Consider the following 552,460-nt stretch of genomic DNA (forward strand, 5'->3'; position numbering starts at 1 on the left):
CTGAAAAATCTGACATGTTTGATTTCAGCATGACTCCTAATGAATTTGCATTTTGGTTTGGTTTTGTATCATGTATCTGGATGATATTCCTAATGATGGTAATGACAGACATTGCCAGGACAACACGTTTTGAACACACCTCTTAAATATTTTCTATTTACATGTGGGTTTCTCCAGCAAATTAGAAATTAAAGGTGGAAGTCCATCAGATTCTTTGTTAAACTACTGTACCATACATACCAAGATGTACTGGTGTTATAGAGCAACTCCAGGAGAGAGAGAGGGAGAGGGAAAGAAGAGAAGAGAAGAGAAGAGAAAAGAGAAGAGAAGAGAAGAGAAGAGAAGAGAAGAGAAGAGAAGAGAAGAGAAGAGAAGAGAAGAGAAGAGAAGAGAAGAGAAGAGAAGAGAAGAGAAGAGAAGAGAAGAGAAGAGAAGAGAAGAGAAGAGAAGAAAACTGCATGTAAACCCAAAAAAGTGATCTGACCAATATCAAAGACATTACTGAAATTTAAAACAAGAAAAGAAAAATACTACAGGAAATCCACAGTATTGTGAAAAAACACCCATAAAGCACTCAAAGCTAGAAAAAGAAAAAAAGTTAAAAGCCGAAGGAACCGTGGAATGACTCACTCCAAAAATAAACAAAGGAAAATACAGCATCAACACTGAGAAAAAGTTCATTTAGCCTGATAAAAAATGTTGCAATTGATAAAAAGAGCAGATTTGAAGAAAATGTTTAACATCAGGTAAGAAAATAAAGCTGAACATTAAAGAAATTTGAAAATAAAAGAAAGGCCTTTCAAAAGGAGAAAAGTTTTAAACAGTACTAAACAGGGAACAGTTTCTCATCAATATTTGCTAATGTTTTATAAAAGTACAAGTAGAAATATTATGTACTTAAAAAAAAACCTTGTGAAAATCCACAACATATCTACTATACAGTAAAGTGAGGAAAATAAGACATCTTTTCATTGCTAAGTCATCAATAAGAACAGTAAGTCTTAAAGAAACAGAAATCGGTAATGTTAGCTATGAGTCAATTTCATATCTGCTTGCTCCTGTGACATGTTCTGAGTTATTTATACTTCACACAGAAGAGAGAAGAAGTAGTAATAGAAATTATGCTTCGAGCTAGTTAATTATTTTCTTTGCACATTTGTTTATTTCCAAATTAATTTCTGTGAATTTGGCTTGTCACAGTACAAGCTAAAACATCATGAACTGACAGCTGAATACAAATATGAAGTGTCACCCTATCACAGCCAAGTGCTTCCTGCACCACAGAGAGCTTTCTCCCCAGCTGTTCCTCAGTTCAAGAACCAGAAGGGAATTGCAGTACTTAGCCTCTGTCCTGTTTATTTTCTAAACCACTGACACCTACTCAAAGCAGCTATAAAGTATTATCACAACAGGGTATTATAATTTAATGCCTTTTCTGACCAGCTATGCACACACACTGAAAGGCCAGAGATGAACCTTCTAATCCATCCTAATTATCTCTGTATTATAGGCTATAAAACTACAGATGAATTGCTTAGAGTAAGCACCTGTGGTCATGTTTTAAGGAGACTATATTTTGATGTGAAGGTGTGAAATTATGGAGAGTCTAACACGTTCACTGGTGATCTGTCTTAAATATTTATCATTCACCTTGTAAAATACTACAGTGTATTTACCTACTGAAAGGGAAAATAACAGCATAACAACTATGTCAGTCCAGATTCTCCCTGTGTAGCAATTTACTGTGGAAAACTAGGAAATAGTAGTGCCCTCTGTGAATGCTATACTTAACCTTTATTGTGCATGTGTTCATGATGGGTAACTTACTCAGGGAACAAATAAAAAATAAACCCTGTAAGAAAGGAAAACATTAACCTATCTAAACGTACCTGGGCAGCTAATCATGTTAGCAGCTGTTAAGAGGAGGTCCTTTAGTCTTGTTAGACAATCACAAACCAGAGAGCAGCTGGCCACAGCTGAGTACCTGGAGATTAGAAAGTCACCAAACTGCTCAAAAGTTGGGTCCAACAAGGATAGAGGAGGAATGTGGAAGTTGCTGCAAGCTCATGAATGCCTAGAAGCAATAGAACTGAGCTACATCTACCTATGATCTTGAGAGAAAAGCCAAGCAGAGGTATAGCCTGAGAGTCAGGCATTACTGCAGGCTATGGCTTTATACTGTACATTACAGTAATACCTATACATACTCCTGTGCAATGTTGTATTATTCTTACTCTTACTGAGAAACTAAGCCAATTGCAAAATGGTGTTGGAGCTGGAGTTTACCTCAAATATATTAATTATTTGTATTAGTATTTTGTCTTCCATATGTGTATCTGTGTGTTTGTGCATGCTAGTCTGTGTATGAGTTTGGAAATCACTAGAGCTTTTTCCTGGCATTTAGGTTCACTAAATAACATAAAAATCAGCTGATTAAAATCTTTAACATTTTCCCTTAGGACAATCCAAAAATAGATTTTATTGGTGGAGCTCAGCACATGAAGCTTGTTTCTTCCCATTATACCAAAATCCATTTAACAAGAGCTGTCACTCAAGTTAAGTTTTCTCCTAATGAACCAACCTCTATTGTATTTACACTGTAGTACTCTGAAAGATGCTGACCTTGCATGAGAAGACACATCTGCAGTCTGCTTTCCAAATACAGTTGACTGCTTGAGCATCTTGGCACTTTCTCCTCTTAACTTTCGTTCACCCTAAAACTTCTACTTTGTTTAATGTCAAGATACCTCATAACATCCCAAAAAGCCAGGTAGAGCAGGTGGAAATTGAAATGAGAAACACACAGGATAGTTTTTTTGTTTACTTTGAAGGAGAAGCTGGCAGATGCAGCTCCTGTGCCTGAGGACTGAGAGGCTCAGTAGAGTAGGGTACCTATAAAGCACCAAGTGTTTTTACACTTAAGTTGCCCACCATTAAAAGTCACATCACATCCGTGCAGAATAGAGCGTTTCCCTCGGATGCAAGCAGTATCACAAACACAGGGACCATTCACAGGGCTCCTGGGCTGCACTTCGGCGAGCCTGGGATGAAGCCGAGGACCGTGTGTACCATCTAACGCTCCCAAAATCTCTTGTGTTTGTCAGGGGTGCTTCCAGCCCCCTTATGTTTTCCCGTGAGGGCTAGCTCGGCGCTGGAAGGCCGTGGGAAGGCAGGCTCAGCCCAGAGGGCAGGGTGGTGCAGCCAAGGGGGGCTCAGCCGGGACCCCACGCGTGCTGCTCCGCATCCCCCCAGCCCCGTGTCCGGCCCGCGCTTCCCCGATACGCGGGACCTGGTGCTTGTTTGCCCTCATTTTTTACTTCTGCTTTGGGTGGGGTTTGATTTCTTTTTCCTCTGGTCTTGTTTTGACTTCCCGCAAAAACGGTGCCAGTGCCTGCGCCCTGACCCACTTCTCCGTCGGATAATGATATTCCGCTGCCCCAGCCCCTTCCCCCGCTGCCACTCCAGTTCCCAGGGAACACGCAACCCCTCCGGTTCCCGGGGCAGGAGCAGGCGGCAAACGGCAGCGCCTCAGAGGCGGCTCCGCTGCCCCGCGCCCGTTCCCACGCGGTGCCCGCGGCGGTGCCGCCCGCGGCCGGCCCGGGGCGATCGCTGCCAAATTCGGTCCTGCCCTGCCTGGGCTCCGAGGGCTCCAGGCTGCACTGACCGCCCGCGCACCTCGCTGACCTCGGAGACCTCGCGAACCCCAGAGCCACCTCCCCTCCGCCTCGAAATAAACTTTTCTTCCCACGGCAAGGGGAGGCTGGCGGTGGCTGGGGGGCTGCGACCCCGCGGCCGCTCTGCCCCCGCCAGTGCCGCAGATGCGTCCCAGTCTTCGACCCCCAGGGTCACGGTCTGCTCGCGGCGGCGTGAACTCCTCACGGTCCCCAGGTTCCCCAGGCCCTCGTTCCCCCCCTCCTGCTTTTTAGGAGGAGCGGGGGGATTCTGTTCCTCCCGCCCGCGGGTGCGCGCCACCGCACTCACCACCCCGCACACGCATCCCCCACCCCCGCACACACGCAGCCACTCTCGCATGCACACACACACGCACACGCACACACACACACACACGCACACACACACGCACACACACACACACACACACGCACACACACACACGCTCTCACGCACACATACACACCCTCACACACGCACTCTCACACGCGCGCACACGTGCGCGCCCGCCCAGCGGAGCGCGGTCTCCGCCCCCCCGCGCACACATACACGGCACACACAGACATACACCGCACATACACGCACTCGCGACAGACACATCAAGCGGACACCCCGCTCGTCCAGCGCTCCCCCGCCGCCGCTCGCAGCCCCCGCCATGCGCTGAGCGGAGCCGGGCCCCGCCAGCTCCCAGCGCCGCCGATCCGCCCGCCCGCGGCGTGGGGGCGGCCGCCGGGCGCGGTCGCGGCGCGGAGCCGGGTCCCCGCGGGGGAGAGGTGCAGCTGCCCGCGGAGGCCGGCGGGCGGGCAGGAGGCTGAGACAGCCGGACAGGCAGGCACGCAGTCGGAAGGAGGCGAGGGACGATTTGGACATGCTCATTCTCGGGCGCTTGGTTGCCTGCATCCAGCTCATCTGTATCCTCAGAGTGGGTGAGTGATCTCTGCATGAATTCATCTTCGGGCTTCGGAACAACTTTTGTCCCTGGGCTCCGGTGGGTTTTGGTCTCTCTGATCCCTTTTCCTTATTTATGCAGGCGCAGTCCGTGCCTGTTCCACACAGCGAAAACACGCTGTCAACAGCACGGGTGGGAGCGTTTCTCTGCCCCTTTTCCCTCAGCCGCCGGGCTCCGAGGATGCGCGGTGCCCCCGCCACCGCCGGCGCCGCCGGGCTGCTCCGAGCGGGGCTCGCCAGCCCACCCTGCTCTGCTCCCTCCCGGGGTCCGGCCCCGCTGGGCTCCCGGCACCCGCCGCCGAGGGACCGGCTGTGCGCCGGTGCCACGGGGAGAGAGAAAATGCATGCCCAGCAATGCTGATTCCCCGAGCTTCTCTGGGGATATGGAATGTAAGATGTTACTTTAAGGTATCGCATTAACTGTTCCGAAGACAAGGGGATGGTGCGAAATTTCGTTTCAAAAAAGGACTCGTTCTCCCTGAACGAGTAACGTCAGTGGTTGCCCTAAACCGTGCAAAATACGAGTCGTTCATTCACGTGGGGCCCCGCATAAAGAATATGGATTCATATATAGATGTTAGTAGGACTGCTTACATAACCAAACACATTTTCAGCTCATGTAGACCGGTGCAACTGGAGTGCATCCTAAAAATCATGCCGTTCCCTGTTACATGATAGGATGGTTATTATAACCGGCGTGAGTCACTTAATGCTGTTAAAAGTGCTCTCTTCAGTACTTCATCAAATAAACACTAGCAGCTTATGTGGTCGGGTTTGTGTCCTGGTGGATGATCGTTTTGAAATTATAAACTGTTATCAAATAGATCACTAGAAAATACCGGTTGGCTGCTTATATTTCAGTATGAGGAACTTGGGAGCTTCACCTCCCTGTGTACAAAACCAGTTTTACAATAGGTCTGCGGTGACAAAGTAGTCACTAACCTACATTTGTCACCCAATAGGTGGTGCTGCTTCTGAAACCATGCATCTCTATAAACAAAGATCGGGGTTAAGTTTCACTCTCAGTGGAAGCAATTTTGTACCAAGTTCTGTTAGAGAAAACTGCTTTTTTATTTTATAGGGAAAATACTTTTGCCTCTCTTTAGAAAATACTGTGGAATGCTTCGACTATAAACATGATGAATGTAACCGATCTTCAGTTAAAATGTATCATCTTTGTAAGGGCATTAATAACATTCATATGTCACTTTTAAACTAACCTGTTCCTAAAAACAGGGTGCTTACTCCACGTCTCTTACTTCCAATAATTCTCTTATATTATGGCAAAGTTAAAAAACTTTTGTTAAGTTTGTTAAAATTTGATAATGTCTTGCTTACATTGCCAACCTGTTTCCTAAAACCAGATGTACTACCAAGTCTATATAGAGGAAAAAAATTAGCCGGTGCTTTTATATGTGTGTGGAGGTGCACGAAAATATTTGAGAACAGATCAAATATATGATGATATGATCATAATGTAATACAAATCAAATTTTGGAAAGAACTTCCCTATTCAGATGATCCTATCACACTGGAAGGAATGCAAGACATAAACATAACTTTTGTAATCTTTTTTGTTTGTTTGTTTTAAATAATTTCATCTAGCATCTTATTGGAAATAAGCTGGTTTCATGTAAGGTTATGTTTAGGTACTTGCTGTGAATATGTATGTTACATTCATGAATTTACAAGATCTGACAGGGTGGAAAAGGTTTTCTATTCATACCTAAGATGTAAATGTGGCTACTTTTCATTTCCCTAAACTGATACACTGTTGTTTTCAAACCGGACCTGGAGAAGACCCTCTTTCTAGATGTGATTTGGTCTCAGTGGTGCACCATTCTGAGGACTCATGAGCTGGACTTCTCAGTGTTTAAGAGTATGATTGTTTCCAAGAAAGAATACCCTGTACAGGCTATTAGATTGATTTAATCAGATTTCATTTGAATATGTTCCTATTTGATTACCTCTCCATAACAAATATGCTATAATCTGACAACATTAGTTCATAGAAACAAATACTTAGAATCCTGATATTATTTTCTTTTATGTTTTTGTTAGGATTTTTTGTTGTTGTTGTTTGGGTATCTTATAAAATATAAAACAAATTATTGCTTATCACCAATGTATGGTTCCAAGGGTTTGCTAGGAGAGAAGAAATGGATGGGTCTGTCTCTCTTACCATTGAATATTTCTGGTGCAGAAGAAACCAGATTGAATGGATAGTTGCTGGAGAGCATGGCAATCTGCCCTCACATTGTGGAGCCTATGCTTATTAGTGTGAGGTTAGGCAGTGAGTAGATCCCAGCTTCATCTGCTTGTAGCTTCAAAAAGTGATGGGTCCTTAGCTGGTGTGGTACAGAGATTTATACGTGGTCCTTCCCAGGGAATCTGATTGGGAATTTTGCTGTTGACATTGGGAGATTCATCAGGGAAATCTGTCTCATACGCGTTCGAAAAAGACAAGGCAGCCAAGGCAGCCAAATCAGCCTCACTGAGTAATAAACTGTTAGAGCAGATGGAGGCAAAAAGTTCTTCTGGGAATGACAAGACAGTGACAGCTCATTCTTTGCTTTACTGAAGAAATGCTTAGGAGCTTAATTCTAGTATCCCTGCTGAGTTATGAATAGAACCTTCCTTCACAGTCTTACTGAAGCCAAGGAACTTGATTACATCAAGTACTGATGTAATTATTTATGGAGCAGGGTATTATCTGAGTGCTCTCAGTGAGTGCCACTTAGTGAAGTTCAGTGAAACCTGTGGAGTGAGATGCTATTCAGTCACAAGTAGGAACTCTAGAAATCCTGTGGAATTGCTCATGAACACTACTGTGTGGTTAGAGATTTCCTCTTAAATTCTTTTACTGAGATTAAAGGGAAAAAAACCCATACCCTACAAGGACAATTCACTTGTGTTTTTACATTTTTATTTTAAAGGAGAAACTTATAAATATGTAATCCTCAGACTTCATATATCTCAGACTGAACCTACTCTTTGAAAATCTGCCCTGGCTTACTGATGTGTTCCATATAACCTGAAAGTCAATGAGGTGTGCCTTATTTGTGCCTTTTGTCATATTGCTCCTAAGGAAATAATATCTAGAACCTTTCCAATAAGTAGACTATTTATGAATCTGTATAGGCAACAAAATATTCATAGAAAAAGGAACATATTTTTACAAGTTACACTGTAATTGGGATTAAATTTGAGTCAAAGAAGTGTAAATATTTAGGCAAGAGTTAAAAATACTCTATGCTCTCACTAGCAAAATGTATGGGTAGTTTCCCCAAATAAAGTAAAAAGTGTCTCTAGGATTTGCTAATCTGCATCCTACTGCTGTCACTGTCTGGCCTCAACTGGGGTTTTTGCCTTTCAAAATGCAACTCATTAATCTATGAATTGCCTAATTAGTTGTGTCTCAGTTTAATTTCTCACTATCTAGAAAAGATTTCTCATTTTTAGTTTGTTTCTGGCATCCCTGTGCCATGGCTTTATTAGCACAAAGATGGTAAGAGTTCCCTAAATATTATTATTTTTCTTATTCAACTGACATCAGGACAGTATTTCCAAGCTGTCAAGCAGCATCCACCTCACTATGTACATGAAAACAATTTCTCTACACTCTTTACTGGATGGTCACAACTAAAAATTATGAGAATATAAGGCAGAGCATCCCTTTGGCTTCCTAAATCCAACTGCACTTTGTGTTCATTCTCATGGCCACATGTTCAGACTCAGAAAGCCTTTAGACTGTTAAAGGATTGTGGGATCAGATCCTTCTTTTTTGCACTGACCTCTTATTTTGACAGTATTTTTGTAGGTCACACAGTAATATTAATGTATACTACTTCTAGGGCTTTAGCACATTTTATGCTTAAGATTATATGTTCCTATGGATGATGATACATAGCTCCTATGGAGAAATTTAATCCTGCCATATCTTAAACATAAGAGCTAAAACAAAAAAATAAGTATTTCAGAGCTGATTTTGACCACCTGTATTATGGTTAAATATTTGGTTATTTGGTTATAGTCTACTTTAACAATCTATATTATGGCCATATATATGTTTTACATTTTTGTACCATAGAGATTTATATATCAAAATCTAAATATACAGTATGGATTTATTTTAGGTTCAAATACTGGCAGATATGAATGGCATTTAAAAATTAATGTCAGTGTAGCCAAATATTTACTCAGCACACTAGTTGTCTGTAGGACATATCTAAAACACCTAGAATAATAGTTTCCAACATTGAATCAATACAAATTATAAGGAGAGTTTTCTCAATTGCATTTGGCCTTACTTCATCTCTGAATTTAACCTTCTACTTGGATTCCTGGAGAGAAACTAAAATATATGTATAAAAATAAGATGGTAATTTGAAAATATTATCATTATAATCCGTAGTGTAAATTAGGATGTTAATTTATGAAAATAGTCCCTTGCCCATTTCTTAAGGAAGGCTACTTCGTAGATTTTCAGTGCTCATCATTTAAGTGGCCACTTCCCACTATGAGATCTCTAATTAGGAATTTAAGAGTGAACAGATTCTGTTCTGTCTCTGACAATTTCAATTCCTCTTCAAATGTGCAGTGCTTCTCAGTATTCCCCGAAGGGCCTGGGAGTCTGTGGCAGTTCCGGAGCCCCCAGCTCCCATTTAACAGCTCAGTTCTCACAGCTTCTTGCACCATTTATGTGGCTTTCCTGTACAAGACATCCTTTGGCTATTCAATAAGCTTCTTTTCCCATAAAGACAAAAGTTACCTTTTTGAATACATGTCAAGCCTTCTGTATTAGAAAGATGAATCTACAGGAAGAAAAGGACTTACAGTATTAAAAAACAAGATCCACTAAATGAAAGATAGCAAATATTTCAAAGAGGCTAGGATTATAAATGAAACTTGGCTCCTGCAGGTTGTTGAGGAACTGTTGGTGACAGAATACTTTTGTAGGAAGGTATGGTGCAGGTTGCTTGTTGAATACAAATTACTGATGTTCTTCCATTCAGTCTTGAGGCTAAACTGGAAATAACTGTAAAGTTTAGAAACAAGGTGAGGGTTTATTTGCATCACTGGCTGGTAATTATGGCACATCTGATAGAGGTGAAATGATAGACTTTTTAAGTAAAAAAGACACTGTGAAAAAGTGTCAGATTATTCTAGATGAGGAATGCCTCTCAAAAACTCCTATTGCTTTCTACATCTTGTCCATACTTGACTTTGGTTTTCTTTCATCCACTGGAAGTAGCTATATTTCACCCTACAAACCAGCATTTTTCATTAATATTTGAGGACCCCACTTGACTAACTAATTTCAAAAATCATTATTGTGGTGAAAGTCATGAGGATGATAAAAGTACTATCCTACATCTGAGGAGGAACACTGGGCAGTGGAAGTAGGATGCCTGTGGAACTTAGGTGTCTGAAGCCAGTATTTTAATAAAAAGGTTCCCTGACTCAGCTCATACCTTGATGGCTTTCAGGGAAGTTTTCAGGCAGCTATAGTTCCTCTCCTGCATGAGCCTTACCTGAATCTCAGTGCCTCTTTAACTCCAAAGGTTCATTGGATCCAAATGCAAATGTCCTTTCAGATGACTTTCCTGAACCTTAAGTCAGTAAGGCTTCCCTAAATATATTTGCTGACAGAATCAGGTATCTTAATCTGGCTGCTGCTACTTCAAGACACAGGACAAGGTGATGGCTGTGCCACCTTCTCATGTTGCAGCCCAGTCACTGAATCCTTTTACCCACACAGTCTAGAGAGAAGCCCTGATCTGAGATAAAGGGATTTCAACCTACATCTTCTGTCTTCAAACATTAGGCTTAGTCAAATGAGAAGACTTTTCATACTTCTTGTGTAATAGGAAGCAATTTAGCTTATTCTTTTAAATTAAAAAAAAAAAATTGAGAGTATTCTGGGCAAAGTCATGAAAGAAGCTGCTAAACAGTTGGAAACCACATCTATTTACAGAATTTTTGGAGCTGGAAATGGAACCTGGGAAAGTTTATGAGAAAATTTTCCAACCTATAAGTTTGACTTTTTCTCACTCTTCCTTAAGCATCCACTTCAGGCTTCTGAAGCAAGGATTCTAAATTAGTGTGATGCTACAGCAAGATAGGAAATATGAATTCTTATGCCTGCTCCTACTCAGTATTTCATTATCTACTTGCTGGATACAATGCATAAATCACTACTCCTGCCTTTTCTCTGGTTGTTCTCTAAAAAAGATTAGATTTTTCTTGTTTCTTTAATAGTTTGGCATACTTATTTAAAGAAGGGAACTCTAGGCTGCACTTCTGAAAGACTAACCTCTCAAAGGTGGGCAAAGCTCAAACATTTTCCCACCAACTCAGCATTTCACATCAGCTGTCCTGGTCAGCTGAGCACCATTTGGGCAAGCCAGTTGCTTTTACTGCACTCAGCTGCTGAGATCACCTAAAGACAGTGGAGCTGCCCTGGAAACTACTGCTATTGCCTGGCAGGTGGGTAATTCTCCTAAAGCCAACTTGCACTTGAATTTTTTTCTAAGTCAAGGCTTAGAAAAAGATATTGAATACATCTTTTGCACCACAGTTTCAGATTCAGCAGCGTAAAATAGGCTAGATGTGGTTTGGCTACTTGCATTATAAAAAGCACTGTTTTCTTGTCTAGATTTTTACAGCATCCAATTAGATGTACAAGGTGATGTGTTTGGGGTTTTTTGCCATCCTTTATGTTTCACTAAACTTATAAACTTAAATTTCTATATGGAGCTAGTAGGACTTCTCACCTGACCAGTGAGAGATTTCTTTAGGAGCTTTTGGGAGCACTGTTAGTAATTTGGCTGGGAATTGTCATCCTCATTGCCAAAAAACTTCTGCTGAATATTGGATTACCTGAAGGCTGAAATACAAAGTAGATAACATTTGAAAAGTTATCCATCTTCACTGCCTCATTTATGTGTTTGTTGAGATAGGATAAGAGTAAAGAAGGGAAGAGGTGGTTAAACAGTGACATCAAAAGGGCAAAATAAGAGATGTCCAGAGTACTTCTAGTGTGTTGAAATCATGTTAACAAAAAATTGGTATTCAAAATCCTATAAATAAAGGATATTGCATAAAAATAAATCACATCAAATGTATCTTAGTGAAAGACATGGTTTTGTAAATTCTGTAACAGAATGTGACAAAGAATTCCTGACTAATTTAAAATTGTCTTGGAAGTCATGGTAAGTTATTTAATTAGAACAGATTTTTTTTTTTTTTTAAATAAGCTGTCCAAACCAAATGAAATATTTTCCTGAAGAAAATGGAAGAATTTATTGAATTCGTTGAGATTTAGACTGGTTTGTGTCATAATTCTTCAGAATACATTTTTCAAAAAGGAATGACATTTTCAAAGCTGTCAAATCCTTAAAAAAGCTAAATTTGTAATGTTCTGAAGGGGCTGCATATACCAAAGAAACTGAAAGCTTTTTGAAAGCTAAAGCAAATATTTTGAGGAAAAATTAAGCCTTTAAAATCAGCATTTAAAAAAAGACTTGATTCTTCAATTGCTTTATATGCTGAACGCCATGATTTCAGCAGAATTTCCCAGAAAGAAAATCATCTGCTTGCTGTGACTAAATAGCTAATGATCAGAGTAACAGATGGCTTTATAAAAGGGACCTAATATTACTCCAGGAAATTTTTCTTCTGGCTCCATCCCCAAACTGACCAACTGTGTTTGATCTCTTTCCAGCTGTTTAAAAAAGTAATTTAGTTTCACGTCTATGCCAGATATTTCTGTCAGTATCTTTTGTAAGTCTTATTCTGATAGGTATATCCAAGTCTGACAACTAACAAATTTGTCAGGCTGGGACTTCCTGGGAGGCCCAGGAGCCTTCTTCCAGCTTCTTGGAGCACTCCAGTTATCTCTGTGATATGTCATTGCCACTGGTGCTCTCACCACACAGCCCATCTACCTGTCATTTGCACAGAATTTGGGGAGAATCTTGTGTGATCTGTGCCTACCTCTTTCTTTATATCTTTGAGCTTTGGTCACTGCCTTTGCATTTCATGCATCTTACAATGCTGCAGAAAAACTGACTTCTTGTTGTTTTTTTGGGCTTTTTGTAACACACTTTCAGTTTGTGTTAAAGAAAACCCCAAGGAGAAAAGTTCCTGAAAATGTGTTTAAGTTTTAGGACAGTGCTGACACAAATCCAAATGGCTATAAACTGGCAATGTGCAAATTTATAATGAAAATTTGGAGGAGGTTCCTAATCATGGGAGTGGGCACACAGGGGCATGGCACATGTCTGAGGGTGTGGCACTGCAGTTTGTGTGGCAGTTCATGCATGCAGGGCAGGCAGGTTTCCTTCTGCTAGTGGGGTTTTTAGTTTGTTGTGTTTTAGTTGGTTGGTTGGTTTTGGGGTTTTTTTTGTTAGTAATGGCTTTTACACGATCAAAAACTGCAGTTAGTGCAGGTGCCACTTCAGAATAGGTGTGAGGCCCTGGATCTAGAAGGTCAGCCAGATGGTGTAGGAGAAAATGATCTGCCCAGTGGGCCAAATAATGCTTCACCTGTCAGATGGATCACCACCTCTAACATCAAAAAGAAAAGAAGGGTTGTTGTGATGATTCCCTTCGGAGGGTAACAGAGGGCCCCGTGTGTCAACAGGACCCATTCCCCAGGGAAGTCTGCTGCCTCCCTGGGGCCTGGGTGTGGGATATCATTGAGATATCAGCCCCTGGGCTGATCCAGCCCTCTGATCCTTACCCACTGCTGATACTCCAGGCTGGCAGTGATGAGATTGAAAAGAGGAGTGTCAGGGCAATTAAAAGGGACTTTAGGGCACTGGGTCAAGTGGTTGATAGGGCAGGAGCTCATGCAGTGTTCTGCTCAGTCTCTTTAGTGACATAGAAAAACGATGAAAGGAAAGGGAGAGCTCTCATTACCAACAAGTGGCTCAAGGGTTGGTGTCATCAGCAGACTTTTGGGTTCTTTGATCATGGGGCAACTTTTATGGCAACTGGCCTGCTGGGACTGGATGGGTTCCATCTCTCTGTTAAGGGCAGAAGGATTTTAACTCATGAACTGGCAGGACTCATTGAGAGGACTATAAAATAGGTTTGAAGGGGGAAGGGGGTGCAGCTGGGCTGTTTGGGATCAGTCCCAAGGGTGGTAAGCCTGAGCTAGGGGTGAAATCAGTAGCCCAGCTGAGGTGCCTGTATCCCAGTGCCTGCAGCATGGGTAGTAAACAAGAAGAGCTGGAGGCCATGGTGCAACAGCAGAGCTGTGATGTAGCCACTGTCACAGAAATGTGGTGGGACGACTCACAGAACTGGAGTGCTGCACTGGATGGCTACAAGCTCTTCAGAAGAGAAGAAAGGGAGAAGAGCTGGAGGAGTGGCCTTTTATATTAGGGAGGCTTTTGATGCCATGGATGTTGAAACTAATGATGATGAAGTTGAATGCCTGTGGGTAAGAATTAAGGAGAAGGTCAATAAGGCTGACATCCTACTGGGAGTCTGCTATTGTCCACCTAACCAAGAAGAGGAGGTGGACAACTTATTCTAGAAGGAACTGGAGAATGTTTCAGGATCACCAGCCCTTGTTCTTGTTGGTGACTTTAGCCTACCAGACACCTCCTGGGTACTTAATAAAGCAGAAAAGAGGCAGTCTAGGAAGTTCTTAGAGTGTGTGAAGGACAACCTTTTGTTGCAGCTGGTGAGTGAGCCAGAGTTAGATTTGTTTGCAAAGAGGGATGGGCTGGTGGGAGATGTGGAGGTTGGAGGCTGCTTGGGCACACTGGTGTTTGTGGTCAGGTAGGGATTGGTCTCTTTCTTCAGGCAGCAACTGACAGAATGAGAGGTCACAGTCATAAGCTGCACCAAGGGAAATATAGGCTGGATATCAGAAAAAGACTTTTTATGGAAAGAGTGATAAAGTACTGGAATTGTCTGCCCAGGGAGGTGATGGCATCACTGTCCCTGGATGTGTTTAAAACAAGACTGGATGTGGCACTTGGTACCATGGTTTAGATGAGGTGTTAGGGTGTGGGTTGGACTCAGTGATCTTGAAGGTCCCTTCCAACCTCGTGATTCTGTGATTAAAACAGTGGAATCCTGAAAAGTGTTTCTAATGTGGGAGCAAAAAGTCAGCCTGTTTTTCTGCTGGTGTTTTTTGTTTGTTTGCTTTACTTTTTGTGGGGTTTTTTTGTTGTTGTTGTTGTTCTTAATTGTAGAGTACTATGTTTTTTATAAGAGCCTATGGCACCTGAAGCAGGAGAGAACCCTGTCAATGATCTAGCAGTTCCTGTCAGTGAGTAGCATGGCACAGTTTCAAACTGTGCTAAATAACAAAAGTGAGCAGAGTGCACCTGGCTATGCCAGCCAGCTGCCCACCAAATCAATATAAACCAGTCATTCTGTCTGATGGACTGGCACATTTGTGAGCTGAGGTACTAAGGAATGAGTACTCATTTAGCATCTCAAGTATCTCTCAGCATTTCAAAGTGCATATAGTAAAAGAAAGAAAAATATAAATAGGAGGCTATATATCATAAGTACAACCTAAAGTAATGAGACTTACAAATTTAAATTTTGGGTTTGATTATTGTGTTTTGAGGCTGCTGACCATTTGCTGTTTTAAATAAGATTATTTGTAGAAGTATAAGGTAGGAAACCTTTAAAAGAAAGTATTTGAAATTGCTCATGTGGTTGTATGACTTCAGGGGCTAGCAGGAGAATTAAAATACTGACAATTGAAAATCTTTGAGAACTGGTGATGTCCTCACTCTCACACCTGATACAACCATAGGAGATTTCAATTCATTTTATTTCAGTGTCAAATTTTGCACTGACTGAATTCTGAGTGTTCTCAGGCTTATCTATCCATTCCTCATTAGTCCTCTCCATGTTCACCTCTCATATTCTCTGATAAATTGTTTGGCCTCTCTGTCAGCCCCATTTCTCACTATATGCACATTTCTCCAAAGACACAGGCAGTTTTACGGGGTACTTTACTCATGTAAATTACTCCAGCAACTTTTTAAGGCTCTCCTGGACTGGTTTCTGCACTCCTTTTAAAGTGTAATACTTACATACCTGATGCAATCCTTTTTCACTGTTTGTTCCTCCTCCTTTATTTGGGATGAAGAAAAAGGGATTTGCATTTTGCTTACTGCTATCTCTGTATGGTAAAAAATCAAACAAACATGAATTAATATGTATTAGAACTAACCAAACACTGGGTAAAAAATGTAAATTCTTTATTTTGTTTCTCTGTGAGTTTTATTTTCTGCCCTGTTGCCTAATCAGTTTCAAAGGTTTATTTTTTGGTATGTCTTGGTGAGAGACAGAAAAGATTTCTGTGTTTGGAAGTTATATAAGTATTTGACCAGGGGTCAAGACAATGTTACATTGAACAGAATTAATTCAGGAATACTTAGACTAGAAATTATTCTTTTAATCTATTAGCAAAAAATACATCCATGAAAAATTCCTGAGGATTATGCAAAGATATCCTTTATTCTAAGCCTTATTTTCTGTTCAGTATTTTCTGGTTTTTGCTATTCACTGTGGGATTTGTAATGCATGAATCAGCAGACAAAGTATGTTTCCATGCGGTAGTCATCTCTGTCTGATGGGAAGTTCCAAACTTTTTGTGTGAGTGATAAGACTGGGACACAAAATCTTCTAAAGATTTGTCTGAGCAGTGGCTGTACTCATGAAAATTGGGGATTAGATATTAGGAAAAATATTCTCACTGAAGGTTAGTCAGACATTGAAACAGGCTGCCCTGTAGATAGTGGAAGAGTCACTGTTTTTGGAAGTGCTGAAAATAAACTTGTGAAGGTGGCACTAGGGGATATGATAAAGTGTTGGACCTCATGGTTGGACTTGATCAGCTTAGAGGTCTTTTCCAACCTTAAAGATTCTATGATTCTGTGAAAAATGACAACAGGAACAAAAATGCCCTATTAATAGTAATATGTGTGAATCTTATATGATCTGATTAGCTTTTGCAACTATATAAGTGTTTACTGTAGGAAAAGAGATTCATCACAGTAAAACATATTGCAAGTGCAATTTAGTGCAGATTAAAAATGTCCTTATTGCCCTGCTGAATAGAAGAAGACAGGTTCAGCTAAATCTGGTGAAGCTAATAAGGCAGTGATGCAAAACAAATAGTTTCAGGTTACATGCAGTCAAGTGAAATACAGTAAAAAGTATATGGAGCAACCGGAAAATCAAGTCCTGTTTTTGGTGAATAAGGTAATATGAGATAATCAGCTTTTTCTTATATGATCTACATATTCTATCACAATTGTAAAGAGTGCATTTGAGCAAAACTGTAATACAGGTTTTCTTGGTTTGCTTCATTGGTTAAATAATTCCTTGGATGTGCAAGAGCTTTTCGAAACACATGTAACCCTGAAATCTGCTGTTCAAAGCAGTAGGACATTTAACCTACTCTGAGTATGATTAAATCGAAGAGGTTTCATCATCTTGCAGTGGAACTCAAAATTCTGGGTGTGCATAGACTGGGACTCACAGCAGCCACATGCCCTGTATAGGGACATGCAAACTTGACTGGTAAAATAAAGGTCACTGTTGGTAATAACATGTGAAAAAATGCCTGGGACATATTGGAAATAACTATGCTGACACATCTTGTTTAGATGGCTAGACTTGTGGAATTCACAGTTGATCTTACTATCCCTAAACCAGCTATGCAATGCTGATACTGGATACTTTCCATTATCATCTAATAATACAACATTTGCCAAAGAAAGAGGAGGTGGCAATCCTAAACATTTACCATGTAGGATTTGAACCACAGCTGTGGAAAGCAATATGATCCACAGTGTGACAGGGTATAGTTGGGAATGGGCAACACTGCTGGTCTGTACTAGGCTGAAGATGGGAATTGTAGAAAACTTTGAAAGAGAAAACCTAACTATGCAGTCCAATGTGTGGGATAAAATGGTTCAGTGTAGAATTTCCAGAGATTTTTGCCCTCTCTTCTCTGCACCTCTGCCACTGTGTGTGAGCAGCAAATTGTGAGCAGCAAATCCCTGATCTCCTCCTTCTGCAGTGGCTCCCTACCCTCTCCCCCTGCTACACCCCCACAATGCTGTCACTCTGTGGCTGCAGCAGGCATCTCTCTACTGGGATAGACACAAATGTGCATTTGGCAGCCTGTACTGCTGGAAGGGCTGCTCTGTCTGCGATGGGCAGTGGGCCAGAAATACATTCTGTAGGTTGTTTAAAGCCTTGGGTCAGCAGTTGGCCCATGCTGGGTTATGTCTGTCATAAAAGCAGTGATACATGGGATTCCTGTACCTGTCATATTTCTGTCTTTTATCTACTTGTTATCCAGTGTAAGCTCCAGCAGGATTTCTATGTCTTCTGTAGTTTTGAAACCTGATGTTGAATGCTGCTTTATCTCCTGGCCAGGTGCTCAGTCTGGTGCTTATCTAGGTCTTCTGGGCATCTCTGAGTAGCCACCTGCTTACCCTGTGCCCATGAAATCTCTGGATCTTTTAGTCTTGGACTAGTTGCTGATTTTGTTGTGTTGCACAAGGTGAACCAGTTAGATAGAAAAGTGCATTGTAGCTCTCCCAGAAAAGTGTGTAGCTGTATCATTAGTCTGTGTAAGAAATGTGTGTATGCATGTGCACCACCTCCATTGGAATAGCAGGAGGTTGTCTGCCACAGGCAGGTATAGCAATTGAATGAGCAACTGCTGCAGTGCCCTGGAAGAAAATACAGCATGTGCTCCTTTTTGTAGAAAATCAGATGTTTTAGATGGCATAGAGACAACAGATGCATTTCCCTGTGAGTCACTGAGCTTCCCTAAAGCTGCACATCTCCAAGGCTTTCAGCTGAGGTGAAGCATATTACACTGCTCCCAGTACAGTCAAAACCTTAAAGGCTTAGTCAAACCTCTAATTAATTAATGCTTGTGTTAGACTTATAAGATATCTCACTAGATGAGCACTAAGTCTGTTGCTAATGATTTTAAATCTATGAAGCAACTTCATAAAATCCTTTGAAATTGGCAATTATAATGTTCTGTCTTACATGGGAAAGCTTTGATCACTCCAGAGCAAGAAATAAATGCATGACTTAAACTGGAGAGATACAGTGGCAGAACAGCAGCAAACTGTGAAATACAGAGGCATGGCAGAGAGCCAGAGGAAGATTTGCTGTTGCTCCTTCCAAAACTCAATTTGAAATCCTTTCAGTATTTCTGTGTTGCATAAATGACTGTGAATATCCTAGGAGGTATGCAGTTGCATGTGCTTAGAGTCTGAAGATAAAACTTAATTGAAGAATTTTTGCTTTCATGTCATGTTCATTTTTTTTTAAATACCTATGCAATTACAAGGCTACATTCTGACACAGCTCTAGAAGTGAACCCGATGAAAATCTGACTTGTTCTGTCACAGGCACTTAAATGTGTTTTTTGAAAAAAAAGGTGTTAAATATATCTGAAAGTCTATTGTTTTCCGTTCAACAGTAGGAATTCTTTGCAGAGAAACTAACCGGCTCCAATCTATAAGTTTAATTTTTGCTATGGTGTTTTCTGAGACAAAACATGTGAAGCTATATTCTGGGCTTGACTAATGCTTGTTGTGGGTTTAGCAATGCCATCCACCAAACTGTTTTCCTAACCTACTCAATTTTTAATGAGATCATTAAAATTAAGAAGGTTCTTAGATATAAAGCAGTCTGGTATTTGCTTGTAAACTTTTTACTCTTTCTCAAACAACTTTCAGTTATTAATGAAGAGAGAAAACAAGAACATTTTAAGAAAATAAAAATGCATTCTAAAAAGACTCTACTTTTAAGGATGTATGGGATCTTTTTAAGCCACTATAATGCTGTCATGTGCATATAATATGCATATATTGGAAGCATCTTCAGAAACATTTTACTTACTTTGATTAATTGCATAATAAATTCTCTGTAGTGGCTGTTTGATTAAGTGAAAAATGCTGAAGTTGCTTTGTGAAGGAACAAATATTATTGTAAAGGCTTTATATCATACTGAAATAAAGTTATATCCAACTAAAATGAGGGGGAAAAGGTCTCTCTCTCTAATTGTCCATAAACTTTCCACTGAGGGATTAAATGTTAGCACTATGCCTATTGATGCAGTACTAGTATACTTCAGAAATTTTACAAACATTAGTGATATTTATAACTGATTATTGGAAATACAGCCATTTGAAATGCACAATGTATTTATTTCATTTTATGCAATATATTTATTTCATGAATCCTTCAACTGGGCTTTTACATGTGTTGGGTATTTATACAAAAATGAGATCTCAGGTTAAACTGACATGTGGAGATGCTGTATAATTAGGGAATTGCTACCATTTATTATTTATGTACTGACAACGTTTACGTGCATCTGTCAGTGACCAGGGTTTCATTGCATAAGGTACCATAGGAACACAGAGCAGGAATATGACACCTGCTCTAGGGAATTTAGAAATAAATAATATACGGAAAGAGAAGCTGACAGGACAGAGAAAATGGGTGTTACTGCTAAGAAAAAGCGATATATTAGCATAGAAAGCAGTTGAGTTGGTGAAGCAGCAATTCATCTTTTCTCACTGTTCCTATGAGTACCAGTTTTCAAAGAGGTTTGAAAGGGTCTGTCTCAGTTCTACATCTGTAAGGTAGAGGTAGTAATACTTTACTCAAAGGTATTTTGTGTGAACAGGAGTATGTTTGCATTTCTGAAGCTCTTTCAAGAATAAAAGGTTGGCTCAAAGTCACAGGTTGTAGGGCAGTGTCCCACTGTGAGGAGGCTGTGCAGGAGCCCTTGCAGCCTCTGGGGACCGTGTGAAGGCAGCTCCATTTGCAGCTCCCTGGAGTCCCTGGTGCTGCCCCTTGAGTGCTCTGTCAGCCCCAGGCAGCCCTTGGGAGTGAGGAGAGGCATTCACCTGCAGGAAACCTACTGTATCCTGATGGTTCCATAGGAAGCTGAAATCATGTGACCTTGGAACTGAACCTGGCAGTATCAACTCAAGCAGGTCATTTTACTTTCTTTACTTTCTGCAAAGCTGAGATGATATACCCATACTTTGGGTATCATGACATTGATTCAGGAACCAAAGTGCTGCATACATACAAGGGGCAGGCATAGCTCAATGTGCACATGGGCATGTGAGCAGCTGAGGTGTGCTGCTCTGGGTGAAAAGGGAGCCCTTTCAGCCTCTGCATAGCCTCCCTAATGGTGTATGACTTCTTTGGGGGACACTGCATGAACGTTTACACCTGAAAACATGAGTCAAAACAGCTGATCTGAACAGTTATCTTGGACTGGATTGCCTCTGATCATAATCCTGAATGGTGGTTCTCACCCTGTGTGACCCACTGCTACCCAGAAATGATGGGGCTGTAACAAGATCTTGTACCTCATGGTGCCTGAACATCAGCATGGAGAAATGTAGAAATATCAGGTGGGCATTTGCTGTGTAAAACGAAACTCTAGCATCTCACAAAAGGAACAATTATACTGAATGGAGATAGCACTGGTCTTATTTTATCTAATTGCTGTAATTTAGTGTTCATATGAAGTGTGGTAGTACAGTCATAACATACTGAAAAGTTGGGTTTCCCTCATGAGTACCAGTCAGTAAAGTTTGGGTCCATGTGTCATGTTTGATGATAATAAAAATAATGGCATATTTATCCATATTTAGCCATTTTCCTTCATGTATCCTTCTTCATGCTACAAAGGTAGCAGGTGAGCACAGGTGTAGGGACAGGGGCTGTTGGCAGGTACCTTCCATTAGCTGCCATTTCAGTTCCTCAAGGTGTTGCAAACACGTTTTCCAGGTGGTCCCTGGTGCTGAATGAATGGGTACAGCTTTTCACTCTTATGCTCTCCATACTGCCTCTTCATGGGCCACCTGAATGCTTCCATGTTTGCTGCCATGCTCGGGTGTCCTGACACATTCTTGTCTGCAATTCTGACTTCAGGGAGGTGATGCTCTGTATCAATTTGTTACTTGTACTTCAGAGACAGATGTTGGCTTCTAATTTGTGACCATAAGGCCGAGTACTGACATGGACAAAGGTTTTAAATTACAGATACAGTGGATAAAAACCTACATTTCTTTGTATTCTCTCTTTAAAAAAATAATATATTTAAAAAATGAATTGATTCCATTCCAGATTTCTGGTATCTTCTGACAAATGATAACTTATGAGGGGAAAAACAGTAAGAAAAGTGGTGGACCCTACTAACAAGCTTCTAGAAGCATGAATAATTCTTGTCTGAGGGTAGGAGGAAATACTGCAAAGCAGATCCTGGGTAATGTCACTCACTGCCTGTAGCAAGCATCCATATCTGAGATTATCATATAAATTCTATTTGTACAATGTACAGTCTCGATGCAGCTCAAGTTCTGTGGATTTATTTGCAATATTACAAGTAAATTATTATAATAGTTGTTAGAAAGTGAGTGTTGACAGTGTTATTCAAGCTGTAATGACCACTGTAATCTAAAAACCTCCAAGGAGCTTTATTGTTTTCAAAAGAGAAATGTGTGTTCTTAGGCTGAAAGGTAATTTGGTTGGAATAATACATTTAATTTATAATGAATACATCCCAAACTAATGCTGCCTCCTTGAACATTATGCAAACCCAAGATCTGAGTGTAAAATTCACTGCTTGGCACTCTGCTGCCTCTGTGGATAGGACATGGGTGTGTGTTACAGGTTAAACAGGGGCTGCTGATTTTTACCAAAATGTACAGACCCTTGGTAGTAACTCTTTGTGAAGAAATATTTGAAGGGAAGGTAAAAGCCTTGGACTTGTAAGGACCATGTTGGGGAGAGTTTTAGCATGCAACAGGGAACAGACAGGCTGGCATGGCAGTAAGTTCTGGAAGTTTAAGTTTTTTTCAGGGAAACAATATTTAGAAATAAGTGTCATCTAAGTTTCACAATTATTTTAATTGAGAAAACAGCTCTAAATTCTTTTTGATGCAATAACTATAATGAGTACTATTTTAAGAATCCACCCAAGGCTCTAGTCATGAAAGAACATGTGCTTGACTGGGTTGCATTCACTCTATAAAATAAAACTGATGTTCTACTTGCAGCTTTAAAGAGAAAATCTCCATTCTTTTTCCTCTATGCCAGAATTCCATGATGGCTGTGATGACTATATCAGTTTTCCATGGAAAAAAAAGTTGATGTAAAAACAAGTTTTGTAATTACCTATGGAAAAACAAAATTAAGTAAAGAAAGAAATTGACAGGAGAAAATGCATACTAGTGCAAATCTTGATTAAAAAAAAAAAAATTCTCCTCAGCTCTAAGGTCTGTCCATTACATTTTTGATGTACATCTACTAGGTGTTACTATTTTCTGATGTACATTTTACAATAAATAAGTTTCTAGGAGCAGAGCAGTATTTATTGGGGTGTTGTGGTTTAACCCCAGCCAACACTAAACCCCATGCAGCCACTTGCTCACTTCCCCATCAGCAGGATCATGGAGAAAATCAGAAGGATAAAAGTGAGAAAGCTCATGGGTTGAGATAAAGAGATTAATAAGGCAACTCACAAGCAAGGCTAAACAAGGAATTTTCCCCACCTTTACCATGGGCAGGCAAATGTTCAGCCATCCCCAGGGAAGCAGGGCTCCATCACACATAATGGTAACTTGGGAAAACAAATGCCATCACTCCAAACATTCCTCCCTTCTTTATTCTTCCCTCCAGTTTGTATACTGAGCATGATGTCCTAGGTTCTGGAACATGCCTTTGGTCTGCTGGCATCACCTGCTCTGACTCTGTCTCCTCCCAACTTCCCTTGCATCCCCAACTTCTCTACAAGTCTGGCAGTACAAAGAGCAGGAGAGGGCTTGGCTCTGTGCAAGCCCTGTCCAGCAACAACAAAAACACCTCTGTATTGTAACCCTGTGTTCAGCACAAATCCAAAACACACCCCATACCAGTGCCTGTGAAGAACATTAACTCTACCCCAGCCAAAACCAGAACATAGAGTAAGAACTAGTATTCAAAAGCTGCTCCTGCATTTAAGTGACTTGCATGCTCAGAAAGAAATTAGAAAAAAATTAACTGCTGCAAATGACCATCTAGCAAGCTAAATTTCAAGAAGAGGATTGATTCCAATCACATATGATCATCTGCTTTCCTCAAGTAGAAAAATAGCCAAAACACAGCCAAAAATGTGCAGTAGTCAGTGTTTGCATGAGAATGATCATTATTCAGCATACTCTGGTGGAGCCCCTCAAGAACCATAAACGTAGAAGTAGATATTAAGATACCAATAAAAGTAAAAAGAAAACCTTTTTCCTATAGTTATATTCTATCATTTCCTTTCCTTTGAGTGCAAATATGGAATTCATAAGAAGCAAGACACATTATAGTGAACTAATAAAATTTGATCCTAATATAAATGTACTAGTATATTGCCTGTATAAGAGCAGTGGGCCGATTATTTTGGCAATATGCCAGGCACTGCTGGATAAATTAAAATGCAACCCTTTCATCACTGCTTGATTTAGCAATTAGTTGACTTCAAACTAGGAAACATGCACTAGGCAGAGTACAGAATGTGATTTATTCATATTAATATTCTAAACTCTTTTTTTTGCGTATCTGTATAGTAGGCAGAATTAATTCTTATAGGATTTCCTGTATTTACTGAAAAACATCCCTAGTCATGTTGTTATTTTTTATGTGTTCTTTTGCAGTTGCATTCAACATAGGTAAGATATTCCTTCACCCTTAATCTAATTATGACAAAATTAATAATGACAAGCCTTGAGAAAATAAGTGTGTGACAATTAGGGTTAGATAGGAGGGAGTTTGCTTTGTTGATGATGACAGGGCTCAGCCTGTAAATCAGCAGTATAAGAGGAGCATGTTGAGAAAAGACAACCATAAAGGTAAATTACAAAATCTAAATGAGACCTTGGGGACTAGGAAGATAATGATGTAAATCAAATCTGAGATGTGGGCACAAATGTATAGGTGAAAAGTGAAGCTTCGATTTGATACATGAAAAAGGAAATGTTTGAGAAATGATCTGTAAGTTATATGTGGCCTCAGAGAACAATTCATCCATCATTCAGTTAACTGCTGACAGCTTGCTTTCCCTGGGGAGTTAATTTGATGGCAACTGCCTGCCCTTAGCTGTCATTTTTATAGGAGCTGAGGAGCTTATTCCTACCACAATCAGGCTTTTTGTGCTCACCTGACACCAGCATGCAGACAGATAGGTGCCTGCCACTCTGGGACAGTTAGAGCCACCAGAAGTGGACCAGAGGAATCAAAGAAATAAGGAAGCTCTTGGTCAGCTCCCAGCATGGCCCCAGGAAGGGGATCTGAGCGCTTTGACAGCTGAGCCATCCCTCAGCCACTGCCAGTGCCATCAGTGCCACAGGAGCCTGTCCCAGCAGCACATGAAGGAATGGGCCCCTGCACCAGGCTGGCCTTGGTGTGGTAAGTGTATGGAACAGCTTATAAAGAGCAATTAAAACATTAGAAATCTGGAAATAGATACATATGAAGTAAACGTTGGCAGGAAGGTTAAATGGAGAGCTTAAACTTTCAAGCTGCAAAATAAAACAAAATTAACAGGAAAAAATTAGGAATTGAGGAAAGAAGAAAGAAAATAAACTAGAAGACAGCAGAGTGAACTTTGGGTCCTATTCTGAATTAACAAAGAACTTCTTTGAGAAGGCTTCTGAGATTTTTTCCCAAAAGCTCTGGGAGTTTTTTTGGACTTTGAGCTTCACGTACATGCTGTAGTTTCAATTCCATGTTTTCTGTTATGAGAGATGGAAGACTTTTGTCCTGTCTGTTTTGGAAAGATATGATGATTTTGTTTTGATCTTCAGCCCAGAAGTAAGTTTTACCAGAAATAAGAAATAAAAATGGGCAGATACACACTCTGGTCTTCTGCATGTTGGCCTCAAAAGTGAATTGGTTCAAGTATTTATAAAAAGCCACAATCCTTTCATAATGCTGCAATCTCCTATGAAAGCCAAGATGCATTTACATAAAATTTGGAATTTACAGTAGAAGGCTAGACCATTCTTAGGGTTTTTTTCTTTCTATTCTCAGCTATAAGATGTGTTTGATTGATGCTGCAATGGGCCCTTTCCCCTGTTGTGCCTCAGAGTACAAGAAGGGGGAGAGTTAATGCTGATCCATATATTCTAACCATTCGTGGACCAAAGATGCTCCTTTGGGATGAAAATTTGAACTTTTTTCATAATGCAGACTTTGATACAGTTATCTGTTTCTTGTTGAATTCAGTTACCTATAATGCATGCCTTTAAAAAAGCTGTTTGCACAAGTTGTGTGTAGCCAGCACCCCCCCAAGAGATGTGCCTTACTTTTCTAAAGAGAGCATTTACTTCCTGCTTCTTTCATATAGCAGTCTCTTCGAGTGGGTGGTGGGTGGGAGAAGTTTAATTTCTCATTTTCTTTTCTTACTTTGCTTTGGTATACTTATGCAGGAATCTGTGCTTTGGAAAGGGACAGTACTCTTCATCACAAATTATGCATAACTTCAACTAATCAACATTTCAAGCTTGGAAAACTTGCATTTCCTATAAAGGAAACCATATATAATTTATATAATGCTTTTTGACAGAAAAGCTATTTTCTTTTCATGGAAAGACTTACAGTGATGTAAGTCCCTTGAAGCTGATGGTAAAACTGAATTTACAAGTTAATGATGCATAGTACCAGAGAATATTGTGTGAAGTGTTGAATGCTGAATTGTAGAAAGCTATGTGGATATAAGAAATGTATTTATTATTAGTGATATGGTGTTTATGAACTGAAGAAAGGTCATCTTTTTCAGATGAGTGTCAAGATACTTTCAGAGTAGAACCTAAGGTACAACTTCAAGTTTACCCTTGAAGCCCCAGACAGACATCAATACATACATATGCATGATTATTGATGTAATTTTAAGAATTCTGGAATTCTCTCACACACAAAATAAATGGTTGAACAACTCACTCCGAATAACCAATGCCTCTTACTAATTTCCCTCTTTTCCTTTACAAAGAAATGTGTTTTATTGTTTGTAAATCATTCTTATACCCTTTATTGGGATAAGCAGATAATTCAGAGCATAAGAGCTGCTTTGCTTTAAAGCAGAATAGGGTCATAGAAAAATTTTTCAGCTCCTTTGTGGAAATTGTGTTCAAGGTATTTGAATTGAATAAATTTTAGATAATGATTTTTTTGTATTCTCAGATCCTTCCTGAACTTGAAATATGAACTTGAAATGAAAATGTGGCAGCACTTCCTGTTTCTTCAATGGAACTGCAGCTTCTTGTGGAGAGGCTTGGGTGTATATGGGAGACAAGAAGGAGCTTTACAACTAAAACTGTTACATGGCAGTCTGACTTAAAAGTATCCAGAACTTGTCAAATAAACCAGCAATTAACTGTGAACTCTGTAAAATTTTTATCCTTAAATATAAAAGAGAGATCTCTTTAGTTTGTAATTATCTTTATGGGCTTTTAAAAGATAGGCTCCAGATAAAGAAAAGCATTTCCTTTCATTAAACCCCATGAGCACTGTTAGGTGGGAAAGTCTTTACTATAAAAATATTGTTCAACTTAAAACCTCAGTGTGATTCATTTAGAAAAAACCCTACAAATATGTATTTCACTATTGAAAATTCCTCCTTGTGCATAGCAGAGTCATAGGAAAGGTTTCTTAGGAGCAGAAGCTGATGAAGGAGGTTTGGAAAGCAGCAGAGAGAGGGTTTTGTGGAGAGAAGACATGATGTCAGTTAGCCCTAGATGAACTCAGAGGGGTGGAAGACTCAAGATCAGGCAACAATAAACCCAGAAATAAAAAAATGAATAATTTTGGACACATTGTGCATTCTTCAGTGCCTTTGGAGTGAGAGATTGTTCAGGTAGGACACCTTCATGCTATAATATACCCTTAACCACAAGGTTAGCCCAACAGGACCAATCCAGATTCCTCATAGAGATCTGGTTTTCTCCTCAAGAGGTGTGTGGAACCAGCAGGTGTATTGCTGATTTTCAGGAAACATTTTGAAAAGGATTCATGCCATTTAAGTGCATAATATCCTGCAGTAGGAGCATTTTAATTTGGAAGTCTTGAATCTCCCAATGTCTTTTTTAAAAAAAAAAATTAACTCCTAATAATGATACATTAACATAGTTACAGTAAATCCAGTATCTGGGAGACCTTTTCTTGATCTCTCCTCTTTTAGAGTCCTGGAATGCAAAATTGCAATGATGTCTTATAGACCAAAACTGATTTCAGTGGTATGCTTTAAACAAAAACAACAACAAAAAAAAGTGTCTCAGGAGAGCAGAATGTTTGTATGTCTAGTTATGGCAAGGTCAGCCAAGTCAGACTGTGTTGAGGACACCTTCTTGGTCAAATGAAGGTATTATATCTTCATTTTGGTTTATGTTTGACAGATGTGCTGCTGTGACTTGCAGAGTAATTTTTTTATGTAAAAAGCTCACTATTATGGCATAACAGAGTAGCATTTTTATTGTACATAGGATATTTCCAAACTGTTTAAATTTTGCAGCTACTTAGTCTAAGGTAGATGGATAGTGATTGTTTATTTTAAAAGATAATTTAAAACAGTTACCCAAAATATTTTTTTTCTAGCTGTTTAACTAATTTGCAGGGTTTTTTTACTGCAAAGCATATTTCAGGAGAAAAAAGTATGTATTGTTTGAAACTCTCATCACAATATTCATGTCACTGGAAGCTTGGCTGCCTGTTTTCTCTGCAGATTTATGTAAATTTTCAGGGACCTTGTGTGAATGGAAGGAGTCTGAATTTGTGTCCATGGTAATCTGTTCAATGTGTAGAGGAAGTTACAATGGCCTTAGCCCATGAAAAGGATCAGTTGTTTTCATGGAAAGCAGTCAAGACATGCTTTGAATTCAGATAGTCAACTTAATCAGAGCTGGACTTTGTTTTGTAAGGGTTTCTCTTTGAAAGAGCTGAATGCTGGTCACCTGCTACAATCAAAATACATCATTCATCTGTAAAGGGGCATAAAAATTTAACAGTTAGCTGAAGAATGGATACATCCCTGAAACAAAGGGAAAAAAGTCCTGCAGTAATTTAGAATCTCTACTAGAAGCATGAAAATGCCACAGCTATCCAGGCTCATTACCTGCCTTCAGCCATGGGCAGCTGAGGGAATTCATACTGTGCTTCTTTGGGAATGGAAATTCAGCAGAGCTTGTCCTTTCCCACTTCCTGGCTGTGGTGGGAGCCCTGCCTGGGCAGGGCTGGCCAACACACCTGATAGTCAAGACAGAAGGGTTTGAGCAAATGTGGGAATTCAGAGTCATGTATCAGCCATCAGAGGGGATAACAAGTCTAGTCTCCACCTCAGACAAAATGGTTTTGCTTAGTACAAATAAATACTGGTGTAAGAATAAAGTCATTGAAACTGTATTTCTCTTTTATCTTTACTAGAAGAAATCATGTTACATTTGGAGTATTTTTCCCTGCATTTAAATGAAATTACAGTACAAACATTAGGAGGAGTATCATTAGGCAACCTATGCTTATTTGGCTATTGAGCCGAGATTTAATTTGAAAGATTGAATAATACTTGTCTCAGCTTCATCCGTTTCAGTTAGCGAAAGTAAAAGATCATTCTGCTCCATATGTTAATTAGTCTGCTGCAGAATATTTCCAGAGATTAATGGTAGATTTGTAATAGGGATGGCTTGCTTTTGATAATGAGAGGATTGACAAGGTTAAAAATAGTCAAAAATAGTGTAAAAATGCAATAATGTAAGAAAATAAGCAGTTCAGTGTCTATTATTCATGCAAGGTTTTGGGGTTTTTTTGTAGTATCTATTAAGTGCTACTTGAACATTTCCCACATTACCAATATTAGCTAAATAAATTTGCCTTATTGTTGCATGAAGCTGCATTTAGAGAGCATTGTAACTACATTTCTTGGCCTTCCTTGAAAATGGCATTGCCCAGCAGCTTAACAGTGGGAAGAGACAGGGCTTTAAATGCAGAACTCTGAATTAAGACAGCAAGGGCACCTGATGCTTGCCCTTAGTCTGATTTAAGAGCTGTAAATTCACAGAATTATTTTCATAAAAACTACTGTGTCCTGTGTATGTCCACCTGTGGATATGTTTGGACATTAAAACTGTTACAGGAAACGTGGTAGCTGCTCAAGGTATAAGAGAGAAGACCATTGATGGACAATCACAATGTAAACAGCAACATAGTCTCATCCAGGCAGAGGAAAAACAAGTACTGTAATGGCTGTCATTTTTACTGGAAATTTAAGTTTTCTTCATGGGAGCAGACAATAACAGCAAGGATTTCCTTAAAAGTTGCAACAAAAGAGCAATAGGCAGAGCTATGCTGTTAGGGAGTATCTCAGATGTTTTTAAAGAGGAAATAGGGACCAATGGCCAGATTCTCATGTTTTTTCATGTCAAACACAATTGGATAAAGCAGAATATCTACAAAGTGTTCAGAGGAAAAAGCAGTGTTACAATAATAGTCACTTAAATAAAATTTGGTAGCATAATTGTATTGAACTGTACAGTGAGGAATCACAGAATTGGAGCATTTGGAAATACTACTGCCCACAACATAAAGGCTGTATTCTGCAGTGTTGGTTAGGCCAAAATCCACTCTACCCTATTCTCTTACACGTGTAGTGAAAGACAGTATTGTCTAAAACCAGCATTTGCTCTTTGAACAAAGATTGCAACACAAAAGTAAGCATCATGTGATCCCAGTTCTATAAGGTAGCTGCAACTGATGGATCTGAGATTTTTCCTTTTATTAGGTATCACTTCAAATGTTTTGCTTCCCTGATGGAATTTCAGAGACCTAAGGGGCACATTTCTAAAGAGCATCCAGGGACACACTCCTGTGAATTGAAGCAAGGGAAGAGTCAGTTATATCACTTTCTCCAGCCATCTTCTCAACTTCGTTGTTTACCTGGATATAAAAGTAAATTGTCTATTACAGAACAACAAGTGATACTAATTTTAAGTTTAAATAGTCGTTGCATTTCATGTAGGCAAAATATTCATCTAGGCCACTGTTTCGAACACCATGGATCATTCATGTGCAGTATGCAAATAGTAGAAATAGCCATGTTGGGTTATCCCTAAATTCAGTATTGTGTGACAGAGGCTAGTGCAGGTGTTTCAGAAGAATGGGCATGAAATCATACAGTAGTTAGAAGTTAAATACTCCCTAGTCTCTTCTTGTATTTCTCATCTATGCTCATTACCTTTGGAAATGTATTGTGATAAGACCAAGTATTCCTGATATCCTTATAGTTATTTTAGTCTTCATTTAGCTGCTATCCTGAGCAGTTTCTTGCAGTGATAATTGCCTAGACAGATGTGAATAAACAGAATCCTTTTACTGCTTTTCTTACTTTCAGCATCCTCATTAATGCCCCTGGGTGTTCTTGTTCTTCCAAAGAGATGGGAACAGAAGTTCCCAGTCTTCATCTTAGCAACATTCATTATTCTTTATGTTTGTGTTCTTTCCAAAACAAGAATTCTTAACTTTTTCCATCTCCTTATCTAGAACTTTTCCATGGCCACTTGCATCAATGTTCCCTCTCACCCATGTTAATTGTCCTTAACCGTTTTCAAGAAGGCAAATTCAGTACAGAATGCAGTTTTTCAGATGAAGCCACTCTGATGTTTTGTTTTAAGGGGCAATAATATTTTTTCTTTTCAATTTCTCAAATATTTCCAAATTTATTCTTGGACTCCATTAAATGAAGAACTTGATTTAGCTGTACAGGAATGCCCTGGTCTATGCTATCAGCTGATAAAGTTAATTAGAAACCTGACAAAGTTAAAGCAGGGTTTTTTCAGTGTTTTTTTTAAATTGCTTTTTGCTGCTGCTTTTGTCAAAGCTGATCATCACATGAAATTGTTACACATTCTCCTTGCCTATTACCACTCTTTGAATTTCTTGAAACACAGTCTTACCCAATCTGACTAAATGAAATCTCAGCGCATCACAACGTTTTGCCATATCCTCTGGGATCTTATAACTGGTTCCCTTTCTGGAAAATTAGTAGATATTTTGAAGAAATGTTGCATTGCTATTTAAACTGGAAATATTTTTACTTTGGGGAACTCTTTAAAAAAACTTGTGCATTTAATTACTAAAGGTAGGTGTCAGTGTACTATTTTGCCACCCATGCTGTCCTCTGAATGCCAATTTGAATTATGGTGCCATCATCGCTCTTTAATGACTCATCTGCTGTTCACTGGGTAACCTGTCTGCTGTGGGTATTAGAAGAAAGGCTTTGGCTTGCTTGTGTTCAAGAGGCACTTTTCAGATTTGCACCAGCAGTGTTACTCTAAGCTTTGTCCTGCTGGGCCATTTTCCCATTTTACATGTGGCCATTGAAGTCATACTGCTTTGTTACATTGTGCTGATTATTTCATCCTGCTTCCCCTTTGGAATTCAATTTGCTTTTCTTTGCTAGCCTTTGTGAAATAGCCACAAATATACATATTTTTATATAAAATATATATTTACATTTATGTATATTATATGTATGTATATAGTGTATCTGTTATTAGGGCTCAGATTTGTTCTCTTAGTCAGCTGTGTGTTCCTCTCCTCTCAGCAGTTTTATTTTCCCCAAGGCAATCTCCAGTGCCTAGAAGTTTAAACCTTCCTTGATCACTTAAAGAAGTGAGTTTTAGCACTCTGTTCATTTTTTTTTCTGTTTGGGCCTGCACCCTTAAATTGAAGCATTTATAAGAAAACAGTCAGAGAGAGAGCTTCTTCTAAGGCTATAGGTAAACTTGCAGGCCGTTCCCTATTCATAACTCTGCATTACTAGGCGTGATATGTAAGCCAGGCTTCCTCCCTAGCACAATGCAGAAGTGTCTAAATGGCCCCAGGACAAAGTGCCCTAATTATGTGCCCAACGAGAACTCACAGCAGACACTCTGAATCCAGCCTATTGAAGTTCTTCCCTGTACCATAAAACCTTTATATAAATATTCATAAGTGAGAAGGAGACAGGCAGACATGCTTCACCAGCTGCTAATTAATGCCTTTACTCATGGTTTTATTGCTCTGCACCTAAACCAAGGACACGCTGTGTTTATCAAGGGCTTTGAGGATTTGAGGAGCCTGCAGTGGGAGTTCAGTGTTAAAATCCTCTTCTGGTACTAATTCTTCATCACTGAAGAGCCTAAACCTCTTAGTTCTGTTGGAAGCTGTGATCTGAACCAGCAAAGAGTTTGGGCAGGTGAATCCCCAGTGAGGGAATGATGTTATCAGTCCTGGTGTAAATTCACGAGCCTCTTTAGTGCATTGAAACCTAAGTACAAGATTCAAGCATGCTCATGTACTCACCATACATTTTTAGATAATGTTTTCCTGATTCTGGTTTCTTTTAATCAATGGAGCAGTTAATTAATTAATTAATTAATTGGCTAGAAAAATAATTCAATCCATAAGTAATTGCATGTTTTTGTAGTTAGGAAAATTGTATTTAACTTCTTCACATTTCAGTGTTTAGTTTGTAAGACAGATTTGCCTGTGAATCACAGTGACATTCCCAGTCTTCCAGAATTTTGTTTCAAAGATTCAATTTCTCGGTATTAGAAAGTCACAGTCGATTTGCAGTCAGTTATTGAGTGTTGACAGCCAACTGCCAAAGTATGAACTTCCAGTTGTGCTGAGATAATGGGAGTCTAGGAGGAGTTCTGCAATAGGATTCTCAGTTCAAACTGTGTTATGCACTCAGTGTAGGATTGCAAGTTAACAAGAGGTCAGAACCTCCATTTTGTGGTTCAGTGCACAAATTAAGGCTTTTCATGGAGTGCCACCACCACCTGAGACCTGTGAAAATGCTTTTTACTGCCTTAGCAAAAGACTGGATTATATGGGAAATGGTTGTTGCAGGAAGGTGAAATTTCATGTTTACAGTGACTTTTTAAACCATGTTTCTATCATCTTATAGGGCTATTATTTCCACATTTTGGGTCAAATCTTGCTTAACTAGTTTGTCTTCTGACAGAATTCAACTGGCATTAGAACTGAAAGAATATGAATGTTGTGGGTTTGGTTTTTTTTCTGAAATCACAAATCTGCATTGCCTGCTATTACTGTTATGTAAAATGTGCATAAATTAGACATTAGGAGGATGTTGTATGCCACTGTACAGTGTTTTGTGCTCTGTCTGCCTTCATGTGGGCCTTACGTTGCTTCCCAGAAAGATTTACCATCCCACTCCAAGGTGAAGATGAAATGAGCAAGATACATGACAGTGCAAAATATCTGATCTAAACATCTCACTCTACTTCCAAATATGATTAGCATCTGAATTCCAAAAAATTGTCTTTGAAGTTCCAGTTTTGTAGGTGCTTGGTACAGGACTAGGATGAGATTCATGTTTCCTTCATGGTAGTGCCTTGGGCATATATAAACCATGAGACAGACTTTGACCCTAAAACTATATGAAATGGTCACTACAGAGTAGATAACAAGTAACTGAAGAGAATTAAAAATGAAGTCAAGAAATCAAGTGTGAAGAAAATAGATTTTAAATTTGCCTGCCTGACCTTATTTTATATGATATCCTGCCTCACCTTAAAAAAAAAAAAAATCTTTTTCAGAAAAGAAAAAATCAAATCTCAATATTGCTGTAGTTAGATACAATAAAAAAATCATGTCACATCAGTGCATCATGTTTTCAGCAATCTGTGAAAGTAAAAATATTATTCTGTAGAACAATACACCATATTGGTGTGTATTTGATGAAGTAGGGGACCAGACACTGAGTATTTGCTTTTTAAAACACTAGTAAAACATGCTGGTCAGCAGAAGTCTAGTGTGAGCTCTGGGTGTCTGGATTGTATGAAATTTCAGCAGTGATGTGGCACTCTGCCTGCATGGTGCAGGAGCTGGCAAAACACAGAGGAAAGTCCAGACCATGATCTGGAACTCCAAGCCATCCCCCTTTTTTGAGTACTCTTATTTTTATGTAACTTCCCAAAGTAATAACAAGAAGCTAAAACAATGCCATTTAATCTGTCCATATTGACTTTTAAATTATTAAAATTAATTTCTGAATAGCTGACATGAAATGATAAAATTATATCCCACCAAAAGCAGAGGCAATACTAATTAAAGCTGGGACTGTATATCCTTGGTAGCTGTAAGATTATGGGAGGATTATGGGAACTTCAGCTCCACCCAACCAGACCATCATCAAAAGTCAGCCCCTTCCAACTGCCACCATCTCTGAGCAAAGCTCAAAGATCCAGGAAAAAAATCTGGCTGAGTGCACTAATTTTTTTTCTCATCTGTGTGACATGTACTTCTTTATTCTAATAATTTTCTGCTTTAGGTTGTGCCATAGAGGATAAATTCAATATATATTTCAAATACATTGTGATGAAATCTCACTTAGAGATAGTACTTGGACTAAGGTTCAGCAGGTGTGGTTCAGCTTGTTCAACAATGAGCTTCCAAAGGCTTTTGTAACTTTATACAGCAGGAGTCAGACTGAAAAGTGATACTTAGGCAAAAGACAGACATCCAAGTCCAAAGTGACCCAAGTCTTGAAAATGCTGAGAAATAAATGTCTGACTTTACAGATACTTCACTTCTTTCCCTGAAAGTCTCCTGAATGCATAAAATTCTGCTTTAGAGTTTGCTGAGAATTTCTTAGTCTGGATAGCAGGGAGCAGCCTGGAGTCTTTTTAATATCTAAGTCACATTTCTATTTTAAAAAATCAATGATCTTTCAGACATCTTTTAAAAATTAAGCATTATAAGAATAGGTTAAAAAACACATTTGTATTGTTTAGCTCCATGTAAGCTATTGCTGACCCTAATTCTTTTCACTGCATCCTACTGCTTGGAAAATTAATGAATATCTAGAGACAGGTTTTTCTACTTAATGGGGAGAGGTGAATCTATGGGACAGTTGCTCCTTAAGAGCACCCAAAAGGCAATTACAAGGCATTTCCAGGGCCAGAGGGAAGGTACAGACCTGTGATCAGGGTGAGGGAAACTGAGGATCTGTAGGGTAAAAGGCAGCATAGATTTCATATTAACTCAGTGTATTGTTAAATAGAGTATCATGAATGAATTTTAAAGTAATTATTCTGATATTTTCTGTGTGATCTCCCTTATGCTGCTATATTAATAAGTCTGCTGAATTCTAGTAAAAAAAAGGAAATTATTAAAAAGTCATAATACAAACCCATAATTACATCTTTGTTTTTGACTTTGATTTGTGTTTCTACTGTGCTAGTGTTTGTCACATTTTTCTCTGTTGTTCCTATCAGTGTCATGAGACACTGTTTTGTTTTACAGATTATGTGTTTCTGTGATGAGTTGCAATAAGGAAAATGGCCAAAAGAAAAGAGTAAACATGAGATTTAAAACATGATGTTATAAGGAAGAGCAATGTGTGTGTATGTATTCACATACTCCTTTTTGACAATCCTAATAGATGAAAATTTATGCGAACATACTGATGCACATATTTTATATAATTGTTAGGATTTGTCAAAAAATGGAAGGTTATATATTGGTTTATATCTTTTTATTTGTTTTCATTATGTTTGTATATTTGCTATTAAATAGAGACAGGTATTTTTAGAGGCATGCAGTTGCTATTGTGTTCTCATGATGAGCTTTGGAATTTTTCAGTCTTGATGTTGTGGTGTGTAGTTTCCTCAATGGAGTAGAATGATTCTGATATTATTTTATAAAAGGTATGTGGTATAATCCCTAGACTTGTTTGTATAATTATAAGAAAATCATCCAGAGCAATGTCTCTCTTCCCCACAGTTATGGGAAAGGAAAATATGTGATAATTAAAAACTTCCTCCTGCAAGGAATATCTTTCCACCAACGTCTTCAAAGGACTCAGTCTAAGGCTGTTCATTCAGGTCCCCAAGATGATTTTAGTCATTGAAATATTTTGCAAAAGATGAAGTTTCTAACAGCTTGACTTTATAATCCCTACTGTGGTAAAAAAGCATTTACTTCAGTAAATGCTCATTTGAGGTGGTTTGCATAAGCTTTACTCTCAAGAATTTTAGATAATATTGCCAGTGATTTAGAGCTTTAATGGTTGGTAGCTGCTAATATTAACAACAGAGAGGCATTGAAGAAACATAGTAATTTTTGAAAATCACAACTTTTCAAAAGCCAGTTAAATATGAACTCTGGGATTTTGGATATAGGATTGAAATTTGTTTTATTTTTCTTTGCACTTTTATCGCAATGTTTCTTGTTTTCTGGAAAGGGAATTGTGAATATTTTTGCACTTAGGTGTGAAATATAAGAAACAAAGCACATATTCTTCATTCCTAATTATATTTGTTACACTGTGATTTTGCTAGAAATTGGGATCATTTAAGTTATTGGAATACCTAGAATGCTGAAGAGGATTATGGAAATGAAATTATGTTACCTTTAATATTTATCTTTAGATGAACTTCAGTTGGTTTTATCTCTTTCTTATTTCTCTGGTACTGCTATAAGAGAAATAAATTAGTTTTGAAATCAAATATCTATTGTTTGGTTCCCTGACTTAGTTAATTTCTTGTTTGCATATGTCAGGTTTGGATTTACTTTTTATTTGTATGATTCCATGATTTTGCATGTATTGCATTAGAAGACTCTCTGCGTAAGGGAAAAATAATCTGGGTAGCAACAGAGTTATAAAAGAGTTTGTGTTAGGAATCACTCCTTGGTATCTGCTTTTTTTCAATATCACTTCCAATTTCTGTCATAACCACCATCTTGCCTCAGTTCATACATGGGACAGTGGTGTAACACTTTTGGGGAATCACAGTCTTCCCAAATCCCTCCTGGTTTTGGCTTTGGACACGTTTTTAGGTTCTTGAGCACCAGTCTAGTCCTGTAGTTTTGCAAGTCTATCTCATTCTGCAGGTCCTTAAATTATTGATAAAGCTTTGTGTTTAGCCCAAGGGCTCCACAGACACTTAATTTCACTCACCTGTTCTCGTTCAAAGATAAACACTGCTAAGTACCACTCTCTCATCTAAGAGCTGTCCTGTTACCTTGGTTTCAGTGAGCAGACACCTGAAGCTATGTCAGTGACCAGAGAAGCCTTAAAGTCTCATATAGACAATGCTTCAGCTATTGGAAAGTGGCTGTGTGGGAGGCTGAATTCTATCAGAGCATTTGGGTGTACAGGATCCCCAGTGGAGGCAGACATCTAACATTTCCTACTTCTTTGCCTGTAGCAGAGTGGAGGTGGCAGCTCGTAATTTAACCATGTTGAACCATACCCTAGAATATCCCTCCCAGTTTCCACTGGCTTGGGAATTTCAGGGCCACTCTAAGCCTCAGCATGTAAAATTCCAGAGGAGTTGAACCTAAATCAGTCAAACTGTAGCCCATGTTACCTTTGCATGCATAAATGTGTTGGGAAATTGTGATTAAGTGTGGTTTGTAAACCTTAGCTGATGCCATAGGTATTATATTCTTAATTTGTGGCACTATTCAGTGTAGAGTTGTGACAGGTGAAGTAAGCAGTGCGTCTGTTAATACTCTGGTACTTAATAATAGCTACTTTTAAATTAAAACAGTCAATATTTTTCATCTACTTTTTCTTCTATTTTTTTTTTAAACCTAAACACAATTTGTGTTAGTAAATAAACACAACAGTAGCCAAATTGTAAGAAAAGTTATATTTTGGCTTTATATTTAGTGCAGGAGAAGTCTTACTTGTCAATGTGTGTTGGAAGGAACAGCCTACGCTCAAGTGTGATGGAGGGGACTGACTCTTTATATATATTAAATCATGTACCAAAGCCTGAAATAAGCCTACACAGAAGAAACTGTAGGAAAAAAAAATTTTAAATTTCACTAAGGATGTGAGAGTTCTTACTCAGGTTTTGACAGAAGACTTAGACACTTTCACATTCAGGGAAAAAAAGAATATATGAAATTTTAGAGGCTGGTTATTAAAGTATTTTTGTGTTAAGAATTCTACAGATTTCATTACAGAATGAAATACATTCATAAGAAGAGAGAGACCTTACTCAGATAAATTAAATAATTTAAAGGGATTTATAGTTAGCTACTGTCTTTTAAAACTTCAAGACTGTTACCAGGTTGTGCTCTGAATTTTTTCATTTCCTCTGTCAGTATAAATTAGAGTTATTTCAGTTGAGGCAGTGAAGCAACACCATCTTAAGATTATGAAAGATATAGAAGTGAATTCTGTGACCTTCTTGTCAATGAAAGAGGTTAAAATAAGTAAATTAAAATTGTGGAAGAAGCAATCAATTTATCATCAGATGTGGTTTTGCACAGTTTTACCTCTGTTTAACATTCTCAGAATCAGAACTTGTATAATGAAACTCTATCCAATCTATTTAATTGTGTTCTTTTCATATTTGACAAACACTGAGCATCTCTTTTGTTAATTACATGTATCTTCTCTCTTTGACTTCTTTACAGCAATTTTGTCTGGTGTCCCACTTCTTAGCCACTAGCCATGCACAGATTCAGCTACCCTGTATAAGCATTGCTATTACCATACCATTTCAGTTTGTTCTACAATTCCTAATTCTTCTCCACTGAAGATATGTGTATCTTAATCCACAAATAAGCCACTTGCCTGATAACCTGTCTCTAATAATAACCAATGCCAACTGACAAGACAAGTAGATTAAAAGAGGGCAAATATGCAATGAGAATTTCCCAGTATAATCCTCCCAATTTCATCAACAGATTCAAAAGTGATGTCACTGTGTTTAAGAAGTGTTTGTGGATTTCACCTTCACAGAATTTTAAATAATTTCCAAACCTGTGTAATCCTCTGATGTTCATAGCTTCCCACTTTTGCTGTCAGTAATACCAGTGTACATAGCTGAGCTCTCATGAGACACAATTTGCTTGAAACAAGAGCTTCTGTGTTTCTCAAAGAGGAGATTATCCGTTTTCAGGGATTGCTCATCCTTGCTGGTATTCCTAGAGTTCCTGTGCACTTCCTTGGCCTAAGAACTATGCATTGAATCTTCCCCATGTAAATTGGAATTTTAATACCAGCAAAGCCTTTATCTCCATTACTATACTGCGTTGCCATTATCTACTTATACCAGATAAATGCCTATGACTATAGAATCTTTGCTCTCAAATTAGATTTTAGGAGGAAAGTACTGAATGGGTCATGTATTCCATTTTTGTAATCTAAATGCATAGTTCACAATGTCTACCCTTACTGTACATGCAGAACACTAGTGTCCCATTTGTAGATCCACTAATGCTGACATTATTTAATGTGTCCCAGTTCCCATAAATGAATCATTCTGGTGCCAGAATCTTGTAAATGCCAGCTCCACTGCAGGTGCAGCTCATGAGTTCAGGCTGACTAGAGGTAAAACCACAAGGAGGTAAGGACATAAAGGGTAAAATCACAGTATCCTGGTGTCAGTGCCAGCCCCAGATTATGCCTGAGCTTTTATCCTTTGTAGCAAAGCAGCCCATTGAGTGCAGCATCCCCCAGTCTCTCGAGCACTGTCCTTAGAGAGCCCTTTTATACCAAGGCTTAGGAGAGGGATCTCTGGTGGATACTTGGAGCTCATTGCCTCAGCATCTCTGAGAGGAATTCCCCCACTAGAATTCCCCAACAGAGGTTTAGGGCCCCATTTCCTCTTTTATGTCTATTTTTTCTGGCACAGAATGTCAAATCAACAGCATCACCCTCACATACAATTCTTTCTCCTAATCATTACAGCTAATCATTTTTCACCTTTAGATGTGCATAAACTTATTGAGGATTAGCATGTTTCATTCACAGCACAAAATCAAAAGAAATTCAACTGAGGCCAGCAAGTACAAAAGAAGAAATGTGAGAAAGAATAAGATCTGGTTATTTATGCTTTTTAAACAGGAAAAGGTATCTATAAGATCTTATTACTCCTAGCACTATGCTTTAAGCAGAGATCATGTTCTCCCTTTGGCCTTGTGGCTGAACATGAGACAGGGTCAGTCACAAATCAGTCAGTCCTGCTACCCATGATTAGCAGGGGAGCATTTGCCACCATTATTTCAGATTTCATGGGCCTTGGGCACTGGGGCACACACTGTTTCAACAGAATATAAAATGAACAAGTCTTACAGCCTCAGACAGAAAAATTTTACGTTGAAGAAGGGTAGTAAAATAGGGGGGGAAAGCATTTAATATCTTGCATGTCTCCTTAATAAGCATAGAAAGATAAAACTGTTTAAAAGATGATGCCAAAACCAAGCTGCCCTTTTATGTGAATAAATCAACAATTTGTGGAAACATGTTCAATAGCTTCCTGGAAACAAAAAAAAATATTTAGTATTTCTTGCTTCATATAGCAGCATCTCATCCAAGAAATTCAAACTTTTTTAGGCACTAGCTGGAGATGTCAGTCTGTGTCACAGGAGTCATGCAGACTGTCAAGCTGATCAAGTTCAATCAGTATCATAGATTTACAGATAAAACCACAAACTTGACATCAGTTTTGCCTTTTTTTTTTTTTTTTTTTTTTTTTTTTTTTTTTTTTTTTTTTTTTTTTTTGTGAGGATGTTTTTTCCATCTTCATTCAAATTAAATGCACGGTGTTTAAACAGAAGTACCTGCTATCATATATCATCAGCAAAAGGGATGTTGATTCATTAGCTTTAAATAAAATAAACTAAAAAATAAAATAATTTCCTTTCAGCTGGTCTCTACACATTAGCTGTTTAACACTGACAGTTTACACAGCAATGGAATCCATGGTTGAGTTTCCAAGGGCAATTTACACCAGCAGCTCAAAGGAACAATTGCTGCATGGCTTGACCTCACACTCACACAGCACTTTCCTTCTCCACTCATGCTAGCTATAAATCTTCAGTCATTTCCCAGGTGAATTTTGCTTTTCTTCCCCAGTTTCTGCCACATATTTAAATTGTAAAGAGGCAAGAACAAAACCACTGAGAGTTCCTGCATATGCAAGAAGGTTCGTGGCTGTGAGTGTGCTGTGTAGGGACTGTGGACACACAGCTGGCAAATAACAGAGAAAAGAAGGTGTATCAACTCCTGACACCTCCTGGAATCTTTAAAGATTGACTGTAACATTTGCTAGGTCTGTAAGTGTCTAACGCACCAAACAAAGTGAACCTTGGCCTTTTATTTTCTTATTCATTGAAACTACCACTCTTTGTTCATCAGAACTCCCTGTGAAATTTTAAAAGGAGTGGGAAGCTCTCATGCCCAGGCTTAGTTTGCATGTCACTGCTCAATGGATTGCAGGAAGGACAATGGATAAAGGAGGAAACTGGAGATACCAACTAACAGTTGTGAATCACAACTTACACAGCTTTCTTTTCCATAATTAATTGAAGGAGCAGGCACAATGCACATTGACTTGGAAATGTGGTCCAAAGGCAACATTGGTGCATGTTAATCCTTTTCCACTGCCCTTCCTTCCCTGTGAAGTTTGATCTCAGTAAGGAGTGAATGTTGTGAATTGTTACAAGGGATAGTTCAGTATTTTTTGGCAGGGATGGAGAAGAAGAGAAAAATATTAAAGGACAATCACATTACATGGAGAAGATAGAAGTCTGGTGAAGTTTATAGAACATGGATTTTAGATAAGTAGCAGAAAGTCACTGTAAGATACACAAATGTGTAAACTTGTGAATAGCAATCATGATTTAACATTCTGTAATCAGTACTAGATTTTTGCATGAAAGAAAAAGAAATTAATGTTATGAAGCTGTTTCATTAAATTATTTATTGTAGAATACGAGCAGAATTCTGTGTCATTTTCTCTTATATGTGTTCAACGTGCTCAAGGGCAAATATTTCTTAAGTTGTATTATTCTTCTCTAGAGCAGTAATGATGTTGGTTAACATTATAACTCTTGAAATTATGATCTCAAAAAAGCATTTTACATGCTTTAGTGATTATTAGGGGGCATAGTCATCTGTTTGCCCATATCACTGTGTTGCTAGAATTGCCCTAGGACTGGCATAAGGAGAATAACGGTGAAGGTTATTCAGTCAGAATATGTCAATGAGAATTTATACAGTTAGATATTTCTCTCTAGAAAAATGAAATATCATTCTAAAGTAACTAGTATCTAACCTCCCTCCATCAAATTTATGGACATAAAAGTTATACTTTATCTATAACTATATCAATGATAGAACACAATGAAATTATATTTTAGAATATTTCATTCATTATATTTATCATTTATCTTGTATCATCAGTAGGGAGTTACAGAAAACATGTGAAGTCATGACCACACTGAAGCAAAAGTTTAACTGTTACTGACATCCTGGTTATCTAGAATGGTTCTTTCAAAGGACATTGCAAAATAGGATTTCTTTGTGGGAAAGTTGTATTAATTTTAAAAGAGGAAGGAATGAAGGAAGGAAGGAAGGAAGGAAGGAAGGAAGGAAGGAAGGAAGGAAGGAAGGAAGGAAGGAAGGAAGGAAGGAAGGAAGGAAGGAAGGAAGGAAGGAAGGAAGGAAGGAAGGAAGGAAGGAAGGAAGGAAGGAAGGAAGGAAGGAAGGAGGAAGGGAGGAAGGGAGGAAGGGAGGAAGGGAGGAAGGGAGGAAGGGAGGAAGGGAGGAAGGGAGGAAGGGAGGAAGGGAGGAAGGGAGGAAGGGAGGAAGGAAGGATTGGAAAGCTGTTTGCTTTGCTTTCCTTAATATGCTACAATGTTAATTATATCTGAGTTCTGTTTAACCAGTACTTATCATTTGAGGTCCAAGACTAAGACAAAATAAATTATTCATCATTAATTAAAACAGTGACTATCTTGTTGGAGGGGAACATGTCATCAACACTTCAAGGTCCTGTTAGGATTCTGGTTTTAATATTGTAAATTATTATTATTTGCAGATTTGCTGTACGGATACTACAGACAACAGAGGAAATTGATTGAAGAGATTGATTGGTCATACACAGGTAAGCAAAACTGTTTGTAGAATAACTTATTTTACTTTGATATTTTTGTGTTCATTGTTACCATTTTAAGAACCTCATGTGTCTGTATGCTACTTACTATATGCCTAAACAATTGCTAAAGTGTAGGATATGAAATCTAAAAAATACAGGAACTTTACAATAGGAGAGTATTTTCATCTATTCAGATTAGTATTTTAATCTACTTAGTAATAGATTGCATCTATTACTTTTGGAAAGAGAAAGTCCTCATCCTTAAAACCTCAACCTGAGACCTGACTTATTTGATGAAGGCTGAGCCAGTTAGGCTCATTAAATTGTTAGGTGCTCATTAATCATTTTAATATTATTGTTCTAGCAAATCTGAAAAGCATTCAGAAAGGCTGAAACCATGCACAACACATTATGTAGGAAAGAACCTCTCAGTATACTGCATATGAACTTCCATCCTGTGCTTGTGAGCACTTGAGCATCTTTTCCATGTCCTACCCTGACTCTCCTAAAAACTCAGTCACTTTGTCTCTCTCATTTGCATGAGTAAGAAAGATATACTCTGAAATTCTTCATGACCATTGCCTCATTAAAGAAGAACAATGGAAAATTCACAATTAACCTCTTATGTTCTTGTGTATAAGTCAAGTGCTTTCAGTAATACTGAAAAGGTAATTTTATCCTAGCCCAACGTGTAGGAAGTGAGTTCTTATGGATGTGTGTAGGTTCCTACATTTTAAATTGCTTAAGTTACTGTTTCAAAAATACCAAACTATGAAAAATAAGGACTGTCAAATTTCAGTCTTTCATAAATTTTATTCAAAATATGTCCCTGTAGTTAAGAAAAATTACACCATTCTTTTTATTTCTCTGTCTCATTTTCAAGACAGTTTTTATCTTCTACTGTAAAACATATCTAACAAGTTTTAAGCCTAGAGAGAATTGAAACAGGCTAGTCATAAACCCTTCCAAATGAGATTTATAATGAAAACTCCCACTTACACAGATTGTAGTGCAAAATTCAAGCATAAGATCAATCAAAAGAGTATTTCATGCTCAAAGTCGATCCATTTTTTAACATTGTAGTTATAGGACTATAGGATAAACCTCCTGGATTCCTGGTGACCAGAGGGCAATCTTTAAAGGATAGCAAGTGGGGTTTGTTCGGGATATCAGAGGATACAGCTCTTCCCTAGGCTGCACTGTGCAGCTGCTGCAGCATCCACAGGTCACCATAATGAATATTTTGTATGGAAAAGTAGCACAGACTTGGCACGTCAGATGATCCATACCTGTTGTTTCTTTCCCTTAATGTGTGACACACCTGTGTGCAGTCATTTAAATTTGTATGCTTTGCTCTAGTGACTGCCCAACTGGCACAGTTTTTCTCCCCATAAATGGATATTCAAAATTTTGGGGAAGGTTTTGTGTAAATCAGGCACTCAGGGCTAGCAACTGTTTGCAAGCTGAGTATTATGGGATACTTTGCTGAAATACCAGGAATTGGTTCATGGTGTAAGGTGGAATACACAAACCCAGCTTTCACTAATAAAAAGACAACCTTCCTGAATGTGAAAAAAAAGATTACAGATTTTAACACTGTGCATTGGAAGCACAGAAGTCTAGAGACTGAGGTGTATTGGTTTTGATCACTTTGATTTAATAATTTAAATTCATTTATTCCTGAGGTAATGGATATCAGGTACTATATATATATAAGCACTGTACCTAGCACAGACTTATGATTGTGAGGCACAGACCAATATGCACACTTCAGAATGGCTTTGCCAGTACATTTTTTCCTTGGACACCATTTATGTTCTACTGTCTTATAACCTGCTCACTGAAAGACTGAAAGTGAAAAATTTCATTGAAAGTGAAAAATTTTATTGAAAGTGAAAAATTAGATTCAATGTGCCAATGAAGTGTTTTGAATGGGTCTGGGGATCCTGAGTCCAAAGAGTCTAATCCACCATGGGTAAGAGAAATTTAACTGGCTTGTAAATTAACCTGAGCTTGAGCAATGTAATTCTCTATATCAAATTAGAAATTTTAGATTCATTAGCCACAGTGGGTTGATATACTCCTTTACTGGGATGGTGTTGTGAGGTGAAAGTAAAATGGAACTAGAGAGTTTTACTGCCAGAATCCTCCAATTTCTGGAGGTGAAGTTTCATAATAAAGCAATTTCATGTGCTGGAAATTAATGTGAGTCATCATCAGGTTTTGACTCCCGTATAGATGTATAATGATGTCATAAATGCTACTGAAAACATTTTGTAATACTTCTGAGAGCTCTGTTTTAAGCCATGAACAAAATCTGCATTTGCAAGCATTAATTTAATCTTTTGTGTCCTGACTTTGCATGTATTTCCATAAACAAATACAATGTTGAAGAACTGGAAGGTGCAACTCCTTGTTACAGATGCATGCATTTTTTTCTGGAATAAGGGGATCCTGAAGCTTGCCTATTTGTACAATTTACTTTATTTTAACAGCCTTTGATTGTATTTTTTATTAGAACAGTCATAGAAATTTTAGAAAGTATTAATATTTTTAAATGGTGTCATACGGCAAAAAGTGAATCTAATAATTTTTTGTTGTAGAAAAAACTCAGTGTACTGTGAAAATTTGATTTCCTTAAATCAGTTATATACTAATTGATAAACAAAGGTCATTTAGACAATATTTAACTGTACCACTAAGTTTAGTCATTCACATACTATTTCAAAGCATAAACCAAGTAATATGAGTTTCAGTGACTTTCTGTCATAGAGGTGAAAGATTTTTTCTGTTTTTTCATGCTTTGCTTATCTGCATTGTTTTTCACAGAAAGAATTATATAATGCTGCTTTCTGGTTCTGATATTTGGGGTTTTTTTGGCATGGCTGGTTGATTGTAATCCATCAAAGGTCCAAGTCTAAAAGTTCAAATGTAAAACTGGCAAGTGATACCACAAAAAAAAGATTTTATTTTTTTCCCCAGTGAAATGTCTTTCTGTTGAGTTTCACTCTTGGGATTTTCGTTCTTGTTCACAACAAACAAGTTATGTGCTTTAGGGGAAAAAAAAATCACAGCTGAAATTTGTTAAAAGCAAGAGATTCTAAACAGTCTTCCAGGAATTAGCAAAGCCAAGGCTTTTAAACATTTTTTTAAACTTAATTTCTATGTAAATGAATACCATAATCAGATCAGTGTTCATTGTCTCACCATGTAGGAGTGTTATGTTCAGCCTGTGCTGCTATTTATTATGTGATATGCTGTTACACAATTGCCTTACAAATATTGGCAACTCTGATCTTGAGGAAAGGTAATTTTGGTGCAAACTGATTGGACTCCTGGTATTCAAAGAACATTTTTATTATTTGCAAGCAGAATCTGAATAACATTTCATTTTTCTCTGAGGAGAAGCATCATGAATCATAGAATCAGTGTGTAATTTAGGTTTGAAAAGGCCCTTGGAGATCATGTGATTCCAGCCTCTGTTCAAAGCAGAACAAACTTCCAAGCTGAAACAGGAAAAGTATTGAAAATCTCTAAAGAAGGAGATGCTGCAGTTTGGTCGATGTGTTCCTTTGTTATTTTGAAAATATTTCTTTCTTTTGCTTAGCTTCAATATATCTTATTGCAACTTGTGGCCATGGCTTCTCACTCACCCTTCCCTTGTGCACTGCTCTGTAGATTGCCTTTACAGAGCAGTGGGCTCCAGCTAAGCTCCCTCTCAGTTTAAGCTTCAGCAAACTCAGGTCCCTCAGCCTCTCCTCATACACGATGTACACAGACTCAATTGTTATTTGAAAGGCTGGGTTTGCCACCCCAAGTCTTATAAATGTGCTGTGATTGCTTCAAATTTTCATGCCTGTAGTTTGGCTCAGAAATTAAAGTGGCCTTTGTTTTCAGTGGTACTGGCAAAATGCAGTTTTCTTTCTTGCCCAAACAAGAGCTAGTATTTTAATTTCAAATGTTCTATCATATTTCAATACTGAGGAGACTCCATTTCAAAGTCACTTTTCATTAAGTTTATGGAAAAATATGTTGTTGCTTATATTCATAACAATGCATGGGTGTATTTTGCTTTTCTCTCAGCCTAAAAAGTAAGCAAAGATCTACACTATCTCAGCTGTGGCTCAACAGGATGATTTTAACACTGGTAGCTAACTCTGCTTATTCTGTAAAATCTCTGCTGCTTCTGCTACCCAGCAGTTCAGTCCAGGTAAAGTGGAAAATGTGAGTCTTTCCCCTCCTGCTCACCCTGTCTCTGCTCAGCAGCCATCTGCTGGGAGCATGGACAAGGTTGGGCATGCAGGTGCTGCTCCCTGCCCTGCAGCTGTGCTGATGGAGAGGCTGTGCTGATGGTTTGTGTGAGCGTGGGCAAGGTGCAGCTCCTGTGAGCAGCTCCAGGGGCAGGGCAGAGGGAGTCAGCAGGGAAGGGCAGGGGTCTGGGTCTGGGCCATCACCTCCCAGGCTGCAGCATGATAGATGAGCCACTTTGTGAGCCAAATGCTGACAGCCAGCCTGTGTGGGAGAGTGGGATGCACCAGCAGGAGCCTGCTGGAGGTGGGAGCCAGGAGCTGCCTGCTGAACCGACTGCTTTGATGGGCACATCTGCCTGACCAGACTGACACATCTCCAAAAGAGCCCTGGCCAAGAGCTGATGAAACCTTCTGCTTTCAGTGGCTTGATAAAACTGTGTTCTGGATAGATGATGCATACCAAATTAAGTTCAGGGGTTTTTTTCCTTGCAAAGTAACTACCATGGCAGTATCGGCATAACTTCATGAGAAAATCTAGTCTTTTTGTGACCTCCTGCCAAATACATAATTTTGTGCTTTCTATTCACCAGGTTATAGTCATAACTGATGTGCTGTACTTGTTGTGGGTAATAAAGAAAAGCCTGTGCTCTTGGGCTGTCTGGGTTCTTTCAATAAAGGGCACAGCATAAGAAATGAAAATAACATACTTTATTTTATTAACTCATAAAAATAGTTCTGTAAAAGGTCTTTTCTCTTTTATTAGACCTTGTACTTCAGTGGCTGTCATTCCTTTTCTTGCATGACAGCTCTTTACATATATTGATAACTCACAGATCACACAGCCACTTGTGCTTCCAGTCTTTTGTCAGTAAATTCACAGGATCACTAATTAAAAAGCCTCTTACACTGTTACTGTTTTTGGAAAGCTTATTATTCCACAGCACAAATTACATAGTTATGCATCTATTTGCATCAAAGGGACAAGGTGCCCTCAAGTGAAAAGCCACATGCTGGCATTTCTGGCCATCAAAAAATTCCCTTTTAGGTATCTGAGCATGCTGAATTAACAGTACAAAGCATCTTATTCAACACAAAGAAGATGTCTATTCAGTATATTTTGAGTTCATAGAAAATGATATGGTTCAGAAGTCTGTTTACAAGAAGCTTTCTTTTCAGTGAAGAAAGCTGATCTTTGAGTAGTAGAAAGTTATTAGCAGCAAAGTGGAACTTATTTTGCTTTTAATCAGTAATATTTCCAGGATAAACTGAGTGGATAAACAAGGGATTTTGGGGGAGGAAGTAAGAGAATTGGACCCCAAATTCATGGAATTTTCAAAGTTGGATGCTAGTAGGACAATTGTGAAGAACTGCATGTTGGTATTCATATTTTTCTAAATTATAGCAATTTTATTTCAATTAATATTGAAGTGGTCAAATTTCCAAAATTTCCTGGTAAGAGACTCAGATAAGACTGTTCCTTCCTCCATTTCAGTCCTCTGGTGCTATAAACAAAGAAAACAATTTTCACAAAGTGCACAGCAACTTTTTCTGAGCATCACCCAGATTTTTCAAATGCAAGGTTGGTTTCTGAAGTACAGAAGTCTAAGTGTGATGTGTTTGCAGGGGGTGACACTGCTGTTATGCCAAAGTCTGTTCAGGGGTCAGAAACATGTAGAAACTTCTAATTAAGTAAATGCATTTGGAAATTAAAAGCTTTTATAGGAGTGCTGTCTTTGGAAATATACCAAAGTCAAATGGAAAAATCAAATTTTGACTATTGCACAGCAGACTGCAGCTTTTAGTTAAGCCTCTTTGCCCTTCAAAATGATCATAAAAGTATCCTTATGCACATACTACTGAATGATTTCTCATTTACAAGTGCATTCAATCTGTGTTGCAGTAGGAAAGTGGACACCACTTGCTTACCAAATGCACAGATGATTACTTTGAGTTCATCACCTCCATATCAAAATGATCTGTGGATTTGTGAGGTTTAGAGCCCAGCAAATAATTCTCACATTGCTTAAATTTACAGAATGCTGTATTAAATTATCTGCTCCATCCAATTCATTTAGGACTTCCTTATTGACATTTGCACTCAAAGGCTATTCTGCTGTATTTATAACAGGTTTTGATTTTTTCCTAGTGAATTCAAACCCCACTCATTTCAGTATGCACAGTTTGATAATACCTGATAAATAATTCTGTGCAATTTACTCAAAAATTTGAAGTCATTCCTGATCTTGCTGTATCTCATTAATTCAATAGATATCAAACCTTTCTAGGTAGATTTTCCATGTAATGTTCTTTAACCTATAAGCTTTAAAGCAATCCCCCAAAGGGCAGGGTCACACAAGTCTGTGAGAGAAGGAAGATAAAGATATTTCAGTTTGAAAATTTTGAATGCTAAATAACTGCAAATTAATGTAAACAAACTTAAATTTTTATGCTGGACTGTGGAATTTCATCTTCAAATGTTATAACCTCTTTTCCAAAAAAAAAAAAAAAAAAAAAAAAAAAAATTCCAAAACATCTCAATTAATTTGAGAAACTAGGGAGACCCATCAGCATTTCTGTCTTGGAATAATCAGCATTTGCCACTAGATTTATCAGTTGAACTGTTCCCTTAATCATTCAAATGCCAGAACCATAGAATTTCAGTTCTGAGCACCTCTTCCAGCTGTGAAAAGTGCACAAGTTATTTTTTTGTGAGAAGCCAGGTCTCTTTGCATACATATTTAGCTGGTTCCTGCTATGCTTCAATAGCTGTGCTTGCAGCAAACTCTGTCTCAAGTTGTGGTGGCCTCTTTCTGGTCTGTTCCAAAAGCTTTCTTTATAACAGAGTAAACTGTGGCTTGATCTGATATTGCCTGGCATTGATCCTGTTTTAGGAGCCACAGGAACAATTGACTTGTCTTCTTTCATCCTTTATCATAGATGCTGCATTTGAAACCTAAGCTGTTTTCCCTCTGTCAGTGGCTCCTCTGTCAGTGCACTTTATCTGATGAAAACTGTGTTAACAAGAGACATTTTCAGAGGGTAGTTAAGAAAATTAAGATATTAAAAATGTAAAAACATAGAGAGGGATAATGTGTGAATGCTAGAAAAAAAGAAAGAATCATTTATATGTAAGGACTTGGAAATTTGTTTGCCAACTTCTGGTATTTCCCTGGCTGTGTAAAGAGCCAATTCAGGGCTTGAGTGCATGGCTGTAGACTGACTGCAATTATTTTTACTGCATTAGTGGCATTAACAAGCCCACAACAACAAATACCCATTTTTTTATTACCCTGCATGAGTAACTGAAAGGGAAAAATTGAAAAAAATATTTTCACTGAAATATTTACAAATAGTGGGTCAATGATTAATAAATTCTTTTCTTCTGTTTCAGAACAGAGTGGATTTTCTGCCTGCTTGTACATGTTTTGACCACTTTGCATATGCACAGCACAGTATGATCAATCTCTGTTATATTTTTCCTGTTGTTTTTCAGGAAAGCAAATCCTGTATGGCTGGCATTCTAGTCCGTGAAAAATTACAAGCTAAATGATTTATTACTATTATTATTATTATTATTATTATTATTATTATTATTATGTAATTTCTTGAAAGCTAGCTTTACAGTAGGGCTGTAATGTATGTGAATAGAAGAACACTAGCTCATTAGCTGTTTAATCTCTATCTCACTTGCTTTCCAAGTAGCCAAAACAGATGCAAAGTGCTCAGCACAAACAGGCAGTAGACAATATGTAATGTACATTCTTAAGGAGCGAGAACATACTTTGAAAAAGGCAAGCATTCATTTTTTCATCTGTAAGTACCCATTTCACATGGATTCAGTACATTATCATGGCTAATTTTTACCTACACATTTAGCCATGAGATCTGTGCACCTGCCAGTCCTAATGTGACGTGTGTCTGATCAGAATGAGAGCAGTACTTGTTCTCCTCTGTGTGAATGCAACTGATGATAATCTGTTGCAGTGGCTTGATCACACATCTGAAGTTCCCTTTGAAATAATTTGGTTTATTCTTAGAGAAGCTGTGGAGCATGTGCTAAAAAGAGCTTTTCTGGATGACTTCCCATGTCTCCTCACTTCATCCCATTCTCAAAAGAAATCTTCCTATCCTTTCCATTTTACAATTTTTGTCATTGCTTTTTCTCTTAGATTGCAGCCACGACTTGTTTCCCTTTTGCATTACAAAATTCTCCTTTTTCCCACTATCAAATAATCATGAAGGGTTTTGTTGCCTACTTCTCCATGACATTCTTAACAGCTCCGTGAAGTAACTGTCAGTTCACCACTTTATCTCCTGTGTTTCCAGGAAAAACTTTTCTCCTGAGTAACTAATGGAGAAAGAGCTGGCTGAGTGTTTCCATGACTCTCCTGCAGTCTCTCTGAGCTGCCTTTTCCTAAATGTCAGAGGCACTCTGCAGTTGGTTACTGTGGTGCTTCAGCTCCGTGCCTGCGGGTGCGCAGGGGCAGCACACCCTCTGCACCTTTCATAGGAACAGGCCAGCAGGGAAGGCTCCCACCTGCTGTCACAGCTAAATAGAACACATCAAAAGGTACTTCTTGGTGTGCATTCTGTGTAAGGCTGCCTCCAGTTTGGCAGCATCAAACCCATTCAATCCGTTAAGGATATTCTGTTTGTCACTCCGTTTGTGAGGGTAGTGGTACATCTGTAGGTGTGTTACATACATAAACCTGCTGGTGAGTTGCCAGCTCAACAGGTCATAAATGTAAGTGCTGCTAGAGAACAGTGAGACTTACACTGTACTATATTCATTAACTATCTTCTATAAAAATATTTTAAGGTGGTTTTTTTTTCTTTTAATTTATTATTCAATCTGAAATACCGTTATTAGCAAAATAAACTTTTCATTAATATTAAAGTACATCCTGCATCCAGCCATTGGAAAACATGAATTTTTTAAACCTCAGTTTTATGACTAGGAATCTGTAGATAGATTAGTAGCTGAAATAACAAATTCCTTTTAAAAATGACAACAGATTTTAAAGTTTCCTCTGAAATTCCATGCAACTGAGTCATAGTGGCATTTCTAAAATATATCACTTACAAACATAAATATGAATAAATGCCTTTATTCCAAACAATAAGCTCCTAGTAAGTTTTGTTCCTGTAAGTCACTTGTTTCAGGTTAAGTTGGTCATATTCTCTCAAAGAAATGGTTAGGTAGACTGGAAGCACATTTCAGGAGATTCAGTAATCGTACAAAGAAGAACTCTGAACTACAGTGTACTTTGATCTGTCTCCTTGATAAAGGTTTTATAGAAACAAAATATTCTTCTCCCTGTTTCTCAGCTTTAGTTATTTTGAATGAGGTGGTGTTTTCCAGTGTGATGAGCTCCTTTAATTGAATGTTCGAGGGTTTATTATTGCCACCATATATGATCTCCCCAACTCCAACACTGCTGTTACAGGCAATCATGCCATCTAACTCTTACATAAAATAAATTGAAATATGTTTTAAAAATATGTGTAATATTTTGCTTCATAGTTCAACTGGAAGACTATCTCAGAAGCCCATTCTTGACTTTTCATGGAATCACAGAATCAATTTCCACTGGAAAAGACCTTAAGATCATTGAGACCAGCTGCTAACCTAACACTGCCAAGTCCCCCACTAAACCACGTTCCTTAAGCAACACATCTTTTAAATACAACCAGGGATGGTAACACAGCCACTTCCCTGAACAGCCTTTTCCAGTACTGGATAACCCTTATGATGAAGAATCTTTTAGTAATAGCCAATCTGAATCTCCCCTGATGCAACTTGAGGCCATTTTCTCTTGTCCTGTCAGTTGCTACCTTGGAGAACAGACTGACCCCACCTGGCTACAGAATCCTTTCAGGGACTTGAAGAGTGATAAGTTCTACCTTCAGCCCTCTTCTGCAGAATAACATACCCAGCTCCATCAGCTACTTCTTACCAGACTTGTACTCCAGCAGCTTCATTGCCCTTCTCTGAACATGCTCCAGCATCTCAATGTTTTTCTTGTAGTGAGGGGCCAAAACTGGACACAGGATTCAAGCTGTGGCCTCTCCAGTGCCCACTGCAGGAGGCCACTCCCTCTCCTAGTCCTGGCTGTGCTATTTCTAATAGAGGCCAGGATGCCATTGCCCTTCCTGGCCACCTGGGCACTTGCTGGGTCATGTTCAGATGGCTGAACCAGCACCTCCAGGACTTTTCCACTGGGCCACTGCCTGGAACATGGCATGGGGTTGTTGTGACCCAAGGCCAGGACTTGGCATTTTGCCTTGTTGAACCTCATACACTCAGCCCATTGATCCAGCATGTCCAAACCCCTCTACAGAGCCTTCCTGCCCCTCAGCAGGTCACTAGTCTTACCCAGTTCAGTGTCATCTGCAAACTGACTGAGGGTGCACTTGAGCCCTTCATTCAGATGACTGGTTAAGGTCTTAAAATGGAACTGGCCCCAGTACTGAGCCCTAGGGAACCCCACTTGTGACTGGCTGCCAACTGGGTTTTACTCCTTTCACCACCACTCGTTGTACTTGGCCATCCAGCCAAACTGATTTGGAAATCCAAGCTGGGTATATCTGTGGACCATAGAGATAATCTGGTTCTGGTAGAATTGATTGTTTTATTTGCTTGTTCTTTGGGGAGTTTCTTTCTATTGGCAAAATTTACCTGCATTGATATCCCTTTCCTGCTAGTTTTTAAGTTAAATCACAATAACCTGTTCTCTTGTCCTCCTTTGTTTGGTGCACTAGCTTTTTGTGCTCACTTATGTTTCAGCTAAAAAATCAGCATTTCATGCATTTATCCTACATGAACTGTCACCAGGACTTTTTGCAGAGACATCAATACTTCATTATCTTTACTAGGAGTTGCATTGCTAGAGCTTCAGTACACACTTGCCTTTCCATCATACTGTTTACAACCCTCTGAGACTGTCAGACATGGTCTGATTCTCCTCCTCCCCCATATTTTTCCTGTTGAGATTCATATTAGTAGCAAAAACTCCCACTCCTGTATAAATGTGTCACTTTACAAGTTGCATTGTTGAATTTCATGCCATCTTTAATACTGTTTCTCTCAAGGTCAGCTGTTTCTCCCATATGCTATACTGGACCTCCTTGTGATGGTGTGTTTTCACGTGTCATGTCATCAGTAGGGGAAACTAGCAGAATCTAGAATCTCCAGATTGTGCACACACAACCTAGTATTTCCTTTTTACTGCTGCTTACTATTTTTCTTCTTTTCTCACAGCGAAAGTTGAGAAACTGAGTTGTTTGTACTGGGTGATAGCAGTAACAAGATACTGTGGGGACATTTTGGGGTATTTACTGATCTATTCAGCACAATTGAAGAATTGCAGATTGCAGACACTTTTAGTTTTCCTTCCTTCCTTCCTTCCTTCCTTCCTTCCTTCCTTCCTTCCTTCCTTCCTTCCTTCCTTCCTTCCTTCCTTCCTTCCTTCCTTCCTTCCTTCCTTCCTTCCTTCCTTCCTTCCTTCCTTCCTTCACTTCCTTCCATTCCTTCCTTACCTTCCTTCCTTCCCCTTCCTTCCTTCCTTCCTTCCTTCCTTTCCTCTCCTTTCCTTCCTTCCTTCCTTCCTTCCTTCTCTTCCTGTCCTTCCTTCCTTCCTTCCTTCCTTCCCCTTCTTCCTTCTTCCTATCCGTCCTTCCTTCCTTCGCCTTCCTTCCTTCCTTCCTTGCTTGCCTTTCCTTCCTTCCTTCCTTCCTTCCTTCCTTCTTCCTTCCTTCCTTCCTTCCTCCTTCCTTCCTTCCGCTTCCTTCCTTCTTCCTTCCTTCTTCCTTCCTTCCTTCCTTTCCTTCCTTCCTTCCTTCCCTTCCTTCCTTCCTTCCTTCCTTCCTTCCTTCTTCCTTCCCTTTTGCCTTCCTTCCTTCCTCCTTCCTTCCTTCTTCCTTCCTTCCTTCCTTCCTTCCCCTTCCTTCCTTCCTTTCCTACTTCCTTCCGTCCTGTCCTTCCTTCCTTCCTTCCTTCCTTCCTTCCTTCCTTCCCTCCTTCCTTCCCTCCTTCCCTCCTTCCTTCCCTCCTTCCCTCCTTCCCTCCTTTCCTCCCTCCCTCCCTCCTTTCCTCCCTTCTTCCCTCCCCACAATCAAGAATGATGGAGATTTTTACAAAATTTATGGCAATGTGAGAATGGAAAATAGTTTCATAAATCCTTTCAAGATGTATGCAAGAAATCTCCCTAGATGTGATCTTCTTCACATTTTCACTAATATCTCAGATAACTGAAGGAAGGGTGTTCACAAATTCGTGGAATACACCATGATGGAAGTTGCAAGAATTATGAGTGACACGGTAAGAATTAAAAATGTTCTTGAGAAGTGTTATGAAATTAATCAATAGAATTTGTCAATAAAGTGATAACAGCAAGCACAAATTACTCCCACCAGGAAAAAAAATCAAACATGTATATGCAAAATGGGTATTGGCCGGTTCAGTGGCTGATGGCAGTTAGCCATAATTGCATCTGAATTAACAATATGTTGTCATTGCAGAAAAGGCAGTCCCATTTTGTGGTGAATTAACAGAAATGATGTGTAAGGGATGGGAGGCAATTATTCTGCTCTACTTGTCACTAGGAATATCTCAGCTGTACTTCTGTATTTATCCTTGGGCTGCATACTTGTAGAAAAGACAGTGACAAATTGAGAGAAGGTGCAGAGAAGAACCAAAAAAGAATGACTGGTGTCTAAGAAAGCCCAAAATCCTTGGAAGATAACTGAAGTAAATAAGTTAGTGTAGAAGAGGAGGTTAGGATCATATTTTTGAAATATATAAAAGTTGTCAGTTGTTCTCCTTTCCACTGAAGTGACAAGGTTGAATCAGTTTAATCTGAAGATGAAAAGGCCGGGGTGCAATAACAGGAAAATATAACTGTGAGAATAGTTCCATTCAGGTTGCTTAGGAAGGCTGTGGAATCCCTAATATTGAGGTTCTTTCAAAAAAATGGGGAAGACAAGCATTAGTGAGAGATTATTAAATCTGATTATACTTGATCCTGTAATGAAGGAAAGGACTCAGATGACCTTTCAGTCTTGCACATCTGTGATGCTTTGGGGCAATGTAAGACCCAATTTAATCATCTTTCAAACAGCACCTCTGTCTACGTCATTGCTTAGACAAAGAGAATACTACCAACTATTCCTGAAATTTTCAAACCTTCACTACTTTGTTAATCATTAAACATTTGTCTAAGAAAATTGTTTTCTGTGCTGGGTGATTTCCTCTATTTTTGACATTTTGAGGCTGTGGGAGGAAAGGCTGCAGGGAATATTCCAGACAAAATTATGGGTTTTTTTTCATAAAGACATAAAAGAATATGCAAGTTCCCTTTTCTAGGAAAAAAAAAAAGGCACAAATTTTCTCTGAAAGCTTGGTATGTCCTTATTTTGGATCTGGATTCTGGAAGGATGAGGTAGCTTTTATTTTGTCAACTCAGTTTTGGTATAAGGCAAATCCTTGACACTGTGCCCTGACATAAAATACTTGTTGAAATAATTCAGTGTTATGTGGGTGATTTAGACTACTGCAATTATTTTTAATGGAATTGCCATAGAATCCAGTAGGATGAAAAGCTCTGTCTGAAAAAAGTAAATTCTTAAGTCACTTAGACTTGTTTCTGGCCTGATTTGCAACTACAATTCAAATTTAACATTGAAAGATTTTTTGAACTCTAAGTTCATAACTTTTTGTGGGTTTTATCAATTGCTTACTCTTCCAAAATTTGCCTTTTTGAAATCCAAAATTGTTTGCTTTTCTTCGGACATTTTGTTGCAGACAATTTGAGATTAAATGGAGTTAATTCAATTTGATTTCATTTTCTGTCTCTTGGGCCACTGCAAACCTGCAGTCAGAGCACTGAGGGCAGGCAGTGTTTTCTTTCTTGTGCCACTGAGCAGCTCAGATCATCTGGACTGTCAGCAGCTGGAATGTGCTGATTTCCCTGTCAGAGGAGCCCAAGGGTTGAGTTTGTGTGCCCTGTGGACTAGCAGGGCCCTTTCCACAGAGCCCACAAATAATTGAGTCACCTGTTCACTCAACTAGCACTTTCTCGTGGCTGCTTTGTATTTGTTCAGACATTCACATTTTATCTTAGTGAGATAATGTGAGAAATCATCTTTTCCAGCCTGCTGTCTCAGAACACCTCCAACAGCTTCCTCCAGCAGTATCATTGTGCATCACTGGTGCTCACACATTTGTTGGTGGTGAATCACTTTCTTTTGTGTCACATTCTTTTTCTTTCTGCCTTGCTAAAACATTCCTTGTAATATTCCCAGAGGTAATTGCACTGTGGCATATGATGAATCCATGAGGATAATGTTGGCTTCTTTTTTGTGTCATAGTGATGCTGCATAATAGAGCCAGAACCTATGCCTAGAGGTGGAATAGTTACAAACAAAGCAAACCCAACAACAGCAGATCTAGAAAAACAATTGTAATCACTTTCTTAAATGTCAGGCCTGCATCCACATATCCTCACAAACTTTTTGTATATGTTCTTTAAAAACACAAACTACTTCCTGTTTTCTGAGCCGCCCAGAGCAGTGACATGACTATAAATTTTTGCATGTTTTTATTGTAAACTGTTTTTATTGTAAACTGGTATATTATAGGAGTACCTTTAAGGAGATGCTCTTTTAGCCTAAGATACATTTATGCACACATTTAGGACTTGATTCTAGCTATGCAGTCTCTTGAGGCTGCTGGAAACTTAAGACACTGTAATTTACAGGCCTATGTGCTTTGCTGATTGGAAGGTAGAGGTGCAGTCATGAAAAAATGTGTCTGTCATTTCCAAAACATCTTTATTCTTCCCTCTGATGTAATTCTGTAACCCTTGGAGTGACTATTCTAGTTGTCAGAAATCACTGGGGTATTTTCTGGCAGCAGAGCACAGAAGTGCTGGTGTATATGAGGAGCAGGGCTGTCTATCTCTTCATAAGGACATCATGTTCATCAGGCTCAAGTATCACTTGTCCTCTTCTTTATTTTAAAATTAAGCATCCACTGCTATTAATTAGTTAAAGTGACATTAAATACACAATCAAGCAATACTTTTCCAATAGAAATGCCCCTTGAGGATATATTCAATTTTCTTTTTATGTATTTGTGTTCTCTATGTTGCCCATTCCACATAAATTTGCAGCTTGTAGTCTTATTTAATTTTGTACAGCTCCTTTCTTCTTGCCACAGTATGGTACAATTTTCCTGCAAATTAGCACAGCTCACTGGAATTGAGATTCCAGGTGAAGCTTCTCCACCTCTCAGATTATATTATCTCTGAGTGAAAGGCAAAACCAAGTCCTAAAAGGAGAGACAAAACTTCAGACTGTTCCCTTGTCCCCCTTCCTCTACCCTAAATGCTGAAAACACAAGGTGAGGTCAGGCTTCTTTTCAGCTTGAGAGCAGAGGTCTCTTGCTGCCCAGAGGCCAGCCTTCTTGGAAAGGGTGGACACCTCTCTCTTTTACTGGTTAGGCCTTTTCTCAATATTTTGGCATAACAGTGTCAGGAAGAATACAACCAAAAATTCCAATCACTGCTTCCTCATCCAGTGCTCTTATCACTAGTGCAGAAGCAGTGGAATATGATCTGTGGCCATCATTCCCATTGCCATTAAGAGAAAATTGATTGGACGTTTTGGACTGGCCTTTGAAAGGTGGCTGCCTTCAATATAGCCAGTGAAGAGAAAAAAGCAATTAATTTATGAGCACTGGCTCTCCCCTTCAAGTCCTTTTGCCTTCGGCTGCGCAGCATGTTTCACCAGACACATTAGATATATTGCATTGAGCCTGTGCACTGCGGCAGAGAGATGGCCAGAAACTTCTGTCCATGTTCCCCTCAGTGTCTGTTTTTTGTTTGAGTAAAACAATGGCATATAGATGCTCATGAGAAAGAATCGTCTAAAAATAGACAATGTGATGTCAAACGACAAATGTGCTCCTCCAAAACAAGTAATTTGGTTTTCTTGAAAATGACTGGCCAGGTTTTGATTTGGCAATGAGCATCCTTTAAATTTTATGCAGAGCAGCAAACCTGCAGTTTAAAAGCCAATAATATCTTAAGCAGAAATGCAGCTTAGGCAATCTTGAAATTACTAAATATTTCTCAGAAGTTATTTGTATACCCACTTTTTCTTTTTCCTCCTCTACTTCAATGAAGATTGTTTTTACATTCCACAGCTCATGTAGGAAGACTATGCAATAAGTTATTAATAAAATATTAATGTTGTTGTCCCACAGGACGTTGTTTGTACCATCACAGATGTAGTTTTATGTCTCAGATCAATAGAGCAATTTTTAAAAACCTCTTTTGAAAGCAGCAGTTGGAGTATGATTATAGTTGTCCATAGTAGTTATATCATACAGCAAATTAGGAAATATATGTCAGGACCCATTATTCTAATGGGAGTCTTGTAAGATTTTTAAACAATGTAAGTAGATGCCAGATATGCAAACTGATGACCCTTTTTGAAACAATACTCTCAGTAGGGAGGAGAGAACAAAAATATCATTGACTTGAACATGGCTGTCAAGTTAATGCTTCACAGGAACCCACAACACTAATCACCTTTCTTGAATGCAAGTTCTCCTTTTTCTTTAGCTCTCTCATGAGTTATCCCTGTTATCCCTTAAGCAATCATTAGACTACTGCAGCTGAAAATTGGAAAATTTGTTTTCAATGTTAGCTACCACCATTTCAGTCCTGGCCAGATACTGAAGAAGCAACAGTATACGGCCAATGACACTTCGTTTTCTGCAGTATTTCTAAAGAAACATTTTGTTTTCAAAGCCAATTAAAATGGAGTAAGTTCTTACATATTTGTGCTCTGTAAAATGCCCAGTGTGTACAGGGGTGAGAACTGTAAAAATTATAAAGCAGGGGATTGGAAATTCTCTATCCTAAATGGCTATTTAAGAAGCACATCTGGAGAAGGACATCTGCCAAAATTTTAGCATTCATCAGCAGCATCATTAACAAGGGAACCATTATGGTATGTGTAATGGCAATATTTATTTTATGCAACTAGGAGTTCATCCTAATATCAAATTAAATTATGTACCAAATTAAAGGTAAGATCAAGCTTTACAGACTTTCAATGGTCTCTACTTACTGTCAAAGTGGGAGTTGTCAGACCTAATCTGAAGGGATGAGTTTATGCAGATATACAGCTGCAGCCAAGCCAAGGACATGGGAATGCAGAGTGGGCAAGGGCAGGCAGTAAAGCTCCCTCAGTGCTCTGTGTCTGCAAGCTGAGGATTATTTGAACACTGATCAAGTGTTCTCAGGAGACGTGTTTTAATTAAATTCTGCTCAGCTAAGAAGTTGGACAAGGACACAATTGTCAACAAAATCCCTCCTTGATGAGAGTCTGAATGCCAGCATCATGAGACCCTCAGAGTGCCCCTCAGTATTTCAGTTTGGTAGAATAGCAGTAATATTACAGGTTGACAGTGCAGAAGCAAGAACACTGCTCTTCAGGCTGTGCCTACTGATTTTGCCAGTGTGCCCATGGAATATGATTTTCCAAGGTGTGGAGCAGTGTGCTCAACTCATCTCACAAATGAGAGGGGCCCAGGATGGCCATGCAGAGTACCTGTAATACCTCAGGAGCTCTTAGCTCTGATAGAGTTTATGTAGTTGTAGTGAAGACATTTTCTTTCTGACTTAACAAGTTCATATTACCTTTTTCTTTACAAGGTTCAGCCTAATGGGAAAAGAGTAATACTGGAAAAAAGTAATACTGGAAAAAAGTAATACTGTCTGTCTTGGTCAGTGGTTTGGATGATGGGGCAGAGTGGATCCTCAGCAAGATTGCTGATGAGATACAACTCTGAGGAGTGCTGAGGGACCTCATTAAACTGGAGAAATGGACTGGCAGGAACCTCATGAAGTTGAATATAGGAAAGTGCAAGGTCCTGCACCTGGGAAGGAAGATCCTCAGGCACCAGCACATGCTGGGAGACAACCAGCTGGAAAGCAGATTTGTAGAAAAGGACCTGGGAGTCCTGGTTGTCATAAATCAACAATGTGTCCTTGCAGAAAAAAAAAAAAAAAAAAAAAAAAAAAAAAAAAAAAAAAAAAAAAAAAGTTAATGGTGACCTGAACTGCATCAGGTAGGGTAATGCCAGCAGGAAGGGGGAGGTGATCCTTCCCCTGTATTCATCCCTGGTGAGGCACACCTGGAGTACAGGTTCTGGACTCTTCAGTACAGAAGTTATGGATGTATAGATGGTGCTCTGAGCAATGTGGGCTAGTGAAAGGTGCCCCAGCCCATGGCAGAGGGGGTGAAACTAGAAGATTCTGAGGTCCCTTCTAACCCAACCCAATCCAACCCAACCCATTCTGTGATTCTGTGATTCTGTGATTCTGTGATTCTGTGATTCTGTGATTAGAGTGAGTCCAGTGAACACAAAAGGCAGAATCTGAAACACAGGAGGATCCCTTTAAATTTTGGAAAACACCTTTTTTCCTGTGACAGGAACTGAGCACTGACTCAGGTTGTCCAGAATTGTGGAATCTGCATGCCTGGAGATACTCAAAAGCCATCTGCACATAATCCTAGGTAACTGGCTTTAGATGACCTAAACTGAGCAGAGGGTTGTATAAAGAGCCCCAGAGATCCCTGCCATCCTTAGCTGTTCTGTGGTTCTGTGATTCCAAGTAAGAATCTCACACAAAAAGATAATTATGAAACCAGAGAAGAAAGGAAATAACAGAACATGGCAAGCTCAGAGATAATAAGGGTGAGTGAGTCTCAATAAAAGTTTGCAATGGTAAATCTCCACAGAATGAGAGTTTCAAATACAACAATGAGTCAAGGAACTATTTATCAGAACTGCAGTGTGACAGGATATTAGCAAAAGTACAGGCAATATAGAAAAAAAATTATTTTCACCAGATCTCCTGTGACTCACAGTCACAAACTGGCAGTATATTCTGTGAAGCCAAAAACATCTTTTCTTTGCAGAAACAATTCCATGGAAACTACACTCACTGAATCTCTAGATTTGATGTTACCCCACAGGGAGGTAGGCTGTTCTGGAGACAAAAGATTCTGGGTATTATTCCAAGATAGAGCTTGTTCTCATGAAGGGAAAAGTTGTTGTTGCCTACAGCAGAGAAAAATTATTTTCAAAGACTTCACAATTACATATGCAGGAATCTGTCTCTGCATTTTCTCAGCAGCTTTCATTTCCATCGTTCTTTTGCCTTTCTTTCCCACTCCCAAGCTCCCACCTTCTTCTAATGTAATACATTATTCACTATTTTAGAATTGATGCAGAAGAACCATATAATTTACCTATAGGGTTTTTTGATCAGTCCCTCAGATTGAGATATCTGTGTAAATGTTGTGCAAGTTCCTCAAGAATGAGATTAGCATTTTTGTATCTTCAAAACTATAGCAAGAGATGAAGATTCAGTGCTCAGGCTTTACTATGTCTTGCCTGTGTGATATGCCTTAGCTAGAAACTCAGGTCTTTATCTTCTCTTTAATGATCATAAGCTTTTGCCACTTTTTCCACCCCAATTGCCCAATTCCATCCAATTTCCAAGGTAATCAATGCCTACATTAGCCATCCACAGCTACCCTGATTAGAGAGAAGTCATACACAGGTTCTCAAAAAATTAGAGAGAGAGGAGAGACTGATACATTGTGCTGTAGAGTACACATGGTAAGCAAAAGATAAATTCTTAAAAGAAAAAAAAAAAGAAAAAAAGAAAAAATAGTATTTCAGACTACTAAGTGTTTGGTTTATACTTTTCATAAACTAGGTGAGCTTTCTTCTCTAATTTCCCTGATTATTTCTCATGTGTGTTGGTTTTGGCTTGGATACAGTTAATTTTCTACTTCTTAGCTGCTACAGTGCTGTTTTTTGAATTTAGTATGAGAATAATGTTAATAACACACTGATGTTTTAATTGTTGCAAAGTAGTGCTTACCTTCAGTAAAGGGCTTTTCAGTTTCCCATGCTCTGCCAGTGGGGAGGTGGCCCTGTGAGGGAGAACAGCTAGAACAGGTGACCCAGGCTGGCCAAAAATATTCCCTAAATTCTATCTGACTCAGCCTGTAAACTCAGGGGAGTTGGCTGGGTGGAAGCCAATTGCTGCTGGGGAACAGGGTCAGTGGGTGATGACAAGTTTATTGTGCATTACTTGTTTCTCTTTGGTTTTATTCCTCTCTCCCTCCTTTTTCATTATTGTTGTCAATAGTATTATCAACATTACTATTGTAATTTACTGTAATTTCCAATTAAACTGTCTGTATGTCAACCCATGAGTTTTTACTCTTTTTCTGATTATCTTTCCATCCCACTTGGTGTGGAGAGTGGGCAAACATCTGCACAGTATATAGTTGTTGGTTAGAGGCTAAATGATGACAGTATGCAATCTGAGTTTCTTGTTTGAGATTATAGTAATTAGGCATCATAATTTGATTCAAATTTAGGTCAATGGAGGTTTTGTGACTTTGGTCACAAGAGGAAAATTTTTCAAAATAAGAATAGTCAGGCATTGAAATAATCTCCCCAGGGAAGTGGTGGATTTCTCATCCTGGACACTTGTAAGATTCAGCTGGACAGGGTGCTGGGCCATCTTTTCTACACTCTGCTTTTGCTAGGTAAGGTTGAACCAGATAATGATTGAGATCCCTTCAAACCTGGGCTTCTATCATTCTATGATTAAATAGGTATGGAACTGTGTCAGAAAACTCTAAATGCATGCTGTGCTATTTGTTGCAATATTGCATACACTGGCCATTGAGCTGGAATAGCATTGATAAATCAACAAGAAGTTGATTATATTTAATAATTTTTAACAATTACTTGCTGTAATTGGAGTATGTTTTGCTACAGAGATATGATCTATTTATATGAACAGACACAAGGTGTTTCATGGCCATCAGTAGGTTCTGTGACCAGAATAGCACAGTCTGCACATCTGTCTGGTTGTGAGGCTGAGACCTAATTCAAATGAGAACCAACACACCAGAGTAATACTACAGAAGAAATAGACTCTGATTTAGGGTTTATGTGTGCCAGTGAGGGAATTCCATGAGGAATTTTGCAGTAAGTTCTGTGTAGACTTCTCAAGAGCACAAAGGTTTAGAGTGTCCCATTGTAAGAGTGCTGATGGTGAAGAAGATATATCTTCTTTAACTTCACAATTCAAAGTTAGGCACCTGCATTAAGCACATAAATAGCACAAGGGGGAGTTATTTTCTTCAGAATACACCAGTTTGCAGAAAGGTGCCTGCCTCAGCCCATTTGTGTCATCCCTGCTGAACACTCCAGCTGCTGGGCTACAAAATCAGCCATCCCTCTCCTTATCTTTTTAAGGCCCAATGATGCTTGAATTTCTAGCCTCACCATGCTGCAGCACTGGCAGAATGAGTGGAGATGACTTGTTCTCCTTCCCTTATAATTATTCTCAGGCGTTATCATGGAAATGCAAAATACGGATGGTGAATCATTTTCTTTTGGCTGAGGAGCATAATCACATTGTGCCAAAATACACTGCCTGGCTGTAAATGCTGGGATATTGTATTAAAATGGGCATTGCCTAGAATGTCCCTGAAGAGCAGGAGGCTCTGCTGCAGCTTCTTGGTGCTGTGTACTCTGAGGGTGACGAGGCCCATAGCAGGTGGATCTGTGCCTTGAGAGATTGTGGCAAGGGATGATGAGTCTGTGTACCCAAAATGGGCTTTGATTTTGATTCCTCAGCTTAGTCAAATCAACAGTATCTTAGGGCACAAATAGTGATAGAATATTTAGGGGAGCTTTTGGTGAAAACTTGGGTATCTATGAACTCTAATGTGGCTTGCTATCTTTACCTTGATTAACTGCAATTCAGTTGGATGCACAATAAACATCTACTGGGGAGACTTTGTCCTAACAGCTTACAGACCTGTTTCAGTTATGGCTGTCCAACTCTTTGCAGACTGAATGGACAAGATTCGTGTCTGAAAATTTTTAGTCTGGAGTAATTCAGTATGCGTAAGTGTATTTTCAAAATATTTAAATTCAAGGTGTTTCAGGTAGTATAATTTTTTTTCCTGAGTATAAAATTGATATTTTCCAACAAGAGCAAGAATGAAAGGAGAAAATAGATAAAATTCCATTAAAATTTAATTTGCCCTTACAAACCAAGAAGTGTTTGGATTCTTCAGTACTGGAGATGACTTGGTATTGAAGTTATTTGTGTGCATTCAGTCCCCTCTGAGGACTCACTAATATCCTTTATGTGAGTGACAGCATAATTCTGTGCAGAAGAAAATTACTGCTCTGCACTGGGGAGACACTTGATAGTTAGGTGATGTTAGTGGGTCAGGAATACCATGTGTTACTCTTGATCCTTCCAGAATAACTTCTTGATTAAAATAGATAAACAGACCAAGAGTCATTCCTTTAATCCACTGTGATATTCTAGATCTCCTCCTGCTTAAATGGTTTATTTAGTAAAAAATAAAAATGCATTATTTGCAGGTGTACAGAGTGTACCTTATGTATTTGATCCCTACGTAATAATGTGAAATATGAAAAATAAGAAACATGATCTTCAGATCCACTTCTACTTTCTCATGTGTGTGTATGAAAAAATATTTTCTTTCTCCATAGAAAAATGGCAAAGAAAAGTGATTATACCAATCTTTATGGAAGAAGATTGTATATTAGATTGTATAGTTCTGTGTATTAGCCATGGATTTATAAACAAAACCAAACAACAACCAAACTGTTTAGTGAATTTAAATTTAGTAATGATATGAAAAGTTCCCCAATCTGAACTTTTGTCTTTGGTGGATTAAGTAAGTGACAGTTTTTATTTGTTTCTAAACACAAACAGTGCAATGAAGTCTTCATTTCAGAAAATATTAAGTAAAAAGCTTTGTATCTAAAAGCAGCAAGACATTTTAGGCAAATTTTATCACAGTGATGCCAAAGAAAGTACAAGAGTCTGGCTGATTGAGATAGGTGTGAGACCACAGCTGTCCAAAGATTAATGAGTTGTGTACCTATCCAGTTGATGCTGCTTCCACCCTCATTTCAAATATTATCCATTGTAGGAGAGAATGAAAAAGTTGTGAAGAAAATCCTGTCAATGGCAGCAAGGTGGATTGCACCTACTGCTGAATAGCTTTTAGCTCTGCACTCCTGAGAATAACTGCTCAGCAATGAAAGTGACTTTGAGAGTTCTTAGTACTGAAAGGTTTTAAAGCCTGGTTAAGATTTTTTTTATACATTTGCAAAGGAAAAACAGAGATCTGCATGACTTGTTTATGTAAAAATTACTTCAAATAAATATCCACTGTGTAATTTACATAATACTGTTATCACATCAAGACTGGATAAAATATCTCAGTGGAAGAGTTTATAAAGAGTGTTTTTGAGGATATGATAATCTCAAAAAAGTTTAATCAGGTAATAGTATTATTTAAACCTAACATGGATTATCAGAGAAACAGTTACATACATCCACTGACATTGCTATGGCAGTTCTGAAAATATCTGTACAAAGTGTTGGAACAAAATACAAACATAATGGTAATGCTGAAATTATATTTAGTCCAAATAAAAGAATGCCATCAGTGAAGGAAGATTTGTATAATGTTAGGAGGGGTTGATTTTTTTAAGTTTTTGAAGAATTTTCTTTTATTTTGGAGATGTAAGAGAAAGAGAATTAATGTTTTTAGTCATTGTAGTCAAAAATTCTTGCCAAAAAGGCCATTTTATGAACTAGAATTGTCTTTCTAAAGTAGAAAATCAAATATGATAAGCAATTGTGTAGATAAGCACACATAAGCTATGGCTCTGTGTAAGAAATCCCTATAGCTCAATATAATACTGCATAACACATTTCTGCCCACCACCTCGTTTTATCCTTATTATGCAAACAGAGTGTGTATTGAAACTCCCATAGAAGTGTGATACAAAATCCTGCTAAATATGCTAAAAGTAATCCAAATGTCCTATGGTGTAATGTTCTTCTGGAAGTACTTAGGAACTTCATTTATAAGAATTGAAACTCTGTGAAAATTAGAATCTGGGGAGCAAAGAACCAGAATTACTGGTATGTCCTTTTGGACATTAGGGTAATTTACCTGCAGGCAGCCTCTGGGACTCCCTGGCCAGTGATGTAATCCATGATAGTCTTTTGTACTTATATTTGTCCTTATTTGATTTATGCCTATCTATTCCTTTCTTTTTGTGATCTTTATGTTATTCTTTACAGCTGAAATAAATGCCTTTTTGCTATTCAGAGTTAAATGCTGACTTTTTGGATGGATATTTTTGGGAGTTTTGCATTCACTACTGTTGTTCAATGGTGATGTTTTATATGCTCACAGTCGATCTGATTCAAGGCCTGGATAACCTATTTGTGGATTATTTTTATAATTCAGCAGGCTTTGGATCAGAACTCATGACTTTGACCTTTGTGAAATGTATTATTCTTCTAATGCTGACCCGAGTTATTTTCCTAGGTGTTAGCAACACAGTAATACATGTGTTTGATAACAGGAAAAAGTGCCCCTATGCTGTACCACAACAGGACTTCTCATGGAGCTAAACAGACTGCCTGTTAACATTTAATGGTCCAAGAGGGAGGGAGAATAGAGGGAAGAGAGCAGGGGAAAGAAAAGAGGACAGGAGGGAGGTCATAGCACAATAGAAGACAAAAGGAGACTCTATTGATTTTCTCAGTGAAAGCCAATATTGTTAGATCTGCTGAACTGAGAAGAAGATTATATACTTTATTCTAAAATTCATCATTGCATTATGTTTCTTTACAGAGTGCCTGGTTCTGTCATGCAAGATAATTTCTAAAATACAGTAGAGTCTACTTTGTAGTAATGAGGAGAGAAAGGTGAAGACTAACGTAGTGCCATAATGCAAGTCATTAGACTTAGAAGGTGATCTGTACTCCAGCAAAAATGAGATTTCTTGCTGCTGAAGATGAGATTCATTGTGCTCATCTCCTGGGACTGCATGAACTACCACTTATCAGACAGGTGCTAAATGCTGTGCTTGAATGGATTATAGCTTCCTCTTTCTTTGCTCCAGCTGAGAGTCCTTTACAGGGCATTTTTAAGCCTGTTTAGAATTGGTGCAGCCTTTGTGTCTATGCGATTTCTTTCACATGCAGCTATTCCATTTCTCATAAAATGGTACTTGCATGATATGAAGAGGAAGATACCACCATAAGCTTCATTTATGCTCATGTTCAGCCACAGAAAGACAATAAACCTCCACTTTTTCTATGTACAGTAGTCATATCTTTGGGAGTAAGCTCTACTTCTAGGAAGTACAGATTAACTACTCATGTTTGAAAAATTTTGCTTTTATGTTGCAAAACTGGGGTGGCTTGAGGGAAAAAAGCTTGTGACTGCCCTGTTCTATTCTTCCTTCCCTGCTAGCAGCATGTGAAACAGCTGAAAAACAGATGGGGGTCCTCTTCTTGTGGAAGACCAAACACTCTCATGTGGGACACCAAATGTTGCCATGACACATTGACAGCTAATTAAAATGTGTGTATGTTATATGAAAATAAACCATAGGCCATGTTTCTTGGTGCTTATTTCTTAGTCTAAAAGTGAGTCAGTTCCATGTATTTCAGTTTTGTTTTCTGCTTCTGGTTATTTGTGATCTTGAAATTATCCTTGTAACTCAAGAGTTCTGTATTGAATTTCATGCTTTAATGTATTACTGAAGGTAAAGGAAATAACTGCTACAATCTGAATTCTTTGAAACAAGGTTAGAAGTTATGAAGCCCAATTAGGGCTTCATATATTGTCAGGAATTAAATAAAGCAGGAAGAAGAATGTGTTAGTTTTTACTGGACTTTTTCTCATTTGGCACTGTACCAAATTCTTTCCTTAATACTTAGTTGAAAAATATTGCTTAGATCATAACACTACAGTAATTATAAAAAAAATATGAGGTAAGTTTTCATTATATATAACTACATGATTATCTAGCTGCAGTTATATGCAGATTCAGCAGCAATGAGATGAGAATAGTAAAAAACAGGTAGCTTGAAAGGTTGACTGAATTTCTCCCATAATCCTTCTCCTAGTCTGGACAGCTGTCCCATTGAGTGCCCTGCAAATGGAGCATCTGTGGTAATCTATATTTCTCTAGGACAGAAGTATTTGATTGTGTGTTTTCTAACTAACCTGCAATGGCCAGATCTTTTAGGCAATGAAAGAAGAGGAACAGCAAACAGTTGCTATTATGAAGGAAAACTGTCCACTGGCATTCATCATCCTATGTATTTTGCTCAGTAATTCACTTAGTCTGACTATGAATCATCAGACTGAGTCCCAGGAAGAAAAAATATCAGACAGCCACTGTGTTAATAGAACTGATTCATTTTCCAGTGTATCTCAACAACTGTAGTTTATTCTATCTGGAGATAAAGTGAAAAAAACAAAACATTTTTTATTACTTGGTTGGTTTTTGACTACTTTATTGAGCAATGTCTCCATGACTGTAGATATGAAGAAAGCATATCATTTATGTTCAAAAAATAAGCAAACAAAAATTGAAGAAAGAGCCATAGTCTGCAGATAGCAAAATGTTTCATCAGTATTTTCCTGACACATCTTCTATGACAGATTTTAATAAGAAGTAAGTGGTAGAGGACATTTTAGATGAGGAGCAGAAGAGATTAACCCTATCATGATAGGGTTCAGCTGAATACAGGTTAGTGATGTGCCATCTTTCAGGGTATTCTCACAGATGATCCATGTTTATGTGCACATAGACACAATGCACAAGATATAGTCTAGGTAAGCTGATATTTAGATACAAAAATTATGAATAAGGAGCTAAATGGAGTAAGTGATTAGATGATTTGGCTTGCATGAATGCATCTGGTTGCAAAGCAGCTAGAATTTTCTGTCGATTCTGTTTGTTTGAGATATTACATCCTCACAGTAAGAAAACGTGCTGAATTAATTTCTTTGTCACTGTATGAGTGACAGAAAAAGTCCATGGGATAAATATTATTTGACTTCTGCTCATTTAAAAGCAAGTTACTCTATTAGTATTGAACTTTGAGTGTTTAAATGCTATTAAATTTTTCTGTGTTTACTCTGTGGGCTGACTTTCTTTAACCAAACCAGTACAATTTTATTTTTGAAAACTTGACCAAGATATTGGCCAGAAATCCAGTGTTGGAAAAGCTCCAAGCAACTGCATCACTGAGACAGGCATAATAAATGGCAAAGCCCAAACCTGGAATCCAAAACTCCTTCTTTGTAGTTACAACTCTGTCTGGACAAGTAATTTCATCCATTAAATTCAGGGATTTTCCAATCTTAAGAATTTTTATAAACTTACGAGACTGATCATGATCAGGCTGTGGGAGTAGTTGGGCCTTTTGGAGGGAAAAAACCCAAATCCCTAAAACCCTTACAGTGAAGATCAAGATAACACAGAAGCATTGCCTTCTACTCAGTAATATGTGAAACATATGTCATCCATTTTTTGATAACCATAATGTTTCCCTAGAATGCAAAGTTTATGTTATAGCCTTTGGAATATGAGCTGTGGTAAGATTCCCAAGAGACTCATACTGGCAGAATTTCTCTCTTTGGGCCAGTTGTGCACTCATCCAGATTGAGAACAAAATCATTCTTCTGCCTTGGAGGATTAGAGAGTGTATTGTGCAACTTTGGGTATAACAACCCTGTATTTTTGAAGTTCAGAGCAACATTGATTTGGCCTCTGAATTTGAATTTTGTAAGTATGCATATCTTTTTGTGGCCTTATTTCTGTTTTTTTCATATCTTAGATAAAGCATGTTTGCTAAAAGAACATAAGTGAATTCACTTAACACTTCAAAGTGATAAGTCAATAACATTTTTTGATAAGGCAAATCCATTATTAACAGTCCACACAGAGGGGTTATCTTTAATCTCTTAGTGCATGCAATCTATATTTATAGAAGCAATTTTAACATCATGAAAGAAAATGCTGATGAAGAATAGAGAGGAAGAAATTAAGTAGAGGTGAAGAATCCATCTCTCTTTTCTGCTGTCTTTATCTATAAAATAAACCCAGGATTCACATTCATTTCATTAAAGGTCTTCCCTGAGCCTTTTTTTCTCCATGTTAAACAGCCCCAGCTTCCTCAGCTGCTCCTCATAAGATTTGGACTCCAGAACCTTACCCTGCTCTGTTGCCCTTCTCTGGACACTCCAGCACCTCTTTCTCTTTCTTTCTTTCTTTCTTTCTTTCTTTCTTTCTTTCTTTCTTTCTTTCTTTCTTTCTTTCTTTCTTTCTTTCTTTCTTTCTTTCTTTCTTTCTTTCTTTCTTTCTTTCTTTCTTTCTTTCTTTCTTTCTTTCTTTCTTTCTTTCTTTCTTTCTTTCTTTCTTTCTTTCTTTCTTTCTTTCTATCTTTCTTTCTTTCTTTCTTTCTGTGAGAGCTGAAGTGGAAATCAGAAGGAGAACTGGATGCTCATTGTAGGAGTGGAATCATAGGGGCTAAGGTTGAGGATCAGAGTTAGATATGAACATTTCCTAGAAAGAAAGGCTAGGAAAATTTTCTTCAGACATTCTGCCCTGGACAAAAGGGCGGGTAAGGGTTATGGTATAGGCAGACCTCCATTCAATCTACTTTGTTCAGTTTTATTCCAATGCTTTGTGAGTTGCCAGTTACTTTTTCAGATCTGGCACCTTTGACAAACATTCTTCCTCTGTGCACTCTTGAAGATATATTGTGCTGATATATATTTTTGTTCTGCTCAGATTTCCAGAGCACATTGTGGGAGAATTCATTTTCAAAGCTCAGTTCCAACAATATTTTTCAAAATGGCTGGCACAGTTACGATTTATGATTTCCATTGTAACACCTATAGTAAAACAATCTGCTCCTGTTTAAAAACATTCAATTCTTTCACTTTTACTTCAGCTTTCAGCAACTTATGTAAACTGCAGCAGTTTCAACCACCTGCTGCCTACACCAGATGCATTTATATTAACATTTTAATTCAGATCAGGAGTGGACTTTTGAGACAAATATTCTGTGTGCACCCCACTTACTTAGCTTTGGTATGCAAGATAGAGTTGTCTCACAGTGTGTGGCATGGGTTCATCTTAACTGGTACCAAACAGGAATTGTGTTGCAGGTGAGTACTTTACACCCTTCAGCAGCCAATGGGACCAGACAGAGCTAGACTGAGGTAAAAACCTTCTGAGAAACATCTGGTATGGACATCTGGTCCTCAACCTCAACTATTTCCCTCTATATTGCTACTCTTATTGTTCAGTAATATTTGCTAATATACATACCCAATATCTGCTCCACCATTTGCAAAATTCATGCACAAACATGTATTTTGCTGCTGAAATGTAATTTGGGTCATCATGACCGGACTCCAGCTCTCCATTCCTTCTCAGACTCCATTCCTTAGGGGCTTCCCCTTGTTCCTGCTCCTGATCAGACCCTGCCATTGATTTCCTGTACATTTTATTCCATAGTTATTTATCAATGCTACAGCTACACACTCTCTTTTGGGATGAGCAAAGATTGCAAATTTTATCACAAGATGCATGTTAGGATTTTATTACATACTGAGCTACAGTAATGACTGCCAAGTTGAAGAACTTAAGTTCAACATGCAAAACCACACAATACAAAACTGTGGAAGTTGGAAGGAGATTATGGTTTCTCTAGTTTTAATTTGCTTGTTTTTACTGAACGTAATTGTAGACAGTAGAGAATTTAAAGACAAGATGAAAAATGCAATAATATCTTTCATCAAAAGAAGCATGGAAGAAATTTCCCAAAAGCACCATAGTGGGAAAAAGAGAAAGAGCATGTTTTCCCTGTCAGTGATGGGAAGAACAGAATAACAGAAATGCATGTTGGAAAAAAAATATGGTGTTCTGAAGGACAGGCTGCAGGTGAGCTATGGGATTGTCAGTGGAAAGAGAATGGAGATTTCTACTGCCTTGAGGTAACTGCAGGAGTCTGAGAAAGTGTTTGGCTTTGGCAAAAGGAGCAAAAGAAATAGAGCATGGAGTAGGGAGTGCAGCTTAACTCCAAGGGATGGCTGTGGACAGCTGGCTCAACCCAAAGTGGCAGAAAAGCTGGAGAGAGCTTTGAAGAGTTTCCTACAGCTTGGAAAATCACTGAGCTGTCTGAAATCAGACCTGGAAACAGGAGCCTGTTTGCAATGATGCACAAGGCAAGCTGAGAGTTGTTATTTCTGTTCTTTCTGACCCTGTTTGGAGGATTTTCTTTTAAACTTTGTTTAAAAATTAGGTAATCTATTTTTTTTTAATTCTTTCTTGATGTTAAAAGCTTTCATTATTTATTGGAAAATTCATATAGAAGATCTGAGCAGATTAATATCCAATTATTGGTTGACTTGAGCTCAGAATTCCTTAAGGGATACTTCTGAAAGAGATGAAATATCAGCCACTCTTTTCTTATGCATTACAAATCAGGATATTGCATTATTTTACCAGGTGATAAATTATAAGTGATAACTAAAGTCCAGGACAAGTCTGACTTGAGGAGGAGCTCAAATGGCCCAGTGTGCCATTTCCACTGGAACCAGTGCTTGCTTGGTACAGAGCTCAAGTCCCCACCTGTAGGATGCTGACATTCATAAGCCTGTGGCTTGAACTCCCTTTAGGTTGTTTGAGTGTTGTGCCTGCCAGTTTCTTCTGTTGCTATTTGCAGGCAGTAAATGTGTTTGTAAACCATTTGCAGTGATTCTGATGCAGCAAGGTGATACTGGTAACTCACTTGACTTGAACTTGTTCAATAATTTAGTTCAGGTTTGTTTCTAGCTGGCTGTCCAGGTGAGCATCTTGTATTACTGCCTATTGTCATGGTTACATGACTGACTGCCTATCTTCTTCCCTCTATGAGTTTTCTGAGTGCAATATGAGAGCTGTCCTTGCCTGGAGTCCAAGATAGCAAATCTTCAGACAGACTTGGATGTGGCACACTGGCCTGTAAATTAGCATTGGTTTATTTCAACTTATCTAGTAGAATTCAAATATATGCACTTCCTACACTAATACGAGGTCTTAACTACTAGTAAGTGGGAAGTTAACTGAAGTAATTCAATTTTCTTACATCTGTGTTGTTAACTCTTGGTTTTAATTAGCATTTTGAAATGTTGCCAGAATTCTGTGTCAGTAAAAAAATACGTGTTTTCAAAAACATTAAAATACACAAAATATTGTTCTATTTATATTAGTATGTTATATAAACAAAAGATTGTCAGAGCTGCTGCTGCTGCATCCTACTGATCTGTGGAGTACTCGCACACTTCTCGAAAATGATCAAGGCTTTGGTGAAGGCCATGCTGTCTGTGTGCCTGTTTTGTGTCTGTCCCCCAGTGTGATGGCATACAGCCCCTGTGCCCTGCAGAAAGCCCTTGTGCAGCCCAGGAGCTGCTCCCTGCCCAGCTGCACAGATGGCTGGAGTGGGAGTGCACAGCCCTCCACAGGCACAGCTGGGCTGTGCAGCCAGGCTCTCACACAGAGCATCACTCACCTTTTTTCCTCTTCTAGGGTAAAATCAGTTTGCCTTTTCCTCTCTGGGTGAGAAATTCTTAAAACAACTTACTGCTTCTTTAGATCTTTAAACCTTACTGGGTAGATGACTTCACTGGGCAAAAGGAGCATTAACATTAGTATGATTAAAAGTAATTTGGATAGTTTTCCAGCGATTCCCACGGTTTTTTTGCATGCTGATTCCATTCATCTGAAAGCTTTTTTTCTTTTCTTTTCTTTTGTTTTATATACATTGTTCATGAGGGTTTTGTTGTTGTTTTATGCTTTCCTTAGAGATTTATAAGAATGTATGTGTTGATGTCTAGAATGCTCAGAGTGTGACTGAAATGCTGAAGGTAGGAATCAGTGGTAGGTGTGCTAAATACTGCTACAGACAAAGTCTAAAAGAAGAGCAGGTACTCTGATCTCAAACTGAAAACTGTGTTTTAACTTTACCACAATAAAAAATGAATGAATGGCAGTTTGGATTTAAATTTATTTATCCCACATATTTTGATTTCTAGGAACTTTGAACCAAAAGAACTGGGGCAAGAAATATTCTGCCTGTAATGGTGCCAAACAATCACCTATTAATATAGATGAAGACCTTACCCAAGTTAATGTGAATCTGAAGAAACTTAAATTCCATGGATGGGAAAAGGAGACTTTGGAAGATACTTTCATCCGCAACACTGGCAAAACAGGTAAGAAAGTCAGATTTCATTTTGGAGGTAAGAGGTCTAAAAAGTGATATAGGATGAACAACCAACCAAGAATTGTTAATGGATCATTTTCATTTCACTTAGCTGGTGCACTCTGAATTTATCTATTAAATAAATAAACAAAACAACAGTGATGACAGGAGCTAAATGAAACAGAAATCACACAAACAAAAATTATGAGCATGGACAGATACAGCCAAAGCAATCACACATTGTGACTATCCTGTCATTAAATCTAAACAGTAGGTTGGCATTTGCTGTGAAATTATGGTAATTATTACTGTATATCTAGAGTCTGTAGTGGGTAGGAAAAACTGTTTTTTTTTAAAGTACAAATAAATTACATACTCATCTGAAAGCACTTCATGGATGAGTTGAAGTTACAAAAAACTCAGGTTGGGATTCATCTCACCCACACATAGACACATATTATTTAGAAGCTTTCATCTGAATTACTCACATGGACGCCTCCTAACAGTCAAAGAAGAGAAATAGGTGCTTTTGTGTTCTGATTTGTCTTACCAATCTTAGAATTACATTTTAGAAAGAAGTAATTTATACCTACAGGTGCCCATTATTCCCAGCCATGAAAAAAAGCTTATGGTGTCATCTAAATTGTCAGACACATCTTTTTACAACCACTTTTAAATCCAGAAAAGCAGTAAATAAAGGCTGCTTGTTAGAAGTACTGTTCTTTGTTTTGGGCATGGGTGTGAAGGAAGGTATCTCTTAACACCTCTCTTTGACCTTCTACCAGTCCCAGTGGGACCCCCAGATCATCCTTTTTGCTTTAGTTCAGTTCAGCATCATTGCTCCTAATTTCTGTTCTTTGTGTCATGTACTTCCTACATACCACTACACAAATCCCTTACTCCCCTCCTGCCCTAGTAGCTGAGATAAATGCTGCTTTGTCTTTTCAAGATGCCCCTGAGAAAATGTTCTTTTAAAGTCCTTAAAAGTGAACTGAGCTCTTTCTCATCTAGAGCAATTTGGATATTATACTAGGAACTGCTAAGTTTGTTTAAATGGTCTTTAAGGTCCTGAGGAAAGGAATGTAGTGAAAATGAACTGCATTGGTGCAGTTTTATTAAGAGGTCAAGCAGTTCACAGTCACTGCAGATGGAAAAGCCAAAATGTGAGGCTTCAGTCAATCCCATCCTGCTCATTCTCTCCAGAAGACAAATGCTCTGTCCCATCTACAGTTTATGTCCAGCTGAAGACCTGTCATTGCTTCTTCCCATGGGAGACAGCTCCACAGCTAAGGAGTCTTATGTCAAGACAATCCTCCCAGGAACTGGCTAAAATATTCTTTTGTCATGTTGCCTTGTGATTTGTATATAGAATTGTGGTAAAAATGAGGGGCAAGTGTGTATTTTCCTTTTTGTTAGAAACAGTTTAGAAAGACAGACTCTTTCAGGAAGGTATGTACTTCAGGAATTTATTTTCCTAGACAGACAGTTGGTGGCTAGAACATCTTTCTGAGCTTTTTAGTGGAGTTTTTTTAGTTTCAGATAACAGGAAACCAAGTGCACTTCATTAAATTACTATTTTATGAATTACAGCATGAAATTGAACATATTATCCATGCTAATAATTAATTGCTACACTTGTTACTTAGTTTAAGTAACCAATTTCCTGTCAAATTGCTTATGAAATACAGAGAAATAAGCATATCATATTGAACTTCTAGCACTTAATACTTGAAATATGAGAGTTATAGATGCCTTGGCTGGCTTTTATATTGACACTTTTTTTTCCCCTCTTTCTCAAATTTTTCAGTGGAAATTAACCTGACAAGTGATTATTATGTGAGTGGAGGTGGGTCAGACACCATATTCAAAGCAAGCAAGATCATTTTTCACTGGGGAAAATGCAACGCGTCGTCAGATGGATCAGAGCACAGCCTGGAAGGACAAAAATTTCCTCTTGAGGTAAAGTATAGAACTGATTTTGATGATTTCAACAATTTGACATTCTTTGCCACTTCTACTCTACAAAATTCCTTTGTTTATCTCTTAAGTCTATTTGCAAATATAGGCTTAAATCCAAGTTGAGAATAAATGATGCATTTTAGAAGGGCAGTATAAAGGGTTAGTGGTATGTTGAACGTGTCTAAACTCCATTTTTTTCCCATCTTCTGAGATAATATTAGATGTCAGTTCTGCTAATCTGACAAAGTTTCCACTAAATGTTCAGCTCCTATGAATTTGGCCCCTCATACTCCACATCAGTTCATTGTTTAAAGTGTGAATGGACTTTTCAAAGAAGTCAGGGTTTAGCTGAGAGCCCATGGGAGCTGCTGGGCCTTACAGATACAAAGTGTGGCCCATGTTGCTGGCATGGATAGAGCTGGCAGTGATGTGCCAGGAGCATGTGAGCAGGTCCTGAGTGCAGCCACATTGACAGGCAGTCAGGGCACTGTCCCCTGGTTTGGCAGAATGGGCTGCAGCAGCATGGGAGTGGGGTGGAGGAGAGGAGCAACTCTTCCTGGGATGCTCAAAGGCCAAACTCTCTTTCCTCAACGTGACCTTGTGTCATTTTCCAGTTAAAAAGAGGCAGTTGTGGCAGGCAACTGTGCTGTTCCTCATTCCAAGCATTTTGAACCTCTATGTGAAAGCAAAGCTGTAGTGCCAGGGCTGGCCTAGACATGGGGGAAAAGTGGTAAGCCAGAAGCAATACCTGGACAGTGTAATTTCTTTTACCTCACTAACCACTTAAAAATTCCCAATCACACTCCATCTGACCTGGCAAGGCATCACAGAGAAGACTCTCCATCATCATCTCATAGAAGGCTGGTAGGAGCAGGTCACTCCCTGTAATTGTTGGTCACCCAGCACTGCAGGAGATTTCCCAGCTGCATCTGGAGAAAGAGAAAAAGGGGTGCAACAAAACCAATGCTCATGACAGCCATCAGATGTGGGTTCAAAGTGCCTGGTAATTTTATATTACCACTACATTTCTACACTTACTGCAAGGCAGAAGCAGTAGAGGCATCTTGACATATCATTCATGTTTTATCACTGATGTAAAGATTCATTTCACCAAGTACTCTAGATTGGGTGTCCAGTTAGCTTACTGCATTATGCATGGAAACCTTTGTGCTCCTTGAAAGGGTAATTCCTGCATCCTTAATAGCTTTCCAAGAGAGGTTGTTTTTACACAGCTAATTGTTGATGAATTCCATTCTACATTCTCAGATAACACAAGATAGGTAAAAAAATCCCTACACTTGTTTAATTCTTTTTTTCATTTTGTTTTTCCTCAAAATGGGAATATAAATAATTGTATTGTTTAATTTTTGCTATTTTTTTACATATAACATATGAATATATTTTTAATTGCAGATGCAAATCTACTGCTACGATGCAGATCAGTTTACAGATTTTGAAGAGGCAGTTAAAGGAAGTGGAAAGTTAAGAGCTTTATCAATTTTGTTTGAGGTAAACAAAATATATCTTTGTGTCATTTAATAAGCCTTGAAACACAGCAGATGTTCAAACTGAATTTAACTGGTTCCAATGTGCAATCATTGAGTTAAAAAATTGCATGTATCTTTCCAATTTATTCTTGCAGAAAAGCAAATGGGCAAAATAAGTTTGTTTGGCTTTAAATCATCTATAATTTTGGTGGTAAATTGTAACTTACAGTTTCTTTGCATGAAGCCTGTACTGTTAAATATGCAATTTCTTTTTAACAGATTGGCCTAGAAGATAATCCAGATTATAATTCAATCATTAATGGAGTAGATAGTGTTAGTCGTTTTGGTAAGTTTGCCTTCATGTTTTATTGATTACTTATGAACTAAATTCCATTTCAGTGTGATTATGAAACCTTTAAGACATTGAGGAGCATGGTTCTCTATTGCTCAGTTATGTCTATTTTGTTAGAAATTACAGAAGTCATCTGGATAGAGGGGAACTGGGCAATCACCAACCACATGAAATCTAACATAAGCAAGTGCCAGATTCTGCTCCTGGGGAAGGATATCCTGGTTATATATACAAACCAGGAGTGAGAGTCTGAAGAGCAAAAAAGGTTCTAACTCAGCTTCATGGTGTCTTGCAGAAGAATAAATCTGAATGAGCACTGTCTTGAACAGGGATATATTCTTCCATCCTGTCTGTAGCTTTAAGGAATCCTTGTCTCAGATTTCCTTTATTTAATGGTGCTTGGATGTAGAAAGCTGTTTTAAAAGCCTTCAAATGTGTTACACTAAGATCAAGATTACTTTTTCCTCTGGAAAACAAACACCATTCAACAAATTTAAAAGGGAACACCTTTCATAAATGAGAAAGACATAGGAGATGGAAATAGAAAGTGGTTAAGATTCATTACTTTTGTGTGTCATCTTCTGTGAAACAAAAAGGAGAACTAGTAATACATCAAGACAGATGCTGTCCTGCAGCCTTGGAAGGAGCTGTAAAAGTATCAGCAGCAAGATTCAAGGTAGAGCCACTACCTGGCACTTCAATAATGCTTAGAATAAAATTTTATTGAATAAAATGCAGAAGAGCTCAGGAAAATCAGGTCATGACTAAATCAAGTTGTTTCTTGTGAGGACAAGCCCACAGTCTCTCCCTGTCTGTGATATACATGAATTTTCCTTGTCAGTCATTTCTGTATTGTGCTTATTTGAATCACAGTTGCTGAGTTCTCAAGCTCTGCAGAGAAGCACTCCTGTTCCTTCTAGACAAACTGTTTTTCATCATTGTTTGTAGGTGTTTGATTTTGAGAATCTAAGCTGTCAGTTTCATTAAAGGTTATTCTGAAATCCAAAGCTGCAAAACGTATGGCAGAATTCTTGTTATGAATGAGAAGTTTCATGTGCCCAACCGTCTACATAAAATGGACTTTATTTTTGCTGAGGGAAGAATATGTTAATTAGACAAATACCAGATAGCAGTGATAGCTTTTGTCTGAAAGCTGATTAGCATTTTGACAGGAGAAACAGAAGGATGTGCTTTTCTCAATACTGCTAAATGTTCCCCCTTCACAATATATGAATAAGGAGAGTAGAGAAGTCACTGCAGAGAAGAAAAGCATCAGTCCCTTGTAGTCAACTGTTAATGCAATTTGCTGCTCCCACCAAATTTGTAAGGAACTATGAAGACAAAGACAGGTCAGAAATATGCACAAAGCTGAAGAGGTAACATACCTGTAAAAGCATGAGTTAATTCACAGTCTGAAAATTCATTAGATATTCAGAAGTAAATACTTACTTAGGGAGGAACTTGAAATGAGTAGATTGAAATAAGTTATATAAGTATCTACACTATTGCAAGGTGTGAAAAGCAGCATTATTTTGGATGCACCAGACAGTAAAGAAAAAAGTCTGAAAAGTCTGCCTTGCTGAAGTTGTTACCATTTATGCCAATTTCTGTTGCTGGACCCTACTGCCATAGCAGCAGGCACTTGGCTTTCTGTGGATGAATTTCCAGTGATCCCTCATGCTTGCTCCCAGCTGGCAAGGTATCCAGTAAAGTGCTGGCCTGAAAGATGAGATACTATTTTCACAGAACATATTCTCCTGGAGGAGGTCTTTGCATTGTTTTCTGATTTATGTAAAGTTGTCACAGTTTTTCACTATATTATCACCACTTTAAAAAGAATCCTGATCCACGGAAATTCTTCTTCTGCAATAATGAGTAATATTAACCCTCAGCTCCCCAGGCAGTGATTTTCTGCAGCAGTATGGCAGCTGCAAAAAACTCAACAACTTGAATGAATCTGGGGACAGTTTGAAGCCATGTCATGAGACCTAGAACAAAGATTTAACAAAACTTTTTTCTTTGAAACAAATATAATAAAATTATTCTATTTGTTACTGAAGTAACTTACTACACCTTTCCAAGTAAGTGAAGTTGGGTTTGAGCTGTACTCTTTCAAACTAAATAGAATACTTCATTATTTATTTGTCTGCTCATCTCTCTGGAGATGTAATTTTGCAAAACCTCTAAATAAGCATGTTCCTATAATAGTAGTTCTTCTGGAGAGTGTGATTTGTATTTATTAATTGCTTCTGTGGTATTTTAACTATCTTTATTAGTTAATTTTTTTTTAGTTTTCAAACTCTATTTTTCTTTTTTTTTTTCAGGAAAACAGGCTGCCTTAGAACCATTTATTTTGCTGAATCTCTTGCCAAATGCAACAGACAAATATTACACTTATAATGGGTCTCTATCAGCTCCTCCATGCTCTGAAACAGTTGAATGGATTGTGTTTAAAGATACCATAAGTATTTCTGAAAACCAGGTAATTTGTTTAATATAGTAAAGCCAAAAAAACTGTACATAACACCAAAGAAAAAGCAATGTGCATGTATATGGTAGAAGCTCATGGCATTCATTGCCAGCCCAACAGCAAAGCTTTTCTTTTATCTAGCTAGAAGTTCTTCATGCAGCTATTAAATTAGAAAGCCTCTATATTAATTGTGTTATCTTTAACCTTTTTCATAATTTGGTACTAGAATCTGAGCAGTTTTTTGTCTTAAAATGGGGTAAGAACATATTCCAGGCTGTCTGCACTTGGAGCTCAGATAAAGAGGAGTACAAAACATTTTTTGGATGTTCCCCCAGCCACATGGTGATGCTAAGCAAAGCATAGCTCCAGCAGCAGAGTGGTAGAAAAATACATGTGGAGTAAGCCATTAGATATATTGATAGTGCAGAAGAACAAAATTTCAATGCCATGCAGGTTAACTCAACTGTGAGACTTTATCCAAAATTTTTTCCCAGAGTTTCTGCCTATTAGCAGAATCTGGTCAATTTTTATGACTTCTAACTTATTTTTTTCCTCTCGTCTTCTAGTTAGCTGTATTCTGTGAAGTGCTTACAATGCAGCAGTCTGGCTATGTTATGCTGATGGACTACCTGCAAAACAACTTCAGGGAACAGCAATATAAATTCTTTGGGCAAGTCTTTTCCTCCTACACTGGACAAGAAGAAATTCATGAAGCAGGTACTTACTGAATGATCATTCCTCTCTTCACAAGTTAAAAGACAATTTTCAGTAAAAGATTCATCCAAGTATAAAGTTACTCATTTTAAATTGTGTAGAAAGTAGCACACTGTGTTATTAGTCATAAATCTATCACTTCAGTGAAAAAAAAAGAGCAATCATAAAACATGTCAGATTAAATGGAGTGGAAAATTAAATGCTTGTCTTGACCAAGCGTTCAGTGAAGATCACGTCAGTTCAAGCTTTCTTACACTGTCCTTTTAATGTGTTGCACACTTCAACAAAGCTGCTTTTTCAGAGACTGCAAGAGTATTTTGGTTTACAAGCCTTTTTGGTTTTTTATCATATAGTGTGGATGCTTTTTCAACAGAGACTGAAGTCACAAAATTCATTTCATGTAGTTTGTTTAGAAAGTGATGGAGAGAATTCCAGAAGCTAGATTCTATTGTCAGTTTAAACCTAAAACTTCAGGGAAGTTTATGAAGGTTATGTGGCCAAAATAGTACATTATGGAATGAGCAACAAGATTTGGCACTAAATATAGAATCAATGATTCCTATACTAACAAGCAAAAAAGAATAGGAAACATCTAAACTCGAAGGACTATGTTGTTACTTGGATGGAAATACCTGTAGATTCATTGACTCAATTTCACTGAACTGTGTTTAATTAGACATAAACAGATGACATAAGCACAGGCTATAGATGTTCTCCAGATTAGAAGTGTGGTGTCATAATGTACTTTTAATATTTATGTAATCACACATATTTATAGATGCACACAAATGCAGCTATAGGATTTGTTTAACACAGAGCATTAGAGAATTCTTTATATTTTTGCCTTCATTTTAAGATAAATAAATTTTGAAACCCCTAGGAATCATTAAACTTAAATGTTCAGATGTGAGAGCTGTGACATGAATGCCAAAGTCTCTCAGAGTCAATAGGCCTATTCGTGTTTAATATTGCATAGTAGGCAACAGAAAAAAATAATATTTTTAATCCCTTTAGAGGATGTGTGAGAAATACCAAGACTGATTATTGCTCAGGTTGATAACTGAAAAATTATTTTGTATTGTGAAACCTAGATTCCAGACTTTCTACTGTTGAGTTCAGTGTAGATTCTCATTAGGCAGTAGGATTAAATGCTTGATTTATTGCTGTAATTAATACATGACATTTCTAAAGTAGAACTAAGTTTTCTTAGAAAAGCTAAAAGAATCTTTCTATTCCATTATAAAGTAATCTCAGGAATTTTAAAGTAATTTCAGGAATTTTCAAAATATTTTTAGGAATTTTCTCACAGTGGCATCCCCAACATTTTTGGTACAAACACGGTCCTACTAAGAGCATGGGAGATGCTTCATTCCCCAAGCCTGCCTAGTGATATCTGTAATTTCCCTATGCAATATGTATGTAGCAATTTAAGAAGATTAAAATAGCTAATCCTTACAGCCATTCTTGAGGATTCACCTAAGAAAAGTGTTTTGAAATTGTAATGCCTAATCTCCAACCTCAGCTGGCATGCAAATCCATTTATAATAAAAATCATTGTTTATTCCTGTAAACCTGAGAACCATTGTGGTGGCTGCTGGGCACATTGGGTGATTTTCCATCCACTCCAGCCTTCTGGTAAGGCCCTGGGAATAAGGGCTGAAACTCTTATTTCTCTTCCTGGATTTAGTAAGGTATAAAAAACAATGGGTTCTTAAAATTCAAGGCTGACAGGATACATTGATAAAAAGTATTAGTCAGCCTGCTTTCCCATGAGAAATCCAACCATGTAAAGTTCAGTGGCTGTTTTAAATTCTCTTCTGAGACATGGGGTCAAGACTCGTGCATTTACCCTTTCATGTTCCTCAGTCCACATGGCATCATTGTGAATTCTCAGTTTCTCAGGTTCCCAGAAGTGTGGGACACTTCCACTGACAGTGGTGGGTACAGGGGTGGGCTCTCTGAGGCTGCCCTGAGTCAGACACAGACATTCCAGCTGTTCCAGCCCATCCATCCCAGGGCACTGAGAGCCACGGTGGGGCACCTCTGTTCCCAAAAGACAGTAGAGAGGCTGGAAAAATTCATGAAAGGCTGTATCCTGTGGATGGGACCCCACACTGGAGCAGAGGAACAGCATGAGGAAGGAGAGGCAAAGTGTTACAAGCTGACCACAATCCCCATTCCATATTCCTGTCTGCCACTGGGAGTGGGACAGTGGAAGAATCAGGAGTGAAGTTGAACCTGGGAAGAAGGAAAGCATGGGTAGTTTTGGTTTTGTTTCTCACTATCCTAATCTATTTTTATTGATAGATTTCCCCAAGTCAAATCTGTTTTGCCCATGATGGTGGTTGGCAAGTAATCTGTCTGCCTTGACCCATCAGATTTTCATCTTGCTTTCTTCCTCTGCCCTGCTGAGCAGGGGAGTGGGGAAGTGTTTGGGTGGGCAGCTGGTGCCAGCCGAGGCCAACCCAGCACACACCTGCTGTGCCCCTCCACCTCCATTACAGACAGTGTACATGTGGAATGCAAAAATTGCTTTTTGCCACACACTGTCAGGGATCTACACACCCCCTAATATCTGAATATAAATGAAGCAGTTTCATGGCTTCAACAATTGAAAAGCTGAATTAAAAAGATAAACATAGATTTTACTAAAAGTAGAAGAAAGCAACAAATGTCGGGGAGAAAAAGCAAAATTTGGGTATCTTGTAAAGGTCTTCTGGTCAAAAACTGCCCTGGCAGTTTCTGACAATGTACCCCATGTACATGTGGCTGATGTACCGCAGTGGTTCCCCATGATGAAACTAAGTTTAGAATAAAATTTCCTAAGTTACATGAGTAACTTAAAATAAAATGGGTAGCATTTTATTCTACAGAAGGATAAGCAAAGATAGATGCATTACCACAACACAATGAGATACACAAAACCAGAATCTGTGTTCATCTGGAGAAAGCAGAGACTTGGATTCAAGTCTAGCATGGGTTTGAGGAGGCCTCTGACTTCCTGTGCATTTTTTGCTATTTCATAATTTTCTGCTTGTGACTTGAAATCCAGTTTAATATTTGTGGCTTCAGACCAGTAACAGACTCAAGAACTCCCTTTCTTGCAGTCTGTTTGCTCAGATTTTCTAAAAGTTGGTTTTACAGCAGAAGTTCTTAATTAGGTAACTTATCATGTGGTCTCCTTTCTTTTTCTAATCTCTGGAGAAGAAAAATGAGAAAAGGCAGATTAAAGAACATATGTGTTACTGACTGGTAGGAAAGAAAAGTGATCAGCAGGGTGATTTATGAAGTGTCATCAGAAAAAGGGCAAGAGAAAACATTTTGGGAAGAAATGGAGGTGAAATAATATGTAGATGATTGTCATGTAATAATATTGCCAATCATTGCTGAGATGAACATCAAAAGGAGGAGAACAAAAAGGAAGACTTTTTCTTGGAGTGAAATAGAGGAACCATTTGGAAAAGGAAAAAGAAAACAAAGAAATAGCACTGGAAGGACCAACCTTGTACCTTTAAAAGTTTTATAATACTGCTCTGAGTCTGAATACAGACAGATTTCAGAACCAAATTCACTCATAAGCAAAAAAGATGAAGGGAGGAAAAAGGACTGTAGAGAAGAGTTTGGAATGTAGAGAAGCTTGGTGTTTATATTATAAAAAAGCATTTTTACAAGAATTTTAAACACCTTGGAAAAGAAATAGCTGAGGAGTCTTTAGATTCATTGAAAAAGAATGAAATCTGTTTAAATTATCTGTCTTCATGCTCAGAATTGAAAAGGGGATCAGCTTTGATTTCTCCCTGCTATCTGGTGAAAATGGAAAGGAATGACAAATTTTAGGAATGGAATGGAATGGAATGGAATGGAATGGAATGGAATGGAATGGAATGGAATGGACAAAACTTAAGATTTTTTGTTTTTATTTGCTCTTCTTTTGCATCAATTAAAGTTATTAAGTGTAATTAATAAAATGGTGAACCAGTTATATAGCACAGTAGCACTTGGCAACAGAATTCACCTAAATAATACAGATTAGCACTGCCCCTACTATTAGCTGACACACACAAACACAAAAATTAAAGAAGCCTCGTCGCTTATTTTATGTATTGACTAGCTCAGGCTGGAGCTGCTCAGAGCTGCTCACCTTCCCTGGGGAACGGGAGAGTCTTTTGACAAATATTTTGACGGGGCTTGAGTGTCCCCTTGTGTTCAAGTGGCAAAATGCAAAGCTGGAGGACTTTGCTCTCAAAATGCACCACTGGCCCCCAGAGTGTTGGGACATCTTGGTGTTTGCTTCTTTTTAGAGAGTTCCAAAGGATCTGTATTTGTTTTTTTGGATAAATAGGGTTTTTTGGGGTTTTTTTTGGTTTTTTTTTTTTTTTTTAGATACTCATATATTTCTCTAAGCACATACATGAGATGTAAAAAATGTTTCCTCGTGTATTCCAAATAGGGAATGACTGTATAATACCTTGTGCAAAAGTCAAGCTAAACATACAATAACAAGCCCTAAAATGTAATAATATTAAATGAATACTGCTAATGTAATCCTAAGCTTTTTTCTATTTGCCTTTTCTCTCTTCTTTAAGTACTATAAAAAGATTCAAACAACCTTGAGGGGAAATTCAGGTGATAGGTTTACCTTTAACCATTAAAAATAATCTTTTGTAGATTAGTCTGTTATAGCTAGTGCAAGAGTATGCAGCTCTTTTAATGCTACTTTGATAGAGTCATAAAGACAGAATTGTTGAGATTTTTTTGATTCTCAGGACAGATAAAAGAATCTTTGTTTTACCATTTATATTTTATTTCTTAGGAACTGGATACTTCTATTTCACAAAATTTGGTATAAGAGGCAGGGAGAGGAGGTTCAGTTCTCAGCTTTACTTGCATTTGGAAATCTAGTGTTAAAATACTGTTCTGTATAATGGCATGGCATTTCAAATATTTCTGTAGAAAGCTAAAATTGAGGCACACAAAAAGACTTTCATTAGTTTTCTCAGGAGGTATCTCAAGATTTTAGCAGAGTAACTTGCACCATTTCATGAACACCATATTCTTTCCTCTTTTCTTTCTTCCAGTTTGCAGTTCAGAACCTGAAAATGTTCAATCTGATCCAAAGAATTATACTAGTCTTCTTGTTACATGGGAAAGACCTCGTGTTGTGTATGACACCACAATTGAGAGATTTGCTGTCTTTTATCAACAGCTGGAGGGAGAAGATCAGACCAAACACGAGTTTCTGACAGATGGGTATCAGGACTTGGTAACTGTAAACTCTTCAAGTTTCATAAAAAGGGATGATGGTGTAGCAATTCACTGTTAGTTATTGTGACAGATTAAACTGTAGCTGGGAACTGATTGAAGAGAAATTTTCTCATTTTTTGGCCATAAGGACACAAAACAATTTTAAAAAAAATAAAAAGCTTCTCTTGTCTAGAACAGGGAAAAACTCTACAGATTGCTGCTTTGATTTGATTTGATTTGATTTGATTTGATAGACTTGCCATGACCATGTCAATCACAGCGCTCCTTAGCCATAAAACCCATTGGAATTAATAATAGTCTGTACTTCATTGCTCACAGATGTGAAAGAATGACCCACACAAGCAACTAATGAGATTCAATTCAATTATACTGCTATAAATACTAAGTTACAGCTTCATGGTATTTTACTAATGAGATCTGTTTCTCTAACCCTCTTCAAAGACTCATCAGACATAAGGTTACCTAAATTTGTGTTCAATGCTAAATGGTTAATTGGTTTGGTATCCTCCATGTAAAAAGTCACATATTTGTTTGTTTTTAATTTGACTGAAAAATATTTGTGACAATAAAACATAAAAAGCACACATTATAATACTAGAAGAAAGAAGCTTTAGATTTCATAAGAAAAATGTGTTATAGAAAAATTAACGTTTTCAAATACTTGATGCTTATTTGCAAGTAAATGATTAAATGTTTTTTTTTCTTTTAGGGGGCTATTCTAAATAACCTGCTGCCCAATACAAGTTATGTTCTTCAGATAGTTGCTGTTTGCTCTAATGGTCTGTATGGAAAACACAGTGACCAGGTCATTGTCGATATGCCTTTAGAGGACCCAGGTAAGTGGTCTTTTGAGTTTAGTGATCCCTTCCAGCTGAAATAAAAACCTGTTTTTGAAGTAGTAGTTTGTTTGCAAACCAGTCAAAATGCATGACTTCCAAATCATGCCAAAATGAAATTTCAAAATCGCTGCAGTTAACCTTCAGCATGTCCCTTGCTAATGATATTTTACATTACTTAATTCCTTGTAAGCATTACTTATAAGAAACTGCATGTTAATTTTAAGAATATTCTGAAAAGCACCTACCTGATTTCAAATCTCACAAGTGTATCTTCTAGATATGTAGGGAAATAAAACCATGTTTGGTATTATTTCTCTATGGTTCAAGCATCCTCTCAAAATTGATCCACACAGCCAGAGCATTAAGGGATCAAGCAATACAACCCCAATATATGATTTGTAAATCTATATTTATGATTTTGAAATTTGATTTCTTATGAATACTTGGAGTTTGATTTCAAAAGACTTGTGATGATGGAATTCCCTTGCTTCTTAATGCTGCCTTGCAAAAAAATCAAAAGGCTAACAAACAAATCTTAGTGATTTCAGCCAGATTTGCTTCTTTTGCCTGCTGGTAAATATGAAATAACTTGAAACTATAGCATGAAGCTTGATCTTGTACTTAACAATTCTTTCAATTCGGTGTGTTAGCATCCATTTCAGTTCTTATGAAAGTGAGAGCTGTGTTTTTAATTAAGAACACTGTAATTAATCATAGAAAAAAGGTTAATGCTTTTTGATCATGTTAGGAGCTGGTTTTTTGGGTTTTTGTTTTTTATCTAAGGGCCTGGATATTGTTGTTTGTTTACATATTCTTTAAATTTAGTTTTATGCTTCTGTATGTATGTTTAGCTGCAGCAAGGTCATTAGTGATGCTGTGGTGCACTCGAGAAAACAGGCCAGTTTTTCATTTCATGAGAGCCACATTATTTTACAGTAAGAGAGATTGTGAGTCTCAACAGTCTCTACCATATGAATTCTGGACTACTAAGGTTAATAGGCTTGTAATAATGGGAGTTTGTCTGTAGGAGGAGGACACAGCATCAGGTATAGTATATTCACATTTTTAATAGTTAACTTGTCTTTAACTAGTCTTTCAAACACAATGTATTAATAATAATAGTAATTGGAGTCTTAGGTTAATATCTCCCAGAATTTTCCTATTTCTCTTCAGTTTTCTAAAAAGTCTGCAACAAGGTTCTGACATTCTGCCTTACATCTCACTTTTCTGTCTGCCTTTTATCTATCTCTTAGTATATTCTTCCACTTACTTTCCAGAATTTGCTGGGTATGTGTTTGGAGAGTTTTCTCAGATGAGAGTTCATCTAAATACCCCACATCCATTTCTACATGGATGACAAATAGGCAGCATAGTGTTATCATCATTTAACACCAGCCCAACATACCAAGTCAGTCCAGTGCTGCCATCACAGCTGTAAAACCTCTGGATGTATATGTTGCCAAACAGAGTCCAGTGTAGCTGATATGCAGAGGATAAGCCTTGCTGCTCCTGCTGTGTCCCTGCTGCAGGGATGAGGTGCACAGCAGCCATGTGTTCCCTGAGTCCCTGGGGAAGGAGATGTGGGTGCAGAGGCAGGGAGAGGAGCCCTGGGGCTGGGAGCAGGCTCAGCCAGGGGAGGGGAGGCATTGGAGCAGCAGTGCAGGTCCAGCCACCCAGCACAGGATCCTGCACTGCTGCTGAAATGGTGCAAAACAGGGGCTTTGCATTCATTCCAGTAAAAGGGAGAGTGAGGGAAATACATGCTGGAAAATTAACTCCACCTTCCAGTATCACCAGAAATTTCTCTGAGGTTTGTATGCTCAGACAACAGAATTTGGTATAATAAATGTTATATTTCCAACTGTGTTATATTTGTTTATTATAAATGTTTTGTATCAGACTGAAGGTTTGATACTCTCAAGACTTTTTACACAAGCAAATCATCAATCTCTACTTTGATATTTTAAATTTTAAACAATATGGATAAAAAGAGAGTAAAACTTTTAAATAAAAATTAAATACTGAAATGAATATTTTCCTGTTTAAAAAAAAAAACCAAGCCCCAAAAGTTTCATTGGCATGCTTCCTATCCGAAATGGACACAAAGTCATTAAATGTAATTTGGTTCTTTTATTCTGGCACTTCCAGAGTGGTACCTCTGAAAGTGTTGAATAAAGAAAATTCAGGAAAAAAATCCTCTCATGTAATTAATATGATTTCTAAGAGTGCACATTGCTCTATAAATAAGTTGCTTACATGCTGTGTCAACTCTGGATACAATTTTAAAATATGAAAAAACTCCCATTAATTTCTAACAGCAATGTTTGTTTGCATAATTACTTTTACTAATTATTTACACCTGAATTAACTGTAGTAAATATTCCAAATACTTTCATATTTACTTATACCTAATATTAGACAACAGACATATGAGAATGTATGTATCTAATAAGAAAGATTTCTTCAGAGCAGCTTGCTGATTACAATTATAACATCAAATTGGTTTTGTGATCTGCTTTATAGATCTTGAGGCAAAAGGGGATTTCTTGGAGCTCCTGCTTGGGAATTTATGAAAGAAAAGTTATCTTCACCGTGAAGACATGAAATAAAGTTGACACACATAAAGCATAAATTAAATCTTTCAGTTTCAAGAATTACTTTGAGAAATCCAGTTTAATTAAGATGAAATTCGCTACAGTCACCTACAGATCAATTAGTCTCCCTGTTATGAGCTAAAGCAAGGTGTAAGTCATGTGGAACCATTAGTTGGGCCCTTTTCCAGGAAGAATTCTATCTTGGAGTGGCCACTTCTAATGAGATCTGGTATTCAAAAAGCACAATACTCTTGTTTTAGACTTTGCTATTTGAGATACTTGCAAGGAAATGTTTCTCATGCCTTCTCCCCATCCAGTCTGGTGCTTCCCATATGGCTGGTGAGGGCTCTGCAGCCTCTGGTGATCCACAGATCCAAGGCTCTTGTTCCCAGCAATGCTTTGTAAACATGAAGGATCTCTTTGGGGCCACAGTCTCTGCTTCAGTCTGTGGAAGCCTCAGGAGCTGTTATGTAATGGTTTTGGGCAAGCCACCATAGTGGAGACCTCTGCTCTTTGGGTTTTTCCTGAGCTCCTCAGAATTGCAGCCCTTCACCTTGTAATACAGTGTGTGAGCAGGTCAAGATTTTTTCCAGTTAGTCTTACTTTAGTAAAAGCCACCAAATGCACTACTTGATGTAGCTACAAAATTTCCATTGAAAATTTAGGGAATCGTGTACAGAGTATTTTAATCAGCTTTGATAAAATCCAGCCTTTACTTGCAACTTTTTCATTTGTTATTAGAATTGGATTTTGAATAAGTATGGAAATGTGTGCTTTGACTCTCTAGATAACATCTGTACACAACTGAAGGTTGTGCAGTTGTTTGTTTAGCTTATACTGGTGGTACATGCTTTTGCTGACACAGGAAAAGAAAATTAAGAATATAACTCCCCACTCCTATTCCTTTGTGTAGACTTCAGTTGGTGTTTGTCAAAAAAACCCCAACATGCTGGGATATAGCTCTCAAATGCTGTCTCCTGCCTGGCAGCTCGTGCTGTCAGCAATTCTTTGTGAGGGCCTAACTATGCAAATTCTTTGTAACTTCTCTTTGTGAGTTTTGTCCTAAAAAGCACTAAGCATATATTAAATGTCTGATTCAGGGGATGTTTTTTCTAATTTTGTACTGATAAAAGCAGAAATCTGAAAACTAATTTAGTCAAAAGAATCAGGCTTTGCTTTTGTTCATGCCATGCCATTTATTACATAAGTCAGTACAGAAATAAAAGGAGTTTATGTTCTCTGCATTATTCTATGATTATAAATCACTTTGTTTAAGACATATTTTTAATATTTCCATTTTAAAAACTGTAGGGAAGTAGTTGCCTTTTCTGTATTTGTTCTATCATTTCTTTCTCTGTCATTAAAATGCACTATGAAAATTTTTCTACAGAACTCTAACTAATAATTTAGTTATTTTATTTTAAAATGTGTGCTATAGAATAATCAATATGTGATTCCAGAAAAAAATAAACAAGCTTGTTCATCAACCTACATCAATGGGTTGTTTTTTGGAGGGTGTGGCTCTTCACCTTGGATGGGGGATGTTCTATTTCTGTAGTCTCCTGTCAAATCAAAAGCTCAGCAGCAGGACTTACAGAACTTCTGTAAGTGTGTGTCTCTAATACTTTTGACAAGTAAGTTTTCTATAGCCATCTAATATACATATTCTTTACAAAGTTCCTAGAGATTTACTGTTTTTGTTAATAAACAGGTTTATATATATATATATAAAAATAATATATATAAAAATATATATATTATTTATATATAAACACTAGCACAATCAGTACAGTTCGTTTTTCTGACTGAGCCTGATTAAAGTTCGGCTGAAGAATAGTAACAACAAAAAGAATGGATAGAATTCCTCTGTACTAAGAACATGTTTAAGAGAAGTCTGTTGAATACCTAGTACATGCTGTGGGTCTATTATGGGAAGGCATTCAGACTAATGGCAATATTTGATTTGTGTGATTGAGAAGCCAGGGAATATCATTATCTCATCCACCCCTTCCTCCATCCCCTCCCCACCCTGTCCCAGAGCCTCCTAGGCCTCAGGAGTCAGAGGTAAGATAATTTTTTATCTATCTAGCTAAAGAAAGGTCAATTCCATACTTGGTAATTTATGAGTGTTTGTTACTAAAGGACAATTTGGGAAGATTTTGTGCAGCATTACTTAGTCAAAATTTATTTGCATGCTATAGTCTACAAATAATACTGTATGAGTTTGTTAGTTTGATAAACTTCATCTAGTGTATGTTGCATATAGCACATCTCAGTTTGTTTTGAAAGGTAGGTATGGATAGTCCAGATAGAATACAAATTAAGTCATAGATCCCCATCTGACTTTGCAGAAATGAGAAATGCAGAGACAGCATCTTTTTCCTAGTGTATTGAACAAACTACATTTGGGAATTGTGGAGGAAATGCAGACGTGTAGCTGTGTGTGATGGTATTGTTAGATATTATTGTTAGATGGTATTGTGTGATGATATTGCTCTCCAGGCTGAGATTGGCATTTTCACCTAGAGCAAATCAGCCCTCAGAATATGTGTTGGCACATTAGTTAGTGCTAGAACATGGCTTAAGAGAATGCCTTAGAAGGACTCAGATTGAATATGGGCCTTTCTGTGGACCAAAGGAGCCATAAGGTGCATTAGTGCTCTGGAAGGGGTGTAGATTTCCTCACTGAAGACCTGTGCTAGGTCCTACCAGAGAGGAAGATGCTTCATTCAACCTGCTTTGAAACCTCTCTTGCTGACCACTAGAAGTATAACGTTGGATTTGGCCAAAAAGGGAGAAAGAAAGCAAGAGATTACTTCTAAATTTGGAGAGATGGATTTTCAGCTGGGTTGCAAGAAATCAATTTCTTCAACCCGTTTCAGCTGATTTTTATTTTTGAAAATTGGGAATGCCTCAAAAGCCTCTAGAGTAGTTCTTCGAAGAGCATGCAGTACCTGTTTATTGGAGACTTTTTCTGGTATGGGATTCAGCTGGCTGCATGTCTTTAAATCAAGGTGGGAGTTTGAAAAGGGCTGTAAGAACTGGGAAGGGTGAGTCTCTATGGTCTGCCTTGCTGGAAGCATGCAGCCTGCTGCATACTGACTGTCATGATACTGCTATTGCTCTGGTACCTAAGTCCAAGCCTGGGTACACAAATAAGGAATTTTCTACATGAAAATTACAGAACAGATCATTTTACAAGAGTATCTTCAGAGCTTCCAGATTTAATGTAGAGAAGTAGTTGATCCCCAACTTGCTGTTTTTCTCTCTTCTGTATTTCTGCATTAAAATGTATTCCTCATTGAAAATGTTCTTCTAAACTTGGCTTTCCCCAGCCAACATGCAATTCTTCCAAAAGTGCAAATCCAATGGTATCAAAATAGAGCCAGACAAAGCTGTTGTGGCTGAATGAATGTGTCCTGTCTAGATGAGTGAGCATTGCTACCCTTAGTCTTAGCTCCAGGGGGTTGGCCACTTCTCCAAACACAATCCTACAAAAAATCTTAGACATGGTCTCAATAACCATATTAATTAATCAGTTGAGTCCTTGCAGAATTTAGAATTTTGTCTATTTAAAATTGTGGATGATACAGTGTGTATTTTTGTTTTATAGAGGCTGACCTCATTCCTGAACTGAGTGAAGCTGAAGAGTATGAGGTATAGCATTCATTTGTTTTTTTAAGAGACTATTTAAAATAAATACATTTCAACCAGATTGAAATGATATTCTGCGCAAATTTACAAAACTATGTCACCAATGGAGTGTATTACCTGCATTTATGTCTACTTATATATATATAGGTATGTGCATATATAGCCTTTGAGCTATATTTCTCCCTAGATAACTGGAAATTCCTCAGTATTTTTCTGGGGCAGGAGATACATGATGAAGTAAAGGATATCACAGAATACTCCTAAATATTTTTGAAATGGGGCATCAGTTTACAATCATTCCTCTGTGAATTCTGATAGAGTTATTCATTTAGCAGAATCAAAGCTGTCATCCAGTGTTAGGCTTTTTAGTTAAAGAGAAGTTTGATTTGTCCTTGCTTGTGGTGGTCTTATCATGTAGTAAATTAAAGTAAGGGAGGACAATAGTTGTGCTGAAGAGTGAGATTCAAGTGTGTCTGCTGTCAGTGTGGTTTAACCATTACTCAGAAATTTCTGGAGGGTCATTTGCTTCTTGAACTCAAGTTACACTTTAAAGTATAGCTCTATTTTACAAAATTTTTGATGATCTTATGTTAAGCTTTGGAGGCTTCATATTCAGTAACTAAGTTTCTGGTGTTGCAGCAAGGGAAGATGTAAAAATACCATTATTAAGTTTTTAATAGTGCCTAGTACCAATTTTGCAACATAGACAGTTACTTCAGTATGATGTTTATCAAGTAATATCAAGTAATCCCTTGGAATTTTTAATTTATAGTTTCAGTCTCTGACCACAATATTCTCACTGCATGACAAGTCCTTTTAGTTAAATAGCCTATATACCCTCCCTTCCTTTGTTGGACACTTAGTAACCAGTAATACAGTCATTTTTCAGTTATTGTAAACTATGTATGTAGATTATTACATTGCATCTGTTAGATGCCAGTGAACATCAACTGATTTTTACTCGAAACAATAAAGTTTAAAAGTGCATACATTGCCTTACATAAAGCAGATCTTTAGAAACAAGGGCTTGTCCAGTCCAGGCCAGGCCAGGTTTGATGACAATCATTCCTGGTGCTGCTGTCCCTACATTTTAGGTATTTAGTCCTTAGAATGAAATCCAGAGCTGAGTTACCTTCTGTTGTGCGAGGGCATGAGGGGTTCCTGGTTCAAAGAGGGGCTGCAGTGTGAAGCTCAGCACACTCCTGCTGGGTAAAGCTCTTGCTCTTGTGAGACTGGGTAAAAGTTCACAACTCCTGTTTACTGAGTGCCTCAGTCAAAAATGTACTCAGCAGCTCTTTATCTTGGGCACATTCTTTTAAAAGCTGTTGATTTTTTTACATTATTCTCCCTGCTGTGCCCTGCTCAGTGCAGGAATGGGAGATCTACTCAAGTTAAACTATGTGGAAACTGAGGAGTTGTTAGGTTGCTAGATTGATAACTGTGCCTGTCTACTGGGTGTTTTCTCTAAGCATTATACTTTTGAATAAAAACCAGTGGCATTTCCACCACATCACCAAGCCACATCTTTAAATAAAACAAAAACCAAACAAACAAAAAAGCAAACAAAAAAAAAAAACAAAGAGAACAAAAAAAAAATCCAAAAAAACCACCAAAGAAAACCCCTACTATTTTGCAAGAGGCTCTGTGCTGCTCTGTCTCTTAGGGCCATGTGTGCCTGTCAAATCAAGTCCCTTCAGAAACTGTAAGTGTACCTCAATCTAGATTGCAGAGTTGGGCTGGAACAGGTTCAGTTCTGCTGCAGCTCTAGATGGGGGCACAGCACAGAACTGCAGGGACTGCTGTGTCTAAATCAAAACAAAAATGCTTGCTGAGTGAGTTAGGTACTTCAATGTCATGTTTTTTGATTTGGTGCAGGGAAAGCTGGAGAAGGAACAAAAAGATTTGACCTTAGATCCTTTGCATTCAGGCACATAAAGTTCGGGGTTTTTTTCTTTTTGATATGTCCTTAAAAGGCAAAACTAACCCAGATTTTGCACAAAGTATTTTTATTCATCATCATATTCAGAAAACAAAGGGTCATAACAGGACTAGGGGATATGACTCAGAACACTTGTGAAACTCTGACAGTCATGCTGAGGATTTTGAACCTTCTTTTCCAGAAAACTCTGAGGATTCAGCAGAATTGAGATCATAAATATATTTTACAAATTCTGTTGTTGTTATTATTAAATTTAATTACCATCGGGATATTAGTGCAAACCTCCAAGGCATTTCTGATAGCAACCATTTTTCCATTGCTGTGTATACAATATATGCTGTGTGTTGCATATACAATTGCATTTTATTAGGAAAGAGTTAGGTTTTTTTAATAAAGTAAATAAATACTGGGAGTGATTTTTGCCTCTCAAGCACAACTTAAGTAATGCAATATTGAAGAAGTGTTTGGGACAGAGGATTTTCCTGTTTTTATTGCAAATCAGTAATATTTTTTAAGATAAAAGAGGATACTTGTTCTTGCAGTTAATCCTTCAGTTTAAGACCATCAGTCTTCTCAAGTGATGTTTTGCTTTACCCCTCTTGATCTATTGATCCAGGAATGTATTATTACAGTTTTAGTTTTCATTCATGTTCAGAGTCTCTAAACATTTTTAATTGTCTTCGGCTATGATATTTTTTCCAAAGGATGAAGTTGATGCAAAGGAAACAGAGGTGGATGAAGAAACTGCAGTGGTTCCTAGCACTGACAGTACAATGAACCAATTGAGGAGAGATTTTCAGGTGATTACATCCAGCTACAGTCAAGGAAAAAAGAGAACAAAACCCAGTGAAGCCAAAACAAATAGATTCTTAACAAGAGAAGAATTGCATGGTAAGGATAATGTTTTCAAAGCAGTTTATTATGCTACTTCTCCACCTATTGGTGAAATTTCTGAAGACGAAGATCCATTTTTGGAATCCCAAACAATTACTGGAGTTCCTGCTCAACTGATTGACTCCACCAAAGGCGGAGAGGAAGAGTTTATATATCTTTCTTCAGGCACCGAGCCAACAAGAATAACCACCACTGGCCACAGTGACGAAGATTTCTTATTGTCTCCTTTTAAACCTCATCAGGAATCTGATGACTTTTGGAGTTCAGTTCCTACTACTTCTTCATCACAGCTGATTACAGAGGAGACCTCCCAAGAAGATGCCCTTCCTTCAGGAAGTCCAGATATAAGTGTGCATGATGTTCTTTCCCAAGGCTCCATTAAATACGTTTCGGAAGTCGCAGCACCCTCAAGCTCCGTTGAGCCTCCAAAGCTTACTTCCACTGATGGAAATGTATGGTTTCACAATGCTACAGATCCAGCAGCTCAGTCTGTTGATGCATCGCCTAGCAGGCAATTGTCTCAGACCAGTTACACTGATGCTTATGTAGAGGGATTAAAGCCAACCACAGTGCCCTATTCAAGCAGCCCAGTGGTTCCACGAGACACTTCAGATGCGGATTTAAAATTGCCACATTACTCTACCTTTGCTTTCTCCTCTGCTGAATTATCACCTCACTCTATCTCTTCAAGCTCTGGAGAATATGGTTCTGCTTCTGCTGCCAGTGAGGTACTCTCTCAGACAACTCAGCCAGTCTTTAATGGTGAGATACCTCTTCAACCTTCCTACAGTAGTGAAGTGTTTCCTCTAGTCACCCCTTTATTGTTTGACTCTCAGATGCTCGACACTACCCCTGCTACATCCGATAGTGATGTGACCTTGCATGCTACACCTGTATTTCCCAGTGTTGATGTGTCATTTGAACCCACCCTGTCTTCCTATGATGATGTACCTTTGCTTACATTTTCCTCTGCTTCCTCCAGTAGTAAAATGTTTCACCGTTTGTATACAGTTTCTCAAATGTTTCCACAAAGTGCTACTCCAGCTGTTGCAAGCGATAAGGTGTCCCTGCATGCTTCTTTGACGTTGGCAGAGGGTGATCCATTAATACAGCCAAGCCTTGCTCAAATTGCTGATGTGGTGTCACATCAGACCACTCATGCTGCTTCAGAGACACTGATATTTGGTCATAATAGAACTCACATATATTCTCAAGTTGAACCATCCAGCAGTGATTTAAATATGCATGTACTATCTACAGTGTCTGAACTTCCTTATGCTTTGTCTGGTAATGCGGGCTCCCTCCAAAGCTTTACTGTTTCCTATGACTCTGCAGAATTTGTGCATGGTTCTGTTGACATATTTCATCAAGATCCTTTATTTAGCAGCTATAACAATGTACTGGTGCATAAACCTTCTTCTGTAATATCCCAAGCTGATACCTTGCTGCAGCCTACGCACTCTCTGTCTAGTGACACGGATTGGTCTGAAGCATACTCTGGTAGTGAGTCCCTTTTGCCTGATACAGATACCCTGACAGTACTTAACGTTTCTTCCTCTGATTTCATTGATGAGATTCCATATGAATCATCTGGGTTTAGTGATGATAATAAGATGCTTCAAAAAGGTGATGTTGTATATGGAGATGAGAAAGAAGTGAAAATTTCCTCCTCTTTAAGTGAAATGGCTTCCAGTGCTGAAAGTAAAGTGATACATGAACTTTCTACATCTGTTTCTAGTAATGTGGTAATTGAGCAGAATATGTCTCTGCAAGAAAGCCCACTTCCTGTTTCTAGCACAAAGGGAATCCTTCCAGTCTCTCTTGCTTTTTCCACTACTAAGATATTTGATCACGATATTAGTAAACTTACAGAAAAGCTCCTTTCTGTTCAGCCTTTGCATGTTACGACTCCAGCCTTTGATGACACTTTGCTTAAACCTATGCTTAGTGCAAGCTCAGATCAAGCTGTCTCTGTCCCTGCTTATAGCAAAATGTTATCTTCGACTCAGCTGTACTTCTATGAGACCTCAGCTACATTAAATAACGAAGCATTACTGCAATCCTCCTTCCAGTCTTCTGGCGATGGCACTCTGCTTAACACAGCTGCAGTTGTGCCTAGTGATCCAATATTGGCTGAAAGCTCAAGGGTTCAAAAAGATAGTTCTACATTTGACCAAATATTGCATCAAATGGCACCAGGTTCTGCTACAACTGAAAGCAAGCTGCATTCTACATCTGCACCTTCTGTTGCTGATATGATGTCAAACACTTTTAGTAAGCCCACAGCGTCACTTCAAGGTTTATCTTTTTCTTACACAAGTGAGAAATACGATTCACCCAGTTTATTTGACAGTGAAGATGTTCCGAAAGTTATGCCTTCATTGTACAGTAGTGATGTTTCATTCCAGCTGACCAGTTTAGAAAATACAAATGCCTTTCCGTCCCAGGCAGCGAATGCTGTAACAACTCCCTTCCTGGCAGGTGACACATCATCACATGTAGCTACTCCTACAGACAGCCATATCTCCTCAAGTGTTTTTGAAACAAGTGAGGCTGACAGTGTCTCTTCAAGTTCCACATTTGGTTTTGATCGTGTTCATATGCCTGCAGTTGTTTCTGGTTCTGATGTGTCCATTCATCACACTCTTCCTTTACCAAATATACTTATTTCAGTTACGACTGTTCCTTCCAAAAGTGAGATCCCTGTAACTTTGAATAGGTTGCTGGTTCCTTCTAGAGAATCCTCTGGGTTGTCTCCCAGTATCATATCCAGTTCTGATTTGTGGTCTTCTGTAGTTGAGGATGACTATGATGAATATGATGATGGCTTCCCTGTAAGTAACTGCATCTCATGCACTTCCCATAGAGAAGATCAGGATATGATAGTAGAGGATGAAAATACAGAGGTAAATAATAATAAGGATCAGGATCAGAGTAACCTAATTATAAGTTCACACCCTGAGAAACCTGAAGAAGAGAAGTTTTCTACTGCTGCATCTAACAGTCAGATAAACCGTGCCACGGACAGACGTAATTATACATCCATATCAACTTTGACAGCGAATGTGATTCCTGAGAAGCACAACAACCTGAAAATTTTGGAGAACCACATTCAGACTTCTAGTGTCCAGTTGCAAAACACATCAGAATCTAAGTCTTGGGCTGTTTTGACAAGTGATGAAGAAAGTGGTTCTGGCCAAGGTACCTCAGATAGCCTTAATGATAACGAAACTTCAACAGATTTCAGTTTTCCTGACCATAATGAGAGAGACACTGAAGGGGCAGTTGAAGCAGGTAACTCAGAATTAACTCCTGGATCATCACAGTCATCAGCCTCATCTGTTACTAGTGATCACTCATCAGTGTTCAACATCTCTGAGGCAGGTTAGTTGTGGATAAGTCTAATGAATACCATGGGAAGCTGTGAGGGGATACTTTTGTGCCATGGAGAATGAGAAGGTTTATCTACAGATAATGAAGGGAGAACATAACAGTGCCAGTGGGTGTGATTAGGAAGCATTGGGGAACAGGGTTTCATACTGAGCTATCTTGTGAATGTTACTTCTGGCTACTTAAAACTGCACCTGAAATATTCTTCAGTGAGATGATTGATGCTCTGCTTTTGGATAGATGCATACTGTCAGCAGAAGTTGAGTCATGCAAAATTTGAAACCAGAATTGTTTCAGTGCTAATTGTTGCCTTTAATTGAAAGGTTTGAGAGGGACTTAGATTATCTTTTAAGTTCTCTGTACAAAGACAAGTGCTGCCCTTATGGAAATACCACCAGAGGAAACCTTGCCTCTCCAGAGGAAACATACCTCTGATATTCTCTTTTAAACTTACAGCAGCACATTTTTTGTGTTTTTTGAGAGGTTGAACCTCTAAGGGAAGAAGATGCTGGTTTAATTCTGATTCATCTGAACTCAAAAAAGCATTCAGTTTTATTCTGTGTATGCCACTTCAGATTCCAGTGAGATGCAGAATTTTTGTGACAGATTTGCATATTCCCAAAGTAGACCAAGATTCTCCTCTAGCTGTTTGTATTTAATGCTATTTTCTTATTTATTCCTCTTAAATTCAGCAAGAGTACTTGCAACCCATGATTCCAAGGATAAAGTCAGAAGTCAAAACTCGCAACGCATTTCCTTTGTATTTAAAAATTCACTGTGGAAAATCTGAAGTATTCAGATACATAATTTTAATTCCTTCTTGTGTTAGAGAATTGAAAATCAAAAAGAATCAAGCCAAAAATAGTCTATGATCTTGAAAAAAAAATACAAACAAGGTTGAATTGTTATTTTAGAAAATAAAGTGAACTTCTGTTATGTACTTACAGTATCTGTAGAGGGCAGTATCATTCAACTAAACCCATTAAGGGATGGAATTCACAAAGCATGGGAAGGTTTCAGCCCAGTTCTACAAATAAATACGGTTAAAATTCATAAGGTTGTATTCCTCATGAGCAACAGAATAATAATATGAAAAGGTGATAAATTGACACTCGATATGGTGGGGGCTAGTAGAATGTGAAAAATAGAAAATGAAAATTAACAGAATAAAAAACTTTGAAATTACTGAGTCCTAAAAAGGTAGGTGTTACAATACTAAATCAATAAGTGAATTAGTTCACTGGTAAGTAGTCACCACTTTGTGTAAAATGCCTAACATTCCTTCAAAAATAAGCAAAAATAGCATTAATATTTCAATACCTATATTATTGTATGAATGAGTGTTGCCATAAGATACTAGAGTTACTAGAGTTTCGTAATTTTTACTAATAGTAAAAGGATTACACACTGTTGGAGGAAGAGGAGTACAACAGGCCTAGTTTGTCTTCTAGATATTATTGAAAGACACTCTACAGTATTGCTTCACGTGCATTACTTCTTTCCCAACACATGATGCCAAATACTGGCTTTTAATAAACTGAAAATTCAATTTCAGCATGTCTAACATGGTTTCCTGTCATTAAAAGGCATATTTACTTAATTAAATTCTGAAGAAATGAAACAAACACAAAAATTAATCTCTCACCTGAGAACTTACTTATATGTTGCAGTGGATTTTGCAGAAATTGGTGAAATGTCTTGTTGTTGTGACCATTTCAGAAAAAAATTGTCCTTTAAACTTTTCCCAGTCTTATAGTTGATACATAATTATACTTGTTCTGAACTATGACTTTCTCCCTAAGACCTCGATGACTACCTAAACCTTTCAACTTCTATTGAAAAAAACTAAGACAAATTAATAAAAAGAAATATGTGAAGGATCCAAACACATCAGTTATTAGAAATCAAAGAAATCTGCTGTAGCTGAGACTGCCTTTTCAGCTGCCATCATGGGAGTGAATAGAACATGGTCATGAGATTTGAAGGAACCCTGCCATCACACAGATAGGATTGGATTTTACACTGTGAATTAGTCCAGAGTTGGATAAGCAAGTCTGACTGTTGCAAAGGGATCTGTGTTTTCTCATGCATATACATAGTTTTTTCTCTGAAATCAATAGGAAGTACCAATTTTAACTTACTCAACAGACACTTGGAGATTTTTCAGAAGCAACTTTGTGCCTTCAATTACTTTGCCCATTGAGCTGCAGAATTTAAAGAGAAGTGATTGATATGGGTGTTAAAGAGTACTTTGAATTAAAACCAAGAAAACATCTGCAAAATTAGAGCCTAGACCTTTTTGCACATAAAGTCCTGAAAGCCTCTAAACTCAAGAAAATGGAAGCAAATAGAGCTGTCTGGAAATCTGTACTGTGTGAAGCCATTTGTTTTTTGACATCCTATTTAGAGCATGTAATTTGCTGTCTTTTTTTTTTTTTTTTTTTTTTCCCCAGATTAAACTCCATTCCTTTTTCCCTTTGTATGAAAGCTTTTTATTCATGTAGAATTGGTCTCTTGAAATCCCAGTGGAGTGCAGGTGTTTTCTGTACAGCAGAATTCTGCTCTTACAGAGAATTTTCTTTGAATTGGGACTGTTTGCAAAAGCAGAAAACATTCTAGAAGTTTAATTCTAAAATGTGCAGAACTTCTTATTTCTACATTTTAACTCAAATAATGCTCACAGTAAACTGCACAGATTTAAATAAGTCAGTTCTTTAGCATCAAAGTCACAACATTAAAATACTTCTTGAGGTATGACCAAAGCTAAAAAGAAAGTATTGGTGTTATCCACCATTGTGTTTCCTTCTTTAATAAAATTATAAAATATATTGCTTTAATCTTTGTACAGATTTGTATGTCCACATATTTCTGTCATCCAGCATTGTATGGCTCACAGAAATATGAAACCAAAGCAATAGCTAAATAATAATTTGATCACCTGTAAAGGTGGAGGCGGGAAATTTAATTATGGCTCCAGAGTAGTTGAGAGAGGAAATTGGATTCAGAGGAAGAAGGGTGTGTCTATAAGGCAGTTTACAGAATAGGCAATAGATAAAAATACAGAAAGCTGAACTGTGATACAGCAAAAGCATAAAGACTATTGCAAGATAATTTTCATGTTGACTTGTTAGCCAGAGAAGTGATTTGTGTGTTATAAGACTGACAGATTAATATAAATTCCAATGTGCATTCCAGTATTATGTATTCAGATTTCTTAACTCGTTTGGCTTTCAGCTAATAAAACAGATTAAAAAAAAAAAAACAAACAAAAAACAACTTTCTTCTGAATTTTAACAACAGTCTGCTATTCTTACAAAGAAGTCTCCTCTGCTGGAAGGCTGAGTCACATAAGCTTGAACACTTTGCTTTGCCCTCTATCTGCTTATCTTCTGTAAGCTGGTTTGCAAATGTATAAACTTTCTGCAGTACATAGTAAAAAATAGAGGTAAGTGATACTAAGTAGGCTCATTATAAGACACATTCACCTGTGTTGTGCATTTCTCATAATTTAAACATGGACTGTTTCAATTTTCTCTGACTGCAGAGGCAAGTAATATTAGCCATGAGTCTCGTATTGGTCTAGCTGAGAGTCTGGAATCAGAGAAGAAGACAGTTGTACCACTTGTGGTCGTGTCAGCCCTGACTTTTATCTGTCTAGTGATTCTTGTGGGTATTCTCATTTACTGGAGGTAAGTTGTTTTTTGGTTGATCTTTTTTTTCAGTTCTAAAGAGCTGTGATTTGAAAAATGTGATTGGCATTATTAAGGTGGTTTACAGGAGTGAGACTGGATCTTGTCTCCTACCTTGTCTTCATATTACTCAGTGTCATAAAGACGACAAAATAAGGTGGTTTTTGTCCAAAATACTCTACCGCAATTTTTTTTTTTCAGAGAGTTTAACCACTGCAAATAGTTTATTCTGATATTGATAGACCTTAGTAATCAATAACTCATGATTGATGTCTAGAAAGCAAGTGACTTAACAGAACACTGGGAAAAGTAAGAGGGAGAAGAAAAGTAAATATAGCATGGGGATGTTTACTATCTTTCCAGTCCTTTACCCTTAAAAAAAGGTAGTTACCAATTCAGAATGAGACCCTATGGTCCTCAACAGGATTATGTAAATAATCAATTCATAGGGCACTGTAGGGGTGTGCTGTAGCTGACACTGTGGGGAAGACAGAAAGGGGATTTTCAATGATACTATAATAGTATAACTGTTTGAGGATCACTTACTGAGTAGCTCTTAGAATGTTGTGATTAAAAAATCATTCTGTTTTATGATTCTGACAAACTAAAATTAGCCCCCCGGTTTTTCAAGGCTTTAGTGAATTACTGCAGATGTGTTCCATGTGCACATGTGCTCAGGTTTCCTCATGGATGTGTTTCTCTGTGATTTCATAAATTGATAAGCCAGTAAAAAAAGAGGTATGATCAAGAGTATTGATGGTTATTAGTAGTCATTATAACAAAATCAGTAAGAGCAAAAAAACTGTATCCACACTGTAAAATAAAACAGTCCAGCTAGCATGGCAGAGATCTCTTCTATACAGCTGTAATGATTTCCCTCAGAGGATAAAAAGAGTGGCTGCATTCACACCCCTTACTGGGGCTGGCCTCTGCCCTCTGCTAACCCCAAACTGTGTCTAGCATTGTGTGAAATACTGCAGGTTGGCCTGAACTAAAAATGTACCAGGAACCTTGTCAGCCACATGGCAGTATGTGGCAATGCTCAAGACTTTGGCACTCTTCCCTTGGTTCTAGTTAAAGTCAGTCTTCTTAGGGACATGTCTGCTTAAACTCTCAAAACCCTTGCACAGCCCTGAGACTTCCTCAAGTGTACAAGTTGTCAAGGAGGAAATGCTGTGGTGGGTCAGAAGGGGGAAATAAGTTGCAAAAACTTCTACTTCAGTGATTGCCAGTAACCTGATGCAGCTTCTGCTGTGCTAACACACAAATAGCAGCCAGAAACAGGACCTTGCTCTTACAGGGACTGTACAAGGAAGTGAGAAGATAGGGCAAGCATCTTCTTTCAGATGCCCCCAGAGCTTGTTTCTTCTTCCTTCATCCCAAATAATCCTGTTTATTCTAAAATGAAAGAAAAATTGTGGACAAACAATAACTTGGCCCTTTCCAAACTACTGACTACTGTAATCTCTAGGCTGTGTATCAGGATTGGGTTTATTGACTTTTCTTCTAGTCTCCTGACACTGGCTTTCTGTCAGCTTATGAGGGTGTTTCCCACATGGGGACAGAACTCATTCCATCCCTGAACAGACTAGGCTGGAGAAATAGAGTTCAAGCATCCTTTGTTCCAGGCAAGTGTGCTAGTGAACCATGATTAAAGTCAGTGAACCTTGAGAAAAATTTCTTTTGATTTTCAAAGTAGTAGTTAATTGCCATAATAATTGCAAAATTTCTTAGCTTATGCTTAGTTGGATAACTCTGTTCTCCATCCCAGGATTTCCAGCTAACCACTTGCATACTGAGAATCTTTTTTCCTGTTATTCATATTATGCAACATGATTGTTCATATTCAACTTCCAAAGGGTTTCATCCCTGATGCTGGACAGTATTTGAAATCTCTTCTATTTGCCAAAGAAGGCCATGCATTTAAAAACCCAGATTGTACAATGCAGTTCTAGTAATCCTACACGTTACAAGCTTGTTTTTGTCGAATAACATTGTGTTCATTTTGTATTCTTTCTCTGGGAATGAACAATTCTGTAAAACAGGTCTTTGAAAATAAAACAAAAATCCTGTTAGCAATAATATCTTCTTGCTTTGAATCTAATCTTTTCTGTATTTCTTGTGTACTACAAAATCAAATATGGAGCTCTTTTATTGTTAATCCTCAAAATTCTTTTGACATTATGATAACACCAGTAAATATTTCTTATTTCAGGGGGAATGCAACATAAAGGCTATGCATCATAGATAGGAGTTTACAGCCCTCTTTCAAAGTTGTCAAAACACTCACCTCTTTTTAAAGACTGGGAAAAAAATCAGAATATTAACTTCATTGCTACACAGATTTCATTAAGCTGAAAAATATTAGTAGAAACTCTGTAAGATTTTTCTAATAGTTAGGTTTTGTTTGTTTTGAAATAATTGCTCTTGGATGCTAATTTTCTTTTTATATTATACCTTTTTTTCCCTAATTTGAATCAATTATTTTCTCTTATTAAAGTTCATAAAACCATTTAGGTTTATGAAAAATTATTCTATATTTCTTTTACAATTGTAGTCCAGAATTACTATTGGTCTCTCTCAGCTTTAGGTTATTTACACTATTAGCTCCTTATTTGAATATGCAAGAGGTGTGTTATTTGGTTTAAAACCAAATATCTACCAAGAGCAACAAGTTCCAGTCTCTCAAGGTTAAAGAAAGGCAAAAAATATTTATTTCTTCACTTTAATGACTTGTATCAGAAAAATAATTCTGTACCATCTGTTGTTTGGGTTTTGGGTTTGGGTTGGTTTTTTTTTTAAATGAAATTGTTAATCAGCACTTGAGGAAATTCCTCAATCTCTTCACTATCTCATTAGGCACAATTTCAATCTTTTTTTGATAGATATTTATTTCTCTGACAGGGATTTAAACTTCTAATGGCAATACTGTCTAAAGATTGAATAATTACCAGTAGGAAAATGCACAATTTTTAAATTCTCTGGGTTTATGTATCATTTGTAATTCAAGCAATTTTCAAGCAATGTCATCTTCCTTTCATTTCTTCAGCATGATTAAGATTACAGTGGAATAAACAAGGAGATTCTTTGTCCTGTTTAGTGGCCTTGCTGTCCAGATAGACTTTTCTAATAGCTTTAAAGAGAATTTCCTGTCCAAATCTAGAGTCTATCCATTTTTTTCAGTATCTGTCTACTTTGAATTCTTGCAGCAGAGATGCAGCAGGAATACCTGAATGTACTTGCTCTCTTCTTTTCTTGATGGTTTCATTATTACCATTTTGCTTAATTAGTCATGTTGAGATCAGCTTTTGTAATATTTATTTCAAGAAGAGCTTGGAGAATAGTAACATGGTACCAGCTATCAGTGGGAGTTGTACCATTCAAAATTATTTTTCAACAAACATATGTGAATTGTAGTAAAAGACCAGCTCTGGTGGCATGAACCCCAAACTGCTAATGCACTTCCATGTCCATTTGCATCTGTAAACATACTGAGAATCAGCTGCCTGTCATGCAGCCTGTTAGATGTTTTGTGATAGCAACACTTCAGAAATTACCAACCTGATCACACACAACACCCAAATAGATATTTGAGTTTCAATTTTCCTCTAGCACCCTATATATAATTTGAAGCACACCTGTCAGAGAACATTTATTTCCTTAGCCATGATTTGCATATGCATTTGTTAAACTTGTACATGCAGAAACACTTAAATCAGATTTAAATGTATAGAGGCCACACTCATCCATCCATAAAGGAGAAACTTCTCCACAGTGTGCAATGTCATAAATAAAAGTCTTAATAAAATCTGACAAATAGAATTCCAGATGAAAAACACACAAAAAATTAATTGCAGCTATTTAAAAACTAAATAATTGACATCCATTGAAGATCCACTTGTAGCTCCTTTGCTTCACCAGATCTTTAAATTATCATAACATATAAAAAAAAAATCTAGTAAGTGTTTGAGAATACCTACTGGTAGATAGTCCTGTGAGCTCAAAAGACACTGAGGTTCCCATGTAAAGAAGTAATCATGCCTTGAGGACTGTTCTGCATGAGCAGCAGGAGCACAAACACATGCTGTGCCCTGCAGGGTTGAGTCCCTGCCTGCCTGCCTGGGGCAGGAGCACAGTGCACACACACACAGCCCCATGCACACACAGTGCTGTGCTCCTTGCCAGCCTCACAACACCCCAGCCACGCTCTGAGCATCCCTGCCCCAGCACAGGAGTCAGCACACCTTCCCAGCCAAGGTCCAGGGGCTCAAATGCTACCAAATCTATGTCCCCCACAGAGGCTGTGCCTTGTAGTGTCAAGTAGTTCCCATTGAAGTATTCATTCAATGTCCCTCCTGTCAGACCAAAGTGCTGCTGCTGCATGGATTCAGACACTCTGTTTCATTCAGTGCTTTAGCACTGCCCCCATATATAAAGTGTGTGTTTGAAAAAGTGCAGTGTCTAAATCACAAATTACAGTTTTAGGTTGGAGATCTAAGTGCTGTGATGAAAGGTGTAAATTAAATAATCAGGTTATTGAGCGATGGGACCTTTGTCTGGAAGTTTTAAATAGTCATCACTTTTTCATTAACAACAAGTGATAATTAACGAGATGTGAGGATTACCATTAGGTTTAGTCATGAAGGCTTTCAATGCTGATGCAGAAGCAGATGGAGTGCCTATTTATGAGTCTTATTACAGGTTAGGTCAACTGCTATGAATTTGTCTCCCAAATATGCTAAGGGTGTAATTTATTTTCAGCCACAATTAACTTTTTAAAGATTAAAAATACATTGGCTCAGTGAGGGATAATGAGTGTATGGCATAATATGAGGACATTTTAAGTGCAGCTTTAGATGTGAAATTCATTATGCTAATTAAATTCTTTATAGCTCAATCTTTTCACAAGCAAATAGGTGACAACATTACATAAACCTTACATATGATGGTTATTCACAAACAGTTTGCGGGAAGGACACTTTTTTGGGTTTGGAGCTTTAGCATCAGACTGCTTGGCAAGTTTGGTTGGTGCAGTTTTTAATAAAGACACTACAGCATTCACTCTGCCCAGCTGACAGGGCCAGACTTTCCAAAGTGTTTAATGAATTAAAGATTTGGAGACTTGCCTGTGTCTCGCAGATATTTCACACACAGTTTGGATACTAACTCTTGAGTTTTATGCTAGCATTGAGACAGCCTCTCACCTCAGCAGCCACTAACTCTGATGCTAGAGACTCTAAGATTTAGAAGGGTATTCCCAGATAACTCCTGCATCCAAAATTCCTACTTAGAAGGAAAACCACGTACATAACAGTATTCCTCCAAATATCTAATGCAAAGCCAAGGTTTCCCTGTGAACATCACAAATATGCTTTTTAGAGAATTCTAGCTGGGCTTCAGATTTAATTGTCATGTGACTTACAGAACTATTTGCCATGCCTCAGTTTTCCCTATTAGGTAGCTGTCTGCTTTTGCTTGTGGTTTAAGAGAATCTGTATCATACACTGGTAGAAAATTCACACATTCTGAGAATATGGGCATGTTTCCCAGAGGCTTAATTCAAATAAACTTACCAAAGTCTTCATTATCTATATTAATGTTTCTGGAAAGAACAACAACAAACACATATTCTCTATCTATTTCTCAAAGAATCTTCAAAATTTATTTCTGTTTATAGCAATTACGTGAGGGTTTTTTATGACTGCTGTGATACAGGAACACTATAGAATTTAAAATAACAGTTTAGATTACACAAAGTAGCAAACAATCATACAGTAGTGGCAGCCAACAGCTTTGAAGAAGCAGAATCTTGTAAATATGAAATTAGATTAGTATTTTCATGATGCATATATTTCTTTTTAAATTTAATGATTAGTAAATAATATTTCAGAGAGATTAAGTGACCTGAAGTTAAGATTGTTATTAGCATGTTTAATCATATGGATATTTTTTAATTAAAAAGGCTTTGCAATGCTTACAGCAGTAGTTGGTTATTCATTCCTTTGAATAGCTTGGGTTCTTAGCAGATGCTATTCCTATTATCTTCACATCTGGATTACAGCACAGATGCAAACAACATTGTGGGTCATAGTTCCATTTGTATTCTTGAATGTTTGTGCAACGAAGCTTGGCATCTCCTGGAGTTAGAAATTCCCCTGTTTCTGTCTGTCAACTTTGGGAAGTCCTCCTTGGTTAAGGTGTCCCTTAGTGCTGTGATTTCATTATGAGAAGTTGTTTAGCCCAGTCACAGTAGTTCCAGAGACACTGTTCTAGCTGTTACAGGGCATGTTGTCCTTTATTGCATTTCCATGTCTGCAGTAGAATCTATCAAAGAATTACCAGAACTGATCTCGTTCACTGCTCCATCTTCAGGCTAGCATCATCACATGAAAGGGAACAGTAATTATTTAAGTAAATTTGGATGAGAAAGGAAGGCAGTGGCGTTTTATGTACGTAGAGTTGTGCAGCATCTACAGTAGCTCCTGATGCAGTTTCTCTTTCAGCTATCACTATGTCTGATGTGTGCTCTATCTTCTGCCTCTGGTATAGGTAAAGATGCATGAACTATGTATTATGCTGAGGTAATGTAGTATCTTCATGTTGTATGCATAATTTGGTGATGTACTGGGGGAATATTTATATTGTAGCAGTACTATTTGACACTCCATGAAAATTGGTTTTCATAACAATGATTTTTTTTGATGACTCAATAATGCCAGAATTACAAATCATCTTGGATAATGTTTTGGTGGGGTTTTGTTGGTTTCTTTTTTCTTCCTTTATTTTTTTTTTTTCAATATTTTTGTATCTTTATTTCTCTCTAGGAAATGTTTCCAGACTGCTCATTTTTATTTAGAAGATAATACATCACCTCGAGTGATTTCTGCTCCCCCAGCTCCAATCTTCCCAGTCTCAGGTATTTCTGGCAACTGTTGTGTGGATTGGTGTTAACTGTTGAAAGATGCTACTTTATATGTGTCAGTATGAATTCTTCACATATTATAACATCTGTAAACCAGAGGTTTGTAGCCTCTTGTACAAATCTGTGTAAACAGGTACTCTTGATATTGGCAGATTTGTGTTATTGGTAGTCTCTTCTTTAGGTAGCACAGAAGAGAAATATCTTCAGCTTACAGAGTTGCCTCAAGGATACTCTGCTTTGTAAGCCATTTTAAATGTAGCCTTATTAGAGTGGCTGCTCATGTAGCCATCTGAGCTACACTAAATAGCTCTGGAGGATTACACCAGCAACATATTCTGTTGTATTTCTGCCTTTAATTGGATTTGTCACCTGTGTATAAAACACATCCTATTCTTTTTAGCAGCAGGATGAGGATGTGCATCATCTGTCTGCATTTCACTTGTAATTGCAGCATGTTCTTACACATATTTTACTAGCATAATTAATATGGTAAAGTTATGTGAACCTCTCATGAAAATAATACAGACGTTCAGAATATTATTAGCATCTTCTGATTCTATATCCACCACATTTATTTGGAGAAACTGTTTCCTTTCTTTCCTCAAAGAGTATCAGAGGAGTGTGTGCAGTCTTACTGCTTTTTCAGTGTAGAATGAAATTTCATTATTGATTCTATTATTCATAAATAGATTAATTTCATTCATCTGTTTAAACTGAAAACAGATTAATTCTAAAGCAGATCCTAAGCCACATTCTCACCTATGGGACAAGGTTATCTTATTCCACAAATAATGTTTTTGCAAACTGTGCTATTATACAAGGAGATGGATTTGCATGGAATGACTAAAGGAAGAAAATCAGCCCTTTTGTGAATAACTAGTAAACACATTTAATTAAATGAATGCCAAACATTGGGCTTCCATTGTAACTGAATTGTAGGCATCTTCAAATGCATCTTGTATGGATTGCCACTGTTAGGAGATGTATAAGCTTTTACTAAATGGTTAAAAAGCAGATCCATGGCTTGATTTCAGAAAACATGATTATATAAGAATGACAAGCAGCAATTATTATAGGAAATCTCTACTGTGACTCTCCATCATTAACTATATTGCACCACAACTGTATAATTTTCTTACAATTTTTCCTGACCAGCTCACCTCAGGGGGAAAATGGTTTCCTGTGTCATAATTGCACTTACAGTTATTCTGAGTGCCTAAAATGCTTGTTTTGAAGCTAGAGGTTTTCCTCTGAAATGGTGATAAATATTAAAGAGAATTTTTTTTCTAAGTGACTGAAGATATACAAAATATTTTAGGCAAAAAGCTGAAAGCACTGAGGAAATAGTTTTATTTTGCATGCAACAGATGTCAAGGGAAGAGTTATTGTATTTTCTATTGCACAAGTGTTTCAGCAATGTAATTTTAGAATTGCATCTAATTACAATGTAATACCAGAAAAGAGTGTATGGCAGGAAGAGTGTTTTGCAACAGCTAAGTTTAATTCTTATTCTTTAATTCTGACCAAAAGCACACTCCACAGATCTCATTATATATTAAGTTTTCCTTCCATAAAATTATATATTAAGTTTTCCTTCCTTTCATTGACAGAGATAGGAGATCAGCAGTTATTCACACAAAATGCAATGACTCTTCACAGCACAATTCAAAGATGCATTCAAGTAGTGATGAATTACAGGGTAGGATTCAGATCCACTATCAAACTCTAAGTAGTTTGAAATGATCCTGCCACCCAGATATAAAATACATTCCTGGCTTCATAAGTTATTTAATTGGGAGATTTGCACAGGCAGGGAAACAAAACCCAAGATCTGTTTCTCCACTATTGTAGTCACTCTTTGGGTCATTCACCTTCCCCTTCTGGTTTTGTGTTTTCATATCATTGGGATAAACACTTCATGCCAGGTTTCATCTCCAGAGTGTGAAGATTGTGTTACACATTTGTTCAGCTTCTCTTAGGCTGTACTGGATTAATTCACTTTTTGTATTCAGATCCAGTCATATAAGTAGAAGACCAGATGGATCTTAGTAGGAATCAACAAATTCTTGGTAACTGAAAGCTAAAATTATTAGGTGGGCTAAATACTGAACATCTGTTAATGTGAATAACAGGTCCTTGTTCAATGTTTCTGATGTTTATTCACATATGAAATGGTGATGAAATTACAGATTGTGAAATAAACATATTTTTAAACCATGAAAGGCTTTAAAAAAAACCCCAACAAAATTATTCTTCAGAACCAAAACTAAGTGAAATAATGTCACCCTTTAGCAGATAATTAGCAAACAAATTATTTTATTAACACAGCATATTGGCAGTAAAGAGAAGATTAAAAGTCCCAAAGGTTTTTGATGTGATTCCTGGTGCATATTTTACACAAGTGGGTTTTTTTTTTTGTATTTGTCTAAAGTAAAACAGAGATGTTACATTAATCACATTTATTCTTTGAGAGTGTAGATTTTTTTTTTTGTAGGCAGCCAAAAAGTCTTAACATAAATCTTTAAATTAAACCTTGTAGTATGAAGCCTGATGTAAAAATCTGTGGTCAGTATGATGAGTCTCAATGATGAGACATAAGATTATTATCAATAAGTTATCACAGAATCAAGGAGAGCTGGGAGAAAATTCTGTATAGAAGATAGTCATTAATGTAGTAAAAGATGAAAATTTATTCCTGTTTCTTTTGCAATGCAAACATGCAACTGTCAGTTAATATGAAAATACTGCTTAAAGCATAAATTAAGCATAATGCTGCTTTAATTTAGTAAACTTGGGACTATGCAGTGCATCCATATACTGGATCCAAGTTCCAGTGCAGCACTAGTCAGCGTGGAGAACCCAGACAACTCTGCCTAATCATCCCTACTGTATCAGTGTTATTCAGAGCTCTGCTCTCTCCCTTTGAACATCTTGTAGCAAAGAGATAATCCTCCCATATCTCCTTGACTTCACTGGGAATTTTGTGCTTTCTTCTATTTACAGACAAGCTCAGCATCTTGCAGAATCAGCGCCTTCATTTGGGGGCTTACAGACAGAGCAAGACCTAGGAAGGCATTTTCATTATCTTCTTTCCAAATAATAATTTAGAAATGTACAAGTGTTAGGTAATTATTTTAGAAATGTTAACGGCATCAAAGAAAGTTGTATTTTTTGGGGAGTTGTATATCCAAAGTTCATGCCAAGAATTTAATTTCAGGATGTTTTGTGGATTGCCTACATATGAACTTCATTATATGTCACTGGCTTTTTATTCTACATAAATATATTTTTTGTCTTTTCCCACCCCTAAGATGATGTTGGAGCAATTCCAATAAAGCATTTTCCCAAACATGTTGCAGATTTACATGCAAGTAATGGTTTTTCTGAAGAATTTGAGGTATGGATCTATGATGTCATCTTTCTATTAGCACATACAGATGTTAAGTTTAAATGCCTGCAAACAAAAATTGGGGCATTAGATTTTGACTTGAGCACCAGTTTCATGAATGCATGTAAATGTGGGCGCTTTGAGCCCAGAATGGAGTTTATGTGTAAAGCCTAGTGAGATTCCTAGAAGCTAACAGGACTGGAATACAAATGGGAATGTTTATTATTGTGATAAAATACTGAATAACTGTGTAAATAAACTATGCAAAGATAGTGCAATATATATGATTTATCAGATACAGTGGTAGATATAAAACTTTTCAAATACTAATGACAATTGAATTTTGCAGAAGCTACCCACATTTGCTTGTTCCATTTGCAGAGAAAATAAAATGGAAGTAATAATGAGTACACTTGGCAAGACTTCTGATTAACAGGGGAGCTAATATAGTCTTCATATGTGGCAGTGAAAGTTTTACAGTTCCTTTCCTAAAGTATATGGTTTATAAGAGGTATTTCAAAATGTTGAAATGTATGCTCTAATCAGATAATTACCATAGTTACTATCACCATATAACTAAAGTTACTATCACCATATGCAACTAATGATCTTTGCTGTTTCTCACACTCATGTATTGCAATGAATTTAAATAAGAATATTTATTGTTCTGATTTAATTCACATAAATATTAAAGCTCCAAATACTGTAATTAAAGCTGTGCCATTAGCAATTTTTACAAGAAATTTCTAATAAAATCAGTCTGTTGGGATGGAAACAAGTATTTTAACAGATCTATATTAATTTAAAATATGATTGTAGTATTCCTGTTGCAAGAACAATAATGAAAGTTTTGCATCTTTAGGTTTTGCTTTTGTTTCTCCAGCCAGTATTGTGATCTACTGGACCAAAAATTCCATGCCCTTCATGTAGCCTAATTTGTCAGCATTTCTTCTTCAGTTCATTTATCATTCAGAATATCCATTTGACTGTGGGACAAATTTGTAAATACTTATGAATGTCCAGTACATATTTATATATATTACACATCTGTATACACTGATGGAACTGGACTCCAGCTTGACTAGCTGTTAATAAGAGCAGATGTTTAAGGGCTGCATGTAAATGCAATGGATACAAAGTTATTTTACCATTAGTGAGTACAGCAATACAGAAATCATATTTTTCATTCTAAATTGATCTTTACCTGAATTTTACTTTTCCTAAGTTAGAGCAGTGATCTAAAGACCAAACATAGTGCATGTCACTGAACTACAGCCTCACTATGTGAAATATTTCATGCTGGTTTTTACTATTACTGGAAAAAAAAAATCAATGTCCTCATAATTTCTTGGAGATCTTTTTGGCTTTATGGACAACCCCAGAAGTAGTGCTAAGTTCTTTTCTCTACTGATAGAGAACCTAGAAGACTGGGAGAAACTGAAATATAGTAATTATCTTTGCAGAGTTAGTGTATATTTGTGGAGTACAAGGGTGGTTTGGATTTTTTTGGGGGGAGGAGTAGCTAGGTTTTTTTATATGAGTAAAAAAAAACTAATTTGAAATCTAATTTTTAAACTGAAATGCACTTTTCATATATATATGTAAGTAGGGTAAGGTGACTGACATTAAAATTCCTTATGAAGTGTGTTGGGAAACTTTTTTTAGTGATGCCAATGTATTTGCTGTTTAAAAATGTGGACCTTATAAATGTATGAGTTTCCTGTCAGCTAAAGTAATCAATAAAATGAATTAATTTTGAGAGTCTTACAGACTTTGTGTCTGTCTTGTCAAGTCTGTTTCTCTCTGTGTGGAATTATTGGCTTCACTGTGAAACTGCTGGCAGCCTGGGTGAGGGCTGGAACTCTGTCTTTAGAGTGCTGTGCCTGAACTGCACACAGTCCTGCTTCAGTGCAGGTTTTGCAGCTGAAGGCAAAGAGAGCAAAAGCATTCCCCAGAGAAACTAATGCATTTATAAGGACACAAAAAAATTCCAGTGAACTGTTAAATATATAGATAATCTGGCTAAAGTCTGTGATGTTGCTCATATGTACAAGCTTTCATTGGCCTAAGGTCTAACATTAAAAATTAAGATAGGAAAATAAATGCTAGCATTTTAACTGGGAAAATTACCTCTTGTTTGCTTTAGAAGTTATGTCAAAATATTCAGTTTTGTTGTTATTATGGGTATATTGCATGACCATAACTGTTTTTCCATATAGTAATCGTAATTTATATAAACACTTTTCCATTTGTTCTGTGCTGTGGAATTTGATTTTTTTTACTTTTTTTGCATTCATTCCCTCATTAGACACTGAAAGAGTTTTATCAGGTAAGGAATTATTTCACTGCATTTTTTTTAGCAATGAAGTAGTTGTAAAATATCATAGATAATTGGGTATAAGGTTGTGGTTCTTTTCATGCTTGCTTACTTTATTTAAATACATTTTATGTATCTTAATAATTACTAAAGTGTGACATACTTTTTTTTTTTCAGGAAATCCAGAGCTGTACTGTAGATCTAGGTATTACATCAGACAGCTCTAATCACCCTGACAACAAGAATAAGAATCGATACATAAACATTGTTGCTTGTAAGTAAAGGCATCACTTGTTGTTTTGTGTGAGAAAGAATTATAAACAAGTATAGATTTATATGTTATTAGCAGGAGCAAAGTTATTTCTGCACTGAAACCTCCAGTTACTGTTCAGCATAGTGCTCCTTGGAGAGGAGTTAGCATCAGATTTCACATTTCTTCAGGTTAGTCCTCTGACATTCTGCTGCTTTGGTGAGCATGTGTTAGCAGGATATATTTGTGTCTTCTGCAATGACCCAAAGGGAGTTGGGAGATTTTGTTATAATGCCATTAGAAAGCCAAAGAAGCTTTGATTGTCAAAATTAATCCATCTTTGATTTAGAATAATGGTGGTTCATTGTCTCTATGAGCTTCAAAATCCCTGGATATATTTACTGTCATATATAAACATAAATGTTCTGGTTTTATGTTGTATTATGCCTGGCAACAAAGTAATACAGCAGCTTCATTAGCCAGTGCACTTGTTTTCCCATTGCATCACTCTCCCAGATTTTTCCTCTCTGAAACACATCTATTCAGTTTTGTTAATCTCTTTTTCAAGCTATTGCTTCTGAGTTTTCGATCATTTGGTGGCTCAATACTTTTTTTTTTTTAACTCTCTGTAGTGTGTCAACTTTGTTCTGATTATAAGAAAGCTCTAAATTAAACATCTTAAGCATTCAGCATCACTAAAGCTTAATATAAAAAGGTGGCAGAGTCAGCTGTCTGGCAGAAGAAAATGTAAACCAGCAACAAATGCCAATTCCCCTCACTAAAGATGTCTCTAAAGGGACAAAACCTCAGGGATTTTCCTCTGTCACTGTGTTTGTACATGATCATACAAAAGGTGCTAGCCCAGGGGTTGTTTTATTAAAGAGCAGTGCAGAGGCAGCTTAGAGCAGCTGGAGTAGCACAAATTGTCCTCTGTAAGTGACTTGTGTGGTTTTACAATCAGTGCAGGCTACAGAGCACTTCAGCTCACCCTGGTGCAGGCACTGCTGATCTTCAGATGACCAGCATTTCCAAACTCCCATTGCCCTCCAGAGTCCCCTCTTCTAACTTGGAGTTAAAGTCCCTCAGTACTGGTGCCTGCAGTCATTTTGTCATCCCACTGAGCAGGGTTGGCAGTCATGAGACAGGACTTACTGAAGATCTTTACAAGCAGCAGAACCCATAGGGGATGTCACAGTGGCTAAAATGACCCCATGTGCTGCTGTTCAGGTCACTAGATTCTGTTCAGGCCACTGAATCCCTTCCAACTTTGGATTAATTTCTCTATTTTTCTGCAAATTAGAGTTTTTAATCTGATTCATACCTAAGGAGAGAATATTTGCATATGTGATTGTTACTGTATTTGCCTTACGTATTGTAAAAATACATTTCATTAACTTTATGAGAAAGAATAGAATTCTTACCAAAAATTGCTTGTTTTCTCCCTTGTTTTACTGCAGATGATCATACTAGGGTTAAATTAGCACAGCTTGCTGAAAAGGATGGAAAACTGACTGATTACATTAATGCCAACTATGTTGATGTAAGTGCCTTTTTCTATCCATTGGCCTATTGATCTGTCAGCCTTTTATGTAAAAAAAAATAAAAATGTATGGAAGTGAATAGATTCAGTTCAAGAAAACTATCACAATATTACAGATTCTGTTAAAAAAGTTTTTGGTCTAAGTTAGGCCTGCAAAGTTAAAGCAAAAGTAAAATGCCAATTCTTCCTAGAATCTATATTGATATTGTAGCAGCTGCAGTTTAATGAGGGGCATTTTTAAAGAAAAAATGTCCTGTCACATCTGAGTCATTTTAGAAGTATAGCTCATCTGAATGGTTAATTCTCTCATATGACATAATCTCATGAGAGTTAGATGCCATTTGGCTCAGAGCCTCACCAAGATACCATTACCAGTTTTCATAACATAATTACTTACATGTGAATGATCATGATTAATTTTTAAAGTACATTTGCAACACATGTATGTGTCTCATAATTGCTGTCATGTCAATGTTCTGCCTAAATATGGGCATTTGAATTTGTTGGAATGATAGCTGTTGTATTCATATGACATCTGATACCACAGGGTTTCTGCAATTTTGTTAGTTAAAAATTTTAAAGTGCTTAAAGCTTTTCAGAGTCTTTAAAAATAAATACATAAAACATCATGTCTCAAACTCCTTTTGCTCATCGACAGTGATTTGACAATATCATTTCTTATATTTCAATTTAGGGGTACAACAAGCCAAAAGCCTACATTGCAGCTCAAGGGCCACTAAAATCAACAGCAGAAGATTTCTGGAGAATGATATGGGAACATAACGTGGAAGTTATTGTGATGATAACTAATCTCATTGAGAAAGGAAGGGTATGAGTGGTCCATTTTTTATTTATTTGATGTTGGTAAATCTACCTGTAGCAAACTCCTTTCTTTCTTTTTGAAATCTGGTTTAGTCAATTATTGAGCAAAAAGCAATAGTTTTTAGTAGTTGCTTGTACCTGGATTGGCTATAGAAGTATACAGTTGAGGATTTGTAGCATGAAACTAAATCAAAAATTCAATAAATCTTGAAAACATCATGTTCTAATCACCAATGAAAAAAAATCTTATACTGAAAAAAAGACTTATTGTATATAATATAAGTGAACAGACTGTGGGCCTTGTGCCACATTCTGCTACCAATCTGCTTATGGCTTTGCTTGCCATCATCACTTTGTCAGGGTTGCCTTGGACCCTGGAAAGGAGAACACAGTTCAAGTGAACTTTTCTGGATGTTCACTGTCTGCTCCCTGTTAGCATCTTACAGCACTCACAGTTCCTTTCCTAGTGCATGACTAGACACACATCCATGCAGTGAACAAAATGATGTCAAATCCCATCACAGGGAGTGTGTTTCTCTGATTATGTGATGGGATTATACCTGTATCCTGGCATCACATGAGGAGACATTGCCTCACACTTGCCACACTCTGGCAGCAAGGCCTAAAATGAATGTAAATCTTATCATGCAACCTATAAAGCATCTCTCAGGTGATACAGACACAATTGCAGATGACGGCTACACTGGGAGTACCACTTCATTTGCAACACCATGCTATAAACAAGGACTCTTTAATGCCCTTGGAGGCTATATGACTACCCAGCCAAAAGGCTGGACATATCACAGGTCTCTCCTGTGTATTCTAGCCATTCACAGGCTCACTCTTACCCTCACTACCAGATATAAATGTACTCTGCCCATACTACAAACTAATCAGAAGCCACATACAACTCTACAGACTTGTATGTATTCCTATTTTTCCTGTAGATCCTGTTATTTTCTTTAGTTTATAGAGTGTATATGGAATAGAAAATTCCACAGTATTACACCTTTTAACTCTGATTTAAACCCCTTTTTTGTGTTTTCCAATTAAAGAGCATTTTTGCACTGCTGTCCCTCTACAGCACAAAATAATTGTTATTTGTTCTCCTGCACAGAAGATCATGTTTATTATAAACAGTGTATATTGACAGTCCTGATTCAGTTTTGTGCATTAATCTGCTCTTAAATTTGAACATTTCACCTTACTAGTTTGACATTTTAAGGGTTATTTTGTCTATTATTTATGGAGAAATTTTCTAACAAAGAAAATTTCTTTCTAACAGAGGAAATGTGACCAGTACTGGCCTGATGAAGGTAGTGAAGAATATGGGAACTTCTTGGTTACTCAGAAGAGTGTTCATGTACTTGCCTATTACACTGTGAGGAATTTTACTCTTAGAAACACCAAGATCAAAAAGGTTTGTGGCATCCTAAAAACACAAGTAGGCAAAAGCAAGTGTTAAAAGTTGCTCAGAATATTTTTAAGGCATTGACAACTCTTTTCTGCTGTGTATGTAAAGCTCAGTCCCATAGATCTCAGCTAGCCAAGATGCTTATCATCTTCACTTAATTTGACCATATGAAAAAACTCAGAAAACTGTAGGATCATCAGGGAAAAAGCAGTGATCCCATTGGAGAGCTGATATGAACTTTGCCTGACATTTTCAGAAAGAGAGCAACTTAAATTATCCACCTCAGCTCTCCTTTTTAAATTTTCCCTTTTAAAGACAGGTGAATACACACTTTGTTTTATTGTAACCAGAACCAGCATGATCTCAGCTCAGCAGGGTGATGTTAGTTACTTTGAGGAGAATTTTGAAAATTTAATTTATTCAGCCATAGAAATGTCTCAGACATCTAGCCTCTCACTCTCCCTGCATAATTAATACATAAGGTTCAGCATTTACAATAAATTAATTTATTCTGCCTATTTTGGGAACCAATCTTTGAAGGAGATGACCTGCTTTCTGAAGATGTCCCTGCCTCTGAGTTGCCATGGAGGAAGGGAACATAGAAATGCAGCCTGCACAAGACTCCTTAGCTTGTGGATCACTAAATCTGGGCAAGATGAATCCTGCTCTTCCTGTTCACTCAGCAGAGGAGCAGAGTGGCAGGAAGAGCTGGTGACTCTTGAGAGCAGCTGTAATCCAGTGCTCTTAATCTTTCTCTATGGCTTTCTGAGACAGTGTCAGGCCATGTTTCCACTCAATGGGCAAGCTGGTGAGACAGAAGCACTGGTCCTTCCCCTTCCCTTTGAAGGCTGGAATACTCAGAACCAGATGGCAGGCTTTGAACTCAACAGAGACAGTTCACAGCTATCAGCTATGGAAATAAAGCAAAGCTGCGGGCTGCTTAGACATGGAATTGTGTTTTGCTGCAGGGCTCCCAGAAGGGGAGGAGCAGTGGGCGGATGGTGACTCAGTTCCACTACACGCAGTGGCCTGACATGGGCGTTCCCGAGTACTCGCTGCCCGTCCTCGCCTTCGTGCGGAAGGCGTCGCTCGCCAAGCGCCACGCCGCCGGGCCTGTCGTGGTGCATTGCAGGTGTGCTTTTCACTGTCTGACCCTCACTCCACTCTTGTTTTCCAGAAAAAGAGAATCTTTCAGTGGTGGGTGAAGCAAAATTTCGCTCTTGCCTTTAATCTTACTCTACTCCATCAGGAATCGTTAACTTCTTAGCTGATATTCTTATCTGGTATTCCTCTTCTTCATAAGGCCAACTAATCAATTGTGCCACTTCTGTAAATCTCTGTAAACATGACGCTGCTCTGCACTATGTTCTTTTTGTTGTTTTGATGCTTTGTTTTTTGGGTTTTTTTGCTAAACTGCTTCTACTTCTATTTTTTTTTTCACATTTCTGTACCACTATCTTGAATGCTATGAGCTTACCAGATACACATGTGGGGATAATTGTTTCATTTCTGAAAGGATGCTTCTGGCTCGTGCTTTCCTTGGTGCAGGGACACCCTGTAATCCTAAGAGGAGCTCTGTGCACAAGAGAAGATTCACTCTCTTCCTGGCTGAACTACAACTCTGCTGTTTTTAACATTCTCTGGGCTCTAGCAGTCATTTTCAGTGGAGGAGCGTTCTGGGGAGTGGTTGAGGATGGTTGAGGTCTGCATGTGCTGCAGTGTGCAGGCAGGTGTTCTGTCAGTGCTCACTGAAACTGACAGCTCAGGGAAAATTGGTTAAAAAGGGCTTCTAGGGCCTGGAATTACGTCACATTGCCCATGAAGGACCAGGTCATTGTAAAATATATAAGCAGGTTCTGGTTTTCCACTGTAGTACCTCACCTTTGATGGAACATTTGGAAAGAGAACCTCCTCATGAATTCTGTCCTTCTGGAGCTGACTCTGAGAAAGCCAACAGGTAAAGTCACCTCACAAATGCTGCAAATGAAGATATTTTATTTGTGGGATGATCTAATCTGACTGACATCTGTTTTTAGTTTGGAAAATGAAAATCCCATACCTGGTTGTTCTGCTGCTATTTATATCTTGCCTGTTCTTGGGAAATTCAAAATGTCAAGTCTGAAATTACTGAGATTATCAGCAATACATTAGGAGTCAATTAAATTGAGTTTTTGGAAAGTGAACAGTGGTAAGTTGTGTGGCTTCAGTCAAACCTCTCCCTTGGGTCAGAGGTATAACTCACCTCTGCCTGTAGGCAGTTTTGTATGGTTTTTAGCTAGCCTGACCACATGCACTATGGAATTTCAAAGGAATCATCTCATGTCTGAAATATAAATTTTATTTATATTTACAGGCTATATGGAAGACACAAATGAAGAGATTCATGAAACTTATTTTAGCTATTTTTATTTGGTACTTTTCAGGTTTTGTCTTTCATAACAAGTACAGATGGTGTCTGGTAATCTTTGTATTTCTTTGTGTCTAACAGGGTATTAACAACCTGGACCTTTGAGTTTCATGTCATACGTATTTAGACAGTTTATTACAGCAATCTGAGCTCACTCTGCCTGTGCTCTGTGCCCTCTCTGTGGCAGAATTGAGATGACTGAATTAGCATGTATGGACTGAGCTGGATCTGCCCATAGGGGACCATGGAGACCCAGCAGAGTGCAGCTCTCATTACATGTACAAAATACATGATGTTCCTTCATATATTAGAGGGGAAATACAACTGACCATTTCCCATGTATGATTAGATAACAAAAACTGACCTCTTGACCTTGTACTTCCTACCGAGATGTTTTATAAAAGGAAAAGTTTTTCTCTAATTTTAAGATACAGCTGGTTTTATACTGCACTAATCAGAGTTCATAACAGGACTAAGTTGATTAACGCTATCTTCTCCATTTTCTATTTTTAAAAAGGTTTTTAAAAATTGCTTGCCATCTTAATTTTGCCTAAAGAGCACTAAGATTTTTTTTTTCTTTTAGATATACTCTCAACAGTTCTGCCATTTCCTGGAGTTTGTCTTTGAAATCTCCTGTACTGTAGTGGGTTGCATAATGCAACTTTTGCCTTAAAGTGGGGTTTCATCATAGAAGAATTTGAACACATTAACTGTGCCCAAGTGCTGACATATACCACCTTTTCTAGATATATTTGGCTAAGCATCCTAAGGAATATCAGAAGGCTGAAAATTGCAGACCTGGAAATCCCTTAGTTCTATTTCAGCCAATAGCTTAAAAATGATTTGAAAAAATAACCTTTAGGTCTCTTCTTGCACAAAGAAAAAGATTAATATCAGCCTGGAACCTTTAGCAAAGTATATCATATAATAAATACCTTTGTAGAGGGAAATCTTCCATATGCAACAGTTTGTTGAAAAAGCTATGTGTATGGAGCAGTTTTTTCCATCAGTGTTTTATTTCAGGCTCAAGACTATTTTTTTTGTTTTATAGTGCTGGTGTTGGAAGGACAGGAACATACATAGTGTTAGACAGCATGCTGCAGCAAATTCAGCATGAAGGGACAGTCAACATATTTGGATTCTTAAAACACATACGTACCCAAAGGAACTACTTGGTGCAGACTGAGGTAAGAATAAAATATAAATGGCATGAGACTATTATAAACTTTCTCTTTGCAGGAGAGATAATGCAATCCTCTTTCTGGCATCACCAGTCAGACAGCAACCAGTAACCAGAATGGACTTTCCCTTTTACTCCCCTTAGTGTTATAGACATATCCTTCTAGGCATGCTTAGAGCAGTGCATTAGAAATTACCTTTCCTTGGGCTGTTGTCTGTTTATTAAGAAGGACTCAGAAGGAAGCATGTATAAATCATGCTTTCCACAGTAATGCTTTCTCGGCAGGACCTGTGTTTTTGTCATGGAGCTTTTTGAGGAAGCACCATTGTCAGGTGTTCAGATCTTCTGAACTAAACCTCATCACTTTATATTTGGCAACAAAATATGTGAAAAAAAGCTGTTTCAGGCATAAAGTTTTATATAGATGCTTTAAACTGAAGATTATATATAGAATATTTAAAGACCGAGGGAAAAAAATAAGGGCAACAACAGGGTATTTGAAAGTCTATTTCAGGTTTCAAGAGCAGGTGGTTAGATTCTCCAGTGCCTTTCAGTAGGAAAAAAAAAAGTTAATCAACAACTAGGGTGCTTGTTCCAAAGGATATGAGAGAGAAAATAGAGTATAGCAGTAGGAACTGGTAGGACTGGCTTGAAAATTTGACTCAAGACTGTGCTCACATTTTTACCTCTGTTCTGTCAACATGAGATATCACAGGTAGTGAGGATTTGGTATTTGGTCATACATATATGTGTATGTATGTACTGCAAGTGTAATTGCCAGTTGTGTTTGTAATGTGTGTACTGGTCACTGCAGAGGGACAGCCTTTGCTATAGAGGATCACATTTGAGAAAACCCCTGTGAAAAAACACTGACCACATCAGAAGTGGCATCTTAACCCAGAGGTGTCCAGGGGAACCTGAAAATCATGAGAGCTCAGATGTTGGGTTGTGTTTTCCTAGGAGCAATACATCTTCATTCATGATGCACTGGTGGAAGCGATTCTCAGCAAAGAAACAGAAGTCCTTGAGACTCACATTCATGCCTATGTTAATGCTCTCTTGATACCTGGACCAACAGGAAAGACCAGACTGGAGAAACAGTTCAAGGTGAGCTCTCTGAGTTAGGAGTGTGAAAATTTTTAGGTTTGTAAACCTGAGTGACTTAAAAGTAGGTATATAACACAATTTTCATCAGCTTTCTCTACCTAAAATTTAACTGCTGAGCCTAAATTAAGATTAAATTTGTCAAATGAATGCAGTCAGTTGGGACAGAATAATTTGCACATTCTTAAACAAGGATTCCACCCAAAAGATCCAGAAAAAGGAGATCATGAGAAATAGGACAGTAGATGGATTTTGGAAAATTTAACTACATGCCTTTGCAGGAAGATCTCAAAGGTAAAACTGCAGTCTGGGAAGATACCACTGTGGCAGATATGTTGTGAACTATATTGATCAGTCAGTGTCCTTCCCTCAGGGTACAGTACTGGCTAGATGACAGATTTCACCTTCAAAGATATGGTTATTGATCTAGGGTTCAAGAATAATCTGAGCTGCTAAGAACAGTGAGAAAAAATATTCATGTGACTTGCTAAGTAGTTTAGACAGATAATTAGATAACTAAAGAGAGACAGCAAACCTGTAATATCTGCAGCCTTCTGTTTAATGCAGCATATGAAGGAATGGCTTTTCTACAGTTACCTGACTTTCTTTTTAACTTCATTGTTTCAGTTACTGAGCCAGTGTAACACACAGCAGTGTGATTATTCAACTGCACTCAAACAGTGTAACAGAGAAAAGAACCGAACCTCATCTATCATTCCTGGTAAGCTCGTTCAAATCCCTAACAAGAACTGGAGACATCTGCATTAGTTTGGAGCAATGTTCTGTAAAGTACATATAGCAAAGAAGTGAATTAGGAATTACACATAGAAAAGCAAAATAGATGGCTGGATAGCACTTTATCCTGATTGATGGAGCCCAGTGTTATCATTACTGTGAGATATGAGATAATTGCTATAATATTATAAGAGTCATTGCAACATACTTGTGAATTCATAACTTTTTTTACAGTGGAAAGATCTAGAGTGGGTATCTCATCACTATCTGGTGAAGGCACAGACTACATCAATGCTTCCTATATTATGGTAAGTCAGTTAATATATTGGTGAAAAACAACGAACAGCTGTTTCCAGAGCTTCCATTTGGCTGATTTAGGGTGGCACAATCCTGATTTTGAAAGCTCTTTTCCTGTTTGAGTTTCCTCTGATCACTTTAGTCTTTTTTTTTTTTTTTAATCAAATTTTTTAAGTCATAAGAACTGTCTTCCTATGGAGAATATTTCAGTGGAAGTTTTATATTTTTCTAATATTTGCAGGAAGCAAAAAAAGGAACAAGTGTGCAGTGTATTTTCTAGGTTCTCAGTCTGTCCACTAGAAGTTTCTTATAAGCATTAATACTTGGGCAGCAATTCTGAATCTGTCAATTTTTTTTTTGCAGGGTTATTATCAAAGTAATGAATTCATTATTACTCAGCATCCCTTACTGCACACTATCAAGGATTTCTGGAGAATGATATGGGACCATAATGCCCAGTTAATAGTCATGCTTCCTGACAGCCAGAATATGGTGAGTTCCATGACTGATTGTTATGAGTTTATGTATGAATTTTATTAGTATGACCATTTTGAAATATGTAGGATGTGAGAAAATATATTAGATTCTGCAAAAAACCAGTTAAAATTAATAATGCCAAGCTGAATATAAAATCCCCAAGTAATCTAGCAGAAATCTAGAAATCCTTGTCTAGGCAGATTGTGATTGGAATGAAAACATACTGAGTCAGTCCTGTACAATTTATAGAAGAAAGCAAACAGCAGAAGTAACCATTATTGCTCCATTACTTCTTAGTTGTAATATAGTCATTATTAGATAAGGGCAGAAGTGTGAGGCTGTTTCTTGCACAGCAGCTGGTGGGAGCTGGGCAGGGCCAGGAGCAGCAGTGGCCAAGCATTCCTCCCATATGGATGAAGCCAGTGGGGAGCAGCACGGGTGGCCAGGAGCAGTGCCACACGGTGGCACACAGGGCAGGGCAGCAGCTCCTGCAGCAGGGTGTGCAGGAGGACACTGAGGCCCTGCCAGCTCGACCAGGCACTAGTGGTACCCACCCAGCACACAGCCATGGCCTCTGAGCTCTGCATCCACCACAGCTGCAATCCACCCACCATCCCTGAAACACACACAGCGGCAGACAGGACACATGACAAGGAGGATTCCCTGTCCATCTGACCATTTTGGTTATTCTATTATAGGATTTTCTTTTAAAAAAATCTCTAATTTCTTCTGTCAGACAGAAAGAACACTCCCATGAACTTTTTTCTGCACTTTCAGAAAATCCCAAGGCCACGTATACATTAAAACACACCAGCTAAATTTATGGTATGACCATGGGACATGCACTGCACAGCACAGCCTGAAGGCCAGGCTGGATGTGTGGCACAAGGCAGCACTGCAGGCTCATAGCTCTGTAGGTCCAGAGGGTGTCTTCTAGTCAGGATCACTACAGAGGTGTTTGAAAACCATCACTTTGCCATTTTTATCCCACTCAAAATTACATTTGTCAATTTAAATCTAGATGGCTGGATTTATTATATATGGGACACATTATTTATTAAGTTAGATTTAATATTTTTAAGAGCGTAACATTACTTACTTTTATGACTCCATTTTTGGTTCCTTTTTTCCTGGAGGCTGAAGATGAATTTGTGTACTGGCCAAACAAAGATGAGCCTATAAATTGTGAGAGTTTCAAAGTCACTATGATTGCTGAAGAACACAAGTGTCTGTCTAACGAGGAGAAGCTCATAATACAAGACTTCATTTTAGAAGCTACACAGGTAACATTATCATAAACATATAACTCAGGACTTAATTTTTTAAAATTAAAGCCCACATTTTGTTACCTTTTTGATGGTCAATGACTGATAAAAAATCCATACCCTAGAAACATCCTTGGAGGGAGTAATGTCTATAGGGTAATATGATGACATGGGGAATAGGGTAGTCCAGCCTCCACAGCAGTGGGGTTCTGCATCTGGAGGCTGGAACAAGGTGAAGGAAAAGAATAAAGTCAATCTTTACAAAATCTTTTAAAAAATTAAATTGTGGGTTTGTTTGTTGATTTATTTGTTTGTTTTTTTAATCATTTAGGATGACTATGTACTTGAAGTGAGGCATTTTCAGTGTCCAAAATGGCCAAATCCTGATAGTCCCATTAGTAAAACTTTTGAACTGATCAGCATCATCAAAGAGGAAGCTTCCAACCGTGATGGGCCAATGATTGTACATGACGAGTAAGAACTGCACTTTTCTGTTTGCTTTCGTGTTTTTCTGTAGAACCATCCTTTCACTGAGTGAAAGCTGCCGAAATAAGGCACAATGTCTGCACTTAACAGTAGTGGTGATGCTTCTGTTCCAGCTGCATCAACAGGAGAAACATTTTATTTATCATACTACATTTCAGTTTTATCATTGTGATACTCTAGATGGTTATCAGGTAGGTCACTAGAGGGAAGTCAGTTAAGACTTCATTGCCTTTTACTGAAAGAATTAACTGTCTAGATGAGGCACCATACCCTTCTCCAGCTGTTCAATGATAAAAAAAATAACAAAATGTTGAAACACTGAAGGACCCAAAGCCTTCAGCATTTGGTTATTTGGGTTGTAGAGAAATAACTCTAAGAAATTGTAGCCAGGTGCTGTGGAAGATTTTTTTTAAGTCAGTGCTTAAAACTCTTCCAGATATAGTAAATATCACCACATGACAGAAATTCATATTACCAGTTTTCCCCAGAATTTGTATTTTCTCCAGCTATAAACCTGACCCAGTTTCTAGAGGTTTTTGTTGTTTTGTTTTACTTTACAAAGGCATGGAGGGGTGACAGCAGGCACTTTCTGTGCATTAACAACTCTGATGCATCAACTGGAAAATGAGAATTCAGTGGATGTTTACCACGTAGCAAAGATGATAAATCTGATGAGGCCTGGAATCTTTACAGATATTGTAAGTAATAAGCAAAATGTGCACTTTTTTTCTCCTATGTGTGACATTATTAGTGTGCTTAGATCCTAGGGCAATATCACTGAACTCTTTGCAACTTAGTTTCTGCATGAATTAATCAAAACTCTTCCAGTCTTCCAGAGGCGCCGTAGAAAAAGAAATCTTCCTGAAAAGAATTCAGATGACAAAAAAATAAGAAAAAAGCCAGCAGACAAACAGTAACTCTAATCCTGTCCCCAAATTTGCAATTGACTTTAACAAGAATCAGAAATCAGCGTATAGTATTTATTTAAAAATACAGTTTTCTCCCTTGCCTTTACAGTGTTCCTTAATGCTGTGCTTTACAATGTGTACAGGGGAAGCCATTAGTGAGAAAAAAATTAAGCTGCTAAGTAACAGAATAAATTCTGGAGCACAGTACATTAACAGACTGGCACATCAGCTGTTAATTAATTTTGAGCCACAAGATAACTATTTCTGCCAACATCCTGAGTGTATCATTTTTTCCTCTCCAGGAACAGTACCAGTTTCTGTACAAAGCTATTCTCAGCCTTGTCAGCACAAGACAAGAAGAAAACCCTTCAGCATCTATGGACAGTAATGGCTCAGCTTTACCTGATGGAAATGCAGCTGAAAGTTTAGAATCCTTAGTTTAATTAGCACATCAAATCAAACACACACATCACTGCATCACACCAATCACAACAGGAGTTTACCATTATTATTTTCAGTTTTATATTTTGGGTGGGGAAAATTTGTCCCATCAGTATATATATATATACTCAGACCCCAGCCATTGCTCAAACCAAGTCATTTCTGTTATGTATGACTTTACTGTGGAACTTTTATCATTAACAATGTGTGCCTTTTCTTGAAAGATTTCTTGTAATACATTGTTACATCTGGACTAACTTGATTGACTTTTACAGTGTTTCTAATAATTAAATTGTGGTATGTTTTTTCAGTATTAGTTTTTTTGATTTATCTGGCTTTACTTTTAACTTAAAATTACCATATTTATAGATTTTAGGGAATCCTCAATTACAAACATGTCATGGGTTTAGTATTTGGTTTATCTGCTGTATTTATAACAATTTAAATTTGCTAGAAATGCAACTTTTAATATAGTAGAATGTAAATAAAATACTGTTCTACATAACATTCAACATTTTAAGACTTCAGTTAGACATTTAGAATAGTAATCTGATACTTACTGTAAATACTGCTACTTCTGTAGTGATCCATGGACCAAATTTATATTTATAATTGTAGATTTTTATATTTTACTACAGAGTCAGTTTTCTAGTTCTGTGTAATTGCCTTGTTAAAATGATGTAGTCAGTATGTTTTTACTTTAACAAAGTCTTCTGATACATAATTGTGCATCTTAAGCAATCTACCTTCATATAGCTGCATGTGATTTTAACTTTTTTGTGGGAACTAGAAATCTTTTGTTTTGAAATGAAAACTTTTTATGAGACTAACACTGTACTTGGCATTGTTAAATTGTTTTTACCCTGGTATTGCAAAAATAAATATAAATATTCCAATCTGTGTTTAGTAGTCTTCCACATAAACAGTCTGCAGTGTCATGCAGGAGAGCTTTTACCTACAGGAACGAGGACTTGTGGCTGATCTGCAGACAGCTGCTCATCCTATGGAATCAACAAGTTCAGGAGACATTCATAGAAAACTGTTTTTTAATCTGTGCTCCTACCCATACCTCTAGTGTCCACACGAGCTCCATTTTAGCATCTCCTCCCACATCTCCCAGTCTGGTTGCCTTGTGTCAGTGGGCTGTCCCAGGTGTCCCCTCCCAGGACACCTCTGCACTGGCTTGGCTGCAGGTCATTCATTCAGTGCTGAGCTCTTTGCTTCCTCCTTGGGCAGGGCAGCAGCCAAACTTTGGGAAGCAATACAAGCAAGCAGGCTCTGCAAGAGCAAAAGCAAAACGTTTCAAATTGGCCTCAATTATTTTCTGTAACCTTCAGAACTGGTGAGAAAAGATACTGATTGTTCTGGAGGAGCCTGGGGAAGAGTAAAATCTTTGTTTAAAACTAGCATGAGCAGCAAGACCAACTATTTTCTCACTTTATACAGGATATACTGTTGCTATGTAGAAATATTGAGGGGAAAAAAACACTATTCTGGACTAGAATGCACAGAAAATAATGGACCCTATCTGAGAAGAAAACTAAGCAGGGGAAAAGACAGGCCTGATGTAAGCATGAAGATTTCAGTTGACTGATTCCTAGAGTAAGCATGTGTAAGGGAGCTCATTGTGTCAGCAGGTAGATCTAGACCCCCTGAGCAGTGTGGGATTGAGGATAGGTGGAGCTGCAACAAAGCCAAAATAAATTTAGATTTAGAGGAATCTAAACAACAGAAACTTTAAAGAATCCTCATACTAATGATACATTAAATGAGTGTTTAGGTCCCAGACAAGGAGACAGACCAGCACAGAATGTCAAAACAGCTAGAAGTGAGAGAGATATTTTCATGCTCTTACCCTCTTTTATTACAAGAAAAACAGTCATATAAACAAAACCACAACCCCAAACCCTAACCCTAACCCTTAACCCTAGCTCTTAACCCAAGCCCTAACCCCTAGCCCTTCCTCCCCTCTCACCCTAGCCTCACCTCTCCTGTTAACCCTAGCCTGTCCAGTGGTTGGGTCTAGGCTTGGGGGAGGGCTCTAGGGGTGGGAGTTAGGGTTAGGGGATGGGGTCTGGGGTTAGGCGAGGGGTGTGGGGGGTAGGGTTAGGGGAGGGGTCTGGGGGTGGTAGCGTTGCAGGAGGGTGTGTAGGGTTTGTGACAGATGTCAGGGGTGGGGTCCAATGGCTGGGGGGGGATGTTGAGGTGAGGTGCAGGGTGTGGCATGCTGGTCTGGGGTGGGGTCCAGGGCAGTTGGGGGTGGTCCTGGGCTGGGGGTGGAGTTGTGGCTGGGGTGGTCTGAGCTGCTAGGCAGGGTGTGGATCTGTGTAGGGCAGTGGGCTGGACCTCCTCAAGGAAGGAGGTCCTTCACACTTGTGACTCCTGTCAGCTGCTCATTCTTGCTCTCTGCAGCAAGTTTCTCAGCATCTGTACAGGTAACTCAGCCTTAGGCCAGGGGTGCCAGCCATGTGCAAGCATTCATCTCTTCAGTTCAAAGCCATAATTAGCTCATTAAATAATTCAGAGGGAACCTACTTTTCTGGGCTAAAACATTTTTATTCAGATTTTACACCTTTTTTTTTTTTTTTTTTTTTTTTTTAATCCTGTGATCTTTGCATGGTCGCGTATTTGGTAATTCTGGAGTTCAGGAAGAGCAGTACTGAGACAGGACTCCTAAGTGCAAGGAGACATGCAATGTATCCCTAGAGAAGTTGAATGCTTTTGAGGAATAAGATCTAAAACTATTTTAAATGGACCAGTTTGGGGGCTGACAGGACTTAAAAATGTACAGGTGCATTGCACCAAATGATGCATGTTTTTGTAAGAATCACACACATTTTTCACAGTATTCAGGCAAAAAAATTGGTGCATACAATGCTTTGCACAGGGGATTATTTTCTTTTTCAGGTGGCCTGAGGTTCCTTACTACTTCCTTACTACTTCCTCTAAAGCACTCAGATTTGCTGACAAACTCCATTTGCACATCTAGGCTAACAAAGACAGCAGTATTATATACTTCCCTCTTCTTATTCAAAAACTATAGAAAAAAAATTATATCCTAATCTCTAAGGCTGTACATACCAGAAAGGTTAATTGTGACTTTTTGGCCAATTGCAAACTATATTCCATAACCTTATTGGCAGATATTATACTTTTGCACTTCACCACATTAGCATCTTAGGCTACTTCTTCTGGAAAACTGGCTTGTTGCCTCACACATCAAATAACAAGCATGAAGTTATCTTCTGCTAATGTATTTACAGTTTCATACAGTTGTATATACAAAGTAATTTTTAGGCCAATTAATTCTATTATGTTTTTTCAAGCATCTATGGACAAAAAGCAAAAAAGGAATCCTCCTTTTTAAAATCCCATCTTGATATAACTGTTCCTTTCAACCTAAATGTTTTGCAGACATTTTAAAATTGTAATCCAAGGAATCAGCTGTCATTCAAAGTTTCTTCCAGAGATGTTAGTAATCACATTCATCATCTTAGCATGCTGACAAGTTATTTAAAACATAAGTGCTTAAGATAATCTCTTTACTCACACATATTGGTTCTGATCTGGGAAAAAAATAAGAATCATAAAAAAAATCTTCTATAATCTTCAACTGTGATGGATTATAGATTTTAATAAATGCGTGTCAGTTCCTCCTCAGACAAAGGCCATATTCTAATTAATTTTTTTCTTATAATCCAAGCTACAGACTCAAAATACATATAGCCTGCCTTTTCAAACTGGGTCAAGTGTGGAGAAGATGTTATGTATCTCTGGCAAAAAGTAAGATATTAATAAACAACATCAGGTTAAGCTTTTTTCTTTACAAAGCTGTAAGTCATGTGACAGGGAAAATGTGATTAGAGATCCTCCTAAAAAATCATAAAAGAGCTGAAGTTTAAAAAGAAAAAAGAAGAAAACGGGTAATTTACAATCACCAACTTTTTAGTGATTGTGATATGGAGATTTAATATCTATGGAAAAGCTTTACGAGAAACAGCAATAAGTAGTGAACAGAAATCATAAAAACGCATCACTATAAGTACAACAAATCAGCTAAAAACTTCAAAAAATCATTGGACTTCAAAAATCAGTTGACAAACCTTGTTAGCAATGTTTTATCACAGTGCTTTACCTGCCTTTACAGTTCTTTGCGATGTCCTAGGATAATGTGAGTAACTTCAGACAGGTTGAAATCCCATGTAGTAAATGCTTACTTCAAGATGAGTTTAGCAAAGTTAAACGCCTTTCTCTCTCATTCTGAAGTATAAACAAAGCACAGCTGGGGAGGAGAGGAGCAATATTGTCTTGTTGGAGTTAGAAAAAAAGGGCCCCACTGCTACCCAAGGTCTGAGACAGCATAGGTTACAGTCTCAGTTTTCACTGCTTACCTACAGCAAGGCCCATGTCTGACCATCCACTTCTCACAGGTTTGGGCTTCGGTGGATTAGGGATTCAAAGGGACAAGAAGGAAGAGAATTGCCTCCCACGATATTTGGCCATATCATGTCTGACTCCCCTCCATTTCAAATTGCATTCTTTCCCTTCAAAGCCAAAACAAGTGAGGGGGAAAAGAAAACCTCTTATAGAATGGACTGCTTATGGAATTAAATTTGTTGTTTCCAGAAAGTCACAATCTGTACACAATAGTTTAGTAGGAATGAAGTGGTCTGATTTGCCTTGATAAATTCTGCTAGACACCCATAGCTAAACTCCTTTTTTCTCCCTGTATTCTTCATAGTTTTCCAGCCTAATCACAACCACTAGAACCCATTTTTTCCCTCCCATAAACAGCTATTTTGCTATGAGCTCACACACTTTTCTGGCAGTGTCACTTTGTACTCCAGTCCCTCCAAGGGATGTAATTCCCTCCTGCAGGAGCATCCAGGGCTGTGAGAGTACGAAACATAGAGGCAAAGAAGCCAGTCTGAGTGTAATGGGGCTCAAGCACCTCCATCTCAGAAAGAAACTGTGATCTTACATGTCATGAAGATCTGGCAACACAGTGAAACAATCTTTTCCCTGAAGCCTGATGTGAGCAAAGAGTTTAAGAGCCTTTCAGCGCAGGCAGTGAGAGCAGAAGCCATGTGTTCAGATGAGCAAGGTCCTCAAGCTGAGACAGGCTGTGAGACACCAAGGTTCCATGCCTTCCTGGGGCACAGGGAGATATCACACATCTACTGCTCTGTAGCTTACTACTTCAGTAATTGTCCTTGTGCCCAAGAACAAAACGTGCTGGAAAAAAAAATCTGAGATTATAGCTGAAAAATATCTAGATACAGATATACATATATCTATATGTATGTATATAAATATATAGGTGGGCATGTTTAAACAATCCTTGAAGAGTCTTCTCCTGTGAGTCTAGCAAGAAGTATGCAGAGGTATTCAATGCACATAGAAAAGTCCATGTGTAGGCATCCTTTCAATACAACTATTGATGTGAAAAGCAAAATCTCATTCAGGTACATCTTTTTATTAGACTGTAAAGATGACATGACAACAAAACAGAGGATTTCAGATTTATTTTTCAGCAATCTCATATATAAGATACAATTATCTTTCCAGTAATATGCAAAAGGAACTGAGAAGTATAATCTCCATACAAAAAGATAAGCACAAAATTCATTTAAATCTAAACATAGAAAACAAAATGCAGCATTGCACTGGGAATTAGAAATATATTCCAATATAAAATGTTTCAAAAATAGTATCATTATTTCTTGATGAAAACACTGCAGTGCTCATTCTTTACTGCTCCAAAAATATTAAGATACTTATAAAAATGCTGATTTTCATCCCAAACTGCATTTCCAAGGCAGAAAAGCAAGTACAGTGCATGCATATATACAGAGGAATAACTCTATGGTTGTGTATTTGTTGGCTAAGGGAGGGAACAGAGAATTCTCAAGTAAAATCCTGGTCCTATCAAGCACTGCACTGGAAAGTACCAGCAGATACAAGTATAACTGTAACCCTTAGTTGTAGACCATTAATATACCTGGAGAAGGAGGAGACAGCAGAGAGCAGAACATTCATTGCAGGCTCCATCCTTACCCCAGCTGCATCCTTACCCCAGACAAGACCAACAGTGAGGTAAATGGGAAGCAAAACAACTTTTTGGAGACAGGGTATTATGTGATATATGCATAGAATTGTAACAGAATCCAAACTTGAGATTATATTACAAAAGCATTGATTTACTATAAAAAGTAATTCTCTTTCACAGTAACACTTTGCCCTTCATTCTCCCTTTTCCCTTTGGCTCCTTTCACCTAACTCTTTAGCAATTTCTACTTCATTGCATCTGCACAAAGAAAATCCAAATCCTGAGTAGCAAAACCTGCAGATCAAAACTTGAATTGTTGTTATGGCTGCTTTTCCTACCATGCAAAACAATACCTGGAATTCCAGCCTCTTGGAACTGTGATTACAGCACTGGTTCTCAGGAAGGAAAAGGCTGTGCGTTTATCAGCAAAGTGCATTTGTGAGCAAAGCTGAAAGCAGACAGCTTCCTGCATAAGTTCAGCTTTAGAAAAGGAAAGCTCTAGGCAGATGCACAGGTACCAGTGCAAATACAATCTGCCCACAGAATTACACCTCACAGATCTTACTGGTGAAGTCTAAGCCATGCTTGGACTTGCAAGGTGGTATAGAAATCCCTAAGCAAAAGCCAGAGAAGCAGCTCTGAAATGGAAGGAGGTAATTGGTGCTATGTTACAGAGAAACAACACTTGGGCTAAAATTCAGTTCTGGACTGATGTGGCTAAACTGCAGCTGGAGCAGGGCTGACACATCAGCACAGCACTCAGCAGCAAATGAGGGTACACTGCCAAACTCCATCAGTCTAAAGTGGCACTGTAGTGAGTAGCAGGCACCCAAATGAAGGCTTCAAAACCATGACAGCAAAAGGACAGAAGATAACTCAAAAAGTGGCAATTTAAACCTCTAAAACTAGTGCATCTCAAAGCTGCATGTACTACACAAGGTATTCCCTTTGTAACAGTACTTAACATGGATGAGGCATGCAGTGTCAGTGGCAAAAGTAAACACATCCTCTAGAGCATCTTCTAAGCACTGTGAATTTCAGATTGCCCTTCCTAGCTGCAGAGCTAAATGTTAATGTGCTCTCTCCACAGCACAAGGCAACACGTAACAGTAGGTATTTCAATATATTGCAACCAGCTTCCACTCTGTAACAAGAAAGGATATGGGGGAAGCTTGCCTTAAATTTCATCCCTTCTCCAATTAATTTAAATTTACATTCATTATAAAGTGATTAAAAATATTAAGATCTAGGTTTCAAATATTTAAGAACTGAACATTTTCAAGATTCAACAGGATCTTATTTGCTAGTAGTGCAGAATTTCTAAACTTTTTTTTGCATATTTCTATTGTGAAAACATTAATGAATACTGCTAAAGTGAAAGCAATAACCAGACTTAAAATTTAAGTATCATGTTCATCTTCATTTTCCTGAAAAATTATTTTTACCACACGAACAGTCAAACTTCATCAATGGAGTTCATTACCCAGATTTTTCCAGCACAAAATAACCCATTGATAGATCTTTCATTCAACTTAAATTTGTCGCAATAATAACCTATATACTTAAACTCTAATAACAAAAAAACACCCTTCTGATATATATTTGAAAATATATAAGGAAAGATCTGATTGATGCTGAAACATGATGAAAGCTTAACAATTTTAAGAGGAAAATATCACAATCTGTGAATATCTACAGTTTCTACATCAAGGCTGGTGGCAGGTTTTATGGAGGCAATATTTGTGTATGAAATGGCAGGTGCTGCCTTTAGCTGGTCCAAACTGGGAGGGGGGGAACCAAAACAAAAGGCCAAGCCTGATTAAAGCCAGTGCTTTCAGTTACTGTTTGATAACGCTGCGAGTGCTGTACATAATGCCTTCTGCCCGAACACGTTCAAGTACTGGCCCGTAAACACTCTTTGTCAAAGGTATGACCATGCCTTTGGCAGTTATTTCACCTGAAATAAAGGCATTAATAAACAGTGTTAGTGCTCTGCTGGGTATATTTGAAAAGGCTTTGGTAGCTGCACAGTGGTTTTGTAGGCAAGGTGGGGGTTGCTGTGCTGAACAGAACCAGACTGAGGTGCAGGGAAATGCTGAGTCATTCAGACCCCTGGCATAATCAATTATGATTTATCATGCTCAAAGATCTCTATGCTAGTGTAACACTTAATATTAAATGATTTTAAAATCTTTGTGGATTAAACAGTAAATTAGGAGTTGTTCACTGAACATCCAAACATGCAGATTAAAAATTCCTGTAAAGAAGACCTGAAGAATCTGACAAATTTTTAAAAATACACATAAATATACTTAAGAAACACTATATATTTACTTTCCACAGGCAAGAAGATACAGATTGTTGAAATATTGTTACTGAAGTTGGAATAGCCACTTACCATCTAGAACCATTTTAGCAGCAATAGCTGCGGGGTATCCTACTGTTTTAGCCATTGCAGAATATCCTTTGTTATCCCCATAGACAACCAGATCAATAAACTTGTCTTCCAAATGGCCAGAAGGATGCCTGAGACCTATTTCACTTCTCATAACAATCATATCTCTCTCTCCAGTGCCTAAGAGAAAATCACACAAACTATTCATTACTTGTATTACAGCCACATCAAGATGAGGTTCCTGAAGAGCCAGGCACTAAACATATCAGGCACTTGACTGAAGGCAAGGACTGTTAAGGAGGACAGAATACTAAGATCAAACATGGAAAGAAAAGGATAATTTGGGGACATAGAGAACATCACAGTACATTTAAAAACCTACCATAAAGGTTTATTAATGAAGGTGAGCAAACTAATTAAATTAAGGCTTAAAAAAGATACTGCCTTGTTCCATTTAAATCCATGAAAAAGAATTTCTCACATACCAAAGGGTAGCTTCATCTCCATGTGCTTTGCAAGAGCCCCTACAATGGAATCTGCTGCCGGAACCAGTTCATCTCCCAATAAACCTAACCTGGCAGGAAAAATGAGCAAGTCTTACATCATTGCCTATCAGCAGCTCCATCTCAGTTTTTAAATTTCCAGTTGTTCAGCATGCCAGTTTAACAGTTTCAGCATGAACCAAAATGGCTAGAATTGCAAACATTTCTTTTTTTTTATTTTTAAACTTCCAAAAATCATTGGAACATTTTACCATTCCACTGCTTCCAGCTGATTTTTGTCCTTCTCCAGTTTGCTAAATACAGCTTCTTTAAGCACATGGTGCTCAGCAGGTGACTTAATTCCAACCAGTTTGCACATGAGCTCTTTCTGTTTGAAAACAAAAAAGGTTCATGAAGGCCTGACCTCATCTGTTCCCACTCCATCTGAATCAAGGTTTTGAGAACCAAACTGCTCCACTAAGATCAGTAAAACTCCAAGACTTCTGAGAAGACAGCTTATGTCTGGGAAAGTGAGAAAGTTTAAGAATTTTAATCACAGCAGGTGAAAATAGGGATTATCTTTCCCTAAAAAGACTTTGTACTCCACCCCTCAGCTTCCTTCCCCTACAATTTAGTTTTATCCCTTCCTCTGGCAGCAAAGAAAGAACATAGAAACCTGCATAAACAAGGAATACTAGGAGAATATTAGGATGAAAGAGTAGCCAGCTGGAGACTGACAGAGTGAAAACTTAGAGATGGGATATCTTTCAGTTGGTCTAGAAATGCCCCTTTCAAAAGGAAGGAAACAGACCAATAAGATGAACAAGGCTCTGGCAATCCTGTGAGTATTACCAAATTTCTCATTATACTTGTGCATATCTGAAGGCCATTTTGTGCCACCTAAATGCTAATTATTACTTGCTTCATTCACAGCAAAGTGGACAATAGAAAGAACTATGAGCACAGTATGAAATAAGCAAGAACTTCAGAGTCTACAAAGCTCATGTTAGTCTGCTTCCCTGGCAAAGGGAAAGTACCAAGATGTAAAAACGTCAATAAAAAAATGTTTGCAGTGAAAATAATGAGTTTATAGCTATTTTAACAGATTGCATAAACACTGAATACTTATTCATTGGCTAGAAGAACTGGAAATTCCAGTCATCTTTACAAAGAAAATTTAAAAATATCAACTCTAAAATTGAAAGTAGACAAAAAAACCCCTCAATAATAAAAAAAGGTAATTCCCATTTGGCCACCCAAAGACTCCTGGAGTTTGCTCATCTTCCCAATACTATATGTTCATCAGAGACAAGCAAGACTGTGGCCTCTTCATCTTCTGCTTTCTTGGTTCTGAGAACACTCAAGACATTCTTCAGCTCTCTTCACCCCATACTGAAACACGAAATTCCCTGTTTGTCCACAGAGACAACAAAAATGTTGACTGTCAAATGTAGAAGCAGCACATCAGTTATGTCTTGGCTTGGAGATGAAGACGAGGCACCCAAAATCAAGACAGAAAAGCAGCATAATAGACAACCAATAAAAATGCTTGTACAGAATTTCAATAGAAAAAAAGCCATAATACACTCCTTTATGCACAGTCTCTTACTTCTTGATGCCCTAAAAAATACTTTTACACTGAAGATCATGAACCAGTAACAATATGGACACTGCAAACTCAGAGCACTGAGGACTAGACTGTAACTAACAAAAATGTAAGACAATTCATAAAAATACAGCCATGGCTTTGTCTAGCTGAGGCCTGAAAGCCTCCAATGTCAGACACTCCAGGAGCTATCAGGGAACCTATTCCAGCATCTTATTACATTCCTGCTGAAGAAAGTCTTCCTAATTTCCAGGAAAAAAAAAAATCAAAGATCGGGATGAAATACAGGATTCTTATTGCTAAGTACACCCAAGTCTAGCAATAAGAAAACCATCAATAAAAGAGAGGAAAGAAGGCAGAGTAACTCACCCAGGTTAGAGGTGGTGAACTCGAGTTTAGCAAAGGATAAGGATCTGGGTTAATTAATCCCAGTTTTACAAAGCCCCCCATAGTTCTGGAGAATCCCTGAAATAAAAGAATAACACCATTAAACATATTAATTGCTTGAAAGTGAGGTATTTCTCCTTGGTTTAAATGTAGTGATAGACATAACCATGGCAGTTAAGTATTATTCCCTTGGGAAGTCAGCCACAATAACGTGATGCCAGTGAGGTTACTGCCACAGAGCAGGGTCTTCTCCAGCCCCTCTCCACCCCTTCCCCACTTTTTAATATCTTTTTTAATGGCTTATTCTATCATCAATACTTTCATGGTTGCTGAGATCAAAGGGCTCAGCTGGCCAGCACTAGTTGAAATCCCAGACCATCACTACAGCTGGCCCATATAAAAACTACTGAATACACAGAGCACAAAGCAGAACTCTGCTCACCCAGTTTCACACCACTGGGATTGTGTGGACATCACATAGGCTGCTTTTAAAGGTAAGAATCCTGTATGCTTATTTCTCATCTTCCATTCTACTACTAGAATAGAATGGTTAGAATGGTTTGGAAGGAACTGCAAAGGTTGCATTAGGATGCACAATAAAAGAAGTCTCAACTGATTTCTGCTTACTGTTGTTTGTATCCCATTAACATTCCCACGCAGCTGCTGGATACCTGAGGGCACTTACATGCAAGTGACTAGAAACATTAAAAAAGCAGAATGAAGGAAATAAAGCACCTGAAAGAAAACTAATTAAATTAGAAGTCACTTCCACCAAGCATTAAGGTTATCAGCTCAGATGGCCTTGCAGTGAGATCCTTCTGTGTGACACCTCTTTTTAAACTGACTCCATTAGCTATCTAAACTTTTCTAAAAGGCACTTTTAGGAGATGACTGTCTCCTCAGTAAGCAGATTGGTTTCTGCTCTGCAGCACAGCAGCACATGCAAAGGGCCAACAGTAGCTTCAGTCCTGCTCAGCACTCTGTGCTGGCATGTCAGTACCATGCAGGCAGAGGTATGGCAAACCCTTCCTCACAACCCCACCTACATCACCCCAGCACAAAGCTGGCCCTGCTGTGGGGGTTAAAGGGCACTAGCCACAGAAACAGCATCCTTGCAGCACACTGACAATCACTTGGCATGTCACCCTGACATTTTTGCAGTTCCTTGTGCTCGCACATACAAAAGAAGAAAGTTTTTCCAGGCACCAAATGGTAGAATAGATATTGTCATATTAGGATTCTATTGTGAGACAGATGCCTCCCACTTTTTTACATTCTGAAAAAGAGATTGTATCTAGATTGACAAAAAGAGAGCTATTGCAATTTATAACCCTTTTCCCCCATACTGGCCTTCCATCTTCTTCCATGCCTTTATCCAAGCAAGAATCCCTCCCAGAAATACAGAAAAAAATCCTGTTGTATTGCAACAGAAGAATTAAGACAAAAAGGACATACACCTTCCTCAGGCTATGGACAAATAACAATAAGTTAAACCCTGGCATAAACTTTAATAGACATAAAAGGACATCCATAAAAGCTTTTTCAAATCTTCAATATGGTTTTAGGTTTATCTGTTCTTAATGTATATTGACAGAAAAAAGTAATTAAAAGTCTGAAATAAAAAAAAATATTGTGTTTTGATTCTGCTTTGAATATCTAACAAATGAAAGGAAAAGACTCATTAGTTAGAAGCAAAACACATTTATCTCTTAACATTTTGTTTAGCTGACCAAAATTATAAAGCTTCTCAAATTTAATATTTTAGCTACTTAAAGAAAAAAACTTTCTCAGACTGATAAAAAAATCATAGTTTTCTGTAAGATTTTTACATTACGTTTTTCATGGAAATATAAGAAAACAGAATTATTTAATTTTTTTAAATCTTCTATTAATCTGACAGAAGATACAGATCCAGAATAAAAAGAGGAAACAGACTATGCAGGACAACTGACCAACTGTCTAAAACAAATTTAACTATTTTTCCATTTTGCAATAAATACCAGTTAAATACAGCATGTAAAACTACATTAAAAAATTAGATAACTGCTTTCAGTTGTCTCTCAGCTGGGATAATGGGGAGCTCATAAGTAGCAAGTGCAGGCCGATAAAAGGTTTTCATATATACAACATTCATCTCTTGAGGAAAACAATAATTGTTAATAACACCAACAACTTACTTTGTATCTTAAGGTGCCTCTCAGTAAAGTGCGAGCTGTCTGAATACCGTATGGTTCAGCATATTTTGTACTGTCTCTGTTAGGAAAACCTTCAAGGTTTAATCCTGGGAAAAAATCCATTGGAGTTACAGAATCCAGTAATGCTCCTCCAGGTGGAATATTGACAATCTAAAGTTTGTGAAAGAACAGCAAATATTATTTTGGTGCAGTCGTATTCAACTTACTTTAGAACAGAAAAGATAAAGTATGCTCAAAAACAGGAAAAACTTGTTCCAAGTGCAAACAAAGGCCCAATCTAAGTAAAGCAGTTGGTCAAGCCATTTAATCATATCTGGTGCAGGAAGAGCATGCAATGTGTCAGCCATTACTAATTAAAAAGGCTAAAACAAGCCATGTTCTCACACACACAATTAATTCCTGCTCCACTTGTATTAAAAGAGCAGGTTCCCATTTCATTTTACATTAATGTCATTTTGGAGCATGTCCCCAACTGCACCAGTGTGATGGGAGGTTCTACCCATGAGTTCCCTGCTTTTTGGTCAAAGAATTTATAGTTTTGTTTAAATTTTGTTTAGCGTTTTTTAAATGGGTGAGAAGGCAAACATAAACAGAATTATGGATGTTTGTTCCTTTTTTTCTTTTAAGGATTAAAATAAATCAAGTGATACCACATGGATATAAAATTACTGTCCATGTCTACCTTGACTTGAAGCTACAAAGCACCATGGAAGGAAAAAAAAAAATGGGTGACTAGTTCTCTTACCACTCCCAACCACAGCCTTGAACCCTGTTTCCTTCAAGCAGGTAAAGCCCAGATCTGCTATGCAGCATCAATACAAACTCATTTTCTGACTTCTGAGCAAAGGAGCAAGGTTTACTTTTAGAAGAAATACTAAAGTAGTGAAGCCTGCAGCAATGCCAAAAGATCTTGTGTTTGCCAGGCAAGACAGGTGTGTGAAAGAATCCTACACAATGGTCAAAGACAAGTATTTAGTGGCAAAGAGGAAAAATTGTAGAATTTATTGACAAGCTTATCTAGTGCTCTCATAATGACACATTCATATGCATGATCTAATGTTTCCTAGCAATGGTTGAACCAGATCAGAATTAAATTAGAAATATTTTAACATTTTTCAAGAACCCTTTTCATCTGAAACTTATACTTCATTGCTTTTTAAACAATGATCCAATGTACAACCCCTGAATTTCTCCTTTCTTACTTCCATAAGAACAGTAGAGCACCAAAATGTCATAAAACATAAAAGATTACATTTCAAAAGATTTCTAAGTTTTGCAGATCAAAGAGTTTCAGGCAATTAGCTAAACTTTACAGTGGTTATACAAGGCTGTCACCTTGACAATTGCAGGAACTACTCTGAGTAAGTGACAGTGGAAATAGAGCTGGAAAACAGAAATGTGATAATGGCTTGCAATATCTTTGCACAAATCAATTACAATGTTTACATAAAACAGAAGCAGTGACATTTGTGAGGTTAAGTCTAATGATTCCTGCACAAACAGCAAAACAGAGCTTCTATAAAATAGACCAAAAAGCATTTCACAAAACCCACTCAGCGGGTTATTGGTATTACACATTACACCAAAAGAAAAAGGAATCAAGAGTTCTACCATGCATTGTGAAAGTACAAAATGAAGATATGAACAGAACCAGATAGAAAAGCACTCTCACCTTTGTTTCACAGGGCCAAAGACAGGGCAATTAAGTAGCAGAAGCAATACCCAACAGGAATGGAAGTTGAACCCAGAAAAATCAACTCCAATCCAGTGCTTTAGTCCTTAGAACAACTTCCTTCCTGGCAATCAGTTTCCACATAGTAAGTAAGAATAAAGCTGGCAGCAGCTAGGTATCATCATGCTCCAAACACAGGACTAAGTGATGTATACAACTGGCTTAGGCAACTGACTACCACCAGCTTGAAAGTAAACACAGCATCTTACAAGTCCCAACTCCTTCCTTAGCCAAATACCACAGTTTTTGTCTGGTTTTAAATGAAAATTTTCCCGTTACTTCACCTCTCCATCTTTTAAATATGTAGCAGACTGCACTGTATTCAGCAACACTCCTTGTGGACTCCAGCTGAACTTGTACCTCAGAGGGTTGTCAGAGTGCTCTGGAGCTGGTAGGCCACCGCAGAAAGAAGTGTACGATATAACCTGTCAGATTTACCCACAGGAAAGAAACAGAGAAGACACATAAGGATGCATAGAGATCTACCCTGCAGAATCCCCATCAGTTCTTAACATTTCTGTTTGTGCCATCCCCCAAATCAGAAGGATCTACAGTGGGGAGGGGAAAACTGCAGGCACTGCCTGTAAAGGAGGGGAATACAATGGGGCAAGGCCATCTTAGCTGATGGTCTTTCCAAGTCAATTAGTAGCTATGAAATCCAAAGCATTAGAAAAACTTAAAACTTCCAGAGTCTGTTACACATCAGTGACATGCTCAAAACCTGCATGGTGTTAAGAGAGCAATTTTCTTTACTAATATAATCTTGGCAGAGCTAAGCACTACCCGCTAACCTTACCGTGGCTCCAACTTCTTTCGCCTTGTCAATACATTCCATCGCCAACATGTGATCAAGACCAGGATCCAAGCCCATTTCACTGACAACTGTAATACCAGCAGCTTCTACACTAAAAATAACAGAAATACAGAGCCATCAGGATATTCACTATTACTGGCCTTTTATTCTGTAAATTTGTCCAATCTGCACAATGAACCCTCCTCAACATAGTAAATTCTGGGCTCTGTGTGCACTTTGTGAGAACAAACAAAAGCAGTTATTAAACCCTGAAAAGTGACAACCATCTAAGAGCCTTCTAACCTTTGTTTCTCTTACTTCTCTGTACCTAGTCCTGGTGGAAAAAGCAATTTCTACCAGCTACTCCATATCCCACAATCTCCTGCTATAATGCAGGAAGGTAGTAATGCAGAGGGCAGCACAGAACTAGCCATAATTGTCCTTAAGATATAATACAAGAGAGAGTAAAAGGCTTGCTTTCCAAAATGACAAGTATTTGTTTTGGTTTTTTTTCCTAAAGCTGCCTACAGTCCCAGAGGAGTTCACTAATCACCACAAACTAAGGATTTATTTTCAAAATCAGTTTGTCTTTTGACAAATGAGAAGTACCCTTTCTAATTTTTTTTCCTGAGAGCATGCTATATTCTCAATAACAATAGTAGGAGAGGCCGCTAAATATCCCTCACTTTCTGCAACACTGATTCTCTACTAGTCTAGTTTTTTCTGTTTTATCTTTTGTAAAGACACAGCATGTACAATTCTTCACTTGAATGCACTTCAGATTTCCCAGTACTGTGACTCAGAGGAGCACCTAGATGAAGCTCCACACACAACACAACTTCCAAGCAGATAGTAAATAGGACAACAGAAACACTATAATAGTTAGAGTAGTCATCAGTTTGAAAATTATACAGTGGCCATATCCAAAAGAAGAGCATGAAGGAGAAGATTACAGTAGGTACAGTAAGCCAAGAATGACTTTTTATTGAGGGAAGGCAAAAGATGACAAACAAACTTGTTGGTAGAATATGACAGCACAGCTACTCAGCTTGAGTATCAGCCTAGCTCAAACATCTTAATAGGTGTGAGAGAAGAGGAAAAGGCAAATGAAATCGGATGATGCAGGCAGAAAAACACATTCAATTATTTAGAGCATTAGTCTAACTAGGTCTCACTAGTATGAGTATGCACTCGTTGTTCCACTCTGCAACATGCACCTTTGGGAAAGTTACTTGGTCCTCCATCACAGAAAGAGAAGCAGAAAAGAATTCAGAAAGCAGGAATTCACAATAAGTGTTGCAGGTGTAACAGACTGCAAAATATTCAGATAACATACTAAAGAAGGAAGCAACACCAGGGAGATGCTACTTCACTCCTACCTCTCCTGAAGTTCTTTCATGGCTGGTGTTAAATAGCTGGCTGTTACCATGTTCACTTTGTTGTCAATACATTTCTTAGCAACAAAAGGATGTGCTGAATAAGGCAGCAAACTACAAAAGAAGGAGAATCATGCAACACCAAAATTCCACCAGTTACTTATCCTGTCACTGGAAAGACACTCAAATGTTTTTTTAAAGCCTACAAAAGAGCTCAAGTAATTGTTCAAAAAACCAGTCATACCTGCCTTGCCCTGAGCAAGTGAAATGAAAGTGAAACACTATCTGGACAACATTGCTGTATGCACTCAACAGGGCACTGAACAATGGGGGAGTCATTCTTGAGACAGCATCTTCTGTCACACTTCTCTGTAAACCACAAACCACTGACCTCTTTCCAAAGATATCTTCTAAACAAGCATGCTGCAGGTTTAGAAGATGCAAAATTGTCCTTGAATAAGCTTGCATTACAAAGATTTTGGTGAACTACTTTGTGAAAAGCACATTCTACATGGAACATAAGTAACATTCATGACATCCGTGGCAAAAGAAACAAAACAGACTATGAAGTTCCTTCCATGTATCAATATCTAAAATTACTTCTTTCTTAATGGGATATTCAGAAGAAATTACCAAGATGTCAGAATTTTGCCTCCTCTTATGAATGTGAAAATTTGATCCCAGGTACACAAAAGCTTGTAGATACCACTGGCCCTTCACATTAACAAGGGAGCCCACCTAACTGGTGAACACTTCTGAAGAAGTCAAAATCCCTTTTAAAGTTCTGATGCTCCCCTACATGAGAAGGCAGCAGCTAGTTACAACTAATTATATACACAAATATGACCTCACATCTTGGCCATTAAAATAAAGTTTGTGTTGATTCAGGTCAATCAGCAAGGAGAAAGAAACAGCATGACTTAGGGTTGAGCCTATTACGTTTTACACAGAAATCTGACCTGATCACAAGGTCGTGTTTTTTCACCAAAGAGGACAGCTGTTCCTCATGCATAAGGACATCCATATGAACTGGAGTAACATTTCTGTACTTCTTTGTCAATTGTTCAAGTTGCTCCTTCATGACAGATACTGTTTTAAAAGTAAAACAATAAACTGTTACCTAGAGATGAAGCTAAGTCCAAAGCACACCCATGTATAATTGTTCCATATTTCTCAGAGAAACAGTGTTCCTTCACTAATAGTTGAAGAAAAATCAAGCATTTAATAAACAAACGTGTTCAGAAAAACTTACTTGATCCCCCATCCCACATGTTTAAAAATAAATATTTCTAAACTCTTTCAATAGACTTTAGCAGAATTCCTATTTGCAGTCAAGAACATCTTAATAGCTTAAAGCAAAAACCACTTAATATCAATCACCATTTTTAACATGACAAAGATAGAAACATTAAGCTTTAGCTTATGTCTAGTGTGAGTAAAAGGTTCAAACTGACTACTTTTAATATCTATGCATGACTTAGTCCTCCCAATCCTAAATACTGTACCATAACTAAATGGGATAATCCCCAGTCTCTGCCTGCCTTCACTTAATCACCATTATCAAGAAAGCAGAACTGAAACAGATCCACAATAATACCACCAGTATTTGCCACCTCTGACTGGTTCCCCATCCCAGCTCACCATGCTGCCAGCACAAACCAGAGAGAGCAAAAAAGGAGTGGCCAAAGAAGACAGCACTTGGGGCACAGGCTTCTGGGAAATTAAAAGGCATCAGTACTCACCATTGTAAGGAAAGCAGAACTGAAAAAGAGAACCACAGTAACACAACCAGCATTTGCTACATCTGACTAACTTCCTTTCCCAGCTCACCATGCTGCCAGCACAAACCAGAGAGCACAGGCAGGAAAAGAAACAATCAAAGAAGACAGGCAGGCAGAACACAATCTTATGGAGAATTAAAAACATCTGTGCCACAAAGTTAGGGCCTTATTTCTTTATGGCCTTTTCACAGTAAGTGGGAAATAAACATTACCAGAAGGTGATTCTCTATACCTTACAAATCAAATTGTGCTGAGGGAAAAGAGCTAGGCAAAATCATCTACAAACTCAAAGTAAAAAAAGTTGATTACATGAAGATTTCCCAATTAAAGTTTTCATCATCTGGATTTAAAGTGATGTAGCCTAAAAGTAGGAAACCAAACATGGCACTTTCATGTGCATTTTGTGTTTTCTGCAACTACTTGCCTGCTGTCAAATATTAAGCAAGTAATACCTTTGTGTCTCTTTCCTTCCATGCTATTTGTGTCTGTGTGCTGTAGAAACTGCATGCTTTTAAGCTACCCAGATAAGAGGCTCTGTTTGTTCAGTGCCTGGCAAAACAGATCTTCCAGTTCACCTGGTTTCCCTTCCTGCTACTGCACTGAAGGGAGTAGATGCAACCTCTGCAGCAACAAGGGGATGGGCACTGCACATTGCTATAATCCTTCCCTCTTCACCACCTCAGGCAGTGCTCATAACAAGGGTGCAGCTTTTCTAGATTTCCCCTCTTTTTCCTAGCAAATCTTTTCCCAGGGCTTAAAAGTACTATGGTTATGAACATGAAGTGTAGCAAAAGCAGCCAAGTATGAAAGTAACATGAAGGAAAAAAAATATTCAAAGCAGTAACAACATCAACAACAATAAAACTGTAAGTTTTAAGGGAAAGCACTTCCCAGCAAAAGTAGCTTTCAAGCAATAAGGCAAGAGAGCCTGAGTTTTAAATCTGGAGCCCCAGAATCAGGGTAAAGTCATCATTAAGGGTACAGAAAATTATTACAGAGATGCCCAGCCTGAAATAAGCTACAGATAAAACCAAAACAGAGGAATAAACAAGTAGGCATTTGGTGCTCTGGGAAAGTCTGAAGTTCTACCACCATGACACTCGTTATAAGAAAAGCAGATACTTCACTTATACAGATGTTTATAAAAACCTTTTCATATTCTTGTTGTGTGAGGCTGAAAACACAGCCAAACACCAACAAAGTGACTGACTATCTACAAAACTAATCCCAAGCCCAAAGAAGGTTAGAAGAAAAAATACTTTCCCTACAGGAAAACATGCAAACAGTTAATTTTTAACATGGATATGTTATTTTCAAATCAATTATATAAATTCAAAATGCTCACAAAGCTACAAAATCCTTTTCTGCTGTGCATAATAACAAAGATTTTCCTTATTTCTTCTCAGAACCACATCAATTTACTGTTTACAAGAAGAGTTCTGCCACAGGCTTCAGTAAGAAATAGTACTGAAATGAAAACAAATTCTTACATACCAACTGTGATGTCAATGTTGGAATCTCTAGTGAGATATTCAAGCACAGGGCCAGAAACATATCCAGATCCAAGCAATAAAACCCTCTTCTCAAAATTCATCTTCAGTGACTGAGCCTGTTCCCTAGAAAGTATTGCAGGCAAAATTAAAAATTACACAGAAGAAAACTGTAATCTGCCAAGGTTAACAAAAGAAGTATCTTTTAGTAAGTCTGCAAACCAAGAGCTCTGTTCAGATCAAGAGTTAAGTTCCTAGCTATCTGATCCAGGACTATCTAGTACTGCTTCCATTCTTTTGCTGCATAACTTCTAGCTTTTTTCCTCTAGCATAAACATGATCAAATCCATCAACATTCCCACTGCTCCTCCAATTTCTTCATCAAAACTGTCCTCAGTTGTATTTTTCCCCATGGACAAATTACTGTAACCTGAGAACCTGAGAGCCACCAATGTCATGTCAGGCTGTCAGAAAGGGACTCCAGGCTCTGCCTTGCTCCCTTTACATCACAGGTAACTATTAAAGGACACAAAATTATGCTGGTGAAAGTGTATTTTGTGTAAATTGTACTAGATTCATATTAGTCAATCACAGGAACGTGACAATTAATAAAAGTCAAATAAAGTTAATGCCCAACTAAGAAATCATCATTGCAGACAAGGACTCAGATTTGAAAACCATCACAGTGTTTCAACATAACTGCTACGACTCTCATAAATAAATTTAAATAGATCTGTTGACTTTCAGTATAAAATGTATTCACATCAGATTTTGCATTTCTGTCAATCAGAATAATGCTCTCAGCAGTTGTTTAAATATGCTCTCAAAAATGCATAAATCAACACATTTTGGTTCTTTATAATTAAATTCATCCTTTTAGCTTAAATTTGTATTAAGTTGTAAAATCAGGACTGTGAAACTGTCTATGATTACATAGATGAAAATTATTTAGCAAAAGAAAAAATTCTTAAAGCACTCCTTATTTGTGAAGAAAGCTGTTCACTACCCTACTGTTTAATCTAATTAACAGATGTTGAGGTTTGGCTTTTCTTATCTCATACCTTGAAAATAAATTTCAATAAATAGGTAGGACTTTCAAAGATACAGTCTCACAGGAATCTTGATAAGCATATAAGCAAGATCCTCAGTTTCCCCTTTGTCCACTTAAGTTTGCATCAGCATTGCAGATTATGCCTCAGAAAGAATCCTGACCTTCAGCTGATGTCCACTCTGCTGAAATCTGTTGACCTTAGAAGACTAACCACATGTCTACTAAATAATATTTGGCTCAGATGTTTGTGAGGCTTCTCTTTCAAGTCAGTATGTTGGTTGTGTTTTTTCAAAAACAGCTGTAACAATGGCAGATGTAGAAGCTTGCCAGAGCAACACCTAATAGCAAGACAAACAGAGCACTATTGCCCAACCTAAAGCATGGCAGGGAGTATCTGAGTACATTTAGGGGCACAAGGCTTCAAACAATACCACTGAAAGACTACTCTCAGTGAAGAGAGTTAATACCAAATACATCTATATCCTATGTCTGAAGCACATTCCAGCCTACTATATCAGTACTGTAAAGCTTTAATTACTCTCCAAAATTTCAGATGTTCCATCCTCCTTTCCTCCTATTTCAGAGCCTGTTTAAAAAGCCATTTTTTCAAATAATTACATCTGAATGGTATATATATCAATGTATCAACTCTCTAAATTATTACTGTAGATTACTGTAAATTTTGACTTTTATGAAAGTTTTACAGATTTGATTTTTAAAAAAAAGTTAAAACATTATTTAATACATTCACAGAAAGTCTCCTAAGCCCATCCTAAGCCCATTTCCTCCTCCTATCAGAACATCTTCCACAGCTGTACCCTTATGGGTAGAGGAAGAATAGAAATCCTCTCCATATTTCAGGGAACAAAGGTAGTAAGTAGCTTGGAGTGTTGATGAAGGAGAAATTCCTATATGAAAGCAAGCTGGATTTTGCAAACCAACTTGTGATATTTACAGAAACTTTTCCAGTGTCTAGAATGAAGTCACACTTGAATCAAACATAGCATGTTTATTCCAGTACAGGCAAAAACACAAGCTGCCAAATGACTCATCAAGTATGGGAACAGAATCAACACAGCTCCAGATTATGCCTATTCTCTATAAATGAGTTTAAATAATTCAGCTACAAATAACATCTACATTGTTAATGTAATGTGCCTTTGCAACTGTGTGTGAGAAACCAGTAGGAATTAAGAAGCAAGTAAGGGTGCAAAGATGTAGGTGAGTTTGGTAAATCTAATGGCACTCAAGACAGTTCAGCTCATGCAGTCTGACTGTCCTATGTCTGAAATGGTCACAGACTTGAAGGAGTATTAGCAATTAGTGAACTGGACATAGCATAATACTTTCCCAGAGTGGAAATAAGCCACATCATTCCTACAAGGTCTGACAAGAGCATATCTCTATTTAAACCATCACACCCTAAGCAGTAAACCCCTTACTTCATTTGCATCACCTCTGAAGTTTGCAAAATGAAAGAGCTTCTTTTCTGACAGCTAAGTGAAAAACACCAATGAACAAATTAACATCATATGCAGGACATGGATCAGCAGAAATATTAAAAATCTTCCCATAAAAACACTCTTGGAAATGAATCTCCAGATTCTCATGGTAGTTCACACAAGACCATGCAAGTGATTATGGAGAAAGCTAACGAAATATCTGATCATGGCACTGTGTGAGGAATAAAAAAATTCTTATTGAGATAGCCTCTTGAGGGACTGTATCAAAGAGCACAGAACAAAAATCCCTATAAGCTGAAGCCTCTAAGAAGCAAATAGCACATTACTTAGTGTGGAAAATTCACATATAGTTAACTATGCACAAGTTCATAACCAGAAGCCCCAAAGTTCCCAAAGGAAATTGAGAAGCAAAGGTTTGAGATGCAGAAGTCAACACACACTGCTTTTAGTGCATAATGCATGCAGTACTTATGACTAGACCAATTGAAAGTTGTACAAGAATTACAGTGTAGCTGTCACTGACCATGAACATAAACCACTTACTGTGAAATTAACATTTTTCATATGTAAATTATAGACGTTTGTTAATAGTAAGGGGGCAAGGGGAATGGAAGGGATGTGCAGGTTATTTATACTTTTGATATCTTAATTCACTCTAGGCTGTCACTGGCACATAACTGCTGTGACAGGGTGTAGATGAAGTGGTGGGTGAAGCTGTAGGTACATGAATATAACAAAGAGTCTGAGAGTCTCAGAGTCCCCTCAATACATCCAGTCACAGAACACAGCACAGCACTTGAGCCATACAAGAAGTAACCAGACTCAAGGAATATTTGAGAGCCTTTTGCTTTCAGCAATTCCTTTCAAATTACTTTATGTTACATCCATTTCAAAAGGGCAAGGAGTAACAGAGTGATACTAGCATGTGGCTGTTTCTGCCTCTGGTGAAACAGTTTTCATAGTGCAAGAAAGAGAAAAAATGACCATTTTCTCAACTTCAATACAAGTTACTAACATGTGTTAATGATTTAGGCAATGTGCATGAAGAAAGAGAGAGATGATCAACCTAGAAGACATTTATATAGTGCAATATAGATGTATTCCACCAAGACACGAGAATAAATGAATGTAAAAGGGGAGACGGAATGCAGACAGGGTGGATTTTGAAATCCTGAATCAAATAAACTTTAAGAGCCTACATTACCTGCTCTCTCTCAGTTTCTGGATGTATTGATACTTAGGTGTCAGTGAGCCATTGGATGCAATCACTGCCTGGAAACACATGAAATAGATTTTGAGGGCTTTATGTGTCTGTATGTTTCAAAGCAGAGGAAGACAAGAGGAGTGCCAAATTGCAAAACTTACATCTCGAACAACAGGTGAGTAATTCTGCTTTTCAAGAGGTTCTGATCCTTCTGATAATAGCTGCGGAGATATGTTATTTCAAATCAGGTCTCAACTATTTCTTCAAGTAAAACATTAAGATTTTAATTTAAATATATGCAATAATACCAATACCTTGTACATTTAAAATACTTCTGGCTGCAATCAGATTTTTAGGAAAATACAGGAATTCAAACAGCAGTCTGACTGTGAGGGATTATGGAGTGCCCAAGAAAATCAGATGCTTACATCTGTGCAGGGTCCAGAAGCAATGAACTACCTGCCAGAGCCTGTTTTCTGCCCACATAAAGGATTCTTGACAAATCCCTAAGACATCCAGGTCACTCATGTCTCATTCATATGTTTCTTTTTCAAAGGATTGCCTCAAGACTTCAAAAGCTTTTTCTCTTTTTTTTTTTTTTTTGAAGTATAAAGTCAGTTATGTTCTACAGCAGATTCCTTTTGAATGTATAGAGGAGACCAGAAAAGCAAGAAAGGAGCAGACCAAATTCTGAGCCTTTTACCTTCTTGTCAGGTACATAAGATCTTACCATCTCTTCAATATAAGGGAAAAGCATATCCCCAAAGTACTCTGTTGCCTCTATAGGAAGCTGAGCTGGCAGATTGTCAATGGAACACATCAGAATCCCTGAGCCTTCAACACTGAAAGAGAAAACAGCTTTTCTAAATAACTTCTTAGTATCTGAAAGGTATCACCTTTCATAAGTGTTATAAACCCATTATTTTTTCAATATAATGTTTCACTCTACAAGCTACAATAGAAAACAATGAAAGGTAAGGGCTCTCCCACCTGTCATGAGTAATATGCTGGTCAGCATCATACATGCAAAATGGGTTGTCAATTGTTGTACACTCAGTCATAAATTCTATGGATCCTCCAGTATCTGCTGAAATGTCACAAATGGCCAGAAGTCTAAAGCAATTAAAAAAAGACACATTACAAAGAAATATATATATATGTATGTATGTATGCATTAATATATATATAAATAGTCACAAGTGAACAGGAAATAAAAGAAATGTGAGAAGATCTATGGGCCTTGTAGCGTTTTTCATCTCAACCAATTTAGATATCAACAAAACACAAACAGTATCCAGAGATATAATGGAAATTTGGCCCCATTGTAGTCCTCAGGTTTGCATTCATATCAATAGTATCCATTTTCATGGAAAGACTGGCAGAATCCCCCATTCACCCATGATCTTTTCTCTCTATGCCATGTGCTGTTAACTACTCCCATTCATTTTCTATCTACCAATTTTCTATCTACCCTCAAGCTGTGCCTGCACAGTCCTGCATAAAACTACCCATCCTAAAGGGAAGCCTAAAGAAGTGGCTGCCTCCTACCAGTTCACAGATAGCAGGTGCAGCATTCATTACCCTAATGCACAACCTCTGGCTCCACTGAATGTTAACTCTTCAGCTCTTTGTCATGTGAGAGAAAGGAAGGCGTCAAGAGCGGGTAGAGAAGAGACAAAGATCCTCACCAGGACATATTTTTGTGTCCTCCCCAAATCTATGATAGGGCTATTAGAGTAAGGGTAGCTCCCACCTCCACTGAAAGGAGACCGACCCTTGATTTGCACCTCACATTCCATTCTTAAAACTATTCAGGCTTATGAAGCATTTCTACCACCTGCTGCAGAAATAAGAGGTGCTAAAGAACAGTTACTGAACTTGTACAAGCCAAATGACAGTGTAGAAAGAACTTTCCCTAAAACTCTACTCAGGCATAAAAACTTCTACCAATAGTGGTGCAGCAGGTACATTCCCAAATATCACTCTTTTGTTTGTATTGGATTCTGTAGAATTCTGAAGATCATTGGCAGAACAACCTCTGCAGAAAGACAGCTGATACCTGCTAACCATTCTACTGTGATGTTTCAAAAACTCCAAACCATGAAAACAAGACTGCAAAGCACAAAAGAACGAGCCAAATCAATAGCAAAGTGTAAAACATGCAAAAGGAGCAATGTAAAATAAACAGAATCATTTGCTAGATACTGTGGTGAAACTGCCTAACATTACAAGTTAATTATCATGCTGCAAAATTGTTACATGTGAAATGAGTGTCTTACCTGTGTGGCAATTCAGGACAGCCATCCATTGCACCAGCAGCAGATTTAACTGGCACCAGCAGCTTCTGAGTGTCCTGCCGACTCAGCAAGCGAGGAGTATTTTGTTCCCAGTATATGCCATTAATTAAACAAGTTGTGTAGGGTGCAATCTGCAAAGAAAGTTACAGATGCCTGATGCTTTCACCTAGTACTTTAAGAAGCTGAAAGCACCTGGTCTAGCATTTTAAGTTAATGCTCTCTCAAAAGTGTAGCAAGTACAAACATTCTGTGGAAAACCTTTCAGGAAAGAACAGAAGAGATGCTCACATCAATGTGAAAGCGAGAAATGTAATTTTCTGGATGTTTATCATAGTCTGCTGGATCATATTGTCCATCACGCTTCCTTACAAGATGATGGTGACGACTTAATACTGTTCCATAGACTTTCCTGAGATCTGAAGTTACAAAAAAGGATTTTTTAATTAGCTCTTATAATCAGACAAAAAGGGCTTCAGTGTTTTTAACCACAGTCACTGCTTACCTCCAGATCTGGAAACTTCCTTTAACTCATGAGGTTCCACAAACTCACATGGGAGAGCACTGAACATTTCTTGAGCACCCTGAAATCATGAAGTCGGATTTAGAATAAGTAGACCATAAATGTAATGTAACACTGCTCATTTGGTGTTTGGAAAAAAATATAAAATGCCACATACAATTTGACAGCCCTGCCAGAGAACATCTCCAGAGATGTATACACTGTTTCACACATACCCCTGCTTACCCAAAACTAAGCTGCCTGGCCATTGTGTGCAAGGAATTTACATCATTTCCCCCTACTGCAGAATGCCTAAACTACAATCCAATGCCTGTTTTTTATTTCTAATGGCTGAGCTGGGAGGCCTCAACTCAGCCACAAGAGGGTTTTTCTGCCACTCTGAGGAGCAGTTTTTCTTTAGGAAAGATTCCTGAAACCACTCCTCCCCAACCAGGCTGTTTTAAAGGCCAGGAACTACAAAAATACTTCCTCAATGAGCTGTGGTCACAACCAAAAGATTTTCAGACATACCATCTTTTTGGCTAGAAAGAACATATTTATGCAGGCAGTGATTTCACTTTATAGCCGGAGCCTTATTAACTGATCTTTGTGCCAAAATCAGAGCTAAGTCTTTTCCCTATGTCACAGAAAATAGCCCTGAAATCAAGCACTTGTAAGCTAAGTCAATGATATCAAGACATAAAAATTCAGCCGGTGTTGGAAAAAAAAAATTATTTTCCCCAAACTTTAATGGAGTGACTCATTTACCTTGTGAGCAGAGACAACAATGGGGAGAGAGGGGGATAGAAATAATGCAGGTTGGAAAAGAAACAGCAATGTTAATCCATGTTGATTGATAAGAACTTAGCATGTCAGCCTGGTTAGGCATGATCTCATATTAAACATTTTAGTTTATGGTACTTAAAAATTGTTACTGTCAAAGGAAAATGTGAAGTCAAAGCAAACAAAATGAACCCATCAACTCATTTAACCTGACAGAAATCAAATACGAAGAATTCCTATTAACAATTATATAGCATTTAATCTTGAGGACAATTCTTACCTTAGAAACATTACCAGTGCCCGTGAACACAAATGTTAAGGGCCCCACTGACTTTGGCATCAGTCCCAGTGAAATTTCATACCCAGCATCCCGTACTGCCTGTACAGCCTGACTGCTATTCCTGTAGTTATGTGCCATCCCAATGTGCTGAAACCAAAGGCACAGAACCATCAAGATATTTTCCATATTCAAGTACAAATAATTAGCAGATGCCAATAATGTTATTGAGCTAAAGAAAAATACATACACACATACTCTTACCATGAAGGGAGTATGATGACCCAGAGCTAAAAATCGTAAACCCAATCCATGTAGAATGTTGATCATTCCTGTTGTTTAAAAAAGAAAATTGGACCATCAGTCTTAATTACAAATATGCACAGTTAGAAACTGCAGACTGACTGAAGCCTCATATCATCCCAGATATTTTTCCTATGTTTTTATATTAATACTTTACTTCTAAAGAAAGTCTACACAAAACCAGAGAAGGAGAAATTTAAAGCAATCTGAGACCTTAAACTTGTTCCTGACCCATTATGCATTAGGCACCATTTAATATCCTTTTATGAGGTGTATCCACATCACCGGATTCCAAACAAGGAAATAAAAGAGTCTCCTGAAGAAACAGTGTTGAAGTTCAGTAGAAAGAAATGAGAACCATGCCACACAAAAATCAGATTAAATGCATAACAGTGACAAACAGATGTTGTTCAAGCTCTTCGGATTGATAGCAGCCTTTTTTTTTTATCAAAAGCCTAATCAGTTGATCTCTTGATATTTAGTCTGCTCCAGAGAGTTCAATGGACAAAGAGGACTTCAAGACAATGGCATAAAATATTAGATTAGTCAGAAATCCACATGACTATCTGACATGTCATCTTATGAAAGTAGGAGGCACAAACCAGAATGGAAAAAGGCTGTTAAAAAAGCAAGATTTTAAAATGCAGCTAAAAACACATGGCAAGCATCAACTTTCAGGAAGCACAGACAACCAGAAGTATTACAGGAAGTCACTTGATGCAAGCCTGCCTTTACTTTATACACTATACCTGCTACACCAGCCCACTTTCCAAAGGCCACAACTCGCATTCCTTTATGATCAACCATTTTTTCATAGTCAAACAGTCGAATTTCCTGAAAATACACAGCAAACTGAGTATTAAAATTTTCAGTGAATGCAGTCTGTGGCACATTGCTCTTGCAGGAACTACCTTTTCACATGCCTTTGTCATTCTTTGTGATAGAGTCTGATGGCTAATATAGGAAAGGTAAATATATCATAACAAGACTTAAGTATAAAAATAAAAACATAACAGTTGCACTGAACTCTTGTTTGAAAGAGTCTCTGCATTGCCCATGCCCTCTTTGCACAGAGCTCCCCAATGTGCCACTCCAGCTGCTGCCCATTCACATCTTCTGCCAAGAGGCTCCTCATTTCTGCATGAATTGGCTGCCTTCCTCTGAAATGGCCAATATGCACTCCAGCTTAGTAACTTTCCAACAGCTCTTCGTGCTCAGCGAGAAAGAGCCTCTCTTGAGCACATCATGCTCACAACTTATCTGCATTATGCACATGAAGAGAGTAACACTGCAAACACAAGGTCCTTTGAGCAAGAAATACCCAGTTTCAGGAAAGGATACTGAAAACTCCTTGTTAGCCATCTACAAGTACATGAGATGGAAGTAAACATACCAGGCAGCAAGCTTTTGATCACACTTAAGCATTAAGTCCAGTGTCCACCCCATGTTAACTGACAATGATCTTCAATATGACATAATTTACCTGTCTTAAAATCTCATCCAAAAGGGGCATGTTTGCCTCTTGGGCTTTAATAGTGTGTGAGAAGAAGGCATAGTTCTTTTTAGGGATTAATTTGTCCTCTGGAGGTCTCTTCACACCTATTATCAGAGAAGCCTCAGAAATATCTTCTTGAATAATGGCACCTGCTTTGACGTACTCCTATGAAAGAGAAAAATCAAAGAAAACTTTTCTGTGTTTTTTCTTATTCAGACCTGAGGACATTAGCAACTAGAACAGAGAAAAAATAAATGATTCTACCAAGCAGAAACAAGTTATTGCATGTGATACATTCACAAAAATTTTTGATAAAGAGGTGTCAAGTATCAAATAGAATTCCCATGCTATTATCCTATTATATGAGGCCAAATTATAATTACATGTTCGTAAAGTACTTGATCTTAAATTTACAGACTACAGAAAAGATATTTTACTAAATTTAAAGTAACCTTTACCTAAAGTAACCTGTAGTATTGCAATAATGAGCACTCCTTTGTATAGTGTTCACATACTTGAAAATAAGTTTAGAGAAATATGAAAAATTCAAAAATATGAAGACTGAGGATATGTGATTTTATAAAATTGTATAAGCTCAAGTCCAAGCTGAAGAGCAATTTCTAAGGAAATGTGTTTACATAGTATGATCTGTGCTTTGATGAAAAAAGCACCATGGCTTAATTAAAAGGTGGCACTTCTGTTTCAAGTTTCATCTGTTTTCTCAGTTATCTTACAACAGAGTATTACTGCTGCTACAAAAACTGTAAAAGCTCTCAACATTAAAGAAAAAAACCTCCTCATTTCACATGAGTAATAGGATTGAAGCAAGAGTGGAAGTCCCAGATTCCTCTTTCTTGTTCTTTTAAAAAATCCAGGGTTTTTTTAGAGTTCTTGCCTTCTCACAAACAGAAGACGTAAACACCAATGTTAAAGGAATTCCCAAGCTTCTACTTCAAGAGAACCTAGGACTTTTATGGAGAGTGATGAGACAAAATCAATAAAAACAACTCCAAAAACCCACCACGGTGCCAATATTACATTAAAGGCTAAACAAGCCAATCCTTTTCCTTTCTGTTAGCACGACTCCTCATTTAGCAACAAAATTTACATTTCTGGAGGCTTGATATGTTTTCTCATGAATAGTGTTTGTATATTACTTTTCCTTTACAGTGGTTAATGTTGCTTGTATCTCTTGAAATGGGACCTTACCTTTTCATGGATGGCTCTCCGGTTTGATGGCTGCACCAGGACCTTGTATCCCATCTTTGTCAACTCCTTAACATGCTTTGGTGCTAAAGGAGCTCTTCTTTCCCAGGCATTGACATCTTCCCTCCTGATTGCCAGCACAGATTTATGGTGATGCCAGCACTTAGTGTGGTGGAACACACACCTACCATTTGTGTGACTAAAGGCTCGGAGCATGGTAAAGCCTGATGGCAGCAAAGACAAAGTAATAAAACAATATAGGTACATTTACAATTCAGACATTGTCTGTGCAAAAAGTTCTGGTCTCCTTTAGCATCTGCTGTAAAACACAAATCAGATACTTCATACTCTAGTTACACCCTGCTTTTGTGAGACATGAATTCAATTCCAGTGAATTTTGTTGCATCTCGGTCTGATGAGGTGTCCTTAGAGACAAATTTCCAATTTTAATAGTTTTGATTACTAAAGGAAGGCTTTTAATGTGTTATATGCAGCTAATTTTTAACTACAAGGCTTAAAAAGAAATCTGGAAACTTGTATTTTCCAATTATATTCATTTGCCACCATAAACCATGCAAAGACCATCAAAACTTGCATCAATTACAGTCAGAAGTAACAAACACACAGAAAGAAAGCAGAACACAGGCTGTATGGCAGGCAGTTGACCGAAAAAGCAGAATTTTTACATAACTAATGCTTAAACATGCCAAAAATGATAGACAAGGTCAAGACCTTAACTACTAAGTAGCTGTCAGCATATGAGTGACCAGGTTTTCATCCTAATATGAATTTTCTGCAAAAACAGAAAAGCTTCACTAGAACAGATTCCCACTGCAGAGGAAAACCCCTTTATTTTCTATCTCATCCTCTTCACCCCCAGTGAAGCCTACATGCTACTGCTTATTTCTGCAGGGACACTGCCAGGTCCAGCATCAAGTATCCAGGAGCCTCAGGCCTTCAGATACTTGTGCAATTAAAAGATGTGAATCTCAGAGATAGGATTCAAAAATGTGAACTTCATTTTCCACACAATTTTAACTGATAACACGTAAATCTCTCCACCTGAATCACTTGGAAAATCCTGTTTGTCCTCATGCCTCAAACTTGTAAAATCTCTATACACCTAAAGACTTCAGGGGTCCTGTTTAAACAGAGGGACCAGCACACAAAGGATGGACTGAAGGAAGGATCACAGTCATCTAACAAGAGCTGCAAGTGTGGTATTCCTACCATGCTACCATGTTTGTCCACCAGCAGAGGTTACTGTACTGAAGTTAGAGGCATTTTGTGACACTTCAGCACGCTTAAGAGGGTTCTCAAAGAGCACAGTGATCCCTCTCAAAAAAAACAAGAAGCCATGTCACTATCTCTGCACACTAAAACATAAAGATGAGAGCAGTTTGTACTAAAACACTGCACCTCATACCCCAACCTGCAGTGAAGTAAATTTCCCTCCCACAGAGGATTTGCAGAGGGAGAGAAGCGACGCCTGCCAGCGGTAGTGCCCTGCCCCGCACCGGGAGCGAACAGCCGGGTGACCTCTGGCAGGCCGGCAGTTCGTCTGCATGCCTCCCTGTGTGTGCTCAGGCTCAGCCACAGCGATATCCATATCCCCTTGTAAAAGTGAAACTAACGTCAGCATTCCAAGCCTGCAGCTGGGAACCCTCCCCGGCCTCCCCCTCACGTCGAGTGACCGCGGGGCCGCACGGCGCCGGGAGCGGGCTGCACACCTCGAACATCGCCGGGGCTGAGGCAGCGCCCAGCAGCACAGCGAGGGGCCTCCCGCCAGCAGGGGCGACGCGCGGGAGGGGAAAATCCCTGGAGAGCGCAGGGAAAGGCACAGGGGCGGCGGCGGGCAGGGGAGAAGCGGTGTGAGCAGGCGGCGGGAGGGCGCAGGGCAGCGGGCAGCGCCCGCTAGCACCCGGAGCGCCGGGCAGCTCCGTACCTACCTCGGGCAGCGGGGCAGCGCAGGCACGGCCGTGCGGCCCCGGCCCCTCCTCCGGCCGATGTCCGGCGGCGCCGCCGCCCCGCGCCGCAGCCAACCGCGAGCCGGCCGCGGGAGACACCCCCCGGCCTGGGAGACACCCCCCCGGCCGGCAGAGACACCTCCCCGGCTACGGGAGACATCCCCTCCGACCGGCAGAGACACCCCTCCGGCCTGGGAGACACCCCTCGGCCTGGGAGACACCGCTCCGACCGGCAGAGACACCCCCCCAGCCTGGGAGACACCCCCCGGCCTGGGAGACACCGCTCCGGCCGGCAGAGACACCCCTCCGGCCACGGGAGACATCCCCTCCGACCGGCAGAGACACCCCCCGGCCTGGGAGACACCCTCCGGCCTGGTTGACACCCCCCGGCCGGCAATAGCGCGGCGCCCGCTCGCGTCCCCCGCCACCACGGCCGGGCTGCGAGGAACTGCTCCCGGGACTGTTTATGGGAACTGGGCAGGAAACAAACATCCCGGCCGCTCAGCGGAGCATGAGGCACTTGCCTGAACTTAATGCTCAGCAGAGAAGAGGACTTCCTTTGCCATGAGTTCATTCTGTGAATATTCCTTGGGAGTTTGGAATCTTTGCCAGGCCACAAGCCTAGCGATTCCTGTCATTATGAAAATACACCATGAGATCAATATAAACAAGAATACTGAATTTAAAGCAAAACTTGGACATGAGACAAAAGAAAATATAATTGTTTCATTATATTAGTTTAAATCACTTTGCTGTGAATTGGTGGCTTTTGCTGTTAATGTGTTTTTTCTTTTTTGTCACTATAATTATGACTTGTATCCACCTTTTATATATAAGGAAAAGATAGACTTGTGTGAAGCAGGCTCGTCCCGGCTGTTCCCTGCTTGCTAGGAGTGTAACCTGAGAACATGTTTGAGCCTCGTCCAGACCTGTGGGGGCTTGTGGCCACTGCTGCTTGAGCCCTAGCCAACATGTTCGGGCTTGCTCAGACTTGTACCCCAGCACAGGGGCATGTCACAGCCAAGAAACTGCCCAAAGAAGGGGCAGTGACCAGGGGAAGGACAGACGTGTTGGCAGAGCACAGTCTCCCCGTGTCCCCAGCGCTACTTGCCCGTTCCTTATCAAGGAATTAATAAATTGCCTTATTGATTGACCTACCCGATTGTGGTAATTTATAACAAGCCTTTCCAGTGGACATGTTACAAAGATAACATATGTGTCCCTACATCTCGTCCCGTATTGCACGTTCTGCTTTGGCCACATGCCGAATGCTTAGAGCAAGCAACTCAAAAGTTGAGGGCTGTTTTCAAAGTTGCAGTGTAATTTGGAACATTGACTAAAAACGTGTCAAAAAGCATAAGCGTGAGAAAACTGGGGTTTCCAGTCTCCTTCAGTTTTTTACCTTGGAAGATACTGTCTGTAAATGACTCCTTATAACAGAAGGGTCTCATGTCTGAGCCACCCCTGAATGCCCTAACTGTGATGGTGGTTAAAAATCTATTTTAAAGTTCCCACTGTCTTTTGTGAGGCCCATGACATGATCTAGACACCTGTAGGATCAAGTCCTGTACATTGAGAAAGGTAGGTTGATTCCTAATCATATATACGCTTGGATATATGCAGGGTTAAACCTCTGGTCAGCTCTGCAAGAACAGAATTGGATTTTACAGAACTGTAGCTTAAACCTTTTTTTACCACCAAACCATTTCACTTGTCTGTTCTCAAGAACTTTTAAAGATTCCTTCATGTGTCTATAAAAGAGACTTCACTTATAGCTAAAACTCTATATACACCACTTTGCTTGGGGTCAAAGTATATTTTGTGTCATATGAAATTACTGAGGTTTGTACATTTTACCTTACTGGTGCTTTTAGAATGTTCTTCTAGGGAAAAGAAGTTCCAGGCTGGGCCAAAATAGTCAGCAAACCAAAGATTATCCTTAGTTCCAGAGATATACTTGGTGACCCTGGATTTACACAGCAGAAAAACTCTTAAGTGCAAGCAGGAAGAGCAGAACAAATAAGGATGTGACTGAGATACTGCCAAAATGCCATTTGGAGAGTTGATTTCTGCCACAGATTTGCCATCTCTCCAAATGGAGAGTGAGAACTTTATCAGCACCATTTGAATCTCTTCCTGTATCCAAAACAGACCAGGAGAACTGTCTTATGTTTGAAGCATAATGGGCAGTCCAAAAGTGCCCATTATGCTCCAAAGAGAAAAAGGCAGCCTAAGCAACCAGCTGGACTCGTGCTGTGACAATGTAAAGCCAGGTAAGGTGAATCCCACCTGCACTGAACCGTGTTCCAGATAGGGAAGACCGAATGGCTTAAAAGGAAAAAAACAAATCTGAAATTCTGACTTTACAAAACATGCTAATACAGAATTAGAGTTGTTTTCTGTAATAAATACTTTCTGATCTGTGTGGATTGTGATTCCATCTGTCTGAAAAACCCCTAATTATAAGTTCTAATTCTTACTCAGCTGGAATGCTTTTTACTCAGCACTGTGGGGGAAGTGCTGACTTCCATTATAGTAACAATAAATTCCCGGAACACATAGAGAGATGTGGACTTCATAGATTTTGTTCTTAGACTATCAAGTATAAATCTTAAATCTATTGAAGTAAATGAAAAATTCACACCAACGTCTGCTGGGGTAGGGTTTCTCCCTAGATACCAAGTGAACTGAGGATTTAGTGGTGTCCTGGAGACAATATTGCAGACTGTGTATCTACCTCTCAAACTGTTGTTTCTCCTTAAATTCTGGTTTTATACTGCAGAGATCAAGAAGTTCCAAGAAGCTTTCAGGCTTTCAGTCAGAATGAGGCTATTGAAAAACATGACCTTTTATTCAAAAGCCACTACCTGCAGTGGCTGTTGACTGCCACTGTGAATACTGACCTCACAGCAGAGTACTAGACATCACTGAACAGCACAGTGTTGTGTTCTCTACAATCATGTAGAGAGTATATTTACATTCCTATTGCCCAGTGGGGAAAATTGCCTTCTCAGCATCCCCAGAGAAAGACCTTGTAATTTTAGAAACACCTAAGATATAGGGTGTATCTCTTCACATTTGTAAACACCAGAATACACAGTAGCATCATTTATGTTCCTGTTCACTGTGAAACTTTGTATTTTGCAGTCACAGTGCATACTTAGACTGTGGCATCAAATTGAGATGCTTAAGTCATTCTCATAATCCTTAAGACACCATGCAATTATTTTTAAATTACTCTGTAAACAAACCTAAACACAGAAAATTACAGCCTGTGATATCTGGTTAGTCAGCAAATTAGTGAATTGGCTGATTAGAAGACAAGTACCAGGTTCACCGCAAGAAACCACAGCAACTCAGTTAAAATAACCTTTATTGGTTAAAATAGTATTTATAAATAATAAAATAATAATATTTATTAATATTTATAATAATAAAAATCTTTATTGAATCTGTTCTTACTGATGCTCACACCAGTTGGGCATTCAAGTCAATGACAATTTACCTCTAATTATGGATCCATGGAATGAATAAAATCAAAACTGGGGCCCTGTTTTGAGAGATTCAGGAATTACTGCTTAAAGAGTGCATTAAAGCCATTATGCCATAGCTGCATTAAAAGTGCAGCCCTGCTCCGTAGGCTCCTTCAGCAAATAATGTCTGTCAGTGCCCTAGCTTCTGCAAGTGGTGCTTGTCAGAAAGAGCTGAACTTCTTCTGAAAAAAATCACAACAAAACTTAACTTTTTTTTCCATTTTTGTGCCATTAGTGTCTTTATCAATCCAGCTGTAGGATAATGTATATTGTTCACATTTTAAAACTGATAAAAATGGCACAAAACTGTGGTCCAGCCCACAATTCACATTCAGACCAATGCCAGACCAGATGTTCAGGACTTCTTCACTAATGTTTTTTGCAAAAGTTCTTGATTCTTCATGGACTTTTAAAATCAGAGATACAAAAATTACTTGAACAAAACCACGAAAATAGAAATATGTAACATGTATAGTGACAGGTTCTAGACTAGCAAAACTATCTGTAAACCATGAAATAAAACAGAACTGAGCTGGCTAAAAGAAAAAAAAAAAAAAAGCTATTTATTTAATAAGAATACTTCTTGTTCTTTAGTGCAAATCAAACAACAGAAGCTGTGTGCAGGCAAAAGAAAGAATTGATACAGGGATGGGGAGAGTAAAAGATGGCTGCTTAAGCCACAATTGCTGATTCAGAAAAAAAAATAAGAAAAGAGAGGAAAAAAAGCATGTTAGACTATTGTCTCCGTATGGTCGATTTTGACATCCATTGAGAAGTACATGTTGGAGCAGGTCCTGAAAAATAGCATGTAAGAAAAATTTTTCCCAAGAACATCAACGAGATGTCCCAAAATAGATCCTCAATGTACTCCTGCATGTGATCAGAGTGACAGTATATCTAAAGGCCATCTGGTTTCAAATCACTTCCAGGTAACTTTCTGGGTGTTACAGTAAGTGTTCTGACACTTTTGTTAACTAATATACATTAGGGTGAGATCCTGAATAGTCATGTAAGTGTGACAAAGCTTGCCTTGCCTTCCCATTAATGTATCTGTACAGATTCCTTTCACTCCACCATTTGGAAGAGTGCAGTGGAGATGAAAAACAACTTTCCACAAAGGAAATATGAGGGCCATAAACAGGAACTAGACTTAAAAATGCCTTAATGTCTTCTTAATGAAGATTTTCCTATCTTGTTAATCCACCTGTTTTACTATGTGAATTTTATGACCTGGTTCATTTTTCCTTGAAGTCAATTCCATCTGCCCAGGAATTTGCCCAGGACCCTGAGACAAAAACTGCTTTGTTTGTGCTACCCTTTAAAAATTACTTTTGTATGACAAAAATGCAACATAAACCACACTATTACCTAAGGTACATTATCTTTCTGTATAATTTTCAATATTTAGATCTTAAATCTGTTTTGGTTAAAAACACGATAGAAAAAATTATAGACTGACCATGTGACTATATGTGAACACATACAGTTCACCTATAACCACATACATGTATACATACTTATACTCAGTGTCTTCATCTTCTTTGGGAAAGCATTTAAACTACTTAAAGTGCACACATTTGGAGAATAAAAAGTGTACTGAAAGCTACTGCACCACTTAAGTTGTTTAATAAGAATGAAAGGATTTAAAGCTTTATATTGTGTTTATGAAATCAAATCTTTGTGTCTTGGCTTTGTACATCCCATATCATAAGATAACAAAAAGGCTCATAGCAATAAAAGTCTACCATTAAATCATTAACTTGATTTCAACTCCTGAATAGAAAGAGCAAAACAAAACAGAAAACAAAAACAACTATTTATTTTTTTAAAAAAAGCATTAAAAAAACACCAAACCAAAACAAATACCAGCCCACCTTGAGGTCGCAGTATGACTTAAATAGGTTGGTTCTGAGTAGCTCTTTAATGAGAAAATGTAAATGCTTATCATTTTATAATTTAAAAGAAGGACATGAGAGTGAATCGAGGCTACCATTGAGTTCACAAATTAAATATTGTTTATTTAAGTTTATTAAGCTTTGAGTGACCTCAGCAATTTTTAGTGATTGGGATACTGTTTTAACATAGATATAGAATTCAAATTACTTGTGTCTCTGACTTTATTTGGTAAAATAGAAGAAAACATTCACTTATTAGGGAGATCAAGATGAAGAACAGCAGTATGAATTAACTGACTTATAAGGAAATAATCTTCCACTAAAGAAGATTCTACTAAACAATCAAAATCAAGGTGCAGAATGCAACTCCACTTGTTAACGGGCAATAACAAAGTAAAAAAATTCTCAGGAACCAATTTTTCTATCTCTTTCAAATATTAGAAACCAAACCACATTTCCAAAGAATTAAACAACAAACTTAATGATCCTTTTTAACAAGATTGCATTGTTCTTCTGATGTGAGGACTTCCAGTTTACATATTTGTTACTGTATGCATAGAAAAACTCTACCTTTATGCACACATCTACGTTGCTTTCCTTACAGCAATATCCCTGGAGACTTCAATCTGTAAGACACTTAAGGCAAGGATATATAACAAATACACAGTTAAATATGCTTCATATGAGCTCTTTGAAGCATTTAATAATATCCTAGCTGCTCTTTTTTCCTGAAATACATACAGATATATTATAGTTAATCTCTCCTCCAGATACAACACTCAAAAATGCTTCAGTAAATTAGTGTTTCAAGTACAGTCATACTGTTCCCTTGAGATCCAGTGGAGCCAATTCTCAGTTATATCTGCATCCTTTTAACCACTTTGAAATGTAGTGGGCTTCTAAAATCCTTCAAATCTATAGAAACAGCCCCTTTGAAAATAACCTTTGTTTGGGGAGTTTCTTTTTCTGATAAACTACTGCAATAGTGCTCCAGAGCATCCCTCTCCCCAGAGCCCTGTGCAAGGAGACAGAGCAGCAGGTGGGAAGTGGCACAGGAGCATGACAAGATCTTGCTTGGCAAATGGTGATCTAGAACTCTGCTCTGGTTTCCAGACCTCATGCAGAATGCTTTATACATTTACATAATGATCATGGAGAATTTGTTCATTTCTCCATAATGATCATGGAGAAAAAAAAATAAATAAAGCAGGAGCCAAACCTTACAGTGACAAAGCATGCATCAGTGACACCTGGTGACAAGCATCAGTGGGAACTTTTCACTGTGTGCCTGAGGGGATGGAAACATAGCATGGCACACTGGAGTTTGTTTTCCAAAACAGAGTATAATATATTTGGTCTACATCTGAGGATTATAATTCTTTAGGAGAGTACTTTGCCAGACTTGAGAAACTGTGGAGAGTATTTTTTTTCTAAATACATGCATATGTGTGTATGTGTGCAGTGTGTGCATACAGAGAGTCCATCTTCTGATTTTGATTAAAGTAACACAATCCACCAATTTTGCTTTCCTGAAGGAAATCATGGGAGTTAATAACAGAATCAAATAATTATTTAGGTTGGAAAAGGTTCATCATAATACATAATACTTTATATGTGATAAATGACAAGAGTGGTCTTCCTGCATATAACAGAAAAGACAGATTTTGGTATAACAGCTGTTCAGAAATAGAAGGGGGAAAAAGAAATTACCAAAGTGATGGGTTTTACATTATTTTTTCCAATGTTTCTCAACAAAATAGTTCAAAGATTTTGATAATTTAATTTGGAATAATCTTGCTTCACCAAAAATTGTTGTTTATTTTGAATCATTCCAAAATAAAATTACTTCATTTTACAAACAAAGTTTTTTAGAGTAATAAATATCTTAATATTTGGGTTTTTAAAAATTTGGGATAACGATGGGAAAACTCAGTAAAAATAACACCAAATCTGAGTTATTCAGGTTAATCCAGATGTCTTAATCTTGCAAAAGAAATCTCCAGAAGGCAGGAAATGTGCTATTTGAGTGACAGGTCTCAGAAACCTCTAGCTATGTCGAACTGAAGTTTATTCCATGCAATTCCTCCCCACCATAAAGCCAAGGAATTTGATTGCCTTTCACTGAACAAGCAGCTGAGGCAGTGTCAAGCATTACCCATCTCCAAGGGGTGTTATGCTCTGCCCATTCCAGCATGAAAACAGGGTACTCTGAGAAAAGTGACAAAACACAAAGGACCACTGCAAAAGGACTTGTCAGAGTGAGTTTCAACTCTGTCAGGTTATCCTGCCTTAAAAAAATAATAATAATTACTTGAGAAATTTAGAAATACAAAGGAATGTGCCTTTTAATCCCTACACATTGGAACAAATTCAACACATAGCATTGGCTGCTGGCTGGCTCCGGTGAAGAGCTCCTTCAAAGGGACCACTGTGCTCTGGAATGAGGATTTGGCAATAGGCAAAATTCTTGCCAGAGGCACACAGCTACATCTCTAGCAAGATAATTACGAATAGTCTTTAGTGACAGCCATAAATGGGATTTGTCAAAGACCAAGAAATTTTTTCATGTGTAAGAGAGAAAGATGCTAGTTCTTAAAACATGTTGACATATGGGATTTCTTGCCAGTTTTAAACCAGGATATAATACATATGGTGAAGGAAACATTTCCATTTCAATAGTTGAAAGGGCTGGTATGTATATCTAGCGAAATCCATGTGCTGCCACTTTGCCAGCTTTTCTCAGCAGTACAGAATATTTCCACTTGATGGCACCAAATTTTTTTTTAACCTTAGCTCATAATAATTCTCTAATGAGACTTTAAATTCTGAGGAAATAATCTGGAAAAAAGTATTTATTTTATGCCTTGTTCTGGGTGTATTTCTTTTCTCAAAAACCTGGATTTGTTTTTAAGTTGTAGTGAATTTCTTAAAGTGACTTTGACTCTTCTATTTGATTATGACAGTCACTCTAACTACCTTTTTTTTTTTTTTTCTCAATGCTTAGAGAGTATCTTATTTTAGATAAGAAAAGGTTATGTTAGCATATTGCTAAGACCCAGCTCCTGAACGTGGATGAATAATGCATTTTAAGATAAATTTTGTTTCTGACCCAATCCTGGAAGCTCCATATGCATTTGCTTGTTTTAAAAAAGAAAGGCAGTCATACAGATCATAGCAAAATAATAGGCAACTTTTTAAGGGCTAACCCTAGATTACCAGTTGCTTACTATTAGTAGTTACTGACTAGTGATTCTCCAGTAGCCTTAAATACTTTAAAAGCAAACTTTTAAACTCTGCTTTATTGGTCTATTTAGGCACTAGGAGTGTAAACAAACAAAACTGTAGTTTCAATAGCTGTCCAGTTCTTGGGGATTTTGCAAGATTCAGACAATGGTCAGAGTCATCTACAATGTACCAGATATTAATAGATGGTGTGTTGGATAACATTTGGTTTCTTGTTTCTTGTTTCACATCTCCTCTTGTGACAGTAAGGTGGGTAAGGCAGGGCTGAGTCCTGCAAGGGGAAGGGAGGATGACGTGGTTCATGACTAAACCTCCCAGGTTTAGTGGCATGAATAATGTACAGAACCATCCATTCAGGTTCCACAAGTGTAAACAAGCATTTTAGCCACATATAATTATATCTGTGATATTTCTGTCTTTAAAACAGGGAATGTGGAGCAGCATCGGGGTTTGGAAGGATGAGGGGCACAGTTCTCTCTAGGGAGAGAATTGGGAAGCAGGGACAGAACAGCTTTGTGCATGTCCTCATCCAAAATTAGGGTACTAGGTAAAGCACCTAGGTTCTCTTAGGTATGTAATTCCAGAGGCTGCATTTTCAGGTCTCATAGGAGTAGACTCTGCAATGAGTGCTCTGCACAGACATTGTGTATATGTGCAGTAGAATAGCCCTTAGCCCTTAGGATTTGCTATATTCATTCTGCAGGTGCAAATCAACTGCTTAGTGTGTAAAGCAGGGCTGACACTTCCCAGATACATCCCATTTACCAAGAGCCTGTGACAGTTTCTCTATGCATGCACATGTATGTACTGTCACTTAGATGTTCAGATACACAGCATGATTGAAGCTACTGTCACTGCCACAAACAGGCTGCTAGATATCCAAAGGTCTCAATTGATAAGAAAGATTACTTATATGTAAAAGCCTGGGTAGAGGTAGCTTTCATCTACAAATCTCCCTTCCTTTCTGCCACCTGTCTCTTTTCCTGCTTTCAAGGTCCAAACTTCTCTGAGTCCTGAGCTGACCTCTGAATTGCTTTTCTGATCTATAAGATTTAATACAACTTGATCATTTACTGTCAATTCACAAATCTGTAATGAGACCAATTTCCTGTCTTCTTCAGAAGTAACTTTCAACTTTATTTTCCACATTTTAAATTCCATTTCTACTGTGAGAAAGTGAGCTGCTTGCCCAGTCCTTGGTGTTAAGATTTCCACACAATCTCAGCTCCATTTGAAACCTGCTTTTGAGGTCAAACTTTGAGGAGATGAATATTTCATGTAACTGGGGTTCTGGGACCAGGAACTGAACCCAATCACTAAAACTAGTATCTGTCATGGTCTGGTTTTCCTCCTTTCCATTCCAGAGCAGCATGGAAGAAAGCTCAGTCCTACAAATAGGTAAGGACAGCACTATTCATTAGCATTCAGCTATTATTTTACACAAGCCATCTTTTATAAGTTCTGTCTAATAGCATCAGGTATTGCAACTAACTATAAAAATCCTCAAGCCTTTCACTTTTTCATTTTATTTTGTGCTCTTCTGTCATTTGTTCCCTGTACATTATTGTTATTCAATTACTACATGACATTTCTGCTGTTATATTTTCTGTTAGAACCTGAAAGAAATTGGTGAGGAAATCTAAGAGCCTGTGAAAAGAGCATGAGCCTCCTTTCTGACTCTGGGAAATACAAATAGCGATCATTACTAGCTAGATCTATTTTAGAGATGAAAAATAACACCTAGGAGCAATATCTCTCTTTTTCTCACACAGAGAAAGAAAACTTCTGCCACCATAGCATCTTTCCAAGCCACTTCAGCTATCTAGCATCCAGCCCAAAGCAGCTTCTCTGGGAGCAGAGATCCTGGCAGGGTACATCAGACCCAGCACACAGTCCAGTTCTGCCATTCTGATGAACTATGTGGGGTTTAATTAACAGATGTACTACCCCTAGGACAGAAATCTGACAGCCAAACTCATTTTCCATGGGCTAATTAATCTCACTCAAACCCTTCATTTTCCCTGTTTATTAGGGACCAACCTTTGTTGGTCATATTATTCTTAATTCACAATTAAACCAGCAGCTATTAACGTCACACAAAAAGAAACCAAACTCAAAATTACTCTTTTGCCTCCCATATTCAAACAACTACATTTGCCTGAGTAGTGTCCTGAAAACATATCCATGATTTAGCTCTCATGTCTTACCAATCATTTACTTCTGTTCCACACAAATTCTGTGTTGTGTCGTATTATTTTTATTAAAAATTATTTTAAATTAGAGATGGAATCAAGGAGCAAAGAGAAAAGTTGCATGCCAATGCCAAATTATTCTGCAAGTATCCTATGTATAAACCTCCATAGCCTCTTTTTTTATCACACATACTTTGTGTTTAATTGTGGTTATGAAGTTACTAGGAAATTACTGTCTCTGCTTAAATTCTGTATTGTTCTGCCTGTAAGACACTGCTTTGCTCACTTTTTGTTAAAGGATATTTCTGATATTGTTTTAGTAACCACCCTAAAATCTAGGTGCCAAATTCCAGTCTAAATTTAGAGAAATAGTCTGGGCCATTTTTGCATCCATAGTAATTATAGTGGAAAAGCTCAATAATGACCATATTTTGCCTTTCCCAGATGGGAAGCTAGCTGACTCTCTCCAAGGCAAGTGTAGAAGATGCCTGATATTTTGGCTGTGAGGATAAGCTGAGGCTTTGGGCTCCAGCATGAGTTTAACCCCTGAAGTATGAAACAAGGCATAAACCAAGGTCCAAGAAAACATATTTTCTACTGTTGGACTCAGTGATCTTTCCAACCTTAATGAATATACAGTTCTACGATATTCAAATTGCTGATTATTCACAATCCTTTAAGAGTATCCATCTACAACTTTCCATTGCTCTAAGTGATCTCATCAAGGTGTTATTGCATCACTAGAAAAAAATGAAATGACCATGGCTCTTGTGCAGATTAGTGCCAGCAATGCGTTCTTCAAGGACATCAGAAAACAGAAGCTGAAGAGACATGAAGTAGAAAGAGTTAATGATGTTAATCTTGGCAGGATCTGCTCCAACTAAGTGGTCTGCAATCCAGGAAGCTGCTCATTTCTGAAGAGTGTTGGGCAAAAAGACAGAGATATCTGCAGAGCAAGGGGCTCAAGTGGCAAGCTCACTGAAGCAGAGAGGGAAAAACCAGATAGGTTGTTTATGCCATTTGAGTCCTATTGTTTTGTCAAGAAAAGGGCCCTTCATACAGAGAAGTGTGTTGTGTGAGAGAAGCAGGAACCCACAGAGGCAGCTAGTGAGTGGGTAACCCAGTTATACTTACTAAAATGAGAATAGCTGTTTCACTGATAAATGTGACATGGTGATGGTAAAGATCACAGGAGGGTGACACTCAAAAAAAAATACAAAAGAAATCAATATCATAGGACAACTTCCTATTAGAAAAAATAATCATTGGAAAGCTACAACAAGCTGTTCAGAGGAGCAGAGAGAAATACTCACTAGCACCAGTTGAATACATAGTATAAACAGAGAGGTAGTACCTGCAAATAATTATCAACACACAAAATGCAGCAGTATGGCACCAGACATTTTAATGTAAAAACAGAACCAAGTAGCAAAGACATTGCAGATTTTTTATCAGATGTAGGCTACATCATGCAGGAAAGAAAAGTATAATTAGAGAAGCTATGTATAAAGTGATACAAAGCAAAACATTTTGCATTACCCCACACAGAAAAACAGAAAAACAGATTTAAAATACTAGAAACTTCTTTGTGGTAAAGCCTATGCAAATATCTAAACAGATACAGGGGAAAAAAAAAAAGGACCTTTAAAATAAATGTTGATATGAAAATTTGCATTTGTTGAGAAATAAGGTAGATAAAGTTTAGCTAATTCCATGAGATTATTATATTTTGGTAAGTTTGATTACGAGGGTATACAACCCAGAAGGCACCTAAAAAAAAATTCTACCAATGTCTGGTTTTCCATACAGGAGGACATACTTGCAAACAGAGCACATAAAGGTTGATGTGTTTGCTAAAACTGGTAAAGGACAGCTCATAGTTGGAAGAAAAAAAGTTTAAAACAGAGGGTATTGCTGTTATTAGCAAGACTAATTAGTCATAACATTTCTGAATGTCTCTATTTTCTGAAGAATGCATAGTATGAGGGTGGAATTGGTAACTGGTGCATGTGACCATGTGCCTACCACATTTCTTGCCAATTCTAATTGCCAAGACAAACAAAAAAAACCCCAACCTTTATTTATATTATTAAATATTCTTATTCTCCAAAAATAGAGTAGCTGCATACAACCTGCCCAGTGGGAATAAATACTAATAAATACTAATCCTTAACTATGTTTGGGAATTGCTTGTCTGGCCCTCACTAAACCATGTTAGTGACTGGACTAACAATCTGAGAGATCAAGAAGATTCCCCCAGATCTATTCAACTATTTTGGAGCTAGCCAGTATTCACTGTTCTGTACACAACCTGTACAGAGTTTTCCTTTTGCTAAAGGAAGCTGTGGTATTTATGTTTCCATTCTGATAGTGCATTGAGAAGGAGGAATTCATGCAAGCCAAGGGCTCATGTGCAAGAGAACCTGACAGAACCAGGCACTCAGGCTGGGTAGTAAGACACAGGTCTCTACAGGAATGCACAAAGCTCCAGACCTAGCATCCAGAAATTACTGTATGGCTGCAGACTTGAACGAGTATACACAAAGTACTTTTTTTCTCTACGTGAGTGTGAGGGAGAAAGGAGGTGGGGAGTAAAGAATTACTTACTTATGGAAAGGGAAATAATGAAAAAAACAATTTTGTAATCTTGGGTTTTCCCAAAAACCTCCTGCTGAATTTCCACTGTTTGCTTTCAATTACCAGCCACAGAAAACAATTGCTTAAATCTCTGCCCTTCATATCTAAATCATCAAGCAAAGGTTTAGTTAAATTGGATTTCACAAAAATGACAGGATCTGTCAGTAACTTTAACAATGAAGATTTTCTCCTGTGTCTAGTTTTACATGCCAAGTTTCTTTCTGCTTAGCTACAGTCTTAGACATTATCTGTGTAATTCCAGTGCAAAAGCCTAACATAGGCTGTTCCTTCAAAGCTGGGAGGGGTCTGTTTTGTATTACAGTTTTATAGCTAGAACAGGTGTTCTAGTCCCCCAGCTCATCATCATGAGGAGTATGCTCCTCTTAATTAAGAGAGTCTATCGTTCAAGGATATCTTGTTATGACCCACTTTTGTCTTTAATATGGACAAATAGAAAATGATAGCATTAGGGGTCAGAATGGGATTTAAAAATCAGCCCATGGTTTTGAATTCCATCTGTCTTCCTTGACAACAGGTTCCTTTACTGGTGTGATGAAGGTTCAGGTCAGAAGGAACCAATACCAAAGTAGCTTCTCAACTCATAGATACTGAATTCTCACATATTTCTGTGTGTCAAAGACCAGGACGATCTCCTGGCTTGGGAAAGCAAAGAAACAAAATGAAAGGAAATTATACTTCATTCCCAAGGATCACATGGGGGCTGAGTCTTGACAGTGCACACAAAAAAACCCTTGAATACTGAGGAATCTTTCAACAGAAAGCTCAAAGATGACCTGAATTAGATTCCTAAGGATCAACTCACGTTTCAAACACTCCCTTTTACTGGATAACAGCATGTACAATATGCCCCAAGAAAATTAGCAACTCCTTTATGGTGTTATTAGTGTTAATAGCTAATGATCTATGAAAGCAACAGACAGTTGTAGAATCAGGATTTTTTTACAATTGATTAATTTAATCTTAATTTGTTTCTGTTTCACTAAGAAGCTGCCACCTTATTCTGAGCTACAACTGTGGCAATTAGCAGCAGTATCCCACTGTGAGTATGAGGTTGATTGCATGGTACATCTGCAAAGGAATGACACTGCCCAGATATCTACTGAAGAGATCAGACTACTAACCCCAAAAATCCAGGATTAACCATAAATATTTATTTGGCAGCACATTCTGAAATAGACGATATTATGGTAACATTTTATGGGTGGGAAACATTCTGTCCTTCTACTAATTATACCCACAATTGTTGATGATTATTTTAGCTCAGTTGGTCACAGCACAATACTAATAATGCCATGATTGTGTATTCAACCACAGTATGGGCCATTCATTTAAGAGCTGGGCTTGGTGATCCTTGTCTAACTCAAATTATTCTGTGATTATTAGCAATATAAAAGGAATATTTAGATTTTTTGAGACACACTTTCACCTTCCTCTCTTTCTATTTTCAAAGTGCTTATGATTTGGATTTTAACATAACATCTTCCCAAAACAATTACATACCAAAGTTGATAATATTTCAGCATATCCACATTATCATCTTTCAAATATTCATGTCTCATATTGATTCAACTGAAGCTGGTGGCAAAATATAAGTTCCATGAAGCTTGTCTGAACTTTTAATAAAAGTAAGTTATTTTATTAAAAACTGCACAACAGTTTTCAGTATTATATACAATTTGAGAAGGGGATTTTAAAAATCTGTACCTAAATTGTGAAGATTTTCTGCTGCTCATTCTGAATAATTCATTTTGCAATGACACAGAATACTTCAGTGTGTCATCAGATTTTTAGAAAGAGTAACAGAGTAAAACTATAAGATGCTCCAGAACATCCAGATCAGTTTGGATAAGGTGTTCCTGACAACATGGAAAGCCCTTTGGAAATGGAAAATTATTAGTTACAAACTGAGCACACTGAAGGACCCTAAACCATTTTTAAACTTTTTTAGATTCCTGATAACACAAGAAAATTGTCTTCCAAAAATTTTTTGTCCTACTACTTGGGTTCAAAGGAGAGAAGGGTTGGGGGTATTTTTCATTCCATTTAATAGGATTTAAATTCCAATCTCAGGGGGGGAAAAATCAACAATCTTCGCACAAAAAAAAAAAAAATACTCCTCTCAAAAGCCTCAGAAACTCTCAGTGGGGTCAGCACAATATAATTTTACATTGCCTTTTCAATACCAGGCCTTTTTTTACCAGACCTTTTCAGCCTGGCAGAAGCCTCGGTGCCTGAGATCAAGGGTCTCCAAATACAGTTCTTCATTGTGAGGGCAGCACGCAGCTACAAGTGCAGCTGCCACGTTGAGGAGGTGTCAGATGACTTACAGTGACTTTGCCCTGGCACATGGGCTGCCAGTTAATTCGGGTTGCTCAGTGCAGGGAAGAGAGCAGGAGTGTGTCTGCAGTCATCACCACCAGCTCATCACGTTCTCAGCTTCTCATCTGACCCAGCCCCAGCAGTCTTGAGATCACTGTGAGACTCCTCTTGGCTTCCCAGGGTGGATATAAGGTATGGTGGCTCTCAAAGATTTGAAGAAATTTGTGGGTATCCCAGTGTGAAGAAGGTTCTTTGCACTTGTTGCAAATATCTCATGCATAAAGCAAGAAGCATTCCTTTTGTACAAATTCATAAAATTCAAAGTATCATACATTGAGTGGGAAATATGGGGAAGTTTATATAATTATATTTTCTTATGCTAGCCTTCCCTGGGTAAATACAATTACATCCCTGTACTGTTATTTTCAAATATAAATTTTTGGTGAAAAAATACAGGTATCCAAAAGAAATTCCTCTTCAAGGAAGATACTCTTTGAAAGCCAACCAAGAACAGGTTTCCTGATTATCCCAAATAGTTGTAAATTTTTAACAATTCAATAAAATCTAATTAATTTGGGAATATTTTTAAAGAGATGGGAAAAGTCTCCTATGCACTTTATTTTTCTGCACAAGAATCCAGAACTTTTCTGTTCCCTCGGCTGTTCTAGCTATTAGAAATAACAACTGTTTTGACATTACCTGCAGCAGGTACAGCCTATCTGCCCAGACACTTTGCTAACAGGCTGGAAGTCTTCACAGTAGAATACAGACACAACCATGTGCTCCAAAAAAAATTCATTCCAGCCTTCACTGATGGGAGCTCTAGGTTTCTTAAAATCTACCAGGTGCAAGCAAAAATAGCGTTTGGCAATGAAATCTAACAATTGTAAGAATTCAGCTCATCCAGCAGGAGGAAGTCCTTAATTTGCACAACACAAGAAAGACTATACTCAGATCCAAGGGGAAAGCTGAAAACAAGAAAGCCACACAGTATTTTTACATGACAGTATTTTTCCTCTCTCTAAAATGAGACACTGTGCAGCCAGGAATGAAAGACACAAGCTGCCAGTGATTACACCACATACTCACTAGGCAGCAGGACTGGGATTCCATCCCTGCTTCCAAAGCTGAATGTGTGCTCCACTGCCCCCAGCTAGAACAGCAGCTCTGTTCCCTCTGATTGCCTGACCCAGGAGGGCAGGGAAAGGACTCCTTTATGCTCACTGTTCTGCCAGCCACATGAGTGTTTTCATATCAGCTGCAAAGCAAACTAGGAGGCATGGAGAGTGCTTTCACTCAACAAACTCCATGGCCAAAGGACTAGGATGGCTCCTACAATGCAGGTTTGGTGCTGTGAGCCACACAAAGCAGGATACAGCTTCTGGCTGTGTGGATTGTAACCTTACCACCAAATTACTGTGCAAAAAGTGGTCACTATCACCATAGGCTGGGATTTCACCTTGTTCCCCCAGAAGACATCATAGACAATGATGCTTCAGCAGCTGGATTGTTTCAGAAGGCTGCTAGAACTGCAGACTGTCTGCACTAAAGGTAGTATCTAACACAGTAGGGACTGAGTCTCTTTTTTTGTGCTGCTAGAGGCACCTATGCCTCTCCATTGATGTATAGAAAATACAGATATTTTTGTTCATTTACTTCCTATTAAGATGTCCAAAGGCATAAGCATTGCTCAAGGTAGACAGGCTGGTTTGACTTACACCTTGAGCAAGATTTTTCTGAACTTTGCTAACAAGAAAAAAAAATCTGGAAAACAAAATTATTTATAACCGAGTTACTCCATGTTGCAAGAGGCAACCACTTGATTATAAAAATGGGTGAGGGGGTAACTATATCTAAACCTTGGATAAGACAGTGGGACACCTTGCAAGTTGTGCTGCATGCTGCTTAGGAAATAAAAACAAAAGCCCAAAGAGATTTGTAAAAGAAGAAGATGGCTTGTACAAAGAACATGACCAAAAAACTGTCTGGGAAAGTAGTAATGCTGCTTAGCAAATAATTTCACAATTCCGGAATTCATCTTAATTTTTGCACTAGGGTGAAACCAAGATCTTTCAAAAGTACTGCAGCCCCACTCTGAGTAACCAACAGTCCTTTTGTGACACTTAAATCCCAGAATCAGGAATATTAAAAATCTGGAGACTGGGGAAGGCTCCTGAAATGTTTGACACCGACATTAAATTAAAATAAATTAAAATATTTCTACCTGCCTATGAGTTGCTTAAGTACAGTAAGATATTTTTTAATTAAACCACTTCTAAAAAGGCATTTCTCTTGCAAACTAAATACTGAGAACCTGTCACAAAACCAATCACTTGCTGCAGATTTGGGACCCCCATCCAATGTCCATTTCCCTCCCTGATCTAACAACTTTTTGACATTCATGCAGAGAAGCAGTCCAAGGAGAGCAAGGATAGATACTCTTGTTTAATAATACAGGACAGGTGGTCCTGAAGTGCTTGAAAGCATGTGAAACAGAAGGGGTTTTTTGGATGTGAGCACAACCCTCGCGGGTAAGAACCCAACCCAGCAGTCTCTTCCTTGCCCTTAAGCTGGTTATCTCTGGTTAGAAGAAAATTCCTCCAAATGGAGCAAGTTTTTATATCAATGTTTTGTCAACATCTACTTGCAAACTTCTACAGCCATACATAAATGCTGATTTGTAAAAGGAATTTCTACAAAAAATTATTCAGAAAAAGAATCCTATAAAATAACACCTTCTGTAATTAGTCTAGAGAGAGATGAAAGTTAAATTAATAAATGCAAATTGGCTGTGTTGTACTCCTTTGCCTGCATAAATTAAAATAGCTCTTTGCACACTGTAACATTCACAAGTTGGTTTGCAGTGCAATAACATTCAGCATCAGGCAGGATATACAAAAATTGCTGATTGCTTTTTCAAGAAACATGAGTTTTGCATTGATGAGGACTCAGCTGCCTGTCTTGTGGCAGTTTTGTTTTGGGGTAATTCAGTCTCTACTGTAGCTATAATCCTTATATATTTCACTATTTTCACAAAGAAAATGTAGCTGTACACTGCTTTTCTAAAGGTGTGTGATAAGCAGCACACTCCACAAGAAGAGAAGAAACACTGTTTGTAGGGAAGGGTGTTTGCTTCTTAGAACTTGCAGATCAAAACAGTCTATGACTTAATTATATAGAATCATAATAATTACATGTTGCCCACAAAAGTAATTATGAATTTGTTTTGGTCTTTACCTAAAAGTTCTAGCTAGTGCTACTGCATCTTTTCAAACTGGATAAATTTGAAATGTATGTCATGAATTTGAAAAAGTCATCTAAATTAAATTCACTGTCTCTCTTGAACAGCTTATGCAATGCAGTAGCATTACTGGGCATAAGCAACCACTGGCCCTCAGCTTTTAGTATGCAGTTAAAGCAGCCAAAAGTGGTTTTAAAAAGCATATTCTTGTTTATGTTATGCAGATTAATATATTTGCTGGCAAATAAAAAGAACAAATGGTTATGTGATTCCTGTATTTTTCTCATTTCCTCCTTTTAAGAGGAAATATATTGTTCCTTTTAAAATATACTAGGTTAAAAAAATAAGGTTTCCATTTCTTTCTTCTTTTCTAGTGAAAACAGGAAAAATGCACAAGTTATTATTTAAGAGATGTTTCTTATATAAAGTTAAATATTTTTCTAAATATATTGTTGTTCAGATTTTGTTTAACTCCTTCAGCAGACATTGCATTACAAATTCTTGCTTGCTCAGAAAAAAAAATCACCTGAACTCATTTATTGTCCAAGAGTTCTTCACTATTTTTGTTTATAAAGTTTGTTCTTGTTCAAGGTTATTTTTATAAAATCTGAGTTATGCAAGGTTTATTAAGTGGAGGTATACTTTCTTTAGATGTTTCATGGTAATATCAAGAGATCTTCTGGGAGTTTAGCAATATTTTGAAAATGTTTCTTTCTGTGACTTCTGTTGTATTTAATGCCTATAAGCTAAAATATTGTGAATCAAAGTTCCTCTTCCATGTTCTGTCAGTCCACAACTAAATCTTATATTCCCATCCCTAAAAATAAAAACTTACCTGTACTGTTGCAGATAAGTTGCTCGGGTGTACATTTGCAAAGTATTGCTCTTCCATTTTCCACACAAAATAAAACTTGCTTATTAATTTTTCGTATAATTATTCAAAAAAATCAGAAAAGCAATGCATTTCCTATGTATTTTAATTCATTGGTAACTGAAGATGATTTTTTAGAATTCACATAATAATGGTGGTGAAATATTAACCATCTCAAACACAAAAAAGGAAGGAGTTTTTTGTATTTCCACGGGCATGGTTATAGGATTTAATACCATGCCTAATCAAATAGGCAAGGATTTGACTACAACTGAGTGACTGTACAGTGGAGATATTAAATAACTTCCATGGAAGCTTCAAAGGAGGACAAAAGATAGACACATCTTGTACTTCATAGTACAGCTACAAGTTTTTAAAAGAGAAGGTTTATATTGTATCAAGAGTTGCAGAGTACAGAAGCAAAAGAACTTTCTGCAAACTGACAGGACTAGGGGTGAGTCCAGCCATCTGTTGCAGAGGGTCACAGTGTGCTGTGCAGCCCCAGTGTTATCCAAAAGTCATCCAGCCTGTAGCCTTGAGCCAGGAAGAGAAGGGGGACCCATCCCAGAGTGGAGCTGGAGCTGCCACTGCTTTTGTGGAAGATATGGGAATTACTACTAAATAGTTACTACTACAGCTGCCAGCGGGGTACAACAGAATTCTCCCTCTGTACAGATGGTACCTGAGCAAACTAGTAGCTAAGCAGAGAGTGGGTGGAAAGATTTACATAATTGTAGAGTTATAACTATTTGTTATTAGCATGCCAAAACCCTGGGAGCAAGTTAAGTCCCTTCTTCCTTTACCAAACTCCAGAGAAAAAAATGGTGACTGTCCCATTCTAAGTATGGCAGAGGAGGTACAGGGTTAGGAGCATTTTCTAATTGCTAGTTGTCCAAATAAACTGTTCTGGTACTAAGCTGTGAGCAACATTTTAGATGGCTCTGGACGAATTTGTTGAATTTTGTTTAATCTCTCAATTTTCACCACTGTATTTGTAAAGACTGGGAATAAAAAATGATTTAAAATCATAAAAATTATTTTTAAAATACTTCCTTGAAAAAATACTGTCCAGTATTCATTTTGGGCACATTTAGATGTGCTGGATTTCTGTATAACTTCCCATGAAGCACTGAATTATTTTGAAAGCTATTAAAAAGTTGTGGATTTAGTTTATATTTTGACATCCATGTTTTTTTTTAAAAAAAAAAAAAAAAAAAACAGGAACAGAATCACATCACTCTAATCCCGACCCCCACCAACAAAAAACCCCACAGACATTATTATTAATACCTTTGGTTTTTGGTTTTGGTTTTTTTTTTTGAGAGGGGGAGTGTTTTTTCCTGTTGTTCAGAAGTGTCTAATCATGAATAAAGCCCTAGCAAAACAAGTCAATACCATTGCAGCTTGAGAAGGAGCTTTGATGCTGTGAGAAGATCCTGCTGTGCTGTATTTTATTTCTACAGCAACATACAACAGCTTTGGTAATTCTCTCTCAGAGACATGACACTTTTAGTATTGGCACATGCTAACAAAACTGCAGCATCTGACAAGCACAGAAGAAATTCAGTCCCATCTGAGAAATCCTGGGTGGGGATGAAGATAGAGGGCAACAGCTCCTCTTTTACGAGGGTGTCTGCTCCAGGATCCCATAGGCACCAGATCTGGCTGCCTTTCATTCAGCACTGAAGTGATGCTGTTGTGGTTGGTGGGAGATGGGCTTCACTGCTGTCAGGATGCTAATCTCAGCTCTGCAGCTCTGGATTTTAGCAGAGCCAGACACACCAAGGCTCTTCACCTCTGAGCATCCATGAGGGACTAGTAGAATAAGGCTGACCAGTTGTCACACAGAATACAAATCATATGGCAATGATGCTGATTGGCACACAGAAATGAGAACATAAAACCTTTCCTTTAGGTACAGATGAATCAATTTCTCCTATCAAAAAGTATTCACACACACACAAAAAAAAAAAAACCAACTAAAAATTAAAATTTTGTCTGTAGCAAGGAAGCTGTTAATAGTTCTACTTTGGATATGCATAATATTTTAGCTTTTGTCTCTCATGATTTCACCAGCTTTGAATTGCCTCTGACCATTAACTAGAAATTCACTTGACCTGAGATTAATCTTGAAAGAGAGGAAATGAAAGGTAATTCTGTGCAGGCCTTCCAAGACATGAATTAATACCAGTCTTTGACACAAACATGGTTTTATATAGTGAAATGACAAATGAGCTATCCTCATCTCCCTGTGAAGTCCCACATAGGTAGTGTTTACTCTGAGATATCTAGGAGGAAAAATGCTTATGTATATGCTCATCATTGGCTTTCTCTGCTTCACCTTGGAATAAAGCTAGAGTGCCTCATTTCCACTCCATATCAAAACATGGTCACCCCTGCAAGTGTGTTCCTTAGCAAAATATTGTTCTTCATCAGGAAAACATAGAAGAATCCAGATTATGCAGTAACTGCAGGAGAAAGGAGAAAAGGCAAAAAACCCAATTATTGTTTGCAAATATGTAAATGGTCTGTGGTCAAGCAACACTGAAAATTCTCTTTCCTCTATCCATAGAAAAGGGAAAAAATTATAGCTTCTGCATGGGAAGGGCTGAGACTTCATTTCTCTATCTGAAGGAAACTATCTGAAAGGAAAAACTATCTGAAGGAAAAAAACTGAGCGCAGACATCTGGGTAACCAGTGCACATAATCTCTAGTAGTATCTTCGGGCTTCATGTATGTGTTTGATTTAAAGCTGATGTTATGTGGTCATCACAAGTTGGCCAGATTATATCCTCCTTTTGTTTCACCATATATTTACATTCATATCCCTTTGTCACGATATAAAATACTTTTGGGACTTATCCAGTATTTCTACAGTGTTTGAATGGTTTCAAACTGGTTAAAATAGTCGCAAAATTAAGATATTTAGCAAGGCCAAGTATAGCTTCAGTACCTTGTACTATCACACTTGCTCAGCAATACGAAAAGCAAGTTGAACTTTGCTTAAATAAGAAAAGAAACTGGGCTTCTGCTTTGAAATATTTCCTTCAAGCAGAGCCTCAGAGGAATGGCACACCCGCATCAAACCTGTGGCATCTTTTGGACTCTTTACCTGTCATTACATGTTGCACAAGTTTTCCTTTTAACTAGCAATACGCTGCAGCCGCCTGAATTGGGGAAAAAAAAAGATTTATGGAAGCTAAGATTACACTCTTCTAGTCCCAGGATCCGAGCAGAGCTGAAGAGAGGTGTCCATAGGGACGGACCCTCAAAGGACACCTGCTCTGCCACTGCAGCTCTACAGGAGCCTCTTCTCCCTGCCCTCTTCGTCCCGACTTCTGGTTTACTGGAAGTTGCTTCAAGGGTGTCTCACCTCCCCTTCTTCCAGCCCCTGCTGCCGCAGTGCCCCGGGAAACGTGGGGAGCGGCTCGCTGTTTCCCCGAGGTTTGCGACCCCACGCCGCTGCGCAGCCAGCGCATGTCAGCGGGTGCGCGGAGCACCCTCCATCCAAATCATCGCCTCTTTTCCTCTGGAGCAGGGCAATAGCGGCGCCCCGAGGGGCTGAGCCCTGCGGGATGGCGCGGGGTCTGCCCGAGCTGTGGATCTGACCTGTTGCTTTGCTTTTTGCAAGCAGAGCCGGCGGCTCGGGAGATTACCGCGGTAATCGGACACGCGTGAAGGGAAAGAGAGATGCGCTGCCCCTCTCAGCCTCTTGGAAAGGCGCACAGTGCTGACCAGAGCCGCCGGCCCCAGCTTGAGGACCACGGCTGCTGGCTGCGGACACCCCCGGGGAACGTGCCAGGAGGGAGCGCCGCCTGCAAGGCGACATCCTCCTCTTGAGTGGAACGCGTTGGCTACGGCTGAACCACGACCCCTCGCCAAAGGCCAAAACCCTGGGAGGCCTCCAGGAGTACAAGGTCTGAGCGGCATCTGGGATGTCACATCACCCGTTCTTGCAGGCTCACTCCGGGGAAGACCCGCAGACGCTCCTGACAGATCTGCAGAGTGGGGCGAATCCCCAGCGCCCGCGGGACACCCTCCCTTCTCCCGGACCGCCCCGCAGGGAAGCACGGCCCGGCCCCTGTCCGAGAAGAACTCCCGAAGGGGGGCTGTGGGCACAGCCGTGAGAGAGCAGAGGGAGGTGAGCGGGCCTGCCTGCCCTTCCAGGGGGGTACCACCCATCTTCCGTGCCTGGTTCGGTTATCCCGGGAGCGGCATAATCCCAGGAAACCCCCTCCCACCGCTCCTCAGCCGCCCACCGACGGGCGGGCTGTGCTTTCAAGGCTCGTCTTGGCAGAGTCTGTTGAGCAGCTAATAACATAACAACCCTGCTTTGATCAATTCGAACTAATTACCCCTCTTAATTAAAGTCTTTAGCGGTTGTTTCAGTGTTTTGGCAAGGGCGAGGAGAGCTTTGCCGTGCGGCAGCGCCAACGCCGCGCTCCCCGCCCGCCCGTCCGCGCCGCAGCCCACGCCGCCGCAGACACTCCTTGGCAAAGATTTATTTCCATCGGGTTAACGAATTCTTTTTTTTTTTTTTTTTTTTTTTTCCTCTCAACGTGCAAGAATCAATGCGAAATTTAAATCCGTACATAGAGAACAGTTGTGTCCATATAGATACGATATTCAGGGGGAGAGGGAGAGGAGGAAACCAAGAAGGGTGGGATAACCAGCAGACAGCGAAGGCAGGGCAGGATCGACACAAGGGGAATATATATACATCGAAATAATTAAAGTGGTGCAGCATTCCCGGCTCGGGTAATACAGATTCCCAAATAAATACAGCAGAAATTGGCTTGGCGCTTTTTTTTTTGTTTGTTTGTTTTAGCCATCTCTCCACCTGAGATGCAACGACAACAAAAAAAAAATGTCTGTAAAGAACAAAGAAAAAATTAAAAAAAAAATAGGAAACACCAGTCCCATTAACGTTTTTCGCTATATGGAGCATAATACACAAAACCGCATAACAGGTGCATGCAAAGAGGCGGTGGGGCTCGCCCCGGCGGGGCCGGCGGCCGCCCCTCACGGCTGCAGCGGCGGCGGGCCCTGCAGCAGCGCCCCGGGCGGGGGCGGCGGGTCGGGCCCCCCCAGCTCGGCGGGCGGCTGGGGCAGTCCCAGGGCGCTGTCATGCAGCTTACGGACGTGCTTCTTGAGGTCAAAGTTCCTGCAGAAGCCTTTGCCGCAGGTGGGGCAGGTGAAGGGCTTCTTGTCGTTGTGGGTGTGCATGTGGAAGGTCAGATTGTACACCTGGTGAAAAGCCTTGTTGCAGATATTGCACTTGAACTGCTTCTCCCCGCTGTGAGTCAGCTTGTGGTTTTTGTAATTGCCTGGGAATGAGACAAGAAAGGTAAATGGATCTGGATTTGAAAGACGGACATGAAACAGACGAGAAAAGATAAAAAACCCCAAACTCTCTCCCATCACCAGAGCTCTGCTTTAGGATAAAACGACCGCAAACTTCCCGCCTTCTCTCCATCCTCCCCACGGCTGTTGCACTTAACAGACAACGAGGAAAACATCGAATAATCCAAAATCACGACAGTTACAGAAATAAAACCCCTGGGTTTAGGCTTTACGGCAACGCGGGGAGAAAAAGTAACTAAATTGTTGTGTTTGGAGCTGGAAATAAGAGGCGAATTCGTTTGCCGAACCGCGCTAGAAGCTGCATGTTGTGGTGAGGGAGAACAGCCGCTTCCAGCGGAACGACTGCCCCGCCTTTCCCCCAGACAGGGACCCCTGCCCCGCTCCGTGGGGCAGGACATGTGTCGGGGCTAGCCAAACTTAAAATTAACCCAAATATCTAATAATAAAACTTGAACATAAAATAACTCTCCACCACCCTCCCTGTTGCAAATTGTCCCTACACTTGACTTGGCTTGGCTTGGGGAGGAGGAAGCCGGGGAAGAGAGAGGGTGCTGGGGACTGGTACCTTTCTGATGAAATCCTTTGCCACAAAATTCACAGACAAATGGTTTATAGCCGGCGTGTATTCGGGTGTGTGTGTTCAGAGTCGAGCTCCTGTTAAAGGCTTTGCCGCACTGGTTGCACTTGTGTGGCTTTTCCTGGAGGAAAACAAACACCAAGTCACGGCTTGTTGGCTGTCCTGCGGGGTCTGTGTTCTGTTTAGCGGGGTATATGAGTTGATTCGTGGAGTTTTGTGTGTTTAACTCACGGCTCTCAGATGCCGGAGCGGGGCACCCGCCGTACCTACCGCGCTTGAGGCAAACGAAATTTCCCCGCGGCTGCGGATTGGCCGCCCCCCGAGCAGATGTTTCGGAGCGGCCGGACAAACGCCGAGCTCCCCGAAAAAAGTAAGCGGAGTGTCTTGGGCAGGGAGGAAGGGACAGAGGATGGGCTCACCTGCGTGTGGATGATCTTGTGCCGGCAGAGCGTGCTCGCCTGTCTGAAGCCCTTCCCGCAAACTTTGCAAACAAAGGGTCTGGCTCCCGTGTGCACCGGCATATGGCGCGTTAAGTTATAATGTGCATTGAACACCTTGAAAGAGAAAGCAGACAATAAAATAAAATAAAATTGCGGTTAGAAGGCGGGAGTGCCGAGCGGGAGCCGTCGTTTAAAAATCAAGCAAGCAAGCGACAGACAGCCGGCGGGCAGACGGATGGGGACAGGAGGCTGGGGAAGGGAGGCGGGCTACGGCGCTACTTGCCTTTCCACAAACTTCACACGTGAAAACTTTGGGCTTGCTGCTCGGGGAGCCGCGGCTGAACTCCGACGTCTTATAGGCGATTTTTTCCGAGAGGATCTGAGCGCTTTCTTTCATGTAGTGCTGCAGCTGAGCCTGCGATAAGTCCTTGAAGGCCACCCCCGCCGAGTACTTGTCCACGGTCGGTAGCACCAGCTTGTTCCGCTCCGCCAGGTAAGCTTTGGGCTGCGGGTGCAAGGGAGAGCTGAGGAAATAAGAAGCCACCGGGTGGATGTTGACACTGGAGGACGGGTGACAGGGGCTGTCGCCTCGGTTGAAATAGCACAGGGCTCCCATGGCGTGGAAGGAGGAGTGATTGACCACTCGGGGTCTTACCAGTTTGTACTGCTGCAAGGGCAGGGCATCGCGGGGGAAATCTCCTTTCAAGCTCAGGGCACAGTTCAAGAGATCGCCGCAGCTAAAGGAGGGCGAGGAAGAGGAATCTAAGTGAGCCTTCCTGGGTTCCGCTCCAGCCACCGCCGCTTTGGGCAGGGTGTCGTACGCCACCGGGACAAAGGGGATCATGCAGGGGATGGAGGAGTTGAGGTGCAGAGGATGCTTGGGGTCGCCTTTGGCCACGGAGCCATGGAGGAGCTGCGGGACGGGGATGGAGCGGGGCTCTGGAGTCCGCGCCATGATACGCTCAATGGAGAAGGCGAGTGGCTTGGGCGTGCTGATCATGTTGCTCCTGGCAGTCAGGCTTTCTCTGGACGGAGGAGTCGCTAGGATTTTGGTCGCCGTGTGGTTGCCACTATTGTCCATGGCTGAATTGCATTTGTTCTCCCGGTTTGAGCCGCTCTGGTAGACGCCTCTTTTTTTTCTTTCTTTCTTTCTTTTTTTTTCTTTTTTTTTTTTTTTTTTTTTTTCCCTCTCTCCCCTCTCTCTCTCTCTCTTTCACTTTCTCTGCCCCTTTTCTAGTTACTGATCTGCGAGGATTGAGACCAGCATCACCGCCGCGACCGTCACCACAGCCTCCGCCGGCGGAACCAGCCTTCTCAGTCCAGTGGACTCATGCCAGCCCATCACAGTTTACTTTGGCGCACCAATGACTCGGGACAATCGCTACTTATTTCTATCAATAGAAAGTGTTGTGTCAATAACGCAGCCAAGATCTCGCCAATCGTTAACTTCCAAGAGGAGAAGGTAAACTAGATAATTGCTCAATTCGCTTCCAACAGTCAACAGGAAAAGTTTTTCCCCCCCAGCAAGCGCCTACTTTTCATTGGCGCCCGCGTCTCCCCCGCCCAGGGAAGGAGGTGGCCCTCCCTCCTTCTCGCCTCTCTCCCCTCTGCCTCCCTCCCTCTCTCTTTTTATTATTATTATTTGCAATCTGCTTAACCAGGCTTTAGAGGCCAAGCAAATCCGAGATCAATTTTCTTGTTTGGCTTTAAATGACATCATCTAAAATCATTGTCCAAGTGCTAAATAGGGATGTGAAACCCAATTCAAGGGCAAGCGCCGGGGTGTTTGTCAAACAAGGTGCTGCAGAAGAAGCGGCTGGAGGGGAAGCTGTTTGTTTCCTTGCCACTTTCCAGCCCGAGCTCTCTTTGTGCGTGCGTACGTGTGTGTGTCTGAGGGAGGGAGGGAAATGGCTGCTCTGCTCCTGGGACTGCTCCTGGGACTGCTCACTGCTTTAAAGAACAAGGTCAGGTGGCGGTGAGCTTTTGGAAAACACAGTAGACAAATAAGCGGGGACTTCCAACAAGCAGACGGCGAGACCAGCACGTGGGGATGCAGGAGCCTACCGGGCCAAATGGATCAAGTTATTGGGAGCAAAAGGATGTCTCAAAACCTGGGGCAGGGGAAGAGAAGAAAAAGGAGGTAGGAAGAAGGGGTCCCTTTTAAATCTGAAGCACTATTTATATATTTATATATTTTTGTATATATATATATGTATGTAGCCTGCATATACACTAAATATAGCTTCTGTGTCCTTATGGAATACACGTACAATACAAATACCGAAAACTCAGCGTTGGCATAGATACACGAAGAAATATATAGCTCACACGCTGTTTATAGGTGTATATGCACCTAAACAGATGCAATCACCATATATTTAAGAGAAGCTTGATGGCCCTGTTCGGGGCGGGCAGCGCCAGCGGGTGATGGTCCTTTCCGCAGAGCGGGGGTGGTCGGGGAGATGAGAGGGGCAGCAGCGGGTACAGGACTTTCTGTGTTCTAGCTCACCCCACCATCCGACAGCTCAGGACAAGGTCCCGTTCCTCCCGCCGGCCCGGGGTTCACTCGGCTGGTGACTGAGAGGCCGCTACAGAAATCACACTCAGGAGAAGCCAAGGGTCCCTCCGCCCCTGCCACCCCCGGCAGCGAGCGGCCAGGCCGCGTCCCTCTGCGGTGGGACCCACGCAGCAGCTTCCAATTCAGAGGTCCGGCACTGCCCTTCTCCGAGGCAGGGGGAGAGGGGCAGGAGGTCTCGGGTTTGTTAATGGAGGGAAGCCCCCAGCGAGGCAGGGAGGCCCGACCCCCGCTGCTCGGGTACCAGCCCAGGAACAGGCAAGTGGCAGTGCCTCCCCCCCGCAACCATCGGCCCAGGACAACCATCCTGCGAGCAAGTGAGAGCAGGAAGGGACGGCTGGGGGCCCAGGGAGAAAGGGAGGGAGAGATGGAGAGACGGAAAGAGGGATGGGGGGAGGCATCCTTGCCCCGGAGCTGTGACCCTGCCGGTGCGGCCTCAAGCCACCGCGGCTCCATTTGAGGAGAGCAAGGCAGCGGCTGTTCCACGACGGCTCCTCCGCGGCCGGGAGCTCCATGCGAGCCACGGGCAGATGCGGGACACGGAGAATGTCCTGCGGTCCCCGCGACGGACGTCGAACGACGGGCAGTGGCCCGGGCACCGCTCTCTGCACACCCAGCGACCTCCGTGTCCGCCCCGTCCCCTCGGTGTCCCGGAGCCCAGGCGGGCAACAGGAGACGGGGCTGGCCTCTGCAAGTGTCGGGATGGACACAGCCGTGCTGGCGGAGGAAGGACGGGATCCGTGCTGGGCTGTGCGGGGACTCCGGCCCGATGCCTCGCTCCGGCCCTGCTCCCTGTTTTCCCCTGCTCTGGGTGGGGGGCCGCTGAGCGGGGCTGCACCGCTCCTGTGCTTCTGCCCCGCAATTCCCCACGGCAGACGGGTCGGGGCGTTAAGCCCGTAATTGCTGTCCCGGATCGGGTTGCTGCAGCCGCCCGCCTCTTACCTGGAGGAAGGAGGGATCGTGGACTCGCGGGGGGCGCAGCCGGGCCCCCCAGAGCCGTGAGCGGCAGCTGCCTCGGGCTGCCCGCTTCTCCCGAGTGTCGGTGTCTCTCTCTCGCACTTTGTGTCCGCCAGAGGAGAATTTCCTCCTTCAGAGCAATTTACATCTAATTCAATCTAGGAAAATTTCCTCTTGATTGGTGCTGAAGAAGGGAATTATTGTTGAGTGGGTTTTAGAGGCTTCAAATCTCATATACTTAATATGTTAACAGCTTGTTCTTAACTGGTCTTTTTGGGATTGACTTTTTGACATGTGTTTGAAAGTAAAATATGTAGTGTCATTTGAGCAGGGTAAATAACCCAAAGCAGCAATTACAGCCCTGCCATTGCAATTATACTGGTCTCCTCAATATCGAGATACACTTTTGAAGAAGCGGTAGCTTTATCATTCTTTGCTTCCTTACAAATATACCTCCCTTTCTTTCGGTGCGTCTCACAATAACTTATGTAAATTCCTAATTTTCAGTTGCCATCTCAAAGCAAAATTTTTCGGGGGGGGGGGGGTGGGAAGGGGGGGACGATACGTCATCTCTTCTGTCTCAGAGATGGAGCCTTGTAAGGTGCTGGTGCTTCCCGCAATATAGATCGAGTTATTAAAATAACCTCGACATATCCTTTTAGTTCTGTCCTGAGCTTTGCCTTGCCCTCGGACCGCATCTTTTTTTAAGCTTTACATATCTACCGAGCCGCAAATATCCTGCAGTCGTGGTGCAAGGTTGTTTTTCCCAAGGCAGAGAGATTTGCCGCCTTTGAAAGTGGCAATAAGGAGCCTCCCGGCCGGTTTCTATTGAGGGGTCACGGCGGTCCCTCCAGGCTGGCAGCACGTACCGAGTCCCAGTAGAAGGGACTGGCAGGGGAAGGAGCAGGCCCGCCGGCCTCCCACAGTTAGAAACCTTCGCAGAAATTAAGGGCAAAAGTTTTGCCTCGAGTTGATTTCGTGCTCTGCCCGGGAAAGCTGCTGTTCTCTTTTTCCCCGTAATCGGCTTTGTGTTTAATTCGTTCCTAAGGTATGTTCTTGATATTGCTCACTTGCATTATTATCATAACGTATCTCTACATGCACTCAAAATCCGAGTCACCGGCGAATTCATCTCGTCGTCAGGATTACTCCAATCCGATCCCAGAGGCGATTAGAGGGAGGTAAAATACCGCCTTAGAGCCTAATCTTTAATTTCTTCCTCCTTAATAAAATGAATAATTCCATTGCGTTTTTAAGTAAAAAATGAATTGAAAAGGATAATAACTCCGTTAACCTTCTGTTGCTTGTATTAATATTTTCCTGGGAGTTCTTTACCGCAACCCTCCTGCCAGATGGGGCTGCTTCCTCCGTGCGCCCGGAGCTCGACCGTGCTCGCTCCCCACGACCGGGGGAGAGTCGGGACGGCAACATCCCTCCTGGCTCCGGGACGCCTCTGGGGAACCCGAGCGAGGAGGGAACCAGGGAGGTTACAAAACATCCTTCTGGCCACGACATCGGCAGGCTCGACGGCGGCTGGACAGACCCTGATCACTATTATTACTGTTGTAATAGTCATCATTAATAGTGACCCTGCCGGGATTCTCTGCTAAAGCTTGGGTTTGCTCTCGCTAGCATCAGTCCAAGACGCTCCATCCCGAGCGGCTGGATTTGGGAAGAGGTGATTTACCCCGACACGCATCGAGAGCGCCGTGCTCCCCTCAGCCGCAACGCCCGCAGATCCCGCCGCGGAGGAACGCGTTAGCCTTGGCTAATGCGGAATTAGCCCCTGGCTGCTGCGGTGCTGGGGGGCTCGCTGTTCGTTCCTACTCAGAACTTATTGTTTACTGTCTTTTGAAAGGAAGTAAAAATATAAACGGGGGAGTTACAGCGGGGGGAAGTGGACCAGCCGCGGTCACGGTTTATCAGCCGGCGCTGGGGGAGACACTGACCGCGGTCCTTTTCGGTGGCAATCTGCTGCTACCGCCACCGGCCCGGCTGCTGGGTGGCGGACGCGGCTCCCTGGCCCCGGGCCCGGCCCCCGGCCCCCGTTCCTCTCTGCAGACCCCGAGTACACCTCGCAGCAGCCTCGGGCCCTGCGCTTTCTGGAGCGTAGGCAAAGGCGCTCGGCCTTTCCCAGCTTTTGAGTTGTAACACTTCGGCGTTTCCTCCACTGATCATTTATCCGGTAGAAGAAAATAATATAAATATGCGCGTGTATACATCTTCGGAGACCATGTGTAGTCTTCCCATATAGTGAGGCTGGGTTGGTGTCCTTCTTACCCCAAGCAAAATAATAAAGTATTGCTATTTGTAACCGAATTCATCACAAAACAAAACAAAACAACAACAAAAAAAACCCCCATTTAACACTGATCCGCAAAATACAAGTGCATCCAGAGGTAAACAAAGTTTGGCAGTACAGTACATTTCGTACAGACCCCCCTAAATCGAAAACGAAACTGGTGCAAATTAAGCCTTTTCATGTATAAAGCCTTTAATCACATATAAACGAAATTACAAGTGACCCTCTAAAGTAGCGCTTCCGGCCCTCCCGTAATTCATGCGAGCAATTTGGCTAAGTGTGCCAGCTCCGAACGTGGACTGCAGCTATCACGTCTAATCTAATCAGTCCGCCTGTGAGGGGACCCAGCGGTGTCATCAACTCCAAAGGGCCCTTGGTGGAAGTGGCTGGGATAGGCCAGCGGCAGCTGGAGCCATGAATGACACTTTCTCATTTGTTCCTTTCCCAGTTCAACAAATGTTTAGCCCCGTTACTGCTAAATGAACGCATTGCGCTCTTTGGCTGAGGGAGGCTATTTATTTTTAAGATTCCTGAATAGGATCAGGAGCAATTAACTTATTTTTTGTTTCCATTTTCTGTCGGTGTACTGGGAGGCAACCTGGAGCAAAGCGAGGCGCCGGTCGCTGTGTGGGCGCCTGTGTGCTGTATTCCCGGCACCGGGGTCCGCCGGGCTCGCCATGGAGGCAGGAAGGTGTCCGCCGGACACGGAGCGGGACAAAACCCCACTCGTTTATGGCGGGGCCCGTTTGGACGTGCCGCTGCTGAGAGAGGGGGAGAGGCCAAATGAAAAACGTGAAAATAAGAACGCAAGTATGAGTCGTGCCCTGTCGCAGCTGCTGCGGGACGGAGCCTGGGGAGGATTGCCCACCTCGGCTGCTCGCTCGGCGACCCTGTCCGGGAACTGACACAGGCAACAAGTGAGCCACCTCGGAACTGAGGGGGCAGGAGGAGAAGGGGGTCGGGACACGACAATACACCTGCTAAGGCCGAAACCAAACTTTTTGTATTTCTAGGATTGATTTTTTGTTTGTTTAGCTGCACTTTTTTCCCCTCAGTCGCTGTTAAAACAAAGCCCGCCGTGCCGGAGGGAGGCCGGCCGTGGGGTCTCTGCGGGTCCCAGGGGCTCCCGGGTCCCGTCGCTCGGGCACAGAGGAAGCGCCGCTCCCCCATCTCCCCGAGCGCCCCGCCGCTGCCGTGGGGCTGCCGCCGCCTGCTCCGCGCTCCTCTGCTGACAGTCCAGTGCCTGCTTCAAACCCTTTCGGTAGCTGCCGAAGGGGCATTCTCTGTGCAGGAACCCGCCTCACAGCCTTACACTCCGTCCCCGACCCCCTGCGCTCATCGCCGTGTCCCTCGTGGAGCCGCACTTGCTGCTCACTCCCAAGTTGACACTGGTGCCCCGCCTGCCCTCTGCGCCGGGAGACTGGTGGGTCTCAGGAGGAGTTTCTCAAAACCTGGAAACATCCGGCACCTGACCCGAGATTCCCCCGGCAAGCCTTGCTGTGGGTGCCGTGTCCACAGGGCCAAAGGAGAGAGGGAGGCTGCTCCTCCGAGCGCCTTCGACGAGCACCGATGCCCCGGGAGCCACTCGTCCTCTGACTCCGACTGCTGCTCCAAAGCTGCGTCGGGGGCTGCCCTCCGCTCCGGGTCGGGTTTAAAGGAGGGGACGCTCCACAAGCGTCAGTCTCTGCGGCCGGACCCGCCGGTGCGGGCTCCGAGGGCGCGCCCTGAGCCGGCGGCTTTGCCTGTCTGGAGGTGGGAGGCTCAGGGTGCCAACGCCGTCCTGCCGCCGCGGGGGCTCCCCCAGCCCTGCCTTGCCCTGCCTCTCGCCTCGTTGCCTAGGGTTAGCGACAGCCAAGGGCAGCGAGCTCGTGGCTCCAGGCGGTGGAGAGACCGACGAGCATCGCTTTCCTATCGCTGCCCCGAGCGTCGCTCGCAGCGGCGGCGCGCACCTGATTGTGACTTTTGATTCGACTTTAAAGCCGCGTTTGTACCACTAAGGCTCAAGGGAAATGAATTAAACGGGACCGCTCCTGCCCTTTTCCTGCTGGCTCCCTGCACTCCGCACCCGCTCAGGAAGAGTGGAGGTGCCCGCGGAGCCCCCGCGGCTCCGGAGAGCGCGGCGGGCGCGCCGCCGGTGCCTCGCTCGAAGGAGGGCAGCGAGCTGCGATGCCATCGCTCGGGACGGGCACACGGCTTCACTCAAACAAAGCTAAGACGCAGAGGCAGCCCTTGCGCCCTCCCCCACAGGGCACTGCCCTTGCTGCTCGAGGAGACGGTGCCTAACGCCGGAGTTGTCACGCAGGTACTCACTGGCCCTTCAAGCTTCATGCTGGTTCACGGTTTCACAAATCTAGATACTGAAAAATCACTTGCATTTGGAAGAAATTAAAGGACATTTGAAGAACTGTATTTTCAGTACCTGTCTTTCATTGATGTGTGCTGTGCTGTGTCTGACAATAACTTATCCTATGTTTATGTCTGAGTTAATTTCTCTTTCCCAAACATCTTGAAACTTCTCCATAGTTACATAATTTTTTTTTTTTTATTCTCATAATCTTTGTTTTGGGTTTTTGTTTAATTTGTTTAGCATTTCCTTACTCATCCCTATCTTACTGACAAGTATATCTTGCAAGTACTGCATGCAGAAGGAATTGCATAGCAAAGTGCTTGACATATGGGGTGTATGAGTATAATGCTTCATGGAACTGGAATAACTCAAGCCACAAAAAGTCATAATCTTGTTCAGGTGGATTTCTTCTTATTTTTCTTTTTTAAATATGTCAGAATGTAGACAGGATTAACTGCTCCCTAAGGCACAGGCAGCCTGGACAAGGTCCCAGCAGTCAAGGTCAGTTCCACCACACCCAGCCAGGGAGCAGGGCAGGGGAGGAGGTGGTGGCAACTCAGAGACCAGATCATTGACATGTTTGTGGCAGTCAGAAAGCTCTGAAGTCAATCTCTGGATCAGGATCTAGACAAACAAGGCCCATAAATGAGCACCTGTGGGGCTGTAGCGCAGGTGAGAATCCAGCAATCCTCTTCCATCACTGGAGCAGAGGTTAGCAGCCCTGGACAGAGCTGAGATTGAGTCTCTGGACAGAAGCTGTGAGTGGGAGTCCCAGGAGAGGCCCATTAGAACCATGATGGTCTACAGTCTCTTGAGGATCTAACAGGTGAAATTACTATAACTTACTCTATAATCGTCGAATTTGATAGGGAAAGCTGTTTGCCTCATCAGGAAATCCTTGGCATGGGGGCAGCTTGGGACAGAGGAAAAGCCCAAATGGGAGGTGAGTGCAAATCACTGTTTCCTACAGGGCTTTTGGATAGGGCTGGGCAGAGAGGCTAATGCAAGGTCACTCTGCTGAAGGAGACAGACCCATCACTTACCTTCTGGGTTATGCTGGTGACAGGCACTTCTGTCCTGGTGTTTCTAGGCACCACTCCACCTCCCTACTCTGTTAGTGGCTTGCTAGGGCTAGTGTCCAATTTGGATATTGCTTCCTACTCTTGTATTACCTTGTAACTTTAAAGCCTTCTGGTGAAAGCCCTGCATAGATGTGGCACAAGTCTGCACTAGGAGACCTTTGCAAGAACTGCAGGCTGCTGAAGTGATACCTGCCTTCACCTCTTTATACCTGGCTTCTCCACAGGCACCTCTGCAGGGTCTAAGGAATGTCAGGATGGGGAGAGAGGAAGCAGGCAGATTCTGCAGAGACAAAACTCCCTCTGTGCCTGACTGACACTGATCTCTGCTTCACTGGGTTTAAGAGATGGGTGTTACATTGGACAGCCTGGCTTCCTCTGCACCCTGCTGTCTGCCACAGCCACACTGGGGCTAAGGCTGCAGCTCCTGCCCAGGCAGGTTATCCCTTACCAAGGCTGCGTCTCAGCCAGAGTCCCAAATTGCTCTTCAAGCATCACAGCTTCCACACACCAGCACAACCAGGACAATTGACAGGAAAGGAACATGAAATTATTTTACTGCTATCAAAACCTAAACCAGCAAATCCATCTAGCAGCCAGAAGAGATGGTGCTGAAAAGCTGAGCAGCATGGTCTACCTTATCAGTTCCCAGTTCTTCCTTTTAGCTTCCTTGTGAGCTCCCACCTCAGCTCATGGGATGATTAGGCTGGTTTGCCATAGGAAAAAGATTGCCACTCAGGATTTCTCCCTAGACACGTAGAAATGTAACTTTCCCTTCCCTGCTTGGCTGAGCTGCTAAGTGTGCTGAAAGCCACCTTCCCTGCAGCTCTCAATCTCTGTTCCTGCAGCCTTGCATGCTTGCAACAGACCCCTGAAATCCCACAGACTGTTCTTGCACAGAAACCTCACACCAGTTGTAAACCCACTACCCACAACAGTTCCTCAGTAAAGCCCCTTAGGTATAACGCTATGGCCCAACAAGACCTGAACAACCTATTATTACTTTTTTGGGTGTTGTCTGTGTTCTTTCTGATTTTGTGTATGTAAACTCAGGAATTAGTCATGGTCCCACAAGAAAAAAAAAAAAAAAAAAAGCTGCTGTATTTTTTGTAAGCTGTGTGAGTTTTGATTGATGAAAATTTCAGTTCTTTCTAGTACATCCTGAGGGCATCAGAAAGCAGGCAGTGGGCCCTTTCTGTTCATCTGCTAGTGAGAGGTTTTTGTTTGCTTTTTTCCTTTTTCAAGGCACCATGTCCTTGGGTATCTGTTTGCTATATATATCTGCTCTATAAAAGAAACATATTTGCTATAAATCACTATGTAAATGAAATAATTAAAAAAATCTCATCTTCATGAGGAATCATACAATGGTTCGAATTGTTTGAAATACTGAAAACATCTTTTAATTGTAGAATTCTATACAAACTTGGGTAGATACATAAATGGCCACGACAAAATGTGTTCTTATTGCCTGAAAATTTTCACAGAAATACAAACATAGACGGCAAGCTTACTGACATCCAACAGGATGATAGATCTTTAAACTTGCAAAATGAATAGACATGACACTCCTAAGCAGTTTGTATGTGGTTGACTGTCCTTGAAGTTCTTCTGCTTGTATACCAACCTCAATATACAAAGAATCAAGATTAAAATTTTTAAAGCACATCACATAACAATGTAAAATTAAGCACAAAAAAAGGGAAACAAATTGTAATCCTGAAAATACATTTTTTAATTTTTTTTTTTTTTTTTTAACCTAGGGCATTGACTCATTCCAAGGATGATTTCCTGTATAGTTGTGTTTTAAGTGAGACACACATCTTTTTTCTGCACAGGACATCAATATCAGATGGAGATACAAGAATGAATGGTAGCTAACAAAAGGGAAAGAAATGTAATCACAAGTGGAACTCAAACTCCATGCCAGTGTTTTTGCAGCCCTAAGCAAAGCTATACATAAAAATATGCTACAACCATTATTCTCAAAAGTCCTTGGCACTTTTCCTCTGATAACCTCACTTTCCTTTTTAATGGAGCAAATTGCATTTCTGCACCGATATCATAAGGCAAAACTATAAATGCAATTACAAGGACAAGTTACCAAAAAACCCCAAGGCAAAGATAAACCCCACCCTCCGACCATCACCCCCAGCTCTGGATGCTGTGTGAAATAACATCATCCTTCCTCCTCATCACTGTCTTTCATTGTAATGCCCTGAAGTCCTCCTGCATCCGTGACTGAGACCGTGGCCTCCTCCACAGTCAGCCGGCTGTGCACGGTCTCGTAGGTTTTGCTGTTCAGGGTCCCCTCCATCACGCCTTGCAGCCTGAAGTCTCGATAGGTTTTCTGTGGCAAAAGCAAAACATCAGACTCCAGCAAGCCTGAGCACTCTTTCACTATAGACTGCCCACTTCTAGCATGCCAGTAGCACAGGTTTATTCCTCCTGCAGGTTAGGAAACTTTCACCTCGATAAAAATTTTGTGGTCTTAGTTTTTGGGTTGCATGACATTTCTACAAACTTTAGAGAGTCTAATTTGATGGTCATTCCTTTAAGAGATTATATTTTGTGCTACAGCATACTCTAACTGTTGATTTCTCTGAAACTTCCATTTGTTTCCATTTTTCTAAATACCAATTGAAATGTGAATTTGGCTACAGGTAGTTCAGTTCTGTCATTTCACAGAAAATGTAAGTGCCTGACCTTTTCCCCATAATGTAATTTTATTTATATTTCTCTTTACATTTATATGCCAAATGTGGAAAAACAATGATTATACATTATACTATAATATATACTCTAATAATGAACACAGATTATGATCTATATGACACTACATAGTGTCAGAATTTCTCAGGTGATTACCTAGTTAATTTACATTCTAAGTCTCTACATTTTGATTCATATGTACTCTTTTTTTTTTTTATTTCAGAAAATTTTGTTTCCCTGGTATTCATTCTTCCTATGAACAAGCAGACATGACTTTCTTCTTAGTTTTTCCATCATGTAAGAATTATGAGTGGAATTGTTTTATTCATCAATGCTATGTTCAAGTAAGTACATGGAACAATCACCTATCTACTTTATTCTTAAATTGTATCACATTTGAAATAATCTTTCCTGATATTACCCTTAAAGGCTTAAAAAGAGTAAGTTGATCTAGGCAGTTTCTTATTTTGTGTCTGCTATCACTACAAATTCTCTGTTTTGGAACAATATGGGGAAATGAGAATGGAAGATAATTAAGGGCTATCAGGCCCATTCCTCTGCCTGAGGAAGAGACCATGTATAACCCTTAGAGAAAGAAAAGATTTGATCTTATTTCACTTCATACTTCTGAGAACTGCAAAAGACCACTCTTAAAATGGGTAACATCCAGTTGGGAGATTTTTTTCTGCCACTAGGATGATTATTTAAACCTTGTTTGAATCACTGCAACTGAGATTTATTTGACTTTCACAGGTCAACGTCAGAGTCAATGGATGCAGCTTATGTTTTGCTCACACACTCCTGCAAGTACCCTGCCTGGTCTTTTTCAAGTGTCACCATTGCATTCCCTTTTTATAACACTGTGCATTCAATTTGCTTTGATGCTGTTAACGGGTCCTACAGCAATTTCCTTCACTTTTACATTGTATTCTTCCCATTCTCAGACCAGCACTCTGGGGTTCAGACACTGCTCTTCTCTTGACATAGTTTTGCAGTATAATAATGTTCACTTCCAAGCTTAATTTTTCATTTCTCCCTAACTTTCTTAGTCCTTGACCCTTCTTTAGTCACATCCCTCTGCACGTGTCTCAGACATCTAATAAAACCCTTATGTCATCATAAGCCTTTAAAGAGAATAAAGGGAACAATGTTTCTTCTTCTAGGCTTTCTTAATAATGCCACTACTCTTGTTGCATCCAAATCCAAAAGAATTATATTTCTCTTACTCACCATGTGTCCTTCAAAAATGATCTCTTACTTATTTGGGCTTTTATTGGGTTTTTTTTTTTTTTTTTGTGTTGTTGTTTGTTTGGGGTTCGTTTATTTTTTGTTTGTTTTTAAAAAATATTTTGAAGAAGTGACAGGAGCAATACAGCTTCCTGGGTTTTTCTTTTGGGATTGTTTTTGTTTGTTTGTTGTTTATTTTTTCCCTAAAGCAAGCACAAAAGCGCTATCATTCACTCTAGTTTGGAACAACTGTGCATCCCCACGTCTCTCTGCAGCTGGCCTGCAGCAGGAAAAGTTTCTTATGACACTCTTATTGCACCTCTGTTCTGTGTTTCCCAGCAGCCTCCTGTCTGCTGAGTTCCTGTTTTACCAGTTCTATCTTCACCCACCAAAACCAAGGTTCAAGAAATTTTCTGTTTTCCAGAACCAGTATGATTGATATAATCTTCTTCAATCTTTAAGATCCACAGAGGGTGGTATGAAATAACACAGTTGGAATTTACATGCAGAGCAAACCAGATACATGGGCACAGAAAGGCCAGAAGCAGTGTTCCCACCTACAGTGGGAGCCTCCTGCTTTTGAACAAGGCTAACCAGTGTGCCAGGTGGCAGAGGGAAGGCAGGTTGCCAGTGCTGCTCATTCACCTGAAATTCAGTTTTGTAAGAGTTTCCTTTAATCTCCCTGGTAATATTTCTCTTGTACAGTTTAGCCTGCCCAATCTTACATCTTATGGGGCACAGATTTTGGATCCTCTAACACCTATCTTCTTCCTCAGATGATAACTACCTTGGAAAGGGGCTTTTTATAAGGGCATGGAGTGACAGAACAAGAGGGAATGGATTCAAACTGAGAGTAGGTTTAGATTAGATATTTGTGGAAGTCTCTGCTGTGAGGGTGGTGAGGCACTGGAACAGGTTGCCCAGGTAAGTTGTGGATTCTCCATCCCTGGAAGTCCTCAAGGCCAGGATGGATGGAGCTCTGAGCAGCCTGGTCTAGTGACAAGTGTCCCTGCCCACGGCAGAGGGGTTGGAACCAGAAAATATTTAAGGTCCCTTCCAACCCAAACCATTTTATGATTTTGTGATTAAATTGAGAATAGCTTTTAACAAGGAACATTCATTTCAACAACGAACAGCAAACTGCTTTTGCCATTTGGGCACATAATCAAGTGAAGAGCCAAATCCTGCTCAAATAGAAATCACTTAACGTCAAGAACAGCACAGCTAAACTTGGGTGTTTCAGGGAGCCAGGATGCCATCATTATTATGACTGTTTTCTTGCATTTCTCTCTATTCTGTTCCTTTTTGCTAGTAAATCCTGAAAGCTGCAGTTGCAATTCTAGTGACCATGAGTTAAAATTCTTCTGACTTTATAGTCTTGCATTAACTTAATGAGAAAATATTTTTAAGAAATCAAGGCCACCACTGACAACAGGTGTTTCTTACTCCACATTTGTACAGATAACAAGAATGTCCAAAGTTAAACAAGGCAGAATTAAAAGTAAAAAAAATCTGAAGTGGTTTTCTGTCTTTTGCCTAAGGGTATCAACTAAGATCTGAAAGGGAGTTTGGAGGAAACTTTCTTTTATGGTAGGTTAACCCATAATTGCCTATTGCAATGCATGTTACACTCTGCTTGGAAGCATTTGACATTGGCCAATGTAAACAACTGAGAACTGAAGTGGAGGGATTGGTATTTCTATTGATACTTATCCCTTAGAATGACAGATTAGAAAATGCTATTAATACATTGAATACTGTTTTCAATTAAGCCTAGTAATTAATTACGTGTGCATAGAAAAGAAAATAGCTCCTTTTTGTAGGTAAAGAGGGAAAATGGAGAAGGAACACTATTCAAATTATTTAGGTAAAACAAAAAAAAATCAGTAACAAGACAAATAATAATTTAGTAAGAATAATCATACAGCCAGCTGCAAAATTCCTTGTAACTCTCTTAACTGTCCCCAAGTCCATAATTTATGAAAAATACTAGTGCACATATAATTAATATTAAAAGGTTTAGTAAGTTATTTTACTTCTGGAATTTGCTACAACTGGGGAAAAAAATCCCAACCTAAAACTACGTAAGTTTACAACTTTATTCCACATTTTCTAACTTTTGGGTTGACCATCCATGTTATTACTTTCTTACTTTTCTCTCTTTACTATGCAGTCTAATGCAAATATATTTTATTTACCTTCACTATCTTGATGAGAGTCTTCAGCTGGTAGATGTGAAGCTGAACGTCTAATCTGTCAGCCAACCACATGCATATGACTTTCATGGAGTTGCTATACCATTGCTGAAAAGAAGGATAAAAAAAAAACCCAACAACAAACACCACTAAATAACCCTGCAGTATTCATTTAACAGATTTGGTAATGAGAGGTAATGAAACACTTTGAAATGATCACAGATCAGCACTTGAAGTCAACAATGATATAATTTCCTGTTATGAGAATTGCATGGGTCAGTAGGAAATCAAATAACTTGACCTAAACCATTCTTTACATGAATTAGCACCTGCCATTTTATCTTTCAGTTACAACATGTTCAAGCAAAATAGCGTTATGCACTTTGTTATCTGTCAGTGAGAATGGATATTAAAGATACAATTACAGGAGAGAATTGACAGCTAAAACTGCTAGGATAGAAACAGGTAGGGGATCCTGAGAGAGAATTTACAGTAACTAGATTTTTCAATCCAAACAGGAAAACAGTACCAGAGAATAATGTTTGATCTTTTCTTTTCTTTTCTTTTCTTTTCTTTTCTTTTCTTTTCTTTTCTTTTCTTTTCTTTTCTTTTCTTTTCTTTTCTTTTCTTTTCTTTTCTTTTCTTTTCTTTTCTTTTCTTTTCTTTTCTTTTCTTTTCTTTTCTTTTCTCTTTTCTTTTCTTTTCTTTTCTTTTCTTTTCTTTTCTTTTCTTTTCTTTTCTTTTCTTTTCTTTTCTTTTCTTTTCTTTTCTTTTCTTTTCTTTTCTTTTCTTTTCTTTCTTTTCTTTTCTTTTCTTTTCTTTTCTTTTCTTTTCTTTTCTTTTCTTTTCTTTTCTCCTAATCACTTCATCATTAAGTAAAAAATACCAAGAATCCCTGGAAACTGTTTTTAAATATGATCAAAACACCACTCCACCCTTCCCAAAATAACCATATTACGGTTTTGGGTTACGTTAATTACTAATTATAATTACAGACTACCTTATTTCCTTTTTATGTCTTAGGCATGGTATGTTCTCACTCAACACTTCACAAATGAATAGGTTAAGAATAAGCCCTCTGCTGTTGGTGTCTATGTTACTGTAAAAAAAAATGCTCAGTTCCAAATAGCTACTGTAATCGTTCTTTCACATTATTTGGATTAGAAGAGATTTTACTAAATATAGTTTTAGCACTTTTTCCCCCTCTTGTAAAATCACAACCTTATGTCATTTAGTCAAATTGTAAAATGGAAGGGATTTTTTTTTAATTCTAATAGTAAGAAATTAAAAGAGTTTGTGCCACAGCTCTGTTTCTAGTCTATTTTCCCACAGGAGAGAGGTTTAAATTATTTTCTGATATAATTTCCTGTGTCTTTGCAAAATACAGATATGCAAAGAGAGGAAATCATGTGCATATTTTAAAATGCAGCATGTTAGGCAAGGTATATTTTGTGAAAGTAATTCAAAGGAAGTATCTAACATGTCTCATTATCCACCTCCAGATGAACAAATAAAATACATACTGAAAATCTGAAGACAAATTACTTGCTATGGGATGTAACAAAAGAAAGAAAGAAAATTCTTCCATCAAAATGTAAGCTCTCTGTAAAAAGCATGAATGACATACAGTAAATAACTACAAATACCTTTTCTTACAAGGAACAGTCTCATCACATTATAACTATTAGTTTTAAGAAGTCTGAAGTTTATTTTTCCAAATGTGTTAAATTGTGTTTTAATTATGAATCACTGAAAATAAACTACTTTTACTTTTTAGAGTTTTCCCTATTAATTTACAATTTTACAGAAATGAAAAAATGCACCACAAAACCCACATATTTAATAAAAGTAGTTTGATGTAGTCACTAATATGTGGGACTTATTAAATATCCATAAAATACTGTTTTTTAATCACTGAATTACATTCTTATCCTATTTACATTATTTCATCCCTAACATGCATGCTGGTATTGATTTCCTTTGGAAGTACCTGCAAAATATTTTTAATGTGACAGATTTGTTACGAAGTGGTAAACTATATGACAAGTGTTGTATATATACAGATGTCTAGAAGATAAAACCCAATTGTGTTTATTAATTGAACTCTATTGATCTAAATAAACATAAAAATTCCTACATCAAACATTGTTCCCAAATGCAATAAGATAAGACAAGAAATTGTATTATCACTCTGACTCTACTGCTTTTAATTGTGAACACAATCCTGGTAAAGAGAACTATTTTAGCAGGGGAGCTTTTTGAAAACTGATATTCTTCCAGCAATGCATTTGTTATGTATTTTGTTTGTATCAAGTAGAAAGCAGAACGGGCTCAAACTTGCTCAGACAAACAACCTACAGACAGGACTGAAAATTCTGACACTGCTTTTCCCGTGCAGTGACAGATTACTGACAATAGACTGTTCCAGTTTTCTGGCAAAATATTTTAAAGCCGAGCCAGAAAACTTATTTAAGATGGATGGAGTAAAACTTTGACTCTACATACATGATATTTTTATATGCACTGAAAATAAAGCTAAAACATTGCAGGAAATTAATTTTCTGCTCAAGTTTAGGGATGAAAGCAGTATAATAAGTTTTCCTGACTAGCTTTGATGCATTAAACTTTCAGTACAAATGTTTAATTTTGTGATTGTGAAATGATACTACAGTACTTGCTCTTCTGTCAACATATCTTATTCAGAAAAAATATGATTGTTGTTTTATTAGAAAACAAGTATTTTTGTCACAATATTTTGAATTAAAATCACATCCAGCATATTTGTAGAATCCTCCCAGAAGCACTGGTGGGCAGGATTCTTGTTAATGACTGGTCTTATATCCATTCATTTTGAGCACTTAGTATAGGCTGAAGCTGCATAAAATTAAATCTGCAGGACTTCATAACAAGAAAATAAAGATTTCCCTATCACTTCTTTTTGAGTCTGTTAAAAAAAAATTCCTTGCAAATTCCTCTCAAAGAACCCAAGGCCACACATTTTGACAACCATAAGCATGTTACAGAGGTAGGGATGGATCTACTGTGATGATCTATTGCAAACCCCAATACTTCAGTGATTGGATAATTGGCCTGAGATTACCCAGTTAAAACAACAGCAGCAGCAACAACAACAACAGCAGCAGCAACAATCGATTTGACCAGTTTTAAGAAGAAGTAACTTTCCCATTAGTAACAATAGCAGTGAAAGGACAATGCATCTCTTGCAGATGTTCATTATATGGTACTACTGACACATTCCTTGCTGCTGTCTATGCAAGAGTAAAGCAGTAAGTGCTTATTATATATTTTTTCTAAATCAGCAAATAACACCAGCCAACCACTTTAACAAAAATGTTTGCCTCACTATTTCCTCCTCTCTCCTTATTCACAGCCCATCCAGCTCCTGTAAGGGCATGCATTACTCACTTCATTTTCCTGAGATACCTCTTTCAAAGTAAAAAAATAAGAGAAAAGGAAAGGCTAGGGTTGACTCTGTGAGACCCTTGTATTTATTCACACTTATTGTGCATGACTGTACACTGGTAAATCATATTAGCAGCCCGTCTCCCCATCAAGCTGCTACTTGCTTTCCAGCCCTGGGAAGGTTCAACAAATCAACAGGAGCACGGAAAACAGAACATCAGTCTAATCTAGTGTTTAAGGTGAAGTTTTCAAACCCAATCTAAGAAGATCTTTAGAGCAAGCAACAAGCTGAAGGGCTCAGAAGGTGGTATTGACAATGAAAGAGTGTTGAAATATTGAGAAGCGCAGCACTTGTGCATTTTTAATAACAAGAGGGTCAACAAGGACACAGCTCCCTCAGTGCCAATAGTTGCCACACCAGAGCTATAAACGCTCTCAGTTCATCAGATTTCTTAAACAGTTCATCAGCTTTCTTAAACACCCTAAACCCCCTCAGCAGACCTTTAGTCTTAAATTAACAAACCAAAGCAATGAAAGAGGGTGCAGCTTGAATGGCCAGCATTGATCCCCAACGGGGCTCGGCGCAGCTACAGGCACTGAAAAACTCGTTCCATTGTCAGGAGGAATTGACAAACCTCCTGGCCTAAATAGTGCAGCTCAGACGGGCTGGAGGCACGCAGCTGTAAAGGGCTCCCCTCGCCCCGCTCCCAGCGCTCACAATGCGCCAGGCATGAGCTCTTTGTCAGGCCCAGACTCTGCAATTTTCTAACAAGGATTAAAGTTGTTTCTCGGCAGGGCTAGTGAAAAGCGATTTAGCAACATACCGTGCTTTCTTCAGGCGAGTTAAAGAGAAGTAGTTAAGGAATTTCATTATTCTGCTGACCAGTGGAAATACAAAACAAATATAATAAATATTCAGCATCTTTCTGGGTGCCTGAGCTATAACATCCACAGAATGGTTCAATTAAATATAACCCTTATCAGCTGAAAGCAAGCACTTCAAATTTATTTTTGAAGATTTATAAAAAGGTGCAGCTGTTTGCCACCTGGAAGGAGGCTCAATACATAGCAATACACAATGGCTTGGTCCTTCTAGGGCCGGTATCCCTAACGCCTAAGACACAAGACCCCGTTGAGTTTCTATACCTTGGCTGCTTTTGATAAATGGGCATTGCCACAATGCTTTCTCTGCTGAGTATGGCAGGGGAACAGCTTCTCTAGGAGCTGCATTTAATGTTCCTGCAGAAGCCTTTATCACACTATTGATCAGGAACTTGGTCGCTCAGACAACAACAGGATGTTTCTACTTCCTTCAGCTCTACTTGCCCTACCAGAAACAAAAAGTATACTTCTCACTAAAGACACTGAACACCAAATGCAGCATAAACTAAAATGAGAAAATAATAATGAGCTAATATAACACAAAATATGAGCAGGTTACAATTTAAGTGCAAAAATATCTAGTTTTTACTAAATGCTATTATATTGCTTCAAGTTTATGATAAAGAGCACTACAAGCAGACCACGGTATTTTTAGGACATTTTAAAAAATGCTATATAGTGAAAAAATAAGTAAGTGATTTCTTAGAAATGCAAACAGCAAAAGCTTAAAAAAGGTTCTGATTTAAATTTAATAATTTATTTCCCTTTTTGCAAAATACAAATAGTCATACTGATTACCTTTGTGGAATGTTAAAGATAATGAGGGACACAAATGTTATTTGTAGTGTTTTTGAAAATTCTCAGAGGTTTAGAAGGTACAGCTGTATTTTCAAGTTAAATATAATCCACTTAAATGAGGATTTTTACCTCAGCAATAAGTTCATACACTCTTCTGAAAGCTGAGAAGTCTTGGTAACTGAAAGTAGTCCCCAAGTCGGGGGGGTTATCATGATACCACCAAATTTGCATCTTTTTTTCACCTAGGAAATTCTTTTTAAGATAAACTGAAAGAAACTAAAATTAAACTAAGCATGAGTGAAAAATCCATGCAGTTGGCCTTGTTGGAACCACGGGATTAGCAGGAAGGACAAACAAATGAAAAAAAAAAAACCCAACAAAAAACAAACACAAACAAACAAACAAAAAATCATCAGAAATTTAAAAGCCCTTGATTTGGAAAATGCCAAATGACTAAATCAATATTTTGCCAAATGCAAAAACTCTACTCCCCATTTCACTACAATCCCTTCCTACATTTTCATTCAAGGACTCGTCCAGAAGTCCTCCCATTTCTGTGTCATTTATTTCTGCTGCAGTGCTCCTGTGCTCCCTCATGAGCTCCTCCTTTGCACAGAGCCTCTGACACATTCCTCTGCCACCTCACTGGTGTCTTACACCCCTAAGCTTGGCACCATTCATCCAGGCATCTTCCCAGAAACATCTCAGGCTTTCACCCACCGTCCGTGTTTTGCTTCCTCCTCTGGGCCTGGAATGCTAAGTCATGTTTTGAACTTTGTTTTAAGAATGTGCAAAGATGTTGACAGCCTAAATTACAGGTATATGCATCAGGAAAGGAGAGGTGAGAAAGGAATCAGACACCACCGTCTGCTTCAACACTCATACTTCTGATACAAGATTTTGTAAGTTTAGTAATTTGAAATTGCAAACTTTGAGTCTTCCCCCCAACTCTGTTATAATTTTTTCCTACCCCTGCCCCCCTCCCTCCAGCTCCCCATATTTTTTTTTAAAATCTGATTATAGTAGATTTAAGAACTTGCTTCTTACACTCGGCCAAGGAAATAAGTTTTTCTTTCTTCCAGTGGGATGCTTCCTTTGGCTTTCTTTTGCCTTTCCTTTTATTTTGTGCCATTACTCCAACCTCCCAGGAAGCTCAGAAAGCATTTTGTTTTTCTTAAGAACAAATACTTCAGTCTCTAGTCAGTCTCTTTTCTGCCTATTTGAAGGAAGGATTCCCACTGCCATTCCCAAAGCAATCAGGAGAAAAGGCAAAGGAGCTCAACAGAAAAAGGAACTCAAACCTTGATGCAAAGACCTTGTTCAGAAACACTTATGACAACAAATAAGTGAACAGTTGTTGGATGGGATATTTTGATGTCACAAGGAAACAAAATCAATTTTCAGAAATCAATAATGAGAAGAAAAGAAAAAAATATGGCTCATTCTAAAGCATATTAAGCATCTTTGAAACTTCTGATCAAAAAGGATATAGTTCTGAAAAATTAAAGTGCATCTAACATATGAAAAGCCCATCTTTTAGAAGGAAAGTAATTTTTTCATATTTTTGGCTTCTAATTAGAAGATGGCTAGTTGCTATGCAACAGCTGCCAATTTACAAATAAATATAGATTTTTAATGCAAAATATACAGTAGTCTTCTTCCCCTGTATTTCATATTGGTTGTTAAACAATTTACAATATTTACACCACTTTATAATGTGTATGATCTTAATTTTTTTTTGGCTTCTTCACATATGGCAGATAAGCTGGGAAACAAAGTTTGCTAAATTAGACACATATAACTTCCTTCCATATCTGGACATATGTAATATTACTGTTCTGGTTTTAAACATGATGCTCATGACTGTGAGAGACTAACAGTATAAACAGTTTCTCTGCTCCACTCTGGATACGCACTGCATCTGTGAACAAAACTTCCATAGGTTATTCTGGTGCTAAACTCTGTGGAGCAAACACTGTCAGTCTTGCTACACTGTGTTGTGTTGCAATTTGGGTATAACCACAAACATCCTCCAAGGCACAGAACGGGGAACATCACTTGAGTGACCCTGAAATGAAAGCCAGCTTGGATCCTCAAAATAAACAAATTAACATAATGCAAAATGACCAAGTTGTTACTCATTATAACACTTGCTTCAGTCTCTAGTTTCAAAAGCCCTACAAATGTACTTAGCTGTACAAATGCTAAGCAGTCTTCCTAAGGGAATGCCTAGCATTATAGAATCACAGAATGGTTTGAGTAGCAAGGGACATTAAAGATCACTCAGTTCCAATCCTCTTGCCATGGGTAGGGATGCCACCTGCCAGACCAGGCTGCTCAAGGTCCCGTCCAACCTGACCTTCAACACTTTCAGGGATGGGGCATCTCCAATCTTTCTGGGCAACTTGTTCCAGTGCCTCACTACCCTCTAAGTACTTTCTTTCTAACATCTAATCTAACCTATGCTCTTTCCGTTTAAAACCACTGTCCCTTATTGTGTCACTACATACTCCTACAAAAAATCCCTTTCCCTCCTTTTGATAAGCCACTCTGCCTGCTAAGGTATGCAGTCAAGACACACATCTCTGCTTTAGCCCACTCATCCAGAACTCCCTGGTATCATCATGAGGTATCATCAAAGGGACCACAGCAGACCTCATGCTTTTCTGCATTTCTCCCTTGAAGTAAGAATATTATTCATCTCGGTACCAAAAGCGAGGTAGGCTGAAAGTGGATCAGCATCTGAGCTGTAGCTTTTACACTCTAGTAGTTTTTGTCCTAGAATCTTCTACTTAGATTCCCTGCTCCCTGTGGAGTGAGGTCAAGTAGATGTTTTTATTACAGTATTTAAACCATCCTGAGTTCTGAGTGAATATTGACAGCAGCTCATTTCTTTCCACCTCATCAATCTTGACTTGTGCATTTACTCTTTATGCTGTTGCAGTGCCATGTGATGGAGCTGGATGTAGCTGTGAAGCTGGCAGGGAGATGCACACTGCTGGAGCTACTCCTCTCTTACACCACTTCAACTGGGCACTATGCTGAGCTGCCCTAATGTGGAGCAGAGTTCCAGCCTCCTGCCTCCCTCTTGCTTCTCTCCTTCCCTTTCTCTTTGGAGAAATGTCCTTGGACTGGGCAGGTGCCTGGTATGCTCCTTTCCATCCTGGACCCTGTTGCCCGTGAGCACTCTCAGCTATGGAAATTTTACAGCTGTGTTGGGGGGTTTTTGTGAGCAGATTTATCTCTGCATTATTTTTACTTTTTTTTCCTTGTGCTTTAAAGTGCAGTGTTATGAAAAGGAAATTCAGTGCAACATAAATTAAGAAAATATGCCTTGAAACACCTGAAAATTATTTAAAGAAAGTAATCTCTATTTAGTTCCACAGTTCTGCACATTTAAATCAGCACTAAAGCTTCAGTTTCCAATGATTAAAAAGGTGAAGAAGCTCTTTCCACTGGCAAACCTGTCAGAGCACTCTGCAGCATCCCAGCCTATTGTGGTTTGCAATATAGCAACCTCTTTCTTTTATGCCTGACTCATTATAGTAAAACTAGTTTATTCTTATGGTTTCTGACATGATTTTTCTTGTAATGTGATCAACAATGTGGTTGTATGTCTATTTGTGAACACTTACACAGAGTTTTGTTTTACTTTCCTTTTTCAACTAAGCTTGACCCAAATGAAATACAAGTATAAACATCAAACCTGCAAGTAAGGTTTGAGAAGCCACAAGGTTCTCCTGCTGTTTATACGTTGTGTGAATTACAGTACATCAAGAAATCAATATTCCCTAGATGGTGCTTGTGCCTGGCACTTCATGGTGAACAAACATTAGGTAAGACAATACAAATGGTACAATCCTTATTGATTTCTCTTGACTGTGTAGAATGTGAAAGCTGCAGCCACAGTTAACACTTACTGACAGACTCATCTAAAGTTTCAGTGCTATTTTATATTTTTATAGTTGTCCACGCTCAATTGATTCTATTAGGTTGCCAGACACATTTCAAGCCATCTAGATAAGAAGAAAAAGTGCAGTGCTTGGAATGAGATGCTGCTACTTTATGCCTAGCAGGATAAAAAGGTTAAAGGACTAAATTGTGCCTGGATGTTGGAAGGAGCTCTCTTTTATTAGATAGAATTGTTATTGTTTTTCATGAATGGATATTGTGAGTGATGGATAGATCCATTTAGCTAAGTTAATAAATGAATGAACAGCATATACCCAAAATGCATATGAGCAAACTACACTGGAAGCTTCCAATACCATAGACCCTCCCCAAACAAACAAGCAAAACCCCCTTGTAGTTCCATTTATTGAAAAAATTCCCTCAGGGTAAAAAAAATCAGATAAAATATTAAGTTTGGGATTTTTTTCTCCCCATTTTTCCTCTTGTGACTCATAACATTCATTTTCCTCTTGTGACTCATAACATCCAGAGTAATTTATACACTGTTCATTTTTTTGTTTCCAAAAAAGTGAGCTTCTCACACAAGTCAGGGAACTTAGAGGGGTGGGAAGTGTAAGGAATTTTGAGTACCATGCTATTAGTTTTAGTGCCCTAAAAAAAATCTTCTATTTCCCTTTTATACCCAGAGAGTATTTTTAGCAAGACATCAGAATATTTATTTCATAGTTTATTACTCCCCCTCTGGAAAAATATAAGTAATATGATTGAATTGATGTGAAAAAGGTGTCAGACATCCATTCCATGAATCCTAAATGCAGACTGGATATGGGATATTTAATGTCTTGAGAAAATAATTTTCATATCTTTTTGGGTTGTGGGGTAAACAACAAAATGGAAATTCAGGAACTTAAAATGACATAAAGAATGAAGATGTGTGAAAGTATATCATATCAAAAACCATATAAAATACAGTCATTGTGATATGCCATTGTGTTTCTCTAGAGGAAACACTATCAGCTACAGTATAAAACAGCTTACAAATTGTTGAATATTCTGATCCTGAAGCAGCCAACTCTGAAGCACATGCTTTACTTTAAGTGTTTTATGGTCACACTGATTTCAACAGTTCTGAGCTTTGCTGCTGCATAATCAGCACTTTCCAAGAGTGGGCACTCTTTTTCTCAGCATAATCCAGAAAAAAAAAAAAAATCAAAGAAAACTTCTACACTGCCTGAAATCAGATGGAGGTTCCTTTTTTTTCCAATTTCAAATGAACTATTTTTCTTTTATAGAGATCGGTACCATGAAAAATGAGGCAAATCTGTTTGAAAACATCAGGAATAATTTAGTGAACTTTAAAAAGACTTCAAACAGTAAGTTTGCAAGATGTTGTTCCACCTTGCAGAAGAGTTTCCTATATTTGAGCAAGTCAATATAACTCACTTTTTCAGTGACACTGCAAACAATTTACTTTAAAATACTCTTACTAGAAAAGAAACAACTGTTTCAAAACTAAAAAAAAAAAATTCTGTTAGATCATGAGACAACTACAGAGTGGTTTTCATATCACGAGCTTTCTATTTCCCCATAAAATAAGAGATGCAATTAAAGATGAGTTAAGACTTTGGTGAAAATCTAAAGAGCATCGGCAAATCTGAGCACTGCTCAGCTTTTCAATTGCTTTTCTACTTCTCAGTTCTTTTAAATGGTTTTCTATGGCAGGAACATTTTTCTTAATTAGTCACAGCTAATTACTGTTCTGGCATAGACAAGTAATCAGAAATGTCAGAGCTGCAAGGCTACATCTCCCTAATCCTTTGATAATAATTTAGCCTCCTGGGAGGGCCTCAAGCTGTGGTAAGTAGTGGCTGACAATAAGGCAAAATTAGGTGGGCAGCAGACCATTAGGATAGAAAAATAAAAAGCACTACCAAATCCTGCTGAGCACCATCAGGCAACTAACTACACTGCCAGATGAGGTGCCTGTTTAAGCCTGTGTTGTTAATTAGCTGATTCTACCAGACCTGCCACATATGTCCAGGTGCATCGTGCAAAGATGTGTATTTCTGGGTTTGTGCCAAAGGACAATTTTGCACTGTGATCAAATTTCAAGAATCTGAGAAAGAAGCCCACATATTTCTTGAAGATTACTCTGAGTTATCAAAGAAATAAGAAGATCAACAAGCTACAATCCATTTTTGTTGAATATTTTTTTAAATAATTAGGCACGGTCCTCTCATGTTTCTCAGAGGTTAATACAAACACAGCTTTTGATTCAAATGTGGCCTTTAACCAAGTAGATCTTTTGTCAAATCACACACTTGCAAATAATTACATAACAACAAAAGTGAAGATTACTTATTAAAATTAGTGTGACAGGAAGTAATTTGAGAATAAGGAAAAAAAATCACGTAAGAAAAAAAAAATTAAAAATTTCTAGAAAAATATAGTTGAAGACAAAATACAAAAATAGTGCTTTTAAGGCAGACTTAAGCAGCACAAGGAGTTGGTACTACTGAAAACTCAATTTAAATTGTTTTCTTAGCTGTGTAACACAATGATTTGCACTTTTTAAACACTTTTTTAAATAGGTCAGAAAACCTATAGAAATTAGGCAATTGAATAAAGCATTTGGCAAACAGTATGAATGGCAAACAGAAATTAGTCAGATGAGTGCTTCATATCTCCATTTAGCCATTGAGCAGAGTACATATCATAATAACCTTTGAAGAATAATTAAGACCTTATAAAATCTCAAGTACATCATTGAACTTGAGTTGTCCATCCCTGCTACTAATGGAAAATGAAAATAATGGTTGGAATATGGGAACACTACTAGCATTTAATAAACATTCCAGACAAAATGCAAGCAGTTTTTCAACAGAAAAAGAATATCACATTACATCTGGACCTCTGAAATACAAAAGCAAAACCAGATTAGTAAATCTGGAGTGCTTAATCTTTTACAGTGCTCATAAAGCCATTCAGTCTTTCTGCACTCCAAAGACAGTTGTATGAGCTCCCTGCCATATAAACTCTCACACAGCTTGCTGAATTGTTACCATGCACGAGGCCAGAGCCTCCAGGAAGTTCTCCCACACGGGCAGTCCCTGCAAAGCAGCAGGAATGCAGCATCACACCCCTGCAGTTGGCACCCAGAGGAGATGAGCAATCAGGGCCAAAGCCAACATCTGCTCACAGGTGCCAACTTGTGCAAGTAGCTGTGGGCACCACTTTGCCAGTGCTCACCTTCCCAGGATGTGAACTCTATTTTATGTGTTTATGGTACACCTGGGAAGAGGTTTCCCAAAAGTTACAGCCTAAAGAAATTGGACACCCTTTCAGTTGTATCAATGGCTGAACACTGATGCAATATTGCTATTCTCTGAAACTATTCTTTATTTCTCAGAGCAGCAATCACTTATTGCATAAAGATTTCATTGCACATATAGTCTTAATAAAACTGTAATCATACATCTGTTTACACCATAAGTTTTCCACAACAGACACAAATATAACCCTTTAGATACTGCTGTCAATGGCAAGTACACCAAGAAGAAAACTGAAGCAAAAAGTCTGATTTTTTTTTTTGTTTTTTTTTTTTTTTTTTTTTTTTTTAATATCCATACTTCACAGGTACAAAAAAGTGAGAATCTACCCAAGTGGCACTTAGGAACTAGACATTACTACAGAAAATAAGTATTGCATCCATGTTTTAACAGAGTGGTTTGCAAAGTTAAAAGAAATACTTTTCCAAGAGGTTTGTCAACAAAATCCAATTTCATTTAAAGGAAATAGTTTTAAATTTACAAGTCTGATGTATATCAAAATGCTCAGGAGTTCAAGATTTTTGAGTCCCATCTTAAAAGTTCTAGTAGAAACATGAATCTAAGTCAAGTCAATGGGAATAACCTGGCATGTTTGTGGACACAGCACCACATTTATTAAAGTTAAGGGTAAAAGGCCTATTGATTTTGAGAAGGTAGAACCAGATCCTATGGGAATTTCATAATTGAGTATTGTTAAAATCTGGTCATTTTGTGATCAGATACAAAGCACTGTTTTTTGATAGACTGCACAGATGCTCTTACATCTCCCATGAAATGGATTATCTTTATAAATAAGGGAGGTACTAATAATAATTAGTAATATTCTCTATTTATTCTAGGTTTGTGTAGTTATATTCTAAATATTTAATTTTTCCATTCACCAACTTGATTTACTATCTTTTCTGAAAACAAGTATTTTAAAAATTATTTACAAAAAACCTCACCTAAAGTAATACACTGTTCTAAAACATTAACCCAGAGCTACTGCAGATGTGCAGTAGATTATGCAATAGATTACAAACGTTTCAAGTGCTAAGAAATGTGATGTTAAAAACAAATAAACAGTACCCTCAAGCCTCCTCGTGCCCTCAACTATAAGCTGTTACTGCATGAGAGTAGGAGATAAATGTCCCGAATCCCTGTGACAGAAGGAATTTGACAAACTAAACTCCAGCTGATTTTAGGAAGAAGACCATGTCCCCTACTGCAAAGGAAGGCAAAATTTCCAATGTCTTTGATAAATGGACCAAGTAAAAAATCTCTGTGCCTTCAAACCCGGTGACTAGTTTTGAGAACAGGAAGGAAGCACCCTGACCTGGGAGAGACCAATGCTAGCAGGAGCACCTGGACATATTACCCTGCCTGCTGTCTACAGTCCTGGAGGAGGTCATAATGAAATGTACCCAGAAGCTGAGTTTTTCAGTGGAAATGAAGCAAAAAAATTCCCACCTTGGTTCTGCTGCATGATTAGCAGATGTACTGAGCCACAAGATCTAAACGGTTTAAAAATGGTGCAGAAAAAACTACCAGCCCAGTTTCTTTTCAAAGTCACTGGAGATTTGAACCTCTTTCATACTTAAGGGTTCAAATCACAAGCTTAAGTTCCATTCTCCTTATTTTCATATTTTGTCTAGCAGGGCACTGCTTTTATAGGCTTACCAAACACCACCATAAAACACCACTTTTTTTTTGTCTTCTCTCCAGTTAGAACCTTCTCAGATAGATTAAAAATGTTACAACTCCTAACCTTAACATATTGTGGCAGGCATTTGTACTTGTATCAATATTTTTCTTAAATTTCAATGATCTTTGTTATGTACATAACTTTGTGTGATAGACATGCTGTTCACTTGGTCACTGTTTTGCTGTTAGCATATAGCCCTGGATCAAGTCAGGGATATCTGGACATAAATAGTCTGCAATTATACATTTTTGTGGGGTTAAAATAGTGTCTCAGACATAATCTTCTGTATAATTAAGATATCTAGCACACAGAGCAGTCAGGATTTTTGTTATTCTGGATGAGGTATTTCCCTGGCTGAAGCACAGGAAAGTGTACTTTTCCTCTTTCACTTAGCTGATACTAATTTAATGTGCTTTAAGAGGAAAGCAACTGTGATCTACAACTCCAGCCAGTCCAATAGTTTCAAGTATATTTACATGAAAATGTGTATATATTTTATTCTTTCTATTGAAATATAACTTGATAGATTTGAATTTATAAAAAAGAGTACCTAGGTTTCCCTAAAGCAATGCTTAAAAAAAACCCTTCAGAAATAATTTGCAAAATCTTGCTCAGTCATAATGTTCTAAATCTGAGTTAATGTCAGGAAAGGCAAATTAACAGAGTGAGATGACTTTGTTTTACATTTCTGCATGCTGTGAGCTCCCATATTTGTTAATGCTTTTTAAATGCTGCAATTCTCCAATCAATTATATCTTCCAGTGTGATGTTACATAGAAATGTGATGCCACCATGTAGAAAGAAAAATAGAGACACTAATAGATATCTGATACAAAAAAATGCATATTTTGTGTGTATCTTTTCTTTTCTTACAGATACAAGCATTGGACACAGCAGCATACAATGTATACTACTGAGTAAAAGGGGACAGAAATGGGTTTGCAAACTCCTAGGCAAGTGCTGTATCAAAACTTGTGTCCATGTAGGAGATGCTCTCTTGTGCTGAAAAGCTTAACTGCTGGAATGAAATACAGAAGAGGACTTTAACCCACATTAACCCAGCCCTGCTGAAGCCCTGTCCCTGTGTTGGTGCTAAGCCAAAATCATGTCAGGAACTGTGCTGGTAACTTTATGGTGTGGAGGATCCCCTGAGAGTTCCCAGGCCAGTGCCCCACATTGACACAGCCTGAAACTCAGTCCCATCGCACTGCATCAAAAAAGTCAACATGGTCTCTCCAGTGAGAGTTAGACTTGGCCTTAGGCAGATAATTTTATTAATGTTCAGGAAATGACAACATAAGCAAAAATAACCCCAAAGAAAAACAAAAACAAAACCAAAAAAATAGAAACTTGAAAATGAAACATATGCTTGCAGATTTATTGCAAAAGCAAACTGAAGCAGAAGTTGCTAATACGGTTTTAGTACTTTGTGAAGGTGCCAGCTGGATGGATGATAATTTTTCTACCCCTGCAGGGCATCAAAGCTTTTATAAAATCATTCTTTTCACACATATTAGCACTTAGCTTATTAAAACAGATGATACTTTTTTTTTTCTTTTTCTTTTTCTTTTTTTTTTTTTTTTTTCGAGAAGATGTCTGGGAGTGTCTGGAAATATAAAATCTGTATACATAAGTTAGGTCTTATTTTGACCACCCAGTCAAACAAACAACAAACACTGACATGACATACCATGGCTGAGAGTCTATGTTATGGGACCTTCTGTGACTGCCACAACTGTAATGTCACAGTAAAGGCTGTGAATTGCTGTTATGAAAACATTTGCTGTAACTTGCATAATTAAATGAAACTGCCAGCAAAGCTTTCTAAAATACTTAGGAGATGACACAAATAAATACATTTCAAAGTCTATATTACATTCCAGAATTAGTTTTGTAATAAATTCCATTTCACATTGCTAGAGATTACTTATTTTCCTGTGCAAATTCCTATATAATTGTGACTGAGAAAATTGTCATGTAAACTGATCCAAGCTTATAGTTAAAGAGCTTTTATTTTATGTATATTTTACTTGTGTAGTGCTTTAAATTTATACAGAAGGTACTATTTCAGCTGCCTACAGCTTCTCCTTCAGGCAACTAAGAAAAGGACATACTAGACATAAATTAGTAGTCAGAACTTGAATGAACTGAAATGTGATCATTTCTAACAAAAAGATGAGGAATCAGGGTGAATGAATGGAAGAAGGCTGCAGAAGTTATTATCACAGCTGAGGAAAATTTTTGCATGCACCTTGAGGATAAGGATTACTCCAAATTTGCAGAAGTCAGATTAGAACTTTGAAAATGAGTTTGAAAATTCAATAAATGTTAATGTAAATTCAACCAATGTCAACCTTACGAAGTTAGAAGTCTTAAACTGGAAATCCATAAAATAAAATCCTAAAAGCAATTTCACAGAGGTACCAGTCAAACCCACATCTGTGTATTCTTTCTGTATACAAGCAGGCAGTGGTATGTAAAAGTTCTTAATTTAGGGAAATTTGGTCTGCAATGAAATCCACAAACCACACCAATCCAATTCTCCCCATTAAGAAATTAAAAATCAAAAGATGGAATATAATTGGACTATTCACAGTGGAAAATTACTATTTCAAATAATAATATTCCACCAATTTTATTTCTGTCTTCTAGCACTCAGAAGTTTCATGCAGAAAATATTTGAAGAAAGGCCACCCTTGACAGCTGAAGCTTGTAGATAATGAACAAAAGAAAAAAACTATCAACAGTGATGAGTATCTAACCAGCTTGCTGAACACCATCAAAGTCCAGATTACCCCTTCTGATACCAGCAAACTCTGCAAGGTTAGTTACTTACATCAAACAACTTCTCTATGTACATTTCCTCATTGATCTTTTCCCGAAGGATATCCTGGTTTTGCCGAACAAACATAATGTAGGTGTCTGCTAGATCCATTCCTGGTTTCTGTGAAGACAAAGAGTGAGGGGAAGGAAAGACAAGCCCCTCAACAACCGAGACTTAAGTTAAACATGATGAAAACAAATGTTACAATGCTCATACATGTACAAACTGTATTAACAAAATCTGTTGTGAATTCTGGGTTAGTTAACATGTTCAGGAGGTTTCACTATCAATGAAGTTCTACAGTTTTAATTTATTATTCTGAGTCATAAATCTACTTTGCCATATGCAGTTGAATGAAGTCTTGGCTCTTGGCAAATGGCAAACTTGGGCATCTTCCCCCTTTTCTGATAGCCAGCCACTCCAGCCCGAGAGTGGGAATCCAAACCCTGCTATCACATTCAGAAAATGATTTAAAAAGTGTTCAGTTCCTTCTGTACTGCCTAAGATTTCTTCTAATTTACTTCCAATGTACAGATTTTGTGTTTGATGTTAGCTTCAAGGAACTGCAATTCAAACTAAGCTCAAGCACATCCCTGAGAGCAAACAGGATAAAAAGCTTGTTTTGAGTGTGATCCTGCACCCTTATATTTTGTAAACTTGCAGTCAGCCCAGAGGATGGCTAGGGGAGGAGCAAGGACCAAAGTTTTTCCCTTCCTGTGCCAATATATCTGCATGAAACATATCTGTATGAACAGCAGAGCAGGCATAATTTTTATACCACACCCCAAACATGAGCCAGGCTAGGATATGTGGTGAGTATGTGTACAGCTGTCCAGGCACAGAGGTGGCTGAAACTGCTCTCCCCTCTAGAATCCAGCTGCAATTTCTGGATCTCTGCAGTCATGAGGGTTGTTCCTCAATAACACTCCTAACAGCCTGCAACTTGCCCTTTACTGGCAGTGCATGCAGAGCTGGTAAGTGGTTCACTTTTTTCTAACAGAATGCACTTCTGCACAGAATGCAGCTTGTAGAAGTATTACTTACTCCCAAACAATAGCTTATAATGTTCCTGGAATGCAAAAGAATGCTAGGCTTTATAATATTATATAAGTAAGCCTTATATATATACTTTATATAGTAAGCCTTTACATGGGCCTTAATATTTATAAAGGATGCAGATTTTGCTAAGACTCCATAGAATAACAAATAGTTCTAGGGAAGGAGGACAAAAGTAGATATACCCAGCCCATGAACTCCCAAGCATAAAACATGTCTATTTCTCAGAAATTGTTATTGTCTGAAAATAGGACATGAACAACATTATAAAATATTTAGCATATTTTAAAAGCCTATATGCATGAACATGCTCATGTAGTTAAAATATTAACAAATCATTTTATATTAAGGCTTTTTTTTCCAGTCTGCAAGTGAATATTCAACATTAAATTTTTCTTATTTCTTATTATCTTGTATGTAATATTTTGCAATGTATATGAACAGGTCTGAGCACATAAGGGAATGAGAGGTTCAACATGTCCATACTAAAATTTGTCCAGAAACTGCTGTCATCCTATTACAGCCCAGGATGACAGCATTCTTTCCTCAGAGCTGCAGTGAATGAAACTTCCTGGCCTATGAGGGTCAACTTTTTTTACCCTGAATCTACCACAGACATATAGAGGAATATGTTCCAAAATAAAAGGATTTTCTTTTTTATTTATACATGTGAATGTATGGCAGTTTCACCTTTTAAAAGTAACCATTAAATGTGGAATTATGGCCAGTGTTGATACTTTTAGCACGTCCAAAACTCAGTGAATAACTGAAATATCTCCTACATTTGGATTGGTCATTCCAGAGGCAATGAAAGCCCATTGCAAAAACTTACCCCATCTATATATGCTTAGAATAAAGCATATATAGAACTCTAAAGAGGAAAGCAGGACCATTGATATTTACATCTGCATCACACACCTAAATCCTAAGCATAGAATAAAAAAATCTAAGATTTCAAAAGACAAAACATTTTCTGTTGGAAAACCAGACTGAGAGAAACCAACAGATCTTCATTAAAAAGTACCTTCACTAAAATGTGACAGAAATGTTTTTATATTTATATATATTTTATATTAATATTTATATTAATACAAATTATAAAGTGAAGAAGATTTAAAACAATAAACTCCATATTTTACCTTACTTTACTCATTTGTGATGGCACAGGAGAATAAAATCAGTGTTGAAACCTTATGTACTTTCTAAAACCTCATACACAATTTATAGGAATTCTATTAGAGTCAACTTGGATGAGTAATGGAAAAATATTTTGAAATCTCCAGAGATGGGGGAAAGAGATAATCTAGTAAATGAAAGGCTGATTATAGTTCCTGAAGATATACATTCAAATGTATTTATTAGTGAATCTTCCACTGAATTCTAAGAGATAGTGGTTCTGCAATTAATAGAATATTTTCTTTTACTAAGTTAAATAAAAAATGTTTATCTTGCAGACAGCCAAAGCAAGGAAAGTAACATTTCCCATCAGCATTAACTCCCTTATCTTTGAGATGTTTACCTAGTCTTGAAGCTGTGACATATGGGAATTTCACACCTAGTGAATATATTTTCATGTAGCTTGTGGCACAGGAGTGTAATCATTAAAAGAATATACACAAGTAAGAGTAACTGCAACAGCTGGTGACATTTACCAATTAGAATTACAGTTCTTTAAAACACTTTATCCTTCTTAATGTGTGCAGGATAATTATCTTTGAAATTGCTGTGGAAAAAAAATTAATTTTCCTTTTAAACAGTGTCTGACTACAGTAGAAGGAAGTCAGGGTAAGGTAGAATATCAATACTCTGAAAATGTCTGTTTCAAACTTCACCAAAATCATTGAAGGTTAATCATCTTTGCTGATGGTGGGCAATGTACACATTAAACACTGAATGAGCCAACAGTATACCCAATATTTCACTATCTCTTCATATTACATGCATTGAAATTATGTGGAAGAAGAAAAGAAGGATATTATAAGCATCAAAATAGCTTTAATGCTGTATATTTAATGTTTTAACTTTTTACAATAGGGATTATATGTTATTTGGAAACCTTTGATACACTATCCTCTATTGATCTGTTTAAAATTATTCAGCATAAAAAAAAAAATCCAAGTTAATACAGAATTAAACAACAACTGAGAAGTTTCATGTACCTTAGAAGAGGAACAAATAGAAACTGAGATATATTTTGAATAACTGTCACAGGGGGCATTTAATTGAAAAGACTAAAGCATTCCAGTCTCCACATCCTTACTCAGTTAAAAAAAAATCTTCTCTGAATCTCTGGCAGAACATCTGCTGAAGTTAATGAGAGTTATTTGCACATCTTTGGAAGAAAAAATTTAACCTGGTATGTTATCCAGGTAATATAAAAATATATATATATATCTGAAAGCTTCCCCAAGAAAAATAGTGTGGTTTTTTATGAGAGATAGAGAGTTATTATAAGTTTGTTTTATTCAGAACAGAGACAAGCTGTTTTGCCTATCTGAAAATGAAAGAGAACCAGACAAAGAGATGAATAGAGAAACTGGAAACACAAAGACATCAAATAAAATACCAGGAAATTAAGAGTTGTAAATAGGGTTACTTTGTCACTGGTTACACAAGTAACTGAATACACTGGCGAGTGAATGAGTTTAAACAAGGGTGTAGGCTTCAGCACATTCTTTTTTAGGGTTAATCACTAGTTAACCTGGCAAGATGAACATGCTGTTTGGGGAAAGAAAAATTTAAAAATCCTTGTTAATTATATACTGCAAGTGCTCTTACTTCCTGCTGCTGCACCTAATCCCACAGGTGCAGGTTGTCTCCTACTATTCACTGGTAGGTGGGTCCTGACTGCCAGGCCTTTTTTTATAGCAATAAATTCAGATAGAGAAGAAACAGCCTAATTTTCCTCATCTGAACAGGAATACATAGCATAGCATCTATTTAACATGGAGGCAAATGTTAAAATACATTATTTCAGTTTCCAAGATGATGTAGAAGTTGTTTAATGATTGACATGCCTGGGTCCCACTAGTAATATTTGCCTGAAGCACCTAGTGAAAAGTAATGCTGCATAGCCCTAATTTCCAGGCATTCAAATATTTTGCTGCTGAAAGATTGCAGAGCAGATCAATGCTGCCACTAATATTAGGCATTTTCCTGCAGGCAAGGTACACCTCAGTTTCTGAACAGCACTTTGCAATGCAACAGTTTGGCATAAATTTCAGTGAAAATCATGTACACTTGAAATACTTGACTTATGTTTATTCTCACTTTGGCATTTGTCACAGAACATTTCTTAGCATCAGAGAGTATTAAATGAACTTATTTAAAGTTCATTTCATACTCTCTGAAAGTATTATGTTCAAAAACCAAGAAACCAGCCTCAACCACTACACTAATTTTACCAAGTTGCTATCCTGCCAAAGCATTAATGTTTCAAAGATGAGAACAGATGCTAGAAACTAACTATATAATAACAAAATTCATCCAGTTTTGTGTTTGCTGTCCTTTCCACCTCTTTCCCCTCCCTTGCATCCTGGAGGGAGTAATTTTAACTACAGCATGGTTGTAACAATGCAATGAAAAGGAGTGATGAGCTGGAGGGGGCTATTGTGAGGAACACAGGAGCTCCTTATTCAGTGTCCACCACTAAATGAAAGAGCATGTTGGAAAATTTCACTGCCTGAAAGTTCTCTAAATGCTGCAGGGCTCATCAGTTGGGTTTTGGAATTACAAAATTAAAATATCATTTAAAATGCTTTTGGAATAAAACCTGCTTGCATCTATGGCTAGATCATCATCCCCCCATAATTTCTTAGACAATGAAATACATAAGCCAGGCAGGAAGGTGCACCACTTGCATAATCAGTCTATTATAAAGGTAGCATTTTAATTTCATTTTACATGGTTATAAAACAAATGATTTTGTTTAAATGAAAAAATTCAATACATTTTTTCTCTCTCTCAAACATCTTCTTGAAAAGAAACAGCAACTTTGGCAAAGAGGAAATGCATGTATTTTGAGAAGTGTCTTGGGAAATTTAAACTGTGATTCTGCAAGCATTTACACAAACACCTTTTCATATACATGCATTTTCATATACATGCATTACATTGCATTCATGGGGAAACAGAGGCATGCAAATGTCTGCACCAGGATTTTGATTCTTAGTGCAAAATGTCTTCAAACTACTACAGCCCCTGTGACAAAATCTGGTACTAAAATATCCTTTTTCTTTTCCTCCATGAAGTTATATTTTACTATGCTATTATAGCTTTTCTACTGATTAGTAGTCATCATTCTGATTGCCATTTAAGATGTATCTCAAAAATACTGCTGACTTAAAACAGATGCTGCAGGGCTTTCCCTCCAATTCTACAATAGCTTGTTTTCACAGATTGGAAAACAGAAGAGCCAGTGCCCAGGTGTGGGTATACAGAGGAGGAAGTAGCCAGGAGAAGCCCTAAGCATAAGGATAATAAGCCCTAAGCATAAGGATAATATCCCTTCTGTGGTCTTTTTTTAAAAAATAGAGTTCTACAAGAAAATCCAGCTTAAAATGACTTAGTGCCATACGGCCACACCTGAATAAACATGTCTCTCAAAAAGACTTTGCTTCTTAAAATCATCTAAATGAGACTGTGGAGTACAAGTGTGATATTTGAATTAGAAGGTATCTGGAAGGTCTCCATGTGTATCTGCCTGGTAGGAGGCAGAGTTCCTTCTTTGGCCTCTACAAGACCCCATAAGTCAAATGCTGGCACATGTGTGAGGCCCCTTTTCATACCTTTGATCCCCACATAAAGGCAAAAGTGGAGTGAGAGGGCTGGCATTGTGCAAGCTGTGCACTGCTGTCAGCCCTGGCTCCTTCAAATGGCCTCTCTGCACTTGCTATGACAGGTGGCCCATATGAAGAGAGGGAGGATTAGGTTCCTTCTGTGCCCTCTAAGTAACTGGCATAGATTACTGGCTCCTACAAAGGGATTTAAACATACCTTCCTGAACAAAAAGCAGTATATACATGAGCACGTAACTGGATGCTCAATTTGTATGAGTAATTGCTCTGGTTGTATTTGTCAATGCAGAAAATGTGTGTAGAAATGACCAGCTAAAGACACGACTATTTGTATGCAAAACTGACTTACATGATGAGAATTTGAACACAATGAAATAATCTACATGATTAAGGAATAATAATCATTTGAGATTAACAACATTATTTTTTTTTTAACCTCAATTTAACTGCATTCTTTCCCTATTCTCATTAATTAATTGGCTTTTTGAGCAGAATATTAAAAAAAAGGAAAAATATTAGGTTGTACATCTATATCTCTTATGGATTGCTTGGACTTTAAGAGAAACTAACAAAGGATTATAGTGGATTTGGATGAGTTGCATATTCAAATCAGCTTCTGCATTCCCAGTTACCAAAACATAGCATTAAAAATAGAACCAATGTCATCCTTCATGTACTACTTGTAACATTTGTGTTATTTTCCTCCAAATATTTGGTGACTTCTGTCAGCACAGCAGCCACACTTTTTCTCCACTGCAGAGCCTTGCATACTGTGACAATTACCAAGAAGGAGAGTGTAACAGCAATTAGATTTTTTCACTGTTAATTTTAGTAAGTCACCAAACATCATTACTCTTCCTGGTCTGGGTAATACTGCACTATTGCTTTTATTTCTGTAGGGGTTTCAATCACCAAAACTTATGTAGTGTTCATATAGCCCCCTATGCTTAGCTGGGGAAAGCAATGGGAGCTCCTTGGTACTGCATGTGTCCCACTTCTTGAAGGTCATTTTGAAAAATTGAGGCTTATGCTGCATGTTTTCTTAAACAGTTTTTTATTTTTTTTTCTTCTCTTGGATGTAATAATCCTAATTCCCCAGCAAGATTAATGAATAGAGGGTTGACAGCAAGGGTAGGTAGCATTTTTACTAACCCATCTGCCAAATGAACCACAAGTCTTTGTCTATCTTTCCCACCCTTGTTCTGAGAAATTGAGGGATGCTGTCTAGGGAGTGTGCACTTTCATGTTCAACTATTTATTGCCTAAACCTTCTCTCAATATTAATAGAATTTTTTCCTCAAAATGACCAAAAACCATCCAGGAATGTCTTATTTCCTTTTGAATAATTTACTATTTTTATTTACTTTTATTTAACTTTTAATCTCCTTTACCTCTTACCCTTCTTCTAAAACATTTTGACCAGTACTACATTCACTTTCTTCTAACATCATTTTTGCCTAGTTAGTTTATTTTTATTGCACTACAAACCAGCATATTTTTCACCGTTTGCCAAACCCTGATAATCAAAGATCAAAAACTGTCAAATCCCCACACCCAAACACCCCCCAAGCCCCCTGTGGTGTCCCCCTCCCTTCTCCTCAGATGCACCAAGTGATGTTCTCAGATGAAGGTGGGGCACAGGGGCACGATGCCATTGTCTAACACACTGCAAGTCTGCTCATATTGCAGGTCCATCAAAGAAAGGCTGAGTGTGGTCACTTTTAATTAACTTCCACACCTGCAGCTACATGGTAAGGAAGGACAAGAAGAAAATACACAATATATTATGTAAAAATAAAACCATAAGGCATTTAATTAGCTTCAGTGCAGGCTTGCTAGGTCACTGTCCCAGCACCAGGAGCACCTTCCCTGTGTGCTGCCCCTTACTCCACTTCTCACCTCAGCTGTGAGCCCAGGTGATGACCCTGTGATGTGATGACCCTGTGATGTGACAACTTTCATCTTCCTCTTACAGCAGGAATTTTTTGCTTTGACATCTGGTGATTTTATTCAGTCTGGATGGCTGCTGTCAGTGGTGACAGTAAGGGCTCTTGGCCTCAACTGCATCTTCACAACAAAAGAACGTGAAGAAGCAAAAGCAACCATCAGCCTATGAAAATCTGTCAATCCAAGTAAAAAGACCTCCAGAATTTGGAACACCTTTGTGTGGGGGTTATTGTCAGGGGAGTGGACGGTCACCAGGACAGACTCAGGAGCTCTCTATATTCTGGTCTTGAAGTTTGTAGCTTATTATTAGGGTGTGGGTATATGAGGGAGAGAGTGTAAGAGAGAATAAGAGAGTAGAGAGAATAGAGCATAGAGAGTAAAGAGGATAAGAGAGAGGATAAGAGGATAAGAGAGCGATTTCCTGTTTAAAATACAATATTCTTCTATGATGAATATTCTAATTTCCATTAACCAATCTACTGCAAAATACTAATTTCCTAATATTTGCATGCAACCTATAGGAATCATTCTATTACCATGTTTTATGGCTTTCTTATCTATAAACCTTATCTCTAAACCTTTCCTGCCATACTTGGAACAGGATGTCTCTTGGTTCATTGGTATTTGTGGCATTTGGTATTATCTAAACAAAGGAAGAGGCCCTAAACCTTCACATGGTTGCTCTCATCTCAGCCCCATAATTGAAAAATGCTATCATTCCTATTTCACTTATGGTTTCAAAATCTTTTGCCATGCACTCACATGGAACAGTGAGTGCATCCCTGTGTGACCTGATTTACAATATTCCCCAGAGCTCATGGAAAAGGTATTTTTCAGTCTCATTTTTATTGTGAACTTCAACACCAATTTATCCAGGCCAATGGTAAAAGACTTTGATGTTTCCTCCTCATGGATTGGTAATTTGGAGAGTTTTCCATATTACCTGAAAGAAGCTCATGAATTTCTAGTTTATCCACTAACTTTTTCTTTAGGCATTTGGGTCTTAAGTGCCTCAACAAGGACCTTTTGCCACAGCTACACAGCACAATATATTAACAAAAGGTAAACTAAATTAACTGGATTTGATATGAGGTCATTCCTTGGAAAGAAAGACAGCCTACTTTTTTTCTTTTTTATCAAACAAAAGAGCATTTCCAAAGGCAAAAAAAACCCTAAAAAAATTTCAAAAGGCAACAAATAAGAAAAAAAGTCTGAAAACATCATCTGTAAACAACAGAAATGTTGCAACCTATTTTATGAATGAAGCAAACATGAAGATAGAAAATTAGAAATTCCAGAAACAGAGATTTTTTCCTTTTATTTAATGTGCTGGATTGAAAAAAAATTCCCTTAAGCTTGCATTTTTCACGACAGAAATGCTGAAGGTTTTGCTGGCCACCAGAAAGTTTAGCATATCTGGCATTCAGCTGTATTTTAATTTAATATTTTTCATTTACATAATAATCACCACTCATATAATAACTGTAGTCTCATTTTGCTGTCCTTGGAAAGTAAGATTTTTTTAGAACTGCATTAAAAAGAGATGAGAATGCAGACTTACAAGGGATATTGAGAGTGAAAATTACATATTACGTAACTTTGCTAATTTAAATAAAATATACTCTCATACTCTAATAAAAATATTTAACAGCTGAATTTTGCCTTCATGTACAAAAGAACTCCAACATTGCCCCTTTATTTTCTACCTGTAGCACACAAACATTGCACGACCAATGGTAAATCAAATGGAGATTGAACAATCAAGGGGTTAAAAAAGCAGACCTGAGCCCTGATGTTAGACATCACAAAATAATGGATATTCAAGTATGATGCTTTTACTTGGTGTGTATGCCACACATTTGAACAATTATCCCCACAGAAGAGTATCCAAGTTACAATCCTCCCTCTTCCACAACTGAAAAAGTGCATTGAGAATAACCTTTCTACAGTTTGCTTTGAGAGTTACTTATTGCACAAGGGAAATGAAACGTCCTCTCAGGGCTGTAGTGGCTGTTTAAATACTCCATGTAAAGCTGTAATGAATCTCTGTAGGAAAGCAAAATGTCAACAATAAAAATGGTGAGCTAAAACCCCCCCTAATTTCTGAATTATTGTGAACAATGGAATAAATAAATCTAAAAGGGTTATACTTACCGGAACATCAACATATTTGGCAGCTGCTTTTACCTTTAGAAAATTAAGCATAAAACACACAGTAAGTACTTATTACTACAAATTGCACACCATTTCAGAACTATGTACAGAAAGAAGGACAGAACCTTTGAGAATCGAAACACTTACAGTGAATGAAACTAATGATGAGAAGAAAGTACCTTCATCATATCTTGACAATTTAGACAGCACACCTTCTAACACTGAAACAACCTGGTGGAAAAGCACAGAGAAAAATCTAAATACACAGTGTGAAAATTAAATATTTGGAATGAGAACGTGAATTTTTCTTCCTCATATTTGTCTTGATCATTGGGCAACATGAACTGCAAACCTGATCACTTTCTGCATCTCACAAAGTGCTGAAATCCAGGATAACCCAACCCAAGGTTTCTCTGGAGGCAGGCCTGCTTCCAACACAACACTGCTGCCTCTAGAATGTGGATGAAAATATATGAATATACACAGTGTGTGTACCCAGCATGTATTTTGAGTAGAAATCACATGTTGTTTTCTAGGACCACAGCTTCAAAGGTAGAGCACAATTGTTAAAGGTGGTGATTGTGATACCATGTTTCTCTTATCTTTGGTATTAAATAGAAAACCAGCTCTGATTTCACCTGAAAGTGTAATAACACTGGTTTTCTGCCAGCAGCATGAGCTATTGAGCTGCTACTCCATGGCCAAGAAGACAAAAAAATATATGCCCAGTCTCACATAGCATGTGATTTCTCTTCCCTGCTATTGTCTGAGCAGCAGACTCCTCAGTAAGAGGTATGAACAGGTGTTTTTGCCAAAATTTTTTTCTGACAAAAAAAAAAAAAAAAAAAAAAAAAAAATCTTATTAATTGCATTAATTACAACTATAATGTTCCAAGTCCCTCAAATTTGCCTTAAAGCAAACAAATTCCCTTTTCACGTTCCTCTGTGATGTTATGCTGCTCAAGTCATTCACAGTATATAACATAAAATATCTGTCAGCCATTGTATTCATACACATTTATTTTACACATATAAATTGCTTTCCAGTTTATATAAAGATTGTTTTAAAAGTCATCCCTTGCTCTCAACACAGTCATTCCCACAACCAAGAGTATCATTTTATGAGTGTGAGGACAGAACAAAATTCCATCTGGCATGCTGTTAATGGGCCCTGTAACAGTGTCACAACAGTGTCACCTCCAGAGGAATTGAGATCATCACTTTACAATAAGCCCTGCTCTTAGCAGTTCAAGGAGCAGGAGCAAGTGCAAACCTACATTTGTCATTTATCAATCTAACTTGTCATATTTACAGTGTTAATTAAGACACTGGTACATAGGTGCCAATCAAAGAATAAATCCACATCACAGGAGAGAGTGGCAGTTGTTTCTGTACCTGCTTTATCAGACCAAATACCAGCTTTCTGCTTTGCAGTTGCAAGTTGCAGTTGTGAGAAGCTGCTGTTCATACTTTAACCCATTTTATCTGATTGACAAGGATTCTTCCTGCAGAGAAGTTCAACTTTATTGTGCAAAGATTGGCTGAGGAAAAGGCTGATTTCATAAACAACATAGTGTCCACAGTGCCAACATATGAATCCAGTACAAGTGGGACACAAAATAACAGAGAGCAAAACATTTCAGGGTCAAAGATGTCTGTTTAAACAAAAGGCTTAGTTATGCAGCTGGAAACTTGTTTTCCAAGATGTCAGTGTATGGACTTGTGAAACTCTAAAAGCATTTCTGCACATACCTCACATTCTATGAATTGGTTACCCTGAGACACACTGTGCTTTGTGTCACTGTTTTGTGCTATTCCTGTGATTTCTTGAACGCTTTAGACTGATGTGTTTTGTCTAAAAGCTGCCCCATACAGTTCTTAACAAGTAAAACCTCACTGAAGGAAAAGAGTTATTTTCAGTTTCATGACTCGCAGCTAAAAACAATGATTGAAACACTTATTCCTCTGAGACACAAAGGAGGTAATGAAGAGGTAAAGGATGGAAAAGAATGAAAATATATTAGATGCAAAAGATGAATGCATATGGCTATCATGCACACTGATGTGCATTTTTTCTGGCCAAAACCAAGAGTTGAACCTCAGCCTTGAAACAGAAGCAATCAGGATGTCACTGGTATTTCACATCTCAACTGAGGAGACACTGGTTATGCTTCCAGTGATCAGCCAGTGACACAGAATATTTGCTTCCTGTTCTGAGATTTCAGCCTCTGGTATTACTGTGGTAACTCATAACAAAAATCCCTCTGTATTGACAGCAGTTGTCTCTAGAACTTCTAGTACATACATCCAGAAGGAATATGAATATATTCTTCCTTTTTTCAATCTCAGATACAAAGGAAAAAAAAGGTCAAAAAGTTTAACCTTTAATAGCATTTTTTTTTTCTGATTAAATTCCCTTTTCTTCCTCTTCAATAACACTAAAACCATAACCTGGAAGACTAGTTGGGAGCTATGACAGGCAAAAAGTAAAACTTGAAGCTGTTGAGTTGAACTGCTTGTAATGATATTTACATCAAAATTTCACTTTAGACCAAAAAATGTGTGGCTTCTACACAGTTATCAATAAGTGAAAACATTTATTTTAAACTTGTGCAATGATTCTACAAAGCTCTCCTCTTTAACTAATAGGTGTCAATCCAGAAAGCAGATTCCCATCCCTCCCAGCAAGCTGTGGCAAGCAAAAATAAAGGCATGATGAAAATATGATCAGTCTTACTTTTGGTCACTAACTCACAAATTATAAATATATTGTTTATTTTTCCTACTTTGAAAATCAGATATTTCTGGGCAGCTTGCAATGTTTAGGTAACAAAACTCCTTATAAAATCTTTCTTTTCTGTCATTATTTGCCAGAAATAATAAGACTTTTACTGGAATAGAGGTGCTACAGAAAGAAAGACAAGACATTGTTTAAGTTTACTTCACTTATTCTCCAAGCCCTTATATCATGTCAAAACACATTTTATTTCTCAAAATAAAAGTCTAAAAAATCAATTTCAAGAAACAACAACTTACAAAATAGTTTTAATTAAATGGTTTGTGGACCAGAATCTCATTACAAAGAACTGAAACTCTGGATATTGTCCACCTCTAAATATGAAATTTAAACACTAAGTGATAGGAAGAAAGTTCTTGTGTAAGAAAGTCAACAAAAAGTAACACATAGTATTACATAAAATGATATTGACAAAATTTAGTCCTACCAGTTTTACTAGCTGCTAGCATTTCTATCTACAACAGAAACACAAAAGACAAACTTATCCCAATAGCAGGCAGCACAGCAATTGTTTACTTAATTGTTATAAAATTTAATTTTGTAAAATGAGTATTATTTTCACAAGTAGTATTTACAAATCATGTTGTCCCCCACAATTTTTGTATGTCAAGAAAAACTGTGTGTTATTTGAATACTTCTCCAAAGTTCAACCATTTTCTTCTGTATTATAGATTAAAATGTAAATAGTTTTACCTTTGAAACAAGAAGTGAAATAATTTCTTTAACAGTTTCTTCAATCAAATCATCTATTTTTGAATGGTATTGTTGCTGTAATTCAAAAGATAATAAAGCATTAGAATGTATATGAACATACACTTTTGTCCTAAGTCATAAATGGTGCAAAGCTAATAACCCTGCCAGATCAGATTTACTTAAAAATATCATTTTGAACATCAGAAGAACAAATGCTTGAAAATGATCCACCCAATCACAGCTTCTTACATTCTGTGTTGAAAATTTTCCCATGTACACTGTTGAGTTAAGCAGCTAATGGGGTTATTATTTAGATGAATTGAGTTCTTATACTTATTCAGGCAAAGGAATGTGAAGGATAGTTTTTGTCTTCTCCTATATAATTAAGGTGGCCATGTATTTTTTTTCTAAAGGGTTGGTTTAGCTGGAGAAGCAAAAAGACTAGAATAAGATTTAATTAATACAGCATTTCATGTCTGACAACTCTCATTCATAAGTTATTTTAAATGTCCTCTAGAAATAAAATGAGCTCCAATTGTTCATCCTGAAAGAGCCTTTCTGTTAGCACAGTGAGCTTCAGTTTATACAAATCTTACAATATGCTCAAGCAAGGGCAAAATTAAAATTTCATCAACAAAGCAGAATAGATGGTAACAAATTAATAGGCCATAGAAGGCATAATAAAACAGACTTCATTCTCCATAGACTTTTTCTTTTGCTTTTTCATAAAGAAGGTGCCTTTAAGTAAATGCTTTTAAAAGAAATCCGAAAGACTTTTTAGATAATCCTTCTGAAATTAACAGGAACTAGGGATCCCATTCTGTCAAGGAGGCACATCAATTTAAACAGTAATTCTTCCTTTAGAAACATTTATCTGACAGCAAAGATTGTCCCCAGTAGCCACTTCACAGAAAATGTGACTTGTAAAGACTAACCCTATCTTCCTAGTTCAAGGCTACTTGGAACAGCTAACAGCATAATGCTTGGAGTAAAAGTATTGAGGTCAGTGTAAACATTAGCCTAACTCAGCAGCTGCCAGCAGAACAGTTTTCAGAGTTCTAAGTTTTTAAAGGCTATTTGTCATCATTTCAGAGCTGCCATGCAAACCAAAACATTGATTCCGATCTGCTGAATATTTTTAGGAATGTTTTTCTAAAAAGCACTGATATTGAACTTGAGTTTAAATTAAGAGAGAATAAAACTATGAGATGTGTTTGCCCACATCATGTGTCTGTTACAGGTTAGTACACCAAACATTAATTTATGCTTTTAATGTCTTTTAAAATTTAAAACACTTGCAAAATATAAACACACAACTCAGACAAACAGCTGTGGTCACACTGGAACAGAGCATATTAGAAATACATCAAAGAACTTTCAATATTTTTATATATATTATATTCTAACCTATTAATGTCTTGACCAATAAAATATTGTCTTGATCTGCTAAGGGGTCTAATCACCCCAAACAATGTGTGACATCTGTTGCTTGCCACTCTTCAGAAGGCAATGCCTTCTCACCCTCTGGAAACCATAAACAATTATTCTCCCTCTGATGAATGTCAAAAATGTATGTATACTCCTGTGATCCATAAAAAATCAGTTGTGCCTCCCAAAAAGTGTCTGCAACTTTATTTCCACAGTATATTAAATTGATGGATCTATGTATGATGAATTCCTATATTTTTTTTTATTTTTTCTCTTTTTTCTCACTACAAAGCAAATAAAATTTTGCAGAAATGGAGTATAAATAGTAACTTCACTTCTGAACAAGGCAAAAAAGAACTCAATTAAGCTTTTCAAAAACCACTAGGTTCCAAAACCATGACATTTCTTTAGAAATAATTTTAAAATCACATTAATATTTTTTAAAAGATCACAATAATTGTGAATTTTAAAATCACAATTATTTTTTCATGATTTATTTTGAAAACCATGAGATTATAAATACTCTAACCCCCTCATCTCCAGTGCTAATTTCCATTAAAACAGTCACCCTCAGTCAAACAAAACTTCAGATCCTTGTGGAAGATGGTGTGACTGTGGGCTTTAGGAAGATGGCTGAAGTTTGGCTCCCTGACAGTGCAGGAGGCACAATCCAGAGCAGGCAGGAGGAATGGCACATGCTGGAGGAGGGAGCTGTGCCACCTGTCTGCAGGTCATTCCAGAGGCTCTGCTATTCCAGAGGCTTTGCATGGGCACCTGTGTGTCTGCAGGCTGCACACAAGAGGACACACATGAAAGGTGAAATGGCAGCATCTGCTCACACAGAGTTGGTAGCTGGGGTTCACTTCTGATGGACCTCACAGAGAGGTGAAAGAACCAAAACTTTGTGACCTGGTAAGACAGGACACTGAGTCTGAAAAGCAGAAAAGTGAGGACTTCATCTGGAATTGCCCAGAAGGATGAACAAGGAAAGAACTGAGAAACTGATATCAGTCAGACTGTGAATGAATTCTCAGGGCCTGGCTAACAAATCAACATGAAAAGCAATATAACCATTTAAAATAAAAAGTGGCTGCTAATATTCAATGGAAAAAAATGTAAATTAAAAAACATTGAAAAGACACTTACCCATTGACTAGCAAACTGGTTCATGTCACGGAAAACCAAAAGGAAAAATAAAGATGACAGGGTATAAAAGGAAAATGATGAGTGTCTCATTGAATTAGGAAAAAAAAAAAGACAATTACATTGAATATGCTCACTTGAAAAGATTGGTCAATGAAATGAAGAACACAGCACAGAAATGCGAAAAAACAACTAAAAAAATATGTTCAAATGGTGCAATTGTGAAGGAACCTAAAGCAGACATATATTTTGTGTTGCCAAATTCTGAAAAATGTTTTTACTGTCTCTGCAAAACCAATTCAAACAAATTACAAACCAAAGTACATTAGCACAGAAAGAACAGTTTTAATTTTTTGCTGGTGGTCTCACCCATCTACACAGCATACCCTTTTCATTTCACACATTATTCCAGCTGAGAGTGACAACAAGGAAGAGGTGGAAGTCAGTGAAGTTTACATATCCTTCAAAAGCACATCAGTGCTCCACTGGAGTATCTACAGTCTTGGCAGTGGACTACTGCTGAAACAGTCTCCGTCCTTGGAGACCAAATTAAAAACCCCATTAAATTACCTGATTATTTCTTTCCTCTATTTTCAGCATATTCTTAGGCATGAATGCTGGATCTATAATCCATTTAAAATCAAACCTTGCTAAATTAAAACCTGTCTGCAAGGGATAACATTTTGACTCTATTTTATAATTACAATGGAGTCCTGAAGTGGGCTCTTTTTCTGTTACAACCTGAGAGAAGTTCCTGGAGGGGCTGTGAGTCAAGAAATCCTCTGAATGTTCAACAGACTCACAGGTCAAAGCAAACAAATTACAGAAGCACTCTGTGTGCTCTGGTAAAAGATGAGGGGCTGTGTCTTGCATGATGCTTCTAGGGATCAGCTGATGCACACTTCTGTACCAACACTGATGCATCTCAGTTTGAAATCAATCTAAGGACAGTCTGCAGTATGAGATGTTTCAGCTCAACCAAACATGGGAATTAAACAGAATTCCACTTACCTCTTGCCCCCCATCCAGTATGCAGAGTTTAGCTGTCTGTTTCTTGGCATCAACTAGGACGTTAAACATTGTACACAGACAGGGAGGGATGCGCAAGTCTGTGGATTTGTTTGTCTTCTGCAGCTTCAGTTCAAATGCAATCCTTGTTCTGTTTATTAAAACACAATTTGAAATATGAATATCTCTGATAATTGTGAACAGCTACAGGAAACATGTATAAATCCTACTGAATATTTTGGCTTAATATACATGAGAACATTTTAGAATTAAAGATCTGTAAATTCAGAATATCAACCTTTCAATAAACAATTGCACTTATGGTAATCTCAAGGTTCTCACTTCTTCAGTGAATTCAGTTGAACAATAAAAGTATTATCTTCTTGCTTTCTATATAACAATATGTTTCCTTGTGTTTAATTTAAAGTAATGAAAATATCCTTTATTTTTTAACTTTTCTATTCTAAAATACAGTTTATTACAAAAAATGCTTGCTTCTAAGAAATACAATGAAAAAATCCTCTTCTGGCTTTAACAGAAATAAATTTTAATAAAGAAAATTAGTTCAATATTAAGAAAATATTAGTATTTATATAAAAAATTAAGACATATCATGAGATCCATAATATAACCCCTGTATCTTCTCACATCAGTGTAAATAAGGAGCAATGTCACTGAAATAAACTATAATTCAACATACCTAAAGATAAAATGTTTTATTTCCACCCTTATTTTTAAATGTGGGTACCAGAAATTCACACAATATTTCTAGAAGATGGGAACAGAAGAACCCAATTTCCATTTTAAAAATACTTAAGATCATATTAATATCCCAATAAGGGTTATAATAGAAAAATTCTGTCATTTTTTCTGAGTTGATAATCTCTAATCTTTATTACCTGACTTATAGTATCTTTGAGTGCACCAAAACATAATTAGTGTATTAAGATTGGTATGTTATTCATTAAGTCTAAAATATTAATATATTTTTAGTTCTTTTTTTTTTCTTTTTCCAGCTCAATATCTATATAGTCCATATAGTAGTAGCACTGAATCTCTTTGCTACTCTTTTTATGTTTTTTAAGACTAAGATTATACTAGTAGCCTTCCAGTCCTTTGATATTTCATCATTTTTCTAAGATTTCTTAGATAACTGTAATTGACTGAGCTTCTATGCCATATTCTTTAGAACAGACGGATTGCTTTAATTTTAATGTTTCCTACTTTTCTCTGTTAGAGTTTTAACTTTTATTCCATTCTCTGTATCATTCCCCTTTCATAATAAAATAGAAAAGTTCTTTTAAATGTTTCTGTATTTTTAATCAAGATTTCATCATTCCAGCTCTAGGAACAGGTTCATATCCTTAGCATGAGGTTCTACTTTTTCCTACTGTATTTAGTGAAAATAATGCAATGCCATGTCATCTGTAAAGATTCTCTGCTTGTTTAGCCATTCTTATCAATATTGTACATTTTAGGATTAACACAAATTATCTACAAAATTTATTTTCCCCCATTCTATTATTTAAAAAAAAAATGTATTTTTACATGTTCAGATTAAGCTTTCTGAAGCACCTCATTGTAGATCTCTGTAAATTTTCTAGACATACTGACATTTCTTCTAAACTCAGTGATATTTATTGAAAGCTATGGCATCAGATTGCCTATATTTAATTTAAAAGTATATACCAATAATGCTAAGATACAGCTCAAGGGAAAAGCACTATTATTTTCTGTAATTTTCAGAAGTTTAGCATTATAAAACTTAGCTTAAGTTGGATGACAATCAGTCAGCCTTCTTTTGTTTGTTGTATAATTGCAGAAATATCTAATGCTCTATAGTTTGTAATATATTTCTAAGAGACAGTATTCTAAAATTGATGAATTAAATAATACCATTAACTGAACATGAAGAATAATGTAGTAAAGGGGGAGATAAATGTGCAAAAAGAGAAAGATTTCTTCTAGTAGAATTCTGATTTCTGTTAATATTTGCCATTAATATGGAATAGAAAAAACTTGGTTTATTCACTTCCAAGGGTCTATTCACAACAGATAGAGAAATTCTCCTTGGTATTTCCTAGATGCTGTCAAATTGCTGATTGCCAGATGCTGGAAATAAACACAAGTCATGATCTTTTCAGAATTGCTCTGATTTCCAGATACAACTCTGAAGCCAGCACAACCCCTCCTGCGTTAATTTTCAAATCTCTCCCAATTTTTACGTGACCATTGGACCTGTACCTCTTAACGCAGGCTTCTATCATGTCAGTGGCCATGAGTTTAAGTCTCTGCTCTAAATGGTGGGCAAATTCTGGTTCTGGCCAGTGAAGATCAAAAACAAACATCTGCAGAGCATCCAGTTTCCAGAAAAGATCTTCTGATGTCGCTGATCCATTGCTATAAGAAACAAAACAAAACAAAGCCCCCAAAAAACAGGAGATAAATGTATGGATGTCTATCTCAGTTGCCACATAATTAAGGTAATAAGATTTCCTCATCACACCACCTTCCTCCTTCTTTTTCCTGTGTCTTTTAGTAGTTGTTCCTATTTAAAAAATGTGAAAAAGACACTGGGAAACTTAAAATATATTCACTTAGGGTGAAAAAATAAATGCTCATGAATTCTAAAGGAGGGAATAGCATCAAATCTGGGTGGAAAAAAAAAGGGAAGAGAAACTATTTAAAGAAATTTGTGTGCAAACAAAACCAGTGCATTAATAAGACTGTACGCCATCTCAGATTGTCCAGAGCGTTTTAAAGTTCTTTCACCCAGATTTGATTGCTAAACTTAAATACAATAGCCTGTGATAAAATGTGACATATTAAAGCTAAACTAAGCAATAAGTTTATTTACACTTCCACTGTCAATACAGATTAATTAAATTTTAATGATGTGTTGTACTGCAGTACCTGAGTTACCATTTGGATTAGTGTATACTATGCAGTGTTGAATTCCAGGATGTGAATGACATAAGCAACCAAAATCCAGCCTGACAGTCCAAATTCAGATCCAAACAGTTTAAATACATCACTGCTGTCATTTGGCTTCTTCTGCCTTATGACTAAAGAACAGAATTATCAAAGTGTCAAGTGTCTCCAGCTCTCATGGAAGGAATCAGTGAGCACTGACTGTGCTCAGGACAGAGCAGAGTCAGATTCAGAACCAAATGAAACAACCAGAAAGGACCTGTAATATCTGACCAGCCCTCAGACAGCAGCACCAGCACAGGGTCACACTGGGTTAGCTGAGGCAGTGAGGTGGATTAAAGCACAGCTTGTGCTCAGGGCTTGCAGCAGCAGCAGGGATGCAGCAGGAGCAGTGCTTCAGTCTCACACCTGCACCCATCACCTTCCATCACCTTCCAGACACAGCCACTGTCCCCTGCTCCCCTGCCCTAAGGCCACCACAGCCAGTGCTGGGACAGCCAGGCAGACACAAGCTGGGAGCAGGGAAACTCCTGCCTATGGTAACCCTGCCTCTGATTAATGTGCTCTGGATTAATGTGCAGCTTTTGGTATCTCCGTGGAGCAAAGCAGGATATCCCACAGTTCCAATACACTTTTTTGATATTATGCATATTTCCCCCACTTGTGTTACACAGTAAATGTTACTTTTCTGTTGTACTGTGATCCTGAAAGAAAAAAGCAGGAACAGGAAAAAGGCCCATGGGACTGATGGGGTCACAACTTGCACTGGGGTTCTACCTGTTGAGGGACCACTTTGATACACCACTAAGTTTAATTAAGGAACAGAAAGAGAAAACAACTAAAGCATCTGGAAAATTTACAATCCTGTTAGACTGTTTTAAAAGTTATATGACAGGCAAATATTGAAGATATCATTGCATCTGCCGTGCACACTGGCAGTGAGTGAAACTGCTGATGCTTTGTTTAGACTTCATCTGATTCAAAAGTGACTAAATCAGGTTTTGAGATGATTGGGGTAAAAGAATAAGACAAATCACATAGGGACAGAAATGGGTCATCTCAGTATTTATATAACTGTTGATAAAACACATCTTTTCTAGAAAAACCCCCAAATTTTCTCAAGAAACAAAACTAATAATTTCTATCATCAGATCATAAAATTTAACTATTTATTATTTTCCCATTCTTGTTTCTTTTTTGCCTGATGAAATTCCAAAGGAAATTCTTTAGGACTCAAGGGGACTAATGTATTCATAATAACATAAATGCAATCTTACACACATTTACTACTATGTTTACTACTACACTGTAGGAGCCACTTAATTTTGTTTCATTAGACTACCAAGTAAAGTTTCACAATTATAATAAATGTAATAACAGGCACAGGTTCATGGAAGAATTCATTCTGTGAGAAATGCTAATTCATTTGTTCTCTTTTTATCTAATTTTGAGTTTTCATTCTTCAATTTTTTATTCAGCATTGTCCAATGTCATTTGAATTTGACTAACATATTATACTAATTCGATGAGGACAGAAAATAAAGTGAAACAACAGAAATTTTTTGTTCCTGATTCACACATCCAAACACATATATAATTTTTTTGCTAAATGCTGCAAAAAAGAGCTAAAATCAGATTTTAAGTCTTCATGGCACAGGAATAATTCCTGCATTCAAATCAAGACAGAATCTCTACCCATAATTTGAGATTTTTTTTTTTTTTTTTTTTTTTTTTTTTGTAAAAGGACAAGACACATTCTTAGTTACTGAAAAGTGTTCATTTGAATGTGCATGGTAATGCTATTTCAGTCTAAAGAAGAGAATAATATTGCTCTACCAGGAAACTGAACTAATATTCTTTCTTTAAAAACTGTAATAGTTGCCCATAGTTTTAAAATCAAGCACCAGCTACTGCTTTGCTGCCCAAAACTTCAGGCACTATCCAGCTGACCATTTTTGTAATCAGGCCATTGCAGTAAGAGAAGATGATCAGGGATTAAAAGGGGCAAATGTTATGCACATCTTGTTATATTCCTGCTAATTATAATGGGAATTTACATTTGCATTTGAGAGTGGACTAGGTATCTCCAAAAGTTCCTTTTAAATTATTTTATGGCTTTATACTGAACATAGCAAAAAAAAGATTGAAGACATAATGTTTCTCCAAGAACCTTCAGCATATCAAATCTAGGAGTTGCATGCAGCCTCCTAGGCATGCAGCCTTAATTCATTTATCCACTGACAGCTGAAAGAGGCAGCTTCCCACTGGGCTTGCCAGGTACCTAAGCAGTAGCAATTAGTCAAACAGTCCACTAATAAAGTACACTGGTTGCAAGGTACTCCCACACATGACTCCAGAGTAGATGTAGAAGGAATAATTTCTTGCCTACATATGAAATTCCATAATGTGGCTTGGGATATGAAAATATAAGTATTAAATATCTAAGAATACTATCAATCAACCAAAATATTCAAAAGCAGCTTGTTTCAAATCTTCTATAATCCACCAAGGACCTGGATGGTCATTTTACAAATTACTGCAATTTTTTTTTTTTTAAATGAAAGTGAGATACTACCCACTCGTGTTTTGTGAGGACCACTTACAAAACACGGCACGAGCACTACACCCCTCATGAATTCAGCTTTTCATTCTGCATGCTGCCTCAAAATAATTGTTCAGGGATCAGAAAGTCAATTGAGAATTTCTTCAACAATACAGGATTTTTCAATAATTTCAGTGTCAGTTCCACTCAGCCCTATGTCTCTACTTTTCACCAGCAGATAAGGCAGAAGGATGGAGCAGAAGTGCTGCAAGCATCAGTTAAAGTCCCTCAAGGACATTGGGGACAGAGCTACCCCATGATCTTAGTTCAAGAACAAGGCAACCTCAGGATCAAGCAACCAAAACAAGTTTCTCGAGTATTCTTTCTTACTGTATATTAGTATTTTTTGAAGGAAAGAAATTTGCCCCACCATATAAATTTGTCTTCCAGAATGCTTAATAGGACCTAACTATTCCATAGAAAAAAGATCAGCCAGATTTCACTATAACATCAGTACTTTTAAATATCCATTCTTAGAAATGCAGGCCATGGCCTCCTACCACTTCACAGGAGGTAAACTCTATGACAGTAAAGGATGTGGCACTGCAGATACACCCCCCCAGAACAGAGATGAAAGGTGGTCTCCTGACTCGTTCAGCACTCACAAACACACAGAGAATCCAGCACAGGAGCTCAGACATACTCAGGCCAACTCCCTCTACATCACTATTGGAACACTGTGACTGCTCTGGTCCTGTCTCTCTTGTCACTCATCACAGCTGAGCCAGAGCAGCAAGAATACAGATGACACATTTCCTTTGATGTTGCTTCTTCTGGTGGAAGACAAGACTGGACTATAAGCATATACCTTATTCCAAGTTGCCCCAGCCTTGAAATTTCCTGAAGCTGATGGCAGATAGCAACACCAGATAGCAACAGACAACCACATGTGTGAATCCACAATATTTCTGGTTAGTGACACTATGTTATACCCACACTGAAAAGAATAATTTATAAATTAAACCATAAACAACTAAAATCACCCACATATCTAACTTAAAGGCATCCATAGAAGATGTAAAAAAAATTATATTGAAAATATGAAAAGCAATTTAAAATAGTATATTTGAACTAATGAATAAGCAAGGAAAAAATCCTCATTGGAGCTGATTGAAAGCTTTTACAGAACATTTAATTTTTTTTTCTCTTTAAAATTATCTTCAGCCAAATGGAACAGCAATTCACAGTGCTCTACATGTCTAGCCAATGTGTCCTTTGAGTTACCTTCTCCAGAGACCAATCAAGAAAAACAGACTAATCCTCATAACAATTTTTCCCTTTCATAACTCATTTTCCAATGCCCAAAAAGAAGTGGAAAAAAGGTAATGATCTTTCTAAATGTAGTTATAAGTAGCATAAATTTACTGCTCCAAAACAAATTATCAAGGACAAAAAGAGAAATCATTAATTAAAAAATATAAACAATCTTTGCTAGTAATGTTGAAGTGAAATGTAGCAACTTCAAAGTGAAAATCAGGAAAATATATTTCCATCAAAAAAGCACACAAATGGATGCCCAACTGTGAATATATTTTCACTTCTTTCTCTTTTTCAAAATTCTTAGATAGGCACATAATAACTCTATTGAATATGAATATACTTAAACATGAGTTTGAGACCATGGACACAAACATTAGTAAACTTTGGAGAATAATATATCTCTTTCTATTACAGATAAAAGAGACTCAGGACTTCAGCAAACTGTCTTTAACACAGTTGGCTCAGAGACTACTCATTCTCATTCTTTTTGACTCTAGAGTCTTCATTGTGTAATTCAAATTGATAATGAGTAATTGGCCAAAATCATCACCTTCAAAGAGAAAAAGGGAAGTCCATCAGAACTCTGTGATATACATAGTCATCTCTTGCAAAATCATCAGTTTTGTGGCCAGGAGGAGGGAGTACAGTGAACTGGGAAAGAAAGACTTGGGGGAAGCAGTGGGAAGGAGGAGTTCATTTGTGCTCCTGAATCAGATGAGTCTGCTGACTATATGTATAATTCAGTGTACTCCTCTAGTCCATCTAAGCTGGGGTTTTCATCACACTGAAAGGGAAAACTGTCAGGAAGCTCTGGCTTTTGCTTAGCAGGTATTAGAGCAAAGATATTGAGTTACTCCTTGTTGAAGAACTTTAATAGTTTTGGGGAAAGAACATGAAGAGGTGCCTCCAAGAGAGCCAGCACCATGGCAGATCCCTTCTTGAAGGGTGTGTGGGGTGGCTGAAAGGAGTGATGGCCTTACAAAGGTCACAACTGAAGTAAGAGACACTGCTCACCCCCACTTCTCTGGAAAAGCAGCAGATAGCTACTTATGGTGAGTGTTTACAACATGTCAACACCACTGCTCACATGAAAACCTCACTGGCTGGTTTAGGATGCTATGCAAACTGTTTCATATATACCATGGAACTAAATACAAGAACATGTGCAAGAGGGATGAGCCCATTGCTGAATTTCACTATGCTTGCATTTTGACAACAGTCTAGCAAACATATTGCTGCACCAAACCCTTCAAAGAGGAAAGATCAGTCAACATAATCCTCCAGCAGAATCTGTATTATTTATAAATTCGGTATTCAAAATACTGAATACATTAAAAATGAAATCTCATCTATACAATTTATTTTTACTGGATGTGGCTGCTAGAAAGCAGACCACAGGAACACATCCAAGATTAGCAACTCTTAACTACAAAAGGTATTCTTTAAGAAAAAAGTGACCTTTGAAAACCTGGGGATAACAGAAAGGAATTTGAGTTCCAGAAGGCCAATTAGTTTGTATTCAAAGCTGAAATGACTTGCATAAGCACATCAAGAGAGACCTAGCATTACTATAGTAAACACAAAAGGTAGCAAAGCCAAGGATTAAGAGGAACTCTGTCACATTTTAGGGGAATTAACAGCAGAACAACAATCATAATACTCCTTTTTTACAAGGAGTCACATGAAAAAGACAAGGGATAATGGGTTCAAGTTACTTCTGGGGAGTTTCTGATTAGAAAGTAGAGGAAATTTTTCACAATGAAGACTATCAGCCATTGGACTTATCTCCCCCAGAGGAAATGGTGGATTCCCCAACACTGCACATTTTAAAAATTCATCTGGACGGGTCACTGGGCCATTCCAGCCCATGCTTTTGCCAAGGAAAGTTGGATGAGATGGTCCTTGATATACCTTTTAACATGGTATTCTATGGTTGTATTAACTCTTGCAGAAATAGATCTAATGCTATTTAGGAGTCTGTCACAAAACTTGAAAAGACAACACTTGTCTTGAAATGATATTGTCAATGTATGCATTTTAAATATATGTTTTTTGAAGTCTTTCACATTAATGCTTTCCTAATATAACTTTTGCTCAAAGAAAGTTCTTGACCCTTTCTATAACATACATTAATGTGTCCTCACACAGAAATCAGACCTGTAACTATTGTAATGTTTCCACAGAGGTCTGAAATATTGGGGAAAAATCAGGAAGGTTTTTTTTTCAAGCAGACAAGGAAAGGGATGTACTTCTACTCTTGGTACTTATTAACATTTTACTATGTTCCTGTAACATGGATATTTAATCTGATGACAATATTTACAACCAATGACTTCCAGAATCCATATAAAATGAGTTAATCAAACCCATGCAAAAAAAAAAATAATGGGCTGCCTTATTTTACAAAACCACAATCTAAAATCAATCATCCAAAAGGCTCCCCACTGCTTGTTAATTCAAAAGAGTAATTAGGTTGTTTAGAGTATGAAACATCATTCCTGCTATAACAGGCCTTTGCCAAGTTAGATTTTCTTAGTTACCCGATTTAGGACTGCTACATTTTAATGCTCTAGAAAGCACAACTCACTAACAGTCCATGCTGGGCTCACTCCCAAGGAACAACAATTTCCAACTATGAGAGGATAAACACCATGCAATCCAAATACAGCTGCACAGAACACTAGCAAGGCCATGCAGAGCTGACATACAGTCAGAAAGTTATTGAAGAATACACACGTGGAGTCATACAAAGAAGTCATCCAGGTTGGTGTAGTAAAGCTAGGTATTTGTGGAAGATTAAGAGGCAAACTTGGAACTTTTGGAAGAGCTACATTAGGAAGACTGTTGGTGATGCTCCTGTGAAGAAATAAACAATGTAGGAATACAATAAAAAATAGAATATTTAAAGGACAACAGGGGAGAACCCCTTATTAGACAGAAAGCTATAGGCAGGTGTTTTGTTCAGATTTTGCAAAAAGCACTTACTTGACAGGTTGCCATGACTCTTGTTCAAGACCTCTGTGAATGGACTGGGCAATTGATGATTCCATGAGATCAATGTAGCGGACGACCATGGGAACAAAAATTTCTTGCAAGTGCTTGTGAAACTTTCCATTGCATAAAAGTGCTTTAAAAAAAAAACCAAGAGATAAAAATGTCAGACCTTTTGTTATAGGAAGAAGTGTATCTCATAATGCTTTAGTACACAAAGGCATTATAAGAATAAGATCTAACTTGTGTAGGAAATACAGTTCAGAAAAGATAAATTAAGTGCTCCATAAGGACAATGTAGTATATTTCAAAATGTCAGTGTAAGGAAAACTAAGTACATTTTGAAGTTTTTTACTGAACCAAAACCTTTCTGCATCTTCTCAAAATTATTAATATGCTTTGCTGAATCTAAATATTAATTATTTTGCTCATTACTTCTACACCAAGACAAAGGAAAAAAAAGTATTTGAATGGCATTCATAAGCAGTAGAATATTACCTACTTCACAGATGGGACTTACTACTTGAAGAACTGCATACACATGCAAAAATACACATGCTAAAAATCTGAAAATTAGTTTGCCATTACAATTTGCTTGTCCCTGTATTCCCTGAAGTGTTCTCCTAGCAAATCCTAACTCTTACCACACGAATGTCCTGTCTCACCTAGGGAATATATGTTTCATGTTTTGAATGTGGCTGTGTTCACCCTATAATCTACCACTGTTATTAGTACCTATAAGAATATTCCCATGTGCATATGGAAATCACAGAAGCTCAGCCACAGAGAGAAATTTTCACGACCTTGTAAACCTTCCTTTTCTCTCATCCATGTTCTGTTGTTTTAAATTCTTTTGTAGACTCTCCTCCCACCTATTCTGTCATACAGGCTTCTTGCATGATTGCAGCGGCACCAAAACCACCTTTTGAGGCAGCTTCCTCCTCTTGCTAAGAAGAAAAGCCTGGATCACAGGGCTCACCATGGACAGCATCCTTTAAAATTACAGTCCCTTTTGTTCTACTACCAATGCCACATCATATCTAACATGTCAAAATAATGTCTATAACTTCCAGAAACTACTTTGCCTTCCATTCCTGAATGATGTCCAGCCCAAACTGAACCTGGGGGAGATGGATACTACAGGGAAAACGTGCCATCAAATTTCTGTCCCCTATTGCTACTTGCACTGCACAGAAGTTCCCTTGTTGATGAATGCTTGGACACTATGTGACTTTGTTTCTTGAATACAATGATCTGAAAGCAAAAACCTATTTTCTTGGAAAATCCTTGTAGAGTAATAGGAAATAGAGTATCAATCACCTTTATCTGAGGAAACAATATTACATGATCAATTTTCTCTTTGTTCTGTGTAACTTTCTTGCTAAGATTTTTGAAACTTTCAGCTTCTTTCCAGCCACTTTAGACACCAGGTTGGAGACATCAGATATATGAAGTTTTATAAAAACAGGCAGCTAGGTAGCAGGCAGAGATTATTATGGTTTCCACTGAGAAAAAGGCAGAGGATCATCTCTTTATTAAACACTTGAGGATCCACCCTTGAGAGTACCTGTGAGTCCATTACAAACAGGATCCATTATTCACACTGCTCCTCAGAACAATTGTTAACTAGTTAGTGCTGGCTTATTATTTATATATCAGAAATTTGAAACAGTGCTATTTTTCTCTATTCATAATTGTTTTATATATCTTTAAACTATATCACCTTTTACAGCAACAAAAATGACTGAGGAAGATTTGGATATTAATACAAAGGTTGCCCAGTAAACAGCTGATGAGCTGCTTGTTTCTTGCCTTTGAGAAACAAAAGGCTGCTGGTATCCATTTACATATTAGGCTGAGTTTTCAAGGCAACTTTGAGCTGAAAAAATAACAACAAGAATACAACTGTGCCAATTAAATCAATCTTGATGCTTTACAGGGAACCAGTGAAGAACTGTAATTAATCAGGCAATCACAGTTACTTGGAGGGATAAGCTTGTAGTTTAGTGTTTTCTGAGCACACTGCAGAAATGCTCTGCTACTAGCATTGCTCTGGGAATTACAGTAATGAAGCCTCACGAGGGTGACTTGTTATTTCAAAGCTAGCATGAAATTTTAAAAAGTTACAAGCAATAAAGGTGATCAGCTTATAAAACTGAATCATTTTCCTAACATCATCACACCAGTCTTTACAGGAAAGTGAAATTTTCCAAAATTATGCCAAGAGTTATTGTCACTTCCCCTCCACGGAATTGCCTTTGTAGGGGTGTACACACTCACAGAAGAGAACTGCTTTGGTTCAACAACTCCATGAGCATTCTGTTTTCCCAGGGTTCAGGACATGCCAGCTCTGATTTGCCCATCTGGACATCTCCATCAAGGATTAATGCATGGCAGGGAAAGTACTCAGAGCACAGGGATAAGTGATATAGCTGAGTATCATCATCAGACTCGTGGCACTCTACCCTATGATTAAAATTGATCTTGCCAAAAGGTACCACCTGTGCATCAAAGCAGATGGGAAACAAGAGATCCTTGAGGAAATGCCACACTTCAGATCCCTCAACTACCACTTGTCTTCTAAGCTATGTAGCTTAATTCTCCATTGTCTTTTCAATATAGACACCCCACACCCTCTTCATATGAACCATCTCATATTCACACAAGCAACAATAAAATGAAACCCAATGCCACAGTGAGGTAATGCATAGGCAATATTAAAGGAAAACACATTACAGGAACAGAAACAGAAGCCCAAAGTAGATATTCTTGAAATATTGAAGCTGAAGTAGAAAGTTATTCCATTTTTTCCATGTTAGGAAATATATTAGCTGAAATATATTACAATATGACAGGAAATATCAGAGATGAATCTAAAGTCTAGTTATTCAGGACTGAAATGAGGCTTCATCTCCAACAGTAGGATATGAATCCACTGTGCCTGTGTACCTCAGAAGTGCTGAGGCTTCTATTGCTTTTACTAATAGAGGCATATCTTAGGAGTTATGCTGGAGTCAGCATGTCATGCTGTCCTCAGGAGCTTCAGCAGAATCAAAGGCAGGGATGAATGACCCAGACTAACATGAGCCTCTTTCCCCCTGATAAAACTAGCACTCTGTCAGAGAGTCAGTAACCATCCTGCACTTCATAGGATTCTACAGAAAAGATAACTTGAATTTTCTGGTAAATTTTAAAATCCAAAATAAGAAAGAGTAAATTTCAAGAAGGAAATAACCTTGAAGGTCCAGATTACATTTGTAGCAATTGAAACTCAGCCAATGATATGTGAAAAGAAGATTCATATTCCCATTCATTTGCTGTTTATATTCTGTCTCCATAGAGAATTTCTTAATCAGGTAAATTGCAGTAAAAATTGCAAGTGTCCCAATTTATATGGAAATTATCTTGCATTTTTACACATAAGAAATATTTAAAAAGTGAATTTTAAAGGTTAACTTTGTGAAAGCAAGGTTAAAACTTAATTAATCTTTACTAGATAGAGTGACATAAACAGGTTATTGCACAATTTACATTTGTTTAAAAATCGTATTAGGAAAACTGATTATTGTGTATTATGAAAGGGAATAATGAAACTTGAGTTAACTCTTAGTATCAGTTACTCTTACCTGAAAGCAGGTTATTCCAAAGCAGCTCCTAACAGGACTGAGTCCCTGATCTCAGAAAAGATATCCTCTACAATGAATGAGAAGTGTAATGTTTGAGGTGTTGGGGTGGGTATACAGTTTGCTCTGACTACCTTAAATCCCAGTTGTTTTCTAACTCTACCCTGTAGTTTAAGATAGGGCACAAAGCTTATACAAAAATTCTAGTCCAAAGTGGTACACAGTCTGTAACACAGCAGGAAGGTGATTAATTTGTGTTTGATGGTGTTTGTAACTCCAATACTAGCAGTGAAAGTGGAAAAAAATGTATCAGAGAATGTATCTCTGAAGTCAATAACCATAATTATGGCAATGGCTTTCAAAAGGCAAACACTCAACATGCTGTTTTCCCTAAATCAGCTTCATCAGACTCTGCTGGTTAGAGAGGCTGTGGCAGAGTCAGAGCAGGAGCACAGACATTTCACTCAGCAATACTTGAAGGAGAATGAAGATCAAGAGTTACCTTTCTAATAGTCCTAGTTTTGACCGGTTTGTGCCAAAGTAGCAATGCAATAGTGCTGAGCAACAGCACAGGACAAAGTGTCAGTAAGTGACACTTGGAGAAAAAACCTGGCAAGGAAATGATCAGAATACTAAATATAGAGTTAGAAAACCTCTAAAACAAGCAAAATATGCAGACACTTAATGTAACTAGGCATATGTCTGTAAAAGATATCTCTCACATCATGTTAAATGAAGATGAATTAATACATGCCTGTCTTCTGGTCACCAGATTAACCTGAATAATTAAACAACTACAGAAAGTAAATTGCCTTCTAAAGCAGGTCCCTTCACAACATAATTTATAGGCTCTGTGGACAAAATGTAACACATTCATCACAGAAAATAAGGCACAATCCCAAGACAACTATGTTCTTCCCTTCAGGAATATTTAATTCTTGCAAAAACAATTTTGCTGTCATAAAGAGATGTTGAGTACTGCTATCACTATATAATCTGCAAAGCTTTACAGAGTCAGGCACAACTGTGAATGGACAATAGCAACTCTGGAGATCATTAAAATGTATACAATAATTTTTTCAAATATTTACAGTTTGAAAAATCACAAGAAATTTATCTTCAATTTATTATTCATCTCTAAAGTGAATGTAGTTTTTAAAATCACTTTCTGTAGTTAGGTCTCATGAGCTAAAGCTGAAAAATTTTACAACATGGGAAGACCATTCTCCCTCCCTCCATTTTTTAAAGTTCTTTAGTTAGACTAAACTGGAATGCAATCACTGATGTACTCTTCCTTGTGAAATAAGGCCAGAAAAAAATGGAGAGTCTTAAGGTGACACAAAATGGAGTCCTTCATGAAAGAAATGGAAGCTTCAGTCAGGACTTCCCCATCCTCCCCTCTCTTCATAAAAAAATTATACACCATATTGAAAAATGCTTTTTTTTCTCATTGTTAAGTGAATATTGACTTTGAAGTATTCACCTTGAATATTATACAATGCTTTTTAGACTGTGTAAAACAGCATATTCACTATTATTTGAATACACATGAATATGATTTTCCATTATCTCAGAGTTTTTTTATCATACTTAGTGACATAGTATATAAAAATAGTTTTACATGAAAGTTTTCTTTAATGGTGTATATGTAAGATTGTTTCTTTATTGTTAGGAGTTCTCTCATGTCAGGTTTATGTGAAAACTGATTCATGCACCAAAGATTTAGAGCTCATTTAATGCTCTTGAGATAGAATAACATGCAGGTGTCAGTCCTCCAAATTTCAGTGAAGATTAACCTAATATGCAATATGGTGACCTAACTGTTCTTCATTTGAAAGAAGTCTGAAAAGTAATCTCTGATATAGCCAGAGAGTGAGAATAACCCAGTGGGATTTCCACCTCTTCATTTCCTAATGAGTTTTTTGATAATGAGAGGTGACTTTGCCAGTCACTGTGGGCTCTATTATGGCTAATTTACTCCACTTCACTCTCCTTGTTAATTATTAACACTAGCCTTTTTATCCTCATGAGACCACATTCCAGTTTTTTCCCTTTTTAAATTTTTTTCTAAATATATCTTTATGAAGTGGATAGTTTTCAGGAGAAGATTTTCACTTAGGGTAAAGTCAGAAATATTTACTTTACTTTGGAAGACTGTAAAATTGATTATATAAGCTTAGGAAGCTCTTGCTAATGCTTTTAATGCAGTTACAAGGTGAAAAGGCTGTTAATTAAAGAATAAGCACTGAGGTATGTTCCACTTGGGAATCACTTCTCGGTAGAACGGCCACTTGCCACTTGCTAACATGTCCACTGATTAATAGGTGACTAATTTCCATGGTTGCTTTCCAGTAGTTCTGGAAAAAGTGTGTTATTTTCCAGATGGCTTTCACCTGCCAGAAACTGTCATTTAATATATCTATTACCACTAGGGAATTACTGAAATTGGTATACAGGTGTGATATTTCATACAACAGTGGTTTCATGTCCTTCAGTTAAAGTTTTAAAATATTTGTAATAGTTGCTTTAACATGAAAGTTTTCATACAATGTTATTCTTAAGCCTATTCTAGTAATTTAGTAATAATATCTGCTTGATCTTTTAAGGAAAGAAGAATCAGCAGCCTATTAGCTATCTCTTGCATGTGAGGACAACCCTGGTTTGTTTCTAACACCTCTCAGGTTGGAACCAAAGCTCAAAGGAACACAAATGACACAACAATAAAGTTAAAACTGGTATCACAAATCCTTCCTGTAAGACTACTGTAAAATATCTACACGGTTTTCAGAAACCAAAAAATTGTTTTAAGTGCATGCAACACCACAACTAGAGATGTGCTTCCTAAATTGAAAATGTATAATGGTAGGAAAATTGATGGAATATCCCATCTGAATATAGGCTTAATCTGGATTTTAAATTATTGGACACCACTTAAAGTAGTGCACAATTCAGAAGTCCAGCTCTTCTGAGATCTGCACTAAGACTGAACACCTCCTTAATGCTTTTCAGCAACCTTCTCAATTGCCATCATGGCAATAAGTTTCTGAAGTTGCAATTGGCCTAACAAAGGATCCAAACAGAACCTTTGTTGTGTGTAGTGTATTCCATTCATGCTACCACTACTACACCCTTACAGACATAACTAGTGTGAAAGTAGTTTAGAAGGCTCAGAAGGAAATATAAACCACAATTTTATTTAAGCAATGTAGATTAAATGCAAACTATAAATACCTCTTACATACTTGATACATAATTAATTAAAAACTGAGTAATTTGTGAATACCAAGAGGTTAATTCATTGCCAGAGTAAGGCCTGATATGGTGCAAGGATAGAGAGAAACAGTTTTGAAAGAAATGGAACACCAGGACATGTATCATAAAAACAGGAATTGTCACTTTTATTTTGAGCATTATCCTACTTAGAAGCACATTTCTAAGGTGTGGGTGCATGGAAAAATCTTACACAAACAGTATGTAAAAAAAAAAAATAAAGTCTTACTGTCATTTCTGAGGGCATTATTCAGCAGCTGGAAAAGTGGGAAGCTGTCCCAGGAGTCTTGTGGCTGTGCCTCAAGTGCTGAATCCATATCAACAGAGTACAGAGACAAAAACTTCTCTGCATGCTCAGACAACAACTCTGGCCACCAAGAGAATGCCTGCAAACACGACAAAATAGAATTACTAAACACGAGTCAAAGCAAAGAGATGTGCCCTGTCTCTGGCAGAATACATCTGAGTATGTCACATCACATCCTGTCTCATTGGGGAAGGAAGAATGGGCCAGCTGAAAAATGTGAAAATATTTTATAAAACTTTGCATAAAAAAATATAAGAAATCAAACAGCTTATTGTGGGAGAGGTGACATGATCAGAATAAAAATATAACACAAAAAAATAGAAAAAGGAAGTATGAATGCCTGCAACCTTTTTTTCCAGAGAAGAGAGAAAAGCATGAAGGCCTCACCCTTGAAAAAATGACCATATATGTTTCTTCTGATTTCATTAAGTTCTAAAGCAGATGAATTTATTTTAATGATAAATCTTTATTAATACACTTTGCATTCATTTGGTAATAAAAAAGGATGGTTTATTGTGAAATTTTATTCCTTGGAGTCTGAGGGTTGTTTTTTTTTAACAGCTAGAGAGTTATTTTAATTCCTATTTTGGCCTTAAAGATGTCAGCTTCTTCTGAGGAAGACATCCAGTTTTCCTTGTGCAAATACTATAGATCTTTAGAAGTTCACTAATGTCTATATTAATTTTTGGTAACTTAACATGTGGAACAGCTTTCTCTGGCAAAAATTTATATTCTTAAGCAATCCTTAAAGAGGAGAAGAAATCTGTGAAGAATATTATAAGCAAGTAAAGCCAGCTCTTCATTAAAGACATAACTATTGCACCATTTTACTGTCACTTAAGTCTAGGCTTTTAAATGGCAGTATTGGAGCTGAGCATTGGGCTGGGGGAGCTCTGTGATCCTGGAGTTAAAGATGAAAATGAAGGGGTTTATGAAATGGGATGAACATCAAATCCTGCTGAGAGTGTTTTGCTCAGAGTTTATAAGAACATCTGACAGTGAGAAATGCCTACACAGGCAACACAGGAAGATGTCATTGCTTTCAAACTTATGCCACTCATTTTGAATATATAATTTTGAATATTTTTGAGTTGCCAGCATGGAACATATGTAGCTTGATCTACACAAGAGCAGAGTCCCCCCTAGCTTCAAATAAATTCACAGAAATCTTCATTTCATTTATAAAACACAGGCCCTGGGTGGTGTAGAATTATGTAGTCAGCACTGAAAGACAACAAATAAAAGACAACTTCTGTAAAGTGGTCTACAAATGTGTTTTTGCATGACGGACTTTCTGATGACTGCCTGTAGTTTTTTCTGAGATGGGGAAAATGTAGAAATGATGAATTGGCAAAAGATTTTAAAGAAATGCTGAGCATCCCCTGCTATTACTGAAAAGTACTTTGTGTATACCACTGGCAGGATTGAAGGATAACAACTGGCCCCATAGTGAGGAGGAGAGATGAGGCTCCAAAAACATTGGCAAGAGTTTGAAATGGAGTCTTTTTTACCAAACTGGAAGGAATTTCTTATTAATGAAGCCTGTTTAAGTAGGAGTTCATTAAAGGAAAAGACTCCTCATTCTAGAAAATAACTACATGAATATAAAAAATGTATATAGGCACCAGCAGGGGACACTTCTAAGCAAGCAAAACACTTTCCAGAAAATATTGCCAGAATTTCAAAACAAAGCAAAACCAAAACCAAAAAATGAGCACATTTTCTCTCCATGTTCTTCCGTATTTTAAATGAGACTTTGAACCCAGACAGAAATTCTTCTGACTCTCTTAAGAGCTATGCATCATTACTTGAGCAGCAAGAAAGAAGAACAGGAAAAAAAAGCTAGAGTTAAATGTAACAGCACAGTTGTTATGGATAATAATAGGCTAAAAGCAATTAGCAATTGGTGATGCACATTCAAGGAGAACAGACACACTGACCAGACTGAAGGAAGAATGGAGTTCTTAGATTCTAGAAGATACATAAATGTGACTGCGTAACATCAGAAATCAGCAAAACAGTTTATGCTACATGTTCAATGCACAGTTCCATGCTATGAGCAGAGCAAAACAATTCTTAGTTCATCAGGAATCACATACCTCTCTTCCCTTTGGGAATCCCCGAAATTTGCAAATGTTATGAATTAAAAAACAAAGAGAAAAAATCTAGTATTAAAAAGAATGTGATATATTATTTTACAGATTACTGATCCTTTTTATCAGCTGTAGCATCAAACACTGAGCATTTGCATAACATTATGATGTGAATTCACCATATTTAATATTCAGTTTTGAGTAGGGAATGTATAATTTGGCAAACATTTTCTCAGATATATTTTAATGTTGAAATTCTGTATGCTCTATAAATTTCAGTGTAATGGAATATGTATTACATGAATCAAAGAAGGGGAAAATAATGCATTATTTTTATTCTTTTCAAGGTACCTTAGATTAGATTGCTAACTTTTGCCGAGAAAATTTTTCTGAAGGCACATGAAATATATATTTACCTTTCTGAAAAACACCACATCTCTGACTGTAAATAAATAATATAGAAAGCAATCTTTGAACAGAGATGCTAAATCATATATGTAAGATCTGATCTGGATTTTGTTTCTGTATTCTTTTCCACAGAAATCCGATTTTCTTACAGCCATGCAGGTGCACAAAAGACAAAGACCACAATATATACATTTTATTAAGTAATCATTACACTGTAACACAGTGGCAACAGTAGCATAGAACAGGACCTCCAGGGAATTAATTTAAAATCATCAAAAAAGCTGTTTCTTCAGTATAAGATAAAACATCTATAACAAGTTCACACATGACAGATGTAAGCTAAAAACCAGATTCCATAGTGTGATATAAAACCAGATGTTTTGAATGATCATATTTTATAACTATATATACTAAATAATGTTTATCCCTTTGCATATTTTTGAGAACATTTTAAAAACAGTTTCCTGAACCTTAGAAAACTGTATTTATTAATTAAATTTCAATAATATATACAAGTGAATCTGGCCAAGTAAAGTTTTACAATTACTTGACATAAGAGGTGCTAGAATTCTAGCTATTATGGTTTCTGAATCATGAAGCAAAAGATGTGAAGGTAAGAAACATAAAATTGTTTTATTTCATTTCTTCTACCTTACAATGCCAGTTTTAAAAGCACAAGTTTAAAAGCATATTTTCCCAATCAACAGAAGAGCAATGGGAATGAGATTATTATAACTATCATTATTTTTCTATCTATAATCTAATATCCATAACCTCCAGCACAAAGATGCTTTCTCTTTTTTATGCTCTTTAATTTTTGTTTCTAAACCTACTGCTCATTCAAGTGAATTGAAGTAGAGATTTATTTCACTTCACTTTTCATAAGCTTCAAGTCTCTTATTCCTCAGTAAATGTGAACTGCCTTAAACATATGTCAGAAAGCAAAACTAAAATGTTTCTTGACAGACTTGCTTCGCATCAGGGGAGAGAAAATCTAGGAACAAACCATTCTCTGCAGCAAATGCAATTACAGCCTCACCTCTGAATGATGCTCTTCATTTTGCTGCAAAACTTCAATACAGAGTTCTGCAAGGTGAAGAACCTCTTCCAGTTTTCTGGCAGGTGTTGCTTGATTCATGGTCTCTATATGAATATAAAAAGTAAACCAAAATTGCTTTAGGGGCAAATATGATTTACAGTAAGAGAAAATGATGTCAGAAACTAATGGGAATGGTGCAAAATGACAAATTTCGGAAGTAAAAGAAATTCCAAGTTTTAAGGATAATAATTTAATACAAATAAACAAAGCTGAATGTCCAGATCACTAAAAAGAAAATTCACAAGAGCACCAGTGGCCACTGTAAACATTATCTGATTTAATATGTGAGAAATAACAGGTGCATCAGTGTATTAGATGCTTAACTTTTGTAACAAGGAAATTATTTTTCTCTTCAAGGCCATATATACAATGACAGCAGATAGTGGAGACCTTTTTTATTATTGTCAGTACAATGTCTTCTTGTCAGATGACTCATTACTGTCATCAGCAAATTCATACCTTTTGCAGCAGTCAAAAATTCCAAATGTTTCATCAAAAGAAGACATTCCATTTTAGGCATATTTAAAAACAAGAAAAATGCAAACCACAATAATTCATACAACTAATTTCTAATGAATGATTATTCAAGTAACTAATTTTCTACCTGCAGTTCATCAGCAAAGGTGAATGTGCATTTTTTTCATAGTGAAAAGTAGCATTATGAAATAAGGAGATTATAACAGAATTAACACAAACCTACTAAAAATTCTACCTAAAAGAAGCACAAATTCAGATCTTACAAATGACATGAAGCTCACTCATTCTGTCTAGAACACTTCAAAAAGAAAGAAAACAACAAAGGTAAACCAAATGTAACTAAAATATTTACAGGAAACTGAACAACAATTAGTTTGCAAATAAAAAAATCATAGCACTAGATTTCAGAAAGAATCACAGAGGTAAGGGAAGAGTCCAACAGAATTTTTTTACAAACATATTTTAATCAGTAAAAGTAACTTGTTCCAACAACACAATTTGCATTGGTAGGGATAACTTCAGCATTAGCTATTAGAGCTTGTTTACTTAATAAAGCTTTTGTTGTTAAGAAAAAATCATGGAATGATGGAAATTATGTACAATGTATTCAAATAAAATGTATGGTCACATTAACCAGGTTTGCAGAGAACATATAAAGCTGCCAAAAAGGTCAGTGAGGGTTTCAGGAATTCCATTTTCTCATTTTTTGTGCATGTTTATGGATCACATGGATAGCAAATCATGTGAATACACATCTTCATACACAGAAAATTCTGCTGACATTTCCTTCCCACTTTGCATTCACCATTACACAGAACATTAGCAGATTAATTAAACAATTGACATAATCTCCTTGGTGTTAGTAAGAATATCAATCTGCATGCAATAAATATTTTTGACACTTAATATTTCTAGCAAGTCAAAGCAACACTGCAGACATTTTAAGGACAGGTGACCTTGTCCAGTTCTCCAGCATTAACACACTAATGCATATTACAGTGATGAAATATACAGATTTGATGCAATTTTTGAAGAAACACCAGATTAGAATCTTCAGTATCTACCTCAAAGTGACTAAAATCCCACACTGTTTTCATGCAGAAACAAAGCAGGAAAATTAGTTATTTAAGCAACTGCAAAGAATTTTTTCAAATCTTATTAAAAGAGACCATATAACCAGATATGCTGAAATAGTTGGTTTTTTTTTCTAAAACCAGAATTTAGCTCAAGAAGGAGAGCAGGAACATGGGTCAATCACAAAGCACACACCAGGCATGAAACTACATTCATAATGCCAAGATCACAGTTATTAATACTGTACTATATTGCCTTTACAATTTTTATACTGTGCTATGATAATATGAATATAACAACAAACATATTAAATCAAGAGAGATTAGAAAGGATTGGCCAAGTGCCTGTTATTAAGGTTTTATATTATAAGGTTACTTTTGGATTCAGACTAAACCAGTGTTTTCTACTTATCCTGGACCAAAATTGCTCTTTCTTCTAGTGGTCAGTGTCCTCCCCTCCCTGAACACAGCAAGTACAATTCATACAGATATACATCACTAGCAGTGTCACTGATTTTAATGAGTCTTAAGAATAAACCAGTGATATTAATACAGAGCATGACTGGAACATGAGATTTCAGCATAAACAGCTCATTTTATTACAAACTCAGACTGATCTTCATTACCTCACCACTAACCAAGCAAACAAAATAATTGCATTCATAATTGCATACATTCCTAATAAAATGAACTAAGCTGTAAAATATTCAAAAATTATATCCTATAAGGTCTGCTCTAAATTATTAAGAAAGTAATTCTAATAATTACATTGAATCTCATGTTGCATTTTTGCATTGCAATAAATTCACTTATTCCACACTTGCAATTAGCCCAAGATGGCCTAAAAATGGCTGTTGAACAGATATTATTATTACTAGGGAGAGCAGGAGGAAAAAATATTTACCACCTAACTGTGAGATTATCCTACTTCACCACTGTGATAAGCTCACAATGAAGGGAAGAATGGTCTCAGGCAAGTACCAATTACATTGAGCAAGGCAATGGATCCCACCATTTATATGAGTATATGCACAAGGGGCTATGAAGTAATTTGAGAATTTGAGAAATAAAGAATGAAATATTAACTTTTTTTTTCTTTTTTCTTTAACCAAGCGAATAGTGTATATGAAATATGACGCAGCAATAAATTTTAGCAATAATTTTTTATTTGGAAGCTTTAGAGCCTCCAAAACACCTGAGCCAAATACTATACTTGTCTTTGTAAGCATAAAGGAGCTACAGGAACAGAAATCAGTGCCGTCAGTTTTCATTATATTCATGATGTCTTTCTTCCAACAATTACTAAAGGTTGTTAAGATGTGTTTACACTATTCAAACTAACAAGTTGCAGCAGGAGTCGAGTCAGTAAATATGCTGCTTGACATCTTTTAGAAAATAAACAGAAAAAGCCATCAATCATCTGTTTCCAGCTTCACATCCTGCCAAAACGAAAAAGCAAATCAGGCTTTGCAAATAATGGATGCTTTCTCAAGTATGCATTACCAGTGAGTCACAGAGGTACCGAAAAAATATTGTTAAATGAGCTAAGTTAACTGAATGAACAGCTACTGAAATGAAAAAGTGACTGCTTCATGAACCAACAGAGCCTTGGGCCACAAGGGACCCAGATCATGCAGTCTCACCTCCTGCATCACACAGGTCAGGGAACTTCTCCCCAGTCCTCTTTCTGAGGCAATCAGCATGTCTAAAACCTAACAAGAGTGTGTCTAAAACCTAGCTTAAGCCTGCCTTCCACAAGTGAGTTTATCTTTGAAGACAAATGCACAATTCACCTCTTTCATTTTCTCCGCAGCATGTAAGCTGTTAAACGTGTGATTAATTTCTCACTGACATTTGCTGAACACAGGAATCTGCTGTTTAAAGAGGTATTTTTTTCTTGGTTATGAGTACAATGAACTACGAGACTCCTGTCTCTGGCCTGCCAGCCTCCCCCTCAGTGACACAGCATATATCCCTTACTTGTTTCCCCTGCCTCTTATTTCATCCTTCCTCCTTTTCTTCAAACCAGCATGTCCAGAACCAGAGACTCAGGAAAGCCAACCTGTCTCCAGGCAGAGATGTGGGAAAAAAGGCAAGTATGCTGAGAAACTCCCAAGTTCACAGCCTCAGTGGGCTTATAGCAAAGCAGGACACAATGGAATTGACAATACAGACACATCATAATTTGAGCTTCATGGAACCAACTCTGCTCCAGCATTCATTTTGTCTTTTTAACATGTGCAACCTGCTAGAAGCAAGTACCTTACTAAATCTGGACTGACTCTTCAGTTAACCAAAAACTGGTATGACTGCCCACAGATAATTTAGATTTGACAGTGCTAAATTTTTGTGAAATTTCACACAGAATTAATTCTGCATTAAAAAGTAAGGAGGTAGATATGGAAGGACATTTTTTATTTTTCTGATTAAAAAAAAAATAAATCTAGCCTTATACAAATAATGGAATTTAGCTGTAATTATGAAGCTGAAAGCAGTCTTTCCATAATTGTTTTCTACATTTTTAATAGCATTTAAATTCTAGGGTGGAAAAAGTAGAATTAATTACCATTATTAGCTAAGTACAGAAAGATTATGAGATTTGTAAAAAGAGTTTACATCTCCCACTCCATGATCTACCATTTTATTAAGTGTGTCATGCTACAATATTTTCTGGTTTTTAAAATTTGTCATAGTATTCAATGGAATTGCCTTCATGGGACAATCACAAGTTTTGTGGGGTTTTTTTGGGGTTTTTTTTTTTTTGGTTTTTTTTTTTTTTCAAAAAAGGGAGTCTTGACTCATCGAAAAGCATAAAAATAAGAAAATCAAAAAGGTAAAAGCAGAAGAAAAATCTCATTTTTTTTCCAGCTGATCATCAAAGCACTTATATATAATTTTTTTGTATTCTGATTTTGGCAACACAGATACAAGCAGTTGGTATTTTCCTTCTTTTCCTCACTTCTAATTTTGCTTCAATGGGAGAAAGAACTCATATTCTCAGCACTTCCTGATATTAATAACTCACCTATCAGATGGAGAGAAAACTGACACTTGAAAATGCAGACTTAATAAAAAGTATTTTTTAAAAAAACAGAATATTTTAAGACTCCACATTTTAGAGCCTTACTGAAAAATGACAACAAGAAATGTAATGCTGGCAGGCAAGAGGAAGGGAAAAGAGATGTTGAAAATTATTAACTGAAACAAAATTTGAAGAAATTACTAACTGAGGACATAAAATGAACAGAAAATAGAATAAAATGTAACACAGATTTGCAAAGGTAGGTTGAACTACACTTGTGCTTTTCTAGATAGGATATTTTGTATAAAAGAAATTCACTAGACCTCATCTATTCTGAGTTTAATAAAGCATTTAATACTGTGCCTCATGGGAAAAATGCCAGTTAAGCTGAAGAAAATGATGATTAAAAAAGAACCTGTGTGGGGTATAAAGAAGATGCCTCAAGTGAAAGGAAATAAGCAGTGCTGAGAACGTGCAAAAAAGGATTCTTGAGAGATACCTTGAAGATTCATCTAAACTTCCTTAACATTTTCATCAGAAACTTAGGAATAAATATTAGGAGCACAATGACAATGTGTAAAACACAGGAAACAGATAGATGCAGTAACAGGAATTTGATAATTCCAAAGAATGGGAGAGAGAAACATATTAAAATACCTTCAAGAGTTAAATAAAAACATATTAAAGTACTTCAAGAAGGGACAATACATTTTGACACATGAACTGCAATAAACATATCCTATAAATATGGGATATGTCAGCTCAAAATGATCAAAACTCTAAGACTGGGTTGAATTAACTTTTCACAGAAGGGCTGTGTGACTTAAGGATGATACAGACATCAGAATCTGTGTTCCTTGGCTGCATTAGATAAAATGTTCCTGGTATAACAGTACTGCTAGTACTGTGCAAGCCATCTCATGGGGGTGACTTTGCAGAGTTCTTGTCACCAATGTTCAAGAAGATGGAATTCAAATTTTAACAGAGAAAAACTCCTGAAGGGGTAAAAAGGAATAGGTGGCTACTCAGAGACAAGGTGATGAACACCTAGGTTGCATGAGTACTAAACTCTTGTCTAAAAATGCATCATAGGGCATGGAGGAACTGCAGATGATGAAATGCTAATGAAGAATGGAACTGTCCTTTCCTCATTTGGGATACAGGACAAGGTTGGCATGCTTCAGTTTGGGAACTTATTTTACTGTGAGTGATGATACACCTGGACAGTAAATAGGACTTGAAATGACCTTCCTGTGGGGGAAGCAGGGGGACAAAGACTGACTCAGCCCTACTGTGAAAGGAGGATGTAGGTATGTTTACATGCAGACCTAACAATCTGGGGATTCTTTCACAGACCTCTGGTCCAAAACTAGAATCAGGGATGTTTGCCCATATCCCCATTTCCATTTAGTCACATAACAGAGACCAAGAAGGTGCTATGCTGCTGTGCAACCCACTTTTGTTTGTCCAGTGAAATGAACATGCATGGAGAACTTTAATCAAGTCCTCTCCACATACAATGACTCCCTCCTCTTGCCTTCTCAGCTTCAATGAGGTTTGTAGTCTTTTTAAGCTGGACAGAGCCTTCTGAGCCTTGAGGGCATTTACATATTGTCCTTCCTTTAGAAATTTGTATGTAATGAGTATGTTAATGATCAATGTCTTAAAAGCCAGCAAACTTCTGAGCTTCTCCTGACCTTCTCTTGTATGGAGTTAACATTTATTCAGCCTTTGGCAGTCTTTCTCATAGAAACAAATTTTGACATGAAAACTGATTTGTCTTTGAGCAATTGTATACTCCAGAGCAATTATTTGCTCAAATTTTAATGGAATTAATTCTTATTCCTTTTATTCAAACTGTTTGGCAGAAGAAGCACAGTATACTGAGTTACTACAGTCTTTTTAAAGTAGTAAATTAAAAAACAAATGACAAATAATTCAAATCTTTACAATCTGTCTATTGTCTCAGATATTAATATCCATGGACAATGACAGAAACTGCCCTGTTTGCTTTGCAGACATTTACCACTTTAATCCCTTCCATATCTGCACAGCAGAGTAATGCCTCTGTGCTGAAAAATGCATTTATGTGTAAATTTCTGTCTTTTCTCAGGCAATAACAGCAGCAATAGCAGAATTAATCAATCATCAGCCATTCAGGTTTCTAATAAATTTAATAGGGAAAACATTAATTTCTAAGAATGTGTAACTATGCATTTCCTTACTCTGTGTGTATGAATGGGTATAAAATGTAAGTAAAAAAATAAGAAGTCTGTGTAAGGAAGGCCATCTTTTTTGAAGAAGAGAAAACAGGTGACAGAATAATGCAAATTTCTATAGGCTCTGCATAAGGAAGTATGCAAAATGCATATGAAGAATGCTGTTTGCCTCTGGCCTCAGAATCTGGCAGGTCCATTTATATTCAATCTTATTTATAGGAAGATTTAATATAAGGTAAATGCTGAATAAGGCAGGAATACAAGCCATACACAAAATGATTTAAAAAGTACTTTCAGGTAGTGAAGCCTCAAAGGCAGCATATGCTGAAAAGAAAATGGGTCATACTAAAAGAGAGATTCTCATGTATTGATGCTGTGATTCATATCCTTGACAAATTATAAACCCTTGCTGCAAACTATCAGGGCATTATATGGGAGTTCTTAGATATAGTTCAAAATTATAATAGTAGCTTTCCTGCTCTTCTTTTCATAATGGTAATTACACTGACTGAGCAGATTAACTACTCCATGAGAAATTCAGCTGTACATGTAATAAGGAATGACATGCTGAACCCTTTATAAATCCCATGGCAAATCTAATTTTTGTTAAAACAATCTATTCTATACTCATAACAGTACAACCATGGGGACTCTCAATAAAACATCATCCCCACTGTAAACAAATGTTGCTGATGGAAGTGCTGCTTATACCACCTTGTTTGCCATTAGGAAAGTAACCACTGTCTTTGGGAAAACATTCAGAGCCTTGTTCAATTGAGAGCACCTGGGGAATAGACCTGGGAACCTGGCAACCACACTTCTGAGAAAAGGCTCCCACAACAAAAAGATTTGGCATATTCACCTCTGTACTACCTGACAAGGACACTCCTGAAATTCAAGATTCATTACCAGTGTATAGTGCACAAGTTAAAGGGTAAATAACAGTTATCTAGAAATAGTTATTTTTATTTTCCACAAAACTACAAGATATGGTATTAGGGCTAAGCATATTGTCCATCAAGTTCATTATGAAATCTGCAGGAGTCCAGTTAGAAACAAAAACAGGAGCAGGATTTGGCCCTAAAATGTCATTGTATTGGGATTCATCTCAGTGGCTTTGTCTTTTGCATCAGAGAAATGTGCTAAGTGCTACACAAAATTCCAGTGAGCACAGTCTATCTACTTCTTTCAATAAAATTATTTTTCTCGGAGTTACTGATTAATTTTCAGTTGCATTTTTAGTCAGAACTGGTATTTAATTAAGCTGCTAAATGATAAATGCAGCTTTTAAATCTCTAGCTTCAGCTAACTCACACAGTGAATCTCCACTTACTCACTGTATGTGATAGGGTATCCTCTCATCCATTCTGTAATCTGTTGCCAGGTCACTTGAGGGACAACTTTGCTATTCTGTCTTAAGAAGGGCAATGGTTTCTTTCAAAGCATGGAGAAACCTAATGTAAAATGACCAAAATCAGGTATAGTACTTTCTATATTTATTTATGTGCCTGCAACTATGTCATCTGTGCTTAATGGCTTCAGGTTTCCCACATAAAGAGCCTGAGAAAAACTAAGATCAGCAAGTGTGTGGCACAAGGAAGATTTGTATTTGAGGTGACACACATGGTATAAAAGTGCATACATTGCATAAAAGTGCATACATTGTAAAAAAGTGCACAGGCGAGGTTTTACAGTGCAAAGGTGAAAGAAAAAAAAATCTAAAATTTCAAGAACAATTTTAAATTAATTTCAATTAATTGTTTCCAAATTTCTAATTTCAAGAGATACTTTCTTTAATACCTAGAGGCATAAAAATAATAATCGGAATATTTGTGCTATGTAGGTTCAGGTATCTTACCTGGAAGAGAAACTGTCTATAGAGTATTTTGTATTTGATGCTGTGAGATTGACCTTTTACAGAGAAATTGCTGAAGGACCTTCAGAGCCTCAGAGTCCCCTGCCTAAGGAACCTCCCCCTGGTGATCAGAGGGTCATCTGAGCAATGTGAGCTCCCATCAGCTCACCCTAACACATCATGGCATGAAAACCCATTCCACCAGGGCATTGCCCACTCTCCTCTTCAAAATTTCCAAACAGATCTCCTATTTACAGGACTTTTAAACAGTGGAAGTCTTGGAAACCAGTGGAATTTTTTGACTCTTCTGTAATGGACACAGTTGTTAAAATAAGTAGTTTTAATAGTAATTTTCAAGCCCCTCATTGGCAAGGAGCTCCTCTTTGAACTACCTTTATGCAAGTTTGTAGTCATCACACCAGTCTGTCTTTCCAGATAGAAAATTGATTCATCACAAGAGTACTACCAGCTCAATGCCCTTCCCATAACTGTGGTTATTGTTTGTGAAACCCCACAAAGCACCACAATCAATGTTCCTTTGGGTCTGTATGTCAGGTAATACAAAGTTCTATTCCACAGAATAGATGTGCACAACCCCTCATACTCCTATGCAGTCTGTTCTACTCAGCAAATTCTACTTCAGCTGTGCTCTTTGTATGATGATTTTTAAATATTGGGATATAAGAACTCAAAACTCCCTCCGTGTACTACAGGAGAATATCCACCACAGCATCTTCATGAAATTAGGGACACAAAGAACTACCATCCTTGTAAACCTCAGCTATAACTAGAAAAATATACATATCACTAAATTAAATGCATCACTACAAATCTTTATCAGATAAATGTACAACCAGTTTCACAAGATTAATTTTCCTAGCAAGACCTTCAGTAATAAATTGAGCAATCTGGTTATGAAACAGATTTTTGCAGAAGACAATGAAATTACATTTCTCTAAATACACAAACTGTTTTTGAATTATACAAGTTAAACTTTTCTGCATCATTTAGTTATACCCCTTCCACAGAAAATACAATTTCATCATATTCCAAAACAGAAAGTTAGCTAAACTGCTATTAAATAGGTACATCATTATTAACTATCAGTGTAAATACAGGGACTAAATTACACCAAAATTAATTTTAATATTCACAAACATTCTGGTCAGCATCTTAATACTATTCAAATCAAGAAAAGTAAGAACAACAGACACAACACACTACATCTGTAATACATGCAGACATGCACACAAATAGTAATCACCTGAGTCCTTTTCTGCTGATGCTAAAAAAAAAAAAATAGGGAAAGAAAAACATCATTACAGAAATAAAACTCATATAATTAAAGAAGAATAAATGCTACACAAGGAGTTAATAGCTTCTTTAAATCTTGTGTACATCACACAAGTGATAGGTTTTTTTCATGTGAGGGGGAAATGATGCATGTTTCTGAGTAATATATTTGTTTACTAGCCCTATATAGTCTTTATTTCAAGCTCAGGCACAGAGCTTACATCCATATTAGGCTTGGGAATTCAGAAACAAATATGATATTAAAATAATATAAGAAAGTAAGAATATGAGAATATTATTTGTATCAAAACCTTTGTATCCCTACTTTTATAGGCATTTGCTACTGGTCTACAGCTGACATGATCTTGTAATAATTACATTTTGACTGACTAATATGATGTTGTTCACTAAAGAAATAGTCAAAGGACAAAAATCTCCAAAATATATGCCAGCCACATTTGAGAACATCAGCAATATTATAAAGATAAGGATTCCAAGCTTTCTGTATGCAATTTGAGGAGTAAGCATTTAATGCAAACTCTAAAGAAATTACTTTCAAAAGAAGAATGTAACTTCATTGTACAGATAAAATCCTACAAACCTAAAGAAGCAGAATGAAACCTATTGCTGAAAAATATCCCATTTATATTGGTACAAAAGTAGGATGTTTATAATGATCAGAGTATCAAAAGATACCAATACAGGTCTCATTGCTACTGAAATCCAGTCCATTGAATTTTCTGATGTTATGATGCTGGAGTCCTTCACTTCCAACAATACTTTATTCTCAGAAAAGTACTTCACCTATTTCTCTTTATATATGCAATGATTTATTGTGCTTTGAGTTTGCAACTACATGAGTGTTAAGCTACTCAATAAATCTAGTTGTGTTACAACCAAAAGGCAATAAATTCAAAAAAGAATTGGATTGGAAAAGAATTCTGCACTCCATTAACTTTCAGCAGGTAAGTGTAAACAAGTCGAAATATGGGAGTCAGCTTCATGTGCTGTTCCAGCTTCCTCAGTGTTAGCAGTGTGAATGTCCTGAAGTGCAAACTTTGCTACTTCAGGGGAAGTTCCACAGTTCTCTAGGATATAGTAAAAAATCTTGGGAAAAGATTTGTATTTACATCTCCACAAAAAACTTCTCAATCCATTTCATTTTCAGTGTGTCTAGGTATCTTTTGCAAGCTTTTGTCATATTATAAAAGTGATTCTATTTTAATACTCGTTTCAACAAGTTTGATACTACTCAAATACTGAACATTAAAAATATAAAATATAAAAAATGACAACTAAGGAAAACATTTTTTTCCTTTTCAATTTCCAGAACAGATATAATATTAATCCTTTTTTTCTTTAACACAACACGATATCATAATTAATTATGATAAACTGGTTACTAGGATGGTTTCATGTTGTTACTTCCATGATATAATACTGGTTGCTATAGTGATGAGATGGATCTTTTGTTAATCACTTGCGAGATGGGGTTAACTCATGTTTTTCAGAGAATTTGAGCAGAGATAAAATATAGGAAAAAAAGTTGCCTTTATAATACTGCTAAATACATGAAGCTTCTTCAATTTGCTCCTAAGCTAGCTCTGTTTCTTCTGGTGTATTGCTAGAAATGTATGCTATTAAATTAATAATATGCTTAAAATTTCTATTTTTAAAGAATAGAATTAATCCTTCAATATTTTCCTGAGATTAGCTCCAAAAAACCAGTGCTTACAGATTTCTGTTCTCAAATACATTTGGGCAGGAGTATTTCTAATTTTTTTGTTTTATGGAGAATAAAAGTCTGTCTTGACAAAAAATGTGATGATTATGACTTCCTTTTTGTTCTACATAAGGCTTACAAATAGTAAAATGACATTCTGCATCCTGGCCATTTTTTTTAGCAACATTGTAGTTAATTTCATGATATACTTTATAGAACATACCAAACTTTCAGAGAAAACTTCTGATTGCCTTTAAACCAAGTATTTTGTCCCTTAATTCATTTTCAATCAGGATGAAATAAGAATTTTAATAATCAGAATATTATTATACATCTGGTAACACAGTAGCAAAAATAAATAGCATTTATCTATTTGTCTGCCTTATAAATACTTCAGAAAAGGATCCATACACAGTTTTCAAATTTCAAGGCAGTGACATTGCTGTTAAGGAAAGAATTTCCTGTCAGTAGTTTAGTCACTAGAAATAGCTAGAGAAATAAAAAAATTACCCATAAACAACCTCTTAAATGTATGAAGAACTCCAAAGTAAGAACAAAGGGCAACTTAAATTAGGAAGTCCTAGTCTTTTATTCAAACAGGGTCCCAGGAGGCATATTAAAGCAATGAATAGGAAAAAGCTCCACAGTTCACCAGCTGAGATTTTAATGAGACATTTCCCCTTGCTGTGGAAGGGGTTTGTTCTGGAAAGGGAAAAGGCTGCTCACGGAATATGCAGTTAATAGGCATTGTTGGCTTTTACAGCCACTTCAGCAGTTGATTGCTGTACTAACCTTCTATTTTGGCATATTCTGTAAGTCGAGTGTAATTGATCAAGGCAGCCTTCTCCAGACATTTTCTAACCACTTTCTTCACCTCTTCTGCTGGTATGGGAGTGGCAATATCTTTCATTAAAACCTGTGTCAGAGACAATTATACCACCTCATTACAACTATTATCCAAACCCCACAGGAAAAGGATAAAAGTATCTTAAAGTTACTACAGATCTGACAATGATTAAAGGCAGAAGTCAAAAAGGAACTATTTCAGCTGATGGAGCTGGATCTCCATCATTGAAGGTTTTTGTTCAGCCCTGACTTGACTGCCTGTATGGCATTTATCCCTCCTGTTTGGCATCTTCCAGCATTCCAGTCAGTGACTGGACGATGTTTGGGTGACATTGAGACAGCACAACAAGAGCATCCCATGGAGGGGCTGGATCATGGTCACCATTAAAGATGTTATTGTGGAAATTGGCTTGGTTCTCACCTGTGGAAAAGCTTCCACCATTGCAGAGCCATGGACTCTTCAACAGGGTAAAGCTATTAAAATTCAACATGCCCTTGCTGTTAAAAAAAATGTTGTCTATATAGTGGGCAGGGAAAACACTGAACTTCCAGCAGAATATTTTATTATGGACAAGTAGAAGAAATGTCCATATGAATGTTTTCAAAACGTGTGAGTTGTTACCTCACCTATTGCAAGTGAGGTAAACCAGAGAATCCATACCTCTTTATATGAATGCAGCATAATATACTCTGGTCTACTGTATTAAAAAATAAAATATTGTTGATAGCTAACTTTCAGTTTTACTTTAATTCTGCACTCCATCAACTTTCAACAGGTAGGTGTAAACAAAATATGTTTTTCTCACATTCTCATGTAAATAATAAAATTTCAGCTACCTCACAACCTTAAGAAAATGCTTCTTAAGTGAATCCCTGGAAAAGTTACACCCTTATATATCTAAAAGTTACTGATAAAAGGAGAAAGCAAGAAGTCTAGGGAAGGAGGTGGTAGAAAAGAAAGCATTTCACCAACAGAGAAGCTATTAGGAAGACATTGCTGGAAAACAGGCTTCTAGAATACCTGCACACAAATAAGACATCTCTATGTGTGTTTACTTGCTTTTTTAAATTAATAACTTATGGGTTATCAAAAAGTGAATTTACACTATTCAAAACCTTTTGTTCTTGATCTGATTGTTTTGGTTTTTTTAATTATTCAAAGATGGGTAAAATAAAATGGTTCTAACCCATTCTGCATCCCAAAATGTAGGAAGCACATTTATTGCCAGTCAAGACTGACAGTGGGGCTGCTTGAGCACCAGCTAGAGCAGCATTACATTTGTGACAGCAGGGATGGGGAGAGGAAATGGGTGTTTCAGAAAGCAAAGGAAACCAAGCAGCACTACAATCACTGAGATGGCAAGTGATATAAAACATGCACACCTAGACTCCCTGTGTGTCTTCTGAACATGGCAGAGGTTTTCTAAGAGAGAATCTCTATCCATGAAGTGTTCTGCACTGTAGAATAACTATTTGCCAGGACAACACCTCTCTGATTTTGGCAAAGCAACACAGCCTGGGACCTAAGCTTTTTTGAATTCATACCTTCATCAGACTCCTGCTGATACAATTCCTTTGGAATCTCTGCTGGAATTTAAAGTCCTTTTTCCACAGAGATGACTGAGATGCTTTTATCATTATGAGGTATTCTCCTTTCCAGTCAATACAAGAGGATTTGCTGGAAAGGAGTTTACATTTATGGTTTCCCATGTCACATTTGCTGTGTATAGATTTTGCTTCTTAAATTGACTCAGATGTTATTAACTCAGCATTTATGGAATATTATTTGAATTATAGAGAATGTTTTTAATATTACATATGAGTGTAGACCATATTAGCAGCATAGAAGGCATAAATAGCAGGAAAGGGGGGCTGTAGGGTAGACTTGCACTACTTTAGAGGTAATGCTGAATAGTGTTAAATAAAAAAGGAACAGAGTCACTGACTACAATTTAGTGGCTTGAAGTGAAAGTCCAGTAAGTAAGTCCTGTAGAAAACAGCTGTTTGCCTCAACAACAACAACAACAACTATCATTCCAATAAGCAGTAAATTAAAACCAGTTAATACCATTAGTAAAATACCTGAGAAGACATGAACCTGCTTTCAGCAACCTGAATGCAAAAGAAAAATGCAAGCTCAGCAGTCTTGTAGAACTTAAAGTATGTTCTCAAACTTACCCTTTCAAGTAATGAAAGTGTGGCTTTTAAAGCTCCTTCAGGACGGCCAAAAGGGAAACAGTATCTTAAAAAGTAAAAAGAAAAAAAGAAAAAAAAAAGGAGAAAATAAAAATAAGAGGAACATAAAATTATCAGAATTATAAAAGCTGCTTTATGAATTTACTTTAAGATGTATCTGCATACAACTTGCATTATGTTAGCAAAAAACAGAAAGCCTCAGTAGTCTACCATGGAGTACATATATATCAAGCAGTATTTCAAACATTTTAGACCTAAGTGCAGAAAAAAGCCATAAAAGGCAGAAAGCATCACTTCCAAATTATCAACTATGAAGAGTTTAATCAAATTAAATTAAATTAAATTAATGAAGAGTAAATTTCCAGTCATCTTCCTGGAAAAAGGTACTAGTTCTCATGTAGCCATGACTTATATTGGACCTGTAAAGCAGCATTCTATATATTGTATTTTATTTTAAAATTGGATTAAGACAAGGATAAAATGTCAGATATTTTAATCTCTAGAGAGATAAACACTGGCAGATATTCAATATTTTTTATTATATTAAAAATACCTTGGAAAAGCACTTACCTTGAATTTTATCAGCTACAACTTAAACCATACCCACTCTTAAAATTATGTAAATTAAAAAAGTGATTGCATTCATAGCTTTATTTTTTAATTTTTGTCTGCTGAATGATGCAATATAGGAGGTCAATGAGAAAACAATGATCAGGCAACTGTAACCTTCCTTAATCCTGTACATAAATTCTTACTGGGATATCCCCAATTGGAAAAAGGATTTTTTACTTTGCTGGGATTACTTTTTTTCTTATTATTATTCACTGAGAATGGTAGCCTCCTATTCTAATATTTTCCAATAGTCAAATCATTTTTAATGATAAAAGGATTCAGACCAGTGAATTTTAGGTCTACATTTTGGTCAGCCAAAATAAAGCCTTATAAATTAGGTCAAAACATTATTTCCTGCAGCTTTGTAAAGACTCCAGAGCTAAAATTCACACAGCCAGGCAAGAGGTTAAGTCCAAGACCTTCATGATAGCTTTCCCAGAAATATTGTCTCTCACATTTGATGCCTGAGAGGCTGGCAGAGATCTGTGTCTCAGTGGGTAGACAAGGTGACAGAGAGGAAAGGTGTAAGTACCTTAAGAACTACTTTAGATGACAGCCACTAGCACAGGATGGGCTGACTGCCTCTTAATCATATAATTTAATAATGTAGCAAAAGAGAAAAAAAGGCCAAAAAAATCCAGTACATGAACGTTTAGTACATGCATATACAATTTCAAGAATGGGATCTATGAGAAAAACGAACTTGGAAAAGAAAAGCAAAAAATTTAAAGATACAATTTTAAAAAAGCAAGAAGTCTACAAGTAGCCTGAGGTAAAATTCAGAAAAGTAGGAGGCAAATGCATGCCACAATTAAGAAACCAAAGTGGTAACAAGCAATCAGACACCCTCTCTGTGATTCTGTGAGGAAGATAAAGAGGTTACCATAGAGAACCTGGCACTGAAAAATTATGAAACTTATCTGAACATGGAGGGCATGAAAGTCTCTGAAATAAGCTAGGAAATGTAACAAATGCAACAGCATGGATGTCCAAACTGACAGTTTAAATCCAGACACTTAACCTATTTTTAAAATTTTATTTTTAATATTTGTTCACATAAAGAAACAGTAATTACACCTCACCTGGTAGAGCACAGTTTGTATTGATTAAATTGGATTTTAAGGTAAACCTTAGAGTCCTCTGAAGGATGAACTCATTCATGTTTGAATGACACATTTAATTACTGTCAAGGATGAATTTCTAATGCTATTTAAATTTGCTCAAAATCCACCAAGACTGAGGCAGAAAGATTCTATGGTCACTGTTGCAGCCCAATCTCATCAACATAACCCCATAGTGCAGGTTAGCAGACATGATGGAGATTTTTATTTGTTGCAACCCAAAATATCATTTAGACTTTATTATACATTTTGTAATTAGTCTCATGCATGTGAAGGCCTGAAGGCAGGGAGCACTCTGTATAATTTCTCTTGCAAGAGCTCTTTATTCTTATAAAAGGGAGGAAAGAGGAAAGGAAAGACCATAGTTTTTCCCCAAAAGAAACAATCTCCTATCTCTCTTCAGTTTAATATGGATATGAAATCCCAAGTGAAGGCTGTTATGTCCTCTATGCTCAAAAAAAATCCCCAATGACCTATGATGCCACTGAATACGAGATATTTACCTCATAAAATAAGAAAGGCATTCAATAAATTCATAGTCAACCCTGCCAAACCAAAGTTCTGTTTCACACAGAACTATTTAAACTGTGGAACTGAAACTGTTATGATGTGATACAGAGAAAAAAAATTCTACAAATACAGTCTAAAAGGAGTATATGACAAATAGTGGCAGATAGGTTGGCTTAGTGTGATGAAGTAACAGGTTTGGTGGTCTACCTGCAATTTTTATACTGTTTCATAAACCATCAATTGCTACAAAATAGCAGCAAATCTCATGTTTCTTCAGTTTCTTGTAGTCCTGTAAACATCTTCTGCTGACATTGACAGTCCTTAATAGGACAAAGTCTTTAGTGAGCATGATGACCTTTAACTTAATGAAGATACATCATAACTTAATAAAATATATCATGAAACCAAGAAAATTACATTAGATATCAATACAAGTTTTAGCTGCCTTCAATCAAAGATGTTCTCTGCTCATATGATTTTACTGATCCATAGTAATCCAGAAATAGTTAAGGCACAATCACTTTCATTCAGACAATTTTCCTGGTTAGAGTTATAAAAAGCTTGAACTTTAAAAAAACCAACAAAATCAAGGCCTATATTCTTGCATAATCTTTTCTATCATATCTATCAACTTACATATTTCACAAATAAATTTCAAGTAAATCCACTTGTGTAAATGAATTATTCCATATTTTGCTGTTTATTTGCAAGCAGACCATTTTATTTTCATTCCAAAGAAAAAGACCAAAACCAAGACCAAAATTAAACACCACGAGAAAAATCTTCCAGAAAAAATGTAGCAATCATTGAATGAATTATGCACTCACCTGAAATGGCTTATTTGGTTTTCTAAAAGGGAGGAAAGTCTGTCCTTAATTTCCTCAAACCTTTCCTTCTCTTCCACAGTTACCGTTCCAATTCCATCTGGCCTGTAATATTAAATATTTAATAATCATTGACATCCCTTCATGCTGATTTGTCTTTGGACAATGATCTTTATTTCTAAAGTTTTCATTTAACATGAGTGTTAACTCCTCTTACCTGCTTCTCATTGCCTCAGAGGATAAACAGTTACTTGTGAATATAGCTAAAGCACAGGCTGCAATTGGACAAAGAATTTAACTTTTGAGCTGAACTTTTGAATTCAAGTCCTGTTTCTACATCACCTCAATATGAACACAAGTTAGTACTACTGTCACAGTAGGGAGGCCTATTCAAATACTGTTAAATTTCATCTCCTTGAATCTTCTGTTTATTTTCCTAGAGGCACAATATGGCTAAAAGTGATTTTAAAGTAAAGGTGGAAGGGAAACTACAGCAAGAAAAGCCACAGCAGGCAACACCTAGGAATCCTGCATAGAAGGGATAGAGTTTGATTCCCATTCTACACTGACAATAGCATCATGTAATCAAGACTTCCATATAGGTGCAGCATTAAAGATGTAACTAAAAGTTGCATCTAACTAAATTTAAAAAAGTAGCTTTAAAAAACAAAAGCACTGGCATTTTTTAAAAATCAAATTTAAGTCACAACAATTAAAAAGAAGCTTATGTTTAGTATGTTAAACATACAATTGGTCTAGTCATAGCCTAAAAGTGTTACAGATATATTTATATTAAAATGATGACAAAAGTAAAAAAAATTAAATACACAGTTCCCAAATATTATTTTTGCCATGTAGTCACAAGTTCCCCACATACAGCATACTTTAAAAAGAAGTATCTGAAATGTTCTTGTTCCTTTCTTAACTTCCAAGGTAACACATCAGCTACTGCTTCTCATCTGAGTTTCTGAACCTGACACTGTGTGGATCTGCTCTGTATCTTCACCAGAGCCTCCAAAACTATCTCAGTGTTTCTAGAACTGAAAAAAAATGTAGTAAAATTACATAAAGAAGGACAGCATTCTTTCTTAGAACTTTCTGAATGTTCCAAGAAACATTCTAGGATTCTGTGAGCACCTTTTTCCTAAATTGTTACTTTAACTTTTTGCACTATGCTTAAAACTAGAAGGGATAAGTTGGTACCTGGTCATGACATAAACAATTCTCTCACTGTTTAAATCACTTATATTTGTGATCTGTCAAGTCAAGGTGGAAAGAATGCTTGATTTCCTTAAATTATTGTGAAGACAACAATAAAAATCAGATATGGTGGGCATGGAAGTAGTCAGGCACATCAATACACCATTGCATAAATTTGATGTGAAAGAGCAAAAAACTTATCTTCTCTATTTTGATGGATGCCAGGATACTTTACTCAGCCTTCTGACAAATGGAATGAGCTCAAATTTAAGTAAATTGCACTGTGTGATTCCATTGTCAGGAGAGATTGTGCTCTAGACTGATAAAGTAAATAGTTCTGTCATATTAAGCCTTGCTGAGACATGTCATCTATATGTGTCAGGAAGGACCTAGGGGTCCAGATAACAGTAAGTGAAAAAGGTGAGCCAGTAGGATGTCATATCTGTCATCCTGCACTAAGGCTAGGGTCACTACTACCAGGGACCTGTCACTTCACTGAGTTTGTTGTCATAAGGAGCTTTGTTGACAATAACTAAAATTTTCAGAACTGCTAAATATATGTTTGCATAGAAGCAGATGTCCCACAAGAAGGAGTACACAAAAAGGTGTTGGAAAACTTCCACCTATAGCACTGCAAATCTCATCTCTTGAAAATATGCTTTTAGAAAATAGCATGAAGTCTGAATCACAATTTTGGTTTTTGTTTCAAACTTTATTGCAACAAGAATATAAAAATGCATTTCTGCAACATAGTTCTGAGACATACCATGCTGGTGATAATTTTTCTACTTTAGGGAATATATACCTACTGCTGATTAGAAAAGAATCCATAGAAAAAAAAAGAATCTGTTTCTGAGATAAGCTGAAATATTAAAATTAGATAAGTACTTTAAAATTCCCACTCATTTAATCTTCTGGATATTTTTTCTTTATTTATTTTGGAGACTGAGTGAAATAATATTGTTTTGATCTGGTTATTTTTATTTAAGTGTTACTGTGCCTGCAAGGAAAATCAGACTCATGCAAGTCATTTAGTTTACAAAGATTTAGGTCATCCATAAACTATGCAAGAACTATTTTGCAATTAAAAGCAACAACAAATGTGTCTTTCCTACTGAGTCAGATGTTGTGGAGTTGATTTTTTTCAATTCTAAACCAGTACTAAGTTTTGATATTGCAGCCTGGGACCTGTCTTACTAGAACTCAGCCAAGAAAAGTGATGGACTGCCCTAAGAAGAGTTTTCACTTTAACATCATCTTCTCAAGAAGGTAATGGAGTGTGGATTTTCCTTTTCTCCACAATCTTTTTCCTCCTTATTATTCACAACATTTTTTTAGAATTAGAGAACTAGGTGAAACAGTGAACACTCAAAACCTGAGTAGCCTTCTCTCTCTCACTTATATTAGTTTACCATTTTTTGAGCACTCTGTCAATTGGATTTGGATTGGCATGTCTTATCTGCTTAGATCACAGTCTAACTGGCACAGATGTACTGTTGTCTCTGGTCACAAGTCAAATTGTTTAATTCACTCAGACTTAAATATCAGAAGAGATTTGAAATAAATACCTTATGAGCTAAAGCTAGTAAATTCAAGTGGAAAATAGCTGTTTAACCATAAACCACTCAAATAATGAATAGTACAATAATGAAAAGTAAAGGTTGACCAGAATTTTAAAACTTATTTTAACTGCAAAGATACTGCAAGATTGTTGTCCTGACAGCAGTTACTCTAGAGAAGCTGACTGATTAGGTGGTGGAATTCAGTTTTCCTGTTGCAATGGACTCTTTTTCCCTCGCTTGATATAATCCTTTGAGGCTTGGAGCATCATCTAGAATTATTTTGATCTCTAGAGGTCTTAAAACCTGCAATAATTTGCAGAGGTGACTTGATGAATTGTAGGATTAAGATTATTGTGAAGACAAACAGCACGTAAGATAAAACTATTCCAGTTCCAATGGGAATTAGACATGGACACTGGGCTGACTGTGGATTGTTTCCAGCCCTCAACTTTGGAAACAGCTTCTCCTAGTGGCCTCTCAGAGTGTGAATTGCTACCTTAAGCAAGGCTGCTTTGTTAAGACAGCCTTGGAAAAACTAACTGAACATGCCTGACGTTTTTCCTCTGGAATATCATTGATACTGGTGCTTTTTTGCATCTTTACATATTTTAAAAAATTTAAAAATATTTTGAATGTGCTTTCCTTGTTAAAAACATAGACCATCATTTTGGTGTGTCATGAAAACAAAGAGTGTGAGGAGAGTAATGAACAGATTGATATTCTAACAGACACACAGGTTATGAGCAGTAAGGCTGACCAAAAAGAATTTGCCATCTTGCCAGAACAAAGTAAGAATTTACTATGAAAAACAAAATAAAAGATACTTCAGCTAAGGTTCATAAGACATTTTTGTAATAAACTACATTTCAAGGACATAGAAAAAACAAAACCAAATTTAGAAGGCATCCTTTCTTCTAGAAACAATTTGTTTTGGAAAACTTCAGTGCTTTCTAAAAGCGCTTGTTTTTATATTAAGCAGGATGTGCAATCAAATGAAAGAACAGTTAAAAGTTTCAAATTGGCAAGATAAAAGTTTGCTTGTTTTGTAGAAAATCAAAGATTAAAATTTTATAATTTAATGTAGAATTTTTGTTATCTGTTTACAGGAGTTTATATTCAAGAACTAAAATATCTAAATTTTCCTTTAAAAGGCAACTGTGTTAAGGCTTTTGCAGAGTCCATGGTTTATGTTACATAAATACAAGAAGGATGATTTCCAGATTATAAGCAGACAGAGCAGAGAGAGTTTTTATCACAGAAAATGAAGACAGTGCATTACCACATGGCATTCAAGCACAGCTTCAACCAGCAGCAACTTGAAGACTGAGCATTTTGTTGTTTATATTGACTATTCAAATATTCTGACATAAAACTGGCATAATAGAGCCTTCTGCTGTGTGCAGTTCTCAGACTGCTCCGACATCTGCTTGTAGGTCATGCCCTTTCTTCACAACTGAATGAAAAAGACCAATTCTGATGGTGACTAAAACAGATTAAGATAATAAACCAGCTTAATTTTAATAATCTTTTATGCAGGTATATTTTAGTTAGGATTCATTAATGCCCTTCTACTGAAAAGCAAAGCATGCATTAATATAATATCATTTTACCCAATGTAAAAGGGTATGTAAAGGCAGTAAGCAGTTGAAATTAATAATGAAATAATGTATAATGTTTAGGGATGGTAAGTATATGTAATGGCATTCCTTCACTGCCTAAGATGGCAAATATAACCTTAAACAGGCAGAACGTTTTTATGGTAATTCTTAGAAATATGTGAATTATATTTAATTTTCTATTGAGATTTCTATTGAAATTTTCTCTGAGGCTTTTCCGCTGCAGATTTGTTCTGAGACATTGAAAAACGTGCCTCTGTTAATAATATAATGAGGACACATTTTGTTAAAACTTTATAGTAGCTGGAAACACTTTTCATCATAGGACAGTAGCCCTTCTTTAAACAAGGGTGAAGACAACAGCTTCAGTTGCCACCTGCAACAGGATGAAGTGTTTTGCTTCTAGCTTTGAATACAAGACAACCCCATTGACAACTTTTTTCTGGATCCTTACATGATTAATATATAGAAAACCACTAATTGAATGACACATTAAAAAATAAGTATCAACTAAACCAGTTACTCCAAATGTAACTATTTAGAGACATCTCCCATCAGAGGCTTGGGGCTGTGATGCTAATAGGCAAACCACTTAAAAAGGAGAATACAGATTAAATGAAATTCTTCATTTCACCTTCCTCTGTGCTCCATATACCTTGGACATGATCAGCTTCCACAAAAGAAGGATGAACTAGATGATGCAAGATTTTTGACACAGGGGCTAGTGAAAAATTCCTATTCTCAGCATTGCTCAACAAGCCTCAGAAAAAGGGAAGATCATATTCACTTGGAAGGAGATGGATAGTTATTTATATGGAGAGAATAGTGCTTCTCATTTAGCAGCACAAACTCACATAGCATATCAGTCCTGAAAGGTCATTTTCTCATTCCACTGTTCTGGACAAATAGTAACTGATAACAAGTGACTTCTGAATAAAAACATGGGTTTAAGTATGAGAAATCTACTCTCAACATTTTCATAATAGATGACTCATAAAAAATGAGACAATCTACAAAAACAATAGACTCTTGCTACATCTCTAAATGCTGTATCACACATAAGAGACACTAGAAGACTGATGTTACACACTTCCCTAAAGATTCACACTCTAAGGGAACTCAGGCTACTTCTTCCTGATGTTGGACAGCCTTGGAACAGATCTAAGACTAAAGCAGAAGGGCCAATTGCCAATAAAACACAGTAAAAAGTAGATCTTGCACCTGCTGTAATTACAGCCCAGACAGAACATGTAGAATTGAGAGTGAATAAGAAAAACAGCAGAAAGGGGAAGCATTTTCAAGTCCTTAAAGCCAAAATGTTCCACAAAATTCTGTTGGAAATATTTTTTTGGGAAAACCATCTAAGAAAAATCTATATGACATTCAAATATTTTATATATAGAATTGTGCATGTGAAAATATAATACTCCTAAGATCAACAGTACAAAACCTTTCATGTCAGATGGTAACCATGTGCAGATAAATGGTGAGACTATGGACTAACATTCTGGAATTTTATTTTAAATCTAATTACATATTGTTTATGAAAGATACAAAATGAAAGAGAAATCATCAAGATATAGGCAACCTTACTTGAAAGTTAAGTTAGTCAGAGAAGAAAATACATATTCAGAAGCTCCACAAAAAAAAAAAAAAAATCAGAAGAGACAGAGAAATGTAATGATACTATTTTCTTTATTTTTATGAAGTTCCTTGTCCCAGATTTAAAAGGAATGATTTCTCTGAATACTCTTTTATGACTTGACACAATGTGTAGAATTGCAATAAACATTTCTTACCACAAAACACTGAAAAATGAAAGCAAATATATGAATGCATAGCACTCTCCAAAGTTTCCACAGTTTCACTTCTCTTGTGTCATTTTATTCTACTCTAAGATGTTTCCTCCAAGCATAACCAAAGCAAGAAGCCTTACAGAGACTCTCTATTGCCAAATGATGGTAAGAAGCTAAAAGTAGATCTCAGAGAGGGCAAGGCTATTACAGAGATAGAAAAATGAATATTTTGTACTGGTGTATTATTATGAAGTAAAATATTATAAAGAAGACTTTGTTCATAGCAAAAGAATTCTTAATTTTCAGTACAGTATGTTTTAAAAACGAAAGCAACTAAAAAACCCCCTCATGGAATAAATGAGAAAAACAGACAGCTCTAAGTTGCCAGGACGAGCTGGCAACCTGAATTACCTGTGGGTATGTGAAAGTTCTCATTGAGAACTGCCATCCTTCTGGGGAATGGGAGATCAGAATCAAAATGGGAGGATGAAAACACAAAAAACTCCAAAGAGCTAAGGGAAATGCAGGCCAGTAAGTATTAAATACTTACTGTATTAAATCCCTGAAAAATGAAGGAACTATAATAGAAGGATATTTAAGGATAAAAGTAAGGAAATTTGGGTAGTTATTACCTATTTTCAAGTCTGTATGGCTTTGAAGCCATAAGACTGAGAAATCTTACCTTCTGATCTTGAAGTTCTCTAAAAGGACTAAAACCAGGATGAGTGTGACCTCACTCACACAAAATATCTGGATTTCCAAAGCTCTTTTGACTGAGACCCTAATCAAAGGCTTTAAAGGCAATTAAACAGTGCCTGAGTAAAAGTTCCTACATTTACATTTAAAATTAGAGAGGTGAGTATCTGCTGTGAAGGTGTGTTATCAGTATAGTCCTTCTGCAGAGATCTGTGATGAGACTTGTGCTATTTTATAAATGCATTTATAAATGACCTGGTTAACAGCTGAGAACTCAGGTGATAGAAAATGTGATTTTACTGATAGTTGTGTGGCATAATATGGGATTCCAGAAAGACCCATGAAATCAGGTAGAAATACAACAGAAAACAATGAGAAACATAGATAAATGTAAGGAAAACACAGCTGTTATTCAGAATGGAGATCCAGGTTTTATGATGGATAATTCCATGGAATTCCCTGTTCAGTAGTAGTCAAATGAGCAAATCAGCACTGCAAACACCAGAAAAGGACAAGGAATTAGCAGAAAACTTCTGTCCAATGCAATCATTGCATTGTTCACTTCCAATTCTTGAATGTTAAGTAGCAAAGAGACAGAATCAGATTTTTCTTTTTTTTCCTTTACCTCTCCAATAGCAGCAGAGCATGAAATGAGATGTGTAGGATCAAGTTCAAAGCAATAGTTCTTCAAGCAAGAGGGGCTGAGTTGTGGAACTTGCTGTCAGAGGTGTTGAGGGTGAAAAGGGCTTACAGTGGTTCAGGGGTGCAATGGACAAGTACCTGAAATAGAGACTCACTCCAGGTTACCAAACAGGGCATAATCTGAGCTGCAAAGAGTTGGGAGTCAGAAAGAGGAAACAGTGCACATGCTTGCTCTTCTTTTACTCCAAACAGATGAATTCTGAAGATAGATGACTGACTGGCTTAGAACAACCCTGACTCAATATGGAAATGACTCAATATGGCTCTATGGAAACACACATGTGCTGAGAGTTTTACAATAAAGACAAAATACCCCCAACCTATTCGTCTTCAGTTATATACTGATTTTTGTAGCTTTACTTTCACATTCCCTTCTCATACCTGAACTTCCATTTCATCAGATATCTTTCTGAATAAGGAAAGGTATAGCAAGGGAATATGCTTGAATTTTGAATTTTTCAATTCAGCCTGTAACTCAGCAGGTGGAAAGAAGTCACTTCACACTTCATGTGATACCCACCAGCATTCATTTCAGACAAGAGGGACTGAATAGAAGTCACAGCATGAACAGGAGACAAGAGTGAACATGATGGGGAAGAAAACAATAGCTCCTACCTGGACTGTTTAGACTGAAATGTCATCATTCAGGAATGTCCTATAGTTCTGCCCATTTAACTTTCACCAGCAATAAGTTTATGCATAAGTGCAGAGCAAAAAGTTTACTTGTGAAATAACTATATTGATGGGAACTATATAGAATGTTTCATATGAATAATCATGTAATACTCCAGAAGAAAATCATTGTGATGAGAAGCCAAAGGAGATAGAACAGTAAATCCATATAGCACCAGAAGTACAGACAATGTAAGATGATTTTATTTACAGAAGAAAATAGTTGACTCAAAACCAAGGATGTACATTTATTTAAACAGCACAGATACAGTTTTTGCTGAAATATTTTCCTTGTTAGTTTTTAGGAAGAGAATGCCTTAAGACTGTCATCTGCAAGAGCAGAAATAACTTTTCTACATAGCAATTGGTTATAGCCCAGCTATAATGGACTAACGAACAGGAAAGGGAAAGGATAAATAAGTTTTGAATTTCTCAGTCTAGGACTTGGCATATTGTTTTTGACCCCGAGTAAACATTTCTGTTCCTAAACCAACAACACTGGCATAAGACACACAAAGTACAGGTATACTTGATAAATCTAGCAGAAGTTGCTGTCTATATTTTCATCTCAGGAAAAAGAAAAAGAAAGCTGAAGACTGATCCCTAGTCCTGAGATCAGGAGACAAGGTCTGCTGCATACAGCTTATTCTGGAGCTCAGTTCAGGTCTCTTCTGTGCCCCAAATGTCCCTGAAGCTCTACAACAACAAAACTTCTACACGTTTATTCCAGATGTTTTGAAATAAACCCATGGTACTGTGTTAAAATCTGCAAGATGACAGCCTGCAGCATGAAACATGCTTCAAGTCCTAGGGCACAGCAAAACAGCACAGGAGACACCTGAAGGTTCAAAAACATGTTGAAAAAATTTTGAAGGGTGAAAAGAGCCAAAACTGATTCAGATTTCTCCTCACCAGAAATGACGGTGAGACACTTGTATCTGATCATCTGACTGATGACATTAGATTGCCTGTTATTTTAAAATTCATATATAAAGAAATGGACAATATGAACTACAGATACAGCAGCATTTCTACATGCTCCTCCACCACCTGACTTCGAGATCAATTTTGATGATCTTTCTCAGGCTAGGGGAGGGTCTAAGATCCCCCTGTGAAGCAAAGGTGACATACCAATTAAATACATCACGGCCAGAGTATAAAGCCCTTTGTTCTGTGGTCTTTCTGATTCCCAGCCTGACTTACAAAACAAAAATGTATAATGCCAGGGACCAGCCTAGAACTTTGGCCTGTCGTGCATTGTCTGTGAAATTCTCTTTTACCTTTTACTATTTCTTAGTGCTGCAGTAAATGAATGAGTGGGTATATTATGTGCTCATATATCTGTGTCTGTCATTCTGAGTGAGTGTGTCTGCCTCTGTCCTTGACTTACTTTTTTTCTTCATGTTTCTTTTTTCTTCCTTTTTACAATATCTCAGTTCTAGTCAGACCCTCTCTGTTCAACACTTCTTTTATTCCTAAAACACTCATAATGCTATTCAGAGAATATCTGTACTGTAGGAATAGACAGAATACAGAGTGCTTACCACTGTGTAAATGATGTGCTCCCTGAGATATTTTCATGCACTGCGTGCACGGTTGTCCTTCACTCAAATTATGAAATAAAAAGAAATGTATCTACCTTTCTTTGAATTCTTGAAATAAGTTTGAGCAATTATCACATATGTTTGTCTTCTTAGGTTGAAACCAATAATAAAAAGGCGAGAAACAACAAAGACGTAGACTCAATAGAAAACACGAATGTGTCAGGTTCTTGAGGAACTGATGAAGAAGAATGCTTTTACAGAGAATAGGTTACCATATAAAAGCCAGAAATCTCCTAACTTACTGGTATGAATGTTAAGATTCTTGACAGCATTTCAAGCACATTCAAAACCATTTCAATTTTGGATATTATTATCACGTATTATATATTGTTAGTCTACCACTATGAAATCACTCAGGTCACAAATCCCCAGCTCCAGCTGAGGCTTTGTCTGAGCCAGTGAGGGAAACAATATCCTTCCTAAGGATTACCTCTTCTTCTCTGGCTCGAGGACAAGTAAAACAGCCTCTGTGGCTGACTGGTAGCAAAGCAACACAAGAATATACCTTGAGCAGAAAATCTCTCTTCCAATCCTGATCAAGATTCAGTTTGGGGATTTACTGAAAGTAATTTCTTTTTGGGACTGTGATGTTTTCCCCTAGTGGCAGGACTGGATCAGTTGGGAGGATCCATTGGGTTTCTCCTTGCTATTTTTGAACTTGTTAAACATATTTCATACAGCAGTCTACAACTCCAGTGCATAAAATAGGAATAAATGCACGTTCCCCTAAAATTTGATTGACTGCCTGCCTCACTTCCCACTTATATACAGGGAAGATGGGGAGGAAGTTTATTGAATTGCCACTGTGACAGTGACAGACCAGAGCATGTGCTATGATGTGAAGCTGAGGGAGTTGAGCTTGCTCAGCCTGGAGAATAGGAGGTGTTGAGGTGGACTGAATGACAGCCCTCTGGGTATACTGGGTGGTAGACAAGAGGCAATAGATATAACTACACTGAAATTAGACAGTTCAAACTGGGTAAAGTCTTGACTGGAAAAAGCCCTGAGCAACCTGGTCTGACCTTGTAACTGACCCTGCTTCATGCAGGAGGTTTGCCTAGAGATCTCCTGTCTTCCCTCCTGACCTGAGCTATCCAATGGTCTGATCTGCAATAGCTGCTCTCCAACAGCACAGCTTGTCCTCTCACAGTCTGGAATGACACAGACGAAGCAAGACATAGATGAAGCAGTGCTTCTTTTAAAGAATGGGCAAAAATAGCAAAGTAACAGTTTTTTTCTAAGTCTTTTACTTGCAAGTGGAATGAAGATACCATCTCAAGACAATCACTGTGGTAAAAAGCTCCTGAAGCAGTCTACCTGTCTAGTGGAAAGAGTCCTAGCTCTTCCTGGCTGGGGGTTAACACCTAATTCCCAGTATATGTTATTTGTCTTTGTGATAGCACAGACAGAAGAACTCAGTGTACTATGACTAGTTGCCAAGCTACAGACTGCAGAAAAAGAGTAAAAATTTCCCTTAAACTGCAAAATTTTTCAAAATTTTTACTGGAAACACCATGTAGTACCACAACATAAATACAGAATTAAGAAGACTACACTTTTAACAGGATGAGCTCCTTTTATCTTGAAAATACATTGCATTAAGACAGTACATGTTAAAAGGAGATTTTTTGAAACAGTAATCTGTATGGAACCTCCAGTACCCCTGAAGAAACTTTCATTAACTTATTTCTGCTGTGTGCAGTTCCTTAATCGGTGAATGCAAGCGCCTATAAACACTTTTATTTAGAGTATGAATTTAAATACTACGGATTAAAAAATACATCATTAAATTACCTGTTACCATGAACATGAGAAGCACAAAATGCAAAGCTGTAGTGGAGCAAGGTGGGATCAATGACAGAGCCATTTTCTGAGTATTCTATCAGCTCATCGAGGTAGCAGAGATGGCGGTGACAGCCTCTCACCCCGTAGCGAGCGCAGTATTCATCCAGCACAAACACCTGACCTGGGCTAAACCAGCCCTGGAAGGCAAAAAACACACATTTGCAGATTTATTTTCCCACTCTGGGCTTTAAATCAAAGAACAGAAACACAGATTTTTATTACATAAACTTTCTACTTTAGAATGATTTCTATCTGACTAATGCTGACGGCATGGGAAGCTGGATCCTACAATAGCCCTCTTATTGAAAGGATTACATGTCAGGAAACTATCTGCAGCTATTAGTTACCACTGCTATGAAATACACTGTTCACAAATCTGGTACAAAATAAGTTATATGTCAAAACCTAAAATAAACTAACACTTTAAAATTATTAATTTTGTTTTAGGAATGAATTGTAAGATACAAACTAGAATTTAAGAAGTTCTGAGGGGCATTAACATGGACATTAAAACACAGTTTCTGGATGGTCAGTTCTCTGTGGCTGCAGCTGTAATATTCTGACCACAATTCAACTCTTTATCCGTGTAACATACATGCACTTCTAACAACTTTTAAAACAACTTTTACTAATAAAGAGAAGCTAGGAAGCTTGTTAAAAGCCATCTGAGTAAGATGACTAAGATTTGACCTTAAAAAATTATTAGATATTCTCAAACTTATGGACAGTTTTCTCAGTCAGTATTGATGAGAACAGCTTAACCCTGACACAGACGTGCAAAGTACAGACTCCTTCATACAACAAAAACAGTTCTTGAGTGAATCCAGAGTGTAAAAAATATAATTGAGTCTTGATGCAGAAATAAGATAAGAAGTAGCACAGTGAGCTTCCAAAAAGCAGCAAAGAGAAAAAATAAACCTTGGAAAACTGCAACTACTGCACAGCTGTTCTATGTAAGCATTTTTCTTTGTTCTTGTTTGGATTGTGGTGATATTTCCCTCTCATCACCTGTCATCATTCCATCCCATCAAATGCTTAAGAGAGATTGAGAAATACTGAAACTCAAATATACAAATAATAAGCAAAATGATTTTGCAGATTCATGAATTTATAACTTCACTATAGCAGCTGAAGACCAATATTTCCCTAATGCTTGTGAATACTTCTGAAAGATCAGATGTTTAGTATTTGCACAAAATATCAGCAAAAATACTATACAATACTTAAAAATATATTCAAATCAGTTAAAAAAAATATTTTAACTTTACTAAAAGATGTGCTTGAGAGAGGAATTTAGGCTGTGTGTGTCTTCCCCAAAGTCTTCAATTTAACATATTATCTGCAAACAAGAACCAACTCAAAGGTATTTCATATTTTTTTTAAAAAATTGCTCCCAATTAATTTCTTTGAAGTCAGAACAGCTTCAGCTGATCTAGAGAACATATAGGTTTAGAACACAGAACAGTATTCAGGATATCAATCTAGTATTTGATCATGTTTCAATGCCTCATATAGCTCACACAGTTTTGATACAAATATGGTATTCTATTGAAAGAAGAAAGAAAAGGGATTTTAACTGTATTTCTGCAATAATATGTACCCTAGCCCTAGATATAATCAACAGTGGTTATTGTGATTGATATTCTCTCAATACATTGTCATTGTCACTGATCTCCCCCTATGTTTTTATGGAAAACATAACAAAATGTTGCATATCATTGACTCGCAGTACAAAAGCAAACTATTAAAATTTCTGCTCATTCTCATACGATATAATTGTGACAAGAAAAAAAATTTAAAGAGCTCATTAATTTAATTTCAGTCTCTCTTAAAAGATCTGTTTGTATGGTCGATTTTCATATAAATGTGATTCCCTTGCTCTTGTTCAATCCCATATCATGTACAAGTCTCTCAAACGTAACAACTATATTCTACAAAGTGTTGGTATTAGATTACCACTACTTTTTTTATTTTATAATTGAAAAAACCTCAAATCCCTCATCTCCTCAATACTTTCCCTATACCAAGAAGAATGTAGAATTAAAGAATATGAGTTTATATAAAAATTTATTAGAGAACTTTGCATAATATTAATTCCTATGCTTTTTAATTTTTTTTTTTTGCAAGTCGTGTGTGGCTACACTGCATTTGTTGAAATAAGGGATGAATTGTTTCTAAAAAATTATAGGAATGAACTTTTAGAGAAAAGAAGAATTACACTTACATATGTCCTATTGTTACCCTGACATTCCAAATCTTTTTAAAATAAAAAAAAGTAGTTAAATATGCAATTTAAAAAAAATTATCACCCATTCCACTTATTAAAACCTGAATTTAAAAAAGAATGGTATGACAAACATCTGCTTTATGGTTGCTATAGCACTGTACATTTCACCTAACCTCTTCTAAAAGTTCCTGATTTCAAGGTTATATTAAGTGTCTTACTATATTATTATTATTATAAAAAAAGAGTTTGACCCCAGTGCACTGGTAGAAAGCTAACCATTTTCTCTTTGAGTGCCAATTACTTTGTACAGATGTACCTTCAGGCCTCTTTGATTCAGTGTGCAACCCACAGACAGAAAATGAGACCTTTAACTTCCCTATACATACGTACCTGCCAGTATTTTAAAAGGAGGCAACTGTCATCAAATAATACTTTTTTCCTCTTTTTAACAACTGTAAACAAACCTAAAAATTCCAATTATTATCTTAGTATTATAAGACTAGTCAGAACAATGGAAAAAAGAAGTAAAAATCCCCATTATCTTTTTTTTGTTGCTGTTGGGACATTAAAGTAAAAAAAAATAATTATGTGCTGTTGGGCATTTTAGATCCTTAGTGAGAGATCACGGTTTCAGCCAGGATATCAGGTGAAAAATGAATCCTCAGGAAGTTATGAGGTCTGACCCATACAAACCTGTTTAACAAGTGTGTATAATCTGATGAACTTCCACAAGATTGTTGCTGGTTTTCTATTCTAATGAAAACAAAACCTGAAGCAGCCCCATCCTGAACTAGTTCACAAAGCACAGAACAGAAAATGATTGTACGAAACTGCAGCCAACATCTTACCTTTTATGATGGAAATGATGGTATACTTTGAATGTGGAAAACATTCAATTTTATACAGAGATCACATTCTATTTACTTTAATAATTATACCCCTTTGTTACTTACACTACAGGTAATGTACTGTACATATTGCTTATGGGTTTGTCTCCCTTCTTCTGTGTTTTTCCTTCACATCAGAGGGGAATGAAGAATTACAAGACAGACGAAAATGTCTCAGATGGGCCAACTACATTTGGACCTTAAAATACCTGTACAGGAGTCAGGAAATCATACCACAGGAGTTCTTGCCATTGTGAAAAGTTTCTGTTTTTATTCAAACCTCCCCAGAGGACATGATAAATTTCACCTGATAAAATTGAAGACAGTTTGTGTCCCTTTGCTTTCTATTGAGTGGCACAGCAGAGACTTGCAAGTATGTAATTTCCAAATTTAAAACCAATCGATTGGACCTTTTATTCCACCTACAACTGCAGTTGCTGAATGATCGAGGAAGAAAGAACTACTTTGTAACAACTATTTCTCACTTCTTTATATCTTCCAGCCAGTACTCACCAAACAAGAATAGGAGTCATTCAATCTGTGATCCAAGGTCTGTCTCTGAAGCAGTCTAAAGAGGGAAGCATGGTCAAATTTGCAGGGATTAGCAGAAATAAACTCATCCATGCCATGTTTCTGGCCACGGTCTGTATCTGTTATACAAAGGAAAAACGTGCAGAACAATACATGTGAGAGTGTGTTCAGACTTACAAATGCCAGTGTAGGCATGCCATACATGTCTCAATGTCCAAGCTTTTCTGAAAGTATCTCAAAGAAATACCTCATACAGAGAGATGCTTGCAGGTTATTATTATAGAACCTTGGTCTTTTAATCTGACATATTAGTACTGAACTATTTTTCTATTATACCAATTTATGGAGTGTAGCAGTGAAAAAAATTGCTACCCACTGAAAAGTGAACCAAAATTTAGGAAGGCTGCCAGAAAACACAACACAGCACATTAAAAAAGTATCAAAGCATTGTTTTCTGGTAGGCTGTGCAAATATTTCAATTTAAGAAAAATTTTATGAAGTAGAAAAGAAAAATATTCTGTAATTTCCTGGTTTAGTATGGCTCTCTTTCTAATTTTAGCAAAATTACCACAAAGTACACAAAAAAAAAAAAAAGAAAAAAAAAAAAAAAGAAAAAACTAAAAGAACCCCAAACAATTTTATGCATTTGTTTCTTCAGAAAAGAAAGAGCATCTTTACTGCAGTTCAAAGTACCACTTAATAGAAATATTCATCATGGCTTGAAGCCTACTTCTCAAATGGCAAACTGGAGCAGAAATGAACACACTGGCTTGAGCTAGGTCATTTCCAGCCTTCTTTTTGTACTCGGCTTTTAATGAGACAAACCTTAATGTAGTAATGGCAAAGAGCTCCTTCAACCTTCCAGCAAAGTGTACTGAAAAAGGGAGCAGCATTTTTGTGTAAATACATTGAGAAAGCATACCATCCCAAATGGCACTTCAATCAAAGGCCCAAATTTATTGTTCTTCACAGATTGCATCTTTCAACGCCTTTAAACCCCGCGGGTTTATCAAAAGAGAAGCTCTAGTGATTGCTTTCATTAATGTTATGTTTTGTCAAAGTCTTCAATGTGAATTATCTATCTAGTATGGACAGAAAAAGCCTTACAGTGCCCAAAAGGACTAGTTATGTATTAGCACATTAGCTGTCTTGGATTCTATAGACTGTACTGGGGTGAACAGTCCTATCAACTTAAAAATTGACTTCCCCTTTCAATAGGGCCTTAGCTCTTTGTTCCTTTAAATTCAAACCTAGGTCTTTTTATATTCATTACCAGAAAAGTATGGATCTAAGTGTATCCTAAATGCAATTTTGAAAACCTGCATAGTAGAAATCTAAAATTTCTAAAGAAAGGAGACAAAAGTTTATTGATTAAACCCAATTATAGAGTCAGGTTCATAATAAAACTCAATATTGATCTGTGGGCATGATGCTAACATAATCAGTCACATTTAGAAATTTAGCCCCAGATCATATTGATCCATGTCAAGTCCAACTTTCAGCTGTATTTGTGGATGGGAGAATTATTTAATTCAAGCTGAAGGATCTGCAACATCAAATCCTAGAAAGATGCAGAAACTAATTCATATCACTTGGCTTGCATTGTCAAAGCAAGAGTCAAATCCATGTGACAGATTTCAGCAAGGTGGATGTAGCAAATAAACAGGATGACAATATGTTGATGGTGTAAGGTATGAGACCATCACCCCAGAGAAGCAGCAGCATGTATTTTAAATGCTTGAAAGATCTGTAGCATATGTGATTACACAGATTAGCAATATTTCAATGAGCATTAGACTAGCCTATCATTAATGACAAACCTAGCTCATATTTTTTGGCATAGGTACAGGAAATGCTGTCTCTTAATTAGTGCAATTTAACTGTATTTAAACACATTAATTCAAAGACAAACAACTGATATCAACACAACTACATTGCCAAAAGTACTGAACAACGTATGAAGTTATCTGTAGCTTCCAAAATGCCCATACATAGATAAAACTCTTTTCAAATCAGTTATATGTAATGTGCAAATGACTGATTTCATAATTTCTTTAAAGTATTCCTTCTTACAAGAATATCAGGTTTGTCATATACTATAAACATTATTCACAGTAAGACATAGGACAAAAAAGAAAAAGCAAAAAAGAAGGAGTACCAATATTTATTTTTGCCATTGTGTAGAAAATCATATAGATCTGAATCATTCTTAAAATAACCTGTTTTTTTCTCTGGTTAACCACACCAATATAAAATATTCCCCTTTTTAAGAGAGAAAATGTAATTACTGACAAGCAATTCGAGTATTTTAAAATTAGGGGATTGGATGTTGCAAATAAAACAGATCCAGCATACTGATACAATATCCAGACGATCACAAGGAGTAAGGTGACCTATTGAACACACTACAGATTGTGAAAGCAGAACTTGCCATTACAAAATTTGGGCAAAATAAGCAAAAGTATGGATTTAAAAGTATAAACATTTGCTAGATTTAATTCTAAAAGAAAGATCCATGACTGATCATCTTTTTGAATGAATCAAGTAGTACAAATAACATCGTCAAATAGTAACAGAAGATCAGTTACCAAATATGTTTAAGCAACAGAGAAACAACTAAAAACTTACCTTTTCCAGCTGTAGGCAAGCAGGAAATAATAGAAAAATATATCTAGTGTAATACATTACATTTTTGTTTCTTGCTATGATGTTCATGCAAGACAACTGGTATTTTGCAACGAAAAGGAATTTTAAAAAATTTAAGAACTTGAGCAAAGATCATGAGGAATTCATAAATGGTATACGACTGTGACTAATAAAATAACTCAAAATCCTCCTTTTAAAAAATGTTAGAGTGATTGCATTTTTAAAATTCTTATACAAATGAACTTTAGCTGTCCTGTTCAATTGCATGCAAATACAAAAGGCATATAAGGTGCTATATTGACATTTAGTTAAGAAAAAATACAAATACATTTTCTCTACACTTTATCAATCTTGGAAAATATTGGGAAGATATTTGGAGAGAGCTTTGAAGCAGTAATATTTATCTTGCTTTTTCACAGTTAGTTTTTCTTCCCTTCTTAATCAAATTTGTTGCCATGCTTTCCATGTTGCCTTTAACTCAAAATCATTGGCTGCTATTTCCATGTTGCACTGCCTATTTCAGGTTGTGTATTTCATGTTTTGGAAACTACAATTTGTTTTTGTTTTGTTTTGTTTTGTTTTTTAATAAAGATAGGACAAATAAATATTAACAAAAATTAACAAAAACTATTGCAGGTATTTAAGCACATTCTTTGGGTATTTTTTTTAGATAGATATTCATTTGAGCAGAATAGCATTCCAAGTATGCCTTTTGCTGTTTTTGCAACAAACTTTAAATTTTAGCCCAGCTGCAAAGGCCATTAAAATCTTCTCATCCTCAGTGATTCAGCTTATACAGAGTTGACTGAATTAAGACTACCAAGACGTTTATGGCACATCCTCAAGTGGTCTAGCATCCCTACACATCAACTCTGCCCTGTTTCAGCCCAGAAGCAAATAGACATTTCCTGCACCATCTACCCTGTGCTAGGGTGAACTGCTGGGTGCTGGCCTTGCTGAGTGGTGACCTGCTCCTTTTCCTGGCTCTTGGCAACATCTCTGCTTGATTTTAAGCATCTTGAAAGCAATTTGAACTAGCTCAGGCAAGCAGGAAAGAAAAGAAGGTAGAGGCAAGCAATCTACTATTGTAGGGCTTAAAAAGATTTAAAGACTAAGACTAGTAGGGTAAGAGCTCTGACTCTTCCAGAAGGGGCTGGAACTGGTTGGAAAGGACAGTGGCAAGACATGCATTACATTCCTTCAAGTGCCACTCCAGACAGATGGTGACAGCTTACATTGGGAACACTTTGACTCCTGATCATTGACCAGGACTCCAAAGTGCTACAAAGGCCAAAGAGACAATCTATGACCCCAGAACTTTATAATGTAGGTATCAGGCCATGAAATAACTTCTGCAGAGAAAGTGGCAGAGAATGAGAAAGCAGCTAGCCCATGTGGCCTGACTGTCAGGCTGGGGATACCACACTGACTCATTGCCAGTATTTTGTTGAAGGGCAGATTTCAACGTCATTGTACAGTTTTTACATGTTCCTGACAAGTACAGAAGAGAGCACACAGGTGACTTACTGGCTGCCTGAGGTGGCAGAGGCTGGTGTAAACATTTTCTTTCTAGAAGGGAGACAGGGATGGTTGGAAGCAAGCAGGAAATGGGCATAAAGGGGAATGGGGAAACATGCAGGGAGGGTGAAGTTACTCCAGTCTTCCAAATTCCCAAAGGGGTATGGTGGACATAAAGTTGCAAAACCTGCTGAGGAAACTATATAAAATGAAAAAATATCTTTTACTTGTTTGTTTCTAAAAATGTAATTAATTGAAAGAGATCATCTCTGAACTCATGAGGGTGTAGGTTCAGAATTATGTTTGGCTTTGTATTTCTTCATTAAGACATGACAATCCCCTTGTGCTGCTTTTAACTCCTGTGTTATGAACAATTGCTAACTCCTGCATTATTAGCAGTGCCAAGCACTCCAGTAGCTTTTTCAATTGTATGAATATTGCTCATTAAGAAAGGGATCACTTCCTGAACCTTAATGTGATTCAAATAAATCTATTTTCCCTTGGCACTTTGCCTGAAACATTAATGTCCTTGGGAAACTTCTGGCTATTCTACAATCATGCATCCTTAAAGACTGTTCTTTCATTCAATATGCTCATGCAGAACAGTGGAAGTGAAGGTCAGTCTCCTTTTCTTGATCATTGCTGATATTAGTCTGTCTTCACTTTTGTTTTGGAGTCACCTAATACCACAAAACTGTGATACCAAGTTGCTTAGAGATAAAAAAATTGACTAGTATACATTTTAGAAGTTGGACAGGTACTATGCTAGTTTGAATCTGTTAAATACCACTTTCAGATGCTTTTGATAACTATCAAGAAAATTTCTGGATAAAAGAAGATATTTTATAAACACAATACAGAAAAACATGGAAACATTTCTCAAGTTGTTTTTTTTCTACATGCTGCAGTTTAAAGATATTTAATTTTCTCCAAGTTATTGAAAATTCTTTTTGAATATTTTATCAGGGTGAGTTGATTTTTCATCTTAGAGGATAAAGAAAATGGGGACAGACTTTCAAAGTTTGAATGCCACTAAGTGACATTTGTTTTGCAAAACCCAAGCTGGTTTTCTGCTTTCTGTATGTGGAGATGGCATTGCATGACACAGTGCAGAAACTAAAACAATGTGATCTTCTATTGGCTGGAAATTATTAAATTATGCATTAATAGGAAAATAAAAATCATAAAAATAACAATTGACAAATTATCTGGTCAAAACTGTATTTCCTAATACTAAAACTGTGCCATAATAAAGAAGAATAAATTGGAAATTAATTTAATTTAATAGATATGCCAGCTCTCAAGTATGTGGTATTTTATCTTGATTAAAAATAAAAAACACTTAGCTTCATGTAAACATTATTCTATGGGAAAAGAAAATGAACTTCACATGAAATTGGATCTATTTAAAAGTGACAAAAGGCCAGCTATAGAGTCTTTTTAGGAGTAAAACTACGCCTCAAGTAATTCAGTATATTTTTAGAGGAAGTAGAATACTTAGAAAATTATATAAGGTTATACCTGAAAACCTCAGTTTTTGAAGTTTCTTAAAAACTGAATAATTTGATTATGTCCATTTCTATCTCAAGTGCAAGAGACAGAATAAAAAAAAATTTCCTTATGTAGAAAAACCTGGGGTATTATAGAAATCAGTCCAACAATGGTTTTAAATATCATATCAAGTTAAATTCCACAAGCTATTCTATTACAAAGAAATTTATGAATTATAATAAGTCATGAATTATTTTGTGAATTATTACAAAATATCAACATTGAAGTATATTAAACCTAAAGGAAAATAATAATTTGAACACAGAATTTTGCTTTAAATACAGTTCAGTCATATGAGTTTGTGTAAGTAGATACATAAGCATGACAGAAAAATACATGATATTTTAGTCTTTTGAGCTTCCCTTAAAACATCTTTAAAATAATCCTTATTTTTTCTATGGTTTCCACCTAAGAACTGTAGTCCCTCTAAAATAAGTAATACCAAGATGTGAAGATTGCTGTTTAATTCTTTAACATTATCAGTAGTTTTATTTCTGGCAGCACAATTTAAATATATCCAAACTTGTGCTTGTTTTTTGTACTTTTTTCTTTGTATAATTTTCATTGCCCCGTGGTCAGAATTTTCTAGTTGCTCTCACCTTCAGGTAAACACCATATTCACAACCAGGAGCAGGTCCTTGGCTACTGCTGTTAGTGGTCACTTCTTTTGTACTTTCTAATTGATGCACATGAAGTAGGGAAATAGGTGGGAACACAGTGAACTCCACCCAGCACAAATCCAGGGAATTGGGAGAAGATGAGCAGAAGAACTTCTTGGCTGTTGCCTCACCTTTGCTTTTGCAATGTTACTTCCATCCTACTTCACCCTATGGCCCCATAATGAAAGATTGGCAAAATGTTTCAGATTAATTCCCCACCAAATTGTTTCAGATGAAAAACAGGTGTCAGTGCTTCTGTGAGATTAAACATTTTTCAATGATTTTGACATTGAGAAGTTAAATGACATTGAGAGCTCCTCAAGATTTTAGATAAATATTACTAAGTTTAACAAGCACATTTTACTGTTTTCTAAAAGCAAACTGATGCAAGATTACAGGATGAACAGAAGGTTGTGAGACTGAGTGACAGCATGAGTGAGGGAGGAGAATGGGTTTGACTCAACCTGCTACAGATTTCAGACACTAAACCAAGTTTAGCCTAAAACATGTTTCCCTTCTATCACTACACATTACGATTATGTGATAAGGTAGAAGAATTATTGTATAATAATTCTATGGTGTTCCAGTAATTTGATGGCTACTATGAAAGGTCCTTGGATTGCACTCAGCCTCCCTAACAATGTCAAAAAAACCTAATAGGTATGCTTCCTTTGAACAGATATCTGCATGACAAAATGCTTTCAAAGTGTTAATATGAAGATTTAAGATATATTTAATACATGCTCTCTACCTTGACTTCTCTGAAACGATAGTTCCCTCAAAGAAAGGTGATGAAAATTTAAACCTGAATAATTTCAAGAATTTTTGTATGTAATTTAATATTACATTATGTGCCAAAAAAAAAAAAAATACAGGAGCCCATCTATTGCCTTTCAACTCACAATGTATTGTCTGCATAGTAATTTTTTGGTAACTAATACATACAATGTATGATAAAGCTGACCTAAATCTATAAAAATTCTGAGAATAGATTGATGCTTTTCTATTCAACACTACACTGGCTGGCTAATGAAAAATATAATGCAAACCAAACACCGTCTCCATGGTAATATATGGGTCAATTGTAAGGAATATGAAGCTAATTGCTGTATTTTCATGGATTATAATAAAAATAATGACCTGCAAGTCAGGATTTCCCTTGTTGTTAATAATAATCTGAGTTAAAGAGCTTCTGGCTGACAATGAACTGTTAGACACATGTGCCTGGTGAATAAGTTCTGCTTAATTAAACTTCATTGAGTGAGCTGCTACATATTTTACCAGCTAAAACCAAAACCAAAGCCACAAAAGAAAAGAAAAGCCAACTTACAAAGTGGGGATATATCTGTGTTGACATTGCCTCCTTTAAGATTCATCTTCTGAGCTTGACTTGCAGGAACAGGCTTGTAAGATTGACCTGTGGCTCTGTACATAGCTTGAACCCAGAGTATTCTATCCTGCTCATCGTCGCTGGCGAATATCACGGTATCGCCTTCCTTAACAGCGTTGAAAAACACCCGTCCACCCTGGAGACCTGAGGCAGTAAATAGGAAGGTAATCTTGACAAATGCAAGTCACTTCTAAATCACCATCAATGTTTATCACATTATTGGCTTTACTCAGAGTGTATGTGTGTGCGTAGGGGTGTGTTAAAACTTTCTATAGGTGTTTATGACCTAGAAATAAGATAAATCTAGAGCCATAAGGATCAAATGGTAATACATAGAGGCAACATAAGTAGAATAAATACAGAAATCACAGGAGAAAATATTTACATGACTTCACCATAAATTCAGCTCCAACTTATTTCTTATTCATCTTCTCTCTGCCATATACTATTCTGCATTTTTTTAACATATTCTCCTTCCAGCTATTATTTTATTAGCTGGAAAATCCTGTCAACTTTATCTCTTATTGAACAGAGACAGCTCCATATCCTTTATCAATGCTGCTCTTCCTTAGTTCTTTTTCTCATTCCAGTGTTTTTTTCTGACAACACGTAATGAGAACAGAACACAACAGTCAATATGACTGTACTAGGGGTTTTTTTTATGACAGAATTGCTTTGGTTTCCCAAATGCCTTCTGAACATTGTTTGCTTTTTCAATTATTCCAAACATTGACACAACATTTTTCAAAGATCAATCTTTAATGTTTCAGAAGTCTCATCTCATAACCCTCCACTGCATAGGTAGAATTATTTCTCTCTGCATGTGATTTCCCTCTTCCATTTTAATATTAACTTGGAGAGATTAACTTGTGGAGATTTTTCTGATATCTCCAAATTTGTTTTTGAGTACTATAAGTAACTTATCTTTCACAGCCATTATAATAATTTGCCTTCTTTTCTAAATTATTTATGATTATACTTTACAGTATACTGTCACATGGCATCACCATCAAAAAGACAAAAGGGGAAGATTTTCATAAATTTTTCCTTGTACTATATGTGGTCTTACAATGTTTTAGGAAACTTTAGTGCTAAGTTTATTTTTTGTTAGTCTTACAAAAAGCTTCATTCTAAAAGCATGATTTTTCACACCAGAATCCCCCAGTGGAATAATTGCCAGAGAATCTTGGGACTTTTTGCTGCCAAAGAACCTTGAGAGTTTTTGCTCCTAGATTGAAACAACCAAATTGAAAGAGCTATTTTACACAAATATATTGTGCTTCAGTATCCTACTTCAAAAAACCATGAAAAGTACCTGTGTGAGGAGCTGTGTAATCCACAGTGTATCCTTCCAGCTGCATCAGTTCCTGAGGCTCAGACTTCTTTTCTCTGTAACTGCACATTGCAAATGTGTATTGGCTAACCTGAATAAGAAAGGACTTCTTAATTACTGAATTGCATTTCAGAACTGTATAACAAATGTACCATGGTTTAAATTAGCTTTCATTTGCTAAATAAATAAATTCCCTTTTTTTCCCCTTTCCAGAAGTATTTATAATGTAAAAATTCTCCTCCTTTCCCCTTTCTGCCAAAATGAAGTAACAAAAAACTCCAAACAAAATAACCCATGACACACCTCTCTGCAGTTTCCTGAAATACATTTTGGGATGATGCTTTACAAAAAAGTGAAGATTCTCATAGCGAAAATACTTAGCATTTGCTCAGTATACTGTACAAGGAAAAAAAAAAATATTCTCCAAGAAACTGAGAAAACAACAACTTTTATGTATAGAAATACTGTTTGCAGAAGGAATGGCACAATTATCATGAAACTGGAAAAAAGGAACACATAATCTGACCAATTCTAGTTAATGATGGCAAGCATCAGAAGATTCAGTTTGATTGCATAGTCTAATTTCTGTACATTTTGCACCTGTGTTCTCCCCCACCCCTGCACTGCTTGGCTCACTAGATAATGTCCTGTGTAGGCCAAGCTGCTTGAAGCTGGCATGGACAACATTAGTTACTTGTCATCAAGTACAATTATCAAAAAACTTATAAAGCAATACGAAGAGAATGTGTCTCCAGGTGGTTTTTGACTCTGTGGACAGAATAGAAAACTATAAGGATAGGAGAGGAAAAGCTGACTAAAGAGATAAGGAATGATAAAGAAAGAAATGCAGTATCTGGGAGGAGAAAAGCAATCCCTGAAACAAACCTGAGGTGTTCCCAGCTTTATGTGAAGAGATGGGAGGATTATAGAAGATGACCCAAAGAAAGACCACATGAATCTGTGAACACTTGAAACTAAAGAGAACTGAATGTATATGCACCTCTGAAACTCTCATCTCCAAAGACTGTAAAATACCTGGCCAACAGACTTGTGTTAAACTATCTATAAATTATTATGCTAAGATGTACAGATAAGTACGGAGCTCATCTGATATATAATGGGTCATTTTTATCTTAACTGCTCAGCTAACTTATCTAAATTTATTGTTTTAGCTAAAACTTCAAGAATGATCCTTTTTGAAATAAAATTTGGACAGCTGATTTCAGCTTCATTCATATATTTGCTGGTGCTGTATCTTTGTAAAAGATTCATTCTTTTTGAAAATAAGGATGGAATGTGTGATTATTATCTAGGTAATGCTGTAAAAATATTTCATTATTTTATATATTGGGGCTTTTTTGAAACAGGACTATGTTATCTATGTGTATGCAGTGCATGGTGACTTGAACATCCCCTGGCACAGCCTTTACAAGCAAAAGGAAGAGGTGTAACAGCTCTCTCTGTAAAATGCCCATTGGGCCTCAAATGCCAAACTGATGTCTCCAGAACCACAGCAGGTATCTACAGGAGAAAGAAACTAAACATATCTCTTCTAGTTTTAGTTACTTTATTAGTTAAGCAATGAGATTTTACAGGAGATAAGAATTTGAGAGATACTGTCAGGCAACTGAAACTGAGTGTCAGCTTTCCACACGAGGTTTGGTGCATTCACTAAAATGGGCACACCAAGGCCACATTAAATATGCATAAACACAAAAGACAATCTAGTCTACCCCAAAATTCAGATTTTCAGGCCAGAAAGTGACTACTACAAGCAGCCAGCCCATCCTCCAGCATGACAGGCACAGCAGAATTTCACATCGATATTTGCTCATTGAGCCCACAGTTTTGCTTCCATTCACAGCATACTTTAGAAATCACCATATTTTGGTTTAAATGTTTTAAGGTATCCCTGGGCTGACAGGGTCCATCTGGTAACAGGGCAACCAGCCCCACCCCAGTCCTGGGCAGAGGCCAAGGATGGAGTGGGATGTGGGGGACTGGAGACCAGCCCTGCTGCAGCATTTCTGGGGCTGGGATGATGGCCCCAGGAGGCTGGAATGGGAGTCTGGGCTGCTGTCTGCTTTGGTAGGAACCCTGATATGGGCTCCTTCCTATGCTACATCCTCTGCTCTATGCCTGGCAGCAGCATCACCTCTGCCACTGCTTGGTATTTCCCTGCTGATTATCCCACAGCCAGATTTGCCCTCATGGACAAGCATGGAGGCAGCTCTTGGCCAGTCACACAATTCTAAATCCTCTGCAATTAGCATTATATTTAATGAGAGCTTCTTCCTTTTCTATTCTTTGTAAACAGACTTTACAACTTTAATTTTTGATACTTGGCACTGTAGTAAAAACATTTTTCAATTTATTCCACTTGGATGAATGAAATAAGCTGGCAAGGACCCACACTCATCTCTCACATTTTCATGTTAATAATTCCACATAACCACACTGTATAGGCAATCTGAGCCATCAAAAGGGAAGCTAGAAAACACTAGTCATGCAAATGCATAGGATGTCCATATTTTTCAGATTTCTTCAGCCATGGAATGTTTTTGAAGATAAACTTATTTAAGACCTGGGCTATGTATCTTTATCTTGCCATTATAACAAGACAGATATTATCATGCTGCTGATTTTATTTTATTGAACATATTGCAAATGTGTTCTCTTATTTTAAAGGAACAATCAGTTACGATCACTGACTTCTTCTTTTTGTTGAAAATGAGACATTTGGAAGTTTCCTCACCAAAGAAACAGATAGAAAAATTCCAGAAAATTTTGTTGGGAAAAAAAATCCAAACTAAATTAAGAAATACAGAAATTGCCTCATTTATTTACACTTGAAGTCTCTTAAACTCCCTTTCCTTATGGTCATCAGTGGCTTCCCTCATTTACTATAAAGAGAATCATCAGCACAGTCTAAAATAACACTTTTTAATATAGATCCATGACTGGATTTAAGTTCATTGTTAGTAAATGGAGCTGTAATCAGCTTTGCCTAAGAATTCAGCAAATTAGCATAAATACTTGGTAGAATAATGAGTACTCAAAAGTCAGGACTATGTACAACACATTATTAGACAAAAACAGAATAAATTTGTCCTTTTGAATGGTAATCTTGACAGAATAAAAGGCTTCCTCTTCCTACAACTGCATTTACCAGAATTTTGTTATGTCCCAGATGTACAAACATCCGACCACCAGCTGCTCTACCTGTTTTGTAACAAGGGGGAAAACTAACAACCTATGCACTTATGACAGACAGATAGGTACAGAAATGTGACTGTGACTTATGAGGAATGTCACTAAGGGATGTCCCCACGGGGCACAAAGACTGTTTAATGTGCTGGGAGGAAGTGTTACTGCACATCTGGCTGATTCTGTGGTGTCTGCAACATCACTGGGCAGCCCACTCCAAGAGTTCAGCAGCAAGAATTAGCCTGCATGCCTTGTGTGTTTAGGAAAAAATTATCCATGAAACAAATTACTGACTTTTTAAACATTTGACCAGGTGAAATTAAAGCAGCAGAAGTAGATCTGCCTTCCAATTACTGGAGGAAGATATCAGACAGCAAATTAAGCAAAACACATCAGGTCCAGCTCAGGCTTTTTACCAACTGTGTTATATGCATGTCTTTTTCTGGTTTTAAATTAATAACCTTTTAGAGAAGTGACTGGATACTAAAGGATAAAAATCAAATAAACTGAATAGATTAAAATTTCCAGATTCTGTAACCTTTCTATAACATTGATCTGTTCTTTCAGAAACCACTAACAACTTGTAATCGGTGCAGCAATAATGAAGGTGCACATTACTCACATCACACTCTGAAAAAATCAACATTATTCCTCTAATGCCACAATTGAGGTAAATTTTCAAAGTGTGTGTGCAAACCATGCTGGTAGCCTCTGTTCTAGCACTGAATTTCATATCCTTGATATTTTCCTACTGTAAGCAAAAAGTCAATCTATAGAGGAAGACTTGTCAATATGTCAATAATATATCAATAAAACAGACTGGTTCATTACTGAATGTTTATTTCACATGTATTGACTTCAGCTTATTGCCAGTGAATGTATCACAGCAGGAATATATAAATGAGCCAGAGCTGTCTGGACAGTAAATATTGATTTAACACTGTATTTTTTATATAGCTTTATTGAATTGATAGCTGTTTTAAAATGAAATAGATGACTAAATCCCATCACAGTAGGAAAATTCCTGTAATATTCTCCTCAAGTATTTCAATTTCAGCATAGAGAGTAGAAAATAGTTAAAATTAACTTGACTGGAATAAGCTGGTCTGCCAGATGATGGTTCCATATTGCATGCACATAAAGACTATGTGTGTCTTAAATGTAAAATTTAAAAATCAGATGACACCTGTGGCTAGAGGAAAAGAACAAGTTCATTTTTCTATGAAAGGGGTAAGAACTAGGATGAGTATTAAAGAAAAGAATGAAGGACAGGGAGCATAGTCTTACTGAAATTATTTTCTGCTCCCAGCTATGCCTTGACAGCTATCCTATATAGAGATCTCCCCAACAAATACTAATAGTAATAAAATGTCCTCATCTCTTCACAAATGACCTTGGTAAAATCAGAACCCAAATGAATTCTATAGACTACAGAATCTCCTCCAAATACTCTTGGCTTTTTACTTTTCACTATTTACTATTAAGAACTTGTCCAGTAATTTTTTTTACAACCATATGATTTTAATCACTTAGGAGTAGGAGGAGAGCAGGTGAGTGTAACTGACACAGTGATAAAGAAATCAGACTTTCTGTAAAGTAGTTTTAGAAGACTTTGTTCTTAAAAAAGCCTCATTAACAGGCTTCAACCTTTGTATGATACTTATGTAGACTCAGACTTTAGTTTTCTGTCAATAAAACAAAGGATGGAACAGAATTCTCTGAACTTAAAATGAAGAACATTGAATGCAATCTGAAGGCAAACACCAACAGAAAATTATTTTTTTTTACAAAGACTCCCTAAAATCTTTAATTTCTCTGTTTTGACCACCCAAAATCCACTATTCTATTTATCTGAAGTCAATATTATCATTCACTAGCATGTGAAAATACTAGCAGTTCCAGGTTTGGACAAGTTAGAAAGTATGAGCCTAGCACATTTTTGTGGCCAAGAACAACTACTACACCATATTTTCTGTGACAATTATATAAATTTACCCAACTTAATGTTACAAGGAAGGAAAAATAAGGTATTATTTATAAATATCAGAAAAAGTTCTTAATATAAGTATTGTTGCTTTAATTTCAAAGGCAGTAAATATTTGTTGAGATAGAATAAATTAAATAGTAAATTCAATCAATTTTGTGAAAAATGACTTTATTTTAAATTGAGCACTGACAAAAAGCTGTCACAAGGTCACAAAAATTTCATCCAGAAATTTCTAGGTTTCAGTTGAAACATTGCTCAGTGTAGGGCCCCATTTATATATATATCTATAAAACTTAGTAACATTTCTGTTTACTAGGTATATAAATTTTAAAAAAATTAAATTTCTTTTTTAAAATAAAAAAAAAATATGCTGCAAGAAGCTTGGAGTAGCACTGCATGCATTGCCTGAAGATGCTCATTTACAAACTACTCCAGAAATCATATCCAATTTATAGTCCAAGAACTATTTTATGGAAATTTCATGGCTGGCTACTGACCTGAACAAGGACAAAGTAGCGTTTTTTCCACCGCTTCCAAACCTTCTGTCCCAGAGCATACAAGTACCTGCAAAGGAAAAAATAAAGGGAGTGGTTTTCCATTAATAAGAAGCATGAATTTAGGAAGACCAAACAGAAATCTGTGTATTAATTTGTTCAGTCTACTGAGCTGCTTCTCCAGTGTTGTCATATGTAAAAAGTGATTTTTCTTTTATTTACTCATATAATAAAAATGCAAAGAGACATTCCTTTTCACTCAAAACAAGACAAAAATCAGAAACAAATGATCTCAGGTTTGTGCAGATATACCTGCTTATCACTTTTTATCTGAATTTTGACTACATAGAAATGCCAAATGTTAGAATAGTTGATGTTTGCAACTATTTTTATTCCACTGAGTTTCCACAGATTTGCTAGTGTTTATTTAGTCTGTGAGGAGTCAGTCCCAGAGATAGTGTGATAAAATTCTCACCTAACACAATGTCAGCAGACACACAAGATGAAATTTTTTCAGAGTAAAGTAGAATCTAATTTCCAAACAGAAGCACTTCACTATAAAGGCTCTTAGATTACAAAAACTCCTTGTCACTTTAACAATTTCCAGGCTTTGAATCAGAGGAAATAATCAGGAGAATCAACCAGTGAGCTGAGAAAACCACAGATGCTGATATGGTTTGGTGGTAGAGAGAGCACAGTCATTACCCAAGAACTTGCAGTGAAATTTCTGGCATTATAGTGACATTTCTTCTGTTACTCTGGTCGTGTTGTACTGTTGTTAACAAAGACAGCAAGAAGAAAAGGATGAGCTGTGAGATTATGAGCAAGAGCCCATGAGTGGTAAGGATCTGCTGCTTAAAACCTGACAGGAGAACAAAATATTACATAGGAGCTGCCCCTCCAGGCTGGCCAGATTCTGTCAAGGACATCTGGCACAGCTAGAATGGTCAAAGGCAGGACAATGACTGCTCACACCAGTGAATGCTGGCTTCACAGGGCACTCTCCAGAGGATGCTGGTACACACATTATGAAGTAGCTATGATAATAGGATGGGAGATGGTTGGTCAGAGGACTGATGAACACAGACCTCTCTGGTAAGAGAACATCATCTCCTGCTCTCTACTCACTTCTGTGGCTTCGCTGCCCAGCAATTTGCACCTCAGTGAAAAACCAGAGCAATGAACCAACATCTTATGTTAAATAAATAAGCAAGATAAAGGCAAAACCTTTTATATACCTGTCCTGGATGAAACCTCAAGAATGTTTTGTCCCACATTAGGCACCACAAAGCACAAATTTATGTCTAAAATAAATGTTCAGCATGCTGATCATTAATTGTTGTTTGTCAAATTATGTAGTGGCTCCCTTATCATTATGACACCAGCGTTTGTCCTTCTTCAATTTCTGCACCTGTTTTGAAGGTTTACCTTACTTAGTTACTCTGCTTTTTATTTGTATAAATAAAAGAGAGGGTAAACAACTGGCTTTGTGTACAAATTTCCAGTTGATGTGGTCTTCTTTGAATAGTCCAGATCTTGCCACAGTCTTTTTGACTTCTTAATTCTGTGACTATTACAAATTGAATGAAAAGAAAGGAGTAAGGGTTATATCAGAAAGTGTTCAAAAGAAAAGACCTTTTAGGGTTTATTTTAAAATTTATAATATTTTGCAGCTAAGGAAGCATTTACCTCACAGACTTACGGTCACACATTCTCCCACAAAATACAAACTGTTTTCCTTTTCATACATGTTTCAGAGTATTTGCTTTCTGCAAAGCACACAATCTTGCTATTGCCATGCTTATCTCTTTATTATTGTCAGAGAGTGGAGGGGAATAAATTATGAATTTCACCTCAAAGCTTAATGACCTGAAGGAGAAAAGTGAAAAAGGTCACAGGTGGCCCTTGGTGTCTCTCAGTCCCAAGGCTGCCCTGTTCCCCATGGTGATTCTGCCACTGCATCCCACTCACATCCCCCAGAGTATCATAAAGGTGGTTTTTTAATATATATGTCATTAGGCAACTGCCCCATTTTGAAACTGTATTTTGAAAACACAGTTGAAAATACACAGTCCTCCAAAACTACAGTACAAAGATATCCTGATCATGCTCCAACCCTCTTGACATGTCCTAAATGACTGTCAAGAAGCCATAGATTAACAAAGGCTTCTTGCCTCTTGCACATCAGAAAATGAGTAACCCAACCTTAGAAACTCCGTGCTAACTTTTTCTCATTATTAGCTGATCCTGTTGCAGAAACTTTGCAGAAATTTTAAAATAAGAGGTCTTAAAAGAACATTTGTTATCAGAGAAAAGGTGATGTTTTTATATTACTTGGCTGCCTTTTAAATTACTCTTTATGTTAGATATACCACCTATAGTTTTGCAGTACGGGCAGAAATAGTATAAGATGCAATAAAATCAAAAGTATAAAATAATAAAACACACAAAAAGAAATTAAATGGCAAAGTGCACTTTTATTCCTCCTATAAATTGCTTCCAACTAAGGTGCTAAATTAGAGCTTTCTTGGGAAACAAAGGAATAGAACATTAACTACCTACCTTTAAAATTCACAGATCTTACATAAGAGCAGATAAAAAAGATAATATTCATGACACAAAGCTGGGATTTATTATAGAAATGCTAAGACTTATGCTATCTGGTTTTACAAATCACTATAAACACAGTTATGTGATGGCTCTTCCAGTGCCATCTCTAATGGTACCAGTTTTTTTCTAATGTATAAAGTTTCAGCCATTTACAAGGGGCATATCCTGGGGTCATCTTAAGTGTGTCTGCTCCTGAATGATAAAGATATTAATTCTTACTAAAGAGTCAATTTTTTTTAGGTGGAAGCACCCACCTAAGCTTCTAGTCTTCTTTGAGACTCTCTTTCTCATTAATTTTCTATTTGGAGGAAAAAAAAAAAGAAAAAACAACAAAAAAAGGGAAGCAAAGGACCTAAGGATCTTCAAGAATCTTTCTATATTTAGACAGTAACATTTAGGATCTGTAGAAACTGCAGCTGATGCCTACAACAGAAAAAAATCTACAATAGCCAGTTTTCACTATTAAATGACACTTGGGCTTCACAGCTGGAGCTGAAAATTAATAGGTTAACAGATTCAGAAGTGAGCTAAGTCTTCAAGCTAAGACAAAGAATGTTTCATTTTTAAGAGGGGAATTGCATAACTTTTCATGAGTCTCAGGTAAATGCCAGAACAGAAAACAGAACAGAATCTCTCCGTCCCAACTCACAGAGCTCCAGCCTCTTATTTCTCTAGCCATAAGTGTATCTGTATTCACCCAGAAGCCACAGTCACTCTCTCCATCCAAAATAATGTGCACAAAATGCACAGCATCAGTTGCTCAGATTATTTTAAACACCCTCAGCAGCAACAAGAAACAAAGAACAGCCATTCATTCTAACACTGTACCTTTAGGCAAAAGATTTTGTGCAATATAAGAGAGAACCTGATATTCAGAAGTGCCAGTTTCATATTTCTAAACACTAACCACACCATTTGCTTCAATGTTTTCTTGCTCTAATTTGGGTTCCAACGTTGATATAATCTAAAGTAATTCTTGAATTATTAAAGTTCAGCCATATACAGGGAAGGAGAACACTGAAATACTTCCCCTGCATCTGAACACTCAGATTTGTTTCGACTTCTCTTTAAGATCGTGTTTTGAGAATGTTTAATAAACATTCTGACGAGGAGACAAGGTGTTTTCATGTTTTCACTCACTCCCAAATAAAAAAAATGCATTTGTATGAAATCACACAATTACATAATTATACCTCACAATGCTTACAACATGGTGCAAAAAACTCCCATTTAATATTTAAAGTTAGCTTTCCTGGAAATGAATAAAATTACAAGAAATTACATTTCCACTACAAAACACAGAAACACTCAGATAAAAATGTTTTAGATATAATCTCATCTCAGTCAGTATAATTTTCTCCAGTATATATTTTCTTTCAGTATAAATTTCTCCAGAAATACTAAGAATAAAATGAACAAACATTTTCTATAAAAAGTCTGGGCATAACCACATTTCAATTACATAAAGCTTCAATATCTCTCAAAGTGCATTTCCTTGTGCTCCCAAAATGCAAAACCATATTGCTAAATATTATAGTTCAGTTTCAGTTATGTGATGACATACACAGGAAGGAAGACAGCAGCTTATTTGCTCTAAGTCCTCACCTCACTGTGAGAGTGCAGGGTTCCACTTTTTGATGAAAAAAATCTGGACTAATGAATAGCTGAAAAAGCATAATTGTGTGTGGAATACCAGAGCTATTCACTGAGGGAGAAATGAGAATGGACTCATTCCTTCTACAGAGATCATTTTTAGACCAGCCTTTTTATTCTAAGGAATGAAGCAATCTATCTACATCTTGAATGATAAATTCTCTACTTGTAAAAGGCTTCATTTATCACAAACAATGAAAAAAATATAGAAAGAAAAATCAATATGTGTAGCAGTTTAGTCCAGCAAAGGCCTTTCTTAAAGAGAAACCTCAGTCAAGGTTGAAAGAGCAATTAATGCAGTCTCAAAAATCTGGGCCACTCTGATAGAGTTCGGTTAACATGTGGCAGAAGTAATCATCCACTTGTGAAAATGATTTTCAGTTCATTCTCAAACACCTTTCAGACACTCATGATCCCATTTAACTGACAACAATACAGGCTATCCGTGGGCATCATTGCATTCGCTGAGAGAGCCAATGGGGACCAAATGCCCACAGGCACTTTCAGTCATCTCGGTGCCTTGCATAAAAGGAATCTTCCTTGCACTGCATTCATCCTATTATTTAACCCGGCAAGATTAAGAATTTTTTTTTGTTTTCAGTTGAGGACAAGGAGAAAACTGATTCAAGACAACAATATGACCTGGGTCATAAGAAACCTAGCTGTAAACATTCTCAGATTCATTTTAGTCCTTTCTGTGCTCTTGAGAAAGAGAAGTAAATAAGCCTTCCACAGATGGAATGAAAAACAATCAGCCTAAACTACTGTAATTATGCCTGCTAAGAATAAAGAAATATTGAAGAATGTCAAGTAATAAAAACATCACGGGCACAGAAAATGGTTCAATTTATACCAATAAGCAAGATACTCATCGTATGAACAGGAAAATGAGTGGCTTTTTTTTTCCTGCTAAACACTTTTCACTTACAGTATAAATTGTTTTAATAATGCTGGATGATCTGATATTTCTAGATTCTTTAACAGTGATATCTTACTGCAATCTAAAGCGCTTCTCCATTTGTGAATATGCATGCCAGGACTTATGGAACCTGCAAACCAACTACAACTTCAGAATTATTAATCTAATTTATGTCATATCATGAAACCTAATTGGCATGTAAATGTGAGTATTTGTCATGACAGAAAAACATCCTTTAGCCTTGAGAGAATTCTAGGTAATAAAAGAATGAAATCCTTCAGATGTAACATAAATGAAAGCACTGATTCTGCAAATTGCCAAGTAAACAGGTAATGCAGCACTACTGCAAAACAGCTGATGCTGAGGAGCTGACATCTACCCTCTGTGCTTTTTGAGGCAGTTTACTTTGGACTAGCTCTAAAATGAGCCCATGGACAAAGCAGCTACCAGTGTTTTGCAGCATATATGGGTACAGCCCCGAAGGCGATCTCTTGGTTTAATTTTGTCTAAAAAGATAGTAGTCTGTGACCACAAAAGCACAGAAAGCAAGAGTTAAGAGACTGTTTTTTAAAGTGAAAACCTAAATTTAAATTCTGATGTAGAAGTAGTAGAAAAAATTTAAATTGCACTGCTCTCCCTTGAGCATTCATTTTTGGCTATGGAAACACTTACAGACCTTAAAGGACTTGCAAGAATCTTGAGCACCCAGAACCAGCTGGGTGTCCAGCCCAGACATCTCTCCATGGCACTGGAAGCACATGGCATTGCAATCAGACAGAAAAAAATGGATGACCTTTTTCCCAGTGATATTATTAGTGATCTAGAAAGCCTAAATTGCAGATAACTTGTTTGCATGAAAAACTTGCTTTTGTTTCTAGGTCATACACACCCACTGATGGAAACAGACAAAAGGTGTTGAAAACTTTGGTGGTAGAGGATAGTAAAAGCAGTGAGCTCCTTCAGGAATTATATTTGACTTTGATTATCTCTGACTGGTTATGTACTTCTTTTAACTGTCATTTTTGTATTGATACAATTTTAATTTCCTAAAGAAAACAGAACTCAGCAGAGTAATTTTTTTTAAATAAAATGTGCTAGAAGAATGAGATACATACATTTTCATTCTAAAGACAGTAAATTCTAAGTATTTTCAAAACATTTCTTGTCATTATCATGAGTAAGTATTTATGAATTACTATAAAGTGGTATATCTAAACTAGCAAAGGCATGTGAAACTTGGTATCCCTATTTGTGATTTGAAATAAAGGACAGAAATTGTGATTATGAATGAGTCTAGCACCTTCCTTCAATTTGCGCACACAGAAGATACTTATTCAGAATTATATATTGTTTTCCAACTATTTTATAAAATTCTTGATAGCAGGATTCAAAAAAACCCCACAAAATCTTAAAAGAATTCAATTAAAATCACCACTTAAAAAGCTTTGAAACAAATCAGTTTAGCAAGCTCCCACTTACATAGCATTATTCTCTTAATAGGAGCATTACTTGACACTTATTCAAGTGCTTTATAAACTAAGCAATTACTCCTCACAACATGTCCAGTGCAGGAGGTGAGTATTTCCACATTAATTTCTGTTGGGAGAAAAACTTAAGTGGAAAAGAGCAAGACTGTTCAAAACTTGAGGTCCTAGTGCACCAGAAGAAACACTCAGGAAAGCCTCACAACAGCCCTTATCTTCCAGAAGTTGGAAAATGCATTTCAGCAGCTTGTAAAGCTGTTCAGCCTTTTAACTGTGTGTCAAAACACGCAACACACTTATGATCTTAAAAAAAAAAAAAAAAATAAACAAACCAAAAATGTGAAAATAAAATGTTCTAAAGGGAAACAGCAAATTAAATATATTTGTTTATGAAACTCCATTTTGCCACTTTCAGTGATCATGTTTCCCTTAAATTTTGTACAGATCCAGTGTAAAGTGCTTGGGGTGTATTTTCTCTTCAAAACTTTGCACATTACCCCTTGGAAGCATCCTTCTGTCTCCCTGGGCTGTCCTAGATCCCTATGGTGCAAAGACTCCTAACTTAGCTGTTGGAATTAGTTGTGTGAAAACAGATGATATGAAGCAGGTTTTCTGCACCCAGGAATCATAAAAAGTGACATTCATGGAAAATGTTTGTTATTTGCAAAGTTATTATTCTAAAGCACAATTCAGAATAACAGACCTGTTTGCTCTTTTCAGCCAATTCTATGAGGTAAAACATCTGTGGATGCAATGGCTGAACTTAGCTAATAATAAATAGAAATGACATCGACTATAGAGATTTCAAAACGTTTGGCACACTTGGCAGAAAACAATTATTTTTATTTGTGCAACTACAGAACCATCTAGAATGAAAAGAACTAGAATACACACACAATTTAAGCAGTAGTGGCAAAAAAATGCAGTTACCTTTTTGGACTTCATACATAATCTTTGAAATAGCAGTCCCTCCTCATGTTGCAGGAATAAAAAGCTTTTTAGTGGAAAGTATATGATTTTCTTCTGGACTAAGATTTTGACACTTCATGCTCTGGAAAACTCTCTTTTTATTTATCAGACTTCATGCAAACATTGGATCCAAAGAATACCACTATTCTTTCTATTTAACATACAACAGCAAGAAAACACAATGCTGCCTGTGAATCAGTGGTGTGGATTGCCTCCATCATGTCTTGAGCACCTCTAAGGAATGTAGGAACAGTGCCAGACATTAATTTCCACTCTTACACAGCAGTGCCACCGTTGAGGCTTGTTTCCTCAAGTCAAATTAGATGAAGTCAAATTAGTTACATTTCATTGTGCATTTTAGGCATTCCTGGACAGGCTGTGAAAGAGAAGTTTAATTGCAATGAATGTTTGCATATGCCAAGAGTCTATCTGGCTCAGAAAGTCCTTCATCTGCAGATGGGTGGAGTCTGAAAGAATACTGAAATCACTCTTACAAATTTCAAAATCAATTGATGCTGGCCACAGTGGAAGACAGGTTAAATGAAGATTTAGTCCAAGACAGTAAGGCTAATCTAATATTGTAATACAGTCATTCTGCCTCAAAAAACCTACTGGTGCAGAATGCAGAAATCTACTGTAGGTGATGCTTCTATCAAAAACTAGATTCATAAAAGTACATTTACACTTCTGGCCATCTTTTGATGACAATACAAGGGTAAAAACAAGGAAGAAAGCTTTCATAGTATGACCCAGCATACCAGTTCTCTGAAAACATCCATTTAAGAAAAAAACCTAACAACTTTCCTATACAGAGTACATTTAGAATTTTAAAGATCCAGAGAAACAAACAGACTTCTCACTCCATGTCACTTTGGAAGAAGCATCACCAAAAGAACATAGAAGTGGGCACTCAGAAGCACTTTCAGACCTGTGCCTTGTTCTCAACAGGACATGGAGGGAATCCTGCAGATATATATTCCCACAGATTCCTCATATGCTCATGCTGATATTGTCCCTAGAAGTTTCTTCACCTAGAAATGTGTTTGTAACTTTTGAATGGATTTTAAATAATAATTTAATAATAACAATTTAAGCTTAATAATAATTAAACTCAATTTCCATAATTATTTTCTCAACCATTTAAAACTTTAAAATATATATCCAGTAGCACAGTTCCACATCTCAACTAGCTGTGCCTGAAAGCAGCTTGTATGGTTCACACTGAAACTAGCACCCACTAATGCTGTTCAGCAATTGTCTTGTGGCACTGGAAGAGAGAGATTTCAGTGTCTTTTTTTTAGAACCATTAACATGATTGGATGTTTATCCTTGGAAATGCCCCACAGACAGCAAACAATCTAAAACAAACATAAATTCATCACTGAAAAATATAACCCCTTTGAGAAAGTTCCTCATGCATCTCTTTGTGATATTTAAGATTTTAGAAAGTAATTAATATAATTAGGAAAAAAATCCTAAGATGGTGTTAGTTTGGGTAGTGGTTAGGGGAAAAAAAAAAAAGCTATGCAAGAAAGGTATAAGCCTACAAAAACAGCACAGATTTGCTCTTTGTGAAAAGTCCTTCATCAAAACAAGTACGTAGAAAACAAAACATTCAAATGCTGTTCCTCCTCTGTAGTTACTAAATTGTGACTGATTTCTGACTGGAGCTGTAGGAGTGGGAGTTTTGGAATACAGAATACTACCTGTGAGGGAGCATCAGAGCCATCTACTGGGGTCAGTCTCCATTGCTGCTGCAGACTTGTCTGACAAGGAACTGTCTTCCCAAAACTGCAAAACTACAGTGATATTCACTTACAAAATTGTCATTAAATATTTTTTTTAAAATCCATAAAATTCAAGAGAAAATAGAAGCTGTAGTGCGGATGAATTGGATGCAAGGAGAGGTTTAAGTAGCTTCTCTTTACTTCAAGTTTTAGAAATACATTTTGAAAGATGGCATTTATTTGTAAATAACATCAATGAATAACATATCTTCTACGGGTGTGTGGGTGATCCATTTAAAAACAAAAATTACAATAAATATTTTTAGTATTACTCATAATTATTGTTCAAATCTGAGACTGAGATTTATTAATCTTTCCCCAAACAGAATTTTACACTTATATGTATATATATATATGTATATGTATATGTATATGTATATGTATATGTATATGTATATGTATATGTATATGTATATGTATTTTTGGACACAGATATATGTAAAAGGATTAATTTCTTGCTATAGTCCAGTCAGCATTAGAGGATAGAGCAGTTCCTATGTCTTGTAAACATAGAAGAATAGCTGCCTCCACTCTCCAAATATTTGATTTACCACAATATTATAACAGAATTTATTGAAATTTGCAGAGCTAATTTTTGAACTAGGCTTTAGTAACTCCTACACTAAATATTTTAAAACCTTCTTCCAAAACAGATCATGTATATACAGAGAAAAACGTAATGTTTATAGGTACTAAGAAGCTACACTTTGAAACTTCTAAAATTAACATGCACTTCCTTTACCTGTACTGGCTAGGAAAACATGCATTTTTTTCAATTATAAACACTTTCATAAGACAATATAAACTATCAAAAGTGAGAATAAGTTAGCTGCTTTATAGTCATACTCCCATCTTCTCCCTTGATTTAACCATGCTGCCCTCCTGTGGATGTCAGGATGTGTAAAATGCCATGGCCCAGATTGAAAAAAATCTGGTTCAAATCGATCCATTACCTGTTTGTGACAGACTTGAAGAGGAATGAAAATGCCACCACGTAATCACAAAAATTAGTTAAATTAAACTTCAGGGCAAGGAATGTGAAACTTGTATTTCAAACAGCTTTAAAATTAGTATTTTAAAGTAGCAGAATTTCTTACTGTTTCACAAATCATGAATCTGTGGGAACACAGAATCATACATATTAATAATATATTTATTCTCAAATTAGGGGGAGAACATTCATTGCATAAGGATGAGCTGCTTCATCTGCTGAAGTGCCAACACAGTTGAACACATACATTATAAAGATTATCTAACAACTCAAAAAAGCATAGAAATCATTTGCAAAAGTCTCAGTGTTTGGAAAACCAAAAATGCTAATTAGTTAAACTGTAATCTTTTTTGCCTGGTACATAGATACTACACACTAATCTTGAGAAATTATTGAGTAAAAATATGTTACATCTTCAAAGAAAAATATAAAAGATGGTTTGTAACAGAAGAATCTAAAACAATTATTCAAAGAAATTCTCTCATGCAAAAAAATTTCTTTTTTTATCAATCATATTTGCATAAAATCTATGCTGTTATAAGGTGTGTTAATAATCAACAGGAAATTAACATTATGTACTAAAATGTTTGTATAACTTGAGTTCATCTATACTCAAGAGTTGTCAGATTTGTTAAATGACCAATTAAAAAAAAAAACAGTGCAAAACATCCCTACACCCCTAAAGTACAACTGCTGGAGTGGCACATGACTTGCTTTTCTTCCAGACTAAATTTGTAAATGCTGACAAACTGTGCCTAAAGTCCTAATGACATAAAATGCTTTAAAATACTTCACTCTCTGAAGAAAGACTAAAACTTTTAAAAGCTACAAAGTTTAGTGTTATTTTTTAATGCTAAAACATATTAGGAAGTAAAACCTTTTTCTTTAGAATCTTTAACTCAGAAACAAAAATGAGAAGTGAAATGTTAGATTTTAAATCAAGCTGCTCTGTCAAAATATTTTTTTTATACTGCCAAAAAGATTGTGAAATAAATAAAAAAATCTCAGGAATGTGAAAAAAGTAAGAAATTCTTTTGGACCAAACTAGACAAGACAGTTTAATCACATACCATTTTGTGCCAATTAGTGAAGTTGCTGACATGCCATTATCAATAAAAAACAAATGACCTAAGCAGTGGGACTAATTAAATGAAATAACATAATTAAAAGCTTCTCAATATATAATTAAAAAATATGGATGAAAGTGTTCTATAATGTTGTCATTTTATTTTCCCATTATCCCCTTCTCTGCTGAGTCTTAATCAGTGTATCTATATGCAAAAAACATAGTGTCCAGATGTTATGTGCTGATGGCAAGAATCAGGTGTTCAATTAAAATACATTGCGTGTGCAAGGGAAAAAAACAAGCCTTGCATTAAGGAGACTATATACAGGTCAATTAAAAATGAATGCAACATTTGTGATTAAGTTGAACACCCACATTCTACAATGAAAATAGTTTTACATTACAATTACTTTATTAACTTAATCATACAATTCTAATCTAAGTATCACAGTTATTTTCTGTTTGAAAATGGATCCATTGCTTCTCAATATAAAAAAGAATGGTAAAGCTGATTTACAGAAATTGTTGGTTTCCCTCCTCTGAAACTTTTAAAATTTTCATCAGTAATGAATAAAAATACCCAGTTGTAATGTATGTACCATTTGTAGACATCTTAGCCTAGCAAGTGCTCTCAGCTACTGGCAATATTTGTAATATTTAATACCAGTCTCAGATGTGGTGTTTGCATAAATCCAATTTCATCTGGATGTCTTCATTACTTAGAATGCGTTTCTAAATGGCTTGACTAAAACATCTGTAAAATGACATCACATGCCCATTGTATTGTCCTTAATCTAAAATTCCATACTCTTAAATCTTTAGACCTTTCCTTCAGATCTTATCTTGCCCTTCTAAACTAAGAATTTAAACCAGATGAAAAAGGTTAGAGAGCTACAAACATTCAGTTTGAGAAAAGAGAATTGCTATCAGCTATCCAGCTGTGAAGGGAGTACATTGTAAGTCACACTTCTCTACACCAACACTACTAAAAACTGATCCAAGTTTCTTACTCTCTTTTACTTGGTCTATGACAGTGCATTTTACTTAAGACCTTGAACTTAAAGTGATCTCAAAATTTAAATCAGCAGTTAAAATCATAAATGTAGGAATTCATGATAAAAATAGTCACTTCTAAGCCACTGATTTACTAAGAAAGGGTAGGTAGTTGTGTATTTAGGAGAAGGTACATTTCTCTCATCACAACCACACTGATTTTCATCTTTGGAAAAAACTATAAAGAAAAGCAGATTGCAATTTTGGGCTGGGAATCTTCTAACATTATCAGAGAAGCTCTCCATGTGGAAGGAAAGGGAAGCTGGTCTAACCCCAGTGGAGATTTAGAGATGGAACTCAAACCAACCCTTACCAGAACACTTCCCCTGCCAATCTGTCCCCAGATTGCTCCCTACAAACAGCAGCATGAAAGGCAGTCTTAGAGGTCTTTCTGTCCATTGCTCCAAACACAAATCATGCACAGGATTTAATATTCACATGCAGGAATTAACACTTTTTTTTGAGACCCCACCCAGAGCACTGTGTCCAGCCCCTAGGCCACCAAAATAAGGACAAGGGCCTGCTGGAGTGAGTCCAGAGGAGGTCACAAAGATGCTCAGAGGTATGGAGCACCTCTCCTATGAAGAAAGGCTGAGACACTTGGGGTTGTTCAGCCTGGAGATGAGAAGGCTTTGAGGAGATCTTAGAGCAGCTTTCCAGAACCTAAAGAGAACCTACAAGAAAACAGGAGAGGGACTTTTTGCAAGAGTGTGTAGTGGTAGGACAAGCAGGAATGGCTTTAAGCTAAAGAAGGGTAGGTTTAGAGTAGATATTAAAAACAAATTCTTTCCTGTGAGGGTGGTGAGACACTGGAAAAGACTGCTCAGGGAAGTTGTGGATGCTCCATCCCTGGAAGTGTTCAGATTAGATGGGGCTTTGAGCAACACCACTCAGCAGGCACAAAGTTAATTTAAAACAGGATGAAATTAAAAGGTTTGTGATGGTTAGCACACAGAAAAAGACTATTTGTAGTGCAAGATAAGTTCTTCTTTACAGGAAAAGACTGAATGAACTAATAGTGCATAACTCTGTATGAAAGCATCACTACACTGACATTGCAGAAACTGCCAGCCTAGCAAGGTGATGCCTATTTGGGGATGAGACATACTCAAGGCCTCTGCCAACACAATAGTGTTGACATTTAAGAGGACATGGACTATTTAAAGGGAGGTAGCTATGACAAACATGGTTTGAAGAAAACAGGAGTAATACAGGGCCATGAGGCTCTGCTATTACATGAAAAATAAACACAATACTTTAATAATTGAAATTATACTACTGTGGAGAAAAAACAGAACCAACAAACCACTTCATTGAATTGATAAAAAATTACCTCTGCCTTTACATACAGTACTGTGTCCGAATTATTTTTGTCCATAAGGAAGAGTGCACTATATATTGAAATCCACCCTCAGACCCATGATAGTAAATCTGACACTAAAGTTTCTGAGGAAGCATTCTGACACACAGGGTGAATTAGATTGGTCACATACTTTTAGTTTCTGAAAATAATTTTGCTGCCATAAGTACCTTTGATTTTGTAAAGGTTTATATTCCAAAAGACAAAAATTAGGTGAATTTTACTTTCCTAGAAGTAACAGATGGGCAGCACAAGAAACAGAAGGACATAAGAGGTAGGTGGCATGCCCCTATCCTTGCAGATAATAGGACTGGCACTCTGGGTGTAGGAATAATGCCAGGCCAAGCCAGACCATATGCAGTGTCAATGTACATCAGGTGAAAATAACTCTCTCTTAAATTTCATGTCACAGATGAGTGCATGGTATCAAGAAACAACTCAGATCACCTGATGAGAAAGGCTAATAAATAAACTGCACATTTCACCTGCACGATATGTGTGCTATGTTTATTTGTAGTAGAATAAAGCAATATTAACAAAATCAAAAACAGTTATTTAAATGATGAATTGGTCCTGCAGTCTGTGAAAATAAGAATATTGCTTAGGTGACTTTGTACAGCATAATGTTATGAATATCATAATCAGCTACATCTCCATTACTACAGACCCATGCATGTAAGGGAAGTTTCTAGACAAGGTTCAAAAGAAATTTAGATGGCAAAAAGTTAAAAGATTTAATCTGAAATAAATAAAAATATAATACAAAATAACACAGAGAGTCTACCATATATAATTCTGGAACAGGTTATAAAGCAGGAATACTTGCATGCAATTTCATTCTAATGATACTGCCAGCATATTTTGGGTGCATTTACAGAGCAGCAAATTCAATCAAAACTAAAAGTCAAATTTTGCTCTGAATGATAGTTTTCCAAAGCTATGGAAACTGCAACAACAGCATGAAAAAATTCAGCAGAAGCCAACCTGAACTTTCCAGTCAGGTCAGAGTGTCCTCAATTATGCTGTAGAGTTACTGTGAATACTTTGAACTTATGATTGCAAATTTTAGAACACTTCTGATATGATAAATTTCTTCATCATTTATTGTAATAAAAGTAAGCAGCCTACTCTATGCTTTCATTTTAGTCAGACCAATGATGCATAGTAAAAAAATGATGCATAGTAAAAAAAAATGCCCTGCCTATATTTCACCTCACGTCCATGAAATTACTCAGATCATAATCTTGCCTGTGAGAACCTAAAAAGGCATGCATTTTGCTACAGCATAACAATTAATTTCTCAATACTATCTTCAATCCACATAGCACTGACTGGTCAGCCCATCTAGTCTATTTACTTGGTAGGAAAAACACATGCAAATGAAATGTGAAAGTTATTACTTAGTGTTTTAGAAAAAAACCCAAAAAACCAGTTACAAATCAAAGTATTTTCTCAATTCCTCCCCTACAATAATGAACTTAAGGTCTATTTTCTATTTTTGATTAGTGGATCATTTCTAAGTTACCAACAGCTTTTCTATTTTTAATGAAAATATGGAAAAAATTTGCACATTAATAACTTTCCAAAGTTCTGATTTGAGCATTTTCAATAACAGGCAAAACTGCTTAGATTGCATTTTTTATATTTTTAAAAAATCCAGCAAAGGAAATATTTACAAGCACAAATGCTTGTTTCACATAACCACAAGTATTTCATATACTTTCAGGATTGAATCTCAATGGAACCTTAACATGGGCATCAGTTGAAGATGTTGCCCAGTTTGGCCCAACCCCTTTCAGGTACTTCAAATACCTAAAAAAAAAAAAAAGATACATAAAGAATTTATCTACATTGGTAAATTAATCTGAGTAAGAAGTGTGCTTTTGAAGAAAATCCCCTCATTGCCCAAGTTGCAGCCCTTGGTTCACACTGCAGAACTGATCCATAGCAGGTGAACTAGACTCCTGTTCCATTAAATGAAATCAGCTGTGGTGCTCAGCTGGTGTACCTCACATATTCCAGCCACCAAAGTGCTGTAAGTCTAGGACATAACAGAGATTGAACTACATCACCAGAAATGCATGAGGTGATTACCAGACCCCCAGCAATCATTGAGTCTCTGTAAAGATCTGTTTGGGCACACTTCACACTTGGCTCCCTTCAAAGTCAAGAAGAAAAATACCAGAGTTCAGGTCTTCCAGATTACCAGCTCTTTGTATTGGGTAACATAATTTTGGTAGCCATCAGTGGCTAAAAATCCTTCACAGATGCCTCAGACAAGCCCAGTTTACTGCTCTTTAAACCATTAATTCTTTAATTCTTCTCTCTCCCTGGCAGATTATCATATGCAATTAGCCTTCTTGGTACTGGGCTGAATCTCATCTCACTGTTGTAACAAGTGGCTGTTGCTGGAAGATACTCATTTGACCAGGGTTTCTCAGCAGTGATGCTGCATTCAAATTTTCCCATCTGGAGAAGACATGAATTTGGAGTCAGTCCCATAAACTATGATGACAAGTCCTAAGTGATGCTTCAGCATAGATCATCACTATCTTTATGGCCTGGAAATGATCTCTTCTCTTTTGTGATGAGCTGAGAATTGCTGCCAAAGGTATTTTTCACTCATTTTTTCCCTAACACATGCACATAAAGACCAAGAAGTTGAGATATGAAGAGTTTTAAAGTTAATAACTGCAAACTAAAAATTGATAGTATTAACTAGACAAGACTACTTAGCTGTACTATGGGTCACTGAGATGTTTGATCATAGATTCTGAGATAATATATAACAAGAAGAAAAAAAATTGTCATTTATATATGAATGCAAAGCACCATTAAAGTAAACCATAAGAGAAAATCCATGCCAAAAGCAGAAGAGCTTAGGACATAGCTGAGAATGGGAATAATTGCATTAAAGAAGGCTGAGAAGAGAACAAGGTACAAAACCCAGCATGCAGGAAATGGACAGGTACCAGCATGACCACTCATCCCAACTGCTTACTTTGTGAAGTCAAATAAGGATTTTGTCAAAGCCAAGCCAAAGAAGGATGTGACACACATGCAGTACTGATCATGGGGATTTTCTATACCTAATCAATACTCCATCCTAGTAAAGGCAAGAAGATACTGAACAAGTGTTGCTACAGTTATGATCTAAAGGCCATATGCATACAACTGAACCTGCATCACCCTGTCCATCACAGAGATGTAGAAAACCCATCTTAACACTTCAGAAGCATGGAGACTTAAGGTGAAATAAAAAAAAAGAGGAATACCCTGTATAAACATTTTTTAATGTGAGGGTATAATCACAAATATAAATTACATATTAATAAAAGCAGATTCTTTAATCTATTCTCAATTCTTTTACTTCACTTTTGAAAAAGTTACAAGCAAAAGCAAACCAAAATTTTTGATATGAAAATAAATATTTCAAGTTTTATGATCAACCTTGCCTAACCCATAGATATTTTTCAGACGAAGTCTGTTGTGATTAAGCTAAGTGAGTTTGGATCTAAATTTGTATCTCAGCTTTAACAAATATTTCAGATAAATTACTATGGAATAAATGAAGAATGACACCTTAATTAGTAATGCTCCTCTTGGCAATTAAGATTCTCTTGGCTTCTTTTAGCAATTAAAGTGGCAGTGGCATATCATTAAGATCTTCAAAGATTCCCTGTGCCTCCTCAGAAGCAATTACTGTGTGAAGCACAGAAAATCAGGCTCATAGCTATAATCTGTTCTCTAAGGATCTAGCAGCAGGATAAACACTTTTGCTTCTTCCTTCCATAGTAATTTTCCATTAACCCATTATCATTATCCAATCAATCATTAATGTAATTTTAATGTGTCATTTTTCATGAAGTTCAATTTAATTTTTAAAATGTAACTGATTATAGTAAATTGATTTTGCGAAAGTGTGTAACAGTAAAATCATTTAAATGAAGACAGTTATCACATTAGCACTCTTCTCCATGGCAAGATGCTAACATTCATTTAGCACAATGAAATACCAGCATCAAGCACAAAGTAGCATAACAGAAAATACTCACATGAGACACCTTGGTAGAATAATAATAATAACACCTTCATACATCACTGAAAGTGCAGCTTATTATGTACATGGGAAATTTTTGACCTTAATATATACAAGTGTATGTTCTTTATGAATGTTAAAATGAGGTTCGTCAGAATTTAGCAAGATAAGATAGTTACACCTGCATGAATGACAGTTTTGACTCTCTGATAAAATAAACAAAAAATACACACCATTGCCTTTGAATCCAATTTAAAATTGTTTATTAATTATTGTTCAAAATTTGAGCATTATTTCTGCAGAAATATAAATCCACTGTTTCAGTTTTTAAATTTCTGTTACTTTCTCAGTAGTCTCATTCCAAATGTTGGAAGTCCTTGAAATACTTGCATTTACTCTGTGCTGGGATTTTTGAGTTTTGTCTTGCAGAAAGGGATACTCACACACTTGTCTTCAGGGTCTCAGAGTTTTAGACTTTCAGAGTCAGCAACTCTCTGTGATTTACTCTTGAAAAGAAGCAAATTTCTCCTCTTCATAAGTTTTCTTGAAAAACACTTATGGTTTCAAAGGAATTACATTAACTTCATGCTGTAGTTAATTTACAGATCAACCATGCCAGTCTTTTCCAGTACAAGATGTTCAGCAGTGGCTACATTTAATGAAGCATTCTGAAGTTTGCAGCCAGGATATTTTCATAGCAGTTTGTGACATATCCTTCTTCAGGATTTTTCACAGAGTAGAGAAAATATCCTCTACACATAGATTTGTGGTGCTGGATGTTAGATGACACCCTGATGTAAAGAAAGGAGCAGGCATTGCTGAATATGCAGTTGTACTTGCTCTGCTGATCACTTCAGGGGCTGATCACTTTTTTTTACCAATCCCACCTTTTTTCTTTAACAGTCCATTGTGTTTGAAATTCAAACTAAACCTTTTTCATCAGCCCCACAACGTATCTTCCATGACTGGTAAAAACGTTGCATTAACACAGTTTGCTTCAGCACCACAGAGCCACCTATAGCTACAGTGCTTGTCTTGGTCAAACTGAACATGGATTGGGAAATGAAACTGTAGTTCACAACTCTTTTGTCTTTGAAATCAAACCCAGCTGAAGATCTAAAACTTTACGCCTTCCTGCCAGAAATTACAATGAAATATTTTGTCCCGTGTCTCAAAAATATATGGCAAGCAAATACAAGGTCACATTGTCATGTGTTGAGTCTGAACACGAGCCAACTTTAATTCAAAAGGGTTGTGAACATGTCAGTGACCCCAACAGTTCTGTAGTGCATCACTGGCATCACTGTGTCAATTTTGGAGTTTTGTGTTGGGTTTTGGCCAGGTCTCTACTACCAAGTCCCATGACCTCTTCAATTAGAATAAAAGAAATCTCCAACTCATAAATAAGTTTTGCCTCATAAATAAATTTCTTTATGAGACAATTTCTTTTAGAAATAAACACTTCTGCTCATTTTCTGGATTCCAGACGTCCCCATTAGATTATAAGGTACTCTTTGGAAAAGGGTTCCTCAGTGTGGGTAGATGAGGAGATTCTTTGGACAACTTGGGCACTAGAGGCCAGCTAGACTGAGCAAACATTGCAACCCATTTGCCACTAACAGGACAGACAAGAAAAACTGTGCACAACATAAAATCATTGTGAGAGGGAGCAGTAATTTTTACATAGACCCAGCTGAGATGAATACACACAATTCCTGCAATGGAATCATCTTGCAGCAGACTGCTGCATCCCACAGTGTTTCAACATGCAGCAAGATTTCACAAGTCAACAACTGTGAAAAACAGGAATCGGGAGTATTCTTGTTATTTGATTAGTGACTCAAGAACACATCTTTACTCTGTGGTAATCATCCCTTTCCTACATATGAGGAAGACTGACTGAGAATTATCTTTTCACAGAGGAGCTTCAAGTGGCACAAAGCTAGTTGAAAATCTCCCATTTGTATAAGGATTGCTGGTCATATTAAAAAAACCCCAAAACCTGGAAGGCCTAATGCTGGCAGTGGGCAATGTCTCAGGCATTTTTAGAAAGATTTACCTTCTAAACTTGTTTGAGACTAATTAAGAGTAAGAGTGGTAGAAATTACAAAGATACTAACTACTATTCTGACTGCGATATATATAGAGGAAAGTTTACCTTACTACCTCCAGTGACCCTTTTCTGGTTTTCAGTTGTCAGTGTCTTAGCACTGATAAACCAATGTGTCAAGGTATCCCACCCTACCTAGTACCTGCTATGAGAAAACTCAGAAAATGCTTACGTAGCCTAAACACCTAAATTTTTTTTTCCTTATAGTGAGGCCATATGATTAAATGATCAGAAAATAATTCCAAACTATCTGATGTTATGTAAAGCTTGCAAAATTCAAACAAACTCAACAGCTTCCATCTGACTTCTATGCTTCCTGGTCTTGACATTCACAAACCAAAAAGTAAGCATTCTACCAAAGGACAAGGGAGAACTTTGCTCTTTGAGGCAGCAGCTGAAGCCATTGCTCTGCTATGGTTTTCTAAGAAGAAATGCAGCAGCAGCAAACAGAAAGCTAGATGGTGCTACTATGCTGATTTTATGGTTACAACCAGATAGGCAGCACACAAACTTGGAAAAATGAATCAAATACTATAAAGGAATCCAGAAGAGTTTACACATGTAGATGAAAAAATACTGTAGTTAGGTAAATATTTGAGAATTCTAACATTTGGTTCAGGAAATTATGCAATGTTTTTAAGAAATGAAAAAGTGAAACAAATCTCTCAGATAATCCACCCTTGTTTTTGAAAGAGAAAACCATTAAGGAGAAACATATTTTCAGTAACTGGTGAAAAGTAATATACAAAGTTTAATCTCAAAGAAAGTAGTACTAATTGCTTCATATTACCCTATGATACCAAGCATTAGTAAGGATCTTCTAAGATGTTAAAAGCATCTTAAGTATTACTGTAGGTTTCTAACACTTTCCTTCACTTTGAAGCAATTCTACAGCTATTAATTTAAGAAAAGTTAAACTTGAAGTTTTAAATTAGCAAAAAATTCTTACTATTTAATCTTTTTGCTGTTGATAAAACAAATTGTTTAGTTATTCTGACATATTTGTATGTTTTGGCTCAGTGACTAAGGACTGACACATTTCAAATAACGAAGGTTGATCTGTGACAGGGATCTTGCAGCGCTTGCTGAGAGAAGTGTGATTGTATTCCTGACATCTTACTTTATCTGTACAAGTAACCCAGAGTAATTTCAATGTATTCACCGTGCATATTTTTCTGAAATAATGATAGTGGGAGCAGATCTCATCTTCAGATCAAACCCAGATTACACATTTTAAGCTGTAAAGCTAATTCTGCTTCTCGTCCTGGTCTTCTTTGCCAGGTGCCATGGACAGGCAGCCCTTGAGAGCTGGCACCACCCTCATTCTGGCTGACTTCAGTGCCCCCGTGGCTCTTCTCAGCTGAGTTATGAGCTCAGCAGCAGCAGTGACTGTGGTTTATGCAGGTGACAGGCACACAGGACAGCCCTGCCCTTGAGAAGCCAGCAGACCCCAGTGCTACCCTCAGCTCTGTCACCAAATTGCTCCTGACCGTGGGTGATCTCTGTTTATTCCTATGCTTCATTTCACTCAGCTGCAAACCGGATTATACTCATCTTCCTCTCTAAGGATGGAAGGGGTCACAAAAATGAGTGGAAAAAATTACTTATCCTCTAATTCTACATTTTAGAATACTGCTAACCAAAGCATTTGTCTCACAGATTTATTTCAGTTCTGAAACTACAGCAGCAGGAGGAGAAATGTGATTCTTCAGCCACACTGAGGAACCAGCAGCTATATTTACTGTTTATAAATGCTCTCCTAAGAACATCTCAGCCAATTTCAAGTGAAAAAAAAATATCATTACTAGCAATTAATGAGGATATTCATATTCTCAAAATGCAATTATAAACAAAAAACCACAAATCAAAACCCAAAACATCAACAAGTTGTGAGAGAAAAATCATTTCACACAGATTCCTTATTATTACAGAGACTATGATTTTAAAGAATCACAAAAATACTTTCTTTATAGATGAGAGATGGAAAATTCTTAAGTGCCCATAGAATGTTTATTCCAAATGCAAAATTTTAAGAAATTAAAGGTATACAATTTCCATATGCAACATACCATAGCAGAAAGCAGAACAGAACATAAATGAATAAATTTTGCCCCTCAAATCTTGGAAAAAGTTCAGGACTTTTGAGCAAAGCTGAAATGTTTTACTTTGGAAGTCAAACCCAAATATTACCACTTAGTACACTTAGTAATATTGTCCTGTTAGGGCTGTTTAATTAGTAAGAATTTACTTTATTATTTATTTTGTGCTTTTATTGTGTGTGTGTTGAAACCACTCAGTATTACTAACCCTTTTAAAGCAAGCTTTAAAAAAAATCTCAGGATTTCTTTTTTATATCTAGATTAGAACCAATAGAATAATACCCTTTAACAACCACTAGGCTATGCTAAGATACAACTCAACAGGCCCACAATCTACTTTTTAAAATAATACATTATTTAAATGCACACAGATGTGCTAAGGCACATCAAAAAACCCCCATGCATTAGAGAAGATATTTAGAGTAATCCACATATCTTGAGTGAATTAACCTGTCCTGCTGGGGTTTTCAACCCTAATATAATTAGGAATTAAGGAGATCCAATTGAGCCTTCCTGAAGCAAACAGTAGCTCCCTAATGCTGCTATTGTAACTCAACAGAAAGAAACAGGCTGCTAGAATTTTACAGAGGAAGTTTTCAGCTCAAATTTTTTTTCTTTCCTGTGATGACTTGCTTTAGATTCAAGATTGCAACAGAAAAAAATTTATAAATGTGAAAAAATCATCCTTTTGATGTTTGCTTTACAAAATAAAGGACATTTTTAAAGTATCTGGTACGTGCTCGTAATTTTAGAAAAGGGAAAGGTTACCACATTCTGTGAGAAAGCAAATGCAATACAAATGATGAGAAAGGAATCTGGAATATAATGAATTGTCAATAATTGGAACTGTTCTACAAACCTCCATTAATGAGCAATATTTACCTTGTCACTACTCAGACCAGCTGAGAATGCTTTGCCTTGAAATGTATTGACATGATTCAGATACAAAAGGATGGTTATATATCCATCAAGTTAATTCCCACTTTGAGAGCTTTTCATGCAAGAATAAAAATAAAAATGTAAAAGTAATAAGATTATATTTACTGTAAGATGCATAATAGTGCTTCATTTTTAAAAGCATGTTACAGAATATCTTTTAAAAACATGAATTGTTTCCTTGATCAATTTTTTTTTAGAAGCCATATTAGTGGAGTAACATTAGATTAATTTTAGGAATATGCATCATAAAAAGAAACCTCCTTTTTGGAGAAGTACAAATTAACTGCAATTGAGGTTCACAGTATTGTTGAGTCATAATGATTTTTATTTCTTGCTCTTAGAAAGGCTACAATTAATAATTAAAAATCCCAGCTTTATAATCTAATTTAAAATATAATTTTTGGATATGACTCTGTAAATCTAAGTGATGATTTGAAGGTGCTGCAGTCCAGAATACTATTTGTGACTTTAGTACAAGACAATATAATCTGTAGAATTGAATATTCTTGAAGCATATATGCAAGACAAGTTTTGAAGTCTTCCAGCATAACTCCCTGTGTTAGTATGTAATGTCAGTCTTAAAAAGGAGAAACTTTTCTGAAGAGATAGAATTGAAAACCACCATTTGATTGGGCCTGTGGGTTTTGCCAACCCTGCAGAACCTGAAATATTTGGGCACAGTTCCCATATCTTAAAAATCTGTAACTGTAGTTGTCTTAGAGTATTAATCTACTAAAACCTGTCCTGCGATTGGCTGTAGGATAAAATTGAATTAAACTCTGAATTAATTTTGAGACTCTCATCTGAAAAACATTACACAATATCAACAGACTGCCTTCTTTTCCTATGAGAGACATATGAATCTTGCATGTTAGTTTGTTAACTCTGACAGGTAACTTAAGTTGCCTAGTACAAACATTGGTTAAAACAAAGCATGAGATGCTCCTGAAAAATACAATTAAAAATTAGAACTTAGCTGGGTTGAGCATACTAATTACACTAGAAGTCTACTATAAAGGTTGTAAAATTCAACTTGCTGACATGATGAATAAATTCTGGAAGAAAGGATGACTTTTATATCCATTCCTTTTATGTACTCTATGACACTGTACTTAAATATATGACAACATTCTAAAAAAAAAAAAAAAAAACATAGACAAAAATCTCCCTGTCATTTTCCTCTTCAGAATAGCAGCAGCTGCCTTTGAGCTCTTCAGCACTTAGTTTTGTCCTATGACCTCCTTCTCTATGTTTTATAAACATAAGCTGCTTTACTGAGAGACTCAAGTTATTTGCATTTCCATATTGTGCAGGTTTTCCAGGGAATTGCAGAGCCTGGCACTGTTACAACCCTGATCAGCAAAGCACAAGCCTTTGGCTGAGCAAAGTGACAGTGTCTCCAGTCCTGTGGCTCCTCCAGTGTGGGAATCTTTTCTACCAGATGCTTCTCTAGATTCACCTTCATGTGTGTATGATCCTGGGAGGTGGCACTATTTTCCCTTGATAATAAGAAAATTGAAATGCTAAAAGTTTTAGGCTTCAGATATTAAATCTTAGGATATTTGGACTTGAACAGCACAATGATTATTTAAAGCCCCATTTCCACTGACTTCAGCTAATAGCTGTGAGTGGCATGCAGCTCTATGAAATGAGATTCCAGTTTACCAAACTGGACAGAGGAAACAAATGACATACTATCAGTTACTATAGGTGGAAACATTTCAGTCCCTTACAAGGAAGTCCTTCTGTGCAGCACAAATAGGGATAAAAGCCAGTTTCTTCCAAGCAACCCTCAACTATTTTAACTGCAAATATTCCTTTGCCTTTCTGATTATACTGCCCCATCATCCAACACATGCTTCCAGTCTCTTCACAAATGCAGATTTCCCTGATAACACAGTAGCAGTTCAGAACCAGAGCAGCTGTAATATGTGTATTGAAGCAGGTGGGAATCCCTCTTGAAAAAACAGCAAATGACCAGTCAATACTTACACTTACCCAGGAAGTCAGGAGAAGGCTGCAGGAAGTGCCAGGATGATGGCTCTTCATAACATTAATAGTTTCTGACTGTTCACACTAACAATTCTACTTGGAGGTGTTTTTTTTCTCTCCAAATAAATAATCTTTTCCTTCCTCTCACTGCAACTCCAGTGTTTCCTACAGTTCCTCATCAATCTCTTCAATGGTTATTGAAGGAATTATTAAGTTTTTATTTCATTTCACATATATTAATGGTGCAGAAGTCCACGCATCCACTGGTGCCCAAACTTTCCTTAACAAGTGTCTAGGTTCTCTAGGTGATAATCATTACAGCTAATAGCTATAAAGAAAAGGAAATGATAACTGACTTGGGGCATTTTTCGTGGGATGAAATGCAGTATCTGCCTGGAGAATAGTCACAGCAGTGACCCTGAAGTAAAATGTAGAAGTAAAACACAGTGCCAGGAGATGAGTATTCAAAATCAATTTGAGGAAGCAACCATCAGCAGCAGACAAAAGGGATAATGGTTGAACTAAATTATTGACAACAATATTTTATTGGTTTCTTTAATGATCAGACAAGACTACTGATACAAACCAGTATGGAAAACTGAACTAGGAGAGTTAGGAAGACCCTCTGAAGACCCCAGAAGAACAGTTCCTTGCCAAGACAGTCTCTGGGGAAACACAGGAGCATGATGAGAGGAAACACTGGAGCTTTCTCCTTGTTGTTGGATCCAGTTGCACGTTATACTCTAATTGGGGTTGCAGACAGCATGACCCCAACATTATCAGTGACCTGATCAAAAATGGGAACTTCTCTTGGTCATTGCTTGGGATACATGCATGGCAGCACCATATCCCTGATGTGTTTAGGGTGAAGTTTGCAATTGAACCAGGCCATGTGCACATGAATCTGCTGCACATCATTCTTTGCTGATGTGGTTCAAGTCACCTGCCTCCATGGCTGTCTTTTGACAAGCCTGTTGAAGAGAGCAGGCAGCAAGCACCATGTATTCCTGAATCCTGCACTACTGCAGCAGGCTGAGCACCTTCCAGCAACAGGAAACTGAATCCACACTAGTGGGCTGGATCTAGACACAGATGTGTCAGCATCACCAAACCATTTCACAGGTGTTTGGTGAGTGCAAACGAATGGGGCAGGAGGTGGGACTCACAGGAGATCATCATGCTTTAGTACAGACAAACACTCATCTCTGCTCTCCAGCTCCTCTCTACTCCAACTTATTCATGCCAGCTGAGTCTTCCTGCTCTCTCCTGCTACATTATCCCATTGCTCTTATGTATTTGCTGCCCTGCTTTGCAGTTTTCTCATCTCAATTCCAGTCTCCAAGCACAATAGCCCCAGTTCCCACGTTGACTCCATGATTGGTTTTCCTCTCTTTCCTCACAGTTCCTGGTCACCAGCCACAGGTCTCTATCCAGTAAGTCTCATTGTACAGTCCTAATAATTTGTGTCTAAGTTTCACAAACCCAAAATGAGGGATAAGATTGATATCTGGGAAATTTGAGCCCAACAGATTAACACTTTGACAAAACTTAAGTCAGTCTGGTTGCTTTTTTAACAAAAGTATCATACATAGAAAAGTTTGGCAGTCACTGCCTGTGTATAGTGGGCAGAATACAAACAGGAGAAGACTGAAAACAAACCTAAATAGCACAGATAGTGCATTGATTCTTTGTGATTGCTTTATAACAAAAGATACAAACCTGCTTACTGTCAGCAATGCTACCTGTTTTTGCAGATGGGCTGAGGAATAGTGGCAGTAATTACAGGAGCTGTCTTTTTGAAATAATCTATTCCACATAGTTTTGGTGTTAGACATAAAAAACATCCTTAAACTGGCATGCATACATAAATTTTTTTCAAGAGAAAAATTATACAGCAGACAAAGAAAGGAAGGGAACACTATGTGGAATATACCACTCTATCTAGGTATATAATTAATCCTATTTTAATGGAAAAATATGCTTCTAAATATTTTTTTTAAAAGTGTCATAAATTGTAACATTGAAAACCAGTATCTAAATAAGACTGCACTCTTAGTTCTGCATTTTGGATGCTGCTCATCATTTGCCTTAACACATTACTGAACATCTGAAATTAATGCTATTCCTGACTAGTTCAAACTTTTTGTGCAAATTGTAGATATAACACAATACCATACTATAAGAAATGTTTTAGACATTTACAATATTTTATGAACTTTATGATTTTAGATACACTTTATTAAAACACAGGTGCAGTGAGACAATATAATAAAACAGAGACACCCAGGAAATGGACACTTACCCACAGTGCTTCATGTGAGGTGGTTTATCCATTCTCACTGCCAGTTTAATTTTCAGGTCACTGTCCTGGCTGTTTTTGGGAACTATCATTTTATGCAGATCCGGAGACTTTGGGCTATTGGATGTTGGATATAACACAACCTGCAAGACATGAAAAGAAATACTTCAGCAAGTTGAATTAAAAAAACACTTGTAGTCTTTAATGGAAACACTAAGCAGTGAAGATTCTTGTTGCATCTCCACCAATATGAAAGATGACTAAAAATATTTTCTAAATCTAATAAACCAGCTAACTCAATCTCATTTTAACAGACTAATTTCAAAAATTAACTCCTTCTTTCGCTTATGAATGGGAATTTTCATATGAGTTAATAAAATTTCCTCCTGTTAATACATTCTGAATTAACAATTTCTTTTAAAAAATGAACAGTTGGCATTTCAAAAGGGTCACGTACAATTAAATAGCAACCTAAACTTCTGCATTATTCAGTGCTCTGCTGGAAACACCCTTTTGAAGCAATTTGCTGTAGCATTATGCAATGGATCAGCCCTCAGTAGTGGTGGTGCTTGAGAGAAGATAACCAAAGTATTTGTCTTGTTACTGTCTCCAATTTTTGATCAATAGCATAAATAAAAGTCAATTTTAGTAAAAACAATAGAAATCATAGATGAATTCCAAAGCACCTTTGCTGCAAATGGAATAAATTAAATGTAAGATACTATGTTCAATTCACATGTGATATGACACAAACCTTTTGTTTAATCTACAGTAACAGACATAAAAACCCCCAAACCATTTAATTTTAAATATTTAGTTTTAAAAACATTTATATAAATTTCTTGAAAGTTTTATTAACAACTAAGTTTAGATTAGTGTTAGCCACAAGCTGTTAAATATTTATTTACTATAAAAAATGTATCCATTTAGGCCCAGTACAATTAAAAATTACTGCATCAAATCCTTACCCAAAGTGATATGTTCAGCAGTTAAATGCTGCTGAAACATAATTTCCTTAAACACTACTTTTCAATCTGGACTCTGAAGTATTCTAAGATATTAGAATTTAGACTCTAAAGTATTCCAAACATACTACTTGGGAGACTTTCAGTGAGTTCTGAATTTCAATTACCATCAATTACCATTATCATTTCAAAAGTAACAGCAATCCAAAAAGCATCATTCTTCACATCTTTCACTTCTTGAAAAATAAAATTAATCATTATGTTAACTATCAAGTTAATTTCTTACACATAGTACTTGTGTCAAATATCTAAAACACAGCATATTATCCTCTGTTTTACCATAAAGGTTAAATTAAGGATTTGAGCAAAACTGTCCAAGGAAGTATATATCTAACAGATGCTATTAAGCCAAAAATATTACAACAGTGTCATTCAGATCTAATCATCTGAAAGATGGTGTAAGTGAAAGGCCCTCAGCTGCTCATCTTAATATTTTGCAGTAGCACATTCCTGCATCCTGTTAATATCAGGTGCTCCAGTCAAGCAGAGGAATATGATGCATCACTCCTAATCAAATATGCAACCTTTGTAAAACCAGTGGAAGAATTAACCTGTCAGATCTATTGAGTACATTCAGTACCTTTTAAAGTGATAGCAAAAGAATCAGTATATTCTGATTTTAGCAAACAAGGAGGTTACTTTTTTTTCTTTTTTCTAACGCACAGAAAACACCATTTATAACCGGTCTTATTCCTTTTTTCTGGTTTTCATTCTGAGTAAAAGGCATTCCCTAAATAACATTTAAAAACATTATAAGCATGGCAACCTTTGCATTCTGATGCAACAAAGGGAAAATTAGTTTTAGTTTATTTATCCCTTTAACTGCAAGGTTATATAAACAGAATTATTATACATTCCTTGTGTTTAATCACTAGGCATTCACATAGGACTGCAGGTGATGCTAAGAATTTTTCCTGTTCTACAGTCTGCAGTTCCTATTGTCCTGTAACAGCTTATTACAGCTCATGCATCTCAAGTGACATCTTTCTCCTGTCAACTTCCTGAGATTTTAGAATGCTGTTGAAAATAAAAGCAGACAAGAGTATAATTAATTTATATCTGTGGTACTGACAATTCCTTTTCTGAATTTTAAAAGGAGTATTATGGAGTTTCAATTTCAAATTTCTCACAAAGAGTAAGTATCTGTCAGATTATTTAAGTATGCACTGTGCTGGGTTTGTATTACACTTTGTCATGCTTTCCAGCTTTAAACAATGAGAGCTTGAAAGAACTTTGCAATCAAACTTTTTTTACACACAAGCACACACAAAGTATTCAACAAGCATTTATTATTTTGACAATAATCTTCATACCAATATTGCCCTTAAGGGCAATGACAGCCACAGCATCAGGTGGCACAAGCTGCAAGTTCCCACAAAATCACTGAAACCAAAACACTTGGCAAATTCTCCATAAGAAAAGTAAAAAAAAATTGTTAAAATTCCTATTAAAAGCATTCTCTCCACCATGGAAAACTGCAATTTGAGGTCATTTTCGTTGTCCATGGAAAAACTTCCTAAGGTTATTCTGTCTCAGATCTCCTTTCAACACTGCTTAAGGATTTAAATCTTAAATCTTGAATCTGGTTGTTTCATCATCTACTTTAAAAAAATGAAATGGTATCAACTCAAATGTCTTTTCTGGCATATATAACAGTCACAACAGAGGATACGCTAACTGTGCCAAAAACTTCTATAAATTTTATAGAATTTCTACTGCGTCATACATTTCTCTACTACATCATATATTTATGAAGTTTTGTTTTATTTTATTTTGATTTATTTTGCTGTTCATATACCTGTGGATATCACCATGGTTGTTAATTCAGCAGCAGCCCAGAAAATTTTGAGTTTTTATTATAGGAAAGTGTTTACCATAATTATACTAACAGGTAATCTACATTAAAAACTATAATGAACTATTAATGACTAGAAAGCTACATAGCAAACATAGCTGCTGTGTATTGCATTGCTTCAACTCATTTAAGGCAAATTAATAGTATCAGAACAGTCTGGGTTGAGATAATTTAATACACTCAATCATCTCATAATCATTAAAAAATACCTGATCACGTGTTCCAACTACATCAAGCATTACATTTCCTCAGACCACACTGTAACTGAAAAAGTGTCAAGTTCACTTTATGCCTCTCCTCATCTAGATGTAAAATAAACACAAAAATCTTAAATATTATAGAGCAACACTTGCAGGCATTTGTGCAAAGTGATGTTCTCAAAATATTATTTCTTAGTTGTGAATGACTGAAAATGTTTCTCTCTTGGGCTTAAAAGATGACAGGTAGAAAAATGTTGAAGCTAATACGATTTGACAACTAAACTAGCCATCATTTTTGTGATTCCATTATTTATTTAGGTCCCCAGCTGGACCACAATAAAAGAAGTCAATTAAAGTACACCTGAGCCAAACAGTCAATCCAGACAAGCAACTATTAATTCTATTTTTGGCCCATTGATCATATCTTCTTTTAAAAGTATGAAAGAAGGGTTGAGCTGTCCAAAGTACTCTAAAAGTTTGAACAAACCAAACTGGGGGCATTCTTGCTTTCTCAAAGAAGATAACTGAGCAAAAGGTTCAGAGTCAAAAATACTGTGCAGAAGTACCTCCTCCTGCTACTCTCATATTGAGATAAAGCTCTCAAGCCAACCATTCCTGGCTGCAGTTGCCCTGTTGCCAAAAGAATGTGCAGACTTCAAAAGGGACTAATGAAGGCAAGAGGCAAACAGACTAGAAACTTGTAAGCACCTTGAGAAAAACCAAGAGTCAAGATATTCTCTACACTTACCCCCTCCTGACACTGGTGGCTGAGTTTCAGCCAACCTGTCCTCATGTTCTGGATGCTCCCCAATCCCCTACTTCTATCAAACCCCACGATATTCAAGAGTTGAACCCAAGCAATGGAGCTGCCCACACTTCTGACCCAAGTATTTGAGATGAGATGAGATTTATAAAGTTGGGATGATCTATGACACATTTTGAGATCTCAGGCTCTGGGCATGGGACCTTGTAATCATGGTAATTCTGAGCTGACTATGCTGGGTTTTGCTCACTGTCACAAGCAAAAGAGATGAAAGTGAAGAAGATCTGCATGCTATTACAGAAAATTATTATCTCACCTTCAGTACAGACCATTGCACACAACTATAACAAAAATATGCAGCCAATCCACAGTCTCCTCTTAACACAGCCTGGGTCATCTTCAGGAAGCAAATCAAACCTCAGCCTAGCCCCATCCCTGGGGAGGCTCCCAATGCATGGGGCTGCCCTGGTGTCTCCCAGTCCTGCCCTGTGCCCTGATATCCCAGGGAGCTGCTCCTGCCTCTGGCATCCAGCTTCCTATCCTTTCTTCAAACTCTATTGTTTCCAACAGGAAAGTTAGAAAAATTTCTGAGACAAAAGTACTCATGCCTGATAATGCTCTTTCAGAATACAAATGCTGGTTTTTTTGCTGCTGAGCAAAAGCACATTTCCTTTTGTATCTTACTCCATACACAGGATGAAAAATTTTCACCTCATATCTTATGGTCTTGCTAAGTTGAGAACTGAATATACCTGGTCTCAATCATAAGCAGCTTTGTGAGGAGGTCAACACACTTGTAGTCATGCAACCAGTTCCACAATGAACTAGAGAAACAAAGCTCTCTAACTCCCATGCTCTACCAGAGACATTTCAAACTCAATTTGTGATTATTTAAAGCTATGAAAAACAGCCAGTGCCTGACATGTAAGATTACACAATCCATCAACTGCATTTGCCAAAGCTTTCATCATGCAACAGGACTAATTAATACAATATAAGGATTTCCTTTCATGTTTGAAAATGCAGCAATTTGAAAAGATGCCAATGCAAGCAGAGAGAATAGGCAAAATTTAAGTTATGAAGCAAGAACCCTTATTATTTGGCACAGGCAAATTTATGCTGCTGGTCATCCTCTGAACAAACAACATAGTAAAATCTCTTAGTTAAATATGCTGTTTTATTGATTTGAAAATAGTTGTAGAACAAAAATTATTGAAGCTGGTTTGGGATATGAAATAGATGACTAGAGAAACCCTTTAATGTTATGTTGTTTGTGTAACTCTGGCCCTAGCTTCACTTATGGCTTTGATAGAAATATCTAGTGACTCTTCTCAAGATACCTTCTGCCCTAACTTGAAAGTTTGGAGCTGTTCTGTGTTATGAGAGCCTCTTGCCCAAAGACTGGCGATTATCAGAAAGCCAGAAGCTGCTGTCAGTGTGACAAGAAGTTCCATCAAATGGCCCAGCAGCAGCCTGCCAAGCACAGCACTGCACCACTTTCCCACTTTCCCTGAGCATGACACCCTACTGCCAGGAGGATGAACAAAAAGAAGCTCAAGAAGAGGCTCAAAATTGGAGGTAGAAAAGGCAAAAGGAGATGTCTCTCTTCAGAGTAATTCCCTTAGAAAAGTTATGACCTTGGGAACCCCTAAAGAATGGGTTAACAAGAGCTCAATCACCAAGGGAGTTTATCAGTTTTCTATGCAAGCTCTATCATCTCACCTATTGAGTGATCTCTTGCTTTTTGGCTATGATTTCATTACAGCTGAAACACTGGGACAAGGCTTTGGGTAGCAGGTGGTTAAAATGAAACAAGAAACAACAGAGAGACTAAATAGGCACATGGTGAGAGAGCTATCTAGAATACTGCTGATGAAAAAGAACTGGGAAAACTTCACAATTTATACAATCAACCTCTGTTGATGGTGCTGGCTGAACACTTACCCTAGCAGGTCTTAGCAATTGATGAAAGTAGTCTTTGAGTCCTTCCCAAAGAGCCTCTCCCCCACATCTAAGAGAGACAAAGCCTGAATGCAAAGTATCTCAAGCATTTTCAATAAGAGGCACTCTCAAAGAAGCTACTGAGAACCCCCTGTTAGAGTGGAAACAATAGCACTCAGACATCACAGAGTGCTGACAGGCAGACTGCTTGGGGGGCAAGAGACAAAGGGAGGGGAAGCAACCTCTTAAAATTTTCCAGACTTAAAAAAGAAAAACAGAAGAACTCAAGCCTGAGAAACCTCAGTAATTTCAAAGTGCGATGGAGAAACACAATCCCCAGGATGGCAGGCTTTAAATTAACAGTCACAGAATGAAACTGTCTCTGCTCAGGGGCTCTCTGAATGTGGCACTGAAGATAAACAAGATGCCCTGTGCAGACGACATTCAGAAACCCATCAATCCTGTGAGTATAGGTACCTAGCCAGTACTGCTATCTTAAAATTTTAAACCTAACAGACAGTAACAGCACTAAAAGAAAAAAACCCAAAAAGCATAGCTGCACAGCTAATTACTGCTGGTTGCAGCTGACTGTGACAGGCAGGCTGTGAGACAATAGTTTTCTTTTAATTGAATAGTCAGAGCAACAAGGCTGAAATACTCTTATGTTCAAAAAGTATCAGCAATCAAACACCACCTGCTGCTCTCACATTGTATCCACATGTGCGCTAAGCACTCACAAGGGCTGTCACTTTCAATTACTAGGTTTGAACATCTTTATACACAAAGTACTGAACACAAAAAAGTGGTGTCAGATCCCTGTGTTTCAGAACCCACCAGGCTGATTTTTCAGAAGTAGTTACATCAAACTCTTGAAGGCTTCTTCACACTTTCTCAGCTGTTACACGTACAAAATGCAAACATAAATTCTGCCTTCTGTATGCACATACAAAAATAATTCAAGTGGCCAGATCAGTATCAGTCACATAAAATCTCTACCACAAATTTCAAAGATATTTGACAAAAGTAAGTTCTTAACATTTCCTCACAAGATTAAGTTTAGCTTCAAAGATGCAGTCTTCTTCACTTTCTAGAAGTTAAAGTCAGGGGTTCAATTCACTTTATGTAGAGGTCTGCACAAATACAGACACAGACCACTCCAAAAGCTCATGTTCTACAGAACCCAAATCCAAATATATTATTTCCCCTTTTGTGCAGCACTCATCTCTGTTTTTAATTTCACTGAAAAACTGAATTTCTACAACTGTTCTCCAGTTCATGTAGAACAGAGAATAAAGGTTAAGATTTATTATTGGTTGAAAGTGGTCAGCAGGAAGCCAGAATAACATCCTGCAGCAAGCAAAATCTTCTCTTGGGATTCACAACTGTGTTTATTGGTATTTTTGGAGGAAGACAGCCATATCAGACAAGTGACACAGCAACCACATTCTTAAATGCTTTGAAGAGAAAAGATCTTAAGTACAAACATCAGCCCTTCTATCACTTGGTGCTGACCTGGTGGCTTCTGCAGTAGAGGTCAGGATGTCCCAGCCTAAGCTTTCAAACATGGAGTACATAAACTCTAAGTATGATCTGTCTCTCTACTGCAAGCACAGGCTGCATCCCTTCTGCTCCCCAATGAGTGAGTTACTTCTGGAAATATTGGTGTCTTCTCCAGAAATGAAGGGCCTGCTGATATCAGGGTCTACACCTTAAGGTCATAAGTTAGAGAAATCACCATGCACTGATGGGTTCAATGGAAATACCTTATCATCTACAGTACTGGGGAAACCTTTGCTGGCTCCGTATTTCATATCTTAGATCTCCTTTCCAAAAAAACTGATCCCTTGGTGGCAGAAGAAACCTTTTGGTATATGATGGAAGTTCAAAATTCAAATCATGTAACTTGATGTTGCCTTCTGTTTCTGATTATAGATTAAACAGAACAAAACCTTCAGAACAACTGCAAGGTATTGGAAATGCAAGCTTCAGTGATGTAGAAAAGTGGTATCAGGTCAAGACACACAATTTTAGGAAAGTACTTGACAGATGAGAATTAATGTTCACAGTAAGCCTACCTCAGAAAGGGTAGATTTGAGTTGAATCTTTAAGTACAGGAAAAATACCAGTAGGAAGTATCTTCAGACCTTTTCCAAGGATAAGAAACCTGGATCAGATGTACTCCTGCAAGTCACTGCCAGGCACAAAGTTGCCAAACTTTATAAAAATTAAGCTTATCCAACAGGACCCTGCATCTTTTCAAACATTACTTGAATTTAAATCTCTCAGACTGGAAAACAAAGACATCACCACAAAAGAAGGCTTTGAAAGCTAAAATGTGTACCAGGAGAGTCCACAGTACTGCAAATTATTATGTAAAAATTCTGTCAAATCTTCTCCCAATCTCCCCTGAAGCTAGCAACCACCACTCACAAATATTTTGGTTAAACCAGACAAGTAAGTTGGAAGATTCCTTTTTCTCCTGAATTGAGAACCTAACTCCATGAGCTGGAAGTTGTCTATTAGAAACCACAGGTTTTACCACATGTGGGAGGTGCAGAAGGACAGACACCCAAACAGGCTACTGCACAACCAACATGCACTTTTTATGTTATTTTTCACTGCCAAAGACCAAGTGCTGTACACAGGGTCTTTGTGGCTGGCTAATCTTTTACTGATTTATCTTTCTCAGGAGGTGTTATTTGGCAAGGATGTAGACCTTTTTGGTAAACCAGGAGTGCATTGTAAAATAGAAAAGCAGTATCCAGGCATGTTTTGGGTACTCCTATTTGCTATTCCCAATCTCTGCACAAGCTTTAATGCAAAGGGGAAAAAAGGTGATGGCCTTTATCTTTTTTCACAAGGGGAAAAAAAAAAAAAAAAAAAGCAAGAAGAATTATTTTAATAGGCTTATTCTGGTATAAACTACCAAATCTCAGAGCATCTGATAAAAGCAAACAGACTCTTTCCCGAAGAATACCAGGAAAGTAAGAACCAGAAAAAGAAGATTGCTCTTCCCTACCTCATCTTTTATACATCTAGCTTTGTCTTTGGGAAAGCTAGGTCAGACTCCAACAACAGGGCACTGAGGTCTCAATTACCTATATTTTCTCTTTCCCCTTGCCCCTCCCAACCAAGACACCTTCTTTAAATTGGTTTGACCAGGTGACAAACACAGATGTGTCAGAAGGCAGCCAGAAGTGTGCAGGGACAGGAAAAAGTAAAAAAAAAACCCACAAACCAATCATCTGTGACCACAAGACAAAACTAAGGCAAAAGCTACACATTATTCTTTAAATTTGAAACCTTTTAACTTCCTGTGCTGGAAACTTAGACAAGCTGCAGCATAAGAAAGCAGACCAAGGCTGGTACCTAAATTTTGGATATTAGAGGTTGCAGACACAGAGGATCTTGCTAAAACCTGTGATACTAAGCCTCTTTATATTGATAGTACTTTTCATCTCTGAGTCCTTGGCAATAAGTATGCTGCCTACTGTTCACAATGGCCAGGTAGTCCCTCCTCCAGCAACCTTCACCTCGACACTTGACTTCCCTTTTGCTTCTTTAAAAGGACTGAGCAAGGAGGGACAGAGATGGAACTTCTCTGCATTTAGTAACACGATGCAGTTCCTGCAATTTCACCCTTTCAGTGTCTCTTTCACTGTTCTGAATCCAGATACTGATGACTGTTTTGCTGAGTTCACACCTGTGCCTCCTTTGTACCTGTCACCCTGCCTGGCTCTTTCCAGGGTGTTACTCCCATGGGAACCTTCCCCATGAAGATCCTGCCTACACCAAGTGACCTTAGAAGGATATGAGATGAGGCAAGAAGTAATCCTGAAGATACAGTCCTGATCTCAAAAAGAAACATAATGTATGGGAGAACATGTCTCTGCATAAACACCTGTGCTCAGAGGACACAAAGTGCAGAAGAGCCCAGATCTTTCCTACAGATTGTGCTTGCTTGAATGAGAAACAGCCAGGACTCTGTAGAACTGAACATTAAAATGTGAGTTATCTTCCATGTGTTCCATGTCAGGGTGGAAAATTTCAACAGGAGAAGAGGGGGAGATTTGCAGACCCTCTCTGCCTTATTTACCCTATCCTCTTCTTTCTATGATACACTGCACACTTTAGCTCTTGATTCTATCCTAAGAAGGATAAATTTACAGAATTTGCAGAATAGTCTGAGTTGGAAGGGACCCAGAAGGGTCATTGAGTCCAGCTTTTAAGTGGATAGCCCATATGGCAATCAAATGCATGACCTTGGCTTTATCAGCACTGTCCTCTCACTGAGGCAATATCAGATTATCCTGTCAAGATAGGGAAAAACACAAAAATGGAGGAAAAGCTCATGGATTACAAGAATAAGCTCTTATTTTACTCTCATATATTATCACTCACTCTTCTCCCATTCTGCCCCATCCTTCTACCACTTTAGCCCTTCCTTTCCTTTCCCCCATTGTTTAAAACATTTATTATACTCCAAGTCTTAACCTCTCTCCCTAATTTAAATAGTTAAAAGCATTGACATGTCATGTAGAAATTAATGTTTTAAACTAGAAAAAAAACCCACCATGGACGACTGATGTAAGTTTCTGAAAGGTAATTGAAGTCTACCTACCACATTCTGAACACTGGTAGAAGTCACCCTTATATAAGAAAAGCACTGTTTGGTAGAGCCACAGCAGAGCAGGCTGGTACTGAAGGTCTCATACCATTTTATGGCACGTTTTATCAATATTCACACTTCTACCCACCATTTCTCACATATTTCTCTTCTCTGCACATAATACTCACTCTTCCCAGTTCTTTATCTTCAAGTGCCAGCACCCCGGTGCTTTCTGTAAAGAGTTTTACTTTGACAACAGGCCGAGGGTGAGTAGTGGTGAAATCCCCTTGGGTTCCCCATCTGCAATAAATAAAACATCAGCATTTAACTGGGGCTCAGCACAGGCCTGAGAGTGATAGGACTGTAATCTTTTCTGAAGAATATTTACCAATGCAGTCTTAGAACATAATTTGCAAGCTTTAGGAGGAGGAGGGTGGGAAAGAAAAGGGAGGTACATTTTTGAACATTCAAGATCAAATATCTACATAGAAAAATGGCTTTTTTTCTGCAATAAAACAAATCAGGGCTTTTCTGTATTACTTTTGTCATAAAATATCAATTCAAAAATTTTTAATGGCAAAACTCAAAGAACAGAAATTATATCTTCATAGAGACAAAAGAATCAAGCAAGAAGGCAAATAAAGAGAAATCTATTTTCTATGAAACATATCCACAATTTTCTGCATACAAGTCATATTAATTTAGCAAAAATCATGTCTAAATTCACTTCAGGCAACTACAGCATGAATAATTTAGGAGACTTAGGCAGACAAAATCTTATATTTTATATTATATACATTTTACAACTTGGTACGAGAATGTAGAAAAAACATAAACACAAATGCAAATACTAGGAGAAAAATATTATCAGAGTGACTATAGCTCAGCAAAATAATTACTGCCACAAGGCTCCATGCTTGTAGAGAACCTTAATTAGGCAGACTTGTAGTCATTAATCTCTTATCTCAGTTAGGACACTTGGTTTGCCAGCCTTCCCCTCCTCCTCCCTGTGTGCCAGTGATACAAAAAATGAAAGTTATACAAATTTGGCTGCAACTTCCTTCAGTGATCTATTCCATATTCCTGGACAGCCACATGGAGCTCATTGCATTGATTAAACTGATTGTGATTATGCTACTAAATGCAAAAACTGCAAAAAAGAAAGCACAGCCCCAGTTTCTCCTGCTTTTATCCACTGTGTGAAATATTACAATTATCAGAAACTAATAAAATAAACAGATGACCTTAAGAGCATGCTCTATAAAATGATGCATTACACAATCTTAGGCTCATTTAGGAGATGCAATAATTTTCATTTACATTCAAGAATACACAATCTCTCCAGTACTGCAATGTAAACATAGAGTAGCAATTTTCCAGCAAAGGGATCTATTAGGCAAAAAACCTGCTTCAGCTACCATGAGTTACAGACTTCAGGACAAAGCCCAGAAAGTAATATGCAATCAAAACCAAAAAGCTTTAAGGAAGCAGCAGTCCTGTATAAGCCAGTCCTACAGGTGGCTGAACATGTCTGACTCTGAAAGTGAGGTTCATCACAAATTAACTGATTATTGCACTAAATTCTTTCTTTTTTGCTCTGTCTAGTGCACACCACTGTGCATAGCTTTAGCCCCAGCAAAGCAGTAATTGAAATAGGAATTCTGACAAATTACCTTCCTGATTTGGAGAAAACATATTTATGATCTGATGATAGATGCTGCAGCTGCAGAATAAGACCATGCCTAACACTACTGGTGGTATCAGGGATAGGTTTTGTCACTGTACAGAAATGAAATTTCCAAGGAGAAAGCACCTTTATAAAAGATGAGATAGTTGTATCTTCAGTTTAGCCTCCAGATCCCAGTATTCAGAACATTGCTTCGAGTATGGAAACACAATCTCACAATTCTCACTTTGGTGAGAAATCATGTTCTGTTAGAAAAGGCAAATCCAAGATTGTATCCTTTACTATCACACTTGTGGGCATCTGATATTCCTATCAGCTGCCAATAGAACAGCAAAGTAGCTTATCTTTGTGTTCCTTGTGTTTTACTAGAACACAAGTCCTGTTTCTTTGAAGCTTCATGTTTACACAGAGGCATCAATTCATACCATTTGAAAGCAGCAGCCAAAATAGTGGTACCCTGTTCATTTTAGTTTGCTCTTTTCAAGAAAGAACATAAGTGACCCAATACTCCAGGCAAAATGATTTTATCTAGATACAATTCATCTATATGCTGTACATTTAAAAGCCCATTTTTATGTTATTATGCACAGTATTAATACATCAGGCAACAACTGAAGCAGAAGTCAGAAATGACAGCCTAATCCAAACTCCAACTTGTAGTCTAACCCGTATGAATGAATGTTCATGCTAATAACAGTTTGCAATTTGCATTTTTTTTTTTTTTGTTTTGTTGGTGTGAATTGAGGTATAGCAATAAGAATGACCTTTTTGGCTCATTTCTTTTATGACACCTGGTCATACTCCACTCAACAAATCAACAATTTGTTTATTCTTCCTGTTTATGAATAATACTTTACATTAACTGAATGCCATTTAAATGGATATCATCACACTTCCAGCTTCTATATCTTAAAGTGTAAAAAATAATATCAGATTTTCAGCATGCAGATCAATTTAAAATTATTACAACATACATGAAAACAATCACTTTCGATAAGGTACTGTCCCACCATCAGCTGTGACTAAGAACTGTGTAATTAAATTGCATCAATCTTACCTATAATGCCAAGATTGTAACCAATAAATAAGATTTTACTGAATCACTTGTTATTTCCACTGCAAAATTCCATCATATTTTAACACAATTTTGGATATTTATTCTAGATCTATATATCTATTTTAATGGTGAAAATAGGTTAGGAGTATACCTAATAATTAATGAAATCAATACCTGAATATTAATTACCATTATGAAAATCTTGATCACCATTACTGTGGTTTCTTATTTCAGCTTATAGATTCTAGTCTAATTACATCCAATTAGTTTCCCAACAATTTAATTATTTGCTTCCAAAACATATTTTTTGTCTGTCAAATGCATTTTTAATCCAAATTAAAGCATTAATATTTCTGATTCTCACATTTGCTTCATCTCTCTGGAGCAAATATTTTATCAGAATATCTCCTTTAAATTTAAAACCTAAGCTGCTATGCATAGGTAACACAAATCAGTGATTTTCTTTGGGTTTGCACCGTGGTAATTTTCCTGAAGAAGATACAGAACTTCCCAGAGAGGATTATTTTTCTGAACCAAAGATATCAAAGTCAACCACCATACAAAAGATTGTTCACATCATTCATAAGACAAAAACTTTTAAACTGTTTAATGGAACTACTTTCTGTTTTAAACAGGAACTTAGAATGTGGCCTCCAAAATCTGAATGCCAAATAAAGAAAAGATGCTTTCCTTTATATTTTAACTTTCAGCATCAATAACTGAAATACTTTCTGAATGAAAATAAATCTTAGAGCTGACTTTTACTTTTCATACAGGTGAACCTGTAGGTTGAAACCTAGCTTTCTGAAAAGAGTAGTAAGAGTAAAGAAAAAACAAGCAAGTTCATCTAGCCTATGAAATTGTTATTTACAGTGTACCTCTAATAAATCTTAACTATTCATGTTTGTAATACCATATGTTTTAACTAGCAAATGTATGCAAGCAAAAGAAACAAAAAATCAAGAACCTCCACATCTTTGGAGAAGCCATCGATTTCTGAGTGTTGGTCCAATGACTCTTGTTAATGTGAATAATTTTGGTGCTGAAAATGTCCAGATGGGAAATGCAAAATTTTAGACATAACAAGTATGGACTCATGCAACATTTATGTTAAATTACTTCTAAATTATAGTATGGTTGGTTGGTTATATTTTTTTAATCTTGCTAGATAAACCATGGAAAGTAACAATAATTTCAACACTAACTGCTTCAGTGAGCTCACAGCACTGTTAGCTGCAGCCCATGTAGTATACTGGAAACCTCTAAAACTACCAACTTTAAGTCTGAAAAAAACCCCTAATTTTGCCTCTTCAGGTTCTCATTTCACCACATAATTTTCCTTTGTTTAAATAATTTTTCTGCTTTTACCTTCTCATTCTCTTTACTGTAGAAACTGCAGTGATTAGATGCATGTTCATCTTCAACCATAAGCCACAGTCTTTTCACCATATTTCTCTGCTGCTGTCAGAAGTACGTGGGTTGATATAGTAATTAGAGACAAAATATATTGCCAAAGTTTATTTTCCTTACTGCAAAAGTACCTACTGCCAGCAAGAAGGTGAATGCTTATTTCAGTTAAAGATTTATCACTGTGTCACAGAAATCCCTGTAAGCGAATTAATTTTTCTACTTCAGTTTGGAACACATCTCATACACTGGAAACAACAGCAAATTTCTCTCTCAGGTTTTCCATTTAACTCATGATCTCTGTTAGTCAAAACTTTTTTTATGAGATCATGGGAGTGAATGTAATAAAATTTATTATCCTAAGCACAGATCTAGAAGTTGGTTTGGTTTTTTTTTAGTCCTATTTATGGAATACTTTATTTCTGATAAAATACCAACTCTACAGAGTTTTTACACCATTTTTTGTCCTTAGCAATATGGAAACTCCATTTTTTAAACCAGTACTAGAGTGTATTGGTCTCCTTGGTGCCATCTTTTGCATCTTTCTGGTTTTGATTCTGAGTTTAAGTCTTCTACATAACATGTTTCTTAACTATTAATTAAATTATCTTAAGAGGCCCTTTGGAAGAGTCTTGTTATTTGCTATCCAAATAGGGATGTGGGCAGAGCTGGAATGAGCAGGAAGACCCACCCAAGCAATTTTGTTAGGCATCTTAGTGCTCCACAGGAGTGAGACATTTACCAGCACTTCATCTTTGCACATCTTGGAGCTGGACTGGAAATAGTATATTGAGGTCTCTGCAATATGTTTGTGTTTCAGCTGTGTCAAGAACCTATACTAACCCTGCTGCTTCTACTTTGCTGAGAAACAAGCTTTAATTGTATTTAAAAAAAAAAAGATTGTATCTATAACACTCATGTTAGAAACCATACTCACAGTGCACGTTGGAGATAAAATGCCAGGGAAGGAAAAGACAAAGGAAGCTCAGCACCTCCTGACACATTCAAGTACACCAATCCATTAAAACACTTCAAATCCAGGTCTGACAAACCTTCTGTTGTTAGTGGAGGATTGTGTGAGTGTGGAATTTATGAAGTGTTGCATATTATGTCCAACTGCACAGATACAGAGAAAATGGGAGACAGAGAGCCAGGTGCTGTTCCAGCAGGGCAAGTCATCCCACAGCAATATGAAAATAAATCAGTAATTTGATGAGGAGTCTCCACTCACCTAAATAAAAACAGAGTTAAGTCCATACTTATCTGATTTTGGTGTTTTTACTGAGACTCCTAAAGAGAGTATTACTTGGTGCTAATTGCTACTAGTTCTTCCCTGCTGATACCTGGAAAAATATCATAAGCATTTAATTTTCTCTTCTGAGCACATAAATACTCATCCATTTATTAATGATTGACACCAGGATGCTACACTAGAAATCATAGACTCTGACAGCTGTCTCATACAGCCCAAAAGCATGTTTAATTTTCCTCATGACCACCATAAAAAATAACCTGAACATTGCAGCTTCTCCCTTTGAAAAAGAATATTGAAAGGTACTGTACATGCAACAGAAGTTTATTGTGCAGCACTAAGGATTTAATAGGGTAAAGATTATTCCTTACATGCAACATTACAACCACTATCGATAAATTTGTTTGTTATTTATTTACATATGCATTCCCCAGTAAATCAGTGAGATCAGGAAGTAATGTTTGGAACCATAAGGGGAAGAGCTGGTATGCTTGTACCTTTCTAGAATGCTTATAATGGGGTTTGCTTGGTAAATGTTTTCCCTGGGAAATATTTTTTTTATCTCTCTATTTTAAAATTACTCCTTTATTTTAATGGAAGAACAGGAGCATAATTTCCTTGCTCAGAGCAAGCACATTAAACTGCAGCTGAAAAGCAAGGCATGAAGAAAGTTCTAAACAAATCCTAACGCTCTTTCAGAGTAGAAGCACAGACAATCCCCACACTCAGGCAAACTGAGCCATGAGGTAGCAATGTGTCTTGGCCTTTCATTAGCAATCTCATCTAATCTTCTGTGACTCTGTTCTTCCCTGTGTTACTGTGACTCCATGATTTTAAGCACAAACCTTGAAGAGAACTACAGATTCATTGTTTTACAATCCCTATTGAAGAAATACTGATACTCTGCCAAATACTTTATTTAGCTACTATTTATGGGCTGTCAGCTATTGAAGGAGCATGACAATGGTAATGGTTTTAACCCTGAGACTCCCATCAAAGTGTTCCTAAAGCTACAAAATGTAGATAGGAGAAAAATAAATTTTTCTACAGAGGTGAATGACAGGAGGAAGGGAAAGTACAGCAGAAAGGTAAGTCTAAGCATGGGAAGTCACTTAATTATTTTTAAAGGTCACCTTTGATTCCACCTAAGTGGAGTCTACACTACCGTCTTTTACCATTTATTGTTTATTTCTGTCTATATGGGAACTTTTGACCTGGCACATTAATGGTTTGAAATGGAGACTAACAAACCATCTCTTCAGCACTTCCCCTCCAGAAAATGTGTGTTCAGCAACTGCAGCTGCACACACAAAGCAGCCCACCATTTAATTTCACTAATTTAATTTAATTGATGCTTTGTTGAGTCACTATCTAGTGTAGTCACTCAAAAAAAAAGTAAATGTTTGTGCATTTTTTTCTTTTAGTGGATTCAGCAGCAAAATTACGGAGTTTTAGGGTGATTGTTACAAAACACTGGGAATCTCTTCTTGGAACTTTTTTCTCAAGAAAAAGAAAGCTCCAAATTGTTATTTCAGCAACAGCAAGGATACACTGTTTTGATGGTTATGCTAATCTGTAAAGCTCCTTTATGCAACTAGACTATTATGAAAAAAAAAAGAATAATCTGTTAATATGCAGATTTTTTTTCCAGGATTTGCTTTTGGTAAAATAACAACTGTTTTGAATAAAGGAATTAACAGAGCCCTAAATTACTGTTTATCTGGGAGCTAATAATGATCTATGCACAATCATGTATTTATTTTAAACATAAAAATTATTAATACATGAAAAATAACTTGTAAAAAGATCACAACAAAAGTGTGACTAGTTTTTCTATCAAACAAAAAGTATCTAATAGAAACCAAAAAGCCAAACCAGAGGAGGGGTTCAGCACATAATGAGCAACTAAGTAAAAACACTCATTTAGGCTTCCTACACTGAAAAGAAGGAAAGTGCACTCTAACAGTACAGAGTGCTATTATGACAAGTATTGTCATTACAAACATAAAATGATATGAATAAATTATTAGTCTTGCTTTCCCATCTCAATTTCAACACAGGCAACTAAGACAAGCCAGGGTGAAAATTTTCATGGGTGTGTATCTAGCCTGGCACACTGCCAGGTGCTGGCAACCACTGGTACCTGTCAAGTGAACAATTCATGAGAGGCATTACCTCCTGTTTCCTACCAAGGTTCAAACCCACCTAGAGAGAGGTGATGGGCATAAGGGCAAGACATACTGATTTATGCTCTTGAAATTTCTATATGTGTATTCATTTCACTTTGTTTCCTTGAAAAAGATAATTATAAATCCATCACAGCACTGTTAAAAGTTTCAACTCCTAATTACTCCATGTTTCTTTGTGTTTTTGTGACACTTTAAACCTTCAAGTGCTTTAGAAACATTTCTAAACTCACAGCGCTTTGATGAAGCAGGTAGATACTGTCATGTCAGCCTAAAGATGTGGGAAAACGAATCACAAACTAGGCTGACCTACCTGAGCCTGCAGAGTCTGTCAGGAAAGAGCCAGGAATCAAATTAGAAAATGTCAGTATTCCAGGTGGCATAAGACCAGTTGGTATGTTTTAATCTGAAACCACTTTTAATGCTCTTTCTGTCTAGTACTGCTCTTATCAGCGGTCCACACTACCCTGCCTTTGTTTTTGCTGTCCTCCTACTCTCAGTCCACTGGTATTGCTTTCAAATAGGCACATTAATGTGTAGAATCACACCTTAAATGATGTATAGTTATTAAGAAATGCCAGGATCTATACATACATTTTCTTCATCTGTCCAGTGAACTGTTCTATATTCTAAAAGTACTGGACTTCTTGACACCTCTGAGGATCAATGCACATACTAACACACTGAAGGCAAAGAAGAGTCTGCCCATAGTGGCGTAAAAAACCAGTTTTCTGAGTGTCATGAGCATTTGAGACGTATAAAGTATTCTTAGCCTGAACTGGATCCAAAAGCAGAAACTTCTTTCTTTCAAATCCTTTTTCTCAAGATTTCTCTTTACCCAAAACAACAACCCTAAACTAAATTAGGCTGTAAAATGTATTCCAATTCAAACACTATATCTAGTAAAATGTTCAACAATTAATTTGAAGGCAGCTGTGTCATACTGCTTACAAGACATATAAGTACAATTTTGAAAGGTCTCTCTTCAAATAAGATACAAGAATAGGATATTTTTAAAATGTAAAATGGGACATTTAGGTCATATCAAAATTTAAGAAGAATCCAAAGGAATTGTTTTCATGTCAACTATTGCCCACAAACAATAATTAAACTTTTCCAAGATAAGACAGGTGCAGACCACTCTGAAACACAAATTTTAAATTCACTCTACTTAAGTATTCCAGGAGGAGATGGGAGGTAAAATTTGAGGTAATCCCTCTCAACCCCACCTTTTTCTCTGACAGACCCCATCCCTTTAGATGACACTTTACAAGCTGCCTTTGACTACAATTTGACCCAGCCAGAGACCAGGTAGATATATGAGAATAAGGCTTAGCCTGATCAAAACCATTTTGCTTATAAACAAGATTTAATTAGCTTTGGCTTCACCATGCTATTCACAGCCAAAGGCCTTCCAGCTTTAAGTTGGATCACACAACTGCATATGCTTTAGCACAATGTTATAGAAAGCTTTAATCTGTCTGTAAGATACTAGTGGCATCTGTTGAGGATGAGGTGGGAATGAGAATGGAAACAGATTATTCTTGTGCATTAAGCTGTGTGTAAACAGTCTCCCTTCAAGCTCTGACTGTTATAGTGAAAGGCATGGGTGGGACATGCATCTTCAAACCCAAAGGTTTCCAAAATGCACTGTGAAATAAAACTGGTATCAGTCTTGCAAGAGACATGTAACATAGTATTAAATTTTAAAAGAACACAGATACACAGCTGTTCTTTCCAGTGGTGCCTCCAGATGAGGAGGGTTAATACTCTTTATATGCTATATGTATCATATATTTTATATACCCTAATATGTGCCTTGATGACATAAGGATTATGTTTGTTGTTAACTACCCAAATAGAGCAGGGAATACAACCAACCTCAATTATCTCCTTTCATTCCAATTTCTTCCACACTTCACTTCTTTATTTGAAAACAGAATATTCCCTTCTAAGGGTAGTGGCTTTCACAAGTTCCTTAGATAGACAGACTCATAATATTTTGGGAGTTAATAATAGAATCATCATAAAATTTAGGTTGAAAGGAACCTCTAGAGGTCACCTAGTTCAAATCCTATGCAGAGCAAGAACAGTTAAAATTAGTTTGATCAGGTTGTTATCCAGTGGAATTTCAAATGTCTTTTAATATTGCTTCTGTATATAATTCATATTTCTCTGCAATAGGAGAGACAAAAAATTTATTTTAGAATATAAAATAGTAATCAATGACATCATAGAACCAAGGCATCAAGTGAATGAAACTATCAAGTGTATTTTCATCTGAATCCATATTTCTTTTGTGAAACTCTTCTATGATTAATCCAGAAGACACACTGGTATAAATGTGTATTCTTTCTCTCCATCATTTCCTTTTCAGAACCAAGGAAACATCAGATAATTTGATACTGTTAATTGGTTTTTTCCCCCTCCTAACAGCTAGATAACAAACATATATGGTATTCCAATTGTTTGAAAAATTGTTTCTTCTACCCTATTTTGTGAATTGCTCCAAAAAGAAACACATACTGACATATGACAAGATGAACACAATGATGGAATTTATCCTTTAGAGATATAAAGATAAATCTTACAGAAAATGACAAAAATCATTATACAGCTCAGTCAAGCTGAATTTATGAAGGCAGGCACACTTTGCTTCCTGTCATGATTCCCACTTGTCCCCTTCAAATTCCAAAATAAAGGATCATGTTCATCTTAAGCAAGTTTTCAGCATTATATCCATGAGCATAATTATGTTTCTCAAACTATAGCTTGTGAAATGATCTTACTAAAAATACACAGAGGTTCTCAAATATATAACCTCACTTTTGTAAATGTTGCCTAAAATGTATTTGTGACTTAAAGGAAATAATTTTTTATGCCAAAGTAGGATCAACTACTTTGTAGTTGATCTGTGAGATTGTTGCAGCACCTAGCTGAAAGCAAAAATCTTTCAGAGGTAATAAACAGTCAAAAGAATAGGTGAAAGTAAAAAACTCTGATCAAGAAGTTAAATCCTAAAGAGAATTTATCCTCAGAACATACAATAGGAAGCATAGGAACAGCAAGCTAAGGTAATTAGATCAGGTACTATGAAAATGGGACTTATTAGTCCCATGTAAAAAATCCCATGTGCAAATAAACTCATTTCAATAAAAAAGGCAGCCAGACAAAGAGCAGGTAAAACCCCAACACTGCAAGGAGAGTTAGTCAGCTTGCCTGCAACAGAAGAGTTTGATTATTGCCCCTCTGATCAGCCAAACCTTGTGTTTCTGTCCTGGCTTTCTTCCTATGTATATCCTCTCATTTTCTATTTAACAATCAAAGCAATATGGGGCAAGCACAACTTTTTCATTCTTCCTTTTCTCTTGTGCAAAAGCAAAAACATGAATTTCCACACGTGAAAACAATACGAGGAATGACTGCAGAAAACTAACAGTATAATTAAAGTATAATTGAATGAAAAAACCATAATTTATGTAGATATACCAGACAGAGAGCAGTAGCATGTGTGAAAAGAGGAGTAGGTGTGCTTTCTCTCTCCTTACATGCTGTATATCTGTACTGTCAACCACAAGTTGGGTGACAGCTTTAAGTATTATTGTCCCCTTGTTTCCCTTAATCAAAAATAAAAATATTTACGGTTGCATCGACTACAATGAAGAAAGAAAACTTTCAGATGTCTGGAACATGATTGTCAAATATTTTAAATGTTATTTAACCTTTTCCTCTTCAGAAATGTTGTCTTAGGCCACATCCTTAAAAAACATCGTATTAAAAAGTACTTGTTTTTTATGAGCAAACATGTCCTTTAAGAAAGTTTTAAATTTTAGAAACTAGGCCTTTTTCTCCTTTTTTTTTTTTTAAACTTCTCTATGGAAGTTTTTCTATGCAATCTTTAGTTAATATATGCAGAAGTCATCATACTTCAAACACTTTATGGAATTAATGATAGTAGAACATGGCATAAAAATAATGTGAGCAGCATTTAATTTATTTGTGCAGTACTGACTGAGGTTCCCTGCCTCCTCTAGTCAGATTTAATCTTGCATTCTTCACATACTTCTAACATATAATAGCCCTTTTAATAAAATTCTACAATCACTGGCAGTAAAATATGATAATCTTATTTGTCTTGTTCGCATGAAGAATATCCTGTCTCTATTAAAGTTTTCTCATCATCAAGATCTGATATTTTCCTATTGTATAAGTATGTGACAAGAAAATGTCATGTGTAGTACTAAATGACAGTATGTTCCCACTTTTTGGGCATGATTTTGCATGCCTAAAACATGACACTTACAAAAAATCACATTATTTATTATTCAGAATGAATAAAAATCAAGGATAAGAAGCAAATGTGGATACCAGACTCCACAACACTAGAAACAAGGCCACTTCAGTAATGTCTGAAAAATGAAATTAGCACTGGATTTCTGCAGATGACCCCCTGTGGCATCACAGCAACAAAGTTATGCAAAGCTTCACAACTAAAAGGGCCCTCTGAGGGCTCTGCTTACTGATCTCTGGTAGAAAAGGTCACAGGCCACCTTGGAGGGATTTTCAGCAGGGCTAAAAGGCAGGAAACAGTTGGAAGGAATGAAGAAATATTTCACAGGCGGTTATAAAAATTTTATAGGGTTTTATAGGGTTTGCACGTGTAAATGATCTCTTTGTAAAACTGTCCAAGACATAAGCTCAGTAAAACTGCATTGTTCTATAGCAATTGTATTTTAGAATAAGCATTAATTACTCAGTAAGATGCATATAAGCAGTACCTCATTTAGCTTGCTGAAGAAAATTAATCACTTAAACATAAACTCACAAAGTTATTATTCAAAGAGATAGAAAGCAGAGGTTAAATGCATTAACAAACCAGAAAATATTTATTACTGATGAAAACTATGGTCTCCTTCCAGGGACTCCAATCAGGTATCTTCTCTTTAAGAACTAATATTGTTTCTAGTTTTCATATTAGTCTTAAGGTGGCACTCAGGGATTTAGATGAATACTTATATACATGAATAAAAATAATAGAGAAAATATTCAGCATTTTGGAATAGTGGATAAATGGTGAATTAAGTGTGCACTTGACTCATGTTTCCATTAATCTCTCCTCTAGGATCACACTGGCTTGCAGGGGCATTTTGAAACATCCAAATATCTTATTTTCTCCTTTTCACTATCAGAGCTTTTGAATTTTCTGACTGAGTAGTAGCACTGCATTGCACACACTGATGTTTCACAGATGAAAAAATACCCACGAATAATTCTTTATACTGTTAGTGGGTTTTGTTTGTTTTGATTTTTTTTTCCCCACAAATGCAGCTACCAGCTCAAAATGATAAACTGACTACAGAAAAATGTGTGTGACAAGCACATGATTTGTGCTCCTGCCAGCAGACTCCCACAGCAGGCTGGTGGTAATCATTCACTTTTCATCACTGTCTCATTCTATGCTTAGTATGAGAGCTTTGGTACCCTTTTTCTAGCTGCACATCCTACATAAAACCTGAAGTTATGATCTCTTACAGCCTCACTGATACTTTTCCTTCATATCAGAAAGACAGTACCAAAAATTATACCAGTAAGAAGCCAGCTCCAGCAGCAGGCAAAGCAGGCAGGCAGTAGCCTCAGGCAGCTGACAGCTGTTTTTTCTGTATCAGGAAAGAGATGGTCTGGCTGTGCTTGCCCACCAGTGCTCTTCCACCAGCATAATTTCTGATTAAATTCTGCTAAGCCCTCTTAGTTGCCTCCATCACCAATCAATAAAAGCAATATTGCTACTGCCAAGAAAACCTGATTTGGCTCTAAGAGAAAAACTAAACTATGTCCCTTTTCATAGGCAGCTTCCTCCATCTTCTTACTGTTACCTTGTAATTTGCTAATTTCATGCTTGTCTAATTTAATATCCTCCCTCATTGCCTCAAAAGAGGTCTCTATCTGTGCTCAAAAGCTGTGTCTCTAAATACACATAACCATACTGCATGCCAAGGTCTCCTAATCACTCTTGCCAGAAATGGAAAAGAGCACAAGTCAGAGGAGCACAAGAACTAGATACTATTCAGAGCTCTATAATCCTTTCCCCTTTAAGTTACACTGTTTTTCAGGACAGCAGGTTAATAGCACCAGTAACTCCCTTTCCTGTGCTTCCACACTACAGTCAGGACATTTCTCAAAAATTCATTGTCGAAAGATGCACAATTATTTCCAAACAAATTACTTTGGTTTGTAACCCACCACTTAGATGAAATAGCTCATAGTCTTTCTCCCATACCTTTTGAGCGTGAAGTTCATTAAATCAGTTTACAAGCTTGGAGCAGGTCCTAACATTACATCTTTTCATAGAAATACTTCAGTTGTTCTTGCATTGATTCCATCTTTTCTGGAACTTCCTTTTCACAAAGCTTCCACTTTTGTTAGTAGGAAAATCAATTAATTTCTTGATAATTCTTACTTGATCTTACTTATTTGCCGAGGAAAGTTGCCACAGCTAGAGGAAAGTCCACCAAATTAGATCTCCTTCTACTCCCAACCGTAGAAGAGACAGATAAAATTGTGCTTTGAATTTTGCCTAAAAAACATCTGTCTTTGTGGTCTGAATGGAATAGAAACTACCATCCCAATTGCATAGAAGATGTTTTATCAGACATTGTAACAACTGCAATTTTTAAATTGTATTTCACATGGCACACTATGGTGCCACTAAAACCCCAACATACTGTCTGGAAAGATATCTACAAAAGATTCCAAATGACATTTTAACAAAGTGAAAAGTGTCTGAAGACAGCGTGTAGGTCAAAGAAATCAACCAATTTAATTTCTTACTCTCTGCTACACTAACTGGTTCAACTACAGATGGCACGATGTTATCTCCCTCCAAGTAAGTTTTCTGACTGCCTCCATCAAAAATTAATTGAAAGAAGTGGTTGCTATAATTTAAAATGAAATAGGCTCAGCAGGTGAGCAAGCTTTGTCAAGATTGATTACTGAGTATTGATTTCCCTCCAATTGTACAAGTTACACTCCACAAGGCCACCCTCACATTAACCCACAATAAATAAAATCACCTCAGGCTAACATCTATTGAGAGGTTTGTATTTTTGGAGGATGCAGTCTCTAGCTGTTTTCCTCACTTGTACATTCAATGACTTTCATTTGGACAGCATCCACACTTGGTACTTACTTCACCCTAAATAAGTATTTTTTGTATTTTACCTTCTCAGAAAGAAATTTCTCAGGAAATTTTCCTGAGATTTCTCAGGAAAAAAATTCACATAACCTAAAACTAAGCTAATTGTAAAAATTGCAAAGGAAATCAGATGAGTTCTCCCATGACAGAAAATAGATACTGATGCAGCAAGAGCAGAGAGGCTTACTGTGGCCTGGAAGCTTCTGCTTGGTCTGTCTGAAGCTTTTCACCCCCTTCCACTTCCATGGTGCAGTACACAATCCGGTTGGGAGCAACTGACTTTAAACCTTGTACCTCCATTATAACAATCTGAGGAAAAGAAAGCAAATAGTTTATCCTTCAGAATAAAATTACACAGCACAATTACTGCAGTACTAAGCTCCACTGATATTAAAAAAAAAAAAAAAAAAAAAAAAAAAAAAAAAGAAAAACTCCAAAATCCCAAAGTTCACCCACTTGAATCTCAAGACAGAGAAAAGATTTTATTTTATCTTCTTTTTCCACTTTCAACATCATCTAGAAGGCATTAAAATTTTTGCTTTCTTTCTACTTGGACAGTGACCAAAACCTCACTCCAATCATAATTTAAATGCCAATAGTGCGATTTGAGACTGATGTCAGAATATAATTCTAAACCTTTATACATGAGAAATTGTATCTTTAATAAGTCATCTAAGTGAGTATTTATAGAACAAATAGGATACTAAGTCTGATGGTAAACAAGTGAGTACATTGATCATATCTAGATAGGTAAATTATTGTGCTGTGTCTCTGGAGGTTGCAACCCTTAAACCTCAGAAGGGATCTGGTGTTGTACTGAGCAAGAGGGAGGTCACAGCACTGGTATCAGCTCCTGTAATTTTTTTTCCTTACTATGCACTTCTTCTCCTTCTCCCAGTGGAGTACTTGCACTCAGGTTCAGTATGCATATGGGCAAGAGGGAGCAGAGAAACAGAAAAAGCCACCACTACCAGCTGTGCCATGCAAGTTCTCCTCACCATGGAAATTATGAGCTTGGCAGATCCTATAGATTTTCACCTCCTCTAGACTACTCTACACTAGCTGAGAAAAGCCAAATGCAGCTCTACTTTAAATGCTCTCTGCCTTTTATAAATCTTGTCACAGTGTGAACTTATTGGAATTTTTGCATTTCAGATATTTTTAATTCAGAAGACTTGAGAAGACAGTCAGGTTCCCTTGCTTTCTTTGGAAAAGTTGCTTTTCGTGCCAGTTCCATTTGGGCCCATGCAAAGAAGCTGGGAAAAATGTTCTCTTATCAAGAGAAGCTGCCCTCAACTGAATCTTACATGTAAACAAACATTTGGTTAATCTGTTTTAAAAATGTCAGAAGTTATGATTATTTTTGGTCTCATTAGGGGCTATTGGCTTCTTAGGCCAGCAAGCAACTACTAAAATATGTTGCTATTAAACTTTGCACATGTGCCACTTTGTTCCAATTCAAGTAAATGAAAACAGACTTCACCTCCAGCTATAAAATCCTTTGTACTTTAAAACTTCTAGAACATTAGTAATAGTTATAAGTCTTGCAAAATTTTTAGTTTGTAAACATTACAGTGAGACGACAGTCATTGATCATTTAGACCATATTTATATTACCCATAAATTATCAGTACTGCCTATTATGGTTTATAAATAACAGCAATTCAGGGAGACTGATTAAGTCATCTCTCTTTTCCATCTATTGTTCAGGAATTCAAGTAGTTAGCACTAAAGATCCTTCTAGGTAACACTGCCTACATGGTCTTTCCACATACCAAATATACAATGTCCTTGCTGAATACTGACTTCATGTTTACTCATTTTTACATTTATATTTCTTTTCCTGAGTTTCCAACTTAATTGCACAGTACATTTTTCTTTGTTAACAATTCTGAATTCCAACACTGGAAAAAAAGTTGCATTTAGTTCCTTCCAAAGGAAACTGTCACTAGTGGATGTATTAACTCATTAGCTGATAAACAGATTCCTAAATGCTTGTCTATTTTTGAAACTGTCTAATAGCTGAAGAATATAAATAAGTCTTCTCCTATTACTATGTTTTAAATTATTTTTTAAAAATTTCTACAAACAGGATATTTAAACATATTTATTCAACTTGTAAAAACAGTGGCTTTTGCTTGCAGCAATGCTCAGGAATGTCTCTGACCTTAGTCAGTAAGGTTCATTTCTGCTGGAACACTGTTAATATTCTTAGTAAATTCTACTATTTATAATAACAATGCACAGTGATAGCAAGAACCCTGGACACTTTACCCCCGATCTAGAAATTTTGGGGTTCTTCCACTCTATCCTATATTATAGATTTCCTATTAATTCATGTCCTAGTTCAGCAGCCCTCAAAAGAGATTCTGCTGGTTACCCTGCAACTGAGTCCCTACGCAAGATGTGACATAAATATGTTATGTGTTATTCAAGGCATGTGAAATTGTGCACATTCAACCTCACATTTCCAAAAAAGGAAGCACTCTGTCTCCTAGGAAATGCAATCAGCATTTCCTATTAGGCCAGTTGCATAGAAAAAGATCACATCTTCCATATTTCAGTCTTCATTAATATCAATTCAACTGTTTCCTCTTGCCCTTATATCTTCTGAGATTTTTCTTCCCAAGAGCAAAATATGCACATGCTGTTTGGCAAGAGAGCCAACTTATGTGGTTACTTTCATGTCTAAAATGAAAATCTGCCTTAGTAAAAACTATCACATATAGAGTAATACTTTAATTATTTTCCTTGCTTGGGATGAACTGTAGATTAGTTACCTTGCAGCAAACCTCTTTATTGATGATGGGGAAAAAGGAAAAAAAATTAGTTCACCAGACCTAATAGTCCACATACCTGGTGGAATAGAGGAAGGGTTGTACACAAGGCAAAGCTGCTTTAAATTTACCAGAAATTATATCTCCTGCCATTTTTAGGTTCATGATTGTTTCAAACTTTTACTGTGCTTTCCCCCTAAATATCACACAATTTCTGGTACATAATAGCTCTCTCTAGAGGACAAAAGAGAACTTTTCTTCCTCTTACATCTATCACCAAGCACACTTTCTCAAAGCACGGAGACATTATAGCCGAACTTTTCTGGTACTTTTTAGACTATTCAGAGCTACTCCTGTAAATGCTATTTATGGACCATTCCAGGCTTGGTATTCCCCTTGAGGCAGAAATGGCACATGTCATGGAGGCACACAGGATTCAGCACAAGAGCTATAAATACTTCATCTTCTCCTAAGGACTGCACACCGGTTTTAAATGCTTGATGAACTAAAACTTTTTGGCTTGTAGAATGATGGATCTTACTGCTCTTAGAAAATAGATTGTCAGGCTTTTACATTACTAGTTAGTAATATTAATATTGCATATAATGGGATAAGTAATTTCTCTTTTATACAAAGAATTGAAACTTCTTCATTGTCTATATTTGATGTTTTTTATTCTGTATCTTTAATGATGAAATGGGAAAAAATTATCTGAATTTTCAAGACATAAAAAAGTGCTCATTTCACTTGAGAAAAAAATACTTAAAATATAAACAATTTCCATTTATTTTGCACTCTTTAACAATTGTAATATTTACTGTGTAATGTAACATTACCTGCTGTCTAAAACAAACTAAAGCCACTTAAAGTGTATAACACAGTGTGGCACCTTCTGACCAAAAAATACACAATGTACACTGTAGCAATATTTTGATTCTACTATTATTGAAATTGAGATAAACATTTCCTGGTATGCATATTTGCAGAATTGAACCTGAGTTATGAGGCCAGGCTTGAGGGGGCTTTAATCAATCCTGTCTAGTGGAAGATGGCCATGGCAGGAGGGTAGAACCAGATGATCTTTGAGGTCACTTGCAACCCAAACCATTCTGTGATTCTATTCTGTCATCAGAATTGTTTAAATAACCTAATGTATTTGTGGTTTCCTCTTGAAGTAAATTGAGATGTATACAGGTTAGGACTGCAACCCTACAGGCCAGAGGTCCTGCATAATCTCAGAAAATACGAGATAGATTCTTGAGGCAAATTCAGAAATGTATAAAAAACTGAAGTGCTATGATCACCAGTAAAGAAAAATCACTGTGTTTTCCCTAAATGCATCTAGTGAGACAATTCCACTTGTTTATAAAACTCTATGAATGTATTTCTGATAATAACAGTGTTTCTTTATAACATTTAAAATTATACATAGCCATTTCATAAACGGGAATTCATTTAAAGTTACATTTGTGTGGGAGATTAAACTTCCCACACTACTGTGTGGGCCCAAATGCAACTACTGCTGAAAGAGGAAAATGCATCATGCAGCCATATTCTAAATCCTAATCACCAAAAATACAAAGTATAGTTTCCTTCTTTAACATAACATTTTAAAATTACCAAGAAAAGACTAATAACAGAAGAGTATCAAGGCAGATATTCTAGCAATTTAAACCATCACCAAGTTTTCTGCGAAATTTGTGATTACCTCTAATGTGAAGGAGAGAACCACATCAGACTTTGACAGCTGAACTTCGTTTTCATCTCCTATGTCCAAGAAGGCAGAATTCTGTGATCGCTTCAACTTCTGCAGTTTGAATTCTGGTCCACCTTTAGACACTGGCAGACTTTCCAAATTTGCCATCAGCAAATTCACTGAAGACCGCAACTCTTCTATGTACATGTTCTCCATCTCCCTTGTTACAAATTGTGGGAATTTTCTTTCCTTGGAAAAGATAGTTTAAAAGTTAGGGTGGAAAAAATTTTTCCCACATTATAGATCATATATCATATATACAGATCACGGGCTTTCAGTTAAGAGACAATAAATAAAAATATAATTCATAATTTCAGTGTCGATCTATTTTTAAGTCTTCAAAACAGCAATCAAAAGGTCAATCTTGACTCATTAGGACAGTATAGTTAATCTTGGAAAGAAGAAATAAAATAAAAATGGAACCTTGCACATCTCCCCTAATCATTTAATCATAAACCCAAGCTGAAGAACCACACATTAGGTATTTCTACTTACAGGTGTTTTAAGCATAGTACACCTTTAATGTTACCTTTAATATTTTATAAACTGACATTGATAAAATGACCTGTCCACTAGTAGTAGTTTTGTTACTTCATCTATTTCCCATGCTACCAAAAATAAGTCAATCCCATTCATGCTTCTGATATAAACCTAATAAACTAAAACCATGAGAAGAAATTCCTATCACTGTTTACCTTTATTTTTAATAATGGGTCATCTATTTTTAAAGTAATGTTTACTTACTACACATTGGTTTATTTTAAATAATAATCTCTCTCTTAAACATTAGAGATAACAATTTTTTTTCCCTCTGTAGAAGTTAGACAATAGTATTTAAATATGCTGTTTGTAACAAAAAACAAAGAGAAGAAACATACGTACACATAAAGTGCATATATGAACTCATACATAGGTAATTTTATCCACAGCTTCTCCAAATATTGAATATTGGATGCTTAGGAGAGTGTCGTTCAAGATTAAACAAAAATGAAAATTATTCTAAAAAATATGTTTTACATATAAATGATAAACAAACACCAATCCCAATATATTCTCTGCAAAGAGACAGGCACTCTGCTCCTAAACCAGACAATTTTTATCATTATGTGTTACAATACTTATCATAGAATGTTTTATATTAAAACCTTTGATTTTGTTTCAATAACAAAGACCAAGAAATTGACTGCGACCAAAAATTCCTGCAACAAGTTGTGTGGACTGGCTCATCACAGCATGACAGAGCCAGTAAATTACATATTTAAAAAATCCCCTAAAAATAAAACCAAGTAATTTATAGTTAGAGACTAAAAACACAGGCCAAGGCACAGGGTTGTCTAGTAAAAAACCTGAATCCCTTAGTAGTGTTTTTGAACTACTATATCCTGTGAGGATTATTCCAATAATAATGTGTCCACACAGAAGACAAATAAAACAGACTGTTACTGTGTTGTTAAAAGATCTTTACTCTGATGAAGATGCTTTTCCCATCCAATGTAAAAAATGAGGAAAATTTGACTTGCTGTAGAAGGAAATATTGGATCACACAGGATATTCCTTTCCAAAACCAGCTTTTGCTTTCTCCCTACTCCAGCTGTCAGACATTCTTCAGAGCAGAAAGAAATACACCTGCCAGATTGTTTTCAAACAATCTTCTGCTCAGTTTTAGAACCAGAAACAGGAAACACACATTATGGATCACCCCACTCAACCCCATATGAAGATATGTTCTTGGTACAAGAAAGAAATCACTTACCCTTGCCATTTGTTCTGCCAGTTGTAGCCGTCCATCCAGTTCACGTCTTATCTGGGCTGCTTGCTCATCTCCATTATCCAGCTTGGACAGAGAACAAAAATAAATCCAACCGTGAGAAACACACTATATTTTAACTTTATAGCAAGTCATGTAGCTAAAGAAAAAGAGAGATTAATTTTCATCTTAAAACCAGTGAAACACTCAGCAAATAGGCAGCTTTGAGGCTCATCAAGATGAAAGAAATATAATGGCCACCATATAGTCAGAGCAGTCAGGGTTTCTGAAGGGTAACAAGTGCTCCCTTGCATTTTTAACACTCAGACTATACAGAAGGGGTATTATTTCTTTATAAAAAGAGCAGCTAAAATAATTTCCCCATGAATCAGAAACTGGAATGATAGATTGGCTTAGAAACATTTGCTCTTGGGTGCCATGAGTTCCTGTACAGGCATATATAGGTACATGGAAGAAAAGTGTGTGACTATGCCTTCTAAGAATGGTATTATTTCACTCACAAAGATATTTTCTCCCAGTATTACCCAACACATTAAGGCATATCCAGTTTGTGAATTTCCAATATTTTCATAACTACAGAACAGTCAGGACTAAACATCTGACTTCTATCAGGGAGGTAAAGGAGAAGGACCCATCTCAACAACTTCACCTCAACAAAACAGCAGGGTCTCAGCAGGAATGAGACTCCCCAACTAATTTTTCACCTGCCTACTTTGGGGAGGGGAGGTGAAGTGGGGCTTCAGCTCAATGCATGGACCTGCACAGCTGGTTAAGGGGAAAAAACGAGTGACACATCTGGGAAAGATCAGCCACATCTTGCCATCTTACCTGAATAACTGCCAAACCAAGACAAAGTCAGAGTTACTATAGAGGGTTCTTTCTGTCCCTAGAGCTGAACACAGATTGTGACATGTTGAAACAACCCGAGTGCATTTAGTATATAGCTAAGGTTTAAGGATACCTGATTCGCTCTTGACTAAAAGAAAAAATGATAAGTGATGCGAACTGGCAAAAACTGGTTCTTTAATTAAAAGCGATCTCCAGCTAATGAACATAGAGTTAGTTTGGCAAATTATTCATTACAATAAATTAAGGTTTTTCAGTGTTTTTTTCACTAAGACTGCTACTCTGAGTGCATCATGCCAAATATGTAACATCACCTCCTTTACAATGCTCCTCAGTTAAATCCAATGCTTTTCAAACCACAGTATTCATGAATATTAGGATTCCAATTAAAAACAAAAACAAAAAACCAAACAAAACCAAAACCAAACAAAAATTAAAAATGCACTATCCAGTGCTTGCAGGTTAATTAGAGCAATGTGTTTAAAGGAAACTTGACCATATTTAGAAACAGGATGAAAAGTGTTTTAATGCTAGTCCAGAAGTGAAACAGAACATGGAATCTGCCACCTGTTCAATCTGGCATCTTACAAGATCCTTGCAGAACCTGAGCCAGGCTACCAGAAAGAAAGAGAACAAAACCTGATGGCATCCCCAAAAGAGGTTCAAGTTTATATCAGAGAGTAGAAGCTGGATTACATGCCAGACTGGAAGGGTTCTCGCACTAAGCCTGTCAATAAATCTCCTCCTAACTTGACTGTGAGCATAAATGGCAAGATTTTTTTACATGAAAGAAAATGTTTCAAGTTTTCAAAATACAAATATAAGCTAATATTCTTCCATTTGTCAAAAGAAGAGACTGCTTATTGAACTTGTCAGTGAGAATATTACTATTTTCCTTTGTATTATAACCACATATTTTTGTAATTATTTTTGTTTTCTCAGTATGAAAGTCTGTCCAATATGAAAAACTATTTTGCTTTTCTTTTTTGGCTAAGAGGAGGCCAAAATTATTTTAATAATATATCCCATGACAGGAAATTGCTTGAAAATACCTGTTTGAAGGTAATTTCAATGACTGAATTTTGATTTCAGAAAAAAGGAGAGTGTAGGAGAATGGAACAAAGCTAAAGCCCTTCCCTGTGTCAATACACAACTTAAATGACTGCTTTCATTATTAACTCCTTTGAAGAAGTAATAATGGATTTTACTTAAGGACTGATATTTAGCTATTTTTTTATTTTAAAAATATTATCATTCAAGCTTATGAATATGTAACCTAGTTTTAAAAACCTTAGCTTTTTTTTTCTTCTTAATTTTGCATTGCTTTCCATCATCTCTTTGTACTTGAGAACTTAAAATGTGATTTCCCTACTTATTTATTTTAAAACTTCAGTCTTCTTCCTGAAATACTTGTAAATTGTAATGAGTTTTCTGTTAGTATGTAATGATGTTTTGTAAAGTATAGAAAGAAGGTGAAGAGGTGAAAAGCAAAGAAGGTTGTTTTACTTACAGAAAAGAACCAAGGTAATAATGACTGGTAGGTCATTCACATCTGTCCCAATAAGAAGTAAAACTGTCAATGTTATTATTTTTGCATTATGCAAAATGAAGTGATGATCAGAAAAACACTAACCTTGATATCTCATTCCAGGCAACATAATTTTACCTGTTTTTATTCCAAACTCAAAAAATACAGGAAAAAACAACTTTACAAGCAATGCATTTAAGTGATTATGAATGTGTACTCAATCATAATTTATTTATCTACTGACTACAAAGTGAAAACAACAGAAAGATTGTTAAAATTCTGGAAGTATAAGCAGTATTTGGAATTTTCATGTTTTGTCCACTTTTTTACTTGATAGAGCCCATCACATGAATGGGGAGAAGTGACAATCATTAACATCAGGTGTACCCTTTTCCTTAATTCCATATTTGAAGATCAGATCCATATCTAATACATCTGTTTTCAGCTATGACAACCACTGGAATAATTTTCAAACTGTTCAATAAAAACTAGAAAAGCATGACACTGCATAGAAATTAGTAAAAATGTAACAGTGCAGAACAGCTATTCAGATCTTCTCAGTACTGCAACTGAAATTTGGTTAAAAGAAACCACTGATTTGAAAAGATTTATAATAGAGGCTTTGTAAAAAAAGGTTTTGTTTGGTTTTTTTAAAGAATAATTCACATTTACATAGGCATCATATATTGCGCTTCCCACTCATAAAGTAATGTTTTTTTTTTAAATTGCATCATTAGAGATTATTGAAAAAGAGGGTACATGAAAATTTAATCTAACAAAAAACTTTTCAGCTTGCTGCAATAGTAATTGTACCATACCATCAATATTCACTTACAGAATCAACACTAGAGATGCTCCCATGTCACTTAAGCTCCACATATTGTATTTTAGCAGGGGGGGAACCTCACTACAGAACACTCTACAGACACCAGAGACCTGTTTTCAGTAAATCAGATACATCAGAAGTCCTGACCAAACAAATGTTTCTCCTAAATGCCACACCTATGGCATTGGAATCTTGTAAAACCTAGGCAAAGACATTGACTCCCCTTTTGAGGCTAGGTAATTCAGTAGGAGCATTCCCAACTGAGCAAAAGCATGAGAAAGACAGGTTTTCTTTCTGCAAAGATGATTATGATTTTTAAAGCTTCATCAGAAAAATTAGTTCTTATGAGTGACTACACTTGGGTAAATAAAAAGTTACTTTGAAAAAAAATGACAGATCATTATCTCTTTTTTTCCCCAATGATGTTACCTTAAAACAGCTTTCCATAAATAAACTTACCACCATCAGACATCAAGCTATTAATTCAAAAATACTTTTATTCCTTAATGTTTGAAGTTGCCTTTATTTTTTCTCACTCTGAAAAGGGAATCATCTTTGGAGATGGAGTGGCAGCAACCTCAAAAGGCAAGCTGACCAACAATTCTTATTAAGAGGATTTCAGTTTCTTACATAAGTGTCCACTTCTGAAAGACAGAATAAAGTTTTCTACTCTAATTTTCTGCTTTAACGATTCTAGCCAAAACATTCCCCTGCTTCTGAAGAGACCATGGTAGACAATAGACAATACACTGCTTTGTCCATAATGAGAAAAGTGGGGACCATCTTGACAAAGAGTTCAAGCAGTATCTGGCTGTAAAGTAAGGATCTGACATTTAGCAGGATCCCAAATGTGAAAATTGGCTCAACTCTTTTCACAGAAAGAACCCTTGAAAAATCACTTTTGCAGTAGTCAAGCTACAAACAGCCACTACCAGAGGCTAAATCAAATTGCATTCAGACACATCTTCAGGTTGTACTGCCTTCTTCCTTGAATCTGCATAAAGTCAATGCTCCTCAGTTTATCTGGTCATTTTAGAAAGACTATAAATTTACCAGAGTTAAAAACTGCTATTCAGAAACATCATGCTATCTTGACAAACTATTGCTTTGTTTGTATACCTGAACAGAACAGAACAGAATACATCTGAATAAATGAATGTTTTTATATTTAAACAGGCCAGAAAAAGATGGCATACTTTGTTATTTTTTTTTTCTCTTTTAAAATTACTTACAAGGCTGTAATGTAACAGTGTATATTAGTCCAAAAGACAAACTGTACACCAGAAAAAAATCTGGTTAATGTTCAACTTAAGGTAAAAAAGGTGCTAATGCTGCCAGGAGGTGCTGTGCTAAGGCCCCTGGCACACACCTGCATTACTCTACACACAAAGTCAGATACCCTATGCCCAAGAAATGAGATCAGCTTGTGCATAGATGAATACAGACCTGCTGAAATTAATGTTCTTCACCTTCACAATGCTCAAACTGATAGTTCCTCCATGTGACTATTTTATTACTGCTGTGTTAGCTTCCCTGCAGCTTCCTAATTCACAGTAACATCAACATGAAACTACATATATATGCCCACAGCATTACAAATTTCTCTACATTTAATGACTAAAATGATGGTACACATATCTAAGTACTTGCTCTTCTCTCTGCAACATGAAATCCAAAGTATTTTTTTCATTCTGTGTGGCAGCAATGCTTGTTTTTCCTTCATAGCTACCTTTTATAACACATAACCCAAGTCTGAGCCCTGCTGAGCTGAAAGCTCCTTTGCAGATGCCCCTGTGAGGTAACCTGCAGGGTCCCTCCCTGACTACTGCCAGGCAGCCAAGCTAAAAACTTTCAACATAAACCACGTGGAATAAAGGACTTGGATCTAAATTGTCGAGATAACACAGTAATGAACAACAATGGTTTTCTGGAAACAGCTAATGGCATCCAGGAGCATGGCTGGAAGAGTACAAGGAAGTCCCAGTGCTCAACTTTGGTCGTCAATCAAGAAAGCAGCAGGCAGGTAATGGGTGTAGGAGAGGTAAATACCAGCAGTTTTCAGATCAATGCCCGTGCTACTCTGACTCTGAAAAAGGGAGTTTTGCTTCAGACAGACCTGGTGCCTCCCAGGCCTGCAGGATTTGTTCCTGTGCTTATCTTCACACAGGTGGAGTTGCTTGAAAGGAGCAGACTGGGAAAAGAATGAAAGTGTCTGCAGCGCTAAGGATCCACAGTGCACTGAATACAAACAGCCTGTGGAGATTCCCAAAGTTCCCCAAGTTTGTGAACTAAGATTAGCAACTAAACATGGGAAAGTGGAAGAATCAACGAGTTCCAAGTCAGGCCAAAACAGAGCAGTTATACTCAGTTCATGACTGCAATCACTTGGATATGAATTCAACAGGACTTAACTTCTGAAGGATAAGACTGTGATGGAAGTAAATTGCTTCCACGTCATACAGGAGGTTAAAACCAGATTTAATTAAAGGGCAGGATGTGTGGAGCTTCCTTAAGCTACTGCTGGATCTTTTGATAAACCTCCTGCCTCCTGTTTCACAGCAAGAAAGACATAGCTGTAAAAGTAAAGAAAATGTCATCACTCCTCTACTTCAGAGGAGGCTGTGCCATTTAGCTTTTAATTTAAGATATTTTCTTTTCCTTGTCCATAGATTATACAGAGGATTAATTAAGATTCATAAAAGAGATAAATAAGATGATATTTTAAAACTCTCTTATTATCTGCATGCTGTAAAATCCCTATCATGTATCAAGCAAATGGCTATACTGACAAATGACCCAGACTGTGGTAGTGAAATCCTGTGGATTTCTCACAGAACTCTGCAAACCACAAATTTTAAAAACTCATTTCCTATATCCTGCTCTTCCAAACTCACTCCTTTTCCCAGGCAATATACACAAATCCCCAAAAAAATCACTAGTTTTGGCAAATATATGGAGAATTTTGTTTTAGCATATGTGCAATAAAAAATCAATTGAAACATATGGGAAAGGATGTCGAGAAAATCTGTACAGTTGAAATAAAGAGGGAGAAAAGGCACCTACTTTCAAAATTATTACTCTTGTAGAATGCATTAGACATGTTTTCAGCACATTTTATGACAAAACTCAGCGACCACTGAAACCATTTTTACTTCCAATTTGCCTGCAGCAAGTAGACTTTTAAAAGCTGCACAGGTCCCAAACCCACATTCAAACAACTTCTCCCAATGCACCATCAGGCCTCACAGGCTTTTTGTATTGATTTTGCTCTAGCAGAGCACAAGATTGTCTCTCAGACAACTGGACAAGCTGGTCACTCAGTTTTCTGGCAACACAGAGCCCACAAATAGCTCAAACATATGCTAAAATTACTTTTAGTCAAAAGTCTTACAGACTGCTAATTTTTTAAATTTGTTTTTTTTGGGGGGGGGGAGGTGAGAGTAAGAGCAGTTTTATAATCATATAAATATTGAAATTAGGATGGGAGGTCTTTGGATGAACAGAGAAAGCAATTAGCATATCACTCTGTGTAGTGTGTCATTATTGCTAAAAACAAGTAATAATGCAGGTAAAGAGCAAGGCCAGTCAAATATTCTACACTAGTTTCAGTTGAATAAAAAAAATTAAAATCCAATCAATTAAATGTTTTCAAAGACTATGTCTGAGTACTTTCAGTGTGTACATGACATATAGGACCTCAGTCAGAATTTTTTACAAGCTTGGTAAAAAAGCTACCTAAAAAGCTCAAAAACATAATGTACAACCTCAGATAGTGAGATATTTTGCTTTTCAAAATATTTTTATAAAGCCTGAACCTTTTTATTTGAGTCCAATATTGGTTTGTAAGATATCACTTATCCTAATTGCTTGCACTCATTTAACTTACTATATATTGATTTATAAAATATTATTATAAAAAAATATTAAAAGCATCCCAAAATCTAGAGTCATGATTATATTAATTAATTTAATTAATTTTAAAAAGAATTCAAATTTTCCAAAAAACAACACTGAAAATTACACAATTTTAAAACACAGATTTTTTTTCTTTTTTTTTTTTAATCAATCTGTATTTTAAAATACGGTTGATTTTTTGGGGCTTTTTTTTTGGATGGAACCTTAGGCAGTTTCCAAAATAATCAAAGCTGAGAATTTAATATGACCTTTCCTTACATTCAAATTTGGAAAAAAAAAAAATATATATATATATCTGCAGTTTTGAGTTTTCAGTACTGGTTAAAATGCCTCTCATGATTCATTTTACTCAGGGACTTGCAACACCAAATCCCAAGTAAAATCTACAATAACATCTCAAAATAAACAGGAAAGGAAGTACATTTAATAGTCAAGCTAGTCAAAATGTACACAATGGGAAGAGCTAACATAAATCCACTCCATTCAGTACATGTACATAGATCAAACTTTCACTGTACATTGCCAATACTGTAAATAGTAAGACATTTGAAGAATTAAACACACACCATGTATTATTGAGGAAACCTCTATCAAGAAAGAGTTTATTTAACACCATGATGTTTAGCTGTACTATTCAATTTTAGCCAATGACTGCTTCCCTATCAACCATCTTTCCTACTTGACTGCCATTAACCTTTCAGAGAAACTATTTGTGAAAAACCTTATATTAACAGAGAACTTGATTAACCTTGCCAGTGTATGTCCCAAATGTCGTGACATGCATCTTCTACTTAATATTACCATTACTGAAGAAAACTAAAAGATAAATTAACAGTTCAAAATTTATTCTAGACCAAATTAAAATGTAGTCTTCAATATTTTATTGAACAAATTGATCTACAGAGTTGAACTTATATTTTGTGAACAGGACACTTGGAAAAGTAATGCAAATGCCTTTGCACAGTTAAGAACAAGGTTTTTGTTGGTGCATTTGGATATGAGCAGAATCCAGCACCATTATTGTCTGTGTGGGCTGAAAAGAAACTACAGGCTCCCAACCAGAACTTTCACTAATTTATAGGCATGAGCATTTCCACAACACAGTCATATAATTGCTCTGCATCAATTGACCAAATAAAAAAATTTACATATTTTATTTTATAGGACAGTTGATGTTCTGATAACCTAAATTCTAAGAGCTGAGATCTGTGTCTTGTCTTGGAAAAATCACAACAAGTAGTATGTAAACAAATAAGCAGAATTCAATAATGCACATACCACTATTTTGCCCAGGCATTGGGATAACAGCATTTGAAGAAAGTCTGCTAAGACCTCATGTTTACAAAGAAAATCACTACCTCCATACTGAGTCTGCTAGTTTTAACTCTGAGTTAACACAAAGATAAAAGATGATGCTTTATTTGGTTCACAGAAACTGATATCATGCAATGTGGGCATTCAGTGATAAAGATACTCTGACCTAGATACAGATATTTTAAATATTTATTTATTCACAGCCATCTGTTTAGGCAACAAGGAGAGAAAAATCAGACAGCATGTACTTAGACACTCAATGGTCTTTAGCTAGTGATTCTGTATTGCAGACTCCTTACTTAGCCTTGGAATCATTATAATACTTGGACATTACTACCAGCAGATTCTGAAAGGGGGAAAAAAAGCCCAAATAGAAATAAAATTAAAAAGAAAATGACAACATTAAACTCCTCCTGAATTTGGTCCCTATTGACCAAAACTGTGGGTGTGACAGAGACAACAGAAGAGGTTATTTGGATAAAATGCTGAGGCCTGGCTGTTCTCCAAAGCAAACATCCCTAAGGATGGTTGTGGAGCCTGAGGAAATGTGTAGCATGTTATAAGGTACACACAGAAAAAATCCTATTAATGTCAAATTATGGGCCTGCTCTCCAGCAACTTGTCCAAACCTTTTTGGACTTCTGCCCTCATCCCTTCCCATGACAAAAGGTTTGGGAAATTCTCCAAAAGTCATAGACAGAAGCATTGCTTCCATTTTCAATCTCCTACAAATTTCCTTGAGTGTCCCAGTTTCTGGTGGCGTGGCATTCATTGAATTAAGGTACACATTCACCTTACCCACTACCTTCACAACTTTGTAAACTTCAACCATGGTCCTCCAGTCAACCTTCTCAGACTGAAGAGTTTCAGCCCTTTCAGTGTCTCTGCAAAAGGCTGCTGGTTCATGATTCTCAATGCCACCCTCTAGTCCTCACTGCATCCTTCAGAGAGGGATGAATGATCTTACTGAATGTAAGAGGGTTATACACAGCAGGGAAATTATGGTAGTGTTGTATAAAGAACCAGTGATTTCAACACAGGGAAACAAAGTGTCATTCTGAGTTGTAATTGCCTGTGCTTAGTTCAGCATTTCTGGAGACAGGCACTGGTTTATTTCTCCTCTGATTAGCACCTTAGCTTAGGTACATTAGAGCTAATGAAATCACATCTTGTCACACTTCTGCCCATGCAGTTTTGGAGATCCCCTTGAGTTCCCTGCAGTTCAAGCAACATTAGAGTAGACACAACATTTTTATCTCATGTGTAAAGTCAGAGATTTCCTTACACTGACTTTTCCAGGACAAAACATATTGAATAAACATACAACAATTCTCCTAAAGAGAGTGAGCCAGATAGAAACAACACTTAAATTCCCTAGGAACCAATCAAAAGGAAAACATAAACAACTTTTATCCAAAACCTTCTTTGAAAACATCAAGACTGTACTGTAAGATTACTGCTACTTGGACTTGGATATTTAAAACAGAGTTTGTCCTTCAGAAAGTGTCATGGGGTGATAAGGAGTCAGGACACTGGGTGTCTAGAGTAGCACTGTTTTTGAATAAAAAACATAAATATTAAACTGCAGAATTAGATTTGATCAGAATCACAATAGGATTCAAATTAGTGAATCAGTTGGGGATTGTAAAGGAGAAACAAGCTGTTAGTACAGGTCAGAAGTGCCACAGCACAGAATTCAATTTTCTGCCTCTCTTTATCTTTGCATTTGCAATGCAACAAAACCCAGGTCTGCCCTTCTTATGTGTTGAAACTACAATGTTTGGCCACCACTGCTAGACTGGATGAAAACACAAGAAGGCAAGCACATTATGGTGTGACAGAAGGAACGATAATAATGAAAGGCTCTTACTATTTACATATTTAGTCACAATAAATACTAAGAATACATCCTTCCGATAAAACCAGGACATGGATGCAAAGCATTTTTTTTATATGAATAGAAATAGGAAAAATAAGTCTGTAAAATGCCATTCTGTAAACATTTTTTATCTAACTGTATTTTGGTTTCCACATCTGCATACTGGACTTCAGGGATACCATCAAGACAGACTTTCCACACTCATCACAGTGCTGTCTTCTACACTGGAAAGGTCAAACTCTTCAGTTGTTGCTAACTATGAAAATACCTTCCACTCCAACTTTACCACCACAAAATTATTAATATCCACACACAAAATAGCTTAATTTTTTACTATTTTTTTTTCACTCAACTCCTTGTCTTCTCATTTGTATGGGTGTTCTTCCTACAGCTAGGCAGGGCAGAAAGCTTCAGAGCTATTTAGAGAGCCTATTGAACCACCTAAATAAAGTATCTTTTAAGTCAGCAATGTGGGGTCCCTGGGTAATCAATGGAGAGAAGGAAAAGCCTCCAGAGTTATTTAAAGTGCTTAAGCAGTTATCTGCACGCCTACCATGAATACTGTGGAAGTCCCAGCTGCACTGGTAATCTCTGGTGAGTAAGATGATCAAAGAAATGGGCGTGTGTATTCTCTCTCTCACCTTCCCCCGGACCCTGCTGAAATAGATACTGGCTGTCACCTTAAATACAACTTAGTTTCAGGTTCTGCCTAGGGAATACCCTCCCACACCCACCCTAGGCAGGACATGATGGGCCTTAAATTAGTTATGACTCATATCCTGATCCTACTTAGAAAAAGTCTTCCACCCTCATCCTCTCCCACCACCTGCACAGAGATTACCATATCCAAGACAACCAAAAGATTAGCATGCAAACCTTGCTGGTATATGCATATTTATGTCCTAAAGTGGCTCACAGTGTTTTCAATTTTCCTGAAGTCATCATTGCTCCATAAGGAAATCCCCTCTCCTTCTGCTTACCCTACTCACTCTCCAAAAATGTCATGCAGAATATTTTCTTGCCTTATTAATCACTGGTGAGAATTTCTTTGGGGTGTTGAAACCAAAGGGAATATACACAATTAGGGCAATAAAAGTTAATGAGAATTGCATTAAGTAAGCAAAAGCACCTTGAATGTCATGTCAATATTTTTTTACAAATAATTAAATATTGTTGATTTAACTAGACCGAATTCAGACTGACAACTTTCTGTAAATACGATGTGGAGAAGCTAGAAGATAGCAGAAATGGAATCCAATTTTCTCCCTTTCTGTTCCATTCTATAGTATAACCTGGAAAATGTTCTATATTTCCACCTGTTTATAGGAGTCAGGAGTGGTGTGATGTATAGATACCCATCCACAAAATAAAAATCCCAAATAGTTGAGTAAGGACTGAAGAATAGATTTAATCCAGTGGCCAATGTAAAAGGCAAACTTCAAATTTGTATTGCACCATGAGAATTTCGCTACCTATGAAGGTTCTGGTCTGTGGAGTGAGGCCCAAAAGACAAGAGTTTAAGGTCCTTCAGTCTAACAATCTAGTTTAAAACCCTCCATGTTAGGTTAGCAATCCTGTCCACAATCACACCTTTGCTTTCTTGTCACATTGGGTGTGCCATCCTGGGCCGTCCTCGTGTCAGTCCTACAGCCACCTTGGATGCCTGGTCATGTCACTGGTGCTCACACATTAAGGGGCATTAAGGGATTAAGGATTAAGGGGCAACAGCTGGAAGGCTGAAAGGGCCTCAGGAATCTTTGTCCCATCAGATTCAGGCTAGAAGCAAGTATAAAGGTTTGGCCAGCAGATAGGTGCCTTTCTCTAGGACAGGGTGAAGTCTTTCCTCTTTGCTTTGTCTTTCCTCTGGTCCTACCCCCATGACCTGAAGTGTCTAACATGCACTCTTCCCACAACAGACCTGACTCATCCACTTCTGCAGCCAGGATCCTGAACAAGTTTTCTAGAACAACTGCAGAGAGACAGGGATCCTTTCTCCTGCTGCTAGAAGTTAAAAACTTCCAGCTGAAGTTACAGCTTCCAAGCTGTGGCATGGGTCAGTACAATTTTCCCTCATTTGCAGGAAGTTTAAGTGTTCCCACATGAAAAAAACCTTGGCACTACATAACCAGTTAGGAAGACAGCTTATTCAGAGGTGGTACTGGGAGTGACTCTTCCCTTCCATCGTTTGCAAAGGGATATTTCTCCTGCCATAGTCCCAGAGTGCTTCCATAAACCTCATTATAACATCAGCTACAAGTTTACATTTCTACTAAACATGCAGCCTCAATTTTATTTCAGAATTTTCCTGTTTATAGCTAAAATGTCTAGAAGTCAATTTATTTATTCATTATCCCAAGAAACAGATTCCTATAAGGAAAAAGTACAGATTAATCCTATTTTTACTCTTCTCTTACTTTTCCCCAGTAGGCTGTAAACTTTTAGTCTGAGGGTGACTTTTTTTCTTTTCATCTCTACTCATGTTACTGACCAAGGTTATTTTAGTTGGCCTAAGAATTTTTATATAATGCCTATAGCACTAAAATGAAGATAATTCACCTACCTACAGAAGACTTAGAGAGAGAAACAGGCACTTCCTTGTAAACATTTCAGAAGTTTGAAATTATGAACATCTAATCACAAGTCAGACAGCTTTGGCACAGACACCAGACTGAATCTCAACAACTATCCTTGAAGCTTGTAACAGAAAGTATGGGAATAAATGAAAGGAAAGCAGCATCTCCCGCATGATGGTTCTTCTATTGAAAATCAATCCACTTTCAAGGTGAGAAGGTATCTGGGATAGACAGCCTGAAAGCTTAGAGATGAGAGATTAGATCCTAGAGATCAGGATGCCCTCAGCAGAGGAGACAGCTGAAAAGGTGTCCTGAGAGCTCTCTCATTTTTAGGATAGGTACAAAAATATCTTCCTAGAGGACAAAAAATAAACACACATTATAGCTCATTCAAAGAGATCTGTAGATTTCTCAACCATTTTACTTAAACAATTACTTTTGCATAGGGCAGTCCATCCTGTATTATGGAGCTGCTATTACATTTCTATTTAAAATATCACAGAATAATAATGTTTAGGGGGGACCTCTGGAAATCACCTAATCCAATCTCCCTGCCAAGGCAGGGTCAATCCTAAAGTGTCCAGATGGGCTCTCCCTGAGCAGCTTTTCCAATGGTCAATGGTCTGCCACTCTCAACATAAAGAAGTTCTTCCCAACATTGAGTTTATGGCCAAAATATGTATCTATCATATATATATATATATATGTACAGAGAGAGAGAGAGAGAGACACAGCTCATTTCTACATTCACCTGGCAGCTAGTTGCAAAGAAAACTCCTCTGAAGAAGCTAAGAGGATTCTCCTTCAAAATCTCCTAAAAGGGGGAAAAAAGCAGCTAAGCTTCAGAACAAAAATTCACTGCCAGTGAGCCAGAAAGGTACAGAAACAGGGTCATTCATTTCCTGTGGCTTTTCCATAGGAGTAGCCTCACAGCAGCTGCTGAAGACACCTCAGGATGAAAAATGCTGCAGAGAAACAAAGGATTGTCTAAGCAAAACTTCTTAACTTCAAATTGATAAAGAGGAAATTTAGAATACTAACATGCCATAAGAAGAACAGGTGACAAATTAATGCTAAGGGTCGTTAACTTATTCAGCTTGCTCACAGTGATTCATTCAAATGCACATATAAGCTAGCAGTCAGACACATTAATAAACTTAATCATCAGTCTGGAAATGTGGTTGTGAAAATAATTTGTTTTATATTCACCTACCTGAAGAATAGAATCACTCCTTAAAAAAAGATTTTAAAATATATAAAAAAAATTAATAATACAACAGCCTTTATAGAAAAGATTTATTTTTATGCCTTATCTACCAAAGTAGATAAATTTTATTCTCATCTGGTGATATAAAACATGATGAGTCAAATGCACTGGTGATTTTAATATAAGTGCAAGTTAAATGCCGGATATATTTGGCTTTGAGTGTTCAGGCAAACTTAACTCCCTTAACTCAAGCAAATGTCAAAACACCATTAATTACTTCATTAGAGCTCCAAAAGAGTTTTTAGTGGAAGAAACACAGGCAAGGTAAAATTAAAAGCTTCAAAGGATCTCCTTTAACAAAGCCCAAAACAACTTCCTTATTTCTTTGTGCTAACACAGCCATTCTACTGCTGTTCCTTCACTCACTGAATGCCAAAGACAGTCTTAGAAAACAAAGCAACATCACAGAAAGATCTGCAGCCCAAACCCCAGTGTCTGTGACTTCCATCCTCAGAGAAGGCATAAGACAGAGCAGGGAAGATGGGTGATTGACTCTCAGCTTCTCTCTGCTGGTTCCCAGACAGGTCTCCCATGGCAAGAGAGGTGATGCACAGGAGAACAGGTCTATGAGGATGCCAACTCAGATAACACAAGGAAATCCACTAGTCTGTGTCTGCTGATGCTCTCTCAGTCTACTAGAGACCCTAAATGTCCAATTCCCTCATGCAGATGCAAAGCAGAAGCCACATATGCATAAAAAGCTCTAATGATAGAAAAATCCTCATGCAAGTTTCAGCTTAAAATTAAAAGCGCAAAACTATCCTTCAGAGTTTTTTTCTTAATGGTTATACTGGATAAAGAAAGCTATGAATAGTTTCATAGTATTCAGAAGATCCACTTGCTTTTCTTTTAAATGGGTATGTCAAAGCCAATTTTCCTCACCCAATAGCTGAATAAGAAGTACTTCAAGTAGTGAAAATGTATTAATGCTGCCTACACACAATTTGTCCCTGGTATTTTCTCAGTATTGCTTATCTACAAACAAAAATAATTCTAAGTATTTTATTATGTAGCTTGCATGGCTTCTAAACATTGTCCAGATACTTAAACAAGTCAGATACTTAAGAATGGTATAAAGGTAACTGTCTTATCTGAGGATGTTTTAATATTCTTCCCATCACTTTTATATCATTAGAGAAAATGAGAATAAATCAACAATCTTTGGGCCAACCAGAGATTTTTTTTTTTTAAAGTAAACTCTGCCATTATAGAAAAAAACATTTTTTATAGGAGCTACAACATTCTCCTTCCAGCCTATTTAAGTACCATCACTTCATGCTAACAGAACTGAAGCACCTGGGGTTACAAGACTTCCTTTTTCATCAGAACTCATGTTATTAAGCTGAAAATCCAAACTGGCCTGACAAACACCATTCATTTTAACTCTGAATTTCTCACAAGATTACAGAAATAATCTTGGGAGGAATAGTTGAGGTTGCAGTATTATACCACAAAGCACTGAAATTTTTTGTCTTGAGCAAGACCTTTTCAAACCTCTTGAATGGAGGTAAAATACCAATGAAGCACCTCAGAAAAAAAATTAAGAAAATATAAGTACTGAAATAACTTCATATTAAAATCCTATATGCATGTAATCAAGAGTGACATCTTATGAATAAAAGGCAACATCCAAAATCCTGTAGGAAATGATAATTTATTTCTTCATTGAAATATTTGGTTGGAATTATTCTGCTCAGAAACAGACAGTGGCCAATCTTCCCCTTGAAGAGGGTAAAATCAATCAGAAAGCAATTTGTTTTTGTTGGGGGGAGGACAGCATAGAGGAAGATATATTTTGGTATTTACAGGTACAAGAAACTAAAAGGAGATGTATGAATAAGCCTGAAGTGGGGTTATTTGAATTTTTCTGCTATAAAAGGCATGAAGCACTTTTCAGATTGGCAGACACATAGGACAATTTTAAAGGACATCACTATTATCCCATGACAATATGCAGAAACTTTTTAGACTCCCATTTAGCATGCAAAAATCCAGTCAATACTCGAATACTAACTATAACTCTACAGCCTCCCACAGTCCCACAAAATCTGCTTTTCTTCTCCCCAAACATCTCTCATACACTGCAGTCCTTTCTGCCCACTGAGAGGCCTGACAGCTTCCACCCTCACTCCTCCCTGTCTGCATCCACTCTGCAGTGTCTGCAAAAATGTCTTTTATCTAGAGAGCAAAAAGCCCTGCCCCATGCTGGGGCTGTGCATCAGCAGTGAACTCTCAGCAGGTAAGGCTCAAAAGTAGCATCTCTTGCATAAAGCAGGTGATGAGAACAAAACTGTTGTGTGGGATTTCTTTTTCTTTTTTTTTTAGGCCAATAGGAATATTTCGGGCAAGGTGAAAGGACATTTTGAGCTCTATGGGATGTTTAAGACATCAGTGGATGTCTTAGCCAATACCTGATGTTAACTTGAAAATACAGCAGTGGACCTTGTCAATACTGTTCACAGGTTACTTTGTTGTACAGGGTATAACTGTGCATGAAGTAAGGAATGACAATCATTGGTGACCACCAGAAATACACTGGCTTAACAGAAGCCCTGGTCACACTAGAGCATCTCACAGTCAGTGTCTCTTCTTGTGACTAAAAAACCTGCAGATATACGAACTTATGTGTTCTAGAATATACAGCCCAAACCAATTTTTTTTTTCCTGTGCCAGGTCTCAAATTAAAAAGTTAATGGATGTGTTTAAATTTTGGTCTAAAAACTAAGTGGAATCTTAGTACTTGTTTAATCACTTCAAGAAGAAGATTATCAACACTATACTGAAACCTTCTGTACAAGGGCATTATTAATCTTTGTGCTTCATAAATTCACACTTGTCCTCATAACTTATACAGGGTATGAAAGTTTCTATAGAAAATATCCAGAAGTATGGGAAATTCTGTGATCTGTGAAATAACTGCACTATTTCTCATCATTTTACCAAGGAAAGGATCAGAACTAAAAACAGACAAAAGTCACGAAGGCCTTGCTGCAAATTAAATTGCCCTTAATCTGACTTATTTGCAAAACTGTGTAATTAACTGTACCTCAGAAAAGTGCTGGGTGAAAGACTCCAATTGTAATGAGTACCATAAGCAGACTTCAGTCAGAAGTTCTTGGCAGAAACTACTCTTAGAATTAAAAATAAAGATATTTATTATGGAAGATACAATATAAGCCATCATTCTCAATATTAGACACTTATACAAGGAGTTATATCTTACAAAAGCTAAAGATAATCAAGGATCAGGCACAATAAAAGGATTTTAAGCAGATAATTATATCTTGTAGCAAAGTACCATCTAAAGCTATTTCCAAAATAATTAGTTTGTGGTTGATTCCCAGAACTGTCAAGATGAAAACACTTAGCAAATAATAATTCTTAAAAACTGTTACATTAAACTGAAATTTTTTTATTGCTTCATAGAAAACATAATGCGATTTGCATTCTTTCATTATGAAAAGTATTGTTCCCTTATCTGGCCACTCAAGAAGGCCAAAAAGGGCAACCTATAAAAGGCACTAATGCCTTAAGTTTTAGCTTTTACATTTTTAAGATTCTGTACGGCATTGGTGTGTGACTCTGAACTTCACATAAAGTGTTAGTAAGTTCTCCTCACAGTTTATTTAGACAAAATAGTCCTTTTCCAGCTTGAGAACCAAGGACATCGCTGAAGCTTTGGATCCAAAAAGTGTAAACAACACTGAATTGAGGAGAGCAAACTGGGAGGATGAGACTTCATAACCTGAAGGTGTAATTGGACAATTAACCCCAATATGTAAATGGACCAAAACTTATGAAAGTGTGAAAACTCATGACCCGTTGTCTATCTTGGGTCCATCTTGGATGGAGCCACTGCCGGGCTCTTGTACTGCCCAAGGTGTATCCTTTGAAGGCCTTTTAATAAAACACCTGTTTTATTCCTTTAACACTGTCTAGCCTCTGTTCCAGGTAGCCTCTTTAGGCATCAGTACATTCAAAATAAAATAAACTCCTGTGTGGAGTTACAATTCAGCTGACAAAAAATTTTGGTGAAGCGGTATAATAGTGTATGACCATAAATCAGTTTGGGTTTGACTTCCAGTTTGACTTACTGAAAAGTTATCTTTTACATCAGGAAAAAAAAAAAAAAAAAAAAAAAAAAAAAAAAAAAAAAAAAAAAAAAAAAAAAAAAAAAGGTATAATGTTTGACCTCTGTAAATCAAAATAATTTAAACAATTTGGCCAAACATTTCAAATGCAAGTCGAGGAGCACATTAAGTCCCAGCTAACTGGCAATTATTTCTTTATCATATAACAGCTTGAGGCAACACAATGTAGATAAAAATCAGGTGAAAGTCTCAACATTTACAACACTGAACCTTTTAATCACAAAGAGATGGCCTGGTTGACAGCAGTTTCTGGCCTTTCTCTAATTGTGAAGTTGAAAACAAGATTACAGAAGTCTTCAGCATCCCAATGTGAACATCTTGTTAATGTTCACTGCCTAAGTACAAGCTAAGGCATTTAGTGAAAAGACTGTGAAAAAAAAGTTATTCTTCAAAGAAAAATGCATGAAATTCCCATAGCTATGTGGACTTTGTTTGACAGTGTCAGAGAGCTGATCTATTATTATTCACTTTATTTCTGATTAGGTTTTTCTGCTGGTTGAATGAAACTGATTCTCCCTGCTATCACAGGAAGGATGGAGAATGGCAATCAGTGTGGGCCCACAGGAACCCACATCCCAGCAGAACTGTTTGCTGGGCTGGGATATCAAGACAGCAATGGTTTAAGAGCTGAAGGGAATGCTCCATTTAGATCAGGCTGGGGAGCAGAAGCTGCTGAAACCCAATAAAAAGTTTCTAAACGCTGAGAAAGTCACAAGGAGGAGGCTGGCAGACAATACTTCTTATGGTTATACAGAGCACCCTTGTCTGATTAGCCCTGTAGGAGCAGGATAATTTACTCTTATCATCAACATTTTTCTCTTTCCTATTTCCAAAGGACTGGAAGGTATAAAAAATGGGGGAAAGGAAAAAGAGTTTTCTGCACAAATTATAACTGTACAGATTTGCTTTTAAGGGCAGCTGTTTCTCAGAGCTGGAAAATATACAAAATTTCATATATCTGATTCTCTGCTAGAAGCACAGGCTAGAAGCCAAACTAATCAAAACCTCTATCAAAAATACAATTTTAACATCTATTTGGACTTGGACTTTATCTCACTGCTCCCAGACACTATTGATTATCATTATCTTCATGTCTCTGGTATTCTAAACAGCAGCAGCAAAGGGAAATGAAAGTGAGCATTTCCATACAAAGACAGATAGAGGCTTCTAGGGCACAATGGAAACTGCTGGTGCTGACTGAAATCCAAGTCTAACTTCATCTCCTCTTCTATAAATACACTGTCAATAGAAGGGAATAAGATACAGCCTAAACTAAAATATTATTAAAATTATAATGAGAAATAAGGGATTTCACCAAAGAAGAAAAGATATTACATTATCAGAGACTGTTTGCTGTCTACACTGCACTTCTTGGCAAGGTTAGGTATGACTGTTGTCATTTTCTTTGCAACAGACTTCTTCTCATAACTTTGGTCTATTATGTGCTTGACTGGACCACAGGAACAGGATATGAAAATTGTTGTTGGTAGCAACTCTGTTGGAGTATATAATGAAACTTTTTGCTTTAGCAAAGTAACCTCCTCTTTGCCTCAGAAAACTAAAATCTGCACAAAGCTAGAACCCCAAACAAGGGTATAGCCCCTCAATCCTTTCCAGCTTGAAGTACATAGGTGCTCATGAATCTGCTCCTGAAGAGGTAGATTTTCATTACTTCCCATCCTCCAATATTCAAATGAATCTCAGGTAAACACTGTGTACTTCAGCGACCTGCACAGGAGATTTTACAACCTTCAGTGCTCAAAAGCAGGAAGAGCAAGAGAAATGCCTTCTCTTAATTCCACTGAGTCATTTTTGCACACCTCAATCTTTCTCCCTTATTACCACAACAAGCTTATTTTCTCTTTAATTTGCAAGCAAAAAGTAACAAAATACAACCATTCCATGTTCACACTTCTACCAAGTTAGAAGACAAAAATTAGCCACTGTGATGTTTCAGTCTCTCTATGGGTTATGGAACAAGAATTTAAGACAGAAAACTGTTGATATTTGCCAAACATACCAACCAAAATAAAGAGACCTTCAAGTATACAGATACAATAATCTAGTAGATGTATAATCAAAACCACTTCTAGACTAAGGGAACAATTTTCTTGTTTAAATGTTCAAAGTTCCACAGGTCACTCTTTTTTGGTTTTCCTCTAGCCCAGTGAGACTAACAGCATATTTTGATCACCCACAGAAATGTACAAAGCAAGAATAAACAATCACCAGAGGTGAGAGGAATCCATATTGAGTTTCTGCTACAAGTAACAAGTTATCTACTTGGAAAAAATAGTGGTTTTTTCATGTTTTCAGATAATGGAACAGGTTCCCAGAAGGTTTGCACAGTCTGTCTCCACTGATGGAAGTTTTAGACCTGCCTGGTAGCACCCTCAGTAACCTAGTCTCACAGGTCCTCACAGCTGACCCTGCTTTTAAAGCTGACCCTGCCTTGAGCAGGAAGCTGGACTGAAGGACCTCCTGATGACTTATCCAAACTGCCTCCCATGCCTCTATGCTCTATTGTACATAAAACCCTCACAAAATTAAGCAGAATTATTACCCCAGATTTCAATGCTTCCTTATCTTATTACCAACCCACATGTCCTGGAGGCTTAGTGATAGACATGAGGCAAAAGGAAAAAAGAGAGGACAAATAGGAAAAAAAGAGAAGGAATACTTTCTCTTTAATTCAAAACACTGCTCATAATTTGATGCAGCAGAAGTGTTATGCACTGCAGATGTTTCAATCATGTAACAGGTACGTGATTTCATGCTACACTAATACATATAATTTGTTCCTATATTAAGATGGCCTATAACTACAAACCAGCCCTCAGCATAATACATGAAAAACATTTTAGCTGTAATCTGGTTGAGTATTTATAGACGGCATAAGACATTGTGTGATCTCAGTTTAAATGTTTCATCTACGCTGTTTGGTTGCGAGACTTGCAAAAATATCTTATTTTTCTTCAGATTTTTCCTCCTTAAGTAACTGTTAATTTACACTTCTATCACTATGAGCACTGGTTAATAAAATATTTTTACATACCAACTATATTACTGATTAGTGAGAGCTTATAGACATAAATCTAAATATGGCTGTTGAATGGACTGCCTTGACCTCAGTAATCTACAGGAAAAATCATTTATCCAACAAAACAACTATGCAGAAATGTGAAAGTTAGCTTTGTAGAGGATGCTTAAATTAAAGCACATTTAGTTCTAACACACAAAACTCCTTAGACACTGGATATCCAATAGAAGCCTGAATCACCTGAGTATCTATTTATAGGAAGCAAATTTCTTTTAAGGCTCAGAAATGTAGGTGCATGCATATGTAATTTACCAGAGGGTATGGAGATGTATTCCTCAGAATCCCTCAAACTGTGTGAGCTGTGACTCTTAAAGAAGACCCCTCTAGCCTAAGCACCATACACTCTGCATACCCTTTATCCAAATGCTCAGCAGCAACCAGATCATGCAAAGATTCCTTGCTGAGCAGTCTCATCTCCTTGGACTGCAAAGATGTGCCTAAAACTGAAGGATTCTACACACAGGGTGGAAGCTGGCAGAGGGGAGACTGTGGACACAACAAAACTGAATTACACCAATACTTACTTGGCAGGCATTATAAATCAACTGGTGCTCCAATTTTTTGATCCCAAGAATCTGCTGAAACATTTCATAAAGCTGTTCCTTGCTCAGAATCAGCTCTGATACAGCACTTAGGGCCATTCTATTTGGCTGTTTGCAGAAGTCCTCTTCTCCCCTGTATATGGCATCGTATTTGGCTAGCCAAGAACTTAACACTGTCTCTTTGCTCAATCCATCAATTTCCGGCAAACTTCGGACTCTCTTTTCTATGTTTTTCTTAAAAACATCTCTAAAGTCACTTGCAGAACATCCTCCACTGTGGACCATTCTTGCAACCCGGTCGCTCTTGAGAAATACCTTTAAAAGTAAAAGAAGAGAAAAAAAGAAACAGAAACAGTTAGGCATGGACACAAATACAAAAGAATCCCTGTATAAGGGAACACAATCTAGTACTTTGCTTCTACACAAGTCACCTTCATATGAAAGTTATACAAGCCAAGTTTGTTCTGTTTTCCATAAAGAAACAAGTGACCATGTTGAAATCAGGTTTCTGTACTAAGTACTTAAACTATGTAGTTTTAAAAGTATTTATGCATAAATTCATAATAGCTAGACTAGATTAACTTTGAATTAACAGCAGCTAATTTAAAATTTACTCACAATAAGACAGAAATCCATAAGGAAAAAAAAAACACAAAGAAAAAACCCAAAAAACTAAAGAAACACCACAATCAATATTAATATTTAACAATTAAAATCACCAAATATCAGCATAAAAAAGCCCCTGCCCACTAGTCATACTCTAAGATATGACAAGGCAAATTACAACATTACACCAATTAAATCAGTTTCAGCATTCTGTAAAAACTTCCCAATGTCCAAAATAGTTGTTTCCATCCCTTCTTTTAGAAGGGCCTTGGCAAAGTCAGTCTTTCCAGGACTCTAAGTGGCATTTTTAGTACCAAGGCTCATGAAACTGTTTCTCTGCAAGAGGCAACCAACAAAAATCTGAAAATGCAGCACAGTAAGCTGTGTAAGCAATGGATGTGTGCCTTGGGTTGGGATTGAACTACATCATGCCATTGAAAGGGTAATTCTTCTAGTATATTTTAAAACGTGGTTAGCTATAAAATGTATTTTTCAAAATATATCCTAATTGATATTGTACAGAAATGCTGCAGATTAAACCTAAAAGTAGTTGCCCAAAGAGATTATTAAAAAAAACCATCACCAATAAATGCTAATCACGTTTTCCTCTAGCTCTACCATGATAGATTTCCTTTCATGTACACATAAGTAACTAAGGTTAAATTCTTACCCATAATGGGACCTGATATAGTTACTGTCAATTAATGCTTATATTAAATTCCTCAAAAGGCTACACAAATATTGAATCTCATTTCAAAACAACTAATAGTCAGAAATTCCATTCAGCAGTAAAACTTATCAACACAAACAGGTGCAAGGATATTAAGGCTTTTCCTTTTTTTAACAATTTGCAAATACAAATGATACATTCCTCTAACAGCTTCATTAGTAAAAAACATGTCTTCAAAATTATTTCAGCTACTTTGTACTGTTCATAAACAATATTTAACCTTCTATCACATGAGCTTACATAGCCAATGAGAGATGCAGAAGACAGTGAGAAATCAAGAATATTTCTAGATACTTCCCACCCAAAATCTCATATTCATGCAAGATTACATCATCAATGTATTGCTAATATAACTGGATAAGTCTTGTGGAAAAAAAACCAAAACAACAACAACCAAAAAAAAAAAACAAACCAAAAAAACAAAAACCCAACAAAAAAACAAACCAAAAAACCAACAAAAAACCCCCAAACCCACAAGAAAAAGCCAACCAACTCCAAACTTGTAAAATAGACTCTGTAAGAACATTGGCATATCATTCACCTTTCATTACCTTATTTCAGTCTTATTTTTCCAAATGATTAATTCTGAATGAAAAGGTTGTAAAGCTGCTTTCCTTGATTTATGAGGCTTACTAATTCCAAATTTATTTGTGATTCTGAAGTTGACTTTCCAAGAGATTTTTTTCCAGGAAGGCCCCATTCCATTTTTAAACACTTAACCATGGAAGAAAAGCCCTATTTTAAAACTTGGTGCATGTAATAGTCACAAAGTAATGTTATGTTCACGTTGGACAAAGTGCCAGGTATGTGCAAAAAGAAAATACAATCTGCATGTGCCCTTGACTCTATAATGTTCCCTTCTGATGTGTTTTGAGTCACAAACTACATTTTTAATAAATTTTCAACATTTATTCCAAGGTAATTCTTTTCCAAGATACAGTGGATATAGAAGTAAATTACTCAAGATATAAACCCAAGGTGTGAATAACAGAGCAGGAAAAACATTGTTTGTTTTGCAAAGGAATCCACTGGACTAAAACTCTTACTATACTACTATTTGAGTGTAAATTTACCATTTTTTTTCCTGAGGGGGAAAAAAAAGTAACAAAAAATAACATAATCTTTAAAATTAATTACTTGCATTTAAGATAATTATAAAGCAATAGTAACATTTTAACAAAACTATTTCATATACAATACTCTGTTTCCAACAGAAAACTATAAGAGAATAGAAGTTCTATTAGGAATGCACCAGATATGTCACAAGTTCAAAACACTAAGATGCATTAAAAAGCCATTAAGTGTTTTGTTAATCCTGTTCCTGAAAGACATATGGTACACTCCATGCTGGATGTAAAATTCTTTGCTTCAGTTAGACTTAAGATTCATCTGCTTGGTTTCAGAGCTTTCAAAGGTCATATGAGCAGCAAAATCAACCCCATGAGGAAAAATATTTTTATTGATATTTATCTTTAAAGTAAAATACTACTCAAGTACATTCACTAAATCTCTGGTGGTTCTTACTGCCTTAATTTCTGTATTTGAAATTATCACTAGACTTAGTTCTAATTAAATAATCATTCAAAAACTTACAATATTAAAATGTTATCTCAAGTGTCTCAACACTAAGGGGGAACTGGAGAAGAAACATATGAAGAGGTTTGAGTGTAAAATCTAAAATATTGTGGGCACAAAGAAATCTAATTCTGCGTGAAACCAGATTTGGCAGATCAGCCACAATCTTTAGGAAATCCAGACATTATTCAGAAATAATTTGACAAGACTCAAAGTCTTTAATGAAGCATTTCCTGTTACTACCAACATTTTCCAGGCTTCTCAAAGACATCCTGGATTGACACTGTTGTCACTCAGCATCTGAACTTCTAGTATCATTACTAGTTTATTGAATCCACAAATCAACATCAACTGTCCATGTTACTCACTGCTAAAAAATTATCAAACCCTAAAAAGGAATGCTGTAATAGCAAATAAAAAGCATTCCTTAGAAAACAGATCAAATACAGGTTATATATATCCACTTTAAGGAATCTTTTCAATTCATTCTATTTAGAGTCCTCCTTAATACTTTTGGACTGAACCACACCTCCAGTTTTTGATGGATGAAGTTCAGCTCATTCAAAGGTAAGATAACATGTTTTATATAAAACCCCATAACAATTGCAATCTACTGAAGCACTAGTCAAATTCCCTTTTTTTCAATCATAACACATACACAACTTAATCTACTGCAAGTGTTAGTAAAAAAGCTTAATCCAAAATAGTCTTTAGCAGTAGATAATTACATTAAAAGTATATTTTTGTTTAAAGATGAAAAATCATTATTTAGCAGTGCCTAAAACTTAAGAAGATGCTCAAATATTATGAAAAGAACTGATTCTCAGTTCTAGAACATACCCCTTAAAGAACTTTTCTATTTATTGGACATCATACCAAATTTAACTAATTATATAATTAGGCAACACAAACATGATTATCTTATTCTTTACTGTAAAGCTTAGGAAAAAGAAAATTCAAGCAAATTCAGTAGGACAAGTGGACCACAAGAATGATTTCTCAACCTCTGAAAATTTCTTGCTCATCTGGCCTCTGTACATCTTCTAGTAGTGCAAAAGCACCAATATTCTCCTTCCCTTTAAGCAATACAGCACTTAGAGCTTCATTTGCCACAAGAGCCACTAGAGATTTTTCTTTATTTTTGATGGTAATTTCTGCTCCTGTAGCTTTGAGGAGATCCCGTTTACACTTTAGACATGCCCTATGTCCTAATAGTCAGGGCTCAAAGCATCATCTTGCATGGAAAATATGGTGGCAGCTCAAAATGTGCACTAGGTCTCTGGGGCAGCAAATATCTAGACATACTAGACACCATCTGAATCAGCTTATTACCTTTCTTACAATATGAATTTCAAGCTGCCTAACAGCTTTTTTAACTTCTGTCAAGTTCTGGCACTCTGGATGCAGACCCTTGGGTTCCATACGCATTCCAGCACAGTAATAGGTGTGTGATGAGTGCACTAAGCCACATGGCCAAAGTAGCAGTAGTTTGGTACCAGCTCCAACAGAGGTCATGGCTTGGGCCAGAGCTTGGCCACAAACTCCTCTGTGTTCTCTGAAAGCCCACAAAGGAGCAGAGTGACCCAAGTGACTGCCAGTGCATATGACCTGGGAACACTGGTCAGGTTCACACATGAAGAGTGGGTGGCTTTTCCAAGACCTGTTTATGAAGGAACAAAGAGGCTCTGGGTACAAGAAAGCTCATGCATACCTCTCCCACTGCAGGAAATTTTACTGAAAGCCAACCACTGTGTTCCATATACGAGAGATGAAGTAAGTTTTCTTTGTGCTCTCCCAGCTAACAGCCTGGCTGTATCCCAGTGATCTTCTCATGAGCCTCTCAAGGTTGAGACCCTTTGCAATGGCAGATCTTTGGTAAGCCACTGACATTGTGTGTAACCTTTTAGTATGATACTTTGGACTTGTGCCTTGGTAGCTTTACTCATGCCTTTGCAGTTTTGAATCAACTGTTCAACTGTGCCACAGAGTAGCAGAGTGAACACTGACATTGAACATTGTTAAACTGCATTTTCACAACACCATATTAAACATGCTTTTGCTAATATCTATCACAAGGCTTTTTAAAGAAATCTAAATCACCCATTCATGACAAGGTGGAATAAATATCACAGCCATTGCAGAGAGGACCTCTAAATAACTGGTGACTCAGGAGTTATTCCGCCTATTACTATGATTACTTGTATGCCATTCTGAATGAAGAATACAACAATTCTTTGTTCCAGACTACCAATCAAAGCTGTAACAGGCATCTGATGCAGACCATAGGAAATGCTTCATTACCTACACTTGACATTCACAACTGATTGCATCAACAACTCCAACTGATACTGCACATTATTTTACCTGTGAAAGTACATTATGTCCTTCTAACTAGGACTACACAGGTCTCTATGGACTTCCTGAAGCTTGCTAAGGAGCTGCAAGAACTACAGTGTGGCCATTGGAGTAGCACCACCAATCCAAACACATTCTTTAATGGTGGCATTCTTCCAAAGACACCACCAGAGGCTGACACAATTGTAAATGTATTTTTGCATGAGGGCCAAACATTGCCCTCCCACAGCAGCACAAAGACTGATGGACCAGAGTTCACCACCTAGATCTCCAGTATGTTTATTCAGGACAATGTACTGCAACTGATGTTTGGGGCATCCTTGAAACACTCTAATGTTAGAACAGAAAAAAGGCTGCCATGTAAGGGCTAAAAATATTTCTCTTTGGAGAATTTTTTCAGAAGTACCCTATCACCCAGACACAGAGCTACAGAGATCAACATTTTGCTCTTAAGGATGTGTTCTTGTTTTAAAGGATTTTTCTTCTTCTTTAAGCTTACCAGAAGTAAAGCTGGGACTATATTAAGATTAATGGCAACTATGTAATATTAAAAATTGTCAATTAAAAAATAAAAAGGAACAGAAGTATCTCTTTGATAAAGACTGAACAAGGGCAAAAAGGACTTTGATGGAAGTCCAAGGAATATTCAAGTCTATGAAAGCTTTTCAGGTTCCTGATATATTTTTCTGATGTGTTCTGTACTCAAGTTCCTGCTGTGCTTTGTACAATAACCAGAACTCCTGAGTTTATGACACACAGAATATTTTTTTTAAAAAGACAGCAATTTTCAGGGCTAGATTGAGCTCTAAAATTTCTGCAAAAGACAATAATAGTCTCCCTTCAAGTTAAAAGGAATTGAAATAAGTTTCTTATTTAAAAATTGGATGTGACATGCATCATCATGTTGTGCTAGAAGCATTACTTGAGGCAAAACAAAGCACATGCAATATTAAATAGCTCCCTATGCAGATACTGCAGCAGCTCTTCAAAGCTTCTCATACCACAACTCATTAGCAACACTTGTCAATGTCAAGAGATCTCACCAACCTACAGTCCTTCCTGTTCCACAGGAACAAAAACTGTTCCACTTTCAGTCATTAATGTGAACAATGCTCTTGGGACCAGCTCTCACACCCCTCAGTAGTTTACTCTAGACTAAAGCCACACAAAGGCTTATTCCTAGTAGTAATTAATATATACCATGACCAGCACTGCCTGCTACTATACCTTGGAGCTGAGAAAAAAAATACTGTTTCAGATATATGTTCTCACTGCAATTACAGCAGTCTTGAAAGAAAGACAAAGAAAAAAAAAAAAAAAACCAGAAAAATTAAATTGATGTTTAGATTAGTTCAACTAAGCACATTACAAGAACAAGATAATTTTGGGTCAAAAATAAATATTTAATATAGTAGCATCATGCATCCAAGAGGAATATTAATTACTTTCATGCTCCTTGAATAAAATTACTGCCTTGGCTACTGAAATAGCATTTATATTAAAGAAGACATTAATAGTTATCAATGCATTTTAATAGCTACTTCTAATAACTCTTGGCTGCTGAAGATGAGTGGAAATTGAGCTAGTTAATGAGATTTGCTCAGTATTTTGAAATCAGAAGCACTTTTCACATTTTTAGAAAAAAATAAATTAGGCATTGCTTGCAGGTCTTCTTCCTCCCTTGTTCTCATTCATACCTTAGAAATATCCTCCAGGCACTATTTTGATTTTTTTTACAATGAAATGATCAGAGTTAAAGGATCCTATTTTTAAATCTATGTGAGTCTTCAGAACAGAGTCCTCATCTTCAGGTAAAAGCAAAAGATATTAATATTTTAAGAAATCACACTCATAAACTCTGATTACTCTACTTCAAAATTTCCATAATTATTTTATTAATGAAAGGTTACGACTCTTAGAAGTGTCATATACAGTCTTCCTTAATTTTGAGCAGCTGAGAAATCTGAAATAATAATAAAAAAAAAATTTAATTTTGCCTAACAGTGAGGTCATGGTTCTCTATTTTTAAAACCTCTCTAAAGTAGAACATTACATTAAAGTGAAAAAAGGAAATAAAATTTAAAGTAATAAATCGTCATCATCCAAAGAAACATAATCATTTAATATTTCTCCCCTTTTAGTTTTTTAAATGTATCTACTAGTCTTCCTGAGCACATTAAGCTATGATTGCTTCTTATTAAGATTAATGGTTCAAAAACTATCATAGGTTGAAATTTTCAGGTGATTTACTTTGCTTTCTTCAGTTCTCTGGGGCGCTACAGTTTCACAGTGGACATTTACTACAACTTAGCAACCAGCTATCTGTAAAAAAAAAATCACCAAAACTCAAACTCTTGAAAATTAAAATGTGTGCTACTGCTCCAGGGGTACATGCTTGTAAGTGTACTACACAACATGGTGCACTGGGATTTGTTGTTTGCCAGCTGTTTCAAAATGCACAAGCAATTGCCAATGTCTCCCCAAACTGCTGTTCCTGATGGCAACACATTTCACAGAGTCATGTTCTGCAATGTTGGTGCCTTGGGCATAAGAACAAACAGAGGTGTAGTGACAATCGCCATAAAAAATCCACAAAACTCTTTCACCCAGGAGCAGTGTTTTCTCCTGGATTAATTTATTAAAGTTAACTAGCTACTCTTCTGAAACAAGCATATTTTTCCTCCTTTCACAGGTGACAACAGCAACAGCATTTTTTGCACCCTAGTGTGACACAGAGTATGAATTGCTGCCTACATGAGCATGGGGCTGATTACTTTTGCTATGCCTCCACTTGGAACAGGCATTGTGATCTTCACTTTAACAGCACAGTGTCCCCTCTGACCAAACCCCAGTGCTCAGGCTGAACCATGTTGAGGGGTTTTGTGCATCATGGAACTGGCCCTCAGGTGGCACCAGGATCCTGCAGAAGTTACTCTCCAAATATCACCTGGATGTATTCCCTCCTGAATGACTTTGCTTACACAGGCAATGAATGTTCACACAATCTTAGATCTCTGCAGGCTGATCCACAGCCACATATTCAACTCTAGCAGCCAAAAAGATTCAAATCTTCCCCAAAGATGATGCCTGAGAATGCTCAGGCTAGACCCCGCATGAAGATAATTACAAGCAAGCAATTACCAAAATGACTTCTCATCTTCCAGTTGTCTATGCCATGGAGAAATTAGCTGATAAATAGGTAAAAAGCCAGAAGAAATAGATCTGCATATTTTAAAATGTTGTGATAGTTTGTTGAAACATAAGAAGCAGCCAGCTGTAAAATGAAATCTTTATAATTCTTTGTCCATTAATGGCATAGAAAAACTGATATGCTGCTTTGAAGAAAACACTATTCCTTCTGCATATTGCTTTTCCCCTGGCTAGGAGACTATATAAATGCTGTAGGCAATGCCATGAAGTCTGAAATCACACCTATATGGTCAACTCATCATTCCCATTTAATTGTGGAAATAGTGCATATGTCACTGGAGACTGAGCAGCTTCCTTACAGCCTTTTCTATCCATTAACTCTCTCCTGATAAAAAAGCTGTATTATCCCTGTAGATACTTCTCAAGAGCTTTAGATATAAAACAGACCACACACAGTGGATCTAGAATAAATCATGTAGTTCAATAGTTTCACAGAAATGAAATAGTTTCAGCAGAAATGGTACTTTAGCTGCCAGGGGAAGAAGTTAATTAGCATCACAGCAAGAAAAACCCAACTCCATGCTAGACACGAGATATTTTAAATTAATTTTAATATATTGACTGATACAGACCATAAGCACAAGAAGAAGTAGTTTACAATACGTTATATTGAGCAACACAAAATTCCAAAGGAAGAGAGAAGAGTTTTATGCTTTGACAAACACATTTGTTTGCTTGCAAGTTAAATGCAGGGCTTGTCTTGTCACCAAGCCAGATAAGTCACCAGCAACCTATTCTTCTGCTATTTTCCCAATTTATTCAAGAATTGGCAATTAAAGCAGCCATGAAACTGCTTCAGCAGGGAAATACAAAGCAGAGTTTTTCCTTGACCATGTTAGGAATCTTTTCCTCCACTGTGTAGGATTTCAACATGCTCACTGTTGTTGGTTATATCCATCACCATCCAATGCCACGAAGAAGTGATTTGCAAAATCTCTACCAAGGTGCATTTTCTTGGTTTGTAAAGTGAAATTTAATGAAAGCATTAGGAGATGATCAGCACATTGCTTCCAGAGTTTTCCTCTTCATAAGAGAGCTAGTAGCTTGCTCTCCAGTATGGTGATTCTGCCTGACCAGAACTCCTCCCTTTGGTGACCACTGGAAAGTTCCAGGTTGTGAGAATTTCAAAGGGTCTATTTTAGGTAGTGTAAGATTGAAAAAGGCTGTTAAATTGAATGTATAACACAGTGATGTCACTTGGTGATATCACTGTAAAAAGGCTTCCTCTCACCTCACAACTGGTCTCTATTTTCCAGCAAATTCCATAAGGAAGGTGTCCTGACTATGAGGGAAGAAGATGAAGGACAATAAAAGCCAACAAAAATAATAAAGCAGAAAGAAGAAACCAAATATTGGGAAAAAAAAAAAAAAAGAGTTTGAAAAGGAAACATATTTACATAGAAATAATGAGTAGAAAACTGAATCTTGCATATTTATTTATTTCACAATCAAGAGATGATGACTGTTGATGCATACATGCTGATGATGACTAGTGTATACAAAGCTACCTCTGATACCTGAAAACTTTAGAAAAACACACACCTGCTTTAAATCAGTAACTCATATTTTCATTTGCCTGGCTAAAAACCATCTTTTTGGTGTTTACTGAGTGCTGTACAACTCACAAGTAGTCCCACCACTTCATCTCTTATGATAGGGCTACCTCTGAGGATACAATGTTACTAAATATAAAATCCAATTTCTTGCCTTATCTGTGAGAAAAATTGAAGTAAATGGGCAAATGCAATAAAGAAGGGAAAATAGTCCTTCACTTCTCTAAATTCTTCTCTGGAGTGACTTGTGGTTCTAGTTTTTATTCCACTTGACTGAAAGTGGAAGTTAAGTGACAGTTTTCATCACTGGCATTGCATTGGGTTCGTTTTGTCAGAGATGAAAAGAATTGGCTTTCACTTCTCTGTTACCATTAATATGTTTCTACATTAACCATTTTCACCTGAGTATAGACTAATAGCTTTTAGTTCCAATGAGCATTCTACTGTATCTCTAATTTTAAACATAATACCAGGCACTCTATAGTCAGATCAGGTATGCTGAGACCCTTTCAGTCCCTAACGCCCACCACCACCTTAAATACTTTCAAAAAAAGTGAGGACACTGTTTCAGAACATATAGCATTTTACTGATCAATGCCACTTTTTCATTTCCATTTTATATATTCTGCCACTGCAGCTGAATGCTCAAAAAGGACATCAGCAAATAGAAATTGGGCCGAAGCCACCTGAAATATTGTCTCATAACATTATTTTTTTCCTGTTTTAGCAACTGAAGAAGTGCCAGCAAACTGACAACTTAAGCAAATAACCTGCCACTTTCTTTCCCTGTACTAATTAGTTTTAGTGGCGTATTTTTTTGGTGGAGTAGAAAGGGCACTCTTGGGTGGGGAGAAAGGTTAAAGCACTGACTTCACTCTTTGGCCTAAGGAAACTGGAAAAGAACTGACACGTCGTGAATACTGCAAAACTTGGGTAGTCACTGGAAAACAAGGACCAGAGTAGATCCTCTTAAGCCTTTGAAGGCTTATTGATGATGTCCTATCTATCAATGTGGCACCTTTCCCCTACTGTGATTGCCAGGATTTGGGCAAAAACAGACATATGGGAAAATGCAGCCACTTTCCATCTAAGAAAAAACTTCTTTTGCATCCTATGAAGGGTGGCATCATTTCAATAGTATTCTTGGGAATTAGATGTAGTGTGCAGGAGTAGCAGAGCAAAAGACCTATGAGAAAGAACCACAGCTCTGTACTTCACACCCTAAAGCCAAATAGAAAAGGCTGCTTGCACCTACTGCCTCCTGCATGACCCAAGAACTGCTAGGAGAGTTCACTACAACTGTTTAAAAAATAATTCCATCACTACTAAAATAAGGGAAGCAACAACAAATAGGCTGCAAATAGGCTGCACAGGATAAAAGGTGACAACTGCCAGAGGTGTCTAGAACTGCTTGACTGGAGTCAAGTAAATAGAGGCAAACTAGAAGATTAAAGGAGTACAAGCTGCCCTACAACCCATGTTTAGCTCTGCAATTCACCTGTTTTAGAGCCCTTTCCATAGGCTGGGCAAGAGCACGCTGCCCCAGAGGACAACCCAGAGCTCCCAGTGCAGGCTCTGCTGTGGAGCACTCCCTAGAGGAACCTCTCTTGCCACAATGACAGGGAAGCTTGCAAGGATTCACTGTACAGACTGTTCTACAAGACATCCCAAGGCATGTGGCACAAATGCCTTCCAGAAGTTCTAAACAGTCACAACAGAAGATTTCTAGCCATTTGGGGAGAAATAGGATGGAACAACAGCCGAGTTTAACTGCAAGCTGATGTGATGGATAATACCAGTTATGTGATGATAATGTATTTGGTGTTACAATAAACTGCTTCCTTGCCTCTCCTAAAAGACAATCTGTACTTCAAAATGTTTCTGTTTTAAGAAGAAGATAAGAACAATGGAATGTAAGTGCAAATACCAACAGGGACAATGCATTATGAAAATGGAAGTGCTTGGGGAATTTTCTTAATGTCTCTGCGCTTAGAATGAATTATTATTTTTGTGGACATTTCTCAACATCAACCATCTCATCACTCATTTCTATTCCAGTAAATTATAAAGGATATTCAGGGCTGGCAGACACTAAACCATTGGAATGTAGGATTTAGCTGCTAACTGTAGTTTCACAAATATTTTTATTCCAATTCAACTTTCTTATAAAACCGACCTTTATAATAAATACATTTCACTCTCCCTCTTTAGTAAGAGCAATCTCTGTGTGTCAAAAAACAACAATACATTTTCCTTGATTAATTTTTCACAAGGGTGATCGATTCATGCTGTCTGCAGGAAAGTTATAATATGCAAAAAAAGCTTCAAAATGCATTCTAAATCTTAAATCCTTCCTTAGATTTAATAATCACCCAGCTGGCTGCACTTCAGACAGCAATGCTTCAATGGGAAGATTAATGAACAGTTGGTCTGCAGTTTAATCCCTCTAGATTTTAGCATGCAGAATGCAAACTTTTACAAGCTGGACTATTTTTATGCATTCCAATTATATGTCAAGGTCCAAATAGCTTTAATGGTAACATTGAGGCTTCTTAGTCATAGTTTGCTCTCTCTTTAGAGTACTTAAGTTTTATAAAATATTAATTCATAATACTTCAATGTTCTCTACACCATTTTAAAGACTACCTTTTAAGATATCATCTCAAGTCAGAAACACCTTCAATTTCTTGCTTATTTATTTATTTTACACAATAATCAACTGTTTGACTTCCTATTCTATGGCAAAGATTTAACTTTGTTTTGCTCTAAAATTTAACTTAAAACACAAAAAGTGAACAGTAAGTTCTTCTCCACAGCCACACCAGGCACTTATTGTCCCTACCTCTTACAGGAACAACTGCTGCCTGTCCAGCTCCTGCTGCCCTGACCTCCAGGATGTCTGTACTGCTCAGGTAATACCTGAAGTCCAGAAGAATGGTAAGGTGAGGGAAGAAAACTTGCACCCAGACTGGGACAATGGGGAAGACATTGTCCATACACCTTTATCCTCCCCCCTCAGCATTTCCACAACCATGGCCTTCCTTTCCTGGGCTGCCAGAGGGGAGGGCTGATAATAGCAGAACAATCCATGAAACTTCCTTTGCAATTAATGGGGCAGCCTGAAATTATTACAGTCAGAGGAATCTCCTGCCTATGATGGGGTACCAAGGGAAAAAAGCTTAGTTATCTATCAGTTATCTAATTCAAGATCCTACAGTGTTTTGTTGGACAGTTACACATAGAAGTAAGAAAAAGAAATCTTCACAGAGCTCTTATAATTGAGGCCCCTCCCAAAAGAAACCCCAAAGTCCTGGACTTTTTTGCATCACAGCTCCCTGCAACAAGTACAGTGTGGAGAGCTGAGGATGGAAAAAGAAATAAAAAAAGCAATACCACCATGATGTTGAAAAGTTCTCCTCCTGTTGTGCCCAGTCTGGTTTCTAATTCACCCTAACAAAACTTTACCTCTTCCTCTTTTATGGGCACCAGTTTCAATCAATTAGAAAGGTACAGGAGTGTATGCTTATTTTTTAGCTTTGTCTCTTAAATGACAGTAGCACCTGTATTCCAAAATGTTTTCCAGCTAAGCCAATCAAGAGCTTTGGCAAGAAATGCAAATGGCTTACAAGTCAAATATAATAAGCAAACAAACATTACCCTCCTGCAGTAAAAACAACTCTACTTACACCAAGATAAAGCTTAAGTTATTTGGTTATTGTGACTAGCCTATTAGTCAACATCATAATCCATTTTTAATGCCCAGAGTGAAGACCATACATCTCTTGTCACTCAAAAGGCTAAATCCTGAACACTGCAAAGCCAGAGACTGATCACAAATTCTTCTCATTTTAATCTTTGTACTGTTATTCCACTCAATTTCTAGTCATAACTGGACTAATGCATAAGATTTTTCATTTTTATTACAGCTTCTTTTAGACTACTCTCAAAACATATTTCCCACTTACTTATCTAAGAAGCAGGCTTACACTGATCAAAGTAGTTTTTATAGAAAAGTAACTCAATTTTGCACCAGGCTATTTGGAAACATTTGCACCATTCATCTGCCAACTTCTGAAACACATTACTCATACCAAGAGCCTTCTGTCATTTTCTAACACAGATTTTCAAATTTGATGGTCCGAAGAGCCCAGAATAATCCCTAAAGGTTTTTTATTTTAATCATACATTTTATGACAGAGAGAAACAACCTCCTTATCATGGTCACTACAAATAATTGTACCTTTCAACATAGTTATTATTACTGACAGGTTAATTTGCTGTAGAATTTGCATATTTATCATGATCACTAATTAAATACTGAAAAAAATCAGTTACAGTGGAAGCAGTAAGGGTGTACTTAGAATTTGTATTGTGGTTTTATTTCAGAATTCATGGCTCCATTCAGTGAAATAATTCAAATTATCTCACCCTCACAATAGGAATCAAGCCCATAGAACATGAAAATAGGCAAAAGTCTGGGGAATTTGAACACATAAGGGGTAAAGATTAAGGGGGAAAAAAACTGTAACAAGAAACACACTATTGGAAGGTAAGTCTAACACTTTCTGCAGTCACAAAGTTAGTATGCATCGGCCCAACAAGACCAAAAATGTGAACTCTATTCAAGTCAAGGAGAAGAGAGTTTGTCACATGCTGACAGAGCCAAGATCAACATCTCAAGTTATTATGCACTTTGGCAGGTTGTATTTGTAATCTGTCTGCATTAAATTATATCAAAAACTTTGGAGCTTCCAGGCACAGAGCAAGGTTCAGCTTCAGCCATGCAATCCAGAAGCAATTAGAGCTGCAATTGTCATCAAGTAAGAAGCTGGCAGTGGAACCATCATGGAGGGAGTTCATAAATACATTATCAAAAAGCAGGAAAGCTTCACTGTCACACTCAACTTTGATCTTTTGGGATGCAAAGAACAACTGACATCAAGAATGAAAAAAAAGCCAAGCTTAGCAGCCACTTCTAAATTTGAAAAAACTGTAAATTAAATACTTCAATAAGGGCAGTTATATCTCAATGGCAGCAACAGAAACAGATTTACACTGAAATTTCACCAGATTTTAGCTTTACTTCAAATAAAGGTTCATGCTAGCCAGCAGTATTTCTCAGTACTTAATTAAAAGCAAGATGCTACCTTTTTAACCCTTAATTTTCCTCTCTATAGCCTTTAAGACTGGGAATGTTCCCTGCTGGAATATTCCTAGGAGATATCCAAGGTGATATATCTTCACTCACCCAAGGTCTGCCTTGACTCCATGTGCAGCAGCCACTGAAACACAGCCCAGACCCCTTTCTCCTGCCTACCCAGACACACTCAGAACCAACACTAAACTGAGAGAAGGCATTAAACATGGTTTTCTTCTAAAAGGATTCCTCCATGCACTGTTTTCTTCATCAAAAACACTTTATAACAGCATCCATTTTTTAACATTATGCCCATTGTGTTAATAGGTAAGGGAGCCATAATGTGAGGGGAAAAAAGCAGTTTAGTTACATATTGTGATATATGGCATGGTTCCAGCTCAAAAGTAACTTAGGAACCCTAATTTGCTAGCACTTTCTGGATATTATGATACACTCCATTTAGTGATTTTTGTTTGGCTGGTTTTAGTTTTAGAGTAAATCTGTGCTGAGCTTCCATTCTGCAGCTTTACTTAGAGAAGAAAAAACTGAAGGATTGGAGACAGCTTCAAAATAATCCATAATACAATAGAGATTTCACATAAATGCCATGTAAGCATATGCTACATAAGCAATATATATGCATATGCTACATAAGCAATATGAACTTGTGACTCCAACACAGTCATAGAGTTCAATGTTATCAATCTAAAACCCAATGGGACTGTTATTGACTTCCTCATCTTTTTAGATAATATCTTCTGATATTTCAATTAGGATCAGAAGACAATAATTCAGTTTTTCTCATTTTATCTAGTTGGGAACTCTGGGAACAGTGTCAGAAAAATGTTACATTTTCTAATTTATGTAAATGGAAGTAGAAAACAAATGTACCACAGATATGTACCCTAACCACACAGAGGTGGCTTCTCTCCTGACTTAACCTATTTTACTCCTGCAGCTGTTTAATTGGGTGCACTTCACTTTGTGTTTTTATGTAACAATTATAAGCCACACACTACATGAAGAAAATATTATTGAAGCTTTTTCATGTCACAATCATGATTATCCATATCTAAAAGGGAAAAAGCATGGAGTGGGCTTGGAGGGGGGAATCATATATTAAAAAAATGCTATCTGTGGATAAAGTTTTAGTCTGCTACAGAATGCTGAAAAAAAGGTGAAGAAACACTGTCCAATTATTTTCCATACTACCATTAAAGATTTTTCATTGATGAAATTTGAATTATTGTGTGTGCATTTACACCAGCTCTGTCACCTAAATAATGACATCTAACAAGGCCAGTAATATTATCATTTAATTTCCCCTAAAATTACTAAAATGCTAGAAAAGATAAGTAGTCTTGAGCAAAAATGCTTATGACAATCTGAGACTGGCAGCCACCAAAAGGCAGCCAATACCTCTTGCCCAAGCTCCTCATCAACTGTTCAGGATATCTGGCAGCTGACTCAAATGTGCTGATTATCTCAATTCCATGACTCAGTCATATGAATCAAAGAGCTGATCCAGCTGAAAATTAACAAAAAATGTATAATTGCAACAACCTGCTATATCTCTCTATGAGGTGACAAACCTGGCTCACAGCTTGGCTATGCAGTGGGGACAGTGAGATGGAGACAGAGAGAAATCCTCCCATGGGCAGCTTTCACTAAGGGCATCCTAAATTAATTCTCAAACCACTGTATTTGAAAGCATTTACATACACATGCAAAAACTATTTCATTATTTCCATTTATTTAAGCCATGAAATATTTAAGTACTTGTGGCAGAACAGACATCAGAATCCCTTTATAATGCAAGGAGCTGGGAAAACTCAGGGACAAACCTGAGAGGACCCTGCAGCTCTGATGGCAGCAATTTACCATGCAGCAGAAATTCCAGGCCTAGGTGCCTCCACATGCTAAAATCACTGTACCAGAAGGTTTGGCATAACATTACAGGGCTCACAGATGTCTAAACACAGACAAAAGGGGTGATATTTAAAGATCGTATTTCTCTTCAGAGCTCCACTGTCAAGCATCAAGCTGGCTGACCTAACTTGCCTCACAGTCCTGGAGAGAAATGGTCAAATAATTTAACTGAGACACAGGCAAAAAGCCACTTCCTCCACAATATGAGGTGATGGAGGCTGGGAGAATGAAAACTATAGCTCCTGTTTTCTAAAGAACCAATTCTCCATCAATGAGGAGACTGCCAGTCAAGGAGCCTTCTCCATCTTCCAAATACAGCTGAGACATGGGAAGTTAGCTCTCTGGATTAACCATTCTACAATACTCACCAGTTTTTGTTCTTAGTTCCTCCTCTTAGGCATGCTAATCTGTTTTAACCAGCAACAAATTAATTTAAAGTACATAAACACGAGCATGAACAAATCACTGGAGAGAAGCCTCAAAGAAGATAGAACACCAAAAAAAGTAGACAGAAAAATAGATAAAAGCTCTGGAGAAGCTATTGCTATTGTGGTTCCTAAAGTCAGAAACTGCTCACAAACTTAGCATGGCCTTGTTTACATTTTTAGAAAACAAATATTTAATTTTCTGAGCAAGGAATCTGACTCAGTTACCATATGTGAGGTCTGATAAGGGAAACCTAGCTTATATTTAACTAATATGTCAAGGCTGTAGCTATTCTGATCTTAAAGGTTGCAAGAAACCATCTCATGTGAAGGTCTACCCAAAGAATTATTGACTGTCATATGAATTACTGTGATTGTATTTTTTCCAAGACATATAGCTAAAATTGTGTCTCCTTTTACCAGACTAAAACTAGTTTAATAGAAGTTATAAGTAACAGTTAGAAAAGATGCTGAGTAACACCTTTGGCATTTTAATTTTTTTTCTTCTATGAACTAGAAGAAGTGCTGAATGAGAGGCAGAGAGCATGAATCCTTTTCTTGGTAACTACACAATCTCTGTTCTACACTGCCCCTTATCAGTATTTCTCTTATCAATCTCTTATATCTAATATATTCTTAGTTATACTGATTGTTACCACTTACAGATGTTTCACACCCAGTTTAATTGCAGGCTCTCCTTCCTCGTGGATATGGTTGCTTTAATCCAACACATTTGCAACTACAGTTCGTGGGCAATCAGCTTTTATTAAAGTGCTCCTAATTTTCCCCCTGCCATCCACTGAATCTTAACAATTTCTTAAGCTTCAGGAGCTTTAGTGATTCTTTTATGCTTCAAAAACTGTGAGAGTAGTTGCATTTACTCCAGAAGCCTTGCTGAAGAGTCTTTATAATCTGCACTCTGGTTAACAAATAAATAAAGATATATATATATATATATATATATATATATATATATATATATATATATATATATATATATACATATACATAAATATGCAAATTATATATATATATAATTTATATAAATTTTATATATATATATAACAGAGCACTGGAACAGGCTGCCCAGGAAGGTCATGGAGTCTCCTTGTCTGGAGACACCCAACATCCACCTGTACAGGTTCCTCTGTCACTGCTGTAAGGGACTCTACCTTTGCAAGAGATTTGGACTCGATCTCCAGAGGTCCCTTCCAACCCTAACTGTTCTGTGATTCATGCAGAATTATTATGAGTTTGTCTTCTTTCTTGGATACTCTTCCTTCTGCACAGTTATCACTTGCTCTCTACAGATCATCATTTTAGTTCTGCCATCTGAAAATATGGTGAAGGTGTCTGTCCCCTTCAATGAGAACCATTTGTACAACTACTTACTTGGATTACTGGGAATTGTTTTCAGCTTTTAATGCACATGCTCTGCTTAACTAACATTTTTTAATTGCTTTTTGCTTTTTATTGGGTGTTTTAACAGACTTTTTTTCCTATTTTTTCTAAGCTAGGATGTTTTGATTTCATTTACAAACAATGCATTATCTTGAAGTTATTGCTTTCTCCCATAGTTCATTTTTAAAAATCTAGTACAATCTTTTTCCAATTTTCATCAACCTAGTTCTTTTCTGGCTTAGATAATGCCCATCTTTTTCGTACAGCCCTCTGACTGTCTAAACTTTAGCTAGATCTTAACAAACCTCCTCCTCCTCACAACATTTTCCTCAAGAACATACTGAAATGCTCCCAGCACAAGGCACAGGGCCAGCTAAACAGGCAGGATGAGCTTCAGAATGCTGCCATGGAAATTCTACTCTTTAAGTCCTATTTTTACATGACCCAAAAGATATTCCTTAGAAGTCCTATATGAAAAATCATTGCAAGAAGCCCTAAAGAGATCTGATGGTATTTTACAAACAGTTACATGAAATCTCCAGTCAAAGTCACCTAATTTTTTTCCTTTATTTTTCCCCTCCTTATAACAGAAATCAAGAAACAAGTTTCTCCCACTCTCAAACATAAGTCAGCAGACAGCATGAAGAGCTTTCTCTTCTACCTCTGAAGCTAATTTTTCTGTATTTCTTATCTTTAAGACTGCTGCTTTCATCATGACCACGAGACATATATGATTAGAACTATTTTAACATAATTAACAGGTTTTTTATTTTAGGGTGTTTGAGGTAGATGTTTTGGCAGGCAAGGCTGTTTGCTTTTTACATGTTTTCTTTGAGGCTGGATACATCCTTTCCTTCCCTATACTTGGTTATTCTCATTGTCAATCAGTGCAATGCTCTTACAGTCAAAACCAAAGTTTCTCTCCCAGAAGTGTGGCTCAGGATGCTGCTGGCAGACAGAGGAGCCCTGGGAAGCAGCACTGGGTGCCTTGCACATGACAGCAGTGTCAGAGCAGCTATGCAGCCCAGCCAGCAGCATCCCAAATGGGCACTTTGCCTGTGAGGCCCCATGCAGATGAGCAGTGCAGCCATCCAGAGTGGCATGGAGGTGTAGAAACAGGACAACTGGAGCTCTCAGAGAAGAAATGAGGAACAAGATTATTGTCACTCTGCCCATGGTGCAGCAGTCAGGCAGTGTGCTGCAGAAACAGTCATGGAATGAAATGAGTGGCAATACCAACACACTCAGCTGAAACTGATTTCTGACAGACTGCTCCATCTGCCCTCCTGAAAGATAATTTTTAATGTGGTTTAAGTGTCCCCAGTACCCAAATGCTGTAACAATAATTTTCCTCTGCTGTAACCAATTTGTTCTCCTGCCTCTAGCTTTCAGCTTTCCTAATAACCTGTCAATTAGTTATGCAAATTTGAAAAACAAACATTCAGCTCTGCTTATGGCAACCTCTTGCTTGTTGCCATCCAAGTTCACTGGGTCTGTATTGCAGATGTTTAATTTAATTATCAAGCCCAGCCCCCACAGAAGGCAGTTTCTTCTTCAAACACAGACTTATAGGCTAGAACAGTAAATAAGTGAATGCACTTTTGGGTGCTACTATAAAGATATTAGTTATTGCAGAGCATCCAAATGACAGGAATGAAGACAGTGAAGGGCCTGTAGGGAAAGCCTTGTGAGGTGAATTTGAGGTCATTTGGAGTGTTCAGCCTGGAGGAGACAGAGGGGAGACCTGATAGCAGTTACAGCTTTCTCTTGTGGGGAAGAGGAGGAGTAGGCACTGATCTCTTCACTGTGGTGACTGTGACAGGACCCAAGGGAATGGCCTGAAGTTCTGTCAGGGATGTTTAGGTTGGATGTTAGAAACAGGTTTTTCCCTAAGAGTGTGACTGGGCACTGAACAGGCTCCCCAGGGCAGGGGTCACAGCCCCAACCTGACACAGTTCCAGAAGTGTTTGGACAATGCTCTCAGGCAGAGTGTGACTCTGGGGATGATGTTGGGCAGGGCAGGAGCTGGATTGGATCACCCTTGTGGTTTCCTTCCAACTCAGCATATTCTATGCACACAGAACTCCCACTGAGTTTTCGTCCATTATTCATCTTTCATCTGAACAGATAATCACTGGGAAAATCTCTTTTTAAATCCTGCTTTTTAAATTACCATGTCTCCTTATTTTTCAGGAACCCCAAGCAAATTTCAACCAACTTCAATGTAAGGCAGAAAGTCAATGCCTGAGCTTGGACTGGACTGGTTGAAATTTGGCACAGATGTAACAAATGGAGGGGGATTTCTGATTTAAACAGATCTGCCAATCCAAATGTGAGCACCAGAACCTTAGCATTTCTACAAAATGTAGCCTCATATGCTGCTCTAGTCCAGAATAAATAAATTTCTGAAGGCTGTAATGTGATGAGTCCCTTGTTGAAACTCTATTAATTAGCTAAATGTGTGGTGAATTTTAAATGTAAACAGCCTCCCTTGTAGTTGTTTTTCATGAATGCATTTTATTTCACTAATGGACCATGCTTAGGCCATCTGTCCCACCCATGATCAGGCTGACAGGTAGCAGCTGGATCTCATCACACAGCAACATATGAATTACAAGCACCAAGAACATTTTACAGAAACCACCTTGAGAAGTGTCATTTGTGACTTTTCCTGATTTCCACTTTAAGCTTCTGCATATTCCAGACCCACTTTACCCTCTTTCATCACAAAGCTTACTCAGTTAATGAACAAAGTAAAGAGAAACCTCCCAAAAAATCAAACACACCTCCACACGCACACACACTCACCCCCTACCACAACAGATCAGGTATTATGTATTCATTCTGAAGCTCTGAATTGCAGCAGGCTTAGGTCTCCAGTTGATTTCAACCAGAACAGCAACTGTTTCATGACCACAGATTTACAAAATTTAGAAATATGTTTTAAAGGTAAACAGATAAATGTTTTAAAGAATAAAAGACTGAGCTAAATGCTTCCACTAGTTTCAAATAGTCTAATAAATATTATTCAGTTTTACACATATATCCAGCAAAATAACACAGGACACCGAAGTCCTGGGCATTTCCTCAAAAAAGCAATGGGCTCAAACATGCAGCAGGTGCAGGAAGCCTTTCTGCTAGCCTGCTCTATGCAAAGAACAAGGAGACAAAAAAGGAGCAAGACTCCTCTAGCAGGAGTATTAAGGGTCTTTTGGTGCTGAAGGTAACAAACTCCAAATCAGGGACTGACTGTCATTAGGCTTGCTGTAACAATACTTTGACAGGAAAAGTAGACTTCCTTTTCAAATCACTAACTCCTGTATCAAAGTCTGTTGAATGGAAAGGGAACATTGTCTTTGACAAAAGCTGCTAATGTGTCCACACTGTTGTTTAACTATAACCTCTTCTGACAGTTTGACAGCACACTGTTAACCTCAGTATATTCTAAGAGCTTCCAGTAAAAAAGACTTTCCCTTCTCTCTAAATAGTAATAACAAGGACATCTTATTACTGCTTACACTGCACAAAGCTTTCAATCTATGCCTGCTTGTGCTTTGCGGACTCCCCTGCCACCTGCATTCACTATTGCATTTTCAAAGGATCTGGTCTGGGTTCAAGACGAACACTTCTCAGACTCAATGGTAGAAGAGAAATCTTCATTTCACAAGTTAAATCATCTTCTCCTCCACTGCTTGGAAATTTCTCAGTGACTCCTGTTCAAGGAGGCCTTATCTTTGTTCCACAGGCAGTCTTAAAATAGTTATAGCAGCTATCACGTGTAAATTTTTCTTTTCTTGATGCCATTTTTTGGTTACAGAAACCTGACCTCTGCATCATCAAACTGTCTCATAATGCTGACAGACAATTCAGTCTCCATGGGCCTACAGAATGCAATTAGATGCAGACTGTACACCTGCTGGGTCATGATGATCAGGCTGGCACACTGGAAGGATGCAGCCCACCTGCAGTTCTCAGACCCATCTTCGTAATATTGCCAAGGAAACAAAAGCTGCATACTCCTTCTGGGTTTATCCTTAAAGGCAGAAGACCTGTCTTTCCTGAATTCTTTTCAAGTACATACTGAGTAGACATCTCAACTTTTGTTTCAAAGCTGTCCAAAAAAAGGACTTTGGCATCCATACATATCTAGGCCAATGGCCACTATATGAATCTTGTGTGTTTACAGCTTACTCCTCAAACACTGAGAAACTTGTTACTCACAGGAGGGTGATGGTCTTTTATTCCTCTTGGTCTTTAATTCATCTTCTCTTCAAATCACCTGTGATTGGTGTGGACTTGGATCTATCCTTCCTTTCAGTCTTAGTTTTGAAGTTCAGCACCACTGTTGAACACACTGAACTGTAACTACATTCTTGAGTAGCATTGAGAGAACTCAAGTAGGGAAGAAGGACATTTTACCTTTTCCTTTCTGATCAGTTCATCAGCAACAGAAATTGACTTTCTGAAGCAGTACTCACTGCTAGTTGGATCAGAAAAGTGGTAAATCTCTTTCATGTGGAAGGATGAAAGCTTTAGCTTACTTCCCAGTGAGCCTTGATGGATGTGCTCAGTAGTCCAAGAGGGAAAGAGAGCTAAAAGCATCACTGAGCTGCAGTGCCATGGTGGGACTGTGGATTCCCAGCACACTTTGAGACACACTCCTTTTTCTTCCCCTCTGAGCCCCTTGCCAGAATTAAGGCACAGAAGACACATCAGCTCAAAGCATGCAGTGAAACAGAGGGAGATAAACAGAATGCATCACTTCTTTTTGTTCCCTTGTTTCATTTTCTCAATTGTATTTGCAGCATATCTGAAGTGCAGTCAGGAGGCTGAGAGTTGGAATAAGGCAACAGAGATAATTTACAACTAATCACCCATTACTGCCCTAAGTCTCAGATCAGAACTGGTGTTTCAAAAGAACTTTTTTCTCCAGTTACACAAATTACATCAGTTACTGGAGTCCCAAGGACCAGCTTACTTGGTCTTTCCACAATTGAACATCTGTAAAATTTTAGGACAGCATGCCACTGTCATAAAAATGTCTGTATGTTAAGATTACTTCTCTAAGCCTATTATTCCCCCCTAAAAGCAGAGAAAGAATGGTCAGACAGCAACTAAAACCACCTTTACTACATTGGAGGAATTGATTGTGGAGGGAGATAAGGAGTTCTAAAATGTCACCCATATGCCTTCCCAAAAACAAACTCCTGAGAAATGAGAAAAGGTAACATTTTAACAACTGATGGAAGGCTCTTTTTCCAGACACAGAAGTGCCAGCATGTAATACAAATACAGTAACCACAAGCTCTTCCTGTTGCTGAAAGACAAAACTCAAGAATTGGTTAATTACCTCACACTGTTACCAGTGATGGAAATGTGGACAGGAAGAGGATCACCCTGAGCCCTGATGACTAGAATTGAAGAAGACACTCCTGGAAATCCTTGCATGGGTTTCCTCTGCGCTGGTATTTTTCATCAGAAATCTCCTTTGATTTGGCAGTATACGACAAAGGATACTGAATATCTTAAATTTTAAGCTGACACAATATTGCTGCTTGAATGTTACTAAGTTTGGGAAACTTGCTCATTGCCATTTTTAAAGTCAAGTTTTTAAAATTATTTGGCACTTTTGTTTTTGGTGTTCTTTTCATAGCTTTCTGCTAAGTTTTATAGAGCTACAAATGCTCAACAGGGAAGAAAAGAAGGTAACTTGCTTTCCATTATTACAGATTGAACTTTAAAATTACAAAATTACTTAACTGAAGGCAAAAATTAAAGATAATTTCTTATTTTCAGATTTATTTCAAAGAAAAGACTTCTGCACTATTAGCCTGAAGGAAGGTGTAAGAGATGACAAGAGAATAAACCCAAAGAGGTTTCAGGGGGCATTTCAGTACTACTGATCACATTGCATGTGTCACAGCTCATTACAACACTGCAAAACACAGTGCAGAACTAGACACTTGGGCTTGCTTTGTTTCCTTTTGCTTCCATGTAATTAAACTACTTATAAAGGAAACACTCTTGAAAGCATTAAAAACTGAATTGCATTCAGAGAAAACCAGTAAAACAGTGAAGGGGTAGTTTTAGGATATTGACTTGCAATTTGTCCACAGATTTCTACTACCACAGCATTCCAGATTGTCTGGGCATAAACAAACCAAGGAGAACAAATAAACCAAAAGAGAAAGACCAAATAAACAAGCTGTAATTTAATATATAAACTGACAAAGGCATACTCCTTTTATTGTTAATGTTCAAAGAAAGATTACAGAAGACTAGCAAATGAATAGACAAAAAAAAAAAAAAAAAAGGGAGATAAGTGTTTATTTGTCACTGATCTTATGCTGATCAGGAATAAAGATTTAAGAAAAAGCTTGGATTTCCATGAAATTGAAACTTCATCTCTGATTAATATACTTCTTACTCTCAGACCTAGAAGGTTCTGCTGCAGGAGTACCCTGCATGAAAAGAGTAGAATAAAATATTATTCATGAAGCATATTTATCACTGTGAAAATTGCAGAGACACAAACACATGGAAACAAAGGACACCTGCTGCTCTCAAAGGGAAACCTCTCCTAGTTTACAAAAAATCCAACAAGAATGGAAAACTTAAATATAACAAAAATATCAAGGTCTCATCTCCAGGAGATTATTCATTTTCTCATGCTGGGCTGTGAACCAGCACTCTGACATTGAAGCTGAGGGGAAATGCTGAAATGCTGAAAGTGATGTGATGCTCACAAGTTCCATGCACCCAGTTGCAGCTTGCTAGCTGGGCAGTAGCTGGGTGACCCTGTTGAGCATCTTACCAGTTACTTCAGCATCAGTCCTTAAGAGATCAGGAAGCACAAAGAGAAATCAAATCATATGCACACCTAGGACCATCTGGATCTCTAAGTACAGATGAAGAACTGCATCTTTTGACTATTTCATAATAAAAAAAAAGGGAAATAAAAAAAAATAAAAAAACAGCAGCATGTCTTTAATCATCTTGCCAGTCACTGGAAGCTGTGCAAGCAGGCAGGCTGTGTGGCTCTGAATGCTGGAGCACATCTCTGTGACCACAGGGTGGCAAGCAGACAGACAGAAGCTAGTTCTGGACAAGCTAACTGAGGGACAGACAGGATAACTCAGGGAACAGCTGGCCTAGACACGTGCTCAAAAGACATGCAGACAAATTCTTCTTCCTTTACACTATTCTTAAAATTCAAATCCCTTCTGATCACTCACTTTTGTAAGGACCATCACTACATGGGTGAAAGGAATTACAGAGTAAGATATAAAACACTACAAAGTATCAGAACCACACCAGGATTTGGATTTGTTTGCAACCCTAAAAAACAAGGAAGTGATAGGTCCAAAGATGAACCATAATAAATGCCTGATATAAAATTATATACTACATTAAGAATGTGTAAATCACTCAGTATTTTTGTTTTGCTAAGGAGGCACAGGATGGATACATTTATATAAAAGGATAATTCAATAAAAGAAGGGATTGTACACTTCACATTTAAAACAAACCAAGCTAAGCAATGACTTTAAATTAATGGAATGACCTTAAGTTAATAGGAAAATCTGAATTAGGAAATTAGGAGAAATGGTTTAATGGCAAGGCCAAGTGGAAAGATAGTTTCCTTAATGAGGTAGTTACTGTTCACTAGCAATTCTTTAAGAAAGCATTCACTAACTGGAACAGACTCAGTAATCTGTTTCTCCTAGTATGCTCTGTTTAAGATAATGTTGTTTCTTGTTAAGAATCTTGGCTAGATAGAAACTTTATGCCTGCATTTAACTTTGAAGAAACCTCTTGCTTGCACAATGAGGAATATACCATTTTGAAGGCAACATGAACAAGAAAAAGCCATATCTGCAGAACTTTAGGAAATAAAAGCTTGAGAAGAATTTTGTTTTCCAATGGAGCTTTTCAGAAATACCCCATGGTGGGAAATGTAAATCAAGCAAAACTCAAGAAAAAATTCACTTAGAAAATATTTACATCACCACTGTCTGTGTTGTGCCCTTACATTCCTCAGGATATAAGAATCTGCTGTTGATTTTTGAAATTAGTATCAAAACTGATCTGAAAAGGACTTGAGAGAGATCAGTGAGAATTTAAAACCTCATTTATTTACTGATTTCTGGATTTCAGCCATGCATTTGCTGACTTTTTTGAGCCCTTACTGCCATGCCTTCTCTAGCTTGATTTACTAAGAGATTAAGAATTCACCATTAATAGCACTTTTCCAAGATACTACTTTTAAGTTCAAAAGACTTTGAAAAGTCGCACATCTCTAAGGATTTGACAGGTAAAGCTTTCTAACATAAAGTAAAATGGTGACAGAGTTCAGTTAAAACATGCAAAGAAAAGCTATTTATCCCACCATCTAGAAATCCAAGAGTAAACAATATAATATATTAAGTAAAAAAAATTTTTAAAAAATAGTAAAAATTCAATCTGATGATGCATGAAAATGAGAGGTTTCCTCCTTTACTGCTTTTTTGTTCAATGAGTTGGGTTTTGAGTGTTTGGTTGGTTGATTGCTTTGGTTTTGGGTTTTTTGTGTGGGTTTTGGGGTCTTTTTCGTGTGTTTAAGACCACAAAATCGATTAGATAAGTTTTTTGCAATTCAGTGAAATAATTAATTAGATGAATATAGCAACTTTCTACAGTGAATTGCTAATCAAAACTTGAAGCCTAAAGAAATTACATAAGAAAATTCTAGACCCTAAAGAGTCAGGAGGCAGAGAGACCCTGATTGGACGAGTTTTAGCTCAAACTGAGTCCATAAGCATCTTGTAAGAATTTTCATTTGTATTGAGATAATTATGTGTGCTATTAGGGTGAAACCACACACCTCTCTCTGGTCACAGAGAGAGAGAGAGCAATTCAGCCCTGGCTGAATATCTGTTTGACTGCTAAAAGGAGAAAAAAAAAGCTGTCCTGCTGTTCCACGTTGATTTGAAGGCTCCCTGAGATATTGCTGAATGGAACACACAGATGTCACGATATTAAGACACAAAATAAAATTCACTGGCATTAACATAACTTTTAATGAAATATTTTGTGATATTATTTTCACATTCAGAGGACTGTGCTGAGACCTGGAAAAGGATAATAACTTAAAAAGATCAGAAGTTATCATACTTTCATCATGAAGTGAAAGAAAAAACCTTTCACATAACGATTTTCAGATTAAAAAAAAAAAGCATAATAAAATGTTAGTATCTCCTGAAAGATTTTAGGCAAATGAGATGTTAAACTGTCATATTTTTTCCTATATCAGGCTACCTAAAAACCATCCCCACCACCTTTAGTTGCCCAGAAGACAGAATCAATAAAAACATATATAGTCTGTCTCAGTATAACATGCTGTTAATTGCAAAACCAAGGTGCAGATAAATTTTGTTTTCCTCTGAGACTGAGTAAAACAGCACTGAAATTAAGGAAAAAACAATTAAGCAAATTCACTGTTGTGTAACAGTGTGGGCCATTGCTGGTTTTCTAATTGGTTTGTTCAGATTAACAGACATGCAGAATTTATTAAATAAACAATAGCTAACATCACATAATGCTTATTAGAGTAGAGACATACCTCACCATCCAACACTAATAACCTCTGCAGTATAGTGTCAGACCTACAAGGCATCCTTCTTTCCTGGGACAACAGTGACCAAATGAACAAAGAAGGATACAATTACTGGAATTTTTTTTAATCTACATTCAATGAACCATTCCTTTCTGTCTTCCTATCAGCACATCCAAATCAAAGGATTTGTATAAGTAATGCACTAAACTCTATCCACTAACCACCTACCTCATTTAAAAGTTTGAAATACAGGTATTTTACAAGCTATTAAAACCATGCTAATACAGAAACCTTATGGCATCCTCAAATGAATAGTGATCAGTGTCCAGAGAGACTGGGCAAACACAGTTTCAACAGCAGCTGTATGTTTCTGTGCAGATATACAGCCTCTCTGACACCACACAGGTGGGAGTGAACAGGGGAGCTCCAGTCTGAAAAGGCAAAGAAAAGTTACACATAGCTATGTGTAAAGTGAGAGACTTGATGGATTTCAGCACTGCTACACTTCCCATGGAACAGAAACACAAGAGGCTCTCAGGAGAAAGCTGCACATCACAAACCCTGCAGTCCCACTCTATCGGGTCTCTCCTTAGCATGGAAGAGGTCGAGATCATGTAAAGCATGTTCTAATTTGTTGTATCTTATCTCCCCCTCACTTCTTTCAGAAAATTAATTAGTCTGCTAACAGTGAGACAATCTCCATTACATGCCAAATTGTGGTTGGTGATCCAAAACACTGAAGGCATTAGAGCTTCTTCAACAAAACAGATGACCTAAATAAATCTCTGTTATGCATCTTTCCTGGGGGTACCCTAAAACTTTTATGAAGTTTTTCAAAGAACTAGTCTACACCAGACATTTAAAATAACAGATCCCACAGAATATTATCACACTCACCTCAAATCAGCCAATGTTTTCAAGCAACTGGAAGGAAACTGTGGAAGTGCTAATAGGTTGCAAATACAAATGTATCTGGGGTCAAAAGGCATCCTCGCAAGGCAAACCACAAGATTATCCTAAAGTTAATATCAAAAACCATCCTTTTGAAACAGCTTCTTCAGATGAGACTGTACCAACCATAAATCCCATGCTGGTGTAGTACTCAGGTTTTTTAAGAGAACCCAAACAGAGCAAAAAAGCCATATCCTTAAATACATGCATATGCCAATTATGACTTTTAAAAAAAATGAAAGCAGAAGCCAGTGAATTTATGCTCTGAGGCTGCTAGCTTCTACACTTAACAACCTAATGTATTTAAATAAATGATTAATCTATTGATTCTAATATTTTATCTCAATATAAAACCAGAATGCCCCAACATTTAATTGCTATTTCTTTCTTGTGTACTATGTTTTGATTCTAATGGATATTTTTTGTTTCTTTAGGTGTCATCTTCATCTCTGAAACATTCATCAGGATCAACTATGCCTTTTGCTGCCTCAAATAAAACTGGTGTGCCTAAAATAGCTGATAGTAACAATAAAATTGTAAAAGCAACCAAAGCACCATTTAGTCCAGAAAGATGGGTCCTTTTTCTCATTTCATCAGTGAGATCCTTCTGCCCTCATATCCATGCAAAAAATTTTCAGACCAAGTTTTCCAAAATCACAGGCACAAATAGAGCTTTTCACTCCTTCCTTTACAGAAATACCTCAAATTTTTTTACAGAGCAACACAACATTTAAGTTTTTCATATAAAAAAGCACCCATAAACACAATTCATCATTTTCTAAGGATAAGAGTGCAGTGGCATGCATTAGTAGTTCAGGATTTGGTACCAAAGGAGCTTGTTATTGTAGGACACTTGGCCTGCTTACTGCAGAAGCTGAAAGGTGCCACCTGTGCACACTGGTATGAAGGAAGGGAAATGCTTTATTTTACCATTCAGGAAGATCTTAAGGGTAGATTTGGGCTGGATGTAAGGAAGAAATTTTTATAATAAGGGTGGTAAAATACAGGAACAGATTGTCCAGAGAACTTGTAGATGCCTTATTGCTGGAAGTCCTCAAAGTCAGATTGGATGGGACTATGAGTAATTTATCTCCCTTGCCTGTGGCAGGCAGATTGGACTACATGATCTTCAGAGCCTCCTCCCACTCAAATAATTCTGTGATGTGGGTCCTCTTTCTTATTTTCTTTGTTTTCCACTTTTAGTTCATTTTTTTGCAACCTGGCAGTGCCAAACTAACACCTAGGCTCGTGTACACAAATCCCCTCAATTTAAACAGAAAGTATGTTAAAAACTGATACAGTTGAACAAAGTCTGATTTTAAATTCCCAAAACACCCCACAGTACTAAGTGTTACAGATCCTGCATTTAACATTCAGATTTAAGCAGCATGAAGTAATCATGGCTCAGAACCACATATTTAAAATGGAGCAGCAAGGAAAACAGGAAAAACACCAGTATGGAGCACTTCTTGCAGCTTCACATTGCCTTAAGCAGAGTTGAAAACTTGAGAACTTGCAATCATTACAATGTTGAAAAAGTTTTCACAGTATTTCAAATATTCATTACAGTTCTTTGCACCCATTTTACTGATACTTAAGACTGCATGCATTCAGACTGAAGGATTATCACTGTGAGTTTAGCCCAAGGTATGTGTATACCTATTAGAGGTAAGTATATTAAAGGTGGTGAATAAGCATCTCAGGGCTCTGCACAACAGCATTTTCCAACCTCAGTGCAAGAACACACAGGAATTGATGAATGAAAGATTATCTACTATTTCATAAACAAGTTTTTAAAATACAGGGTTGAATTAAGCAAAAGAAGACTTTGTTTCATAAGTCACTTTCTCACTTAATTTTATACTTAGCAGTGTGTCCAATATAATTACTCATAAAAAATTGCCATATGATTGAATTTTTCTCTTTATCTGAAAAGCAGCACCAGCGTCTGATGCTCTACTGATTAGAATCTGGCTCAATGTCTGTAATGGAATTTTCCCACACACAAAAAAAGTAAAATCCTATGTTAATTCTGAGAGAATGATTTCAGAAAGAGTAAACATTTCCATACCTTCTCTAAACAGAGATAGAAGAGGAAAACAAGATAATCATACTTTCATGCATATAAAAATGAAACATGCTCAATTTCAGTGAGACTCTAAGAAAGTGTGGTGGGATTTGAGAGGGAGATTACACAGAACATGAAAATAACCTTTTCTGCAAAGTTAAAGAAGAGTTTATATAACTTTCCCTATGAATATAATTTTTTTCCTACTACATTTTAAAGATAAATGAAAATAGATGCCAGATTATTCATAGACAGTCTTTAAAACCAAAGTAACATTGGAAAAAAACATAGTGGCAGAAATAAGGCAAAAAACTTGACTGGTGTAAACTTCCCAAGTAGTTCTGACACAAGAGCATGACCTACAGCCTAGTGAAATGAGTGCAGAAATTAATGTTTACTTATTTAGCAAATAAATTGCTTCTCCTGCTAATATTCATAAAAAGTAAATCAAAGACTGAGCAATAATAAGTTCCTAAATCCTTGGAGCTTTCTCTTAGGATTCTTAAGATAACACGGTCTGAACAAACTCATTAATTACAGATTACAGTGAAAACACCTGCAACTACTGATACGGAATTTATGTCACATCCCCAAAACAGATGTTCTCTTTCACATTCAAAGTTAAAGTAGAAATTCAACTACAGTAATGAAAATACTCTGGATTTGCAAACAGTATTATAATAACTCTCAAAACATGACTACTGCAAAGGATTAAAGGCAAGTTTAATCAGAATAAATTTTAGAATATTCAATTCTCAAAATAAAATAATTACTGAGCAGACCACATATTTCTTTCTTCCCCTGTCAGGTATAATTGAACTGTAGATGAGCAACTAAAGTATAAGGAAATTAACAGGGACTTTTTTAAGATGTTGTATGAGAGAAACAAGGAAGATGCCCATAATTCAAAGTACAAACATCACCACATGGAAGATATAATGGGCCATAAGTGATAGACATGGAGAGGAAAAAGCATCAAAGCCCAGCATGAACAGAACACACCAAGAAGTAATAGAAACTAATATTTTCAACCAATGGGGAGCAAAGAAAATTAAAAGGCACAAGAGACACATACAGGTAAGGATGAGAATATGTGATCACAGATGCATAAAATTTGATTAAAATGCATTTAAAAGGAGCAATAGCTTGAACTAAGTCTCCATCTGGATTCCACCAGTGCACTGGTCCTTAAATCTACTGGCAACTATCTACCATAACCCTGAAAAGAAATTAAAAATTCAAGACAAGGAAATGGTGACTCAAACTGGGAAGGGCTGTGCAAGTCTGGAAGAAGTCTGTGGAAAGAATGTAAAATGGAATTGGGAGGCTGGGATAAGCAAATAAAAAAAAGACTAAAATTACAGCTGGTATATCAGCTCAAGGTATATTAACACGGGATGAAGCCCTTGGTGTCATTATATCCTTATTACAGCAATGCTGAGAGTTTTGAAATCCTGTTTGAAATTGGACACCCAGAATACTTTTACACTTAATTCAATATGGTGAATGTCTGAAAATAGCTGGAAAATTTCAGCCTTTCATTTTATAAAGCTATCTTAGATCATTATGCACAGCCTTTTATTGCAAGAGCAGATAAGCTAAAAACCAGTTCTCAACACCTTTAAAAAATTTCATCAAAACAAGGCACAAAGTAAATCTTAACAGAACAGTTGCTGTTTAGACATTTATTTTAAAATCATCTTAATTCACTATTACATCCTTTCCAAAGAGCAGACCACTTCCTCTAACACATAAAGCTTTTTACAGTGTGCTACGAAATGAACTATAACCTTTAAGCCTTTTCAGTTCTACCTCAAGTTCAGGCCCTTGAGACATCCCCCTACTCTGAAACCTATTGCTGGGCCACCAAATGGCTCAGCCTTGCCCTGCACCATCTCCCAAACTGTCCTTCCTCCCAGCCTTGACTTCTTCATTGGCCACACAGAAAAATGGATTACTTTCTAACCACTTCTGTCATGTTCTCACACACCTAAAATAGTACCTTGAGAATGGTCATATTCTAGTTTCACCTGCAGACCTATCCCCATCTTTTAACAAGTTTTTTTTTGTGAGAATTCCTTAATTTCAAATGCCACAGCACGGACCATACCATAGTATGGGAAAACTCACACTTAAGTTTTATGGCTTCTATTCAAATTTCTGTTTCCACACACTGAGTCCATGATTTCACAGGACACAGCATAACAGGAAAACCATTTGCCTATCCCTCTCTTTTTTGTTGTGCAATATAATTTATTCCAGATAAAATCAAGGCAGGACATAAATCACACCTTTTTCTGCTTGAGGAAAAGGTTGTTCACTACCAAAGAATACCAGGTAAAATGAACAAATAATATACCAAAAATAAAGCTAATTTTGAAAAAAAAATTTGGTAGGCTGAAATATGAAGGAAAACATCTCATAAGGCATAGAAGTTTAACATCCAGTCTTTTTGATTCATTGAGCAGGTCAGAAGTAAGATGAAGTAAAATGAAAACCAAGAAATGAAAACCATTTACTAATAGTAACAAGTTAATTCACTAGCCCTAGGCTGCTGACAGACAGGGAACCATCCTCTGGTTTGGAACTGGACCTTAGGAAATTAAAGCTGCAGCTACAGATCTGCATTAGGGCTGTGGGCACTGAACATGCCTGGAGGTCACAGCAAACTGTGAGAGCTGCCTGTCTGCAGGAAAAGCTTCTGTTCTTTTGGAAGTGAACAGGCAGGTCCTCACCAAAACCTTCTGCATGGTAACTAAATCTGAATACATATTTCTAAGGGTGGTAACTTACAAAGTGCTGATTAAAAGAGCTACCTTGGACATATGGAGATAAAGATAGCAGTGCCTAGTTGTATCAAGTGCTGCCAGGAAGATTTTTAGCACCAGGGGTTTTTCATTTTATCTTCTTTTTCACATTTTTTTTCCCTTCTTAAAAAAGAGTGAATATTTTCCAGTTCAGGCAGTAGATTTCAACCTTTAATACAGCAAAGCTGTTTTAGGAGGAAATTGTTTCTAGAAGGTTTGGAAGTTCACAGCCTTTGAAACTTAAAATGACTTTCCTTGTACCTGCATTAAAAGGCAGACTATGAACATAACACAGAGAAGAAAAGCACACAGCTCACCTCATAGTAACTTCGCACAGCATTGCAGAATGCTTCATCTGCTACAATTTGTGTCTCCCCGTTCAGAAAGGCCTGGAAACGCTCCTTCAGCACCTGCAGCTGCTGCTTGTTGAGCTGTGCAAGAGAAAAACAAGGAGAGGGGAGAGAACAAAAAGAAATGCAGTTAGTGTCCAAGTGGAAATGCAGAGCACTGCACACACTGGGAACCTGTGAGCAGGGGAAAAAGGCAGAGGGTCCCTGGTGAGTGGCAGCTCTTGGAGTCCCAGCTGGACAAGCCATGCCAGGCAGGCACACAAAACTTCTGCTCTTTCCCTGGTGCCTGGGGATTCCAGAGGCAGGTCTGCATGGATGCTTCTGTGCAGTATTTTATATGCATATGCTGAATACAATGGTTGATCCTCTCCATAGCAGCAACAGCAGCTAATAAAACTTAGCTCTTAGCTTGTCTTCAAATGCATAATTTTCTTTTCAGCCTTCAAATAACTGAACATAAACAACTGAGATACCTCAATTTTTTGGAGTAAACTAGGCACTGTCGTTGGAGTGTTTCAACAAGCATGTGTACTGGGAAGAAAGTGGAGCTACTGATGCTATACCACCATGAATGACATGAAATAACTGGATCTTAGGGAAGAGCTGACAAGGGTTCCAAGACTGACACCCAATAACATCTGGTGGACTTCATATCAAAGTCAAGTACATTTTGAAAACAAACTCCTAAAAGAGCACATTACACAATTAAACCTTGCAATCAACCCATTTTTATCGAAGTTCAATTTTAAGCAAAAAAGCAAAGTTTGGAAGCTCCCCAGTGATCCAGACACAGGTCTTTTTTCAAGGTTTCCATCAACTCTTGAATTATTTCGTGTTTCTCATTATCAAGTCTGTGAGATTTGAATATTGCATCATATTCTTGAACTTTAAATTGAACACTAAAAAAAATTTCAAACACAACTGACAGAAAGATATTTTCATTCCTCCTGTATTTTGCTTAAATAAAATAAACAAACAAATAAACGTATAGCCAGAAAATGAAAATATTTTTCAGAGGGCAGAAAGTGATATTTGTAATGGCTAACCTGTAGCAAATAAAACAGCTCCCATTGGCTTAATAATATTTTATTAAATAATTTTTTGGCATCTACATTAATACAGTGGCCTTAGACTTTCAGATCTCTTATATCAACACTTTGAAGTAATTTAAGCTACAACACTGTTACAAAATTAGCGAAATCTCTGGTATCTTCATAATGGGCTTACCACGAACAACTTCTATTTTTTTAATACCACAGGAAGATTTTCATCCCACACAGAGTTTGCTAAGTTTGCAAATTAATGAGCTTCTTTGAAAAAATTAACAATTTTCTGCAAAATTCCCCAAATTGATTGCCAACCTGAAAGCTGTTTTATTTGGACAGTAAACAATAGTATAGATGCCATCTATATACTGGGTATCAGAAATCCTCTAAAAAAAATAATTAAATGTAGGCAGCAGTGATGCAAAGCCAAAAAAACATGCCTCTGAAAAAAAAAAAATCTAAGCTAGCTAAAAATACGTGATAATTCTGTTCCTTATCTTAACAGAACAATTAACGATACAAAACAAGCCCCAGGAAACCCCTGTGGAAAAAAAGGCTTCCTGTAGAGACAAGGGAACTTCAACAGAGGTTGCTGTGACTTGGATAAATTCCCTGCATGAACTCCTGAGAGCAGCACCTGACACTGATCCCCATCCTGTACCACTGCTAATTAAAAATCAATGGGAGAAATACTCATATTGTGTCTGCCCATCCATCCACCCAAAACCACACCCATCCATGCCTGCCAAACATCCTCTCCTTGCACACAACCTCCACAACACTCGAGAGCTCTTTCTGACAGAAATCAAACCTCGTTCCACTGATTTGATTCCTCTTATTATTCTCTTATTATCTAAACATTTTGGACAAGTTGAGACACCAGAAAATGCGAATTATTATGGATGGTTTGAGGGGTTTTTTCCCAGCATACACGTTCTTTTGGGGATGTAGAAAAGAGAGGAGCACTCACACAGACAGTGCCCCTCTGCTGAGTGAGCAGCACCTTCATCCATCCCATGGCATATTCTCAGCTCTGCTATGAGAACATGCAGGCTTCCTGCCAAGGCAATTATGAAAATGTGTTTTCATGCTTGCAGACTTCATTCTTTAGGTGATTTGCTTCTCTATTACCCACATACCAAACAAAAACATTATGAATAAGGCAATGAAATATAAATTTAATTCTGACTTTCTCATTTCTAAGCATCATAGTTCAGCAAACTGAAATGCCTTTGAAATATTTATATATGGTTTTCATATTTACTACTTTAGGTAGTAAGAATTTCAAAGGGTTGAGTGGCATTTTAGGATTATTGTATATTTCTTAAATTACTTTTATCTCAAAGTAATAAATAAAGCAAAATAAAGCAATATCGTGATGTACAGAATAAAGTTCTCCTGCAAAGCTAAAAAATAATAGTATTTCCAGTGGAAAATATGAAAAACTACAACTTGCACTAAGGATGATCTGAAGTCTATTTGACATGTCCCAAGTACTGTCATATATAGAAATGCAGTTAACTGTCAAGACACAGAATAATTTATAGTAGTCTACTGCAGCATACAGCTCCTCTGTGTTTTTTCACTTGTCAGAATATTGAGTGTACAGTGAATTTTCTCTCACCTCTTTTTTTTATGTTGGTCATTTTTAATGAATTCATTAACACCCTTCAATTTGAAACGCTTAAAAATGAAACAAATCTAACAGTAAAAGATAATAGCTTGGAAATGTGGACAGAAAAAGAAAGACTATTTGCATAGGGATGCTGTAGTTGCAAAAGCAGAGAAACAGGTGTTTGTGCAGAACATTAGCTCTCAGATACTGCCAAGAAGCTCAGCCTGTCAAAGTCTGAACTACCTTTGAAGTTGATCAACATGGAACAAGAAAAGATTATGTATAATGAGAATCCCAAGAGAAGTGTTTAAACTTAAGGACAGTAAGCCTGGGCAGATTCTCTCTGGCACAAACTCCCATAAGGGAGCTCAAAGCCCTTTGCGAGAGCACTTCCTTCCAATCACACCAGCCCTTTCCTCTGCTCTGTGCAAGACCCATACCCATCAGACCTTCATTTCAGTCCACTCTCATCTTCACCATCAGCCCCTCTCTTTCCACATTTTCATTTTAGTAGGAAGAACCATAAATAGGAAACTTAAATTCAAAAACCCCCATAATACTATGTACCCCCAAAATGCAAACTAAACTCAGAATATCATCAAAAGTATACAGTACAGCCTCATTGATTCTGTTGCTTCCCACTAACCTGCTTCAGTTTTGTATTGCTTCTTTGGATTTTGCATTCTCAGTGGTACAGAATCTGTTGTCATAACTCTGTGTGATAATTCATAAACAACTACTGTGGCTTCATGGGGGAATGTATACTGTAACTAAATTCCAGTGACTCAGAATATCAGATCTGATTGCATTCTGTAAAATGACTGAAGATAAGTAAAGACAAGTTTAAGGGAAAGCAAGATTAACTGCACTCATATTTTTTTTCTTTATTGCAGTTATACAACAGATAAAAACTTTTCTTCCCTTCCATCCCTGTGTCTTTCAAAAAAGGTAACTTCCTTTTTCACTTTACATTTGTTAACCTTAGTAAGCTATCAGATAATGAAAATATTTAAAATATTTAACACATTATTTAAACTTCTCAAAGAGCTATTTAATTAAATTAAGAGTAACTTTTTTAAGCTGCAGTAGCAATTTAACCAGAGTGATATAAAAGCATGAAAGAGCCTGAAGCAGTTAACTACTAAAAAACTTTCTCACCTTGCACTTTACATTTCAAAGAAGTCAAATATCCAGATCTACTCCTCTTTGAGCATTAATTTAAAGATTTGCTTTTTTCCTTCTAAAGTGAAAACTGAGTATGAAGGCCTAGAGGTGCTTCTGGTTTAACTCCACTCATACCTTTAAGCAATTTCATTAAATGGATTTTATATAGAACTATACTCCTGATTGTATAAGTTGCATTTCAAATAGATCTCGAAGTTTAGGCAGTTATTCCAATGTCACAAGTTTTGCTTCCTTAATAGACTCAAACGAAGGAAAAATGAAGCATGTATGGATTTTTAAGACTGCTTATTCCTCTTTGAAAGACAAAAAGGAAAAATAAAACTATAGCTTGTTGCTACATGCTTCATTGAGAGCATCTTCATCTGCTTCTCCTGCCTAATCACACAGAGCACTCACTGCTGGCACCAACAGCAGCGGGCAAGGACATAACCCGCAGCACCAGTGCCCTACAGAGCTTCGGCCTCAAACGAAGGCGTTTAACAGGCGGTGAGCGGACCACAGCAGGCTGCAGGTACAGCCCGCACAGCCCCGCACAGCCCGCACAGCCCCGGGCGGCATTCCCGGCACAGCCCCGCACAGCCCGCACAGCCCCGGGCGGCATTCCCGGCACAGCCCGCACAGCCCCGGGGGCATTCCCGGCACAGCCCCGCACAGCCCCGCACAGCCCCGGGTGGCATTCCCGGCACAGCCCCGGGGACATTCCCGGCACAGCCCCGCACAGCCCCGCACAGCCCCGCACAGCCCCGGGGGCATTCCCGGCACAGCCCCGCACAGCCCGCACAGCATTCCCGGCACAGCCCCGCACAGCCCCGGGGGCATTCCCGGCACAGCCCCGCACAGCCCGCACAGCATTCCCGGCACAGCCCCGGGGGCATTCCCGGCACAGCCCCGGGGGCATTCCCGGTACGGCCGCGAGTGGGGAATTGGGAGCGCCGGGCACACGCGGGCAGCGGCGGGTGATTCACCAAAATATGAGTATTGGCAAATACCGATACTCAACTGTGACGGACAAAAGACTCTCTAACAGTTTAAAGTTACAAAGTGTATGTTTATTCAGCGCTAGGCAGCAGCGTGAGGTAATCCTTTAATACGCACCGCAAAATCACAGGTGGTTCACAGAGTTAATTTATTGACAAAGAATTCAAACAAATACATATTCACAATAACAGTCCCTCCCATCTCCCGCTTCCTACGGTAATTAGCTTGAATAGCTATTAAGCATGAGTGATTGACTTCTTAAATTAAGTCTGGGGTGGTTTTTGTGGGGAGGGGTCTTAAAAGGAGGAAGTAAGGCGAGTCTTACTCACCCGAAACTCTTGACCTTTTCTATCAATAACAATACAAATGATTTCTGGGGATAGTCCTATTTTTCCAAAGAATGGGTTTCTGGTTGCATTGTCTATGTTCCTTTGGATCTGCTCACTAGTTTCGTCTTTTCCCATTGTAAGCTCAGCTGAGCAAACATGAAATGACAGAACAACCAATTATTTAAGTTTCAGGTAACTACTCCCTTCTAACTTTTAACTGTTAATTATCTTCAGCAAGGTGATTAAAATCCTGATTTTCTAAGGTCAGCGTTTCACCGATCCCCGCTCGGCGCCATCGCCCCCTGGCGGCGGCGCACGGCAGCGCGCTCCCCCCGGGCGCGGTCTCGCCGCCGGCGCTGGGGTCCGGCGCCCGCTGCGGCTCGCACGGTGCTTTCTCTCCTCCCACGCTGCAGTGTGCAACCACCCCTGTCAGACCATATGGGTATTTTAGGGAAATAGCAGGAGGTGATGATTGCAACTACAGACAGAGCAAGAGAAAATATTTCTTACACAGACCGCAAAAATACAGGGGTAAGGGAGGAGCCAACCAGAGAGACACCTCCTGAACCCCCAGTGCTGCAACTCTCTGTGTAGTGTACACTGAGAGTACAGTGCACTCTCTGTAGCATCAAACCTAAGTCCCTTAATACTTCCAAAAAATAACAAGCATTTTTATTTCAAAATTATCCCACTTTGTATAATGTCTTTGGCAGCAGCAGTTGGTTTTGAAAAACTTTAGTCAAAGCTGTTATTTTTGAGAGCAGAGTGGAAAAAGAGCTTGACTTGAGGGTTCCCTCAAAGAGCTGTCCCTCTCTTCTGATTCACTCAGGAGATAAATTTTCATCTCCTGAATTAAGAGAACTGAAGGTACAAATATTTTTTTTTCCCAATCAGCTTCTCACACATACCTTTGAACATAACTTTGTTTCTTGTCTAACAACCTCTTTGTCAAGGGAAAAACAACAACAACAACAAAAAAAAAAAAAAAAAAAAAAAAAAAAAAAAAAAAAAAAACAAAATTCTGTCAAGAACTAACTCATCCCATTGCCACAGTTCTCAAGGATGTTGAGCTCAGTGACTCCCTCCCTGTGTCTCCTTGCATGGTTGCCCAGTTCAGCTGGGAGACAATTCAGCAGCTTTCCTCTTCCCAAATCAGCCTTAGCATTCGAATGGCAGGACTGCATCTAACAACACTTGAAAAATCTCTCACTCTGTTGCTGAGTGAGACTCAAGAGCCACCCGAGCCCTCACCACTCTGCTGTAATTAGAGCTTCTCAGCACCCTCCATGGTGGTGGGGAGGGCTTTATCCACAAGGAGGGCTTTATCCACTGAAAAGCCACACACAGCTCCTCTGTGAAAACCAAGAGCAAAGCATGGAGCCTTAGGCTGAACCCATCATTACCCTCTCTTTCCAGAAAAACGTAACACTTGTGCCACATCATTGCCTCTTAGTGCACTTCATCTCACACTGTGATGAGAATAAGCCTACAAAGCAAACAGCCAGTTATAAACTGTGATTCTTGCTCTGTTTCCTCTCCCTCTCTCCCATCCTGCCTCCTCTTCCAATATCTGCTTCCAAAAGACTAATACTTGTATTTCACAGCAGAGATAGAGAGCATTCATTTATACTGGATTACTTGACAGATTTTCTTCTGGGGAAGAAGACTAAATAAACAGCATTAGAAAATATCAGTACTAAGAGGTGATAGCTGTGGTTATTGAGCTGAATTATGCAGGTTTTAATTATGTGCAATAATGGTCCTATACAGCATGTGGGTGGCACACAATATATGCTGTCCCCTACCATTCAGTGCATAAACCAGTTTGATTTTCTAAAAAAAGGATAAATATTTTGCTGTCACTTAGCAACCTCGGCTGTTCTTTGATTTTCTTAAAGTTGAAGTAATTCCAAGTAAAATAGTGTCTGTAAGAATTCTGTTTGCTGTCACTCCATGCACACTACACTGAGTACATAATCCTAGTGTAACAATTCAGTGCCTTGTAGCATCAAGTATTAGATTGCTAAAATCAGCCAATTCATGTACCAAACACATTTATCATTCTTTATAATCTAATAAGCACAATATTGCATTTACCTTTCACTCACTTGTTTGAAAGCTGGAAACCTTACCAGTACCATAATGGTCATTCAATTCCACTTACAGAGTGTTTAAGTTACAAATATTTTATGCATCATTAAGTCTGAAATTTTAAATACTTTCATTGTCCAAAGGAGCATATTCAGATTCTTTAGCAGAATTGAAAAATATCTCACAAGGACCAGAGGGTTTAGGGGTTGGTTTTCTTCAGGGAGTAGAGGTGATGGCAAAAAATCCCAGGCAGTGAACAAAGCAAAGCCTGATTTACATGAAGGCATTCAGGTGCACCCCACTGACCACCAAAATATAGAACTGGATACAGATTCCAGCAAGGTCAAACAGGCACCTGAGAGGAAAAGACAAATAGGTATTTTGAGAATGAAGAGGAACAAGTATTTTGTGGGGAAAAAAAAAAAAATAATTATGCTTTCCTAATTTTTTGGCAGAAGAGTGAAAATATATAGATACATACAGGATAATTTAACTGCTTAGAACATACATCAATAATAGGTTTCTTTCTCGTTGAAAAATCAAACTTTTACAGAGTACACCATGCTAGAAAAGAAAGAATCTGCTATGTGTTTTTTCTAAAGGCAGCAAATATCACACCCCAATAAAAGCTATCTCCACTGAGATTAGGTTGTCAGTACAGTTGCAATCATTTTCTTTGTACCTACTCCTACTACCTGAGACTTGCTGTAGAATTTAGCTGACAATCAGCAGCTATATAATATTATATTTGTTTCCTCTGTGCTGTGCTTCACCCATTTTCTCTTAGTCTGGAGTGGCTGCCAAAACTCTTCTTGGGGCAGCTGTGTCCTGCTGTCCCTTGTGAGCACTCTTTGAGGCCATGTCCCATGCACAGGACACAGGGGCACTGCAGCCTTGAGATTGCCAGAGTCACAAGGAGAAATGCCTGAGAGCTATGCAAACAAAGCCTCCAGCCAAGAAAGCTGATGATGGCTTGCAGAGACCACAAAAATCATGCCTTGTAGGAATACACAGTGATATGTGGCCATAGTGGGAACCTCAGCTACCACTGCCTTTCATAGGCCTGGAAGAAACCTTCAAGATCACTCAGTTTAAACTCTGCACTGTGAGAAGCAAACCTTCCACTAGACCACTGCTGGCTGGTTTGCTGATCAATTAACAAACTGAGGAAATTAAAGAAACAGAGGTAAAGTCTGGCCTGTAAGGTCATTAACAGTTCAGTCATCACATCATATGGACATAAATATTCACATATCAATACAAAACCCAATTGAACTATGGTATTGTAGAACTAGGGTGCTCAATATTTATAATAGGGTGCTTTAATATTAGAGACCACATCAAAAAAGTAAATACTGTGCTAACCCAAGTGACCCTCCTTTTTGTCAGGCAAGGACACCCCTGCTTATAAAAGAGGACTTCAGCTTTGAATGAGTTATCCAGGTATCATCTCATCTTGTACACTTCTATTTGTAATATACTCTTCTACCTTGGAAACCCTCAGTGGGAAAAATTTCTACTTTGAAATCCTTTCCCAGCCTCATGAGATGAGCCTTCAAACATTCTCATCTCCTACTTTTCTAGGAGCCTCAGGAATTCATTTACAGCAAACAAAATCTAGACACTACCTGCACAATAAATACAAATATCTGCATAGCCATCCCAATAAACATCCTCCATGAGAGACACATCCAAGTCCCTGAATACATTTATTTCTCAGCATGCAATATGAGTTAGAACCAGTGCAGCAGATAATCTCATGACAACTACAGGGATGAAACTAACCAATTGCACACAGCAACCAATCTTACAGAACTTAACAGCTCCTCCTTAACTGCAAAGAGAGCACTTCTCAGGGAAGCGCTCCTTCCTTTCTGACTTCTCAGCCCCATCTCCCAGAACTCTCTCTGGAAACCAGTTTTCATTAACCTAGAGAATTGCAGCACTCACAAACCCATGAAAGTTTAGTTTTATGTTGCATTATAAGACTCTACCAGAGAAATGTCCAAGTTTTACCATGTCCCCTGCCAATACCACGTACACCTTCCACAAACAACTACCTATTCTCTAACATAAGTATCTCTGAAACTTTTTGCTTTTGTCACAGATTTTAACATGTCACATACCTAAAAGTCCCTTTTGCTTCCCCATCTCCCCTAATAGAAGGCATTTATTTTCCCCCATAAATCTTATTCTTCTTAAATCAAAGCCATGACTGCTGCAGGATTATTCAACACTGGCAGTCAATATAATGCACTCAAATGGAAATTCTTAATACACCACTAGACTTGCACATCAAGATATGCAAGAGACTCTCTACCATTCAAAGACTTAAGCATAATGGGGGATCTCCTTGAGCCAAATATTCTGGCAGAGGGAAAGGATTTGAAAAATGGAACAACAGGATTTATTTACATGCATACAATCATGAAGTCATGATCATCACAATCCTTCTGGTCAGTTTGCAGAAAGTTCTCAAGGCTTAATTTACATGGTTGAAACTACCGGGGAGAGCGATACAGACTTTTAATGACATCTGATTGCAACTTTAAGCGGTACTTCACTTACTTTTGAATTCACAAGCAAAATAAAACCAAATCTTTCCACAAGGGATGCAGAGGTAGCATAAAGTTCTTGAGCATTACAATCAAATATATTTTCTCAGATGTCTAGGTACACTGGACTCAATCCTTTCCATACCAAAACACACAGACATCCTATCCAAATGACATATTTAGCCATATTGAACCATGTATTTGAAACACAATATGGAGAATTTCATATTCCATTTAATTTTGGATGTACATACATATACCATACATGACTACATTGTCCTCTTTAAAATAACACTGGTGAAGAGTTATTTTAATCTGGGAAAAGTTTAAAGCAGCACTCAAACATCTGTAGATATCTTTTTTCCAAAGATTTAATAATGGGAAAATTAATTAATTTTTGCAAAATAACTCACCTCTGGAAAAATGAACTTGTCTCAGAACTGTATGCTATAACATTTAAGTGTAGAAGGAAAACACAGTACATAAATCTAAATGTACAGTTTTCACACCCAAAATAAATCTGTCAGACTTCACACAAGAGACTGGTACAATAATGCTATCCAAAGCTATATTTTGCCAGTTAATCTTTATGCAATTAAGAGCCTCAGGAAGACATTATTAAAATTCCTTTAAAAAGAGGAATACTCAAACACCCTCCCACCCTGAATACCATAAAAACCTTCTGTTTCAGACATTTCAAGCAACAGGATCTTCATAATGGTTAAATAGGAACTTATAACAGGAGCTAACAGGTTTTATTGTCAGGCTTTTCCTGACAGTGATTCAGAACCTTCTCCTTTCTTTATGCCTTTTAATTCTATTTCTACTGCTGCATTTGTTATGATAAGTGATTTCCTCTGCATGGTATTTACTCATATCATCCAAACATTTTAGAAGATACTTCTGCTTATCAGCACATTTTTCCCATCTCATCCTTGCTCCTGTGGGGTTTTTTTTGGAGGGAGGAAGCAGTTTCATACTTTAAAAAGAAACCATTTTTTGCCTTGTTTCTTTCATAATCAAGATTCTGGACTCATTTTCCTTCTCTACTTAATTAAATAGTTCTCTCTTCTTAACCATTTGAAATGAACTTGCAGTATTTGCTATCACACCACCTACTAATTATAACCTACAAATTTAATTCCAGGTGTTATTTCTGTCTTCCCTTCTGAAAATGCTTCTTGCTTCTCACCAAGTCTTTCTGCAACCTGATGTGCAAAATTCAGGCCACCACAATTTTCACAACTGATGAGCTTTAATTTGGTCTGCAGCACATATGTGCTTGCACAGGAGAGAACCTGAATAATGGAAAATATTAGTATTTTAACACTTCTGAGTAAATAACTGTGTTTGTCCTCTCTGCTGTATATTGTGCTGGTGAGTTACAGATCAGTCCCTTCATTGCACAGTTGTGGTGGAGGGCAGCAGACAGATCCTGAGCCTCCTACCTTGGGAGCTGTTTTTCTCTGGCCCCTGTGGTGGCTCCATGGCACACATCAGCATCATGTCTCTTGTCTCCCTGATCCTCCACCTGAAAATCACCCACTGACAGGTTTCCCTGCCATGGTCTTCAATCTGCCTTATCACCACAGCCTTCTCAGAGGACCACTTGCCAGAGGCTGGCCTAGAACAGTGTCTTCAGACATCATCATGACTGGCTCTACCAGCATCCCAGCTTGGTCCCCCCTTAGGGGTCAATCTGTCCCTGCTGCTCCCTGATGCCCCCTTCATTTCTCTTTATCACTCTCAAAATCATATTGCTAGGAAAGGTCCTAGCAATAGCCTGGAGTCTTCACTCTCTCCCCTCTTTCTTTACTTCTGCCTCCAGCTTCAGTGATCACAGAGCTTCAAGCATGCTGCTTCCCATGTTCCCTCTCCTCCTGCTCCTGTCAGGTGTGTTCCAGCAGAAAGGCAGAATGTCACCCTTAAAAACAATCAACCCTGAATAATAATGTATAATTTTATAAAAAATAATACTTCTAACATTTGAATTTACATTAATCAAATAGAAGCAGAAACATAATTCATGACATCTCCACATAGATCCCCACATTCACAGTGCATAAATTGTATAAGCTACTCACTGATGCTATCAGAATAGCTTTCATCAAGATTTCCAATTATTTCTTTTCAAATATAAACCATGTTGTATCTCTGTCTTCCCCATTTCTATACCATTTTAAAAATTTTGCATGCTTCATAAATTTTCTCTTTATGTATCTTCTTTTTTCACAGATGTTTCAGAGAGAGTCCTCAAGATTTCATCTTTGTATTCATTGCAGTTCTCATGCACAAGTGGATCTCATTCAATAGGCTCATCCAAGCAGATGACCCACAGGTCTCTGCTTCTTCCCCCATCTCAGGTTTGACTTGAAAAAGGGACTGGTATCACTCTGGTGTCCCTCCCATGGTGCCCAGGCATCAGCCTGGTCCAGCACCCCTCAGATATTCCCAGTGTTGTCCATGCTCGACTAATTTCCTTCCTTCTCTCACTTCTGATGCAGAGACACTGCAATTCTCAACCAGGACTACAAACAGAAATCATCTTCAGCTCAAGCCTCCTTCCAGGCAGAATTTTTGCTTCTCCCTACATAATCCTACATTCAACACAAGCTGCTTATGCTTGAGCTGTTTTCTCAATTTCTACCTAAGCCCAGTACCACTATCTTCCAAAGACATAATTATTCACCACTGCAAATAGCTGCTCCTTTTTCTGACATGAAAAGAAGATAGATAGTTAAGCTATAATTCAGTCATATCACCAGTTTTACATAGATGCATTTTTCTAAATCAATTAATGGAGAAGTTTTGGGGTTTAGGTTTCTAATATTCTTAGAATTACATTTTTATTTAGCATTCAATACAAAGTTTAACTAAAGATTTTTTGTCCTTTAGAGTTGTATTCCAGTGCCTCATTTCCCATCAGCCCTTCAATGCAAGCATCAGGAACCACCAGACACATTGCAATGCACAACACAGTGCTGAGATAAATTTAATTCTGTGAAAATAGAGCATAAAAGTCTGGAGAAGTCTGGCCTTAACCTTATCACTTATCCTACTTAAAAATAAGGAGCAATAAAATCATAGAAAATTCTGCTTCCCACAAGAAATAGTACTGGAAGGAACCACCTTCCAACTGAAATTTCAATTAAAAGAAATTTTTTTTCTCTAATTATAAATCAGAGATTAGATTAACAAAAGTTTTCAATATCAGTAACAGTCTTACAGGAAAAAAAAAAAAAAAAAAAAGAAGACAAGGTTAATTAAGGAGTTCTCCACTCTGCAATAATGTTAGTACTAATTAAAAAAGTTATTAAACTGCACTTATTTCCATAGGAAGTTATTGGCAAAATGTATTTTTTTTATTGTAGTCTTTGATGCCTTGAGGGAGCAGAGTTAAATGGCTGAGTCAGTCAGTAAAACAGCAAACCAATTCCCTTGCATCACATTCTCCACCATGCTCTGAATACTGATCAGGGCAGAATCCTGAAAACAAAAGCTGAATGTCTGCCAGTGGAAACGTCACTGCACCATGCCTGATGTATTGATAACTTGCTCCCTCTTCAATGAGTAAACCAAATGAATCAAAACAAACAATGAGGTTGTACAGCACAATACTGCAGATTTGTTTACTCTATACATGCATATTCAACTCAACAGTAAATAAAGGTTGTTACTACAACTCATTCTACAGGAAGTTTTGGGTTTTTACTTGCAAAGTAACAAAGAAAATCCAATGATAATGTTACCTCTAAGATTTTCACTCTTACTCTGCACAGCATACAGAACATGTATTATTTCTCTCCTTTTTTTGTACAGCCTCCATATGTCAAATAATGGAGAACAAAGGCTTCAAGACATTTCCAATAAGTCAATCAATAATCACATTCGGGAAGAAGTTACTTCAAACAAAAGCTCTTCCACTACAAAAACATGTGAATCTGAAGATTTACCTATGATGAATTTTTTATAAAGACATTCCTTTTTAGGCTCTGGTAAGGTTCACAGGTTTTTGCCACAACAGCCCATGCCAGTGAAATCTCACTATTTCTTTCTTCCATCAAGTGTCCATGCTTCCCTGCTAGGAAATAAAAGTGCCATACACTGTGGTAATGCATCTGGAAAGAGAAGAGTGGTAGAAAACTTGACAGTTTTATACTGTTGATTTAGACTGCAGTAATTTCCAGGGCACATTGTGGAATCAGGTTTGATAAAACACAAGAGACCAGAAGGAAAAGGCAGCAGCATCAGATGCAGCTGGAGCAGGGACAGATGGCCAGAGATCCACGTGAGGGAGCCACTCCTGAGCCAAGTTCAGTAGCCTGTCACTAGCATTCCAGTAGAAGAAACAATGGTCCTTTGACTTGATAAAGTAACCCAAAAGTGGAAATCATGGTATAGTAAAAATATTTTGTTGACCCCTAGTTCAACCCAGAAACCAGGAGGCAAGTGATCGTGTTCCTTTTCTCTCTTCAAACTTTGCTAGAGATTAAATCACTTAAACCAGTGCCAGGGTTTTTTTTCTGAACTTGCAGGACACAGCAATACATATATTCCATTTTTACCATCTCAAAATTTTAACCCAAAAAATTATCTCTATGTTAAGAGGACAACACAGCATCTAATAACTTTTTCAGAAAAGGATATTAATAAGTCTAGAATTGTTACAAATATCCCTAATTAGTTGTCACAGACTGTCCATTAACGTTTGAAAGAGAACTGGACAGACAGAGTACTTTGGGATACATGCATTTGTTAAATTCAGTGCAGTGTAAAAAAATAGCCAGATTAAGATTAAAAACATATTGTAGAAGTCTTACAGTTCTGATTAGCAACTACCTAAAGAAAATAAACAAGGAAATGCACCACACAGCTACAGGGAATCTACTTGTGAGAACATTATTAGAATTCAACAAACATTTATTTATTTATTATTAGAAAACAGAATTCAAGGGTAGAGAGTCTGGAAAAAGAAGATCATAAATAGAATTTGGTAACTGCCTGGATACTGAACTGTTTGGACTTCATGCACACAGTAAATGACTTTGAAGGAACAACTGTTTCAAAACTTGGTCTGGGGATATGAATGAGAGGATGGAGTCTCTGAAACAGTTTTTACCCTTCACAAAATCCCTGCATTACTGACATCCTTACATAAGATAATACAACTTTTTATCAGATATTGTGCTTAGTTTCTACTCATGCTAGAACAATTTATGTTATACTGTTAAGAAATAGACAGGAAAAGAGACATACCCAAATAAAATTGGTTAGCCATGAGTGAACAGCCTGAAGTACCAGATTCACCAAGGTTTCTGGGATTGAAACTGGCCAGCTGCAATTCAAGGACAAAGCTCAGTGTGACACAAGCACCAAGAGGCAATTTCCTGTGCCAGATTTGAATAAAGGCGTGCAATAAAGAAAAAAAGAGGGAGCAAAAAGCTTTAAGAAAAACACTGAGTAAAACAGCAACCACAGAGAGGACCTCAGAGTAAGATGGGCTGCAGGTAAGTGAGTGGAGATGCACATTAAAAATCTACTGGGAACACTTTCATTATGTCCTCTTGAAATCAATTCCCAAATTTATGAAATGTACAAAAAAAACCCTAAACTCTTCTCAATTTACCTCTTCTTCTACACTGACAAGTATTTGCAGTATGATATGAGTTTGATTAACATTTCACAAGTCAAGGTTCCAAGAATTATTTCACTCCCTCAAGCTGCTACTATCCTAATATATAAAAACTAGGTGTCCAAGTAATATAGGAAGATAAGTGAGAAAGTACATATCATACAGCCATCATCCCTTTTTATTCCTAAAGTCCAAATATTTGATCACAAATTTTGCAGTATGCACACAATAGAGTGAAAAGGGGATCCCATACACGTTTTATTGCCCTAATCTTCTACAAATCTTCCTATTTTGCCACCCTCACAATGAGTACTTTTCCCCTTGACAAAGGGGAGTAGGGGAGGAAGAATAAAATAACAATGTTAACTATTTTCTCTCTAGTTAAGAGAGCAGAGAGAGATGATGAAAACAAGCAAGGCTAAACATACCAAAATTGCATAGTTGACAATCAACAGCTAAAACTGCTGGTTAAACTAAACACTGCTTTTGCTTCCAAAAGGCTAAGCTATTAAGAAAAAAATTAAGCCTTCAAGGGCTTATTAAAGATAATAAACCAGCTCATGATCTATCTCAGCTCTTCCAGAGGCATTTGCTCTTTATTCTTTCAGAATATTTTCTAAAATAATGCTCGAAACACATGTAGTTTCCCATATGGTTACAATTACTTCACATGAAGCAAATAGGGTATACTTCAATAAAAATATATGGTAATTAGGTTAAATTGCACCCAAGAATTTAATAGATTAATACATGAGGGAACAGGCAGGGATTAACTAGGGAGGGTAGTCTGACATTACCAAAAGTCAGCTCTGCCACCATGAGTAACTCTCACAGCACAGGATTATTTCCAATATCATTTACAGTACTAGCAGCACATTCACAACTCCAGCTGTGCCAAGAACCCACATGTTCCAGCACACTGGTGTGTGACATTGCTACAGTCAGCTCACTGTGCTAAATCATGTCACAAAGTAAGCTTCCCCAACCCTCCCTAAGCATAGTTCTTTCCAGGATTTTCCTAACAGTTTCTTATTTCTGGGCAATGTCACCAAAGCTCAGTGTATCCCATGCTTTTGAGACATGTCTGAATAAACCACACAACTGGTACTCACATGGCCAAATAAATCAATCCAAAATTTCTTGGAAAAAAATCGAGCATGCTCTGCAAGTACACATCATTTGAGTACTTCTCATGAAAAAAAAAAAAAAAAAAAAAACCCAAAAAAACAAACAAACCAAAAACCAAAAACCAAAAATATTAAAGAAAAAATTAGGAGAGCTGAGATACGTAGAGAACATCCAGTCCAAACTCTTATTCAAAGCAAAGTCAGCAAAGTTGCTGTACTGAAACTGCCATGGTGTTAAGGCCTTGGCCAGTCCAGGCCTGCACACCTTCAGGAATACAGATTCTGAAAAATCTCTGAGCAACTTGTTCCAGTGTTTAACCATATTCACCATCAGAACTGAATTTCCTGACATCCAGCTGGAGTTTCCTTTGTTGCAATTCACAACTTCTGCATCTTAGCCTTTTGCTGTCCATCTCTCAGAAAAATCTCCATTTCTTCTATCCTACTGGCCCTGCCTTTTCAAAAGCAGTCAGGAAACTGCTTTTGAGACCTTTTCTCATGATTTCTCGACATATCAATAGCAAAGCTACTCATAAAAAAAAATTAATACTGGAAGATACGTGTCAGAAAAGATAAGGCACTCCTCTATATATAAGGCAATGAGTCTTCTGCACATATGATTGAACAAGAACACTTGCCTAAAAGGAAAAAAAAGTAGCAGCACCCTTAAGTACTTAGTTGTCTGAGAGAGATACTGCTCAAATTCACATTTCTCTGGGTAGATACCTTGCAAATATCTGTGCATTCTTTAAAGGTTCCCTCACCTCCAGACCACATTGCTAATAGCAGAAAATGTGAAAGTCACATTCAAGGCATCACAGACAGAAGATCCTGTGCTAAGGTCCTTGAAAGTGCATACATTGATTCTGCAATCTCATCTTTCCTGCCAGTACCAGAAAATTAATTCTGATACTGTGCTTCTCTATGCAAAGTAGTTTAACAAGATTTTTGAAACTAGAAAGAGTCACAGTACATTGAAATTGTATGTGCCAGAACAAAGATTTTAGCTTACAGACTACAGTCACCCTCCAGAACTGTGCATTAGAAATAGCTGAAATTCAGAGTTAATTATACTGAAATCCAAACCTAAGACTAAAAGCAGAAAGTACATGCAGAGTATTTCAACATAGCTAGTTATCCCTCCAGAACCACCCAGAGAAGAAAAAAATGCACAAAATGTGATGAATTTACTATATCTGCTAGAGTCAGATCAAATTCACCACAGAGCAAATGTCAAAGCATGTCTGAAAACACCAGTTTTCAAAATACCTGATCTGCAGCAGAACAAGACAATGACTCTATAGATGACTTAACTGGGTTTCTGTGAGTTACCAATCCAATTTTTTAGCACTGGTATGTTTTTTATTACAAAAGGAAAAGAAATAACAATATTTTTTTAGTATTTTAGAAATAGTGTTCTGACTGACAAATTATAGTCTTTACCAGATGTATGGGAAGGTAGCTGGGGAGGCTTTATTGTTTCTTGTAGGAGTTGTTCTGCTTGGGGGACAAGGTGGGGGGATGTTGTTTCTGAAGAGCTGCATGCTTAAGCCCAGTTATTCTGAACTGTGAGTTAACTAGATTGGTAAATATGGAGTTGCTGGGTTTCAGTGACTCTAGAACATTCCTAATTATTTCAATAATTTTATTAATTTATTTTTAAATTTATTATTCAATTCATTAATTCAATAATTAATTGCATGCAAACTGCAAAGGAATTGAAGGGAAGACTCTATAATGATTGAGACGGGTCTAAAGACACAACCTTACATAATATTACTCTATCTCTAGACATGATGACATTAAGTGAAGGACTTCAGTTTCATATTTTGCTCCTGTGGGCCAGATAAACAGGTAGATATATTTTCTTCCAGTATTTTTGAGCATCAGTTTCATTGAAAATTTTCATATGGACTCTTTCATTGACAACAGAGTATGGTTTAGTTGATACCGTGTATACAAAACTGAAATTTATTATCCTGACCAGAGAAACAGAGCATGTTCACAACCACAAACTACTTCTAGTCATACATCTGCTGCACAGTTAGTGTATGTCAACTATGCTAAAAAATGTCTGCCAAGACTCTGCATACTGATTTTTTTTTCTGGTTCATCAATATGTAGCTCCTTATTTCCTTCTCCACTTATTCTGAAAGGAAGTGCAGGAAGGAGGACTATGAGTTTTTGAATAGTATTGTCCAAGTGAGTTTTAACTCAGAGGCTGAATACAACAGGAAAGAAGGCAAGCTTCTTATGAAGCAATTGGATCTTTCAGCTGTGCTGGAAAAGATATTAAAAGGGTACTGATGAGAGCCTTCTAGTCCCCTTAAAAATGACTTTCCACCCTAAAATGATCCTTCCAGTCTCTATCAGAGTTCTGCCTCATGACATTTGTCTTTATTCCATTCCAGGGCACTCCTATTGAGTTGCTCCCTGACTTTCAAGGCCAAACATCCATCTACCCATTGTGAACAAAACTTTCCAACATCCACAAGTAATAGAAGAGTATATCTCAAATATTTCAACACTGGCAGAATTTATCCATGAAAGAGGAGAAGGAGAAATGGTTTCCTCAAGCAAGTCCAGCCAGGTCTGTGCTAGCACTAAGGATACCAATTTCAACAGAAGAACAAAGGTGAGTAATAGAAGGACTGCAGTGATATAGAGAGCAGAAATAGCCCTCATACAAAATGGTATATTTTTGTGTTTTAAAACACTCTCTCAGCCACTTATGCCTCATCAGTGTGTCCATAAGATGACCAGCTGACAGCACTGTCTTCTGCTGCCTTGCTAGAGAGAAAACAAGTGTCAGAAAACCCAATTTATAACAAACTTGCAGAAAGGAGGAAAGGGAAAAAGCAAAAGCACAGCAAGGTACTACAGCCACTTACCAGTTGAAAGCTGTTTATCAGTTACTACCACTTCCACACTGACATCAATCCCAAAAGCAAGAATTTTAATAACAATGAGGAAAATAAATCTCAAAGTTCAGGGGACTGCTTAACTTTAGCTTGGAGAAAGAAGCTGGACAAAGAGGCATGATTATTTGGAAGTACATACAAAGGGTTATAGTTTGGTGTGTTGGTTTTGTTAAGAGCTTTTGTGTTATTTTTCCCCACTTTCCTGTTTTTCTCCTCAGCATCTGATATTTTTCACTGGAAAAAAAAGAAAGTAAAAAACACATTGCACTACATCAAGTGATTGAGTATTTTTATGATTTTTGGCCAAAACTCTCTCCAATAAAGCTGAATTACACCTATTTTGAACACTCTCACTTTGGATGGAAAACCTGATACCCACTAGCTAAATTTTAAGCTGTCAGGATTCCAGGATTTTGCTCTTTCCATAAAATAACACATCCAATGGAGCTTTATCTCATTTCAGTAAATATTTGCTACTCCTAAAAGTAAGTAAAGAAGCAGCTGCTAATGATCTAGAATTTTCTACCTAAATTTATACCTAAAATTTGGCCCTTTCAGATAAGATGCATGCAGTATCCCATAGAAGCTCTAAATCTTGATCTCATTTGCAGTAAATCTTCGAGGTTAAATAAATGCACTAGATTTATTTTGTGCTGTCCCCGAAGCTTTGTTTAGATTCACAGATCTGTCTACCTATCTACCTGAAAGTCTACTAGTTTCTCATATCAAAACTCAAAAAGTGCCTGTATTAAGGGGTTTGATGTATTAATACCACTGCTAGCCCATCTCTCCTTCTGTAGTAACAGACAGTTGCAGGAAGTCCATAAAATGTTCTTAAGAACAGGAATTCTTGTTCTTGTTTAGAACAAAGTGACATTGGAATATGCATTTATTAGTTTAAAGATAATAAACTATATACTCAAGTTGTGTTTAAATTATCAATTCAATTCGCAAAAACAAAGAACTCAAAAGAAACCAGAATTTAAGTTATCACCTTAACTTGCCTCCAATGTATCCATACACGTTAGTGCCAGGCTGTCCAATGTCACAAAAATAATCACAAAATATTTTTCACATATGAAATTCATCTTTATAATCAGCATATGCACAGATGCATGTACATTTGTCCTCCCTGCACGTCAGGTAACTCTCTAGAAGACAGTTTCTAACCTGAGGTACCCCACTGACAAATGCAGCTGTTAACTGCAGACAATTAAGCTGTTTGATTAAAAGCTCAATACATTTGTATGTAGTTTAATTAAGTCAGGGAAAATGCAATCAATAGGCAGAACTGTAGTTGTACAGACAGAGCACTTGTTGAGACAGTGTTGACAGTCCCAAAATCCTATTACCTCAGTGAGGACGAGGTGAAGAATGCTTATTGTAAACCACTTGTTCTGTAAAAACCAGGCAGTTAAATAACTGATGGGAACCCAAACTTCACTCTGCTACTATAGGATGATCTCATTTACACAGATGAAGCTGAATCTCAAGAGAAAGTTTACAAAAATAAGCAGTCGTGGAAAAGAAGTGAACCAAGAAGTTGAACCAAGTATGTTCAGATCTGTCTTATTAACCAGAACACTTCAATTAAATCTATTATGCAAGACTGCTTCACAGATTTCTTGGCAGGAAACTCAGGGGGGAAATAGGATAATTAGTATTCTAAGTAATGATAGGAAAGGATGATGGTTAATAAATTTAGTCAAGCACATTGACTCTAAAGGTACATATTAGTGTTGAAAAAGGCAGAACAACAAGTTAACAAACTCCCTACATCCTGGGAGTACATAGGGGACAAGAAGTCAACCCAAGTGACAAATTCTAAATCTTAGAAATTTGGTTTAGAGTTCAGATTTAAAACAGCAGCAGGTGTTATTAACAACTGGAAAAAATTGTCTTTATTTTAAAGTAGTGAAATTGTATTTTCAAAATCTATATGAAGCATGAATTCCAAACAGATTTTAACAAACTAATTACCCAACCTGCAATCACACATGCTATCAGTCATGTTTGCAGTTCTGGAACTTTAAATTTGAAATAGCTGAATCTTTGTTCCAATATAATCATAGAGAATTTAAGGTTGGCAGAAATGCCTGGAAGTCATTTAGTGCAAACCCAGAATCAGAACAGAGCTAGTTTCATATAAACCAAGCTGCCTAGAGCACTAGCAGGGATATGGTTATCAAGGATAATTTAGAAATCCTTCATTTTTAAGTACCATAGTGATGAATTGCTATAAGAAAAAAGACACAAATTACTTCAAAAATCTCAGACTGCATTTCCCAGAGGTTGTGGATTGTCCTTCTCTGGAGATTCTCTGATGCTGTCTGGACACAATTCTGAGTGATGTGCTGTAGGGGACCCTGTTTGAGCAGGGAGGCTGGAACAGGTTGTCTCCAGTGCTCCCCCTTTCAACTCTACCTGCTCTGTGATATTTAAAAGTCTCCTGAGATAAACTAAACCAGTATTTACCATCACAGATGAATCTCAAGACACTTTCTGCTGTCCTAATTTGTCAAATGCAATGGAATAATGGCATTTGGCAGCCTGGTGCTTTCATGGCCATTATTGTGAAACATGAAAAACAAACACAGAATTATAAGGTAACAAACTGGTCCCTTCCATCATCATCCCCTTCTGCCTTAGACACTGAAAAATTGTGACAAATCAGCTGATTATATTAATTAAAACTAGGATATGCTTAAGGAAACATTCCTTCTACACCATTTCTTCCACCCCTGCCTCCTCCCCCCTCCCCCCCGCCAAAATAAAAACCAAACAAAAAATGTTGAAAAAAAGTTTAATCTTATAGTTAAAACACGTGAAACAGTTAGATTTGGGAGCTCATTTATTGACTCAATATAAACTTTCAAAAAGCCCCCACAATCCGACTTATAGCAGCAATTGTAATAAAATTGTAAGTCTCCTAATATTTTCCCCAAGCTTTTTTTGAAAATCTCAGTTTATCCTTCTAAGATTTTTGTGGAAGCATTTAGGGCAGAGATTTGGGAAAGGAAAAGGCAGGAAGAAATGTACAGAAACCATACAAGATGTACAGTAGGTGAAAGAGCTGAATCAATCAGCTGTGCTTTGAAAGAAGACAAAACGGAAAGTGAAAATCTGAAGATGTAGCTACAGAACACACAGTGCATCCTACAAATAACAAACATGAACGATATAAATATGGGTCACTTCTCCCTGTTCCACATGGGGGTACAGACCAGGATTCAATCAATTATCTTTCTTTATTGACACAGTTGGGGTACCTGCTGTTTCAATTTGCCTAGACAGGAAGAACTTTGAAACACAGCGAGGGGAAACAAAAAAATAACTTCATAATTTTTAAACCTCAGTGTTATCATCTGCACAAGGAATTCTCAGTTTTATTCACCTCTGCACAGGAAGGTTTCACTGAACCCAAAATTTAAGATTTGCCATCTTCTCCTATCTTATTAACACAGTGCTGAGAAGGACTATGTCTTTATTCCAGCTTCTACCCATTTTATTCCTACAGCAGGGTAGTATTGCTATGAAAGATCCTAAAAAGTTCTCAGTGAAGAGAGACTTTCTCTAGCAATTTAGGATGCTGATCTCCTGAGAAAAATTCAGACTCTTAAGTCACTGAAGAGACATTTCCTAAAATGGAGAAATCAGTTTTAATAGATCTGTTGTACTGGACAGAGCTTCTTTCCAAAAACATTCTTCCTCTAGAAGGCAACTTACAGATGAGAAGCTGCAAAATTTCCCAGGTGAGAAGTATAAACAACATACAGAGAACAAAGTGAAATGCTCTTTCCTCACTGCAATAGAGTGAACTGAATAAGTGATCATCCAGCTCCAGGATGCAGCAGGAACAGAGCACAGTTAGGAACTGGTGAAAAGCCAGATTCCACCAAGCAAGTGTCAAAAATCTCAGGTTTATTTCTTTGTTAATGGTACAAAGGCTGGCAAGTTACAGTGCAGCCACAGCCAGAACAAGAGGCTTGCATGATAACTAATTTGATTGGAGATTAATCATAAATTCCTATCAGTATGAAACAGTGATAAAAGCAAGACAATGAAGCAGAGGTAATATACATAGTGCATAATCATCTTGCCACTTTAGAGGGATTTGGGAAGAGCCTTATACAATTTGCATCAGTTCAGGTAGAGTGGCCCAGTACATCAAATTATAATTTTCCTGATCAGTGTCATACTTTTTCATTTACAAGTTTTTTTTTTTCTCATGAAGATATGCAGAGAAGGCTCTCAGAAATGAGCTTTTTTCCCTTATATTGCTAACACATACTAAAAGTTAGCACATTACTGAACATTATGATAATAGCAGAGCCTAGTGCTAAGTCTTTTCTCAAGAATCCTTTCGCCGATGATTTCTACCTTTTGGAAAAAGGATTTAATTCTCTCACTTAAAAACATCCCACACAATCATGAATCCTCTTGCATCAACAAGGAGAATTGCAAAATATTTTTGGAATTATTGTATTTTAATAGCTTTTACATTAGATACAAAGAATATTACTCTTTTTTTTTCCTTTTTAAAGATTTGCAGGACCCCATTTTACATGCACACACATGCTAATGGCAACATAAAAGGTTTTAGTACAGTGTCTCATGTTAGCAGATGGCCCTTTGGTGCTGTGTTTTACTAGTTTGCTTTGCCCAAGAAATATTTGGCTGCAGAACTCCAGCATGTCATTGATTTTATTATGTTGGTGAATTATCTCAGTCTTGTAACACAAACTGCTTAGACAGTTATTAATTTATGTTTTGTTATTACTGAAGATACCTTTGCCATTCCCCACTGCTATCACTGCCTTTGCATCAATCCCAACAGATGGTTTTTAACCCGTATCATTCTTGCCATCCGTTTGTTTTCCTTGTTTCTTGTCCTTTTGGTGCTCTGGGTGGATTCAGCACAAAGCTCAGCTCCCATTTCAGTCCATGCCCTGGCTCTCCCCTCCTCTGGCAGCACTGGTGACACTCCCTGCCAGCCAGCAGGCAGTGGGACAGGAGCCAGCCTGGCTGTCCCTCTGCTCACGCCGCAGCGCGGGCTCTTTGCAGGAGGGGTCTGATGCTCTGAGACCACCCTGCACTCCTCACACAGGCACCTGGCAGCCAGCAGCTCTCCCAGCCCTCCTGGCACCTGCCAAGAGCACAAAGCAAAACCTCCCCAGTCTGGGAAAGCAAACACCACCACCCAAAGCTCACAGTGCACGTTTTGCACAACACTGAGTGTGATATATTTACTTCTAAATACAACCTATTCTAAACACTTTCAACAGTTGAACCTAATAATTATAATGGCTAAAAAAATAAAAGGCTACTTTTCAGTCATATATAGGTCATCCATTGTTGGAACCTAAAACTCTCAGAGCCACAACAGTTGATAGGAATGACTGGAGGGGAAGCAGCATGTAGAGCAGCCCATATGGACAACATATGGTCCACCAGGAAACCACTAACTTTGTGACAGCAGCAGAATATTCAGGATAAGACATTGATACACAGCTCCAAGAACAAGAGTGCAGTCTAAAGATGGCAGCAATATATACAACTAAAAAATATCCCATTAGAGTAATCTGTGGGAAGAGTACAGGCATGATCTCCTGCTGCAATATTAAACAGCAAAACGGACCACCATGCACAGGCACCTAATACAGCCATGGGTTTCTAGCATGAATTCAGTCTAGAGGCAATGCACTATAGCAATTTCTTTCAAGAAGACATATATTAAAAAAATAATAATTAAAAAAAGACATGGCACATTTTAAAAATATTAGCCAATTAGCCAGAATTTATGTATTACCATAGACAATGTTAAGCTTTATACACATCCTTTCCAAGAAGGTTAAAAAGCAGAAAACTTTCAGTCTTTAGCACAGAAAGTGCCCAAAACCACCAGCCAAGAAAAGATCCAGTGAGCTTGGGAAAACTGACTGTTTAGGTCAGAGGAGTTATAGTAATCTTCTATTCTTCTCTTAAAAGGTGATAAATCCTACTTGTATATTTATATACAATTTATATACTTGTGCATATTTAAATATGCACAATCTTAAAATAGAAAAAAATAAAATACAGTTTTCACAAATTCTTCAGGACCTTAAAAAAAAAAAAAGAAAGCAGAATAACACTGTTAGTGTCTATCCTAGTTCAGACAGGAACAAATTATAAAGACAAAGCAAAAAAAGTTAGCAGGCAGAAAAATATTTATGTGAACTACTGCAACAGCCAAAGCTGTTGGTACTCTCTGGGTAAAGACCCACTGGTGACTATTAAATCCAAATGTGAATCATAAATTTTGATTCTACCACCAGTTTTCCTTTGATGTGCAGAAAGGTGTGCAGAATTCGCCTCACTTCCTATGTGGGATAATCACTGCAAGTAAAAGAGAAAAATTTTATTCAGAACTCACCTTGAAGCCACACATAAACCTACAACTTTCAACTGTAAAATGGGTGACTAACAACTGCATCCCACAAGACAATAATGCAAAAAATCTTTAACAATTCTGAAAGCATCTAAAACCCAAAAAGCACAGCTACAGAGTTTGAACGAGCTGTGTTGTTTTGAGCAAATAAAAACATTTATTATTTTTTCTGCCTTCTGCTTTGACTAGACATTTGAAGTTTTTCAAGGAAGCCTATGATTTTCTATGAGCAAAAGTTAAAACTGAAGTCAGAATCTTTGGGACAGAGAGAATCAGAAGATATTCTAAGACAGCAATTTATTATTTCTTTCACATTTCTCAATTTCCTGAATTGATGGACTATCAACAACATGATAAACTCATGATCTCCAAGTTTTAGATGATTCCCCAGAGACAGAGGACTGTGTGATTATCTTCTTATCTTACACTCCTATTTTGTCTCCTCTTTTTTCCCCCTCTTACATCTCTCCTGTAAAACCACATGCTTCATAGCAGAGCTCCTGTAGCATATATTAACATATTTTATAGAATGTATACGATTTTTACTATTCAGAGCTACCTTCTTTGCCATTTCATTTGTACTTTTACAGACACACTTTTACTGTATGTGTCAAACCTATTTACATTACTGAGGGGACTCCACAAGTACATGTATGTGAATACAACAGTAATTTCCTCCCTCCTTTGCTTATTCTTACAAAATGCACCTGAGGGGGGTCACCATCTAGCTTGAGCTCTAATGTAAGTGTTAACATTATGGAAAAGCAAAGGAAACAGAGGAAGGGGAAACCCAACAACCTGCTAAATGCTATCTTGCTTAAACAATACATTCTCTATGCATTCTGTATGTATATATTCACAATCTCACCAATTTATAGGCTAGAGAGGACAAAGGTTAACTATCCCATAAAACTCTTGCATGCCAGTAGAAGAGATTCCTGGTTTGAGCTGCAGGTTATGCAATGGATGCCTTTGGAAGAAAAGTATCAGAGAATCAGCACAACACTATCAATTTCTTTTCCTTTCCCCTCACATATCTCAGCAGCAAGCAGTTTTAAACCCTTAAAGGAAAGTGCTACCTAATTATGTCTGTATCAGCATTTCTTTATATTCTAGCTGCACAAAAGACCAAAGTCATAATTTAAATGCAAATTAATGAAGATAAGCCAAATACTCAGAATTTTTAAGAAAATCCATTTTCTAAAGAAAGAGAACCACAAAAGAAGTTTAAGAAGCATGAGATAATTAACTTTGTTTTCAAACAAACAGATCTCAATTCAGAATGATGTAGTATTCCACTTTTTGAAGAGAACTTGTGATTTCAAGTCATGGGTTAATTACACAACAACTTGCCTGGCAATAAAATCCCTGTGACAGAAATCTTAAAGCTCAAAGATACTTTCCAGTGACAATTTCCCTCCAAAGATTCAGGGGCATATGTTTTGCCAAGACAGATTTCTGAGTTTATAAAGTTCTGGAAGAGTTTTCAGGGATTCAAACACATCCTACATTGTACAAAGTTTCTAGGCTCAACCTTTAAATTTGAACTAGAAAGGCAGGGCAAAAAATATAACATATTGATGCTGAACTGGACAAATGAAGGAACTAAGTTAAATTCACAAGTAGAAAGCCTCTGACTCACTCAAGTAAAGCAAAATAAGACAAGTCATTGATAGGAAAAGGAGATAGTAACAAGCATTGAAATTGATGAGTTTAAATGTGTTATTAGTCTTTTGCAGATTGCAGAAAGATTTTGTATACTTTTACAAGCATTGTAGAAAAAAATTGCTAACAGGGCAAAGGCATTGACAAAAACATCATATGACAAACGAGGAGCACAAGAATCATTATTAACAATATACTACTTTTTCACTTTTTACTATTAGAAACCTAAGCTTCTACAACAAAAAGTCCAAAATATTCTGGTCCTGCCACTATTGAATAGTGGCAGGCTCCTTCTTCATCCCCTCACATGAGATGCCTTTGAACACATATTATATCAAAAACAAATATTTATGCTGGCAGCTGAACCATCAGCTTAGGCCCCATTCCAGGCAGTACAGACAAACAGGCATAGCACAATCTGCCCATCCTAATGCAAATACAGAGATGAGACTCTGCAGCCCTGCAATGCCTGCCTAACCTCTGCTGACAATGGAAAGGGACACCTGTAAGGCACAGACACACAGTTCCACTAGCCAGGCTCTTCTCAGGGGTGCTGAGCCAAGACAAGAGGCAATGGGCAGAAACTGATGCACAAGAAATTCCATCTGAATATGAGGAAGAACTTCTTCACTGTGCAGGTGACCAACCACTGGAACAGGTAGCCCACAGAGGCTGTGCAGTCTCCCTCACTAGGGATATTCCAGAACTTTCTGAACACAATCCTGTACCATGTGCTCTGGGATGGCCCTGCCTGAGCAGGGAGGATGGACCTGATGATCCACTGTGGTCCCTTCCAACCTGAGTCATTGTGTCATTCTGTGGCTGAGATGAATTCCCCTTGATCTGACATATAGGGTACAGTTCCCCCATCCTTGCCATAACTACTAAAACCTAAAAATTAAAATAAAATAGATCTATTATTTTAGAAGCAAACATAGTTTGTACATAAATAATCCTCCTGCTCACAAACTATCAAAAATGTATTAAAAACCATTTTGCTTACAGAGGCTGTTAAAAATGGCCATACTGTAAGTATCAAATAAAGTCTTATTCAAACTATAAAGAGCACTTTTACCCACACATTTAAAGGCACAACAGAAATTAGTGCATTCAAAAAAGAATCTGATATCATTTGCATATCACTAAGCAATAATGGAAAAAATATTCAACTCCTGATTTAGAGAGACAAACAATGTAAAAGGGTTTTTTGGGTTAAAATTCATCAACAATTTTAACTTAAGGTCAAGTTGAACTACCATATGTAACTGGAAGCTACTCAGTTTTTAGCTGTAGGCTACTAATGTGTTTCTAACTGCATTTCTTTGGCTTCTGATTCTTCCTGAAGAAGTTTTACCTTGTCTTACAGAGGCTTCTCACAGATAATTTCTTCCAGGCTTTTTTGTATCTTAAGTGATCACCTACACTAGAAAAGTCAATGCAACCTTTCCAGCAAGAAGAGCTAAGTAAACTCAGTTTGTGAATCTATGCATTTACTACCATAGTTAAAGCCCAAAAGGTGCTGGGTAGTAGTAAGGGGTTACTGCTGCAAAGAATTAAGTCCTGTGCTTCCATATCACATGAATTCTTAAGTCTCCTCTACTAGACACATACATCTAGTAAGTACAGTTTAAATTGCTGAAAGATTTTGGCATTTGTAGGATTTGTTGTTTTATTCGGCAAACCTAAAGCATTAGGACTCAATAATATGAAGTAATTTACAATAATTCTTAAGACTTGTATTGCTTCAGAACAAGATCTCTCAGTGCTAAAAAGTGAGCTATTAAGAGACAATGAAACTGACTTTAGAGCAAAATTACATGTACTTCAGTACAGCATTTCTTTCAAGTATATCAAGCCTCAAAGTCAACTGGACTATTCAAATACCAGTGTAAATCACTTATTCCATTCCCTGTCAGCATTTCAGCATGATTTTGATCAAAGGAATTTAATTCTTCTTTTGTGCAGGAAAGGATAAGAACACATGTAAATGTGAACAGAATTATGCTCACATGCAAATATTTCTGTATGCTTCAATAAGCTATTGGATACACTTAGATGTTCTTCTCTGCTATTCTGAACAACAAAAAAAGTCTCTTGAAACCCAGAAACACAGCCTAATTGCCAATATACTCCATGACAATCATGGGATGTAGGACTTCATGCTGCCTGCAAACTTGTAAAAGTAACACTGAGGTTAGCTCTCCATCTTCCCCTGATTCCCACAGATCCCAAGTGCTGAGCTCTCCCCTACCTGCTGCAGTCCAAACAGCCATCCTTCTTCAGACCATCATATCTGTTAGTTCTCAATGCCAGCTCAAAACTAAACTTTCCTTCAGGTGCATCAGGTGGGATTGGACAAAAGAGAAAAGGCAAGTATTTCTGCTGTGCAAGAGAATGCAAAGCTTTTGCAAAGAGGTCTGGTCCCCTGCTCTTCCTCCCCTGGCACATTAAAAGCTAGGAGGGATGAAAGTCAATCTCTGATCTTCAACAGTGCTATAGGGTCACCTTTAGAGACAGGATGCATCAACACAGCTTTTATTTCCTTCCTGGAACAGATCAAAGCCACAATGGACAGAAACTGCTATATTCATGTTTTCTTTGTCTCCTTCAAGTAATAGATAAAACCTGAGAGAGACAAAAAGAGAAAATAAATAAGCCTCCCAAGATATTTCTAACTAAAACAGCTCTTTCATGTTCCAGCCTTAAAATTACATACAGTTTGGGCCTGAATATATGTAGCAAAAATACTGCAACATTAAAAAAACCCCACCAATTCCACTGGTGTGCAAAGGGAGTAGAGGCTGCTTTGCACCTCTGAGGGTCCACCCTCACACATAGGGAGGCCAAGTCTGACTTGCCTTCCCTCTTGCTTTTTAAAGACAAATTGCAGAGAACAGCAATAATCACCATGAAGTAGTAACATTTAATACAAAAGGGTTTAAGTGACTCCCACATGTCCTTTTATCGCTAGAGAGAAGAGAAATGAAATATTTCTAAAGTCAAAGGTTTTTTCCTCCTGCATTACTTAAACCAATTGTTTTGTTTTAAATAAAAAGGAGCACTATGACAATGAACTGTGCAGCTCTTGATTCCTTCTCTGGCTGCTATGGCAGATGAATAAAGAGAGCATAATATCCAGTCCACCTAGACCTAAAAAAAAGAAACAAGAAGTTAATTATATCTTTTTCAAAAAGAAGGGGAGATGAAGGACAGATTTAAATGTTACCAGAAGAAAGTAATCAAGATTATTATTCTACTAGAAAATATCCCAAATGCATAGAGAAGAACAAATCCCACAAATAAATAAGCAATCACTGTGTTGTACAAACACAGTTCACTTCTAAATAAATCTCATTCTTCCTATGTATGATTTAACATACTTACATAGATGCTTTGCTTGGGTAAGGAAGATTGACATATTCAACTGGAAACCCCTTAACTGGATCATACAGCACAAATTTCAGCTTTAGGCTGTAACTTCGTTTTTATGTTCCTGCAGTGATCTCCCACCCCACTGCCCCTCTATCCAGGCAATGACCATGGTTACCAGCACGGGGTGTAACTTGAAAAAGGTCCTGGAAATGTCTCTGGAGGCCAAGGACTCAAAAGCATGATAAAAGAATGTTCTCTGTGTCCAGAAAAGGTATTTTGTCATCTACATAAAAAACCTCTTGTTTCAGACAAGTTATTGCACGGGGTGTCACTGCCCAGGCACTGACCACAGGGCACGGCTGAGCACCCTGACAGAGAGCACCTCTGGAAAAGACACTGAGAAAGGGCAAAACATTGACAGCACTAAGGAGAGAGGAAACAAGTGTGAGAACCAGCCCTGTAACACTCAAGTGAGAAAAGTGGAGGAGCAGCTTCAGGCCCCAAGCAGAGGCACCACAGTGCAGCAGGTTGTGCCCCAACAGCCCATGGAGACCACTCTGGAGGATGAGGAATTTTCTAAAGGACTGCAGAGCCTGGGGAAGACCATGCCTGGAACAGGGAAAAAGTGTGAGGAGGAAGGGGCAGCAGGGAAAAGCTGCCCTGTACTGATCACAGCCCCCACCACCCTTCCTCCTGTGCCACTCAGGGTGGGGGGAAGAAGTAGATGAGCTGGAAATAAAGTGATAATGAGCCTGGGAAAAAGATGAGGTGCAATAGGAGTGGAAGGCATTTTAGCTTTGACCACTGTTGCTCACCACTCAACTCTTGTGATTGACCATAAATTAAATTAATTCTCCCCATGTCAAATCTGTTTTGCCTGTGATGGCAACTGTTAAGTGATTTCCCTGTCTACCTTGACACATGAACTTTTCCATCTTATTTTCTTCTGCTTTTCTATTAAGGAAGGGAATGAGCGAGCAGCTGGTGGTATGTTTGGCAGCTGGCCAAGGTCAACCCAGCAGAGCCATAAAACTCTAATTTCTGTCTAGTCAATCAAGTCTTCTGCAGCTGTGTACCCTGAAAAACCTCCAGAAGCTGAAACCTCCCTCTGCAGCCAAAACCACAAGGTGCTGGCCTGCCCTCTGACACAGCTAACAAGCAAAGAGAAGTTACAAAAGATAACTACAAACAGCCATGCTGCCTTTGCCAGCATCACCACGCTGTGTGCTTCCCATAGATCAATGAGATCACTCTACTCAGCTTAGAGTGCCACAGAGTCATAGAATAGTTTGGGTTGGAAGTGACCTTAAAGATCATCTGCCTCCACCCCGCCTGCCATGGCAGCAACTTTCCACTAATCCAGGTAACTAAAAGCCCCTGCTGACCTCCCCTGGAACACCATGAGATGGGAAAGTCCCAAATTTCTCTGGGTAATCGGTTCAAGTGCCTCATCACTCTCACAGTGAAGAATTTCTTCCTTATATCCAATATAAATCTACCCTCCTTCAGCTTAAGGTCATGTCCCTTGTATTATCACTACATGTCCTTGTAAAAAGTCCCTCTCCAGCTTTCCTGTAAACACCCTTTAGTACTGGAGACGCTAGATATGCAAAGATGATGAAAAAGAAGGCGATTTGATGAATAAAGAAAGAGAGGGTGGTGAACAGTTTGAAGATGAAAACAAGGAAAAACAGAACAAGAGGTGGGTCAGGTTGCACAAGGCTGGGACAGGACCTGGAGGTAGAACAGGGAAATGGTAAAAGTGCAAAGAGACAGGAGAGCTCCATTACAGGATAACTTCTGGCAGAAAAGAAAAATTAGTGACAAAAATGAGCAAGAACTGGGTGGAAAAGCCCTCACAAGTCAATTTGGTGAAATAAGCAGAGCTGCTGTCTGCACAATGCCTGCCCTATGGCATATCCTTCAACATGTCCAGGAAAAGCAGCAAGGCTGACCATCATGGCTAAAGCAAAGTCAAATCCCAGCCTTCACTGGAAACAAACTCTGCCCTCCCAGGCACATGAGCAGTAAGGATGCTTTGTGCAATGCTCTGATTACTGTTAAATGCCCTCTGCCAGGGAGTGACCAGACAAGGGGCAGACAAAGGGGTGCAGCAGTGATGGAGCAGCCCCAGCAGCCTGGCTGATGCTCCCCCATCCGTGTGCCTGCAGCACACACTGATCCTGCACCCAGGGCACCAGTCAGTTCTGCCAGCAATGCCCTCCTCTGAGCTGCAGCCCTTCCTAAAGCTTCCCATCTGCTTTTGCACTGGCATCAGGCCTGATGCAAGCCTGGACTTCAAGAAATATTTAGTTATTCCTCCACCAAGCTTTCTACACCATCTGAAGTGCTTTAGACCGCTATGTGACAAGAAGTAATTATCTGAAAGATTACATCTCAACAATACTTTTGTTTATCCCTCTAAAACAGTTAATTCTTTTCAATGCCTATCAAAGTGAACTCTGATAGCAAAGAGTTTGCAGAGCAGACTACTAGGCAGCTCACTGAAAGCATCTCTACCCTTGAGAAACAGCAGCTACACAGAAGGGAGAAGGAGCTCTTACAAATTCTCAAGTGTCAGGTCTTAGAAGGATGTTACACTTGAACACAAATCTGCAGTAAACAAAAAGAGAAATCAATACAAATGCTACATTATGCCCACGGCATTCTTGTTCACACTTTGTAAGAATCTTCTCTAAGCAACTGCATCTCAGTGCTGAAGTTCATATTCCAGCTAAACCAAAGCCAACAAAATGCTTCAAAGAAACCAAGCAGGAAAAGTTTCTAAACCTAAAATTAAAATTGCTTTTCCTTATAGTCAAGACAATTTAGGATAAAATACTAAACAAAACTAGTTTGTGCCCAAGAAGATATGGGGATAACATCAGGATTTTGTTTGGTTTTTAAACAAAAAGCCATATGATGACCCATTAATACAGTTTAAGACTACACAAACGTAGGCTTAAAGTTCTGACTTTCATGTCACTATTTTTTTTAAAAAGAAAAGTCTGTTATACTTTGGCTCCAAAATAAGCCCATGAAGATGACCAACTTGCAACAACAGTGGTAGAATAAGAAATACACAGGGATTTAAAGAAAATAAAAAGAAAAAACCTGTGTAATAAATGAGGCAAGCTGAATCATCTTAGGTACACTTAGATTCTACAGTGGAAGACAGTCTTCTTTCAACATGGGAAGAAGTTAGTCAAAAGCTCAATACTAAACCTTCCCAGAGCCTTTCTGACAGAAATTTCAGCACCAGACATTTCAGAATGGTGCATAGCTATTACAGCATAGGTGATACAAGTGAGCACAGTTCCCAGGGAAAAGAGAGATTGTGAACTCCATGACAACACAAACATAACAGAACACAACTGGCCACTGAAGGAGTATCGGAAACATGAAGAATACTGAATGTATATTCCATTGTTTTTTTGTTCTTGCAGATCAAGCTCCTGATTTCTGGACGGAGCACGTTATTTAACTTTGTATTTTAATTTTCGTGTTGCTTAGATATTTCTTATGCACCTTAAGCTACATTCCTTACATAATTCACATTTACAGATGTGCTGCTCTCAACAGTTTGAAAGTCCTTGGAATCCAATCTGGTTTTACAAGCTAGCCAGCTGAAAACAAGAGGAAGCAAAAAACCACCCAATATGAGTAAGTCTTTAATGACAATTTTGCTCTAATGCTACTAACATTCAGAAATTCCATATCATGATCTTTTCTGACATTAAAATTCACTGTAATCTGCATGTCTGTTACTTGAAGAGTGATTCCCCAAGGCATTGTCTCTGATCTATAAGTCAAAACTTGCAAGAAAGTAAAGCAGTCTCATAAAAGCACTAATTTTTCCTTCGAAAAAAAACTTGAAGGTTTAAATTTTAAAAGTCCATATGCCAAGAAAGTTTGCTTTTAAAAACCAGCAAAAAGGAGGTAGAACTCCTGTTCCTTTTTAAAAGGCAAACCTCGGCACGTTGTGAAGAACAAATTTACCATGAAAGGTTTCAGAAGCAGCAAGTCACCTCAAAATGTTTTTTCCAGAGGAAGACTGCAATAAGATTACTACTCTTGAGAAAGGAGAAAGCAAGCAAATTGCAAAAATCATGAGTCTACTTTTCAGATTACCATAGGTAGCATGAGTGCTATCATCTCCTGAGATCCAAATGCATCAAGTTAAGCACTAGACAGACCAATACCTAATGCCAAAGATGAAACAGCAGTGCTGCAGAAGCCACTTCTTTTCAGTCAGAACAGGGGAAAGAATCTTTTCTAGGATCACTAGATCCAGCAGAGGGGAAGAAAAGGAAATTCATCATGATAGATCGCTTCTTCCTTCAAAGCAAGATTTCTGAACCTAAAAATACAAACAGGCAGGCAACCAGCACTGAACTACCAACCAACAAAAAAAAAAAAAGACAACCAAAAAAACCACCCCAAGCCAATAAACTAGTTGCTTTAAATGAAAGAAGGCTCTCCTTCAGGAAAAAAAAAAAACAACAAAAAAAAAACTTTTAAACAATTGTTTACAAAAATGTAAAGGTATTTTGCTAAATAAGGTTTAATAACATTAAAGTTGCAAGAGGCGTATAAGAGGTACAGAGAAAAAAATAATTGGAACAGGTAATTAGCAACATGAAGCACAAGGCAAGATAAAAAAATAAATAATAATCTTTCTTAAATAAATATACTTGCTAATTCTAACAATTTTATTATATCTATGATAGAAAATCTTATGTTTCCAGTTGATAGAATATTAATCTTTATTATTCAAGTGTATCAGGATAAAATTGTCTTGACTTCTGATAGCACAGTATGCTTTCAAATTTAAGGCCTAACTGCATTTCAGGATCCTGAAGCATCCCAGCCCACCAAGTGAAAAGTGTTTGCCTACAGCATTGTACTAGAGCTGCACTGAAGTATACACAAAGATTCACAGAATAGTCTGAGGTGGAAGGGACTAACAAATACCCAAGTCCAGCTCCTGGCCTGGCACAGGACACCACACCCATGTATCTGACAGCATTATCCAAAGGCTTCCTGAACTCTGGTGCTGTGACTACTTCCTTGGGAAGCCCATTTCAGCACCCAGACACCCTCTGGGTGGAGAATCTTTTCTTAATATACAACCTACTTCACACTGATAGAGAGACATCCAACTTTTTAGAAAAGTCCTTGAACTCGATTAGATCAGAAACTTTTAATTCCCATCATATGACCAAAATTAAACTGGGTAGCTTGTTCCTGTTGTTTGTTCCAGTGAATATGAGGATTTCAAAAAGTAATGCTGTTTGAATAAGGGAAAGCAGAGGTTTCTTTGGGCCTTTCTCCTCTATGTGCAAACAAAATATTGTTGTGTGAGTCTGACTCATTTTGGATTTGATGAATTCTGGTCTGATGGAAGTGACCCCACGCAAAACACGATGTGGTAACAATGCAGCACACCAGAAAAATTTTTGCCCACATTCAACTCTAGATACAGTCTATATTGTAAACACATCAGGATACAGGATATATTTCCTTAAAGTGTCACACAGATATTCCTTACTACAACTTGAGTGGCAGCTCAGGTCAGCCAGAGACCCAGGCAGCTGTATCCCACCAACACTGCCACAGCTGCAGAACTCAAATCATGGGCAATTCTTCTCTAGACTTACAGAAAATTTTTACACTTCTAACAGTGGTCAGACCCCTGAAGAGATGTTCAGAAAGGTCAGAGTCTTCACTGTTGAAGATGTCCAAATTCCTCCATGTGCTCAGTGGAGATTTTACCCATGCATTTAATGTACCCAAGCAAGTGGCTTGTCACCCTGCAGCACATGCCTTATAAATACCCCAAACAAGGGGATGACTTAATGAATGAACTGATGCACACATGGCTGTGCTGACCAAATTACCCCTAACTAAATAGGACTCCAGACAAGAGTACCAAAATTTACATATCACCTCCCCAAGCTTGTCTTCTTGCATGTGCAAACTCACCTCTTCAGTTAAATAAAGAACTGAAATTAGCTAACTCATTTCTGAGTCACTGATTGCATCCATGACAAGGCTGCCACTCTGACTTTACAGCACTCAAGAATAAAGCTTGTGTATAAAGTGAGGGAAATAATCCTACTACGTGGAAGATTTTTAGATCTACAATAATTAGTACATTCCCTACATATTCTTCATTCTTTTATTTATAAAACATAAGAAAAGTGGTTGGAGTGCACAACAGAGTAAAGCACACAGATCCTTCTATTGCATGCAGGACAAAAAAATTGTATAGTCACTAAAAAGGCTGACACAAAACTTTGCATCACTCTGTTTCCATTCTGATACAGAATCACAGGTTATAAAATACTCTGAAAGTGGAGCATTTTATTACCCAAAAAAGACATGTTTCTGACATCATGACAAGACAGCAGCATGCTCACAGCATCAACAATAATCCTGAATTTGTGAAAAATCCACACTCAAAGGCAGCTAACACTTAAGGAACAATGCTTCTCTTACTATAGAAAATAACATTCTGTGTAAGTGAAAAAAATCCCAATATACAATGAATTATTTAATCATAACCGGTATCAAACAACAGAAAAATAAGGAAAATAAATCAGTATTCTGTGAGCCTTTTGTAAACACTACCTCATCTTTTGACAAGGAATTTTCCCCCAGGATTTCATCTCTATTTCTGCTAAATGTTAGAGCTATGTAAATAATGCAAATTCCGCCTAAATTTCTAACTTCTAGCAACAAGGACTTTCAGGCATATTTACTCAAATCATATTACTCCTACAAACAACTGCTACAAAGTAATCTAAAATAAATGAAAAAAGATTGATGACTACGTTGCTTATATAGGTGAAATCCCAGAGTCACATGTTAAAGAATAAATTCACTCTCTTCATGAGCCATCTGGTCTAAAGCCAAGTATTTTTCTCCTCCACCCAGAAGTCTTGTATAAACATGAGAATAGTATGTTATTGTTCTTTCAAAATGAACACACCTAGGAAAAATCTAAAATTCCCTCCAAGGCAGATTCACAAACATATCCGTCTCTGAACAGGAGGCTGAAAGAAATACCAAAAATAGAAGATACTTTACAATCTGGCTATGGGCTGCTATTGCCACACACCTAATTATCAGTGCAGTAGTACCCATTCATATTGGTTTGACTTCTCTCAAATAACACTGAAGTCCTTTCATCACCTCCAGGTGATCCTAAGTCACACACCAATTAGTAATTGCTAAACTGAGCAGTTTATTAGCTCAACAGGCATTTTAGAGTAAAATAATAACAGATTTGGCTCAGACAACTGTTTGATACCACTGTATATAAATTACCCAAGTCTTTAAGATGCTTGTCTCTTCTCTAACAATGGATTTTATTTTTACAGTCATAAACAGTAGGCTCCCAACCACCAACAGTTCTGTAATTCCTATTCATTTTAGATAATTCAAGATAAATTAGTATCTTGAAAGCAGAAGAGCTAAAAGACTGAAGAGTTTGAGGGGTTCCTCTTATTCATGTCTGATCTTCAGAGGCACCATTTTTCAAACAAGTAAAACCATGTAGACTAATTTTGGAAAAAATACCAATTACTAGGAAACACTATACTACCCAAGCTAAAGCATGCTTAGTTTTGGTAAATTTTGCCAATGAGAGTTTTCCTTTGCTAACACTTCTAAAGTTTTCTTCAAAGTCAAAACATTCAAGCAAGGGTGTTCATCACCATCAGTAAAGGAAAATCCAGACTGACTCCCCTAGAACAAATTATTCCCCCTCTCACTGCCTATCCTTATGCCATGTACTGACTCTTCTGCCAATACTTAAACTCATGAAAAAATAGTTATAAAAACTACAGATTACATGATCTCAAGTATTTAATTAAAAAAATTAGTAGTTAGGGTGGGAGTTGTACCTCTGCAAAGCATATCACCAAACTTCTTCAGTTACAGCTGCATTCCAAGGTCTCACTTCCAAGAAAACTGCAAAGAGAGTTGTACAGAGAAGAAAAGACTAGGGACACAAACTTCTGTCAGCAGTGTTTCCCTTTCATCAGTGGGCCTTTAAAAGTACTACTTCCAGGGAGAGAAGGAAGCCACAGAAACAAAGGGGAATGTGGATATCTCAGTTTAGAAACAAACCTAGAACTATAGACCCAACAGCTGACTAGAAACAGTAAAAAAATTGGTAAGTTTTCATGTCACAATAGTCCATGCTCAAATTTACCTATTTTAATACAACATCTGGCTTCATGGCTATAACCATGTTACAACCCTCTGGACAACTTGGTGGAGCTAACATTTAATATCTCCATACTCTAGAAGACAGAAACCCACAGTGAAAGGGGGCACTATTTAGCCATTATTGAGATCTGTGCAGATTAGGAAAAACCATATAATTATGTAATTTTAATTCTGCACCAATTACAATTCAATTTCTTGATTTTGGCTTAAAGAAAAATGGCAAAGAAAATTTTTCGCACTCTTCATGATGCTGGCAAACCTATTCAAGAACAAGTTATTTAAATTAAAATGTTAAAGTTTACCAGCCTGTTCTTTTTTTCTAATACCTACTGCCTTATCATTGCAGAGTGGTATAATTTTTCTCAAAGTCTACCACTTAAAAGGAACAATCTCAGAAATGTTTATTTCAAAGTGCTGCACAGTGTCATTATTAGCATTTTATTTCAAATCATGACTCATGGACATTCATTCTGAAAAGCTACAAAATAAAAGCACTAGGAAGCACAAAGTGAGAGACCAGGACAATAATGAAAATGAGGATGGAAATCAATAAAGAGAAAAGAACTAGAGCAATGGGACCTGGACCATATCACAGACCGTAATTCACTGGTGACTAACTCAGACTGAATGCTAACAATTGAATGCTGGCAGGAAAGCATTTGATCAAAACCTACCTGACAGAGCACAGAGCTCAAAAGGCAAATCAAGCAGGTCTCTCTAAAGCTACTCTAATTAGAGTTTAGCAGCATGACCATTTTTCTGTTCCCTTCTTAAAGATAAAAAGAAAAAAGAAAATAATAATATAGTCTTGAAGCTATTACTTTCCATAAATGCTTAGTTACAACATCACAATATATTCACAGAGCATCCACTTGTGCAGAATTCCTCTGAACTATTTAAGTTTCCCTGCTCAAGTTCCCTGAAGGTCAGGATGTGAGCAGGGCATAGCACACAGGCAAAGGGGAGGGGAAAAGGTTAAGAGGCTCCAGAACAGCAAATATATTTAATAACATGACAGGAGACCAGATAACATCAGATGTTTGAAGGAAACAATGAAAGGAAGTTGGCTGAAAGCTTCCCAACCTCCCCAATTTAGGTCAGGAGTAAATTCTTATCTTTAATCCTGCAAAAGTTGCCTAAGAAAACTTTGGTATACACTTTACTGGTGGTTTATGTATCTAACCAAAAGGCAACAAAACAGGATTCCTGATCTCTATCTCTTCCATTGTCACAGAAAAAAAAAGGCCCAGTGATTAGGTACATGTCAGAGGAACTGAGCTGACTTATTACATAGCTATTGCACCGTCAGCTAACTCTGATATTCTGGAGGGGCAACTTCCTTTCCAAACTTCATATAGAACACAACTTTCATTATTTCTAATATTTTAAAAGTGACAGTAGAGGAACAACACTTTGATATTCTTCCTGTTCTGCACAGAAGGCATAATGATGGAGGATCGAAGAATACAAAAATCAGAGTTTCCAGAGAGAGAGCTTATTCCTTCCTCTAACTCCCAGTTACTCTAACTCCTCAAACTCTTCTACTGAGACTACCAACTTTTAATTTAACAGGATGCTTCTTTTCCCCTTTCTAAAACTTTTCTTCCTTCTGGTGCAAAGGACCAGACAATACAAGCCTAAACCAAAGGACATATATGCCATTCCACAAAATCCAGTACAGCTGAGGAGTGTGAGAAGTGGAAGAGTTGTGATAAATGAGTTTTGCTTAACTTTGTGCAATTAAACCTCACAAGAGCAAGAACCAGACTTTCAAAGTTATTCATTTGGTCACAAGCACTATTCTCAAGAAGCATAGAAAAGAAGTGACTGACCTTCAGAAAAAATTCACAGTATATAAATTGTAACAGCTTCTCCTAAAATTATTACTTAGAAGTGCTGAGTAGGAGTAAGGCAGACAGGCCAATTTTCCAATGCTGGGAGATGCCTGAATTACCACACTACAGGCTGAATAAAAGATGACACAGGGCATATGTAACTCATTCTTGTGCTCTATTCAGCCACAGAGTTGTGGTGTCAAAGGAAGGAAAGTTAGTAAGGAAGCACCAGTCTGTTTTTTGTTGCACAGAAAACTCATGTATATACATGTCAATGGGTTTCAAAACAAAAGCATTGGCTCAATATTTTAGAAGGAAGGATTAACTCCAAATGCTGCTGTTATGCATGTTATTTGTGTTACACATGACTGCTACAAGCATTGAAGTCATATGCAAAAGTAGAGTGAAAATTCACAAGCCTGGACACCTTCTATAGAGAAATCAGTATGTCCTAACCATTTAGCCTCCTGTGGTCAACAAAACACTTGACCTAACAGATGTTTCATCAACTCTGCTCTGCAGTGTGCCAAACGTGGCCAGGGCAGAATGCCAAAAACAACCTTTTTAGAAGCTTACTGGACAACCAGGAACTCAAGACTATTGATGGCAGTTGGGCTAAAAACAAATTAGAAGGAAGACACAGCAATACTGCAAGTGGATTCATACAAATTGTGCCACTGAACACATTTTGTTCTTTATCACCACTGCATTTAATTATTTTGAGAGCTTGCCGATAGGCATTGTTATTGAACACAAATCTGGTCTCAGTAGTTTGCATTTTGTCAGGAAGATCTCTTTAGTCTAGAAACTGAAAAGTGGTAATTCATTCTCTATATCTAGGAATAAATAGGAGTTAGCCAATTCAGTCATCTGAAGAGTTGAGAGACCTGAAAGAGGCAGTGTGCAAACTCTTCTAAAGAGTCTGAAAGCATTGACCAAAGTATATTCCTTCCCAAAAGAGGGCAGCAGGTGTCTATATGCAGAGGAGCATAGACTTCTCAGGACAAGGATATAAAAATAAGGTGAGAATCAGGGTAAGGGTAATGGAATAATACCTCACCCAAAATAGGAAGGATTACAAAGTCACTGATTTAACACAACTACTTAAAATATTATTTTAAAAAAATCAAATAACCTGTTTTTTTTTTATTCTTGCTTTCTGGCTAGGAGAATACTGTAGGTCTTATCTAGACAAGTGTTACACAGCTGAGATACTGACACGAAGCAGAGAAAGACTCCAAAAAAATGTGAGGGTAACTGGTAAAGGAGAAATAGAAGGAAAGGTAGCTGAAAATTGACCATAAATACAGTGTTTCCATTACAGAGAAGGGGAACATGACTATAAATATTCTGAATCTGGAGACTGATACTGGCATTTAGGGTTGAGATGCACTAGCACACAGAGTGGATAAAAAAAACTTTTTGGATAAAAAGACATACTGGAAAACAGCCACCACAGGAACTGTGGTGTGGTAACTTTCTGTTATCATATCTGTGGTAACAGAAATGGGCTGAAATTCAGCATCCTAAACTTCAGGCCAGGACTTAAAACAACTTCTACAAGATTTTCATTCTCCTTGGCTGCTCTGAGCTGAAGGCTCAGATGCATTGCCTTAGAACACTCCAGGCACCAAGTTAATGTGACATGATAACAAGAGGGCATTAATTCCAGCTGCAAAACCTACAGACAAAGGCAGTTAGGATAGTCAGAGAAGAGAGACTACTGCCTGGTAGTTCTCTACTACCTGGGATGGTTCAGACTCTGGATTGTTTCATAGAGCAGAACGAGATGTCATCCTCTACTAAATTCTTCAGGAAGGAAAAGCTCAAGGGCAGAGCTGACAGAACAGGAAGTGGGTATAAAGCCAAACCTGCAAATGCATTTGCCTGGGAAACAAAAGTCTCACAACTATTAGAGTAAGGAAAAACAGCAGCAATACCTACTAAGAGAAATTTCACCTGCTAATAAAAGACATCTTATTTTCAGACATGAGACTGACTCAGCCCAGGAGGTCCCTCTATGATACACAGTAACTTGTCTCTGTGTTGGATACATTCATCAGCTTTGCAATAATTTTGCAATATAATCTTCCCATCCCACAGCAAATCCACAATTTTATTTTGCCATGATATTTGCAGCATATTCACTTGGTGCACCTGAGGCACTGCAGCTTTGCTAGCTACAAGTTCTGTCAAAGGCACAAATACAGTAGCAAAGCTGTTTGGCAGCAGAAGTATCCCCTGGTAACTACCTGGTGATTCAAAAAGAATCTTGTGAACTGGCAGGGGGATAAAATACCTGTTTTCATGCAATATATAGAGGGAAAATCTACAGCTCTCCTATTTGTGCCACCTTCCAAAAAAAAACCCCTACTTTGGCTTCCTAAGTTGTAGGCACACAATTTGCAAATACACACATTAAACTGTTTAGAAGCTGCTGCATCAGAAATGGTGTCCTTAACTCAGACTATCAAATCCTCCTCAAAATACAATTACTTGTCCATCTTGATCTCACTCTTCTGCATTGATTGCACAAACTTATTTACCTGCAACAGAAAAAAACCCCAGCACATTATTTCAATGCTTTATTTGGCTTAAATTTATTAGGCCTAAAATTAGAAAGCAACTTACAGGTATTTTATTTTGAGACAGTTTTCAGTTTTAGTATGTTAAGTACTATTTTTTTCTTGCTTATCTATTTGAATGACTATGATGAGTACGTGTTATCTGACACCTGCCTTACACACACAAATGCACATCCTGTTCAAGGATGGGTTCACTTCATTGACAAAATGACTGAGTTTCTCCCTGAGTCCTTCATCCTTTCAGAAAGGAAAGGTTACAGGGTACCTATCTTATTCTGATGTTATTATGCAATTCTGTTCATTTTCCAGGCTCTCCAGCACTATGGATTGAAATGGATCTGCATCACTGACCCTCTGTATTGCTCAGAGCTTCAGCTCCTCACACCTCTTCACTCAATCTCTGAGAAGACTTATTACTCCAGCTATTAAAGTCAACAGGCATTGCCCTATTTATTTTATTAGCACTGACTGAGGCAATCTTAGTCTGACCACCAATATGAGGCAGCTGTTCCATCCTAACCACATCACCACTAAAAATAAAATAGACCAACTTCTTTTTTCCCCAAAAAGTGACTTGTGACAGCTGTGTTGGCTACTCTGTAGCCTCAAAGACAATACTTAGACTGAGTAAAAGGTATCTCCACAGTTGTGCAGGAGGAGAATTTTTCTTACTTTTTTTAACTACATAATTCTGATAGCTGTTTTCCTGTTGGACTAATGATTTTTCCACTATAGGAAAAAACCCACAAATTTAACCAAATTAGGAAAGTAAATTATCCTTAACACCAAGAATATGTATGCTTCAAAAGCAAATGTCTACAGCCTAGGTATAAATCCATCCCAAATATAAAATCAAGCAAGACATTTAAGTCTATTTCTGCTCTTTGCATAAGAAAATAGAAATTCACTGTATTCATTTCAACAGGGCATGCTGACCTAGCCCAAAGGAGTCAGATCAAATCTAAAAGCTCAATATTAATACAAATAAAATCTTCACTATTAATGCAGTTCATATGAACATCTTTGCTTCCTTATTACAAGGTTTAGGAGTTTTGTCTCTGAAAAAGCTACAAAAGCCAAGGCAGAAATACAGATCTGCAGGGTTTGGGATGTTGGATTTGTTGGTTTGGGTTTGGGGGGGTTGGGAATGTACGGTGCTTTTTTTTAAATAAATGGCAATTTACAGGTTCTACTACAATAAACAGAACAAATAAAAAGATATTTCTGAAAAAGTAGTAGCATTAAGTAGCTTGTATTTCAGTATTTTATGCTTAATGCATAACTTCAAAACCAATGAGATCATAACATGCAGTATAGCACTCATTCTAATCCCCTTCTATAGTACCTATAGCTTTTTTCCTCTGCCTCTCTCATGCAGACACTCTCTCCTCCCACATATATATAAATATATATATATATACACACCTATACACATACTAAATCCCCCACAAATGCAGGCTTTTCACATCCCATAGAGAATTCCTGTAGGGAAGCAGGAATTCACCACCAACAGCAGGACTCTCTGCCATGGATCATGGTCTCGCTTTGAGCACAGGAGTCAATTGTGTTCACATCCTTCCAGGATGTGAATACATTCAGAGCTACAGGATAAACCTTATGGGACCAAACAGATACTAATCCATTCATTGCAACACACACCTCTATGGGACCAAGGAGACACAAAGAATCTATTGAAGCTCAGAACAACTAAAAGACACTGCAAAGGACATGGGTATTTCAGTTCTGGGCTTGGTCCCTCTGTGACCATCACCCCACATAAAGATGGGCTCACACAGTGATGAGAATTAAATGTCATGCCTGTCTTAGACAGACATCACACAGCAGTGGGTTGATTCCCAGCCTACACCCTTCAAGACCCACCACTGCATCCCACCACAGATACAGATGACTGGATAAAACTTTACTCCTGATTAGTCCCTTTAAAGAGCTATTTAGGATAAAAAAGCCTTATTAATTGAGATAGTTTTTTGGTTTTGTTTTGTTGGGGTTTTTTTTTTGAGACGATAAATCTTTAAACTTTCAATTTTTATTCTGACAGATATAATTTCCATATTGCATATTTCATATTCAAGAACATAGAAAAATCACAGCCCATTTGGTGGCCCATATACTTGGCAGCCAACAGTTGCTACAGATACACATGCCACTGATCAACACAGAGGATACCACCCAGAGGCCTCTGTCAGCTCCAGTTGCAAAGACAACTATTAAACAAAACACACTACATCAGCATATTTAATAAGCAGGTTCTATTGAAGTCAATATATTAAGAAAACAGTTGAAGAAAGCATTTGATATTGAAATGAAAATACTATTCTTATTTTATCTGCCATTCTGCCCTTATTAGTCCCTGCCTCAGCACTAGAAAGCATAAGAACAGCAAACTTGCAAATCATTTCAGGTCTATCTGCAGGATTAGATTCAGTGGATGGCTCAGGGTGTCACAATATTTTCCAAAGGCACTTTATTTGCTCTCTGAAGATACTCTTGAAAATGATTTCTTAGTCATTAATTATTCATTCTATTTCTTATAATTAGTTCTTTTAATTAGTATCCCATGCAGCTTTGCTGAGGATCCCACACTTTCAGTAATTAAGGGCAGTTTGCTGCCCCTAATTAACTTCAGACATAGCAAGACTCTTATTACTTTGTTATTTCAGCTGATTTTTTGTTTGCATTGCATATGCTGTCCTGCTTTAATGGCTCAGAAAGGAGACTGTTGTGTCCCTGTTGTGCTATTTATCTCATTTAAGTTCCACCTCTCTTTCTTGCCTCTGTGTTAGTTGCTGTATAATAAATCTCTCTGACTCTGAAGTCACGTCTACACTGGCAAACAGTGTGACACCAGAAAAGTGCATCTGTACAGTGAAACAGAACCTGCCAGCCTGTACAATATCCTACACTTTTGTGCTGCTTTGCATAGTTAAGTGCACTTGTAACAGACACAGCTTGTAATACAGCAAGAGGGTCATGGATAGAGGCTTTACTCAGTTTGCTGATTTTATCACACCTCTTGAAGGCCATTCTGGACTGAGTGCTGACCAAATGTTGTTAGCAACCAATGGGTTAAGAAACCATTAGAGTTTAAACATGCAAAACACATAAACCAGCTTGAGTTTAGTAATAATCTGAATAATTTTATTATTTTAAATAAATAATACTTCTCTTTCTTACAAGGTGGTTTTCATCTACAGGCAGCAAGGTATATTAAAGCAGCAGAAAGACTGATGTAATCCAGTTACTCCAATTAAAGGTTGAGGAAGAGTCAAGCAAAAACAGCACCTCTGTTCACAGCATACCACTGACCTGGGCAATTCAGCAAGCAAAAAGGTTTAAAAATTCCCCAACCCAGGATATGAGTGGTGGGGGCAAAGAGGAGACAAACTAATTTTCATCTGGCTCTAAGAGAAGTCCCATAAGATACATCCTACACTCAGGGTGTCTGAGAGAGACACACACAAAAATAGATTGTCTGATATCAGTAGGTGACTGATCTGCAGAACAAACACATTAAGAATGACACTTCCTTTTCAGCAACTCTTGAGCAAAATACATTGATATATGCACATACAGCTGGATCTTGTAATTTTCAGCTTTCAGAATATTGTCACAGTTAAGGCAAGACAGATAGGGCTGGCAACACCATCAGCCCTTTCATTTGCATTTCTTACCAGCCTTAACTCTACACATTTTCATCTTCAGTCCCTACACAACTCTGAACTCAACACATTTTCTTCTACAGACCTTTTCCTTATACAACACTGTCTCTTAATCTTATGAGCCTCTCTGTTAGTTGTGTGTAACTGTCTCCTTACAGACCTCTCTGTTAATTCTGGCTCCATTCTCTTATTAGCAGCTTGTACTGATTCCTTTACCTATGAGCAGTTTCCATGGCTCTGGCTCCTTCCATCTTTCTGCATGGCTGGCTATCCCAAAATTTTCCTGTCCTGAGTGACCCTGGACTGTCCCTCATACAACATTATCTTACCTGATCTGTCCCTTACACACCTGCATGTCCCTTAGCTCCTTTCAGCCCAGCCAGCAACCATCTTACTGTATCTCCATCTTCAAATACCTAGAGCTGATGGAAAGCTGGCCTACTCCTTTATATCCTGAAGACTGATTGGCCAGGCACAGATGTTTCTACTCAGTACAGCTGCAAGTCACTGGGAAAGATACCCTCCTGCACTACCCTAGCTCTCCACAGAATATTTGGGTTTTTATATTAAAGGTGGCAAAATGGAAGGCTTATATTAGCAAAACATAGCTAGTATTATAATAGCTTTATGTAACATTTACATAATTGTATAATATTTATTATCACAGAAAAAGGCCTGGGAACATTAAGTTTTTAAGTACCTAAAAACTTGGATGGCTGAAAAAGACAACTTTAAAAGTTGGCAAGCTTTTAATCTCAAGTCATGCTCTTAAAGTAAATTAATTTGGGAGACAGAGTATGCTGAAAAGAACTCAAAGTCATATAAACAAGATTGTCAGAACTTTTATCACATAATATTTAAACTAAAAACACATCTAGTTACTTTATAACCACGTACCACTATGCTCAGACTCTCTATTGCATGTAGCACATGTGTGGCTATGAGAATGATGCTGTATTTGGAGCTAAGCCACAGCAAGCAGAATCTAAGTCTCCATTTAGACAAATACTCCAACAGCTAGCTCAAGATTACTACAAAAAAAAATTCTAATGGAGTTTGTTAACTTCCATCTCCAAATAATAACACTATTTACTCTAACTCCCACTGGAAAGAGACTGAAAAATTCGCTGCCTTTTAATGACACTGTAGGAAGGAAGAGAAAGTGAAAGAACTGATTTCTAAGATGATTTATTATCAGATCAACACCAAAGAACCTCATCTTTTTTTAATTTCTTCTCTTTGCCTATGCTCCATCCATAAGAAGGTCAAAATAATAAAAAAAATTAAATGGTCATTATTAATATTTTAGCAATAATAAGTATTTGATATATTAAATAGTTGGTGGAGAACATTTGTAGAACATTTCTGAATAAGGAATAACTTTGCCACAAGGCTTCAGAATACATAATTTACAAATAAATCAAGGAATTTATGAGAAATAGGCATAAACTAAGGAAGTTTCCCAGCAAAAGCCAGCAAGATAAACATTTGATGTAGACTGCCCGAAGGTGAATTTTTTCTTAGAAAAAGAAAACTCATGTATTCACCATTTGAAAAACCTAAACATATAAAACAACTCCAACTTTCTGCATGAAACAAAAAACAAAACAGTTTTCCCCAGTGCACTGTATGCTACTGCTTTGATTTTCATGCAGTCCAATTCAGCATACCATTTTTCTCACCAGTTATTTGTCCTAGCTATTCTGTATTACACTCTCATGGATTTGGAGACTATTCCCTTATTTACCAGTTTTATCATTATCCTTTTTTCTAGACCAATATCTTTCTTGCAAACTTACCCCTAAGATATTCCTCCTTCACTTCTGTTTAATAATGAAAAGCTTAACTCTCATGACCAATGGATTTCTCTGCTACAAATTCATTACTCTTTAACTTTTTAACTGTCCTTCCTGAAAAGTTCCTCTGCGCCAAAATTAATTTAGTTCCATACCCCTTCTCAACACTTTCAACTCAGTCCATGAAACTCTTCATCACTGATGGCTATTTCTCCTCTAACCATTGTAGATGTACACCATCTCTTCAGAGGTCTCATTTATACCCTATAGATTTGTCCTTTCTTTCACATCCTTGTCTATGGCTCAAACAAGTCTAGTCAAAGTATTATCCTAAGGATTCTTTTTGTGTCTATCACTCAGATTATCCCTCCAGCATTTTCACTACACAGACACTGCCAGTGTCTATTTCTAAAACTCCACAGACAAGACAAGTGAACATAAATGAATAATTAATGGTTGAGAGAAAAATGGAAACATAGTTGAAGAAAAATTCTTGTATAATCACCTTCTCTTTTTCTAATTTTGACTCATCAGGTCACATATTTAAAGAAGTACTCACTTCAACTCTTTTCATTTTTCACAATGCTGTTAATGCTTTCCCCTTCCTGACAGGAAAAACACTCAAGAACATTCTTGAACTCATGCATACAAACAACCACAGTTGAAGAGAAGCATATGCTTTATCTCCTCACTGCAAAATAAATAAGAACCAGGAATAAATTCTATTGAGTAAGTACCATCAATATCTAGGGGGTTTTAAATACAAAATGAAAAGCCTTCAATGCTTATGGCTGAGTAAATAACCTTCAAAATGCAAGCTTAAGCTGATGCAGCCTGGTACCGACATGCAAACACTCCATCTCTCCTGCTGCTCAGAGTTTCCCACACACAGTAACAAATTGAAAACTGCCTTTTCACAGCTGCTATTCTGAAACCTGGGGGAATCAGCTGCAATGCACAAGAACTGGGCTGCTTTCAACTCAATGCCAGCACTTGCAGGCAGAAATGGCACTGGAGACAGCACTAGGCAGATGAGCAGGGCTCCAGCAGATGCTGCTCCTTGCCCTGCCTCCTGAAAGGCAAGAGCCAGAAGCCAGGGACATTCTGAGAGCCAGACCTGTGCATGCCACTGCCATCAGCTGGCAGCAGCAGGAGTAACTTGGAAAGAAATACAGGAGGCATGTTTGCAGCTGACGTGCCAAAAAAGTCCTACAAGAAAACTGACTTCGGGATTAAAGGTTTAAAATCCTTAGAGACTGGCACCTGGTTCAGACAGAGTAACACAGTAACTGGGGCTCAGTACAACTAACTGCAAGGACCAGAGTCAAGGCATAAAGACAAACACCCCAAAACATATCCCTCAATGAGCAGAGGCCAGGCAGTGAGCCAAGTACTATCCTAGCAGTGCTTTCCAAGCATATCATCCCATCTTCCTCTAAGGATACCTCTTGGGTCAATAAAGCAAATCTCATCCCTGAGCCATTAGCTTTCCACTCATAGCAGGGGAAGCAGCAGGAGGCAGAGATATGTTAAACTAGCAAAGTAAAGGATATCTACATACAAGAAAAAACCAAGGATAACGGGAGAGCAGAACAAAAATACAAAGGTACATTAAAAAAAGCAAACCAACACATACTGAAAGCAACTTCAGGATATTCACCAGTATGAAAAATAAATGGTACAAAGCCAGAAAAACCTACTCTAATAACCAGCATGAAAACAGAAAGGAAGTTGGTTAGTAGTCTCCCCCAAAAAGAACTGATGATAACAGGTTTGCATGAGGGAGCAAAGGGGGAAAATTGAAAACTTGCTATTACAGAAATACACTGCTCAATGAATAGTCAACTAGCAGCCAAACAGTATTTTCTGTGCTAGCAACAGTGTACAGTTAAAGACAGTATGTAGTAATTGATATTTTGATGTACTGTGCCTCAGGCAGGTAAAGGAGTGTGGTTCAGAGGAGGAAAAAGTGTTATCCCCAGCTTTGTTATTCCACAGCATCAATGAGTATATTTCACAGATGATGTCAGAGAAAGTATCAAAGACAAGATGAACTGATTTGGTATTTCTGCCTCTCAATCACCAATTACAGCAGCTCAGATACACAAAACACAGTGTGAGAATTACAACTGCAAAGGGTTAGAAATGCAAGGCAGCCCAGCCAGCCAATTCCCCTGTACAGTCCCTACAAGAGAGGGTGGGAAGTGACTGATCCTTCAAACTTTCCTCCTGTCATCTCCCCTGTAGAAAAAACTAATAACTAGTTCTCCACAGACACTTTAAATGGGGTATTTGCCAACAGAGTTAACACATTTGCAAAACTGTGTGGATGACAGAAAAAAGAATCAACCTGAGGTCATTCATTCAGAAAAAAAAAAAAATTAAAATTGTCTCATCAGAAAATAATAACTACTCAAATTTCAAAGGAACGTATAGGTAAAATAGACAGGGAAAACAAAAACAAAACAAAACAAAAAATCCAAAACCACACCCAAAACAAAAAGCCTAAAAAAGAAAAAAGCCAAAAAAAAAAAAACAAAACACCAAAGCAAACAAAAAAACCCTAAAAAAAGCAGGAAAAAGAAGTGAGTGATAAATTTTTCATCATAGCAGACCAGGTTTGCAGACTGCCCAAACATGTTCACTTCATTAAACAGCTGTTTACCAATATGTGGTTTTCCCAGCACATTGCCAGCTTCTGGCCAAGCCACACTGATCAATGCTGAGCTGGTAGGCCAGAAGAAGACTTTAAGATTAAAATAAAACTCTGATGGGTTGTCATTTCTGAAGCAGCACTGGTTATTAGAAGGCTTTGCTTCTCTCATCACCCTTCAGTACTTCTTCAATCATGGCTGATTCAACTGCCCATGGCAAGCAAATTTCCTACTGCAGGCAAAACCAACTTCTTCCTCTAACAGCCAGTTCTCATGGGGGTAGAAAGATCTATTTGTGAATAATCCTGTCTCAACCTGTATAGAGGTCTGCACCATATTTTGAGTTTTGACAGGATTTACCAGAACTCTCTATACTCACTTGACTAAAAATAAAAAACTATACACAGCTAAGAGCATGATGACACAGAATTTTGACCAGATGAACAAGTTTTATAGCTATGTTTTTTCTCTGAAATGTATCTAGAGTTTCTGAAAAGAATGGTTTTGGATGTATTCTCTTTGCTACATTAGCAGTGCAGAGAGCAACATCTAATGAAGCATGCTCAGAGGCCAAGAGAAATTTTTTCTTTCCAAAACATGCTTAGCCAATAAATAAGCAGATACACATCACCAGCTCAAAAGTAAGGAGATATAGGGCTTGACACAGAAGAAAGACAGACATTGGGAATGAAACTGCAATCCAGAGAATTAAGTCTATCCCCACAACCAGCACTTCCTGACAGTGTTATGTAGTGAGCATGTATCATTATAGACCTCTCCTTTACAGATAAAGTCCAAGAAAGAGGAAAGAATGAATGCACAAAATTTAGATGAAAATTAATTACTGATTATTACTGCTCCTACTTTGGAGAATTAGCTAGAAGTCAATGGTTTTGATCTACTCATGATTTAGTAGCTGGATGGGATGGGATGGAAGGAAAATAGGTCACCAAGTATTCAGGAAGTAAACTCACTAAGTGATGAATTCTACATGGCCAGATCAATTACTTCTAATACCTATCATTTGTGAAAGCAAGACTTGAATTATCAGCTTTGATGTACTAAGCCTTTAGTTTAGTCCAGGAGTGCTACCCTTCTCCCTTAGTCTTGGATTTGTGCGAGGCCACTAGATTACTAGAGCAATTTTTAAATGTTAAGAAAGAAAAACACAGGACAAACACACTTTTTTTTTTCTGGTTAATTGCAGCACTTTGCTGCCCCTTCCTTTCCCAGGAACTTTAACACTGATTCATCTCTCAGATGCAGAACCTGATTAGGATAAACAGCAGTTACCAGGGGCATCATCTAATCAGTAGATATATATCTAATATATGTTCATATACACCACTTTCCATTGATGGAAGACAGTCACAAGTGATTTTCTTTCACAACCCAAGTCCCATTCTATAGATAAATTCAATCTGGTGGTTTGCAGTTCAGTTTGGATGGAGCAGGAGAACAGAAGAAAGAGGAACGGGCTCAGGTAACGATTGTCTTCTCTTTTGTTAGGACTAGAAACAAGGATGAGTGAAAGGAAGAAAAAAATGGTGAAATATGTTTGAGGAGACTCATAAAAAAAAGCAGTAACTTCAAAAAAGTGAGTCTCTTTAAACCAGGGACAGATAAAATTTGCTTTATAAAGAAACAATATGTAATGATACATCAATATTTCTCTGCAAGGTAGAAAATACATGACTAGATGTTCACAAGTATCTATGGAAAATATGTTACTAAACACATACTAGCTCTACTCTGTAGAACTAGCTCCACCTTCATCAGGATATGCCACCTCACCTCGAAAAATAACACTATGCTTCAGTTCCACACCTCAAATATTTGATTATTCCCCCTTCTCTATCAAAAATCTACCAGCAACCAAATAAAGGCAGGATATAATAGCAGGTCATTGACTAACCCTGAACAGTTAAAAGAGAGTATTTCTATTACATATCCATCCTAGAGACTAAGGGGGGGGAAAAAAAAATTTAAAAAAGCAGCCATATTATAAAAGTATGTGATTCAGCAAACCCTGGGCTAAATTACATTGAATTTGTTATTAAATGCAAGTTAGAGGAATTGGTAGACTCTGGTGAATTATGCTAGTTCTTGTTTTTTCTTCAAGTTTGATTTTCTTTTTTAGTTAATCTTATCTAGCACAATACAGCAGAGCTAATTTTACTTAGTGAGAAGAAAGAAGGAAGAAGAAAGGACAACAGGGGAGTGAAACACTGCCTGTATTCAAAATTCTTTAATTAGTATAACACAGTCCATTAAGTATGGTGGTTTCCAGATACTATATAGTACATTTTAATCTGATACTAAAGCAAGAACATAAGAAGCCAGCCATACTGTAACCCATTTCCTTACTGATATTACAATGCAGTTGAAGATACTTGATATATGAATTCCATCTTATTCCCTTACTGGATAATATCTTCCACATTAAAAAGGAAGCAAACTGCATTCCTCAATATTTGCTCAGCAATATGCCAAATGAACTGGCAGAAAGAACAAATTACTTCTGCTCTTAAGCAGGGTGGATACTATTCTTAGGTTATCTGATAGACTGCCGGTGCAAAAGCACTACAAGGAGTTCACAAGCAGAAAGAGGCAGGGGGCTGAAACCACACAGCATCACAGGTTCTCATTCCAAACCACACCTCGGATAAGTGATGATGGACATGGCATGCTGCAGCCAACAGCTCCAGTTACACAACACAGGTAAGGAACCTCAGGCCAGCTCGCAATAGACAGCAGGCACATGCTGTCACACAAGTCTGAACTGAAGCCAAAGAGCAAGAGATGAAGGAACACTCCATATCCATATCCTATCTTGGCAGATAGAAAATTAATTCAGGAAATAAGGCAGACTTTTATTCCATAGAATATGAGTCACAGAATTACACAATGGGTAAGGCTGGAAGGGGCAACAGTGGGTCATCTGGTGCAACCTCACTGTTTAAGCAGGGTCAACCCAGAGCACATGGCACAGGATTGTGTCCAGATGGTTCTTGAATATCTCCAGTCAGGGAGACTCCACAGCCTCTCTGGGCAATCTGTTCCTGTATGCAACACCCGCACAGTAAAGAAGCTCTTCCTCATATTCCAGTAAAGAAGTTCTTTCTCATATTCATGTGCAACTTCTGTGCATCAGTTTCTGCCTGTTGTCTCTTGTCTTACTACTCTGCACCAATAAGAATATCATCCTCCTGACATCCTCCCTTCAGATACTTATATAAATAGATAAGGTTCCCTCTCAGCCATCTCTTCTCCAGACCACCTGTCACACCTCCAAAGTGTCTTCCTTCAGACATGGTTTAAGACAGGTGGCTGTACTCTCATTCCCAAGGCTGACACGGGGCCACCGTGCAGCACAGAGAACAGAAATTAGACATAAAAGAGGGCTCCTTGATACAGCTCTTGACAATCCCAAACCATCAAAGCAGGTTTTCTAAACTCTCAAAACTCATGACCAGTTCTACTCCCCTACACGCAATAATTTACTGGCTAATATATGGAAAATTGAATTGAAAAAGAAGAAGGATGGTTATGTGCAGTTCATTACAGCTAGAGAGAAGAGCAACTCCCGCAGCATAACACATATTTTTTATGTTATATCTTATTTAAAAACACTATTTCCTGACCAGGAAAAGACAAGTCATTCTTACATTACTAAATATGACAAAAGTATCTTTTTACATACAACAATTAATACAAAATCCAGAGTTCACTTAAAAAAATAGCAATTAGCAAGAGCAATATTTATTTTTAGTTATCAAGTCAATTTGTCAATCAGCCTGTCCATTCCTCATAGTTAAATCCACAACAGCTTTATTTCTGCATTTGCTGCACATCAGTAATCTTTTTTTCAGACATTTTATTAATAAAAATAATTAACACAGTAGTTGTTTTTAAACAATTCCTATACTTAGTGACTTAGATCCGTGAGAACTTCTAAATGCTCAGTATCTTCTTCAATTGATGGCCACAAGCTGCAACTTAGAAGCTGATTAAGAAAATTTAATCAAGAGGAGGGCAATGCAGCAGTAGAGCAGGTCACACAGAGAGGTTGTGAGATCTCATCCCTGGAGGCTTCTGAGCCTCCTGCTTGTACCTAGATTGATATCAACACTACAGAAAGTCTGCTTTGGCTTTGTCCAGTGGGAAGTCACACTCGGAGGGATCCAGATGTCTCTTCAAATTATTTCTATGATGATTCTGTGTTGTGGTAGGGAATTTCCAGTGGGTTGAAAATTTTTATTTCAGATTTTTTTTGGCTTTCTGCTTACAAGATGTCTCTCTTCAGGCTTCAGAGTTTAAGTACCTAACACTTAATAGAAACAAAATAATCTTCCAGAAACAATCTTACTACTACCATGTTGCCATGTAACCTTGTCTGAGAATTCACTAAACACAATTACCTATAGCAAGCATGCTTCAGATACCCCAACACATTCAGTATTGGATTTTAGAAACCCTTAGACATATGGAAGTATCAAGATCATAAAAGCCAAGTAGAATTAAATAATTTTTGTGTTCTGTCACTATCCTTCTGGAAAGTGATGTAGAATGAGGGGTTTGTTTGTTTCTTTTGTTTTGGATTAGTTTGTTTGTTTACAGAACTGAAAGTAAAGAACCAATTTTTTTGAACAAACATTTCAAGTAGTTATCTGGAAATGCAGTGCCTTAATCCAAAACTTTAGGTATTCTACTTATTCAATAACTCAAAATTAAGAGAGAATAAGCATAAATACCTACCACGCACCTGCCAGCTCTCAAAAGACAGAGAATAACTTAGGTCAGCTTTCATTAGAAGGTTATTCTCACCACAAACATGCATGTTGATTGTTTCTATGTACAGAGAGCATACTCAATAATTCATGAAACAAAATAGTTTTCTCGTTCACCTGTGTTTTATGGCTTAAACTGCCCGAGTTGTGTACAGACGGTCAGAACGCGACTCGCAGAGGCACCTCTGGAAGGTTCAATCCCACCCATCAGGCACCGGCGAGCAGCAGGAATGCATCCTCCACCGCAGAACGGCCGCGGCGCCGCTCCCCGCGCTCCTGCGCCCTCCGCGCGGCGACTTCGAGCGCAACTCTAAAAACTTACACGACTTCACCCCGGTGACTGAGGGATTTCTGGCTGAAGGGTGTGCTCAGGGCAGGGCGCGCTGACACCAGCCCTGCAGCAGCAGGCGCTCCGGCAGCTCCCCGCGCCGTGCCGGCCGGTGCCGGGCCCGCTCCACCTGTTGCCGAACGCCAGGGCGGGGCGGCGCCGGCGAGCGGAGCGGGACGGAGGGCGCGGGGCGTCCCGCGGGGGGCGAGCACACGGCGGGGCAGGGCAGCGGGGCGGCGGGGGCTCACCTTCTGCTGCCGGCGGGCCATGTCCGTGGGCTGCTTGGCGTTGAAGGGGTGCGCGATGCACCTCGCGATGAACACGTAGAGCTGCAGCCGGAGCCGCTTCTCCCGCTCCTCTCGCTGCAGGCGCTCCTGCTCGTCGCGGCCCTCGCTCAGCACCGAGGGGCTGGGGCTGGCCGCCCGCGCCGCCCCGGCCTCCCTGCCCCGCGAGTCCCGGGGCGCCGGCGGCAGCGAGCGCGGCGAGCCGCCGCCCGCCGCCACCAGCACGTCCCGCCGCTCCTCTTCCAGCAGCTCATCGGACTCCTCCTCGCTGGAGGAAGGGTCCAGCATCGCTCTCGGCGGGCGCGCCCCGCGGCCGGGCGCGGAGCGAGGCGGGGAGCGGCGCGCACCTTTCCGGACACGTCGAGTTTACACACGGACTGTTTCCGACCGGCGGCTGCCGCCGGGCGGGAGCGGCGGGGCGGGGAGCAGAGGCGGGGTTTGGGAAGGGGGTCGAGCCTGGCTTGTCGTGGGAATAGCTGCGAGCGGCTCCCGGCGGAGGCAGAGGCGGGACCGGGGCCGGGCTAACATCTCCGCCCGCCCCGGGCGAGCGCGGCGGCCCGCAAGTGTCCGGGACGGGGCAGGCGGGCTGCGCCGGGACTGCCGTGACACCGCGGCTGCCAGCGCACTGCTCGGCACGGCACCGGCCAGGGAGCGCTCCGCAGCGCTGCTCCGCTCGGGCCCTGCTGCCCGGCCGGGCTGGTGCCGTGCTCCGTGCTCCGTGCTCCGTGCTCCGCATCCCGGCCAGCTGGGGAACGCGCCGCCGCTCGCCAGGCTCGGACACACGGCTCACTCCCTGCTGGACCCCGAGCCTCCCTGGCATCTTCTGCCAGGTGTTGATGGGGGAATGAGAGGCATCTCAAATGGACCCCAAAAAAAGGAAGCCGCCGGAGCTTTGCGATTTTGAGGTGGCGGGTGGGCTGATGCTGAAGTGTACACTGCTCTCTCAGGTTACTTCTGTTGAGAGCTTGCAGCCACAAATAGGTAGTTCACATCTCTCCGACATCGTTTTTCTAGAATATCTGAGGATCCAGATAGGTGCATAGTCTCAGTGGTTGCTGTCACAGTTAAGGCTGTGCGAACCATACAAAAGCCTACCGGTAGCACGCACTAAAATTAAACAAAAAGAGGCTTCACCATGTGAGACAGAAATTTCTGTAGTCTGATCAGGGCGTCCTGGGAAGGCAGAACGGGGGAGGAAGGGACGTCAGATTTTGTGTGGATCAACAAGTCCTTCTCTGACTCCCTACATACCCACAGGCATGGGACCAGGGAGGACAAGGGAGCTACTGAGTGAGGAAACATCAGGGGCTAGCAGGACAAAGACTGGAGGGATGGGCAGGCACACAGAAAGACCATGACTCTGTATGCAGCTCTAAAACAATGGCAACTGAAGCTGTGTCGAGGGTCTGCTCATCAGCAGTGGCAAGTTTTCAAAGCCCTGTATGAAAACTCCACAAACTCAGGCAGCCAACTCAATTCTCACTGAACTGAGTTGGGGTTAGAGTGGTGAAGCACTCTAGTCCGTTATCAGTATTTTGAAAAGCCCAGCACTGCAAATTTAGGAAAGGATCTTTAAAGCTGTCAGTTACCTCCATACTGAAACAGTTCTCAGAAGGTGAAATTCCTCCTGCTATGGGCAGCAACTATTAGCTAGATGGCAGTATTAGGCATTAAGAGTCTGAGTCCTTCTGCCTCTGGATCTGTACCAGGGAAATGAAGGGAACACTGAGGGAGAGTTGTGCTAACAAACACACTGGCTTTCTTCACACTTTGGGTGCAAAGTGTAGCAGTTGTACAGAAATAGGTGGGCTATTTTTATGGGTGACTCGTGTCCTTAACATTAACTAACAATAGTAGGCAAAATCTGTGAAATGCAGAAAGCTAGTCAGGGAAAAGCATGAATGTCAACCTATTGAACAGTTCTGGTCACATTTCCTCAGTGCAGTAATTGCTAAAGCCAATTCATATGGGACCACCACAACCAATCATCTGCCAGTGCTTGTGTCTCCATGGCAAGTACTGCTAGTCCTGTAGTAGATAATTCCATAAAAAACATGGTTACTGTAAATTACTTTTTCACTAAGAGGAGTACAATTTCCTCTCAGATTTGTGGATGTCTTTTGCAAAAACTTGTTTCTCATTCTAATAGCAAATAAAACTAAAGTAACACTACAAAAATCTTGCTACTGAAGATAGGCAAAGCACAAATCAGGATATGAATTCTATGAAACTTTAATACAGTCAGGTCCCAGACAATTTTAAATGTAATGACTCAATCCAGTAGTGTCATCTCTGAAATACTGCTGCATTAAGGCCTGGATGATCATGTTTTCATACATAAAATTACATGACTCTTCTCTTTAGAAAAAGCTATGGTTGCTCCACTAGCTGCCTGAACCTTTATGGTGGAGAGATGTCTCTCTTACTTTCTTTCACACTTTATATCAAAATCAGATTTGTTAAGATGGACAGGAACTTTCTGAGCTCATCTAGTCTAGCTGGTGGAGCAGGATCACCTTGAGCAGATTGCCCAGGACTGAATCCAATCAGTCCTGGGCAAGGATGGGGACGCCACAATTCATGCCCATGTTTGACCACCCTCACAGTAAAAAAAAAGAAAAAGGAAAAAAAAAACTTTGTCCTTTGTCTAAACATAATTAATTTCCTGCATTTAATTTTGTGCCCATTACTTCTCCTTCCCAGGGCATCACTGAGAAGTGTCTGGCTCTGTGTTCTTTATTCCCCTCCATCAGGTATTTATAAATTGATAAGATTCCCCTGAGCCTCCTCTTTTCCAGGTTGAACTATTCCAGCTTTCTCAGCCTCTCCACACTGCTCACATGCTCCAAATCATTAATCACCTTCCTAACCTTTTTTTTTTTTTTTTTTTTTTCAGCATATCTGTGTTTCTCTTGTATCGTGGAGCCCAGCAGTCTGGCTGTGGCCCATCCAGTGCTGAGGAGAGGAGAAATATCATACCCTTGATCTGCTGGTGGCACTCATTTTGATGCAGCCCAGGATGCTGTTTGCCTTCATTGCTGCAAGGGTGCATTGCTGGCTCATGTTCAGCATGGTGTCCACCAAAACTTAAATCTTTCTGAAAATCTGCTTTCAGGAGCCAGCCCCCAGCCTGCACCTGTGCATGGAGGTTTTCATCCTTTCAGTGCAGGTATTCACCATTCCCTTTGTCAAGCTTCTTGAGATTCCTGTTTGCATTTTCTCCATCTTGTTAAGTCACACAACCTGAACAGTCACACAGTCATGTGGTGTATCAGCTACTCCTCCCAATTTCGTGGTGTCTGCAAACTGCCAGAGGGTGTGCTCCGTCCCACTGTCCAGGTCATTAATGGAGATGTTAAATTGGTCACAGTGTCAATCCCTGGGTACAGCACTACTGATGGGCTTTCAGGTCATCACTGATTTGTGTCAGTGATCACAAACCTTTAGCCAGGCAGCTTAGGCCAGCCTGCACTTTATCCTTATACCCATGCTGGCTATCCCATCAGTTTTCTGCTTTGAAAATGTTTGTAAACAGTTTCCAGATTTGTTTGCTCCATCATTTTCCTGGGAATCAAAGTGAGGCTGACTGGTTTGTAGTTCTTTTATTCTTTATTTTTTTCTTCTAGTCTATATAGAAGATAGGAGTGCTATTTGCTTTCTTCCACTACTTAAAACATCATGTCTTCCCTAGAGCTGCATGCAAAGGAGCTCTAACAAGTCAGCAAAAGTCTCATGCACTGCTTTTAAGCCTCAACTTTTTTTCTCTCCTAATTTTTTTTTTATCACCTTTTTTGGGGAAGAAGATGAAATTTAGAAACAATTTAGATTTTGTTTTCTATCAGACCAGGCTCAAAATTGAATGTTCTCAGCTTGGAATTGGGTACATTGGTAAAATGAATTGACAATATCTATCAGCATATCTCACAGCTTAGGATGAACACCCTTACCTTCTGCAGCTACTTGTATCACAACCCTTTATTTGATCTTGTATATTTCCATTCTATAAAGCTACTCTTGTCTAACATTATTTGCATTTTTGCTTCTGATCTCTTGTTGATTCTTTGTGCTACTTTTCATCTGGTGCATTTAAATGTGGAGTATATTTTTCAAATATATATTTTAGAATGTCTGCAGAGCACAAAAGCTAACTTTCTGAAGCCCCTTTTGTACTTCACTCATAGTGCTGCCATCAAACAATGGTGGTATCTGTCTTAAGGAAATCAGTCAGAACTAGTCCCTGAATTCCTCAGATGATTGTGTTCAAATACTCAGCTAGTTAAGTGCACAAATGTCAATGCATAATATTTATACTCAAATACTTACTACCTTGAAAAAATCCAGCCACAACAATGAAAAAGTTAATAATTAGTTCCCATTAAGGAAATTTAACTAAAACTATCATATTTATATTTACTCTTCAATTTGCCCAACCTCAGCACAGATTTATACACAATTGCACTCACTCAACTGCATTTTTCCCTACCTAGTTATTATATTCTGTCTTAGTTTGTGGAATATATTAGTCTAAACAAAATGGTGTTAAGAACGGGGTTAATCTTTTTTATATGGCAATGAAATGGGGACATTGTTGTTAAGGTTTGCTATTTTGGAGATAAAACAAGCAATAAAATAACCAGTGATGAAAAAATCAGTTTTGAATTTATTTAAGATTTTTTTCCCCAAAATATAGAAATTATAACTATGTTTTCAAATCCTTCATTTGAGAAAATATATGGCTAAAATTAAGGCATATAATAACGTATTTATGCTTAGTAAAGATTTCCTAGTAGAATATCAGTGCCTTGTAATTCACCTGTAACTGTCTTTTGGTCATAAAATTATTATTTTGAGGCTTGGTAATGAGTTTTAGCTTCCTGTATAGCATTGTCATTTTAGACACTTCTTGTGCTATTTTTCTCTTTTGTTTTGGATTACCAAACCATGTGATTAAGCATGAATCTCACCTTATGTAATTCTTAAGCAGGTCATAGCCAAAGTCAGACATGACTGGAGTGCTTTGTAATTGTTTTTTCATGAGAATATGCCACACCAGGCAGCACTTAGTGGTGGGTGAAGTACTGTTTCACCCTTTCCCTTACCCACTATGACCTCCTTTGTTTGTATACCATGAACTTGTGGAGAAAAACTGGAAAGCATGACACAATACTTCCTCAAAAGTACAAAACCTAAATGTAAAGTTCAAATATATATATATATTTTATGATATTTAGGGGATTTATAAAATAATAAGATGGTTAAGTTGAGCATGTATTGTTTTTGTGTTCTTGCTTACAGCTTCTGAAGGCATTTTTTGACACTGTTGTCCATTTCTATGCATGAACTTTTGCCTAGGCAAAAACACATAATGAAGAGGCTCTAGGGGCCTATGGTATTGTTAATGTGGATTTGCAATCTGCTTGGCAGAATGTAAGTTTGAAAGTTCAAAAGAGATGATTACATTCTTTTCCTGATGTTTTGTGTACAGCAGATCTTCAGAAAAATAAATATATCATCATTTGTGTACTACCACCACTGTAGTGCTCACTCTATAGTATGAGATGTTTGTCCATAGCTGATGAATTTTCCAGTCCTCCTGCTTTTCTGTAGAAGATGAATTTAATCCTTGGTAAAGAGTTTGCAGGAGGTGGCTAAAATTTCTGCTGGTTTCATTTCTGGAAATGAATTATATGATATTATTTATTATTAATATTTTATATATATTATATTAATTCATTTCATTTCAGGATTGCATTTCTCCCAGAGGCATGTCAAATGGTACCTCTATTAATTTTAGTGTTCTGTGCAGATTCAAGTATTTGGATGGGAATTTGTAGAAAAAAATGACTAGACATTGTGGTGTTGATCACATATAAAATGGGTAGTAGTGATAACTGACTTGCAATGAACAGAGCTCTTCAGTTTGTGTTGACAAAATAGAGCTTTCCTTGAAAACCAGACCTGCCACTGATTTACTTCATGTGGATCTCACTATAGCACAATACAGGTTGTGGGACTCTGCATAAATATTCAGACAGCTTCTTTCTGTCTTTCTGCTTGCCTGAAAAGATGGGATTTATGTCTCTGGTCCTCTCAACCAGACAGGCAGGCAGCAGAGCATTCACAGGCTTAGATGGAGAGGTTGCACTTCTGCAGCCACCATCACACTCTTACTCTGCTTCAAAGTTCTTGTTGTTAATTTGCAGACAGTGTGTAATATATTCTTCTTCTCCTATTTAAACAACTTTGCTCCACTGATGTATATCAGAATTGCAGAGTTTGGGACAGAGTTCCTCCCAAACTATTCCATTTGATCTGAGTCCCTGTGAGTAATCGTTAAACAAAATGGCTTTTATGTCCTGATTTTTTTTTTTTTTTTTTTTTTTTTTTTTTTTTTTTTTTTGGCATGCCAGAACTTGATGCCAGTGTTTATATCTGAGTTAGATAAGTCTCAAACAAGAGTATAGGGAGGATCAAAGAGCATCCACGTGCTTGACTCCTAACTAGCTTTCCTAGCCCTTAAGAGAAATTCCCATTGCCCCCTCAGTTCACAGAATCATGGAATCACAGAATATGCTGAGTTGAAAGGGACTCAGAAGGATCATCCAACCCTGCACAGCACCAGCCCCAAGAGCCACACAAGTGCCTGAGAGCATTCCTGACCTCTGTCAGGCTGGCACTGTGACCACTTCCCTGGGAACCCATTCCAGTGCCCATGTGAAGAGTCTTTTTGTACTATCTAACCCAAAACTCCACAGTTGAGTTCTCAGGGCAGGTGTCCAGTGTAAGTGATGGCAGGAGCTGATTCATAGAAAGAGAAAACCGAGGTTAATTCTAAGTATTTCCACACTTCGGTCCCAGTTTTGTACCTTTGTAGTTTAGTTTGTGCATATGTATGTAAATGTACAGAAATATATGAGAAAATGCTAATCATATGACCTGCTCTGACATTGTGGTGGTGCTGTATTACTCACAATCTGTGCAGCAGCTATGTAAAGAGTAAGTTATCACTAAGAGGACATATTAAAATTTGTGTCACATCATGACTTAGTACTAAAAGCCATTCTATAAAATTGAGATTTTTGAATTAATTTGTTTCAGGGTAGCCTTGTGTCTGAAAGGTAGTGTTCTCTACATCTTAAACTCAAATATTTAAGGCAATTTGATTTTTACATGTGGAGTTGAAAAAGTGACACAAATATCTCCTTTAAAATCCTAAACAAATATCCAAATTCTTTTTTTTTCTTTTTAGAAGAATGCTTCTATCTACAAGAAACCTCTCTAACTCACAACCTGTCTTTATTGGCAAGGATGTTAGAACCATGTACACCACAGATCTATTGTCCTGTTAGTTTAATAATGCCAGTGAAAATCTTAAAATTAGTCTTGTTACAGGTTAGTGAACTTCTGAATTAGCAACAGCAGGGAATGCACAGAGCCATTGTGGCACAGCCATATTACATTAATACTTTCATGTGGCTTTTATCATTGGCACACAGGTAGCATTTCCAAGGACTGTTACTACTTTCTAAAATACCTGGTTTCTTAGCAAGCCCAGATGACACAGGACTCACTGTTGTGAGTGGTGTGGAGTCTTTCCAGCAAAACCCATGAATGTGGTATCCTTTATAGGACATGCTGCACAGGTGATGCTGCTAGACACAGCTAGTGAGTTCCATGGAATCCATGGCTTGATTAAGCCCCATTTGGTTCTAAAAAAATAATAGAAAGTTGATTTGGAAAGGAACTTAAGAAGTTATTGAGATTGTATTTCTGTTCCAAAATAAGATCTGCTATGCCTAAGTAATTTGTGACTGGTGCTTGTCTAACCTTTTCTTAATACCTTCTAGTATTTTATCTTCCCAGGCAAATAGTTCCAACACTGAACTTTTTCAAATCACAGAGCTGGTCTTAATGTTATCCCAAGCCTCCCATTCTCAAAACTTGTGCCATGCAGCCTAGCCCATGCTACTGATACTCCAAAGATCCCAACCTCTGTCCCTCCTCACCCTGCACTGAGTTTACTCAATTCCTGGGCATGTGGGAGGACAAAAACACTTTGGCTCCACTCCCTTTCCTATTGGAGCTGTTCTGCTCAGTCAAGACAAGGGTGGACCTAAAGAACTCTCCTAAAGACCTTGAGAGGAATCTGTCTGGTGCAAAATGGGCTCCTCTGAAAAATATAACACAGTGTCCATCTCTTTATGCTCAAGGGAATGGGCACTTTCAAAGGGGTCATGACTTGGTTTTCCATTTGATACCTGGCCAAGGAGAAGGAAGCACAAGGTGGATTTTCAGGGAGACAAGTCATCCAGGCCCCATCCCCTTCCCAGGAAGCACTGCAGGGCATGGTCCTGCTGAGAACTTGTGGCACTTTTTGGGCCTGAGCAGAGGAAACCAAGAATTGCATTTTTCTTCTCCCATCAGCATTGCCTTGGAGCTTGGTTTCAGTCCTGAGAAGTGGACAACAGAAACAAGAGGGGCAATGACTGGTAGATACTGTGAGCAAGAGCAAGAGCAGGAGTTTTCAGCCTCTTGCCAATAAATGAGCTCAGAGCCACTAAAATCTACACCATTTCCATGAGCAGTTTAAAAATACTAGTCTCACCTGTCTGCTGTAAACATAGAAAACCATTTATTCCTTCCCTATTTATAAAAGGGTTTTTTTTATTATAAAGGAACTATCTTCCTCCTGCTCAGCTTTCTGTGGACTATACATGACCCCTTAGTCTTCCTGCACAGGTAATGGATACACTCAAAGTACACTTTTCCCAAACTGGCACTGTCAGAGATAAGCCAGTTTTACCACATCATGCTGAACAGATAGAATTTATGAGTTTGCATATGATTGTCCCTTTAATATTTCCAGTGGCAGAGCTGCTTCATTTTCCTAATGCTATGAATTGAACAGCTACCAGTGTCATTCTGTTAGAAATGTGGTCTTGCTCCAGTCAAAGCAGGGGTTTGGTGCAGTGTTATTACTAGTGAGAACAGCTCTGTGATTGTGAAAGGGGTAGGGATGAGAAAGGGAGAAGAATAACAAGGAATGCAGAAGGGGCTCATCCTTTTTTATTCTTTCTACTCTCACTATGCAAGTCTGCAGTTTTGCATATCATCTACTACACTCAAAAATGTTTTGAGTGTGTTAGTATCCTGTTAATTTTGTTTCCTGGGTGAGCTCAGGTCCCTGGCAATGAACATAACTAATCAAAATTAGCCAAAAATGCAGTTTGTATGGACTCTTACTATGGAACTGGGCCTATAACAATCTCACAAAGGGTGACTGCCTGCATTGTTCAGGAGAATTATTTCTTATTTGTTCTGAACTCTGGAATTCAGTCTCAGTCTAGTCACTTAAAATTAATTTGTCTTCCTTTAAGGTGGATATTGGAGTTCAGGTGGATTAACAGTGTCCTTGTTGTATCTTCCATTCCATTTGTTATAGAAATGACCTGTCATTTAACATGGACCTATTCTGCACTGCCCTGACCGAATCATCACTGCTGAGAATCATCCTTCTGGAAAAGAAAATAGATTAACTTTAAACAATCATGCCCTAATGTTTGGAACAACAGTCAGAGTCAATGTTTGTTTTGTCAGATTGTGGATAATGAAATAAATGGTACAGAGGGTCATTAACTCAGTGATTCATGTAAAGAAAATACTCCTAGATGGCAAAGCAGCACTGTTCAATCAAACCATTCTAAAAGGATGATGAGACTCTATGGAAATTTCATCAAGATTTTGAAATTATATCAAGGGAACCTTTGATTCCACATCTTTCCACTGCCTGTGAGGAAACCATCCTGATTTAAACCCTTATGGAGTGATAGACGTGGTCATTTTCTGTTTGGTGGTGGAGAGAATGCTTGAATGTATTGTCAGATCTTTCACAGCATATGGTCAAAACAAAAAGAATCCTTCTTCTCAGGGTTGAAATATGCATTTTGAGTACTCAGACAGTCATAATCTGCTCAGATGCCTATGTATGAATTTGAGTTTAATATATCTCCCAGAAGAATTCTTTACAAACAACTTACATACTTTATTGCACAGAAAAATGTGGCAGAGAATGCAGACAGAGTCTGCCGTACCAAGCATACCCGAGGGCTGTGCTCTGGAAAGGGCAAAAAGCTTGTCACCATGATTATGCCTCTGTGAAAAGTCTTCTGATCATACCAGTTGTCCATGTTTTGAATGTAGATTTTGACAAGTTAGGTCTACTGCTGACAGAAATATCCCCTTTCTTCTCTTCAGTGAACTTTTCACCATTTGTTTTCCAAAGGCTCCTAAACTGTGCCCTGCCTTTGAACTTTAAGGAAGTTGTCAGTTGGATATGCCAGAATAAAATAATTTTAAATCCAGGGGTAAGAGAAGCCTTGTTAGTGTCTGAATTTATCTTTTAGAAGACCTTCTTACAGCCTTTCTGAAGGAGAATATCTTTAGACCTAGCAAGCTGGAAACATTTCTTAATCACTTTTTTTAAATTACTATTTTGTGGCTAGACTTGGACAGAATATTTCCTTATTTTGAACCAGCACAGTAATTGAAATTACAGAAGTGGAAGTGATAGGGCTCTTTTATCTCCATCACCATTTGAAAATGTTCTGCTTTCTCATGCTCTCAGCCTCTTGGTCTTCCAACAGAATGCCTTGGGTTAGCTGAAGATGTGATTTCAATATAGTTGTTTTAGTGCAGTTTCAGTGCAATTTTAATACAGTTCAGTTAGTTCCTCTCACAGGTGACCTGATGATTCTTCCCCCAGGAAATTTTTGGTTAAAACATAAAGTCGCATTGGTCATGTAATGTGATACAATCTTAACAGCATCTGAATATCTTTAAATTCATCACCTGCAGTTAGTATATTGAGAATTCAGATTTCATATTCCCCTACTCCCTCCAAAAACCCCCCTGTCCTTCTGCCTGTGGAGGGAAGTTGAAGTGGTTGTGGTCTAATGCCTTGTCATAGTTTAAAAGAGTGCAATGTGGGTCTGGCTTTGCCCAGATCTGGTGATTCCAAAGGCAATATTATGATTTGGGATCCTGGACTCCCAAGAACTTGAGCTTGGTACTGCTGCCTATGGCTGTATGCATCTTTTTATAATGTCACATTGGCTCTTCAGCCTTTTATCATCTTCTGTTGTCTGGTGACTCTGTCAGAAAGGCTGTAATAAAATCATTAAAAAATCAAGGCAGGTAAGACTTTGATTTGATTTGAATGAAGCCCTGACATGATTTTTATGAAAATACCAAAGTTCTGCCTGGCAGTAAGCTGACAGGAGTGCTGGAAACCTCTGCCAGATAAGTAATTCTTGCATTTGCTTCTAAAGTAGGAACATATTTATAGAATCATAGAATATATTGAGTTAGAAGGGACCTGTCAGGATCATCAAGTCCAATTCCTGGGCCTGCACAGGACATCCCAAGGGCAATACTAATATTTTATTTGCTTTTTCCCCCAACTTTTTATGTATCTAATCTTTTAAGTAAAGTGGGCATTTATTAAGTACATTTTTAAAAATTAATTCTGTTTTTTTTTTTAGTTTAATTCTATTTTTTTCACAAAAAATTATTTGCAGACAGTAGAGTCCTAGATGAAAACATGTACTTCAATGCAAGTTTATTGAAATATATTTGTTCCCACAACAGATAAACAAGTAGAAGGTGACACTTTCTTCATAGAGAATGTGTTTAAATATTTGTGCTAGACTAATTCCAAAGGCAAACAACAAATACAAATATAATTTCTTTTTGCTGTCCTGCATCTTGCAATCAGTTCTTTGGAATACAACCTTTGGGGAATGGTTGCTAAGTAATGGTGTGAGATTAGTGTTAAAGTTAACAAAATGAATGACAGAAATTGTGCCAAATTCTCCTGCCACTCATTGTTACTGTGTTTTGCAATTGGGTTTTTGATTACAAAGATCATAGAGGTAAAGTTGTGATGATGCTGCTTCAATGTGAAACCTCAACACTGTTATCATGACATTGCACTGGCTGTCCCTTGGTTTCTAGAGGAGTTTAAGACATTTCTTGTAAATCAGAAAACTATAAAAGGCCTGGGTTAGGACAGTGTAGGAGAAGGCAGCCACATACTCTTAATGCCCCAAGACAAAATAAACCTTTGTCCTTCACCCCTCAGTGGTGACATTTCAGGAAGGTTGCAAACATACAATCCAATGGGGTTTTTGAAACCTATATTTCCTTAAGAAACAAAGTCTCAGACATAAATTATTTTATACATTAATTAATGTTTCACAGGCCCTAGGATTTCACTGTATGCACTATATTGTTGGAGGGTACTTAGAATTTTAGGCTGTATTTTAGATAAAAGTAAGGTAATTTAAAATATTTGTGTACAACACAAACGCATGCATCCATCAATCTGACATATGTTTTTTCCACCATTCAGGAAGGTATTTCATTTTACCTGCAAACTTAACACTAGTCAAGCAAGTACCTGCAAAACTTCAAGGCTGTTGAGTTTGATGAGACTAAAACCTGTATTTATGGTTAAACACTTACTTACATGGGCTCCCAAAGAGGTGGAGTTTTATTGTAGGTTGTTCTTTTTTAAGTGATAGCATGTTTTTTTCCTATAATCAGATCTGAATGAGTTGAGAGAATCGGGGTTTGTGTAGTCAGTCACTGTTGATGAGTTGAAGCATTTGATGTTTCAATGCTTAATTGAATATTTTAAATACCAAAGCAATAAACTCAGCTAATGCTTTTCTTGCTAAGTGACAAATGGCAAAAATACATCAAATGTGCTTAATTTTTTTTTCACAATGCTGATGAAAGGAAAAAAGAGTTAGGTGTGGCTTTTACTTTCACAAAGGATTCTATTTGAGATTTATGACTAAGAATGCATGAAATGACAGTGAACATTTACACCTCCGTTAATTAAATGATCTCTTAAATAGTGGGCTGTTAAATTGGAAAACAGAATTGCTGGTTCTCACTATTTGAATGTGCTTTGGTTTTGTTCTGTTGGGTTTTTTCTGGAGTTTGTGGAATCATCAAAATAGGAATGAATTTAAACTTTGATGGAAAGAAAACTTATATAGTATTATTTAAAATTGAGGTTAAAATGTCATGAAAATTTGACCCTAATTTATATGAATGGCTCTGAAGCAAAGAGACAAATAAAATGAGATTTAAATGTATGCATATTAACATACTTAAGAAATTTCCAGTAAGTATTTTGATATCTCTTACATGAAATTTTAGTATTTGTTGAAATTTGTGACGTTACAGTAGTGGGAATACTTGGCATCCTGAGCATAGACTTGGTAGATAAAAGGAAGATTTGCCAGAGTGAGTTTATCAGAACAATATGCTTTCCCATTTCCAGAGCTCATTCTGGCTTTTCCCATATACAAAAAGTGCAGCAATGAATAGCTCTTCCCTGCTACATTTTGTTTGCAAAGAAACATTTTTGCCAGCAGATAACCACTTGCACTCATTAATCCATAAAGAAATATCCATAAGATGGTGCTGTATCTTAAATCTGACCAGAGTAATTTGCATTGAAAAATAAAATTTATGCTGCAATTGTATCTTAGAGCTCTTGTTGCAAGCTGTGTTTGTAACAATTTCTTTGGCAAACATACTGCAAATGTTAGTTTCCAATCACTCCAATATGTTAATTTACATGTATTAAAATATTAGTCACAGCACTTTTGTTCAAGCCTGAAAAGTGGAAAACCAGCTGAAGTCATGCTCAGGTTATGAGCAGTCAGTACCTTGCTTTCACAGGTGAGTTTCACTCCCTCCTTGTTTGCTAAAGCCAAGTGCTAGTGCAAGAACTCCTCTAGATATTTCTTTAATGGGAAAAAAAAATCAACCATAAAACCAGTGCACTGGGGTGTCTCCTTACAGGGGTGAGTTGGCTATTATAGATAATGGCCAAATCTGTCCAGCAAGTGAAAAGACTGTGGGAGAAATGAATTTGAGACCTCATACCCACTCAAGAGCAGAGATTTCCTGTGCAGCCAACACATGGCTTTGTGGGATTTTGTTGGTAACAGTGGTGTCAAATGGAGGACTGGCTGGAGTCACCAGTTGCAGCATTATGGACCTAGGGCTGGGCAGTGGATCCCATCTCAGTAATGCCCTTCCACCACAGCCCGTGGCTGCAGCAGAGCAGAGCCAGGGCTGAGCTGCCAGCCCAGCCAAGCTGCTGGCAGGAGGGAAAAGGACTGTCAGAGGGGGAATAGGCTCTCACCTCTCCCCAGGTCCATATAATTCCATCTCTGCTTCAGCTAGGAGGCTACTATGCTTCAAAGACCTTCCACTGGAAATTTTACCTTCTGGAGGCATCCAGGTGTGCTTGTACATTTTCCCCCTGCTCATTTCTTTGAGGGGGTGTAATAACAAGAGCAGCTGATCAGTTGATAAATCTCTGTTTTTTCTGTACAGTGTCTTTCAGTTACTCATTTACTTCTGGAGTCACTTGCACACAGTCTGAGTCAGTTTTTCTCTATGAAAACAAGAATCAGGGAAGATACAACATGCAAAATGTCTAATGCAGAAGTGGAGGAAGAAGGAAAGATTGCAGCATAATGCTGTGGGCAGTAAGGAATAAAAAGAAATAGTGAATTATTTTTTTAGTGGTTGAGACAGAGAGCACTTAGTTTCAGCAGTGTACTTGAGCTGATCCAGCATAGTCTAGGAGATGGAATATGCCAATAAGAAACTCATAGCATCTTCCCTCTGTTTTTGAGGGATTTGAAGCATAATAGCTGCAGACTGCATCCTCCTTTGCCTTTTTGGATAAATCTGTCACCCTGGTGATTCTAGACCTAGTGAAACTCCAATTACCTCATTGGTTAATGAAGGTAAGAAGGACTAAGTAAAGAAGGTTAGAAACTAGAGACTTTTTCAGATGGCTAATGGATTTAATTCACATGTAAATATTATGGAGAAAAACCTGTGGTCTTATACTCCTGACATAGTCTCTAGATTGAAAAAAAATCAGTACTTTTGGTGAAAGGTAAAATTAAACTTGAAAGATATTTTTCAGTTATTTTCCCTTGTTATTTAACTGTTGATCAAATCCTGAAATATCATTCTTAATAGTATGGTCTTATGTACCTCTCTGCAGGTAAATTGATTCTTGAACCAGTTCAGAAGATCAGAAAAGAGGGAAGTATAAGCTACTTTAATGGAGCCAATATAAACTGGAGGCTAAAAATATACATGTATAAAGTAGATGTAGTGTATGCCAAATTATTCATGGGAGGCTCTAGGATTGGTTGCAAAAGATTACATGATAATGTAAGGCTAGAACTTCTACTTTGTATCATGTAAGAGATGTCAGTATATTCTGGTTTAATTTAATTCTGTGAATTCTTGTTAAAGATGCTTCAGAATTTTTTTCTTCCTTCCTACAGTGCCATGTTTCAAGCAGCTTTTTGATTGCTTTCTGGTGTAATGATGCAAGACCTGATCACAGAGACAGCTAACTCTGCTGATGTGCTGTTATTATAATGCCACCTGGTACCTCATTCGTTTGATACATTGGGTAGCATACCACATCAACAAAGCAAAGTGCTCACATCGTTTCTAAAAAGATAGAATGTTTCAGTGGCAAGCATGGATTCAGGGTAAAAGCTACAGATATGAAGCAGTGGCAAAATGCCCCTTGGCTTTTTATTTTTCACTTTATGAAACTTGTAAGATAATTCAAGACTAAAAAGACCAATTAAAAAACATATGAACTCATGAACTCATCCATTATAATCTTGACATGACAGAATTCTTGGTTTATTTTGTATTTATACCATAAACAGAATAAGAAAATGAAAAAATTAAAGTGTTTCTGGAATGTACTTATTTTATAGTTTTATAAAGCAGGTATTTCTAGGACATCTGATGACTAAATACTGTGTTTTCAGTAGGTATATAAATGACATGCAAAAAGAAGTAACTTCTAAAATTAATTCTAATATAAGTCATAAAAGGCATAGATGCTTGCAGTTAACAGTCTGTGACAGGTGAAGACATCTGAGTGCCTCATGAGGAATAGGTTCCTTGAGCAAAGGTCACCTTCTGAGGGACTAAGTCCCATGAAACAGCACCAGCACAAACAAATCACTTCTCTGAAATCTGGTTCTCTCTGGAAGTGGGCTAAGGGCTGAAGTTGGGACACCCTTTACAGCATCCTTTACATGCACATATATGTGAGTACTGTGTCACAGTCCTTCTGAGACAGGTAATTGCAGAGATACATTCAGAGGTACAAAAAGTGTAATTTATTTTAACACATACAAATGTAATTTATTTCAACATAAATTTAAAATAACTGTAATTTATTTTAAAAAAATAACTTTAAAATGGAGAATTGCTTTTGTGGTCTGACCATACACCTTCTCCATTTTTTTTTTTTCATCTGTCTCTAGTATCACATCCAATTGTGGTGCTTTCCCTGCAAGGTCATTGTTGGACCCCTATATGACATTTGTGGTCCAGTTTCCTGAACATGCTAAGGGGCACTTTTTCCATTTGGGTGGAAAGTCACTGTCACTGTCATCTCGAAGGAGCCCTCTGGGCAAGCAACAGGATGAACAGCCCTGAGCTTTCTTTCCCTCACACTTTCATGCTTGAGTATCCCTGGTATGTTTGTCAGGTGGCTAGATAGTAAGGATGATGACAGAATTTACCTTTCAAATGGTAACTGAGTGGCACCTACAAATGTGAATGCAGCTTCAGAGAAAGCCCTTCTACTCTGAGTTAAGACCATCCAGCAGAGGTGGCTGCTGATCTGCTTGTCCTTGTAACCTTATCAGTCAGGGCTGCTCAGACTGGAAAAGCTCTTGTTATTCCCAACCAACAGCAGAGGAGAGGAATCTCTGTCTCTAAAATGCATTGTGTCCATTTTATGTGATGTTCATTGTTATGTGAGGTCTTCAGATTTTAAAGGCTTTTTCCAGCCTGAATGATTCTATGATTCTGCATCATGAAGAGATATCTCTGCCCAAGGCCACTGGATCCTACAGTTCCAGTTTCACCTTGCTAGTCATTATGGACTAGTTCAGAAGTTTTTGGTGAGCTGTGGGTTGGTGGTCTGGTGGAGAATTGTCCTGTCTTTATGTGCACAGAAGGCTCACTAAGATTGGTGAAGACTGTCTCTGTTCACAAAGAACAATCAACAACTACCCAGCTCTACCAGGATGCCCTGTACTGTGAGAGAGTGGAAGAAATGCAGGTGATCAATCAGTTGTAAAAAATCTGCTTAAGATTAGAAATACTACAAAAGTGATTTTCAATGCATGGATAGACTTCCTTAAGCAGGTGGGTGTTCTGATGCAGCTTAATTCCCATGCCACATTATCTTCAGTGACCTGCAACCCTCAGCTGAGGTAAAGCCTACATCCTGTATCTGAATCAAAATTTGCCAGAGTAAGATTTACAGAACACTTGGTAGACAGGCTTTGCACTATGGTTGCCGCAGAGAATTTTAAATTTTCTTTAGCAGATTCTGTGCTGTGAAGGTTCTGTGAGATTCAGTGTGGGCCTGGGACGCTGCAGAAGGACTCTTCTGAGGCAAGGGTACAATAGGGCAAGGGAGACACATCTCCAAGGAGCAAATCCAGGTTTGGTCTGTGGTCAAAATGTTCTTGTTCCATCTGTTTCAGGGCCACAGCCAAGAGTGTTGCAGCATGGCTGGTGCTGGGAGGCTGGGAGGGGTTTAGTGCACAGAAAGGAAGGAAGTGCTGAGCACAGCACTGGGCTGGAGTGACTCTGGAAGCTTCTCTTCAAATGCTTTCTATCTAATATTATGACCCCAGCTGAGAACTAATTTGCATGGATTTTAGCCTTACAAGGGAAAAAAGCAGATTTTGTGAATTGCTGCTTAGAGAGCATACTTGAGCAGAACTTATTGTGCTTGTCAGCTAATTCATTAGGGTTCACATCAGACTGTCAGGGTGCTTGGCTGTGTTCTGTAATGGCATTTTTTTCCACTGCTGAACAACAATTTTTCAATCACTGCATCAATTATTACAATATAAAATATTTGATATTCTATTAGATGAAAAGTAAATTTATCTTGTGCCAGGAACTGCATCAGAATGTGATAAATACACTTGATGCTCATTGGGCTTTACAGAGAGAGGCACTCAAAAGAGCAGATTGTCTGGACTGAAACTACCATCTGGAAATTTTGTCTGAAGTCTGATTACAATTAGGGTTTAAAGGGCCACTTTTTAAAAAAAGCTCCTTTGAAGGGAATCTATTTGTATGGGTAATTTAAAAGCCTAACTAAATTTCAATGAATTTTGATGAAGTTGAGATGTAAATAAACCAATATTTAATTTCTATGTCTTGCATATCTGATGTTAAACAGTATCTAAACAAGTTTTAAGAAATGCTTCCCAGTATGTCAGTAAACTCTACTGGATGTAAAAATAGTGATCTAGGCTATTTGAAGATTTTTTTTCTTGTGATAGCAAGATATATGCTTCGTATATTTTTGGTGGGTTTGTGTTTTTTCTTGAAAAAACTCATGCAAATTAGGTTCTTCAAAAATATAGCCATCATCTTCCTGAAAAGCTGTGAGCTTGAGGAAATTTAGTTTAGAAATAAGCAAGGCACAAAGATTCAAGCTATTATGTGGTGTGCTATTACTTAGGAGCCAAGGTCTGTCACAAATGTATTTTTTCGTTATGGGATTTTAACAGAAAAATGTGAGTCACAGCCAAGCTCTCCCAGTTATTTTGGCAGTAATTCTTTAAATTACCCAAATGGCCAAAATTATATATGGTTCATTTTCTTTATCTGTTCTTCAAGGAGAAGAATTGTGTGAAGGGTAGTGCTTGACTTTGATGGACTTACTGTCTAAGTTTTTATATTTTTAATTTAATTTTTATTATATTAGCTGTTTTTATTTTATAAGAAAGCAAATTTGAAGCTGTTTTCTTTGAAGTTGAAGCAAGAGGTTGAAGTTTGCAGCTGAGTGTACTGCCTATGAAAATTCATATCACATTTTCATATGCCTGAAAAATCTGAGTTCTCTGCAATAATTTAGAACTAAAGTGATTTTGTTCCTGGGGTATAAACTATGATATTCATCCAGGATTTTCCAGCTGGTTTTGGCCTGTACCATGGGGCATCTTTGAGAAAAGCTTAGTGCCCGTGGGCCTGGATGGCACAGAGTGGAATTCTGTGCTGCACATGTGTGCAGTGGTGCTGTTGCACAGCTCCTCAGGTTGCTGAGGGATGGGCAGGGCACTTTCTGCCCTCTCCTGAGTGCTCTGTGCTGGGGCAGGTCGCTGCAGCTCAGCAGGGCCCTGGTTAGGTGTGCAAAAGGGAGGCAATTGCTGCTCGCCAGGATGGAGCAGGGTCTCCCAGGCAACTGGAGCTGTTTGGAGCTGCTGGCTGTGAGAGTTTAGTGGCATGGGGAGATGAGAGAGCATGCCTTAGCAACAGGCTCAATTGCCTGGAATGAATATGTGCCTCTAACCACAGATGACTGCACAGAAAATTCTTCGGAGTAATTTCATCTACCTGCTCACATTGTTCTCCCTCACGTGGACTCAGAGCCAACCTCCTGGTCTTTATGTGGGAGGGAATTCACCTGAGGATGAGGCAATTTACTGGCACTGACCTGATCAGAGTTTGCAGGATGGGCAGAGCTGTGTGTGATCTGCATAGCAGTGCCATGCAATCCCCTGTCATTGCTCACCTGCTTCCAGCATGGAGGAGCTGAACTGCATTCTCACTAAACATTATCTTCAACTGCATCAGGGGCCTCTGTGGGGACAGGAAACAGGCCACAGGAAAAAGGAGAAGGCAGATTAAAGAGGAAGATGTTCACTGGGTTAGCTTTAAGAAAATCTGTAATATGAAGTTCTTCATACACTGTTATCACCTAGAAATTAGGTAAAACTCATCTGTAATGTGTGTAGTACCCACACCATCAGGACTGTTTGCAAGAGAGTACAAATGCTTTAGAAAGAGGGACAGCTTAAAAAAAAAAAAAAAAAGATATTTTTTATTCAGTCTTGTGCATATCCGTTCCTATTATTCTCTGAAAATAGTACTATTCTCTCTTTCCTGTATCTAATTATTCTCTTCATCTATCTCTAGCTCTTTTTTTCCCTACATTGTCTTTTGTGGGGATAGGGAGTCTAGAGCCAGAACCATCATTCTGTCAATTCAGAGAATGGCACTATTATACTTTTGCTATTACTTTCCCACCTGCTTTTAAATTCTAGCAATTTTTTTGCTTAAGTACTCTCAGAGATCAGAGATTTGATGATACCTAAGTACATTTTCTGAGTGGTTAAAGTTAATTTAGTGTGTCTGCATGGTTCAAATTGCTCCTTCCACTCCTCATTAGCCTCACATTTATCAACATCAAAGAAAAGCTTAATGCTTGTACCTTTATTAATTAGATTACATGAGCATAAGAATGGAAGAAATGTATATATTTGTATCATTTTAAGAAAGAAGGCATTGAAAACTCAAGTTTAAATGAATCCTCTGTCAAATCAAAGATGAAATTCAAAAATGAAATCCTGGTACTTACATTGTGAAAGCAAATTACTTATGTTCACTAGCCTTCAGAAGGTCTTTGATTGTCACAAAAAAAAAAAAAAAAAAGAGGGAATAATAAGGGAATTATCAGGTTAACTTCCAGAGACTATTTGTCTAGCCCTATGGAGGGCTGACAAAGAATCACACATTCAAAATGTAATGCCTGAGTTAAGTACAAATATTTTAAGGTGGTATATTTAATTGTGGTCATATTCCCCAATGACTGTCTCCACATTCCCAGGATCAATGTGCTTTCAGATTTCTTTTTCCTGATTCGCATTCAAATTCTGCTCTGCTTTGCCATTAAAATTCCTGCTCTAGGCAACTTAGATTTTCACCCTTTCTGTCTGTCCACATCAACATAACCAAAAGAGTGCTCTGAAATTAATCTTTATCATCAGTTCCTCTAGTCACATAATTCCTAAATTATTATATTTTCTCTTATTATATAAAGCTGAACCTTTCCTTTGGACCCCTACACAAATTTTGTCCCAAGGTAGCACAAGCTATTGCTTATGCTGTCAATTCTCTCTTTTCTTCTCCTGACACTCTTCTAAAACACTGAAACTGCACAGGCATTAGTAAAGCAGAATCTGACCTGCAGAAATGTTGCCACCAAGAAAAATGGCTGGAAGAAATTAAATGGATCATGGTGTGATTCCCAGTTTGCTCTTGACTTTCCAGGGGCAGCCTGTAAAAGAACATGTAATGTAGAAGATGCTGAGATGCTGTCATATTGCAAAGTTATTTTCACCAGAATATAATTATGTATAAAAACGTAGTTAGCTGTGTGAGTTTTCCATATCTAATTGTTACTAATTTGACCTGACTTTACCCACTTGATTTGACTGGTATATTACATACTGCATTAGACTTCTTTCATTTCCTAGGAATAAAAAGACTATCATGAAAACTATGTCATCATAACTTCAGTAGACTCTGCTATTAAGATAATAATAATAAAAAAGTAGTGATAATTCTGTGCCGCCAGGGTTAACAAAGGCTTTGCCAACTTTTCAGAAGTTTTCTGTGTGGAAAGAAAAAAAAAAACCCTGGTTTAAATTTTAGTAATACAGGAAGGAATTGGTGAATATTTTTATTTGTTAAAGTTTCTTTATGTTTGTAAATGTAAAAATGTCTGTGTTTGACACATATGGTATTCTTGATATATCATCTGTCATTTTCTCTTCTGGTAGATATTTATTAAGACCATTGACTCTAGCAGGTCAGCATTTTTTCACCTTAGCTGTATAACATACCTAGAGCAAGAACATGAATGTAGAAGGAAGACAAAATTTCATTATTATCATTATTATTATTATTATTACTGGTTTTTTGTATCTATTAATTTATGGGCCAAACAGTAGCTGTTTCCATGTGAGATGCTGAGCTGTTTTCTGTGAATTTACATATTTTCCCTAGAAATTCTCTTGAAGTGTCTGTAGCAAGAGGGCTTTGGAGGCCAACAGAAGGCAGTGGAGCTCAGTTCTGACAAGAACACACTGCTGTGTGCATGCTTGCTGTCCTGCAGGGAAGGCTCAGGTGTTCATATTGTCTAAGGACTGGAGCTGTATTCAGTTGAGTGCTTTTTCTTTCAATAAATCACTCAGCTCGTTATTTTCCTGGAAGGATTAGGAGAAAGTCTTCCCCAGGAAACCTCACAGGTTTTGTTTTCCTAACCCTTTTTTTATTCTTATAGTCTTTCCCCTAAGTAAGGAAAGAGACTGAAAACCTCCCTGCAGATCTATCCTTAAAGTAAACAAATAAAAATGAACAATATTGTTAAACAGGCATCTAGGAATTGGACAGTTGATACTGAATTACCTAACAGCCATCTGGCTCTGAAAGGAGGAATTGGCTGGCAGTTCAGCTCTAAAAGAAGCAAACAACACTGGGTATTTCTCCCTGACCTTTTATTTTTTATATGGGGACAGAGAAAAAAAATATTAGTGCATGGTGACTATGTTAAAGAATTCTGTCTCTCACAGTATTTCAAGGAAATTAATGACCACAAAAAGACTAAGTTCAGACTGAGATCCATCCTGTTTTATTTGTAGTTTTTAAAATTATTGCTCTCGAGCTTAAAAATCCCTCTTTCTGCTTTGTATCTGTGATGTGCTCTCAGGCCTGTACAGTCCCCTTCTTCCCAGGATAGTGGATGAAAATCACTGCAAGATCCTCTTCTTCTAGAGGAAAATTCCCAATTTTTCTGTGTGGAGCAAGCAGCCCCATGGCCTGTCCTGCCCATTGGGGTGGCTGGCCTTGGCCACTGGTGCCATCAGGCTGGGTGTGCTGTCTGCAGGCTGCAACTTGTTCTTCTGTTTTCCTCTTAATTACTCTTCACAAATCTTCTGGCATTTGATAAAAAAATCCAAACTCATACCTTTGTATCCACCTTTTGCAATCACACATAGGTTTACACAGTGGATTTCAGGCATTGGGCCTTATTCAGGGATTGAAGAAGTATAAATCTTTTTTATTGACTTCACTGGTTTAAGGCTGGGCTCCTTGCTTGGCTTGGACTCCAGATGAAATGTGGAAGTGATAAGGCCTTCAGTGCCATGTGTGATAATTTCTCCTTCTTTGTGTCTGGCATTTTTTCAGCAATGCTTTTTATTTTCTCAACCTACATGTCACTTAGATTGCTTGAAGCCATTACACTTGATGATTTCTTTGCAAAATGAAATGGAAAAACATATTCAGTCAAGGCTGGCCTCTGAAGAAACCCATTGTTTGCAGTGATTCAATTTAATTTCAAACATATCACATCAGTTTCTATTGTTAAGTTTAGCATTTCAGCACTATGGAACCTGATGAGACAAAATTGCATTTTCACTGTGAAACCAAATTTAGCTTTTTGAATGATGAACTAGTGAGTGAATGTATTTCATTATGTATATTGGAAAGATAAGAACATGCTCTGCCACACAGTAATAACTTAACATGCAACTAGTTTTGGGTTGTTTTTTTTTCTTTTGTCCTTGCTCTTTTAATACATGTTTGTTTGTAAGAGGTATTTGGGCCAGAAATTGCCAGACCCTCTAAGTTTTTAAACCCCACATTTTGCTAGTGAGCTTGAATCTACAATTTTGTTAGGATGTTCCTTTAGAGTGTAATGTTGTTTCCATAACCTTGGACTTTCTGACACTGTGAGCTGAATATTGTTGTTTTTTGCTTAAGTGCAGTGTGATTAGCTGACCTTGAAAATATCAACTGTGGCAGTTTGATCGTGTAGCAAAATGCCAGGAGCCAAAGGACACAAGAACATCTTCTACCCCCACAAGATATAGATACATATTCTGCAGAAGGTATACTATTTTAGGCTTTGATTTGGAAAAATATTCCTAGGAAAGACAACTGAGAAAGAACTACCTAGTTAAAAGACACTGCCCTGAGGAGATGTATGAGTTTATATCTTGGCATTTGCAGAAAAAGATGTTTAAGTGTGTATATTTTTCAGAGTCATGGCCTTAGATTTATTCCCTCTGGAGTCCATGAACTGTACCAATGTTAGACACTTAGACTTGGAAGGCCCAGTAATCTCTTTAACAATTTGAGTCTGCCCTTTAATTAGATTTGCAAACTCCTTGAAAACTGCAGAATCCTCAGGGTTTCCAACATGAACATGCTTTCAGTTTTAAAGAAAATATAGGAATTTATTCATTTACATACAATTTGAAATTTAGGCTTTTGAATGTAGAAGATGCTATTCTATAGGTAAAATCTCTGAAGGGTTGATAAATCCTTTGCTTTACGTGGGGAATCCATATTGTAATTTTTAAAAAATATAATGACATGGTCAGAAAATCTATTTATATATGAGCAACATGGTTCTTCTGTGATACTACTGCTCTTTTATTTGCAAGAATTTAAAGAAGTTCAGTACAGCCAGGAAGAAGTCAGACTTTTGATCTGATGGGTAAAAATTACCTGTGGAAAGTTCATGCAGTGTAAGACTGATCAAAGTAGCAATTACTTTTTGTGTTCCTACTTTAAAATTTTAGGAGGATTTTTTTTAACATTACAATCGCCAAAAAGTCTTTAATGACTAGACTGAGGATCAGAAAGCTTTCTCAAGTGAATTAAATTGAATGCTACAGATTTATGGCTGTTTTCCTTAGACTAATATAGTAGTGAGTTTGTAAAATATAATACTGTTAAGCAGACTGGGAAATTTACAGCTTGAAAGTCTGTTTGAGAACACCACGAAGTCTAACAGCTATGTGCACCCTCAAGCCAGCTAGTTTGGCTTGATTTATTCCTTCTTTCTCTCCTGTAGCTGTGAGTCTCTGGATTCTTGTAGCACACAACTTTGAGCAGTTATTTTAATACAGAGCAATATACTGTGGGCAAAAGTATAAATTAATAGAACACCTTGATTTAAGCACATCATCATCATTTTGCACAGCTTGTATCATCACAGAAGCAGAAAAGTACTTGGAAAATCTGCTGCCCAGCATAACCTGCTTTCTGCATCCTGTGCTTCAGCATCTACCCAATCTGTCCCAAAGTCTTGTGACTCCAGCCACTGTTCCTATCATCCCATCATCACCAGAAAGTGGATTTTATTTCATATATATGCCATAGTATACAGCACATAACTCTTTTGATTTACATGTAAAGACCATAATCTTCTCTCTCTGCAATCAGGAATCGACCTCACACAGTTTTCATGCAAAAATCTTTTTTTTCTCAAGTTCCTTTGAGCAACAAACTGACTCAAATTGTGGGCTGTCAGGACATTTGATTTATAAGTTTTGACTAGTTATATAAACTTATGTCATGTCTTTTAACGAAATTGTTTTGTTTTTAGCAGATTTCCTATTCTTGTATTGATTGCTGCTGCTCTGCTTTTTATGTCTCTTAGTTTCTCCTCAGTAGCATTTTTTACACTATAATGATACTTCTCACTGCTGAAAAAGCATATATGGAGAAACCCATCATTAAAATATTGAAAAATACTAAATAAAATAGATAGACTGTGTTTTTATTCATGAATCCCCATGCTTTTTACCTAGGGATGTTACTCAAAATGGTAGAATTCAATCAGAAAAGGCAGACAGGTGTCTTATCTGAGTCTGTATATCCTTCTGTCTAGCTTTCACATCTGGACTGTCATTTTGTTCTATATATTTGTAATACAATTCATGTATTACACTGGCACAAAGTGATGTTGACAAGTACAACTGCTACTTGACAACTTGTCCCAGACATTAATTTCCTTCTGCATTAAGAAAAAGTGTCACCTGAATATCCTCACTACTTGCTCTTGCAAAGATTAATGTTTACAGTGGTTGGTCCAGAGAAATGCATGCCAATCAATCATGGTTTTTAAAATGGTTCAATACAGAAGGCATTTAACAAAAAATCTTTCCTCCAGGACTGTTTTCTAACCCTCACCCAAATGGCATTCCTTAAGGAATAGCTTTGAGGGGATAAAGTAATCACGTTCAGGAGTCAGGATTGACTGGCAGATCAGTAAAACAATTAAGAAAAATTGAAAAGTGGCCACAAGCAAACAGGATGTCCTATAGAAGTATAATTTGAGATACAGAACTGTATTTCCTAAGTATGACTATGTACTATTTTATTTCAGGAAACCAAGGGCTTCTCACGCCTGGTTTTTCCAAGCAGGGATTTCTCTGCTAGCTGCTCTTACTCCTGTATTGCAGCATTTTACATATCTGATGGTTTCTATATTTGTCACACCATTTGCAAGCAGCTGTACTTTTTTGCACCACGACTTTGAGTTAGCTAAGAGTCAGAGACAACTTTAACACAGGATTGCTGTGCAAAAAAAACCCCCAGATATAGTTATTATTAAGCAATTACAGGCCTGAATGTCTCAGCAAATCACCATGATCACAGCCCTGTTCTGTCTATTGATGGCAATCATGCCACCTCATGCTGTGATCTTGTTAGAGCTCATAAGCAAAACAGAGTGGGGCTGGTAAGGCAGCAAGATGGATTTACTTGGAAATAAAGCAGAAAAAAATATCACAAAATGAATTGGTAATTGAAGGGGTAGCATCTCATACAGTCAGCATTGCCAGTATGCAGAATTTTATCCTGAATCTTCTGGTAGAGGAATTTTTATTGTCTCCTGATTTTCTAGGCTAAGGAAAAACAAGTTTAAATTTAATTAAGGAGATTCTTGACAGCAAAAATGGATTTGAAAGATATCCCATGTGTACATGGTAAGATGGTAAACACCTTCCTCTTGCTCTTTTAAATACTCTGAGATCCTTGCTGCTTTGCTTGCAGTCTTAAAATACCTGGGCAGAAAGGGAGCACTCCAGAGCAGTTCCCTTATGATGAGACACAGCTCCACTGAGCTCACCCTGTTGTGGCAGCTGTACTTCAGACCTTAGAACCCCCATCTCTGCCAGGAGTGAAACCCCTGACCATCCTGGGCTTCAGGAGGACCCTGGGCAACACTCTTTGTGCTGAGTAAGTCAAAGGCAGTGTTTTTCTACAATATCAAGTTTTTCTACAATATCAGTGAAAATATACAATATTTTCATTGCCGTAGGAAAAGCTATCCCTGCACTCTTTCACATGCCTGCTGCTTCTTATCCTCACATCATTAGTTCCCTTGTACTAAGTCAACCTCCTGTCAGCTGTACAAAAATGGATTTAAGATCTGAAGTGGGTTAGAACACATCACATTTGGGGGGGGGTGGCAGAAAGAGGCAAAAATCATAACTCAAAAGAAGAAAAATTAATTTAAAACAGTTGAATAGTCACAGAAATGGGCTTCTGGATTTTAAAAATCATCCTCACAAAGTTCTTAAACAGTGATAACAATAATGATTTCTCTTAACTGAAGCTATGTATAACAGACTTGTAATGAAAGAAAAAAAATAAAACCATAACTGAATGCTCCTTGGACCACCCAGGAGTGACCCATCATCTAACTGGGTCTGACATGTGGGATCAGGGGTTGGAAAAGAGGTTTCTGTGCACAAATGGTGTGTGCAGCAGCCGGGGGGCAGTGTGAGGGGGTCGCCTGGTTTACCCGTGCCAGACCTGATGGGCCTGCTGAGAAATGCTTTGCTCTCAGGCAAAGTGCTGGAAGGCTTCTATCAATTTTATTGAATTTATTTTAAAGGTCTTTGAGACATAATTTCTCTCTCTTTTCTGCAAGGCAATTCATTCTGCGGTTGATTGTGAGCACAGCTGAATAGTTTACATTAGGCTTATAGCAATATTAGGGCAAAGGTTTGTCAAAGAACAATGTAGCTACTAGGAATTGAAGGTGCCTCATTGTAAATACTGGAGGCAAAAGAAGTCCCAAAGCAAAAGATTTGGTGAACTAGACAAATCCTTTGTCACTTAACAGTCTGTAGCATTCTTTCATGTAGTAGAAAAAAACTTCAGAAATCTGGGTAAATACAAGATACGAAGCCCTCTCCCACAGTTTTGGCTTTTCTAGTCCAGATTAAAAGATTGAAGTGTTAGAATGATCACATAAAAGTTTTCTGTTTGGCATGTGGCAGATTATCCCTTTGCCAAACATAAGCAAGTAAAGATCTCTGCAGAGACTTTGTCACAGCTTGGCAGTAAAGAAAAGCTGAGTCTTTGAGGTGAGAGATATATGAGATTATTGCATGGAGTTACAGAAGCAGATCAGGAAAGGATGTGCTGCTTATCAAGATCTTCTGTACTTCCCTTTTGCAATCTAAATTACATTAGGTCATCTGCAGCCCTTGGGCAGACAAACTCTATAAAGGAATAAAGATGTCAAGCACAGACCTAAACTTTGCAGAAAGCTGCAATGATTTAAGAAGTTCTTAAGCCAGAGGTGTTTCTTGGAACCTTTCTTCTGGGGATACTTGCTTCCCAAGCTCTTCTGCAGAACAGATGGGATCACAGAAGCATTCTCTTTGGAGCATTTAAGGAGGTGATTTGAGTTAATTTGCTTGATTTTGCCTGAATTGGATGATGAAAAATTCACTTCTTATTCCACCAGAGCTGAAAAACCTCTAGCTCCAGCTGGTGTATCCATGCAGGCCTGAGGTTCCAGCTGGCTCTGCAGGGGCAGGTCAGCTCTGAGTTTTGAAGTACGGTTCACAGACTCACCCCAGGTCATTAGCACATCCCAATTAAAACCCTGATTTTGTTAATCAGAGATCATTATCTTGGTTCAAACACTGACTGAAAAAAAAATGATCATCATTTAACTGTTAACAGCTTTGTCCTTTGGGTCTGTCCCTTGAGTTTCTCTGTTTCACACATGCAATTACTTTCCATATATATAATTGGTTTTGAATCTCCTCGAATGACAGTGAATATTACTTCCCTCTTAGACCATCAGTTATACTAAAATTAGCTTGTCTTAAAACCATTGAAACTCACATGAAAAATATGTTTTTAATATAACTGTCATTGCTCACTGCAGCTTGATTTTAATTTGGGGTCTACAAAGATTAGAGCATTTAGCTAATGAGACCATGTCAGAAATTACCAGAATAATGTAACATGCAATACCTGATTATATATTTTTAATGCTTAGGGTTTTTAAAGTACCCTTACAATAAATAAGAAGAGAAGAATAAAACATATTTCGCTCATACAAAAAAGATACTAAGATTGTCTTTTCTTTCTTTTGTGTTCATGCTGATTTTGAAAGCTACATCAGTCAGGTCTTTGGGTGTTTCAGTAGCCAAGCAAACAAGTCTCTGTTTGCAGCTGTGCCAAGCAGAACAGTGCCATCTAGTCGTCTGCAAGGTGATTCCCAGTGTTGTGACCTGTCTGAGTGTGGGATGTAGTTCTCCAACAGGTCACATCATTGCTGTTATGACTTGGTTTTAAGGAGGACTTTTCCTAAACTGCTCCTATATCAGCAGCAATAAGGTTTTCAGACTAGCTTTTTTTTTTTTTTTTTTTTTTTTTTTTCCAGTTTGTGGTATACCCTGAAGACAAAGAAAATAGAGCTGAAAAATAGTTCACAGAGTTTTGAATAGGTGATTTGAGTTATAATGAAGTATCATCCTAGCCCTGCCACCTGATAGCACAAACTAGATTTGCTGCTATGAGCTTACATAAAATCCAAATTTTTTTGCCTTATTGGGTAAACTACATTCCTTCAGTTAGCAGTCCTCTACAAAACATTTTATTATCCTAGTTCAGATACTTAGGTAAGTACAGAGCACTAAGTAAACCTAACTGGTAACTCTAAAAGGCTGGAGTAGAAGTTTCTGTGAGAAAGCCCAAAAGCTGGAATCACTCATGTGATGTTGACACAAGTACAGATATTGATTTTTAATTCTGAAAGGTGCAATACATTATAACAAAATTTGTATGTATTTGTAGTAAGGAAGGGACCCCCTGATTAAGTGGCAACACTTCATTTTTTTTGCCAAGTGAAGATGGACATGGTAGGAAATAAATGCCCCTTGCATGCTGCCAAACCATATTCAGATTGGAACTCTGAATAGAGATTAATACAAAACCTACAATGCACAAAGTGATTTCTGCTCTCCTTTCATCTGATTTGAGTTCAGAGAGTCTACTGGGACTATCAAATCCAGTAACAATGGAGTTAGGACTCAGATCTGGAAGCATTTATATTGCTTCCATCATCATGCTGCCCAGGAACCTGAAGCCTTGGCTCAGACTTGTTTATCCCACCAAACATGACACAAGAAACAGCAGATTTGACACAAGACAGGGCAGTGCTGAGTGCTGTTGGTGATGTCCAGTGAGAGCTAGAGGGAGGCAGCCCAAAGGCATCCTTGAAAAATTAGAAAGCACAGAGTGGAAGGTGGTATTATGGGAACAGGAGCTGTGAGATAACTCCTGACACTGAATAAGAGGTTCAGGTGAGACAGAGGATGTGAGGAATCCAAAACACATGGTGTGTACCTGCAGAGCAAAAAAAGGAGAATCTGTGGAGAGATAGAGAGACACTGCTATAGCCACAAGTCAAGAAGGTGCTTCTTGCATAAAAAATTTGATAGGCATGACTGGTCAAGAAGACACATCAGAAACAGCAGGAAAAGATTGTAATAACAATCACATACTGAATCATAAAAATGTGGCCAAATATTTAGCTGTAAGATAGCAAGAAATATCATTATCAATTATCATTATCAGTTTAGGAATATTATTTAGAAAAAGTGTAAGTGATCTGAATTGTTGCCAAAGGTGCCAGCTGTGCTGCAGACTTGACTGACAGGCTAGATGGAGACAGTTTCCCTGGTCATGACCAAAGGTGCAGGAGACATAAACACAGACAGGAGCAACTGCACACAGCAAACTAAAGGGCAGGCAGAGTGGGAGAGAACCAAGAGCTGATGGGAAGTCAGGCTCATGGATTTAAATTCATAGAGAGGGTGGTAAGCCCAGAACAGACAGTGGCACTGAGGTGATGTGGGTGATGGAGAAGAGTCTGATCAAGAGGCACTCACTGAGAACAAAGGCAGGTATGTGGCTTCCATTGTAGTTGTTCACGTAATTGTTCTAAGCCATAACAACACAGATATGTTACATTTATAATTCTGTTTTGCATTCAATCAGAAGTTCATTTATTTCACCTTGGGTGCTTTATACTGGGGGGGGAAAAATCAAAAATTATATTTTTAGGCAGATAGTTATTTTCTTGTAGCATGTTCTTTTGCAGATGGTGAAAATATTTCTCACGAAATTAAATACATTCTCAGTTCTGAGATGGGCCAAGAATAATAGAAAGTCAGGAGACATGGTGATCTGAGGCTTTGAAGTCATGTATTACTGAAAGGCTGTAGTGGGATAGCCATGGCTACTCTGGCCACCTGCAGATTTTATATGAGGGCAAACCTCACCCACATCACTCTTCAGTGCACTCTGGTTTTCTGGGAAAGGAATGAGAGTGACCAGTCAGAGCTCTCCAGAGGTTCCTTCAATCTTGTCCTCTAGATATCTGTGTAACAAGGACCTGTGTGGGTCTACAGTTTACCTTGGAGAGTTCAGCTGTCCAGCAGGAGATTGAATTCACCAGTAATCAATCAATATCCCTTCATCTTACAAACCTGTGGCCATAGGTCTCATTAGGTAGTGCTTCTTGTTTTGCTCTGTAAAAGCAAGTGGTCTCTTGGTTTGACTATACCTGTGATATATTTTATTGATTTGTTTTCTTGCTGCCATATCATTTATGGTCATGGTCTTACTAGATACAGTAAATTCAAATGGAAAAATGTAAGGACCACAGACCTGACAGAAGAAAAAGTACTAAAAATTTCATGAGCAGCCATATTCTGTACTGCACCAGTGCCCTGCCATGGGCTTGCCTCCTGGAAATGCTGTCTCTTCAATTATAGATTTAAGTTGAAGATTTACTGCTTACAAGAAGAGTGCTGTGCAAACCTCTGATTTAGTCTGAAAGCATCTGTATGCCTTTGATCCCAGATATGTAGACTTAAAGGTGAGGGTTGATCTTGTGCTAGGAATTGGGGGCAAAGCAGGCAGTCCTGGTTTCATTTCCTGCCTGAGCCTCAGACTTCCTATGTAACTCAAGATAAGCTCTTTGTTCTTTATTTCATGCACGGTAAAACTGGGATACTGATGCTTCCCTTCTCTTTATATGCTCTTATTCCTGCCTAATAAAGTAGTTATTGTATAATATGGTTCCTTGCTGAATGTAGCTGGTGTTGCATTTGTGTGTTAAATAAATATGTGAACACAGAACTCCCTTTTTTCATATCTGTGCATATTCAGGACTTGCTCATAAATGCAAATTTGTCTTGAATGTGAGTACTTGCACAGTCTGCCTTGTATATTCAAGTCTATTCTGATCCAGAGTAATTTCCAGCTGGACCTGATGAATAAGGTACAAGTTTTCAGGACCTAAGAGTTCAATCAGACTTAAACTAAGTTTTTTCTTTATATAGTGTTTATTAGTAAGTAATGAGGAAGGTTCATTTTGCCATATGCTTCTATTACTAAGGTTATTTCATTGGAGTCCTTAGAATCTACTTCTTCCATATTTCTAGTGCATTATATTGGTGATTCAGTACCTTTGTAAATCAAGAGGTTATTCCTCTCTCCTTTCTTTCCTGAAAACTTTTAGTAATAAATTTTTAATGTAACTACCAATCAACTTGGAATTCTTAACTGGTATTTTTATGTCAATCTGTACCAGCTGTGAATGGCCAGGCTTACCTTTATAATTTTTTCTCAATTTTCTTACAGCCTTAGAATGCTGAGTAAAAGATTTATGGCCTGTGTTAGTAGAAAACTCATAACTAATATCACTATCAGTTAATGAATACTTTTGGATCTAAGGCTGATAATGGGGCTAAGCCGAGAAATGAAGTACTGTTATTTACATCTCTTTACAAAAAAAACCCAACCAAACATAAAAAAAAAAAAAAAAAAAAAAAAAACAAAACAGAAATTAAGATCTTTATCATGTATCCTGGCTAATCCTAACTTGAGTAAATTTATTTATTCTTTCCCCAAAATCTTCCTGCAGTCTCAGTGGCTATGACTTTACGTGGTTTAATCCTGAACAGCACATAGATTTTCCATTTGTACTAAATCATGCTGTATCTTAGAACTCAGCTGTAGATAGAGATTGATTTCAGATGCAAAGTGTTGTCATTAGGGCAAATCATACCTATCAGCTGTGTCAATGACAAACTATCAGCTTGTGCCAAAGAGCGTGAGAGAAACAGAGTTATGCAATCCCACTGTAGTTTTATTTTGGAACAAGAAGGTGCTTCTTGGTTCTGATCATTAAAACAACCAAATTTTTTCCTATGGTTAAGAGTGAGGACATATTGGTCCATAAAAAATGCAGCATGTTGTAATTTTATTAAGCAGGGGCCTCATCTGTTGGCATATTCTAAAAATAAAAATATCTCAATTTCTTGGCTCTTGAAACTAAGAAATGAAATCAGTAGCTGTTGATTTTCTATATATCTTGCCTCTAAGATTTCTATATTAGATTTTTATAATTCTATTTGATTAGATGTTTTAAGGCTTTGTTAATACCTACCTGCTTTGTTTGTCAGATATCAAGTAGGAACCAGTGCCATGGAGGCTGCTAGTAAAACTTAGTTCAAAATGATTACTCTGTGCTGTAAGTATGGTTAAAAAATTCCTAAGTCCAAAGTGCAAATCTTGTGGTTTTATATGCTACAGAACTGCAATTCTATTTGCTTCAGATCGACACAGCTTTATTGTATTTTATTGTGAAATCCATAATCTCTGTCCTATTCTTCATCACATGTGGAATCTTAGTCCATGAAAGCTGCCACAAGACCAAGGGGATGAGATTATGCCATAGCAGCTTTTGGATTGGGCTGACTCTATGAAACTCTTTAGAAGTGCCAGCATCTAAGATCTCAGGTAGTGAAAAATGGTGGTTATCAGATGCTTGAAGGGAACCAGAACAGACAGCTACAGCCTTGTCTTGTCTCTTGTAAAACCACATTAAAAAATGTTCTTATTTAATATTACAACTCAATATACACAAAATAGCCATGAAGTAATCCCGGAAATTCCCAAAAATCCATTTTATCAAAATAAACCATATTTTTGTATGAGAGTATTTTTTTTCTGGGAAGGTTTGTTTAGTGGGGTTTTTTTAGTTTGTTTTGGTGGGGGGTTTTTGAGAGTTTTTTTTGGGGGGGGTTTGTTTTTTGGGGGGGTTTGGGTTTTTTGGGGGGGATTTTTGGGTTGGTTTTTGGTTTTGGGTTTTTTTTTTTTGTGTTTTGTTTTGTTTTTGTGTGTTTTCTCCTGAGGGTCTAGTAATATCTTCCTGTGTATAGAGCATCCCCTCCTAGAAAGTGTGAGACCTGGACTACCCCCAGAAACTCTGTACTCACCACTCCACTAAGTCCACTTTGGTATTTGGAGCCTGTCCATTTTGAAGTTACTCTTGATAGAGGCATGCGGATGAGGAATGGCATTACAGTAAGAAATGCTATTTAGCTTTGCTGTGATGTCCTTTCTGTAGCCTTACCATCTGCAGGTATATAAAGTAACACCTGTTCAGTGAATTCAGAACAAGACAGTTTATGGATGCAGCCATACAGAACATTACAGAAACTATCTAGTTCCCTGGGATATTAAAAAGAACTCAAGAGATAAAATACTACCCTTATTAAAAACTTCTACAGCACTGAAAACCAGACAATAGCATTCAGGGTTTAGGAAGATTGATCTTTCTGACAAAGGACAGACATCATTAAAAAATTATAGAAGTTTGGACAAAGCTGCACTGAAATTTAGGTGTTTCTTTGAGTTGCAGAGACAAAAGTGAAGAATAACATTAGCCATCCAGTTTTTAAATTTTTTAAATAGTCTGGTGCATGAATGCCTGTTCCCTCTTTATCCCAGGGCTTCCTATTTAGCTCACATTTAATTTCTTAATGAATCAGTTCTTCTCTTATCTCCTGCTATCCTTCGACTCACTTAGCTGGAATAAATTGTAGGCTTTACTTTGTCCATTAATATGGTATTCTTAGACCACATGTATTTTATGCATCTATTTCCCTATGCTTTAAAGGGCTGCACATGTGAAACTTGGTATTCTAGTATAGGTCTGTAAACAGTCCCCATATAGTCTTCTAAGACTTTTTCATGCACTCATTATTAAAAGTTTTCCTTGTATGAAGACTTTTGCTGCAGAGATGCATTACATATGGACAGGCACAGATCTCCATTTACCATGGCCAAACAGGTCAAATGAATCAGGATGTAGATGTGTTTCCTAACAGAGTTTATGTTATGCATACAACTATGTTGACTGAGTTTAGTCCCACTAAAGCCTTATTAACATGATACCTAAATACAGTCTTTGATCATTTAGCTGGCTAATAGCTGTATTATTTTGGTTTTGTGGTATAGATCAACTAAAGGAAGGCTATAGTCCTCTGCCACTCTTTTTTACCACTCCTTTCTGTAACATGATGATTTTTCTATTGTAGAACAGGAAAAGACACACAGACCAGACAACAAGCATCACTGAGGAGACCTCCTCTGCCAGAGTCCTTATGATTCTCACATTCCTGGTTGTACTCATCTCAGCCTTGAAATACTCCGCTTCCAGCTTTTGAACAGGGTATGGAACATTATGAGTTTGCTTTTTGAGATGCTGCCCCTCTTTGTGCTGGCTGGACTTTGGCTATAGGCATAACAATTAAAAATAGAGATTGTGGTTAATTTCACACTAATGCCACTGTAAAAGGCAGCCACAGTAAATGGAGATAGAGTGGTGGTTTCAGGTTTCTGTTATAGTGCTGAGGCTAAACTTAAAATATTGGCCAAGTCCTTTTCTTCTCTTAAGAAGTGTATATTTAACCACTCGGGCAATAGTGGCAGAGCAGCTTAAAAACCAGCCACTGCCTTGGTCTGGGGCAGTGATCACAGAGCCACTGAGTAATTCAGCTTGGCAAGGACTCAGGAGGTCATCTAGTCCTACAGTACAGTTGCAGAAAACAAAGCACAATTCAGTTACACTGCTTTAGTACTGCTGCCCGAGTCAATACAAGACCAAAAAAACCCAAAAAAACCAAAAAAAAAACCAACAAACAAACAAAAAAAAACTATTTAGAAGTTTTTTATCCAAAAGGAATGACTTCTGTAATTTTAGTCTAAAAAACTAAATTTGTTAGTATGCTTTCTCTGTATGCTCTATGTTTGTTGTAAAAATACATACCAACAAATCATGGTGACAAGGTTAGTGGAAGAAATTAAAAACACAAGCAATTTCTGACATTTAATTTTCTACATGACTGTTGGGTTTTGTGATAATACCACAGTCCATAAAAAGAAGATGTCCCCAAAGATTTCTCAATTTTTAAATTCATGCACATATTATTATTATATTATGAAACACAAATATGGTACCCTCAGGAATTTTCCATCATCTTTACAAACAACCTGACAAGGAAGTGAAAAATTGCAGAAAATAATCCAATAAAAATATTTGCATCTGATTTATCTCACTATATAAACACAAATCTCTTAAAATATAATTGTAATGCTCTTACAACAAATTATTTTATAATGTGCTCCTTAAGATTATATGTAATAACAGAAACATTTATTCCTCCCTAGGGAGATGGTCCTCTAAAGACAGAGAGATCATAGAGGTATCTATTATAACCAAATTTTGTTGCTTGGAAATGGTTTTTTTGAAGCTCATCTTTTTTAGATATGTAAAGTAAGGAGTGCTTATTTTCATCACATCTTTTAATTTACCTACACTGAATTTCCTCTGCCATTTTTCTCATCTTAGACCATAAGGTGTCTCTACCTCTCTTTACAGTGGCAGTTGTCTGTGTAATATTTTGTACCCTCATTATCTCTACACTTATCCTTGTCATATATGGATCCCACTACAAAAAGACATGTATGGGATGGTATAACGTAGCCATAAGGAAGGATCTGTATAGGAGGCAAAAAGAACTGTGATCAACATCTGCAGAAATGGAGCTCATACTTGGTGAACCTGGGAAATGGGGACATGTTCTGTCTCTTGTGTGTTTCCCCTGTCCTAATGTGAAGTTACACTGGGTCACCTGGATTGAGCTAGGTTTGTGCAAATTGCACTGCAGTGTGGATGCAAAGATAGAGTTTGGGGCATGCACACAGGTGTGATTCTGGGCTGCAGCTGAACCCAGCAGCTGTGCTGTGCTGATCTGTGTGAGATCTTTGAGAGAAAGGCTGTGCTTGAGCCTCCTGTGGTCCATGTGCTTCTGCAATGAGTGCTGAGTGTCCACAAGCAGATGCTGTAGCCTAAGAGCCAGATCTTCCTCTTGACTTCCTCAGAATAAGACCAGTGGATATAAGGAAGAGACTTTATTAGCTATAGTAACCTCATGGATTTGTGGGCAAGTGTATGTCTCTGGAGTGGTGCAGGAACAATATTTCACAGTGTCTTCATGTGGTTCATGATACTGGAGATGAAGAAAGACAGGAAGAGGAGTTCTTGAGGGGTGCACATATTGTGCTAGGGGCATCAGCAGATGCAGTTGAGTGCCCTTGGCAGCTAGAACACGTACATTGATAAGGTGGGGAGAACAACCCAGTGTCATCCTGTTTCTTTACACACAGCCTGCACATATGGGTGTGTGTTATCATTTATTCATGAGACTTCTCACCATGTTGCAGCAAAAATCACTCCTACTGCAAACACTGTTGATGGCAAATCAGAGCACATACCTTACTTTGTGTTGCCTTGTCTATTCCAGCTCCCCAAATACTGCTGCTACTGGTACAGGTACTGTGTGAGCTCACTCAGAAAGCATCCTGGGACCCAAAGCACTGAACAAGGGTCTTGTTATTAATGGGGCAAACCACAGCCTTGTTCCCAAAAATTGTCTTAATGCACCAAAGACTGTAAGCATGTGCTTATTTTGAAGGTCATAAAGTAGTCTTAAGTTTCTGTCAGACTACTCACATGGTTTCCATTTAACTCTGCTTTAAATGCTTTGCTGAACAGAGTCAGAAGACACTTATAGGGACTGAACCCATTATGCTCAATGTTTTTCCATTCCTGGTTAACTGTCCCAGATGTGACAACATCAAATATTGCACAGTTAAACAAGAACAACCTCATTGTTCAACAGTTCAAACTGAAACATAAGGTGACCTGCAGATGGATCACCCATGTTAGAAGTGTGCCATTTGGCAGGACAGTGATACCTTCTAAGAATTAGACTCCTCATCTTCAGATTACAGTCAAATTACCAGTTGAGCAAAAATAAGGGCTGAGCCACCATCCTTGTCCAGCTGAAAAGATTACTTCATCCTCTAAGGGTGTCATGGAAGCTGCTTTAACGATGGGCTAATTTAAATTTCTTATGCTTTAGCTAAGATTAGTTCATCTAGTGACATTCAAATTTCATTTGCTTGCAGTAATTTTGTTGTGCCGAATGTTGCAGATAACAGAAATGGCAGATTATGTAAATAGCAATTTATAAACAGCAGCTTTTTCAAGCCATTGTTCTGAACATCCTACCCAAATTGCCTCGTACATGTCCCTCATTTTAAATACGTGTGTCCGTGACCAGACACTTCGCTTCAGCAAACATTTATAAATTTCACCTGTCTCCCAAAGAGTACATTAGTTAAATTAAAATTGCTGTTGAAAGCCAGCTATTTCATCAGACAATAACAGCAAAATCATTCCTGTGCAAAGGGCAAAAGATGTAACCCAGCCATCTGCTAGTCAGCAGAACAACATCGCCAAGTGTAAGAAAGATCTGATAGTGCTTGAAGTGAGACTGCCAAACAATTCACAGGAAACCATGCACATACCTTTATTTTTTATTGTGATATTTGGAAGCCTTTTCTAATTCTAGAAATGAGGGCTTCAGACATATATTTAAGCTGAATATTCATACAAATCCTAGTGCTAAGCTCTGCATCTTTGCACATGTCTCTGATTCATGCAAGGACAGTGCTGTCACCAGTAAGAAGTGAGGACTTCCTTGGGGTGGCATAAGCACTTGCTGCCAAGCATTGGCTTTGCAAATCCTCCTAGAAAGGAAAACCCAAGGAGGAATTGCTAAGTGTGGTTCCTGTTTAACTACTAAGATTTGAAGTGAAAAGCTTAAAGAAGCAAAAAGAAAAAAAGAGAGAGAGAAAGCAAAGGAGAGGATAGATTTGATGAAAAGAGATGATACAAAGTGAAAGCCAAACATAAATCCTAGTGCTGAATGTCAGAGGAAAAGAGGAAGAAAATCAGCATTTCCAGTTGTATTACTGAGGGTAGATAAGGGATTAAGCCCTGCTTGGTGGTGAGGGTGTCTTGAGCTGATGGGGCTCGTGTGAATGCTTGATGGTTGCCTCCCAGCAGCAGCTGGTCACACTTTTCTCCAGAAACTACACCCATAGGTTGTGCCATTGCCTGGGGCTTTTGCAAAACCTTCCATTCTCAGTGTTGCTCCTCTCTGTGTCTTCCCTTTGTGGACTTGTGAGTGACTTTCAGAAATACCAAGATACAAACAGGAGACAGAAATAATTTTAACTGGCACTTTTGGGGCCAATTAATTATATTCAGCTTGACTTTAGTTTTTCTGGCTTAGGTCTTTCAATGTCTGACCTAGAGGGAATCAAATGAAAAATATTTTAAAAGTGCAGAGAAGCAGCTGAAAAGCATGGTGGAAATTTGTCATAATTTCTAAAAAGTATATATTGCATAAATAAATGATAGGACAAGGAAGACAAAGTTGCATGAAGGGTGAACATGCATAGAATAGTGAAGTCATTTAGACCCAGTGGTCAGTGAGGAATATGTAACTATATGCACAAACAACAAAAACTTTTAATTGTGTAATGATCATCAATAACTTATTGAAGTATCTCTAAGGTATGTATTCTAATCAGACTGTTTAATTTATTAATAACAAACATCTTAAAATTACTATAATTTAAGTACAGGTTTATGTCTTTTTTCAAGATAATGTCTGCTTATGTGCTTTCATTATAGTTCAAATATAAACAAATTATTTCTAGGACATGTACTAAATAGTGCATAACTACTCTAATACTAAATAGTGCATAACTACTCTAATACATGATTTTATATTTATGTTTGAGGTAACAGAATTGCATAATACTTCATTGGCAGATGCAGGACAACAAAATCAACAGTAAAGTTTTAAAATATACAGCTACCTACATAAGACAGACCAATTAAGGGGTCACTGCATTTTTTGTGGGGGAGTGGAGGGGGGAGAAGAAAAAATCCTGTTGTAATCTGTAAACTGTGACTATCTACTTTACATGGATCTGACAAGCATTATCAAAGAAGAAAGAGTGAACATGGAGTGAGAGGGATGGAAAGAGTTAGTTGGAGAGGCATTTAATTTTCTCTGAGTTCCATTGAGATACGGGTGTGGATGGAGTACACTCCATAGAAGAGAGCAGTTCATCAGCAGCACTAGAAGCTGCCTCTGTGCTGCATTTAGCATGAAAACTAAATGGTTTTCTGCCACCATGCCTGTGAGTCATGGCTGTTTGAAAACCTTGGCAGCCCTGCAGAAGGTTTTGGTCCAGTCCTAGGGCAGCAAAAAGCTCTCAACACAAATCTCATGAGCTATTTGGAGGCTGCAATTATTGCAGAAAAGACACAGGGGAGGTTCCCAGTCCCAGTCTGGCCCTTGCATGCGGGATAAACACACAGGGGAACCTGCTACACACAGCTCCTGGTTTCTGTCTCTCCAGACAGGAAGAAGAGATTGTCTTCTTACCTCTGAGAGTCAGAAGGCTTGAATGGACTGATACAAGGATGAGTAGGGGTATTATTTGATGGCACATGTGCTCAAAGGGGCCAGTAAGGACTAGCAAAGAGGCACTGCATAATAAGGAGGGTGGTCTTAGGGACTTCTCCCTCTCTGATCCATCAGAAGGAGATACAAGGATGTTTCAGATAGCTGTCAATAGGACAAATTTACCTTGATGGACTGAAGAGGGGAATGAACTCCCAGATGGAGCTTTCAGGGGTGATAGCTAGCGGCAAAGCAAAAAAAAAATTTTGAGAAATTGAAGGACATAATAGCAAGACTCGTATGCTGTGCCTGCAGCTTTAGTGCTGCCCATTGTCTGAACCTCCCCAGATCATTGAGAAGACAATGTCTACCCTGTTTTAGAGAAAAACATGTAAACAGATACATGTGTACCTGCTTTGGACATTTTTAGGATGACAAAGGAGGTAAGCTAGTGACAGGTGTGATTGGATGGATGTGTTAAGTCATCAACTAATATCCATTACAGCCCAAAGGTGGCTTTGACTTTGAGATACTTTCAGTGTAATCACCAGCTCCTAGTTTTAATCTCGTAGGTCCCTACTTTCCTAACATCATTTCCAAGAAGATATTTATCATACAATTTCAGAAAAATGTAGAGCTCATTATGAATTTTATTGTTAAACTGTTTAAATAAATTTCCATTATGATGCCATTTCTTATTGTCATTTTCAGAAAAATATAAAACAAAGTTCAAAATGTTATTTAAAAGTAAGCAGAAATGCTTATTCATAATTTATTTTTTAAAAATTTCAAAACCTCGGTAGTCTGAGATGAGCTATTTTATGTAAATTGCATGATATTTTCTCTCTTTTGATAGAATTTGGAAGAAAAGGGCTGAAGTTGAAAGCTTTATTCAGTACCAGAAGCATATCCTGGTACTGAATAATAATGATATTCTTCATTCAGTGTTAGCTTTGGAGAGGCTATCTGCATTCCACACACATTCTTGGGATTTTTTTTAGATTGTTAGATAAATAATTGTTTATATGTATATATGCACAACTTTTAAAGGTCTTTTGCAATTAAGTCCTCTATAGCTCCATTCAAACATATCTGTGGTCTTCAAAATTTGGGTTTTTTCCCTCTTTGAGGTCAAGTACAAAACTGGATCCTGCTTGTCTGAAAAACTGCAGAAAATCTCTTTCCTAGCTCACCTCAAAACTTTAATCTTCCTGTCCCCACTTCTTTCACATGTCTCTTTCAGAGGGTATTTTTTCATCTTCTCAACATGATAGGAATACAAAACTCAGTTTGGGGATCTAAATTAGAAGTGGGTAGTCTAGGTATCTCACCAAGAAAAAAAAGCAGAGAATTCCAGAGAATAATGCAGTTCTCTAAATAAGCTGTAAATAAGTCTAAGCTGGTTCTGTATGTGCTCTACCCTGGTGACTTCCTGACTTCTGCATGAATAAAAAATTTTATGAATACTTATGGAGCAAACTTTCAACTACAGTATCTCTTTTGATGCACATGATTTAAAGTTTACAGTCAGGTTTTTACTCACATCCTGTGCACAATAGGAGTTATATGAAAAATAACTGGGAGCATTATGCAGTTTAGGAGTTGAAACCTTTTGATCAGAAGTAAAATGAGTATAATCTTTAAGCCTTACCATTACTGAATTTTCTGTTGTCTGCATTATTTTATCTACTTTGCCTTGACCAAAATGAATTGTTTTCTATTTCCTAAGTTCCTATGTTATTATTTAATGGAAAGATGAGATCTGAACCTGCAGTATCAGTGCACTTTCAAAGTAGAATTGATTACTAGTGAAATAATTTTCTTGGTAATTTGCAACCCTTTTGTCTGTAGTCTGTCACTAACATCACTAAGCTTGGTTGGAAATTTATAGATTTTCAATTGTAGAGACACATGGTGATCAAGTAATTTAACCACCTGGCTTACTAGAGAATACAAAAATCTAAAAACTCAGCAAGTAATTATGGCACTTAATCAATTATTTTCTCTTTAAGCTACAGTGTCTCTTTTTGAATGATAATTCTAATGTAAAAATACCAAATAATGTAAAATCCACTACAATATCTTCATGGGCTGAATCATTGCTTCTTTCTAACATAGTGATTTTCTAAACTGGAATGTGTCTTGTCCCTCTGAAAGTATAATTTATTGATTACTGGGAAAAATTGCATTTGCTTTCAGGTGACTGTATATGCTTTATTTCCAAAGTTAACTTAACTTAAATAGCCACACTTACGTAGTGTATAATTCCAACCAATTGCTATCCATTGCTGTTCTAGTTAATTCTAATACTATTTAAGTGAACATGCACTCCTGTGTTGTTGTAAGAGATCACCAGCATAAATCTTGCAGTCATGTCCGTTTCCAAGGCAGAGAAATGCCATGAGTTTTAGCAAAAAGAAATTAAAGAAGTTACTTGATAGTTTGGGGACAACATTAATTAGCTGTATAAACCTATTACAAGTCTTTGAAAATTAAAAATTCTTTCAAAGCAGTAGATGTTGACTGCAGCTACAGGAGCTTGGAGCCTGTTCTCCCATTTTGCACTGACACTGGACAGCATCCCACCACTGCATTTGGGATAAGAAAGGGTGAACACTGCATTTGGGATGAGGAAGGGTGAGCACTGCATTTGGGATGAGGAAGGGTGTCCCCTGCACTGGTGATCTGGGGCTTTTCAGCAGCATATGGAGGTACAGTGCAAGTGCCAGCTGCAGCTGAGGCACTGTGGCTCCCAGTTACCCTCTAGGCATGTGGCCCAGGACCAGCCACTGGGATGCAGATGTCACCTCCACAATCCCATTATCTGCACTTGATGCTGGAAGATACAGTCACAGCATGCCAGGTATGCAAAAGCAGCTGTCATGCTTGAAGATTATTATGTATAATTGCCAAATTTTCTCATTCTTTCTATTCCGAGGGTGCTAAACTCCCTATTCTTTCAAATAACCACTGAAGCAATGACACAGGGCAATGTTTTTGTGAATCAAAACAGCACTTTCTGTGTGCAATGCATCTTAGTTCTGGATCTCAAGGTCTACATCTACTTTATGTCTCACGAAAAATACATTTTCTGCTAGTCAAATCCAGTGGTGAATTTTACTGATGCATAAAGCAAAGTCAACTTACATCTCTACTATTTTATCTGTATGGTCTATCAAACTGTCTATAAAAGCTATTTGCTTGTATGGTCCCTGTCACACAATGTTGTCAGCAGAAAAAAATTGAAAGTAGAATTGCTTTTGGGAACTATAACATACAGAAGTCACAATAAAACCTCACGGATGTTCTCTGAATTGTGCTGGTGGTTTATTGCTGTCTAAAGGATGTCAGTTTTCTCTTGTCCCCTGAGTAAGCAGATGACACTCTGAATACTGAAAGAAATTGATTATTTAGATTTAAAGGAGACTGTAGTGAATAAGAGGGTATTACTTGATAGAGCTCCATGCTAAAGGGAAGGGAGAATGTGGTTTTCCTATGAGTATTTCTGACCTATACGACCCCTTAGGCAGTGCTAATAGGGAGGAAAATAGGTACAGCTCTCTTTTGTTCACCCCTTTCAGAATAAGAAATGCAAAGGCAGTCCAGCATAACCACGACAAAGCCTCTGTGGTGGTTACAGAGTTAAGGACAGAAATCCTGTTTCCAGGACTGGCTTATCTAGTCTAACCTCATGGTATCAACTGGTGTGAATGCTTTTATTACAGCTGGTAAAAATACAATGACTTCCTTTCCCCTCAGCCTCAGTATTGTTTGAGAGACGTGATGAGAACAAATGTGAACAGAAGAAAGCTTGTTTGCATGCTTCCAACTTGACATGAGTGCTGTTCCACAAGGTCTGGCTGGTGATCTGCTCTGGGTGCAGTCAAGCAGCCTGTGATCAGATGAGTGATTGTTGCTTCAAAGACAAGGAAAACAGGGAGGATTTTGAGTGTGTATTTTTCTATCCATTTCTACCCATTATTTCTTTTAAGCTTTGTTCTTAAGTCATTAATTTATATTGCATAGCATTAATTTATATTGCATGATACATTCTCTTTTTTAGTGCAAGGTTAGACTATCTGATTATCAAGATTATTGCTATGTGGGACTCTAGATCCCTGGGGGTCTTCATCTGCCAATAATCTTATTTGCAATTCACTGTAATTGACATCTTATCTATTTTCTCTATTTCTTTCCACTTAGAAAATTAAAAATGCGGGCAAGTTAGCTCTTGTATTTGGTGAATGTAATAATTAAGGAGGAATTTGCAGCCACTTAACTGTCAGGTTTTTTTTAATTAGAACTGCAGTTAAGCTTTTGATGAGGCACAGAAATAAAATTAGCCATAACCTGAACCTAGAGTGGTAGACTTGGTTTTAGTTACTGTGCTGAATAAGCAGCTCTTGAGAGATGGGTCATGACAGGTTCCTCTCCAAGAACTCCTGCTATCAACCTCTTCTTCCCTTTCTGACATATGTCACCCTGGTAAACCTCCTTTCACAGCCAAATATTTATCCTACTTCTAAACTCTGTAGTCTTGAAGAAAAAGGTGAATAACACTTTATTCTCCCGTGAATTTTAGTTGCTCTGTCACTTAAATTTGTGACATCTTGGTGGTGCCAGCCTCTTCTCAGTTGAACCTTTGTGCCAATCATTTGGAGCAGCACACTGGCTATGATTTAATACTCCTCTTTTCTTCACTGTGAATTTGCAGTCAGTAGCACTGAACACATAGACCAAAAACCACACACTCAGAAATTGTGTGATAGAGATATGAACAAGATCAAACAAAAGTAAGGGGTGCTTCATGCCATACCTAATTGCCATACCCAAGCAGACCAGATCTCTTTGCTCTGGAACATTGTGAATGTTTGAAAAGGGTTCAAGATGAACATGTGCTGGTTCATGGTAGAAAAGCACAGCAAGAGTTATTAGACATTGGGAAGTTGCCCTTAATTAACTACAGAAAATTTCCATTCTCTCTAATGAAGTTTGGCAGGATATTCTGCCTGTAATTTTTCCTAGGCTTTTTCTTTCAGACAGTCTTGCAGGTTCCTCCAACACTGGTCGTTCCTTGTGGAGTTAGAAAGAGTCCAAAAAAAAATAAGGAAGAAGAAGTCTGGGAATGATCATGTAAATATTCTGTTGAAGTGGTTTTTTACAAGAAGTCATGGTAGATCACTGCACCAAACTAACTTTGAAGTTTTATATGGTAATTTTCACTAATGTTACAGATAAACAGATAAACAGATAAAATTCCACACATGACTTAAGGAGAGGAATGCAAATGAGGAACACACTGGTCAGGACGGGGGAATAAAGAGGAAACTGACTCAGAATCAGCCATGTTCTGATGTTATTCTGACAAGGGATGGGCTTTGCTCCTTTTCTGAGAAGGGAGGGCTGTTTTTCTTCATAGGAGCATAGGGGAGAAAAAAAAATATATTTTAAGAATATGTTAGGAGGATTGTAGGGAATTGTAAACTTGTGCTTAAGGGAAGCTTAAATTTAGTCTATAAGCATGTGTTATCACTGTAGAAAGGCTGGGGTGAGAAGAGGGATCTGTACTGCCTCATGGTAGAGGTGTGCAATAGAGGTGTCTGTGTTTGTATATTGACCTATATTGCTTATCTACTGTGACATATATAGATATATACATGCTTGTGTATGCATTGAATTGCACTTGACATACAAAAACAAATACCCTGAGAAAATATCCAAGGTGGACTGGATCTGAGGTGAAGCCTGGTGGCTTGTCTCTGACATGAGCCATGCAACAGGCTTGAGAGGGAGGCTAAGGCACATAGTGTTGGCAGGAAGAGGATCATGCCCCTTCCATCATGCCAAGTCTGTCTGATCTGTGGAAAAATAGCCTTCAGGGATGAAGTTTAACATCCCTTCTTACATCTGTATTTTTTAGTGATGACATTTATTGGTATTATTGCAAATAGTGCCTACTGTGTATTTAAAAGCTTTGTCCTACAGTCTGATGGGGAGATGCTTTCAGTGCAGGGCTTGACAAGGCTGGCAAAATGAGAATAACCTGTCCTTGATAAGGGAGGGTCATAGAGAGGGGGCACAACAGTCTTGTAAAATGGAAAATTCTTGCTACTTTCTACAGATGAAAAACACTGGCTCTGTAACCATAGAAACATGATGGGCCAAGGATGATGTTGAACTTCTGATGAATTTCTTTTGTTTAGAATAAAATGCTGTTTGGAGGAAGAGATATAGTGTAGATGTAAGGTGAAGTAATAACAGTATTTTGCTTTCTGTACTTCCTTCCCTCTTAGGTTGTGGAATGCTTTATATAAACCATTTATATAAGTGTTTTAAAGTTATTATTATTCCACTCTACAGGACAGAAAAGACATCGCCAGGAAAGCAAAGATCAGTTCCCTGAAGTCCCAGTGCAGAAATAGGAATAAATCCCATCTCTTCTCAGGTTAATCAGGGATGAATTAATAGAAATAACTAAAATGCTTGCAAACAGCTTTTTGATGTAAAATTTACTTGAGATGTGACATGATTTCCTGCCAGAAGGATGACATACCCAACCTTGCTGTTTGGCTACATGTGTATAATTAGAGATCTGTTATAAACCTCTGAACTACCAGCTGTAATATAGCCAAACTCTGGGCAACTGCTCTGTGATCTTGCCTAACATAAAGGCTTCCCTTTCTACTTCTGTGGCTTTTTGCTTGTCATATCCCCCATATTTAGATATATTTGGGCTAGTTTAATGTCTCTACCGTGCTACAGTTACAGCATGAAGATACAGCTTGAATCTTTCACTCTGTCCATGCCAAAAATGACACGCTATAAAATTCAAACATACAATTTTCCAGCAGGATTTTGGGTAGCAACTCCCAAATACTTACTGAAGATTTAGGATAATATTCTGATTTCCCATAAAAATTATAGAATCAATCTACTTGGTGGCTTTTTGGTATAAATGGGGAAAAAAATATTTCAGTAGAAAAGTGACAAGATAAGAGGAAAGCACTGAGTTAGTCTGAGCAAGAAGGGGAGATTTGTAGAAAGCTGTCCAGTCATGCTAAATGACAGTTGTCCTACATGTCAGTTTGAAGCAACAGTCTCAGCAACATAAAAAATAGATGTCAGCCTTAGTGAACACACTGGAGATTATACACTGCAATTGCCAAAAATAAATGGAACAAAAATGTGCTCCTTAGAATTATTTGCCAAGAATTTGATCTATATCCAATTTCTGAAAATACCAGCAGTGCAAAGGCTGGTATAAAAAATCAAACCCACAGTAACTGCACTTAACTCATGTAAGAAATTTGCTCTGCGAAAGAAAATGTTGTTCAATTTAAGACTGTCAACAGCCCTCCTTCCAAGAGGAAAGAATCTTTGTATATGCATAAATATTGAAGGTACTCATCAAGTGTAGGGATTTTATCTCATACTTAACCTCTATGGTTTTGTTACTGCTTTGTCAGATTCTTTTGAGGTGTTATAGTTACTGAAATTATTAATAGTTAAAGAATCAAATAGAATTTTAACAATTTTTTTCATATCCAATCTTTCAGTAGAGAAAGGTGTTAGGCCATTTGGATTATATGTGGTACACTTTGTGGCTTTTTGGTCCTAGTTTCAAACAGCTGGATTCTGCATCTGGGAAGAAATAGATTTATTATTTATTTAAAACTACATATGCCTGTCACACTCTCTTTGAATTGTTAATGTCAGTAGAACTGAGAATTCATTTTCTGTTCTGATAGGCAAATTATGAAATCAGCCTGTCTACCCCTCTTCAGCTTCTGTTTGAGCTGCCCAGTAACCATGATGCTTTGGCAATGAAATATGATATTGGAGGAGATGTCTGATCTTGGGGGAGTTTTCTTTTGTACAGAAATACACATGAATCTTCACAAAGCAAAGAGAATTGGCCCTGAGTACTGCATGCAGAAAAGAGGCTGATTAATTCTTTTGTGATAAAAGAGTTAAACTTCTGTAAATAAAATGTTTGTTATTTTCTCTCAGGCATGAAAGTATCACTCTGCCTTTTCTTTATCAGGTCTGTGAACACGTATTTCCCAATGTACATCAGATGTCCACTCTGACCCAGCATCTTGGCTCACATGTAATATTACTTGCTCAAGATAGTGAACCTTTTCTACTGCTTTCTAAGAGACTTTCCTTGCTTTTGCATAATGCCCAGAGTTTTGGCAACAGTTCTTAAAAACCCCTTTTTTTTTTTTTTTTTTTTTTTTTTTTAAATGAGGAACATAGATTATGCCAAATTTCAAGCAGAATACTGAAAAATAAACTGTTCATGAGGATATGAATGAGTTTCACCTAGGGAGTGTCTCGTCAGACAATTCAAATACTGAGCTTAACTGCAGAACTGGACTTTGAATTGTGCCAGAGGAGGGAATTCCCCTTCCTATGAAGAAACTGCAAGGGTAAAGAAGGAGCTTGTTTGAAAAACTAAGTGTCTTTCAAGAATAAGAGTAGTTTCCCCTTGAAAATGCAAGTTAATTTAAGACAGTTGCTATGAGTTTAGAAATGATCAGCAAGATGTGTGTGTCAGTGTGTATGTGTAGGAGGAAGGCAGAAAGGGAGAAATGAGGTCTAATTCACACTCAGAAATGTAGGTCTGGAGGGGGCCAATTATACTAATGAGTCTGACTCTCCCCCATCTTTTTTACTTCATCATTTTAAGTGCGAGCACACACTAAAAAAAAATCTTAAACTCTATAACAAAGTTAAGGCTTCCAGTATAAAAGATTCAAAATTTTGACTGAGCCATGGAAAGAGGGCAGGGAAGCTCAAGTAGGGTTCAAGTGTCATGCCTCCCATCATCTCTTTTATGTATCTGTCAGAAATGTGAGGAACTACAGTTAAAGTATGGGGGGCTTTAAAAAAAATCTGTGTTAAGATATAGAGCAATAATTTCTATACAGTTCCTGTAGTTAACATCCTGAAGAGAAACATCTACAAAAAGCCATAATTTATTTAGAAGTTCCTAGGATTAATTTCAGCCATGGCACTGATAAATTTCTGCAGACAATTTCTACAGAGAGTCTTTTGGCCTGCTGACTTATTTTGCATGAATTTTCAGATGCTTGAAATTTCTGTTCAGTTGTGTCTTCTTGCAGTTTGCAAATATACGAAGTATTATGTCTGGATTATTCAGTATCTGATTCATCATGCTTCCTCCAGTCCATCAGTGCTTTCATTTCCCAGTTCATTGGTTAGTTTCACATAATGCTTCCCAGTAAAAGGAAAACCCATTAAAATGGTTTTATTGTTTGTAGCAGACTCTCTTACCTAATTTCATCAGCCTCGTTAATCCTGCTTACTTTATTAACCCAATCAGGATGTGGTCATTTTTTTTGTCCTCTTTCCTGTTTCCTCCTTTTAACTGTAAATATTATAAAGGAGTATCTATTTGGTTGGTTCAGTTTTGCTCTGAAACTTTTGAACTTGGGAATTATTTATGTAAAGTTAATCTGTTATAACTCTCCTCTTGATTTCAGATCTTGGCATTTAGAATCAATTTGATGTTTAATGCTCCTAAAAAGAGTGGGATTGCTTTCAAAAAGAACAGTATTATGAAGCAAGGCAATGGCTTCAAAGCTGTTATGACAGCATCCATAATCCAGGGGCAATTTCATTTTGCTTATATTGGAAGCATTTTAGTACACTGGAAATTGTAATAAAAACTCTTTCATTTGTGAATAATCATGTCTAGAGCTACATGAAGATCTAATAATTTCTGCAGAGATGAGTAAGTAGTATACACAGCTGTGTTTAACCAGCACCATGGGTTAAGCAAGTAAATGAGAGGGATATTTTGAACCATCATAACAACTGGAGAAAGATACTGTCATCTTGGTCATATCCATCCTCAAAATAAAACAAACACACTTAAGAAATTGTCTGGTTTTACTTAGGTGAACAAACATTAGGCTTCCAATTCTAAGCTGGATATCCTAGACTGCCATAATAATCTATATGACAAGAATGCAACCAGAGCAATTGAGTGTATTCTGAGATACATCTCTAGTATAAATCCAAGAAATCATCAACAGGACCTGTGTCTTTTAATCCCTCATTAGAAAAAGAACACACCATTGGTAAAGGCCTAGGCATCTAGTATAGACATGTCACAAATAACTGAAATAAACTTTACCCCTGTTGAACAGATTGATGAAAACTGCTTTTTCCATCTAGGTCTCTGATATAAAGTGCATCCTCCAAATCTAGATCTTTTAAGGATCTTCTGAAGATCACTGAGGAAATTCATCTTTAGTATCTCAGTCTATGGATGCTTTAAATCACCATCTACCAGAGTATAAGCTTTTAAATTTAGAACAAAAAAAAGTCTTAAATTGTAAAGGCATTATCTCTTTGCATTCCTATTCCTAGTCTGTTTGCCCTTTGTCTTGTTTTTGAGAAAAAAGTACTGCCAGGATTTTCTTTCAAATTTTCTGGGAAGTAAGCTTCTTCATCCCAGGAATGTTTTTATGTAATTAAAAGAACTTTTCCAAACTTAGGGTAAACATTTGTCTTTTTTGATGTTTTTGGCACAATAACAATCATATTTGTATTTTTTAGTTTGTCTGGATCAATCAAGATATACTCTTTCAATTGACTTTGAATGGTTTTGCATTTTAGATAATTTTTAATATCTGTCTCATTATCTTAAATTATGAATCTAAATATAATTTCAAACTGGGAAAATGGAATTTCTGTTTTCACATAAGAAATTGGTTCATAAAGGGTCAAGGGCCTCTTATGTTTCAATTTCAATAAACTGTTATTTTTTGGAGAAAATAGCACATCATTCTCAAAATATCCAACAAGTTTCACTGAATATCTTGTTTTCCAGTACACAGGTGTGTGACATCTATTTCTGATCCAGAGATAATAAGAAAGCTCTGTCCTACTGCTCTTCTTTGACATTCCAGACAAAGGTTTTTTGACAAGAACAGGCACCATCTTTTTCTGTGACATAATGTACCCTGTGAGGATGTACTCCTGCTAATGAAGGGCAGAAAGGAAAACTAGGAAAAAGAACAACAGCAAAAATTTTTACTGGATGCAGAAATGGAATCACACAGCAGAAATGTGCAGAGATCATCAACCTTACAAACATATAGAGAGAAAATCTTACTTTCATAACTTCAGGGTATTGCATCTCTTATAATTAAACAGGCAGATATGTAAAAGAGGAACCATACATAAAGGATAAATCTAAAAAAATCTAGCTAGGCTTAATAGCACAAACAAACAGACAGATGTTCTTAAAGTCACAATTTCCTCAAGATTTTTAGAGGAAAAAGCTACTTGGGGAGGAGCTTGCACTAGTAGCATTGGTAGCCATGGACTAAATTGTGGTTTCATTGATATCTAGAATACATTTTCATGAACTGTACAACTTTCAGTTATCTAACAGCCCTACCCTTAAAGAGAAATTAATTTGATCCCTTATGTACTACTCTGGGGGAAGTTTGCAAGAACTTTAGCAAAACATAGTGATAAAGGCCTTATAAATGAATTTAGAGAAATGTAGATCAGATGGACTGGATTTACCTCTAGCTGATGCAATAAGAGATTTCAAGGACTGAAATAATATTTGCTAAGCAATATCTTTGATCACCCATGCTGAGAGAAAAAGATCAAGATATGACAGGGAAAATATTCTGTGAAGACTCTTACCAAAATTGACTCTGAATAGTCAAAGTGAAGGTCATGCCCCAATTCTTTGCAGTGATGAGTAGGTGACATAAATCTTGGGAAAACCAAAAGGGATCTTGGTACATTCAGGCTCAGTTCTCATTTCAGGGTGAGTATCATTTGGGGAAAAATCTTCTGAACACAAACATCTCATGCTAGTACTTCACAGCAGAAAAAAAGCCTTCAGCTCAGTAATTTGGTGATTTCCTCCCTCTTATCTCCTTGCTAATTTTATAAAAGCAAAAACTGTAAAAATATCCCTGTAAAACTCCCAAAACAAAGCTCCTTTGCTACTTGTTTCTTGGCTTGTGCAACTTTTGTGGTTTGTTAATCATTAGCAAAGGTTAAGTACTTGTTGTTACTTAGCAACCATGATTGGTTTTCAAAAGTTTTCTTTCAAAATTTATCTTGTATTTATCCATGATTTTGTCTGCTCCTTTTCTCCTCCCTGTAATTCAAACTCAAGAAGGTTTAAATGCAGCAAGACACCTGGACTCATGATTTTTGCTCCTACCTGCTTGCAATAAACATGAAAAATAAGAACTAAAATGCAAACCAAAGCAAGAGATCTGTTTCTCTCCAATCTACACAAGGATCTTAGCTGGTTTTCAACTTGCACTGTGAGGGCTTTTACAGTTTATTTTCCTTTTTAGTGTTTTGGTTATGGGGGAGCTTTGTGCTTTATCAGTTTCAACCCAAAAATGGAAGCCTAAATTTAGTTCTGAAAAGTGTGAATAATCTGGGTACTAGTTAAAATATAAGCCCTGCTGTATTTAGATTATATTCATGTACATTTTAACTTCAAATGAATATTTAAGCCAGTGCAATATGAATATAAAGCTTGTAAGCCCAGAGGCTTACCTGCCTTTTTCCAAGTATGTCAGTTACTGCAATAAAAGACATTATTTGTCTCTAAAACCCTTTGCTTTGCTTCCCCATTTTGCCATATTAAGTTGACATCTTAGCTTAGCTAAAAATCAAGGAGAACTTTCCTATTGAGTTTTCTGGGGTCAAAATTTCACTCTGTAAGTGAAAAAAACAAAGACAATTGTAAAAAAAAAAATAATCATAGCCTGAAGACATGAGATGCTAAAGGAGCCAGTTATCAGAGCTGCTAAGCTCTTGTTCTCTGTAGAAGCTGTGGAGCAGAGAGTACATGTGAACTGAAATTACTGAGGCCTGTGGCTGCTCAGGAGCTCCATTCTTGGGAGCTGCTAGAGAAGAAGTTACCTGGAAGTCTCTGGCAGCCAGCATAAAGGTGGATTCCACTTACCAGAGCAAACAAACCAGCCTGTTTCAACTCTCTGCAGATACTTGGAAAGCTTTGGAACTGTGACTTTATATTGACAGAATGAGGAATGTGCAAAAGGTACTACTAGAAGGACAGGAGCAACTTTTGCCAAACTCATTCTATTTCCCCCTCTTTGAGAGAAGGCTCCAGTATGTAATCTCCTAGGAGCAAAACCAGAAACTACCTGAGGCTGATGTAATGGGAAGCAATGGTGAAAATCAACAAATGTTGGTGCAACCTCAGAAATTGCCTTGAACTCTCTGCTCTGACTTGGCTGACAGCAAAGGGAGTGTGACTGCTCCTCAGAGGGAAAGGTTCCAGACATAGCTCAGTGCACAAGCACAGAGAAGCAGCAGCAGCAGCTCCAGAAAAGTGCTGGCCATGGCCCTTTTGGCAGTAGGCAGCAGCAGCATGGATGGTGAGGGAGACTCTTCCCTGTCCCACCTGTGTGCTCTTGAAGACCAGCTGCTGTCCTGCCTCTTTTCTTAAAGCCTCAGCAGCATCAGACAAGGGTCCGGACTTCTCATTCCTCGATTAATAGGACTGTAATGATTTTGAAAGCAAAACCAGTGAGAGACTCCAAATCAGAAATACAAAAAAAAAAAAACAAAAAACAAAAAAACAAAACCCCAAAAACAAAAAACAAAACAAAAAAATGCAATAGTACAAAAGAATACAGCCTGACACCCTGCTAATTAGGATGGTGGTAGCAGTCCAGGTGATGTGGTCTTCTTGAAGCAGTGATCCTGTAGAAAGGTCGGGTAGCCCTTGTCCTCTGGAAACCAGGGGGGTAAGGGCAGTTTGGTATTCCAAATCTCAGTTTTTATCTAGGTTTGGCTCCTCCCTCTGGGTGGAGCTTCTCCCAATGGGATGATGTAATTTTATCAGTCATGCAGTGGATCTCAGTGGCCCATTAACAGAAGATATCTTCCTGGAGGAAGGGTGGGTCATGGGAAAGATAAAGAACATTGTCCCATTTGGTTTTTAACAGCTGGCCCATTAGCAGAGGATATCTTCCACAGTGATAAGAATCACTGACCCACCTGGTTTCAATAGGTGGTGATAGAATACATACTTTTTGAGCATATCTTTACATGGTAACCTAGGACTAGGACTTAACCTCCAGGAAAATAGAGAAATGTCTTAGGAAGGTTCTTGTTTAATTCCAGGAGTGTTCTGCAGATATATCCCAAAATGGGAGCAAACCTGCAGCATAAGCCACTCTGATTTGTCCTTCAATGTTTTTATACCTGCATTAATTGCATGGTCTTTGGGTTATTCAGACTTATCAAACTGACTTCATCCTTCTAATGTGCTTGTGTTTTTCTTCTACACAAAAAATAACATTTTCCAGATTTGAACACCAAATTAAGTGCATTTTCAAGATTTCCCCAAATTTACTTTCAGAAACAGAAACTGACATTTCCTTAAAAAAATAATAAGAGGGGAGGAGAAAGATAACCATCCCTGAGCTGACAGAATGCAGCAGTAGGAGGCAAGCATTCAGCTGGCAGTTACTTACTTCCTGGCATGCAATTTTAATTAAGGAGTCAGCATGTCTGCTGCACAAGCCCACAGGAGGCAGTAACTAAAAATGACTGGGAAAACGTCCATGGATAAAAAGGTAGGAGAATTAAATAACGACACTGTATTATGGAAAGCTAACTGAGTATGTTCATCCCTACTTTTTCCTAGATAAAACCTATTAACAAAGGAAAAGCAAGCACAAATTTCTGTATCGTAGTATGCACAATAATACATATTTTGCAGTGTTTAGTCAGAGATTCTCTGTTGATCTAAGATAAATCAAAGACAAAATATTTTTTTTCTGTCCAGAAGTCGTGTTCTGAGATACCAATTCATATTTTTAAGCTGGGCCAGAAATCTTTATTTCCCTAGACCATAGCTGTAATGATTACCTGGCTAAGTAAGTCAGCAACAAGATTGCTTTAAATCACTTTATAATTTTTTTCCCCCTGGTATGGTGATCTTTTCTTTTCCTCACAGAGCCAATCATTAGGACACAGAGGCTGATTCATATCCTGTACTTTCAACAACCATTATTAATCATATTTCCAAAGGAGTTTTGTGAATTTCTGCATTGAAATTTCATTGTTGGCTCCTATATTCTCCACTAGTAAATATTCAAATGGAATGCTAGGGAATAATAAGAACGAAGCTCATGCATTTGCCTTTTTATATCTGTACAGACCAAGCTGAAAGAGCTGGGATTAAAAATAAATTGTGAAGGAAAAACAAATCAGTATGCTATGACTTTAAATTAGCATTTTCTGCAAGGAAAATAACTGGTCAGCTAGTCTCAGTCTTTCTATCTTTCTATCACTTGAACTAATTAAGAGCTCTTCATTCAGCAAGATCATAGTTTATGCTTATGGCTAAATAAATTCCTGGGAGAGTATTACAGAATACAATGAAGTTAGATGACAGAATCAAAACATATTTCAAACATTTATTTTTAATTTTAAATAAATGTAATTTGATGGGTTTGTTACCATAGGTGGTTTGAACTGGAAGGCAAATTAAAGGTCATGTAGTTCCCAACCCCCTACCATGAGCAGGGATGCCACTCACTAGATCAGGGTGCCCTGGTCTCCATGCAAACTGGATTTGAATGCTTCCAGGGAGGGGACATGCACAATTTCTCCTGCCAGCCTGGTGCAGTGCCTCATCACTCTCACAGTGAACAATTTTTTCCTTATGTTCATTCTAAATCTATCTCGCTCAGGATAAAACTGTTGCCCTTGTCCTGTCACTACAGACCTTGGTAAAATGTTTCCCTCTATCTTTCTCATACATCCTCCTCCTGTGTTGAAATGCCACAGCTTCTCAAATACTATGGATAGTAGCTTAGCCACCTTCTCTGCCTGGTCCCTCAGAACTCATGGATGCATCTCATCAGGTCTCATGGACTTGCATGCCTTCAGACTCCTTAAATGGTCTCAGATCTGATCATATACAGTGGGAGGTTCTTCATTTTTCCAATCCCTGCTTTTACCTTCTGACTTGAGCAGACTTGAGTGAAGACTGAAGTAAAGACTTTGAATAATTCAGCCTTTTCTGTATCCCAGGTAACCCAGTTTCCCATTTCCTTCTGGACAGGATCTGTATTTTCCCTGGTCTTCCCTTAATCACCAAAGTTTCCAAAGAAGCTTTTCTTGTTGCAGTTGTCATCCATGATCTGTTTCAATGCTGTCAGGGCTTTAACTTCATCTGATCCCTACCTGCTTGGACAGTCTCCCTTTATTCTTCCCAGGCTACCTGATCTTCAACCCTCTGTAGGCTTCCTTTTGATGTTTGAGATTGAGCAGGAGATAATTGTTTGTTTTTAGACCAGCTAGCATTCTTCCCCAACTCCCTCTTTGATAGAATGCATCATTCCTGATTTTGCAGGAGGTGGTCCTTGAATATCAGCCAGTTTTCTTGGACCTTTCATCCCTCCAGGGTTTTATCCAATGGAACTGTACCAAGGAGATCCCTTAAGGGGCAAAATGTTATAGCCCAGCCATTGGTTAAAAACTTATTTCTCTGAAAATGTAACTCAAAATGAAACACTGAACATTCAGTAATGACTTTTAGAGTCCTCTGTTGGACTGTCTGTGTGAATAAGGATGGATGGCATGGTGTTTGGAGCAACCTGAGACTTGGTTGCAGACCTCTCTCTGTTTCTCCACAGCCCTGGAGACCATACCCAAAAGGGTCTAACATAATTAATTATGATTTTGATTTCTTTCTCATGGACAAAAAAAAAAAAAAAAAAAAAAAAAAAAAAAAAAAAGATAATTTTTTTGTTTTATTTATTTTCCTTTTTGTCTTAATGTAACCTACAGGAATAAATTTTCCTGTTCTTTTGCTGAGCAGAGGAGAAAATAGCCTTGATCTTTTTCCCTCATAACCTGAGAAATCCAGATGCTGACAGAACAGCCTGAAGATTTCTGCAATTTAAACCAACTGACAATGATCACTTCAGGAGTCATAGACTCCCAGAAAATTGCCATGGTTTACTGACTGTCAGTTGCTTCTTCTACCCATCTTAAGGTACAAAATGCACTAAAGCAGTGCCAAAAGGGATTAATAAAGACCCAGTAACAAGATCTGTATCACTGATTCACTGTGGCATTCCTAGGAGAGTATTTAGAGGAAAAAAAATGGAGAAAACAATAACCAGTAGTCTAGAACTACCAATTTTTCTCCCATACCACAGCTATATCTGATAGTATTGAGGGGTCAGTGTCTGCCCTGCACAGACATGCTCTGCACCTGCCAGCAGCTCTGGGGATCCCTGGCATTTGCCACCAGGTTTAATCAGCTGATGTTTCTTGGATGTTTTTGATAAATATCTTGGGGCAATAGTTGGGAGTAGGCTAAACTTTTAACTATTTTACTGTTAAAGTTCTTGTCTGAAGCATCCTCTAGTGCGTGTCTCTGCCTCTAGAAAGAGTCATTTCAGAGGGCAGAAGCTGTGCTTTGTAGGATAGCTGCTAAGACAAATGAATCTTCTTCTGGGGCATCTCTGTCTTTCCCTTGCAACTAGAAAGGGGGTCCAGGAAAGATGATTAATTGAAAGAGCTATACTGTAGATGGCTAAAATGTAGGGCAAAGAATTTAATGCAGAGAAAAGTATCTCTATTTCAATACCAGGATTTAAAATATCTGAGGTCCTACTTAAGCCTGTACTTTAACTTGGTGAAACTCAGAGTTTAATTTCATTTGAGCAGCAACTCTGGATGTAAAGATGAATTATTTACTTTGTACATGTAGAGAAGAGGCCAATGTCCAAATGGTGCTACAAATCTGCTTTAAATAAACACAGTTAAAACCAGTGGCATGCCTAGAGTCTCTCTCTCTATCATTTTATATGAAGATGTGAGAAAGTTATTTAGATGAAATAAAGCTGCCTTCAGGCAGTTTTAATTTTCAATAGAACTGATTTGACTGATCACTATACTGCAGACAGCATGGTTCCTGACTGTACAGCAGGGAAAATATTTTTATATGGATGAGCTGTTCTTGATTAATTTATTTGTGATAGAAAGTGAAGGTGAACCTCTGTAACACCACAGCGTGGTTACACTGCAATGGTTCTAAACATGTACTCACATAATTGTTCATTTAATATGTTTAATTGGTAGCAGCTCATGGAGAATATTCCCTCCTGCCCATGCCAAAGCTGAGTGATCTCTCCAAGGTGACATTAGGAGTCTGGGGAAGCCTGGGAGCAGAAGGGCTGTCCCACCAGAGGCATCACTGCTGATAGACATTCAGCAGGACTTGGAAATTACTTCCCAATTGCCTGTATACATTGCTTTTTTCTTTAAGGCATACCACAAGTATTAATGATTGTAAGGAAAATACTTCTTGGCAAACAGTAATGGTCTTTTGGAATTTTCTAATGGAAAAGCAATCCCAGCTTTTAAATTTATTAAATTTCAATTAAATGTGCAAGAGCTATTTGTTTCTGTTGCAATTCTAGTATCATCCTTATCTCCAGTTTGCTGCAATATCCTTTTCAAAGATATTCCATCATATTACACAGATTTCATTGTATATTTAAAATGTATCTCTCAAGCTCCCTACCATGAAATGTATTGGGGTTTTGGGGGTTATGTAGTAGAAATTCATATGTGCCTCTGGATCTAGGTCATTATATACTTAAATATAAGTTCAGGCTAATTTCGATGTAGTGAATTGTTTGTATGAAGTGTGTAAGCAGCTCAGAGGTTGGCCAAAAAAAGAGATTTTGAAAAAGTATCACTTAATTTTTCCTCTCATTTATGTAACTGCAGTCTCCACCATTGTGAAGAAAACCAGAAAACAACCCCAAAACCACTCTAAATTAGATGGTCTTGGAGCATAAAATATCATCACTACTACTGAAAGAGAATATATCTTTTTACAGATATTTAGGCTTGTAATTTTTAAAGCACTGATCCTGTCAGGCAGCTGGATCCAGGCAGTTGGATCCCCTACAGGATAGGTGGAATTTAAATAAATAAATAAATATCATGGTTTTCAGAGTAAATCTATTCATAACAGAGAGAAGAAAAACACTTGGGTAGATTCCCAAATATGACAAACAAATTAAGATACTCTTGAGTATATCCAACAGATGTTATCTCTAAGTATTATCTATACAAATGCAATATTAAAACTCAATGGACTTTATCTTGTCTGGTATCATTGGCCACTCCCCAGCAAAGCACTTACACATTGGTAATTTTAAGGACAGTGTGTCCTGGTTTCAAGCCAGAATACCCAGCAGCATAGTGGAACAAGATAGTGATAAGCAGTTTGACAAGCCTTGCAACAAATACTGTCCTGCTGCTTCTCAAAGTCACCTGTATGCAGTTGATTCTAACATATTATTTTACCAGTATGTATTGAAGATACACATAGATTATAATTTTTCCCCATTTTTTTCAGTGTTTAACAAATAGCAAAATTGTTGTGCTCTCTACAGTCTAACAGCCAGATAAATAATAATTAACTTCTGAATATGTATTTGACAAAGAGAGCAGAACAAAATGGAGTGCTAATGTGCATTTCTGTTATGGCAATGAAAGATTGCCATAATTTTGCAGAATAGGATTCCTGGAGATGCCATCTGTGAATATATCTTTAGTTCTTGCATCTTGTTAGGAATGCATTATTAGATTCCCACATCTGTCACTTCCTTTCCATAAATGCCAGCAGCTACTATTTTTTCCCCTTACCTTTTATGAAAAGAAGGGATACTTTTCCCAACCAGCTTCAACCCAAACAACTAGGATAACAACTAGAATGCACCCTATCACAACACTTTAATTCATAACGAGAAGAACATTTTAGAGTACCTTCCCTTAAGTGAACAGAGGAAAATGAAAAAGCCATGATCTTTCCAACCAGCATCCAGCCCGTGGATGGTAAGAGTTATTGGTGTTAAATGTATTAAAGGGCAAGTTCAAATGCCTAGAATCTTCAAGGGCAGACAAGACAGATTGTGGGATCAGATTGTTGAAGTCACCATTAGGATTTGAGTTCTGTAAGTTATGGAAGTCACATTAATAGTAATTGTATTTAATGACTAACAAACAGCACCATCTTAATTTCCCAGCTGCATGTGACCCTTTTATATGTTTATTTTTACAATGGCCAGGTTCTGTTGGTGCTGTATCTTCAAGGGATGTTTCAAGAGCAGAGTGTCTTAAATAAGTCATAACTCTTTCTTTTGATCTCTACATGCTAGCACTCCCGTCTGTGTGGGGGATTTACCCTGATGCCAGCTGGCAAAGAACAGCAACACTGACCAAACAGTTTTAAGGGTTATTGGAAATTTGAGATTTATTCACTATGTGGCATTTTGGTAGTAGAGTACAGTCCTACTGTTTTGTGGGCATCTGTACAAGATCAGCCAAAATCTAATCTGGTCTCCTGAGGGCTCTCTAGACAATTGCCACCTCTTTGTGCATGTAGTTGAACATTTCCTTCTGCATAAAAGGAGAGTGACAATCAGGAGAAGATTATTTTTGCAAAAAGTAACTGGAAACTGAATGAGCTAGGGAAGAAAGACACCCATTACGGGAGCTTACAAGGTTCCTTGCTTTAGATGCTAAAAAGGATTTGGCGTTCTCTGTAAACCTGTTTGAGGTTTTCTTTAACTTCTTTAGCTATAAACCATGAAGTCTGGGGATCATGTTTGTTTTCACTGGGCTCTACTCTGGTCTCAGGAAGAGGCTCTTTCACCTACAGCTGTTTCTCAGTCTGGGAAACAATTAACCTTATTTGACTTTGCTATTGGTACACTGGGAAATAGATGGTATTATGACATTATTTTCAACTTTAGTATGCATAGTTTTAGCAGAAGAATATGGTGAAAATTTCAGCAGATTTTCTATGTTTTTTCACCTTGCTCCAATAAAAATATTAAATCTATCTTGGATAATATAGAGCAACTTCTTTTGAATGTCAGCAATCTCCTAGAAGAATATGGAGGTGTTTTTATTCTATAATCTTCAATAGCATTGCTTTAAAAAGCACATGAAAGTTGAGCTACTGGTTGGAATGAAGCAGCAGCAGAACAGTGAAGAGAAGCCCATAGCCCCTATCTCATGGTCCTCTCTTAGACCCTTCCCTAAAATTCTATACACAAACTCTTTCCTTGTGAGACCTGAGTGGTAATTATTATGTAGCTACGTGAATATCAGTTATTATTTTTTCGTAGATCCATGGAAAGCCTGTGATGCAAATATATTTATAGCTGAATATAATTATATATTGGCTTCACTTAACTGTAATTAGCTGAGGCAAGGCCAATTTAAAAGGTCTGTATATGATTATTTAGTATTATCTATCTTGAGTTTTTCTAACTGCTACCTGTAGTCTAGTTAGTGGCATAGGTGATTAATAAATCCCAGGCTAAATTATATTTTCTTGTTTTAAAATAATAGTGAAATCAGTTAGAGGAATTGGAAATATCAGCTCGAAGACCCAAATAGATTTACTGACCTTTATTCTTGAGGTAGGTTAGTATTCATTATGGTGCTGTGATTTTTTTCTTTAAATAATTTAGATGCATTTGTTTGCTTCTTGGAGGCACTTCAGGAGGGTTCTATGAAGTCAGCAAAGCCTGGATACATACAGAGGCTTCTCAGAAATAAAAGACAAAACTGCTACTCCATTACATCCCACATTTATGCTTTTAATTTTATATTCAGATGTTTTAAGAACTTCCAACATGCTCCTGAATATTTAGTTCAATAATATTGTACATCCTAAAGCAGAAGAACATGAAGTGTCAAAAAGCCAGTTTATGTGTCTCTTCACACTGAGAAGGTTTCTTCTATTTCCATTTTAGCCCAAAAGGAAAGAAATTAGATAAAGAAAAGCCAAAGCTTATACTATGTGGCTGCCATATTTGAAGATAAAACAAAAGCATTGAACTTAATGTAAAATATTAAACATTAAATAATCCAGAGAATAATTTCTTTTTTTTTTTTTCTCAGCTGAAATGAATGTAAATACCTTCTGTCTGCCTTAAAGAATTAATGATGAATCACATCCATTCCACTTTTTTGCACCTTCTTGGAATAGACTCATAAAGGGTACAACATCTGAGCCCCCATGACTCTTGCATTTCAGTGTGCCAATGTTTAGTTGCCTGATAATGTGCACACTCTGCTGCCTGCCACACACAAGGGCACCAAGCTGAGCAGAAGCCATGAACCAGGATTGCTTATTGTAGCTACTTACTGGTTCTTGTCTTCCCAGAACCCTCCCCAGCCAGGATTCAAAATGCACTTCAAGTACTGAAGAACATAAATACACAACAGAATATTGTTTAACAAACAAATATGAGGGAATATAAAGTCTAGGCCATAATTTACAAGGTAAGAGGTGTAATTAATTATGTCAACAAGAAGACAAAATCTTCTGACCTTTTGCTTCTGTTTCAATTTTCATGCAGGAGGTCAGTTGTAACCAAATGCTCAATAAAAAGGGAATTATAGAGGGTACGGGAAGCAATCCAGAATATAAAAACAATAGGTGAAGGACACTTGGACACAGGTATGATGTATTTGGACTAGGGATAACTGATTATATTTTCACTCTTGAATACTTCAGGAATTTTCATGGAAAAAATTCTGAATATTGGTCACTTCTTTGTGAGAAGATAGTGAACAGCAAGGTCTGACGTGAGTAAAGAATGAGCAACCAAATGTGTCAAGCTCACTTGGATACACAGAATGTTATTTTAGCAATCAAATAACCAGTTCTAAACATTTAGAGGATAGTAACCTGGTAAGAAACAGCCAACACTAGTTTGTCAAAAACCAGTCACACCAGAAAAAGCAATGCCATCTCTGACTACTCAAGAAGACTGGTCTAATAGATAAAGAAGCAATAAAAGTAATGTATCTTAAGTTTAGTAAAGCTTTTGTTTCACTGCATTCTCCTAAGTAATTTAGAGTGATATGACTTACAACAAAATTATACAGTGTAGGTAAAACTCATACAGACTTTGTTCAAAATCTGTGCTTAAAAAAGAAGGGTCATTTGCCAAAAACAATGGAGGCATATATCTAGTAGGTTATCTTGGATAAAATTTTGGTTCTGGGCTCCTGTAGCATTAGTTTAATCAGTGATTTAGATAACATGTAAGGGAATGATACAATAAAACCTACAGGTAACAGAAATGTTCTGTGGGTCATGGACTCTTTGCAGACAGATTTAGAATCCAAAACTGTATTTTGAGATTGAGTAAATATTCTGAAACACAACCAAAGCCCCAACCAACCTGGTCTTGAACTTTTCCAGGGATGAGACATCCACAGCTTCTCTGGGCAACTGGTTCCAGTGCCTCACAACCCTCTTCATAAATGCTTTCTTCTTTATACCTAATCTAAATCTCCCTTCCTTCAGTCAAAATTATCACCCTTTGTCAGCAAGGTTGCTCTAAATCCATTAATCCCCCAGTTTGTATTGATATTGGTGTTTGCTCCAATCCAGGTGCAGCATTTTGCTCTTGGCACTGTTGAACTTGATGAGGATAAAGATTTCATGAAGGCTCCTCATGAAGGATTCCAATGAAATTACCTTCATGAAGTTAAGGACTTCTTACCTGGACAGCATTAGGATTGAAAAGGTCCAGGGTCTGTAGTGGTTCATAAGCAAAAGGAATTTAAAAATTATATAACCTGCATTTTGGGAATTAGAAAATGAGTGGGGGTACCAAACTCAGAGCTGATGGGGCTTCATCTAGATTTATCAGGAATGCCTGCCTATATATGATTGAAGCCTCAGAGGTTCACCTCTGTGGCACCTGGGTGCAGAAGGATGTGAATATATTGCAAACTGCCCAGAAAAGCTCAAATAAATGAACAAAAGTTTAAAAAAAAAATTGTAAAATAGTCAAGTAATTGAAAACTGTCTAATGATGAAGAACTCACTAGGCAGATATCCCATTGAAAACTTTCCTCCGTCAGATAAATACTTACACTTCACTTAAAACATACATAACTTTTTCCATTCCTAATTTTGTCAATATTTCTGGGCATTTGGGCACTCAGGATACTGAACTTCACAAATGAAATGCTGCTTCTATATACAGATGAGCAGTACAACTTATCAGACTCATGTACTGGGTAAAGTATAAATAAAGTCTCTGTGCTGATCTACCCATGACTGGCCACTGGCATCATGCTCAGGAACTTACAGAAACATCTTAGTTGTTTCAGTCTAGAGAGCTGAAGTTTGAGTAAGTGACAGAATGGCAGCTCAAAGTGCTAAACACAGACACAAAATAAACCTTTACAGGGAGCATTGATCAATTGGCCACCCTGTCCTCTGGTTCCAGCTGAGACACGGCTAGTTTATGTGAGAAAAATTTAAATTATATGTCATGGATTGGAATTTGTATTATGCAACTTACTGTGCAATCAGTCTTCTTTCTTGAAACTCAAGTACATGAACTTGGCATTTATCTGAATGGAGTTCTCTTTTCTCACTAGTCTTTATTTTTTTTCCAGTTGGAGTAGTACCTCCTGATGTTAATAGCAACATTATCACATGCTAATGCTAATACGTTAACCAAATTCAATATGTTTAATTATTTTGCCATGCTTTTTGCATTTACAAGTGTTGTTAAAAAAAGTTCCTTACTGTCTTGCCCATAATCAAAATTACAAAGGCTATTTATTGTAGCAGTAAGTATCTACAAAAATATTTTGCTATTGCTATGCTTTGCGCAGACACAGGAAAATATGGAAAAATGCTCAAACCAGTGCCACATTCCAGCTGGTATTTAGTTATTTTCACAATTAAGATAGAAGCCAATACAAGGCTGGAAATTTATTGCTTGGTCCTGCTGAGAGTTATCATTTTATCCTAGGGGAGCACATATCTTGGGAAGCAGTTCTATTTAATTTGCAACCATAATCAAGTGATGTGATTTTATTTATGTATGACTTTTATTTACAAATGGATTTCAGCAGGATGTGGTTCACAACCTTGGGTAATCACACTGCGAGGGCTTGCAGCTATTCTTAAAAGTAAAATAAGTGGGATTTTCTATAGCTCTGATCCTCTGCTAACAGCTCAAACCTTTCATTAATGTTCTCTGTCACCAGAGAAAAATGTTTTTTGCTTTAATTTGCTTGGCTAGCCTAAAAGAACATTCACAATTTTGCTAGGGCCCTATATAATACAGTAGAGAGCAGCAATTAGTACTATTGTTTTCTTTTAGTATTTTTTGCTTTTTTGCTAACACTATTTGCTTTTCAGCTCAATGGCTTCAAATCAGAGATAGCTTGACATTTCCCAGATGTGGACAAGAAAGAAGACCCAAGAGGTGCTGAGGGGATGCATTCTACAGGTTGCTGTAGAAACTGAACCAAGCTGAGGATGCCTCTTTGGACTGTAAGCTTCTTGTATGGGTATCTACTGTCAGGAGACAACCTCAAGAGCAATCCCAGGAGCTGTGCTGGCAGGTGACAGTGCAAGGTAAAATCCATGGGAAGAGCTTGGATTAGGGTCCAACTAATATTTAGCTGCCTTTGGCTGTGACACAGTTTGAGGGAACATTATAAATGTGAAACCCGTTTGGCTGGACCAAGTTCAGCTGTTTACTATTGTACTTTTCCACCTTTGAAGGGGAATCAGAGCAGATGGAAGTTTCCATCTTGGATTAACTAACAGGACATTTAGGTTTTCTGTTATTTAGTCCAATCACAGCTCTGTAGCAGAAGCAGAAAACTCCTAATCTCCTGGCAGCTTCATATAATAACCTTCATTGACCTGTCAACACCATGTATAACACAATCTATTTTCTCTTTGTGGTCTGTAAAATCATACTGTAAGTGCAATACAACTTGAGAGCAAGGAGGTAGGTGGCTGCCAGAGCACACTGGAAGTTATATGTTATAAGGTTTAGTTATAAGGCTTTATATTAATAACTTATATTTATATAATAAGTCATATTTCACTATTACATGAAGAGGACTCCACACCCAAGAATTTCAAGAGTGGTGTTCAAAAATGTCACCCATGAGATACTGCCTAAGCCATGTATTCAATAATTGCTACACTGAAAATATGAGTGCAACTAGGAAAGGGTTAAAGGCTTATTGAAATTGAAGAATTGCTCTTAATGGGTGCAAAACTCCATCTGCTTTCACAGTGAGAACAGAAAAAATTATAGTACTATCTATGCCATCCATTTCCTTCTCCTTTGATGCATTATAATAACATCTAAAGAAAGAACTAGCCACCACATGGTTTTCTATATTATGCAAACTGAACTTTTCAAATCCATGAAGGATGTCAGGAGAAACTGTCAGTCTTGTACACAGATCATTACCAGTTTTGAAAGGTGAGACTCAGAACTACAGATTGTAGGTCAGCTTTTCTCTCTCTCCCCCTCTGTCTCCCTCTCTCTTCTTTCCTTTTCTTCTTCCTTGCTCCCTTGCTCTTCTCATTTACTTTTATTTTTTTCTTCGTTTTATTTTTTGCAATAAGAGACAGAGCTTTTCAAGATAACTTAAGGGGCAATTGTTCAGAGAAATCATCTAGGAGAGCAGAAAATGCTTTTACCATTTGTTATGCATTCAAGCAAGTGCTACAAAATACAAAAGACTTTTGTTTACTTCTGCTGAGCCAAGAAGTAAAAACTATTAAATGCTTATGGCTTGTTATTCCAGACTTACTTAGCCTAGGGTGCCAATGTTTTTCAGCTTTAGTACATATGCCTGCTTTACTGTCTATGCTCATGATAACACAGGTCAAGATGGACATCATATAGCATCAATTACAGTGTCCAGGGTGAAGAAAACCTTAGCTCAGTGATGATCTGTGTACCATAAAGGTCTTGCTTCTTAGCCTGTTGAATTATATTGTTTTAAATTCCACTTACAATTAAAAGACTTTCATTTTTAAAGTAAACACCTAGCCTGAAAAACCAGCAGTCTTTATTTTAGCATAGGCTTTGAAATTACTTTTCTTTCATGATTAATTATAAAGATTAATTTTTCATGATTAATTATAAAGAGTTATATTCAAAGAAAAATCAGTAAGTCTGCCTGCCTGCTTAGTCCTGGAAATATTAAATTACTCTCTTAGATTTTGCAAATTGATTCCTAATATAGGCATCTATGAATGTCACTGTGCCTGTATCTCTCTGTCGGGTATGAGACCATAATCCAGCCACAGCAAAACATTCCTATCCTCTCTTGCCAGGGTGAGAGTCTCTGCCTGTGCCTTGGAGGGGCAGCAGTGTGAGACAGCACAGTGTGACTGTGGCCACCAGACCCAGAGCTTCCCCTCACAGCTCACTGCCCAGGCTATTTACTTAAAACTTTGGTTTTGGGGTCCCGGAATTTTTCTCTGTCGGAAGAAGGTTTATCCTGGTAACACTTGTTTCTCTTGAGATGTAAAAACTGTGGGTTCAAATTAGTCAGCATTTGGGGAAGGATCACAAAAGTTTTCATGCTTCAGTGTGTTGTTAGAGGATGTTGGAGGATAAAAATGGAAATCTCTATGGGAAGGAAACAAGATGCACAAAAATGCCCTGCAGCATTCTTGTATTGATGCCTGAGGACAAGAGTTTCAGCACCATGCTTTTAACTAGAATTTTATTTTGGATGGTTTTGAGTGTATCAGCTTGCTGGTTCTTTAGATTTGTCATGGTACCTTTAATCCTAAAACTTCTATGATATTTTGTAAACTTAGTTCAGCAATCTCAAATTTTCACCTAAGTTTCCACATTTGCCACAGCAGAAGATGGCAGAATCTGAGACCCTCCACTGAAATATGACCAAATGAAATGCTTGAAAGTGACTCTTCCAGCTATTCTTGTGGGCCTGCTTCAGCATCCTGACCTAAAATGGTTATCCCTGAATCAGAAACCAGGTACTAAAGAGCTATTTTGCATAGGTATATAGCTTGCTTTCTGATATTTTAATTGCTGATTAATCCTGAATCAGTTTGTGATATATTTATTCTGTGTTTGTAGAGGAACATGGCAAAGAGCAGAATCTTTTTCTACAACTGCTTTTCAAAGCTAAAAGATCTTCCTCCTTTTTAGATTATTTTTATAGTAGACTTTTTCAATATCCAGCAATTTTAAATTATTATCAGCAAGTATTTTTCTCTGCCATTTCTCTATATATCAAGTGCTGAGATATAACAATAAAAAAGGTTTAAGAAATCTCAGGCACTTTTATTGACAAATAGTTTTCCTTTGCAGATCACAACTTTAGCCCCTTTTAGTTTGTCACTAATACATGTTGGACCGTACAGAGTTCAGAAAATACTTATTTTAAAAATAGTAGATTTGTATTGTAAAGGAAGGTTGTGCAGAAATTGAACATTCTGCAGGTAAAATAACATACATAGGTTTTCAAAAACAAAAGGCAACAGTGTTAGAGAATAACACTGACAAGAATTCAGTTCAAGTGATTATTAAAACCATAAACCATCAAATGAAGTTTAAAGAGACAAAGAATTAAGCTGATAACTGCACTTATCATTTCTGATTAATATCTGCAAAGTGATCTGATATATGTGCCAGCCTGACACTGGGGGATATCCTCAGTGCTCTAGGGCAGCAAGGTGTCACCATCAGAGAAAGTGCCAAGGACAGGGCAGGAGAGGACTTCTGGATGTCTAAGAGATCACCAGAAGCCTTCCAGTCCTGCCAGCAGCTGCATATAACATGCAAGACAGTTTTTATTGTTGTTATTCACATGTGAGGTGGTTTTGTATCTACACCTAATCAGAGTTGTAAAATCTGGGATTTTTTTCTTGCTACACTCTTCCTGAGCTGCTGTGCTGCACTGCTCTTCAGCCAGCCCTTGAGCTATGGGCTGCTTGATTTTAAACAAGCTAGACCCTGGCAGTAAACACAGTAGTTTCATTTTAGAAGTACATAAAGGGATTTATGCTGCAAGATTGATCTGATTGCCTGATTGTAAAACAGAAAAGTCAAGATTTTTCCAGGGTACACATGGTTTGTGGTTTCTGGTAATCTAAATGCATATCTTCCAGAATAAAGTGAAAATACACTAAGTATAGCATAGCCATAGGACAGAAGAACAAAGACCTGGCACATATCCCCAATGAAGTACATGCAAAAGCTCCTTTTTATTCATCAGGAATCAGATCACAAATAAATAATAAGTCAAAAATATTACTTGTGTACTATTCCAGTAATCTAATGAGAACTCATCTGATTCAAAGGAAATAACCTAATTTCATGTGGAAATTATGAACAAAGCAAATCACAAATCATTAATGCCATATATTAATCAACTCTTAAAATAATTATAGGTGCACTTCCACCATTTATCCTAATACAAATGGGTCAAAGTAAGGAATATAATATCAACATATGAAGAGTGTGTTTCTGCTGGTGATCAGCACAGTGATCTGTGCCTGCAATCCAGACTAAATCCACTCCTTGGGTACCCAGATTGCCACACTCTGAAATGATTTTTCCTCCATTTCAATGCTCTCAGGTGGGGAATATGATATCAATATTAATCCCTGCACTGCAGGGTTGTTAATTTTTATTTAAAACATTCCTAAAAGCTTTAAAAATAAGTTAGTAATAATAAGAAATTATCTCAAATGCAACATCTGACTCATTCCTTAAACTCTTGGCAAAACAAGTTAAAAATCCTGCTGAGACCCCACCTTCCCAGTACTAGCACCTTGATTGTTCATAACTGGCTTACTTGCAGGATATGGTCTCCAAACACATCATACTTAATCATTTACTTTTGTCACTAATTTAGTACATTATGACACAATTAAGATGCTGGTTGCTAAATGTCAATTTATAATAGTGTTTCATTTCAACAGATTATAAAAACGTGAGATCCAAGAGATGACCAGCTTTGCAAGTCTCTCCCTTGTCTCTTTGTGTATTATCCATCGCATACAACAATTTTAGTGAAAACAGTTTTTAAAAATGCATCCTTCATCAAACAATTTTACTCTCTTTTCTTGTGTAATAAGATACTTAACCATAATTTCTGACCTGAAAAAAAAGCTTAGGGAAATACTGTGGTCTAAATTACGTGAGGGTTCTGACATGACAGGCCTTTGTTGTCATACTGATTTTATGAATAAGCGAGAAAGTAAAGAAAATGAATAGCTGAAAATCAACCAGCATAAACAGCTTTAGCTTTACTGAAAATTGTATCACTTGTTCCAGTCGACAGCTTCTCAAGAGTTCTCTTAACTGGTGCAACATGTTTTTTTCTTCCATGAAGATATGCAAGTTGAAGAGAGAAAACTGATGTCATAGCCTGATTTAATGGAGAAATGGGCTTGTAGACCCCTGCAGACCTCACTGTCATATTCAAGGCTAAGCTTATAACAGTCAATTCTGTATTGGGAAAATCAATGAAAGTCAGGGGCAGCTCAGAAGCAGTTAATAGATTTCCTTTGGCTAAACAACTGTTGCCACATGATTGTAAGGCTTTGCAGAACAAACCTGTGGAGATTAAAAATATCACATCCAGTGGGAGTGGTGAGCATAAGGCCACAAAGAGGATTGTCTTCCCTTTTTCGTGGTTCATGTAAAAGTAAAAATAAAACAGTTTTACAAACACAAAATAATCTATCCCAAATAAAAGGGAGAATAATGAGACTTTTTTCTTAAAATTAGTGTTTGCTCAATTGTTTAAAGATAAAATATTTCACCACAAGGACAGTAAAGGACTGGAGAACATTAGGGAAATTGTGCATATGGTTGGTTTCATGTTGGAGAGTTTCAAGAGGACTAGACAAACCCCTGAGCAATCTGGTATGAACAGAGTAATAACCTTGCTTTGAGCAAGACTGGATGCTTCTGAGATCCTTTCCACTTGAAATATTGTGATTCACTGTTTCCACTGCTCTTGAATAATTGGGAAATTACTGACAA

At 37.6% G+C, this 552,460-nt stretch overlaps 4 protein-coding genes across 11 annotated transcripts; 1 reads left to right on the forward strand and 3 right to left on the reverse strand.

The window, feature by feature from the left end:
• Positions 1-4,421: 4,421 nt before the first annotated feature.
• Positions 4,422-132,169, forward strand: PTPRZ1 (protein tyrosine phosphatase receptor type Z1). Of its 6 annotated transcripts, none has more exons than XM_079303048.1 (31): positions 4,422-4,598; positions 43,530-43,595; positions 75,899-76,078; positions 77,876-78,027; positions 79,441-79,536; positions 79,794-79,860; positions 82,191-82,348; positions 82,903-83,053; positions 88,129-88,313; positions 89,025-89,151; positions 95,362-95,405; positions 98,046-101,619; positions 105,170-105,314; positions 112,139-112,230; positions 115,548-115,633; positions 117,933-117,953; positions 118,119-118,215; positions 119,649-119,731; positions 120,426-120,560; positions 121,839-121,973; positions 122,936-123,099; positions 123,841-123,924; positions 125,426-125,561; positions 126,515-126,661; positions 127,286-127,379; positions 127,628-127,701; positions 128,054-128,182; positions 129,304-129,450; positions 129,764-129,906; positions 130,481-130,616; positions 131,129-132,167. In XM_079303048.1, exons 1-31 carry the CDS (start codon positions 4,541-4,543, stop codon positions 131,267-131,269), a joined length of 7,047 nt encoding a protein of 2,348 aa, XP_079159174.1. In that variant the 5' UTR covers positions 4,422-4,540; the 3' UTR covers positions 131,270-132,167. The 6 variants fall into 6 exon arrangements, with proteins under 6 accessions (XP_079159174.1, XP_079159176.1, XP_079159178.1 ...); XM_079303050.1 differs by having other exon boundaries at positions 98,046-98,997; XM_079303052.1 differs by lacking the exon at positions 123,841-123,924 and having other exon boundaries at positions 98,046-98,997; positions 131,129-132,169.
• A 4,608-nt stretch (positions 132,170-136,777) lies between these two features.
• On the reverse strand, positions 136,778-164,211 carry AASS (aminoadipate-semialdehyde synthase). Its single transcript, XM_079303059.1, has 24 exons — positions 164,081-164,211; positions 162,135-162,355; positions 160,914-161,090; positions 160,180-160,264; positions 159,392-159,459; positions 159,131-159,277; positions 158,071-158,149; positions 157,857-157,984; positions 157,551-157,699; positions 156,262-156,384; positions 156,002-156,113; positions 155,433-155,492; positions 155,272-155,339; positions 151,558-151,679; positions 149,242-149,371; positions 148,286-148,396; positions 146,910-147,018; positions 146,398-146,538; positions 144,364-144,531; positions 142,169-142,264; positions 140,466-140,581; positions 140,197-140,285; positions 139,715-139,891; positions 136,778-139,273 (listed from the first exon to the last, which is right to left on the reverse strand). Exons 2-24 carry the CDS (start codon positions 162,345-162,347, stop codon positions 139,155-139,157), a joined length of 2,787 nt encoding a protein of 928 aa, XP_079159185.1. The 5' UTR covers positions 162,348-162,355; positions 164,081-164,211; the 3' UTR covers positions 136,778-139,154.
• Positions 164,212-188,619: 24,408 nt separating this feature from the next.
• Positions 188,620-191,580, reverse strand: FEZF1 (FEZ family zinc finger 1). 2 transcript variants are annotated; one of them, XM_079304461.1, is made up of 5 exons: positions 191,088-191,580; positions 190,716-190,937; positions 190,412-190,546; positions 189,981-190,113; positions 188,620-189,378 (listed from the first exon to the last, which is right to left on the reverse strand). In XM_079304461.1, exons 1-5 carry the CDS (start codon positions 191,511-191,513, stop codon positions 189,074-189,076), a joined length of 1,221 nt encoding a protein of 406 aa, XP_079160587.1. In that variant the 5' UTR covers positions 191,514-191,580; the 3' UTR covers positions 188,620-189,073. The 2 variants fall into 2 exon arrangements, with proteins under 2 accessions (XP_079160587.1, XP_079160586.1); XM_079304460.1 differs by having other exon boundaries at positions 190,716-191,580.
• Positions 191,581-201,066: 9,486 nt separating this feature from the next.
• CADPS2 (calcium dependent secretion activator 2) lies at positions 201,067-481,202 on the reverse strand. Of its 2 annotated transcripts, XM_079303955.1 has the most exons (29): positions 480,757-481,202; positions 423,624-423,737; positions 388,947-389,279; positions 367,009-367,089; positions 365,208-365,444; positions 360,910-361,031; positions 346,130-346,241; positions 335,552-335,691; positions 308,182-308,248; positions 302,473-302,581; positions 301,098-301,301; positions 293,376-293,512; positions 289,698-289,885; positions 278,059-278,160; positions 274,971-275,034; positions 272,739-272,862; positions 260,225-260,328; positions 256,607-256,763; positions 249,479-249,620; positions 249,230-249,349; positions 241,945-242,100; positions 239,704-239,851; positions 238,696-238,710; positions 236,122-236,196; positions 232,779-232,862; positions 232,632-232,664; positions 222,691-222,798; positions 205,830-205,934; positions 201,067-202,042 (listed from the first exon to the last, which is right to left on the reverse strand). In XM_079303955.1, the coding sequence occupies exons 1-29, from the start codon at positions 481,078-481,080 to the stop codon at positions 201,872-201,874; spliced, it is 3,876 nt and encodes a 1,291-aa protein (XP_079160081.1). In that variant the 5' UTR covers positions 481,081-481,202; the 3' UTR covers positions 201,067-201,871. The 2 variants fall into 2 exon arrangements, with proteins under 2 accessions (XP_079160081.1, XP_079160080.1); XM_079303954.1 differs by lacking the exon at positions 249,230-249,349.
• Between the last annotated feature and the right edge of the window lie 71,258 nt (positions 481,203-552,460).

The sequence above is a fragment of the Erithacus rubecula genome (assembly GCF_903797595.1).
Source record: "Erithacus rubecula genome assembly, chromosome: 4".
In the NCBI taxonomy this organism is placed as follows: domain Eukaryota; kingdom Metazoa; phylum Chordata; class Aves; order Passeriformes; family Muscicapidae; genus Erithacus; species Erithacus rubecula.

Excerpts from the sequence above, each read along its gene's own strand:
- FEZF1 (XM_079304460.1), bottom strand. The coding sequence starts at position 191,513 with ATGGACAATAGTGGCAACCACACGGCGACCAAAATCCTAGCGACTCCT. Across the intron at positions 190,547-190,715 it reads CGTGTGAAGTTTGTGGAAAG|GTGTTCAATGCACATTATAA; the intron begins GCAAGTAGCGCC and ends TTCTCTTTCAAG. Across the intron at positions 190,114-190,411 it reads ACAAGATCATCCACACGCAG|GAAAAGCCACACAAGTGCAA; the intron begins GTGAGCCCATCC and ends GTTTTCCTCCAG.
- CADPS2 (XM_079303955.1), bottom strand. The coding sequence starts at position 481,080 with ATGCTGGACCCTTCCTCCAGCGAGGAGGAGTCCGATGAGCTGCTGGAA. Across the intron at positions 423,738-480,756 it reads TGGCCCGCCGGCAGCAGAAG|CTCAACAAGCAGCAGCTGCA; the intron begins GTGAGCCCCCGC and ends TCTCTTGCACAG. Across the intron at positions 205,935-222,690 it reads ACATAGAGAAGTTGTTTGAT|CAATGGTATAGCAACTCCAT; the intron begins GTAAGTAACTAA and ends CCTTCTTTTCAG.
- AASS (XM_079303059.1), bottom strand. The coding sequence starts at position 162,347 with ATGCTCCGAGCCTTTAGTCACACAAATGGTAGGTGTGTGTTCCACCAC. Across the intron at positions 157,700-157,856 it reads TTTCTCGCTTTCACATTGAT|ATTGCACCCTACACAACTTG; the intron begins GTGAGCATCTCT and ends CTTTCTTTGCAG. Across the intron at positions 151,680-155,271 it reads CAGAAACTGAGAGAGAGCAG|GGAACAGGCTCAGTCACTGA; the intron begins GTAATGTAGGCT and ends AATACTTTCTAG.
- PTPRZ1 (XM_079303048.1), top strand. The coding sequence starts at position 4,541 with ATGCTCATTCTCGGGCGCTTGGTTGCCTGCATCCAGCTCATCTGTATC. Across the intron at positions 43,596-75,898 it reads GATTGATTGGTCATACACAG|GAACTTTGAACCAAAAGAAC; the intron begins GTAAGCAAAACT and ends TTTGATTTCTAG. Across the intron at positions 78,028-79,440 it reads GACAAAAATTTCCTCTTGAG|ATGCAAATCTACTGCTACGA; the intron begins GTAAAGTATAGA and ends TTTTAATTGCAG.